This window comes from Periophthalmus magnuspinnatus, chromosome 16 (genome assembly GCF_009829125.3).
Source record: "Periophthalmus magnuspinnatus isolate fPerMag1 chromosome 16, fPerMag1.2.pri, whole genome shotgun sequence".
In the NCBI taxonomy this organism is placed as follows: Eukaryota; Metazoa; Chordata; class Actinopteri; order Gobiiformes; family Gobiidae; genus Periophthalmus; species Periophthalmus magnuspinnatus.
The window spans coordinates 32160471-32664192 of NC_047141.1; the positions used below are offsets into that span (position 1 = coordinate 32160471).

Genomic DNA, 503722 nt, shown 5'->3' on the forward strand with positions numbered 1-503722 from the left:
CCGAGCCCACCGTCGCTCTTATCTATTTATACATTTCAAATACAGTGGGATCTCTATCTCTGCACTTAGGGACAGGCTTCGTCTTTTTGTGCGTTCACTAAAGCAGTACTCTCCTCTGCACTGATCCACCTCATTTATAATTCATAGGTTGAATCCTGGCAGGGATCTGTGCTGAGCCAAGAAGAAGAGCAGCTCACAAAGTGCTACAAGAAAAAGTACAAAGGTGAGCTGTAATGATGGAGAGGTTTCAGTGCAATCATTTCATAGAATAGTGTAAAATGGTATTTCATAAGTGGCAGGCGTTTGTGTTGTTATTGTGGAAATATTTAGCTTTTAATGTAGTAATTTATACAACGATAGCAGGAAAGGGCTCATAAAAACTCAAAAAGGTTGAAATAAAAATACCAGGCTATCAAAGGGAAACTGCGAAACTACTAAATAAATACATGTATGAATATTTTAAATAGCAGAATGAGTGTTGATTTGAAAATAAGATTATTCTTCATATTTTGCCTGGTAAAATACTGGTTAAAAATAAATAATAAGAAGGAATGGAGAAGTGTCTGGGGTGGGGGAAGTCTGTGAGTCCCTGTTTAGACTGATGACCCCATGACCTTGGCCCCAGATAAGTGGAAGAAAATGAACAGATGGATAAATAATACATTTTAAAATGGTTATTTATATTATTTTACTAAGAAAACAACATTGATATTCCTAATCTGTAATTAATGTGACTTTCATCAGAATAGTTTTGTGTTGTTCCAATGGATAGAAATTTAAATTACACTAATAAGTGACTAGATTTGAACAAAATGCCAAAAAGATGCAGTGGTGGATGAAGTACTCAGTTTTGTTACTTAATTAAAAGTAGAAATAATACAAAAATACAGAGGTAAAAAGTTACTCAAGTAAAAATATCTAGTTGTAGTAGAAAAAAATCTATTTAAGTAAAAGGATTTAAGTACCCGTTTAAAAATGTACTTTAAGAGTAAAAAGTAAAAGTATTTTACACAAGTCTTGTTCATTTGATAAAGTGTAAATGTAGTGATTTATATTTGAAATAAAAAAAAAAAACTCCTACTGAAACAGACGCTCAGGCCCCGCCCCCAGACCGGCGCACAAAATCTACGTCATCATGTAAACAGGAAACATGTCGCACAGACAGACTGAGACCAGAGGTTAGTGACCGCTGCATCAAACATGCTTTTACACTTATTTGTTTGTTTTGTTGATAATGTGCAGTTTGTTAAATGTCTTTATTCTCCCTGTCCGCGCTCACGTTTTTCGTTTTATTTGTTTATTTTAGCGGCAACGTGACCTCGCGCTAGTCAAGCTAACAGCTAGCATCTCACTCTAACAATGTGTCTGATTGTCATGTAAAACCCACAATAAAACACACTCATTATTTGCCTGATATTTAACAGAAATGAATGGTCAGGCGGACGTCGAGGTCGATTACAAGCGAAAGTATAAGAATCTTAAAAGAAAATTAAAGTTTCTTGTTTATGTAAGTATGCTAACTACTTTAGCCTAATAGTTTATGTTTTGAAATCATAAAGAGTTTATGTTTTGGTTTGCTTTGGGCTGCAGGAACAAGAATGCTTTCAAGAGGAGTTAAGAAGAGCACAGAGAAAACTACTGAAGGTTTCCAGAGACAAAAGGTGATTATTAACAGATAAATAATTAACTATTACTAGAATATAAACTTAAAGGTTTTAAGAAGACTCCTGCACACTGTCTCTCTCATGCTTCACTTTTATTAGTACAACGTTTCAGTTCCTCTGACCTTCCTCAGGTTTTAGATCAGCTATAAATAATAATGATTTCAAAATAGTGAATAGTTTATTATATGTTGTTGTTTTTTGTAGTTTCTTATTAGACAGATTACTACAATATGAGCGAGTGGACGAAGACTCCTCTGGTAAACACTGTTTTGTTCTGTCATAATATTTATTTTATATCACCAGGAGTAAAATATTGTATTTGTGAGCTGCTTCATCTTGTTTTTTTCCTATAGATTCAGAGGCCACAGTTTCTTCGGAAAACAGTGAAGGGGAGGCACCTATTCGAGAGAGAGAAAGAGAAATTGCAAAAAAGTAAGATGGCAGTTGTAGTTACCTCTTGAATATATATATATGTTGGAAATTTTTAGGCACAGAAGAAGCTTTAAGTTGTCCTTTTCACAAGAGATATTTATTTAGAGCCACAAAAAGTAACAAAAAACTTAAAACTGGTCCCCTGCTCATAACCCGTGAACTGAAGAAATGAAGTGTAGTTCAAGGCCCATAAGCTAAACAATGTGGGGCATTCGAATCCACCTCATAAATAACAATGCTCAGAAATTACGTCATGAAAACAATGGGAGGTGTCAGTGAACCTCAACACAATGATGATTAAAACCATTCACAATGATTATGTTTTTAATAATCTAATAGTGTATAACTGTAAATTAATTAATCATGTCTGTCAATCATGTCAAAATCACAGAAAATTCCCATGTCTCTCACATATACTAATTAATAATGGTTACATCTTGGAATAATTACATTCAGGTGAACACAGTAAATAAATAGAAGAGATTAATACCTCCTTGTTCAAGAAATGAATACCTCCTTGTTGATGTTGAAAATGTAAAAAAAAAAGACTTACCAAGTACCAATTCAAATGGACAAAATGTGAAATCTCTCAAGTAAACATGTTGACATAGACGAGTCAATGAGGTGAACAACAAATACTTTTTTTTCTCTACCAGAGATTTTGATTTTGAGTAGATTTGAAAAGGAGCATTTACAATCAAGAGAGGAACAAATATGAACTGCTAAGCTAATACTACTATTTCTACATTTGTCCCAGGCCCCAGGATTTTAGTGGCCCAGACCCTCTTCCTATTAATTTATATTAGAGAGGGCCCATGTGCGGCTTCTTACTCCAGGCCCCCAAATTTCTGTTGACGGGTCTGATAGTAGAGAACCAACTCTTTTTCAGTGCAAGGTTTATAACTGTTGGGATTTCTGTGTAATCCCTCAATCGTCCAGGTCTGATCCATCACAAAAGAAAAAGAAAATCTATCAACTGGACAAAACTTTGCAGGTGTGAAGACATTTCTATTTGTAGAAAACAGAAACTGTAGACAATAGTTTTTGAGTTTCAGTGTCATTAGCTCCTCCCTTCAGACAGATATAAGGCGGTGTCCAGCAGTAATCTGACCAGAACTGAAGAAGCAGCTTGTAGGAGTGAAGACGTTTAGCTGCTCGTCCAAGCCGCGGCTTGGACGAGCAGCTAAACGTCTTCACACCTACAACGATTTGTCCAGTTGACAGATTTTATTTTTCCTTTGCAGCTGTTGGGATTAACATTAAACTGATTCTTCTCTCCAGACGCAGAAGTAGTCCTGGTACATGTCTTCCTTCCTCATCCTCTCACCTTTCCCTCCTCTCACGGTCAAGTATGAATCCTCTGCAGTCTTCAGGCTCTGGGTCCTACCTCAACACTGTGAGTCTATAACTGTTCTGCAGCTGGACTGGCCATATCACCTTCATCCCTTCATATTTTTATCACTTTTTAGTTGATGTTTTAAGGTCTCTGGTGTCATTCATTGAACATTTGACACTTGTACATTTCTGTGTGTTCTTTTATGCGTGTGTTTGCGTGCGTGTGTCATCATGTGGCCACTGGGATGTTCATGAATGGTTGTAGATGCCATTTCCACCAGAGTATTTGGCTCCTCCGTCTGAACGAGTGAAGAAAGAGAGAAAAACAAAAACGGCAAAAGTCAAGAAGGAAACCACTGGAAAGGTGAGAGCGGAAGAGCGTCCATCATCTGCATTTTTACGTTTTTGTATTTTAAAGTGACATGTTTTAGTTCACGTTACGTCGGATTTAACATTTGCAGATGTTTAATTTTGACATATTTATTTTTGACATTTAATTGTACTTTTTGTCGTTGTGAATATAATGTTATATAGAAAACTTTAATTAGTCCCACAAATAAGAAAGTGTGTTGTATCAGGAAAGTAAAAGAACAAGTAATGTGAACAACTGGAACAAAAGCTACTACAACTCCTACAAATACTACTACTATTATGATTATTAACTATTACAACTACAACAACTACTATTACTATTAATTCTCTCAACTTCTACTACTACTACTACTACTATTATTAACTCTCTTTACTACTACTACTATCATTACCAACTCTCAAGTATTACTACTACTATTCTCTCAACTACTACTACTACTACTACTACTACTATTATTAACTCTACTTCTACTACAACTATTACTACTATTATCAACTTTCAAGTACTACTACTACTGATATTACTACTATTAACTTTTTCAACTATTACTACTATTATTAAATCTCTTTACTACTACTACTACCATTATCAACTCTACTACTACTACTACTACTACTATTACTACTATTGTCAACTTTCAAGTACTACTACTAGTATTACTACTATTAACTTTTTCAACTATTACTACTATTATTTTTAACTCTCAAGTACTACTACTGTTATTAACTCTACTATTACTGTTATTATTAACTTTCTCTAATGCTATTATTACTACTACTATTACTACTACTACTAAAAATAATGATAATACATTAAATAGTAAATATACATAAAAAATAAAATGTAACGTGTTTTTACTATGAGCTCGGCCTCCTCTCCTCTCCACAGATTTAACCTGTAACTTGGCCGAGTGCTGTCACCTACTTGTCTCCATGGCAACAGATATGTTAAATGCCATACTGGGAAACATTTTTGGCAAAGCAATAGCATCTTCAAGGAGACAACTGAGCCAGAAAAGCTCCACAGTGCTCTTTAAAGCAGATTTGTTGTAAGATTGTGCCCAGTTTTGCTCATGTTAACTGTATTTTTGTTCTTGGCAGGTTGTCGCTCCTAATTACTCCTCCGCCCCCGCGTCTTCGCCTGCCGCCAGCGCCCCCTTCAGTTGGGTCCCGCGGCAGATGCTCAGCGGAGACGGAGCAGAAGAAGACGGGGACAGTGACGCAGACAGTGACAGGGTGGACGATGACCGCGGGGAGGCAGACGAGGCAGAACTAGTCATAGATATCCCAAATGAGTGAGGTATTTATACAAAACTGAAGGGCCCGACAAACTGGACTGTTCTGACCCTCCTGCTGCTTTTAAAAGGAGAGACAAACTCCCCCTGGTGGACATTGGTGAAGCTACAGTCTCTGCAAAGACATTTCACAAATCATTTTTAAACATTGGCTCATTATGGAATTATTACATGCATTTATTTTATTTTTCACACAACAATAATCCCAGACTATAATCCCAAACTGCTGGTAACAGTTTAACATAATGTGAAAACGTTTCTAGACAGTATTTTAGTTATAAATCAGTGATGCACAACTTTAAATTCTCAACATGTTGTTACTCATTACAAAATCCATCTGTTTATATGTTTTTTAATTCAAAATGAAAATAATGTTTGAATCGAAATAAATCCTCTCATGCATAAATATTAAAATCTTCTGAATTATAATGGTTTTGTTTTCAGGTTGTGACTCTCTATGTGAGATATAAGAGTCAGTGTTTTTGATACAAACCTGCAGAAAACACAACTGAAACTATTTAGTATGATTTGAAAGGGGGTTTGTAGCTGTTGCATTCCACGTTTTGAGAGACGTCCAGAGGGTGTGTTGCCTTCTGTTTTCTTTATAAAAGGTTGTTCTGCTTCATTCTACCAACGGACCCGCTCAGCTTTCATGACAGAGGTAGGACTCACTGCCAAATATAGTTTTTTCTGAAGATATTTTCAGAAAAAGAGAAACACAAAAGCCAAAATCATGTTGCAACAGGCATTTTTGTAAGATTTGATCAGATTTACAACTGAATTCCTACATTTGCATAGCACTGGTTTTAAATGTTATTGTTGCTCTGCTGCATTATCAGTTGTGATATTCAGACCCACGCTTTCTAAAATGACTATGCTTATTTGTATTTGTATGATCTATTGTGGTTTTGCTAACAGTTCATGCTAAACCTGCTTCTCTGACAGTTTAAGGAATTTGCATTTCACAAATCGCACCGCACCGTATTGTCTGTGCAGCGCCCAGCGTTTGGGAATGCGGACTTACAGGTAAGTGTCAGTCCGAGAAGGTGGTAGGGTTGGGCTGTGTACCTAAAGCAGTGAGAGTTGTAGGTGTAACCACAGAGAGTCAGAGGGAGGGGTAAGTGCCTCAGCCACAGGGAGAGGCAGAGGGTGGAACTGACAGAGGGGGTGAGGCTGTCAGAGAGGGGAAATGAAGCAGTAAGCAAGATTGGCTGCACCAGAGATCCAGTCTGTGCACAGCTTGTGTCCTGAAGAACTGCAGAAAGGAAGGAGCTTGTAGGGACAACAGGATATCACTGAAGCCTTGTGTTTCCACCTTATCGTTTTCATCTATAACCGGACGGTACTGGATAATTCATAAGCCTCTCCCTCCAGCTCTGCGTGTGGAGAGAGAGGGGGACTGCGAGCACTCCACCATGTGTCCTGCTGCTGTCAATGCAGGTGTTCTGTGGCTGCTGGCTCTGCTCGGCTCAGGCCTGTCTCCGGTCCAGGCCTCGGGCTTCAGTCAGTGCAGCCACAGCTTCTACAGACAGAGCCCGCCCCAGGGCAGCTACGGCGGGCCCCTAAAGCCGCTGTGCCACTCGAGACCTGAGGGACAGTCGTTCGCCACTTTGTACCAGCCGATCTGCGGCAGCCCTGTCTACTCTGCCTTCCATCTGAGCAGCGGGCCGACGGCTAGCGCAGCAGAAGAAGCAGAGCCTGTGGTAAGGACAAATCAAAACAAAATTAATTCAAGCTGTGACAAGTTGACGGAGTAAGTTGGAGGTCTCTTATGATTTACAGTAATGGCGTGTCAAGTCGTCTTAGTGCAGTTTCAATGAAAGTGTCAACTGTTTATCTGTCAGAGTGAGTGATTAGTCTGAATCAGGACCAGACAGAATCATTTAGCACCAGTTAAGGATGTTTATGCAGACTCCCCAAATGCTTTTTAAAATGGCAAATCATTCCCCCGTCTTTTCAAACTTCTAAAACTTTGACTTGTTTTTTTTTTTTTTACAGATTAAAGACGATGAAAGTGTCAATGTGGTGGTCCCGGCTCTGCTCACAGGGGACAGTGACAAGCCAGAGCTGTCTCCTGAGGTCTCCCATCTGCAGGAATGGGACTCAGCCGTCACCGCTCTAGTCCAAACGAACGTCGCCCCCCAGTGTCAAACCTCGGGGGGCGAGCTGTACGTCCTGACCGGAGCCGGGCGACTCGGGACTGATGGAATAGAACAGTGTGACATGAAGCCGCTGTGGTCGGCCGTCTGCTGCGCCGCTCCAGAGGGAAAAGACAGCTCCAGCGTGGCCTTTATCAGAGACGCAGAGGGAGGGCAGAAGCAAGTGTCTGTGAAGGAGCTGGAGGAGCTGTTAGGCGTGACGGAGCTGTTCTCTGAGGGCTGCGGAGGACAGGACGGAGGAGTTATCGCAGACATTTCTCAAAGCGAAGCCCAGACTTTGAGCGCGGTAGCTTCAGAGGCGGCTACGGAAGAAGATTTAGTAAGTAACGAAGAGAATACGGCCCAGAGTGACCCGACTCCTGACACAGAATCAACCAGCGAGCAGACAGAGGGCAGCACCGAGTCTCAAGCGTCTACAGTCGCTGAAGTCGCCGCTGAAGAAAAAGCTACAGTCGCTGAATCGGCAAAAGCAGATCAAATTTCACCTGACGAGGAAGAATCAGCAGTGACATCCTCTGAGTCTAAGTCTAGGTCTATTCCATCAGACGCCCCTTTGGTCTTGGAGCGGGTGGAGGAGCAGGAGGAAGACGATAACTCCACCAGTGCGTTTTTCTACATCCTCTCCACCACTCTGTCCATCCTCAAGGCCCCTCTGCGTCCGGTGGTGTCGACGATCACTGAACTCCCAGGGCAGGTGATGCACGACATGTAAACAAATATAAAGACACTGTATAAAACATGAAAGATGCTGATAAACTCGGAGGATGCGGTACTCAGATCAAACAAATCAAAACATAAGACGAAATAACAAAAAAAAAAGTGAGGGATAAAGGCAACGCAAGTTTATTTGTTGCACAATTCATACACAAAGTCATTCAAAGTGTTTACAGAATAAGAATGACATTAAAATCACAATACAACAAATGAAAACATAAATAATCTTCATAAAATTAACATTAAAAGAGAAGAGGCAGAATAAAACCCTGTCAGTCACATGAACAGATAAACAGAACCGTTTGAGTCTGGATTTAAACATCAAAGTAGAGGCCTGTGTCACATGTTCAGGAAGAATGTTTCATGTTTTAACTGCACAAAACTCAAACGCTGATTCCCCATGTTTTGTCCTGGTTTAGTCCTGGTTTATTCCTAGTTTAGTCCCGGTTTAGTCTTGGTTTAGTCCCAGTTTCATCCTAGTTTTGTCCCAGTTTCGTCCCAGTTTCGTCCCGTTTTCGTCCTAGTTTAGTCCTGGTTTCATCCTGGTTTCGTCCTAGTTTAGTCCTGGTTTAGTCCTGGTTTAGTCCTGGTTTAGTCCTGGTTTAGTCCTGGTTTAGTCCTGGTTTAGTCCTGGTTTAGTCCTGGTTTAGTCCTGGTTTAGTCCCAGTTTCATCGTAGTTTAGTCCCGGTTTAGTCCTAGTTTAGTCCTGGTTTAGTCCTGGTTTAGTCCTGGTTTAGTCCTGGTTTAGTCCTGGTTTAGTCCTGGTTTAGCCTTGGTTTAGTCCCAGTTTCATCCCAGTTTCATCCTAGTTTTGTCCCGGTCTCGTCCCGGTTTCCTCCCGGTTTCCTCCCGACTCTGGACACCAACAGGACGCCGGCTCTTGAACTCCTCAGTGTGAAGATTCATGCAGACAAAAGCATAAACAGCACAATTTCAGAAAGGAGGGCTACTTAAACATACATGGTGCTCTTCAGTTCAGGGATCAGATTCAGAAATACTTTTATTACCACACGGCAGGTCAGGTTAAAACACCAATGCTTTGACCTTCATCGGGGCAAAACTACCGAAACATTTCCCTTTTTAACACATAAACACTTAAACAGTTAGACAGTTGTAGACGTGTAACAACAGAAACTCTCCCTCTGATCCGTCGCTGCCTCACCCTGTGCGTCTCCCACATTCAGCCTCCTGACTCACCCTCTCATTTCACATCCTGGTGCAGAAGTATTGGGATTCTTCCACGTTTTAATATAAGATGAGCGCATGTGTAAAGTCTATAGAGTTTATCGACTAATTCAGAGCGGAAATAGAAAATAAAAGCACTGCTGCACTGTGTATAGGAGTAGTAGGAGTAGAAGAGTAAAATTATGGAGTCTAAAAAATACTCTGAAAAGTTCAATTTATTTAAAAAAAAGATACTACAGTAAATATAAATGAGTACTGCCCACCTCAGCATACACATGATTAATAATACAAGATGGCATTATTACACGCCAAAAAAGACACGTTTGCGTAAAGCTCAGTATGTAACTTTTTAGCCTAGAATCAGAATAGTATCATTATTATACTCCAAAAAAAGACAAGTTTGCTCCAAGCCTCAGTATGTACCTTTTTAACTTAGAAACAGACTAATATAAAAGCGTGTTCGGTCACGGTGAATGTTCCAAATTATGTTTTTAACGCTCAGTTCCCATAGGATCAAACATGTGCTGCGCCGCCTCCTGAACATCACATACTGTTCCTTTTTTAATAAGACGTTATGTCATGTTTTTCAACCTAAATATGTTATGTTAATGCTGGAACATATACATCACATTGTACAGGGGAAAAGTGAGGAACACTGTGAGCGCAGGTACATGTTCCACCCCTCCCCGCCCGTGGAATGGGGTGTGTCTCGCTGGAGGTATTTACCCTGCAGGTGGTGCTGTCATTTTATTATGCTAATGTTTGGTTTTTTTTGTTCCCATAGGTGTCGTATGTTCTTCAGGAGGATCTGGGAGTCCTGTCTGCTTTGCCTGGAGACACTTACTCCGTCTTCCACCTTCTGATCTCAGACGTGTTTTCTGGAATTGGCTCGGCTTTCCGGCTAGTTTACGACGTAGGAGAGGCGTGCTTCTCCCGAATTTACTATTGCGCTTCCTCAATGGGGGGAGCGCTGTTCAGTAGCTGTTACACTGGAGTAACTGGGATTGGAACGTTAGCTGGTGACACTCTGGGAATTTTTGGTGACATGTTAGATAATTCCTGGTGGGTGACGAAGTTTTTTGGAGGTAGGTTAGTGGAGCAGAGCGGGGACTACGTCGGGACCGTTGTGGGAGAGTTGGGGAGCCAGACCAGCGCTGTGGGAAGTGGGTTTGGAAAACTAGCATGGAAAAGTGGGAATGGGGTAGGATATTGTTTTAAAGTTGTATGGAGGGTTTTTAAAGGGGTGTTTGATATTATATTTGCCATACTCGGAGATACTTTCGAACGAGACAGAAATCAAGAGACACTGGACATCATTCCCGCTGTGCTTCCGGAGCAAACGGACTAAAGACGTGTTCAGTTTTCAAAGGGTTGCAAAGATAATTTACTGTGTCATAAAGGAAGAATTCGGGCTGCGTTCACACTCATCTGGGTTTGGTTTTGTTTTGGTTTTGGTCATGGTTTGATCTTCTTCTTATCCTGGTTAATCCTGGTCTAGTCCTGGTTTAGTTCCGGGTTTATTTGTAAAAGCCAAAGTTAAATCTGTCAACTGGACAAAACGTCTTCAGTCCTACAGCGTTTCGTCCAGTGAGATTTAACTTTAGCTTTTTACTATGGATCAGACCTGACTGTGTGTGTGTGTGTGTGTGTGTGTGTGTGTGTGTGTGTGTGTAGGGGGTGTGTTTGTTTGTGTGTGGGGTGTGTGTGTGTGTGCTCGTGTGTGTGTTATAGGGACCAAAATCTGCACACACATTTATTTGGGGAACAAAAACCACATAAATCCTTTATTATTAGATCAACAACATGGTTTAAAGTTCAGACATAAGTTAAAATAGGTTAAGGTTAAAGTTTAGGTTAAGTTTAGGCAATAGTAACCATGGTAACGAAGGGCCCATATTACACTATTTTCTGATCTATGTTATATCGTTTCCTCATCAAAAACATACCCAGACTTGGTTTTGTTTCATTCACACATGTTGTTTAATTTAAGCTGAGTTCTTCTCTCAGACAGAAAACACTCTGTCCCACCTTGTGATGTCATCATGTGGCAATACAGGAAGTGCTCCACTGTGTTTTTAAACTCCACACACCTTCATTTCTAGAATCATTTGAATCATTGCAGCTCTGGAATGGACAATCTCTACTGAACTAAAGGTAAAAGGAGCTGTTAACATGAAAACTACCACTTGATGACATCACAAAGTGGAACAGAGCATTTTTAGCTTTGGAGATGTAGACAGATTAATAAAGTGTTACTCAAATATGTGTGAATGAAACAAAAGCACAACTCCAGATCTGTTTTTGAGGAGGGAGCAACATTCTATAACAATTTTGCATAATATAAAACTTTTAAGGTTAGAATTTGTGTCCAGGAAATAAATGTATAAGTCGATGCAATGTGCCTAAGAAATGGAAACCCAATGTGTGTGTAGGTGTGTGTGAAAGTGTGAACGCAGCCTTATTTCACTTCAAATGAGGAGACATAAACAGAACCTGCTTAGCTAAACACACTGTGATTCCTGTGAAATTTGCTCCTAGTGTTAAAACTTTAAGCAGGCTGCATACGTGAACTTTTATTTGTTTTGCTGCAAGGATTGGGACAGCAAATGAACTGATCAAAATGACTCTGGAACAGCACTTCCTCGATGAATGTCTTAATAGATTCTTGTTTACAAACTGTTCTTCGTGTTGCCTTTTGCATTTGGATAAAGAACTGAACGAATCATCAGGAAATATTGTGTCTCTGTTCACTAAAGTTGAGTTCTCTCTAGTTGTCCAACTGCTGTAGAAATAGTAGGCTATGTGCAGATTTCACAGATAAGTTCAGAAAGTGCTTTTACAGAGAGCAGGTAGGACTATAAGAGCAGGTAAGATGATGGTAGTAATGTCATAAACACATTTAAAACCATGTAACTGTTTTTTATTCAAGTTAATTCAAGTTAATTTATATAGCACATTTAAAACAACCTTATCTGACTAAAGTACAGATATAAATAAAAGTAAAAAAAAAAAAAAAGTAAATAAATAAATACAGATGTCACTATACATAGAAAAATAACAAAACACCAAGCTATCCTGTTTAGCTAGCACTGTAAACTAGCTTACGCAAACGGTAGTCAAAATTAAAATAGTCAGGAGAATAACTTATAATTTAATGGGTATTTATTATTTAACATACATATTTGTTAAAAAAAAATACATTAAATGAAAAAAAATATAAAAATTACAGTTATTTTGCGTCATTTTGTGCGAATGCGGAAGTGCCTCTCAAACCCGGAAGTACTCGGTTGCATCAGACGCGAGGAGGCGGGTCTTACGCTCATGTGGCAGCGTGCGGCGTCCTGCTAAAGCTGACGGGTCTCGCTTTCATTCAGAGGTAAGTGCTGCTCTTTCGGACTATCATAAAGTTATTGCCCTGATAAAACGATAACAAATCCTGCAGTTTAAGACGAGTAAAGTTGAGAGTCTTTCCTTGGCAGCACTCATTCAAACTTGCCTTGTTGAGATGAATTGAAGGCTAGGTAGCTTGTTTGACTTGTCCTCTCTTGACAGGTGGCTAAAGCTGGTTTATCAGTCCTCCACATAATTAAAGCAGCTTGTTATGTAGGAACTAGTTAGGATATAACCCTCCATTTACAGTCTGTGGCTCATGTAAACAACAACAAAGGCATAAACCCTCAAACAACCTGCTCACACCAGTTTAAATGTTCAATAATACAGGTAATATTCCATAGACAAATTTAAGTTTTGGGCTTGTTCTTTCAACAGCAAACCACAAATTTAAGTAACGTCTAGATTAGGACCATGTTGGCCCTAGTCATGAGTCTCAAACTATATCTGTGTTATAAGTTTAGTGTCTACTTTGTTTTTTAATGATCTTTTTTATTAAAGTTTTTCAGCATAGTTGCTAAAGTAAAATAAGTAAAATCAATATACAAAGTAAATGCATAAATAAGACAGCAGATAAATATAATAAAATTTACTAATAAAATAAAAAATAAGTAAAAATAAAGGAGGGAGGGGAGGCATAATTGGTAAAGTAAAATAAGTTAAAAAAAAAATAAAGTCATTTAATTCATTTTTTTGAGGGGGCTTGTCTGGGTCACAGTATTCTCAGATTAGTTCACAAATAATTGAAATGTTGTGGGAACACTTACATTTTGTGTGCGTAATCTGGTTTCTGTCTAATTGTTTACACCTGTGCAAGTTTTGCCGAAAAATATTTTGTAAAAAAGGTAATCTAACTGGCAAAGACCAAAATGAAAGTAAGTGTCCCATGACTCAAGACAAACAGAGACTGACACGGGAAGTTGCCAAAAGATGGGCTTTAGTTTACAGACTAATCACCTGTTAACATTTTACAATAACAGAATGTGCAAAGGCGCTAAAGATGCATTGTGGGGTCATCTCAGGTCACCAGACGGCGTCCTGGGGAGAGGAGAGAGGACAAGAACATTAGTGGTTGACACATTTATGTAGAGCCAGGTGGCCCTGATTAGCCGACCCAGTCCTTAACGAGACGGAGGGGGGCATCACAGTTAGAAAATTAAAGCATTATTATTATTGTTGTTGAAGTTCCTTGTACTTTGTCTTTACAGTACAATAGTTTTACAGATCACCAGGTGTTTTTTTTTGTTTTTGTGCAAGTAAACACACGCCACAAACAGAATCTGATTTATCTAGATATCTTATAATTAAGTGCCGTGTAAATCTGCCCACTGACTATAAACAACTGTTGTTACTGTTGTTTCTTCAGGGATGGCCACACTTTCCATTGCACATCGCCCTGAAGACTCTCGATCATTTTGGCCTTTATAATCGTGACACCAAATTTCAGTATCGTCCCATTCTTTGTTAGAAACATGTTGGCTATAGTCAGATGAGTCTCAACCTGTATCGGTTTTATGTCGTTAGTGTCTACTTTTTATAGGCTTACGCTTGACAAACCTACGTAAAAAGATCTGCTAATTTAATACATTTATATATGGACGGGAAGAGACTCTGTCAAAATGGTTCTTGTCCTAACTAGACCTGTCATGATAAGAAATTTTGAAGCATTTTGAAGCACCGATACAGAGGAATACTACAATAAAGGATAATATTGAAACTGCTTTATGCCACTTAAACAATTAAAATAAAACATTTTAAATAGACTTTCATTAAAAGACATGGGCTGAATGAACCAAACATGTGCCATAGAACTAACTTATTCAATGCTCTACAGCTCAAATCTTGGCACATTACAATCAAAATAACAAAAAATTCCCCAATTTTGCAAAGAAAAAGTCCTCATGATGCATATTGAGTCCCAAAATATATTGCTTCAGCTTCCAGTCCCAGCTGCAAATAAACACACGCCAAGAAACAGAATCTGATTGATCTAGTTATCTTATAATTCGGTGCCACGTAAATCTGCCCACTGACTATAAATAACTGTTCTTACTGTTGTCTCTTCAGCGATGGCCACACTTTACGTTTCACATCACCCTGAAGACTTCCGCAGTCTCCTCGCCCTCATCACGGCAGAGTTCTGTCCAAATGCCAAACCTCGTATTGTCACCGAGGACCCGCCTGCCTCCCTGAACGCCCGCTCTAGACCCGCCCTCGTCCTGGGACCCGGTGAAGGCGCCACGGTTCTGAATGGGTCAAATGCGGTGGCCTGGTACTTGGCTTCTCAGAGTAAACGTGTCGGTGGAGATGAGAAACAGCAGAGCCTCGTGTGGCAGTGGCTCAGCTTCGCAGACAATGAGCTGACTCCTGTTGCGTGTGCCGTGGTTTTCCCTCTTCTCGGCGTGATGGGGATGGATAAAAAGGTGAGACGCATTATGTGGATCGTTAAATTAGGGAATCACCAACCTGATACTTGTATTGTTGAAGTAGACATCAACTTCCTAATCAATATCCTGGTTGGACATATAAACTGATGTAATAAGACCAAGGCAAGTTTATTTGTACAGCACAGTTGATCCACAAAGTAATTCAAAGTATTTTACAGGAGGAAAAAAGACATTAAAATCACAATACAACAAATCAAAACATAAATAATCCTCATAAAATTTACATTAAAGGAGAAAGTGCAGAATAAAACCCTTTCAGTCACATGCACAGATAAAACAGAACCATTTGAGTCTGGAGTTAAACATTGTCAAAGTCGAGGTCTGAGTCACATCTACAGGAAGAATGTTCCAGGTTTTAGCTGCAGAAAATGGCAACACTGATTCCCCATGTTCAGTCCCGGTTCAGTCCCGGTTCAGTCCTCCTCATGTGAGGTGGCTCATGTGGCTCATGTGGCTCATGTGGGAGATGTTATTTGGTTCTGGTCCATAGAGAGTCTTGTGCAGAGCTGCTTTAAAGCAGCAAACAACTACATTAAACTAAAATAAAATAAGACTAAACCAATCCAAATGTTTTAAGGAGAAAATGCTATTACTCCCTCCAGTGGTATCAGTTGATATCGAGTATGGGCAGATCTTTAAAAGAATTGGTATCACTGAAAAAGCTGAATCTGTGCATCCTTATGTAAAATAAAACATCTGGATGTACAAGAGGCTTGATTCATTCTGAAGAAACTCTGGTCTGAGGCTGAATATATTCTGTTTTGACTGGAGGAGTTAGAAGTGAAACTAACTCTAAGATTATTTCCAGTTAACTCAAACCTTGGTCTATTTTTACTTTTGAGGCGAGGCAGGTTTATTTATTTAGCACAGTTGATCCACAGAGTAATTCAAAGTGCTTTACAGAATAAGAAAGACATTAAAACCACAATACAACAAATCAAAACATAAGTGATTGTCATAAAATGAACATTAAAAGACAAGAGGCAGAATAAAAACCTTTCAGTCATGTTGAAAGTTTTACTGTGAAAACTTGCTGTGGGCTAATTTTTCACGATTCATTTTTCTATTAATTTAACTTTATTTGTACTGGGAGACACGAGACACTAGAACAATACAAGGCTAACTCTGACTCGGGCACAGTTCACACTTGATGCAGCTCATCAGACCGAGCCAACAAACAGAAACTGTAAACAATAAGTGTTTTTAGTTTCAGTGTCGTTATCTCCTCCTTCAGACAGATGTAAGGCAGTGTCCAGCAGGAATCTGACCAGAACTGAAGAACTTGGACGAGCAGCCAAACGTCTTCACTGTAAAACTTCTATTCAGTCGACAGATTTGAAGTTTTCTTTTACTACGAAACAATACAAACAAAAACAAAGAAACAAATGACTACTTGGGTCCATTTAAAACTTTAGAAACACGTGCGAAATATACATGAGAGATTGACATTAAAAGTATTTATGCAAGTTTTGTTTTTTTTACTATTATCCACTACTATGCCTTTACCTATTTATACTGTAGACTGCAGAGAAGTCCGTGTCTACTACTTTAAAAAAAAGTGAAAAAAACCAACACAATCTGTATCAGTGATGGTGTCAAGGGGTTTCCTATAATTTTGGGGGTCTGTATTAATCATGTGGACTTTTTCTTTGTACTAGTGTGAAATTGTTGGTATTTTTTCTGTTCTATGATGAGATTTGAGCTGTAGAAGACTGAATTATGAACCGCTCTGACTCATTACAGACACAAACTGTTTAAGTGTTGCCTTCAGCTATTTATTTATTTATTGCAGCTTATTTTTTAAACGATATAGTCCATTTAGAATAGTGTAATCCTGACAGGCCTGGTTTATATTCTGGTTTATTGTAAAGTTCCTGCACTAACCTTTTTCTCCTCCACGTCGTAGCTGCAGCAGAGTTCCCGTGCGGAGTTGCTGCGTGTTCTGAAAATGCTGAATCAAGCTCTGGAGCCTAAAACGTTTCTGGTGGGCGAGGGCGTCACTCTGGCTGATGTGGCAGTGGCCTGTGCTGTTCTTCTCCCGTTTAAATATGTGAGTTTTATTTGAATTGGATGATTGTGTTTAACTGTACTGTGGTTTAAAAAGTGTAAATAACTTCAGCTTTTTACGAGAGTTTGACTAATAAATCAACAGAGATGAAACTCTAAGCAAGCCTAAAATTCAACTTTAGGAAAAAAAAATCTAAATATGTCTAAAATCTGTCATTTTAATATATATATTTTTGTGAAATCAAGTGTTTATCATGTGCAGTTGTACAAGTTGCAGTTTAATTACATTTTCCCCCCCTTTTAAACCCGACACCTCCACCTGTTTTCTCCGAGAGCCCCTTCTGATGGACTTTTACAAAATACAAGATTAATAAAAAAATAAAAAAACACAATAAAGGAAAAAATATTATTATTATTATTATTATTGTTGTTGTTATTGTAATAATAAATATACCAAATCACACCCAACAGACAAAAAGATTATTTTAAAAAAAAAAGGAAAAATAAAAAAGTAAATTAATAATTATCTCAGTCTTTTTAATATTCACGAACTTGGCCATAAAAAAACCTGTTTCCAGTAGAGCTGCAACGATTTATCAACTAATCATAATTGTAGTTGTATTTTTATAATCATGATTGTTATTCAGTTCTTTTCAATTTTATTTCTATAGCACATTTAAAATAAAACTAAAGCTGCTCAAAGTGCGTCACATAAACAACAATAAACAAAAACAGATAAACATGACATCTTTTTTTTAAATTGTTGTACTACTGACTCTAAAACACACATGAAAATAACTTTTTATAACAAGGACTGTAGCATTATTCAACCAAAATGTTAATAACACTTTATGATTTTGATTTTATTTGTAAATCTACTGTATTTAAGTTTTCACTCACTGTATTTTAACCTTTTTATATGGTTAAAAATACACGGTTTTGAGTAAAAATAATTGTTTGATCAGTCGACTACTTTTACTACTATTTATGCTGAACTGGTCCTGGTTTGTTTTGTTTTGAGGTGCTGGAGCCGCAGGATCGTAAACTGCTGACGAACGTGACGAGGTGGTTCACGACCTGCATAAACCAGCCTCAGTTTGTGAAGGTTTTAGGGAAGATCAGCCTGTGTGAGAAGATGGGGCCCGTCACACTCAAGACAAACACCGCAGACAATGCTAATGCGGCTAATGCGGCTAATGCGGCTAATGCTGACACTGGAGACGCAACGAATGGTGAGAAAAAGAAAAACAGATCAGTGTTAAAGAGATCACATTACGCTGTTTTGTTATTTATGTTCTAATGTCGTTTCCTCGTCACAAACAGACCTGGAGTTGTTTTTTTGTTTCATTCTCACATGTTTAACTCACAAACCCTGCATATTTAAGAAAGAAAACGCACTGTTCCACCTTGTGATGTCATCATGTGGTGGTACAGGAAGTGCTCCACTGTGTTTTTAATCTCCACACACCTTCACCAGAATAAATTCGAGCATTTCAGCCATCGAAACTGAAGGTAAAACGTCACTGTTAGCTTGAAAACTACCACTTCATGACGTCACAAGGTGGAACAGAGCGTTTTGAGTGATTAGTGTGACTCAAACATGTGTGAATGGAAAAAAAAACACAACTCCAGGTCTGTTTTTGAGGAGGAAACAGCGTTAGAACATGACTGAAAGCTCAAAGAGTCAATTTTGTGTAATGTAGGACCTTCAAAATTCAAACCTTCGCCTTCATTTTTAACTTTTCAACCCTGCGTATGTAAAAATAATGAATCCCTGGTTTCTGAGCAGACAAACATCATGATTATCAGAAGTTGCATGAACTAGAGGAGTTTAAAGTTGAGGAACCTGGCTCTATTTTTGTAAATGAGCAAATAGTTTTTCTTTCATATCCTGTGTTGTTATAATATGTATTGTTTACTTTTGGAGTAAATCACGCCGCTGCTGGCTGCATCTAATTAAAGTATTTTATTGATCGCAATCCTCAAAGAAAGAACGATGTGCAGCGCTAGAATTAACAGCGTCACAGTCGGAATGTTTAATTTCTCTGTGTGAAAGAAGATATTCTGAAGCTGTTTGTCTGAAAACAAAGAGATTTACCAAAGTGTTTGTGAGAGCGAGGATCAGGAGACGTACGATGAATCGAGACAGAGAAATACTGTGAGAAACGATGATATTGAAACTGTTTTATGCCACTGACACGACAACAGTACTGCAAAATAATCTTAGTAACGTGTTTTTTAATAGACAGTATCATTAAAAGGGATGAGCTGCAACAGATAAATAGTCAAATGATGCAATAATGATGATAATAATAATAAGAATCATCATAATCCTAAAAATCATAATAATTATCATAATCACAATAATCCTGTTCATTATAATAATCTTAATAATCCTAATCCTCATCATCAAATAAGCATCATAGTCAAATTTATAAGAATCATAATCAGAATAATTACCATAATCACAATAATCATAATCCTAATAATCATCTTCATAATAAAAATAATAAGATCCATGTGGGTTTTTTCGTGGCTGATACTGATTGTTTAGAATCCAGAGCAGCCGATGGTTGATAAGTCGATATTTTCAGGGTTGATATGTTGGATGATTTAGTTCAGGGACGTCAAACTCATTTTCACCAAGGGCCACATCAGCAAAATGGCCGCCATCAAGGGCCAGATGTGACGGCGACAGTGTAAATGTCACTAAATGTAACCGAATGTCGACGTAGATTGTACCGACTCCGCCTCAAAACACAAAAAACACACAGGTTTTTCTCCTCAAAGCACAAACTTATATTCACCTTCACCTTTTTTCCTCCCAACTTCCTTCCACGCCGACAATTTTCCTCTTCATGAACATTTTGTGATGATTATTTGCAAATATTTCTCAGTTCCACTTGCTGGGAAAATCTCATTAGTTTATTGTCAGTGCAAACATTAAAGCAGCACAGACTTAAATTAAAAGGCACGGCTGTCATTTTAAAATATCTTCTTGCGGGCCACATAAAATGACGTGGCGGGCCGCGTTTGGCCCCCGGGCCTTGAGTTTGACACATGTGATTTAGATTATTTTTCCCAGATAAAGTCATTTAAATTTACTCACTCACAGCCTTTTTTTAAATAAACCATGAGAGAGCAGTTTAGTGCAAAATGCAAACTGCACAAAGTGTGACTGAAGTGTTCAAATAAACCTCCGTGTTTGCTCTTTACTTAAGCTAAATATCGACCTGTGCAGGAGATTGAAGGCCGACAGCAGATGCGCTAAAAAGTGCAAATATCGGCAAATATCTCTAATTAGAATTTGTCAGACGTTACTTTTTCAACCCTCTACAGCTCAAGTATTTGCACATTACCACGAAAATAACAAACATCTCCCTGTTATTACAAAGAAATGGTGAACGCAATAAATGTAGAGCCTAAAATACATTTTTCCAGCTTTCATACGATCGAGACAAATGGATTTAAACACCAACATCGTCTTTTTATAGTTTGAAAATCATGTGTAGTGTAAGAGAGAGTGAAAACAATAGCTGCTTGTTTAATCGTTTAGTAAAGATAATATCCAATAAACCTGTCCATCTGTTTAAACTCTGCAAACTGTTATTAAATCATTTGAAGCCTCAGAAAACTGCAGTGGACGGCTCATTTGTATGATTTTTTTTTTTTTGCAGGGCCGCCAAAGACAGAGGCTCAGTTGAAGAAAGAGGCAAAAAAACGTGAGAAGCTGGAGAAGTTCCAACAGAAAAAAGAAATGGAGGCCAAGAAGAAAACCCAGCCCCCGTCAGAGGTAGAGACGCTCCTCTGGTTTAAAATGGGTTTGAAATATGTGGTTTATGCATTTTTCAAACATTTTTTTGTCCTTTTTTTGTTCAGAAAAAGGCCAAACCTGAGAAGAAAGAACTCGGGGTGATCACTTACACGGTCCCTACTCAACCCGGGGAGAAAAAAGGTAATAAACGGCTGTAAGGTTCTGGTTAAATCAGACGTATTGAGCTTTTGTGTCTATATTTATAATCTGTGACACTCGTGGATCGTTCTGTTAGAATTTACACATTTTAAATCACTATATTCATCTAAAACCACTTAATAAAAGAAACAACCGCTGATTTCTTGTCCAGTTGGAGCTGACATCGGCATAAACGTCATCACAACAAAGCACCGTGGGGCTGTCGGCGCCCCCTATGGACCGCTGCACATTACAGTAGCGAGCGTAGTAATTTTTGTACAAATGGAAAAAAAAATCCGCTGTGACACTGACAAGTCCTGTGTGTTTCAACGATTAAGAAAATAAAATTGAAGAACAAAGTTTGTACATCACAGCGGAGGTGAAAACAGGATTGATCGGCAAAATGGCGGTTTGAATATAATCGATTAAAGTTTGCTCAAACACGAATCGCTCCAAATACAGTTTCAAATGGTAAATTATTGTCATTTTGATCTTAAAATTATTTATCTGGCTGTTTTGTCCAAAATTAATCATGAACATTAATAACAGACAAATCAGGTCCTTCTTTCCCCGACGTCGCTCCCACTAGCAACAGGTTTTGATTGACAGCGGCAAGGGGCGTGACCTTCAACAGCCTCGCTCCAGATTGGCTCTTTGGTTGCTATGATACTCGTGGTCGGGTGACGTCACACTCACTTTTTTGTTCTCTGCCAGACAAAAATGCAGAGAGAACCTTGAAGCTCACTATGTAAACACTGATCATAATTTCAACTTTTATTGTTTTGTACCAACTGTTTTTAGAATAAATAAATAAATGAGAGATGAGAGATGTCTTCTAACTCTTTAAATGTGCCTTTCTTAGACGTCGTCAGCCCTCTCCCAGACTCTTACAGCCCGCAGTACGTTGAGGCCGCCTGGTATCCCTGGTGGGAGAAGCAGGGATTCTTCAAGCCTGAATATGGAGTATGAGAATGACACGGAAAAGTAAAATGTTCAACTCACACAAATGTATTGAATCATTTTTTGATCTGTTTCTTCTGCAGAGGAAGGACATCTCTGAGCCAAACCCTCGTGGTATATTCATGATGTGTATCCCTCCGCCAAATGTGACCGGATCTCTTCACCTGGGCCACGCTCTGACAAACGCCATTCAGGACTGTCTCACGCGATGGTGCGTTCTGTCGTTTATTATTTATTTATTTTATTTCTGTTTATTTAAAAATGTTGAGTGCACAATATTTGGACAAATCAGAAATGTGTAAATACCATAGACTGTTTATATAAATGGACATACCGAACCTGCTAATGTTCCAAACAGGAAGTGGTCATGTCGCACTTCCTGTTCCATCGACTCTGGCTCCAATTCACTTTCTATTGATAAACTGTGTCCTCTCTCTGTCTCTGCTGCTTCAGACTCATTTTGGTCTTAAATGTTCAGATTAACCCTCTACATGATCCTGGGGTTTATTTTGAGTTATTTTGAGGGTTTTTTTTTCTTTCATTTTTTTAAGTTATTATAGGTTTATTTATTTATTTTATTTTGAGTTAATTTTTTTTTGTTATTTTGAGTTTTTGTTTGTTTTTTTCAGGTTATTTTGAGTTTATTTTGATTAATTAATTAATTTATTTATTTATTTTTAGTTTATTTTTAATTTTTTTTAAACTGTGTCCTCTCTCTGTCTCTGCTGCTTCAGACTCATTTTGGTCTTAAATGTTCAGATTAAACCTCGACATGATCCTGGGGTTTTTATTTTTTTGTTATTTTGAGGTTTTTTTTCCTTTTTTTAAGTTATTTTAGGTTTATTTATTTATTTATTTTATTTTGAGTTAATTTGAGTTTTTGTTTGTTTTTTTCAGGTTATATTGAGTTTATTCTGATTTATTTATTTATTTTTTGTTATTTTCAGGATTTTTTTTTGTTATATTGAGTTTATTTTGATTTATTTATTAATTTTTTGTTATTTTCAGGATTTTTTTTTTGTTATATTGAGTTTATTTTGATTTATTTATTTATTTATTTATTGTTATTTTCAGGATTTTTTTTGTTATATTGAGTTTATTTTGATTTATTTATTTATTTATTGTTATTTTCAGGATTTTTTTTGTTATATTGAGTTTATTTTGATTGATTTATTTATTTATTGTTATTTTCAGGATTTTTTTTGTTATATTGAGTTTATTTTGATTTATTTATTAATTTATTTTTATTTTTAGTTTATTATTATTTTTTTTTTAAACTGTGTCCCCTCTCTCTGTCTCTGCTGCTTCAGACTCATTTTGGTCTTAAATGTTCGTATTAACCCTCTACATGATCCTGGGGTTTTTATTTCACTATTGTGTCTGTAAATCAACATATGAACATTAATAACAGACAAATCAGGTCCTTCTTTTCTCAAAATGTAAAAGATTTTTTATCGTACTTCGGTGAAACATAAAATAAACTAAACTACACACAAAGTTGAACAGTCGACATTAAAACAAAACATTTATTATTGATTTGGTTGCGTATATTGTGTCTTAATAATAATACAAATAAAAAGTGCACTGTGTAACTTTGATTGTGGAGGGATGAACTACCTGCTTGTCGCCATGGAGATGTTGTTGCTTTGACTAGAATGCTCCACAGTATGGCATTACACTTATCCATCTTGCTTTTATATAATAACCAGTGTTTTTTTTAAAATTAGTAAAAATACACTTCACAGATTTGACACATCGCTCGTCTCCGTGGCTATAAATACGTTTAATGCCGTATTGTGGGACATCCTTAGCAAAGCAATAACATCTATGTGCGGACAAAGAGATGCCAGAGATGCTTGCAACCGAAAAGTTACGCAGTCCGGCTTTTAAATGCTGCTGTTGCCTCTTTGTTTAGGCACAGAATGAAAGGGGAGACGACGCTGTGGAACCCGGGCTGTGACCACGCCGGGATCGCGACGCAGGTGGTCGTGGAGAAGAAGCTGATGAGGGAGAGAGGGATGAGCCGCCACGACCTGGGCAGAGAAAACTTCATACAGGAAGTGTGGAAGTGGAAGAACGAGTGAGTAAAACGAGACCAAGTGTGCGTCTGAATGTCTCCCCCAGCTCCTAACGTCGCACGCGTCACACAGCCCTGTCCTCTTTAACGGACTTTATACACACACGGCTCAAAACATCTGGGTGAAAAAAAGTTTAAACTCTGATAAAACTTCATTTCTGTCATAAATACTGATCAGATTGGACTGGGACAAGAATTTATGGACTAATAATAAATGTAGACTTTTTAAAATCAAGATTGATCTCACATAAACTGCATTATTACCGTAAATTTCAGACTATAAGCCTCTACTTTTTTCCCCACACTTTGAACTCTTTGAACGGTGCAGCTAATTTATATTTTTTTACTAGCTAACGTCCACCGGGGGGCGCTCTCTAGCTGTAAACGCAAAAGGGAGACGGACATGGGGAGAGATTATGCGCTGAAGAATGCAAGAGTTTTGATTTTGAACTGTCATTTTGCGCATCACAACACAGCCTCATCAACGAAAACACAAAGAAATGAAAATGATGCAGATTTTAAGATGAAGGCAATGGATCTGTGCATCAAAGAAGGAAATAGAGCCACCGCACGTAAGTTTGACCATCAATGAACCGATGGTGCGACGTTGGAGGCGGCAGCGGGAAGAACTTAGTCGATGTAAAAAGACGACAAAAACTTTCAGAAGAAAAAAAAAGCAGATGGCCCGTGTTGGTGGTGTTTTATTTCCTAAACCTGCAGCTGTGTTCATACGGTGTTGATGTCGTGTTGGTGCAGATTTTCTTGCACAATTTAAAAAGAAGCGTGTCTTAAATAAAAATAAAAATAAAACAAATGAGTGTTCCGTCTTTCTGTGTAAATATCTCAAGTTACAACACGAAAACCTACGGCTTATATTCAAGTGCAGCTTATATATATTCAAAATTGATCTTCTTTTCAAATTGAGCTGCTGCGGTTTATTCTCAGATGCGCTCAAGTCTGAAATTTACGGTAATTCTCGCTCTGTTTGCAGCTCGAGTTTAGGAAAGTGGCTAACGCTCGCAACTTTACACCATAACAGTTTATTTAAGAGTGTTTTGTTCATAATCAGGAAAAAGTCGAGCTTCTGTCTGCTTCACCTGTCGTTATCTGTTGTTGTTTTTTTCCGACTCTTGCAGTGCATTGTGGTCTATATTGTCCGCTCTGTTGACCATTGATGCCCACTACTTTTCAAGGTGCATTGTGGGAAATGTTTAGTGCGCCGCTTTTTCACCAGCTGGACATTCGGACAGCACTAAAAATTACCCCTAAATAGTGCCCCCTGTAGGAAATGATGTGCACACTCAGACACAGCCTAAAAGTTTAAATTTCAACTTAAAATGCAAAATAATATTGAATTCTGTCAACTGGATGTGAGCTTCTTCACTGATCCAAGTAGTTTGTGGTTGTCCTGAAGTTTTAACGCTTTGGTTTTGGATTTGAGATGCACTAAAAAGTAAAATAATTATAAATCTAAAAAGCCAACATTTGACGTAAGGACGATCTTTTAGGAAAGGAGACAGAATCTACCACCAGCTGAAGAAACTGGGGTCGTCGCTGGACTGGGACAGAGCCTGCTTCACGATGGACCCTGTAAGATTCACATTCATTCAGTTTTGTTGAAGAAAATTAAATGTTCTGTCATTTCATACGTTTTATTTTTGTTTAGAAACTTTCCTACGCCGTCCAAGAAGCGTTTGTCCGAATGCACGAAGAGGGAGTGATCTACAGAAGCAAGAGGCTGGTGAACTGGTCCTGTACGCTCAACTCTGCCATCTCAGACATCGAGGTAATGAGTTTTATTCAATGTAACACACAAAATATCTCATTTAGCCGTTTCTCAGGAGTAAACGGGTGATGGCTGCAGAGTTTATTTGCTCTACACGGAGGTTTATTTAGGATCGTATTTCAATTTCATACAATTTTATTCATGCTCCTGCTCTAATCTGGGTTTCAGCCTGTCCTGGCCCAGCCCCTTTGTTAAATTTTAGACCCACTGTGGCCTGTGTGTCAAAACGTTTCCCCTCCCCTGGACTAGTCCCTGTGTTTCTTGAAAAGGCAAATATATCATGAAGCTGGATGTAATGCTGTAGTTTTCAAATCATGGTGGTACTCGGGGGTTTAAGCAGATCAAGATGTCGATTTCATGCAGTTTTATTCATACTTTTATTCTGGGATTAGGTTAATTTCAGTCCAGATTAAGTCTTAGTCCAGCCTCTGTGTTTCTTTAAAAGCTCATATGTTTATGAGTTTGCACTTGTTGTGAAATATTAGTGAAATAATTTATACCGATCCATCTATTTTCTTCCTTGCTTCTTCCTTCCAAGTTCTTTTCCCCAAAAAAACATGACAGCACAGACACAGTGGACACAACCTGGAGTATTTTTGTCTTCGTTAGTGTGTGAATAATGTCCCACATAGTTCTTTAAAAGCTCAAATGAAAAACTTATTGTCAAACCAAACATGCTTCACCTATAGCAGCAAAGTGGGTTTAACGGGGCAAAATATGAAGGGGATCGGTGCAGAATGTACGGTAATTGTCTTGAATGGGCCAAACTGACTGGAATATGCAGTATCTGTGCAATGAGTGTAATGTGCAATAATGGGACCTGTGCAGTGAATGGAACGTACTGTGCAATTTTTAACTTGACCCTTTTGTGACCCCAACCTCACGTCTGTTCATCAATCTGCATTCTCCCAGTCAAATAAATAAATAAAAATAGTTTTGTTGACCTACACACCTGATTTTTGTTGTTTTCTCGTGCAGGTGGATAAGAAGGAGCTGACGGGCAGAACGCTGCTGCCTGTCCCCGGTTACAAAGAGAAGGTGGAGTTTGGAGTTCTCGTGTCTTTCGCCTACAAAATCGAAGGATCAGGTGCAGAACAAACGGCCAGTATCAATATTTACAATTTGGGAAGCGAAATTATACATGTTCTAAATGAAATGAAAGGTTATGATTGGCTTTGAAAACACTGAAAAGATTACAAAACGTGAGAAAGATTACGACGTGGCTGAGAAAAAGTGGACAATCTTTGTTCCAGAATGACTGGAAAAGTTGATACCAGGGGTCGTTTTGTTTCATTTACACATTAACGCACAAACAAACCTGCATATTTAAGCTGAGTTCTTCTCTCAAACTGAAAACACTCCGTTCCACCTTGTGATGTCATCATGTGGTGATACAGGAAGTGCTCCGCTGTGTTTTTAAACACCACACACCTTCATTTCTAGAATCATTTGGATCATTTCAGCTCTGAAATTTCAAATCTCTACTAAACTAAAGGTAAAACGTAGCGGTTAACCTGAAAAGTACAGCTTGATGACATCACAAGGTGGAACAAAGATCAAACAGAATCAATTTTGTGTCATTTACGACCAATTACTTTAGTTTTCTGCCATATTCGTGTGCTTAAAATGAGTTTCTGAACAGTTTTTTTGCCTGTCCTGTTATAGTTATTTGAATATTACTCACGTTATTTCTCACTCTGTCCAAATTGATGTTCATATTTGTTGACGGCAGATTCTTACAATAAAATCCCGCTTATTTCGCCGTTGGTTTTCTTCATCCTTTCCTCCATTTCAGACGAGGAGGTCATCGTCGCCACCACTCGTATCGAGACGATGCTCGGAGACACCGCCGTGGCCGTGCACCCGAACGACCCGAGGTACCAGCACCTGAAGGGCAAAGTCGTGCTACATCCATTCTGCGACCGCAAGATGCCCGTTGTGTTCGACGACTTCGTGGACATGAACTTCGGAACAGGTCAGTGCTAAAGTTTAAACTAGACGAGGTTGATGTCTCATGTTTTTCTAATTATGACTCGAGATGGGGTAAAAGGTTAATATTGTTTATGGACACCCCGTATAAAATGACCCACAGACACGATAAAGTCTTTTTAAAACCTGTATTACAAAGGCAGTTCATCAGATATGTCTTAATCAAACTTTTTGTTAGTTTTCAAAGTGTTTTTTTCTCATTTAACGCACTTCTATATGAGCTCCATTAATCGTACGAAGCAGATCAGGACTGGACTGCAAACATGCAAAAAAAAGAAGTTGAAGTTGTTCAAGTTTGTGCGATGCCAGATTTAAATTGTAAAATGTAATTGCTGCTCTAATCCGCTCTAAACATGGCACTGGGACACTTCAGCCAAATGTAAAACTTAAACCAAAAACTCTTTATTTGTCAGGGACCTTGTACAGCCCCATTAATCTTACAAATCTCACAAAAGAAAAGATGTTTTGCACCAGATTTAGCTCCTGTTGCTTTCCATGTGCAGGTGAACACGCATTAAAACACGCATTTCATTACAATTACATTTCATCGTTAACATCAGCAGGAAAATGTCCAGTACCTGATGTTTCCTACAGTCCAAAACAATCAAAAAATCATTACGTGCAGGTTTTGAGCTTTGTTGACAGTTTATCTAGAGACAAACTGAACAAAACCGGCGACAAACTTCCTTCCTGTCTGACTTTTAACCGTGTTTCGTTGAATATGGAAACCCGTCAGATGAAGTTTAACCCGGTTTCGTCTTCATATTTCCCTCCTCTCTGTGTCTCTGTGGCGTTTAGGTGCTGTGAAAATCACTCCAGCTCACGATCACAACGACTACGAGGTCGGAGTGAGACACAATCTGGCGTTCGTCAACATTTTGGATGAAAACGGGCTGCTCATCAACGTGCCCCCTCCTTTTCTGGTACAGTGTGTGGAGCTCATTCTCATTCTGACCCAGACTCCGTGTTTTTCTCTGCCAATGTCAAACGTCCGGCTGCTACTTTTGGCTCTTTCTGCAAATTACCATGTGACCTTCTCCTCCGCTCGTCTCTTCTCTCACAATAACTTAACTCTGCCTTTCACCGCGTCCTCTTTGAACTTGTGACCGGGATGGAACAATAACAAATCCCACCTCATATTTATAAAAAGACTCTGTGTACTTAGAAAGATCGGTCCAGTATCGTATCGGCCGATATTCCACGGTTGAGTAACATCTAGGGAGGCATCGGTCTACCTTTTTCAGTTCTGATATTGACACTTTGAGTACTTTTTCCACCACTGTTTAAAGCCAGTTTTATTAAGTAAAAGTACAGATACTGAAACAAAAACAATACTTTTTATTGTTATTTTTATTTGTTTACTTTTATTTATTGTTCCCATAAAAGCTCGAAAAGGAGTGGGAAGAAGAACTCAAGTAAAAGTTCAAATATCACATGAAAAAATCTACTTAAAGAGCGAAAAGTAAAAGCCTTTCACACATATTTTGAGATGTAATAAAGCTTCAATTGTAGTGATTTTTATTTTTGTTTCTGCTGAACAAAACTCAACGCAAATCTTTGTGTTTCCTGCTGTTTTTATTTGTACATTTTAGTTTTGCTCAAATTATGAACGCGTTAAAAATGGCTTTTTAGCAGGTTTCACATGATAATAAAAAAAAAACTTGTATTTTTCAGTCCTGTTTACAAATGTAGTAGAGTAAAAGTACAGATACTGCTCTCAAATGTACAGACGTGAAGGTAAAACGTACACATCTTTGGTATCTACAGTACAGTACATTACTACTTAAGTATCTGCCGTTAGCCGATATTCTCTGATCTCTCTGAAGTATACGGTTGGAAAATGGCCGTTATTTCCTCACAACACAGTTAATTTATGACACAAAAGCTCCAGTTGTTACGTAACTGTTATTTATCCTTCAAATAAATATAAAACAGCTTTGCGTGAATAAAAGTTCTAATATTCTGACACGTTCTAGTCCAGAGTCGGCCCCGCACATCGTCTCATTACATCCAACTAAAAACTCAACTAGAATATCAGCTGAATCGATATCATAGAACCGATACTGCTCCAGCTTATTGTTCAGTATCAGCGTTGATATTTGACACTTTTATTGGTCCTTTCCTCGTAATATCGGATAATCGAATAGTTTTAACCTTTTAATCATTTCTACATTTCTTTAAAAAAAACACCGTCAAAGCTTTTTTCTATTTTCATTCGTCATAATTCATTCACGTTGACTGTTTTTTATCTTTTTGAACGTGCCGCTGCAACAAAACATTACATTTGGGAGAAGTTTCTTACAGTTTGATGCCTCGTAAAAGTCAGTGATACAGTATTTAAAGATGCACTGTGTAACTTTTTTTGGAGAAGGCTTCACCATCTGCTCGTCTCCGTGGAGATGTTATTGCTTTGCCTCATGTTCTGCAGAATCACATTGACCTTGATTATCTCCGTGCAGCTTAATTAACGTCCGGCTGCGGAACATTCCAGACAAACCGAGCCAAACCGTGGAAACGAGGCAGCAGAAAAGTTACACAGCGCAGCTTTAAAGGTCCTATATTACACAAAACTGACTCTTGTGAGGTTTGAGCGACGTTATAATGATGTTAACTCCTCAAAAACACACCTGGAGTTGCTCTGTTCCACTTTGTGATGTCATGAAGTGGGAGTTTTTGAGTTAACAGCTGCTTTTTTTAGCTTTTAGTTCAGCAGAGATTTTAAATTCCAGAGCGGAAATCACCCGAACGATTCAACATAGATCAGAAAATCGTGTAATATGGGTCTTTTTAAGAATTTTGCGATGATTTGTTATGTTATTAGACTTATTTTACGTTCCTACCTCAAGGCCTTCTCTCTGTCCTGTTTGTTCATTTAAATATAATGTTTTATGCAGTTTTTTTACACTGAAATATGCCTCAAGTCTTGCAGTTCCGTTTGCACAAAAGCACAACGTCGTAATAACTAAACTTCATTCAAAATCCGTTCTATTTCCACAGGGCATGAAGCGATTTGAAGCCAGAAAGGAAGTGCTCCAGGCTTTGAAGGACAGGGGCCAGTTTAAGGAAATCAAAGACAACCCCATGGTCGTCCCCGTCTGCAGGTACAGTGTGTTTTAAAAGAGTTTTAACACAAGTGCATAGTTTTTAAGTTTGTAAGTTTGTTTTCTGTGCGTTCTAGTCGATCCAAAGACATCGTGGAGCCGCTCCTGAAGCCGCAGTGGTACGTGAACTGCGCAGACATGGGGAAGCAGGCCGCAGACGCCGTGAGAGAAGGACGCCTCAAAATCATCCCCGATCATCACATCAAGACCTGGTTCAACTGGATGGACAATATCAGGTCATTACATGTGTTTTTTATAAGATTTTTATGTATTTAAAGGTCTGATATTACACAAAATTTACTTTAGGTCATGTTCTAACGCTGTTTCCTCCTCAAAAACAGACCTGGAGTTGTGTTTTGTTTCATTCTCACATGTTTGAGTCGCACTTTATTATCAGTCTGTTACATCTCCACAGCTCAAAACGCGACGTTCCACCTTGTGATGTCATCATGTGGTAGTTTTCAAATGAACAGCTATGTTTACTTTTATTTCAGTAGAGATTGTCAGTTCCATGTCTGAAATGATCCAAATGATTCTAGAAATGAAGGTGTGTGGAGTTTAAAAACACAGTGGAGCACTTCCTGTATCACCACATGATGACATCACAAGGTGGAACGGAGTGTTTTCAGTTTGAGAGAAGAACTCAGGCTAAATCTGCAGATACAAAACACAACTCCAGGTCTGTTTGTGATGAGGAAACAACATCAGAACATGGCTTAAAAAATTAATTTTACTTAATATAGGACCTTTTTAATAAACTGTTTTTTGGATTATTTGTTTTTTTTTATATATATATATATATATTTTTGATTATTTGTATTTTTGATATTTTATTACTATTATATTTTTTGTTTGTTTTTTTATTTATTATTATTATTATTTTTAAATAATTATAATAATAATAATAGAGAAATCGTGTTACTGAAATGTTATTGACATCATGACCATGTATCGAGACGCTTGACAACACAGAAAAACATTTTGTTGCCTCTCTCGTTTACAGATTCAGTGTTTTAGTTTGAGTTTTGTGTTTAAGTTTCAGCATATGTTAATTTCTTCTACAGAGACTGGTGCATCTCTCGACAGCTGTGGTGGGGGCACAGAATCCCTGCGTACTTTGTGACCGTCAACGACCCGTCTGTAAAACCAGGAGAGGTGAGATAATCCAACAAACTTAAAAGAAAAACGAAAAAGCAGATAGAAGTGCTGAACTTAAAGGGCTCATATTGCACTGTCCTCTGATCTGTTCTAATGTCGTTTCCTCGTCACACACAGACCTGGAGTTGTGTTTTGTTTCATTCGCACATGTTTAACACACAAACCTGCAGATTTAGGCTAAGAATTTAGTGCTACATCCCCAATTAACAGCATGAAATGATCAGAAAGAGTCCAGTAAAGGTGTAAAGAGGCACTTCCTGGTTCACACCTTATGACATCATGCAGTGGGACCAAGCGTTTTGAGATTGAGACAGAATAAATGCAGCTTTACGCCAACAAAATGTGACTCGAGCAAAGTAACTCCAGACATTTCAGCGTCAGAACCACCAAACCAATTCTATTCTTGGCTGATTTCTTCTCTCAAACTGTAAACACTCTGTTCCACCTTGTGATGTCATCATGTGGCGATACAGGAAGTGCTCCACTGTGTTTTTAAACTCCACACACCTTCATTTATAGAATCATTTGGATCAATTCAGACCCGGAATTGCCACTTATCTCGACTGAACTAAAGGTAAAACGTCGCTGTTAAACTTGAAAACTACCACTTCATGACATCACAAGGTGGAACGTCGCGTTTTGAGGTTTGGAGATGTAACAGACTAATAATAAATGAAACAAAACACAACTCCAGGTCTGTTTTTTGATGAGGAAACGGCATCAGAACATGACTTGAAGCTCCGAAGAGTCAATTTCGTGTAATATCGGAGCTTTTTTATCGTATTAACTCTTAAGATTTTAACCCATATAACACTGTATTTTCTCTTTAACCAACTACAACCACCATTTCTTCGACTCAACACATTATTATTATTACTATTGTTGTTCATGACCCTGTACCTCATTTCTTCCCGTGCGTTTGAGCCAAATTTGCCCCAGTACAAATATAACGTAAAAACAGCTGTTGACGTCGGTATAAATCCACTGTGCGCCGTCTGCATCTAATTATAATGTGTTTTATTGTCGCATAAACTCCGCTCTGGTCGCTGTTGTTGTTGTGAACGCGTAAGGTAAATGAGGAATAACTTTGGACCAGTGCAAACCATTTAAAATGAACTAGTTTGGGTTTTAAGACGGCGAAAAACCAGCTAAAAAACGCCTTGTAATTTTGAATAGTTGATGTGTTTTGTTGTTTATTGCTTTCGTTGTCCTGCGGTGTCTCCATCAAATACGGGCTTTATTATCTTTTATTAAAACAATAAAAACTTGTCTATGCCAGGACATGGATGGACATTACTGGGTGAGTGGGAGGACTGAAGAGGAGGCGAGGGACAAGGCGGCAAAACGCTTCAGTGTGACGGCGGACAAGATCACGCTCAGACAAGGTACGATTTTAAATACTATATAATCCGTCCGTGTTTTTGCTCTTTAAACTGTTCCTAGTGACGAAAGGAAGCGACACAACCCTGATGGTAGGTTGTTAATTACTAATAGAGCTACTTCTTCATTATCCAATCAAAGTAATTAGAGTGGGGTAGGTTGTTAGCGACCTCTAGTGTCTCAAAACAAAACTACACACAGGTTTAACGTTAACAATGAGATACGTCAAGCGAAGGCGAGCTTTTCTTTACGATCCAGCCGCGCCAACGGACAGGTGTGTGGGACTTTTATCATGGCCGGCACTTGTAGGTTGAAAGACGAGGGAGAACGATGCGCTAACCGCCAGACTGGATCCAACCCGGGGGGAGCGTCAAACTGGTCCACGACTCAGGAGACAGGATCGTCCGCAGAATTTTTATCATAGACTGCGGCTATCATAGTATCATAGCAACCAAAGAGCCAATCAGGAGTGAAACGGTTGAAAGGTAACGCCCCTTTCCACCTGCATCGCTGGTTTTAGCTGGGAGCGGCCGATTAGCAACGCTGTCAATCAAACCTGTTGCTAACGCTAACAGGAGCGACCTCGGAGAAAGAAGGCGCCCGATTTGTCTGTTATTGATGTTCATATCTTGATTTATGGAGAAAATAGCAAAATAAAAACCCCAGGATCATGTAGAGGGTTAATACAAACATTTAAGACTAAAATGACGAGTCTGACAGCAGCAGGGACAGAGAGAGGACACGGTTTTTCAATAGAAAGTGAATTGGAGCCAGAGTTAAAGGAGCTGGAAGTGCGCACACGATCACTTCTTGTTTGGAATGCGGCGGCTAGCACGTTAGCTATGCCCATTTATATAAACAGTGTATGATTTTTGCACATGTAACAAAAGAGGTTGAGTCGAGGCCGTAGCAGCTTTAATAAAATCGCTCATCGTACATGCTTTTGTTCTTTCAGATGAGGATGTTCTGGACACTTGGTTCTCCTCTGGCATTTTTCCTTTCTCTATCTTCGGTTGGCCTAACGAGGTAAAGTGCGTCTAAGGACGACCTGCCCTTGTATTTGCATAAATGAATATTAATAAATGGTCATAGACAATAATTTGAATGCATTTTAATAGAAGCTGCAGCACAGTTTCTGCCGAATGTTTTGTAAACGGTTCATCTTTTATTTACAGAGCGAATCTAATTTAAATGAATACAGGTTTTTCTAAATGCCATATAACGTTTTATTTTATTTATTCATACGGGGAGACCTAATGAGAGCACTTAGACTTTCTTTTACATAAGCGTCCTGTTCAAAATACTGAAAGAATACAAACAAAAAACAAAATAATTAAGTAAATAAGTCCATTTAAAACATTAAAAACAAGAACAGACGTGAGTTTAAACGTTACCTGATTATTAAATTGTGTCTGTGGCTCTAAAGTCTCCAGTTTTGCTTGTCCTTAGAATAAAGTTGCACTATGTAACTTTTCTGAGGCTGATGTTTTTGCTTAGCCTGGAGTGTTCCACAGTGCGGCATTAAACTGCTCAGAGTAAATTTCACGTTTTTTTTTTTTTTCAAGTGTTTTTCTCCTGCAACTGATTAAACGCAAGATCGGTCAGATTAATGTCACGCTGTGGAACTTTACGTGCAATGCGGTAACATCTCCATGGAGACGAGCAGGCGGCAGATCCCTCACCAGAAAAGTTACATTGCGTCTTTAATTGATCTATAAAAGTTTGAATACTTACACCTGAATATCTATGATTACAGATTGATTTTTGTTTAAGTATTTACATTTTCGGGGGAATTGTATCTTGTTATATATTTAAACTTGTATAAAAGTAAAAAATTAAGTTGATGTGTGAACAAAAACTTTATTTATTTTTGCGTGTTTGTTTAGTCGAAGGACCTGAGTGTGTTCTATCCTGGGACTCTGCTGGAGACGGGACACGACATCTTGTTTTTCTGGGTGGCTCGGATGGTGATGATGGGCCTGAAACTCACCGGAAAACTCCCCTTTAAAGAGGTAAATCTACGGGTGTCGTGTGGCGTTAAGATGCTGTTGTCATAGCAATGAACTGTTGAAAACCATAGACTGTGTTTATAAATGGACGTAGCTAACCTGCTAGCCGCCGCGTTACAAACAAGAAGTGATCGTGGGCGCACTTCCTGCCCCATCAACTCAATTTGAAAAAAAAAAACATGTCCTCTCTGTCTCTGCTGCTTCAGACTTTTTGGTCTTAAATGTTCATTTTTTATTATTATTTTATTTATTTGTATTTATTTATTTATATATTTACTTATTAAATTAAACTTTTTTTAAGTTATTTTGAGTTTTTTTTTTTTTTTATTTCCATTTTTTTTGTTATTTTCAGGTTTTTGTTTTTTTTTTGTTATTTTGAGATTTTTTATTTATTTATTTTTTGTTATTTTATTTTTTATTGCTTCAGACTCATTTTAGTCTTAAATGTTCGTATTAACCCTCGACATGATCCTGGGGTTTTTATTTCGCCAGTGAGCATTTAATTAAAGTGTATTTCATTTGTGTTAGTTCTTTTTTAAATTGTAGTTCTGAAGTGAAAGATTATTGTGATCTCAAAGTGTTAAAATTAAATTATATTTTATTATTTTTCGTGACTCAAAATAAGCTTCACTCTGCTTGTTTATACAAAGCATGAAAGCAAAAAAAATATATGTAATAATAATATAATATCTACAATGTTATCTTCATTTTAGATGTAAAACAAATATTTGCGGCTCCCAGTTTTTTGTTTTTTTTTTCGTGGAAACCGGGTCCAAATTGTCCGCTAACTGCTCTCGCCTGATGAACGTCATTTGGAGCTGGAGCTGTGGAAACAAGAATTTTAAAATGTAAAATCCAGAAATTCCTCCAATATTAAACCCCGTAGTTTCAGACTTTGGGTTCACACATTTGTCGTATTAATGTTGGGGCTAAAAGTCGTTGCAGTTTGTGATGGACGAGCGCCCGGTGTAACCATGGCGATGGTGAAAAAAAAACTAACAATTACAAAGTAACTGTTTTTTTTTTGTAGTTTTATTTTATTATTCAGTTTCATTTAATTAAAAAGCATCTAATTTTTGCACTTTTGCCAAATACATTTCATTTTACTTCAATTATTCTGTGTTTTGCTTAAATAAAAATGCCATAAACAATCGCTCAACCAACTAAAAATACAACAGCGGTCACATTTAGCACTGACCAAACCCAACAACTCATTGCTCAGTGCTGCCCCCTGTCTGTATTAAATATTTTTCGGCCTATAGAACGCCGTGATGTCATCTGAAACCCAACAATTCAGCTGTTTCCATGGCGACGCGACGCACAAATGAGCAAACGCTACCAAAAAAGTAAAAAAAAACAACGCAAAAGGGTTTAAACTGCACATTTTCAGGAGCCTGTGATCAATACGAGCGTCTGTGGTTCTGTTTTAAGTGTTTGATTTTCAACAAAATGGTGAAAATTAGTAAATGAAAAACTGTCGTGACTATAATTGCAGTTGTCTCTCGCTGTATCGCGGTTCACCCTTCACGTTCTCGCTGTTTCGCTGATTTTTCCAGTGCAATTCTACATGCTTTTTTACAGTGTATGAACGTGCGTTGCGTTCTGCGTCCCGACCGGCCAAGGCACTGCAGACCGCCGCAATCGATCTCCTCCGTTTAAGTTTAATTCATATATAATAATGCTGCACATTTACAGAGTGTTGATATTTTGTTATAAATTCTGTTTTATGTCGATGTTAAAATATCTTGGAACCGTTTTTTTATCCAAGTTTTACGTAAATATGTTACCGTCACTTTAAGAGCGGCAGCACGCACGAGGAAAAGAGCACGCGCCTGGGAAACGTGCTGAGTCGAGGCGGCGCATAAAGACGTTTTTCTTACCGTAGTATTGTTTATTTTTGAGACTTAGTTTGTTAGTTTATTTCTTTAAAAAGGATTTGGCAAAGCTGTGAAGTAAAATGTTTTAACTCTTTTTACGTTGGGGTCCAGTGAAAGTTATTTTCTCTTCAATAAAAATATACGAGTTACAGGAACGGACACAAAACCTCAACCCAAACAGAATGTGATCTGACAAATTTACATAAATGTTCGATCGACACGAAAGTGAAGAGGCGCCACGAGTCACTATTAATCAATTAAACAAGAAAGAAATGAGAGAGAATGTTAACGCCCGTCTGAAAAAGTGTATAAAGTGTGTGGTGAGGGGTTTTACAGCCTTAAAACACGTATAACTATAAAAAATTAAGCTGAAACTTTGCAGATTTCGTCTATTGCGGGTTATTTTTAGGACGTAACCCCCCACGATAAACGACGGACCACTGTTTTTGTGTAAGCGACTTGTTTAACTGCACAAATCAGTTCTCTCTGGTCAAACTGTGTTAAAACAAAGCTCACATTTAAGTCCGAGCCCGCGCAGAATGTTGATGATGTCAGCCGTAAAGTCTGAATAAGTTGCTTTTCCTTTTTGCACACGGCTAAACTAAACCTCTTTTGTGTAGGTGTATTTGCATGCGGTGGTGAGGGACGCGCACGGGCGGAAAATGAGCAAGTCCCTGGGCAACGTTATCGACCCCCTGGATGTGATTACAGGGATTTCTCTGGAGGTAAAACGGCTAATCACAATTTTAAGCTTGACAACACTCAGCTCCGTCCGTCCTCCCTCATTTGGATTATTTGGTCACTACATCCTCACGGCTCCCCTCAGGCTCATTTTCTTATGTAAGCTTTATTAAACCCCCTTTTCCTCCCAACAAGATTTTATTGAGACCATCAATCTCTCCATTTCCAGCCGGTCTAAAGCCTCGTAGGCAGATTAGGCGTGACGTGTCCACCAGAGGGCAGTAAAGGTCTGGGAGAGAATTGCAGTTGTATGTGATTTAAAAAGAGAAAATCTATTGTCTGGTTTTAAGAACAGCTAAATCTAACTGGAGATGGGTCTTTAAACATTAATGTGGTGCACGAGATGATACTGAAGTAGTTATTTTGACAGTTTTATACGTCAGAGTCGGGTTTTTATTTACTTTAGCTGAATGCATCTCCTGATTTTTATTTTATCACAGCTTATAATGTTTTTTATGTTGCTCCTCAATCCAAAGAAAGTTCCTAGTTTGTCAGTTTTGTTCTGATTCTGATATTTCATCTTTTTAATAATAAAACTGTTACAGCTGCAAAAATGGTTGGTAAAAATAACAGGAGGAAATGGGGGTGACGAGCGGGGAGGACATTCAGGAGTTCAGTTTGGGTTTAGACTTTCATTTAATTCCGCTGTAAGTTGACATGTGGCGTGGTAGTTCAGCTCAGACATTTACATAATCGTTTGGCAGATTCTGTTTGTCGTTGAGAAACGTCCAAAAATCTGAAAATGTGAGTTTTTGCCAATTTCCCACCAGCTCAGACTCGACACATTTTTAAATAAACAACATCACGTTTGGCTGTGGTTTCACTCCTCTCTCTCCATCTCTTCCTCTCTCTCTCTTTCACTCTCCATCTCTCGCTCTCCCCGTTCTTTCTCTCGTTCTCTCTTTCCGTCTCTCTCCCTCTCCCCCCACCTCTTTCCGTCACCCGCTCCCACTCGTTCTCTCCCTATTTCTCTCATTCTCTCCCTCTCTTCCTCTTGTTCCCTCCTTCCCTCTCCCCCTCTCATTCCCTCATTCTCTCTCCCTCTCTCCCTCCCTCCCTCCCTCTCGTTCCCTCTCCCCCCTCATTCCCTCGTTCCCTTCCTCCCTCTCGTTCCCTCTCCCCCTCATTCCCTCTCCCTCTCTCCCTCCCTCTCGTTCCCTCTCCACCTCATTCCCTCGTTCTCTCCCTCATCATTCCCTCCCTCCCTCCGTCCTCAGGGTCTTCATTCTCAGCTGATGGACAGTAACTTGGATCCTGTGGAGGTGGAGAAGGCCAAACAAGGGCAGAAGTCTGACTATCCGAGTGGGATCCCCGAGTGCGGCACAGACGCTCTCCGCTTCGCCCTGTGCGCCTACACGAGCCAAGGTCCAGTCTGAGCGTTTATTTACACGGAAAACATGTACAGGACGAGACACGCCATGACAAATATTATTATTATTTTATTATTATTATTATTATTATTATTGTCAGAGATGTGTGCACTGACCTCTCAAACTGCTCTACCCATAATCCCACATTTCTGATGATGTAATTCAGTAGCCACAGCTGCCCTGGGGCGGACTCACACGGCTGCAAACCTGTGTCGAGAATGTTCCACAGTGCAGCTTTAAACTTATGTGTTTACTGCAAAAAAAAAAAAAAAAAATCAACTAATTGCATTTTTCTTAGCATGAACGTGGAGCGCCTCTCCACAGACCTGGTGGTGCTTGTCTCCATGGAGATAAATAGCTGCCACACTGCGGAACATTCCAGGCAAAGTGATTAGCTCCGTGGAGACGAGCGCGTGTTGGTTACTATGGTTACATGGGGTCACTTACAGAAAAAAAACCTTTAACATTTTCGCAGCCAAAAGGGATTTAACGTCTTGCTCAAAGGTACAACGACATAATGGAGTAACTAGAGTGGGACTTGAACCGGCGACCCTCTGGTTATAAGCTCCTCCACCTCCAGGATAAACACATTTTCATATTTTGCTCACGGTTCGTTTCTGTTCGTGCTCCTCAGGCAGAGACATCAACCTGGACGTGAACCGTATCCTTGGTTACCGCCATTTCTGCAACAAACTGTGGAACGCCGTGAAGTTCGCCATGAAAACGCTCGGAGACGACTTTGTGCCGTCGGAAAAGGCCCAGGTGAGACGGGACCGAAAGACGCCGTATTATGAGACGCGTTTCTGATCTCAAACAGCCGTCAGTCAGCGTCAGTTTCATCGGGGGATTATCGGAGCGTAAAGTGTCAAACTGCGTCTTTACGGTTTAAACTCGCTCAAGTTTAAAAAGACGATTAAAGCGAAACTGTTCTGTAAAAGCAACGTGTCAGAGAATTTAACTGTTATAATCGTTTCCCCTCGACATTTACTCACCTGAAGTTGCATTTGGAGCGATTCATGTTTGAACGATCTTTAATATTTATATTTATTATTATTATTTTCGAGACGCCATTTTGCTGATCCTGTTTTCACTGTGAGTTTCATCGTTAATTACCGTAAATTTCGCACTATAAGCCGCTACTTTTTTCCCCCCGCGCTTTGAACCCCGCGGCTTTTACAACAGTGCGGCTAATTTATAGATTTTTTTACTGCCTAACGGCCACAGGGGGGCCACTGGGGGGCGCTCTAACAGTAAATGCAAAAGTGAGACATGGGGAAAGATGAACTGAGGCTTTTCAGACACAGTTTAAAAAATAAAAGCATTTCCTGAATTAAAACTAAAAAACTTCTGCGTAGCGTCTTTCTGTGTAAATATCTCATGTTGCAACACAAAAACCTGCAGCTTATATATGGACACAATTGATTTTATTTTCAAATTTAGCTGGTGTGGCTCATATTCAGGCTCTAAAGTCTCAAATTTCCGGTGATGCATTTGGAAAACAGTTTTTGAGCCTCACACATTCAGACTTTACTTCATGTTACAAATCTCTAATATAAACATATATATATATCCTGGTCCCGCCCCTCGGTCACATTTTACAACCCACTGTGTCCTCGGTGTCAAAAAGCTCTAGTGTGACGTGCATCTGTCCACAGGGGGCGCCGACAGCTCTACGGCGCCGACAGCTCCACGGCGCTTTTGTTGTGACGTTTACGGCGACGTCGGCTCCAAACGGACACCACAGTTTTCTAACTTGTTTCTTTTTAGATGAATATTGATGATTTAAAATGTGTAAATTATAACAGAATGATCCACAGAGATGAGAACCATAGGGACTCAATCCGTCTGCTTTAATCTTTATGTAACCATGGATACGCCACAAAAATGTCTAAAATACCTCGAGGTCTCCAAGAAATCCATGCCAAGGGTTAAATTAGTTTACATAAAAATCTTACATTTAATTGCTGAAGTTACCTCGGTTATTTAAAGCTGCACTGTGTAACTTTTGCTCCACGCTTTACCTGGAATGTTCCCTGGTGTAATTAGACTGATCTATCTCCATGGAGACCAGCGTGTGGAGAGTCACATGGCACGACTTGGAACACAAATTCATGTTTTTCAAGGTTTTTTTGGGCGGTAATGTGATATAATAATGTTTAATGCCATACAGTGGGACTTTTTAGGCAAAGCAACGTTATCACTATGGAAACAAGCAGGTGGCAGACCAGAAAGAAAGGTTACATATTGTACTTTAACTTGACCCACATGTTTTATTTTATGTTTAACTAATGCAGACTGATAAAAAGAGTAAAAAAAGAAAAGAAAATGGAGCTTCCATCAGGGAAATGTGGAGATTTTAAACGAGTTCAAATCCGTCACTCGCCTCGATTCATGTGATTTAAACTTTTAATTGGTTTAAGATTGAAGATGATTATTATTATTATTAAGATTTAATTTATTTAAGATGATCATTTTCACAGAGCGGCTCTGTGGAGTCGGCGAATCGGCTCCAAATAAGAAGAATTAGACCAAGAAAGGCTAAATCTGTGTCTATAATTAAAGCTGCATTATGTAACTTTTCTGATACTGTCCGACACCTCTTTATCGCTATGGTAACGGTGTTGCTTTGTATTAACGATCCGCAATATGGCATTAATCTGATCTTGCGTTATTTTATTTACTCAGTTACAGTTACATTTTTATCGCACAAAAGTCTCGTAAAAACAGATTGTTACTGCGTCGCCGCTCCACAGATCTAACCCGTAACTTGGGCCGGCGGTGTCGCCTGCCTGACGTTTTAATGCCATAGTGTGAAACATTCAAATCAATCGCCAATCGCCAATCTCCATGGAGACAAACAGTTAGTCGACTTTTTTTCTCTGAACTTTTGTTGATCTGTGTTTGATTTTCGCTTCGGTTAAACTTGATTTTGTGATATTTTTTTTTTGGGCAAAATTTTAAACAAAAATAAAAGTACCGTATTTTCCGGACTATACGTCGCTCTGGAGTATAAGTCGCACCAGGAAAAAATATAATAATGAAGAAAAAAACAAATATATATAAGTCGCATTTTTTGATTTAGCAGAAAACCTTTTTCTTTTTTCGTTTTTGTTCATTTTTCTCAGATGTTTTTTAATTCACCGTAATGTTGAATTTTAAATGTTCAGTGGTTCAGGAGGAGATGACACTGGTAAAAGTCTAGAGCGCCCCCGTGTGGTGAAGATGTGAATTATATATTTGAATAATTTCACATATAAGTCGCGTCTGAGTATAAGTCGCCCCCCGGACAAACTATGACAAAAGTGACACTTATCGTCCAGAAAATACAGTACTTGAATTTACTTTTATTTATTTTCACTTGATAAAAATATAAAATAAGAAACTTTAAATAACAGAAGAGACTTTTATCGCGCTAAACTCCAATAAAACATCTGCACCTTTATATAAGACAGTGACATTTATCAGAAAAGTTACAGTGAACTATGTTTGTTGTGATTTTTCCAAAAACAAAACGTGATGAAAATATTAAAATACTGTAAATTTTAGTCGCACCAGCTAAATTTTTAAAAGAAAATCAGTTTTTTTTTACATAAATCGCACTTTAATAGAAGCCGCAGCCGCAAAATGACAGTTCAAAATCAAAACTGGTGTGTTCTTCAGGGCGTAATCTTTCCCCACATCTGCGTTTACTGCTGTAGACTGCCCCCTGCTGGACACATCTATAAATTAGACGCATTTTGTAGAAGCTGCGGGCGTCAAAACGTGGGAAAAAGTTGTGGTTTTAGTCCTAAATTTACAGTCGTTGCGTTTGTATTTTGTCAAACTGATGTTCTACTTTATAAAAACAAAAAGAAAAGTTCCACAGTGCATCTTTAAATCCGTTTACGTTGTTCAAAATGATTCAAAGTTGGATTAAGACGAGCCCTTTTGTCCGTTTTAACCCGTTTCTGTGTCGTAGTTGTGCGGTCAGGAGAGCGTGTCCGACCGGTGGATTCTGTCCAGACTCAGCGCCGCCGTCGTTCTGTGCGACGAAGGATTCAAAGCCTACGACTTCCCCGCCATCACCACGGCGATCTACAACTTCTGGCTGTACGAGCTGTGCGACGTCTACCTGGTAACACGTTTACTCTCAACTTCAAGTTTTTAGCTCTTTTTTATGTTTTGAAGGATCTTTGTTGGGAAAGTCGGGTTTTTAGCAGTTTTAGCAGTTTTTTTGAGGGATCTGTGCCGAAAAGTCGACTTTTAAGATGCTTTTTTTTTACGTTTTTGAGGGATCTAGGCTGAAAGAGTTGAATTTTGAGCAGTTCTTTTGGTTTTTGAAGGATCTGTGCTGGAAAAATTGAGTTTTGTGCAGTTTTTTTGAGGTTTTGGAGGAATTGAAGCTGAAAAAGTTAAGATTTTTGCTGTTTTTTGAGTTTTTTTTAGGGATTTTTTTATAGGATAGTTGACTTTTGAGCTGTTTTTTGGAAATTTTGGAGGGATCTACACTGAAAAAGTTGAGTTTTTAGCCATTTTTGGAGTTTTTTTGAGGGATCTATGTTGGGGAAGTTGAGATTTCAGCTGCTTTTTTTTTTTTTTTAGTTTTTTTTAAAGTATCTGTGTTAGGATAGTGTTTTTTAGATTTTGGAAGGATCTACACTGAAAAAGTTGAGTTTTGAGCTGTTTTCGAGGAATCTGAAGAACAAATTTTAACCAACATTTACCAAGATCTTTCTTTTAAATAATTACTCTGAATAACTTTCAGCTTTGTTATTATGGTTTGGAGCAGAAACAAATTGGTAAGAATAAAAAAGTCTGTTGTTAATGTTCAGGAGAATAAAAAGCCAATGCATTTGTTGTTAAAAATTTTAAAAAGGAGAAAAAAAAAACTGGACTTGATCCGTAATTTTTGTCACATTGTTCAGCTTTACCTTGAGATGTAAAAAAAACAAAAAAGACAATGAAATGCCCAATCCAAAGTTGAGTTTTGAGCAGTTTTTTTTTAGGTGTTTGAGGGATCTATAAGGATAGTCGAGTTTTGAGCTGTTTTTTGAGGTTTTGGAGGAACTGAAGCTGAAAAAGTTAAGATTTTAGCTGTTTTTTCAGTTTTTTTTTAGGGAATTGTTATAGGATAGTTAAGTTTTGAGCAGTTTTTTTTAGGTGTTTGAGGGATCTACGCTGAAAAAGCTGAGTTTGAGCCATTTTTGCGGTATCTATTAGGATAGTTGAGTTTTGAGCTGTTTTTTGAGGTTTTGGAGGGATCTAAGCTGAAAAAGTTGAGTTTTTAATTTTTTTTTGACATTTTTTGAAGGTTCTGTGCTGGGAAAGCAGGTTTTTTTTTTAGTTTTGAGCTGTTTTTTGTTTTTTTTGAGGGATTTGTTATAGGATAGTTGACTTTTGAGCTGTTTTTTGAGATTTTGGAGGGATCTACACTGAAAAAGTTGAGTTTGAGCCGTTTTTTTGATGGATTTGTTTAAGGACAGGTGAGTTTTTTGAGTTTTTTTTAGAGGGATCTAGTCTGAAAAAGTTTAAACATTTACCAAGAGCAGTTTCTATTAAATTACTTTGATTAAACTTCAGGAGAATAAAAAACAGTTGTATTTGTTGTTAAAAAAGCTTTACCTTGAGCTGCTTTCAAAAATAAAACAGAATGAAATGCCAGATCCAAAATATGTTAAAATAGTAAACAAAACCCCGTAATATCGTCGGGATTTTCCGTTGGTCGTGTGAAGTTTAACGATCTGCTCCTTCTGCTGCAGGAGAGCGTCAAACCCGTGTTCACTAAAGGCGAGGAGGACGGCGGCGGTGCGTTGTGGGTGTGCAGACAGACCCTGTACACGTGTCTGGAGGTGGCTCTGCGGCTCCTCTCTCCCATCATGCCCTTCGTCACCGAGGAGCTGTACCAGAGGTTACCGCGGCGACGACCTCAGCACGACCCCCCCAGCGTCTGCGTCACGGCGTATCCCGACTCCCGCGAGGTGAGAGCAGATGTTTTAAAATGTCAAAACGTGAAATTAAAATGTGTTTTCATCTCGGAAAGAGCAGCCACAGCTTTGTTCAAATCACACAAACACTTAAGGATAATTAAAGCTCAATAACGGCACTTTAATCAGACAAAAACAAGCAGCGAGACTTGACTCATGATTAGAGCTGGACATTTATATTACGTTTATGAAGGATCTCTGTTGGGAAAGTTGAGTTTTGAGCGATTTTTTTGGAGCATTTTGAAGGAATCTAGGCTGAAAAAGTTGAGTTTTGAGGTGTTTTTTTGAGTTTTTTGAGGGATCTGTATTTGGAAAGTCGACTTTTGAGCTGTTTTTTGTGCATTTTGGGGCTCTGTGCAGGGAAAGTTTAGTTTTAAGCAGTTTTTTTTAGGTTTTTGAGGGATCGATGCTGAAAAAGTTGAGTTCTGAATTGTTTTTGCAGCATTTGGAGGGATCAGTGCTGAAGAAGTTGAGCTGTTTTTTGTGCGTTTTGAAGGACCTGGGTTTAAAAAGTTGAGTTTTGAGCAGTTTTTTTTTTAGGTTTTGAGGGATCTATGCTAAAAAAGTTGAGTTTTGAAACATTTTTTTAGGTTTTTGAAGGATCTGTGCCAAAAAGTTGACTTTGAGCTGTTTTTTTTTTGTTTTTTGAGGAATCTAGGCTGAGAAAGTTGAGTTTTGAGCTGTTTTTTGAGCATTTTGAGGGGGGCTACACTGAAAAAGATGAGTTATGAGGTTTTTTTTTTATTTATTAAATGTTTTTTTTGAAGGATCTGTGCTAGGAAAGTTGAGTTTTGAGCAGTTTTTTTTTAGGTTTTGAGGGATCTGTGCAGGGAAAGTTTAGTTTTGAGCTGTTTTATTTAGGTTTTGGAGGGATCTAGGCTGAAAAAGTCGAGTTTTGAATTGTTTTTGCTGCGTTTTGAGAAATCTATGCTGGAGAAGTTGAGTTTTGAGCGTTTTTGAGTTTTTTTGAGGGATCTGTACCAAAAAGTTTACTTTCTCAGCACAGATTCCTCAAAAAATGCAAAAAACAGTTCAATAGTCGAGTTTTGAGCTGTTTTTCTTTTGAGTGTTTAAGGTTTTGGAGAAAATTAGGCTGAAAAGTTGCATTTTGAGTTTTTTGGAGGGATTTTTTTTGAAGGATCTGTGCCGAAAAGTTGACTTTGAGCTCCTTTTGTTTTGTTTTTTTGAGGAATCTAGGCTGAGAAAGTTGAGTTTTGAGTTGTTTTTTGAGCGTTTTGAGGGGGCTACACTGAAAAAGATGAGTTATGAGCTTTTTTTTATTTATTAAATGTTTTTTTTTTTAAGGATCTGTGCTAGGAAAGTTGAGTTTTGAGGGCTCTAGGCTGAAAAAATTGAGTTTTTTTTGTTTTTGAGGGAACGATGCTGGGAAAGTTGAGTTTTGAGCTGGATTCTTTTTAGGTTTTGGAGGAATCAAAGCTGAAAAAGTTTATTTGAGAGCAGTTTTTTGTGTTTTGTTGAGGGATCTACGCTGCAAACATTGAATTTGAGCTGTTTTTTTAAGCATTTTGAAGGATCTGTACCGAAAAAGTTGAGTTTTGAGCAGTTTTTTTTTTATTTTTGAGGGATTTATGCTGGGAAAGTCGAGTTTTGATCTGTTTTTTGAGATTTTTGAAGAACACATTTTAACCAGCATTTACCAAGATCAGTTTCTTTTAAATAATTACTCGGAATAACTTTCAACTTTATTATTACCTCAAAGGAAATGTGTTTTACAGCAGGTGATAAATGAACTCGTATAACACATATATACATTTAAATTGATTAGGATTAGTTTTTAGACGGAGGAAATTGCTTTGTTATGTTGTTTTTATATGTGATAAAGACAATAACCTGTGAATCTTTAAGTAGAAGTAAAGTCGTTTTGCAAAAATGAAAAAAAATGAAGTAAAAGTTATTTAAAAGTTATTTCTCGGTTTAATTCTGACTCATGTTTTTGTCTGAATTTCAAACAGACAGATAATTTTAGTTTATTTAATTAAAACTGGGTAAATTAGCTCTAATATAAGGAACAAGGCACAAATATAAACCATCAGTTAAATGAGTTTTTGTCTCAGTTTGGAGCTTTTGTGATGCATTTGTAGTTTAGGACTCGGCGGCCGATGGTTTTACTTGTAAATAATATTTCTTAGACGTATTAAAATGTAACAAAGTCAAATGGAAAATATTTCTGATTATTAAAGTGCGATCTTAAAGTGACTCAAGTATAAATTATTGTTGATGAAAGTGATTTAACTTTTGGATAAGGACCAGATAATCAATAGTTTTACTCAAATAATCGTAACATATTTGAGGAAAGTCGTATTTTGAAACGATACAAACATTTTAAAAAAGCAAAATGGAAAATGGCTGTGAATATTCAAATATGAAGTACAAATAGTTTGAGTAAAACTGTCGGCGACCTCCACTACTAAAATAAATAAAACATACGTCAAATATATTAAAATGTCCAAAAATGTAAAAAACAAGTGAATATTCATAACTATTCTCCATTTTAAATATGAAGGTACTGAAGTAGAAAATGTCTTTTATAGTTTTATTCAAATAATTGTATTGTTGCTTCAGAATAAATAATACAAACCTCAAATAAAATATATGTTAAAATGCATAAACATTTTTAAAAAGTAAAATGGAAAATACTTACGAATATTCAAAGATGCTACTGCAAAGGTACTGAAGAAATAGACTTTTGCACTTATATTTGAGGAATGTATTAATTTTAAGTACCAATAAACTTATTTGAGTAAAAGTAAAATGGAAAATATTTATGAATACTCAAATATGAAGTCACTGAAGTAAACATTAGCTTTTGTACTTGAGTTGAAGTAATGGCTACGTTAACTATAAGTGTATTGTTACTTCAAAATAAATAATACACACCTCAAATATGTTAAATGTACAAAAATATTTTTAAAAACCCAAACTATTTTCCATTTTAAATACGTATAGTATTTTGTACTTATAGTTGAGCTGTTGTAGCCAACAGTTTAAATCTAAGTGTGTTGTGATTAGAAAAAAAATGTGAAAATGTACAAAAAAATTCAAAGAAATAAAATAGAAACTCGCTGTAAATATTCAAATGTGACGTTACTGAAGTAGAAATCGTCAAGTACTTTTTTGAGTAAAACTACTTCAAATGAACGTGTGTAAAGTGTCTTCAAATAGAACTGAAAATGAACATGATTCATCTTTAAACGGTGGATTCTTGTCTCTAACCCGTCTCTCTCTGTCTCTGTCTCTCTCTGTGTCTCTCTCTGTGTCTCTCTGTCTCTGTCTCTCTCTCTCTCTCTCTCTCTCAGTTTTCCTGGCAAAGCGACGACATCGACCGAGAGATGGACTTTGTTATGACTGTGGTCAAAACAATCCGGTCCCTGAGAGCCGACTACAACCTGACGAAGACCAGAGCCGACTGTAAGAAATCACACTAACATAAATACTAATGCTTCACTGCGGGTTATTTCACATTTATTTTATATTAAGGTTTAACAGTTTACACTTTGGGCAGTGCTGGATTTACACGAATGGACTGAGATGAGGTTTTTACTTTGAAACGCTCAAAAATCCCTCTTTTTTTGAGTTTTGAGTGTAGACTGTAGAGTTACTGTCAAAAGCTTTTAATGTGGTGCATTCTGCTGGATATTTTTGCCTTTTACAAGAACTACTTTTTAAAATGATTATAAAACTCACACATAAATAATATAGAGTTATAAAATAAATCAAAATAAAAAACAAACTCTAGATTTTGGACTTGATCGAGAGCGTACTCACATTAAACTCAAAGTACTTTTTCACATAATAATGAGTAGTTTTTGTTTATATTTAAAAAAAAATGTATTAAACCCATATTTTAATACATTGAGCAAAGCAAAACAAACAACAACAGAGCTAGCCAGGATGCTAATAGGTGTGAAATCACTCATTAGGGGCTTGAATGACTCTAAGTACGACTCAGGCACAGAGCTCACTTCATGTAACTCCTTAGACTCAGTCAACAAACTGAAAACAAAAGATGGTTTTGAGTTTTGAGACGGATAAAAGGCAGTGTCCAGCACAAATCTGACCACAGGTTTAATATTTTTCTTTTGCCGTGGATCAGACCTGGACGACTGAGGGATTAAACACAAAAATATTAAACTCATGGTAAAAGAAAAATTCAGTTTTGTTACTGGACAAAGTTTTAGATTGAAGACGTTTAGCTGCTCGTTCAAGCCACTTCATGACATCACAAGTTGGAACGGAGCATTTTTGAGCTTTGAGTAATTATATTAGTCTGTTTACATCTCCAAACATGTGAATGAAACAAAAAAACACAACTCCAGGTCTGTTTTTGAGGAAACAACATTAGAACATGAGTTAAAGCTCCTGTATCACAAAACTGACTCTTGTAGCTTTAATAGTTTGTTTAAATGTTTTGTTTACATCATATTCACATTTATACTGTGTCTTTTTACCTCCTTGGACACTAATTTACAGCCTCACCAGAGTAATGTTACTTTAAAGTAATATTACCCTAGTAAAAGTACATGGGACTGGACAAAAGTTGTAGGAGTGAAGACCTATTTTGTATTTTAATCTATTGAGTATTTTGACTTAAGACTGAAATGTCTGGAAAGACATAAAATAAAGTATCTAAGACGTTTGGCTCCTCGTCCAAGTCACTTCCTCAGTTTATCAGATTACTCCTGAACACTGCCTTTTTAAAAAAATTTCGCCCAAAGTCCTGCAGCCCGAGTTTGTACTATGTTCATTCAGCAGTGTGGGATAAAGTACTCAGTTTTGTTACTTACGTAGCTGTTTAAAAATGTACTAAAAGAGTAAAAAGTAAAAGTATTTCACACAAGTATTGCTATTTGTTAAAGTGTTTGTGTGTTTGTTTTTTGTTTTGCTCAAATCTGAAGCTGAATCATAAACTTTAGTCCAGATGTTTCCACGAACCTGGTAAAAATAAAAAACTCAAATCGTATGAAAAGTACTTTTTACTTTTCAGATCTGTTCATAAAAGTAGTGGAGTAGAAAGTACAGATACTGCTCTCAAATGTACTGCAGTAAAAGTAAAAAGTGCACACTGTAAAATGTACTTTATTACTTGTACTTCGTTGCCTTCCTTCATTGAGCCTCAGTCACTTTACGCCCACGCTCCAAAACTTTATCACATTTTGTTTCCGTTTGCCGCCATAAAATAGTGAATTTTTCATCTTATCGATCGTCTCAAACTCTTCCAGCTCTGCCCTTGGTTTGTTTGTTTTGTTTTTACATAGTTTTATAAAGTGTTGCCGTGTTTTTGTGTTGGACAAAGTGAATCCAGACGTGACCTTGTCCACGAGCTGCTCCTTCAGACTCTGTGGTGTTTGTTCTTCCTCAGGTTTTCTGCAGTGCATCGATCCCGCCACAGCGTCCCTAGTGGACAAATACAGTCTTCAGATCCAAACCCTGTCCTACTCTCAGGCCGTCGTCCCGGTAACGGATCAGCCCGTCCCCGAGGGCTGCGCCGTGGCCATCGCGTCGGACAAGTGCACGGTGAACCTCATGCTCAAGGTGAGACGGGACGAATAAAACGGATAATAATGTTTGTGTTTGAGAGTTTAGACGTGGATCAGTCTCATGTGGAGATGTTTATGTTTAAATATGACGTTTAAATATGACGTTTAAATATGTGTCTTTACCTCCTTAGACTCTGATTTACTCCTTTACCTGAGACGATTAGAGCCAAACATTTTACTCGAGTAATATTATTTTAAAATAACATTACTCTTAAGTAGAAGTATAAAGTAACGGTCCAAGAAATTATTCAAGTAAAAAAGTATTTGGGGAAACTACTGCTCAAGTGAGAGTAGCTTAAAGAGTAACTTAAAGAGTAACTTAAAGAGTAACTTAAAGAGTAACTTAAAGAGTAACTTAAAGAGTAACTTGAGGAGTAGCTTAAAAAGTAACGAGTAGCTTGAGTGATTGGTTTTATTTCGAGTTTGTGCCAAGAGAAAAAGAATAATCATGTTTACTACATGTACATTGTAAACAAGAGGAGTAGCTTATAAAGAAACGAGTAGCTTGTGGAATAGCTTGAGTAGCTTGAAGAGTAACTTGAGGAGTAGCTTAAAAAGTAGCTTGAAGAGTATTTTAAAGAGTACCTTAAGGAGTAGCGGTCGGAGGCTAACATCTGATTTATATTTTAATGTTTTTAAATTAAATTACATTAACTTCAAATAATTTGATATTTTCAAAGGACAAATATTTAAAAAACTCAAATGTTCAGATCATTTCGTATCAACATGAAGCTTTTGTCACTTTTTAGATTTTTTTTTTTTTTTTAGATTTAGTGGGAAGAGTAACCAGAACTTTTACTCCAGTCATGTTTTTATTGAAGTAACTGTACTCTTCCATCAGCAGACTTTTACTCCTACTTGAGTAAAAGTACAATATATTTTAAAATGTTACTCAAATATAAGTGAGTACTGTCCTCTGACATGTACATACGGGGAACTGAACCATGAAGCTTCTGTTAGAGGGCGAAAGTCATCACCACCTGGACAACACAGTCAGAGTTACAGAATTTTTTTTTTTTTTGGACACTGTTAATCAAAATTATTCTGAAAAAATCCAAATCAGGGAAGTTTTTTTTTAAAGATTAATGCACAAAAATACTAAATATCAGTGTTTTTACTCAGTCCAGTTCACCTTCGCTCGCTCCTGCTGTAATTTCAGGTGTTTCGTTCTATTTTAAGTGTTTTTTTTACTTTAAATTCACACTAAACCTGTCGTGAGAAAACACTTAGACTAATTTATGCCACTGACTCCAACTTTAAACCACAAAGTCTGTCCTAAATCTACAATATTGTTAAAAATCCCGAGCAGCGAGAAATAAACAAACAGCAGAATGAGACACTTTAGTCGTTAGTTTGAGTCTGTAATGAGGCACAGATGTTATTAATTCAACCTTTTTACAGTTTAAATATGATCATATATCCAAAAAAATAACCAAAAATCTCCCAGAGGCGCAAAGAAAATAAATATTGACCCAAAAATACAGTAAACGATGAGGATGTAGTGATTATAGCTCCCAGTTCACGTTTCAAACAGCCCAGAGAAAAACCTGCTGAAGCCCGGGGTCAGTGGTTTGGATACAGTGTTTTTATTTGTTTTTTATGTGTTTTTTTATGTTCTCTGCTGGGATTTGACCTCATAACCTGATTTTGCTTAATTGCGATCATCATTTCAACGTGTGAAACTTTAAAGCTGATCTTTTTGTTCAGTGTTTTTATCTCGAGCCACAAAACGCCTTAAACTCTTTGTGCGGAGTGGAGCTATTTCTGAATCGTTTTGGCCGCTCTCGTCTAAAAATAATTGGTTAAAGGTGCACTGTGTAACTTTTCTAGCGGAGGATCTCCCGTCTGCTTGTCTCCATGGTGATGTTATTGCCTTGCCTGAGATATTTCTTGTATTTATTCAGTTACAAGTGTTTTTATTTCTCAAAACGACTGCAAAAACATGGATTTTTTCCCCTCGAGTTGGCTCAATCCTCCACAGATCTGACCTGTAATTTGGCTGGCCTGGCGATGGTTAAATTAAATGCCATAGTGTGGAACATTTCAGGAAAAACATCTGTCTATAGACTCTACTGAAATGTTACTCAATCATAGACTGTTTATATAAATGGACAGAGCTAACCCGCCGCGCTACAAACAGGAAGTGATCATGTCGCACTTCCTGCTCCGTCGACTCTGGCTCCAGTTCAGTTTCTATTGATAAACTGTGTCCTCTCTCTGTCTCTGCTGCTTCAGACTCATTTTGGTCTTAAATGTTCAGATTAAACCTCGACATGATCCAGAGAGAGACAGACAGAGAGAGAGAGAGACAGACAGACAGAGAGATAAAGACAGACAGACAGAGAGAGAGAGAGACAGAGAGAGAGAGAGACAGAGAGAGATAGAGACAGACAGAGACAGACGGAAAGGTAAATGGAGAGAGAGAGACAGACAGAACGACAGAGAGAGAGACAGAAACAGACAGACAGAGAGAGCGAGAGACAGAGAACGACAGATGGAGAGACGAAGAGAGAGAAACTATTGTGTCGGTAAATAGATATGAACATTAATAACAGACAGATCAGGTCCTTCTTTCCTCGAGGTCGCTCCTGTTAGCAACGCTGTCAATCAAACCTGTTGCTAACGCTAAGCGCCCTCTCCCTGCTAAACCAGCGTTGCAGTTTAGCAGCGAGAAGGGGCGTTACCTTCAACAGCCTCGCTCTGGATTGGCTCTTCGGTTGCTATGACACTCGACGTCTGAATTCCAAATATGCAACTCTGCTCCAGATTAGCCGCTATAACCGTTAGCCTCGATGAGCTTTGTTTGGATCTGAACACTGTCAAACTCACTCAGTCCACGTGTTTTTACAGACTGAACGCAATGCGGCCGTTTTAATAAAGTTTAGTGCGACGTCCGCGTAATCCCTCAGTCGTCCACGTGTTTTTCTTTCCGTAAACGCGTCGTCCGCCTTGTTCCATTCGCGTTTCCTCACAGAATCACACACTTTACACCACTATATTCGTCACGCTGTATCCCCATTTCTCCCCACAGACCTGATTGTTTTGTACTTTTTCTCTGCCCTCTCGCCTCAGGGTCTTATCGACGTGGAGAAGGAAGTGGCTAAGCTCATGACAAAGAAGGCAGACCTGGAAAAACAGATGGAAAAACTCAAAGATAAAGTCTCCAGGAGCGACTACAAAGAGAAGGTGCCTCTGAAGGTACAGGACCAGGACGCGGAGAAGGTGAGAAAAATAAATTGACTCTTGGGTTTTTTGGTCTCCGTGTGGCCACTGTGTGATTCTGGATCATAATGAGTTCCATTTTTTCCCGTTTTTTTTCAGCTACGGCAGAGTCAAACTGAACTGGAGAAAGTAAACGAAGCTATTGGCAACTTCAAGAAAATGATGTAACACGGGATTTGTGTAAACTAGAACTGCGTTTTTATTTTACGCTACACTTGAGACCAACACCTGCCTTATTTTAATCATGATAAACGCTGATGTTATATTGGAATTTACACGTTTGGTTAAAATCTAAAAGCAAAACACGGCAGTTCCTAAACGGCTCATACTACAATCTGTGTTCTAATGTTGTTTCCTCATCACAAACACAACTTTAGGTCTGTTTTTGACGAGGAAACCGCATTAGAACATGATTTAAATCTCACAAAAAGTCAGTTTTACTCAATATCGGACCTTTAAGTGTCTTGCAGCTTTGTTAAAACCAGTAATAAAACGTAACCTCAACCCTCTGTTCAACCTAATTATGTGCTACGCCAGAACTAATCAGGGTAAATGTGGAGAACCAATCACTTAAACGGCTTAAACACGACGTATTTATTCTGTTTTATCTGAACTACAGACTTAACTCGTCTCAAATTGTGTTTTTATCACCGACCCACACACGGCGCTGTCAAAGTCAAACCAGAGGAACAATGCTATTTTTGTATAATTTTAGCTTTAATAATGAACCAACAGTAGCTCAGTTTGTAGAGTTTTCATCCTCTGACCTAAAGGTTGCTAGTTTGAATCCCGTTCTCTTGATATAAAGTGTTTTGAGTGACTTGAAGGTGGAAAAGCGATGTGGAAAAAACGTGAACATTTACCAAATTGTGCAGAAATCCTGAGTAGCTGCAGTCGTTTTTCTGAGTTGTGTTTCCATAAATAACGAGTGCAAAGTGTCAGGTGTGGTGTAAAATAAAGTGAATGTCTTTTCATGTCGATGTATTAATGTTCATAATTTCATTTTTAAGTGACTGTATGAGCAGAGGAATTAAACAAAGTACTGATAATTATGGGTTTTTTTCTGACTCAAAGGGAAAAGCTTGAATGGGAAAAATGGCACAAAAGAGCTGAAATGATTTGAAAATGGATAAATGCTCCTTTAATACTTTTGTTTCATTTTTAAATTTCACTATATTCTTGGCAGAGTTTATCATTTTTTTCAGGTTTTTCAGCTTCAGTCTCAGAATTTTTTGCAAATTTTAAATCAAATCTTTTCTGTTCTCCAGTCTTTAGTCTGTAGTTGCTTTCATTGTTCTATAAAAGTAAACTTATATTATGTGACGTCTGGTGGGGGGTATGTCACCCGCTTATCTCCATAGGCACTTTTGACTTGCCGGGAATATTCCACGGTATGGCATTATGTTGGATTTATTTAATAAGTCTTTTTATTGCTCAAAAAAACCCTTGTATTCAGTGAGTGGAGTCGCCTCTCCATAGACCTGACCTGTAACTTTGCTTGATGGCATTACCTGCTTATCTCCATAGGTGCCATTGGAGATGTTTTTGAGGAAATATTCCAATGTATGGCATTAAATGTTGTAATTATTCAGTTACAGCTGTGTTTTTATCAAGGTTTCTTTTGAGCAATAAAAACATTCTGAGTGAGTGGAGTCGCCTCTCCACAGACCTGACCTGCAACTTGATTTGAAGGCATCACCTGTTCATCTCCATAGGTGCCACTGACATGCCTGAAATATTCCAAGGTATGGCATTAAATGTTCTAATTATTCAATTAAAGGAGTTTTTATTGCTCAAAAAATACCTCGAAAAACACATTTATATTGAATGAGTAGCGTCGCCTCTCCATAGATCTGACCTGTAACTTTGCTTGATGGCATTACCTCCTTATCTCCATAGGTACGATTGATTTTTCCTGGAATATTCCAAGGTATGGCATTAAATCTGTATTCAATTACAGGTGTTTTTTAAAGTCTCTTTTGAGCAGTAAAAACAGTTTGAGTGGAGTCGCCTCTCCACAGACCTGACCTGTAACTTGGTTTGACAGTACCACCTGTTTATTTATGGAGATTTAAGATTAATGCCATTGACTTACCTGCAATACTCCAGTGTATGGCATTAAATATGTTGTACAGCATTTAGTTACAGGTGTTTTTATTGCTCAAAACCTTGAAAAACACATTTGTATTGAGTGACGTCGCCTCTCCATAGATCTGACCTGTAACTTGTCCTGCTCGTCTATGGAGATTTAAGTTTGATGCCATATTGTGGAAAAACAGTCAAAGCAAGAGCGTCTCCATGGATACGAGCACGTGACCAAAAGCCTCGCACGTTTATCGCCTCGTTTTCCGCTCCAGTGTGAACCTGTGGATTAATGACACTTGAGTAAAAATACAAACTAACGAGGTGAGATACTCGTCAAACATTTTATTCAACATAACAAGAACATTTTAGAGCATTCAAGGAGAAACTGCCAAAACGAGGGACTTGAAAATCTTTGGCGGCGTTTTGTAATCAGATCGTTATTTGTTCAAGTTAAAATAAAATACAGCATTGTTTAAACTACAATAGAAAACAAACCGGGCCAAAGACGGGCGTTTATGACGGAGTGAGAGGCGTGTTTCCTCTGAACGCTCGTGTTTCCTCTGAACGCTCGTGTTTCCTCTGAACGCTCGTGTTTCAACATTTAAAAGAGACAGAACAATATCCCCCCAAATCTGTACCTTTAGTTTACAGATTAAAGCGCCGATATTACACAAAATGGACTCTGAGGTTTAATTCATGTTATAATGATGTTTCCTCCTCAAAAACAGACCTGGAGTTGTGTTTTGTTTCATTCACACACATTTATTATTAGTTTGTCTACGTTTCCAAATCTCAAAATGCTCCGTTCCACCTTGTGATGTCATTATGTGGTAGTTTTCAACAGTTTAACAGCTCCTTTTTACCTTTAGTTCAGTCGAGATCGTCAATTCTTGGCCTGAAATCAACCAAATAATTGTAGAAATGAAGGTGTGTGGAGTTTAAAAACACACTGGAGCACTTCCTGTATCACCACATGATGACATCACAAGGTGGAGCTGAGCGTTTTCAGTCTGAGAGAAGAACTCAGCTTAAATACGCAGAAACAAAACACAACTCCAGGTCTGTTTATGATGAGGAAACGACGTTAAAACATGGATTGGAGAACAGCGTAACACCGGCCCTTTAAGAAGAGGACGGGGGCGTGGTTAAATCCGTCTGCGAGCCACAGATCGACATCAGTTTGTGCGTTCACGCTTGTCCTATATTTCGCTTACACTGCAAAAAGGAATGCCCAGTTTAAGTCTTGAATTCAGATCGTGATGTTTTGGCCTGTCACGATATGAAAACTTAAAGTGTGATTATAAATAGACGATAAACGTGAAATTAATTTATGCCACTGCAATAAATAAACAGAATTAGACGTGATTCTAGTACGTCTGTGTTTAAAATGAGTCATGAAAGTTATTTTTTCAACCCTCCACGGCTCGTATTTCTTCGTAGGACAGAAAAATACCCAAACGTTCCCCAGTAGTACAAAGAAAAAAAAACAAATTCCATAAAGAGCAATTCTGACGGCGCTGGTATTTTTTGTTATGGTGCAAAAATACCGTAAGTTTGAAAGTAAAAGTTCATTTTGACGCTAAATCAAAGATAGAACATTCAGGTGATGTTAGCTTAGCCGCGGTTACGTTTGTGGTCACTAGTTGTTGTTTTTTTATCGTTATTTCAAGGTAAATTTCCATCTAGTTGTGTAAAAACATGTTTATATTTAACGTAATTTCACACTGTGGATATTCCTTTTGCGTGTTAAGCCTCTGCTGTTTTCTGCCACACCTCCCTCTCTCTCTTCTTCATTCTTCTACCTCCTCCTTCCTCCTCCTCTTCTTCGTTCACAGTCTCCACGCCTGGTGGAACTCGGAGGCGGGCAGAGGAGTGCAGTGTGTCGTCTCAAAGTTGTGTAGATACTTGTGCGCCTAAAGAGACGACAAAACCAGAGCAAAGTCAGAACAAAGTTATTTTAAAATGCAGTGTGTCACTTTTCAGGTAGAATCTCGTCTCCGTGGAAATGCCCAGACCTACAATAGTAACAGTTTAATGCCACAAACTGTTTCCTTGGAGATGGCATCACCTGTTCAAGTTACAGGTCGTATCTGTGGAGAAGTGAACCCCCAATAAACACGTGTAACTGAATAAATACAAGACTACGACGGAGTATAAGGGTCACTTAAATAAAAAAATTATGCGGGCGCTACGAGGATTAAGTCGTAGCATTTCGACATTAAAGTTGTAATTTTACGAGAATAAAGTCGAAGCCAAAAAAAGTCGCAATATTACAAAAATAAAGTTGTATTTTTATGAATATGGGCGACTGTGTGTGAATCAGTGACCAGTGTGTTGTGTTTTATGGAGAATTTGGAGCATTTTGTTCAGATGTAGCAGTTTCTTCCAAATCTGTCTGGTTCCTCCGACTAAACAAACTCAAATACTTGCAGTGTCCCTTCAAAGTACTTATACTGATGATAGTGCGGTGATGGTGGGATAAAAGACACAGTATTTCATCGTACTTTCAGTTCAAAGTGAATCTGAACAAAATGCTCCAAATTCTCCATAAAACACAAAGCACTGGTCATTCACACAGCAGACTATACTCAGAAAAATACGACTTTTTCTCTTAGCGCCCGCAAAATTTTTTTTATTTAAGTGACCCTTATGCTCCGTCGTACAAGACAGACACATTGCTATAATGCCATACTGTGGAACTTTCCAGGCAAAGAGGAATCCATTAAAATAGTTCAAGTGCAACTTTAAGCATCGGTTTGACTCCAGGGACCAGAGAACAAAGAGCACACGACTTGATTTTATTAGCCCTTTCTCTCCTCTTTTCCTTATTATCCTTCTCCTCTCTCTTCTCCTCTTCCTCCCGTCTCTCCCCTCCTCTCTCACCCACTTCTTCCCCTTCTCCCCCGTCTTAGGGGTGTAGCGCAGGGCCCAGACAAAGCTCTGTCTCTGTCTCTCTCTCTGTCTCTCTCTCTCTCTCTGTCTCTCTCTCTCTCTCTCTCTCTGTCTCTCTCTCTCTCTCTCTCTCTCTCTCTCTCTCTGGGGCCCAGACAAAGCTCCCTGTCTCCCCCCTCTCTCTCTCCCCCTCTCTCTTCCCCTCTCTCTCTCCCCCTCTCTCTCTCTCGGGGGCCCAGACAAAGCTCCCTCTCTCTCTCTCTCGGGGGCCCACACAAAGCTCCCTGTCTCTCCCCCCTCTCCCCCTCTCTCTCTGGGGCCCAGACAAAGCTCCCCCTCTCTCCCTCTCTCTCTCGGGGGCCCACACAAAGCTCCCTGTCTCCCCCTCTCTCTCTCCCTCTCTCCCCCTCTCTCTCTCGGGGGCCCACACAAAGCTCCCTGTCTCTCCCCCCTCTCCCCCTCTCTCTCTCGGGGGCCCACACAAAGCTCTCTTCAGAGACATTACCAGGGGAGCAGCATTAGGTGTAATTGATGGCACTCCACTTGTTTGGTGTTAAATGACTTCAATAAAGAGGGAGCTCGGTGAAATATATTACTGCAGTCAACCTGAGAGCACAGGTGAGGCGGTTACTACGGCAACGCAGAAAGTGTTCCTCTGTGATAATGACGTCTAAGAATAGCAGAGGCTTTTTGCACCTCTCCTGGATCGAGGAGGGAGGAACCACCAAATTGTTTAAATAGGGTTTATTGGAGAGAGGGATTAAGATTAGACGTCTTCTCGTGTGTGAGTGTGTGTGTGAGTGTGTGTGTGAGTGTGTGTGTGACTGAGTGTGGACTGAGGGGCTGATGGTGCAGATGGACAGCCTCGTTTCTGTCAGTCTACCCCAGGGCAGTTGTGGCTACAGTAGAGCCACCACAGAGTCTGGAAAAGGCCGATCAAACCTGGTGCCAACACTTGATTTACAGACACAAGTGAAATAAAAACCCAAGGATCATGTAGAGGGTTAATACGAACATTTAAGACCAAAATGTGTTTGACAGCAGCAGAGACAGAGAGACGGAGCAGGAAGTGCGCCCATGATCACTTCCTGTTTGGAGCGCGGCGGCAGGTTAGCTACGTCCATGATACAATTTAGAGAAAGAACAGACTGGACACTCGGTACTAATTTTGATACTCAAATTATAATTTTACAAGCACTTTTTTTAAGACAATATTGCAATTTTCAACAATAATGGGATTTATTTATTCCCCCCATGTGCTCTTACTCTAGTTCTGATAAAACTCGAGATGAAACTGTTCAGGACTGGACAAATTTCATCCAGTTATGTGATTTTTTTTCAGTGTTGAGACTTGAGCCTGTTACACCGTTTACTGATCTGTTCTAATGTTTCCTCGTCACAAACAGACCTGGAGTTGTGTTTTGTATCTGCAGATTTAGGCTGAGCTCTTCTCTCAAATTGAAAACACTCTGTTCCACCTTGTGATGTCATCGTGTGGTGATACAGGAAGTGCTCCACTGTGTTTTTAAACTCCACACACCTTCATTTATAGAATCATTTGGATCATTTCAGGCTCTGGAGTTGCCACTTATCTCGACTGAACTAAAGGTAAAAGGAGGAGTTAACTTGAAAAACTACCACTTGATGACATCACAAGGTGGAACAGAGCATTTTGAGCTTTGGAGATGTAACAGACTAATAATAAAGTGCGACTCAAACATGTGTGAATGAAACAAAACTCAACTCCAGGTCTGTTTTTGAGGAGGAAACAGCGTTAGAACATGAGTTAATTTAGTGTAATATCCCTTTAAATGAGTGTCTAGTTTCGATATTAGCTTTAATATCGATTTAAAGCCTGTTTTCGATACTTTTTGACAACTCTAGTATGAAATGAAACGTGAAATTGTAAAATGATGTTGAGCTCCTGGAAAAGCGCTAAGCTATAACACACTGATGCATTATTAAATATGTTTTTGTGTCCTTGGGCAAGACACGTCAGCAGCCACCTCGTCCAAGAGCGAGTGAGGAGCTGTAGGTGGTCGACATGAATAATGCAGCGAGAGCAGGTGGGAAACGAAACAAAGATAATATTAAAATAGTTGTTTTGAATGAATGACATGAGAATATTAAGTGTGTTTCTATAAGATTAGGCTGAAAAATATTATAAACATTTCAAATAAAGCTCGCAGTGTTTGATTTTAAGTCCATTTACGACACTGTTCTAGATTGTAAGAAGAGATTGGGTCGAAAATCAGATGATAATCGATACCAAAGCTAGTATCGAAACTAGATACTCATTTGAGCAGGTATCGATACTAAAAAAGTCACATTCTCAGGACAGAAATGAATCTTTCCTGAATGATCTTGAGCTGCATCAGAACAAGTTTAAGACACACAGTAGTATTTTTTAGGCACCGACCCAGTTTTTTCAGTTTTGATACCGATTTCGATATTATGGCTTTAAGCACCAGCTGAGACCAGACTGAAAACTAAAATAAAACAAAACAAAACTGACCTGAATGTGTTACGTAACTTATTTATCTCAAACTACAAAAGAACAACTTTGAAAAACCAAAAGTTGAAACATTCTGGGAGTTTTTTGGGCCAATTACAACCTGAAAATCGTCTTATTACATCAGTGTATATGTCCAATCAGGATATCGGCTGAATCGATATTTGAAAGCAGATATATGTATATGATCCAGCTGATTTTTCGATATCGTGCAGCCCATGGACCAATATGGAACCTCCTGTACTGAGGGACTACACAGATAAGAAAGTACTACTATTTAATGTTGAAAACCACATTCTAATGTCTAAAAGTGTTTTTTTTATCATTATCCTGGTATTGGAATTGGTATCGAGTATCGAGTCTGCACTAGGAGGGAGATCTTAAAAAAGGGGAGTTTATTGAAGAAGGGGATTAAGATTTGAGCCACCTGAGCCTCGTTACTCAAAGTGTTTTCAGATGTGGTTTATAAATGAAGGTTGTTGGTTAAATGGCAGATCTGACCCAGAAATTACACTATTTAAAACATGTTTATGAAGTTTGAAATACAACAACGACAACTTTAATTAATAGAAATATATATATACACTGAAGTTTATATTAAAAACAACGTTCTTACCAAGAAAAGAGCGAGCTGCCGTCTGCCGTCTGGAGTCATGTCCTCACCTGGAAACATGAACAACAGGTCTGTAGAGTGGACGTTATATTTACATTAAAGTGGACGTATCTGTTCTAATGTTGTTTCCTCGACACAAACAGACCTGGAGTTGTGTTTTGTTTCATTCACACATGTTTAACACACAAACAAACCTGCATATTTAGGCTGAGTTCTTCTCTCAGACTGAAAACACTCAGCTCCACCTTGTGATGTCATCATGTGGTGATCCACGAAGTGCTCCACTGTGTTTTTAAACTCCACACACCTTCATTTATAGAATCATTTGGATTGGATTGATTTCAGTCCTGCAATATCTAAACTACTGAACTAAATGTAAAAGGAGGTGTTAACTTGGAAAAAAAAAAACTACCACTTGATGACATCACAAGGTGGAACAGAGCGTTTTGAGCTTTGGAGATGAAACAGACTAATAATAAAGTGTTACTCAAACGTGTGAATGAAAAAAAAAAACACAACTCCAGGTCTGTTTTTGAGGAGAACATGGATTAAAGCTCATAAGAATCCATTTTGTGTGATATAGGACATTTAAAGAGGAGGTATTTTACTTCTATGGGGTATTAAAGAGGAGGTATTTACTTCTAGGGGGTATTAAAGAGGAGGTATTTACTTTTATGGGGTATTAAAGAGGAGGTATTTACTTCTGTGGGGTATTAAAGAGGAGGTATTTTACTTCTATGGAGTATTAAAGAGGAGGTATTTACTTCTGTGGGGTATTAAAGAGGAGGTATTTACTTCTGTGGGGTATTAAAGAGGAGGTATTTACTTCTGTGGGGTATTAAAGAGGAGGTATTTACTTCTAGGGGGTATTAAAGAGGAGGTATTTACTTCTAGGGGGTATTAAAGAGGAGGTATTTACTTCTGTGGGGTATTAAAGAGGAGGTATTTACTTCTATGGGGTATTAAAGAGGAGGTATTTACTTCTGTGGGGTATTAAAGAGGAGGTATTTTACTTCTATGGAGTATTAACTGTACACATAAGATATTTAGAGCTCCATCTTTCCTTTTATTGTTTTCAAATTGCTATATTCACCTAAAACAACTTATTATCACTTATTATAATAATTTAGTTTCATTTTCGTTTGAAACTCCCCGCTCCCTTCGCTCCCTGCTCTAAGTCCCTCCCCCTTCAGAGCTCTATCACATTTCAATCACCGTGCATCCCGCTAATGAAACTACTGCACATCAGGTTTGTGAAGTTGTAGTGTATTGTTTTGTATCACAGGTGTTTATATTTACTGAAAACTATACAGAGTTTTCAAATAGAGCTCGAGGAAGATCACTAGATTATTCAAACATACACAGATTAAATAAAACCCACTTCAGGCATGTTTTTTGTGTTTTTGTTAAGATTAGTTTAGGATTTTGGTAAAAAGTTCAGTTTATCAAGTTTTGGTTCATGATTTGACTTCCTCTTTGTAAACCATGACATTAAACTTAACGATATTAAAATTCCATAACTGTTGCCTAGCAACCGTGAGGGACAGCGGACTCAGAAATAATTAATTATGTTTAACTCAACACAATTAAGGTGTTTTCATAAATCGTTAAAGCCCAAAGAGGCGGGTAAATGAAAAGTCTAATAGAATTCTGCCGCGCTTCCAGTTCACACAATTTTAAACTTCTCTTCAGAAAACTGACACTCGATCGATGTAAAAACACCGTCTGTATTTACAATTTATGTATTTAACCCACAAAATACTCAAAATATGAAATAAAAACCTGTCATACACTTCAAGTTTAATGAGCCTTATTTTTAGTATTTTACCTTTGATTTTATTTATATTTATATTTATATATATATATATATATATATATATATATATATAATCCTTTTGTCTGTTGGGCATGATTTTGTCTATTTATTATTATTATTTATTTTTTACATTGTATTATGTTTTTTTTGTGTATTTATATATATTTTTTATAAATGCCCATCAAAAGAGGATCTCGGGGAAAACAGGTGGAGATGTGGGGTTTAAAAAGGGGAAAAATATAATGAAACTGCAACCTGTGTAACTGCAGATGATAAACACTTGATTAAAAAATGTTATCAAAAATGAAAAAAAGATAAGTCTCACCGACGCTCCAGGGGAACGGGACGTCCCACTCCGTCTGATACGACTGCAGCACCGACACACACCAGTCGTCATCCACTTCATATCTGCTGTACACGGACACTTCAACAAGAAAAACACATTTTAAAGCTACGATTATCACTCCAGGTAATTACAAGAAAGTGGAATTTAAAAAATATATATCACACTTGGTTCTGAGTTTTATAATTATATGGGCAGTGGTGGAAGGTAAAGTAAAGGTAAAATGAAAAATACTCTGAGGAAAAGCAAAACTGGAGACGCAGGTGACAGTTTAAGAATCTGGTAACGAGTTTCTATCCACACACCTGCTCCTGTTTTTAATGTTTATACAGACTTATATACTTGTCTCTTTTGTATTTTAAACAGAACATCCACGATAAAGAGCCCAAGTGATCTCATTCCGTTAACCTGTATAAAGATGATGAAAGAAAGAAAGAAAAGAAAGGTAATGAAGTAAAAGCAGTAAAGTACAGTTGTCCCTCCGTATATCACGGTTCACCTTTCACGGTCGAGCTGTTTCATGGATTTTTTTTGGTGCAATTTTACATGTTTTTTTTTTTCCAGAGTATGAAGGTGCATTGTGTCGTGCGTCCTGATTGGCTAAGGGACTGACAGTGTGACTCTGAAGTGCTGTACGTTTGCAATTTGTTTTCTCCCCGACAAAACCCACAATGTCGATGAAACGTTCTGCACCGACAAAGACGCCTACGAAGGTTTGAACTTTGAGAGAGTTTAAACGAGAGAGAAATGTGAGAAAATGTTAACGCCTGTGTGAGAAAAGTGTATAAAGTGTGTGGTGAGGGGTTTTACAGACAAAAACAGAGAGAATAATGTAAAAAATAAAGCTGATACTTTGTGGATTTCGCCTGTTGCGGGTTATTTTTAGAACGTGACCTCCAAGATAAACGAGGGACCACTGCACTGTACTTAAGTAAAGCACAGATACCTAAAAATACTACTTACGTACATTTTACAGCGGATACTTTTTTACTTTTACTTCAGTACATTTAAGAGCAGTGTCTGTACTTTCTTTTACTCCACTACATTTTTGAACTGGACTGAAAAATAAAAGTACTTTTCATTTGATTTAAGGGGTTGTTTTATATTTAAACATGTACTTAAATACTTTTCAGTAGATTTTTCCATGTGATACTTTTACTTGAGCAACTTACCTCTGTAACTGTACTTTTACTTAAGTATTAATGTTGAGTACTTCATGTGTGTTTGTTCTACCTTTTAAAACCAGGAACAAAAGCCAAGAGAGAGATTCTACAGAAGTCTACGGCTGTACATAAATATCTGCTTGAAAAAATAACTATTTCAATCATAACCCAAAATAGTTGCTTCATTTTTTTCCATAGACTAGTCCCATTCAACACCCAGAGACACCGTTTACATGTCACTTACTTTCTTCTAAGTAGTTGTAAGCTCCGAGCCACTGCCTTACGACTCGGATGGTTTCGTCTGTCATGATTTTAGGATATCTGGACAGAAAAGGGAATCATGAAAGTACGTAAACAGAACATAAACACAAACATTTCGACTGTTTTTAAAATATATTTGATAAAAACTCACCTGAACTGCAGGAGTTTGAGCAGCAGATCGTTGCCCCTGTTGGACATGATGTCTTCTGGACCCCTGAAATTAATATTGTGTCGATATTAAAATTGTACAACTTAATTAACGGATACAATTTTATACGACAACGAAAAAAATACACGCTGTTTTCTGATCTGTTCTAATGTTGTTTCCTCGTCGCAAACAGACCTGGAGTTGTGTTTTGTTTCATTCACACATGTTTAGTTCTTCTCTCAAACTGAAAACAGTCCGTTCCACCTTGTGATGTCATCGTGTAGTGATACAGGAAGTGCTCCACTGTGTTTTTAAACTCCACACACCTTCATTTCTAGAATCATTTGGATCATTTCAGCTTCTGGAATTGCCAAACTCTACTGAACTAAAGGTAAAAAAAAAGGTTGGTGTTAACTTGAAACCTACCACTTGATGACATCACAAGGTGGAAAGGTAAATACATTATAATGTGTTTTAAAGTCCATTTCTCACACTTTTGGTTAAGCGCTAATCCCATTTTGAGAAAAGTTTTGCCTCTAAAGTCTGATATAAAGTAGGTTGACTTGTGTAAAATGTTCAGTGTTCATGTAACCAACAACTCAACACTGCCCCCTTTCTTTGGGAGGCTTTAAAACAGCTCTGTAGTTCATAAAGAACATATTTACTGTCAAGATCAACAGCCAGAACAAGAACAAGGTGATTACGTTAGTTTTAAAGTGAAGAACATCAGGTCAGTCGCTAATGCAATGCAAAAAAAACAACTCAAAACTAAATGTTCTGTATTTTCGACAGATAAAAGTCCTCAAAATGGCACCAAAAGGTCACGTAACTGAAATCTATAGAAAAGTAAACTCCTGTAAACTCCTGTCTCCCCTCTCCTGTCTCTGTCTATACTGTTATTATAATCACATGGAAAACAAAAATTATATATCGTTTTTTTTCATGTGATCTGTGACAAACACCAAGACGAAACTATTGAGTAAAAACTACAAATATGGTGTATTTAATCCCAGCTAAACATGGAGCTGAAATCCAGTTTGGATAATAGTTTTAGTCCCAGTTAAAATATCAATCAAACTTTATTTATAGAGCACTTTTCATACAAAAAAAAAGTAACACAAAGTGCTTTACAAAGCATTAAAATCAGTCCCACCCACCAAACCCACCCAGCCACCCGACAGCCCAACAACCCAACCCCAACACATCAATAAACATAACCAAACAACCCCCCACCCCAACACACACTCCCACCCCCCACCTCAACACACACTCCCACCCCCCACCTCAACACATGTTAAAATACCTTGGTTTCATTTAAAATATGTTTAATGCAATAGGCTGGATAAAGATGAACCAGATGAGAGAGAGAGCGCCACCAGAGGAACCATCTGCACCAGGAACAGGGTCACCCACAGCCACAGGACACCAGCCCAGGGCCCCGAGAAGAGATGAGGTCAAGACCAAACCTCCAGGGCCCACGAGCCAGGGCCCACGAGCCACAGCCAACCACAGCTCCCGGTGCAGAGGGCTCCTCAGAGGAAACACTGGCACATCTAAAATGATTAAAAATAATAAAATAAGTCAAAACTAATAAATAAGTCAATAAATAATAAAATAAATAAATAAAATAATAAATAAATAATAAAATAAGTCAAAACTAAACAAGTAAATAAAACATAAGTAAAACAAACACACTAGCCAGCCTAAAAAAGAAATAGTAAAAGGTCACATTTTTCTATAGCGCTTTTCCACCTTTAAGGCACTCAACGCACTTTACATCAAGGAACTACTCGCTCATTCATAGTGGATGGGTTAAGTGTCTTGCCCAGGAACACAACAACAGCGGGATTCAAACCGCCAACCTTCAGATCAGTGGACAAACGCTCGACCAACTGAACCACTGTCACTCCAATGTCTAGTTATTGATTCTTTTAACCACTGAAATGTAAGTTATAGTGTACATTTCGTTACATTACTCATATTTAAATTAAAATACCAAGACTTTTCAGTAAAGGTCCAAATTAGTCCCATTTTCAATATTTTTCCAATACGGTCACATCAAAACCGTTCGCTAACATAAAGTCCAGTATTGTTGGTTTTCAGATGACGTCAACATTCTACAGGCCAATAATATTTAATACAGACAGTAAGGCTGTGCAAAAATAAAAAAATATCGATATATCGTATTGTTTAATTTAATGATACAGTATTGAAATCGTGAGCTGCTGTATCAATGTATTTTTTGTATATTTTACCAAATTACTCTGTCACAGCTGTATTATGTGGCTGTTTAGAGGAAAGAAACTCATTTATGCCGAACATTTGACATTTTATTCACTGTTTTGATGATTTAAACAGGTGTATTTCTTATTATCTTTGCGCAGAAAGTGGTTGGACAAAAACTTTTAGCATCACAGTTGTTTTGTGATCCTTCAGAGTCGTTAAACTGCACATGTCTCTGTGTAAATATAAATGTGGAGCTCGTATAAACTGTGGATGAGTGATATTGATCAATGAAACAGTCTGATGTATTCTTCTAGTTAGGAAAAAAAACGCACTTTATGTTCATTTATCTTCAGTAAACAGAAGATAAAGGCTCCGTTAATGTTTATTTTTTGTGAAAATGGGGCTGATCATTATGTGTTACGAAAGCCTTTATTTTTCACTACATCGTATCGATTCAATTTCAAATATATATTATCATATCGAATCAAAAAAAGTACTGTATTGAGATATGTATCGTATTGTGGCCTATGTATCAAGATATGTATAGTATCGCAAAATATAAATGATACCTAGCCTTAGACGGGGGCAGCAAAAATGTATATTATCACCATGCAGACTCATCATTCTGTACATGAACGCTAGAACAATATTTTTTAGGGTCTGTATTTACCATGTGGACTTTTTCTTGGCATTCCTGGGAAATTTTTGGGTTATTTTTAGGGAATTTTTGGGCTATTTTTGGCAATTTAAGCCGTAAAAATTTGAATTAATAACTTGTCTGACTCATTACAGACACAAACTAACCACTAAAGCGTCTCATTCTGCTGTTTATTTCTTGCAGCTCGTGATTTTTAACAATATTGTACATTTAGAACATTTTTTATGGTTTAAATCTGCTCTGGATTGTTGTGTCAGTGGCATAAATTAGTTTCAATATTATCATTTATTGAACGCCATTTTCAATTCTACATTTGTGAATTTACCTTTTGGATATTTCACGTCAAAGTATAACGTTATCCACAGGCAAAACCAGCTCTTGCGCCCCCATCTGGCAGTATGACGCCATCACATTCTCACTGCAGTACCAATTAGCATAGCATTAGCATTAATTATTCTCAAAACTCTGATTTACATTAATAATCTCGATTACAAATGGACATGACCTGGTGTAAATCGAGGAAAAACGGGATATTAAAACCTGCTTTCCCGACGTCTGCTCTCCAAAACAAAGCTTTTTGAAAATACAAAGAAATAATCGCCATGACAACCATTAATTAGAGCCGGTCGTATTGGTGGAACTTCGGAGGATGCTGCAGGTGTGACATTTTCCCGAGCTGCTGCGGTGAATACAAATATTTGTGTTCACCTCCAAATTGAGGTGAGGTGGGAGTTTATAAAATATACTTGTGCAAAGCTTAACAAGAGAACTGTGTGTGGAGTACTTCAGTAATGAGTAAAGCCAATTCAATTATTCTCACGCTAAGTAAAGGTTAAAACAACATGCCCCACGTTTAAAATGTATTTAAATTCATCTCACTCTGTGTTCCTCAAACTGTCGTACAAGTATCATTGGTTTTGCACGGTAAGTATAGACAATAAACGATGCCACTGACACAACGCAAGAGCAGATTTAAACCACAAAAACTACATTGAATCCATAATATTGTTAGAAAAATCATGAGCTGCAAGAAATAAACATCAGAATGAAACACTTTAATCGTCAGTTTGAGTCTGTAATGAGTCAGACAAGTTATTAATTCAAACTTTTACAGCTAAAATCTGATCGTAAAGCCAAAAAATAACCAAACGTGCAAAGAAAAAGTCCACATGATAAAACCTGCCTCCAGAATCCCATAGTTCCATAGTTCATACACTGAACGATAAGTCGATTTAGTGATTATAGAGATGAGTCCAGCCTCTGTGACACGTACGGCTTTTTCTTTGTGCAACTCTTTTCATTTTGTCCGCCTACATGCATGAAGTTTCAGGCAAGTGCACGACGTAAGAACAGCTTTTCAGACGGTGAAGTGAATGCCACAGTGGAACAGCGAGCACAGCGAGTCCCAGCCTCTGACTCTTACCTTCAGGATTTGTGACTGTGTTAAACATAAAGTACATTTTTATTAGATGCAGTGTGTGCAGTGGTTTCACATACTGGTTTTTATACGTTTTCTTAGCTCTTTTCCGCACGCTCAAAGTCGCTTTACCATTTCTTGTATTGTTAATTCATTCACACTCGATGGTAACCTGCTGTTCTAGCCACAGCTGTCCTGAGGCAGACTGACAGAAGGGAAGCTGCCGATCTTATATAATTTTGTGATGAAATATTCTTACCATACGTCTTTGTGTAAATGCATTTGATCTGTGTGAGTTTAACGTGCAAAGACTCTGTCCCATTCTCCAGGAAAACCTTTGTAATCTTATCTGGCCTCAGGTGTAAAAGTTCATTATCTCATGGAACAAAAAAAATCACTCTGCTTTGAAATGTGTGTACTATATTTTCCAGACTATAAGTTGCTCAAAAAATGCATATAATGAAGAAAAAAGCATACATAAGTCGCACTGGACTATAAGTCGCAATTTTGGGGAAATTTATTTTACAAAATGCAAGACCAAGAACAGACATTTTATCTTTAAAGTCAAGTTATAATAATAATAATAAAATGTGGACCAACAGGTTGAATATCAGTACATCATGCTAACGTAACACATTTATATTTATTCAGCTCCATGAAGCACAGACAGAACTGAACACGTGTCTGGTTTGTTAATGTAAGATATTAACAGTTAATCAGATAACAATAACGAAGATGTGAAATTATATATTTTACTAATTTCACATATAAGTCGCGTCTGAGTATAAGTCGCACCCCCGGACAAACTATGACAAAAGTGACACTTATAGTCCAGAAAATACGGTAATGCATCTTTGTCATTCTGGTATAAATACTCAGAGCAGAGACTTTGAGGGGGAAAAACTGCAGAGACTTGCTTTGGACTTGGGAACGCTTTAAGTCTGTGTCCAGGTCACGACTGTAACAAAAATAAACCTTTTTGTACGTCATAACTCACCAGGTTTCGCAAAATTATTATTATTCATCAAGAGATAGGTATAGATTTCTCCACAACAACAGTTTGCTCTAGAGCAGGAGTCTCAAACTCGCGGCCCAGGGTCCAATTGTGGCCCGTGAGATGATATTTTGTGGCCCGCAGGAAAATATGAAAACACACGTGTCACTCGCGCTGTGTACCGCCGTCACAAAAGATTCAACAAATAACGATGTACATCCATAAAATCCACAAGAACTGGCATATTTCTTCATGTATGTTGAAAACAGCGATGACGTTTGAGAGTTTAACAAAGCTATTTTTTTTGTGGAATACTTGATGCGGCCCAGCCTCACCCAGACTCTGCCTCCTGTGGCCCCCAGACAATCTCAGTTTGAGACCCCTGCTCTAGAGCCACCGGTGCCTCGCTGTAGCACCTCGTATTCCCAACGCTCTCCCATCCAAAGCTTTGACGAGGAGCTTTGGCCATGGAACGAAACTCAAAATTCACTCATTTACAAGAAAAACCAGCAGGAACCGCAGACGTAATGTGAGAGTAAAACAAAAGTTCTTCATTCTCTGTCTCATGAGTGAATGTGCTGACTGTGTGAATAATTTCTGTTGACGTTTGCAATGTTGTTTTTACAACAGCTAAAATTCACAGATCTGTCTATAGGGGTTATTAATGCAGCTTCAACTGAATCTAAATCACTATTGTAACTAAATTGTAAAGGCTCCAAGTTATTTAAGCATTTCTTTGCAAACAAATAAGTCAATATGTTTAAAATGTGTATAGTATCCAACAAAAGCATAACAGAAATCACAATATTTTTCCCTCAAAGTCGGTAAACAAGCTTACACTTTCTACAACAGTTACACCAAATATGTTGCATCTTGGGTTTGTATTCAGTGAAATAAAAACATAATTTGGCTGTTATGTCTGACTTACGTTGTTGTGATGATCTCGTCTCTAGTTCTCCGAATAAATAAAACTGGTCCCTGGTATCTGAAGGCAAATATAGCTACAGATTAATGCAATAGAAAAAATAAATGGTCGTTATTGTGTTTACTGCGTCCACCATGAGACTCACTTGAGAAGCTGTTCCGCGTTGTTCAGATTCATGTACGTCCTCACGGTGTACTGCACTAGAGGCCCTGGACGGAAAGTATAAATAGTGAGATTATTGTAAAAACTTTCAGGAAGTAACAATTTAACTGACAAGTTAAAATAGGTTAAATTAAGTGTTTTATCTTGACATTTTGACAAGACGAGAACACACTGCAGCACAAAAAGTTCCTCGTTGGGTGAACTTTTCGAAAACGAGGACATCGTCTGTGTAATTCTATGGAAATACCAAGTTAAAACCACAGACTGTATTTATAAATGGACATAGCTAACTCGCTAGCTGCCGCGTTCAAAGTAGGAAGTGATCATGGGTGCACTTCCAGCTCGAACCTGGTTCCAATTCACTTTCTCTGTACCTGCTGCTGTCAGACGCGTCATTTTGGTCTTAAATGTTCGTATTAACCCTCTACATGATCCTGGGTTTTTTATTTTGTTATTGTGTCTGTAAATCAAGATATGAACATTAATAACAGACAAATCAGACGCCGCATTCTTTCCCTGAGGTCGCTCCTGTTAGCGTTAGCAACAGGTTTGACCGACAGTGTTGCTAAGTGGCTACCCCCCGCTAAATCAGTGGTGCGGGCGGGAAGGGGCGTTACCTTCAACAGCCTCGCTCCAGATCAGCTCTTTGGTTGCTCTGATATTCGCGGTCAGAATTCCTAATATCCAACTTGGCTTCAAATTAGCCGCTATAACTGCTCTAGCCTCGATGAGCTTCATTTGACTGGAGCCGAACGCTGTGGGTGACGTCACGTTCACTCAGGCCACTTCTTTACACAGACTGTGGTTTAAACCAAACGTCGGAACAGTATTCATAGAAATAGATTTGTTTTAAGTCACACTGTCTAAGATTATAGCCAAAGGAACATTTCCATGAAAACAAGCATGTGGCAGATCCTCCTCCAAGCCAAATAAGAGTCAGGTTTGTGGAAAAACAAGCCCGCTCGGAGTAAGAATGCATGTTTTTCTGTTTTTAGTGTAATAAAAACATGCTTAATGAAAAAACATCATCAACAAATAAAAATAATTAGAATCAGCACTAAAACGCAGCACTTTGGGACAAAATCAGGCCACTGCACGCTGTCTGCATCTAAAACTCCAATCAACTCTTTTCATTTAGTCTACTTTTGTGAACAAAAGAAGTTCCATACTGTGGCTTTAATCACACTGAATCCAAGAAATTGTGATTAATTGATTGAATTGGTCAGTGAATGGTGAAAAACTCCAAAAAACATAGTCAAAATGCATCAGACCAGAGTTTTCTTGGTACATTCCCAACACTCACTCCAGCTGTCAGGCATGACCTTCAGAGCCAGGGGCAGCAGGTCGTCAAACGAGGCGTCCAGAACCACAGACTGGATCTCCGGGTAGGACATCGCCGCCCAAGTGGCTGGAACAGGAAACATGAGTTAATGAATGAATTTACATACTTTTAGAAGAGGGCGGGCGATATGCTAATGCAATACTCAGTCTGATCACCGTGACCAAATGCACCAGCTTTCTTTTTTCAGAAGACATCAAATATATGAAGTAAGATGTATGGAATTATGTAGTAAAGAAAAAACTAAATATTTCTAAATACCGTATTTTCTAAAGACAGTGTACGTCGCTCTGGAGTATAAGTCGCACCAGCCAAAAAATGCATAATAATGAAGAAAAAACATATATAAGTCGCACTGGACTATAAGTCGCATTTTTGGGGAAATTTATTTTACAAAATCCAAGACAAAGAACAGACATTTTATCTTTAAAGACAAGTTATAGTAATAAGAATAAAATAGAGACCAACAGGCTGAATATCAGTACATCACGCTAACGTAACACATTTATATTTATTCAGCTCCATGAAGCACAGACAGAACTGAACACGTGTCTCGTTTGTTAACGTAAGATATTAACAGTTAATCAGATAAATAAAGAATAAAAGCAAGCAACAAGTTTAGTCTGGATCTCACTCCAAATCAATAAATCCACTGAATTCTTCATCCTCGGTGTCACTTCTGAACAAATCCACCAACTCCGGAGCCTAGAGCCCCTCACACGACTGTCGCTGTGAAATTATACATTTGAATAATTTCACATATAAGTCGCATCTGAGTATAAGTCACACCCCTGGACAAACTATGAAAAAAGTGACATTTATAGTCTGGAAAATACGGTACTTTAAAAAAAATATATATATATTCAAATCCTCAAAGTATCCACCCTTTGCTATGTCAACAACATTTAATAGAGCTATTTAACTTGTTTTCTTTACTCCATATATCTTACTTCATATATTTAATGTCTTCTGTGAGTATAGAAAATGTAAAAAGTAGTAAAAAAAACAAACAAAATAAAACACGGAATGCCCATGATCACTTCCTATTTGGAACGCGGCGGCTAGCGGGTTAGCAATGTCCATTTATAAATACAGTCTATGAATACAACATGTCATTATCAAAGGGTCGCATTATCATTAACTTCTGCCATATTGTCCTTTCACTAATTTCATGACGTGTGTTTGAGGATCCATGGGTTTCAACTCCCCGTTACAGGCAACATTTTGTGGACATTTCACCACTTTCACCACAGCTATAGTCTTATGTGTCGAATTGTTAATCACTACGGTAACGCTGCCAGTTTGTCGTCGCTCTAAAACCACAGGATAAGTGTTTTTTCTTTACCTGTGAATCCTCCGATGGACCACGCATATATGACCATGTCCTCCACCTTGAACCCCAGTTTGTGAATCGCAAACTGGATCACTACATCCATGGCATTAGCTTCATTCTGAGGGAAAGGAACTCCCTGAAGAAAAATACATAAAAGCGCACATTAATAAACTGTTTTAACATGCAGGAATATAAATATAAGATTAATGTGTAAACTTACTGTGCTTCCTCCAAACCCGGGGTGATTCCAGCCCAGGACTGAGTAGCCACCTGTTCACAACCAGATCAAGAGTTAAAACGGCAGATGGAAAAGAAGGCATTTTGACATCAGTTTCAGCACGTATTTACACTGGAAGAAGTCATTAAAAAGTAGATTTACTCATATACACTCGGACTTTTGTGGCTTTACCATGTCCCAAGTGGTTTCAATATATATTTCTTTTTTCTTAAAGGTCCAATATTACACAAAATTAACTCTTTAAGTCATGTTATAATGTTGTTACCTCGTCAAAAACAGACCTGGAGTTGTGTTTTGTTTCATTCACACATGTTTGAGTCACACTTTATTATTAGTCTGTTACATCTCCAAAGCTCAAAATGCGACATTCCACCTTGTGATGTCATCAAGTGGCAGTTTTCAAGTCAACATCTCCTTTTACCTTTAGTTCAGTAAGAAATTGGCAATTCCAGGAGCTGAAATGATCCAAATGATTCTATAAATGAAGGCGTGTGGAGTTTAAAAACACAGTGGAGCACTTCCTGTATCACCCCGCGATGACATCACAAGGTGGAACAGAGTGTTTTGAGAGAAGAACGCAGCCTAAATATGCAGATTTGTGTGTTAAACATGTGTGAATGAAACAAAACACAACTCCAGGTCTGTTTTTGAAGAAGTAACATTATAACACGGCTTAAAGCTTAAAGAGTCAATTTTGTGTAATATTGGACCTTTAAGAAAAAAACAACAATATTAAAACCACTCAGAAACAGAACCGAGATCAGAAAACGGCGTAACATTGTACAAAAATCTGGTTTCTTACTTTCGAGTGGAGTGTTCATGCAGCCAACTTCATAAAACCCTGCGTTTCCCTCACAGCAGATGACCTGAAGTTTAAGACAAAACTCTGAGTGAAGAGCCTGGTGCGGCCGGACTACAAATACAGACTTATCACGGCAAACGGCAAATCACATCAGACAGGTACCAGAGTCTGCCCGTTCTCCTCGGCTCCGTCCCGCCTCCGGTCCACAAACATGGTGTCGATTTCATTACCATCACAGGCAATCAGCTTGTTCCTCTGCCCATCGTACTGTGAAAATACAAACAGAGACGTGACTGGAACAGCAATGTTATTCAATTTGTGGAGTTCAGCTTCCTGTTACACGCCGCCATTTTGAGGACTGATACATTTCGTTTAAAATTGTCAATCGTTATGGCTTTTAATCACCGTCGACCCGTGGATAGGCTGCGTTCATAACTTTCTAAAATTTAATAATAACTTCAGGTTGGAGTGGCCTGTTATATTCAACACTTTTCCCCCATTAATAAGATAGATTTTGTTTTAAATTGTTAATCGCTATGGTAATGGTCCTCATTTTTCATCATTCTGAAACCCATGAATAAAACTCTTCCCTGTTTCTGAAAAAAAAAAAAACAGAAAACACTGAATGTTGAACAAATTAATTATAACGTTGGAGATTGGGAAACTTGCAATCTTAAAGGGCTATACTGGATTTTTCCCCATGTTTTTGAGCAAAATGTGTCTTCTCCATTACAAAATAAGTCTGCATCTAATTATAGTGTTTTTACTGTCTGGGAATCTGAATCAAGTGCGCGTTAGCATGCTAGTTGTTGTTTTCAGCTTTACTGTAACCACAGAACACAGCTTTGTTCTCTGAAACTTGTGAAAATCACTTCTAAACTCATTGCTGTGAATCATTAGGATGTTCTGAATGCCTAAAGTAAGTGAGGAATAACTTTGGACGACTGCAAACCCTTTAAAATGAACTACCGTACATTTCAGACTATAAGCCGCTATTTTTTTTCCCCACACTTTGAAACCTGCGACCGAAACAACAGTGCAGCTAATTTATAGATTTTTACTGGCCACCGGAGGGCGCTCTCTATCAATAAACACAAAAGTTAGACAAACGTGGGAGATTTTTTTTGCAGATTTTCAAGCACAGCGCAAAGCTTTTCCTAAATTATAACTCAAAAAACCTCTGTGTACCGTCTTTCTGTGTGAATATCTCAAGTTACAACATATTTGAAACAGACGGCTTATATTCAAGTGCGGCTTATATATTTATATTTCAGTTTTCTTTTCAAATTTAGCTGGCGCGGCTTAAATGCAGGTGCGCCCAATAGTCCAAAATTTACAGCAGTTCCGTTTTTAGTCTAGTTTAGTTTAGTCTTTATTTAAGGGACCATGTACAGAGACATTAAGCATAAAACAGAGATGTTCTGCACCAGATTATTTCTATCTGCAGTCCCTGGTTTACAGAGAAAAAATACACTAGTCACGTTTTTAAAAGACAGTAAAAATCAGGTACAGCATATTTAAACCTGTAGATTTAACTCCTTTCAACTGACAAAATAACAAGATAAAACAAGATAAGAATGCCTTAATCTGTCTCATAATGTAGAAATTATTACGGCGTTAAACATTTGTAGATTTTAGGTTTGTGTAGGCAATGGTCCTGTTTTTTTTAATCATTCTGAAAAGCCTTGGATGGACCTCTGCCCAGTGTTGGAAATGACTGACATTAATTTGTATAAAGTGGTGAACCGAACACTGTCTGAACAAAAATATCAACAATTGTACCTCTTCTATTAACCTGGCCTGGCCCTGCTGGAGCATGGGTCTCATGGCTTTCTGAAGCAGACCCACAGATCCAGGGTACAGCATCCTCCTCCCGAACGAGTGTGCGATTAAATAACTGAAACACAAGCGAATAAAACGACATGGCAGACTGATACTTTTATGAGCAAAAGTACATGGCAAAAAAGAAGAAAAGTAGCTTCAAAAAATAGATTTTTTTTTAAATAATATGCTTTGTTTGGGCTGATGTTTAGACCAAGTATTTTTCACCAATTTCAATATCTTTTTAACTTTCAAGGGTAAAACCATAGTCTGTTTATATAAATGGACATAGCTAACCTGCTAGCCGTCGCGCTACAAACAGGAAGTGAGCATGGGCGCGCTTCCGGTTCCATCGACTCTGGCTCCAATTCACTTTACATTGAAAAACTGTGTCCTCTCTCTGTACCTGCGTCTGTCAGACTCGTCATTTTGGTCTTAAATGTTCGTATTAACCCTCTACATGATCCTGGGGTTTTTATTTCACTATTGTGTCTGTAAATCAAGATATGAACATTAATAACAGACAAATCAGGCGCCTTCTTTCCCCGACGTTAGCAACAGGTTTGATTGACAGCGTTGCTAAGGGTGACGTCACACTCATTCAGTCACTTCTTCACACAGTTTGTGATTGTGACCTAATTGGCGAAACTACACACATTATTGTCAGGATAGATAATAAAATTCAAAAAAAAAAAAAAAATGTAGACCAACATATTAAATTACAGATCCACTATGTGACTTTTCTGGTGGTTGGGAGATGTTATTGCTTTGCCAGGAATGTTCCACAGCATGGCATTAAACACATCTATCCCCCACGATGACAAGCAAATGACACCCGCAGGCCAATCTGTGGAGAGGCGACCCTGCTCAAACTAAGAATGCCTGTTTTTAATGCATTTTAGCTATTAAAACGCGTAACTGAATAACTGCAAGACGGATAAGTTTAATGCCAAACTGTGGAACATTACAGGCAAAGCGATAAGATCTCCATGAGACAAACAGGTGGTGGACCCTCAACCGGAGCTGAAGAAGCCACTTGGAGGTTGAAACCATAGACTGAATAAAGATGTAGACTATGGGAGTGTGATGTGACCAGTGAGGACTGAAGTGAGCCTTACAGAAACTAAACTCCACTTCATAAGAGAATGAACCAACACCGTCGAGAGAGCAGCTCAGGACCACAGTCTGCTGTTCATCTCCATCTCAAAGACACTGACCACGAAAGAAGAAGAGAGAGAGGTTCATATCTGAGCCAGAGAAAAGAAATGATTGAGAGGAGAGATAAAGAAGCTATTTTTATTAGGAAAGAGAATCCTTCTTTGAACAGGAATGAGGGCCTTAGACATCATCCATCCTCAGACCCAAAGGAAACAAACAAAACAATAGAGCTAGCCAGAAAGTTAACAGGTGTGAAATCACTCTTTAGGGTCTTGAATGACTATGTTAAGTAGGACTCAGGCACAGTGCACACACTTCGGGTAGCACAATAGACCTAACCTACAAAGAGAAACTGTAAACAAACAGCTGTGTTACCTTCAGTGTAGCTAGCTCCTCCATTCAGATAGACTAAGGCAGTGTCCAGCAGTAATCTGACCAGAACTGAAGAAGCAGCTTGGACGAGCAGCCAAACGTCTTCACTCCTACTCCTACTTTACTCCATTTGTACAGTTGACAGAGTTTATTTTTCTTTTCCCATGGATCAGACCTGGACTCAACAGATGACACCCACAGCGTTCGGTTCCAGGCAAATGAAGCTCATCAGCGCTAGCAGTCATAGAGGTGGGTTTGGAGCCAAGTTCCAGATTTGGAATTCCAACCGCGACCATCATAGCAACCAAAGAGCCAATTTGGAGCAAGGCTGTGGAAGGTAACGCGCCTTCTCGCCTCCCTCCTTGCACTTAGCAGGGGGCTTAGCACTGCTGTCAAACCGTTACTAATTCTGTCAGGAGCAGCCTCGGGAAAAGAAGGTGCCTGATTTGTCTGTTATTGATGACAAGCCTGATAGTAGCAGTTATGGAGAGAGGGGTGACAGTTTTTCAATAGAAAGTGAATTGGAGTCCGAGTCGATGAAGCTGGAAGCTTCAGCTAAACTCAATCCCTATTTGGAACGCGGCGGCTAGCAGGTTAGCCATGTCCATTATATATATATATAAATAAAAGTCTTCACACCAAAACTTTCTCCCAGTTGAAAAAATTACATTTTCTTTTGCTATGGAACCCACCTGGACGACTGAGGGATTACACAGACCTCAGCCAGAAAAGTTAAAGAGTGCAGCTTTAATCTAAACTAGCTTCTTGCCACTGTGCATTCATGTGATTTTCATTCATGTAGATGTTCTGTTTCTGCCGTGTGTTGAAGCCGCTAAAGGTCACGGCTGCAGACATAATGAGTATATTGCAGGTGAGTGACTATAATAGGGTTGAACAGTGTAACACTCACCTGACGATGTGACATGGCAGCGAGCGCATGGAGTGAAGCAGACCGTCCCCCGCTCCTCTCAGTCTGGGCTCAGGCTTCAGCAGAGACACACCGGCTTTGGAGAGTTTTCTGTTAACGAGATACACGCAGAAAGAGACATTTAATTTACACTGAATGATAGTAAAAGAAAACCATTCAAATCTGTAACTGGACAAAAAGTTTTAGAGTGAAGACGCTTGGCTGCTCGTCGTCAGTTCTGGTCAGATTACTGCTGGACACTGACTTCTTATCCGTCTGAAGGAGGAGCTAACAACACTGAAGCTAACAGACTTGTTTGTTAGACTGGTGGGGGCACGGCTCAAAGTGGAGTTCACGTACAACACGCTGGTGGACCTGTAAGAGCCGCTAGAACATGTAATGAATGTGCGTTGTTGTGTTGTTTGGTTTTAACATTTCTTTTAACTGACAAGTGACACAAAATAAATGCGTTGTTAAAAGTCAAATGTTTGTAAGCCAAGTCTAAAGAACAACACAAGTGTGAATTGTGCCTGAGTCATATTTAGCATAATCATTCAGGTCCTTAATGGATGCCCTCACAGCGATTAGCATACTGCCTATTAGCACACCCATTAGCATACTGGCTAGCACTATTGTTTTCCTTGTTTAGCTTTAGGTCTGAGGATGGAGTTGTAAATAGGAGATAAATGATGTCTAAGTCTCACATTCCTGTTCAAAAATGGATGGTCTTTCCTAACAAAAATTGGCTCTTTAACTTCCCTTTCCCCTTTAGACAGATATAAAGCAGCGTCCAGCAGGAATCTGATCGGAACTGATGCTGAAGCAACTTGGATGAGCAGCTGAACGTCTTCACTCGTACAACTTTTTCTCCAGAAGGATTTGATTTTGTCTTTTATTATTGACCAAACCTGGACGACTGTGGGATTAAACAGATATACTGAGTGATATTTAAATAACAAAGACACTGGTTCACTTTGGAGCAGATCGGTACTGGCAGCGAGCGTCTCCACTGTTTAAAGCGAACCGTACCGACCCCCGGAGAGTACTAGCTCTCACAGGGGACACCAGCACGGTATGGATCACTTTAGCTAAAGCGTGGCTACATAAGAAACGACATGATTGGGCAAGAGAGAACGCACACTCCAGACGGCAAAACGCAGCTATAAACAGGAAGTAATAATCTCTCACCAAATGCTAACTAGATGCCGTTTATCGATGCATGGCACTCACGGATAAACATCTAAACTATATTATTCCCAGTGCGTAATGAATCTAACATGAGCCAAACACGACTGCATTACATAAAGGGAGGTTAAAACGTGCCGTATAAGTGCAGCAAAGTGAAATAAAACCAAAAAAGAGGACGATAAACTGTAAGGAGTTTTATGTTACGCTAGATTCAGTGCCACAAACTAAACGTCTTTTTGTGAAGTGCTGAACTCAGGCTTATAATTACGAGTATAATCCAAATATGATTTCTGTTTTATTTCTTAAGAAAACTTTTGTAATGTCTGGGTGACGTCAGTGTCTCACATAGCGGAGTCGGGAGAACGGAAACATAACTCAGAAGGAAGGAGCCGCATCAAACAAACCCGCTCCAAGGTCCCAAGCGAAGAGCACCAGTGGAAAAGAGGCTTAAGCAGATATATGTAGGCTTCATAGGAGGTCAGCTGGGCACTATTTCTGCGATCAACATGTTTGAGCTCCCGTCCAGAGCCCATTTTCTCTTTGACAATACTTGAGGGGGGGATTATATCAGTACATGCTAGAATCTGACACACCCGCAGATGTAGGGCTGAAGAGATTGCACTGCATTTTCCCCCCAAAACCCAAACGTCCACAAGGAGTAATCCTACAGCGATGAGAGATGGAGACGGGCCCCTGGGCTCCTGACGCGTTGCCCACAGAGGCACTGGTTCAAGGAAGGGTCAAATGAACAAAATCAATTTCTCTCACAAGGGACAGTTCAAAAAGTTTGTAAAGTTTATAAAAGTTTGTGTTTCAGTCTGAAATCCACATCAAAAACTGGCATGTTAGCAAGTATATCTTCTGGTGTAACGAAACACGCCAAATCTCTTCCGGTTGTTTATTTTCGGAAGACAAGAGCTACAGTAGACCGTAACTCACGCCAAAACAAACGCCAAACAAGAGCAGTCTCAACTAGACCAAAACAGACCGGTAACTGACCAATAGAATCATCTTTCCCCCATTTATAACTCCATCCTCAGACCCAAAGCAAACAAAAGAAACAAAGAGAACAATATATCTAGAAAGGATGCCAATAGGTGTGGTTAGAGTGTTGGTCCCAACCCGAAGGTCGGAGGATCGAGTCCGGCAAAGACCAAGTTCTGTCGTTGTGTCCTTAGGCAAGACACTTCACCCACATTGCCTAGTATGAAAGTGGTGTGTGTGAATGATAGGTGGTGGTCGGAGGGGCCGATGGTGCAGATTGGCAGTCTCGCTTCTGTCGTGGCTACAATAGTAGCTTACCATCACCAAGTGTGGAAATGAATAATGACTATAGTGTAGAGCTTTGAGAGGCTTTGAAAAAGCGCATTACAAGTGGAAGCCATCATTATGATTATTAAAGCAGCCATTAAGAGCTGAATGATTATGCTAAGTAGGTCTCAGGCACAGTGCACACTTTATGGAATCAGAATTTACTGCATTTTTTCACACAACTACCTCTATTTTACAAATCCATCCATATTTTTTCTTTGACACATTGAATAACTGGTAAAATCCCCACGGCACCTGCGCTATCATTCGTCATCTTCGAGGGACGACAGAGGCAGATAATTGTAATGACAGCAACATATTTAAAGAGCCCCATGCCTCTGCTTTGAGACGCCGTCTGGGTTTACATGAAGCACAATTGGTTGCTGAGTTACAGTAATGGAAAGTCCGCAACCGTGAGTTTATCAGCGATGACTGAATCCGACGCTATAGAGTTAAAACTTAATAGAACCTTCACATCAACACGTCGTCATAGCAACAAATGTCACATACAAAAGCATTTACATTAACAACAACAAAATAAACAGTGACAAGAACAACAAAAGGTGTCAACTCTGAACTAAACTCAAAAATCAAAAATCAAAATCAGATCATTAAAATATTAAAAGGCCCTGAACACACTTTCTTCCCGTGTATTACAGATTTATTGTTTAAGTTTAATAAGTCTGCATGTAATTTTAGAGCGTTCATTGTTAGAGAATAAGAAAGAGCGTGGTTAACATGCTAATTATTAGTATAACCGTAACGACAAAACTCCGCTGTGGAGTCTGAAAGTTGTAAAAAGCACTTATAAACATCATGGTGAATAATTAGCATGCTCTGAATGCGTAAAGCAAGTGAGGGAGCATTTAAAACAAACCAGTTCTGTTTTTCATGTTTTTAAAAATCAGATAAAGTGCCTTTCACAAGAACGTCACCTTTATATAACACTCCAGGTCTCCAAGTGAATTTAATCTGAGCTAATGTACGCGTCTGTGGTTGTATGGCAGAGGGAAAGGAAATCAGAACATCCAGAGAGGTCTACAGAGACACGGAGAGAACATGGAAAATACTATGTTGCTATGGAGTAGGAGTGCTCACCATGAGGCCAGTGATTCACAAAGCACGGGGGAGTTATATGGTTATAAATATGATTAGAAACACTTACGGATTGTTAACCTCCGCCCAACTGAAATCTGCGGGCCAGTGTGAGAAGTCAAAGTCGTAACACCGCAGTTTTTTCTACAGAGAAATAAATTATGATTATTAATTATTAAAAATCCCAACCCTATAAAACATCACTTTACATCTGCTCCAGTGTTTTTGTGACGAACCACCGTACTCACCTTGTTCGATGCTGTGTGGCTGCTCTTGGTGTCCTCCAGAATAGAAATAAACTGCAGATATTCCGAGTTCCTCCATCTTTCCCAGCCTTGGGTCAGAAACAAAACAAAAAATGCAACAGAGCAAATAAATAAAAGCAACTCCCACAAATAAAAGTGAGAAATATTGAGCTGGTATCGGCGCCTCAAGGGTGTGTTTAGTATTCACACTGTGTTTGCTGTGGACCTTGTGGAAGTCTTTCAATGTTAATGACTTTCCGTCTGAGCTGTGTACATGAGGCCTGCTGTGATAACGGAGAGATGGATAGGTGTTGTTCATGACAGTCTAGATTCATAATGTCATAATTCCAGATGGAGGGCAGGGGCCGGTACAACTCTATGGGGGATACATCTATTTTAAAGGGCCCGTGCTAATGTTTCCTCATCAAAAACAGACCTGGAGTTGTGTTTCGTTTCATTTACACATGTTTAACACACAAACCCTGCAGATTTAGGCTGAGTTCTTGTCTCAAACAGGAAACGCTAACACAGGAAATGCGCTCCTGTGTTTTTAAACTCCACACACACAGGGCGACGGTGGCTCAGTTGGGAGTTGGGATGTTTGTCCACTGATCCGAAGGTTGGTTGTTCGAGTCTCGCTCCCACAAATAAATGCCTTTGTTGTGTCCTTTGGGTAAGACACTTAACCCCCCGGTGTATGAATGTGTGAGTGGCTCCTTGATGTAAAGCTTTTTGAGTGTCTTGAAGGTAGAAACGCGCTATACAGTGTTCCCTGGTTTATCGCAGCGTTTACGTTCTAAAAATAAACCGCAATAGGCTAAATCTGTGAAGTATCAGCTTTATTTTTACAATTATTCTCTATGTTTTGTAGCTCTAAAACCCCTCACCACACACTTTATACACTTTTCTCACACAGGCGTTAACATTTTCTCACATTTCTGTCATTTAATTCATTCATTGACTCGCGTGTATTTCACAGCTCCTCTGCATCTTCGTCTTGTCGCTTCTCCGCTGTAGTGTCGATCGAACGTTTATGTAAATTTGTCTGAACACATTCTGTACTGTACAGGAGACACGGCACAGAGATTGATTGTCAATGATCTACGGTCCCTTAGCCAATCAGGACGCAGAACACAATGCACGTTCATACGCGGTAAAAAGCATGTGAAATTGGAGAAAAAAAAACGTGAAACAGCGAGACCGCGATATACTGAGGGACAACTGTATAAAAATGTGACCTTTTATCATTTACCATACACCTTCACTAGAATAATTTCAGCTCTGGAATTGCCAATTTTTACTAAACTAAAAGGTAAAAGGAGCTGTTAACTTGAAAACTACCACTTCATGACATCACAAGGTGGAACGTCGCATTTTGAGCTTTGGAGATGTAACAGACTAATAATAAAGTGTGACTCAAACATCTGTGAATGAAAAAAAACACAACTCCAGGTCTGTTTTTTGAGAAGGAAACAGCATTATAAAGTGGTTTACAGCTCACAAGAGTCTAATTTGCGTAATACGGGACCTTTACATAGCAAATCTACCGTGAAATTCTGACCTATCCATCTCAGAATTAAAATATAGGCAGCTTAAAATGATCTGATGTCATCTGTGAACTTTACTCCAAAGCGTTTGTGTTGAAAATATGTGGCCTCACCTCTGATACAGGCCACTCCCAGCAGACACACCAGCACCGTGCCTACGTACTGACTGACGGGAACCAATTTACTGCTGCAGATGTAACCTGAAACACAGACCAAGGTCAAACAGAGGAGCAGAGGAGTAACCCAGCGTTTCATATTTATAAAAGAGACTGTGGTGCAGCTCCATAGTCCATGGAGTAGAACAGGACTAGACCAGCACTGGGATCAAAACAGGATTATATCAGTACAAATGTTTAATAAAATGAAGATTGCCTCGGGTCCCAAAGTCTGGATTCTGTAGGAATAAACTACATAAACTTGTGAAATATGAGAGAGTAGATAAAGTTCTTTAATGTATTTTTATATCAAACCTGGTGTCAACAAACTGCCACAAGCCTCAGATGCTTTTCGGTGCTTTGAAGTCTCTTGTAAATCCATGTAACGAGTGTTTTGAGCCAGTGTCTCTCTCAGACTTGAAAATAAATGTTCAACAGCTAAAGCCTCTAGATTTTTTTTCCAAATCGTCTGTTCAAGGATGTTTTAATTCTATTGGATCTTATATCGCTAATGTTGTGAACTTGTCTCCAGTGTCTGGTTGTTTTCCCACTGTCCTGAAACTTTCTGTGATCCAGTTGCTCATCAAAAAGTCTAATCTGGATCCAAATATTCTTTCTAACTCCAGGCCCATCTCCAAGTTGCCCTTTGTGTCTAAGGTTTTAGAGAAGGTTGTATTTGACCAACTACAGGTTTACCTTAATCTGAACGAAACCGGTGAAAATGTCCAGTCTGGTTTTAAATCCCAGCACAGTATCGAAACAGCTCTTTTAAACGTTTTAATGACTTGCTTTTAACTGTTGACTCTGGAAATCTGCAGTTCGTTTGCTTTTAGACTTATTAGCTGCTTTCGACATGGTGGATCAGGGCAAACGTCTGTCCCGCCTGGAGACGTGTGGTCATTAAGGGTACAGCACTCTGTCGGTTCTGTCAGACAGTAGTTTTTCTGTGAGCCTAGTCCTCATTCTCTGTGTGTCTCTTAGAGTACGGTGTGCCCCAGGGTTCTACATTAGGGCCGGCCCTTTTTGCTCTGTACTTGCTTCCCCTCTGTGATGTTTTTAAAAAGCACAATGTGGCAATTCATTGTTTTGCAGATGATATTCAAATATATCTCCCAGTGACGCCAATGACAGCCAGACCACAGTCAGAGTTCTGCAGGACTGTCTCAGGATGTGCAGACTTGGCTGAACACAAACTTTATGAACTTAAATCAAAATAAAACTGAAATTCTGGTATTTGGCCAAAAAACTGGACAAGCACATTAGCTCTGTCATAAATCAGCTCTTTTCATTGCTAAAGTAAAGCTCTACCTTCTACAGGTAGATTTTGAAAAAGCAATCCACACATTTGTAATGTGACATCTGGATTATTGTAATTCTCTGTCTGTGGGTCTGGACCTGGGCTCCTGCAGCGTTCACAGAATGTTCAGAACACTGCTGCTCGTCTGCTGACGGGAGCACATAAATCTTGAGCTGTATAATCTGCACAGGCTCCTGTTTCATATCAGCTAAATTCAAAATGTTCCTGCGTTTAAATGTGGTTCCCCTTTATCTGAGGGAACTACTGCAGCCCTATACTCCACCCAGAGCCCTGAGGTCAGAGGTCAGCTGATCAGCTCCTGTGCCCAAAGCCGGGCTCAAGTCCAGAGGTGACAGAGCCTTTTCTGTGGCAGTGCCCAGACTATGGAACAGCGCCCTCTGCCTGTCAGATCCTCTCAGTCTTTAAAACAGACTATAGTGAAACCCCACCTCTTCTCCCTGGCATTTAATACTACACAGGATATACAGGTGTTTTATTGTACTTTTCCTGTATCGTGTCATCTGTGTATTTGACTTCTGTTGACTTTTATGTGAAGTACTTTGGTTCGGCCAAAGTCGTTTTAAATGTGGTTTATAAATAAACTTGAACTGAATTGAATAAACAAACAGAAAAACAACAGCGACATTGATATCCTCTCCTCCTCTATTTCTATCAGGCCCAAGCCTCATTACCCAGCTCCAATACTGAGATCCACAGTCTCAATACTGGCCTACAACCATGTGTACAGATCAATATCAGACGCTCGATTATACACTAAGGACAAGCGTATTACCACATCTAATTATTTTCTATTGATGCAGCCTTTATTGGATGATGCACTTGATTAACTTTTATTAATATAACTTCTGGGGTAATCCACAGCCGACAAGCAACGGGAATGTAGAAAATCTGTGTTTTTGAACAAAATAGAAATTATATATATAAATGAAAAAAACAAGTCGATGTTCTTTGAAAATGAAAAATTCCTCTGAGTAAACACAGCGGCAAGTGCAGCAATATTATTCTTACTTTGTTGAAACTTTTATATTGGAGACAGAGCAGCGTGCAGATTATTCTAGAATAGATAAGAGGCAAGAGCCACTTTCTCCTTTTGATTACACTGTACTTTGTCAGGAAATATTCAAAAGGTAAATGTTGAACCTGATCATGTCTATTGGAGACTGGAAGAACTCACTGTATTAGACCAAAAATCTGCATTTTAACATTTTAGCTGCCCCCGTCTCTATTAAATGGGATTGGCCTGTTGAATGTCGTGATGTCTGAAACCCAGCAATTGTACAACGCAGTGTATTTTGTTTCTGTTTTGTTTTTACCAATTGCCTGACAAATCCAGACTGATTATCGCTGTGTATATTTTATACAGATTGAGTTCAGTCTGGTCCCCATGTCCTCTGTTGCTTCTCAAGCCCAGACAAGAGTCATCGTCCAATCAGATTTGTTTTTTTTCAGTGACAAGTGAAACGAAGAAGCTCATTGGTCACAAATAAATTACAAATAAAATCACATTTCTCTCACTTCAGATTAACAGAGTTTAAGCTTCGCTCAATGATTCTACAGAAATCCACCACGTTTTTAAGCCCTTTATTTTTTCCTGATACAGCGGATCATGGGTGTCTCTGATTGGCTAAGCCACCTGTCAATCACACCAGACTGGTGACCAGACTCACATCTGAAGTATTAAAGAGGTGTGTGTTCTGGATCCCAGGTAAGTTTACCAATAAATGTATTTTATAAAGCTGCAATTAAAAGATTTTTTCAAAGTTAAACTCAACTTACAACTAAAACAAATTTAACACAAAAAATATATACATAAAGTACACATGACATACTGAACTAACTATAGAATATTCTCATGTAAAATTTAAAATACCCCTCATCCCAAAACCATTTTAATTTTACTATACAAAAAGGACAGCAATTCAAAACAAAGTTACTTTGTGGTTGTTTTTAAGCAGCTCTTCAAACAAAGATCATTAAATATTAATCAGCATTAGTTATTCAACAAAAGCTGTCCTACCTTTGCGGTACAGATAGCAAAGCAGAAGAGGAGAACTGTAGTATGACAGAGACCACAGAGCAGAAGCCTGAAGGCACAAAAACATGACTTAGCAAATGTGTTTTGACGAGGATTAGCTCTCACTGCCAGAAATATTTAAGATATCGCTGAACATAGAATTTTTCAAAGTATAGCTGCTATGGTATTGAACTTTGAAAAAAGAAGTAAATAAACATACATCTGAACACAAAACCCCTTCTGACTGGAACCGTCCGCTCTCGGACTTCCTCCCCATTGTTCAGGAATGCTGCTTTAGAACATCTTAAGCATATTTGTAGTCACTTCTAATCCTGATTCTCTATTTATTTATATTTGCTGATTCATGTATTTAGTATTGATAAATTGTTTGGGTAGGTTAACTTTTGAGCCCTGTATGTTAGTGTTAGTGTGTGTGTTTTTGTATAAGTTTGCTTTGTCTTGAAAATTCTTTATTCTATGTACTGTAAGTGTCTTTACTGCTGCTGTACCTGTTCTGAGGAGCTTTGAAAAACTTGTAAAACCACAATACAAATCCAACCTGTTATAATTCTAAAGTTGTGTTTTTGAATAATCACTCACCCAGCCGAGGATGCTGTCTGTGTGTTTCTCTAATCCACTAGGTTGGTAGTTCCATCCCTGAAAAAACAATTTAAAATATCAAACATTTGGCAGTACTTGAGAGTGTTAAAAGCATTGCTTAAATATTATAAATAAATGACTCTACCTTATTTATTTTTTTGTACAGAATATAAAAGTCTTTAATACAGACAGATATATGGACCACATGGTTCACTTTTGGATGAAGTGCATGTACAAGGCTTTTGTTCCTTTGGTCCAACACATTTGTTTGTTTGTTTATTTAATTATTATGAAAGGTTTTTATTCTGCACTCTTCTGTTTTAATGTTAATTTTATGATGATTATTTGTGCTTATTTATGTTTTGATTTGTGTGATTTTAGCCTTGTGTATGAATTGTGCGATACAAAAAAACTTGCCTTGCCTATTTAAGGCCAGTTAACTTAAAATACATGGGTTAGAATATGTAACTATTTCATGTTTTTTTGGGGAAAATTGTACATTTTAAAAGGTAATTTAAAGCAATCCTGATCCATATATATATAAAACCTTCAATAAATCAAGTCTATTCCGTGTTCTACCAGACGGTACAACTTGTTCCACTTGTATTCTAGTGAAGTAGTCATTATTCACCTTCAGACAGGAATGTCCAGTGATGGAGATTAATTAATGGAGCTAATTCCATTGACCATTAGAGTTAGCATTAGCATTAGCAGAACTACAGACATTACAACGCTTTTCAAGAAGACAGTTTTCTTTAACAGCTTGAGTTTATCTGATAACTAAGCCTAAAACATGTAGATTAAAGGGAGAGTTCTATCTTGGTTGAAAAAACAGCGTCAAGCATCTGTCAGTGAAGAAAAACAGTCGTTACTTCCGGGGCCGCTACGGAGGCCCCGCTGCTCTTTAAACGTCAAAACTACGCAGATTTTAGCAGTTTGCTCTTCAAAAATAAACGCAAAACAGAGGAGATTAGCGTACCCTCCTTCCCGGTCTGCCTTCAGGTCGGGGCTGGTCCGGGGAGCGGTGAATTCGCTGCAGATGAGGACCAAGCAAACACCGGAGCCACATCCAGCCGGCCATTCTCCCAGCGCAATGACTACGGCAGCCCGAGAGGATCAAAAGGCGAATGCGCGAACTGAAAAAAAACAAAACACCACAAAGTCAAAACTGTTTTGATTAGAGCACTTTTTAATAATGCAGCAAATAGCTTCACAATAAAAAGATGTTACATTAGAGAGTTTTATTAAACAATACCAAAATGCTAGCCAGTCCCATCAGAAAAGATTTGGCTTTCCAAGTACCACCAGGTCTAAAACAAGTCTGTATCTGAACTATCCCAGATAAGAGTTCCATACAGGTAAAGTGAAGGATGGGATGAGACTCCTGAGATGTGCATGTTGTCAGTTTTTATAGCATCATCTGCAGCTGCCTGTCCATGGGAGTGGATCTCTCCTTCAGGATTTTTTCCCCCATTTTTTTTAATTATTATTTTTTTTAAGTTTTTCCTTGCGGAGGAGGAGGGTCTCAGCACAGGGGATGTTCTGGGACACTTTTTCATTAGCTTGTTTTCGGTTGATTAATTTGTTAGTTGTTTTTTCCTTCATTGTTGATTTTCTAACTTTTGTTGGTTAAATTTCTCATGTTTAGCCCCAAGAAGGAACTGCTGCGATTTTGGACATTACAAAAATAAATTGAATTGTGCAGTCTTTAATTGCATATTTTCAAGACGCCAATCAACTGAGTGTCTCCCAATATATCTGCACGTATGTGTGTGTGTGTGTGTGTGTGAAGAGGATTCTCTTCTGGTCTGCATAGAGTCTTCATGAGCCCCCACACTGGTCTGCATAGCGTCTTTGCAAATCCCAACACTGGTCCGCATAGCGTCTTCATGAGCCCCCACACTGGTCTGCACAGCATCTTCATGAGCCCCCACACTGGTCCACATAGCGTCTTCATGAGCCCCCACACTGGTCTGAATAGCGTCCTTGTTAGTCCCCACACTGGTCCATAGTCTTCATATGTCCCCACACACTCTATATGTCTGCACTGTGCTGTTGTGCACGTGTTATTTACCTGAGCATCAGTAAATCAAGATACCAGTTTGATGTAGTGATGCGCTGCAAGACGTAGATGACTTACACACCTGAAGGAGCTCGCGCACCACAGTTTGAGAAACACTGCAAAAAGGCAAAGCAAAGTCAAAACTGTTTTAATTAAAGCACATTTTAATATTTCAGCAAATAGCTTCAAAATAAAAACATGTTACAGCAGAGACTTAATTAAATAATACAGAACCACAATAAAAACACAGGGTCACAGGGTAGACACATACTTTAATAAATATAAAGTGTACTTGAATAATTGTTTTCAGTGAATTTAAAATAACATTGCAAACATGTAGAACAAAAAGGCTGTAAAAAATAGCCAAGGCAAGTTTATTTGTACAGCACAATTTGTACACAAAGTAATTCAAAGTGCTTTACAGAATAAGACAGAAGAATACTTGAAAAAGAGATTAGTAATCTCAGTGGGACTTTCCTGTTTAAATAAAGGTTAAGTAACAAAAAAAATGGAAGTGAAAGCTTCAAGAGACACAGAAATGAAATGTGGCAGTGGTTTTGTTGTAATTATTTTGTGTCTTTAGACTCTATAGAAGGTTAAGGTGGATGAGTTCACACTTGTCCTGGTTTAGTCCTGGTCTAGTCTGAGTTCTGGGTTAATTGCCGTATATTGATGTTATGTGGGTGCAAGTATGTGGATTGTGAATGCAGCATTATTTTGATTTTCTTTTGTCTCGTCTTGGTTTCGTCCTGGATTTACTCCTGGTTTTATTCCAGGTTTTATTCCTGGTTTAGTCCTGGTTTTATTCCTGGTTTAGTCCTGGTTTAGTCCTGGTTTTATTCCTGGTTTAGTCCTGGTTTTATTCCTGGTTTAGTCCTGGTTTTATTCCTGGTTTAGTCCTGGTTTAGTCCTGGTTTCATCCTGGTTTTGGTTTTATTCCTGTTTTTATTCCTGTTTTTAGTCCTGGTTTAGTCCTGGTTTAGTCCTGGTTTAGTCCTGGTTTAGTCCTGGTTTAGTCCTGGTTTAGTCCTGGTTTTATTCCTGGTTTTAGTCCTGGTTTTATTCCTGGTTTTATTCCTGGTTTTATTCCTGGTTTTATTCCTGGTTTAGTCCTGGTTTTATTCCTGGTTTAGTCCTGGTTTAGTCCTGGTTTAGTCCTGGTTTCAGTTTTATTCCTGGGTTTAGTCCAGGTTTAGTCCAGGTTTAGTCCAGGTTTAGTCCAGGTTTAGTCCAGGTTTAGTCCAGGTTTAGTCCAGGTTTAGCCCTGGTTTAGCCCTGGTTTAGTCCTGGTTTAGCCCTGGTTTAGTCCTGGTTTAGTCCTGGTTTAGTCCTGGTTTAGCCCTGGTTTAGCCCTGGTTTAGTCCTGATCCAGTCCAGTTTTGATGTTATGTGAGTACAACTATGTGAATTGCCATCGTAGCCTCATTTTTCTTTAGTTTACGGTTGCCTTCTTCGTCTTCTGCTGCTGTGGGACCTGAGTGCTTGTGACAGCTGGTGGAGGATCAGACGTGCGCAGGTCATCAGCTCTGACACTGCTCATATCTGAAACACGGAGCGGAAAGACACAAATCCTCAGTCTCTTCGTTTACGTTTCATCCTAAACAAAAACCCACGCAAAAAAACAACAGCACACAGAGCAAAAGTGCAGCGCCTGTCAGTTTATCATACAGCTGAGGTTTGGAAATACAGTGGAGCAATGAAATGTAGAAATATCAGATCTGCTGTGGTGATATACAGATAGTCCTGGTTTAGTCCTGGTTTAGTCCTGGTTTAGTCCTGATTTGGTCCTGGTTTAGTCCTGATTTGGTCCTGGTTTAGTCCTGATTTGGTCCTGGTTTGGTCCTGGGTTCGGTCCTGGTTTAGTCCTGGGTTTAGTCCTGGGTTTAGTTCTGGTTTAATCCTGCTTCTGTCCTGCTTCAGTCCTAGGTTTAGTCCTAGGTTTAGTCCTGCTTCCGTCCTGCTTCCGTCCTGCTTCCGTCCTGCTTCCGTCCTGCTTCTGTCCTGCTTCTGTCCTGCTTTAGTCCTGCTTTAGTCCTGCTTTAGTCCTGCTTCAGTCCTGCTTCAGTCCTGCTTTAGTCCTGCTTTAGTCCTGCTTTAACCCTGGTTCAGACCTTTAGTTGTTTTTTCCTTACTTGAGTGCATTTTCCTGATATATCTGATTTGAATGAAAGTGCAGTTTGAGGAGCGCACACTTTACACTTATCAAAGTGCAGTTGTTTGGATAATAGGACTGTTCTCAGAAAGAACCAAACCTCCCGTCTTTATGTGGCAGATGTAGATTTGCATTAGTCAGAATTTATCTCCTCCACTTCAGGTTTTACTTGGAACAGACTCTGCAAATCATGGGTTAGTTTTGTGGATTTTATTTTGCCATAGATTAATCCTGGTTTAGTCCTGATTTAGTCCTGATTTAATTGTGGTTTAGTCCCTGGTTTAATAATGGTTAAGTCCTGGTCTAGTCCTAGTTTAGTCTCGATTTAGTACTATCTTAGTCCTTGTTGAGTCCTGGTTTAGTCCTGGTTTAGTCCTAGTTGAAAATCATTTTCTTAATTTGGGCCATTTTAACAGAAGGATATGTTGATCCTGATTTAGTCCTAGTTTGGACCTGGTCTAGTCCTGATTTAGTCCTGATTTAGTCCTGATTTAGTCCTAGTTTTGTGTTTGTCTGGATCTTTAGCCTGAGATCTTTATATATAATGACATTTCTACATTTATTGAAGCAGAGCTGTTTGAAACTGTAAAAAACATTCAAATAAACACAAACAGACTTGACACCTTTTGTTCACAGACTCTATACCCAGATAGTAAATGATATTAATATCTAGGCCTAACGAAAGAAATTTGGGGGCCCGGGGCAGGAAGCCTCACATGGGTCCCCCACTAATATAAATGAATATACAGAGGTTTAAATTCTGGACCCCTAAGAACCAGGGGCCCGGGACAACAGACCCTTGTGTCCCCCCTGTCGACTGCTAATATCATAATAGGCTACTAATCTGAATCGGTACAGAAAGAAATGACATAAATGAGCTAAAGTCTTCAATATAATTATTTAAATAGTCATGTGTACCATATTATTATTACATATTTAAAAATCACACTGTTGTCTGACAAAATAGTTTTTTAAAAGATCATTGTGCTAAAATCTGTGTCTTTTCCCTGTAGAAATCAAGTTTGAAATTTGAGAATCGTGACAACACTTTGTAAACATGGACATAGCAGAAGAATCCTGATGTGTGTGAGTGCATGGAGTGTAACAGCAGAGTTTGACGGTCGGACAGACACATGCAGACACAGACACACACTCAGACACGTGACACACAGACACACACAGACACACACAGACAGACAGACAGGTGATGCTTCGTGCCTTGTGCAGCTCCAGTTCCTTGTAGACCGCGTCCTCTCCTCTTGGCTTCAGATCCTGACATTAATAATAGAAAAGGGGGAAGGGTAAACACTTGGTCCCAAAGCAGATTTATGCTCCTCTGGTGTGTAATGAGATTGATTTGTTAATACTGCTAATGTAAGAGGGGCGCTGATGGCCATTGGGTTTAGCAGTCTGGGCATTGACAGATTGGGGTGGAAGACGTATTAACTGACAGGCTGCGATGTGAAGGAGGGAGTCAGGAGTCTGTGTAGTTGGCTGGGTTACAACTACACCAAAAACATGCACAGAATAATTCACGTTTTTTTAATCAGGAATATAGCAAAGTTATGAAGTTATATCGGACAAAGTTACTGTTTTATATCCATATTAAAAGGTCATATATTAGACAAAATGGACTCTTGCGAGGTTTAAATCATGTTCGAATGTTGTTACCTCCTCAAAAACAGACCTGGAGTTGTGTTTTGATGTTTGAGTCACACTTTATTATCAGTCTGTTACATCTCTAAAGCTCAAAACGCTCTGTTCCACCTTGTGATGTCATGAAGTGGTAGTTTTAACAGCTTTAGTACCCTTAGTTCAGTCGATATTGGCAATTCCAGAGCTGAAATGATCCAAATGATTCTAGAAATGAAGGTGTGTGGAGTAGTTGAGCACTTCCTGTATTACCGCATGATGACATCACAAGGCGGAACAGAGAGTTTTCTGTTTGAGAGAAGAAACTCGGCTTCAAGAGATCATTCTATTGTCTGAAGAAAGTGTTTTTTATCATCAACAGTAATATTAGCAAATAATTCTTGTCTGTCAGAAGTGATTTTGCATTTTTTATACTGGTGCATGTCTATGTCTGTGCTCTAAAACAATACTACATGAAATGAATGTTAAAACACTTGTATATACTTAAGGTTTGGTTCTAATTGTGAGCTTTGCAAATTGCAGTTCACTCTTTCGGTGTTGTTTCTTGTTAAAGTGCGGCCTGTTTACAGAAGCCTATAAATAAAGTTGAAACAAAGAGATTCTCCATGCTGTGTATAATAAGGCAGTACAGTGTAACTTACCATGTAGACTGAACCCTGGGGAGGAGCCTGGGGGGAAACAAGCAGAGCGCAGAAAACACTTTTAATGAACAACAAGTGACAGAAGGAGGAGGAAGACTGCAAATCAGACGCAAAATCACAGGAGGGGAGAGCCCGGTGGAGGGATGCAAAGAGAGAGAGAGAGAGAGAGACAAGGATTTCATCAGAGTGGAAGTATGGGATTGCGTCACCTGTCTTATGTCCTCGGGATTTTCATAGATGTTTTCAGCTTCGCCCGAGCGCACCGACAGAGACTGCTCCACACCTGAACAACATGATGATGCAGTTAAAGGCACACGCAGCTGTTGGTTTCACATGACACCGCAACATGTTACAGGACTGTGGTTCTCAAACTGGGGGGTAGTACAAACACTAGGGGGCGACGCGGCTTCACACTGTGCCGCTCATAAACTGTATGTGTATATAAATGGACAGAGCTAACACACTAGCCGCGTTCAAAATAGGACGTGAGCATGGGCACGCTTCTGGCTCCATCAACTCTGGCTGCAGTTCACTTTCTATTGAAAAACTGTGTCCTCTCTCTGTACCTGCTACTGTCAGACTCATTTTGGTCTTAAATGTTCGTATTAACCCTCTACATGATCCTGGGGTTTTTGAGTTATTTTGAGTTTATTTTTTCAATTTTTCAATTTTTTAATTTTGAGTTTTTTGGTTTTTGTTTATTTATTTATTTATTTTTAACTTTTTTGTTATTTTGAGTTGTTTTTGTTATTTTAAGTTGATTTTTTTATTTTTTTATTTTGAGTTTATTTTTTGTTTTTTCGTGTCCCCTCTCTCTGTACCTGCTGCTGTCAGACTCATTTTGGTCTTAAATGTTCGTATTAACCTGGGTTTTTTATTTCACTATTGTGTCTGTAAATCAAGATATGAACATTAATAACAGACAAATCAGGCGTCTTCTTTCCCATTAGCGTTAGCAACAGGTTTGATTGACAGCGTTGCATAAGCGTCCGGTCCCTGCTAAACCAGCGGTGTGAGCGGGAAGGGGCGTTACTTTCAACAGCCTCACTCTGGATTGGTTCTTTGGTTGCTGTGATACTCACGGTCAGAATTCCTAATATGGAACTTAGCTCTAAATTAGCGGCTATAACTGCTCCAGCCTCGATGAGCTTCATTTGACCGGAGCCGAACGCTGTGGGTGACGTCGCACTCTCTTTGTTCACTTCTTTATACAGTGTGTGGTGCCAACACAGAGTTAGTGTTGTGTTTTTGTCCTGGTCTGAGCTTGGTTCAGTCATTTATTTGTATATTTTTGTTTGTTCAAATTAAGAATGTGTTAAAAAATAAACCTTCAGCTTTTTCAGCAGGTAAAAAAAAAAACCTTTTACTTTTCAGTCCTGTTCAAAAATGTAGTGAAATAAAAGTAAAGTACTCTTCAGCCACTGCTTAGTACTACAAAATTAACAAAAAATCCTAGTCCCCATCAGTGTGGAATCATCACATCTTTAATCCCCAAAGACCCAGACGTTTTACGCCAAAAGGAGGGAACAAAAAGCAGGTCACAGCCGCTCGGCATCGTCAAATTAGAACTCTAGACCAGACAAAAGCACATGATGTCTCTTTAATGATTACACCACTTAACACTTAGTTTGAAATGTGCTCCCTAAATCCAACTGATTTATATAGAACATTTTGGACACTGTTTTTTGTCAAATACTTAATACATAAATAACTAGTTCCAGTTAGACCTGTCCTGATAATTACTATATCAACTTCTGGTTCAACAGGAATAAGAACAGGCAGTGGTGGAAGAAGTACTCAACTGTTACTTAAGTAAAAGTACAGATACCTGACCAAAAAACCTGTTTAAAAATTTACTTAAAGAGTAAAAAGTAGAAGTTTTTTGCGCAGATTTTGAGTCTAATAAAGCTTCAAATGTGGTGATTTTGATAAAGATTCAAGCTGAATTTTGTTCAATAGAAACAACTGAATTAATGTTTTTTCAATCTGTTTTTATTTGTATATTTTTGTTTTGCTCAAATTATGAACGTGTTAAAAATAAACCCTCAGCCTTTTCAACAGGTAAAAAAAATACTTTTACTTTTTAGTTCTGTTCAAAAATGCAGTGGAGTAGAAAGTACAGATACTGCTCTCAAATGTAGTGAAGTAAAAAGTATCCTCTTTAAAATGCAAACGTGTAAAGTACAGATAGATAAAATTTGTACTTAAGTTACTTTACTACTCTTATTGTGTTATGTTCCAACTAATAATAATAATAATACTATTTACTTATATAGCGCTTTTCAAGACACTCATAGAAGAACAATTTGAAAAAGTACAAAGATACAAACATTTAAAATCAATACTCATAATAATTAAAGATTAAAAGCAGCTTCTCTGATGATTGTTTGGATCAATATTTTGCGTGTACCTATACCTTTTTGCAATATGATCAGATTTGAACAGTACTAACTTGTATTCAAATTACTAATATTCTGCTGTTTATTTCTTGCAGCTCATGAGTTTTTAACAATACTGTAGATTTAGAATAGTTTTTGTGGTTTAAACCTGCTCTTACGTTGTTGTGTCAGTGGCATAAATTTAAATTAGTTTCAATATTATCATTTATCATCTGTATTTGTTATCGTGACAGGCCCAGCTCAAATCCCCATCTCATAATGTGGAATCCTGCCATTTTGAATCTCCAAAGGCCCCGTCGTTTCACACCAAAAGAAGGGAACAAAGAGCAGGACTCATTTCAGCCTCAGAGGACATCACGGTCGGCATCACCGTGGCAGCCGAACGACAGGGGCCCAGAGACAGACAGAACACGGAGAGCTGTCACAAAAAAAAGAAAAAAAGAACGAAAAACGAAAAGGAAAAAAAAAAAAAACGCCAGAAGACTCACCACGATCTGAAATGTGTCTCCGTCTCCATAGTAACGCACCGACAACCGCAGCAACCAGGGGCACAATGAGTAACAAAGCGGAGAGTGAGGGGAGCAGGGAGGAGGCTGTGACTTCAACACTTTCTACAAGAGAAAACAACGTGAGTCTGGAGAGGGCTTGGCACGAGCACACAGAAAGACAAAACGCTGCTGTAGTTACGTGCGTGGTCCACTGTTTCTCTTATTCATTAGATTTTTTTTTTTTTCTATTTTCATCTCTTCATATCTCACCATTTTCTATGCATTTTTTTCTTTTACTTTTCACTCTCTCGTCTTATCTTCATTTATCTGAGCGGCTCTTTGGAAACTGTTCATAAAATGTGCCATAGTATGAATAAAAGGATTTGCGTTCTTGCTGTAGATACTATTAGTCATCTTAAAGGTACACTACGTAACTTTCCTGGGGGAGAGTATGCTACCTTGTTTCTATGGTAAAATGTCAGATTTTTTATGTAACTTTTCCACCTTTTGACCGCTCAGCCAATGATGTTTATGTCAAGATATGGACTCGAACCTTTGGCTCAGTGGACAAAAACTTTACCAGCTGAGCTACTGTCGGACCAATTGTTGTTGTGTTTTTACTTTGCCAGAAAAGTTCCGCAGTATGACATTAAACTAGCTTTTTTTTTCTGGGTTTTATGCATTATTATTCCTCCCAAACATGCACTCTCGCCTCTCACAGAATCACTTGCTTGATTCCATGGACATACGTGACTTTAATGCCACGCTGAGGAACATTCCAGACAAATAACAGTAACATAAGGAGAGAAGAAGGTAACAGAACCTCTACCAGAAAAGTTGCATACTGCAGCTTTATGGATTTCATGCTTATTGTCAAGTATTGATGCTAGGTTAGTTTTTACGTAGTGACTGGTCGTGATTAAAGTTAAATAACAGAAATATTTGAGACAACAGCAGCAAATTCAAACACCTTTAAATCTGCACAACGGACTTTTCAGAGATTTTAACCATGTTGTAGCCGTTTCTTCTCATTGATCCTCTGAAGCGATTGTATTTGAAGCAATTCATGTTTGGCGTCTTGAAAATAGTCGATTAAAGATGACTCATTTTGTCATTTAACCCCCGTTTTCACCTCCACTGTGACGTACACACTTTCTTCTCCAGTTTTATTTTCTTAATCGGTGATACTCGTAGGATTGGGCAGCGTCACATAATCATTTTGGTACAAGTGGGAAAAAAAAAAGTGCTGCTCTTGTGTGATGTGCAGCTGTCCATAGGGGGCGCCAACAGAAATTTTGGGGCCCAAGGCAGGAAGCTTCACATGGGCCCCCGTCTAATAGAAATGAATAGGCATAAGTTCCGATTCTGGGGCCCCGGGGGACACCATAAATAGATGACGTTTACAGCGACGCCAGCTCCCATTGGACACCGCAGTTTTCTACCACAGAAGTCAGCAGATTTGTTTCTTTTATTAAGTTGTTTTAGGTGAATACTGTAATTTAAAATGTCCAAATTATAGCATAACGAGTGTCCACGAGTGTCAGAGAATATAACTATAGAGAAACACAAGCACACAAGGTCTTTAACATTTACATTTTGGCTCTAGAGAAAACACAAGTACATGATTATTATTAAAAGAAGCAGACTAGCTCGAGAGGCGGAGAGCAGAAAAGTGAAGCCCCTGTGGTGTTATTTAAGGTACAGTCCTTCTCACGCACTGACATTTTGTTCTGCAGATTGCTCCTCTTCATCGGGTTAAGTGGACGTGACCTCTTTTCCGTTTCCCCTGTCTGTTTTTCCTTGCGCACTCGAAGCCAAATAGATTAAAATACACACAACACTTGCTGAAGATTCGCTGGAAATGTTGCCGGGATTTGCATCACTCCACTGTCAATCAGAGACAATGGTTTCAGGGGAGTAACACAGAAAAGCGAGCTCCGTCAGGCTGACTGGAAACCATGAGGACAGCTGTGGAGACGGATTTCTGCACCTCTGGATTTATGCTATAAATATGAAGGAGAAGCAGCAGACACCGACAACAAGACGCTGACAAATGTGTTTAGGAAAGACTCTTGTAATAAGCAGCCTGTTTTTGTACAGTTTTATGCAAATATTAACGTCTAAACCACAGACTGTATAAAGAAATGGACTAAATGTGACTAAATGTGACTAAATCTGACTAAGTGTAACGTCACCCACAGCGTTTGGCTACAAATGAAGCTCATGGAGGTTAGCAGTTATATCGGCTAGTTTGGAGTTCTACCTGTGTATTTTATCCACTGGGAATGTGCCAAAAAACATCTTGGTTGAGGTGAAGTATAGTATAAGAAGTATGGACAGTAGTATTAACCACAAAAATTTCACATTGACCTATTTTACGCTGCAAATTTCAGCATTTTGGCTTTTTTTGCAAAATGAAGCTCATCGAGGCTAGCACTTATACAACCGCGAGTATCATAGCAACCAAAGAGTCAATCAGGAGCGAGGCTGTTGAAGATAACGGCCCTTCTCGCACCGCTGGTTTAAAAGGGAGCGGGCGCTTAGCAACGCTGTCAATCAAACCTGTTGCTAACGTCAGGGAAAGAAGGCGCCTGATTTGTCCGTTATTAATGTTCATATCTTGATTTACAGACACAATAGTGAAATAAAAACCCCAGGATCATGTAGAGGGTTAATACGAACATTTAAGACCAGAATGACAAGAGAGTGGACAGTTTTTTAAAGTTAAGTGAATTGGAGCCAGAGTTGACGGAGCCGGAAGCGCGCACGGGCTCACTTTCTGTTTGGAACACGGCGGCTAGCGGGTTAGCTATGTCCATTTATATACACAATCTATGTTTACATGTCATTCCACGTTATAAGTACCTCAAACTCAACTCAAATCATCAACCCTGCACTTGTCAAACAGGTGGAACTACAACTACTAGAACTACTACAACTACACTCCGCACACTCGTATTGAACGGGACGCAGTATAAGTATAGCATTAGCCTTATGTGGAGCAGACGTGGGCGGATGTGATCAGACTCGTCAGGTTGGTTTGCATAATGATACTGACACAGGCCCTGCTCCGCGCTGCCACAGGACATCACAGACACACAGGGGAGCACAGCCTAATTTAGAACGCTCACTGCCTCTTCCCTCTCTCCGCAGATCAAAACCAAATCAGACCCACCGCCGTACTTTGATCTTAGTTAGAAAGCGGCAATATGTTAAGGAAAAAGAGGTCATCATCATGTTCATTTGTGTTTTTATTCTGGGACTGTCAATCTCTATTGTCAAACTGTCAACAGGTAGATATAGTTAGAGCTGATCTCTTTATCCGGTGTGTAAAAGTATTACGTCATGATTTAGTAAGGATTTTTGCAAGTAGGACAAACTTTGTAGTGGATAGAGGTAAGATCTTAAGCCCAAGCCCGAGTCCGAGCCCGACCCGACCTGAATTTCGGGCCGGGTCGGGCCTAAAATGTCAATCATTACGTTCGGGTCGGGCCGGGCTTCTCTCTAGCTGACTTTTTAAAAATAAATATATGTTTATAAAAATGTATACTAAAACGATATGTGGATACTAAACTTAGGAATACTTGTTATAAAAAAAATAATTTGGATAAAACAGAGAAGGCGCTGTAAGGTAATTGCTATTTAACTACTAAACAGGAGCCGCAGAGCCAGAGCACACTCTGCGCACGTGAACGCCCCCTCTTAATAATCTTCCCCTCCGCAAGTCCGCATCTATTTTGACCTGGTATCCCTGATATGGAGCAGCAAGAAGTAAAGGATAAACTAAAGACAGGGGAACTGAAAAGGCAAACACGCACCGGCAAGAGTGAGGTGTGGAAATGCTTCAATCGATTATTGAAAATGCTACAGAAACTTGTGTTGGCTTCGCTGAATGTAGTAAATGTGGTGCTTTGCTTTCACACGAGAGCAAAAAGACTGGCACCTCGACGCTGAGCAGACATTTAAACAGCTGTACTGGCAAAAGTGATGATCAAACATCTATATTATCATTTGTCCCACAGACCACACCTCTTCGCACTAAGCAGACCATCACAGACAAGTGCATGGACTTTTGCTGTCAGGACCTTTGACCATTTTCAGTAGTTAGTGGCGAAGGTTTTTTATTACTAGGCTTATTTTTACGCATGTTTAACTTTGTTTGGTTCTTTATTTTTTTTATTTATACTCACAAATAAAATATGAAATTTCGGGTTTGCTTCGGGCTCGGGCCTGCAAATCAAGTTAATTGGTCGGGCTCGGGCTGGGTCGGGCTTTAATACCCACGGGCCTGGGTCGGGTCGGGCTGGATTTTTTAGGCCCGATCTTACCTCTAGTAGTGGAGTGGTTCAGTTCATGGGAGTCAGCAGGCGCGGCAGCAGAAATCTGGGGCCCCGGGGCAAGAGGGGTTATATGGGCCCCCTCTGATATAAATTAATAGGCAGGGGTTAAAATTCTGGGCCCCTAAGACACAATGGCCCAGGATAACAGACCCCCGTCAGTTTCCTGGGGGTAAGTCACATGTCTTGTTCTCTTTCAGGAGCCATTTTGAAGACGTCTGACCATTTTCAGAATTTCATTTAGAGCGCTCACTGCCTCTTACCTCTCTGTAGATCAAAACCAAATTTACTTCTGCCGCCATACTTTGATCTTAGTGGACCATAAACAGAAATTTAGGGGCCTGGGGCAAAAAGGCTTGTATTCCCCCCTTCCCCTTCTCCTCTCTAGTATAAATTAACAGGCAGGGGGTAAAATTCTGGGATTCGAAGACCCTGGGGCCTGGTTCAACAGACCCCTTACCTTATATCGCCCGTCAAAATGTGGTACAGTGATAGAGTTTGCGCGTTTACAACTTGCATTTCACCTTCACTTTGCTCTGTTTGTAATATTTTTACATCAGTCAGTCCCACGGCAACTGTTTCTACACAAGTTTGAATAATTGAGCATCTGAACTTTACACCAAACAGCAAGATAACGCCGAGATACGCTTTAATTTTCCAGTGTTCAAATCAAAATCCAATCATTTTAAATTATTAACGATAATCTTGGGGTTTTTAATCAAGACACAACCAGTCTTCTATCAGCAAAAGTACACGGTTTGGACTTCAGACTTATTCAGAGTACTACTTACCGTGGCAGCCCTAATAATAATCATAGTATACTTCTGATTGATTTGAAACTCCGCGCTGTCCGAGTTGGTTTAGGACCTCAGATTCGGAGCTCACCTTCGCCTTAAAGACACATCTTTTTAAGCCTGGATATAATCAATCGTGCTGCGCGTGGTTAGGTCTAATTGATTTGCGAGGATGTGGAGTGACTGCTAATGAAACGCATTGGCTGGAGATGACCCTGAGCCCGACCTGGACTGTTGGTTTGAGAGAAAGAATTATGGTAATGAGCTGAACGGAAGAAAAGTCAGAACACTGTGATTTTGGTGGGTGGTTCGCAATTACATTTACTTCAGTTTTTGATGGAACTGTACTTTTTCGAACAATCATAGAGTGTTTGTCCATTGATATGAAGGTTGGAGGTTCCAATCCAGCTCTCGACATAAATATAATTCAAACTCACTGACCCACATGTTGGCAGTGTGATTCCAGCTCCCAAGAAGACTGTCATTGTGTCCTTGGGCAAGACATTTTACCCACCTCGTGCCCAGTCTGTCTAGAGTAAGTCTACAAATGACAAAAGCCTTATGTTTATGTTATGAGTGTTTGTTGCACCGATTTATTTTTCAAATTTTTGTGGTCAATCCTTTGAAAATACCAAATCCTGACTGTTATTTAAAGTTTTGTACTAACTTTTATTTTCTTAAATCGGTGACACTCGTAGGATTCGGGAGCGTCTCGTCGTTATTTTGGTCACTTTTACGGCGACGTCAGCTCGCATTGGACACCGCGGTTTTCTGATGCAGAAGTCAGCGGATTTGTTTCTTTTATTAAGTCGTTTTAGATGAATGTTACGACCATGTGACCCCAACAAAGGAAGGCGGCAGACACGACTGAAAAGGTTTTAAACTCTCTGCTGGAGCATTTATTTGGTAAGTTACAATAAATATGTGCAAACAAGTTCCCTAATCTTCTTGCCAACAATTTTAAGATAGTAAATGTTTCAGATTTGCGTTTCACGTGCGTCTCTAGCCATTAGCCGTCACAAAGAATAAATACAAAGCAGAACTACTGTATTACAAATAAGTGCCAATACCCAAAAGGTGATCTCTCCACAACAATTACAAATAAATCATAAACCAAAGGGCCAAATACAGACCGACCATGGTTCCAAGTTTGTCCAAAATCCACACCCTCACATTGTCTCCCCTCCTTCCATCTTCCGCAACAGGGACTATACAGCTTTATTATGATTTAAAATGTCCAAATTCTAACATAACGATCCACTGGTGTCAGATTATAACGATAGAGATACAAGGTCTGATACATAAATATCCTCACGTCTTGGTCACCTGACAGATCGAGCCAATCAAAAGTTAATCAGGTTCTTAACAGCGGTGAAGGTGAGTCGGGGCAAATTGGAACAGCAGGACAATGACCCATAATGAGACGAGACTTATTTAGCTCGGTGTTTATAAAGCCTCATGTCTCAGGCCAGAACCATCAAACTGAACATTACTTCTAGATGAAAGTCAAAACTTGATTTCAAAATGACTCCCTCTGAAACTTCTAATATTAAAGGTCCTGTATCCCGTTTATTCCCATGTGTTTGTGCAAAATGTGTCTTTCCCAGTACACAGATATTGTAAACGCAGCTCTTGAACTCAAAATATGTCAGTTACTTGCTGTCTGCATCTAATTACAAAGCGTTTTAAGTCTGTGTTAGCATGCTAGTTTATTGTTATCATTACTGTAAGAGCAAAACTCATCTCTGGAAGTTGAAAAGCACTTATAAACTCATCAACTCAAGGTAAGTGAGGAATAACCTTTGGACTACTGCAACTCTTTAAAATTAACTAGTTCTGTTTTTCATTTTTTTCAACTCAAGACATATTGTGCTTGTGTCTCTATGGTTCTCATCTCTGGCCCCTGTGGATCATTGTTATAATTTGCACATTTTAAATCACAATATTCATTTAAAACGACTTAATACTCCACTGACTTCCGTGTTAGAAAACTGTCACAACAAAGCGTCGTGTAGCTGTCGGCGCCCCCTGTGGACAGATGCACACTAGAGCAGCACTTTTTTTTTCATTTCTACCAAAATGACGACGCGACGCTGCCGAATCCTACGAGTATCACAGATTAAGAAAAAAAAACTGGAGAAGGAAGTGTGGACGTCACAGCGGGCGTGTCACAGGGGGCGTGTCACAGGGGGCGTGTCAGTCCAAAAACAACTCCAGAGGGTCAGTGAGAAGAAACGACTAGAACATGGTTAAAAATCTCTGAAAAGTCCATTTTGCAGAACAGGCCTGATTTAAGACAATAAAGATAAAAAGCTCAGTGAAAGGTACAGCGGCTTTAATCTCAAGTGTTTCTATTCGAGCAACAATTTCCTTCTCAACCGACCTCAGCTTTTTGTCTGTTCTCTCCTCTCAATACAAACCTGCTCCTCTTCCTCTCCCTACTCCTCTTTCTCTCCCCCTTCTCCTCTTCCTCCCCCTCTTCCTCGTTCTTCCTCTCCCTGCTCCTCTCCCTCGTTCTTCCTCTCCCTGTTCTCCCTCCTCCTTCCTCCTCCTCCTTCCTCTCCCTCATTCTTCCTCTCCCTCGTTCTTCCTCCCCCTCGTTCTTCCTCTCCCTGCTCCTCTCCCTCGTTCTTCCTCTCCCTCGTTCTTCCTCTCCCTCGTTCTTCCTCTCCCTCGTTCTTCCTCCCCCTCGTTCTTCCTCCCCCTCGTTCTTCCTCTCCTGCTCCTCTCCCTCGTTCTTCCTCTCCTGCTCCTCTCCCTCGTTCTTCCTCTCCCTGCTCCTCTCCCTCGTTCCTCTCCTGCTCCTCTCCCTCATTCTTCCTCTCCCTGCTCCTCTCCCTCGTTCTTCCTCTCCTGCTCCTCTCCCTCGTTCTTCCTCTCCCTCGTTCTTCCTCCCCCTCGTTCTTCCTCTCCCTCGTTCTTCCTCTCCTGCTCCTCCCCCTCGTTCTTCCTCCCCCTCGTTCTTCCTCCCCCTCGTTCTTCCTCACCCTCGTTCTTCCTCCCCCTCGTTCTTCCTCTCCCTCGTTCTTCCTCCCCCTCGTTCTTCCTCTCCTGCTCCTCTCCCTCGTTCTTCCTCCCCCTCGTTCTTCCTCTCCCTGCTCCTCACCCTCGTTCTTCCTCCCCCTCGTTGTTCCTCTCCCTCGTTCTTCCTCCCCCTCGTTCTTCCTCCCCCTCGTTCTTCCTCCCCCTCGTTCTTCCTCCCCCTCGTTCTTCCTCCCCCTCGTTCTTCCTCTCCCTGCTCCTCACCCTCGTTCTTCCTCCCCCTCGTTGTTCCTCTCCCTCGTTCTTCCTCCCCCTCGTTCCCCCCCCTCGTTCTTCCTCCCCCTCGTTCTTCCTCCCCCTCGTTCTTCCTCTCCGTGCTGGTCCTTCGTTCATCACTCATGTAGTTGAACCCCGGTGAGGTAGTGTGTGATTCATATCCGTGCGATTGTGAGGAGAGAGTCTGATACGACGCTCACAAAGAAACGGCTTGAGCGTTTTGCAGATGGTGGAGCTCGGGTGGGGAGTGATTGCAGAGGCTCTGTGACATCTGAAGTATGTGGATCTCTGCAGTACACAACGACTGCCAGTTTTTTATTTCCCCTGAACTGAAAATCATGTTTATTATGCAAAAGTCCCTCAACCGCTACACAATATTTGGTTATTCAGGGCAAACTGTTCCAACTTAGGACGCTGTCTCTCTACGATTTCTAATTGACTTAACTTGTCGCTGCAACTGGACAAGTTTAGTCAACTGAATTCTGCTTTTGTTTTTTGTTTTTTTACTGTGACATTCTTGGTGCTTCCATATTTTTCACTAAACCCAAACCTTGGTAATGAACTCCTGTAACACAAGAAGTTCAACAAAATTATCTCTCAAAATCGTTCAATCAGACCTAATGTGCTTGTGTCACAATATTCATCTAAAACGACTTAATAAAATAAACAAATCCGCTGACTTCTGCATTAGAAAACTGTGGCGTCCAATAGGAGCTGATGTCGTCGTAAACGTCATCACAAAGTGCCGTAGAGCTGTCGCGCCCCCTATGGACAGACGCACGTCACACGAGCGAACAGTGGATTTTTTTTCTTTCATTTGTACCAAAATGATGTCGCAGCGCTGCAAAATCCTACGAGTATCACCGATTAAGAAAATAAAACTGGAGAAGGAAGTGTGGACGTCACAGTGGGCGTGTCACAGTGGGCGTGTCACAGTGGGCGTGTCACAGTGGGCGTGTCACAGGTGGAGGTTAAACGGGGGTTGATTGACAAAATGGCGTCTTGAAAATAAGTGATTAAAGATTACTCAAATATGAATCACTCCAAATACAACTTCAGAGGCTCAACGGGAAGAAAACAGCTGTAACATGGATAAAAGCTCTGAAAAGTCCATTTTGCAGAATAGGTCTGATTTAAAATACTTCTCAAAGTTTTCACACTCCCCTAAAACTTTTGCAAAGGGTCAGAAATGGGCCATAAAATACACCACCCATTTTGGACGAGTTCCTTAACACTGATTAGATTAGATTTTTTTTTTCAGTCGATTTTGAGAAAAGAGCCAAAAAACAAGATCCTCAGAGCACAGAACATTTGACCGTTTCGTGTCTGAGTGGAAGTGTTTATCCCTAGTGAAAGATTTGATTTAAAAAAAAAACTCACTCACAATTTAGTTTATTTTTAATCACAAATGTTGCTTCATTTATTCTGTCGGTTTCATCCGACACAAAAACAGTCACATTTCTTCCTTCAAAAGTCTTACACCTCTGGCTCCATTAAAAACCCCAAAGCCGCTTAATTTAAATTCAAATGTGATTAAAAGCACATTCGCACTTGCAGCCTCTTCCCACACGAGACAAGAGAAACTTTATATGTCCTACAATGAGGAAATTTCAGTGTTGCAACTTAAAGTTCAGCAACAGCAAGAGAAAAGAAATATGCAACAAAAATCAAGATAAGTAAATGATTAACAAACATTTTATACAGCACTTTTCCATGTTCAGGGTCAAAGCTTTACATCAAGGAACCACTCACCCATTCACACACACATTTACACACCAGTGCACACAGACACTGAGGGTGAGGTGGGTTAAGTGTCTTGCTCAAGGACACAACAATACGATTCATCTGTGGAAGCTGGAATCGCACCACCACCCTGTGGGTCAGTGGATCTGACTGCTCTACCAATCGTGTTTACGTAGAGAGTGGGATTTGAACCACCGACCTTCAGTGGGCAAACGCTCTACCAACTGAGCCACTAAAGCCCCAAGTAAAAAAATTATATTAATACTTAAAGTCTAAGTGTAAGAAAATAAAGACCACAGCACTGTTCTGTAAACAACTGTCTACGATTGTGTATATGTGTGTGTGTGTGTGTGTATATATGAGCATGTAGGGGTGTGTGTGTATTTGTGTGTATATGAGCATAGGGGTGTGTGTGTGTGTGTGTTTATATGAGCATGTAGGGGTGTGTGTGTGTGTATTTGTGTGTGGGGGTGTGTTCGTGTGTGGGGGTGTGTATATGTTTATATGAGCATGTATGTGGGTGTGTGTATTGGGGTGTTCGTGTGTGTGTGTGTATATGTTTATATGAGCATGTATGTGGGGGTGTATTTGTGTGTGTGTGTGTGTTCGTGTGTATATGTTTATATGAGCATGTATGTGGGTGTGTGTATATGAGCATGTAGGGGGGTGTGTGTGTGTGTGTGTGTTGAGGGACAGTCTAAACACACACACTGGTCTTATTGGTGTTAGACGAGTGCAGTCCTCACCAACAATAATTCATCATTTATCATATTTTTCTAAGCATCCCCCCCCGTGCCTTTCTCTGCCTCCTTCTTTCTCAACCTCTCTCCCCCTCTTTCTTTTACTCCTCCCTCTCTAACCCCTCCCTGTCATTCCCTTTCCCCATCTTTTTTTCTCTCCCTCTTCCCAGTCTCTCCTTCCGTCAGTCCTTTCTCCCCATGTCTGCCTCCCTTCCATCCCTATCTCTCTCTCCTCCCTCTCCCCTCTCTCCCCCTTTTCCACCCCTACCCCTCCTCCCTCCCTCCCTTTCTCTCTCCCATTTCTCTCTCCCTCTCTCTCCTCCTCTCAGTCCTTTCTCCCTCCCCATCTCTGCCTGCCTCCCTTCCATCCCTCTCTACCCTTCTGTTCCCACCCTCCCTCCCTCCTCCCTTCCCCCTCTCTCTCTCACTCTTTCCGCCCCCACCCCTGTCTCTCTTCCCTTCCCCGCTCTCTCTCCCTCTTTCTCCATCTGTCTTTCTCTCTCCCCCCTCTGTCTCTCCACACTCCCCCTCTCTCTTTCTCACTCCCCACTCTCCTCCCTTCCCCCTTCTTTCTCCGTCTCTGTCCTTCCCTCTCTTTCTCTCTGTCTCTCCTCCCTTCCCCTCTCTCTTTCTCCTTCCCCCTTCTCTCTCCCTCTCTCTGTCTTTCTCTCTGCTCTCTCTGTCTCTTCTCCCTTCCCCTCTCTATCCTTCCTTCCCCTTTCTCTCTCCCTCTGTCCTTCCCTCTCTGTCTTTCTCTCTCTCTCTCTCTCCCTCCCTCCAGTTCCATCACTCTACTCCGGGTTTATGATGCGCTGTGAGCCCCAGACTCAGTGATGTATCGATGTGTCCAGCGTGAACTCATCTGTGCTCCAGGAGACTTGCACCTGTCGCACCTGTCACACCTGTCGTACCTGTCACACCCGTCTCATCCTCCCACTCTTCTTCTGCCTCCAATACAAAAAAAATGAATAATTTAGCTGGACTGGGCTGAGGCTGCCACAGATGAGAGGAAGGAGAAGAGGGAAAACAAAAACACTGGAAAAATGAAAAGCTATTTGTTTAAAATGACTTGGGATGATTAAAGATGCACTGTGTTCCTTTTGTAGAGGAGGGTCCAAGCTCGTTTCCATGGAGACAGTATTGTTTTGTCTGCGGTAAGATGATTATGGGCGCTTTTTATACAACGCTTTTCCACCTTCAAGTCACTCAAAGCTTTAGATCAAGGAAACACTCACTCATTCACACACTCATTCACACACACTCATTCACACACACATTACACACACATTACACACACATTCACACACTCATTACACACTCATTCACACATTCACACACACACACACACTCATTCACACACATTCACACACACTTAGTGATAAATGCAAGCACACATTCACACACCCCTTCACACACTCATTCACACACACCCCCACACACACACACACACCCCACACACCCCTTCACACACACATTCACACACACATTCACACACTCATTACCACACACACACACACCCCTTCACACACTCATTCACACACACACACACCCCACACCCCTTCACATACACATTCACACACTCATTACCACACACACCCACACACATTCACACACTCATTCACACACACCCCCCCACACACCCCTTCACACACACATTCACACACACACACACACACCCCCACACATACACCCACATACTCATTCACACACTCATTACACACACATTCACACACACACACACACCCCCCCCCCCCCCACATACTCATTCACACACACATTCACACACTCATTCACACACATTCACACACACATTCACACACTCATTCACACACTCATTCACACAGACACTGGGGTGAGACGGGTAAAGTGTGAAGGTACAATTGTTCCAAAAAGTTTGAATGTGTAAATGTTGATTTGTACACTGTTAAATAAAAGATAGATTTATTTTTCACACTTACATTGTTTTACGTTTACTTTGTAATTTTACAAGTACAAATCTGTCTTCAAATCTTGTAAAATGTCCAAGTTATAAAAGGTAAAACAATATTTTTAAGTGTAAAATATATATATATATATTTTATTTTCCATTGTACAAATCAACATTTACACATTTTGGAACAATTGTACCTTCATAGTTAAGTGTCTTGCCCAAGGACACAATGACAGTATTCATCTGTGGGAGCTGGAAACAGTTGGCAAGAGAGGGATTCGAACTGCCAACTGAGCTACAATCCCCCCGTTTGGATAGAATGTTCCACAATATCACATTAAACATTATAACACAAATCTCCAAGGAGACGAGCAGCTGATGTCACAAAGCTAAATTACAGGGCAGATCTGTGGAGAGCCAATCCATCTCTTTGTAGGAAAACAGGTTTGTCAAGGTCATTTTGAGCAATAAAAACATCCGACTAAAGGCAAGGGATTACGTTTAATGCCTTACTGTGGAACATTCCAATCAAAGCAACAACATCTCCATGGAGACAAGCAGGTGGCCCCACTAGAAAAGTTACAAGGTGCATCTGTAATTTAAATAGTTTGCGTTATTTACTTGATGGACCTAGACGACTATGTTTTTTAAATCTCAGAAATGTCGTCAAACCTGAATATTCCACGTTTGACGACATTTCTGAGATTTGAAAACGCAGATAAATTATTCATGTTTTCAAGTCAAAACTGTATTACTGATGAATATTAAAAATTCAAGTTGTTATAACCAAAGCTAGATATTCTCTTTTTGCAGTGTATGTGGAGTAAACGAGCCGACGGTTTCAATCTACATCACCGCAGAGTCGTTAGTGACCGGTGGAGCTGACCTGTAGTGACCTCATGGAGACGCAAACGCAGGTGGAACATGTGGGATCTGTTTAAAAACTCCTCTTCTGTCAAATGAAACCAAACACATTGTCACTGGGGTTGTGTTATTTTGCATGAGGCTGTTGATCTGGACAGTAAATCAGTTCTTTATGGAATCACAGAGCCGTTATAAAGCCTCCCAGAGAAAGGGGGCAGTGTTGAGTTGTTGGTCACGTGAGCATTTACACATATCAGCCGAATTTATATCAGATTTTAGCGGCAATTTTTCTTAACCAGTTCAACCAGTTTAGTTGAATTTACAGCAGAAGTGGGCGGGGCCGAATAAGGTCAATAACAAAAGAAAAATTCACACCTGTAACTGGACAAAAGTTGTAGAGAGAGGTTTGGCTTCTTCAGTTCTGGTCAGATTACTGCTGGACACTGCCTTTTATCTGTCTGAGGAGCTAACGACGTTGAAGCTAACAGACCTGTTTGCTTACATTTTCTGTCATCTTCTGTTGGCTTGGTCTATTGAACAACACAAGTGTGAACTGTGCCTGAGTCATATTTAGCATAATCATTCAGGCCATTAGCATACTGGCTATTAGCATACTGGCTAGCACTATTGTTTTCCTTGTTTAGATTTGGGTCTGAGGATGGAGTTATAAATAGGAGATTAATGATGTCTAAGGCTCACATTCCTGTTCAAATATGGATTGTCTTTCATAACAAAAATTGCCTGTTTAACTCCTCAGACAGATACAAGTCAGTGTCCACCAGGAATCTGACCAGAACTGAAGAAGCGGCTTGGACGAGCAGCCACACGTCTTCACTCTAAAACTTTTCATCCAGTTACAGAATAGAAATTTTCTTTTGCTACTGAGGGATTACACAGATTTTGGATTATCTCATTTCCTCACGTGGCAAAGACAACACGTATAAGCGTTACACGGCCTTTACAAGGTTCAAATACAAACATTTATACAACCCCTTTCCTCATTTTATCGCACTCACAACGAACCATCCTCCTGTTCACTGAAAGCAGGATGAGTAAAGTGTTTTGCCAAAGGACAAAACTGTATGCACTGAACAGGGATTTAACTGCCAACCTTCAGGTCAGTGGGCGAACTCTATATTTACACAGCTGCACACTGTTGGTACAAAGTTCAGATGTTTTGGGATGAGGCCTGTTTGGTTGTGTTTTGGCGATCCATGTTGCTTCACTTCCCTGTTTTGAAAAAGCTTTTGGGGTTTTGTAGGTTTAAATGGCAGTTTAAGTTTGACCCTGCTGTGCTGCCGTAGAGCAGAGGTTGGGAGTACGCAGTAAATTTACTTGTGTAATTTTTAAGTGTGTTTTTACTTCTCTGAGTAGTTTCCAGACACTCCTGCTTGAGTAAAACAGTTGCTCGAGTAAAAGTTGAGGGAAACGGCTCTCTGCAATTTTTGTTCTTCCAGTCAGTGGTGAGAGAAGTACAGATACAGAGGTAAAAAGTCATTCAAGTCAAATTATCACATGAAAAAGTCTACTTAAGTAAAAGTATTTAAGTAGGTTTTTAAAAATGTACTTTAAGGGTAAAAAGTTAAAGTATTTCACATCAGTCTTGTTCATTTGTTATAGTGTAAATGTAGAGATATTGATTAAAAATTAGACATTTTGGTCACAGTACAATATGAATCCATTTCTTAGTTTTTCTTATGAATTTTGTGTTTATTTTTGTTTGCTAAAAGCTGAAGCTTGAACTCGAAAACCTTAGTTCAAGGTAAAAAATAACCCTCAAATCATATGAAAAGTACTGTTTACTTTTCAGTCCAGTTCAAAGTACAGATACTAGATACTGCTCTCAAATGTACTGCAGTGAATGTAAAAAGTATCCACTGTAAAATGTACTTAAATAAAGTTCAGATACAAATTCTATGTAAGTACAGTACTTTACTGCTCATACTCACTGCTCCCAATGGTATTAACATCAAATTATAAATCAGATGTTACTAGTCGTAGTAGTTTCCCAAAATATTTTTCTTTACAAGTTTACTCGAGTAATTTTATTTTGAAGTAATAATTGAGAAAACTTTTGGCTGCTCCACCCACCTCTGCAACGGACCACGCCCGAATGAGAATTACATAAATACTTATCTTTTCTTCTGTCTCCTGTGTTCCCCTTTTTCTTATAAATGGTCACATTTTGACATAACGCTTTTCCGCCTTCAAGTCGCTCAAAGCACTTTACACCAAGGAACCACACACACATTCACACACACACATTCACTGAACCCCAACCTGTCACTCACAAACTCGATGTGTTACCTGATCCCTCTGAGGTGGTGCTGGGGTGCAGGCTGACGGTGTAGGTGGCTCTCACAGTCTGCTTGTTCTTGAGCAGGATCACACAGGTGTAGTTCCCGGCTGACTCCGCCCTCACGGGTAAATCGATGGAGGTGGTGATGTGGCCCGGGCTGCCGTCCATCTGGAGGCGCACACTTTGGTTGGGATGTGTCCAGATGGCTCTCCTGACCTGGGACAGCTCCGAGTATCTGCAGTCCAGCTCCAACTGTGTGGGTAAAGTCCTGGCCTTCACTGGAAATAAGGAGATTCAAATGGTAGAGGTCAAATGTGAGAGGTCATGAGGTCAAATGCATAGACTGTATATATAAACGGACAAAGCTAACCTGCTAGCCGCTGCGTTCCAAACAGGAAGTGACTGTTTTCTTTACATTAGACAATTGTCTATCATCATTTAATCTTAAATGTTCGTATTTTCCCGCTCTACATGATCCTGAGGCGCATTTTTTTTTAGTTTATTTAATTTTTTTTTTCTTCTTAATTTTTATTTTATTTTATTTTATTTTTTTAACTGTCCTCTCTCTGTCTCTGCTGCTGTCAGACTCATTTTGGTCTTAAATGTTCATATTAACCCTCTACATGATCCTGGGGTTTTTATTTCACTATTTTATCCGTAAACCAACATATGAACATTAATAACAGACAAATCAGGCTCCTTCTTTCCCCCGAGGTCTCTCTCTAATGTCTTTCTTATTCAATTCCATTACCACAGATGAATGCTGTCGCTGTGCCCTTGGGCAAGACACTTAAGCCCACTTGTGTACACTGGTATGTGTGTCTGAATGGGTGAGTGGCTCCTTGATGTAAAGTGCTTTGAATGTCTAGAAAAATGCTATATAAAAATGTAATCAAAGTAAAATTTAAATCTATAAACTGGACAAAGAGTTGGTTTGAGAACGGAGTTAAAGTTGTTGTTTTTGTTAGGAAAGACAATCCATCTTTGAACAGGAACATCATCTTTCTCCTATTTATAACTCCATCATCAGACCTAAATCTAAACAAGGAAAATAATAGAACTAGCACATATGCTAATAGCCAGTATGCTAATAGATGTGAGAGCACCCATTAGGGGCCTGAATGATTATGCTAAATATGACTCAGGCACAGCTCACACTTAGCGTAGCTCATTAGACCAAGCCTACAAACAGAAACTGTAAACAATAGGTCTGTTAGCTTCAGTGTCGTTGGCTCCTCCTTTCAGACAGATAAAAGGCAGTGTCCAGCAGTAATCTGACCAGAACTGAAGAAGCGACTTGGATGAGCAGCTAAACGTCTTCGCTCTAAAACTTTTGTTCAGTTACAGATTTGAATTTTTCTTTTGTTATTGACCTTATTCGGTCCCGACCACTTCTGCTGTAAATGCAACTACCGGTAAACTGGTTAAGAAAAATTGCCGCTAAAATCTGTTATAAATTCGGCTGATATGTGTAAATGTTCACGTGACCAACAACTCAACACTGCCCCCTTTCTCTGGGAGGCTTTATAACGGCTCTGTGATTCCATAAAGAACTGATATACTGTCCAGATCAAGAGCCCCATGCAAAATAATACAACCCCAGTGACAATGTGTTTGGTTTCATTTGACAGAAGAGGAGTTTTTAAACAGATCCCACATGTTCCACCTGCGTTTGCGTCTCCGTGAGGTCACTACAGGTCAGCTCCACTGGTCACTAAAGCCTAGACTCTGCCATGATGCCGATTCAAACCGTCGGCTCTAAAACTTTTTCTCCAGTTACAGATTTAAATTTATCTTTTACTATGGCTCACACCTGGACGACTAAAGGATTAAACAGATATAAATGTGAGAGTTTAAGAATAAATTTACACTTTATAAACTTTAAATATTTAACTATAAAAATTTTAGTTTCAGTGAAAAAAAACCAAAAAAAAAACCCGAGTCACAGCCCAAACATGCCCGAGCGTCGATGGGAAACAGACGCCACGTTTAAAGGGTAGAGTGTGAATACAGAAAAGGCCAAGGACGCATCAAGAGTAATGGCCTTAAAGGGGAGGCGATATGAAAAACAGCACAATGGCGCGTGAGGGGTCAAAATAATATATATTCATTAAAGGGATTGGCGTCTAATACACGTGCCGGCTGTGACTGATGCTTCTGTGTCTCGTCAGTGTGAAATGAGAATCCATCGCGGTGTAATCAGCCCCCGTAAACACACATGTGGGTGAACGCGGACACACGAACACGCACGCACACTCCAGCCATGATTAGAGCGATCAGAGGACCCCCTGTCGCCTTGGTGGGAGGGCAGCAGGTATAATCACGTATAATGACACCCGTAATGAGGCTAGGGTAAAAATATACGTGCCATATATGATTACGGAAAGCACTGTAGAAATAGGAAATCCATCATGGGTGAAAAGGATTTGGATTCAGGGTTTGGATTTGAGCGTTTGACTGCGGAATTGTTTATAGGGCAGATTACAGATTAAAGGGAGCGCTGCCTTGTAAAGATGGTTCTGCATTAAAATAACCATCATGTCTTAAACAAATTGATTTTTTTTAGCTTTCTACCACGTTAAAACTTTGCTCCCTGATCAAAAACATGCCTGAAGGAGTTAGTCAGTTGGTAGATACCGATTCCGAAGCTACGGATTTAAGCGTCTGCCGATACCTGACATCAACAGATACCAGCGCAGTGCCTAAAACTGAATTTATTTCCTTGATATAAAAATAAAATAAGACCAAACTCATCCACAAGTAGCAACTTTGTGTTAATAAAAGTTCAAATATTATGAGACTTTATGGGAGACTATGACCTGTAAATAGACTTATTACATCAATGTACATGTCCAGTCAGGATATCAACTCAATCGATATTTGAAAGCCGATATCCAGTATTGGATCGTGCGTCCCTAGTTTGAGTAATCTAGCGATCTCTCCCAGGCTCTATTCAAACCCTCTTTACGTTTAGCTGTAAGTCTCTGCCCACAACCCTACATCACCCATAAATGTACAAAAACATGATATAAAACTTTACACAGCCACGTGATTTCATTAGCGTGTTGTAGCGCGCTGAAGGGGGAGTGACTTAGCACAGAGAACAAAGTGAGGGGAGCATCAAAAACAAAAGTGAAATTTATTAAACATGTTAATACGTAATTTTCTGTGAATATAGCATTTTCAAAACAATAAAATCTTTAATATCCCATAGAAGTAAATACCTCCTTTATAAATGTTTTTTTGGGGGATGCACTAAATTGTTTTGGTTTGATTTCAAGACCAATTTTGATACAATGACGATAAAAACACTCTTTTCTAACTTTCTGTTGGTTACATCAACTATTTTGTTAAAACAAAGCGACGGCTGTTCTGATGTTGGGCTGTACAAAAATAAATTGAACTGATGACAATGAGCTGGAATTATCAAAACAAAATAATAAAACTTTCTTCAATGCCGAGTTTTACCGTGCGGCTGTTGTTCTGAAATAGATGAGAATCGTTATAAAACTATGTAGGAAAGATCGTGTTTATGTGAAGTTTTTGAGTTTCGATACTTTCTCAAATGAGTATAGAAACGATAGAAGAGATCAAAACTCATAAAGTCAAGTAATTTAAAGTGGAACTAAACACCTAAGCTCCACCCACGACCCCATTTCAAACAGAGCCGCTAACTTGGGTGGCATCTGGAGGACTAAAGGGGAGGGTGAGGGGGAAAGAGGGGCCTATAAGGAATTGTTAGACAAAGGTTTCAAACTCCGCCCCTGCAGCCAGGTGTTTAATTAGAACCAGCTGACAGTCTTGTGTGACATCACATAGTACTTGAAATCAAAGTGGCCACTAGAGGCAGTTTTTCACGTGTAAATTTACCTAGTTTAAGATCGCCAAACATAACGAGAAGCAGTAGACAATAAGATAAAAACACCATGTACACACTTTAGTCGCAAAAAAGTAGATTTAGTGTTTAGCTCCACTTTAATCCATGTTCTAATGTTGTTTCCTCTTCAAAAACAGACCTGGAGTTGTTTTTTGTTTCATTCACACATGTCTGAGTCACACTTTATTATTAGTCTGTTACATCTCCAAAGCTCAAAACGCTCTGTTCCACCTTGTGATGTCATGAAGTGGTAGTTTTCAAGTTAACTCCTCCTTTTACCTTTAGTTCAGTCGAGATAAGTGGCAATTCCAGGACTGAAATGATCCAAATGATTCTAGAAATGAAGGTGTGTGGAGTTTAAAAACACAGTGGAGCACTTCCTGTATTACCACATGGTGACATCACAAGGTGGAACAGAGTGTTTTTTTTTCCAGTTTGAGAGAAGAACTCAGCCTAAATATGTAGCGTTCGTGTGTTAAACATGTGAGAATGAAACAAAACACAACTCCAGGTCTGTTTGCAATGAGGAAACAGGATTATAACACGGATCAGAACATAGCGTAAAATATCGTAATAAAACCCTCGCCGGAGTCTCGTTTTTGCAGTGTGTCTGTGTGCTCGTTTCAGAGGGAGGGGGCGCTGTTGGAGCAGGGGGGGGAGACAGTGACAGTGAGGAATGGCCGTGGTCACGTCTCAGCACATGTGATGGATGTCAGCTCTGTGGTGATTAGTACGGCGTCCCAAGGCTCCCCGTGACAGCACCTGTTTGTGAGTCTGCTTTGGTGAATATGAGCCTCATCCTCCACAGACACAGCACCGAGCTCTGAGTAAAAGTCAACAAGTTACTGAGAGTCTGAGGACGTAAGGGGACCCGACTTTATCAAAATCATGCCTAAATCGGCTTTAAATCAGCTCTATAGTTACAATCTATGACACCCGTGGATCATTATGTAATAAGTTGGACATTTAAATCGCAATATTCATCTAAAACGACTTAAACGGAACATATTACATTATTTTCTCATCCGTTTGTGATGAGGAAACATTATCACAGACCTGGAGTTGTGTTTTTGATTCATTTACACAAACCCTGAATATTTAGGCTGTGTTCTTCTCTCAAACTGAAAACACTCTGTTCCACCTTGTGATGTCATCAAGTGGTAATACAGGAAGTGCTCCACTGTGTTTTTAACTCTACAGAAAAGAAACAAGTCCACTAAGTTTCGACTTAAAGGTCCTATATCACACAAAATGGACTCTTGTAGCTTTAAGCCATGTTAGAATGTTGTTTCCTCCTCAAAAACAGACCTGGAGTTGTGTTTTGTTTCATTCACACATTTGAGTCACACTTTATTATGAGTCTGTTACATCTCCAAAGCTCAAAACGCTCATTTCCACCTTGTGATGTCATCAAGTGATAGTTTAACTGGTTTAACAGCTCCTTTTACCTTTAGTTCTGTAGAGATAAGTGGCAATTCCAGAGCCGAAATGATCCAATTTATTCTAGAAATGAAGGTGTGTGGAGTTTAAAAACACAGTGGAGCACTTCCTGTATTACCACATGATGACATCACAAAGTGGAACTGAGTGTTTTCAGTTTGAAAGAAAAACAGAGTCTAAATATGCAGGGTTTGTGTGTGAAACATGTGAGAATGAAACAACACACATACTGATGATGACATCCCACTCTGAGATTGTGGGGTAAGGCTACAGCGGTTAGCTAGCATGTTCAAAGCTAGCATGATCAAAGCTAGCATGTTCTAACGCTCTTCACTCACTGTACTCACACAAATATCTCATAAATCTGTTTTGTGAAATAGAGGTCTGTGTTTGTGAGAGAAGTTTGAATAGAAATGAGAGGTCAGTAAATGAGAAACTGTTCACTCAAGGACCTCGTTTTGAATTCAAATTCCTTCTTGGTTCAAACCGTTTGATAATTGGTTTGAAATAACGTCCGCTTTAATTTGTAAAACACTAAGAACAAATCTGTATCTTTTTTACTTCAAAATATTTCCTCTGTTTGAAGACTAAATTAAAGAAATTATTAATGACACCATATAAACTACTACTACAACTGCTACTACTAGTACTAGTACTACTACTACTACTACTACTACAAGGGGAGTCATCAAGGAGGGACAAAGAAGTCTCTTGTCCCGGGCCCCAGGGTCTTAAGGGCCCAGAACTCGACCCTCTTCATATTAATTTATATTAGCGGGGGCCCATGTGAGGATCTTGCACCAAGCCCCCAAATTTCTGTCAACAGGTCTGACGACTACTACTACTACTACTACTACTACTAATACTACAACTACTACAACAACTACTACTACAACTACTACTATAACTACAACAACAACAACTACTACTATAACTAATATTACAACTATTACTATAACTACTACTACTACAACTATTACTATAACTACTACTACAATTATTACTGTAACAACTACTACTACAACTATTACTATAACTACTACTACCACTACTACAACAACTATTACTATAACTACTACTACCACGACTATAACAACTACTACTACAACTACTACTACCACTACTACAACTATTACTATAACTACAACTACTACTATAACTACTACTACAACTATTACTATAACAACTACTACTACAACTACTAATACCACTACTACAACAACTATTACTATAACAACTACTACTACCATCAACTTCTACTATTCTACCTACTCTTCCTTTACATTTAAATTGTATACTGCAGGGGGCTCATGTCCTGCCCCAGACCCCCAAACCTCTGTCGACGGACATGTAACTGTACCTCTGTAACTGTACTTCTGTAACTGTACTTCTGTAACTGTACTTCTGTAACTGTACTTCTGTAACTCTAACTACAACTACTTTTCCTCCCAATCACTTCCTCAGTAAGTACTTAATACTTTGCAAAGTTGACATTTCTTTCTCCTGATATATTTTTTTCTTTTACAAACGTCAAAACGGTATCACTTCTTTCACTAAGCGTCGACTTTAGACATTTATGTTTAACAAAAGGGAACATTTTCATTCCAGCGACTCAATAAAGATAAGTAAAGACCAGAACGTACAAGAATCGAGAGATAATTATGACTGGGACAAACGCCTGAAGCAACATCGCGCTCCAATTTGCTCCTATATTAATCCAACTGTTTCATATTAGCTGAGTTTAATGACTTTATTGGCAGCTCTGACCCACAATCATATTATTCGATGTGGTATTTACCTTTGGGTGCTACTCCCAGCCCGGAGCCAATAAGAAAGTATCCAAATGGAACCGCAATTCTCTGCCTTAGTGCGTTTTATCCAAAGCCTGCGTTTGACTTGCTTTTAGATAAGAGATAAGAGGAGTATTATCACAGCTTGCATTGTGTTGGTTTAAGATAGTCCAAAGCCACCTATCCAAATAATGTCAAGAATCCCTGTTGACTTTTGGTGCCATTTGCTTTGATGGGATCCTGACGTAAAACAGGGACGGTGGCTCCTGTGAAGTGATGAAGCTGGTCTGAGATAAGTTAATCCTCACTGTAGGAAGAATACAAAGGCTCCCTCGGTATGTGGAAATCTTTAAGCAGATCTGTTATGCAAAATCAGAGCTTTTAACTGTGTTGTAGTCGTTTCCTTCTCATTTACCCTCTTAAAGTTGTGTTTCGAGTGATTCGTGTTTGAGTAATCTTTAATCGTTTATTTTCAAGATGCCATTTTGCTGATCTTACTGCTTTTATATACATATTTATTATTTTAATTTATTATTTTGCCATTTGATTCTAGTCTAAATGTTGATTTACTTAACTAGTTGTTTTATTTATAATGTATTTGTGCAGCACTTTGGAAACTGCATTTGTTTGTGAAATGTGCCGTTTAAATAAAGTGGACTGGATTGATCTTGTGTCATTCTTCAGTTTTATTTTCTTAGTTGGTGATACTTGTGGGATTTGGCAGCGTCGTCTCAATAGTTTTCTATTGCAGACGTCAGTGGATTTGTTTCTTTTATTGAGTTGTTTTAGATCACATGTGTCAAACCCAAGGCCTGTGGGCCAAATTCGGCCCACCACGTCATTTTATGTGGCCCACGACAAAGTGAATTGAAACGTATGACTGTCTTAAAATGTCAGTTTATCAGGAGATGCACAGTTAAACAGCTATTTTTTCATGTCTATGCAAATCCATACGGAATATTTATAACTTGAAAGTAATAAATCTAGAAACGGTTAATTGACAAGATTAAAACTTCGTGACATTTATCTTATAGTTACATCTGGCCCTTTGAGAGCAACCATTTTGTTGATGTGGCCCTTGGTGAAAATGAGTTTGACGCCCCTGTTTTTGACAAATTTTGTGATTTGCGAACATAATGATCCAAGGGTGTCAGAGATGAGAACTATAGAGACACAAGCACAATACGTCTGATTTAAAGCGAACATATTGGTTAAAACTGCCTTTTATGAGCGGTTCACCACAGTAAAAACAGTTCCCTCATCAGAATTGAATTGACGCTTTAGTAAATTTGCATATAATGGAAAAAAAAGTAGAAACTGTCTTTACCAATGGTTGACGTGTATTGCCCAAGGGCACCACAGCAGGACTGGTCAGAGCTGCAACCAGTGGAATTATATGCGTGTCAATTTTAATTTAAATATAACACATTTTTATATAGCACTTTTTGTGGGTGAGGTGGGTCTTGCCCAAGGACACAACGGCAGCTTCATCTGTGGGAGCTGGAATCACACCACCAACCTGCTCTACCAATGATGTTCAAATAAAAGGCTAAGTAATGAATCTGAACCCAATTTTACATTTCGTTGAATAAGACTAAACTTAAATGCATATTATGTAACTTTTCTGGCTTGGAATATTCCACAGTATGACATTAATCTTATCTATGACTTGAACATGGAAAAGCTCTATATAAAGATGTGACACCACCATCCCAGGAGATCAGTTCTGTGGAGCGGCGTCCCTGCTCACAGTAAGAAACCATGTTCTAATAAAAAATAGATAAGTTTAATGCCACACAACATCGTCATGGAGATAAGCAGCTGCCTTCCCACCAGAAAAGTTACATAACCCACCTTTAACAACTGCAACCAGTTCAGTTAGGGCTACTAAAATCACCAATTTGCCAATATTAATAAAATAAATAAAACCAAACTGAGAACACTCACTGGAGGAGGTGTCTGGGGTGAGTGAAGTCTGGGAGTCCCTGCTTAGACTGTTGCCCTTTGTACTCATGTCTTTTTTCTTTTATCCATTATTTTGCTAATAATCTACTGTAAATGTCTGCTGCTACTACGACTACCACCAAATACTAACTACTACAACTCCTACTTCTACTACTTCCTCCTCTTACTCCTACTTCTACTACTTCCTCCTCTTACTCCTACTTCTACTACTTCCTCCTCTTACTCCTACTTCTACTACTTCCTCCTCTTACTCCTACTTCTACTACTTCCTCCTCTTACTCCTAATTCTACTACTTCCTCCTCTTACTCCTACTTCTACTACTTCCTCCTCTTACTCCTAACTTCTACTACTTCCTCCTCTTACTCCTAACTTCTACTACTTCCTCCTCTTACTCCTACTTCTACTACTTCCTCCTCTTACTCCTACTTCTACTACTTCCTCCTCTTACTCCTACTTCTACTACTTCCTCCTCTTACTCCTACTTCCTCCTCTTACTCCTACTACTTCCTCCTCTTACTCCTAACTTCTACTAATTCCTCCTCTTACTCCTACTTCTACTACTTCCTCCTCTTACTCCTAACTTCTACTACTTCCTCCTCTTACCCCGCAGCCCGGCCCCAGATAAGAGGAAGAAGATGAATATAGCTCAAACCAAACTTGTGTTCACCTCTGACGACAGTGAGCAGGGTGCGCAGGCTGAAGGCGTCGTCGTTGCTAAACACTTCGCACATGTACAGACCCCCGTCCCGGATCAGGGGGCTGAGGAGGAAGGAGAAGCTGCCCTCCTGGGGGTCGTACGGGGGTCCCGCCAGCTGCAGCCTGTTACTGAGCTCTGTGGTCAGCGTGAAGCCCCTCCAGCGGTCAAACTGGTGCACGAGTCTAGTATTCTCGTTCTTGGCGTCCGGGGGTCTCCAGTACAACATCACGTAGTCCCCCGGAGCTTGAGGACAGGACAGGGGGAGGACGGACTGGGACTGGACAGCTGTGGAAATCTGCTGACCTAAGGACACATCATCCAAAGTGAAATAAATACAGTGATGCACAGAATATTTATGAAATGATCAGCAAGAATGTTTTAAAGAAGTGGTTACTACTGCTGTACTACTACTACTACTACTACTTGTGCTGCTGCTACTTCCACATTGGGGCAGGTCTGAGTTACACACTTTTCCGGAGCAGCAGTGAAGATCTGAAAGTAAATCAATCAAATGTGAAATAAACATGTGACATTACAGTACGTAGTAAAGAGGCATACACAATCTACAGAATTCTACCACTACAAATACTACTTAACAAGTACGAGGACGTTGGGGCTGTAGAGATCTGATCATTAAGAGCAAATCAATCAACTAAATAACGAAATAAAGTTAAAGACAATACAATGATTTGGGCAGAATGTGATAAGAGTAAACACCACAGTCTGTATAAAGAAGTGGATTAAGTGAGTTTGACGTCACCCACAGCGTTCAGCTCCAAATGAAGCTCATCGACACTAGAGCAGTTACAGCGGTTCAATATTAGGAATTCCGACCACGAGTATCATAGCAACCAAAGAGCCAATCCGGAGCGAGCCTGTTGAAGGTAATGGTTAGCAACGCTGTCAATCAGACCATTTGCTAACGCTAATGTTCATATCTTGATTTACAAACACAATAGCGAAATAAATAAATGCCAGGATCATGTAGAGCGGGTCAATACGAACATTTAAGACCAACATGACGCGTCTGACGGCAGCAGTTACGTAAAGAGTGGTGAGGTGGAAGCGTCCTCATGCTCACTTCCCATTTGGAACGCAGCGTTAGCAGGTTAGCTATGTCCAATATTAACAGTCTATGGTGGATACTTGAAATTAGCAGTAGATTGATATATTTTGCGTATCAGTTTTGTGTTTCTGTCATGTCTCCACCTTCATCAACTGGGCTATAGTTGAAAATCTGCTTTGTTTGTATCTGTACTCGCACTTTTGCCCCTTGTTCCAAAACGATTTTACTACTACCATCATTCTTCCTCCTCAAGACGAGCACAATCCGTCACGCACTTCAAAATTTCCAGGAGTGAGATAATTGTTGGCAGTATCTCAATATTACAATAGAAGTCAATACTAAAAACCGAAATGATTATTCACAAATGAAGCCCCGACACGTTTCTTGTATGTATCAAATTACTTCCTGCCACAGATACCAAAGTAATGAGGGCACACAGTATCAGGAGGGCACAGGCACAGAGATAAGAGCGAGAGAGGAGGGAGGAGGAGGGACGGAGACGTGATGAGGACAGTAATACCTCAAACTAATTCAAATTCCTTTTAGTTAGTCATATTATTATAACATATTAACACGCAAATTAAGTATAAAACTATGGACAGGATATTTTAGAAAAGGCCAGTGGTGGAAAAAGTACTCTGCTTTGTCACATAAGTAAAAGTATAAATACTGGAGCAAAACAAAAAATACTCAAGTAGATTTTTTTCATGTGATACTTTTACTTCAGTATAAAAGTACCTGTTTAGAAATAAGCCCAACCAGCCTAAGCGAAAAAATAAAATAATTGAGATCTAATAATGCTTCAAATGTAGTGATTTTGCTAAAGATTTGTAATATTTTTTCCTAGATCTTTTTACTTGTACATATTTTGTTTTGTTCAAATTCAGAACATGTTAAAAATAAACCCTCAGACTTTTCAGCAGGTCTCACACAATAATAAAAATACTTTTCAGTCTAGTTCAAAAATGTAGTGGAGTAGAAAGTACAGATACTGCTCTCAAATGTAGTAAGTATCCACTGTAAAATGTACTTAAGTATACATTTTAGGTATCAATACTTTACTTAAGTACAGTACTGTACTACTTTTATGGCGTTACGTTCCACCTCTGAAAAGGCTAATAGTATTTCTGAATCCATATATTGTCAGTACTTTTAGTGAGGTGAGGTTTCATTCACAAACAACTTACAAATTGTTAATTCATTATTTGCCACTGAAGCCAAAGTCATGAGGACAAACTGTAAGCTGTGAAAGTGAGGGATGAGTGGAGGAGAGGAGTAATAATATAAAAACAACATAATAATACTATAAAAACAACACACTTAAAATAATTGCTCTTACAAACCCACCCGCCCAGTGGTTCTCAAACTGTTTGCACCAAGAATCACGAGATCTAAACCTAGACTTTACTGAACCTGCAGGCCCAGCGACGGAAAATTGGGGGTCCAGGGCAAAAAAGGTTACGCAAGTCAATGTATCACATGAAAAAAATCGACTTAAGTAAAAGTATTTCAGTTTAAAAATGTACTTTAAGAGTAATACAAGTGTAAATGTAGTGATATCGACTAAAATGAGACATATTTTGGATTTTGAAACAATGAATGAGGCAGTTCTAAATGATGGCTAACCCCAAGGAGGACGAAAACATGAAGACTTGGAGTAAAACAGAATAAAACAAAAACTCAAACTGCTGAGAGACCAGTGGTACATGTTTCACAGTTTCAGAAACACTGTACTATCCTATGGGCTCTTTGCACCGTTTGGTTGTTTTTTAACACGTTTCTGACAATCACCCGCAGCTCTCTGTCCACTGCTTGATGTTTAAATATTTATTCATTTTAGCGAGACTTTGCAAAAAGCTCACAGAAATAAAACTGGACAAGAAGTAGTAACGCTAACAGTGAGGTTGGGGGCGCTGTCGTGCTCAAAGATTTCATAAACAAATTCTAAAATGCCTAGTTTTTAAAAGAGAACAGGAGAACAGGTCAGAATTCTATGGCAAAAATAAGACGAAAAATGTTAACTATGAATAAATATGGATATGGATAAAGGGTTGAGGACATACAAGTGTCAACAGACCCCTGAGAAGAGAGGGATGAGGCGAGCGAGATAGAGGAGTAAACCCAATGATGGCGGAGGAAGAGAGAGGCTGTTTGAGAGGAGATAGGAGAGAAGTCCTGACAACAACATGGATTATTTTCCTCCGAGCTCAGACGTTCTCGGGAGCTCGTACTTTGTGAAGCGGCCGATTAGCGATTAGCGCTGACACAGGACTTCTGCTCCAAAGTCACTCACCGTGGTTTATGTTGGTGAAGGAGGCCACTCTGTCTGCTGCAGAAAAAGAGCCAGAGAAAAGCAAATCATGAATAAAACATGGGCATATAGACTATAATATTCACTGTTCAAAGGGGATGGATTTCCTTGCAAGTTCTATAGTTGATTTGTGTTACGAAACGGTTCTTAAAACGCAGAATACTTTGAAGAACTGAAGCTATATTGGTTAAATAAATGATGGGAGAACTTTGGAGATTTTTGGCACACTGCGCACTCAGCAGCATCAACAGAAAGCAGAAAGAAATGTGTTTTATACGAAAGAGCTTTGTTCTTTCAAGTCTGGTCTTAACAATAGTGGTAGAGGAAGTACTCCATTTCTTAAGAAAAAGCACATATGCTGCGGCAAAAATATATTTAGTAAAAGTATCACATGAATGTTATAAAGTTGTTAAAAGGTCAAAGTAATTTCACAGAGATATTTTTGTTTCAAATGAATTTTTTTTATGAAGAATTGTACTGATTTTATAAAACCAGAGCTAAAACATGTCTATTCCAGGTCTTTCCAAAGACTAGACCAGGACTAGACCAGGACTAGACCAGGACTAGACCAACATTAAACTGGACTAACCCTGGACTGAATTAGGACTAAGCCAGGACTAAACCAGTACTACACCAGGCCTAAACCACAACACAATCTTAATCAGAAATAAACCCAGACTAAACCAGAACTAGACCAACATTAAACCGGACAAACTCAGGACTAAAGTAAGACTAAACCAGGACTAAACCACAACACAATCTTAACCAGGAATAAACCCAGACTAAACCAGGACTAAAACAGGACTACACCAGGAGTAAACTAAACCTAAACCAAGATTATACCAGGACTAAACTAGGACTAAACCCAAACAAAACCAAATCTAATCTAAACCAGGACACAACAAAATCGAAACCAGCAGTAAAACAGGAGTAAACCTGGACTAAACCAGAGCTAAACTGGAACTAGACCAGGACTCAACAAGATCTAAACCAGGACTAAACTAAATCTAAAGCAAAACTAAATCAGAACGTAACCAATTTTAAACCAAGACTAAACCAGAACTAAAAGACAACAACAAAATCTAAATCAGGACTAAAACAACACTAAACCAGACTAACCTGGGACTAAACTAGGACTAAACCAGGACACAACAAAATCTAAACCAGGAATAAACCCGGATTAAACCAGAACTTAACCAATTTTAAACCAAGACCAGGACTACACTAGGATTAAGCAAGCACTAAACAAGGACTAAACCGGGACTAAACCAGGACTAAACCAGTTCAAGGAAAGAGACTAGTGTTTAAACTATCGTTTTACAGAACGTGAGCAGAAACAGAAGCTCGCCCTGGTATAGTGACTATCCACAGTAACATTTATTTAAGCGTGGAACTTAAATACTCATGGTAACAAACGCAGTACTTTTACTTATTGTCCAGTTCTGATCTTACCATCCACAGCCACATCCACATTGAAGGCGAAGAAGGCATTGGAGCTGTTTCCTTTGGGGTACACCATGCACACATAGGCTCCATCATCACTGTTCTGGACTTGGGGCAGTTTGGTTATTATTCCAAACTTTGGGACTTTTTCTGTTTTCATCGCAATATCTCCGGGAGCGATCCACGTGATTTTACGGACTGCAATGTCGGGCTGGACGTTGGCGAGGAGACGCAGGGTGCTGAGCTGAGGGACAGGGGAGGGGGGGGCCACGGTCACTAAGGAGGAGAGGAGGGGTCAGTATCGTTATTAGAATGGGAATAATCATCATGAATGTGCTTTAGTATTTTGGTTACGACATGTGGAAAATAACAAAAGGCTGGCTCAATAAAATGCATGTCATAATAGCACAAGTCATACACGAGATAATTCAAAGTGCTTTACAGAATAAGAAAGACATTAAACTCACAATAAAACAAATCAAAACATAAATAATCATCATTAAACCCTTTCAGTCACAGCAGATAAACAGAACCGTTTGAGTCTGGATTTAAACTGCAGAAAACTCAAACGCCGATTCCCCTGGTTTAGTCCTGGTTTAGTCCTGGTTTAGTCCTGGTTTAGACCTGGTTTAGACCTGGTTTAGACCTGGTTTAGACCTGGTTTAGTCCTGGTTTAGTCCTGGTTTAGTCCTGGTTTAGTCCTGGTTTAGTCCTGGTTTAGTCCTGGTTTAGTCCTGGTTTAGACCTGGTTTAGTCCTGGTTTAGTCCTGGTTTAGTCCTGGTTTAGACCTGGTTTAGACCTGGTTTAGACCTGGTTTAGTCCTGGTTTATTCTCTGAGCCACAGGAGCCAGAGACCTGAGCCACAGGACACATGTATGAAGTACTTCCTGCGGACCCGAGCAGGCGCATTCTGGATGTAATAATGCATAATAACACATTTTATTAAGCCAGCCTATTGTTATATTCTTTTTTTGCATGTAATAATAATAATAATTAAGTATCTGGGAGTCTTGTTCAAAGTGAGTCTGCAGTGAGGACTGTTGTGGTGAAGAAGGTGCTGAGTCAAAAGGCAAAACTCTCGATTTACCGCTCAGTCTACGTTCCTACTCCACCTATGGTCATGAGCTCTGGATAATGACCGAAAGAACAAGATCGTGGACACAAGTGATCCAGCATGTCCCTGGGGGGGAGCCACAGGGAAGACCTGGTCACACTAGAGGGACTATGTCTGTCTGGCCTGGAACGCCTCGGGGTCCCGCTGGAGGAGCTGAGGGACATGTCTGGGGTGGGGGAAGTCTGCAAGTCTCTACTTAGACTGCTGCCCCCGCAACCCGGCCCCAGATAAGTGGAAGAAAATGGATGGATGTAATAACAGACGTTTCACAGTGCATTATTCATTCGCTCCAGATGGATAGTGGAACGCTTCGTCCATGGCCACAGCTGCCCTGGGGTAGACTAACAGAAACGAGGCTGTCAATCTGTGCCATGGGCCCCTCCCACCACCTACAATCCCTCACACTTCACATTCACACTAAGCCGCGTGGGTGAAGTGTCTTGCCCAAGGACACAGCAACAAAATGGACTGGTATAACTTGTCGGCTTGGTCTTACCACAGTTTTTAAAGGTGTGCCGTGTAACCTTTCTGGTGTAAGGTCTGCTGCCTGCTTGTCTCCATGGAAACTGGTTATTGCTTTGGCTGGAATGCGCTGCAGTACGGCATTAAATTTAACCCTATTGCATCTATGTGATTTCCAGGCTGCTGTCATTCCTCAAAAAAAAAATCCCTGGAAAACACGCATTCTTTCTGTGAGTGGGGACGCCGCTCCACAGATTTTACCCGTAAGCTGGCCTGGTGGCATACTGTGGAACTGTGGACTCTTCATGGAGATAAGCAAGTGGACAACCCTCCTCCAGAAAAGTCACAGCGTACATCTTTAAGTCGTGTTGTTGTACTTTTACCTTCCAAAACCATCAGCAGGACAACTCTCTCCATCAGAATGTTTTGGCGGCGTTTGACCAGACACATGTACAGCCCGCCGTCGTCCATCTCGGGCCGGAAAGCCAGAGAGAACACGCCGGAATCCTGAAGAACACACACACATGATATTTAAAGGAGCAGTGCCACATTTTATTGTAGAAAATTAGTCAAATGTCAGAGTATTTATCCCAGTGTAGAGTAAAAGCAGCACTTTAAGACCAAATCAGACCGCTGTGCGCCGTCAGCATCTGATTATTACGCGTTTTACCAATCACAGCCCTGGAAGAAAGTCTTATTTTGTTCAAGCTGCATGTGAACTGGGCTTATAATTCTTGCAGGTGAATTTTAATGAGCCAAAGGGTTTGTGAGCGCGACAGAGACGTTAGCTACCAAGACTACTTCCTCCTCTCACAAGTAAAAGCGAGGATATTACGTTTAATAAACTTTGTGGAGCTTTCTCTCACATGTTATAACAGTTTTCGCTCATCCAAAACGTGTCTGAAGAGGTTTTAGATGTCAGCCATGCATGTTTGGGTAATTTAGCGATCTCTCCACAGCCCCGTTCAAACCCTCCTGACGATTAGATGTAAGATTCTGTCCGAGGCTCCGCCCACAAGCCAAACGCCACCCATGCTCCCATACGACAACTCTCCAATGACTGTAATGTGCTCTGAATGGGGAGTGACTTAGCGTGGAGAGAAAAGAGGGCAGAACTCAAGAGCGTCAAAAACGAAACTTAAAGCTTCGCATTTTGAAAACAATAAAGGGAAACATGGTGATCTAAATATGTTGTGTTACAGTTAATACCCCCTAGAAGTAAATACCTCCTCTTTAATACCCCCTAGAAGTAAATACCTCCTCTTTAATACCCCACAGAAGTAAATACCTCCTCTTTAATACCCCCTAGAAGTAAATACCTCCTCTTTAATACCCCGTAGAAGTAAATACCTCCTCTTTAATACCCCATAGAAGTAAAAACCTCCTCTTTAATACCCCGTAGAAGTAAATACCTCCTCTTTAATACCCCACAGAAGTAAATACCTCCTCTTTAATACCCCGTAGAAGTAAATACCTCCTCTTTAATACCCCATAGAAGTAAATACCTCCTCTTTAATACCCCGTAGAAGTAAATACCTCCTCTTTAATACCCCACAGAAGTAAATACCTCCTCTTTAATACCCCGTAGAAGTAAATACCTTATCTTTAATACCCCGTAGAAGTAAATACCTCCTCTTTAATACCCCGTAGAAGTAAATACCTCCTCTTTAATACCCCATAGAAGTAAAATACCTCCTCTTTAATACCCCCTAGAAGTAAATACCTCCTCTTTAATACCCCGTAGAAGTGTAATCACCCTTGAAATTGTCTGTTTTTGCAAATTAAAACAGAAAAACACACAAATATCAAGCTCCTTTTTGCACAAGAATGTTCTGAAAATCCAGACGTTGATTAAAGAGGATTAATGGCTCTGGATTGATATCGGCCTTAAGTAAAATTTGCCACTTAAGTTGTAGCGATAATAGCAGAAGTGTACACAAAACAAAAATCCAATGTTTTCTTTGTAGTTATTTCTTTTCAAGTCGAAATGAGAAAAAACTGGGACACTTAGAATATTGAGTGTGTCAAACAGAACGCTGCATAGAAGAAATAAACAAACACTGTCTTTAGTTTTTTTTTTAACAAAAGTTGAATTTCGGAAAATTTATGGCTATTCTCTTTGTGAGCAACTTGCTAACCTAAATCAAGGCATTTACTCACACATATAAGCACATTTGTATTGTAAAAATAAAATACTATTGAGTGTATTTTTCCATATATCTCCCTTCTGATATAGTACACAACCTTGCAGCGTAATAACTTAAGCCCCATGCATTCTTTTTGTGTATTTACTGACATCGAGTCACTGCAAAAACACTATCCCATAACCTTACATTTGTTTTAGTCAATGTTTGCTCCTCTTAGTTTGTGTGGATCTCCCAGTTTTCAAATGACAGTAACCGACGGGTGGATTAGCCAATCAGGGACACTAATGGTCCGTCTCTAGTAGAAAAAATAGGGAAAAATATCACAGGAGGCTGAAAAACATGGTGGAATCGATAAGTGAAGCTCTAAACTCTGAGGTTAATCTGAGGTGAGAGAAATGTGATTTTATTTGTAAATCATAGTTGGCCAATGAGCTCCTTCATTTCACGTGTCATTGAAATAAACACATCTGATTGGACGATCACGTTTGACCGAACATGAGACGCAACAGAGGACGTGGAGACCAGATTGAAATCAATCTGTATAAAACAAACAGAGCAAGATCAGTCTGGATTTGCTGCTTTTCTCTCTAATGTTAAAGCTTCGGGACGTGTTTGAAACATGAGATCTGAACAGAATCCAGCGATTAAAATATGAGCCAACATAGAATCATCCCAGTGTTCATCAGAAAAATCTCAAAATGGTAGATCTAATTGGCATCACGTGTCTCTCAAACACAGACGACGAAATCCACGACGAAATCCAGAACAAAATCTCTCCGTTCTTTTGCCTGAGCTAAAGACGACTCCAGTGTTTTGCTAGCTGATTCTGCACACGCCGTTTCTACTCGTCTACGTTGTTTTTTTGTCCCTTTTTTACTCATAAGCCGCAATGTTTGTTCACATATCACTGAAAATACACGGCTCTGATTGGACGATGAAGTTTGACAGGGATTGAGACTCAGCGGAGAACGAGGAGACCAGACTGATATTAATCTACTTTTTTTCTTTCAGGTTGCAGTCCTCTCTCTATTTAACGCTTTGGGACGTGTTTAAAATATGAACTTTGAACTGAATCCAACAATTAAAACATAAATTGAAAATCGAATCATTCAGAAAAATTCATGCTCAGAAAAATTTGACATTCCTCACGTTTCCGTCACCAAAAACGTGTCTGAAGAGGTTTTAGATGTCAGCCATGCATGTTTGAGTAATTTAGCGATCTCTCCACAGCCCTGTTCAAACCCTCCTGACGATTAGATGTAAGATTCTGTCCAAGGCTCCGCCCACAAGCCAACGTCACCCATGCTCCCACGCAATTCTCCATAAATACAAAGCCATACACTACAACTTGACAAACCTGAAGCGATGTGCAGCAGCTCTCATTTTTATGACTGTAATGTGCTCTGAAGGGGGAGTGGACAGCAAAGAGAGCGTGGGACTCAGCATCAAAAACAAAACAAACTTTTTAACCATGTTAGTTTGTTTTAGGCCAATATGGCGTTTTCAAAACAATAAAAGGAAACACGGTGATCTAAATATGTTATGTTTTACAGTTAATACCCCATAGAAGTAAATACCTCCTCTTTAATACCCCCTAGAAGTAAATACCTCCTCTTTAATACCCCATAGAAGTAAATACCTCCTCTTTAATACCCCATAGAAGTAAATACCCCCTCTTTAATACCCCACAGAAGTAAATACCTCCTCTTTAATACCCCCACAGAAGTAAATACCTCCTCTTTAATACCCCAGAGAAGTAAATACCTCCTCTTTAATACCCTAGAGAAGTAAAATACCTCCTCTTTAATACCCCCTAGAAGTAAATACCTCCTCTTTAATACCCCCTAGAAGTAAATACCTCCTCTTTAATACCCCATAGAAGTAAATACCTCCTCTTTAATACCCCCTAGAAGTAAATACCTCCTCTTTAATACCCCCTAGAAGTAAATACCTCCTCTTTAATACCCCCTAGAAGTAAATACCTCCTCTTTAATACCCCCTAGAAGTAAATACCTCCTCTTTAATACCCCCTAGAAGTAAATACCTCCTCTTTAATACTCCATAGAAGTAAAATACCCCCTCTTTAATACCCCACAGAAGTAAATACTCTTTAATACTCCATAGAAGTATAATAGCCTGCTGTAAAAATTGTTGTTGTTTTTTTTTGTTTTAATTAACAACAACATAACAAAAACATAAAAACATCAGCCTTAGATGACAATTATGCATTTTTGTTATTTGAATACTAAAAAAAAAGCCAAGAACAAAACTAAAACTCTGCCCCATACCCTCGTTCCAGTAAATATCTCCCTGTACCTGGAAGTTGTGATCCGTCAGCTGCATATGGTCCTTCGCCGCTCCACCAGAGAACTCCTTCCTCTCGTTGGCGGAGAGCACGAGCCTCCATCGATCTGTCCCCAGCGATTTCACCATCCAGTTCACAGACACTGCTCCTGTCGCGTTCTCATCAATACAGACTAATGTGGCCAAGATGCCCTCCCGCGCCACCACTGCATCACTCCACTCTGAGGAGCACAAACAAACAAGCCATTTATCCACGACGTCTTAAACAGGAGGGAATCGCTACAGGGGCAATGGATTCTGGGTAGCTACAAGTTTTAGATGGGTCTTTTGGGAGGAGAAGCCGCTATGTTTATATTAAAGTAAGAAAGGTCCCTGTCGAAAAAAAGTACATGGGGTTAAAGGTCGTATATTACACAAAATGGACTGTTCCGAGCGTTAAGTCGTGTTTTAATGCTGTTACCTCCTCAAAAACAGACCTGGAGTTGTGTTTTGTTTCATTCACACACGCTCTATTCCACCTTGTGATGTCATGAAGTGGCACTTTTCAAGTTAACAGCTCCTTTTACCTTTTGTTTAGGAGAGATTCGACGCAAATCCATGGCTGAAATGATCCAAACGATTCTAGTGAAGGTGTGTGGAGTTTAAAAACACAGCAGAGCACTTCCTGTATTACGACATGATGACATCACAAGGTGGAACAGAGGGTTTTGTGTGTTAAACATGTGTGAACGAAACAAAACACAACTCCGGGTCCGTTTGTGACAAAGAAACAACATTGTAATCCATCCATAAATACACAAAATCACATCTAAATACTCAAAATAAAATACATATTCTATCATCTTTCATTTTACAGCACGTTATATCCTTTTAAAGTGGAGAAAATAAACAGATCTGCACCTACCCATCATGTCCACTGAGAGACAGGCTACGGGACAAAGCACAGAGGACGAAGACAGCAACAAAAACAGAAGAGACGCCATGACACGTTTAAACCTCAAGTGTTCAAATTGGACCAGATGTCTCTCCCGCACGTCGGCCTCTCTGAATACAGCCCCAGATCAGTGAGTATTTGTCACTTCTGTACAAGACTGGGGCGGTCCATGGCTCGCCCTCTCGACAGGATGTGATAGGAACGCTATTGGAATAATCAGCAGGAAGTGGCTGCCATTTTGGGATGAAATGTGGCGCAGAAGTCAGACTTGATAAACAACAGAACTCAAAACAAAGAGGCGGAGTTACCAATTCTGCACGGATCATCTTGGTGGGCCCACATTATACGCCGTCTAATGAAAAATACACTTTACTGACTTGTGAGCGGCCCCTCCTTGCAACCTTTACCCCCTGGAATTGCCCATCTCTACTGAACTAAAGGTAAAAGGGGCTGTTAACTTGAAAACTATCACTTCATGACATCACAAGGTGGAACGTCGCATTTTGAGCTTTGTAGATGTGACAGACTAATAATAAAGAGTTACTCAAACATGTGTGAATGAAACAAAACACGACTCCAGGTCTGTTTTTGAAAAGGGATCTACATTATGACATCTCCATGGAGACAAACAGAGGCTCCCCCGGAGAGAACGAGAGTGGAGGACAGGGTGGAAGAGAGAGAGAAAGAAAGAGAGGGATGAGCGGACAGAAGAATGTGATATGACAATGACAATACAAAGATGAGAGGAGCGGTGTGAACTAGCAGGAGGTGTGAGGGAGGGAGGGGGAAAGGGAGGGTGAAAGATGGAGAGGGAAAGGGAGGGAGACGGGGAGTGATGGAGAAAGGGAGAGATGGAGGGAGGAATGGAGAGTCAGAGAGATCGAAGGAGGGCGAGAGGGATGGAGGAAGGGATAGAAGGAGGAACAGAGAGAGTAATGGAGAGGGAGGGAGAGGGACTGATGGAGGGAGAGATGGAGGAAGGCATAGAGAGAGAGGGAGGGAGAGGGATGAAGGGAGGGAGAGATGGAGAAAGAGATGGCGATGGATGGAAGGAGGAAGAAAGGGAGGGAGAGAAGGAGGGAGGGAGCGAGAGGAAGAGAGAGATGGAGGGAGGGAGAGAAAGAGGGAGGGACCGAGAGAGGGAGAGATAGAGGGAGAGATGGATGGAGGGAGGAAAAAAGGGAGGGAGAGAAGGAGGGAGGAAGAGAGAGCGTAAGAGAGGAAGGGAGGGAGTGATGGAGGGAGAGAATTTGGTCCGGTTGCATCTTCATGGACACAAATACGTTTAAAGCTACATTGCGGAACATTCTGGGCAAAGAAACAACATCACCATGGAGAAAAGCAGACGGCAGATCCTCCAGAGTTACAGACTGCACCTCTTAATTAAACTTGAGCGACATTGGCAGAAGAAATAATCATGTTACTTATGGGGCATTACGCCTTTATGTAACCATGACGACCTCATTTAGATAAATATATTCTTCTAAACTTTACTGTTGTTTTACTGATTGTTTTTCAAAACTAAAACACAAACTTTTATAACTGCATTTATTTAACCACATGGGTTTTAAAGATACACTACGGCCGAGCTCGTTTCCATGGAAATGTTATTGCAGCAGCATACAGAGTTATTCTATTGTTTTTATTGCTCAAAAACACCTTGAAATCCTGCATCTCTCCACAGATCCGACTCTCTTGGCCTGTGGTTGTCCCCGTTTACCTCCATCGATACAGATTAAAGACATTTGCACTTTTTAGCGTCTGTGCCATCGACGTTAAATCCCCGAGGCCGATATTTTGTCTGGGCCGAGCAGCTTCCTAAAGAAAATATTTTAAGTATACTCCGAAGAGGACACTACACAAATATGACTACGTGAAGTTTGTGGTAAAAAAAAATGTGTTTGTAGTTCATAGGCTCTTTTTCAGTATCATGCCAGCTCAGTGTGTCTCAAGGCCAACAGTCACTTTTATTATAAACAAAAAACTTAAAATAAACAATTCAAATTAATTAAAATAAGGACTATGCAATTATTTTATCTGTCAAATACTTCAGTTTGTGTTGTTTTAATATTTATTATGCCTCAAAATTAGCATTAGCTTTAACATTGACACACAATCATGTCTCTTTGTGTCGTCTGGTGAAATATTGATTTTATTTGTGTTTAACGTGTTGTCAGTGACATCCACCTGCAGCTCCGTCCACTGTCTGACCCTAACCCCCTAACCTCTGACCCCTGACCTGTCCACTGTCTGATCCTGATCCTTAAATATTTATTCATTTTAGCCTGACCCTGGAAAACCTCACAGATAAAACTGGGCAGGAAGTAGCGAAGCTAACAGTGAGGTTGGGGGCGCTGTTGTGCACAGAGCCTATTTAAATGTGTGTCTAAATATGCTCTACATCGTCATTCTCTGGATTCTAACTGAGTATCTGCATCAGGCCATGAAAAAACCCACATCAGTCGATCTTTAATATAGATACGTCTAATGCCATACTGTGGAACATTCCAGGCAAAGCCATAACCTCTCTTCCACCACAGAAGTTTAAGGGATTTTTTGGATTTCTAGAATTTGGAGCCTTTAGCCCAGATCAGCAGAACAAGGTGAGACGTGAGTGGAGGAGACAGACTGAGTTTGGGTGGGTGGATGTGTGGGTGCTGTAGAGACACCCCAGGGCGACATGTCTTTACATCACACAAACGCCTTTAATTAAGATAAAGGTATTATGGGCTCCTCTGAGCACTATTACACTGTCTGCTTAATTACCAGAGGGTGAAGGAGAGCGATGAGAGATGGAGAGAGGGAAAGAGGGAGGAGAAAGAGAGAGAAGGAGGGGAGGGGGGGGGGGAGAGAGGCTTTGACTTTTAACAATACATTTATTATCTGTCACTTATCAGTTAAAAGAAAGTTGTTAAGTCATACAACACAATCGCACATCCACCACGTGTTCCAGCCTCTCCTACAGGTGGAGTGCTAGCTGCCCCTCCTACAGGTGGAGCACTAACTGCCCCTCCTACAGGTGGAGCACTAACTGCCCCTCTCTCACCGAACAAAGCTCTCCTCACTCTCCAGACTGTCTCAAATTCACCCTGTGGTTCTTCTGGGTCTGTGCAGCCCGAGACACCTTTAAAACACCCTTTCATATTGTTTGTCTTAACTTTTTAGTTTAAGTTCAAATAAAAGTTTTTTCTTTTTGTTTTTTTTTATGTTTCAGTCTATTTTTTTATGATGACTGTTCATTAATTTAGAGGAATCCAATTTTGTTGGCTTAATTTTAGGTTTAAGCTCTATTTTAAGTTCAACGTATTCACCCTGTGCACTTTTCATATGCCCCTTTAAAGTTTACAAAATTGTCATAAATCCAAATAAAACAATACTTATTGCAAAGCAAAATGATAACAGCTTTTTCTAAATGTCCATTAGCTTAGCAAATCCTTTCAACATCCTTTAGGAGCGTGTCCTGATGGTGCAAGTGCTGCTTTAATGTCCATGGCTCCACAGAGTGAAGTGTCTCTGTCCTACCTCAGCCTTGGCCCTGAGTCTGTGCGTGGACAGGATCACGTGCTGCTGTGGGCGGAGTCCTGTGGCCCGCGCTCGGGTCTGCTCCGTGTCCTATCTCAGTGATAAGTTCAGAATCCAGAATCTTTTCCAGCTTTCCCCGGAATAAACAAAGCCTGACCTGTAGGGGCCACGAAGAAAATAATTTTAGTCCATTTAGTAAAAAATAAAACTCCTCCAAATGAAGCGGAGCGCTCACGTGCCTACGTGACTTTATGCAAACTCAAAATGGCGGCTGCTCCGCAATACTACAATTTAGCACGTTTCACATGAAATATACCCAAAATATACAAAAATAAGTACAGTGAGGCTTAAACAGTATCAAATAAAACTACAATCAACATAAAATATGCTGTTTTCTGCGTCGACTTCAAGTTTAAATTATCTTAATTACCTGGTTTAACTATGGCAAAATGTACCGGAAAACGCATTAAAACTCTTATTTGGTTCACTCTCCTCCTTCAGTCCAGTAGAACATGTTTGTGTTGATTGTGTTGATATCTTTAAGTATTTCTCTGTAGTTTTCAGCTCACGGTTGCTCCGCTGCGCGTGCTCGTTCACGCTGCGGTGCGTGCTCGTTCACGCTGCTGTAACAGGCCTGGCTCGTGGGAGGGGGAGGGGCCTTTGGAAAACTTTATTGATAAAAAAAAAAAAAAAGTTTACAACATTCTTTTTAAAAACAAAATAATGAAAGCCACAAATTACTTTTGTATTCACGTTGTTTTTAGCTATTTTAATTACTTTTTTAATCAACTCATTCATTAGTATTTATTGACCCTTTTTCTATCATGAAATGCTGTTATTACTGAGTATATTTGTAACAGGGATTATAGAAAGAGAGAAAGAGAGAGGGAGAGAAGGACAGAGGGAAATATAAGGAGGAAGAGAGAGAAGGAGGAGGACAGTGGGAGGGAGAGAGAAAAGGAGAAGGGAGAGAGAAAGGGAAATAGAGGAGGAGATAGGGAAAAAGACCAAGAGAGAGAAGGAGCAGCAAAAACACAGATAGGTAGATAGAAAGAAAGAGTGAGAGAGAGAGTGGGGGATGGAGAAAGCAATAAGACAGAAACAAAGAAAGAGAGAGGGAAGAAAGAGGGAGACATTACAAGAGAGATAGATGGAGAGGAATAGGGGAAGAGAAGGTGAAGAGATGGAGGAAGAGAAAGAACAGGAAAAAGAAGAGGGGAGAGAGATGGGGAGAAAAGGGAGAAAAGAGAGGGAGAGAGAAAAGGACATAGAGAGAGGGGAAAAGCAGACAAAGAGAGAGATAGAAAAGAGACTGAGACAAGAGGGAGAGATATAGGGAGAGAGAAAAGGACATAAAGAGAGGGAGAGAGACAGAGAGAGAAAGAGCAGAGACTGAGAGATAGAGATAGAAGAGAGACAAGAGGGACAGGGAGAATGAAAAAGGGGTGCAGAGAACAGCAGAGTGAGAGAGGGCACTAGAATTTTGGAAAGATATAGAGAGAGAGATGCATTGTGGGTGTGTAATGACGAGGAAAAGAACAGATGAAAAGCATCAGAGGGAAGAGAAGGAAAGTTGATCACGCTGATACAAATCTCTTCGTCTGTTGGTAAAAAACGAGAGACTTCGCCTTCGTTTTAATGAAGCGGCGGCGTCTGCACAGCCAATGTCTGTTCACCACGAACTTCATCAGGAGAGAAGAGAGAAGAGAGAGGGATGAGGACCGCCACGGCCCCCTGGAGAGAGATGGAGCGAAGGAGAGGAGAGAAGAGATAGGGAGAGAGGGATGGATGAATGTGATGTAACAATACAGAGAGGAGAGAAAAAAGAGGGATGAGGGGACAATACAGAGAGGAGAGAGAAAAGAGGGATGAGGGGAGAATACAGAGAGGAGAGAGAAAAGAGGGATGAGGGGAGAATACAGAGAGGAGAGAGAGAGAAAGAGAGGGATGAGGGGACAGAAGAATGTGACATGACAATACAGAGGGAAGAGGAGCAGTGTGAACCAACAGGAGGTGAGAAGAGGAGGAGGAGGAGGGGAGACGTGGAGGAATGAAGAGGAAAAGAAACAGGAAGGTGGAAGTGTGAAGAGGAGGAGGAAGGGGAGTGATGGAGGAAAAGAAACAAGACGGAGGTGTGAGAGATCATTAGAGAGTTAGCTGAAGAGCTGGTATTTTTTCAAAGTCATTATTAGTGAAAGAGAGAGTGAAAGAGAGGGAGAGAGAGGGAAAGATAGTGAAAGAGAGAGTGAAGGAGAGGGAGAGAAGAGAGAGCAGGAAAGAGAGGGAGAGAGAAAGAAAGAGAGTGAAGGAGAGGGAGAGAGAGAGAAAGAAAGAAATAAAGAAACAAAGAGAAGGAGGAGGACAGAGAGACCGGGAGGGAGAGCGAAGGAGAGAGACTGAAATAGAGAAAAAGAGAGAGGAGAGTGAGAGTGAAAGAAGGAGAGGAGGAGGAAGGGAGAGAGTGAAAGAGACAGAACTGAAAGAGCTGGATCAGTGCTTTGCCACGCCCCCTTTTCGCCAGTCGATCGCTGTGTTTTTTTTGTCAACCAAGAATTTGTCCGACTACAAACTGATAATAAAATCATGAGGACATATTTTTGTAATTCTTTGTAAACGTGTTAAATGTGTCGGTCGAGGGGCAGGTTTCAACAGTAAAGAGGGAACAAAGTCAGAGGTGGAGGTGTGAAAGATCTTTTCTACAGAAATGTTGGTGAAATTAACAAGAAAAAAATAACTCCACAGATATTTGCCTCTTTCCTGATTTCTGACTTTTTGCATGTGTCACACTTAACTGTCTCAGCTCGTCAAACAAATGTAAATATTAAACAAAGAAAACTCAAGTAAACAGAAAATGCAGCTTTTCAGTGATGTGAGTGATTTTACCTAAGAGAAAAATACCTTCTGTTCTGCCCCAAGAGGAGAAAAATATTTCTTTTTTTGAGTTTTCTGTTTTGTCTATTCAGAGCTGCCGTAGCTGCTATATTATTTTATTTTATTTTATTTTATTTTATTTTATTTTATTTTATTTTATTTTATTTTATTTTATTTTATTTTATTTTATTTTATTTCATTTTATTTTATTTACTTTCGCATCAGATTGTGAGCCTATTCTGTCCCATACTCCGGAACAGTAGGTGGCGGTAATGCTCCTATACAATGGTTGCCAACCGCCGTGAAACAACAAAAAGAAGAAGAAGAAGTAGCTGCCATTTTGTTTTCAGACTTTCATCAGTTCAGTCATTTTTCTCTGTGTTTAATCTCTGTAAACTGCCATTTGACCCCACGCAAACATCTGTCTGTAAGTATTGTAACGTTATAACATGTTCGCTCGCTCTATAAACTCATTTGAGGCAGTTTAAGTTGATTTACAGTGTATATTTGCGCTAAAATGGAAGACGCTAATAGCGCTAGCATGTCTATGGGATTTTCCATTCATGTTAGCGTGATGCTAATGATCAGTGTTCAATACTTGTAGCTACCTTTAAGCTAATGTTGTGCATATATTATATTATAATAAGATACTATATGTTGTCTTATGTAGCTCTGCTTAATCTTTGTTCCTGGAAATATAAATACATGATTGTAATATGTGTGTTACAGTTTTACAATCTACTCTTCACTAAATGTCCAACACAGCGAGAGGATTCCTGGGTGTTTATTGCTGTCTGTAAAGCTAGATTCCAAACACTAGTGGAGGCAGAATACTCTTCAAACATGATCCTGTGTAAAGTAATTGCCCCCTTGTTAAATGATGAGGTAAATGTGATTAATCATATTCTTGTGGAAAGCTGAGTTCTGTTTCATGTCCACACCCAGGCCTGATGCTGCCAGACATTTCAAATCAAGAGCTCACTTAAAAAGAACCTGTCTGACAAGGTGGAGTCGGCCATATTGAACCCATCATAATCCAAAGACAATCAGGAACAGAGAAGAAGAAAAATAATTGACACGTCTCAGTCTGGAAAAGGTTACAAAGTCGTTTTTAAATCTTTGGGACTTCAGTGAACCACAGTGAGAGTGAGTCATTATCCACAAATGAAGGAAGGTGTGAAAGTCCTCGAGGAGCTGTGTGGGGGGTGGGCGTATTTGATTAAAAGTTTGTGCATGATATTTTGTGATCCAGATTACTATCATGAGGTCATATTTTTGTAAGTATAGCTGCATGGAAGATATTACATAAAAAAGATGGAGGTGTGAAAATGATAATCGTCAGGGTTCAATTTGATCCTCGTTAAATGTTCCAAATATGCAAATAAAGCCCCGTCCCCGCAATAGTTTTGTGACTTAACCACAGACGTCACCCACAGCGTTCGGCTCCAAATGAAGCTCGTCAAGGCTAGCAGTTATAGCAGCTAATTAAGAGCAGAGTTACATGCTAGGAATTTTGACCGTGAGTATCATAGCAACCAAAGAACCAATCCGGAGCGAAGCTGTTGAAGGTAACGCCTCCTCCCACCGGCACCACTGGTTTAGCAGGGAGCAGCGCTGTCAGGTGCGAGATCGAGGAAAGAAGGCGCCTGATTTGTCTGTTATTAATGTTCATATCTTGATTTACAGACACAATCGTTTTTTCACATCCTCGTGATAATGGTGGAGAATATTGTCTAAAGTAAATGCATCAGTGTTTTGGGGAATTACGGGACCAATCAATCAGAAAGGTGTTAAAATGTGCCTTTAACCTGCGATGGTTTGTGGTCAAGTGCACAGCTCTATTGTGAAACGCTTGTAAAACTGTTTTGTTTTATATTTATCAATTATTTTTGCTGCTTTTTGAGACTTTTCTACAGACGGTAAATTCATCAAGGCTCATTTAAACAGCTTGAGAAGTTAGAATATTGATGTAGTTCCATTAAATTTTTGAACAGGACTAAAAAGTAAAAGTATTTTTTATTATAGTGTGATAAATAAAATAATAAAACAAACACAGGTAGGAAAAAAAATATACGTTAAGATGTTTCTGTTGAAAAAAATCTGCACATCTAAAGCCGTATAAGACTCATTAAGTACATTTTTTAAACAGGTACTTTTATACTTTTAAGACGATTTTTCCATGTGATATTTTAACTTTAACGTTTTTATTTTTTTGTGGCTTTGGTTTCTGTACTTTTACTTCATGTCATAACAGCTGATGGATCAAAAGACGCAGACACGGGACTCAAAAAATGGGTGTTGGGAGCCGGGTCAGAGGCTGAGGTGATCAGTGGATCCAAAAAACGGAGTCACGGGAGGATAGACTGATGATCTGGCAGCGTGTGGAGAAATGAGTCTTTGTCGTCCAGAGGTTGAAGCTTGATTGATGATGAGCTGCAGGTGAGTAGTGGGTGGTAACGTTGGCGAGGGCGGTGCCAGACTCTCCAACCAGGTCCAGACACAGACAGAGAGAGACTGAACAAGAACACGGGGAAAAACGAATCCTGACACTTTAGTAAGAAAACTGAGTACTTCTGCCTCCTCTGTATATTTCAACCTCCACCTGAGACTGTCGACTCAAGCGTAAGTTCTGTTTTATACCAGTGATGTCTCAATATAACATTTGAGTTTTAGAAGTTTTATCGTGAGGAGAAATAACACGATTCAACGATTATTCACAAGTATTGGAACCATGAGGGTTGCAAAATCAAAACAGATCACGATTCCTATGACCAGCTCCCCTCAGACAAATATAAGGCAGAGTCTAGCAGTAATCTGACCAGAACTAAAAAACGTCTTCATTTTAAAACATTGGTCCAGTTACAGATTTGAATTTTACTGCGGATCAGACCTGGACGACTGAGGGACGCAGACAGCTTTAAGAAACATGAAATGGAACCTTTTTCTGGACCTTTGAGTATATTTTAAGGTACAGATTGACATAAATAAACTTCTAAAAAAGTAGCATTGTGTTTTGCTTCTTACACTTATATCGCAACCTGAAAACTCCCCTAGAGAAGTGAGGAGATTGTGCGGTACAACCCAGTCAGCAGTCACCAGTCACGAGCTCATAACCACAACCGCTCGTCTGCACTTCTCAGATTCATCTGGAGGAAATGAAATTCTAATATTTGAGTTTAACATGGTCTTACCTCTGATCATCATTAAATCTGTCACTAGCTTTAAAAAACTGGCAGCAGATGAACCGGAAAAAAAACAGGGCTGTCAATCTCAAAATCACAGTGGGCTAAAATTAAAAACAGACAAATTCACAGGCCAAACTAAAAATCTATGGAAAAATTGACTGCATGTAATGTTTAATCTTTTAATTTGGAAACAAACTTTAGTTTTGCTGAAGTACAAAATCTGTAACAATTCAAGCTTGACATTACAAACATGAGAAAATAAATTTGAAATAAAAGACACATCAGTAGTGTTCATTTGTTTTTTAAATAAATAAAATAAATAATGTCCCTCTGTAGTAATTAATTTGGAAGAGGTGATAGTAGTTTGGTCACTAATGAGTGTGAACAGAAAAGGAGCTTTGACTGTGCACCAGCGTAGTAGCAAAGCATTCTGGGATTTGTAGTATTAGTGGTGCGTGCTCTATATACCGGCGAACCAGATCTAACGCACATTTGATATGATCTCACGGGCCAAATATAATTACACTGCAGGCTAGATTTGGCCCCTGAGCCTGAGTTTGACATGTGGACTAAACCACAGACTGTAATGAAGTGACTGAGTGAGTGCGACGTCACCCACAGCGTTCAGCTCCAAATGAAGCTCATCCAGGCTGGAGCGGGTATTGGGACAAATTTTGGAGCAGAGTCCCATATTTGGAATTCCGACCATGAGTATCACAGCAACCAAAGAGCCAATCCAGAGCGAGGCTGATGAAGGTAACGCCCCTTACCGCCCACACCGCTGGTTTAGCAGGGAGCGGGCGCAACACTGTCAGTCAAAGAAGGACCTGATTTGTCTGTTATTAATGTTCATGTCTTGATTTACAGACACAATAGTGAAATAAAAACCCCAGGATCATGTAGAGGGTTAATACGAACATTTAAGACTAAAATGACGAGTCTAACAGCAGCAGAGACAGAGAGGACACAGTTTTTACATAGAAAGTGAATGGGAGCCAGCTAGCACGTTAGCTATGTCCATTTATATAAACAGACTATGGACGAGACCTGAGAACTCACTGTGTCACAACAAGAATCTACATTTTATTTTAACAATACTCAATTTAGCTGCCCCCTCATTTGTATTAAATGCGTTTGGCCGATAGAATGATGTGACGTCATCCGAAAACCAGCGATTGGTGGATTTCAAGTTGTACAATGTGATGATGTCATGCTCCCAAATGAGGGTCGGACAAGAGCCGGCGTTCCCTATCGATTAGATCAGGGGTGTGCAAACCTTTTTCCCTGGGGGCCACATACTGAAACGTGTTTGAAGCTGAGGGCCACAGTGTCGATAGAGAGTCAAACGGTGCATTTCACACAGGTTTGACAGAGACATTGCACCTTTAATAAAACTTGGAAGATTATTTTTAGGTCTGTGTCACGATGCAGTGTGATGTTATTCAGGTTCTCTCTTCAGTTTGGTGTAAAAATATTTCCTGATCAATTGGGCCAGGTTAGGAGGAGGGACGAGGACCAGCAAACATTGATCTGAGGGCCGTATTTGGCCCCTGGGCCGTAGTTTGGGCAGCCCTGGATTAGATTATACTTTTAGTGGAAATATGTGAACAAAATAAACTCACAAATCTTAAACCCATCCGTCCATTTTCTTCTTCTTATCCGGGGCCGGGTCGCGGGGGCAGCAGTCTAAGCTTTGCCTCCCAGACTTCCCTCACCCCAGACACGTCCTCCAGCTCCTCCGGTGGGACCCCGAGGCGTTCCCGGGACAATAATCATAATAAAACAATCTCAAACCTGATCATTTCTATTGTAACTGGACCCTAAATCCCCCCAAAACTCTGCATTTTAACAATATAAATTTGAATGTATTAAATATCAGTGGCCTCTATAATATTGTTACGTCGCCTGAAACCCAGAAACACTACACAGCAAAGAGGCTATCAGAGCAGAGGAATTAAGACCCAGAGACCGCAACGAGAAAACGCACGACTTATGAAGATCTAATTACATTGGCTGTAAAACACTCGGGTATAGGGATTAGACCTAACCAGATAATGCTTTTTGCTCGGCTGGTATGCGGCTCACATCACAGGAAAATAGGCCAAAATGAAAAGGAAGTTATTACGCAGAGACAGAGAGAAAGAGAAGAGAGAGGGAGCCACTTTTCATCACAAAGCCGGTCTGCTTGGAAATGTAAATAGATACACGAGAAGCTGTTTCCCTGTGATTTCATTTCGTTGACTGCCACTAGGTTCATATTTGGCGTTTATTAATGAATGTTTATTGATTTTGGCATTTGCTGAGGAGGAGTGGGAGCTGCTGTGGGTTTGGATTAGTGTGAACAGCAGGGGGCGCAGCTGGCAACGTTTTCAACACAGGGATTTCTGGAAACACAACTTCCAAGTAATGAAGTTAAACTGATGCGTTTTGAGGCACTGATATTGAGCAGATGGAACGTTGTGTAGGATGTAAGACCAGATCAGATACATCCAAGGAGCTAAAACGATTCTGTGGGGAAAAATCAAGTAAATAGTTAGACATTTTAGTCTTTTTAAATGTCCTCAGCTTTGAATTGATCCAGGATTGAGATGCTCTGGTGCTTTGAATGAATGAATGGGTGGATTTTACTTGAAAAAACACAACAACAAAAAAAACATTTTCTTCATTAATTGTCACCAAAAAAAAGGATTGTGTGGTTATGTAAGACCATCCTGACCGTCAAACAACAACAGCAACAGAACAAAATCCATTTACTTTAATCAATATCTTAAATACAGATGTCTTGAATCATAAAAACCTACAGCAGTGTGTTTAAATCGTCATGAGAATCCTATGGAATCCGTGCGTAAAATCAAAATCCACCTCGATCCGGCGCGTTTTCGAGGTAAATTTGCTTTTCAACAAGTAGTTTCCCTCCAGTCCAGGCCTGCCCCCTTGTCTCCCTCCCTCTCTCCCTCTCTCCCTCTCTCTCTGGTCCTTAATAGGCTTTGGGGAACGAGCAGGTCCACTCTATGACGCGCCCAGACTGATGACATCACCAGCCACTCAGCCTCGCGCACTCGAGCAGCAGCAGCGGGAGGAGGAGGGACGAGTTGTTGGAGCAGCGGCGGCAGTTCATTACGCGTCTGCTGGAGACACTGTAGCCCGCTCACCTGTGCGCGCACACCGCCACTGGAACGAACAGGAACCCGCTGGAGTGTCTCTGCGTTTCACCCCGCGCTGGAGACGCCGTGACCGTTTTTTTTAGGGGGGGAGGAGGAAACTCGACTCTTTGGAAAACGCGCCTCGCTCTGTCGGACCTCGGGGTTTTGTTTGTTTGTCCCACACGAAGCGGCCCAAGTTTTACCACGAAAGGAGCCGAGGAGATTTAGAAACCAAAAGTGACTTGTACGAGCGCGTTTTGGGAAGAGGACAGCGCGGGAGCCATGGAGGGACACGTTCGTCGCTTTGGGTTCGGATGTGGGAGAGTGAACGCGCTGCTGTGGCTCGCTGTCTTCGCCTTTGCGCACGGTAAGTCCCCCCCTCTGGAAACTTCCCGTGTCACTGCTTGTTACGCTGGCCGGGTTTATTGTGCTTTACGCTCAAAGGTGACTCCGTGGAAGCCCAGCGCCACCTGTCAGGGACCTGCCGGGGATAAAACACAGGTGCGCTGGTTGTGTCGCTGCGTCATGGCGCGTAAATAGTTGTAAATCGAGTTGTTGTTTCGTTCTGGACGCATAGATCTGGGACTTATCTCCTTTGCTATCAGTTTTGTACTCGTTTCAATGTTTCACTCGAGTTTCGGTGAGTGACTCAACGCCATGTTTGGCTTTTAAGGTGTGGCTTCGTGCTTTTATTTTTTTTCTCTCTTCCTGTTGCAAGGTGCCTGGTGCCTGGTGCGTCCTGCCTGGTCCCTGTGCTCTCGCCTTCTCTCTTGTTTCTGCTCGAGTTTTATGTTACAGAGCTGGTTTCTATTGAGTCAGTGCTGCTCCATTTCTGCTGTGTCCTTGGTCCCTTTTTCCCGTGAGGCAGCGCGCTCCTCGGCCTGTCTGTTCTTCCTTCTGTCCTCACATCATCTTTGATTAGTTACACTTCACTTGCGCAAAATGGCACCACGAGGCCGTTGTTAATGTGCACAAATGAAACCCCAGGTCAGCTCTGCGTGGATGTATTAACCCTGCGTAATTGTATCATGTAAATACACACACTCTTATGCAAAAAAGAAACTATTTTGAGTCAAATCGTGTCAGAAAAGTTTGATGATGACTTGGAAAAACATTGGCACGTTCCCCGCTGTGAGCTTCATCACAGAAACAACAGGATTTCAGCTCCAATCATAATAGTATTTTGATTTAAAACTGTCAGTCATGTTTTAGAACTAATTTGTGTTGTCATAGCTCCAACTTCTTCATCTACAGGTGTCAAAAGACAATTTTAAAAGCGTAAAGGTGCACTATGGAGCTTTTCTGGCGTGGATTTGGCCACCTTCTTGTGTCCAGCGGGCCCTGAGAGCAGCTGATGGGATCTTAATAATCAAAAAAAACACACAAATACGTAGCTTTCAACAGATCTATCCTGCATATATTCAATTTTAAGTGTTATATTTATAGGGAAAAACATGGATTCTTACAGCGAGTGTGCTTGCCTCTCCACAGATCTTAGCTATAACTTGGTCTAATTGTTGCTTGTCTTCGTGGAGATGGATAAGTTTAATGTCAGACTTTGGGGCGCTGCAGGGAAAGTGTCTTTTCAACCAGAAAAGTGACAAAAATAATGATAAAAAATTAAAATAAAATATAAAATAAATAAATAAAATTAAAAATAAATGAATAAATATAAATAATAATAAATAATACAGTCGTGTTTTTTTGGGCACTCAAAAAATCAAACATTGAGAAAACAGTGTCTTACTAAACAGTTTACTGCAAAGGATGACTGTGCCTCAGCCCCTCCCACTCCAGTCATTTCTGTTGTGTAAATGAGCTGTTTGTGCTTAAAACAAAGTGGCGGCGTCCTGTTACCGCATTAGCATTTGAACAGGTGAAATCCGAGGTGTTTCCGGTCTTTGCTCAGGTGCAGCAGCAGGTGCACCAGTCCCACACAGACCCCGACACAAACCAAAAAAAAACCAACGCAAAGATTCCTGGCGTGCCTTTAACCTTATTAGCACATGAATGCGTGTGGTGAGTGCAACATTTCAGAGCTTCCTTACCAGGCTAGCTATTTGTTTTGTGTCGTAATTAGGGCAAGTATGTAGGACTTGCGCTCGCTGGCTCTGCTACAGTTGGCATTTTCACCGGCGTGTAGTTGATTGTGGCGTCTTTAATCAGGACTCGTAACATAAGCTGATTTCGTCTTTGCGGCTTCATACCTCCAGACCTTTTTTTGGCCCGTTCTCACTTTATTCAACGTGAAGTGCTCTGAAGGGAACGAGGAACGCAGGGGGAAAAAAACAACAGAGCATACATATTTATGAGCGGGAGGAAAATGTGCCCGTAATGATGTTACAATCAGAAAAACGTAAGGGTTCTGTCGAAGGCGTTAAGTGAACTCTGCCCCTCTTTTGCGTAATGGTTAAGCCGGACGTTTAAGTGCATTTTGTTCAACTTTTTGCTTGTCAGATTTATCCATTTCGTTTTTACGGTTTGACAGTAAGTACTAACTCCCACCTTCCATCTGAAAGTTGCAATTTGGCTCTCAAAGTTTCCTATTTAAAATGCGACAGGTATAGTTAAGTTTAATATAGGCGCTGTGTAACACTTTAGAATTACAATGCCTCCTGGGGTTTCTACTCAGGTTGTCAAGTGCCCTACGAGACTCGAATTGGGAGTATGAATCTTTAAAGAGGCACTGCGTAACATTTCGGGTGCGTGTCGTCATGGAGATGTTGTCGTTTTGCGTGGGAAGACCTTGAATGTTTCCGTTTTGAGCTCTTATTTTGTCGCAAGTGAACGGTTTTGCGCAAAAATATCTCGGTCGTGTTACGTCTAAGAGCGTCGAGCGGCACGTTTTTCCATGCGCTTGTGTCGGAATGCCATACCGTGTAACATTTTGGGTGCGTGTCGCCATGGAGATGTTGTTATTTTGCATGGGACAACTTTGAACGTTTGCGTTTAGCTCTTATTTTGTCGTAAGTGAACGGTTTTGCGCAAAAATATCTTGGTCATGTGTCGGAGCATCACGAGCAGCACATTTTTTTCCATGCGCTCGTGACCGAATGCCATACTACGGAACATTTTGTGTGAGTGTCGCCATGGAGATGTTGTTGTTATTTTGCGTGGGAAGACCTTGAATGTTTCCGTTTTGAGCTCTTATTTTGTCGTAAGTGAACGGTTTTGCTCAGAAATATCTTGGTCATGTTGTGTCGGAGCATCACGAGCAGCACGTTTTACCATGCGCTTGTGTCGGAATGCCATACTGCGGAACATTCCAGGCTTGGTCAAAACAACAGAACAACATATTTCTGGATAGTTTGGAAACCGTGTACATTTTTGCCACGAATCAACAGGGAAAATAGTTTTGTTTTGCTCATTTTCCTTTCGTTTTAATTACTCGCAGAGACATTTTTCAGTACAGAAACTACGCTACGCCCCCCCCCCCCAATCCCCCCAAATCGGAGTCCTGCGCAGTCGACGATGTGGGTCGGAAAGGCTTGTCCCCGTCGCCATGGAGACGTTTTTATTACAAGAGGAGGGGTTTGCGGGAGGGGAAGTTTGTACTGGGGGTCCGCGCGGCTGTGGAACTATTGTCTTTATGGCTGAGTAAGCTGCGTCGCGCTCGGCTCTCGGGGGGTGGCGGCATTTGGGGTCAGGGCCGGGGGAGGACGACCAGCTAGCCCGCCTTCCCCCGCCCCCGCCCTCGCTCCGTCCCTCCCTCCACCCCCCCCCCCCCCCCCCCCCCCCCCACGCTGGTCACTGTATTAAACCCTTTATGAATCACCGCAGATCCAATAACTTGCGAGATTCCCACACACTTACTGTCCACTGTGAGTAACGGTTTAAAAATACCAGTGAAGAAAACGTACTGTGACCTTTTGGAGTAATGTATGTGTAACTCGGTAAAATGATTCATAACGAGTTCAATAGGACCTCCGGCAAGGCGCTACAGCAGCATCTCGCAACCGTAATGAAAATAGCTTCCACACACGCGGCGTACAGTATCTGCGCGGTCAGAGTTTAAACGCCCGCCTTTTTAATTAAGCCGAGAACAATTACTGTCCAACGTGTTGAACTAAATCTCCGTTTCTCTCCGTTCTGAAGCTTTCCACGCCGCAAAACCTGGAGCAAAGGCGCTTGTTGGACGTGTAATTTAATCTGTACGTCCTCTACAGGTTGGTTTTGACGTGGGTAAATAGTTGTTTCGCGTTAGCACGGTTTTAATTATGACCATAGACTATAAAGAAGCTCGTCAGTCCATCCATCCATCCGTTTTCTTCCTCTCATCCGGGGCCAGGTTTAAGCAGGGACCCCCAGACTTCCCTCACCCTAGACACGTCCTCCAGCCCAGAGACGTGGTTGATCTAACAGTGGTAAATGTTTTTAGTAGCACATGTTCTGTCTGTTTTGTTTTTGCTTTTTATGTTTGCTTTCACTCATTTGACATTTCACACCTTAAAATATATACAAAAACCGTTAATCTCTCATTTTAGCGCTGGATAAAACACCTTTCTATGTTATCTCTTTTTTTATATTTTGATAAGTCTCTAAATAAATCATACATGAAAACAAAAAAGAATTCCGAAGAGCCAACCTGGAGCGAGACTGTTGAAGTTAAACGCCCGTTCTTCCTTAGCAACGCTGTCAATCAAACCTGTTGCTAACGCTAACAGGAGCGACCTCGGGGAAAGAAGGACCTGATTTGTCTGTTATTAATGTTCAGATCTTGATTTACAGACACAATAGTGCAAAATAACCAGAAATAAATAAATGAACTCAAAATTTACTAAAAAAAAACAACCTCAAAATAAATAAACTCAAAATAACTCAAATAAAATAAAAAAAATAAACTCAATAACTTAAAAAAAAGTAACAGCAGCGGAGTGGACCGGTTCTGAGGGTTTTAGAACGTCTGTGAGATAAAACATGTCTGATTTGTTTGTTTTTAATGTTCATTTCTTAATTTACAGACACAATAGTGAAATAAAAACCTCAGGATCATGTCGAGGTTTAATCTGAACATTTAAAAACAAAACGAGTCTGAAGCAGCAGAGACGGAGAGAGGAGGGACAGATTTTCAAAAAACAAACGCAAAATAATCAAAAATGAATAAATGAACTCAAAATTAACTAAAAAAAAACAACAAAAAACCCTCAAAATAAATAAATAAACTCAAAATGACAAGTCTGACAGCAGCAGGTGAGTCGATGTAGCTGGGAGTGCGCCCATGCTAGCAGGTTAGCTACGTCCATTTATATAAACGGTCTACGACTATGACCCAAACAATTTTAGGTCATTTTCGTCCCTCAGCGAGAATCCTTATGTTTCCAATTAATCACTGCATTAACTTTTATATAGATTCTAGTCTAAAATGAATGAATCTTTGGATTACTTTTGCTTTAGTCTGCAAAGTTTAACTGCAGAATCCTAATTTGTCAGTTGCAGATTAGATCCCCTGGTTCCCACTCATCGGCCCCTCCCCCCAAACGTGAACATACAGGGCCCTTGTGTTTTTTGGCCCCCCGTGTTTTTATTCCAAGTCCTCGTCTCATTCCTGTGCGTCCAGTCTTTTGTTTGAGCGGCGGGAGGTGGACGTAGAGACGCTCCAGACGCTCAGGACTCGAGGCCACGCTCTTTATGACAGGAACAGCGTGGAAACAGCAGGCGGGAAAAGGGCACGTGCGACCTCACCGAGCCGACGCGACAGTCTGACACGGCACAATGTGGACGAAGCTGTTTATTCATGTTTATGTTGTAAGAAGGTGAATTTTTGTATTTTTTTTGGGAGGAACGGCAAATCGTGTTAATGTGACGGGTGGACTTCTGCGTTGTGTTGTGTGGGTGGTGATGTGTTCAGGAGCCACGGGACACAGCGGGAACTTTGGAGTCGGTTTTTTAATTTGTTCCGTTAAAAAAAACAAAAAAACAACAACTTTATCAACATGAGCCGCTACACGATGGTCCAGCCCACAATATAAGACAGAAAACAAAAGACAATATCAAAGACAAACGAACAAAAACAACACAGGAGCTCAATATTAACTTAAATACAAATAAAATAAAATCACAGATGTAAACAAAAGTAAAGATAATTAAAAGAGGACACTTTAACACAGGGATCACAATAAAGGACTGACCTCTGACCTCTCAAAGGGAAGAGGCGGGAGTCAAACCCACGAATTTATACTAAGCAAAGCGAAGGACACACGAAGAAGAAAGTAAAACACAGAAGAAGCCAGGTATGGACTAAACTGTGATGAACAAAAGCAACATTTTGTGTAATTATACGTTAATTATATACGCATATATATATGAAACGGTTACATTAATGTTTTTTTTTCACTGTTACGCTTCATTAAATCAATTTTTATTCGTTTAGCGCATTTAAAACGACTTCACCTTCATATAAAAAGTCAACAAAACAAACGGAACGGACAAAAACGGCAAGATATCCTGTGCAGTTGTATTAAATACCAGGGAGAAGAGGTGTTTTCTGCGTTAACGACATTTCAGCTGCGCGGTGTTATGGCTCGTTCGTTTGTAGTAGCTGAGACTGTGCAGTTAACAGAATTTTAATCAAACTGAGATCCAATTATCTGTAACGATCGACGAGCAGCGTGGGACTTTTTAACCGAGTGTCTACAGCCAGTCCCATGTCCGTATAAACGTGCGGCGAAGCGCAGACCCGGGACTGTTTCTCGTGACGCTGATTAAAATTCTGGATCGTTTAAAAAAGATTTCACATTAGGATTGTTTTTCGATTGGGGAAATAAAAATGTAATTACAAAAGGGGGTTGATCACATGACACATTTCTGAGCCGTGCGGTGTCGTCTGAGGTATAATAATCCCTACGACAGACCGGAGTGGACAGAACTATCACGACGTCTCGGGGGTTTGTGTCTCCAGGTTCTGCATCGATTGTAAATGAATTTGATGAAGATTTGGTTGTTAAAAGAATCAAAAATCGGAGACGAATCGATGCTAAAACTGTTATCAAAACTAGATACTCACTTACGCAAAAATACAAATCTTTTCTGAACGGTTTGTGTTTTTTTTATCTTTTATCAGAGCAAATATTAGACCTTGTACTAAGATAGAGAACGTCTATCTTTTTGAATATGAAAATGACATTCCGTTACTGAAGAAGCAGCGTTTTTATCTCCATTGTCGTGTTGGAATCAGTACAGACTGTAGTAAAAGAAAATCAGGTGCGTTAGCTTCAGTTTAGCTAGCTCTTCCCTTCAGACAGATATAAGGCAGTGTCCAGTAGGAGTGGGACAATAAACAATAAAATCATTTATCGTGATGAAAAGGTTCCACGATAATAATAATTCATGGAGGATTTTATATAATCGCCAACAAACATAACCGCCGTTTTATCTCCAGTATGTGCAAAAAACCTGCTCATCCACGGTCGAGTCGTCAGGGGGACAAAAGGGTCTGTTGTCCCGGGGTTAGGGGCCCAGAATTGGACTCTCTTCCTATTAATTTGTATTAGAGGGGGCCCATGTGAGACGTCATGCCCCGGGCCCCCGAATTTCAGTTGACGGCCCTGCTCATCCAGAATATTGTCTGGTAACTCGTATTTTTCACTGATAACAAAGTATAAAATTATAACAGCTCTTATTCGTAAGATTAAAATGATAATTATTCATATCCGTAGCATTTTTAAACTGTCTTATCGTGATATAATCGTTTTAATTTTGGCAATAATAATCGTCACACCAAATTTCAATATCGTCCCAGGCCTAAAGTCCAGCTGTAATCTGACCAGAACTGAAGAAGCTGCCAAACGTCTTGAGTAAATTCCTCAGTATCGGAATTAAGTTTGAGATTTTAGTTTCGTGACAAACTGATCAACACATTTCATCCAAATCCAAAAAGGACTTTTCACGTACAGACAAATGAACAAAACATAAGATTCAAGACTCTGAAAAGAACAAATATTTTCAGATACTGTCGTCCCTCGCTCTATCACGGTTCACCTTTCACGGTCGAGCTGTTTTGTAGATTATTTTAGCGCAATTTTCCATTTTTTTTTTTTTACAGTGTACGATCGTGCATTGCGTTGTGCGTCCTGATTGGCTGTTGGACTGTAGACCATTGTGTCGTGCGTCCTGATTGGCTGTTGGACTGTAGACCATTGTGTCGTGCGTCCTGATTGGCTGTTGGACTGTAGACCATTGTCCATCAGTCTCCTCCGTGCCGTGTCTCCTGTCCAGTACAGAATGTGTTCAGACAAATTTACATAAACGTTGGATCTCAGTGTGACTCTGAAGTGCTGTAAGTTTGCGATTTGTTTTCTCCCCGACAAAACCCACAATGTCGATGAAACGTTCTGCACCGACAAAGACGCCTACGAAGGTTTGAACTTTGAGAGAGTTTAAACGAGAGAGAAATGTGAGAAAATGTTAACGCCTGTGTGAGAAAAGTGTATAAAGTGTGTGGTGAGGGGTTTGACAGACAAAAACAGAGAGAATAATGTAAAAAATAAAGCTGATACTTCGCAGATTTCACCTATTGCGGGTTATTTTTAGAACGTGACCCCCCGCGATAAACGAGGTACTAAACTAACTGAGCTAATTGTATTTAAAGCTCCACCATGTAACTCTTTAGACAAAAAAATAGCCTAATAAAATGTTGTTCTTCATTTCGGACGCTTTTATTGCACAAAAAAGAAGAAAAAAACATGTGTCTATACTGTGAGTGGGCTCGCATCTCCACAAACCTGACTGTTACTTGGCCTATCGCCGTGGAAATGTGGTTCCTTTGGCTTTAATAAAACTTATTTTCAGGGAGAATGTTAACGCCTGTGTGAGAAAAGTGCATAAAGTGCGCGGCGAGGGTTTTTTCAGCCGCAGAACAGATAGAATAATCGAAAAAAAAAATAAAGCTGACGACTTCACGGATTATTTTTAGAACGTAGCTCCCGCGGTAAACGAGGGGCCGCCGTAATCCCTTCCTGAAGTTTACGCACTCGCCTGGCGTCCTTCTCCCTCCTCTCTGGATACTCTGATGTTTCCTTTGGCAGTTCTTTCGCGCAATCGTTTCAACCGTTCCTCCGCCGTATCGAGAAACGCGGCTCGCCCTGCCAACGCTGAACCGATTCATCAGCGGAACAGCGTCTGAGCACTCCCCTCGCCGTCTATTACCCTGAATATAATTGATGGTCCCGGCGATGTGTTATTCCTCTGCCCTCTCTAATAAAACAGGCAAAAGTAAGTCTGTTAGTGTCTCATTAGACCCAGCGGAGGTTTTCGTCGGTCCGAGTTTGGTTTTCGTGTTAATGGCGTCCGCGGTCAGCTCCCGTCATTATGCAAATGAGCGACGCCGGACCCTTTACCGCCGCTGTGTAAATGTCAGTGGGATTTTGAAAAGGTCAGGGTGGGTGTGCGTGCGTCGATACGTGTGTAAAAAAAGAAAAAAAAAAGAAGCGACTCGGCGGGTTTGACATGCACACGGACACGCGAGCCGCCGCTACGACACGCCGAGCCCCCCCCCTCCCGTCTAATCACCCATAAGAGTTGAGTCAGACATAAAAGCGTGCGGGAATTTACAGCTTAATGATGATGAGGATTTCAGAGACTGATGTGGGTCTGTGGACAGTTGTACCAAACGCGGGGTCGTTAATAACAAAATTGGCCCGTGACTAAAGCTAATATTTGGCATTTTACCAAACGCAACGTCTTCCTTTTCTTGCTATCATTTCCTTTTTTCCGAGGCATTGAAGCTCGGGGTGTTTTTAAAAAAGCCGAGCGATTGGCGTGCTTTTAGCGGTAAAGTCTAAACTGTCAACGTTTCGCTAAAGCAATTAGAGAAATCTTAACATTTACGGGTGACGTTGGCAGGTGAAGGGCGAAAACGCGAAACGGTTTCATGTCACGTAAAGACGAAATGTGAAGGTTTTGAGTCGTAATGGAGCCGGCGTGAGTTCAGGCTGGAAGAGCGGACCGCGTTTCTGTCGAATCTTCAGCATGTTGTTCGTTTACAACAACCTGGGACGATTATCACGGACAAAATAACGGCGATTAACGATTATATCAGGGGGATTATTACCGCTGAGTTTAATGAACAGGTTCCGTATTTAAACATCTGTTCTAGTGCTGTGCTGTAGTGATTTAGAGCAGATCATCAGGGAAAAGTAGATATTTCCTGAACATTCTGATGATGTAATGGCGATTATCTTTGTTGGCGATTATCACGATTGTATAAAAAGCGCCACGAACAATTATCAACCCTTTTTACCACGATAAATGATATTATCGCTTATCGTCCCGTCTCTAGTCCTGTTACTCCTCCCCGTTGCTCGTCCTACCTCCTCTTCGTCCAACCACCCAACATGAGACGATATTAGAATTTTGACGATTATGATATACGCCACAATAATCACGGTTAACGATTATATCACGGTGATGTTTAAAGTCGTTTTGAATGTGAATAATTTTAACTTTAACAGAAAATATTATGGATGAGCAGGGCTGTTAACTGACATTTAGAGGCATTTGGAGCAATAAATCTCACGTGGCCCCCCCTGTAATACAAATTAATAGGAAGAGGGTCCAAACTCTGGGCCCCCTAAGACCCTCGGGTCCCGGACAACACACCCTTTTGTCCCCCCCGTTGACTCCTCTGTGGATAAGTCATTTTTTTCTGCACGTTCAGGTGATATAACAGTGATTATCTTTGTTGGCGGTTATTATGATTATACAAAATGTCCTATTTACCACGATAAACGATATTCTTGTTAATCGTCTCGTCCCGATCGACCATAATCGTTCATGGGACATTTTGTACAATTGTGATAATCAGAACTGTGCAGAAAAAAACCCCAAACTACTCATCCACAGGGGAGTCGACAGGGGGGGACAAAGTGGTCTTATGTCCCGGGTTTAGGGGCCCAGAATTGGACTCTCTTTCTATTAATTTATATTAGAGGGGGCCCATGTGTGATTTCTTAGCCTGGGTCCCCCAAATGTCAGTTGACGGCCCTGCTCATCCAGAATATTCTCCGTTAGATCGTAGTTTTTTCACTGACGACAAAGTACGAGACTATAAAAGTTCTTTAAAAATCAAGAGTTAAAAAAAAGGGAGAATTTCAGAGGGTTTTTAAAATTCAAAATCCGATGGAACAAACGATCTTCTGTAGTGATCAATAATAACCTCTCAGGCTTAACTCGGGTTGTAAAATAATAAAAAAAAGAAGCCAGATACAAAATCGAAACTGCGTGAACGAGATGCTAATCTGAACTCGTATCATCACTGAAAAACACTTGGTCCTGGACTGTTTAAAAAGAGTCTGGCTCCTCATCAGAAGGAGTTTAAGAACCAATGCAAATGTTTATTTATATTTATTAGGGATGTGCTCAAATATCAAAATCTCTATTGTCGTATTGTTAAATTTAATGATACAGTATCGATATCGTGGGCTGCTGTTTCGATATACTGTATTTCTTTTGTATATTTTACCCAATTATTGTGTCACAGCTCTATTGTGTGGCTGTTTAGAGGAAAAAACTTGTTTATGCAGAACATTTGACATTTTATTCACCGTTTTGATGATTTAACTTTTACTTTTAGCGTGACAGTTGTTTTTTAGTCGATATGTTTGGATCCGTTAGTCGTTAAACTGCACATGTCTCTGTGTAAATGTAAATGTGGAGCTCGTATAAACTGTGGATGAATAAAACTGACACATGGAACAGTCTGATGTGTGCTTCTAGTTAGAAAAATGCACTTTATGTTGATTCATCTTCAATAAACGGGAGATAAACGCTCCATTAATGTTTATTTTTTGGTGAAAATTAGGCTGATCATTAAGGGTCACGAAAGCCTTGATTTTTTTCATTGAATCGTATCAAATCGATTTGAAATATATCGAATCTTAACGATACCCAGCCCGACTCACTAAACATACAGTTGTAGAACAGTTCATTTAAAGTTAGAAGCTGAACGTTGAAGCAAAACGCCTCCAAGAAACTAAAAAGTAACTTGTATTTTGTAGTAAAAAGCGATTTGTGTCTTCTCTCTGTTCTCAAATTGGTTACAAATATTAAACGTTTTCATTTGTCCCAAAACTCTCCTCTCCTTTGTGAAGTCCTGTCCTAAACGTCCAAACATGCAGAGCACTTTTAAATCACCCCATAAAAACCTGACAAACTGCGAATGAAATGTGACGTTAAATCCAAACGGCGAGCGGCTGTCGACATCCCGATGACGAAACGCTCCTGACGTATTGTCTTTGGCCTCTTAATAAATCTCTTTTGGTTAAATTCTTTCTCCATGACCCGAGAGGAGCTGCACAAAGGATCCATCAGCTGTATTGTTGACTTGGCAAATATTATTAGACAGAATGGATGGGTCTGAAGGAGGCGCGGGTCGGCGAGCGTGATTCACTCCGGCGAGCTGCCTTTTGAGGACACAAGTGAAGTAGACCAGAAATATTCACTTAGGGCCGAGCGGTATCGACAAAACGGGATGTCTCTATATTTTTTTGACTGGTCTGACAATTATAAAATGGTTTGAAATCGAGCTGAAACAAAATCTGATAGTTTGAGATTCTTTTGTTGAACAGGAAGTAAACAGTTTCTAAAGGGAAGAATGTGATGGTTTTAAAGGAACTGAATGATTTTAAAGTTGTTGTTTTTTCCACTGATCTCAAGGTTGACGGTGCGATTCCAGCTCCTACAAATAAATGCTACTGTTGTGTCCTTAAGCAACACATTTAGCCCCCCTTGTCCCCAGTGTCTACATGACTAAATGGTCAGTTTGAAATCCAACAAAACTGTAATAAAATCTGCCAGTTTGAGATTCAGGTGCTGTAAAGGAAGTAAGTGGCTTGTAAACTGAAGGATCCATTTGGGGTTTTAAAGTGACTCTTTACAGCCTGCGCCATTACAGTTTTAAAAGCAGTGGATCAATATTATCTGGCAGCCTTTTATTGATCATTTTAATAATCGATAAATAGTGAAACGTGCCTCCTATGTGTATAGATTTGTATGTATATGTGCAGGTATTCAGCTGTTATTCTTTTTTTAATTCATGTATTATTATTTTTACTTATTTTTTTTTCATTTATTTTTTATTTTTATTTTATTATATTTTATTTTATTAATATTACTATATTTTTACTTTAAAAAAACTTATTTAACTTATTTAATTTTTTTTATTTTATTATTTTATTTTGTTATTATATTTTATTTTACGAATATTTTTACTTATTTTTTAATTTATTTAACTTATTTTATTTTTATTATTATTTATTTCATTTATTTATTTTTATATATTTCAAAAAACATAATAAAAAGAGTTAAAGTAGTAGATCCGAAGGTTGCCGGTTCAAATCCCGCTCTCAACATAAAGACCCCCAGTGTCTGTGTTACTCTGGTGTGTGCGTGTGTGTGTGTGTGTGTGTGTGTGTGTGTGTTCCGTTGATGTAAAGCTCTTTCAGTGACTTAAACGTGGAAAAACATTACATAAAAACGTGACCTTTCACCAAAAAAAAACTATTACAATCACGTCTGACCCCGGGTTGCCAGCCCCGAGCCCAAACCTGCAGATAAACACACGTTTTTCTCATTCTCGGTGCGTGGACAGACCCGGGCCTCATGTGAAAACTCAGAACCTCCACACGAGCGCTGATTAATGATTGGCTGCAGGTGCTGGGGTTTAGGTCAGAGACGGGTCGTTTAGGTTGATTTTTAGCATTGAAACTGGCAACCCCACTGAGTCATGTGACGCTCATTCTGCCGTCTGATTGGATAATCTTGACAGAGTCGTTTTTAAGGTAGTACTGTCAGAACTCATCCTGTGTTTCCTTTATTTGGGACGGGTTTAGTTCACGGGTGTTTTTTTTTATTTTTTTATTTGAGTTTATTTTTATAACGCATTTTAAAACGACTTCAGCTGATCAAAGCGCGTAAAAGTAAACAAAAACAACAAAAAAACACACAATACTTAGGAAAAGAACAGTAAAACACCAAGATATCCTGTCCAGCTCGTATTAAATGCCAGGGAGGAGGAAGGTTTTCAGGTTTTAAGTCTTGAATCGTTTCAAACTTAAGAACTTAAGAGGTTCTGTCAATCCAAAACAGACTCCTCCCACTTTCCGATCGTGTTAGTTAGATCCCCGTTAGCATCTGCAGTGCTGCGTTAGCTTCTCTTCCTGGGGTCAAAACGGGTCTAAATGTTTTGTAGCGGTGTTTTTGTTGCCAGGTTGTAAAGTGTTTTCGGTAAAATGAACAGAGCATTTATAGTTTAAGTAAATCCCCGTCGCTAGTTGTTCAAACCGTGTCTTGCCCGTGTACGTGGAGATTACATAAGCGGCTCTTGAGGTCAAAATATGTCTGCGGCGTGTTATCTGCGGCTAATTAGCGTCGTAGCATGCTATTTGTTGCTGTTTGTTGTTGTTGTTGGCTTTACCGTCACACCAAAGCTCCGCAGTGTTTTCTGAGACTCGTGGAAAGTGCTTATAAACTCATCACCGTGAATTATTAATTTGGAAGCTCTGAATGCGTAAAATAAGTGTGGAATAACTTTGGACGACTGCAAACTGTTTAAAACGAACTAGCTCTGTTTTTCCGTGTTTTTAAGGCGGTAAAAATCAGATACAGCATCTTTTTAAAGCTCTCATATGACGTTATTTTCTCAATCTTGCTTCTGAGTTCTAATTTCAAACTGATAACGGTCCGTTCCACCTTGTGATGTCATCATGTGGTGATACAGGAAGTGCTCCACTGTGTTTTTAAACTCCACACGCCTTAATTTCTAGAATCATTTGGATCACTTCAGCTTCGGGAATTGCTAATCTACTGCTGAACTAAAGGTAAAAAGGTAGATGTTGACTTGAAAACTAACACTTGATGACATCACAAGGTGGAACGGAGCATTTTGAGCTTTGAGTAACATTATTATTAGTCTGTCTACATCTCCAAACGTCCAGGTCTGTTTTTTGATGAGTTAACAGCATTAAAACATGACTTAAACCTCACAGGAGTCCATTTTGCGTAACGTAGGACCTTTTAAATAACCCTATATAAATACAAAATCTGTTTTTAAACCAGCCATTTCCATCATGATTATCATTTGGACGCACGGCGCAGCTGGTGACGAGCCCAGTCCGTAACCCGGGGCCGCGCCGCCACTAAACCCGACTCTCCCATAACAGGAAAAAGCTGTCAGTTTGCACATCCAAGCGTTCATGTGTGTGTGTGTGCGTTAGCTTACTCCGACACACACTTAGCGTCCTCATCTGCAACCCTCTTATCTCTGCCTCGTCTAGCTAAAGCGATGGCCTTTTCCCCACAACGCTGCTTGCTCATTTAACTGTCTGTCGCACTTGTAAACTAATGATGCTGGCTTTTCCTGGATAAGTAGTCTGAAATCAAACAGCGACGCCACTTATCTCTTCATTTCCTGGTCCCCCCTCAGCTCTCCGTCCTCCCTCCTCCCTCCCTCCACCCCCCGCCTCAGCTCACAGACCCCCACCCTCCCCCCGCCTCAGCCCACAGACTTGATTGCTCTGAGGGACAGTGCTGGACAGTGTGGAGGTCACCCCGAAGAGCCCGCCTCCTCCCCCCCTCTGGGATGTTTGTGTTTGACTCGGTGGGGCTGCCAGACGGCTGGAGTCGATCCCATCTTGATCCAGCGAATAAAATGACATTCTGCAACTGCGGCAACAGTAGCGCGGCGGTGGAGAGGCCGGCGAAATGAAAGGTTGGCGGTTTGAGTCCTGCTCTCGACGTGAAAGACATTTTTTCCATCAAAATTTTGTTAAAATTTCAGTAGCGTTTTAGCTAGTCCTGGACGGATAGTTTGGAGGTCACCCCAGAAAGACAAACCCCCCCCACACACACACACACCCACACACACACACACACACACACACACACTCTGGAAACCCACAGAGCCGCGTACAGGCATTACAGACGGATGGAGTCGATCCCGTCTTCTTCTGCTGAATAAAATGTGACGCTGGAACTTGTATTGAATCTAAATTATAATGTGAAAATCATGGGACCTGTAGAATAAATTAGTTCTGTTACAGATCAAGACTAAGGGACATGAATATTAAAATAAACAGCAATATTTTGTGGTGAAAAATACAATCCATTGTCTAAAAAAAAAAAAAGTTATTTATTTTATATATATTTTTTTACTATTATTACTTGATTTTATTTTGTCTTTTATTATTTATTTTATTATTTTTATTTTAATTATATTTTATTTTATTATGATTTATAATTTAGTTTTTTTAATTTATTTAATTACTTTATTTAATGTTAGTTTTTAAATTTTATTATGATTTAGTTATTTAATTATTTTTATTTATTATTTACTTTAATTACTTTTATTTTGTTATTTTTTATTATGATTTAGTTATTTAATTATTTTTTTAAATTTACTTTAGTTACTTTATTTTTATTATGATTTAGTTATTTTTTATGTATTTAATTTGTATTTATTTTGTATTAATTCATGTATTATCACTGTGGTGTCAGAGTTAGTACAGAGTATGAATCCTTTCTCGTACTTAAAATGTCGTTAAATTGTAATATCTCGTTGGCTGGACGTGTCTGGACAGTGCGATCACCCTGAGAACAGCGCCCCCCTCTGGGATGGTTGTGTTGGGCTCTGTGGGTTGCCAGACGGTTGAAGTTGATCCCATCTTGATCCGGCGAATAAAATGAGGTGAAATCGTCGCGTTGGGAGGAATGCCAAACGGCGTCGGTTTGATCGGGGCTGATCCAGAGTCGAGTCGATGGTTTTTCTGGCAGTGGATTTGTTACGATCTCGATCAAACACTTTTCTGCCTCCTACAGCGTCGTGATTGGGTCCATTCATTGGCCTTAACGTAACTTTTGTTTTATCTGAACGTGGAGCTGGAGGTGGAAACGGTTTCTGAAAAATTAGCACGGATTTGTGTTTTTAAAATCTAAATTAAATACACATTAGGAAGCATTCAGTTTGAGACGGTGAAACATAAACTACAAGAATCCTGTGCAGTTTAGGAGTCTGCAGGATTAAAAATAAACGATATTTGGTCGTTTGCAGAGGACATACATCTGAAATAATATCATTGTGATTTGATAATTCCACTCAAATTCTCATTTTTATTTTATTTATGCAACATTTATTTTACCCGGCAACACATTAAATCTCCTTCATGACACAAAATGGACTAACAACATTATAACACGGCTTAAAACTCACAAAACAGACCTGGAGTTGTGTTTTGTTTCATTCACACATTTTATTATTCGTCTGTCACATCTCCATCTCTCTCAAAATGCGACGTTCCACCTTGTGATGTCATCAAGTGGTAGTTTTCAAGTTAACAGCTCCTTTTACCTTTAGTTCAGTCGAGATAAGAGGCAACTCCAGAGCCTGAAATGATCCAAATGATTCTATAAATGAAGGTGTGTGGAGTTTAAAAACACAGTGGAGCACTTCCTGTATCGCCACATGATGACATCACAAGGTGGAACAGAGCGTTTTCAGTCTGAGGGAAAAACTCTGCAGGGTTTGTGTGTTAAACATGTGAGAATGAAACAAAAAAAAACACAACTCCAGGTCTGTTTGTGACGAGGAAACGACATGAACACAGATCTGAGAATAGACCCTTAAAACCTCGCTCTTCACATGTTTCTCGGTGACTCACTTGACGCCGTTTCCTCGCCGTTTCCTCGCCGTTTCCTCGCCGTTTCCTGATGCAGTGACTTTTGTCGGCTCCTGTCATTACCGTGTCTAAGTGTTTGGGTTTAACTCAAATGATACTTGTGAATTTCCGCATCCTCAATGATGTATTTTCCTTAACTCGCTGAAACGGGAGCGTCCGTTTCATGATGAGCTCCGCCCGGATGTTTCACCATAATTGAGACTTTCTCCCAATTGTGCAATTTGTCGACGAGAAAGTGAGACGCTAATGTGGAGCAAAACGCTACGAGGCTGATTTTACTCTCTCTCTCTCTCTCTCTCTCTCTCTCTCTCTCTCTCTCTTGCCCTCTTTTGCTTTCTCTCTCTTGCCCTCTTTTGCTTTCTTTCTCTCTCTTGCCCTCTTTTGCTTTCTCTCTCTCTCTTGCCCTCTTTTACTCTCTCTCTCTCTCTCTTGCCCTCTTTTGCTTTCTCTCTCTTGCCCTCTTTTGCTTTCTCTCTCTCTCTTGCCCTCTTTTGCTTTCTCTCTCTCTTGCCCTCTTTTGCTTTCTCTCACACTCTTGCCCTCTTTTGCTTTCTCTCTTTTCACTCTCTTGCCTTCTCTTTCGCTCTTTTGCTCTCTCACTTTCTCTTTTTTGCTCTTTCTCTCTTCTCTTTCTCTCTTTGCTCTCTTTATCTCTCTTTATCACTCTCGCTTTCACTCTTTTGTTCTCTTCGCTCTCTCGCCTTCTCTCTTCGCTCTTTCCTCTTTTTCGCTCTCTTTCCTCTTTTTCGCTCTCTTCTCTCGTCTTCTCTTTTTCGCTCTCTCTCTTTCCTCTCTTTTTTGCTCTCTCTTCGCTCTCTGGCTTTCTCTCTTTTGCTCTCTTTTTCACTCTTGCTTTCTCTCACTCTCTTTCACTCTTGCTCTCTTTCTCTCTCTCTCTTACACACACACTCGTTCCTGCCAAGTTTCTTTGACCAAATGCAGATGGAATTTAGGGAGATACAGGTCAAACCGAACGTGCAAAACCAACGAAGAGAAGTTTTGAGGAACAGCTTTTGAAATTCAGCCAGAATGTTGCAAAAACATTTCTTTAATTACCAGGACGGACGAGCAGTGTGTGTGTGGTGACCCTGGGCTGGGGAGAGAGTCTGGGGGGGAGAGAGAGAGAGTCTGTGGGGGGGGAGAGAGAGAGTCTGTGGGGGGGGGAGAGAGAGAGTCTGTGGGGGGGAGAGAGAGAGTCTGTGGGGGAGGAGAAGAGTCTGGGGGGGAGTTGGAGAGCGCTGGGGGCGGGGCCGGCGTGGGGGGGCTCAGGGTGTCGACATTTTCAAATTCCAAACCAGAGCGAAGGAGGATTTTGAGGAACTACAGGACTGACCCTCAGCTCATTTTTTTTCACTTGTAAAAACAGTTCTGGGTCAAAGGTCAAACACGTCTGCCAGCTCTGACCTTTTATTAATCCATGTACATTTTTTCTTTTCATTCTCTTTTCAAACGTCTTAAAGTCTTAAAAACAACAGAACTAATTCATTATAAAACGGTTTGCAGTGCTCCGAGGCAGAAACTGTTTATATAAATGGACGTGGCTAACCTGCTAGCTGCCACGCTACAAACAGGAAGTGATCGTGTCGCACTTCCTGCTCCATCTACTTCACTTTCTGTCTAAAAACGTCCTCTCTCTGTCTCTGCTGCTTCAGACTCGTCGTTTTGGTCTTAAATGTTCGTATTAACCCTCTACGTGATCCTGGGGTTTTTGTTTCACTATTGTGTCTGTAAATCTGGCTCTGGATTGGCTCTTTGGTTGCTATGATACTCGTTGCTATGATACTCGTTGCTATGGACTCTAACCTGCTCTGGCCTCGATGAGCTTCATTTGGACGCTGTGGGCGACGTCACACTCACTCAGTCACGTCTTTAATCTCGTACTTTTATCTTAACGTCCTAATTTCTCATGAGCGTAAAGGCGACAACTAGCATGCGAACAGCGCACTCCCTGACTCTGACAATAAAAGACGTTATAATTGGAGAGTACACAGTCGACTTGTTTTGACCTCGAGAGCTGCTCTATACAAAACATGAGGGAATCTTTTTTTTGTCTTTCACTCCTACGTCTCCTTCAACTCTACTCCCCCTTCTTCTCGTCCTTCTTCTACTCCTTCTTCTCCTACTTCTCCTACTTCTTCTTCTCCTACTACTACTATGTCTCCTACTCTTTCTTCAACTCTGCTCCCCCTTCTCCTACTCCTTCTTCTCCTACTCCTTCTTCTCCTACTCCTTCTCCTACTCCTCCTTCTCCTACTACTACTACTCCTCCATCTCCTACTCCTCCTTCAACTCTGCTCCCCCTTCTTCTCCTACTTCTCCTACTCCTACTACTCCTTCATCTATTACTCCTACTCCTTCTTCTCCTACTCCTTCTTCTTCTCCTCCATCTTCTCCTCCTACTCCTACTACTACCACTACTCCTTCATCTCCTACTCCTCCTTCAACTCTGCTCCCCCTTCTTCTCCTACTTCTCCTACTCCTACTACTCCTTCATCTATTACTCCTACTCCTTCTTCTTCTCCTCCATCTTCTCCTCCTACTCCTACTACTACTACTACTCCTTCATCTCCTACTCTTTCTTCAACTCTGCTCCCCCTTCTTCTCGTCCTTCTCCTTCTTCTACTCCTTCTACTACTACTACTACTCCTTCTCTTACTCCTACTCCATCTATTACTCCTTCTTCTCCTCCTACTCTTTCTTCAACTCTGCTCCCCCTTCTTCTCGTCCTTCTCCTTCTTCTACTCCTTCTACTACTACTACTACTCCTTCTCTTACTCCTACTCCATCTATTACTCCTTCTTCTCCTCCTACTCTTTCTTCAACTCTGCTCCCCCTTCTTCTCCTCCTCCTCTCGTCTCCTCCTTAATCCAGTATTCGCTCGTTGGAATGTCCAAACATAAACTCACAATTTAAACTCCTGCCTCCTGAGTTGCTCCATCATCATTATTTTTATTATTGCATAACGTACTCTCTCTTCCCCCGTCGTCTTTTCCCATAATTCCTCAGTCGTGGCCACTTCCTGTCCTCAGCAGATGCGCGTGGAGCCCTCGCCGCCGCCGTCCTTGGCCCCTCCCTCCGCTCGCACACACACACACGGGGGCGCTCATTAGCAGTCACCTTAATGTGTCGGAATGGAGTTTGCGAGGTGGAAGGCGGTTTACCGTATCGATCCGTTATCGAACAGGGGATGATGCAGTGTCCTTATGCGATATTGAAAACATTTAAGGCCCCGCTCTGTCACCGCGGCGATGTGTGCGGGTTTGTGTCACACTGCGGGGACTCGCATCTGTGTACGGCGTCGAATAAGGAGCAAAATGGAGGGAAATTCTTTATTATTAGACCAACGACATGGTTTGAAGTTGAGATGTGGTTAAAATATGTGGAAATAAGTTCACATTTTGAGCGAAAGACTGAAATATGAACTGACAAACGAAGAAAAGAATCACATTTCAGAACTTAAAGAGCCAATATTACGCTGTTTTCTGATGTTTTCTGATGTTTCCTTGTCACAAACAGACCTGCAGTTGTGTTTCTGTTTCATTCACACATGTTTAACGCACAAACCCTGCAGATTTACGCTGAGTTCTTCTCTCAAACTGAAAAAAACCACTCTGTTCCACCTTGTGATGTCATCGTGTGGTGATACAGGAAGTGCCCTGCTGTGTTTTTAAACTCCACACACCTTCATTTCTAGAATCATTTGGATCATTTCAGCCGTGGATTTGCGTGGAATCTCTGCTAAACACGAGGTAAAATGAGCTGTTCACTTGTAAAACGACCAACTTCGTGACATCACAAGGTGGAACGGAGCGTTTTGAGATGTGCGAATGAAACAAAACGCAACTCCTGGTCTGTTTTTGAGGAGGTTACAGCGTTGGAACACGACTTAACGCTCACAAACAAGCGTCAATCCTGCGTAATAAAGGAGCTTTTTAAAAATTGTTAATTGTGTCGATCGTGAGGTTAGAATTTGTCTTAAAGAAAGTCAATGTAATGTCCTCAAAAAGCATGGAAACCCAGCATGTGTGTGTGCGTGTTTACCTCCGCCTCCTCCTCTTCCTCCTCTTCTCCGACTCAAATCTTGTGCCATATCAGCATGTTTATTCCCTCCTAAGAGTCGAGGAAGGCATTATATTGTTTACTCAAAACATTGCAACTGCTATATTAAAAATGTGGCACTTTTGCATATTTCTAATGGAAAAACTCTTTGAATAAGCTGCAAAAAAAAAAAGAAATAAACTGTAATCTTCTCAGGAATTGTACAGGGTAATATTTCTGCATTTTTCAAGTTTAATTTCAAAATCCGTTCATGATTTATGTAAAACTTGAGCGTAAACGGAGACGTGTTGCGCTGCATTTTGGCACATTTGGAAGAGGAATCTATAAAACGTATTGATTTTTCTCAACCCGAGCGCTCGCTATTGTCAATATCTGTTACTAATTGGTGATAAAACGAGGATTTAAACCAGTTATTCAAAACATTTCAGTAAATATCAGTTCTTAACACAGTCTAGACAGATTTCGACCTTTTTCTGAGTACATTTTGCATATTTTAAGACCTCGCTAAAAGAATTAATTTAAATATCCACTGGTCTGAAGGTCGCAGATTCCGGTGTGATTCCGGCTCCCGCGGATAAATGCTTCCGTTGCGTCCTTGGGCAAGACGCTTAACCCTCTTCGCCCGCCGTGTCCGCGCATAAACGGCGTATAAAAATTCAACAGTTTACGATTTAACTTTGAAAAAACTGTTGATCTGTTTTGAAAATGGCATCAGATTGCTTGAAAAATAGCGGGGTTTTTTTCCATCAGAATTGGTATCTTCTTAAATATCGAAATTGAGTTTGAAGTTGAATTGAAAGTAGCCGGCTCCTCCTTCGCCGGCGACCCCCCCGCAGCTCCGTTCTCCTCACCTCCCGCCGTTTATCAGCGTGTTTTCTTTCTCGCCGGCTCGTCCGTTTGCTTAGCTTTCCGCACACCTCTGTTCCAGCTCATAATTCACGCGGACTCCGGCTGCATCGACATTATATTCCACTTTGACAAGGTCGTGTCAAATTCTCACTTATCAGGAGGCGGCGGACGGGTCGAGCGGAGCAGGAAATTCACTTCGGTGCGACGGGGACGGCTCGTTCCGCGCGCCGCCGTGATCTGCTCAGAAACCAACTGTTTTCAATTCCGCTGACCTTTGGAGACTTGTATGAGTGCATGGTTTAAATAATACGTCAGATTGGTGCGAAAACGCTCTGTTCTCTCCAGAGGCGTATCGGCGGTTTGGAGGTTTAAGGGCGCGGTGATTTGATTTAGTTAGATTTTTATTTTACATTTTTTTTATTATTTATTTTACTTTTATTATATTTTATTTTTTTATTTTATTTTTATTTTTACTTATTTTTACTTACTTATTTTTTTTACTTATTTTTTTTTTTTACTTATTTTTAATTATTTTTACTTATTTTTTATTTTATTTTTACTTATTTTTACTTTTTTTTTTTTTTACTTATTTTTACTTTTTTATTTTTACTTATTTTTATTTTTTATTTTATTTTTACTTATTTTTATTTTATTTATTTTTTTTTATTTTTTTTTTAAATTTATTTATTTTTTTGGAAAAACACACAAAGTACAAACACCTTCCTTCCAGTTCAAATATTGCACAAAACAGCATTATTATTTTTCAAAGTACTACTTACTTATACTTAATAGTACTTTTCATAACTACACCATGTTCTTTCAGCCCATTTTTGAAGATTAAAAGAGTAAAAGTGAAAAACAAAACTATTTCCAAGAACCGGGAGCTCACAGAAGGAACAAAATGTAAAATAAAATAAAATAAAACTTCACCAGAAATGGAGAAGTCACTAAAAATCTGTTCTAATTGAGGCGATAAACTTGATCCACTTTTTTCCAAATACAATAAAATTTGTTCCTTTTAATTTTTTATTGTGTAACAGATTTGTCTTTTAATCACATCGTACCTGATCATTTTTGTTAAAGACTAAACCCCAGAGCTCACTGCGCTACTACAAAAAACTGCATTTTAACAATATTTACTTTAGCTCCTCCCCCATTTGTATTAAATATTATCGTGGCGGTGACGTCATTTGAAACACGGCGATACTGAAACTTCAAACTCGATTTCGATACTAAGGAATAGCCTCAATCTCAATATCATGACAATAATAAAAACATTTAACCCAAAGCAAAACAAAAACAAAACAATAGAGTTAGCCAAGATGCTAATATGTGTGACATCACTCATTAGGGGCTTGAATGACTGTGCAATTTATGATTTGAAGCAATTTTTGTTAAGACGATTCTTTTTTTTTGGACAGGAACGGTGGCTTTGGACATCATCTCTCATCTATAACTCCATCCTCAGACCCAAAGAGAACAAAGCGAACAAAGAGAACAATAGAGTGATCCATTAAGCCCCATTAAGACTGAATGTAGGGCCATTTAGGCTGAAACTGTAAACAATAGATGGTTTTAAGTTTCAGTGTCGTTAGCTCCTCGTTTACACAGATATAAGGCAGTGTCCAGCAGAAATCTGTCTTTTCTTTGGCAATAAAAACTCTTTATTTAGACATTTTCCGCTTTAAACTGTAGTATTTTCTTATCTGTGTGTACTCCCTCAGTACAGGAGGTTCCATAGTGGTCCATGGGCTGCACGATTCGATTCTGGTATCAGATATCGGCACGAATATTGTAAAAATCAGCTGGATCAGATATCAGTTTCCTAATATCGATTCAGCCGATATCCTGGTTGATGTAATAAAACGATTTCCAGGTTGTAATTGGTTCAGAAAGTCTCAGAATGTTTCAACTTTTGTTTTTTCAAAGTTGTTCTGTTGTGGTTTGAGATACATTTTGTTTTGTTTTATTTTAGTTTTCACTCTTGTTTCAGCCGATACTTAAAGCCATAATATCGAAATCGGTATCGAAACTGAAAAAATACTAGTCTCTGTGTCAAAATGATTCTAAACACAATCAGGAAAGGTTCATTTTGTCCTGAGAATGTGACTTTTTTTAGTATCGACACCCGCTCAAATGAGTATCTAGCGTCGATACTAGCATTAGCATCGATAATTCTCCGATTTTCGATACTTTTGACGACCGTAGCTCATCGTTACGTAAAGTTTTGTACGTGTAAAAAACCAGATAATGCACAGCGGGCGTGTTTGTCATGGCCGTGTGAGCGCAGCGTTTCTTAAAAGCAACAACTCACTTCCAGAGTTTAATGCGCTCGATCACTTATTCCCCGTTTTATAAATATGGCGTATTGCTCCGGTGATAAACAGCCGCGCCGGCCGCCATTAGTCCCCAGAGCCTTGAGAACGCCTTTTAAATCCTCCCCTGGAGCAAATGCACATTAAGGTCGAGTGGGAGCCGTGTGGTTATCGGGCCGGGGTTTTGTCAACAGCGCGTTTAGACACTCGGAGGAATTATTGCGGCGAAATACAATTAAAAAATGAACAATTTGTCAAAGTTTTGTTGCCCAGAATGAACTAAAACGTTGACAAACTGTTCTTAAAGACGCCGTATCCGTTAGCGACTGAAAGATGAATTGAAATTGGACGGAATGGCATAGCGTACAGGTCATAATAAAACACAAAATGGATGAGATCTTTCGCAAATTTTACAGGTTTTTAGCTTTTTTTTGGAAAACGATTTATAGCGGATGAGGCAGTTTTTTTCTACGCAACTCGAAAAAAAGATGGCTGCCGTTTCCTCGTCAAAAACAAACCTGGAGTTGTGTTTTGTTTCACTCACACATGTTTAACACTTTATTATTCGTCCGTCCACGCTCAAAACGCTCTGTCCCACCTTGTGATGTCACCAAGTGGTAGTTTCCAAGTCAACATCTCCTTTTTACCTTTTTTAGTTCAGTCGAGATTAGCGATTCCGAACGATTCTAGCGAAGCTGTACGGACTTTAAAAAAACGCATCGGAGCACTTCCTGTATCGCCGCATGATGACATCACAAGGTGGAACGGACTGTTTTCTGTTTGAACATGCAGGATTTGTGCGTTAAAACATGCGCAAATGAAACAAGACGCAACTCCAGTTCTGTTTGTGTCGAGAAAACATTAACAAAGCTAAAAAAAAAACGGCGTAATATGTTCGCTTTAATATTTTAGAAACCACAGCTGCGTTCTGTTGTGCGTCTGTGTGTATAAATATATTAAAAAAACCTGTATTATTATTACAAATGTCGTCCTAGTATTGAAATCTCCACTGAGTATTTGCATTTCCTTAATATTCAAATCGAGTTTGAAGTCTCCGTACCGTCACAGCTCCTCCGTTTAGTTTTTGAGGGCCCTCGGAGTCTCCAAGTCTCTAATCTCGCTCCTACACTTTGTTGGTTGAATCTTGCGGCGCCGTTGTGCGTCTTCCCTCCTGTTCTGGTCTAACGTCCTCCTCTAATGCTCCGACTAACTGTAATTGGGTTCTGCATAATAGATCCATCTGCTGCTTAAACTGCGGTCTGTTACTGTCTGTTACTGTCGCCCTCCAGCTGCACTCGAGTCGTGTCGCTGCTCAAACTTCAAACTCCAATACTCAGGAATACTATCGATAATAAAAACACTTTCTTCACACAGTAGAATGTGATTTTTCAGTGTTAAATGTTGGACTTTGTTCTGTTTCCATGTGTGTTGTGTGTGTAATGTGTGCTAGTTTGGATGCTGGTCAGCGCTAGCTTCGGTGCTAGTTTGGGTACTAGTTTGGATGCTAGTTTTGGGTACTAATGTCTGCACTAGTTTCAGTATTAGCTTGAGTACTAGCTTTATACAAGTTTGGGTACTAATTTCAGTACTATGGTAGTTTTAGTACTAGTTTCGATACTAATTTGGGTGCTAGTAGAGGTGCTAGTTTTGGTGCTAGTCAATACTAGTTTGGGTACTAGTTTGGATGCTGGTCGGCGCTAGCTTTGGTGCTAGTTTGGGTACTAGTTTCAATACTAGTTGGGCACTAGTTTGGATGCTAGTTTTGGGTGCTAATTTAGATGCTAGTTTTGCGTGCTAATTTGGATGCTAGTTTTGCGTGCTAATTTGGATGCTAGTTTTGCGTGCTAATTTGGATGCTAGTTTTGCGTGCTAATTTGGATGCTAGTTTTGCGTGCTAATTTGGATGCTAGTTTTGGGTGCTAATTTGGATGCTAGTTTTGGGTACTAATTTGGATGCTAGTTTTGCGTGCTAATTTGGATGCTAGTTTTGCGTGCTAATTTGGATGCTAGTTTTGGGTGCTAATTTGGATGCTAGTTTTGCGTGCTAATTTGGATGCTAGTTTTGGGTGCTAATTTGGATGCTAGTTTTGGGTGCTAATTTGGATGCTAGTTTTGGGTGCTAATTTGGATGCTAGTTTTGGGTGCTAATTTGGATGCTAGTTTTGGGTGCTAATTTGGATGCTAGTTTTGGGTACTGATGTCTGCACTAGCTTCAGTACTAGCTTGGGTATTGGTTTCAGTACTATGATACTCAATACTAGTTTTAGTACTAGTGTCGATACTAGTTTAGGTACTAGTTTGGGTATTAGTTTGGATGCTAATTTAAGTACTAATTTGGGTGCTAGTTTTGATGCTAGTTTTGGTGCTCGTCGATACTAGTTTGGATGCTAGTTTGAGCTCTAATTTCGATGCTAGGTTCAGTACTAGTTTGGATATTAGTATAGATGCTAATTTGAGTAATAATCTGGGTGCTAGTAAAGGTGCTAGTTTTGATGCTAGTTTAGGTGCTAGTTTGGGTACTAGTTTCAATACTAGTTGGGCACTAGTTTGGATGCTAGTTTTGGGTGCTAATGTCTGCACTAGCTGGGTATTGGTTTCAGTACTATGATAGTTTCAATACTAGTTTTAGTACTAGTTTTCGATACTAGTTTGGGTATTAGTTTGGATGCTAATTTGAGTACTAATTTGGGTGCTAGTAAAGTTGCTAGTTTTGGTGCTCGTCGATGCTAGTTTGGGTACTAGTTTGGGTGCTAGTTTTGATACTAATTTGAGCTCTAATTTCAATGCTAGTTTCAGTACTAGCTTGGGTATTGGTTTCAGTACTATGATAGTTTCGATACTATTTTCGATACTAGTTTAGGTGCTAGTTTGGATGCTAATTTGAGTACTAGTTTGGATGCTAGTTTTGATACTAGTTTGAGCTCTAATTTCTATGCTAGTTTCAGTACTAGTTCGGACATTAGTTTCAGTACTAGTTTGGATATTAGTTTCAGTACTAGTTTGGATATTAGTTTCAGTACTAGTTTGGACTTAGTTTCAGTCGTAGCGTCTGATTTCCGATGCGTTTGACGGCCCCGAGCCGCACTCGCACTCCGTCCGTCTTTGCTCCCCTGTTTCTCATCAATCCGTGCTTTCTGCTTCTGTAATTGGGCTGTCTCTGGCTTCCTCCGTCTCCTCATTCGTTCGTAATCTCCTCTCGTCTCCGGGGGCGACCGTCCTCCCTCCGGTACCACTGTCCAATTCTCCAGTTGTCTCTTCCACCTACGTCAACTCCGAGACTTTTCACCGCGAGCTAACTCTAAACGAGCAGCGTCTCGGCCTCTCCGGTTTTCATTTACCTGCTCGGTCTGAATGCGCAGCACAAACCTCCAAAAAAGCTCCTTTGTCCAACGCCGTTCTTTTGTGTCAAATTTGATTCCACGTTTTTGTTTTTTTTTAGATGCATTTTGACGTCCTGTTTCACGTTTTTGAAATAAACGATTCACAAATGTGTTTGATTTGGCATGTGCGCTCAGGGTTGTTCGGAATAAATGAGTTTTGTCAATAGTCTTGCTCAAGGACACGTTGGCAGTATGTGTGAAGAGGAGCAGGAGGCAAAATGGCAACCTCCTAATGTAGATTTGATGTTAGTTTTAGTTCAGATGCCCTTCCTGGTCGAACTTTATTCCATTTATCCATGATTCTTGTATTAGTTAAGTCGTTTATTTAGTTGTTATTCCTGCTTAACTTTCAAATGTTAACGATCCCGGACTTTTTCAAAACGCGCATGGACCTAATATAGATTTTATTTGTTTTTTTTATATCAGATGCCCTTCCTGGTCGAACCCTGGTCTTGGTTTTTCCTGGTTTGTTTATACAGAAGCTGCTAATCCAGTGGTTTACTTCTCCTGAAATGCGTTTGCTTCTCGTATTAGTTCGGCGCTTCATATTCTCGTCTTCTCTCAAATGCTAATGATCTTGGACTTGTTCAAACTGTGCGCGGAATCTTAAAAGAAACACAAAAACACCCGCAACACAAACTTATTACAAATGTAGAAGTTGCTCGACGAGAAGTGGAAAAGTTTTGAGCACATTTTAAACAACCTGAAGAGTTTCCATTTGAGAGACTGAAACGCCAACTGTTTACACAATAATCCCGTGCATTTCAGAACATGTTTGTGAAGCGATACTGAGAGTTTAGAATCCAGAGTAGATTTGGTATCATATTTAGTGTCAAACTCAAGGCCCGGGTGCCAAATGCGGCCCGCCATGTCATTTCATGTGGCCCGCGAGAAGGTAAATTGAAAGGCGTGACTGTGATTATAGCCTCCTGAGACCCGAGCTCTTGCATGACCTGCTTTATTAATTTCTCTTTGTTATTTGGGCTGATTGGGGCCTGATGAGTCTAAATACAAAGAATTACCTTTTTACTTTATATAGTTTCTGAGAAAAACCTATGTAAATCAAATGTCCTCATATGTGACATTTTAATCATTTTGATAAAACATTTGAATAATGATTTGCAAAAACTATTAAGACCCTGAACACAGCATCATTTGTCCTGAATGTAAAAACAAAATGAGAAACAACAATTGTGTCTCTTGGAACAAAGTGTCTCATGTGAAGAGCTGCAGACAGGAGCAGGAAGAAAAATAAAAAAAAATTAAAATAAAATATTCTAAACATTCTAAACTGTTAGAAAATGAATATATATATAATATATTTGCATTGTTGCTGTTCTTGTTGCTGTTATTCTTCTTCTAAAAATTTGCACTGTGGCCTAGACGACCCAAAATGTGTTGTCCACATATGAGGACACCAGGACTCAGGAGGTTAAGATAAGTCTGTGCTGCTTTAATGTTTGCATCGACCATAAACTAATCAGATTTTCCCAGCACGTGGAACTGAGAAATATTTGCAAATGATCCCAAAATGTTCAGGAAAATTGTCGGTAGTTTCAGGAAAGGTGAAGGTGAATACAGGTGTGTGAGTTCAAGGAGAAAAACCTGTATGTTTTTTGTGTTATGAGGCGCGGTCGGTTGTGAAAGTGAATTATCTACATCGACATTTTGACACTAAACACGGAGCTAAGTCTGCACACATTAGTCTTCAAGAAAAACAACCTGATACACTTTTAAAATGTCAATTATAGAGGATTACGGTTACACAGACATGTAATATTTGCAAATTGATTAAAGTAATAAGGGAGTTATTTAACAAATTTAAAAGTAGTTACATTATTTTACATTACATTTGTTTACATTTAGTGACATTTATCCTGCCGCACAGTCACATCTGGCCCTTGATGGCGGCCATTTTGCTCATGTGGCCCTCAGTCAAAATAAGTTTGACGCCCCTGTATTAAAGTGTTAAAATAAAGCTCTGTTTGGATTTTCTCGGCTGCAAATTGACCAAAACCAAATATCGGCCTGTGTTGGAGATTCAAGCTCGATCGCCGCTGAAAAAGCTCAAATCTCGGCCTTTTTTTAGTCTGAAAACTTAAGAGTTTAGCTTCATAGTCTGTATAAAGAAGTGGGCTAAGTGAGTGTGACATCGCCCACAGCGTTCAGCTCCAGTCAAATGAAGCTCATCGAGGCCGGAGCGGATATAGCGGCGAATCTGGAGCAGAGTTCTGACCGCGAGTCTCATAGCAACCAACGAGCCAATCCGGAGCGAGGCTAATGAAGGTAACGCCCCTTCTGTTGGTAAATCGCACCACTGGTTTAGCAGGGAGCAGGCGCTTAGCAACGCTGTCAATCAAACCTGTTGCTAACGCTAACAGGAGAGACCTCGGGGAAAGAAGGACCTGATTTGTCTGTTATTAATGTTCATATCTTGATTTACAGACACAATAGTGAAATAAAAACCCCAGGATCATGTAGAGGGTTAATACGAACATTTAAGACCAAAATGAGTCTGAAGCAGCAGAGACAGACGGGGGACAAAAAAACAAACCAAAAAAAACCCCTCAATAACAAAAAAACCCCCCCAAAAAAAAAAAAAAAAAATATATAAACAAAAAAAAAAACACCTCAAAATAATAAAAAATAAATAAATAAAATAAAAAAAAAAGAAATTGAAAAAATTAACTCAAAATACGTCAAAAACCCCAGGATCATACAAACATTTAAGACCAAAATGGCGAGTCTGACAGCAGCAGGTACAGAGAGAGGACACAAAAAACAAAAAATAAATAAATAAATAAAAAACAAACAAAAAACAAACAAAAAAACCCAACTGAAAAATAACAAAAAAAACTGTAAACCCCCCCCCCCCCCCAAAAAAAAAACAAACAAACCCTCAAAATAATAAAACATAAATAAATAAAAAATAACTTTAAAAAAAGTTGAAAAAATCTACTCAAAATAACTCAAAAACCCCAGGATCATGTAGAGGGTTAATACGAACATTTAAGACCAAAATGGCGAGTCTGACGGCAGCAGGTTCAGAGAGAGGCAACGCGGCGGCTAGCAGGTTAGCTATGTCCATTTACATATCCAGTGTATGGTTAGCTTACATGTTTTTCATTCTTTTCCCTGAATAATTCGAGTGTTTGCCATTTGCTAATCATCAGGTCACTTTCGTTTTCAGTAGAATTGTTCAGTTTTCACGTCTGACGCTAAACAATTTCCCCAAAAAACGACCGACTCTTTGCATTTTGACCCGCGTAAATGTGTCAAACGTGGAATAGTGAGCAGGCAGTTCTGGCAGCGTTTTGCAAAAAGACCCATCTCTGGCTTAAATCACAGTGTGCAATCTACTGTGATATTTTTCTATTTTCTAAAAGAACAAGTTCTGCCTCCCTCACACGGCGCAGCTTCAGGTTTGCGTAAACAAGCCGCGGTCTCTCTCCTCTCCCTCCTATCTCCTTCACAGCCTCCCTCTTTCACTCTTCCCCGGCAGACATTTGTATTGCAGGCGTCGGTACCCTCCCACTCCTCCTAACGAGCCCCTCCGATTCTTTTTCGCAAGCGCACATCAATCATTCTCTCCCCACTTCCGCGCACACTCGTCTAATGGCTACGAACAACACCTCCTGCTCCGAGCCTCTGGGCGTTTTTTGAAGGTTAAGTCTTTGTGACATGCTTTTTTTTTTTCTTTTCTTTTTTTCGCTGGCCATGTGTCACCAGACTCTCCCGCCTTTTTAGAGTGACACATATCAAGCTGAGGCACCATCTTGAATGTGAAACTCCAGGGCGGGTTCGCACGGAGGGTTTAGTTTGAGCCTCGTTTGGTGCTCTGGGCGAGTTCCAGGTCTAGATCTTGATTTAGTCCATGTTTGATTTCCTTGTTTAAGTCTTTGGTCTAGTTGGTTTTAGTTCCTGCTCTAGTCTGAGTGTAGTTCTTGGGTTCCTGGGATAGTCCCTTGTCTGGTTGATTTCCTATTTCCTTTTGTAAGTCCAGTTTTAGTTCTTGGTTTTAGTTCCTGCTGGTTTAGTTGTTGGTTTATGTCTCGGTCTTGTCCTTGGCCTTGTTCTTGTTTTAGTCCCTGGTCTAGTCCCTGGTCTCTGGTCTTGGCCCAGTCCGTTGCCTTGTCTCCTGATCTGGTCCTCTGACTGGTCCCCCTGTCTAGTCCCTTGTTTGGTCCCCTATCTAGTCCCCTGTCTGTCCAATTGTCTGGTCCCTTATCTGGTTTATTGCCTATTTCCTTTTTTTAGTCCCTGATCAGTCCAGTTTTAGTTCTTGGTTTTAGTTCCAGACGGTTTAGTTGTTGCTTTTGTTCTCGGTCTAGTCTCGGTCTAGTTCCTGGTCCAGTCCAGTCCCTGGTGTCTAGTCCCTGGTCTCTAGTCCCTGGTCCAGTCCCTGGTCCAGTCCCTGGTCCAGTCCCTGGTCTCTAGTCCCTGGTCCAGTCCCTGGTCTCTAGTCCCTGGTCCAGTCCCTGGTCCAGTCCCTGGTCCAGTCCCTGGTCTCTAGTCCCTGGTCCAGTCCTGGTCTCTAGTCCCTGGTCCAGTCCTGGTCCAGTCCCTGGTCCAGTCCTGGTCCAGTCCTGGTCTAGTCCCTGGTCCAGTCCTGGTCTAGTCCCTGGTCCAGTCCTGGTCTCTAGTCCCTGGTCTAGTCCTGGTCCAGTCCCTGGTCCAGTCCTGGTCCAGTCCTGGTCTAGTCCCTGGTCCAGTCCTGGTCTAGTCCCTGGTCCAGTCCTGGTCTCTAGTCCCTGGTCCAGTCCTGGTCTCTAGTCCCTGGTCCAGTCCTGGTCTCTAGTCCCTGGTCTCTAGTCCCTGGTCTAGTCCCTGGTCTAGTCCCTGGTCTGGTCCAGTCCTGGTCCAGTCCTGGTCCAGTCCTGGTCCAGTCCTGGTCCAGTCCTGGTCTAGTCCCTGGTCCAGTCCTGGTCTAGTCCCTGGTCCAGTCCTGGTCTCTAGTCCCTGGTCTAGTCCCTGGTCTAGTCCCTGGTCTAGTCCCTGGTCTAGTCCCTGGTCCAGTCCCTGGTCCAGTCCCTGGTCCAGTCCTGGTCCAGTCCCTGGTCCAGTCCCTGGTCCAGTCCCTGGTCCAGTCCCGGTCTTCATGTGTAAATTTCAGTCTTTGGACTCGTTCTGCTCTGAGTTGATGGTTGATTCTCTTGATTCTCTTGATTCTCTTGATTCTCTTGATTCTCTTGATTCTCTTGATTCTCTTGATTCTCTTGATTCTCTTGATTACTGTACAGGAAAGAGCTGACAGACCAAAGCAGAGCCAGAGGGTCTGAAGCTACAGAAAGCTCCCAAATGAAACCAGATGCCCCGCCTGCTACAATAACACCATTTGAAACATGAGATATTGGTAAAGAAAATATTACGGAAAAGTAAAGTATAGAAACCACAGACTCAATAATCCTGAGCACTGATCCCAGAAAACCCGCTAAGAACAGTACGAGCAATACATGAGCTGCAACGAAAGTAGTTAAAGGTGCACTACGGAACTTTTCCTCTTGGGTGACAGGTCGTTGAGCGAGTTCTTGTCCTGTGATCTGAAGTTTGGGGGTTCGATTCCCGCCGTCGACACAAACATCGTTTTGAGATCGACTTTAAGATGGAAAAGCGCCGTATAAAAATGTGACCGTTTATCGCTCTGGTAGATGTGTTGCCTAAAATGTTCCACAGTACGGCATTAAACGGATCCATCCTGAATTTACTCAGACAAGTCAGGTCTGTGGAGCAGCGAGCTCAACTCACACTAAGAACGCGACGACCGACCTGCAGCTTTGTGAAAGAGAAACGCCAAAAAGGCCAATGTTATAAGATTAATGCCATACTGTGGGACATTCCAGGCGAAACGGTAGCATTCCATTCTCCGTAGAGACGCAGGTAGCGGATCCCACACCAAAAAAAAAAGTTACATATTGATCTTTTTAATACATTTTTCTGTTTACTGTAAATATTTTTTGCTTTAATGGGTTTTTGCATCAATGGTGTCAAGTGTTTTTCAGCATTTTCAACATTTTATTTTAATATTTTCTGGAATAAATCTCGCTCTGATGTTCGTTTTCGTGACAGACCCGGTTGTGTCGCCCGTTCAGGACGCGTTTGAGCGAGGAGGGGGTTTTCGGCGGCGTCCAGATGGAGCCAGATGCTCGGTGTGATTTGATTTGGGGCAGATCTGGACGCCTGGATTGGGGCCGACACGCTGGGGCCGACGCGCTGGGGCCGACTCCGGGGCCGCTTCCCTCCCGCTGAGGCTGGAAATGCGTCTTGACTCGTGTAACAAGGGACTCTCCGGCGGGATTACGGCCTTGAGGGTTAATTCCGAGCGAAGAGGCGAACGTATTTCACAGGTTCAAGTAGAAAATGGCGTTTGTGATGTGGTCGTTTCAGTCGGTTTCTAAGAGAATGTGACGCACTGTTTTTACTATAGAACCAACATTCAAAACTCTCCACAATCTGCACTTTTGTCTCGGTATTTTAAGCCAGATGCCTTCCCCTTTCTCTTTTTTTTTTAAACATCCACTATACAGCTTGTCTCCATGGAGATTTTAATGCCTTCCCTGGAATATTCCTCCGTATGACGCAGACGGAGAGAAGTTTTTTATTACCTTTTAAATATTCTTTCTTTGAGTGGGGTCGCCTCTCCGCAGATCTGGTCTTGAGCTGGTCTCCATGGAGATGCATACGCGTAATGCTACACTCTGGAACGGCGTAGCGTTTCCATGGTGATGAGCAGGCAGCGCAAAAAGTCCCACCGAGCGCATTGTATAAGGACAAGAGTCTGACTTCACTTTTCAGTAGATTTCGGTTTAGTTTTGGAGTAGATTTTGCGTCAGATGCCCTTCCTGATGCGTCCCTCGTGTAACTTTTCAGGTCAGCTGCTTGTTTCCATGGTGATTTGAATGCTTTGTCTGGAATATTTCACTGTATGGGTCATTCTGTTTGACTTTACTGGGTTTATTGTGTTATTTAAATCCCCTCTGCGTCCACATTTTCACATTTGTTTGAAATTGATGACAGTTTTATGCCAGATGCCCTTCCTGACTCAACCTCAGTCTTTGGTCTGGAGAAGAATCTGGGGTGAAAGGTCATTGACTGTTTACTTTTAGTTATTAGCAGCTCGTTCCAACAATAACTGGGCTGTAAACTTTAATAAGAGGCAGAGTAAAACAAAATGTGTCCAGAAGAACAAACGTCTTTATTTGGTCCTTATTTTAGTTTTATTTTAGTCCTGGTTTGATCCTGTTTTGGTCCCGGTTTTAGTCCCGGTTTTAGTCCTGGTTTACTCTAGGTTTAGTCCTGGTTTAGTCCTGGTTTAGTCTTGGTTTTAGTCCTGGTTTAGTGCTGCTTTACTCTTGGTTTAGTCCCGGGTTTTAGTCCTGGTTTAGTCCTGGTTTAGTCCCGGTTTAGTCCCGGTTTACTCTTGGTTTAGTCCTGGTTTTAGTCTTGGTTTAGTCCTGGTTTAGTCTTGGTTTAGTCCTGGTTTTAGTCTTGGTTTAGTCCTGGTTTAGTCTTGGTTTAGTCCTGGTTTTAGTCTTGGTTTAGTCCTGGTTTAGTCCTGGTTTACTCTTGGTTTTAGTCCTGGTTTAGTCCTGGTTTAGTCCTGGTTTAGTCCTGGTTTAGTCCTGGTTTAGTCCCGGTTTAGTCCTGTTTTAGTCCCGGTTTAGTCCTGTTTTAGTCCCGGTTTTAGTCCCTGTTTTAGTCCTGGTTTTAGTCCTGGTTTTAGTCCTGGTTTTAGTCCTGTTTTAGTCCCGGTTTAGTCCTGTCTTGGTCCCGGTTTTAGTCCTGGTTTAGTCCAGTAGGCTCATATTGTTCTATAATCGTCTGTGTCTTATATCTGTCCAGCTCCAGCTCAACCTCCTTCTGTTCATTTCTCTCCTGTTTGTGACTTTTTAACATCGGCTCTCGCTCAAACGAGTCTCCAGCTTCAGCACTAGTTTCAGTATCGATTCGTGATGATTTTCGACGCTTAAAATCCTCCATCGACACAAATAAAACGCAACTCTCAACGCTAAATCACCAAAACATTCTGTCTGACTTAACTATTATTGTCGGTTGCAGAAATGCTCCTTTACGTCGGAGCGTTTCAGATGTGAGTTCGCTCTGTCAAGGTTAAGAGATCCAGCGCATGTGCATATTAAAGTACACGCTGAAAAGTACACGTTGAAAAGTACACAATGAAAAGTGCATCTTGTTACGCACTGACCTCCTGAGAGACTTTTATAGACGTGACGACGCTGCGCCCGTCCCCGTCTCCATGGCAGCGGCGGAAAGGGCCCGTTCCTGTCATACATCAGAGACCTTGAGAACTTTTATCAGGTTGTTTTGTTGCTACAGCCTTGGACGGACGGTGAGCTCGCCGCCGCGGCCAGACACAACAAACCAGCTGATGCTAGCGCCGGCGAGAGGACGGAAATATGAATCACGGCGCGGGTTCCTGAAGGGCCGGACCGAAGACGCGTCCCGGTCGACTGAAACGGAGGGAAAAAGGTCTCGAAACTGTCGCGTTTGTGTCGATGTGTCTGAGCTAAACTGCACTGGCGAGACTCGACCTGCAGGGGGAGCTCACGCAAAGGTGATTTATGCAGAACGAAAAGAAAACGATGAATTTAAAGCTGGATTAAACTCGTGAATCGTGAGTTTAATTGGATTTTTTTTTCATTTAGATACTAGAGATGCACAGTCCATCGATACTTTTACTTCAAGTACGATGCCCGATATTAAACGATACCAGTGTAGAGACAGAAAAATGGACGTTATTTCTTTAAAACGCAGACAGTTTATTACACGAGAGATCAACTTTGCATGAATAAAAGCTCAAATGTTATGAGACGAGCCGGATTCAGCCTGTAAACAGTCTCATTACGTCCAATTAAAAGATCCAACCAGGATATCGGCTCGACTGGTATCCACGGGAACGCCACGGGAACGCCACGCGGAACAATGTCTGCCGCCGAGCCGATGGGCCGAGCGGCAAATGCACGTCCAGATCAGCGCCGATATTCGAAAGTATCTGTATCAGTGAATCCCTAAGAATAAATACCAAAAAATACTGAAAAATATATAAAAAAAAATCTCCAGCTTCTTTCTGCTGTTGTTCCATAGAAATAGTAATAAAAAATGCATAATAAGAATAATAAATACATCATAATTAATAATAAATTAAAATGATGAATACAAATGCATAATGATAAAAAATAAAATGATAAAACAAATAAATAAATAATCATAATCATTTGAAGTCTGATTTCTAAAGCACTTTACATCTGAAGACAAAGTGCTAAAATCCGTCTCTTAATCAAATTTGTTGGACTACGTCTCCGTCGTCTGAGCTAAAATGAGCTAAAGGTCCACAGCTGTTTCCTCCATATTGAGCAAACACAAGGTTTTTATTAGATTTTGTTTAAATTAAAACGACTTTCAACATCGTTAACACAAACAAAACTCATTTTTATTTAATTTAACACAGAAATTGTCAGTAAAAGCACGTGGTCGTCTGGATTTCAGCTGCACGGTGGAACTTTTCTGGTGGAGGAGGGTGTAGCAGCTCGTTTCCATGGAGATGTTTTTGCTTTTGCTTCGATTAGAATGTTCCGCAGCATGGCATTAAACTCACCGTCGGGACATTTATTTGACTAAACAAGTTTTTACAGCCCAGAAATGCATGGAAAAACACGCTTTCTTAGAGTGAGCTGGGTCGCCTCTCCGCAGATCTGACGCGAATGCCATACTGTGGAACATCGTGGGCAGTGCGGGGAACATCTCCGCGGAAACGAGCACCTCCGAGTTACGTGTCGACCTTTTTAAAACGACAACACGAAAAGTAGAACGGTCCCATTTTTATGCAGCGCTTTTCTATTTTCAGAGCGTTTTACATCAAGAAACACTCGCACATTCGCACAGTTTTTCCAGCGAGGTGAAGCGTCTTGCTCAAGGACACGGTAACGGGAGCTGGAATCGCACCGACAACCCGCGGGACGGTAGATCTGACCGCTCGACTCGTGATCTTTACGTCGAAACGGGTTCAAACGGAGCTACTGTCGCTCAACGGAAAACAGACGCTCTATTGTTCTGCAGCTCAGGGACAGTCTGCTCCCCCCTGAATCGTCTCCCCCTCCGTCCTCCACCCTCCGTCCTCCACCCTCCTGACGCAGGTGAGGTGGGGGAGAGCTTTAAAAAGAGCGGGTATTGTGCCGGTCGGCCACACCTGTCTCGCGCACAGAGCCGCCTTTGAGTGCTGGCCCTGGAGGGAGAGTGCAGTGTAACGAGAGATGATTGGGGAGCATCACTTGAAATGGAGGCCTTGATGGAACGGGCTTTTCTTTGTTGTGTGGAGGAGGAGGAGGAGGAGGGTGGAGGAGGAGGAAGAGCGAGGGTCCGAGTCGCCAAAGTGCACAAGAAAATAAGCACCTTTTCGACGGAGAAGCCACAGAGAGTATGCAAACACGTTTTAGCGAGGAAAGAAAAGGCCGACGCAAAAGGTTTTCAGACGTTATCAGAGACGCGTTAAAGAGACAGTACGGGATTTTGAGATGTAAAAAGATAAAATGGATAAAGATGTTTGTCTCTAAAAGATACGAACACACAGAGAAGGCACATTTAAAGGTGTACTACTTAACGCTTCCTTTGTACTACGGAGCATTTCTGGTGTACTACGTAATCTTTCTGGTGTACTACGTAATATTTCTGGCGTACTACGTAATATTTCTGGTGTACTACGTAATATTTCTGGTGTACTACGTAATATTTCTGGTGTACTACGTAATATTTCTGGCGTACTATATCATATTTTTGGTGTAGTACATAATATTTTTGGTGTAGTACGAAGCATTTTTGGTGTACTACATCCCATTCCCGGTGTACTACGTCATATTTTAGTGTACTATGTCACATTTCCAGTGTACTACGTCACATTTCCAGTGTACTACGTCACATTTTTGGAGTACTACGTCACATTTTTGGAGTACTACGTCACATTTTTGGAGTACTACATAATATTTCTCCACAGTCTGCCATCGATCTTCTTGTTGCTTTGACTGGACTGTGGCATTTATTTCCAGGTTAATGCCTTACAGTGGACTTTTCCAGGCATCATAATGTCTCCATGGAGATTAGCAATAAATGCAAAATGGAATAAACACAACACAAGGCCACGCTCCAGGTCAGATCTATGCAGAGGCGAGTCCCATTCCCTCAGTTTTTCAAGATATTTCATGTTTTTTGCATTTTCTGTAATTAAATAAATGTAAGTTGGAGAAGTTTAACGCCGTACGGTGGAACATTCCAGGCAAAGCAACGACATCTCCATGGAGACCGGCAGGTGGCAGACGCTCAAACGGAAACGCCGCCATAAATATGCAAACACATCGAGGTTGGAACGGGAGAAATGTGAGCGATTGAATAATGTTGAGACGATGTGTTTGCATTTTTAACCTAAATATTGGGTGAAGCGCGGCGGTGGCTCAGTCGGTAGAGCTTTTGCGCATCGATATGAAGGTTTGTGGTTCGAATCGCTCAACCTGTGATGTTTACATTTGGCGGTTCCAGCTCCCAGACATGAATATTGTCGTTGTGTCCTTGGGCAAGACACTCAACACTCCTCATTCCAGTGTTTCCCATTGAAATATGTGACAATTTACTGTATTTTTTTTTTTGTATTTGGACTAAAATCATCGACTTTTTCTTCCTCTTTCTCGAGCGTACGCAAATATATCGTCGCATTTCTTAATCACAATAAAACCTGGACAATAGCGACGCGTTTTAAAGTGTTTTTTGTGTCATAAATAAAAGTAAAAACAGTCACGATCGTCCTCTCGGCTCGACGGTCTGTGAACTCATAAAACAAAATCCAAAACAGTTTATCCGTTTCCTCCGAGCGAAATGTTGAAATCCTGATTTGTAAAATGGATCGCCGCCGTCGCTAACGTTTTGCACTTTGTTTGACTGCGAGGGGGGCGGGGTTAGGAGGGGAGGTGATGTGCGCTCGCCGTGTGGTCCCTCGGGCGTCTGCTCTCTCTCCGCTCGCTCTCAGCTGTTTCCTGATATGTTCTTCCCTAAAAGCGTTTTTTTTAAAAGAAACCGAGCCATAACCTTCCATTTCTTAGCCTCTTTTTCCGGCTCTCTTCCCCCAAACAAGCTCACGGCTGATTCGTGCGCCAATGATTCATGAATTTTGAGCAATCACGCCGCCGCACGCCTGAGTGTCGGCGCCGGGGCTGTGTTTGTGCCGTGTGCAGTGAGTGACACAAGAAAGAGGCCGGTCGCTCTGGGGCGGAGGGAAGATGGAGGCTGAAGGTGGAGAGACGCTGCAGCATAAACGAGGAAGAAGTAAATAAATGTTTGTGCTGATGTGGACGAGGTTTAGGCCTGATGTTCAGGAAAACAGGAAAAATGTGTTTTTTTTATGTGAGATACTGAGAGGAGGAGGAGGAGAGGAGGGGGAGAGGGAGGAGAGGAGTCGGAGAGAAGGAGAGGAGGGGGGGAAGAGAGGGGGGGAGAGGGGGGAGAGGGAAGAGAGGGGGGAGAGGGAGGAGAGAAGGAGAGGAGGGGGAGGAGAAAGAAGAGAGAAGGAGGAGGTGAGAGAGGAAGAGATGGGAAGAGGAGGAGGAGGACAGAGGAGGGGGAGAAGGAGAGATGGGAAGAGGAGAGAGGGCAGGAGAGGAGGCAGTGGGTGAGGGGAGGAGGGAAGAAGGAGGAGAGAGGAAAGAAGACAGAGGGAGAGATAGAAGAAGGGGGAAGAGGAGGAGAGAGGGGAAAGGGAGGGAGGAGGAAAGGAGGAAAGAAGACATGGGGAGAGAGAGGGGAGGGGAGAGAGGGGGAAAAGAGGGAGGAGGGGAGAAAGAGGAGAGAGGAAAGAAGACGGAGGGAGAGAAGAGAGAAGGAGGTGGTGAGAGGGGACGAGAGAGGGGAAGAGAGGAGGGGAGGAGGAGGAGAGGGATGAGCAGAGCACCTTAAGGAAAAAAAAAAAGATATCGCTTGCGGGAATTTCTATTTAAAACCAGAACAATTCGGCCCGGCTCTGGCCCGGCTCTGGCCCGGCTCTGGCCCGGCTCTGGCCCGGCTCTGGCCCGGCTCTGGCCCGGCTCTGGCCCGGCTCTGGCCCGGCTCTGGCCCGGCTCTGGCCCGGCTCTGGCCCGGCTCTGGCCCGTGGACCAAACTCACATGAAAAGACGACGGTTCAAGTTCAGTTTTTCCATTTCGTGTTTGCAGATTCTTTATATAGACGCCTTCCAAAATTATACCATCAAAAACTAAAATGTCTTGAACAAAAGCGGGGGAGAGAGGATGAGGAGGAGCAGAGCGACTGAGAAAACGACAGTAAAAAGGAGGTGTAGAGCAGAGCGACTGAAAAAACGACAGAAAAAAGGAGGTGTAGCGCTCGGGGGAATTTCTATTTAAAACCAGAACAATTGGGAACACTTGTGTTAGTTTACACAGCAGAGCGAACCTCATCCTCGCGCTTACATCTTCCCCGGGCGCTGTCGTTCTAATCAGGCCTGGCATCGCCGTGCTCATCTCCACCTCCCTCCACCTCCCTCCGCCCTCCGCCCCACAGCGAGCACGCTCCTTCTGCCGCTCACAAACACGGGCAAAACAAACGACACTTTTCCTCGCAGTGATTAGTTCCCATTTTTCTTGGGCTCAGATGGTTTTATAATAAGGTTAATGAACACAGACACAGCACATTTGCATATAAAGCTGCACTGTGGAACTTTTCTAGTAGGGAGTCTCTTATCTGCACAGACTAAGGGGAGTGTGACGTTCATATTCAGCCACTCCACGTCGTTCTGACGTTTTCAAGACCAAAATGATGAGTCTGACAGCCGCAGTTACAGAGAGAGGAGCCACAGCTTTTCAATAGAAAGTGAATTGGAGTCGATGGAGCAGGAAGTGCGCCCGTGATCACTTCCCGTTTATATAAATGCATGTAGCTAACCTGTTAGCCGCCACATTACAAACAGTCTAGAGTTAAGTCGTCTCTAAGGACCGTCACATTCGCCGCACGTTTCCGTCTATAAAAACATCCTCCGTTTGTGGATTTAAAAATAAGACCAATTGTGCCGTTTCAGATGAGTCACTTGTCTGGAATGTTCCACAGTGCGGCATTAGACTTGTGTGGTAGTTATTCAGTTGCAGGTGTTTTTATTTGGGAGGCACCAGTCCAGGTTTTTCAGGTTTGATACTGATTTTGATGTTTTAGTTTTAAGTATCTGCCAAAGTGCTCCAGATGTGGTGGAGTTGTTGTTGTAGTAGTAGTTGTAGTTGCAGTTGTAGTTGTAGTTTTATTTCTATCAGCTCCATGACACATTTTTATTGTGACCAACATCGACTTAACCAAGACCAGAACCAAACCCAGTCCCATCAGTGTAAACTAAACTTTAAACTTTAGCATCTGGTGTTGATTTTTGACGTCACAAAAGATAAAACTGTTTAATTTGTTTGGATTTCTCCTTCTCTCTTCCTCCTCTCTCTCTCTTTCGCTCTCTCTCTCTTTCGCTCTCTCTCTCTCTCTTTCTCTCTCTCTTGCTTCCTCCCTCCTCTCTGTCCCCCTCTCAACTCCTCCTTCTCCCCTCCTCTATCCTCATCTCTCTTCCCTTCCTCTCTCTTCTCCTCCCTACTCCTTCTGTATCTCTTCCTCTTCTTCTCTTCTCTCTCGCGTCTCTTCCTCCTCTCACTCTCCTCTCTCTCCTCTGCTCCTCTTCTCTCCTCTTTCTCTCTTCTCTCTCTCCTTCCTCTCTTCTCCTCCCTCTCCTCCTCCTCACTCTCCTCTCTCTCCTCCTTCTTTCCTCCGCTCCTCTTCTCTCCTCTTTCTCTTATCATCTCTCTCCTCCTCCTCTCCTCCACTCCTCTTCTCTCGCAGCTCGACCCTTTCATCTCATTGATTCTACACATCCTCCCGAGTTGTTTTCATTTCTCTCGTTCTTCTTCTTCTGTTCTTTCCGTCTCTCGTCCTCGGGGTCGTGTGTTCTCTCATTTCCCTGTCGTCGTTCTACCAGCTCGACCCCGTCCTCTCCTTTTAATTTATCTCTGTTCATTCTTTCCATATGACTCTGCAGCCCCCCCTCTCTCCTCCTCCTCCTCCTCCTCCTCCTCTTCCTCTCCTCCTCCATCCATCCTCCTGTTTATCTCAGACTTATTGACTTGACCTCACGTCCCTTTAACGGTCGCTGCAGGAGGAGGACCACATTTATTTGCTTAAGTAAAAACACAATTAGAGATTCAACGTTCTCCAAAAGCCTGGGGTTGTTTTTAAAGCTCCAGTTCGGGACTTTCTGGACTCCGCACATCAACCGCGTGACTCCGGGGGAAATACCACGAGATGCCAGGATTTTTATGCCAAACTGCGGAAGATTATAGCCGGAGGAACGACATCTCCATGGAAACGAGCGAGGAGACCGGAGGAGACTAAGCGCTCCTCAAGGCCAAATACGGGTCGGGTTTGTGGAGGTGCGAGCCCGTTCAGAGTAAAGACGCGTGTTTTTCAGTGCAATAAACATTTTAGTACATATTTTGGCTGCTAAGTTCCACACTGCAGCTTTAAATCTCCAATATTACAGTTCATATTTATAAGGAAATTGCATCTTCTGCGCTGACAGACGAGGCTCAGGTTAAATCCGGCGTCAGAAAATGTCGCACGCTGTGGAAATTTTTAGCGTATCTGCAGCACGCGCCGATATTTTGGTCGATTTGTGGCCTAGAACATTCACACAAAGGTTTATCTTCACACTTTAATACGAAGCGACGACTGAGCTAAACAGGACGCACGGATCGTACAGGTGTGTGGATAAAAAAGGCTGTTGGAGAGTTTGGAGTCGATTTAAATGATTTAATTTGAGGGAAATAATCAATTCAGTCCTTCATATTGGCCCAAAATATCGTCCCAACATATCAACCTTAAATAATGGCCCAAAAAAGATGGACCCAAAAATATCGGCCCAAAAATACTGGCCTATAAATATCTGTCCAAAAACATCAGCTAAAATGTATTGATCCAAAAGATATCGGCCCAAAAACATTAACCTGAAAATATTGCCCCCCAAAAAATATCGTTCCTGAATATCGGCAGAGCTCATCATCCATCAGTTGCTCTGGATTCTAAACAATCGATATCGAAATCGGCCATGAAAAAAACGTATCGCTCGATCTCCGTTTTTAACACGTTCAAACCAGCTCAAGTTCAGAACAAATAAATGTACAAATAAAATAAATAAATGTACAAATAAAATAAATGTACAAATAAAACAAATGTACAAATAAAACAAATGTACAAATAAAATAAATGTACAAATAAAATAAATGTACAAATAAAATGTACAAATAAAATAAATGTACAAATAAAATAAATGTACAAATAAAATAAACGTACAAATAAAATGTACAAATAAAATGTACGAATAAAATAAATGTACAAATAAAATAAATGTACAAATAAAATAAATGTACAAATAAAATAAATGTACAAATAAAATAAATAAATGTACAAATAAAATGTACAAATAAAATAAATGTACAAATAAAATAAATGTACAAATAAAATAAATGTACAAATAAAATAAATGTACAAATAAAATAAATGTACAAATAAAATGTACAAATAAAATAAATGTACAAATAAAATAAATGTACAAATAAAATAAATGTACAAATAAAATAAATGTACAAATAAAATAAATAAATGTACAAATAAAATAAATGTACAAATAAAATAAATGTACAAATAAAATGTACAAATAAAATAAATGTACAAATAAAATAAATGTACAAATAAAATAAATGTACAAATAAAATAAACGTACAAATAAAATAAACGTACAAATAAAATAAATGTACAAATAAAATAAATGTACAAATAAAATAAACAAATGTACAAATAAAACAAATGTACAAATAAAATAAACGTACAAATAAAATAAACGTACAAATAAAATGTACAAATAAAATGTACAAATAAAATAAATGTACAAATAAAATAAATGTACAAATAAAATAAATGTACAAATAAAACAAATGTACAAATAAAACAAATGTACAAATAAAATAAATGTACAAATAAAATAAATAAATGTACAAATAAAATAAATGTACAAATAAAATAATGTACAAATAAAATAAATAAATGTACAAATAAAATAAATGTACAAATAAAATAAATAAATGTACAAATAAAATACATAAATGTACAAATAAAATAAACAAATGTGCGTCTTTTTGCTAATGGATCTATAATCTGTTTTTATTATAATGTGTTTTTTTTCTACTGTTTCATTGTTTTGTCGTTGTACTTTGGCTCTGAACAGTTTCAGTCGTCGCTGTGGGGGGTGAAACAACAGTCCTTTTAAACTGTGTATAAATATAATGATAATGTAAAAACACAATATATTTATGACGATCGCTTCTTTTTGTGTCGTTAACAAAACCAGCTCTTTGACAGACGCTCGTCTTTGTTGAAAGTCGCAGTAACCGAACATTACCAGCTGATTAGTAATTGGCAGGTCTGGGATCGTTTGTTTTGGAGAGAACTTTTGCTTTGTTTAAACACAATTATCATTTTTATAGATCCAACAAAAGATGCGTTTGTTTTGTTAAATCATAAGCTGTGAAAGTAAAAGTTGTTTTTCTTTGTGTCGAAGCAAGTTGTGTTTTGTAGCCCAGGTGTCCAAAGTATCTGAAGCATTTCTAACGGCATTTCACAAGTAGAAACATGGGCGAAAGACGGGCGAAAGACGGGCGAAAGACGGGCGAAAGACGGGCGAAAGACGGGCGAAAGACGGGCGAAAGACGGGCGAAAGACGGGCGAAAGACGGGCGAAAGACGGGCGAAAGACGGGCGAAAGACGGGCGAAAGACGGGCGAAAGACGGGCTAAACACGGGCTAAACACGGGCTAAACACGGGCTAAACACCGGCTAGTCCTATCGTTAATATTACTCTAACATGAAAAAAATAAATAAATTTAATCTAATCAATATTCATTATCAGGTCACAGTTTAATCGTGAGAATAAAATAAATAAATACATAAATAATAAAAAGAATCTTGTGAAACAATCTGTCAAATTTCTATTGAATAAAATATTATTATTATTTATTTATTTATCTGGCTGCTTTATAGGCTGCATACTATGGACTAAATGAGTCTGACGTCGCCCACAGCGTTCGGCTCGAGGCTAGCAGTTATAGCGGCTAATTTGGAGCAGAGTTCCACATTTGGAATTCCGAGCTCGAGTAACATAGCAACCAAAGAGCCAATCCAGAGCGAGGCTGTAGAAGGTAACGCTCCGTTGGTTTAACAGGGAGCAGGCGCTTAGCAACGCTGTCAATCAAACCTGTTGCTAACGCTAACAGGAGCGACCTCGGGGAAAGAAGGACCTGATTTGTCTGTTATTAATGTTCATATCTTGATTTACAGACACAATAGTGAAATAAAAACCCCAGGATCATGTAGAGGGTTAATCTGAACATTTAAGACCAGAATGAGTCTGAAGCAGCAGAGACAGAGAGAGGACACAAAAAACAAAAAATTAACACAAAATAACAAAAAAACAAACAACAAAACAAAAAACAAACAAAAAAAATGAAAATTTAAAAAAAGTTAAAAAAAAAATAAAAATAAAAATAAAAATAATAAAAAATAAATAAATAAAAAATAACTTTAAAAGAAATGGAAAAAATTAACTCAAAATAAGTCAAAAACCCCAGGATCAGGTTAATACGAACATTTTAAAACAAAACATAAAAAGAAAGTTTCCACGATAAATACTAACTCTAAAATCTATCGTTTCGTCTTTATTTCTATATTAACCGATGAGTTGATATTGTTATTACGACATTGCCACAAAAAAATAAAAAAATCCGCTCTTTTTTTTCTACATAAATACTTTTCTCTCTTTTTTGTTTTTTTTTACCTTGGTTTCCGTCCCCGTCTTTCCTCCTCTCGCAGTCTCTTCTTCCCTCGTCCTACTTCGGCCCGTCTCCGCGCTCCTCCCCTCCTCTCCTCTGTTTATTTACATTGAGAGGTGGCGATGCTTCTGTCAGATCCGATTGATTCACGGCGCCGCGGCCCAAAGTGAGGGGGGGGGGAGTTGGTCATTTTGATGGACGCCCCTTGTCACTCCGCATCGCGCTAAAAGAATTGGCTGTTTGGCTCGGTTTTTATTGACAGACCACACTGCGCTGCCTCTGCCGCTGCGAGCGATGAAGCTAACCCCGGCCTTTGCCTACAGCGAGCGTGGATGACATAATTATGCAGTGTTGGTGCGTGACGATGATTTAGCAGAGTTAAGTGGAGGAGGAGGACTGGTTTGTGAGGTTGTTGGAGATGGAGAAACACGGGCGAAACACGAGCTAAACATGGGCTAAACACGGGCGAAACACAGGCTAAACACGAGCTAAACACAGGCTAAACACGAGCTAAACATGGGCTAAACACGGGCTAAACACGAGCTAAACAGTGAGCTAAACACAGGCTAAACAGTGGGCGAAATACGGGCGAAACACGGGCGAAACACGGGCGAAACAGTGGGCTAAACACAGGCTAAACACGAGCTAAACACAGGCTAAACAGTGGGCGAAACATGGGCGAAACATGGGCGAAACATGGGCGAAACATGGGCGAAACACGAGCTAAACACAGGCTAAACAGTGGGCGAAACACGAGCGAAACACGAGCGAAACACGAGCGAAACACGAGCGAAACACGAGCGAAACACGAGCTAAACACGAGCTAAACACGAGCTAAACACGAGCTAAACACGAGCTAAACACGAGCTAAACACGAGCTAAACACGAGCTAAACACGAGCTAAACACGAGCTAAACACGAGCTAAACACGAGCTAAACACGAGCTAAACACGAGCTAAACACGAGCTAAACACGAGCTAAACACGAGCTAAACACGAGCTAAACACGAGCTAAACACGAGCTAAACACGAGCTAAACACGAGCTAAACACGAGCTAAACACGAGCTAAACACGAGCTAAACACGAGCTAAACACAGGCTAAACAGTGGGCGAAACACGAGCTAAACACGAGCTAAACACGGGCTAAACACGGGCTAAACACGAGCTAAACACAGGCTAAACAGTGGGCGAAATACGGGCGAAACACAGGCTAAACACGAGCTAAACACAGGCTAAACACGAGCTAAACACGAGCTAAACACAGGCTAAACACAGGCTAAACACGAGCTAAACACAGGCTAAACACGAGCTAAACACAGGCTAAACAGTGGGCTAAACATTGGGCGAAACACGGGCTAAACAGCGGGCGAAACAGCGGGCGAAATAGCAGCTAGCCCTACCGTTAATATTACTCTAACATGAAAAAATTAAAAAAATTAAATCTAATCAATATTCATTATCAGGTCACAGTTTAACCGTAAGAAGATGTTTTGGAAGTTTGAGGCCCGTGCGACTCTACGGCTGAAACGCTGCTGAACTTTCACCAGAATTGAACCTTATCTGGTCGGGAGCGGGTCCATAAAGTTTCCAAACAACAATGACATCACAAACAGCTGGGGTGGTTGTGTAACGGTGCTGCGTTTTATGGTGAAAATAAAATCACTTGTTACCGAGTGTTTGTAAAATGTGGTTTGGTGAAGCGTTTTGAGACTCGACCGTGAGACCGGACGAGGGGTCAGTCGTGACGAAGACGAGAGGTGACCTGGGACTGAAGCAGGACAGAACCAGGACCAAACCAGGATTAGGACTATATCTGAACCAGGACTGAAACCAGGACTAGGACTATATCTGAACAAGGACTGAAAACAAGGACTGAAACAAGGACTGAAACAAGGACCGAAACCAGGACTAGGACTATATCTGGAACCAGGACTGGAACCAGGACTGGAACCAGGACTGGAAACAGGACCAAGACTCTATCTGAAACCAAGGCTGAAACCACGATTGTATCTGAACCAGGACTGAAACCAGGATCAAAAACAAAACCAGGACTGAAACCAGGACCGAAACCAGGACAGAACCAGAACCAGAACTATATTTGAACCAGGACCAAACCAGGATTAGGAAGATACCCAAACCAGTATGAAAACCAGGACCAAGACTCTATCTGAAACCAAGGCTGAAACCACAGTTATATATGAACCGGGACTGAAACCAGGACCAGAACCAAGACTGAAACCAGGACAAAACCGCTACCAAGACTATATTTGAATGTGGACTGGAACCAGAACTGGACCAGGACTGGAACCAGGACTGAAACCAGGACTATATCTGAACCAGGACCAAACCAGCACCAAAAACAGGTCTATATTTAAACCAGAGCCAAACCAGGACTAGGACAACATCTGGACGAGGACTATACCAGAACCAGGACTGAACCAGGACCGAAACCAGGTCTATGTTTAAACCAGAGCCAAACCAGGACTGGGACGATATCTTAATCAGGTCTAAACCGGGACCAGGACTGAAGCGGCGCTGTGATGTCACGTGATCCTGACCTTTTCCTCGCTCGTTCCATCAGGAGCAGTGATCTCTGAAACCATCCGGTCTAATGTGACTCGGTCCCGCACGTTTAATGCTGCTCTGACGGACATTAGTCAGACGCAATGAGTTATCCCTCGGACATTTAATGCTAATATGAGAGACGAGATTATAGTCGGGCCACTTAGAACAGATATTTGAACTCTGATGGAATTTTCAAATCGTAATTCAATTATGTCATATAAGGCGATCATCGAGATGGATTCTGCCGCGGCGCCGGATCCAGATGAAAAGTATCCGGTGGTTGAGTTGCGTTTATGAGTGTTTCTCATTTAAACTGGAGGATTAATTTTTTTCATTTGGCTAAATTATAAACTGTAAAATTAAGGGGCGAGTATTAAAAGGCCGCGAGTAACGTTTAAGCTGATAATCCAATCAGAAAGCAGAATGAGCGCTTCACTTTGGGTTTGCCGGATCCTACGACTAAAACCCAAAAGGACTCGCCATAATGATGGATTTTGTTCTTAATATGACGCTAATTTTGTCCCAGGTTCGGGTATCATTATATCACGAGGAAATGTTGGCACAATTTTCTTTTTAAGCTCGTAAAAAAGCTAATTTATAAACCTTTTAGCTCCAATTTCACCAGATTCAGCTTTTTGATAGAATCTTCTGCAGTTATGTGCCCAAACAAGGCTTTTGTGTTCAGAGAGATTGGGATTTTAATTGAATTGGTTAACGTTAATGAATGGTGCTCACCACAAGTTTTCATTTGCCCAAAACGACTTTAACGGCGCCTGGAATCACCGCTTTGGAAAAACGGTGGACAAACGTCAATACTAGAAGCGAAAACTAGTGTCAAAAAACACGCGAGTAGGACAACAATGGAGCGTTCGAGAGCGAGAATCGAACTGGAAACCTTCGGGTCATTGGACAAACGCTCCACGAACCGAGTAGAAGTCAAAATGTTGGATTTAGACGCACGACGGCTGCTCTTTTCCTGAGGTTGCGGAGGAAATGATTGAAATGTGGCTTCTAAATGGACAAACGTCAATACCAGAAGCTAAAACTAGCATCAAAAAACACGCGAGTAGGACAAAAATGGAGCGTTCGAGAGCGAGATTCGAACTGGAAACCTCCGGATCATTGGACAAACGCTCCACGAACCGAGCCGTCGCCAACGTGTAGAAGTCAAAATGGCGAAATTAGACGCACGACGGCTGCTCTTTTCCTGAGGTTGCGGAGGAAATGATTGAAATGTGGCTTCTAAATGGACAAACGTCAATACCAGAAGCGAAAACTAGCGTCAGAAAACACGCGAGTAGGACAAAAACGGAGCGTTCGAGAGCGAGATTCGAACTGGAAACCTTCGGATCATTGGACAAACGCTCCACGAACCGAGTAGAAGTCAAAATGTTGGATTTAGACGCAAAACCGCGACTCTCTTCCTGAGGTTGCAGAGGAAGTCGTTGAAATGCGGCGTCTAAATGTTACAGAAAATGGAATAATCGGCGTCGCCAGGTGCTGTACATGTCGCTAAGTGTTTGACAGATGATGATTACGCTGAGGTTTATCCCTGAGAGGAGAGTCGCCGTTCGCCGTGGCAGGTGCTGGAGGCCTCGCGTTAAAGACGAGCTGTGATGGATCCATCCGCCTGACGAATTGAGTCATCATCGTGAATCATTATCTCACTTTGACACAATTGAACAAAAGCTCGCAGTTATTTTTGTGTCGTGTTTGTTCTGTTTGGCTGAAAATGAGGCTGAACCAGATGAACCGTGTTTGTGGAGTGGGGAGCCGTTTGTCGACCTGGTTTGGATGAGGATTTGTAGATGTTTCAAAGCGCGGTTCGCCAAAAATCTGAGGCGTTAAAGACGTAGATTGTTCTGTTTATGTGATAATTGGATTACGAAGTTGGACGGTTTCTGAATGGATCTGTATCAGAACTTTGAGACTACGCAGAACTACGAGAAAGTACTAGTATTATTATTTTTGTGTTGAAAATGACGTTCTTTTGTGAGTTTTTTTATCATTGTGGTATTAAAATTGGCACCAACTTTCGTCTTTCGTGTCAGAATCAAGTTTTAAACCATTTTTTTTTCCAACTCTTTGGGTAAATTGTCACTTTTTTGTTTACTGTGGTCCCTTATGTTCTAAAAATAACCCGTAATAGACGAAATCCGTGAAGTATCAGGTTTATTTTTGACAATTCTACATGTTTTTTGTCTGTAAAACCCCTCACCACACACTTTATACACTTTTCTCACACAGGCGTTAACATTTTCTCACATTTCTCTCTCGTTTAAACTCTCTCAAAGTTCAAACCTTCGTAGGCGTCTTTGTCGGTGCAGAACGTTTCATCGACATTGTGGGTTTTGTCGGGGAGAAAACAAATTGCAAACGTACAGCACTTCAGAGTCACACTGAGATCCAACGTTTATGTAAATTTGTCTGAACACATTCTGTACTGGACAGGAGACACGGCACGGAGGAGACTGATGGACAATGGTCTACAGTCCAACAGTCAATCAGGACGCACGACACAATGGTCTACAGTCCAACAGCCAATCAGGACGCACGACACAATGGTCTACAGTCCAACAGCCAATCAGGACGCACGACACAATGCACGATCATACACTGTAAAAAAAAAAAAAAAACATGCAAAATTGAGCAAAAAAAAAATCCACAAAACAGCGAGACCGCGAAAGGTGAACTGCGATTTCATGAGGGACAAATCTAGTGCTTTTCCACCTCCGTGATGGGTTAATAAGCGTCTTGCCCAAGGACACAACGGCAGCATCGCCCCACCAACCTTTGATCGCTCAACCAACAACCTCTACGCCAACCGCCAACCTTCTGCTCACTTTAACCCAACTCCGCTCGGACTCGTGGTCGCCGTTCCCGTCCCGCTCCTCCCGCCTCCGTCAAACTGTGAGTGACAGGTGGATTTACCCAATCAGAGCGAAGCGTCGTCTCTCAGAAGAAGCGGCCGCGGCGTTTAATTATGTCGATGTCACAGTTGTAGTGTCCGAGAACTGTTTTAATAAAATAAAATAAAATCAAAATGGCGACACGGGCTCGAAGAAACATAATGAACTCGTTGCTATCGCTTTTGTTCAAACTTCGCCGGCGGTTTTGGTATTAAAGATCCGGGTTGGGAGATTAAAAATAGAAGAAATTAAGTTCAGGTGACATTTTAATAGGATTTCTGTCTATTGTTGAAATGTAAAACAGTCGGACTCGGAGCTGCGTCGCCGTATTCGCTCTTGGAACTGCGACGAGGGACCGGAGCTGTCGAGAGCCGCGAGGCAATCAGTCACGTCACGAAAGAATCATTTCAATCTAGCGCAACATGATTAGCTATTAGCACGTAGCCCAATTTGGTTGCCGCGGCTCCCCGTCACGATTTTGAGGCTTTGAGTTTGTATTTATTTGCGTGTTTTTTTCTCGTTTAAAGACTCGTTAAAAGCCGTGACACAGATCTTCCTCACTCATAATTTAGGCGTCTTTGTTTGCGCTCATTAACGACTGATCGGCTCATTTAGACCGGGTTTCCAAACATATGCTAACGAACTAGCGGGTTGGAAAAAAACAGCGCTTTGCAACTGATTTCGCTCCACGACTGTTAATGAAGTTACGTTACAAAAAATCAGTTTGGGATTAGATGCGAAAAATGGTCTGGAAATGGGTTTTTGCAGCGAGTCGGGTTTCCAAACTATTAAATCAGATACTAATTGATAATAGAGACAAATCAAGCTGATATTTGGGCTTTTTAACAACTTTAAATCACCGTCGCAAGCTGATCTTTTATTTTGGTCGATCCGCTGCCTAAAAACACACACAAACATGAATTTTAATACTTGAAAATGAACAGAACATTGCGCGAAACGTGTCTCCACAGCTCCATTACGGGGTTTTGTAGTCAATTTAAAGAACGTTTTTTCGGGAAATAATCAAAAAATCCCGCTAAATGTTGATATCTTTGGGTTCTAAACGATCAAAAACGGCGTCGACCATGAAAAAAATGTATCAGTTGGTGTTTAATTGATGCTAAAACTAGACGTGTGTCGGTTAATCAGTGGAATCAATGGAAGTAAAATGTGTTTTACGTCAAATTATTGCTTCACTTCGTCTTTTGAAACCTGCAACAAAAAGAATCAAACTGGATTATCACTTTACATGGAGCTGGTACAAAAAAAAATCAAAAATGAGACGCTAATCGATGTTAAAACTAAAATTGAAACTAACACTGAGTTTCCACAGATATAAGTCACGTGGGGAAATGAAAAGTCTGTGATTTAATGTTGAAAATGTGTTTCCAGAACCAGCGTGAAGATAAAACGACATTTGTCAGAGAATAGTTCTGTTCCTCAGTATCAAAATCCAGTTTGAAATGTTATCGTGACAACAGCAGCAGCCGGAGAGCAAAGAGAAACTGATTAAAGATGGAAGGTGAGAGACGGAGAGAGGAAGCAGAGGATGAGAGGGAGGAAGAGGGTTTAAAAGAACGGAGAGGGCGACGGAGGAGGTGTCAAAGAGGAGTGAGGGCAGGGACGCCGGGTTTAAGACACGAGGACAAGAGGAGGAGGAGGAGAAGAAGAAAAGGAGGAAGAAGAGACACGAGGACTCGGCCACATGAACATGCAACACACCTCCGAGCTTTAGGAGAGAAGGAATTCACAAAGTAAACGAGTGTAAGGAACGAGAGAGGGAGGAGAGGAGGAGGCGAGGAGGAGGAGGAGAGGAGGGAGGGGAGAAGGAGAGAAGGAATTCCCATAGTAAACAAGTGTATGATACGAGAGAGAGGGAGGAGAGGAGGGATTGAAAGAAGAGGGAGAGAGAGAAGGAGAGAAGGGATTGAAAGAAGAGGGAGAGAAGGAGGAGGGGAGAGAGGGAGAGAAGAAATTCCCATAGTAAACAAGTGCATGGTACGAGAGAAGAGATGGAGGGGAGGAGGTGGAGAAGAGGGATTGAAAGAAGGGAGAGCGAGAAGAGAAGGACAGAGGGGAGTAGAGAAAGAGGAGGAGCAAACTGGGGAAGGAAAGGGAGAAGGAGAAGGGAGGATAGGGGGAAGGGGTGAAAGAGGAAAGGGATAGAAAGATGGAGTGAAAGAGGAGGAGGAAGAAAAGGGGGATGGAGGGAGAAGGAGAATGGGGGTAGGAGACTGAAGAGAGAGGGAGGAGAGAGAGGAAAGGGATAGAAAGAAGGGCGAGTGAAGGTAGCGTGACAGAAGGAAGATAAAGAGAGGAGAAATGGAGGTGGGAAGAGAGGGAGACAGAGAAAGAAACAGGAGGAGGAGGGAGAGAGGGAAAGACAAACAGTAGGAGAGAGAGTAAGAGAGAAAGGAAAGAGCAACGTAGAGGAGGAAGGGAGAGAGGGAAAGAGAGAAGGAAGGAAAGAGAAACAGAAGGGAGAAAAACGGAGGGTGGGAGAGAGAGAGAAAGGAAAGAGCAATGTAGAGGAGGAGGGAGAGAGTGAAAGAGAAACACAGAGGAGGAGGGCGAGCTGAGGAGCAGGTGCAGTCTGGTGCATGAGCCGGGTTTGTTTTTGCGTGTGTGACATCACGGCGCTGGAGCTTTGAGTCGGCGGCGTTGGGTAAATATTTTGGACGGTCACGCTGCGACGCTGGATTGTTCTTTTAGGCAGCGGGGGCGAGCGAGATAAGAGAGCAGGACACTGAAACGGGGGCTAAGTTATGTTTGTGAGCACAGTCTGCTCTTTGTCCTCCGCTAACTCCACGTGCTAACGCTAGCTGGACGCGCTCAGAGGCCGCGTGATTTGGGAGAAAATGTCACACAGCGATTTTTTTTTTTCCTGACATGGATTAGGTTTATGTTTTAATAATGAGATTGAGTTCAAAGTTCAAGTCAATGCAGAATTAGACGGGACATTTGAGTATCATAGCAACGAAAGAGCCAATACGGAGAAGACGCTTAGCAACGCTGTCAATCAAACCTGTTGCTAACGCTAGCGGGGGCGACAACGGGGAAAGAAGGACCTGATTTGTCTGTTATTAATGTTCAGATCTTGATTTACAGATAAAATAGTGAAATATAAACCCCAAGATCATGTCGAGGTTTAATCTGAACATTTAAAACCAGAATGAGTCTGAAGCAGCAGAGACAGAGAGAGGACACAGTATTTAAAAAAATATATATAAAAAATACACTCCAAATAACAAAAAAATGATGAAAATAAACTAAAGTAACAACAACGTCAAAATAACTAAAACAAAAACTCAATAACTCAAAAAAATAAACAAAAAAAATAAACTCAAAATAAGTAAAAATAAATAAATAAAAAAGAACCCCAGAATCATGTAGAGGGTTAATACAAAAATACCAAAATGATGAGTCTGACAGCAGAAAATAACAAAAAAATAATGAAAATAAACTAAAGTAACAACAATAAAAAAAAAAAAAAAATTAAAACAAAAAAACCCTCAATAACTCAAAAATAAAAAAATAAAAATAAAAAACAAACTCAAAATAAGTGATGGATTCAAAATATATATTCAAGTATATTATGTTATCTCACTGTTCATTAAAAAAAAAGAACCCCAGGATCATGTAGAGGGTTAATACAAAATGTTAAGACCAAAATGAGTCTGAAGCAGCAGAGACAGAGAGAGGTGCAGTTTTTCAATAGAAACTGAATTGGAGCCAGATTTGCGCCCACTCTCTTCGTCTTATTCAGACCGCGGTGACTAGCAGGTTAGCTCTGTCCATTTATATATCCGCTCTATTTCGATTAATCTCGCCGCTGTTGACGCTAGCACGCACCTCGTTCCCCTTCATTTCCTGCCAAATGACACCGTTTACGCTGCCTCGGAGTCGGCTGATATCATGAATGAACAACGCCAGCGTCGCTCAAGGTCTCCGCGTCTCCTCAGGGCGCCTCCCTGCAGGTCGGAGGTACGACCAAAGCGCGGACGAGACCCAGAGAACGATAGCCGCGCCGGGTGTTGCTCGTTAGCGATATGTTTGATGTCTCTGTGATTGTTAGCGTGGCGGCGTAGTGAGAAAGTACTTGGAAATCCGCGCCAGTCGCAGCGTGACTCCTGCGCCGTGACCCCTTGGCGGCTCCTGTAGTTTTTTGTATGTGTTTTTTAGCCATTGTTTTAAGAGCAGAGCGGTCCGAGCGGCGATGTGGGATAAGAGAGGGGTCATTCATCCTCGTAGAGCGCACACGCCTCCCTCTGGCGCTTTCATCTTCGCCTTCACAGAGACCTCTTGTTCCTTCAGACTCGGAGGGAGAGGCTCGGGCCAAATATGTCAAGGAAAGCACCGAGGAACAAGGAGCGGGCACTTCTGAGGCTGTTGGAGCTCGCAGTGTCCTTGGTGGAGTAGAGGAGGATTTTTAATAAACTTTTTCCACCTCGGACGCTTTAAATCAGTCGTATTGCGCTCGTGTCTGCTGTAGAGTTCTAATTTATGACGCCCGTGGATCATTTTGTTATCATTTACACATTTTCGATCACAATATTCATCTAAAACGACTTGATAAATGAAAGACTGTGGTTCCCATGTCAAAGAATCGGCTCCTCCTGTGGTTAGCCGCACGTGACGCTAGCGAACGGTGAAATAATAATAAAAAACAGACTCAAAATGACTACGTGATGCTGCCAAATCCTACGCATGTCACCGATAAAGTAAATAAAATTGGAGAAGTAAGCACAGAGACGTGGGTGTTTGTGAACGCCGGTGAAAACGACAATTTGCCGTTTTGAAAATAATCTCCAAATTCAACTTCAAGTGAGAAAATGGTGAAGGGAAATGACGGTGACGCGGTTAAAAGCTCCTAAAAGTCCATTTTGCAGAATAGGGCTGATATAAATTGAGATGCACCAAATGGAACGTCATAAAATGTTACAATCGATTCAAAACTGCAGTTATCAAATCACTATATTTAAGGTTTAGAAGTATTTAGAATATAGAACGTTCTCTGCAAAGAACAAAATGATCTTTTTATTGAAACATCTTGTGTAGTTTAGACCTGTTGCTAAACTGTAGTAACCTGTGCTAACCCTGTGCAAACCTGTGCTAACCCTGTGCTAACCCTGTGCCAATACATCCAAACCTGTGCTAAATCTGTGCTAACATGTGCTAATCCGTCTAAACCTGTGCTAACCCATGGAAATTCATACAAAACCTGTGCTAAACCTGTGCTAAACCTGTGCAAACCTGTGCCAATACGTCCAAACCTGTGCAAACCTGTGCTAACCCTCTGCTAACCTGTGCTAGTCCGTCAATACCTGTGCTAACCCTTGCAAATCCTGTGCAAACCTGTGCTAATCCGTCCAAACCTGTGCTAACCCTGTGCTAAACCTGTCCAAACCTGTGCTAACCCATGTTAACTCACACTAACCCGTGCTAACCCTGTGCTAAAATCCACGTGATTCCTGTCATTTCAGTTCATTTTTCCGTCTCTTCTTGTCGATTCTCTTGGACTTGTTTCCAATCTCTGATCTGAATCCTGCTTTTGAAACGTATCTTGCAAATCTATTCACATCTCAAGTGCTTTTCTTGTTTCAAAACCGTGTCGCCCGAGCACTCAGTCTGATGTTTTTTTTGTTTTGTTTGTCTGTTCAGTTCAAGGCCGACCCAGAATGTGCCAAAATATGTGATTTTATTTTTTCATAGTCACATAAAGAAGAGATGAATAAAGAAACATATTTAGATCTGCGTTTAAATAAATATGTACTTTGAGTTTCTGCGTTAAAGTATCTGCTATTGAAACTGAAAATGCTGCATCAGGGCATGTTTATTAGCGAGAACAGTAAGAAAACACTCCGTTCCACGTTGTGATGTCATGAGGTGATACAGGAAGTGCTTTCAAACTCCACACACCTTCATTTCTAGCATCATTTTTGATCATTTCAGCTCTGGAATTGCCACTTATCTCGACTGAACTAAAGGTAAAAAGGAGATGTTAACTTAAAAACTACCACTTGATGACATCACAAGGTGGAACAGAGCGTTTGGAGCTTTGGAGAGTTGAGTAATCCTTCATTATTAGTTCATCTGCACGTGTAAATGAAACAAAACGCAACTCCAGGTGTGTTTTTGACGAGCTAACGGCATTAAAACGTGACTTTAAACCTCACGTGAGTCCATTTTGTGTAATATAAGACCTTTTCGTGTGAGTTTAATAAGTAAAAAGCTTCATATATCCAGTGTTTTCCAGCTCTCTGATCCACGCTCGGGCGCCCCGGGCTCTGCGGAGTAACAGGTTGCTCATGTGTGCGCTGTTGCCCCTCTCCTCCATCTCTTTAATTGTATCCTCATTTCCACCCCTCCTCACTCCTCTCTCCTCGCTCCCTCGCTCCATCCCCCCTCCCCCCCTGCGCTCCCGGGGGCTCGCCTCGCTGGGTCGGTTCCAGTCTGTCTGTTTGCTGATGACTCCACTCTGAGCAGATGTTAGGCCGGGCAGCTGTTACTCAAAGATGCACTTCCAACCACCTCCAGTTCCTCTGTTTTCACTATTCCCTGTGTATTTGTGCGTACATCCTGGTATATTCTGGCAGTTTGGGGCTACTGCTTTCCATTTTTCGAGCTAGAAGTGGGTGATATTGAGCAAAAATATACAGCGCCAGGCTTTATTTTTGCTGTTTTCTGCAGGTTCTATACACACACATGGAAGTAATCAAGTATATGAAGCAAGATACATGGAATTATGTCGTGTTTACGCAGCGTTTTTCCACGTTTAAGTCACTCTAAAACGCTTTTACATCAAGGAATTACTCTCCTATTCATACATCAGTGCACATAGACACTGTAGAGCCGGGTATCGTTAAAAAGTTGACGATACGATACCTAACTCGATACAGTACAGTGTTGATTCGATACACTACGATAACATATATTTCAAATCGATTTAATACAATTCAGTGGAAAATAAAGGCTTTCGGGAAACTTGATGATTGACCCCGTTTTCACCAAAAATAAATACTAATTTTATAGATTTTTTTAAATTTAGCTTCCATTTATTAAAGATGAACGAACACGACAAAGTGCATTTTGTTTTCTGCATTTTACCGACGATAAAAACACATCGAGCTGTTTCATCCACAGTTTATACGAGCTCCACATTTACATTTACACAGAGACACGTGCAGTTTAACGACTCTGACGGATCAAAACGTATCGACTGAAACGACTGTGATGATAAAAGTCTGTGTTAAACCGAAGCTAATAAGAAATACACCTGTTTAAATCATGGAAACGGTGAATCAAATGTCAAATGTTCGGCTTAAATGAGTTTATTTTCTCTAAAAAGCTGCACAAATGTAGAGCAGTGAGACAATAACGTGCAAAAAAATACTCGATACAGCAGCCCCCGATATTGATACTTTATTATCAAGTGAAAGAATGCGATATATCGATATTTAGACGTTTTTGCGCAGCCTTCATGACGAGAGTTAAGTGTCTTGTGGAAGCTGGAGTCACATGACCAACCTCGGGGTCAGTGAATTCAACTACCTGACGCGAAATGTTTACGTCCAGAGCGGGATTTGAACCGGCGACCTTCACGTCTGTGGACAAACGCTCGACAGACTGACACGTTTGTTTCTTCACGACGTAATTCCACACGTCTCACTTCATATTTTTGACGTTTTCTGTGTAAAAAATTTAAAAATACAAAGTTTAGAATCCAAACTTTTGACTGGTAGTGCGGCGCAGACACATATATCTGTTTATTTTTCCATTTTCACAATTTTATTACACCATTTTATGAACTATTATCAGTTTAAAAAGGCATATTCTGTCTCTAAATTAAATTACAGAGTTTTTTTCTTGCTTTCTCATTACAATCCTGGACTCATTATGTTGATTTTTTCCCCTCTTAACTCATGCAAAACAGAACTAGTCCAGAATTATTCCTCACTTTTGTAACTCCGTGATTATTCCATGAGCTCGTTCCACCACTTTGAGACGACGACGACGACGACTCGCATGCTAACTGCGCACCTCCTGTTTCGCGGACACTTCACAATCGGAGCGCGGCGGCCTCATTTGTACCCCGAGAACTGCTTTTTTACGCGCCGCCGCTTTTGATACGATCGCCAACGTCTTTTAATTCATTTTCTCCTATACGTTCCCCCGGGTTCTTATATTTCTACTTCTTTTGTCGCGGGAAACGCCATTGTTCGGACTTAAACTTTAATTTAACCGCGGCTTTTGTTTTTATCGCAGCGAGCCGAGTGCAGCTGATAACATTCAAAGCATATTAGGATTTTTTTTAGGGCAATAATAACGCGTCCCAACTAACGGCAATCGCTCGTACTTTCCCGCGACGTAGGAAAGAGGATTTAGTTTGAACATAAATCCGACAAAACAAAGCGATTGTCGGAGGATGTTTGAATATAAGACGTGTAGCTCGCCGCGGTATCTTACATCATCTGTCAGCGTGGTATTCAAAAGCCTCGTCCACGGCTATAATTGAGCTCGGAAAAGTCTGATTTCAGGAAACCTCGACAGCTACGCTCATAAATTTCAAGGCTGCGTGTTACAAAAACAAATATTTGACAGCTACGAGCTATCGAGGGTCGCTAGCCAAAACGGAGCGCGAATTAAAACTTCTGCAAAACACACGGAGGACTCGCAAAACGCAGGGTCGAAGCAGAAATTACACGTTTTAGAAGTAATTTGGTTATGCATTTGCGTCACATGCGTTTGGTTTTGCAGACGGGCGTCTTTAGTCTCCGATAACGAGGTTCATGTGACGTTAGAACATTCAAAGAAACGTCTGTTAGCGCAAGAATCTACTAAATGCAGATGTTTATGGCTGTGCACAAGCATAAAACTGAAAATAAACCTGTGAAAACTCAAATTCATCAAAATAGTCGACAGCACATGTGTCAAACTCGAGGCCCGTGGGCCAAATGCGGCCCGCCATGTCATTTTATGTGGCCCGTGACAAAGTAAAATAAAAGGTATGACTGTCTTAAAATGTCAGTTTATCATTAGATACAGTTACAGCCATTTTTTTTATACCTATGCAATATTTGTAAGTTGAATAAGCGATAAGTGCAGAAACGGTAAATTAACAAGATTAAAAAGTAGTTGCATTTATTTTAGATTACATTTAGTGACATTTTAGTTACTTTGAGAGCGACCATTTTGTTGATGTGACCCTCTGTGACAATGAATTTGACACCCTTAGTCCACAGAATAATTTTATACTTGAGCTCGTGGCGTTGTTTTAATATTTATTACGCCCTAAAATTAGCGTTAGCATCGAGACAGCGACGTCCACCCACAGCTCCTTCTTAAAATGAGTCGTTTTTTGTGTTAAAATGCTCCCTGTCAAAATAGTAAAACCGTAGATACTAATTACTCGATATAAATTTGAACATATCTGCAAAATATTAAGCCTGTATCTTTAAAAAAATGGTGTCAAAACGATGTGTATAACGGGAAGCTAACGCCGTGAATAGAGTATTGAGCATTTCTTTAGCGTCCAGCTGACCACCATTTTCTCTACATAGCTCCATGCTGTTTTTAATATCAAGCGGTTTCGGCCCAAGGAATCAAAGAGAAAGCGTCAGCCGTCACCTCCAGTCTCGCTAAAACCTTCAAATCAGGCTGGAAATCTCGGGGTAATAATGGACTCGGACTTGAACCGTACCAGCCACGTCAAACCAATAACACCTGCAGCTTTTTGCCGTCTAAAACCCTGCAAAAAATCAAAAGTAAACTGTCAAAACCAGACGTAGAGAGACTTATCCGTGCGTTTGTCTCCTGTAGGTTAGACGTTTGGAGAGTCCATTTAGCAGGACGTTACAGTCGAGCCTTAAAACGGCCGCAGTACGTCGATTTTAACGTCTTTTTTCTTATTCGCCAAAGCACTTTTAAATGACTTTTTTCGCGTACGATCTCTGCTGTCCAAATACTCACGTTGCCCGACGGGAGCCGGAACATCGTGATCACAAAAACAATGTCCACGGTTGTAAATCTTCTCTAAACTGAACCCCTCCTGGACAAACGAGGGATTACAGCGTCCGTCTCGGGAATAGTTAGAAATGATTGTATTATTATTATGACTCTATCCCCCTGTGAATGTTCCAGAAACATTTCCTCATAAAATTCCAGAACATGCACCGCACCCATTGCATCATCCAGAAGATAAAGTAAGAATTAGTGTTTGTTTTGGACTTAAACTTGAGCGAGCGTGACGTCACCCACAGCGTTCAAGCTAATCGAGGCTAGAGCAGGAATACCGGCTAATTTTTGGAGCTGCACGAGTGTCATAGCAACCAAAGAGCCAATCCAGAGCGAGGATGTTGAAGGTAACGCCTCTTCCCGCCCACGTCACTGGTTTAGCAGGGAGCGGGCGCTTAGCAACGCTGTCAATCAAACCTGTTGCTAACGCTAACAGGAGCGACCTCGGGGAAAGAAGGACCTGATGTGTCTGTTATTAATGTTCAGATCTTGATTTACAGACACAAAAGTGAAATAAAAAGAGGACACAGTTTTAAAAAAAATAAATTAATTAATTAATAATAATAATAATAATAATAATAATAATAATAATAATAATAATAATAATAATAATAATAATAAACTCAAAATACCAAAAAAAAGAATAAATAAATAAAATGAACAAAAAAAACCCACATCAAAATAACAAAAATAAAATAATATAAATAAAATAAAACCTAAAATAATAATAATAATAATAAAAATAAACTTAAAAAATAAACTCAAAATAACTCAAAAAATTTACACAGGATCATGTAGAGCAGGTTAATACGAACATTTAAGACCAAAATGACGAGTCTGACAGCAGTGTACAGTATTTTCTGGACTATAAGTCGCATCAGCCAAAAATACATAATAATGAAGAAACAAAACGTATAAGTCACATTTTTAGGGAAATTTATTTGACAAAATCTGAGACTAAGGACAGACATTTTATCTTTAAAGTCAAGTTCTAATAATAAAAATAAAATGGAGAACTAGCATGCTAACGTAACACATTTATATTTATTCAGCTGAAGCACAGACAGAACTGAACACGTGTCTGGTTTGTTAACGTAAGATATTAACAGTTAATCAGATAAATAAAGAATAAAAACAAGCAACAAGTTTACTCTGGATCTCACTCCAAATCAATAAATCCTCTGAATTCTTCATCCTCGGTGTCGATTCTGAACAAATCCACCAACTCCAGAGGAAGATGTAGGGGGCGCTATTGTTCAGTGTTTCTCAGATGTGTTTTAATTCACCGTAATGTTGAATTTTTAAATGTTCAGTGGTTCAGGAGGAGGAGACACTGGTAAAAGATAATTTCACATTTAAGTCGCGTCTGAGTATAAGTCACACTCCAGACAAACTATGAAAAAAGTGACACTTATCGTCCGGAAAAGACGGTAAAGTGAATTAGAGCCACTGCGCCCGTGATCACTTCCTATTAGAAACGCGGCGGCTAGCAGGTTAGCTACGTCCGTTTCTATAAACACAGTCCGCGGTTGAGCTGAGCTGGACGTGGCAGGTGTTTCTTTTGAGCGAAACTCCGAGTCAAACGAAGCACTTTGATGCGTTTGGCTCGGAGCGGGCGTCTTATTGGAGAGGCGCGGCTGTCACATCTGTAATTGGTTGCCGCGGTCGGAGCCTCTGATCTCTTGGAAATCTGGGATCAGCTCTGCGGAGTGGCCGGCTAATCACGTCCTCACACTGCATAGTCCACACACACACACACACACACACACACACACGTAGCTCCAGAGGCCGGGGGAGCGTCACGTTTTGGGATTTAAACGTTCCCGAAATCCCCTCATTGGCAAACGGTCCCTGCAGCCTAATTTAAGGATGTGCGGATAAAACGAGTCTGGAGCTGATGAGGCTGATGCTGCTGGAGGTGTTTTTCAGTCCGTCTTTGTTTATATTTATGTTTGTTTTCAGATAATCCCAGACGGAGAAAGACAAGAGCCACTTTTTCCTATTGACCCATTGGACTTTACCATGAAAAATCTAGTGGACGTCATTATTTGCGTTTGTAAGTCGACCGTTTTTAGACCCGTCCCGAGAACATTTTGAAGCATAAACGTTAGAGAAATGTGCAGGATTTACTTTTATTATCGTTTATCGCAATGAGCTAAAACAAATGGACTTATTCGTGTTTCCACAGCGAAAGTCGTACGGATAAGATTACAACAAAAATACTTCAAAGCTCTCCAGTTTAGCAAAGTAAAAGTACTCAAACCAAAATTTCTTCATATACTATACCATAAAGTGATTATTGTGACAGATTTAATCCAATAACTCTCTACATTACAGCAAAACTCTGGATCTGTGTCTTATATATATTATTATATTCATTCCCCGTGTGTTTTTGGCCGATAGAAACTTGTGACGTCGTCTGAAACAAAGAGTCTATGGCAAATCCCACAGATCTGTCTGCAGTATTATTCAGTTTGTTGGATTTTTCATGAATTTACTATGAACATACAGCCACCTCTTAAAAAAAAAAATAAATAAATAAATTTTTTTTAAAAGCAATATTTTTTTATTGGTATTGTAATTATTATTTTTATTTATTTAAATTTTTTTGTTACTCATTTTATCTTAATTATTATCATTATTTATTATTATTTTTTAATTTTAATTTTTATTACTTTGATTTTTTATTATTTTTATTTTGTATTACTTATTTTATTTTTATTATTTTTACTATTTATTATTACTATTTATTTACTATTTATTTACTATTTTTTATTACTATTTATCTATTTTTTTCTGACAATATCACATATGAAATTAGATTTAAAGTTGATATTCTTTGATTTTTCTCATGTTCACATTATAAACATCTGCAGGAGCTTTAACATTTGAACAGATAAACAATGATGCAAGAATCCCGTGTGTTTCAGAGCGTGTTGTTCCTGTTTACACGTCTACATGTAAGACTTTTCTATAAAAAAACTGTATATTTTCTTTTGCAGAGAATTTTGTTTGATGAAAATACCTGCAGTGTTTGGTGATTAAGACACATTTTGATTTGACACGTGTTTACTGTCGCTGTTTAAAGGTCAAATATTACGCAGCATTGACTCTTATGAGCTTTAAATCACGTTATAACTTTTGACTAACCCTCTGTTTACATCTCCAAACCTCAAAAATGCTCCGTTCCACCTTGTGATGTCATCAAGTGGTAGTTTTCACAGTAAAATCTATCTTTTTTTTTTTTTTTTTTACCTTTAGTCCAGTAGAGTTTGGCAATTCAGAGCCAGAAATCATCCAAATGATTCTATAAATGAAGGCGCGTGGAGTTTAAAAACACAGCGGAGCACTTCCTGTATCGCCGCACGATGACATCACAAGGTGGAACGGAGTGTTTTTCAGTCCGAGGGAAGAACAAAACGCAACTCCGGGTCCGTTTGTGACGAGGAAAACAACATTAAAACGGCGTAATACAAGCGCTTTTGAAAGACGCATCTGATCCGTGGAGGACAATCTGGGAATGACACACAGACGCTTTGGGAAAAATGTGCGTATTCCGTTAAATCCCGCCCTCATCCTGACCGTGTTTGTGTGTGTTCTGAGCACATGACCGAAACGCTGATAAAAGATATTGATTCCCACGTTAACCCTGCGCTGCCACACGATAAGATTATAACAAGGCCAGAGCCGCGTAGCATCCATTTGCACTTTACCCTCCGCGCGCTCCGACTCCCCGCTCCGACTCCCCGCTCCGGCTCCCTGCGCGCGGCGGCATACGGCTCTGTTATTGGGAAATTCAGAAGAGGAATCATCTCTCATTCCTCATTCCCCCTTTGAGCGCCGCGCTAATTAGCCAGCGTCTGTGATTAGCTGGCTTGCGTTTGATCCTCGTTCCTCTTCCCTCGCTCCGTGTGGAAATGCCGCCTGTAGGGGCTGGGATTTGGCTGCGAGGGATCCCGTCCGCGCGCACACGGCTCCCGGCTCCAGCGCTCGTGTTTACAAGCGCACGGTCCCAGCTGTCAGACTGTCAGATTTGAGGGAATGTTTTGCCAAGAAACGTCACGATTTCACAGCAAAAAAAGGTTATACGTATCAACAAGTGCAGGGCGATTTTGGGAAAAAAAAAAATCGTTTTGGTTTAAAAAATGAGTCGTGTTTTTGATGCTTTAAAGAGCCGGTGTTACGCAATTTTCTGATCTGTTCTAAATGTTTTTCCTCGTCACAAACAGACCTGGAGTTGTGTTTTTTTTGTTTCATTCACACGTTTAACGCACAAACAAACCTGCACTTTTAGGCTGAGTTCTTCTCTCAAACTGAAAACACTCTGTTCCACCTTGTGATGTCATCATGTGGCGATACAGGAAGTGCTCCGCTGTGTTTTTAAACTCCACACACCTTCATTTATAGAATCATTTGGATTAGATTGATTTCAGACGAGGGCCGACGGAGCGAGAAGTGCTCAGTTTAGGGATTAAATCAAGAGGCACCGATCCGGCTCCTTCAGTTCCGATACCGTTTTCGATATTGTAGCGTTAAGCATCAGCCGATATCGAACCGATACGAGTGCAAAGAGTGAAAACGACAATAAAATAAGACAAAACTGATACAAATATGTTGCGTAGCTGTGACTAAACTCGAGAACAGCTTTGTTTAAATAAAGTTCAAACATTCCGAGACTTTCTGGACCGATTACGATAACGTCTAACGACAATATCGGCTGATTCGATACTCGGAAGCTGATATTCGATGTAGTAATTTCTTCAGAAGGCACTAAGCGAAGTATTTAATTAGAAATGCGCTGATACTGAACACATGCATCGCTTCTACTTTAACGCACAAACAAACCTGCAGATTTAGCCTGAGTTCTTCTCTCAAACTGAAAACACTCTGTTCCACCTTGTGATGTCATCATGTGGTGATACAGGAAGTGCTCCACTGTGTTTTTAAACTCCACGCACCTTCATTTATAGAATCATTTGGATCATTTCAGCTCCTGGAATAGCAACTTAGCTCATTTTTTACCTTTAGTTCAGTAGAGATGTTAACTTGAAAATGACCACTTGATGACATCACAAGGTGGAACGTCGCATTTTGAGCTTTGTAGATGTAACAGACTAATAATAAATGTGTGTGAATGAAACAAAACACAACTCCAGGTCTGTTTTTGAGAACGAAACAGCATTAGAACATGACTTAAAGCTACAAGAGTATTTTAGAGCGACAAACGCTAGCGAGAGCAACATCCGGCGTCTGATTTGTCTGTTATTAATGTTCATATCTTGATTTACAGACACAATAGTGAAATAAAAACCCCCAGGATCATGTAGAGGGTTAATACGAACATTTAAGACCAAAATGAGTCTGAAGCAGCAGAGACAGAGAGAGGGACACAAAAAACACAAAATTAACACAAAATTAAAAAAATAAAAATAAAAAAACCTCAATAACAAAAAAACAAACAAAAAAAAAGAAAGAAAAGTAAAAAACTAAAAAAAAAAACCTAAAAAAAAAAAAACCCAAAAAAACCCTCAAAATAATAAAAAATAAATAAATAAAAAATAACTAAAAAAAAAAAGAAATTGAAAAAATTAACTCAAAATAATAAAAAAAAAACAGGATCATGTAGAGGGTTAATCTGAACATTTAAGACCAAAATGAGTCTGAAGCAGCAGAGACAGAGAGGGGACACAGTTTTTCAATAGAAAGTGAATAGGAGCCAGAGTCGACGGAGCTGGACGCGCGCACATGCTCAGTTTTTATTTCGAACGCGCAGCTAGCGGGTTAGCTACGTCCACTTATATAAACAGTCACGATAAAGGCAGTTTTCTGTTTTTTTTTTAAAGACTCTGCTGCTTCTCCAACAGAAATATCTCCTCTTTAATATTTTAAAACTCCATACGAAGAACGCCGTTTACTTTCACTACGAGAGGCCGGAACTGTCAATGGGGGGAAGAAAAAACAACCCTCGGAAAACGTACGTAGCGTTTATTAAAGGAGCATGGGGAGTGGGCGGATAGGGCGCAGAATCGGATTTATTTAACTTAACCCCGAGTGATTACAGAGGAAGATGTGAGAATCATGAATGTAATTAAATTCGTACAATCCCCTTTGCTCCACATTTGCATCAGGTCTCCATGGCAAAGCAGCGGGATGTTCATGCTGCGTGCGAAATGACAAAAGTCCGAACGGTCCGAGCGGTTCAGTCCGGGCTAATTACGCCGCGCTGTGATATCGAAATCCTCGCGTGTCCTTCAACGATTTAGGGGATTTTTTTTTAAAACGTTTTTTTCTTTTTCCCCGATTAGATTTTTCGTTTTATGTTTTAATAATGTCACATTTTAAAGTCGTCCCGAAGAATTGGCGGATCTTTGTGACGAGGAGGAGTCATCGGTCGGGGTTTTTATTCCATTCGTGCGACGATGAAGAGGATTGTAAGAGACGGCCGACTCGGAGAACTCGGAACGACTGACAAAAAGACGGGAATGTGAACTGGCAAAGTGAAACGAGAATCGCGTTTCAGATCGTGTTTGTACAGAGCGTAACTTCAGGGCTCGGTGTTTTTTATGCCGAATAAGACGGCGTTATGGAGGGAATTATGGTGCTCCGAAAGTGTTAGCCTTTACGACGCACGTTTGAGTAATTTAGCGATCTCTCCGTTGCCGTATTCGTGCGTTTAGCTCCGCAAACCGACGTCACCAATTCTCCATATGATACGAAACGATACGCTACAACTTCACAAACCCGACGCGATGTGCCGTAGTTTCATTAACAGGATGCGTGGGGTTGTATTGTGATGGCGCTCTGAAGGAGGAGTGACTAAGCGCCGAGAGCAAAGAGAGACTAGATGGAAACGGAACAGAAACTCGGGCGAATACAGTATTTTCAAAACAATAAAAGGAAACGTGATGATTTAAATGTAATGTTTGACGATTAGAAGTAAATACCTCCTCTTTAATACCCCAGAGAAGTAAATACCTCCTCTTTAATACCCCATAACAGTAAATACCTCCTCTTTAATACCCCATAACAGTAAATACCTCCTCTTTAATGCCCCATAGAAGTAAATACCTCCTCTTTAATACCCCACAGAAGTAAATACCTCCTCTTTAATACCCCATAGAAGTAAATACCTCCTCTTTAATACCCCACAGAAGTAAATACCTCCTCTTTAATACCCCATAACAGTAAATACCTCCTCTTTAATGCCCCATAGAAGTAAATACCTCCTCTTTAATACCCCACAGAAGTAAATACCTCCTCTTTAATACCCCGTAGAAGTAAATACCTCCTCTTTAATACCCCACAGAAGTAAATACCTCCTCTTTAATACCCCACAGAAGTAAATACCTCCCCTTTAATACCCCACAGAAGTAAATACCTCCTCTTTAATACAACACAGAAGCAAATACCTCCTCTTTAATACCCCACAGAAGTAAATACCTCCTCTTTAATACCCCACAGAAGTAAATACCTCCTCTTTAATACCCCACAGAAGTAAATACCTCCTCTTTAATACCCCGTAGAAGTAAATACCTCCTCTTTAATACCCCACAGAAGCAAATACCTCTTCTTTAATACCCCTCAGAAGTAAGTACCTCCTCTTTAATACCCCTACAAGTAAATACCTCCTCTTTAATACCCCGTAGAAGTAAATACCTCCTCTTTAATACCCCGTAGAAGAAAATACCTCCTCTTTAATACCCCACAGAAGCAAATACCTCTTCTTTAATACCCCTCAGAAGTAAGTACCTCCTCTTTAATACCCCGTAGAAGTAAATACCTCCTCTTTAATACCCCGTAGAAGTAAATACCTCCTCTTTAATACCCCGTAGAAGTAAATACCTCCTCTTTAATACCCGATAGAAGTAAATACCTCCTCTTTAATACCCCGTAGAAGTAAATACCTCCTCTTTAATACCCCATAGAAGTAAATACCTCCTCTTTATTACCCCACAGAAGTAAATACCTCCTCTTTAATACCCCGTTAAAGTAAAATACCTCCTCTTTTTGAACTGTATGAAGTCGTAATGTCTCGGTGACAAAACCTGATAGGATTTTGATTTGGTTTCATGTTTCAGCTCTAAACAGACGTCCACGGGGCAGGACCGAGCGCCGCCTAATTACACTCGCTCTGTGATATTGAGGCAGTGTGTTGTCCTTGGATGTTCGCTGGAGCAGAGAGAGGAGAGAGGGAGGAGGAGGAGGAGAGGAGAGGGGGAGCAGAGGGGAGAGGTTCAGGCCCATCTATCAGCGCACACTTCCTGGACCCATATCTGTCAGGGAGCCTTAAGGGCAGGTGGTAAACAAAGACTCTCCTGATGGAATGACAGGCCCACGGAGGAGCAGGTGTGAACCGGAGCTCTGTCAACCGTCTCCTCCGTCAGAGCGGCGGCGCCTCCTGGTGACGGCGGACACGGAGACGTAACGCGGTCCGCTCGTGTTCGGCCAACCGTCGGCGGCCATCTTGTTTCTCTGCAGCTCTCTGATAGGGCTGCACGATTTCGCAAAAAAGCAACAACTCGGAATTGCGATGTTTCTGATGAGTATCGGTTGAGATTTGATTTATCGAGACGTGTTTGGAAAAGTTGTTTTTTGTTCTGAGAGAAGAGTGAAATCTGAACTGATGAACTTATAAAAAACTTTGACGATTTAGAGACAGTTTTAGGCAGTAAATCGTCTTATTAGATAGACCATTGTGTCGTGCGTCCTGATTGGCTGTTGGACTGTAGACCATTGTGTCGTGCGTCCTGATTGGCTGTTGGACTGTAGACCATTGTGTCGTGCGTCCTGATTGGCTGTTGGACTGTAGACCATTGTGTCGTGCGTCCTGATTGGCTGTTGGACTGTAGACCATTGTGTCGTGCGTCCTGATTGGCTGTTGGACTGTAGACCATTGTGTCGTGCGTCCTGATTGGCTGTTGGACTGTAGACCATTGTGTCGTGCGTCCTGATTGGCTGTTGGACTGTAGACCATTGTGTCGTGCGTCCTGATTGGCTGTTGGACTGTAGACCATTGTCCATCAGTCTCCTCCGTGCCGTGTCTCCTGTCCAGTACAGAATGTGTTCAGACAAATTTACATAAACGTTGGATCGCAGTGTGACTCTGAAGTGCTGTACGTTTGTGATTTGTTTTCTCCCCGACAAAACCCACAATGTCGATGAAACGTTCTGCACCGACAAAGACGCCTACGAAGGTTTGAACTTTGAGAGAGTTTAAACGAGAGAGAAATGTGAGAAAATGTTAACGCCTGTGTGAGAAAAGTGTATAAAGTGTGTGGTGAGGGGTTTTACAGACAAAAACAGAGAGAATAATGTAAAAAATAAAGCTGATCCTTCATTTGACACTCTCTTCTTTACAGTCTGTTGTTTACTTAGTCTTACGTAGTCTTCAGTGTTTCGTGCTAATTCTCATTCCAGCTCATGTTTTTGCACATTTTAATCTTCCTGTGGGTTTAGGGCCGTTGTGTCCTTGGCTTAAACCACTCGATCGTTGATATTTTATACATTTTCATCCATATACGGCTCTTCAGAACGTGTCATTGAGACTAGAACTCTGCGCTCATCGTCTAAACCAGAGATTCACCAACGCTACAAACGCTAATATTCAACGTTTTCATGGATCAGATATCGATTCCGAGACATCGATTCAACTATAATTTGACGATTTACCAGCTCAAAACGTCTCAGAACTTTAAACTTGTATCTTCACAAAGCTGTTCTGTGTTTTTTTTAAATGATAATCCACAGCTACGAAACACATTTGGGTCAGTTTTTATCACATATAGGGTTTATTTTCTTCGTACTCTTCGTTTTTCTGGTTTTGGATGACATTGAGTTTTGGCAGATACTCGAAGCCAAAGTTTTGACGTCGGTATCGAAACAGAAAAAGCTGAAACGGCGCCTCCCTCGTCTAAAACATGGCTGATTTCGATTGAGGAAAATAATCCAAATCGGTCCAATATATCAGCTCTGGATTTTAAACAAATTATTTCGTTTAAATTCACTACAAACTCCTTTTAAACCCCAAACCTTTGAGAGCTGTGTGTCACATTCAGTGCAGTTTTCTCTTCACATAAAGCTTTATATTCAACCTTTAATACGATGTTTTTTTTTTTTCCTTTTCTTTTTTTTTTGTTTATCTGCGAGACAATGTTCAAGTACAATCTGACCAGCAGAACGTGCCCTTACATCATACAGTCAATACAACATCGTTTCCAGGAGTGAAAAACAAATCATTATTGTGTTATAGAATTAATGGTATTAAAAAAAAAAAAAAAAAAAAAAAGCAACACAAGGACGAAATATACAGAAAAATATACTAAAAATGTTGTATTAGTACTAAGTAAGTAAATAAATAAAATAATAATAAATAAAAAAATAAAAATAAATAAAATAAAATAAATAAATATTTTAAAAAGCAAGGATGAAATATACAGTACTGAAAATAAATACATGAATAAATTAAATAATAATATCAATAATAGTACTAATATAAAAAAAAAAGTAAAGAAAAAAATAAAAAAGTACAGGTAAAATCAGACAGTATTCCGTTTATTTGTTTGTCGTCCTTCAAAATAAAAAAAATAAAAAAAATTGAGTATAAAAAATAGAACTCCTGTGTGGTTCTTTAAAGTTTATCTAATTTTTTTCTAATTTAAAAAAATACATAACGTCATGTTTTTAAGCAGGAGGTCGATCGCAACAAAACATCGGACTGTGCTGCGGATTTAAGCCCAAACATCAGCCCTAGCTCTATCGATCTAGAATATTCCACAGTACGGCATTAAACTGTTCCATCTTCATGAAAACGGGTCACGTTATGAGTCAGATCTGTGTAGAACCTGCGTGTTTTTATGTATTTGTAGTTGTAAAATCACGCAGGATCAGGTCGTCACACCGGAGATCACACTGTGCAACATTCCAGGCAGAGCGTTAACATCTCCCTGGAGACGAACAAGTCAAAAAAGTTACATAATGAACCTTTAACTGCTGCAAAGTCTTAACTCCACTCTAGGGCGGCTGTGGAGATCTTAAGATTCTGGACAGCGCGCCATTGACGGAGGGAGTTTGAAGTTTCCTAAAAAACAGTATTTTTCTTGGTGGACATGTTTTTTTTTTGCTCTCGCAGCCTCGTCTTTGCACACGGGTTGTGTAGCGTGTTGCTAAAGGGCAGAAACAGCATAGACGGCGTGGTAGAAGGCCTTTTTGAAGTTTAATGGACTAAAACATGGGCTCAGATGTCTTTGTGACTCTCTGGGTGTGAAAAATGCTCGACTGAATCATTTCTGTAGCATTTTGAGGAGCCGTGGTCTGAGTTTCTGCTGCAGTCATCACTCAGACCTCAAAACTCAACTTCAAAATTCTCTTTTAACTACTTCCACACCTGCTCTGTAGTTTTTGTTTGCTCTATAATACAGCTCGGGTTTGCAGCACGAGTCAGAATGTGCAGGTGGAATAATGGAGATTGTAAGATGTTTTTTTTTTTTTTTTTTTTTACTTTTAAACGTTTTAAACTTGTTGTATGTCTATTTTTATATTTTTTTCTTATCAAGTGTTTATCATCTGCAGTTATACAAGTTAATTTGATTACATTTTTTTCCCCCTTTTAAACCCTACACCTCCACCTGGTTTCCCCGAGATCCACTTTTGATGAGCATATACAAAAAAAAAAAACACAATAAAAAAAAAAATAATAATAAACTAAATAAATTATTAATAAATAAATAAATAATACATAAAAAGAAATAAATAAATAAATAATACATAAAAATAAATAATACATAAAAAGAAATAAATTAAATAAAGAATACATAAAAAATAAATAAAAAATACATAAAAAATAAATAAATGATACATAAAAATAAATAAATAAATGATACATAAAAATAAATTAATAAATAAATGATACATAAAAATAAATTAATAAATAAATGATACATAAAAATAAATAAATAAATGATACATAAAAATAAATTAATAAATAAATAAATGATACATAAAAATAAATAAATCATGCCTAACAGACACAGGGATTATGTGTGTTTTTTGTTGTTTTTTTTAAATAAACTTTGAGAACTTTTTTTTTTTTTAAACTGTCCCCTCTCTCTGTCTCTGCTGCTTCAGACTCATTCTGGTCTTAAATGTTCGTATTAACCCTCTACATGATCCTGGGGTTTTCATTTCACTATTGTGTCTGTAAATCAAGATCTGAACATTAATAACAGACAAATCAGGTCCTTCTTTCCCCGAGGTCGCTCCTGTTGGCATTAGCAACAGGTTTGATTGACAGCGTTGCTAAGCGGCGTTACCATCAACAGCCTCGCTCTTCTTTAGTTGCTGTGATACTCTCAAAGTCCCAAAGCAGCCGCTATAACCGCTATCCTCGACGAGCTCGGTCCACGTCTTTACGCGGTGCTTCATTGTGTTATTTATTATATTTTTGCGGACGCTCCGGGTTTAGAGCCTCTTTGTCCGCGGCTTAAATCAGTTTCAATGTTATCGTTTATTGTCCATCTATTTTCAACAGTACATTGCTCTTGGGACTAGTTCTCTGTTTGACTTTGAGCGCTCGTATCGTGCCCGTACTAGTTGGATTTGATTTAACAAGTGGCGTAAATACGACACTAAAAAGCCCCTCCTCCGTCGCCTCTCCCCGCACGCCGCTCTCTAAACTGTCTCCTTGAGCCGCTCGCCGTTTCGCCCGTCTAATACCTCATCCATCCATCAGCATCAAAACAATGAGTGGTGTTCCCATGGCAGGTTGTCATAGTGACTGTCCTTCAGGGAATAATCAAAGTTGAACCAAACAAAATCGTCCGCCGAAGGGGAAGGGCGGAGGCGGAGGCGGCGAATGTGAACGGTAACGATTACACGAGCGGCATTGTTATGGTGTTTCTGTGAAGTGATTTAAGAGCGGCCGTTTGAACTGGGGGTTTCGTAATAAACGTAAAACTGGGCTAATTTGGGGCTTTTGTCGGAGTCGGGAGCGTTTTCCCATTAAAAGGACCGGATTCACGCTTGACCCAGTGTGTTTTGTTGTGCCGTTGGGCAAAACACTTCATCCACGTTGCCTTTTTCAGATGATATCGCCGCATTTTTACCTCGTCTCTGTGATGTAATATTTAGACAGTTTGGTTTTGTTTAACTTAAGCGACCGGTACCAGATGTTTTTGAGCAAAGTTTATCTGACCCCAGTGCAGAAAGCTTTAAAACTTAAAACTAAACATTCGCTTTATTTTGTGTTTTGTAACTTCCCAATTCCTCATTTTTGTCAAACCAGGAAGTTCTAACTCGTTCACTTTGCGTTAGCGTAGCCAAAAGTGTCAAAAATGTGACGCTAATCGACACCAAAACTAGAATCGAAACTAGATACTCAGTTGAGGAAGTATCGATACTAATTTCCCAGGACAGACATGAAGCTTTCCTGAATATTTCGAATGATTTTGAGCTGTATCAGAACAAATTTAGACGAGTACATGCCCATGGACGTATGAACCTCCTGGACACTGAGGGACACGGACGTCGCTCTGGAGGATAAGTCGCACCAGCCAAAAAATGCATAATAATGAAGAAAAAAAAAACATAAGTCGCACTGGAGTATAAGCCGCATTTTTAGGGAAATTTATTTTACAAAATCCGAGACCAAGAACAGACATTTTATCTTTAAAGTCAAGTTCTAATAATAATAATAAAATGTGGAACAACAGGCTGAATATCAGTACATCACGCTAACGCTAATGCTAACGCTAACGCTAACCTAACACATTTATATTTATTCAGCTCCATGAAGCACAGACAGAACTGAACACGTGTCTGGTTTGTTAACGTAAGATATTAACAGTTAATCAGATAAATAAAGAATAAAAACAAGCAACAAGTTTAGTCTGGATCTCACTCCAAATCAATAAATCCACTGAATTCTTCATCCTCGGTGTCGATTCTGAACAAATCCACCAACTCCAGAGGAAGATGTAGGGGGCGCTATTGTTCAGTGTTTCTCAGATGTTTTTTAAATCACCGTGATATTGAATTTTTAAATGTTCAGTGGTTCAGGAGGAGGAGACGCTGGTACAAGATAATTTTACATATAAGTCGCGTCTGAGTATAAGTCGCCCCCCCGGACAAACTATGACAAAAGTGACACTTATCGTCCGGAAAAGACGGTGTTTTATTAAATGGAGACAGGATTCTTTTGTCTAAATGTTGCTTTTTAGTTTAGTTTCGAGTATTCCGTCTGTTCTTGGTGTTGAATGCCAGTTTGAAACACTTCTTCACGTTCTCACCGTCAACTTTTCTTTCAAGGTGGATTCAGTAGACGTTTGTTTGCACTGAAGCGGCCTCGTCTCGCGTTCTTTGTATAAACTCCAAACAGAACGACCCTGACCCTCGTCCCGGCGGCCGTCTGCAGACCTCACCCATTCACACGACGCGCCTTTTCTTCAAGACAATACCCAATTTCCGTTTATGGTTTTAATTGCTTCACTTATCTCTTGTCTTTGCTCCGATCTGCTGCCTTCTGCTTTGGCTCGTCCTACCTGCCTGATGTTTACTAATTACCGCCATTCTTCTCCTTCATTAGACGAGCTCGCAGAGAGGCTTTTATTCAAACTGAAAGGAACCGTTGCCGTTACAAGCCCAAAACAACGCCGCACATAAAGAGGCGTGAATGCGATTGTTTGCGGGGCGTATATATTTGCATTCGTTATTAAATGAAAATAGTGAAGCTTTTAGTGAAAGTGTTTTATTCAGACAAGTCTCGAGTCGTGTTCCAACGCCGTTTCCCCCTCAAAAACAGACCCGGAGTTGTGTTTTGTTTCATTCACACATGTTTGAGTAGCTATTTGTTAGCTCTAAACGCTCCGTTCCACCTTGTGATGTCATCGAGTGGTAGTTTTCACGTGAACAGCTCATTTTACCTTTAGTTCAGTCGAGAAAGTGGCTATTCCAGCGCTGAAATCATCCAAATTATTCTATAAATGAAGGTGTGTGGAGTTTAAAAACACAGCGGAGCACTTCCTGTATCACCACACGATGACATCACAAGGTGGAACAGAGTGTTTTCAGTTTAAGAGAAGAACTCAGCCTAAAAATGCAGGGTTTGTTTGTGTTAAAGTAGAAGTAATGCATTTATGTACTTAGAGATACGCTGGAATGAAGAAACTGTATCGAATATCGGTTTCCAAGTATCGAATCAGCCGATATCGTTGTTGGACGTTGTCGTAATCGCTCCAGAAAGTCTCAGAATGTTTGAACTTTATTTAAACGAAGCTGTTCTCGAATTACACAACAGCTACGCAACATATTTGGATCTGTTTTGTCTCATTTTATCTGTTGTTTTCTCTCACTCTCTGCACTGGTATCGGTTGATATCGGCTGATGAGTATCGAAACTGAAGGAGCTGGATCGGTGCCTCTCGATTTAATCCCTAAACTGAACACTTCCCGCTCCGTCGGCCCTCGTCTGGATCCAGCTGCTCTCGTGTGGGCGTCTGTTGTGGTTTTAAACTCGCGGCTTTACCATAACATTAGCATACGAGCGCGGGTTTATTAGCATGTAGCGCTAGGCTCCTGTCTCCTCTATAGCAGCCTGCGATTAGCTAGCGCGGCGTGTCATCCGCTGTGACAGATTGACTGAGCTAATGACTCTCTCCTCATAATGTTCCTTAATGCACACTCAGACTGGGCCGGACTCCGCTCCGACTCGGCGAATGGGCCACGATACGGCGACCTTCTGCTGGAGCGCTGACCCCGGAGTGATGCACGGGGCCGCGGCCAATACGTTTTATCTCCGTTTCGAGTTTGCTTGAAATGTTCCATTAGCGTAAACTGGATAAATATAATGATGGCCGTCCTAAAGTGCAGTTGTCTTGATATTTTCGTCAGTTTCATAAAGAAATGGAGGAACAAACGTTGGTTTTATCCAGTTTATTTGTGCAGCACAGTTGGTCCACAAATAACTCCCCTTCCTCTACATTATTATTTTATTTATTAAAAATTATAGTTTACTATTATTTTATTTTTTTTAATTTGTTTTGTTTTTATTTTATATTTGTAATTATTTCATTTTATTTTATTTAGTTTTTATTTATTTTTATTTTATTATTATTTATTATTATTTATATTATTTTTCCCCTATTATTATTATTTGTATGTCTCATCTGTTATGTCAAGAGTGGGATTCAAACCACCAACCTTCATTTTACAGCCATAATTTTGATTTACTTTTTAATTTGAATAATCTTAGAATAACGTTAGAATATTTTACAGTTTTATTTTGGTCCTCGGGTGGGAACCGTTGTTGTTTTTGTTTGTTTCCGCTCAAACACTTGATAAAGACGCACAGCGGGTTTAGCAAAAGCGCAGCATGTCAGCTAAGTTTATTAAAATTTAAATTAAGTTATTTAAAGTTTATTTAAAAGCTCATTCTACCTCCTAAGTTTGGGTCAGCGAGGAACGTGTTTGTAATTTTCACGTGTTTTATTTTACGTCTTTTTAGTAAATGATTGTAGTTCGATTGTGGCATCTGTGGCGTTGTTAGCGTTGGAATTAGCGACCAAGTTTGCGCCAATTAAAGATTTATCCAGCCATCAGCAAAATAACTCTTTATTGACACGAGGAGGTGGTGTGACGCTCTACCAACTGAGCCACCGCCGTCCGAGCCGCTGTCGTTAAAAAGTATTAGCATTTTATTAAAAAGTTGATGTAGCTTTAGCGAAAAATGTCCGTCTGTTCTGAAATACTGAGAGAAAACTGTCCATCATCTCGCTCAGTTGGTGCGATTCCGGCTCCTGCACATGAACACTGTTGTCGTGTCCTTGAGCAAGACACTTATGTTTTTAAAAACGTGACCATTTACCGACAAAACTGAACCATTTGACAAACTTTTCACAGCTCTCTGCATCGCAAAGTCTGAAAACGCTCAAAAAACATCGAAAATAATCTGGGAATCGCTCCTAAGGTGTGAACAAAAAAGTCTAATCAAATGTGTCGGTGCATCTGTTTTCGGGTCAGGTGACGTGGATTTCCTCGCGCTGCCGTTTGAATTCAAGGAAACGATCGCACCGGCGCCAAAAATATCTGCTTTCTGACACCTCGGCTCGACGCGCAGCCAAGTGTGAGCGAGGTGAAAATAGGACACGTAATCACATTATGTTAGCAAGCGACACATCAACGGACGCGCTTCAAGGATGATCAGGAAACGAGCGAAGGATGATCAGGAAACGAGCGAAGTCTGAACAAAAACGAGCGAAGTTTGAACAAAAACGAGCGACGTTTGAGCGAATCTGAGCAGGAAACGAGCGAAGTTTGAACGAATGTGATTGGGAAACGAGCGAAGTTTGAACAGAACCGAGCGAAGTTTGAGCGAATCTGAGCGGGAAACGAGCGAAGTTTGAGTGAATCTGAGCGGGAAACGAGCGAAGTTTGAACAAAAACGAGCGAAGTTTGAACAAAAACGAGCGAAGTTTGAGCGAATCTGAGCAGGAAACGAGCGAAGTTTGAACGAATGTGATTGGGAAACGAGCAAAGTTTGAACAAAAACGAGCGAAGTTTGAACAAGTCTTATCGAGAAACGAGCAAAGTTTGAGCGAATCTGATCAACTCTGACCTGTTCAGTCTGTTCTTCCTCTCTTCTTCCTCTCTTCCCCTCTCTTCCTCTCTTCTTCCTCTCTTCCTCTTCCTCTCTTCTTCCCCTCTTCTTCCTCTCTTCTTCCTCTCTTCCTCTCTTCTTCCTCTCTTCCTCTTCCTCTCTTCTTCCTCTTCCTCTCTTCCTCTTCCTCTCTTCCTCTTCCTCTCTTCCCCTCTTCTTCCCGTGTTGTACTGCAGTACTGTAGTCGACTCCAGACCGTGGTGTTTGTTATAAACGTCGTTACGAGCTCAGGGTTAAATGGACCTGAGCCAAATAAAAAACATGTAATATCATAAAAGTAAACACAGACCTCCTGTGGACGACAGACGAGCTTCTGCTGTTAGTACTACTACTACTACTGAGTACTACAGAGAGGACACTGCTACTACTACTACTACTACTACTACTTCTACTGCCACAGCTGTTAGTGCTACTTCTACTTCTACTTTTATGGCTGATTCTATACAGAACTACTAATGTTACCACTCCTACTTAAACCACTACTACAGCTACTACTGCAACTACTACTGCTACTACTGCAACTATTACTGCTACTACTGCAACTACTACAGCTACTACTGCAACTATTACTGCTACTACTGCAACTACTACAGCTACTACTGCTCCTACTACTACTGCCACTACTCCTCTCCCTCTCTCTCTCCCTCCTCTCTCTCTCTCTCTCTCTCCCTCCTCTCTCCCTCCTCTCACCCTCCTCTCTCTCCTCTCTCTCTCCTCCTCTCGTGGGTCAGGTGCGGTGTAGATGTTGGTGTTTATCAATAATGAAAAGATAAGAGGAGGAGGAGGTGTCAGAGGAGGAGGAGGAGGAGTCTCAGTGCCGTCGTTCTCTTTGATATGAATAATTGATGTTGTTGCGGTGGACCCTGTGTGTGCGTCTGTGGGGAGGATGTGTCGTGTTGGGTCCTGCTGTTATTTTTACCGAGATAACAATCCATTTCCTCCCTCTGAGATACTCAGACGGCGCTTTGACAAGAGGGACGGCATTGTACTACGACTACTACTACTACTACGACTACTACTACTACTACTACTACTACTTTTACTCCTGCTGCTACTCCTGCTACTATTACTTTTACTCCTGTTACTCCTGCTTTTACTCCTGCTACACCTCGTTTACCTGTCCGTCCAGAACCACACACCCTGACACGCTCTGACAAAACTTGAGCCATGTCCCGCCTCCCCGATTCCAGACGTTGTGATTGACAGGTGGATTAACCAATCAGAGAGAGGCCTGGTCCGTTTGTGTCAAAATAAACACGGCTCATGAGTGAAAATGTCAAGTTTTACAAAGGAGTTCATGCTTTTGACCTTATTTCTAGTTTATTATCGATGTGAAATGTGTGAGATAATTATTCATTTACTTGGAAAACCGGTTCATCTTGACATCCCTAGTACTATTACTACTACTACTACTATTACTGCAACAAGTACTACAGCTCCACAGTGAAACCAACCCTTTCATTCCTCGTTTGCATCTCTGTTAAATTCCAGTCTGACTTGCCGGGCGGCGTCACCTGTCTCGCGTGACAGAGCCGCGGGGCTGAGAGGGCGGAGTCGGCCCGTGGAGACTTGGACACGCCTCTTTTGTGTGTGTAATTTCATACGATTGTCCCGCGGTTGAACGTCGGCCGTGTCCCTTTTGTGAATCTGGCGCTTTGTCGGTGTTTCCGCTTCCCCTGTGAAGTGTGGATAATGTTTAGACAGAGCCACGGCGGCGCTGGAGCCACGGAGCAGGGGGCGGGGGGCGGGAGGCGATTTGAGAGGGTCAGAGGGTCAGAGGGGGGACGGGACGGGACGGAGGGACGGGACAGTGGACTTTTGTTACTGGATTTATTAGCTGCAAAATAAAGAGCGTCTGATGTAAAACTTGAGCTGAGTCTGCGAAGTGGACGGAACAAAATAAACACAAAATACTTCCTACTCTACTACGTTTTTGCACAGAACTGAAAAGTTAAAGTATTTTTTATTATATATATCGAGACCTGCTGAAAAACTGAGGGTTTATTTTAACTCGTTCATAATTTGTACATTTTTGTTTGCTCAAATAAATGTTTAGCAAACTCAAAACATTTAAAGCTTTATTAGACTCAAATACTTTTTACTCTTTAAGGTACTTACTCTTACAGGTACTTTGTTACTGAAGTAAAAGTTCAGATAAAAGTGTGTAAGTATTTGCGGTTGAGGCCCGTGCAGAGGAAATCGACAGCGGGAGTTGAACCTGAAACCTTCTGTCCGTCGCTGCTGTTGCTTTAATAAAACTACACGGACCATGATGCATTGCACAGATCTGAAAATGTCGTTTCTGTAATAAATCTCACACAGTTTGTCGTAAATGTCTGAGTCTGAGTGTTTAAATGTCCTGGTTCTGATTGTTTTGGTTTATTTAGTTTTTTTTTTTTTTTATGTGTTGGTTTTGTGTTTTGTACAAACTCAGGATGTTCTCACTGTGATTGTAGTACTGCAGTATTTTATTTTTACTACTTTGATGTGTTCTGTGCGTTTATAAAAAGTACAAATATGAAGTAAGACAGATGTCGTTATATAGAAATCAAGTTAAATAATTCTACTTAATTTTTTTTATATATTTTATCTTCAAATCCTCAAAGTCTCCTCTTCTTTTCTTTATCGAGATGTATTTAGTCGAATTATGTAACTTTTTCTTTATTACATAATCCCATATTTCCTACTGCATCTTACTTCATATGTTGACGTGTTTCTACTTTTTAGATACATATGAAAGTAAATATAATTAAAAAAAACTACTACTAACTATAACCTTCTTAGACCTGGTGTCCTCATCTGTGGACGACACATTTTGGGTTGTTTAGGCCACAGTGCAAATTTTTAGAAGAACAGCAACAAGAACATGTTAAATTTTGAATATTTCTAAGAGTTTAGAATATTTATTTTTTTGTTTATTTTTATTTTATTTTTTATTTAATTATTTTATTTTTATTTGTTTTTATTATTATTATTTATTTAATTATTTTATTTTTATTTGTTTTTATTATTATTTTTTATTTAATTATTTTATTTTTATTTGTTTTTATTATTATTATTATTATTATTTTTATTTTAATTTTATTTACTTATTTTTTTTATTATTTTATTTGATTAAATCTTGGGTCTCAGGAGGATAATACTGCTATTACTGTTACTACTACTGCTGCTACTACCTCTACTGCTACTGTTACTAGTACTATTACTGCTTATTTTGTTTCAGATATTTATACACAAAATCCAAAACTGAAAAGAAAAGTTCAGTTAATGTTGTTGTAATTTTGAAAAAAAAACGCACGATCGACTATTTACGAAGCCTCAATCCCGTTTGACCCGGTCCCGTTTGACCCGGTCCCGTTTGACCCGGTCCCGTTTGACCCGGTCCCGTTTGACGCAGCTCCGGCGTTTTTCTTCCTCGTCATTTTCCACAAACTGAACATAATTCCCGCTCAGGTTTGGCTCTTCCCCAGCGTCTTGTTTTTCATTAAGTCTCTTCTCACTTGATTAAATTGGCGAGTGTTGTCTAATATTTGCGATTTTCACTCTGGGCCTTGAGCGTATTTGATTAAAACAGCCAAATAAATAATGATCCCCGTCCCCGCCGCCTTCGCCGCCCTCGCCGCCCACGCCTCCGTCCAGATGTTGGCACTTTGAAGCTCGTCCCGGTCCCTCCTCGAGCCCCGTCTCTTCAGCTCCGCCGCCGTTTGATTCCGTCTCCGTGTCTTCTCTGCTCATCACATATTTCATGACGCCGCGGTGAACAAAGCTTCGCCCGGCGCCGGTTGCATCACGGTCGTAGTTTTGGCGCCCGGCTCCTCGTACGCAACCGCCGTGAAACTCCAAACTCCTTTCATTTGTGATTTTCTCGTGGAGCAGCTGTAGATGTTTGAGGCGCAGACGTGTCTTTTGAAGTCGCTGGACGCTCCCGGAATGAAATGATGCTACGACGACTGAGATTACCACAGATATCACGGCTGTTACTGCGTTTACTGTTACTACTAGTACTGCAGACACTACTTTAGCCACTACTATATGTACAACAGCACTAATCAGGCCTAAAAGTAGTATTTTACCTGGTATAAATACACATGAAGTACTGTTAGTATTTTGGTTTTAAAATGATCTTTCGTTGTTTAAAGGAGCTTTTTAAAAATATTGTGAAATCGAAAGTTGCGTTGTGTATTTTCAAGTTGTAGTACTGTGATACTACTGATATTATGACTACTACCACTGCTACTGCTACTACTACTGTCTACACTACTACTACTACTAATACTTATACTACTACTGTCAATACTACGACTGCTACGACTTAAACTACTACTATTACTACTTGTACTACTACCTATACTTCTACTACTTGTATTACTACTACTGTTACTACTGGTATTACTACTACTACTACTGCTCCTTGCATTACTGCTATTGCTTCTTGTATGTATTCTACTACTGTTACTTGTAGTATTACTAATGCTCCTCTACTTGTATTACCACTACTACTGCTACTTGTATTACTACTACTGTTCCTACTTGTGTTACTACTATTGTTCCTTGCATTACTTCTACTCTTTCTTGTACTTGTTGTATTTCTTCTTCCTCTTGTACTAAACCCTTTCTCCTTCTGTCTCACAAACATTTTATTTTCATTACAAACTCAACATCTGGAGTGAAGTACAGTGTGTGCAGTACTTTAGCTTCTCTGAGAGTGAAGTGAAGTACAGTGGCGTACAGTGCAGTATAGTGAAGTACATTGAGGTATTTTTCGTCTTTGGTCTGGTGTGGATCATATCGAGGCGTCACTGGAGCCTCCTCTCGACGCTGCTCTAAATGTGGCGTCGTTGGATCGATCGACCTCGTGTCGAGTCCAGAGGAAAAGGTCAACCATCAGCTCCATCGCAGCGTGGGATTTATGATTTGTTTTTTTTGTTTTTTCATTTCTTTTTTTCTTTTTTTCTCTTGTCAAACTGTCAGGGGAGTTTCCTCACGGCTTGTTTCAGTTTCAGTGACCAGGACTGAAGAAGAGGCTTAGACACATGTACTTTTTCTTTCTGTAACGTCCTGACTTGAATATAAGAAATGTAGTATTATTAGTATTTATTTATTTATTTTTTTATATATTTTTTATATTTTTTTTATTAATTATTTTTATTATTTTTATTATTATTTATTAATTATAATTTTTTTTCATTTTTATTTAAATTTTTTTTTTCATTTTATTTTATTTTATTGTTTTATGAAGATATAAGCCAAAAAATAATCAATAATCAAAATAAATACTAAATTAAAAGCTGAATATTTGATAGAGGTTAAGTCTACAGTCATGACCTTTCTGATGGTCAAGTTACGGGTCAGATCTTTGGAGAGGCGACCCTGTTCACAGTGAGATTGTGTTTTTCAAGGTACTTTTAAAGCAATAAAAAAACATGTGTAGTTAGAATAAATGCAGGAGTTTAATGCCCTACTGTGGAACATGAAACTGGTGCAGACTCGTCACTGGGACATTTATGGACTTTTAAGAATAGTGTTAAAATGTAGTAATAAAAATAGTAATACAAATAATAACACAATAAATGAATAAATTAAAACAATAATAAATAATTAAAAAAATAAATAAATGAAAATAGTAATAAATAAATGAACATAAATAAATAAATGAAAATAATAATAAATAAATAAAAATAAATAAATGAAAAAAATACAAAATAAATGAAAATAATAATATAAAATTAATCCAATAAATAAATGAAAATAATATAAAATTAATCCAATAAATAAATGAAAATAATAATATAAAATTAATCCAATAAATAAATGAAAAATAATAATACAAAATTAATCCAATAAATAAATGAAAATAATAATACAAAATTAATCCAATAAATGAAAGTAATAATAAAAAATACTCCAATAAATAAATGAAAGTAATAAAAAATCAATAAATAAATCAATAAAAGAAAATAATAATAAAAAAAATCTATCAATAAAAGAAAATAATAATAAAAAAAATCAATCAATCAAAATTATTTTTAAAGGATTTGTAATGTTACTGAAATTAAAATTAACAAGTTAAACAAGTAAAAATAAGTTTGTCTCGTGTTTATCAAAGCCATAAATCTCACATCAACAGCTCCTCAAAAACCTTCAGAGACTCTGTTTTCCTGAAGTATTCATCAGAGTGTTTTGATGTTCGGAGGGGTCAGCAGGGCCGTCCCGGGGCGGCGTGGACGAGGGCGGACGGCACAGCAGAGGTGAGCCCGGCGTAGCTCCAGACTTCAGCAGATAACAGCCATTAGCGCCGAGCAGCAGCAGTTTACAGCGGCGCCATCGCTCTGAGCTTTTGGGCGCCAAAAAAAAAACAACAGAAAATCGCCCACGAATTGGAGCCGGAGGAGGCGGCCGTGAGCGCCGTGATGGATGGAACCTGCCCGCTCTGTTTGCACTTTGCAGACGTAGGATAAGGCGTCTAAATGGTTTTGAAATGTAAGATGTTGAAATGTGTACGGAGGCTGCAGTGGCTCAAAGGTTTAAATCTGACACTCGGGTGATGTGGTAATGCGCCGCCGCTTTTGAAATGTGGACGGGCTTTGACTCGACGCATTCAAACTGGTGATTGCTGCGTCGAGTGGGTTTGTGCGGTGTGTGTGTGTGTGTGTGTGGTTCGGGTTATCGATGTTGTAATCTGATATTTCCGCTCCTTTTGTTGTTTGTGTCGCTAACGTACCTGCTTTTTGTGTGGACGCTTGGTTGCTACGGCGACGAGTTGACGTGATTGACCTGATTTTCTTTCTGTAAAAAGTAAAAGAATAAATAAAAATGAGGCCGCTGTCCACATCCAATTATAAACCATTTGTTCATCGCAAAACAGGAAGTAAAGCTGGTGCACTGTTAGCATGCTAGTTGTTGTTGTTGTTGGCGGCAAAATTAAGTTGAGAAAGTTGTGAAAATCATTCAAACGGACACCGCTGAATCTGTGTTTTAATATTTTGAGGAAGTTTTTGTTGGGGGAGCGGGCTAACGGGGGAGCGGGCTAACGGGGGAGCGGGCTAACGGGGGAGCGGGCTAACGGGGGAGCGGGCTAACGGGGGAGCGGGCTAACGGGGGAGCGGGCTAACGGGGGAGCGGGCTAACGGGGGAGCGGGCTAACGGGGGAGCGGGCAAGGCAAGTTTATTTGTACAGCACAATTTGTACACAAAGTAAATCAAAGAGCTTTACAGAATAAGAAGGACATTAAAATCACACAAATAAAAACATAAATAATCACAAATAATCATCATAAAATTAACATTAAAACAGAAGAGGCAGAGTTAAAACCTTTCAGTCGTCTACACAGCTGAACAGAACAGTTTTGAGCCTGGATTTAACGAGTAGGCTAACGGGAGTAGGCTAACGGGAGTAGGCTAACGGGAGTAAGTAGGCCTCCTGTAGCAGCATAATTGTAGTAGGCATGCTAACAGTAGTAAGTAGACTTATTGTAGCAAAATAACTAAGTAGGCCAACTGTAGTAAGTAGGCTAACTAGCTACAAGGGAGTAGCCTAACGGGAGTACGCTAACAGGAGTAAGTAGGCCTCCTGTAGCAGCATAATTGTGGTAAGGAGGCTAACTGTAGCGGCATAACTGTATCAAGTAGGCTAATTGTAGTAGGCAGGCTAAAAGTAATAGGCAGGCTAACTGTAGTAGGCAGGCTAACTGTAGTAAGTAGGCTAACTAGCTACAAGGGAGTAGGCTAACGGGAGTAAGTAGGCCTCCTGTAGCAGCATAACTGTATCAAGTAGGCTAACACTAGTAGGCAGGCTAACTGTAGTAGGTAGACTAACTGTAGTAGGTAGGCTAACTGTAGTAGGTAGGCTAACAGTAGTAGGTAGGCTAACAGTAGTAGGCAGGCTAACAGTAGTAAGTAGACTTATTGTAGCAGAATAAGTAGGCCAACTGTAGTAAGTAGGCTAACTGTAGCAGGCTAACGCTGCAGAGGGACACTTCTCGTGCTGTTGGACGGCGTCTCTGCGATGGACAGGTTCTATTATCTTAAGTAGGTCATTACAGAAGTGCTGTGTTAAACCTCCTGAGTCTTTAGTGTTTTCATTATGAGACGTGAAATAAACACAATAATTATATCCAAGAAGATTCATGTTTCAAAGTTTAACGACCAAAACGTCATGTTGGCTGCACTGAAGCACGTCCGGCTGAAACGGAGAGAGTTTAAGTCAGAGTTTTTAAGTTTATTTGTGCAGCACAATTGGTCCAGAAAGTAATTCAGTGTTTTAGAAAATAAGAAAGATTAAAACCACAACATAACAAATCAAAACATAAATAATCATCATTAAAGTCTTTGGTCACACGGAGCTGAACTGAGTCTGGATTTAAACGTCAAAGTCGAGGCCCGAGTCAGATCTGCACAAAACTCAAACACTGATTCAACTGGTTTAGTCCTGGTTTTAGTCCTGGTTTTAGTCCAGTTTGAGTCCAGGTTGAGTCCTGGTTGAGTCCTGCTTTAGTCCTGGTTTAATCCTGCTCTAGTCCTGGTTTAGTCCCGGTTTAGTCCTGGTTTAGTCCTGCTTTAGTCCTGCTTTTAGTCCAGTTTTTGTCCTGGTTTTAGTCCTGGTTTAATCCTGCTTTAGTTCTGCTCTAGTCCAGTTTTAGTCCTGATTGAGTCCCGGTTGAGTCCTGCTCTAGTCCTGCTCTAGTCCTGCTCTAGTCCTGCTCTAGTCCTGCTCTAGTCCTGCTCTAGTCCTGCTCTAGTCCTGCTCTAGTCCTGCTCTAGTCCTGCTCTAGTCCTGCTTTAGTCCCGGTTTTAGTCCTGCTTTAGTCCTGCTTTAGTCCTGCTTTAGTCCTGCTTTAGTCCTGCTTTAGTCCTGCTTTAGTCCTGGTTTTAGTCCTGCTCTAGTCCTGCTCTAGTCCTGCTCTAGTCCTGCTCTAGTCCTGCTCTAGTCCTGCTCTAGTCCTGCTCTAGTCCTGCTCTAGTCCTGCTTTAGTCCCGGTTTTAGTCCCGGTTTTAGTCCTGCTTTAGTCCTGCTTTAGTCCTGCTTTAGTCCTGCTTTAGTCCCTGCTTTAGTCCCTGCTTTAGTCCTGCTTTAGTCCCGCTTTAGTCCTGCTTTAGTCCTGGTTTAGTCCTGCTTTAGTCCTGGTTTAGTCCCGGTTGAGTCCTCAGAGTGTGAGATGTTTCATGACACTTGGTCAGAGCTGATTTATTTGTTGTTTTCTCGAGGTCATGAAGCAGATTCAAAATCACACACGACTCACGCGGCTGGATTCATAAAACCAAATCACGCTGTTGTCGACTAAACCAAAGATCCGTTTTTTTACTGCGGAACATTCCGGGCGAAACAATGACATTTAGAGGAGACGAGCAGGTGTCAGGACGTCCACCAGGAAACATCTCGAGCCAGTTTAATCTGAGTTTAGTGTTTAATTCTCCTGATTCCACCGAGAAACGTCAGCGTACGATTAAATAAACACGGACTAAATCTGAACATATGGACGTGGATTTGAGACGCTCGAGTTCAGCGCCGGCGTTTTAGAGCCGTAACAGAAACGTCGTTTAACTGCGAGAGGTCGACGCGAGAGCTTTTTCCGAGGAGGTCAGTAATGGGACAAATGTGGATTTTGGTTTGTGTCCAGATCCGTTTAAACCTGGAGCGTTTTATGGGATTGTGCGTCGCTGCTCCGGACGTAAAACTGTAAATGACTCCAGTCCGTTCGTTTTAACCTTCTCCACACAATCCCGCTGTTTTTATTTCACTTTTTTTGTCCATAAATCAAGATTTGAACATTAATAACAGACAAATCAGGCGCCTTGTTTCCCCGAGGCTGATCCCGTTAGCAACAGGTTTGATTGACAGCGTTGCTAAGCTAGCGGTGCGGCTACGACGTTACTTTCAACATTTTATTTTATTTTTTTACGTTAAAACATGATTCAATTCGATCATAATTTTCAAGAAGACTGAAAAATGAAGGTGACTTTTCGGGTGTATGGTCTAACGTGTTTCCATGGAGATGTCATGTGGATTACCATGTCTGCAATGTTCCACAGTGTGACTTTATTATTGATTTACTTTTTTTATTGCTAATTTAAAGACCTCAAAAACTGCACTAAATACATAAAATTTTTACTTTTTTTCATGTGATTTTTTTTACTTTGGAGTATTTTTTGTTTATTTATTTATTGCTCTTTTTTATTATTATTATTTTTTTTAATTTATTTATTGATTTATTTATTTTGCTCAAGTATAAGTAACAAACCTGCGTACTTCTCCCTCTTCCGCATGTAACTTCTCCGTGTTGTTGCATCAAACTCCGGAAATGAGCAGACGACGAACGCGCCGCCTAAAAAGTTCCGTAGTGAAGCTTTAAATCAGACGTGTCAGACTCATTTTTACAGAGGACCACGTCAACAAAATGGCTGCTCTCAAAGGGCCAGATGTAACTAAGATAAATGTAACCAAATATAATGTAAAATAAATACAAATACTTTTTAATCGTTCTATTAAAAAGTATTTGTTTCTATATTTATTATTTAAGTTACAAATATTCCGTATGAATTTGCATTGATATGAAAAAAATCGTTGATAAACTGATATTTTAAGACGGTCAGACCTTTTAATTTACTTTGTCACGGGCCATTTTAAATGATGTGGCGGGCAACTTTTGGCCCACGAGCCTTGACTTTGACACATGTGATTTAAATGATACAAGGAACACATGGATTTTGGGTAAACTGCTCATTTTATAGATTAGACTCCATGAAAACGGGATTATTTATTACCTTTACATTTGTCTATGTATAAATTAAAATATGAAGTATTTATAGATTATAGATTTATAAATTTTAGAGACTGGACTCCATAGAAACGGGATTATTTATTACCTTTACTTCATATTTTAATTTCTACCTAGATAAACACATTTATAGATTATACATTTTATAGATTAGAATCCATGAAGACGTGTTTATCTAGGTAGAAATTAAAATATGGAGTACAGGTAATAAATAATCACATTTATAGATTATAGATTATAGATTTTAGAGACTGGACTCCATAGAAACGGGATTATTTATTAACTTTACTTCATATTTTAATTTCTACATAGACAAATGTATTTATAGATTATAGATTTAGATAGGTTTAATAGATTAGACTCCATGCAGACGGGATTATTTTATTTCCTGTACTTCATACTTTAATTCCTACATCAAACTTGTGGTTGCGTTTCATTTGCGTTTCACTCGTTTCATCTCGCGGCTCTGCGCTGTGATGGAAACTCAGTTAAACACAGTGTAATTTTCTGCTCGTAGTGTAACCCATATGCCAATGTTTTATAAGAACAGATGAGACGCCTAAACTTCAAGTCGGGCATCTGCGTCGTCACCACCAGCTGGACGCCTTCCAGCTCCGAGGAAGAGCGCCGCAGCGAACACCCGCGAACGCTGTTCTTCAAACTCAGAAGTCAGCACTCCCGAGTTATTGTTTCATTTCACAGCCATTTTCTGGAGCGAGGAGCCAAAACAGCCCAAGATGTGTCATTGTCCTCGCACTTGAACTGAAACTACCATCCCAGTAATAAAGGCACGAAGTCTTGGCGCGACTACAACGGCGTTTAAAAAAAAAAAAAAAAACTTCGAAAGTGCACATCCCCACTCCACAAAACGCTCACTTCTTTGGGGTATTTGGGGTCAGTGAGGATTTGTCAGACAGAGAAAAGACTGTAGGTGATGAACGCAATTGAATAAGTGATATATTTGAGTCGTTTAGCGGATCGTGTTTTAGTATTCGTCGGGAATAATGGCGAACCCGAACTAAAAGCACAGCACAAAAATGTTAAAAGGCGACGTGAAAAATGGAACTAGCTCATCGTTAAAGCTCTTTATCAGACAAAATGGACTCCCGAGAGCTTTAAGCCGTGCTCTTCAAAAACGGACCTGGAGCACGTGTTTGAGTCGCATTTTATTATTAATCTGTCTACAAAATGCTCTGTTCCACCTTGTGATGTCATCAAGTGGTAGTTTTTCAAGTGAACAGCTGCGTTTTACCTTTAGTTCAGTCGAGATCGGTAGGAATTCCAGGTCTGAAATGATCCAAATGATTCTATAAATGAAGGTGTGTGGAGTTTAAAAACACAGCGGAGCACTTCCTGTATCACCACGTGACATCACAAGGTGGAACGGAGTGTTTTTCTGATCAGAGAACAGTGCGGAACAGTGTCCAAAGTCATTCCTCACTTACGTTACGCGTTCAAAACATCCAAATTAGTCTGGGAAATGAGTTTACAAGCGCTTTCCGCAACTTCAGAGGCGGTAAAGCTAACAACTAGCATGCTAACTGCGCAGTTTCTGTTGATCGGACAATAAAACGGATCATAATTGGACGCAGACGGCACATAGCGGACTTATTTTGACCTTAAAAGCTGCTTATTCTGTACCTGCACTGGAGCGAGACGCATTTTTTATTTTATTTTTATTTATTTTTTTACCTTTTGTGGCATTGTAGTACTTTTACTTGTACTTTTTTTGACTGCAAGTTGTATTGTTGCGACCTGAAACCATGTAAATATGTGTTTTTTACGTCGATTTCCTGTTTTAGCTCATTTTTAACAAACCAAAATGTCCTAAAAACCGTTATAAACCGTTATAAAAACACTTTTCCATTGGGCTAACGTACGTATATTTACACAAATCCTAATTTCTCTCTCTTCTTTTTGTTATTCCGTCTCTTCAAAACTTTTTCGCTGAAACCCGACAGAACGGCTGCAGTCCCGGTTGTGAAATTGCACTGAAATTGTCTCAAAATGATTATATTCAAACACAAAGGTCCCAGAGAGTGTAGAGGCCCACTGCTCAAATCTCTTTGGGCCCCTTTGTGTGAATATAATCATTTTGAGACAATTCTCCACACACTGCAAGCATCCAAACAATTATTATTTTTTTGCAAGAGTTGGGAAAAAAGTGGCTTCGACAATAACTTTTGAAATGGTGGAATGGATGTTTTTGCACGGGGGAAGCTGCCGGGAATATTCTGGAACTGCAGGCTGCGTATTTAGACTCGTATACGTTTGCGATTTCACCACGACGGGGAAAATAAGTCGAGGTTTTCTGACACAAATGAAGATCTTATACTCATATATTTGGGTGGTTATCGGTGTTACTGTAATCTGTGAGGTGTAGTGCGGTTTGCGGCGTAGGTATTACCAGTATTACGGAGAAAAGAGGCCGGAAAATTGACGACGAATGTAACAAAAAAAACACAAAAATAATACAGTTTCATCTACGATATCGAAAGAGCTGTTTTCTGAACGGTTTTTAATGTCGTTTCCTCGTCGCAAACAGCCTAAATACGCAGAAATAAAACACAACCCCAGGTCCGAGTTCTTCGCTCACACTGGAAACGCGCCGTTCCACCTTGTGATGTCATCAAGTGGTGATACAGGAAGTGTTTTTTAAACGCCACACACCTTCACGAGAATCATTTGGATAATTTCAGATCCGGAATTGTCAATCTTTATTCAACTAAACATAAAAAAGGAGCTGTTAACTTGAAAACTACCACTTGATGACATCACAAGGTGGAACAGAGCGTTTTGAGCTTTGGAGACGTTACAGATTAATAATAAAGTGTTTTTTTCCATATCGTCCAATCTCAACAGTTGTAGTTGTAGTATCCCGGGTGCACGGTGTCCCAAGAAAGATATACAAAAGTCTCAAGAGCAGACATGTCAGACTCAGGCCCATGGGCCAAATTTAGCCCTCGATATGTTTATATTTGGCCCACGCCGCTAATGCTACGAATCCCGTTGCAAATACGTTGGCGCCGGCCCCCACCACTTCTGTTGACACTCATTAGCCTCTGCTACCTGTCGCCTCACTCAAATTTAATCCACTCCTTCTGAAAAACATGCAGATGCTGTTAAAATTTTTCAATAAATATTTAGTTTAGTCCCAGTTTTTTGATTTTGAGCCTCTGTGAATTTGAGTTTGTCCGTTTGACGATTACAATTTAGGTTTTTATCCCGATTCACGCAGTTAGTATCTTTACAAATATGATCAAGAAGTAACGAAAACCACGTGCTGCCTCTGAGACGTCACGCTTCACTCTGATTGGTTCACTTCCTTCAGGCTGTAAATGATTGACAGGTGAATTAAACCAATAGGAGCGAGCGCCGTTGAAAAAGAAGTGAAAAAACGCAGCACATGGGTCAATACGGCCCAGCAGCGACATCCATTTTCCAATACGTCTTAACTTTAATGTCTTTAAGTCAATAAATAGATACTTATCAATACCAAGACTAGTATCAGAGCTTAAATACTCAGTTGAACAAGTATCAATACTGAAAGAAATTACAAACGGGGCATAACTTGACCTTTTTTTAAATAATACAGACTCAGAACTAATAGAACCACATCAAATCTTAATTAAACTATATTTTTTGTAGAGAGGCACCGATCCAACTTACAATTACTACAAGTATCTGCCACTTTAAGTCTATAAATCTACCGATATCAACCGATACCATCCGATACCAGAGACTGAAAACTGCTTGTGTTTCCTTTAAACAAAAATAAAATAGGACAAAACAGACTCAGTTGTGTCACGTAGCTGTTAATCATCCCTGAAATGCCAGTGGCTCAGTTGGTAGAGCGTTTGTCCAGTGATCTGAAGGTTAGTGGTTCGAATCCCGCGCTCAACATCCTTCCGTGACGTTTACCATTTAAATTATGAGACTTTCTAGGCGACTACAACCTGTAAATAGTTTTATTAGATCAGTTTATTTGCCCAAACTGGATATCGACTGAACCGATATTTGCAAGATGATATCTCGTCAAGCTAATTTTTCAGTATTCCCTATGTTTTTTTTAAATTATCGTTGTGGTATCGATAGCAAAACTGCATCAAACTTATCCCTAATATCAAAATCGAACCGCAAATCTGTTAAAAGTCTCAGTGCTCGTCAGAAAAATTACAAATGGCGTAGATAGATACAATCTCGGAAGCACCAGAGAGCGCCGTATCCCTGCCAGATCCGCGTCGCTAGCTTGACAAAGTATCGGGAGTCACGGAGCATTGAAGGTCGTGTTTTAGGCGACGCGTCCTCCTCCTTACGCAGCACCAGGGCAGCGGATCACGGTGAGGACACGCCATTAGATGCACAGCTAGCCACACGTGTAAGATAAGTGTGCGCTCACAAGGGATGCTGGGAAAATGAAGATGAAGACCCCTCGCGGCACGTTTTTATGTTTTATGGTAAAAGGTGCTGTGGTAATTTGAGCCATCAATAAAACCCTGGCTGCTGTGTGGCCTTTACTCTGAAATAGAGCAGGGATTGAAACAAAAGTGATGATGAAGCTGCGCTGTGTTGTGTTTCGGTTCTGGAAAGTATCGAAAATCGGGCGCTAATCGGTACTGAAGCTAGCATCCAAACTAGCTTCTCGTTTGAACAGGTTTTGATGCTAAAAAGTGTCATTTACGGGACAGAAATGAACCTTTCTTGATCATGAAAAACTAGGACTAGGATAGACACGAAAATGATGGCAGTGAAGAGGCTGTTGGGACGACTGCGTTAGCATTGTGCGCCAAATGCTAACTGCTTTCAACACAGTTTGACCTGGTTTCATTAAACGCAGCTGTGTTCCGTTAGCGTAAGAAATGCGACAAAACAAAATGTGTTTCTTGACTTAATCTTGACCTTGATGATTCAGTTTGTTCATTCAGTTTGAGATGATGAAGATAGCGGCGCTTCATTCAAGTGTTTCCTGATTTTTACGTCTAAAACAGAACTATTTTATTTCAAACTTTTTGCAGTGGTCCAAAGTTATTTCTAATTCCCTCATGCACTCAGAGCATTATGATTATTCACAGTGATGAGTTTATAAGCACTTTTCACATCGCTTAGAGATCTGCCGTGACAGTAAAGCTAACAACCAGTTTGCTAATGTGCACTTCCTGATTATCAAACAATTAAATGTTTTTTAATGAGATGCAGACGGCACAAAGTGAACATATTTTGACCTCAACGGCTGGTTATACAAAATATCTACTGGGACAAGACCATGGACTGTGTATATATGTCTATAAACGGACATTGCTAACATGCTAGCCGCCGTGTTCCAAATAACAAGTGGGCATGGGCGTCTTAAATGTTCGTATTAACCCGCTCTACACGATTCTGGTGTTTTAATTTTGCTATTTTGTCCATAAATCAAGATATGAACGTTAATAACAGACAAATCATGCGCCTTTTTTCCTGAGTTCGCCCCCGTTAGCGTTAGCAACAGGGGTGATTGACAACGTCGCTAAGTGCCTGTTCCCTGCTAAAGTAGCGTTCTGGACGGGAAGGAGCGTTACCTTCAACAGCCTCACTTCGGATTGGCTTTTTAGTTGCTATGATACTCACAAATATGGAAATCGGCTCCAAATTAGCCGCTATAACTGCTAGCCTCGATGAGCTTCATTTGAGCTGAACGCTTCGGTGACGTCACAAACGCTTAGTCCACGTCTTTATTCAGTCTGTGGTCGACACACGTGCTCAGATACACGTGGAAAAATAAGCTTTTAACATAACGTAGCTGCTTTTGTTTGTTTGTCTCTGCATCTTTGGCAAACTCTGCTGCGGAACAAACCGGCGAGCATTAGCAGGAGCCATTTGCGTCGGGTTCATTATGCATGATCCATCACGTGCCAGCGACGGCCTTTGCTAATGGAATAAATGGCATCAGTGGTGCTTGTTAAATTGAGACCTAAGTCCACGTGGCTAATTTACAAAAAATCAATAGTCGTAATTAAGGCCCACAAGATGAATTAGACATGCTAATATTGTGTTAGCTCGTTAGCGACACGCCCACAGGAGCAGATGTTTACACTGCACCGTCTGACCTCTGCCTCTACCTCCCCGAGAGCGAAGGATGAACTCGCCCCATCTGTACACTTAAACGTACAAGCGCTAGGACTGTCACCGTAAGAGTTTACACAAAGTATTATGATTAAAAACACTGCGGCCATTTTGTTTTTCGGATTTATGTTTACAGTCGCCGTTTTGAGCACTTTCGATCATTGAAAAGACGTATTTGAGTTAGAATGAGTTATATCCAAGTCTTTCTTTTCTATTTGTATAGTTAAATGTAGCAGGACTAGGACTGAGAGTTTACAGAAAGTTTTACGATTAAAACACAGCGGCCATTTTGTTTTTCGGATTTGTGTTTACAGACGCCGTTTTGAGCACTTTTTCTCTATTTATGATATTAAACTTATCATAAACTGATAATTAAAGAGTACTGAATAGAATCTTTTCTGAATAGTTTTGTGTTGTATTTATTTAAATCATAAATATTAAACTACCCACTTTGTATTGAAAATGACATTCTTTGCACCAAACACATTTTTAATATGCTGTGGAGATTGGAAAAAGTATAGAACCTGTTGTGGAGTAAAAAACCTTTTGTTGGCTCTGATGAATGTGGACGCAAAGACGAAGAGTTTTTTTTTTGTTTTTTTTTTTGCAAGAATCAGTCCAATAGAATCTTCTCCAAAATCAGACCCTGAATGATACAAATCCCCAAGTTTATATATTTATGCCCAACGTCACTGACAGTTAAAACAAACTCATAACTCTTTTGTTTCTAAATATTTTACTTTTATTTTTCCAGAGCATTTAGAACGACTCTTCCCACATTAATCTGAGCAAATCCAGCACCGAGGAACGGGCCTCATAAACGCCATTAAAGGAATAATAAGTGTTTGTCAAAGACAGGGGGCAGTATCTCCACAGACCTGACTAGTCCTGATTTCTTCCTGTGGGTTGATCTTAAAGAAAAGGTGTTTGTGAATAAACCTCAGACGATAAACGACTTAAAACAGAATATCCAGGATCAAATAAGAGACATAAGCCGGAAATGATTTAAATGTTCTGTAAAGTGAGTTGGATCGAGCTGTTCAGGGACAAAAGTAAATGGTGGACACTTAAACATTATTAGGCTCAAGCCCCTACAGGGCGTACGGCCTATTGCTTCTGCAACGGTGAGTGCACGGGCGCCCATGCACGGACGCCCATGCACTGCACTCACTGATGAAAATCACTGTACATCATCCAGACAAGTCACGGTTTCCGTGCGGCAAAGCCGCAAAATTCCATCAAAATTTTTGAAATTTTCAAATTTTGCGCACACAAAGTCCGAGTTGGCTCAAATTCATTTCAGTTGTAAAACTTTCTTGCCTAATTCTACTGTTTGTGAAAGAAATAAAATTGGTGCGATAGCGCCCCCTACAGAATATCAAATACATTTGTATGGAGGGCTGAAAATTTTTCGGCGATGCGCGAAAGGCCCTATGTTATCCTAATGGGAAAATGTGCACATTTTCGTACATTTCAAAGTCTCATAAGAACTTAGTGGCTTCATTAAGGAACGTGAAATTAGGTGCAGTGACTCTTCAGGTCGTCCCCATCAAAAAAGTCCAGGGGCCAACTTTGTATTTAGTACGGTGTTGCCATGGCAATGCCTCAAAAACCCATGTTTTTGCATTTTGTGCATCAGTCCTTCCAGTGTGTGTAGACTTTGTACAGCCCAAACCCACAATAATGCAGACAAAACTGGCACTTTAGCGCCTCCAGGAGGGAGAGCCGGGCCGGCCTAGTGCGAAGCACGGCCCGCGAGGGCCGTTCGATGCCGCTTGTTAGGCCCGAGCCCCTACAGGGCGTAGGGCCTATTGCTTCCGCAACGATGAGTGCGAAGCACTCATCGTTGCAGACTGTCTTCACGAAGTTGCGCGCGAAGCGCGCAACTTCGTGGCAGCACCGCGACCTTGCACAGACTCCTGTGTCCTAGCAACCCATGCCGTAGGCATGGGACATACATATTTGTTCTTGCTAGCATGTCAGCGTCAACATTGAGTCAATGGGCGAAGCCCATTGACTCAATGTTGACGCTGACGCAGCGCGAAGCGCTCATGTCCCCAAACACACTCCTGGCATCGAGCCCTATCCAAGCCCCCATGCCGCAGGCATGGGCCATACTTGTTACTGCTAAAATGAATGGAAGTCAATGGGAGGTCAATGGCGGACCCCGACGTCATGGCGAATGACGAGCGCGTTAGCGCTCGTCATTCGCCATTGACCCCACGGTGACGTGGGGAAAGTCGAGAGCTTTCAAAAAACGTATAATATGTCATTCTAATGTTTTCGGATATATTGTTTTTGCTAAAATTATTATTATTTTTATTATTATTATTTTTATTCTTCTTCTGCTCTTTGAGCAGTAATTTGACCCCCTGAACATATTCAAAAACTCACCAAATTTTGCCCATAATTCAGGTCTGGTGAAAAATTTATTTTTTTATGTGGTGCATCATTGGGCATAAAAAAATGGCGCGACAGCGCCCCCTGCAAAAGTCAAATTTTTGACGTCAATGGGAGACGTCAACGTCAACTTTTTCATACTGCCACGAAATTCGGTACATGCATTCTTCAAGAGATGCCAAACAAAAAATATTATTGTGGCCACGCCCTCTGACACACCGGAAGTCAGCCATCTTGGATTGAAAATTCCAAAATGCCGACTCAGCGTTTTCGCTGACGTCGCATTTTCATCAACTCCTCTGAAGTCACTTCACCGGCTGGGCTGAAATTCACTGTACATCATCTAGACAAGTGGGGCATCAAAACTTATCCAATTTATGATGATGCCTATTATGGTTTCCGTGCGGCGAAGCCGCAAAATTCCATCGGAATTTTTGCAATTTTCAAATTTCTAAATTTGCTCCCGTTTGCGCAAGCAAAGTCCGATTTGGCTCAAATTCGAATCAGTTGTAAAACTCTTGGGCCTAATTCTAATGTTTGTGAAAGAAATAAATTTGGCGCAATAGCGCCCCCTACAGAACATCTAATAAATTTGTATGGAAGGCCGAAAATTTAGTTTTCCCAAATGTTACCAAATTTGACACAAAATTCCTTTGGGTCATCCCAATCAATAAAGTCAATCAGACCTATGTCGTATTTTGCACCGTGTTGCCATAGCGATGCGCCAAACTGCCAATGTTATCCTAATGGGAAACCTCCCAATTTTTCCCATTCATGGGAAAAATATTAGTTTCATGGAATAATGTGAAATTTGGCACCATGACTCCTCATGTCATCCTGATCAAAAAAGTCAATCAGACCCTTGTCATATTTTTCACTGGGTTGCCATGGCGATGCGCGAAAGCGCCCATGTTATCCTAATGGGAAAATTTCCAAATTTTTGTACATTTCAAAGTCTTATAACGACTTATTACCGTCAACGACGGACATAAAATTTTGCACAGTGATTCTTCAGGTCGTCCCCGACAAAAAAGTCCAACGGGCCAAGTTTGTATTTTGCACGGTGTTGCCATGGCGATGCCTGCAAAACCCATGTTTTTGCATTTTGTGCATCAGCACTTCAAATGTGTGTTTTGACTTGTTTGGTGACAAGTGCAGCCCAAAGTCCCAATAAAAAAGGGACAAGTGGCGCGTCAGCGCCACCCACAGGGAGTGCGGGGCCGGCCTAGTGCGAAGCACGGCCCGCGAGGGCCGTTCGATGCCGCTTGCGGCTTTAATGGCTTTAATTTTTACTTTCCCTAGTTTAAGTCGTGATAAGTTCAAGTGTAAGTGAACAATTATAACCGTATGCATTGCCCAAAATCTTGGAAGGTACATCTGCCTCCGTCACCGTAGCAACAGGTAAACAAATGTTTTGACTCTGGGATGTCGGGACGAGCTTCATTTAAACCAAAAATGCCTCATATTTGAGACATTTCCAGACAGAACAGGCGTTTCTCAGGTGTTTGATGCTTAGGCTCCGCCCTCACACAGGTTAAAGTGCAGAATCTGTGTCAGTCAAGCTCATCGTTAGAAAGACTTTATTTTCACGATATGACTCAGACAGTTGTGTGTTCTGTCAGTTAAACCTGAATTCTGCTTCATTTAAGTGAAATCGAGACTGTAAATAAAGTTTTAAAATGTTTATTTTGATAAAGACTCAAGTTCAAATCTGGTTTAGTCCTGGTTTAGACCTGGTTTAGTCCTGGTTTAGACCTGGTTTAGACCTGGTTTAGACCTGGTTTAGACCTGGTTTAGACCTGGTTTAGACCTGGTTTAGTCCTGGTTTAGACCTGGTTTAGTTCTGTCTTTTGGGACCTTCTATGTTAAACGCTAACATAGCTCTAGGTCTGTTGACAGATGTTACGGCTCTAGGTCTTAACATCCCTGTTCACCAAATCACTTAATTCAATGATCAGGGATCAGGGAATTACTCACTTAATTTACCATTTTTCCATTTTGGAAAAATGGCAAATCAAGTAAGTAATTCCTTTTGTTACATCACTGCCCCCAACGAGCTGCGACGTGACAACAGGTCAAACCTTATTTAGGACCAAGAAAAAGGAAGTCCCGGTTTAGTCCTGGTCCTTAGTCCCGGTTTAGTCCTGGTTTAGTCCCGGTTTAGTCTTGGTTTAGTCCAATCGTCCCTTCTCTTTCTGTGAGACGTCGTTCAAAAACATCTCCACTTCTTTACAGTTGTAAAGTTTCTGTACAGTTGGAAATACAGCTCTGTGTAGACTTCATGTTTCAACTCATTCTCTCGTCGCAGATTTTCATTTTCCTGGTCCTGATTTAGATTTTTGAGCAGTAACTTCTCCTGTTCTTTCTTAAAGTTCCTCAATCTTGAAACCTCCTTCTTTAAGTCATTATTTCTTTCCTCCATCCATTTTCTCAGCTTCACATTGGCTTTTATGGGGCGAGCCTTTTCGATATCTCGCTGCAGTTCATAAATGTCTCTGTACAAACTGCAGACCTTTTCGCGGTTTTCCTTGTTATATGTAAATACCGGTATCTTTTCCGCAGACTCTCTGAGCATGAGCCGTTGGCGATGAGTGTCTGCCTGTTTCTGCAGCAGCTCCTTGTTTTTCTCTCTCTCAGCTGATAATTCCTGCTCAATTCTCTTCTGAGTATCAGATATGACGACGCTGTTTATAATTCTGCTCTGGGTTTTGTCAATGTCTTGCTGGATTTTGTGATTTAATTTCTTTAGTCGCTCTATATTCCAGAGAGTTTGTTTGTAGTTGAAAGCTCGTACTTTTTCTTCATATTCTTGAGTTATTTTACAGAGATGCTCCTTCCACTCTTCGCTTTTCTTTTTCAGGACGCTGTTCATCATCTCCAAGTCTGCACATTTCTTTTTGCAGATCTCATCTTCAGCCAGTTCCTGAGTCATCATCGATATTTGTTTGTGGAAATGTTCGATATCTTCTAAGGTGCGATCTCCAACTGCATGATCCAAAACCATCACCTCCACAGAGCCGTTCTGTGATTCTTCGTTCTCTTGTGGCACATTTAGATGTTTGTGTTGGACCATGGACCGTTTCTGCTTACGCTGAAGCTTCATTAATCTCGAGATCCCTCTTTTTGCGATGTCATTTCTTTTCATCAGCAACTTTTTCTCAATTTGTGCCGTTTCCAAGTGAGTTCTCATTGAGCTTGTGCCTTTAATCTCCAGAGTCAATGCGTGGATTTGGTTATACAAGCTCAAGGCCTCCGTCTTCAAGTAATTCAGATAATTTGTATCTGTCTGAGAATCGACGATCTTTCTCAGTTTGTCATGAGGTTCCTGTTGTTTCTCGACCAGCCTCTTGTTTTTAATGTTCGTCGTTGCTGTGTCCCCCTTTAACTTCTTACAACCATCAGTCAAGGCTTTCAGGTGGATGATCTCGTTCTCCATATCTTCAATGTCTCGCAGAATGTTATAATTTTGACGTTGAAGTTCCTGTATTTCCGAGCGTTTTGGTCTAAATCCAGACACTGCTGTCATGGTCTCGTCGTGATGTTTCATTATTTTCTCGAGATGTCGCGTTAACTGCTCATTTTCTCTTATTAAGGCGTCTTCCAGCTTTGCCACCGTTCCACTTTTTCTTTTCAAATTCGTCTCTGCAGCCAGTTTCAGGGTCATGCTCGACAGTTTGTCATTTATATGTTTGGCATCGTCTAGAATACGACTCTGTTCAGCTACGAGCTCAAGGTGGCGCTGTTTCCAGTTTTTGAGCTGTTTCGTGGGGTCATTTCTTTTGAGCTGCTCCTTCTCCTCTTTAAGGGCGTTGTTTTCTGCTAACGCCGCTTCCACTGCGAGTTTGGGTAAAATATATTTCTCTCTCTCGCTGCAAGCCTCCATTTTGGCCTCGTGGATCTCTCGTCTCAGAGCGACGTTCTTTTTAAAGACGTCACAAGCGTCGCTTAAGTCGCTCTGTTTCTCCACGACTTGACTGATCAAATGGTTCATTTTCTCGTCTCCCATTTCTAAATGATCCAGTTCAAGTTTTTTGAAAACCCTTTGGAGTTTGTTGATATTTGATAAATTCAAACACTGAATTAAAAGCTGAACTGATTCTGAGTGAACTGTCCTCTAGAATCGTGCTCTCCTCTTCAGTGTCGACTGGGTCTTGGTACATTTTCTTTGATACAAAGCAGCAGTGATGTCATAAAGTTCAGCATGACATCACAAAGAAGCCGACCAATCAGAGAAGGAGAAAATGTCCTGCCCGGTTTCTAGGCAACCGAGAGTTCTGTGATTGGTGGATTTCAGATTCTATGTGATGATGTCATACATGAAACATATAAAAATGAATTATGTTTTAAAATATGAGTTGCTATGGCAACAGTCCAAATTCTGTAATCATTCTGAAACCCAGGGAAAGAAAAAAATCTACAAAAATAGATGAGTAAAAATAAAAATCAATTTATTCTTTGTATTGTAATGATCTGATGTGTTGTGTTCAGCTCAGGGTCCACACCATTTGTTTGTTTTTGTCTTGTTCTTGTTGTTATTGTAACTGTTTCTGTATATGACACTTGGTTGCTATGGCGACAAGTTTATGCAGGTACAATTGTTCCAGAAAGTTTGAATGTTGATTTGTTCACTGGCAAAAAAAACCCCAAAAAACATTACACTTACAAATATTGTTTTACGCTCACAACTATGTAGAGACAGACTCCTGGATCAGCTTTGTTCAGTTCAGTTAATGGGGGCGGGGCTCCGGGCTCAGGGGCGGAGCTCAGGATAAGGGCTCAGGGGCGGGGCTGCGGGCTCAGGGGCGGAGCTCAGGATAAGGGGCTCAGGGGCGGGGCTCCGGGCTCAGGGGCGGGGCTCAGGCAGCGGCTCTGAAACAAGTCACAACTTTGGACAAGTGTATTTTTGTTTGTCCTGTCCTGAATGATGAAGTGAACTCAAACATGTCGTCTCTTCACGTTGTTAAACTCAGTGCAGCTGCTCTGTTCTGTGGAAAAAGTTGGGGAAAAGTCCGCTAGCTAATGCTAACATGTTGTTTCCCGAGAAACTTGTTTACACTTTTGTTGCCCGTTTTATCTACGGAATTTCCCCTGGTGTGAACGTATTAAAAGGTGAATAATGCACATGATAATATCACATAAAGGTGACGTTCTGTCTGAGTTTAGCTGCTTTTCTGTTTATAAACCAGTTTAGCCGTTGCCACAGCGACCCTGGTCCCTCTAGCCCCGCCCCCTGCTGTCGCTGTGCTCACCAATCTTTTTGAGACAAACTCGGCGCAACGAAGGTCTCAGAACTCATGAGAGCGTCATTTTCAGATTTATACATGTAAAATTACAAATTTGTAAGTGTAAAACAAGTGTAACCTTTTTTTAGTTTTTATTTTTTATTTAACATTTCCATCTTGATTTTTGTTTCCAGTCTAAACGAGCTGGACACAGACCAAAAACTGACCAATGGAACCTTCACATCAATTTATCGCCATGGCAACATTAACAACCTCACATAAACAGAAGAACAACAAACCCTGAACTAAACTCAAAACATCAGGTTCATCCAAACAGCGACATGTCCCTCTGTGTGAGCCACTTCTGCGTCCTGTGGTTTTGTGAGGCGCTCAGGAGCCACGAGACACAACGGGAACTTTTAGAGGCGCTCACCTTTAATCTGTTCCACAAAAGCACAAAACTTTATAAACATGCGCCGCTCCCCGTCGGTCCAGCCCACGACACGAGAGACGACAATGGACAAAGTCCACATCTCCCACGTGAACAAACGAAAACAACGGAACAAATGAGTCAATATTCACTTAAATACAAGGAAAATACACCTGAAAAAAATCATAACTCTTTTGTTTCTAAATATTTTTCTTTTATTTTTCCAGAGCATTTAGAACGACTCTTCCCACATTAATCTGAGCAAATCCAGCCCCGAGGAACGAGCCTCATTGTCCAGTGGGACTTTGAGTCACATGGGTCAAATTCGACCCAATACCAGAGACGCCCCGAGAGTAAACGCCATTAAAGGAATAATAAGTGTTTGTCAAAGACAGGGGGCAGTATCTCCACAGACCTGACTAGTCCTGATTTCTTCCTGTGGGTTGATCTTAAATAAAAGGTGTTTGTGAATAAACCTCAGACGATAAACGACTTAATAAACGACTTAAAACGTGACATCGAGGATCAAATAAGAGACAGAAATGATTTAAATGTGACGCAAAGTGAGTTGGATCGAGCTGTTCGGGGACAAAAAAACAAAATGGTGGACACTTTTTAGGTCATTTAGGTCATTTTTACTGTCTCTAGTTTAAGTCGTGATAAGTTCAAGTGTAAGTGAACAATTCTAACCGTAAAATCTGAAGGTTCAGTTTATCTACGACTAAAATTTGGTGCGTTTAACTTAAGAATTATAGGAGCGACTGAAGATTTAAAAGTGTCAGTGACTTTTGTAGTTTGAGATGAACCAGAGGACGGACGTTTCAGCGTTGAGGATGTGACGTTCCTCTTGACGTTTGATCATCACCTCAGGATGGAACACGCGAATTTAAAAGAATACAAAGTGCGATCGACTTCAGAGGAGCGAGATCTGAAAGCCAAATGTTTCAGACCAAACATGTGTTAACACGATTAACAACCAAAAGGAACAAAAGGATCCACACGAAAGGTTTTCCAACACCGAAAGAGTTTTAGCTACGAGACCAAGTGATTTCTAAAAGCTAAAATAATCACACAATACTTTAATTTTCTTTGCAAACACAACCAACTTTTCCTCATATTTAAATCAAGTTTGTAATTTCCAGGTTGAAGTTCAGATTTATTTATTTATACTCACAGGTAGAATGTGTTTGTGTGGAAGGAAACAGAAAACAATAAAAGCAATAAAAGGCCCACAACTAAAAACAGGCCAATAATAAAGTCATTAAGATGCTGATATATCGCGTATAAGTAAATATAGATGATAAATTATAATATTCAAGCTAATTTATGCCACTGACGCAAACCCAAGAGTGGATTTAAACCGTAAAAACTCTTCAAAATCAGCTCAAATCTCCTCATAAAGCCAAAAAATAATCCCAAATTTCCCAGTAATGTGAAGAAAAAGCCCACACGATAAATATTGACCTAAAAAAACCAACAAAGTTCACCATATACGCCATGAAAAAGATGATATATTCAGATTATATGAGGAAAGTGCGACGCTTTAAATGTCAGGTTCAAATATAACTTTACCTTTTTAAAATATTCCAAAAAGCTCATATCACATTTTATCACCGACACTTAGACTTTATATTTCGAATTCTGATGAAAAAACCTGTGTCCGTACGAACTATTTTAACACTATCCATTTTTACAACGTCGCTCTTTTGTTAGACGTTGGATTTTAGAGACACTCTGCCCCTTTTTCCTTTTTCGCTCGCACCTTTTTTCGTTCTCGCTCGCACTTTTCCATCTCTCCTCCATTTGTGCTCTTGTTTTTGTCCCTTATCAACCCCTCGTGTTCGCTGCGACTGCTCCTCTTCGTCACTCTTTTCCGCTCTCTTCCTCTTTTCTGTCGCACTCTCTGTACCCGATACTCTTCTGTTCTTCACACGTTTTCGTCCTCGTTTTCGTCCCGGCTGTTGTTCTGCGTGTTATAGACGTTCACAAACTCTCTTTTAGTTTGAACTTGTGCAAACATGCGCAGAAACGCACGGGATTCTTGGATTATAGATCATAGTTCCGTCTTTTCCCAAACGTTCCGAGTGTTTAAATTGTCTTTAAACTCTGCGAAATACGTCACAATCGAACCGAAACTGCGATTTGAGTCGAGGTTGTAGTTGTCAAATCGCAAAAACTTCAGTTATTCCAAAAAAAATGTCCTTTGCAAACAACAAAACATCTTTTTTTTTTAGTTCACCAGTTCATATTTCAGTTTTCTTTAAAGCTTCCATGCGTAACTTTATTTTCGTGCCTCCCTGCGCTCTTGGGTCTTGTTCTTTCAGGCCAAAACGGCAAAATCGATGGCGTCCAGATCGACCGTTTTGGGTTTTTTCATGGTCGATGCCAGTGCTGATTGTTTAGTTCAGGGATCCCCAACCTTTTCTGCACCACGGACCAGAATAATGTAGGTTTTATTTCCACGGACCGACCTTCTACGTGTGGCAGATAAATATGGGAAAAATAAGTTAAATGCATAAAAATACAACTCGCCACACGCTGAATCAGTGGGACGTCTGCGCTTGTTTCTTCTTTTCTTCTTGTTCACGTTTGTTTCCTTCCAAAAACTCTAAAGTCTTATCTTTTAATCCCGGTGCTTAGTCTCCATGTGCTGAAGCTGTTTTGAAGGTTTCATTGCCTCATTTGCTTTTATACAAACAGCAGCCCACAATATAAATACTGTAATTAAAAGATACGATACATTGACATTTTGATATTTTTGCCTAGTTAACCTCCTGAGACGCGAGCTCCTGCAAGACTTTATTTGCAAAAACTACATTTTTTTCATACATTTTGTGTAAAAAAACAAAATGAGAAACAAATGTGCCTCTAGGAACAATGTGTCTCATTTGTGCTGCTGACAGGAGCAGGAAGACATGTGCCTTTAAATAAAATTTTTTTTAAAATTAAAAAAAAAAATTAAAATACAATAAAAAATATATATATATATATAAATACAAAATAAAATAAAAAGATTAAATAAAAAAATTAAAATGCAATAAAAAATTATAAAAAATAAATAAATGAATAAAAATAAATAAAAAAAAACATAAAAATAAATACATATAAAAAATAAATAAATATTCTAAACTCTTATTCAAAATTGAACATGTTCTTGTTGCTGTTCTTCTAAAAATTTGCACTGTGGCCTAAACAACCCAAAATGTGTTGTCCACAGACTTTGGAGGTTAATATAAAATGTTTGTGTATTTTTCAGAATCAGAATCAGAATCAGAAGACTTTTATTGCCATAGTCTGTGAACACAGTTCACAAACTAGGAACTTACTTCGGTGAAAAAGTGCAACATAAACACACTGAATAAATACAAATACAAATAAGGGCATGCACAAAGTTAAAAAGATATGCTTAAAAAATCAAATGAAATACTTAAAGGGAGAAAATATGTACAATAGCAGCATCAGAACAACAGTGCAAAGTGGCTTATTAAAGTGACCGGTGTTATAAAGTGTCCAGTTTAGTGCAGATATTATAAAGTGTCATGAGACAAACAGCAGAGGGGACAAACTGTTCTTATGGCGAGAGGTTCTGGTCCCAATGGACCGTAGCCTCCTGCCAGAGGGAAGTGGCTCAAATAGTCCATGTCCAGGGTGAGAAGTGTCAGCTGCTCTACGCTATGCTTTACGCAGCAGATCGACCAAAACAGAATATCGACCTGCGTTGGAGATGGAAACCCAATAGCTGATGCACTAAAAAGGTCAAATATCGGATCGTTGTATCTAATCTGGAAGTGAAGTGTGAGAATATGACGGGGGGGGTCCACCTGTCAGATTAAGGATGGTAGCTTTAATGTTCCTGGAGTTGTTTACAGCATGCGCTCTGAACAGAATCTGAAGAGAATCCTCAGAATGTTTACGAAAAGACGAAACTAATCCAAGAATCCGATGCATTTCAGCGCGAAAATGAAGTTTGGGAATCTTAATCTATCACATCTATGGAGATCTGGCCGCTCGAGTGTAGAGATTCTTGATTTTTTTGGTCACGATCCTGATGATAACGCTGGAAAACGCCGCGCTCCGATGGGGGGAATCTCCAAATGTCGGGATGTTGGCGCCGTCAGCGGCTTTAATATGGCGCTGTCGTTCTAATGTAAATGCGTGAGTGGGAGTTAAAGACATAATTCTAGGTGACAGCACTTAGCCAGGCAGCAGCTGACGACTGAGGATGTATACGAGAGAGTGTTTGATTTTGATGCCTTGTCATCTTCGGGCGGGTGGAGCTACACTAAAGTGGAGCAGAAGAGACGGGGCTGAGCAGTTATGAGGGAAAAAACGGATTTTCTTTTGAGACGATTCATTTTTCTTCGCTGAATCCGACTCTTAATATTGAAAAAACGGGCAAAGTTCAAAACCGGGGCAGACCGAGTAATTATATTAAAAGTCTTTTATTACTTTAACGCCGGACGCCAACGCGGTTCGACCAGATGAAGGGTCGCGGTCCGGGCGCGAGGCGAAGCGAGGTTATTTGGATTACTTTGTGCTTTTCAAAGGACTTTACAGAATAAGAGACTTTAAAATCACAATGCGAACAAATACAAACTTAAATAATCAGCCTAGCCTAACATGATGATGAGAGGAATGGAAATAAATAGTTTTTTTAGTTCTGATGTCTTGTTTTTGTTCACAGAAGCGATCCTTGAGTCTCCTTTGGGTGCGTCCGATATCGAAAACCCACAAATTCAATCCGACTCGTGAAAAACGTGGGATTAAAGTTTACAAAACGGCGACGGGTGAATTGTCTTCGAGCTGAGGAGTCCTTGAAATACGGCCCCAGTTTTTACAAGAACCAGACTGAAAAGTGCCGACAGGTTTAAAGAAAGTTTTTTTTTTTGTGTAGGAAGTAGATTTTTCCGAGACCTTGCCCGTTTTCCATTATTTAGCACAGGCCACGTTCTGCTACGATTTGAACTGGAGCGTCCAAGGCCTGTACTGTCGTTTTAAACATATTTTTATGACCCAGTGAAGCGCTCTGCCTCTCCTCTTAATCTCATTTATGTTTTAAATCAGGATTCAGTTCGTAGAGCAGTTTAAAGCTACAGTACGGCACTTTACAGCCAAAAACGCCCATTTTATCAAACTTTAAATAACACATGTCCTGACCGTGGCTTGTTTTTTCTGTAAACGTGACTCTTATTTACCGTTTGGATGTTGTTTTTTTGGCTATAACCTTTGACAGTGTGGCGTAAAACGTATCGAACTCCGTGTAGAATGTCCCAAAGTATGGCTTTAACGCTCCGTCTCCGTGGAATCATGCAGATGACTTACCGCCTCCACGTCTTAGCTACGAGTTTAGCAGGTTTTATAAATAAAAACGACTGGATATTTTGTTTTTGTGCAGAAATTATGTGACTAAAATTAATCACGATGAGTCAAATCACAATTTCTATTAAACACAATTATCCCAGTGCGTTTGATTTGTCCGCCACGTCGACCGCGGCCGGGTGGAGCTTCTGTGAAGTGGAGCGGCGGTGACACACGGCTAACCCCGCCCTCTCCGCTAATGAGGACATTCTTTCGTTTGTCTTTTGGCGGATGTGCCCTTCAAACGCCTTTTACTCTCAGTTTCCCCGAGTTCCTGTCTCTGTCTCCTCCTTCCTGTCGCTCGGGCGTCCAAACTGACCCCCCGCGCCAAACGTATTTATGCTAACAACAACAACAACGGCGTCCTGGCTACCGGCGAATTCAAGATGTTAAATAAATGTCAAGCTGCAAACTGAAAAGAAATTGTGTTTTCGCTGTTGTGTTTTGAAATTTCAGACACTCCTGAAGGTTTGTTCAAGAATAATACACATTTTTTGAGTTTTTTTTTAATTAAAATTGATCTATCTTCATGTAAAATGTCGTTTTAACTTGATCTAAAACAACTTAAACAGGTCTGTTGGTCCGGTTCAAAACTATAGAGTAAGTATCATCACAACAAAATGATAAAATTAAATAGATTATCTGCCGGACCATGCTAACCAATGCTAGTTTATGGCTACAGCTACAGTTTACGCTAGCAAACAGTGGATTTTTATATATTTTTTGTGTCAAAGTGTGTAAATAATGCTGCTGAATCCTTTGTGTGTCAGACTTTTAAATAAAATGAATAAAACAGGAAACAAATGTGTAAATTCAGAGGCGCCTCATATGTCAGATGATAAACATTAGCCAAAATTTAACTTGACAAGAACAAGCTAATGATGAGAATAAACCATTAGAACACGTTTAAAGTCCAAAATCACAAAAAAAAATGACTCTTGTGACCTTTAAACCATGTTCCTCCTCAAAAACAAACCTGAGTAACGCTTTATTATTAGTCTGTTACATCTCCAAAGCTCAAAACGCGACGTTCCACCTTGTGATGTCATCAAGTGGTAGTTTTCAAGTTAACTCCTCCTCCTTTTACCTTTAGTTCAGTCGAGATAAGAGACAACTCCAGGACTGAAATGATCCAAATGATTCTAGAAATGAAGGTGTGTGGAGTTTAAAAACACAGCGGAGCACTTCCTGTATCGCCACATGATGACATCACAAGGTGGAACAGACCATTTTCAGTTTGAGAAAATGTGCGAATGAAACAAAACACAACTCCAGGTCTGTTTGTGACGAAGAAACAATATCATAACAGCTCAGAAAACGGTGTAATACGTCCGCTTTAAGTTTCTAAAAGGTCGCGTTTGCATAATACGTCTCCTTTAAACTCTTTTATTGCTCTTGTGGTTTGCTCGATCTCGGTCAAATCCATATTTGTCTCACGATGCGATTGAAAGCGAACGCTGACACGCACCGAGCCGCGCGTCTGAACCGCAGGAAGCCACGTCCTGAAATAGATCTTACGACGCAGAGGTTTGTGTCGTAACTCCACACAATCCAGTGGCATTTCTACTGTTTTTAAACGAGTCTGTGCTTCTTCATAAGTGAGACTCTGGTTTGAAAAGACGGGGGGACGGGGGGGACGGGGGGACGGTGGTGGGACGGGGGTGGGACGGGGACGGGGGCTGGCGTCCATCTTTGGAGAGTGTAATATTCATTTCCCTGTGGCGCGGCTTGTCTGTCTCATCTGAGCCGAGCTGAAGTGACCTGTGGAGGGTCTTGGCTTATTGCTTTTGAGTGACAGGCAGCAGACTCTACCCCCTCCTCCTCTTCCTCCTCTTCCTCCTCTTCCTCCTCCTCCTTCATCTCCCTTCACCACACGCACACACACGCCGAGTTTCCATGCTTCCGTGGACATACGACCTAAGCGTGCGTGTATATTGTCAGTTTTAAAGTAGAAATAAATAAGAAAATGTCCGTGTCATCCGTAGTAAACATGAGACTTTTAGGTAAAGAAAAATGGAGGAGAGAAGGAGACGTACCTGGGACATTAGCGCTGCTTTTAATCACTTCTGCCGCTCGCTTCGCTTGGCCGTGTTTAGCAGTGGAGGCGCTAATGCGCTAACTACAGATGCGACGTGTCGGAGTTAAAGGGCCACGGCCGCATTTATCGTAAACACACGATTAACTTTGACAAATACTGTGGAATTAATCTGCAGAGGGACATCAGTGTGTGGACGGGGACGAGTGGACGGGGACGGACACGGGGACGAGGGACCCCCCCACTCTAATGTGAATGAAGAGGAGGAAGGTTCAATTTAGGGATCTGAAAACTGTGTGGGCCAGGACGAAACTACTACTACTATTACTATTACTGCTACTATTACTACTACTATTACTACTACTACTACTTGAGCTACTATTTGAACTTCTACCTCTTGAACTACTACTACTTCTACTACTTCAACTACCACTTCAACTAATACTACTATTACTACTTGAACTGATACTACTACTACTATTACAAGAACTACTAAACTACTACTACTACTACAACTACTACGACTTCTACTACTTGAACTACTGCTTGAATTACTACTACTATTACAAATTGAACAACTGCTGCTACTACTACTACTACTACTACTACTAGAACTACTACTACTACTACTAGAACTACTACTACTACTAGAACTACTACTACTACTACTACTACTAGAACTACTACTACTACTACTACTAGAACTACTACTACTACTACTACTAGAACTACTACTACTACTAGAACTACTAGAACTACTACTCCTCCTCATTAGTAGTACTTGTACTCCGTTAAATGTCCGTGTACTTTCTCCTCCTCATTAATAGTACTTGTACTCCGTTAAATGTCCGTGTACTTTCCCCTCCTCATTAGTAGTACTTGTACTTCGTTAAAGGTCCGTGTACTTTCTCCTCGTCTTGACTCGTTCAGCCTCTGGAGCCTCAGAGGAAACACTGAGCCGCAGCAGATAATTATTATAATGAAACGCTTTAATGGAGACTCACCCCGAGATAATGTGGTGTTTGTGTGAACGTCACAACCTCCAGACTCATCACAAACTCCGCCTGTCCGTCTGTCCCACCTTGTGATGTCATCAGGTGGTAGTTTTACAAGTTAACGGCTCTTTTTACCTTTTAGTTCAGTCGAGATAAGCGGTAAATCCAGCACTAAAATGATCCAAATGATTCTATAAATGAAGGTGTGTGGAGTTTAAAAACACAATGGAGCACTTCCTGTATCACCACATGATGACATCACAAGGTGGAACAGCCCAAATCTGCAGGGTTTGTGTGTGAATGAAGCAAAAAAAACACAACTCCAGGTCTGTTTTTGACGCGGAAACGACATTTTAACATCAAAAAATGGCGTAATTCGGGCTTTTTAACCTTTTTTAACTCGTACGCCGTCTTTTTTTTGGTCCCCGTTTTGCGAGTGTACACAGATTTGAGTCCCCGCGACGTAATAAACACCCTCCACACACACACGCACGCTCAACCACAGTCTCCGCTCCGACTCGCCTGCACTTATCCAAATATACAAACACATGACGACACGCAGCCAAACGTCTCCCTCGTTGTGTAATTAGGCTCTTCTTCTGCACTTTTCTACCTCCTCTTCCTCCATCCTTCGTTAGCGTAGCGGGCTTCCTGTCCCACGGCTAATCTCGACTTAATCAGACGCTTCACAGGATTGACGGGGCTCGTACCTCGCGGTTTATTAAATACTCTGGACGATTTAAGGCTCGGCGGTCAGAAGCGTTCGTAATGGAAGACGTCGTAGATGAGTGAGTCGAAGTTACTTAATACACTGAAAACGTGCGCTCGGAATGCTAATTTTGAGGAGCGTGTTTCCCGGACTGTACGTCGCTCTGGAGTATAAGTCGCACCAGCCAAAAAAATGCATAAAAAAACATATATAAGTCACACCGGACTATAAGAACACACATTTTATCTTTAAACGCGAATATAAAATGGAGAAGAACAGGCTGAATATCAGTACAGCACGCTAACGCTAATGCTAATGCTAACGTAACACATTTATATTTATTCAGCTCCATGAAGCACAGACAGAACTGAACACGTGTCTGGTTTGTTAATGTAAGATATTAACAGTTAATCAGATAAATAAAGAATAAAAACGACAAGTTTACTCTGGATCTCACTCCAAATCATCAGACTCGGCAGAATAACTTTTTCTTTTAGGGTCGTTTTTGTTTAGTCTTTAAAATCATGTTAAATGAAGTATCAGAATGTACTGCATTTTTCACACACTTCCTAAAATACAGTAACTTTAGTGTGTGTTTGTGTTCACTGGTGTGTAAACGTTTGTGTGAATGTGTGAGCTGTTTCTTTATATAAAGCGCTAATTCTGCACCTAAAACTAAAGTTCTCTGTGGGACTTTGTCTTGATTTCTGCTTAGGCTTCGCTACTGAAAACAGGATTTTCATATAAAAAAACCTGCTCAGATATTTGATGAACGTCTGGAGCGTAGAACTCGTTAGATTACAACAAAAATCAGCATTTTAATCATAAACATTTGGATGTATTTTAGCTTCCTTTTCTCCACGTTAAACATTAGCTTACAGAACGCTCCGATGTCGTCTAAAACGCAATAATTCACGTCATTTTTATTTACTTTTTTAAATCAGTTATGAATAAACGTACAACAGACGGTTCAACAAGTATAAATCTAACGTAAAGCTTAAAAAAGTGGATTTTAAAAGCTAAATATTGGTTTTCAGCTATAGCATCGAGCTAGCAGTTATCGGAGCCAATCTGGAGCAGCTAGCACGTTAGCTATGTTCATTTACATCTACAGTCTCTCGCTGCGGCTAATGATTTTTTTGGGCAAATTTGTTAATCCAGCAATTTTCTTTTCAATTCATCGAGTCGTCGTTCAGTTTTATTAGTCGTTTTTTTCGCTAACAGCTCTTGAAACGTTTGACCCAGATGACGCTAAATCCGTTCTGTAGCTAAATACCGTTTCCTTGCTCTTTCTTTTTCGCCGTATGTGTGTCAGAGGAGAGAGGAGTGGAGCGTTTCCTCCCCTCTCAGCCCAATAACACGGCGCCGGTCCCGTGGGCTGTTAGCGGCCGGCTCGAGGTTCCTCTGCGGATTCCTCGGTGGATTCCAGGAGGTTGTTTTGTGGTTGTAAATTGGGCTGGTCCTGGGAGAGCCGCTGTTATTCTAGGAAACGCTTTTTTTTTTTCTTTTTTCTAGCGTCTTCTATCTAGCCTTTCGCTTTGATACTGTTTGTGATCCTGTTTTGAGTCGTCCGAACGCACAAACACGAAACGCCTCGACTCTTATCTGTTCCGTTAGCGCTTCACTTCGTATTAGTTTGAAGTTTGACGTGATTCAGCACAAACCAGAGGAACTAGTTCTGTGGGTAATTGTTTCTTTAAAAAAAAAACGCAGTAACGCTGAAGTGCACCTTTAGCTTTCACCGTGAAAACTGAGAGTGTTCAGGCTCCAGGCGTCTGCACCTGAACACGATGTTTATTAAAGACACGGTGATATAGTGAGATTAAACCGCTTCAATAATAATAAAAATAATAATAAAAATAACATCAGCACACAGATACAGGGCTGAATAAACTTGGTTAATTACTTTTACCCAGATATACAATACATACTCTACACACTTAATGAACTCGACACTACGCACTTATTAAACTCTATACTACACACATATTAAACTATATTACACTCATTAAACTATACTACACACTTAAATTCGACACTACACACTTAATAAACTCTATACTACACACTTAATAAACTCGACACTACACACTTATTAAACTCGACACTACGCACTTATTAAACTCTATTACACTCATTAAACTACTACACACTTAAACTCTATATTACACACATTAAACTCTATAGTATACAGTTAATACTATATACTACATACATAATAAACTGTATACTACACACTTAATAAATGCGACACTACACACTTATTAGACATTCTCCACGCTGTGTTAGAGTTTAAGTTTGATGCTTCTCCTTAATGATAAATACTGTCATTCACAAATTCACATGAAAAAGCCAAACTTATGAGCATTTAGCATTATTAGCATATAGCATTAGCATTATTAGCAACAGATGTACCAAAGCATCTTTTGTTAGTAATGCTAATGCTAATACTAAGGCATTAATAAGTATTAGTAGTTTTGGCGTTCCCATATAGTACTTTTTTTTTTTTTTTTTTTACTAGTTTTGTTATTTAAGTATCGATTAGTTTCTGATTTTTGACACTGACAAAAGACGATGTGGAAACTTAGATTCTAAATCACAGTCTATTGCCAAAAAAGTATTTCATTTTTGCATCGTGTCGTCGGCATCAAGTATCGACACAGACGGGGGTAAAATTACACACTTAGTACTAATGTGTGTGTCCTCAGAGTTGTGTGTTTGTCAGACTTGTGTGTCCTCAGAGTTGTGCGTTCCTCAGAGTTGTGCGTCCTCAGAGTTGTGCGTTCCTCAGAGTTGTGCGTCCTCAGAGGTGTGCGTCCTCAGAGGTGTGCGTCCTCAGAGGTGTGCGTCCTCAGAGTTGTGTGCGTCCTCAGAGTTGTGTGCGTTCCTCAGAGTTGTGTGCGTTCCTCAGAGTTGTGTGCGTTCCTCAGAGTTGTGTGCGTTCCTCAGAGTTGTGTGCGTTCCTCAGAGTTGTGTGCGTTCCTCAGAGTTGTGTGCGTTCCTCAGAGTTGTGTGCGTTCCTCAGAGTTGTGTGCGTTCCTCAGAGTTGTGTGCGTTCCTCAGAGTTGTGTGTTTGTCAAAGTTGTGCGTCCTCAGTGTTGTGCGTCCTCAGTGTTGTGTGCGTCCTCAGAGTTGTGTGCGTCCTCAGAGTTGTGTGCGTCCTCAGAGTTGTGTGCGTCCTCAGAGTTGTGTGCGTCCTCAGAGTTGTGTGCGTCCTCAGAGTTGTGTGCGTCCTCAGAGTTGTGTGCGTCCTCAGAGTTGTGTGCGTCCTCAGAGTTGTGTGCGTCCTCAGAGTTGTGTGCGTCCTCAGAGTTGTGTGCGTCCTCAGAGTTGTGTGCGTCCTCAGAGTTGTGTGCGTCCTCAGAGTTGTGTGCGTCCTCAGAGTTGTGTGCGTCCTCAGAGTTGTGTGCGTCCTCAGAGTTGTGTGCGTTCCTCAGAGTTGTGTGCGTTCCTCAGAGTTGTGTGCGTTCCTCAGAGTTGTGTGCGTTCCTCAGAGTTGTGTGCGTCCTCAGAGTTGTGTGCCCTCAGAGTTTTGTGCGTCCTCAGAGTTGTGTGTCCTCAGAGTTGTGTGCGTTCCTCAGAGTTGTGTGCGTTCCTCAGAGTTGTGCGTTCTCAGAGTTGTGTCCTCCAGGTGCTGCGTCTGAATCACTAATGCAGCTCATTCACACGAGTAAACACATCTCAGCCCTGGATTACACACTCTTCAGTTTATGGGCACTTTGTGTGGAAAACAGTCAGGAGCTACACAACCGCACACACTGACACAACCGCACACACTGACACGACCGCACACACTGACACAACAGACCCCAAAACACTGTATTTATTTAGACTGTTAGCAGCTCTACAAGAATGTGTCTGCTGTGCCAATGACAGACTGCAGCCGCACAGGATCAAGATTTATGACCTCGTGTGCTCAGAGACACATACACACACACATACACACACACATACACATCCCCCCCTACACACACACATATACACACACTTATACACACACAGACACACCCACCCCTACACACACACATATACACACACTTATACAGACACAGACATGGACACATATACACATGTGCTCAGAGACGCACACGCACACTTATACATGCACACACACACCCCTACACACACACATATACACACACTTATACACACACAGACACAGACATGGACACATATACACATGTGCTCAGAGACGCACACACACACCCCTATACACACACACACACGCCTACACACCCCCACACACCCCTACACACACACACACACCCCTACACACACTTATACACACACAGACAGACATGGACACATATACACATGTGCTCAGAGACGCACACGCTTATACACACACACACCCCGACATGCACACATATACACACACACTTATACAAACACATGCACAAACACAGACGCATGCACATAGACATGAACACACACACACAAGCACGCACATAACAAACACATACGCGCACACACATACACACACATAGATGCACATACACACATTCGCGCACACTCAGACGCACGCACACGAACACACGCACACACACAGACATGCACTCACACACATTTTACACATGCAGGCACAAGCACATACACTTGCATATACACACACGCGCACACACCGACACACCCCTGCGCACAAACACACACACACACAGGGATTTCCGTGCTTTTTGGGGACATCACATTGACTTCCATTCACTTCCTGGAGTCCGATCCTAAACTTAAACTTAACTTAAACTCTAAACTTCACTTCATGTTGACGCTCATGTGACTTTAAAATCATGTGGTGAATCGAACAACAAAAGATTTACATCCGACCTGATTTCAGTCCCCATAAAGCAGGAAGGTCCCCAGATGCCTTTGTGTGTGTGTATGTGTTATTTATCACACTGTGGGGACTAGACTCGACACACACACACACACACACACTCTTGGACGCCGCTGCTGGCCTACTTCACTTCTCTAATGCGTTCCAGTGTTGTAGCGGACATAACCTCTCCGTCCTCATTTATCACCACAGACTTGGCTCTTAAACTCTCGCTCTGCTCGTCTTTATACGTGTCCTGCGCCGGACGACAGCAAAGGGCCAATATGGAGGATTTTTCAGCGGCACGACGCCCCGTGTCGGTCCTGCAGAAACAAACATTTGCCCGTGTCATTAAGCAGTCTGTAGGTCGTCGTAAAATTTAACGCCTCACGCCAACACAGAGACGGGTGATTTTACAACGTCAGAGTTTGAACATCAATAATGAAAAAATAGGACTTAAAATAGCATCTTTATAGGAAACATTTGGACCAACTATTATGTTGTGTTAAAATTATTTTGTAATAAAAAATAAATTTAAAGTAAAACAATAAATATGAAATAAAAAATGCCATAAATACATAAAAATAATAAAATAAATGCATAAAAATAAAATAAATAAAAACAATAAATATATACATAAAAATGAGTAAATATGAATTAAAACAATAAATATGAAATACATATTAAATAAATAAAATAAATACATAAAAGTAATAAAATAATGCATCAAAATAAAATAACTATAAATATACATAAAAATAAATAAATATAATATTTAATATGTATTGTATACATATGAAATGTTAAATACATATAAAATATTAAATACATATAAAATAAATAATAAAATAAATTAATACAAAAAAATACATTGAAAATAATAAAATAAATAAATACATACAAAATAAATACATAAAAAAAATATATAAAATATTGCAGAGTATTTGGAGGGAATTGAAAAAAGTTACATCAAGCATCTGGTGCTCGTGGTGTTTTCCATATCAGAGTGATTCTCCATTAGAGATGCACGATCGGGGCTGATACTAAAAACCAATATCAGCTTCCAAATGTTGGTTCATCCAATATCCTGGTTGGACACATGAAGTGAACTAATAAGACAAGACTATTTACAGGTCGTAGTTCGCTCTGAAAGTCTCATAATGTTTGAGTTTTATTTATACAAACCTGTTCTGCAGTTGAGACGCAAGAAACAGCCACGTAACAGATGAATCGGTTTTCTCTTTTATTTTTGTTTGAAGGAGATTAATGGTAGAGTTTTCTGCGCTGGTATCGGCTGATATTGAGAATCGGGATCGGTATCAGAACAGAAAAGGCTGTAACTCCAGTGTCCTCCGTCACAGATTGTCTCCGTGTCGTATCGTCCCTCGTCCCTCGTCCAGACCTCGCACTGATCCGTTCCTCTGTTTCTGTTTGTCTTGCAGGAGCCTCGGGGCAGAAGGTGAAGGTGGAGCCGGAGGTTCTGTCTTACCCGGGACAGACGGTCAACCTGCGATGTGCTTTTACCGACGCCACTGGGGTCCAGCTCACCATGGTAACCAAACTACTCACCTGCACCGTGTCACTTTTTATTTGATTCCAGATGGAGATGTTATTGCTTTGAATAAAACTCGCTAAAATAATAAACTTTGTGGGAGCGCGGTTGCCTCTCCACAGCTCTGATCTGTCGCTTGACCTCCTTCTTGTGCGTAAACTTGTTGCCATACTGTGGAACATTCCTGTCAATGCAGTAACATCTCCATGGCGACGAGCAGCCCCCCGACAGAAACGCCGTGTTTAACTGTGAGTGACATACATCGCTGGGAGGTAATTGCAAACAAATTATAGTCCTCCATTATATTTGGGAACATTTAATTATGACGACGCCGGGCGCATTGTGCAGCGTTTTGCTTCTGCTGTGACAGTGTGCGTGTTCTGTGCGTGTTCTGTGCGTGTTCTGTGCGTGTTCTGCTCGTGCTGGTCCCAACGCTACAGAAAGACAGGTCAGCATCTGGGAGGGCATCAGGCGTAAAACTTGTGTTACTGATTGATATGTTCATTTCTTGGGCGTGCGACGTGTGAAACGGACGAACGGTCTGTTAAAGGTGACATATCCATTTTTATGTGGCGAAGTAAAAAGGTTGTTTATATAAATGGACACGGCTAACCCGCTAACCTGCTAGCGTCGCGATACAAACTGGCTCCAGTTCAGTTTCTATTGATAAACTGTGTCCTCTCTCTGTCTCTGCTGCTTCAGACTCATTTTGGTCTTAAATGTTCAAATTAAACCTCGACATGATCCTGAGGTTTATATTTCACTATTGTGTCTGTGAAGAGAGACAGACAGAGAGAGAGACAGAGAGACAGAGAGAGAGACAGACAGAGAGAGAGAGAGAGACAGACAGAGAGAGAGAGACAGAGAGAGAGAGAGACAGAGAGAGACAAACGGAGAGAGAGGGAGAGGCAGACAGAGAGAGAGAGACAGAGAGAGAGAGACAGACAGAGAGAGAGACAGAGAGAGAGAGAGACAGAGAGACAGACAGAGAGAGAGACAGACAGAGAGAGAGACAGACAGACAGAGAGAGAGACAGACAGACAGAGAGAGAGACAGACAGAGAGAGAGACAGACGGAGAGAGAGACAGACGGAGAGAGAGAGACGGAGAGAGAGAGAGACAGGAACAGAGAGACAGAGAGAGAGACAGACAGAGAGAGAGAGAGAGACAGAGAGAGACAGAGAGAGAGAGACAGACAAAAAAGCGCAAGACAGAAGGAGAGACAGAGAGAGAGGGAGATGCAGACGCAGAGAGAGACAGACAAAGAGCGAGACGGGGAGAGACACAGACCGAGGGAGAGATAGAAAGAGAAAGAAAGAGAGAGACAGAGAGAGCGACAGAAGGAGAGACACACAGAGAGAGAGAAACTATTGAGAAAAAACTATAGAGAAACTATCTGTAAATCAAGATCTGAACATTAATAACAGACAAATCAGGTTCTTCTTTCCCCGAGGTCGCTCCTGTTAGCGTTAGCAACAGGTTTGATTGACAGCGTTGCTAAGCGCCCGCTTCCCGCTAAACCAGCGATGTGGACGGGAAGAGGCGTTACCTTCAACAGCCTCGCTCCTGATTGGCTGTTCGGTTGCTATGACACTCACGGTTCGAAATTCCAAATCTGTCTCCAAATTCGCCGCTATAACTGCTAGCGTCGATGAGCTTCATTTGGAGCTGAACGCCGCGGTGACGTCCCGTTATTTACACAGTCTCCGGTCTTTCCCTTGCACGGATTATGTAACAGCGGCTCTTAAGGGCAAAATTAGACAACTGTGCTCTGCTTTTTTTTTTTTTTTATCATCCGTGAACCAGGAAGTGTGCTGTTTGCATACTAATTGTCATTCACATAGCCAGGAACGTTGACATAAAGCTCAACTACTGCAAACCGTTAAACACGAACTCGTTTAACGTCTCTATAGAATAATCGTCAGTAAACGCATTAATAAATGAACAAATCCATAATTCTTCTTACACAGATAGTACAACTTTTTAACTTTATTTAATTGACTTTTGCTCCTCATTTACCTTCCAAATTGAACTCGTGCAAATTAGAGCCCAGAGAAATATTCCTAAGGCCAGTAATGTGTTTTATCACGTCTGGCTTAATGTTTTATTACTACAAACAAACAATAGTAAGCTGCTTTAGTTTGCTGTGGGGGATTGGATATGGTAATGGGCCGCTCACTTCTTAGCTGCATCTCAATGAAGTGGGGCCGAGCGCGTCTCTCCTGGTTCCACTCGGCGCCCCCGGAGACACGAGTCCTAAAACGCCTCCTCCATATTCATACCTGCTCCTTTGGTGATTATGATGCCGCGTACACCCGCCCAAAGTGCACGGTATAATGTTCAAATACTGTCTCTAGTGTCACTTAGCCGCGCCGCGATGGATGAGGCCTGCAGCGACCAAACACTACGGCCGGAAATAACTATCCTAAAGTACTGGAATGACTATAATTAAGTCGTCTTCGGAAGGAAAAGATGCAGGTTGAGGTGATTATTGATCTGGAAGGTGGAATCGTTTAATTGGTTGAAGCGTAAAACGGCAGAACAAGCCAAAAAAGCTAAATTTTACACCTTAATTAGCCTTAATATATCATGAATAAAGACTTAATTCAAGCTTAGTTACGTCTTGCTAATGCGCACTTTCTATTTGGAGCGCAGAGGCTAGCAGGTTAGCTATGTCCGTTTATATTTACAGTCTATGGTAACGGCTGAATTTTTTATGTTTTTCAATGCGTTTCATCTCCAGAAGTTCCCGTGAGACCAGCCAGCGTCGTTCGGGTTGTGTTATTTTGCATGAAGCTGCCGATCTCGACAGTAAATAGGTTCTACAGGGACTACAGAGGCGTTTTAAAGCCTCCCAAAGAAAGGGGGCAGTGTTGAGTCGATTGGTAACACGAACGTTGGACACGTTACGCAAATCAATCTACTTTATTTCACATTTTCACAGTAGAATGTTTAATTTTCCATTTAAATGAAGGGGATTCCCATTAAAAACAACCAAAATACAAAAAAATACACGCTCTTACTTTCCTCTTTCGATTGTTTAGCAAAAAAGTGACATACAATGGCTTTACGTAGTTACTAAGTCTGAAAATGTTTTAATTAACCATTTGTTTATTATGAATTTGTCGTAATGTTTGGGTGATAAAAGAGACAGACTCGGGGTAAAAAGTTGAACAGTTTTTTTGTTTTTTTTTAACAAACAGAAATGTAAATGTACGTCCTCGAGCTCGTCGTAGGGAGCGGGGTCAGAGGCTGAGGTGTCCGTACCGGTTGTGGAGAGCTGGGCCGGAGGCGGAGGTGCAGAGTAGTTCCAAAGAGCAGGATCTGGTGAAAAATGAGAAAAAAAAAACAGCTGAGTACTGAGATTATACGCAGGAAAACTAGACTGAGCCGAGCGGAACTGTACCCCAGAGGATACACGGACGATCTGGTGGAGTTTGTACGATCCTCAGTCCCTTCGTGGAGGCTTGATTGCTGATTGGCTGCAGGTGTTTAGTGGGTGGGGTCAGAGTCTCCACCCAGCTCCAGGCACAGAAACGCAGGGACAGACTGGGATCTTGACAGAATTAAGTATTTGTTCATGCTTTACTCAGGATTTTTCACGATGTAGTCCACGAGGCGCTGATCCTTTGCACCGTTTTCAGTTTCTGCTCGGACGCTGAGCTCTGATTGGTCCGTTCGCTGCTTTACAAATTTGACCCTTACAGCGGGAGTGTCTCAAAATGGACTCCCATCAGTTCGCAAACTCAAAAAATGACGCGAGAATCCATTTTGTTGTCACGATAATGCGTTCTGAAGCTCCATATCGTCACACCGTCGCTACAGAGAAATACTGAAATAAACGATGAAGCTTCTACGGATTAAGTTTGAAATATTGCAAGATAATCCCGGTAAACCATTTTTATATACAATAGTTACATTAAAAGACGTGAGCTGTGACAAATAAACAGCGAAATGTGCCATCAATTCGCCGTAAAAGTGACTTATTCACTCTCTCACAGCTCAAATCTGATCATATTTACAACAAAAACACCGCAAATCTCCTCACTTTTGCACAGAGTAGGGTCGCCGCTCCACAGATCTGACCTGTAGCCTTGCCCGGTAGTGTTGTGGAACAGTATAAATCCATATAGTAAACATCATGACAGGATTAAGCGTCAGGTTAAGTACAGACTGGAAATACTGAGCCAAACACGTCTTTAAAGATGGACGTATTTTCTAAAATGAATCACTTCACCCTTTTGCTGCTTTTAAAATGTTTTCTTTTTAAATATCTGCTGAAAAACGTTCTCATTTTGAATCTTGTGTACACCAGCCGAGCGCGATATAATGGTCAAATATTCTGCTTTGATGAAACAACTGGATTTTCAAGGACTAAGTTGTTGTTGTTTTTTTTTAAGTAATGCGTAGAAATTGGCGATATCGATAAAAATGAATGTTGTGGTTTATGTGTCGGCGTAGATTGTGTAAAGAAGTGACTAAATGCGTTCGACGTCGACGCAGTCCAAACGAAGCTCATCGATGCTAGCAGTGATAGCGGCTAATTCGGAGCAGAGTTACATATTTGGACTTTCGAGCGCGAGTGTCATAGCGACCAAAGAGCCAATCCGGAGCGAGGCTGTTGAAGGTAACGCCCCTTTCTGCGCCGCACCGCTGGTTTAGCAGGGAGCGGGCGCTTAGCAACGCTGTCAATCAAACCTGTTGCTAACGCTACCCTGATTTGTCTGTTATTAATGTTCATATCTTGATTTACAGACACAATAGTGAAATAAAAACCCCAGGATCATGTAGAGGGTTAATACGAACATTTAAGACCAGAATGAGTCTGAAGCAGCAGAGACAGAGAGAGGACAGATTTTCAAAACTTAAAATACCAAAAAAAAAACAGAAAAAAAACCAAAACAAACAAAACCTAAAAAATAAATAAATAAATAAAACTCAAAATAACAAAAAATAAATAAATGAACTCAAAATAACAAAAAAAACCTCATAATAATAAGAACAAAAAAATAAAATAAAATAAATAAATAAATGAATTCAAAATAACAAAAAAAAAAAACCCTCATAATAATAATAAAAAAATAATAATAATAAAAATAACAAAAAAATAAATAAATTCAAAATAATGACAGCGGCGAAGTGGAGCGGTTCTGACAGTTTTAGAACTTCTATGAGATAAAACGTCTGATTTGTCTGTTATTAATGTTCAGATCTTGATTTACAGACACAAAAGTGAAATAAAAACCCCAGGATCATGTAGAGGGTTAATACGAACATTTAAGACCAAAATGAGTCTGAAGCAGCAGAGACAGAGAGAGGAGCGACTTTTTCAATAGAAAGTGAATTGGAGCCAGAGTCTATGATGTCGAATGTGGCAGTTAGCGCGTTAGCCATGTCCTTTAAAGTACACACTCTATGGGTATTGTGCAAAAATGGTTCAGAATAATGTCAGTAATTTATAAGTTCATAAAATTAACCACAAAATGCACAAATACGACTGATATTTTGCAGCTTTTAAACAGTTTATTTTAGACAATACTCAAATTTTCCATCCAAAACGGCAATTGCAAATTAATCTTTTCCTGACGTCTCCCACCTCCACTGAAAACTTGACTTGCCAAATGGTCTGAGGACGTCTGGTGAACGGTCCAACTTATTCTGCAGCTCATCAGTCATCGTTTTACAGAAAATAGGCTCAAATAAACAATATATTAAAATTCAAATTAATTAAAATTTAAAAAAAAACTACCCAATTATTTTTATATGTAGAATATTTCAGTTTGGGGCGTTTTGAATATTTATTATGCCTCAAAATTAGCATTAGCTCTGACCTCTGACCCCCCTGCAGCTCCCTGTCCACTGTCTCATCTTTAAATATTTATTAGTTTTAACGTGACTCTGCAAAAACTTCATAGAGATAAAACTGAACAGGAAGTAGTGACGCTAACAGGAAGTAGTGACGCTAAGGCAAGTTTATATGTACAGCACAATTCGTACACAAGGTAATTCAAAGAGCTTTACAGAATAAGAAAGACATTAAAATCACACAAATCAAAACATAAATAATCACAAATAATCATCATAAAATTACCACTAAAGGAGAAGAGGCAGAATAAAAACCTTTCAGTCGTCTGCACAGCTGAACAGAACCGTTTTGAGTCTGGATTTAAACATTGTCAAAGTCGAGTCTGTCTCACATCTTCAGGACGACTGTTCCAAGTTTTAGCTGCATAAAACTTAAACGCTGATTCCCCATGTTTAGTCCTGACTCTGGACCAGCAGGAGGCCGGTCCCTGAAGTCCTCAGAGTGTGAGATGGTTCATGTGGCACTAACGTGTTGGAGATGTTCTTTGGTGCTGGTCCATGGAGAGACTTATACACAAGCAGAGCTGCTCTAAAGTCTATTCTCTGAGCTACAGGAGCCACAGACCTGAGCACAGGAGTGATGTGTGAAGTACTTCCTGGTTCTAGTCCTGACCCGAGCAGCAGTGTTCTGGATGTTCTGGATGTTCTGGATGTTCTGGATGTTCTGTTCTGTGTCTCGTTTGGAGAGGCCAGTGATCAGGACGCTACAGTCGTCTAATCTACTGGAGACAAATGCAGGATAAGTCTCTGAGTCTGGTTTTGACAGTTTACCTTTGATTTTTGACATAGGTGGTAAAAAGCTGCAGATGTTATTGATTTGATGTGTCTGTTAAAGTTCGCCAGATTTGACGGTTTTAGAGAGAGAGACTGGAGGTGACGCTGACACTTTCTCTATGTTTCTGTGACTTGAGTCTTGTCTGAGTTTATCTAGAGAAAGTTGTTTTTCCTCCACACACTGATCTGTTGCTGCAGTGAGACATAGATCTGAGTGTCGTCTGCAGAGTTGTGGTAAGACACATTATTGCTGCATATTAACTGGCCTAGCATGCTAACAGGAAATAGTGACGCTAACAGGAAGTAGTGACGCTAACAGTGAGGCTGGGGGCGCCGTTGTGCACAAAGCCAATTGGATAATAAATGTCCTATGAACACATTTGATCTCGCTTTAAACTCAAAATGGCCGACTCAAACTCCTCTCGCCTCTTCCAGGTGACATGGATTTACGAGCCCAAGGACGGAGAGAGGATCAACATCGCCGTCTTTCACCCGAACTTTGACCCAAATTACCCAGATTCCCCCATGAAAGGCCGGGTCAGCTTCGCCCCCACCCCTCCGGACCTGTCCAGCCCCTCCATCCAGATCCAGGACGTGCGCATGTCCGACGAGGGGAAGTACATCTGCGAATACGCCACATACCCCAGCGGAAACGAGCAGGGCATCACGTACCTGGTCATGCTCGGTGAGTCTGATTTTTATTATGTGTGATTTGATTATGAAGTAAAATGCTGCTAATTGTCAAATAAATATGTGAAGGGAGGCCGGGCTAATAAAACGATTAATCTGATTTAGAGCCTTTCGCAAACACTGAAGACACTTTGTGAATTTGTGGAAATAATTTTAGCGTTTGCAAACTTTTGTTCAGTCACATCCACTGGAGATTTATTATAAAACAACCCACAGTTTGTGTAAAGAAGTGACTGAGTGAGTCTGACGTCGCCACAACTTCAGCTGCAAATGAAGCTCATCGAGGCCGGAGCAGGTGTAGAGGTTAATTTGAGTGTCATAGCAACCAAAGAACCAATCCAGAGCGAGGATGTTGAAGGTAACGCCTCTTCCCGTCCACATCACTGGTTTCACAGGGAGAGGGCGCTTAGCAACGCTGTCAATCAAACCTGTTGCTAACGCTAACAGGAGCGACCTCGGAGAAAGAAGGACCTGATGTGTCTGTTATTAATGTTCAGATCTGGATTTACAGACACAAGTTTCTGTCTCTTTCTCTCTCTCTTTCTGTCTCTCTCTCTTTGTCTGTCTCTCTCTCTCACTCTGTGTCTCTCTCTCTCTGTCTCTCTCTGTGTCTCTCTCTCACTCTCTCTCTGTCTCTCTCTGTCTGCCTCTGTCTCTCTCTCTTTGTCTCTGTCTCTCTCTGTGTGTCTCTCTCTCTCTCTCTCTCTGTCTGTCTGTGTCTCTCTGTCTCTGTCTGTCTCTGTGTCTCTCTCTCTGTCTGTCTCTCTCTCTGTGTCTCTCTCTCTCTCTCTGTCTCTCTCTCTGTCTGTCTGTGTCTCTCTCTGTCTCTCTCTGTCTGTCTGTCATTTAAGGGTGATTCAGCAAATTAGGACACGGCCACAGTTTTTCATTGTAAAGTGAATCGACGGAGCCTTACACGCGGGTTTGAAACGCAGGAGCTAGCACGTTAGCGAAGGAGCTAGCACGTTAGCGAAGGAGCTAGCACGTTAGCGAAGGAGCTAGCACGTTAGCGAATGAGCTAGCACGTTAGCGAAGGAGCTAGCACGTTAGCGAAGTCCATTTGTGTACAGCGCCTATGATTTAACCTCAAATTAATTACTTTTGAGCTTTAGTGCTTATTGAACTTTTGTTTTGAAGCGGTTTGTTATTAAAATCGTTCAAAATTGCGTTCGTTTTCCCCGCACGAGCCTCCGTCTTTGTCCCGCGTTCGTCCCTCGGTGCTTCCTGCGACAAATTCGTTTTACGGGCAGAACGAAGCGGCGTCGCTCACCAGCCGAAGCCGTGATGAAAAACTCTATTATTGTTGTACATCTTAATGCTTTTACCCACCGGCGGAGCACTTTGAAGTCATCATCTATATGCAAACGCCCCCGTCCGCCGTCCCCTCGCCGCGCTCTCTTCCCTGAGCGAGCCCGCAGGTTAAAAGCATGTCCACCGCGCCCTAATTCCTGTTTTAAACGACACGGTCAGATCGATTGTGTTCTCGTTAAAGCCGTGGAAACCGCCGGTCTAACCTTGGCCCTGCGGCTCGTCTCCTCGATGTCGCCTCGCTTCCTCGTCTCCTTGATCCCTAGGCCCTCGCCCTCCCCCCTTTCTCTCATCTAACGGCCCCTAGCTTCTTTACCTTCTTTACGATAATATTGAACCAAAGAGCAGATTTAAACCACAAACAACATTTTAAATCGATGTTATTTTTAAGAAATCGTGAGCCGCGCGAAAATAAACAGCAGAATGACACAATTTAGTCGTAATTTTGCGTCTTTAATGAGTCAGACGAGTTATTAATTCAACCTTTTTTGTTATTTTTTTTGTCTTTATGATCAGATTTAAGCCGTAAAAGTCGACGTGTGCGATACTTACCCCAAATGATATTGTTTTGTCTTTAAATAGAGCGATATTTCGATGTAATATTTGCTGTGACGGGCAACAAGAGCAGTTTTTGAAGTTTCATAATTTCCTCCACGAACGACAAAATCTCCTGTTTTATTCTGAATAAAATCGTCTAACCTTGTAGTTCAGAGCTGCACAAACACGTGAACATTGGCCCATTGTAAAGTCTGAGCTCGGAACAGAATCTTATTAAAACATAAACTGCAAATCTCACTGTAAAGACGGAAAAATAGACTTTTTTTTTCCATAAATCGTTCAATCTTTCTCTAGTTTGCTCTTTCCTCCTCACTCCTTTCCCGTATGCCACCTCGCTTCCTTGTCTCCTTGTTCCCTTGTTTCCTAGCCCTATGTCTTCCATCTCTCCTCTCCCCTATGCCACGTTGCTTCCTTGCTTCCTTGTCTCCTTGTTTCCTAGTCCTGTGCCTTCATGTCTTCCTTATTTCCCCTCCTTCCAAGCCATGTTGCTTCCTCGCTTCCTTGTCTCCTTGTTTCCTAGCCCTGTGTCTTCATATCGTCCTTCTCTCCTCTCCCCCATCCCACCTTGTCTCCTTGTCTCCTTGTTTCCTAGCCCTGTGCCTTCATGTCTTCCTTCTCTCCTCTCCTCTCCTCCCATCCCACCTTGCTTCCTTGTCTCCTTGTTTCCTAGCCCTGTGCCTTCATGTCCTTCTCTCCTCTCCTCCCATGCCACCTTGCTTCCTTGTCTCCTTGTTTCCTAGCCCTGTGCCTTCATGTCCTTCTCTCCTCTCCTCCCATGCCACCTTGCTTCCTTGTCTCCTAGCCCTGTGCCTTCATGTCCTTCTCTCCTCTCCTCCCATGCCTCCTTGCTTCCTTATTACCACTAGGCTCTATTTGACTTCCATCTGTTTTTCTCCTCCCTTCTCTCCTCCCATTCTTTCTTGTGTCCTTGATTCCTCGCCGTATGCCCTCACTCCCCTATGCCTCTTTGCTTTCAATATAACCACTAGTGTTTCTTCACCTCCGTGCTTCTCTCCTTTCCTCCCTCTTTTCTCCTCCCTCGTGCCATCTTGCTCCCTCAATTCCTCGCTCTGTGCTGTCAAGCCTCCTTCTCTCCTCCTCCTCTCCTCTCCTCTCCTCTCCCCTAATTCTTCCTTGCTTCTCTACCTTCACTAATCCCTCTCTCCTTTCTCCTCTCCCCACATGCCCCCTTCCTTCCTTCCTTCCTTCCTTCCTTGTCTCCTTGCTTCCTAACCCTATGCCTTCAGTCCCTCCTCTCCTTTTCCTCCTTGCTTCCAGACGTGCCTCCTTGTCTCCTCGATTCCTAACCCCATGTCGTCGTGTTTTCCTTCTCTCCTTTCCCCACATGCTTCCTTGTCTCCTTGCTTCCTAAGCCTTCAATCCCTCCTCCTCCTCTTCTCTCCTCTTCCTCGTTGCTTCCCTGCGTGTCTACCTTTAAGTATCCTCTCCCATCTCCTCTCCTCACATGCCCCCTTGCTTCCTTGCTTCCTCACTCCCTTGTTTCCTTGCTTCCTCACCTTTTGCCTTCAATCCCTCCTCCTCTTCTCTCCTCTGCCCCTATACCTCCTCGGACACTTGTCTCCTTGCTTCCTAACCCTTTGACTTCAATCCCACTTCCTCTTCTCTCCTCTTTCCTCTATACTTCTTCGCTCCCTCGTCTCTTCGCTCCCTCGTGTCCTCGCTCCCTTGTCTCCTTGTCTCCATGCTCCCTCGTCCCCTCGTGTCCTCGCTCCCTGGTCTCCTCGCTCCCTGGTTTCCACGCTCCCTCGTCTCCACGCTCCCTCATCTCCTCGCTCCCTCGTCTCCTCGCTCCCTGGTCTCCTCGCTCCCTGGTCTCCTCGCTCCCTGGTCTCCTCGCTCCCTGGTCTCCTCGCTCCCTGGTCTCCTCGCTCCCTGGTCTCCTCGCTCCCTGGTCTCCTCGCTCCCTGGTCTCCTCGCTCCCTGGTCTCCTCGCTCCCTGGTCTCCTCGCTCCCTCGTCTCCTCGCTCCCTCGTGTCCTCGCTCCCTCGTGTCCTCGCTCCCTGGTCTCCTCGCTCCCTCGTCTCCTCGCTCCCTCGTCTCCTCGCTCCCTGGTCTCCTCGCTCCCTCGTCTCCTCGCTCCCTCGTCTCCTCGCTCCCTCGTCTCCACGCTCCCTCGTCTCCTCGCTCCTTCGTCTCCTCGCTCCTTCGTCTCCTCGCTCCCTGGTCTCCTCGCTCCCTCGTCTCCTCGCTCCCTCGTCTCCTCGCTCCCTCGTTTCCACGCTCCCTCGTCTCCTTGCTCCCTGGTCTCCTCGCTCCTTCGTCTCCTCGCTCCCTCGTTTCCACACTCCCTCATCTCCTCGCTCCCTCATCTCCTCGCTCCCTCGTCTCCTCGCGCCTTCGTCTCCTCGCTCCTTCGTCTCCTCGCTCCTTCGTCTCCTCGCTCCCTGGTCTCCTCGCTCCCTCGTCTCCTCGCTCCCTCGTCTCCTTGTCTCCACGCTCCCTCGTCCCCTCGTTTCCACGCTCCCTCGTCTCCTCGCTCCCTCGTCTCCTCGCTCCCTCGTTTCCACGCTCCCTCATCTCCTTGCTCCCTCGTCTCCTCGCTCCCTCGTCTCCTCGCTCCCTCGTCTCCTCGTTTCAGGACTGAAGTTGTGTCTGAGGCCTGACGTTTGTTTTTCACGTAGTTCATGGTGGAGAAAAGCTGCTCAGACGAATGTGGATCTGAACATCGACTCAAATACAGATTTATTCATGTTTATATTTGTGTCGGGGAAAGACTCAAATACACGACGTTTAAAAAGAACTAACACAAATAAAATACACTTCAATTAAATACTTATAATTTATTTTTCCCAAACTGTGGAGACGAGAATGAGGCCGACGCTTTAGCAGAAAAGTTCCATTGTGCAGTTTTGATATAATTGTTGTGATCCAAGGTTTTGACGACGGCTCAAAACGTTTTTAAAATTTACTTTGATGATTTATTTCCACATAAATCTCCTCTTCAGTAAAACTTCTCTGTATCTTTCCTCTTTCCTGCTTCACTTCCATTTCATCCGTTCATCCCTGACTCCTCCCTCTTCTTCTTTTGCAGCTAAACCGCAGAACGCCGCCTCCATCGTGACCGTAGAAGCCGGCGCCAAACCCGTCGTGGTCGCCCGCTGCGAGTCCCTGAACGGGCGTCCGGAGGCGAAGATCCGCTGGGTGACCACGGCGAAGGGCAACGCCACGTCCGTGTCCAAACCCGGCGCCGATAACACCGTGTCCATCACCAGCGAATACAAACTGGTCCCGACGGCGGCGGACAACGGGAAAGACATCAGCTGCATCGTGGAACATCGCACCCAGACCAAACCGGAGAGTTTCCTCATGAAACTGGCCGTTTTATGTGAGGATCTTTCATCTAAATACACATGAAAATAAAACAAAATAAAACAAAATACACATGAAAATAAAACAAAATAAAACAAAATAAAATACACATAAAAATAAAACAAAATAAAACAAAAAAATACAAAATACAAAATAAAATACACATAAAATTAAACAAAATAAAATACACATAAAAATAAAACAAAATAAAACAAAAAAATACAAAATAATACAAAATAAAATACACATAAAAATAAAAATGAATAAAACAAAATAATATAAAATACACATGAAAATAAAACAAAATAAAACAAAATAATATAAAATAATACAAAATAAAACAAAATAAAACAAAATAAAATACACATAAAAATAAAACAAAATAAAATACACATAAAAATAAAAATAAATAAAACAAAATAATATAAAATACACATGAAAAACAAAATAAAACCAAATAAAACAAAATAATACAAAATAAAACAAAATAATACAAAATAAAACAAAATAATACAAAATAAAACAAAATAAAACAAAATAATACAAAATAAAACAAAATAAAAAAAAAAAAAATACTGCAAAATCAGACAGAAAAATAGACTTTAAAATACTTTTATCACAAAATGACTCTTTAATCATGTTGGATCGTTTTTATCACGTCAAAATCAGACCTGGACTTGTGTTTTGTTTCATTCTGTTACATCTACAAAGCTCAAAATGCGACGTTCCACCTTGTGATGTCATTACCCCCCCCATCTCTCTCTCCCCTGTGTCCTCATACTCTCTCCCTCCCTCTCTTCCTCTTTAAACCCCCTGCCCCTTTACTGTCTCCCCCCTTTCCCCTATTCTGCCATACTCTCTTCTCTCCCCCTCTCCCTCCTCCTCTTCATATTCTCTCACCCTCTCTTCCGCCTGCCCCCTAATACCCCCTCGTCTGCTCCGCCTGCTCCCCTGTACTCTCTCTCTCCCTCTCTTTCTCCTCTTACTCTCTCTCTCTCCCCCCCTTAACTCCCAAACTCTCTCTCCATTTCTCCCCTCTGCTCCCCATACTCTCTCTCTCCCCTCTTTCCCCTCATTCCTTCTCTCTCTCCCTTTCCCGCCATACTCCCTCCCTGTCCCTCTCTCGCCCTTACCTCCCAAACTCTCTCTCCCCCTCTCTTCTGCCTGCCCCCCAATACTCCCCCCTCTCCCTGTCTCCCCCTGCTCCCCCATATTCTCTCTCCCTCTCTCTCCCTTTCCACCCATACCCCCTCTTCACTCCTACTCTCCCTTTATCTCTCTCTCTCTCTCTCTCTCTCCCTCTTTCCCCCTTTCCCCCCTCAAACTCTCTTCATCTGTTTATTTAAAAGTGTATAAAATTATCTCTCCCCCTCTCGCCTATTCCCCTCATACCCTCCCTTTCTGTCTCCCCCCTCTCTCCCCCTCTCTTCTGCCTGCCCCCAATGCTTCCCCCTCTCCCTGTCTCCCCCTGCTCCCCCATACCCTCTTTCCCCCCTTTCCCCATACTCTCTCTCTTCCTCTCTCCCCCTTACCTCCCAAAGTCTCTCTCCATCTCTCCCCCCTGCTCCCCATACTCTCTCTCTCCCTCTTTCCCCCCTTTCCCCTCAAACTCTCTCTCCATCTGTTTATTTAAAAGTCTATAAGATTATCCTTTATAACTCTCTCTCTCTCTTCCTCTCTCCCCCTTACCTCCCAAAGTCTCTCTCCATCTCTCCCCCTCTGCTCCCCATACTCTCTCTCCCTCTCTCGCCTATTCCCCTCATACCCTCCCTTTCTCTCCCTCTTTCCCCCCTTTCCCCTCAAACTCTCTCTTCATCTGTTTATTTAAAAGTCAATAAAATTATCCTTTATAACTCTCTCTCTCTCTCTCTCTCTCTCTCTTTCCTCGTGTCCAGATCCTCCTGAAGTTTCCATCACCGGCTACGACAACAACTGGTACGTGGGTCGCACCAACGTGGTCCTGATCTGCCACGCCACAGGGAACCCGATGCCGCTGACGGTGAAGTGGACAACGTGAGTAAAACCGATTTACGATTTTACCCACGTCAAGTTTATTTATAAAACACTTTGAGACGAACAGGACGAGTGTCTGAAAAGTGACTTCATGAATGGATTTCTTGGTAAAACTGTACTTTTTTTTAACAAGACGAGACAAATTAAAAAAATCTGGGTACTTTAATTGACCAAGTTGGACTCAATAAAAATTAAAAATAAATAAATGTATAAAAATCTTTTGGTCCAGTTCGATTATTGGGCTCCGCAGTTTTCTAACGAGGAACTCAGCGGATTTGTTTCTTTTATCAAGTCGTTTTAGATGAATATTGTGATTTAAAATGTGCAAATTAAACCAAAATGATGCACAGAGATGAGAACCATAGAGACACAATCACAACAGGACTCATTTAAGAGTTGAAAAAATGGATTAACATCATTTTTTTTTAATAACTCTTTTGCATCTACAGCTTATTTTTGTCCATTTCGAGAGGCCGTACTCCGCTGTGATTGGTTAAAATCCTCTGACCGACCAATAGCATGAGCGCGACATCGTTCTGTTTGCGTTAAAGCTGCAACACGTAACGTTTCTGGAGCAGGGTTTGGCTGTTTCCGGGGTTATCGCTTTGTCCTAAAACGCTCCACCGTGTGACATTAAACTCCGTATTTTGAGCGAACAATTGAACGTTACACTCTGAAACGCTCCAGACGAAAGTAATAACATCTCCACGGCGACGCGCAGGTCACCGGGAAAGTCCCATAGCTCACCTTTAATCAGAAAAACACCAAATCACCACCTAACGATTCCTCATCACACGTTTTTTTTTTTTTTTTTTTACATTTTTTATCAGGATTCGGTGTAATGTTATCGCCGACTCCGCTCCCTCCTGCCTGACCTCCGCACTCCTCCGTCTCTCCATCGCTTTGTTTTCTCTTTCACTTCCTCACCTCTCGTTCTCGGGTCCCCAGTCCTCACAGAGCTGCAATCAGCGCTTTTATAATCGCCACTACAGCGTCTGCGTCTGATTATGGAGATAGTGGCATAATTTCACATAATGGACTCTGTGACTTGAGATTTAACCCCGGCATAATGAGAAACACAATTCGACTCCCTACGCTCCATTTTTCTGCATTATCACTTATTAACATAACTGTGACAAAATTCAGAAAAATGAGGCCGGCGTTTTTTAAATGGCTGGAGATGAGATTTCGGGAGCTGGTTGCTGGAGATTCGGTGCGAGTTCCCGTGGCGTGTTTTCCTCACTGATAATAGATTGTCTTTTAGAAACTAGAATGGTCCTGCTCTGTCTGTCAAGATTAGTCCTGCTGCACGACTTTACACAAGGTCCTAGAATTTGAAAATCCCACAAATCCCAGGCTTTACACACGGGAGAATTTTAATCAAACGGAGATCCATTTTAAATTAAAAATGTTTGTGATCAGTTTGGGTCTTTTTTTAATTTAATTTTTTATGTTTTATTTATTATTTCTATGTATTTATTTTATTTATATCATTTTATTTTTTATTATTTTATTTATTCATTTATTTTATTTATATCATTTTATTTATATTTTAATCTTTCTATTTATTTCTATTTCTATGTATTTATTTTATTTATATCATTTTATTTCTTATTATTTTATTTATTCATGTATTTTATTTATATCATTTTATTTATATTTTAATCTTTCTATTTATTTCTATTTCTATGTATTTATTTAGTTTTTAGTTTTTTTATTTATTTAAATGTTTTATTTTTTATAAAATTTTGTTTTTATTCATTTTTTTAATTTATTTCTATTTATTTTTATTCCTGCTGATATTACTGCTAGCTTAGTCACTGCTAGCTTTATTGCTACGAGTATTACTGCTAGCTTTATTCCCGCTGATATTACTGCTAGCTTATTAGCACTAGCGTTATTCCTGCTGATATAACTGCTAGCTTAGTCACTGCTAGCTTTATTGCTACGAGTATTACTGCTAGCTTTATTCCTGTTGATATTACTGTTAGCTTATTAGTACTAGCTTTATTCCTGCTGATATTACTGCTAGCTTATTAGTACTAGCTTTATTCCTGCTGATATTACTGCTAGCTTATTAGTACTAGCTTTATTCCTGCTGATATTACTGCTAGCTTATTAGTACTAGCTTTATTCCTGCTGATGTTACTGCTAGCTTTATCAGTACTAGCTTTATTCCTGCTGATATTATGGCTAGTTTTATAGTACTAGCTTTATTACTGCTGATATTACTGTTAGCTTATTAGTACTAGCTTTATTCCTGCTGATATTACTGTTAGCTTATTAGTACTAGCTTTATTCCTGCTGATATTACTGCTAGCTTATCAGTACTAGCTTTATTCCTGCTGATATTACTGCTAGCTTATCAGTACTAGCTTTATTCCTGCTGATATTACTGTTAGCTTTATCAGTACTAGCTTTATTGCTACGAGTATTACTGCTAGCTTATCAGTACTAGCTTTATTCCTGTTGATGTTACTGTTAGCTTATTAGTACTAGCTTTATTCCTGTTGATGTTACTGTTAGCTTATTAGTACTAGCTTTATTCCTGCTGATATTGCTGCTAGCTTATTAGTACTAGCTTTATTCCTGCTGATATTACTGCTAGCTTATTAGTACTAGCTTTATTCCTACTGATATTACTGCTAGCTTATCAGTACTAGCTTTATTCCTGTTGATATTACTGTTAGCTTATTAGTACTAGCTTTATTCCTGTTGATGTTACTGTTAGCTTATTAGCACTAGCTTTATTCCTACTGATATTACTGCTAGCTTATTAGTACTAGCTTTATTCCTACTGATATTGCTGCTAGCTTATTAGTACTAGCTTTATTCCTGCTGATATTACTGTTAGCTTTATCAGTACTAGCTTTATTCCTGCTGATATTACTGTTAGCTTTATCAGTACTAGCTTTATTCCTGCTGATATTACTGTTAGCTTATTAGCACTAGCTTTATTCCTGCTGATGTTACTGTTAGCTTTATCAGTACTAGCTTTATTCCTGCTGATATTACTGTTAGCTTATTAGTACTAGCTTTATTCCTGCTGATATTACTGTTAGCTTATTAGCACTAGCTTTATTCCTGCTGATGTTACTGTTAGCTTTATCAGTACTAGCTTTATTCCTGCTGATATTATGGCTAGCTTATTAGTACTAGCTTTATTCCTTCTGGTTTTACTGCTAGCTTTATAGTACTAGCTTTATTCCTGCTGATATTACTGTTAGCTTATTAGCACTAGCTTTATTCCTGCTGATATTACTGTTAGCTTATTAGCACTAGCTTTATTCCTGCTGATATTACTGCTAGCTTATTAGTACTAGCTTTATTCCTGCTGATATTATGGCTAGCTTATTAGTACTAGCTTTATTCCTTCTGGTTTTACTGCTAGCTTTATAGTACTAGCTTTATTCCTGCTGATATTACTGTTAGCTTATTAGCACTAGCTTTATTCCTGCTGATATTATGGCTAGCTTATTAGTACTAGCTTTATTCCTTCTGGTTTTACTGCTAGCTTTATAGTACTAGCTTTATTCCTGCTGATATTACTGTTAGCTTATTAGCACTAGCTTTATTCCTGCTGATATTACTGTTAGCTTATTAGCACTAGCTTTATTCCTGCTGATATTACTGCTAGCTTATTAGTACTAGCTTTATTCCTGCTGATGTTACTGCTAGCTTTATCAGTACTAGCTTTATTCCTGCTGATATTATGGCTAGTTTTATAGTACTAGCTTTATTACTGCTGATATTACTGTTAGCTTATTAGTACTAGCTTTATTCCTGCTGATATTACTGTTAGCTTATTAGTACTAGCTTTATTCCTGCTGATATTACTGCTAGCTTATCAGTACTAGCTTTATTCCTGCTGATATTACTGCTAGCTTATCAGTACTAGCTTTATTCCTGCTGATATTACTGTTAGCTTTATCAGTACTAGCTTTATTGCTACGAGTATTACTGCTAGCTTATCAGTACTAGCTTTATTCCTGTTGATGTTACTGTTAGCTTATTAGTACTAGCTTTATTCCTGTTGATGTTACTGTTAGCTTATTAGTACTAGCTTTATTCCTGCTGATATTGCTGCTAGCTTATTAGTACTAGCTTTATTCCTACTGATATTACTGCTAGCTTATCAGTACTAGCTTTATTCCTGTTGATATTACTGTTAGCTTATTAGTACTAGCTTTATTCCTGTTGATGTTACTGTTAGCTTATTAGCACTAGCTTTATTCCTACTGATATTACTGCTAGCTTATTAGTACTAGCTTTATTCCTACTGATATTGCTGCTAGCTTATTAGTACTAGCTTTATTCCTGCTGATATTACTGTTAGCTTTATCAGTACTAGCTTTATTCCTGCTGATATTACTGTTAGCTTTATCAGTACTAGCTTTATTCCTGCTGATATTACTGTTAGCTTATTAGCACTAGCTTTATTCCTGCTGATGTTACTGTTAGCTTTATCAGTACTAGCTTTATTCCTGCTGATATTACTGCTAGCTTTATCACTGCTAGCTTTATTGCTACGAGTGTTACTGCTAGCTTTATTAGTGCTAGTTTTATCACACCTTCTCACATTCATTATCATCTTTTCCATGTTCCAAAGTCCTCAAAATGGCGTCCACAGCATTAAAGTCCTTGAATAAACTCATAAAAATGGAGCAAACCAAACCTAAACTCCAGATTTGCCTCAGACTTTAAAAACCTCCCGTTCTCGTCAGTATCTTATCATATTTGTTTGCGTCAGGATGTCTGCACAGATGCCGGACGTCGTGGAGATACGAGATAATCGGCTGACGTTGTTTTAAATGTCCTGGATAAATAAACTTGAATAAAAATTTGGACTGTTCCCAAGACAAATAACAATTGAAATCAAAAATATTATCTCTTTGAACTGTCTACACGATGTTTTTCACACCAGAAACGGTATTTGAATAAACTTTTAAGGACTCTTTTGAGCTTTAAACCATGTCCTAATGCCATTTCTGCCTTAAAAACAGACCTAGAATTGTGTTTTATTTCATCGTTTTGTTTGAGTAACACTTTATTATCAGTCCGTCTACATTTCCAACGCTCAAAATGCGACTTTCCACCTTGTGATGTCATGAAATATTTGGATTCTTAATACAGGGAGTGCGTTGTGTAACTGATGACTAAGGTTAACAGTAAAATGAACATCTAGTACGGAACCCTGAGTATGATAAATAAATAAAAAACTAAAAAAAAACAATTATATGGTTACGACACAATTTTAAACTTATTACATAAAATGAGGTGTAGAATTGATGACTAAGGCTTACAGTAAGTGAAAACCAAAAGTACAACTACAGTAAGTATATAGAAAAGCGTCTATACAGTACTTTTATTTAACCTCCATTACATTTAAGTTTTAGTTTTCCAATTAACGGCTCCTTTTGGCTTTAGTTCAGTAGCAAAAAGTGGCAATTCCAACGCTGAAATGATCCAAATGATTCTAGAAATGAAGGTGTGTGGAGTTTAAAAACACAGTGGAGCACTTCCTGTATTACACGATGACATCACAGAGTGGAACGGCGAAGAGCTCAGCCTAAATGTGCGGAGTTTGTGCGTTAAACGTGTGCGAATGAAACAAAACACAACTCCAGGTCTGTTTTTGATGAGGAAATTGCGTTAGAACAAAGCTAAAAGGCGTATTTGTCTTGCTAACTTAAAAAAAAACAACATTTCTGACGTATATATTTTTATTTTTTTTGCGCAGGATGTCTGGGGAGATGCCGGTGGGCACAGTGGACATCCAAAAACATCAACTGAAGGTCCTTAAAGTGGACGAATCCGTGAACACCACTTTTGTTTGCGAGGTCGAGAATCGCATCGGCTTCGGGAAGGACCAGGTGACCGTGTTCGTGAGAGGTGAGTGAGACTTCGAGGGAAAAAAAAACACACACACAAAAAAACACGCGCCACACAAAACTCATCAAACGCTACAACCGCCGCACAATCACGAAACCGCTCCCGAGTCGAGCCGAGGTCAAGCTGCGGAAATAATGGCGATCTGGAAAAAGAAAGGAGCCAGACACGACAACGGGGACCGGACGTTACTGTAAAAGTCTGAGTTTCCCCGTAAGACGACGAAAGCTAGCAGGACGTGAACGCGAAAGATGCTAGCTGTTATCAAAGCATTGCGTAACTTTCATGATAAAAGTTTATGAGTTCCAGATTCCATCTCAAAACCAAAACCAAATCTGAGTTATTGTTACAGTGAGTGAGCCGATGACTAAAGTTAACTAGAAATGCAGCTAAAAAAATGGAGTTTGAGTTGGTTTATTTTTAGTACGGAAATACAAATATGCTAATTGACCTAAAAAAAAAACTAAAAAAAACAAACAATAACTTTAATATGAGCATAAACCAAAGTCTAAAATATTTTAAAATAATAATCATTTAATAAAATTCCAGTTAATGAGTCAGAACAGACATAAAAAAAAATAAACAAAAATAAAATCTGAATTCTTGTAATAGGCAAAAATGGAGTTTGCGTTGGTTTACTTTTAGTACGGAAATATAAATATGCTAATTGACCTAAAAAAAAAAAAAAGAAAAATTTAATATGAGCATAAACCAAAGTCTAAAATATTTTAAAATAATAATCATTTAATAAAATTCCAGTTAATGAGTACAGAACAGACATAAAAAAATAAACAAATAAAAATAAAATCTGAATTCTTGTTATAGGCTACGGTTAACTGAGGTTATGTTATCGATAAAATGAATATCGAAACTAGAAATGCAACTTTTTACTATGGCGTGATTTACAAAATGGAGTTTGAGTTGATTTATTTTTAGTACGGAAACACAAATGTGCTAATTTAACTTAAAAAAAAAAAGACATTTAGATGAGCATAAGCCAAAGTTTAAAATATTTTCAAATAATAATCATTAAAGAAAATTTCAGCTTATGAGATAGAAATAAAAACAAAAAGAAAATAAAAACAAAACAAATCTGAATTCCTATTATAGGCTAAGGTTAACTGTGGTTTGGTTAAAAATACTAGAAATACAACTTTTTATAATGGCTAAATTTGGTTTATTTGTACGGAAAAAATAATATGCAAATTAAAAAAAAATAGATGAGCAAAATTACAAAGTTTAAAATCTTTTCTAATAATAATTTAAGAAAATTTCAGTTTATGGGACAGAAATAAAAACAAAATAAATAAAACAAACAAAAAAGAACAAAAAAAAAACAACCCAGAATTGTTATTATAAACTAGGTTAACAATAAAATGAAAATCAAAACTAGAAATACAACTTTTTATTATGGCATGGCTAAAAAAAATGTAGTTTGATTTGGTTTATTTTTGTACATAAAAAAACAAAATCCTATCATAGGGAGTGTGCTGCAAAACTGTTGACTAAGATCAACAGTAAAATGAAAACCAAAACTAGAAATACAACTTTTTATTACGACATGACTAAGTTAGACTGAGTTAGTTTTGGTTTATTTTTAGTTCGGAAAAACAAACAAGCAAAATTACGTTTAGATTTAGTCAAATAATCTTTTCAAATAATAAGCATTTAAGAAAGTTCCAGTTTGAGCACAAAAATCAAAAATAAAAACCTCTGAAAATGCTGTTACATAACGATGACTAAGGTTAACAGTAAAATGAAAGTAAAATACAACTTCACTGTTTGACGACGCCGTGACTAACTGGAGTTTAATTTAGTTTATTTTTAGTACGAAACAGCGAATATGCTAACGTAACAAAAAAAAAACTTTGATTTCTGTCGCAAAAATTCAAAAGTTTGAACTAATTACAGAAAGTGAAATCCAAAAGTGCAACTAAACATGTAATAAAATGTCTTTACTTTTATATAACCTCCATTACACGTGACCGGATTTATGAAATTAGCAAAGTTTTCAAGTTTTTTGTTTACATTCTGGCCGTTTTAGTTGAGAAAAATGTGTTTAAAATGTTTTCAATCGAGTACAAATATAAATATTGCCAGATAATGTGTTAAAATCGAGGAAAAAAACTCCAAAATTAACTTTATATCTACAAACAGCCCCCGTCAAAGTTAGCATAACATTAGCGCGACGCGACTTCGACATCTGCTCCGCGAGTGAAGTACACTCGTTTACACAAAATGAAATATAAATAAGGAAACGTTTTCTCGATACTGACCTCACTTCGGCTCACTTACTCACAAATGTTCAGACGTTTTTTAAATGATCAAAAATTCCCCGTCCGGGCTCCTTCATAAATATCTAACGTAGCATAATTGGCTAACGGCTCGCGGTAAACACGTCCGTCGGTGTTTCCACAGTGGAACGCTCGCTCCCCGCAGACGACGGCCTTTACGTGAATGGATTATTAAACATGAGTCACATTTACACACACACGAGTCCTTTACACACACACACACACACGAGTACTTTACACACACACACACACGAGTACTTTACACACACACGAGTCCTTTACACACACGAGTACTTTACACACACACACGAGTACTTTACACACACACACGAGTACTTTACACACACACACACATGAGTACTTTACACACACACACGAGTACTTTACACACACACGAGTCCTTTACACACACGAGTACTTTACACACACACACGAGTACTTTACACACACACGAGTCCTTTACACACACGAGTACTTTACACACACACACGAGTACTTTACACACACACACGAGTACTTTACACACACACGAGTACTTTACACACACACACACACGAGTACTTTACACACACACACACACGAGTACTTTACACACACACACACACGAGTACTTTACACACACACACTCTGGTGGTGGGTTAGTGTAGAGCTGCTCTGTCTGTGGGTGTATTGCTCAGAGGTCGGTTGGAATTGAACCTTTTTTATACAAGTTTGACTTTTCAGATTTCATAAAGTGTGACATGTTTTCACTTCACATTTGTTTGTTATTGAAGTTTCTGCGTTTGTACAGAATATTTAGCTGTAAGTCCAGAAAATATCAAAACTGGTAAGACTGGGGACTACAGCCGTGTGACTAGGACCAGGGGACGGGGACTAGGACTAGGGGACTAGGGGACTAGACCCAGGGGAGTGGGACCTCTGGGGGGTAGGACCGCTGGAGGATGAGACCAAGGGGACTAGTACTGTCATGGGACTACCGGGGGACTAAGACCTGGGGGACTAGACCTTAGGGAATAGGACTGGGGGACTAGGATCGAGTGGCGAGGACTGGGGACTAGGACCGGAGGACTAAACCCGGGGACTAAGGTTGCCGGGAGGGCTAGGACCAGGGGACTAGACCTTAGAGAATAGGACCTGGGGACTAGGACCCAGAGGGATTAGACCAGGGGGGCAAAACCCAGGGGTCTAGGACCGCCGGGGGAATAGGATCGAGCGACGAGGACTGGGGACTAGATTCTGGGGACTAGGACCGGAGGACTAAACCCGGGAACTAAGGTTGCCGGGAGGGCTAGGACCGGGGGACTAGGACCGACCGGGGGACTAGGACCGGGGCACTAGACCTGGGGCGACTGGAGGACTAGACACGGGGACTAAGACTGCCGGGGGGACTGGGACAGAGGACGAGACCCAATCCTTCAATCCAGGACTGGAAACAGAACTTTCATTTCTTGCATTTTTACCTTCAGAAGTGAATTAAACCTTAAATATTTTTTATGGTCCAATAAAAATCCCATAATTTGTAAAGGAGCTTTTTTTTTTTTTTTTTTTTGTATCGCCATAAAACACAGATTCACTCACGCGTTTGTGAAACTTTGTCCTGTCCTTAATGCATCAGTGTGGAACATTCTAAAGCAAACAGGGACGCACTGGACGCTCAGAGACTGAAAACAGGTTTTATTTCCTTTAAGATAAAATAAAATAACCTGAAACTGATCCAATTTTGATCTGTGGCTTAAATATCCACAGAAAAACTTTGTATAAATATAAATTCAAACATTCTGACACTTTCTGGGCGAAATTATAATCAGTAAATCACTTTTATTTGCGCGTACGACCGTTTCATCGACCGAACAGATATTTGTGAGTCGATATCTGATCCAGGAAATGTTTCAGTATCGCCGTGGAAACCAGATTTGTGCTGAAAAAACACGACGTAGCGAGTCTTTATTTCATATACTTTGCGCTCCTACTCCTGCGTTAGTATTATTACGTAACACAACTTAAATATTCTTACTCCGATACAGTTTTAGCGTAGCATTTATGTGTAGCATCGTTTTGGGATTTGGGTCATTTTTTTACTCTTTCCCTCCGTGTGCTGTCACAAAAACACCTTCGTAAAAGTTCCCGTTTGCCCGAGCGAGTGGCCGTCCGCGCTCTACACGGACGCCGTTTCCCGCCCGCCGCTCGCACGAGGTTTTCCAGTCGCGCCGTGATGCTAGCAGACGACCTTTTTCCCGCTGTATCTGCCCCGTTTCCACCCTTTTTCACTGAAGTAAGTAAAGACGTTCATTGCTAACGTCGCGCTCGCAAAAAAAAAAAAAAAAGGCTGGATTTTTAAGGCTATCCTCCGCTTCCGATAAGACGCCGGCGAAGGCGAAATGAGCGGTGTTCATTAGCCGAAAGATAAGAAGCTAAAGCTAATAATGATACACTCAAGTGACACCGTAGACTTTGAAATGTGGAGGATCTTGTCTGCGCCGTGTAATTAGCCTGAACATGAGTGACGCGCTATGCTAGCATGGTCGTTCTAATGCTATCTTTAGATTTGGGCTCCTCCTTTGATAAGTGTGAAGTTGAAAAATAAGCGACGACTCTGCTGTTTAAATCTTCACGTTTTTAATGAGGGAAGTTGAAAGTTTTCAGCTGCACCGTTTTTTAAGTTGTATTTTTTTTGCTTTACTTCAAGTTTATTTACGGCTCATTTAAAAGTCCAAGAAATTCAGGTTTTTGTCAGAGTCGAGTCTGGAAATTGAGGCCGGATTTTTAACTTCTGGACTCGCGTCAAAATGGAAAGTGGGACTAAAGATGAGACTCGACCTGAACTGGATAAGGACACGATCAATAATTTGAACCCGGACTAGGACTGAGGACTGGACCGAGGACTGGGACCAATCTTTTAGTTCAGGACTGTAAACGGAACTAGGCCCAAAACTACAGGAACAGAACAAGGACCAGAACTCTGAAACTATAACCAATCCTAAAACTATGATTAAAGCCAAAGTTAGATCTGGACCAAAACCAGGACTGGACCGAAGACTGGCCCAGGAACCGAACCGGTGACTGGACTGGACGAGGGACTAGACTGTGGACTAGATCGGGGACTGGACTCAATCATTCAGTCTAAGGCTAGAACTAAGATTAGATCCAGAATTAGACCTGGACTATGGACTGGACCGGGGACTGGACCGGGGACTGGACCAGGGACTGGACCGAGGACTGGACCAGGGACTGGACCAAGACTTCTAGAACTAGGATTAGATTCAGGATTTGGACTGGACCGAGGACTGGACCGAGGACTGGACTGAGGACTAGACCAAGACTTCTAAAACTAGGATTAGATTCAGGATTAGACCTGGACTGAGGACTGGACCGAGGACGGGACCAAGACTTCTAGAACTAGATTAGATTCAGGATTTGAAGTGGACAGTGGACTGGACCTGGAACTGAACTAGGACTGGACCGGGGACTGGACCGAGGACTGGATTGAGAACTGGATCGATAACGGGACCGTGGACTGGACAGGGGACTTCTAGAACTAGATCAGATTCAGGATTAGACCTGGACTGTGGACTGGACCTGGAACTGAACTGGGACTGGACTGGGGGGACGGGTACAGCACTGGACTGGGATGTGTCTGGACCGAGACCGACGCTTAGTCCATTTTTGACTAAACTCAGTTTCCCATGAGGCCGTGCTCCGGCTTTGTCCCGTGTTACGTAACATTTTCCAGTTTGACGATGACGAGCAGCTCAGACTCTGCACATGTGGAGGAAGAAGCAGCAGGTGTGTGATTATTCAGCCCGATTCAGCCCCGTTCTGCAGCTTTTGCTCTGATTATTGTCTCATTTATGCATCGTCTTTTAATACACATATTTACAAGCACATATTTATTTGTTCTTTTCAGTTTTGTAAGGTGAGATCACATAAACAAATAATTAAAACCTGAAAAACAGAATGAATCACGATCAAACATTTATCCTTCCGTTCGTCTTTTATTTCAATCTTAAAAACATTACATTCCGTTTCTTTTCGACGGCTCAAAGATGATTCCGACTAAAATGAAGCATGTGTTTTCTCGCGCCATCTGACGGAGGATTTGTGGCCTTATGTTTCGCCGAGTGGCTTCATCAGGGAGCAGCTCTCAGCCAAAATCACCGCTCAAATCCCCCTTTTATTTTTAGGAAATCAAAACTGTCTCGCTTCTGTTACTCCTCGTAAAAATGTGTCCGAGTTCGATGTCGTGTAAACACAGACTTTGTGCGTTTGCGTCAGGAGAAAACTGTGATATCTTTTTAATTTTGTTGTGGTTGTTGTGGTTGATGACTGCACTTGGCTGATGTTCTTATCGAGACTTTCAGATCTGTTAAAAATCCCAAAATTCAAGTACAATTGTCGTAACGTTAACAGGAATAATCACGCTGATGTTTTCCAAATATGGATTTTTCTCCAGATGATTCCAATATCCAATGTCTCTCTACCTGCTGCTGTCAGACGCGTCGTTTTGGTCTTAAATGTTCATTTTTTATTATTATTTTAAGTACACTTTTTTATTTGTATTTATTTATTTATTTATTTATATATTTACTTTTTTTTTTAGTTATTTTGAGGTTTTTTTTTTTATTATTTCTATTTTTTTTGTTATTTTCAGAGTTTTTTTGTTTATTTTCTTTATTGTTACTTTCAGTTTTTTGTGTGTTTTTTGTTATTTTGAGATTTTTTATTTATTTATTTTTTTGTTATTTTAATTTTAATTTTTTTTTTTTTTTTATGTTTGTATTAACCCTCTACATGATCCTGGGGTTTTTATTTCACTATTGTGTCTGTAAATCAAGATCTGAACATTAATAACAGACACATCAGGTCCTTGTTTCCTCGAGGTCGCTCCTGATTGGCTCTTTCGTTGCTATGATACTCACGGTCGTCGTTCCTGACATGCAGATCTTCTCCAGACTCGCTCAGTCACTTCTTTAGTCTGTGTTTACAACAGCTTCAATTTGTGGGATTGCAAAGTTAAGAAGTTGAAGTTTTTTGCTAATTTTGGACCTGGTTTAGACCTGGTATTTGTTTAGACCTGGTTTAGACCTGGTATTAGTTTGGACCTTCTTTAGACCTGGTTTTGGACCTACCTGGTTCAGACCTGGTTGCCAGTTCAAATCCCCTCTCTCTCTCTCTCTCTCTCTCTCTCTCTCTCTCTCTCTCTCTGTGGTTGTCGGTGCGATTCCCGCTCTCTCTCTCTCTCTCTCTCTCTTTCTCTCTCTCTCTCTCTGTGGTTGTCGGTGCGATTCCCGCTCTCTCTCTCTCTCTCTCTCTCTCTCTCTCTCTGTGGTTGTTGGTGCGATTCCCACTCTCTCTCTCTTTCTCTTTCTCTCTCTCTCTCTCTCTATGGTTGTCATTGCGATTCCCTCTCTCTCTTTCTCTTTCTCTCTCTCTCTCTTTCTCTCTCTCTCTATGGTTGTCATTGCGATTCCCTCTCTCTCTTTCTCTTTCTCTCTCTCTCTCTCTCTCTCTCTCTCTCTCTCTGTGGTTGTCGGTGCGATTCTCTCTCTCTCTCTCTCTCTCTCTCTCTCTGTGGTTGTTTCCTTGTTTTTCCTTGTTTTTCCTGATTGTTTAAACGTCCAAACTCACAGGGAATAACTGAGGCTGGAATGTGTCAAACCCAGATGTGATATTCCGACACTAGCAGCTCTGATATATTGTCCTCTCTGTATTAAACTGCTCTGTTGCTGCGGTGAACCTCAGAATAGTAACTCCACGCCGACTTTAGCCTCATACAAAATACATCCGCGTTTTCTCCTGGGCTGCACTTAACCGGAAGTTATTTTTTGCTGACTGCTTAAAAACCTGCATCCGAGGCCAAAAAGAAGTGCTTTTCAGAGATGGCTTCGTTCTTAAGAGCTGCTCCAACTCGCCTCAATCTCCCTCCATTTCCCTCCATCTCTCCGCGCACCGTCCTCCTCCAAATCCCGAGTGGAGCCGGAGCGTCACTGTCCCACGGGAACGTTCTGTGGTGCGGATAGTGGGAAAAATGTCTCAAATTTGTGGCGATATCAGAGTCTTGGACCCGACAACGAGCTCGAAGACGACGGTGGAAATGTCTGAAAGTGGAGTCTGTGAAAGGCTTTTGTCGGCAGGTGTGGGGAAAAAAGCTCATAATGGAGTCGGAAAGGTCAGGAAAAGGTCACCGGATGAGTCAGGGTTTGGGTCCAAAGTGTGGACGTCCTGGCATCTTTTCCATCTTAAGATTTGGTTTTAAAAAGAGTTGGTTTGGTAGATACTAAGACCTGGTTTGGACCTGGTTTGGACCTGGTTTGGACCTGGTTTGGACCTGGTTTGGACCTGGTTTGGACTTGGTTTGGACCTGGTTTGGACCTGGTTTGGAGTTGGTTTGGACCTTGTTTGGACCTGGTTTGGAGTTGGTTTGGACCTGGTTTGGAGTTGGTTTGGACCTGGTTTGGACCTGGTTTGGAGTTGGTTTGGACCTGGTTTGGACCTGGTTTGGACCTGGTTTGGACCTGGTTTGGACCTGGTTTGGACCTGGTTTGGACCTGGTTTGGACCTGGTTTGGAGTTGGTTTGGAGTTGGTTTGGACCTGGTTTGGACCTGGTTTGGACCTGGTTTGGACCTTGTTTGGACCTGGTTTGGACCTGGTTTGGACCTTGTTTGGACCTTGTTTGGGCCTGGTTTGGACCTGGTTTGGACCTGGTTTGGGCCTGGTTTGGACCTGGTTTGGGCCTGGTTTGGACCTGGTTTGGACTTGGTTTGGACCTGGTTTGGACCTGGTTTGGACCTGGTTTGGACCTGGTTTGGACCTGGTTTGGACCTGGTTTGGAGTTGGTTTGGACCTGGTTTGGACCTGGTTTGGACCTTGTTTGTACCTGGTTTGGACCTGGTTTGGACCTGGTTTGGAGTTGGTTTGGACCTGGTTTGGACCTGGTTTGGGCCTGGTTTGGACCTGGTTTGGACCTGGTTTGGACCTGGTTTGGGCCTGGTTTGGACCTGGTTTGGACCTTGTTTGGGATCGAACCCTCGCCCGACTCTGAGCGGAGGTGTGACTCTGTTTTTCCGCTCGGATAAACCTGTTATTTTACAAATCTGTTCTTTAAACCTGCGTCTGAGTCTCGCCCTGCGCCGTAAATCTGCTGCATGTCACTCGCAGCTAAAAGAGCGAGGGAAGTGGATGAACGGATGTAGGGAGGAAAAGGAGAGGAGGAGAGAGAGAGATGAGGAAAATAAGAGAAAGAAAGAAGAAGGGAGAGCAGGGTGAGATAAGGAAAGGGACAGGAGGGAGACAGAAGTGGAAGAAAAAGAGAGGAGGAAGAGGGAATGGAGAGAGAGAAAGAGGGAAAAGAAGAGAGGAGAGAAGAGGGAGAGCAAGAGAGACAGGTGGGAGGAAAGAGGGAAGGAGAGAGAGAAAAAGAGATGGAATAGATGGAATAAGGGGATGAAAAAAGGAGTGAAGCAGGAAAGAAGGGGGAGATGAGGGCCAGAAGAAGAGAGGGAGGAGGGAGGGGCATAGAGGCAAAGAGGAAGATGGAGGGATGAGCAGAGAAGGAGATGTGCATCAGGAGAAACAGAATGGCATTTAAAGTCCCTCTGGATCAGTGCAGTGTTTCCACGACGACTGGACTTATGTGTGTGTGTGTGTCTGCCGGTGTGTGTGTGTGTGTGTGCGTGTGTGTCGGGGTGTGTGTGTGTGTGTGTGTGTGTGTGTGTGTGTGTCCTGTTCCTCAGTGGATCAGTCCCTTTGCTGGTTCAGCTCCTGCCTGCATCCCTCCTCCATCCTCTCTTCCTCTCATCCTCTCCTCCTCTTCCTCTTTCCCTCTTTTTAGATCCCATTTTCCCCTCTTTCTGTTCCTATATTTCAGTACCCACTCTTTCTTTCTTCCTCTCATCCTCTCCTCCTCATCCTCTTCATCTCTTCCTCTCCTCTTCCCCTGTCTTCCTCTTCCCCTCTCTTCCTCTCCTCCTCTTCATCCTCTTCCCCTCTCTTCCTCTCATCCTCCTCTTCCTCTTCCCCTCTCTTCCTCTCATCCTCTTCCTCTCCTCTTCCTCTCCTCTTCCTCTCCTCTTCCTCTTCTCCTCTCTTCCTCTCCTCCTCTTCCTCCTCTTCCTCTTCCCCTCTCTTCCTCCTCTTCCTCTTCCCCTCTCTTCCTCTCATCCTCTTCCTCCTCTTCCTCTTCATCTCTTCCCCTCTCTTCCTCTCTTCCTCTCCTCCTCTTCCTCCTCTTCCTCTCGTCCGTCTCTTTTTCTCTCACTCTTTTCCAAACCTCCACGTTTCTAAACTCATGTTTCAGATTCAGTCCAGTCGTTCGGGTGCAGCGGTTTAAAGTTTTACTCTGTGACTTTTCTGGAGGAGTGTTCTGCCGCCTGCTCGTCTCCGTGGAGATGTCCTTGCTCGTCTGTGAAAGTTCCTCAGTGTGTCTTTAAACCGATGCGTCTTGGTGTTTTTCGTGTTTCTTATACGTTTGGTTTGATGGAGGATGTGGGGGTTTGTGTATGTGGACCACTAGACTAAAAGGGAGCGACAGGCGTGAAATGGACAACACCTGCTCCAGACCATGTCCTCTCTCTCTCTCTCTCTCTCTCTCTCGCTCTCCTTCTTTCTCTCTCTCCTTAGTCCTCTTCTCTCTCTCTTTTCTTCCCCTCCTCCTGCTTCTCTCTGTCAGAGCTGTTCATTTTCTCTCGCTCCTTCCTTCTCACACTCCCCCTTCCTCCTTCTCTCTCTCTCCTCTCACTACCTTTTTCTCTCCTCTCCCTCTTCCTCCTCTCTCATCTCTCTTTATATAGATAGGTCTCTCTCTTTCTCTCCTCTATCCCATCTCTTTATATAGCTTTCTTTTTCTCCCCTCTTTCTTTCCCCTCCTCTCTCTGTCTAACTGCCTCTCTCTCTCCCCTCTCCCTCCCCTCTCAGTCTCTTTATATATATCTCTCCCTCCTCCCCCCTCTCTCTTTATGTCCTCTCTTCCTTTTACCCCTCACTCCATTCCTTTATATAGCTCTCCCTTCTCTCTGTCTCACTGCCTCTCTCTTTCCCTCCTCTCTCCTGTCTCCCCCTCCATCTCTTTATATATCCGCCTCTCTCCTCCCTCTTCTCCCCATCTCTCCCCTCTCCCCCTCACTCCATCTCTTTATATAGCTCTCTCTCTCCTCTCACTCCTCTCATCCTCCTTTTCCTCTCCTCCCCCTCTCCATCTCTTTATATAGCTCCCCCTTTCTCCTCTCCTCCTCTTCTTCTCCTGCCTGTCCATCTCTCTATATAGCCACCTCTCCCTCTCTCCTCTCCTCCTCTTTCCTCTCCCCTCCCCCTCTCCTTCCCTCTCTCCATCTCTTTATATAGCCCCGTCTCCTCCTCTCCTCCTCTCGTCCTCCTCTCTTCCCCCTCTCCTCCTCTCCCCTCCCCCTCTTCCGCTTCTTCTTTCTTCATCTCTTTATACAGCTTCTCCCCTCTCCTCCCCCTTTTTCTCCTTCCCTCTCTCCATTTCTTTATATAGCCTCCTCTCCTCCTCTCCTCCCCTCTCCTCCTCCTCCCCCTCTCCCCCTCTCCTCCCCTCTCCTCCTCTCCCCCTCTCCTCTCCTCCTCTTCCCCCTCCTCTCCTCCCCGTTATCCCCCTCTCCCCCTCCCTCTCTCCATCTCTTTATATAGCCCCCTCCTCTCCTCCTCCTCCCTCTCCTCCTCCTTCTCTCCATTTCTTTATATAGCCTCCTCTCCTCCCCTCTCCTCCTCCTCCCCCTCTCCTCCTCCTCTCCCCCTCTCCTCCTCCTCCCTCTCTCCCTCACAGCTGCCTCTGACCCGTCGGCCTCCTTCTCTCTTTTCTTTCTTTCTGTTCTTCAGACTCGAGGGCCAGACCCCGGAAACTTTCCATAAACTCAAACTTCCCTCTGTCAGAGATGGAAAAATACTTCTAAAATGTGTACTGTGCTCTGAATACTCACAGTACTTTTTCACACAGTACATTTTAAAGTACAACATATTTTTACAGAGAAATACTGCGATAAACGATGATATAGAAAGTACTTTTAGTCCCAATAAATACAAAAATGTAAATACTGATGTCCAGAGTTTATCCTCGTCACCGGACACGTTATTCCGGATGTTGCCGTGGGCGCCGCCGTCGTTATTCGGGTTTGAAGTATAAGTAATATACGGAATTACAGCGGCGTTTAAACCTCCCAGACACAGGGGGCAGTGTTGAGTTTTTCGTCACAGGGACAGAACATTTTACACAAATTAACACTTTTTTATATCAGATTTTTGAGGCGAAAAGAGGAATTTCCCATTAACCCCGGAGCGCTGCAAAAGTGGGCGTGGCCAGATGGCGTCCGCACCGTCTCATGTTCAGTTACTTCCTGACGCTGTGTACTTATATTTGAAGTACTTTTCCAGTCGTGTAAAGGCGTCTCTCCTCTTTTCTCTCTGTTCTGTCTCTTTTTTCGTCCTTGCAGCAGAAGCTCAGACAGAATGTCCTCATCTCTCCTTCCCTCATCCCTCGCTCTCTCTCTCCTCTTCGATCCTTCGCTTGGTCAGTCGCAGATACCCTCCAGGCCCCCCCCCCCTCTCTCTCTCTCGTTCTCTCTCTCTGGCTTCATCGCTCTCACTGTCCCTTTTTTTCCCTCTTTCCCACCACCTTCCTCCTCTCTCCATCTCCCTGTTTCTCATTCCTCTCTCTCTCTATCTTTCTTGTCCCTCTTTCTTGTTCCCTGCTTCTCTCTTGCTCTTCCCTCTCTCTTCATCTCTAACTCAGCTCTCTCTCTTCATCCCTCTCTCCACCCCCATTCAAATATCTTTCTTTCCATATTTCTTTTACCCCCTCTCTCCATCCCCCTCTTTCTCATTCCTCTCTCTGTCTTTTTTGTTCCCTCTCTCTCTTGCTCTAACCTCTCCCTGTCTCTTACTCTCTCCATCCCTTTCCCCTTCTTTTACCCCCTTCTCTCATCCCTTTCTTGTTCCTCTGTCTCCCCTCTCTCTCGTTCTGTCTCATTCCTCTCTCTCCCTCTTTCTCGTTCCCTCTCTCTTGCTCTTCCCTCTCTCTGTCTCCTCCTCTCTCTCCATCTCTGACTCAGCTCTCTCTCTTCATCCCTTCCCCCCTCTTCCCATATCTCTTCCTCTTTCCATCTTTCTTTTATCCCCCCTTCACTTCTCAGTCTCTGGCTCATCTCTCTCTTTCTCCTCTTTTCTCTTTTCTTTTTCCCTCCTCATCCCTCCGCTCATCCTTTTATCTCTCCATCTCTGGCTCAGCTCGTTCTTTCTCTCCGTGAGCATATGCTCCCTCCTCATCCTCTTTATCTCCTCCAGGTTGTCTGCCCTGAGCCTTACTCCCTCTCTCCTTCTTTCCTCTCTTCTTCTTTCTCTCCTCTCTACCTCATCCTTTCCTACCCCTCCGTCCATTTCTCCTCTCCAGTCTTATCTACCTCCTCCACTCTGTCTATCCCTTCCCTCTCCTCCCTCCTTATCTCTCTGCCTTCTTTCCCCTTCTTTCCCTCCTACACTTATCTTTGTCTCTCTCTTCCCCTCTCCTCTCTCTCTTCTTCCTCTCTCTCATCTCCTTCCTCCTCCTCTTTCCCCAAATCCTCTTTCCTCTCCTGTTCTTCTTTCTTTTTGTCTCTGTTGTCCCCTGCCTCCTCCACTCTTCCCCTCCTCTTGCTCCTCTTCTTCTCTGTCCCTCCTTTCTCTCTCTCTCTCTCCGTCCCTCTCCTCCTTCTCTCTCTCTCTCTTCTCCCATATCTCTTCTCCTCCACTCTCTCTTTCCTCAGGCTTTACTCTTAAATACCAGGAGCCTCTTCCTTAATCACAGCTTAGTCCTCGGCGTCTCTCCGTCCCTCTCTCCATCCTCCCTCCATCTCTCCCTCCCTTCATCCCTCCATCTCTGCGGGTAGTGCTCTTGTGGCTAACCCAGATTTATTTTCTCCTTTCCTGAATCTGTCCATGTTAAATGCAGCTCATCGACGGCACAACTCCATTTGAATCTAAACTACAGCTATTTTCACCGGACGAGCTTCAAGGGCAAAGGAGCTTCTTTTTTTTTTTCTTTTTTTTTCTTGGGTTCACTGTAAAAAAACACACAATAGACATTGGAAATGTTGTGTTACGTTATATTATATTACGTTATATTATGTTATATTATATTATATTTGGAGTCACACGTCAGGCTCAGGTCGATTTGCAGCTCTCCCTCTGTGGCTGTGAAAGCCCTTTATCACTGCTTGCAGTTTTAATTATTTGTTTTTGTTACTATTGTTATCATCATTATCGTTGTCTTATTTTATTTTAGTATTATTACTTCATTTTTTATTTTATGATTTTTATTTATATATTTTTGAATTATTTTTGTTATTTTATTTATTGTGGCTATTTTTTGTTATTTTTATAGTTTTATTGTTACTATATTTTTATAATTTTTTATTATTTTATTTTTATTTATTTATTATTTTTCATTAAGAACAGTAAAATAAAACAGAAGTCACAACCCCCTAACTCCGCCCCTTTTCCCCCTCGTCATAGCATAAAACAAACCAACAGCAAGAAAAACATAAAGTAAATAAATCCATGCTGCGTTCAGTCGTGTTGGCGCTGCGTTCAGTCGTGTTGGCGCTGCGTTCGGTCGTGTTGGCGCTGCGTTCGGTCGTGTTGGCGCTGCGCTCAGTCGTGTTGGCGCTGCGTTCAGTCGTGTTGGCGCTGCGCTCGGTCGTGTTGGCGCTGCGCTCGGTCGTGTTGGCGCTGCGTTCGGTCGTGTTGGCGCTGCGTTCGGTCGTGTTGGCGCTGCGCTCAGTCGTGTTGGCGCTGCGTTCAGTCGTGTTGGCGCTGCGTTCAGTCGTGTTGGCGCTACGTTCAGTCGTGTTGGTGAAGCGTTCAGTCGTGTTGGCGCTGCGTTCAGTCGTGTTGGTGAAGCGTTCAGTCGTGTTGGTGAAGCGTTCAGTCGTGTTGGCGTGGCGTTCAGTCGTGTTGGCGCTGCGTTCAGTCGTGTTGGCGCTGCGTTCAATCGTGTTGCCGTTGCGTTCGGTCGTGTTGGCGCTGCGTTCAATCGTGTTGGCGTTGCGTTCGGTCGTGTTGGCGCTGCGTTCAGTCGTGTTGGCGTGGCGTTCAGTCGTGTTCAGTTCTTCATCTTAACACGTGTCCTTGTTCCACTTTCACTCTATATGTCACAGTTTTGTATATATATTTTTTGCAGTGTGTGTCGCTGGTTTCTACTCGTCAGCGGCTCGTGTGTTTAGCCCCGCCCCCTCATTAACACACTGCACACTCATCACATGCACACGCCTCACACGCTTAACACGCCACACACGCTCCTCCTGCGTCGTGTCTCCTTTAGCTGATCTCTCCTTCAGCTTCGTGTGATGTGTCTGTGCTTCTGTGGGAAAAGGTTCAACAGTTTAAAAATAAAAATAAATAAATAAATAATATTTTTTGTGATGATTAAGATTCTGTTCAAAGTTCAGATTTTTAAAGAATTTATGAAAAGATGAAAATATGAAGTGACAAAGGAAAACGAGAAGAACGTTGTGTTTGAACTACAGGGTTTATGCAGAATAAGACACATCTGACACACGGGGAGGGCATCTGACACAGAGGGAGGGCATCTGACACACACAGGGACATTCCAGAAGACGTTTGCATGGCTCTCTATTGTGATTCCTGCGGCCGTCTCCGTGTGTGTGTGTGTGACTGTGTGACTGAGTGTGTGTGTGTCTGAGTGTGTGTGTGACTGTGTGGGGGGGGTGTGTGTGTGTCTGAGGGTGGGGGTGTGTCTGAGTGTGTGTCGGGGTGTGTATGTGTGTGTCTGAGGGGTGGGGGGGTGTGTGTGTGTGTGTGTGACTGTCTTAGTGTGTGTGTATCTGAGTGTGTGACTGTGGGGGTGTGTCTGAGTGTGTTTCTGACTGTGTGTGTGTCTGAGGGTGTGTGTGTGTGTTTGTGAGTTTCTGAGTGTGTGTCTGTGTCTGACGGTGTGTGTCTGAGTGTGTGTGTGTCTTGAGTGTGTGTCCGAGGGCGGTGTGTTGTGGTGAGGTTTTTGGGCGGAGACTGTCCCGCGTTACTTCCGCTCCATCTCTGTCATTACTCGCGGTCACTTGGAGCGGACGGTCAGGCTGGACGGGGCTTTGCAGGAGGCACGCCGCGGCGGGACGGTCCCCGCGGCGGGACGGTCCCCGCGGCGGCGAGTGTGGGCCGAAGTGGGCGGGGCTACTTCGTTGTGTTGCAAAAATGAAGAGAACGTGGGAAATTGCTTTTGTTATGATGCAGAATGTTGTAGTTTTTGTGTTGTTTTCAGTATTTGTTGTAATAATGCAGTGTAATCCATGGGGGAACTGGCTACTGCCCCCATCTGGAAGTAGGACGTCATTGCAATGTAGAATTTGAAAACAGCCAGTTGCTTTTATGAGACTTTTGTGTAGCCAGTCCATAGTTTGTTTATATAAATGGACATAGCTAACCTGCTAGCCGCCGCGTACCGAACAGGAAGTGATCATGTGCGCACTTCCGACTCCATCGACTCTGGCTCCAATTCACTTTCTATTGAAAAACTCGTCATTCTGGTCTTAAATGTTCATATTAACCCTCTACATAATCCTGTTTTTGTTTTTTTTTCACTATTGTGTCTGTAAATCAAGATATGAACATTAATAACAGACAAATCAGGCGCCTTCTTTCCCCGAGGTCGCTCCTGTTAGCGTTAGCAACAGGTTTGATTGACAGCGTTGCTAAGGAGGCGTTACCTTCAACAGCCTCGCTCTGGATTGGCTCTTCGGTTGCTATGACACTCGTGGTCGACTCCAGATTAGCTGCTATAACTGCTCTAGCCAAACGCCGCGGGGGACGTCACTAGAGCAAGTCTACAATCGAACCGTCAAACTTCAGATCAAGACAAACACTCTACGACACGTGTCAAACTCAAGGCCCGGGAGCCAAACGCGGCCCGTCATGTCATTTTATGTGGCCCGTGACAAGGTAAATTTAAATGTATGACTGTCTTAAAATGCCGTTTTTTTTACACAAACATTTTTTTTATATCTTTACAAATTTGAGATGAACCGTTTTGCTGATGTGGCCCTCGGCGAAATTGAGTTTGACGCCGCTGCTCTACGAACTGAGCCACTGTCGCCTGTAGCGTTTTTAAATCCGCTAAAACGCCATTATAGAGAATAGTCGTGTCACAATTTCGACGGTTTCACACTTCGTCGGCTGCATTTGAATGAAACTCACATCACTTCCGGCGCGTCCCATTTCACCCTTTTAAATAAATAAAATAAAGATGGGCCGTGAACGAAGCGCATCTGAGCGGACTTCGCACACTGCTATGTCCCATCATGCACCGCGCGTGACTTTTTCTACGGGAAAAACACGGTGTATTTTCTTAAAGTTGTGTAATACTCGCTACAACTGGGGAAAAAAATCATCTTTAACGTTATTTTTGTCTGTTGATATTCAAACGTAAAGATTAATTCCTCACAATCTAAACAGAAATAAACGGCTGCAACGACGACGACGCCTCGACTCTTCTTCTATGAAATAATAAAGAATTAAAAATAAAACTAAATATTTCAGCGTCCATTTTACACGTTTAGCTCGTTAATCAGCGGACGCCGTGGTTACTAGGCGACGTGACGTAAAGCGTGGTTGAAGTACCCTTCGTAGGCTGCGTACTTTAAACAGTACTACGAACAGTACTTCAAAGTGTGCATTTGTCAAAGTAGGGCAGGACCTGGGATTGCACTGGTCTCGTGGTTATGACATCATCACTAACCGCCCCATAGCCTTGCGTTGTTGTTGTTGTTGTTGTTTGTTGTTGTATCACATTACTCCATTTATACTCCACATGCAGACTACACCCCCCTCAGTATCTCCTCCACCGCCGCTCTGTACGTACACGCCGCTGGCCTCGGGGGGGGTCTCGAGGCGGCGAGGAGCGACTTTTTCCTTCCTGAATCTTTTACCACGAGAACCACGACAAAAATGGAAAAGATAAGAAGCTAAAAGTGTAAATCTATATAGAACAAAACTGGAGAAACGCATTAGAAACGGTGAGACGTCGGAGTTGTTTTTAACCGTCTTCGTTTTTCCGCGAGGACAATGGCGTCGCTCTTGTTCGTCAGATCGCCTCCGTGACGTGTCCCGGCGCCTCACGTCTCAAAAGCGCTAATGCATTTCTCGTGTTCCTGTTACTATCGGGCGGCGCAGGAACCGCTCTCTCCTCCTCGCGTGTGAACGACTGTGTTTAACAGAGATTTGCTGTGGACGGGGAGCGGCGAGGGAGCGGCGAGGGGGCGGCGAGAGGGCGGCGTGCTCTGGGAGGCGGGCGGGAAACACGGAAAGAAAAGTTAAATGAATAAATTGTGCAAAGTGAATTCTTTTCCCCAAGAGCGAAGCATGAAAAATAGAGCTGAGTTTTGGAGAAAATAAAGCTCCGACTGCCTTTTCCTTTTAGCGGTTTTGGGGCATTTTGGGAATTTATTTCTGCGTCGACCACGGACTGTAAATGTATAAATGGACGTGGCTAAACCTGCTCGCCGCCGGGATCTAAATGGGATGTGATCACGGGCGCCGCTTCCAGCTCCGTCCATTTCCAGCTCCATCAGCTCCAATTCACTTTACATTAGAAAACCCCGGCCCTTCTCTGAACCTGCTGCTCAGACTCGTCATTTTGGTTTTAAATGTTTGTATTAATCCTCTACATGATCCTGGGATAATTTTTTTTATTTTTTTATTTTAAGTTTATTTTTTGTATTTTTATTTATTTATATATTTAGTTATTTTTGAGTTATTTTGAGGGTTTTTTTTAATTATTATTTCTATATGTATATCTTTTTTTTTGTAATTTTGAGGTTTTTTTTTTGTTTATTTATTTATTTATTTTAAACTGTGTCCTCTCTCTGTACCTGCTGCTGTCAGACAGAATTATATTTTTTTATTATTTTGAGTTTATTTTTTTGTATTTTTATTTATTTACATATTTAGTTATTTTTGAGTCATTTTGAGTTTTGTTTTTTATTTTGAGTTTTTTTATTATTATTTCTATATATCTTTTTTTGTCATTTTGAGTTTTGTTTTTTTTTTTGTTTATTTTCTTTTTTTTTTAATTATTATTATTTTGGAGGAGGAGAGCTGAAAACATTTTGTAAGACTCCGAGTGGCTTAAAGATGGAAAAACACTGTATAAAACCATTTTTTACCTACATTTTTTTTTTTACCCATTTTTTGGCTAAAAAGTTCCATCGTTCCATCTTTATCACTGGCTTTGTTTGAACTGATTTGACTAAGTATTTTTGTATTTAAGTCGCTCCGGAGTAAAAACATAAGTACAAAAATGCATAATAATGAAGAAAAAAACACGGTTATCAGGTGTAACGAAGATGTGAAATTATAAACTCAGATGCGACTTCTACTCCACATTTAAGTCGCACCTCGGACAAACTATGAAAAGGAAAAAAAAGTGCGACTTATAGCCCGGAAAATACAATATATTGAAGTGAATTGACCTGTTTCTATTTACACTGTCGAGCAGACATGGCTAAACTGGGGCCCAGGGGCCAAATGCGGCCCTCAGACCAATTTTTCTTGGCCCTCAAACTTCGGTGAATTGGCCCGTATCACCTTAAACAGTCCTTTTTAACGAACAGTTCTGAAAATCTAGGCCATATCAAATATTTAACGTGTCCCACTGTAGATGTCGACATGAATAAAGGTCTAGAGATTGAAACTTGAAACACGCAAACACACAAACAAACGCACACACAAACGCACACACAAACGCACAAACAAACGCACACACACTTAGGTCAATATCGTGTTTTAGCCTCAACTCTGTAAATTATTGTTGTACACGAGACTAAATCGTCCCTAAATACAAGACAGTGACACGAAACATCTCCTTTTCTGCACAAATTAAACTGACAAAAGCGGCGTAAATGTCGGACACGGGATCGGGATGAGTATGGACAGATCGGACGAGTGTTTTGGCTCCAGGAGACGGAGCAGGAAGCGCGGGAGTGTGGACGGAGCGTGGACGGAGTGTGGACGTGTCGGGTGTGGACAGATCTACATCCTCCGTGTCACAAGAGTCCAGTGAAACGAGAGCTTCTGTCACTTCTGCGCCGGGATAACGAGCGGGGAAGGCGCGGGTTATAATGGGACACGACGATAAGAATAAGGCCGATCTGACTTTTCAGCGCCGGGACTGGGCTCGCCTCTCCGCAGATTGGACCTGTCCTAGACGTTTAATGGTGATTCTGTGGAACATTCTAGGCACTATTCTAGGGACTATTGTAAGTAGTAGCATCGCCATGGAGACGAGCAGGTGGGAAACCGTCCACCGGAAAATCTACTTTAAAATATTGTGTATTTTATATATTTATAGATCATTGTAACACATTAAAGCTTCAGTATGTCATTTTTTTGGAGGTGGCAGTTTGCATTATTCCAGGGATTTCCTCATTCTTACTGAGATTGGGCTCGCCTCTCCGCAGATTGGACCTGTCTAGCGGTTTTATTACTTCGTTCACTTGTAAAATGTTGCATATTTTACATATTTACAGATCGTTGTAACACATTAAAGCTCCAGTACGTCACTTTTTTGGAGGCAGATTCCATAATTTCAGGGATTTCCACATTCTTACTGGGATTGGGCTCGCCTCTCCGCAGATTGGACCTGTCTAGCGGTTTTGTCCATATATGTAGAGAAGTTTAGGGTCATACTGCGGAACATTCTAGGTAAAGCAATAGCGTCGCCATGGAGACGAGCAGGCAGCAAACAGAAAAGTTACTTAGTAGAGCTTTAAAACATTATAGTATTTTATTTTTCCAGATTGTGCAGGTCGTGTTTTACTTATAAATATATTTGTTAAAACGCAGTGAAATATCCGTGTTTAATATTGTGTTTTAATTATCACATTAAAGCTACAGTGTGTAACTTTCTGGAGGAGGCACGTCACACGATTCCACGGCAACAGAAAGTTAGAAACACCTCTCCATGGCGACAGTTTTATACCAACACACGGCGGCGTTTCTGCTAAATAAAGAAAATTTTCAGGAAAACGAGTAGGAGGAAGCGTAAGAGTCGGGTTTGTGGAGATGCAAGCCTCCTCCCAGTAAACAATCAGTCAGTTTTTGGGTGAAAAAGTTCCACGCTGTAGCTTTAAGAGAGCATATTTATAGCGAGACCCTTTGATTTCCAGAACACAGAAGCGTCAAGTGTTGAAGCTGTGCCAAGAAACGGCGTTTAAAGAGAACGTCTGTCACTTCTGCGGCGGCTAACGAGAGGGGACGGCGAGCGCGGCGGTTTAAAAACGAGGAATGACAATAAGAATACGGCTGATTCGACACTTTTCAAATATAGACGCGGATTTGGGCTCCGGCTGCTAATCCTCCGCAGCGTGAGGAAGCGCCCGGAGCTTAGCCGCGCTAGCTTGATCACTTTCAACGCGGCGCTCAAATTAAAAAGTAATTTGCTCACCTGGGAGGGGGGCCGGGGCGGCGGTGGCGAGGAGGGGGCGGGCCAATTTAAAACGACAAATGTAACAGGAGAGAAGTTTAGCCACGCTCTGGAAATCTACTCATTAGGCGTAAGTGCAGTTTTGATGAACGAGGACGGTTGAAACGAGACGTGTTTTTAAGGTTTTTAAGGTTTTCTGCGAAGTTTGTGGGAGAAAAATGAAACTCATGAGATCAGGGTTTTTTTTTTTAGGGGAGTTTTTTGGGGACGGGATGAGACGCAAACGTAAGACGAGTTTTATTTACTGCATTTTATGAACTTTTGATGAATGAGAACGTTCAAAACCGCTGGTGTTTTTAGGATGTTCTGCCAAGTTTGTAGTAGAAATATACAGCTCATAAGATCGGAGTTTTGGGTTTTTTTGGGAGGTTTTTGAGGGTTTTTTTTGTGTTTTTTTTCTTTCTTTTGGGACAGGATGAGACCCAAAAACAAGACGAGTTTTTTGTTATTCCATTTTATTTAGTTTTGATGTGTGGAAATGTTCAAAACCGCTGGTGTTTTTAGGATGTTCTGCTAATTATACAGTAGAAATATGCAACTCGTAAGATTGTTGTTTTTTAGGGGGGTTGGGTTTTTTGTTTTCTTGGGTTTTTTTTTTTGGGGGGGGGGGGGGGGGGGGGGGGTTGTTGTTTTCTTTTTTCTTCTTTCTTTTGGGATAAGACGAGTTTTATTTACTGCATTTTATGAACTTTTGATGAATGAGAACGTTCAAAACCGCTGGTGTTTTTAGGATGTTCTGCCAAGTTTGTAGTAGAAATATACAGCTCATAAGATCGGAGTTTTGGGTTTTTTTGGGAGGTTTTTGAGGTTTTTTTTGTTTTTTTTCTTTCTTTTGGGACAGGATGAGACCCAAAAACAAGACGAGTTTTTACATACTCCATTTTATTTAGTTTTGATGTGTGGAAATGTTCAAAACCGTTGGTGTTTTTAGGATGTTCTGCCAAGTTTGTAGTTGAAATATACAGCTCATAAGATCGTTTTTTGTTTCTTTTTTGGGGTTTTCTCTTGAGTTATTTATTTATTTATTTATTTATTTTTTGGAATGGGGTGAGACCCAAAAACAAGCTGAGTTGACTTTACTTATACTTTAATTTCGATACACGGGAACAACATAAGATCAGCGTTTTTTGAGGGATGGAACGAGACACAAAACACAAGATTTTGACAGAATTTATTTAATTTTATTTAAAACGAGGACAGGGCACGAAAAAACATTAATCTCAAGAGAAAAGTTGCTCTGTGTGAGATTTAGCTACAAATTAATGTTGTGATTCAGTTTTCAAATTCAGAGTTTGGCTTCACTATTTCAAATTTATTTAATATTTTTTGCTGTAGTTTAACCAATTTTTTTTTTATTTTTTGCTGTCGTATCAATGCTTTTTTGCACTAACTTCTCAAGAGGCGGCACTAAATCTTGCCCCGTCCCTGGGATTTTAAAAGTGGGTGAACGTCGACTTTACCTCAAACATTTACTCATCCCTGTCCTTATAAAGTAAACACACGCTGAGTTTACAGACGGCGAACGTGATGGAAAAGTCGCTTACGTTTACATTTCGAGTCCATTGATCCAGTCAAAGAACGAGAGAACGAGCTCCTTATGTCGGGTTTGCCAGATCCTACGACTAAAACCCGTTCGCAATAAATCCAAACGAGCTCTCTGTGGTACGGCGCGTCCTCTCTTCTCTGGTACGACGCGTCCTCTGTGGTACGACGCGTCCTCTGCGGCTGGAGGCATCTCAGGTGGATTTGTGGTCGTGTTGTTTTAATCTGGCTTGTTATTCCACCAATTAATTCAGATTTTTTGTTAAATTTTAAGAGTTTAACCGACGTCATAGTCCTCTGCATTTGACCCGTTCTCCAGTCGGACCAGGAGCAGTGGGTGAACATCGTGGAGAACCCAGAAAACCTCCAGATTTTGTCCAGGAGTAACTTCCTGGAGAATGAACCTACTTCACGTGATTTGAGGTTTTTCCGTTCGACTGCTCGTCTTTATGGAGCTGTCACTGCTTTGCGTGAAATTCCACAGTATGTCATTAAAATTATTCATCTCCATGGTAACGAGCAAAGCCACGCCACCAGACCAAAATCACGGGTCAAATCTGTGGAGAGGCTACTGTGATCTGAGCGATTAAAAACAGGCGGGTTTGATTAAAATCCAAATAGGGAGGTTTAATGCCGTACTGTGGAACATTCCAGGCAAAGCAATAACATCTGTTTGGACGCGAGCAGGTAGAGGACGGCCTACAAAAATGTTCCGTAGTGAAGCTTTAAGCACAATTGATGCAAGAATCCCAAGCTACAACATGTCTATGGACACAAGCAGGTGCAAAAATGTTCCGTAGTGAAGCTTTAAGCACAATCCTACAGTCTTAGCACCAGCTCAGTGAAAGAAACCTAAGCTAGAACATCTGTATGGACACCAGGAGGTCGAGTTCCCCTAGAAAAAAGTTCCACAGTGAACCTTTAAGCGCAATCCTGCAGGTTTTTTAGCAGCTGGACGCAAGAATCCTAATTTAGCAGGTACAAAAATGTTCCGTAGTGAAGCTTTAAGCACAATCCCGCAGTCTTATCAGCAGCTTGACGCAAGAATCCTAAGCAATAACATCTCTACGGACACCAGCAGGTAGAAGACGCCCTATAAAATGTTCCGTACTGAAGCTTTAAGCACAGTCCCGCAGTCTCGGCTCCAGCTCGGTGAAACAATCCTCTCGTACGTGACCTGATATTCCTCCGAGCGAGCGGCGGCGGCGTCCTCCCCTCTGGCCCGTGCATTAACAGGTGAACACATGTGGAGGCGGCTCGTCTTTGGGGAGCGATCGTAGCGTCGGAAAACACTTAGAGCCCCTCACCCCGACCCCTAAACCGCCAGCGCAGCGGTCACCTCTGGCTCAGCGCGGCGCCCTCTCTGGCAGGGTGGAGCTAAAGACACGTACAACACTGCAACTGGAATTGGAGGCTTAAACCTGGATTTGTTGTGGAAAATTGTTAAAGATGCACTGCGTAACTTTCCTAGTGGCTTGTTTCCATGGAGACGTTACTGCTTTGCCTTGAATGCTCCTCAGAATAACAACAAAACCAACTTATCTCCATTTGCATTTATCCAACTACAGCTGTTTTTTATCGCTGGAAACAATCTTGAAAAACACGCATTGTTTCTGTGTCTGTGTGTGGGCGCGCCTCTCCACAGAGCTGACCCATAACCTAGTTGCACCACCTGCTTGTTGCCATGGAGATAAAGACGTTTAACTCCAGGCAATGCAGTAACATCAGTGTAATAGAGCCATGCGGGCGGCGTACGCTCCAAATGGAAAGTTACACAGTATTTCTTTAGTCTAGTAGGGATTTAAGTGTCTTGCCCAAGGACACAACAACAGTAGTCGTCTGTGGGAGCTGGAATTGCACCGCCAACCTGTGCATAACTTGATTTTAGGCATAACTGTTGGATTTTGAGAGAAACTTCCAACAAAATTCCCTTAAAATCCCTCTTTTTCCCCAAAGTGTTGTTCTTTTTCCATTATTCCTGAATCCTAAAGACCCAGTTAAAGCAGATGCGGCGGTTGCTCGGTCGATTGCCGCGGTGACTCTGGGAAATTCCCGTATTGGCGCCATACGAGGCGTCCGGAACGAGCCTGGCCACTGCAGCGATCATGATTGTTTTGTAACGCGTTTGGGATTAGAGTGAAAAAGCCTCAGATGTTTGAAATGCTAAAGCTCCTTTGGTGCACGGATACAGACGTTTACATTTGATTATGTAGAGCAAAGATACGAGGGATTTACTGCAGTAAAAGCAAAGAAAACTGGGATTTGTGTGGCTAAATATTCATAATTAGATATTTATACTGCGGATGGTTAGATCTGTACACGCTCTGAAGTATTTTTACTGTGTTTCATAATAAAAACAACTACAGTTTGTTTCTTATTTAGAGAAACAAAACTTACTCCTGAAATACAGTATACAGACATTAATAAAGCCCTACTGTGTAACTTTTCTGGTGGAGAGTTCACCTGTCGCTTGTCTCCATGGAGATGTTACAGCTTTGCCCAGAATATTCCACAGTCTGGCATTAAACTTATTTATTCAGTTAAAAATCTGCGTTCTTACTGTACGCAGGCTCGCCTCTCCGCAGAGTCGACCTGTCTAGTGGCTTTTCTCTATGGACGTAGAGGATTTTAATGCCATACTGTGGAATATCGACTTTGTGAAAGATTTTATTGTCCTCGCAGGGAAATTCTTGAAATCAAAGCAATAACATCTCCATGGAGACGAGCGGATGGTGAAGCCAGAAATGTTACCTGGTACAGCTTTAAAATATTGTGTATTTTATTATATAGATATTTTTATTTGCATATATTTTTTTTATAGTGTAGATATAGTGTACTATTACAATTTCCATTTTAGTTTATTTATATTTTAATTAATTTATTACATTTTTTATATTTATTTCGATTTGTATTATTTATATATTTTTATTATCAATTTCCATTTTTTTATTTATATTTTTATTTTATTTTTATGTGTATTTTATTTTTATTTTTTATTTCCATTTCCATTTTATTTTTATATTTTTATTTATTTTCTTATATTTATAATTTATTTTTATATTTTTTATCATAGTGTCAATACAATTTCCATGTAGTTTTTATTTATATTTTTATTATTTTATATTTTATTATTATTATTTTTTATTATAGTGTTACCATTTCCATTTTGTTTTTATATTTTTATTTATTTTCTTATATTTATAATTTATTTTTATATTTTTTATCATAGTGTCAATACAATTTCCATGTAGTTTTTATTTAAATTTTTATTATTTTATATTTTATTATTATTATTTTTATTACTCTCTCCATTTTCTTAAATAATGCAGCAGGTATATTCACGTTTCCGCCGTGTGATCCTCGCGCTGCATCAAACCCTGTGATCCTTCGCCGTCGAACGCTCAAGTCTATCGTGTTTTATCTGAGCCGTGTTTCCGCCGGAGTCCGCGCAGTCTCGTCGTGTTTGCTCAAAGTACTCTTCAAACCCGAGAGCGCGAGGGAGACCGGGCGAGAGACGTGCGAGTGTGAACGCCGTATATCCGACAAATCATAAGGGACGTCTTTACACCGCGGTTTCAGACGCGTGGAAACCTCCCTGGATTTTTCTAACAACCAGAATCCAGAGAAACACCGATGTATCTGTGATGTACTTGTACTTTAGTCGCTCTGTGCTCCAGGAAAAAAAACGACTTCAAGTGACCTGATGGTGAAAATGTCAAAGTAAAAACATAAAAAAATAAACCAAAATCCTTTTATTAACCTGCCCACTCGCCCGTGAAAGTCCTGCGCCGCTCCCAGATCAATTAAAACATAACACGTTGTCTAAAAGTCGGCGTTCTTTATAAAAAAACGCCTTTTTATTTTCGATTTTATTGTGTTTTGTTGTGTTTTTTTTGTTTGCCGTACAGTTTGCGGTGCTTAAATTGTCTTTCTCACTTATTATCTCACTTAATTTATACATTCTGACATGAGTTTATGAGCATTTTTCGCAACCGAGACCAGAGCAGAGTTTAGCCGTCGCTGTAATGCTAACAGCAACTAGCATGCTAACGCCACTTCCTGATTATCGGACAGTAAATCATTTTATAGTGAGCTGACAGTGCAGTGGGTATATTCTGATCTCGAGCTGCTTAAACTGCCCATATTACTCTTTTTTCTGATCTGTTAGTGTCGTTTCATCATCAAAACACTCCGTTCCACCTTGTGATGTCATCATGTGGCGATACAGGAAGTGCTCCGCTGTGTTTTTAAACTCCACACACCTTCATTTATAGAATCATTTGGATCATTTCAGTCCTGGAACTGTCAATCTCTGCAGAACTAAAGGTAAATACTGAGTCGTTAAGGTGAAAACTTCCACTTGATGACATCACAAGGTGGAACAGAGCGTAGTCAAACGTGTGTGAATGAAACAAAACACAACTTCAGGTCCGTTTGAGGAGGGAACATCGTTAGAACATGGATTTGAGTTCAGTTTGTGTATCTGATTTACATTTGAACTGCAGCGTCTTTTCACTTTACATTTTTCATGTTGTTTTTCTTGCATTTTTATCTAATACCTTTATTTTATTTTTTTTAATCTTTGACTTAAAACGCCTCAAATCAACAGTTAAACTAAATTTTTGTTTTTCTGCTGATGCTGTTCTACAAACCTCATGAACTTAACTCAATTATTCCTTCTTAAATAGCGTCTTTTATCATCTAATCTTTTACTCTTTTTAATTTACAATTGTAATTAATTTATATTTTTATATTTTTTAGTTAATTTCAAACTGCATCTGCACTTTGACCCCATCTTCTACCTTCACCTCAAATCAGTTTCATAATTTTATCATATTTATTTTAAATTTTTTTTCCTTTGTAAATTGCAAATCTCATCCGCTCATTTTTACTATTTTTATTTACTATTTTAATGTTTTGTGATTTGTTGTTTTGTTTTATGAGCATGTTGTTTCAGCCCTGATGATGTTTGAACTTTACCCTTTGACCCCATTTTCTGAAAAATGTATGTTAATATCTATTTTTTTAGTTTGTTTTCACCCTGAAAGTTTTGTCTGCTCAGTAGCGCCTCACAGTGGTCACATGACGTTGCTGTGGCGTGATTGGTCAGCTGATTTAAACAGGTTTTGGCGCCGTTTTCCTACAGATAGAGGCAGGACGACGGCGCCATCTGCAGTCCGACTTCTCCAGGACAATATTGCGGGTGTGTAACAGTAAAAACTCCCCCTCGTCCCGGTTTAAAGTCTGTGAAGAAGTCTGTCTGCAGATGGCGCTGTTTAAATCAGCTGTCTGGCCATGTCATTGCAGTACGTGACCACAGTGAGGCGCTAGTGAGCAGTACAAAGTGTCAGGAATGAAAATAAACTATACTTTAGTCTGAAAAAAGCACGTTTTAAAATAAATTATGGTAAAAACAGCTGAAACTCCTTGGGCTACGCTATGTTAGCATGTTGGCTACGCTCACTGCACGAAAAACTGATCAGCTTTTTTACAATTTCTGACATTTTAAATTAAAAATGCTCTGTCATGTCCAAACTTCCCTTCAGTCGATGTGTTTTGTGTCGTTTCCTGCATGTGCGAGCTGTCGTTCACACTCTGAGCCTCTTGAGGGCGACATCGTGACGGCTTTAAAGCGCCAAGACTGATTTGAGCTAACGGCTAACGGCTAACGGCTAACGGCTAACGGGAGCTGATCGGGGTGACAAACTTTAGCCCCTCGTCCTCTGGTCCACGCGAGACGTTTCCAGGACGAGTTGTCAGTCCGCTGTGCCGTCCTGTCACTCAAAACCCGCCTCCATCTTCAGACCATCTCTCCATCTCCTCCTCCACTTCCTCTCCTCCACTTCCTCTCCTTCATCTCATTCCCCGCTCGCTTCCGATCTGTCCATCTATCATTTATGTCGCTCGTGTGGCCTCCACCTTCTGCACGCCGCTCTCCTCTGGAACGTGCACCTCGCTTTGACCGTTTCCCCCCCCCCCCCCCCCCCACTGTCCCGGGGCTGTGATTTGTGACGTGTGAGAGAGAGAACGAGAGAGAGAAAGAGAGAACGAAAGAGGGAAAGAAAGAACGATTCTGGCTTAGAAAGGACGGCAGAATCAAGTCGACTTTTTAACTGTGGGGTTTGTCTGTGATCTGTGAGAGAGAAAAAGAATGAGAGAGAATGAAAGAAAGAAAGAATGAAAATAAAGAATGAGAAAGGGAGAATGAAAGAGCGAACGAGAGAGAATGAGAGAAAAAAGAATGAAAGAGAAAGAAAGAAAGAATGAGAGAGAGAATGAAAAGAAAGAATGAGAAAGGGAGAACGAAAGAGCGAACGAGAGAAAGAGAATGAGAGAGCTAGAGAGAGAACGGGAGAAAAAAGAATGAAAGAGAACGAAAGAGAACAAAAAGAATGAAAAACAATGAAAGAAAGAATGAGAGAGAATGTGAGATCGAAAGAGAACGAATGAGAAAGGGAGAATGAAAGAACCAGAGAGAAGGAACGAAAGAATGAGAAAGGGCTAAAGAGAGATAATGAGAGAAAGAGAATGAAAGAGAGAATAACGAAAGAACAAAAGCAAGAATGAAAGAGAAACAATGAAAGAGAGAATGAAAATAAAGAATGAGAAAGGGAGAACGAAAGAGCGAACGAGAGAGAAAGAGAAAGAGCTAGAGAGAGACTGAGAGAAAAAAGAATGAAAGGGAAAATAAATGAAAAAGAGAATGAAAGAGAACGAAAGAACAAAAGAAAGAATGAAAGAGAAACAATGAAAGAAAGAATGAGAGAAAGAACGTGAGATCGAAAGAGAACGAATGAGAAAGGAAGAATGAAAGAACCAGAGAGAAGGAACGAAAGAGAATGAGAAAGGGCTAAAGAGAGAGAATGAGAGAAAGAAAGAGAATGAAAGAAAGAGAAGAAAAAGTGAATGAAAAAGAGAATGACAGAAAGAATGTAAGAGAGGGAAGGAGAAAGAGAATGGGAGAAAGAGAGACAAAAAAAAAAAGAAAGATTCTGGCGTAGAAAGAACCAAGTCGACTTTTTAAACTGTGGGATTGGGGACATGAGCAGCTCTAAGGGAAACAGAAATGCCATAAAAACACACACACACACACACACAAACGCACACACAAACGCACACACATACACCCCCCCCCCCCCCCCCCCACACACACACACACACACACACACACTCTCTCTATATTCGAGTCTAATTGCACGTCTTAAATCCTGGCTGCCCTCTGCATAAATCCAAACACTTTTTAAATGTCAACATCCTGCATTATTCCAGGTTAAAGCTTCATTACGGCACATTTTACCTTTACATCTGATAAAAAATGACACTTATCCCAAACTTTTCACATCAACCGTCTGAAATGAACTCTATCGAAAGCAGAAATACGTCTCACAAACGCCGTGTAGCTCAGAGATTTTAACAGCGATTTCAGCCAATTAAGGAAATGTAATTAAAAAAAAGTCGTTAATATTTGAGCGATGTCGCCGCTCGCACTGACCCACGCCGTCTAATGTGCTCGTGTGTAAAGAATTATCACGGAACATCATCTATAATTGATAAATGTTGTATTTTTTTTAACAACTTTTACAATAAAACAAGAAAAAAATCAAATCAACTGGACAAAAAGTTGTAAGTTGAACACGTTTGGTCGCTGCTTCGTCCAAGTTTCTCCGTAGTGTTTTTTCAGTTTCAGTGTCTCTAGCGCCGCCCTGCTGGCAGATACAGGGCAGTGTCCAGCAGTGATGTGACCAGAACTGAAAAAACGGCGAAACGTCTTCACTTCTACAGCTTTTTGTCCAGTTCGATTTGAATTTTTCTTGTTTTATGAAGCGATTACGCAGACGATTTTTTTTACAATTTCGTTTCAAATTTTGATTTCAGTTTCAATCCAAATAATCCAAACTAAATCGTTTCCGTATTCCGAAGTTCCACGGTGCGTTTTCGTTTGTCGCACATAGATTTGTTTGGTCGATTTCACACTTTCGCACCAACACTCGTCCTTCCACTCTCTCTATCCCACGCTTCTTTTATTCTATCTCTTTTTTTCTAAACCTGTTTTTTTTCTCTCTTCTCCTTCTTGTCTCCTGCTTCCTCAGAACCCACCGTGGACCCTTCCAACGCAGGCGTGGTGGCGGGCGCCGTGATCGGGTCCCTGCTCGCGCTCCTACTGGTCGCTGCCCTGGTCGGCGTGCTCGTCACCCGTAGCCGCCGGCAGCAGCAGGGTTACCGCGCCAACGGGGGCAGCGACATGAAGACGCGCATATTCGGGGGCGGGAAGAAGACCAGCAAAAACGGCACCAACGGGGGAGCGGGGACCGGCGGGGTGGGCGGCGCCAACAACAACGGGCCGATGTACGTCTACAACGAAAGCTCCGCCCACCAAGGCCTCGGCGAGAAGAACAACCACCACCAGCCTCTCACCATCGGGGGGCGCCCTGAAGGGGTCAACGCCACCACCCCCACGGCTCAAGACATCCTGCTCAGCAACGAACTGGACGACGCCGAGAGGAGGAAGTTCGACGAGTTGGAGGAAGACGAGCGGTACGACCATTTCGGAGGAGGGGCCCCGATCCTGCAGCTCCGCCCGCACGACCCGGACCACATTATCGGAGATTATCTCGACGACGATATGGAGTCGCAGCGGGATGGTTCGGTCATTTCACGGACTGCGGTTTACGTATAAATCGAGCGCGTGCGGCGGAGAGGAGAGGATTTACAACTCCCATCGGAAAGAAGAAAATGTATTCACTTTTATTTTTTGAAATTGAGTTGAAATAGTCTATTGTTATTAATCACCACAGCCTGATTATGGACTGAAAGAACCGGAGCGTGGCGGGATGTTTTATCGTTGGATCTTGGCTCAAATCTTATCCCTTAAAAAAAAAAAAAAAACTCTTACCGAACAGAGATGTACTTGTCGCCCTTCGCTGTTTCCGCTCCCGTCGTTGCAAAGGCGTCGGGGGCTTTCTCACGGACTTGACTGGCAGAGTAAAAGAGGAGCCGTACTGCGGGAGGTGAAGGCTCGTGTCAGCGTTCTGCATCTGCGCATAAACAATGGGGATATTTGTGTTGTCGGTGGGAGCGCAGTCCTCCAACGGGAAGCCTTTTCTTTGTAGGGAACTGATGGATGCTTTGGAAATGGGAAAAAACAAAAAAACAAAAAAAAAAGCGACTTCAACGTCACCTAATTCGAAATGAGGACACCGAATTTCAACACGTCTTCACTTAAAAGTACACGTTCAGGTCGCGGCGTCTCGAGTTTTAAGAGACGCAGTTTGTTAGCTGTCAGCGAGCGCGCGGAACGACACGGAAACTGGGTTGACAATCGCGGCGTAGATTGAGCGGATTTAGGGGAGCGCCTCGGAAAACTTTGGTTGCTGTTTTACGATCTGACAGAAATGAGGTACGGCAGACATCACAGGGTCACGGGACGAGCCGAGCGAGGAAGCTAGGAGGTAGGAGTTAGGAGTTAGGAGCTAGGGCTTGAGGAATGATAGTACTTTAGCAAAAACGAAACAAAAAAAAAACGGGCATAGTAGGAGCTTTGGTGGAGGGATGTTTTCTGATCAGATGCAGATGAGGCCTGGCAGACATCACGGGGTCACGGGGATGAGTCAAGCGAGAGAGCTAGGAGCTAGGAGCTAGGAAAGGATGTAGTCTATCCTGCTCATCGCTCCACAGTCAATATTTACACTTTAAGAACACACTTCTGCTGCTATTCAAACTGTAAAAATAACAACTTAGCTTTGGCGGAGGGAATCATGAGAAGGACCTGGCAGACATCGCCGGGTCACGGGATGAGCCGAGTGAGGAAGCTAGGAGGCAGGAGTTAGGAGCGAGGAAAGGATGTAGCATATATCCTCGGTTTTAAAATATCCGCACTTAAAGAACACGCTTTGGCTTCTATTCCACCTGCAGCAAAGTTATTACGCTGTTTTTTCACAGAGACGTTTTACGATCAAATGCAAATGAGGCGTGTCGGACTTCACAGGTTCACAGGATGAACCGACGGAGGGAGGTAGGACGTAGGAGCTAGGAAAGGATGTAACTTACCCTCTTCTTCAGCTTCATCAATATCCACACTTTAAGAACCCGCTTTAAGTTTCTCAAAAATTAAAAAAACTGGCAAAATAACTTCATGTGCAAATTAGGTTTGGCTGACATCACAGGGTCAGAAGAGGAAGCTAGGAGGTAGGAGCTAGGAAAGGATGTAACTTATCCTCCTCTTCAGCTCATGGGTCTACAATCAATATCTGCACTTTAAGAACCCGCTTTCAGTTTCACAAGAATAAAAATAATGGTGTAATAACTTCATATGCAAATGAGGTTTGGGCGACATCACGGGGTCGTAAAGGAAGCTAGGAGGCAGGAGCTAGGAAGTAGGAGTTAGGAAAGGATGTGGCGTGTCCTCTTCTGCTCGTAGGTCTACAATAAATATCCAAACTTTAAGAACCTACCTACAAAAATAAAAAAAGGCATAATAACTTCATATGCAAATGAGGTTTGGCTGACGTCACAGGGTCAAAAGAGGACGCTAGGAGGTAGGAGCTAGGAGTTACGCGCTAGGAAAGGATGCAACTTATTTAGGAGAGACGAGCTAGGAGGTAAAAGCTTAGGAGGAAGGAGCTAGGAAAGGATGCGGCGTGTCCTCGTCCGCACACACCTCTACAGTCAATATCCGCACTTTAAATCTACCATCTCTAATCACCTCTGTTGTATTCTCACGCGTCGCCACTAGGGGCTGTCTACGTTACTGCTGTCCGACCGTTTCCACATCTGCAACTAGTTTAAAAAAAAAAAAAATCACGGCCGCTTTAAGAACACACATAAAACAGCAGAATAACTTTGCCGCAGAGGAGTTTTACGATCAAACGCAAATGAGGCGCGGCGGACTTCGCAGGGTCACGGGATGAACCGACGGAGGAAGCTAGCAGGTAGGAGTTAGGAGCTAGGAAAGGATACATACTGTCTCCTACTCGCGGCTGTCTATTCAGAGCGGCGCTGACAGGAGGAGCCTGATTGGTAATGAGCCGTGAAGTCGCTCTCTTAGCCCGCGCCAACAGATTGCCACCACTTATCGTTTATGACGCGGTTTTTCCCTCCATCATATCTCCCTCGCTCCCTCCGTCGCGTTCTCTCTCTCTCTCTCCCCATCCCTCTCTCCCTCTGGTAATTCCTCGCTCTTCGCCATCGTTTATGTGCGGGTTATGATTTATCCAGACCAGTGCCGGGGTCATGGCTGCGGAGGGCGAGCGAGTATTTTACCGCCCTCCTCGAGTGTCAAAAACCCCACTTACTCTATCGCCCGTCCACCTGCAGCTCGCCGCCCGCCTCACGGTCAGCCCCGCCGCGTGAAAAATGCCTCCTCTTCCTCCTTCTCCTCCTCCTGACGGCCCCGTTGTAACGCGTCGGCGCCCCACCTTGACCGCACATGAGCGAGATAGATTTTCAATGACCGCTCGTTACGTTTCTTTCCATTAGCGGATGTTATTAAAGGCGGTAAATTGATCCTGGAGACGGGTAAAGTTGCCGCCATGTTGGAAGCGATGGGAGTCGTATTGACTAACAGACGAGCTTAGGCCCTTTACGGCGAAGCTTTAGGCGTGATTGTCTCCTGACTGTTAATTTATCCAGCTAACGAGTCACCGGAGAGCCACTCTACTACACGAGGAGTACCCCTCCGTGGCTCCTATATTGTATTAGCTGACTTTTATATATGATGTAGATTACGACGAAACCACCGAGGAGAAAACGGGGCCGTCCCAGATGCATTAGAGGAAGAATAACGAACAAAAAGACATTTCCTGACGTTTACCTAAATCCACCTTTCAACCCATTGGAATGAGGTCAAAGGAAATCAAAGTGGCGTCGTTTAAAAATGGGAAATATTGATCCGTTTTACATCCGTCGAGTGGAGATCTGTGAGAAAAAATGTTTAAAAAGTACAAAAATACAAGAAGTAGCGGTGATTTATTCAGGTTCAAATAACAATACAATCTTAATATATGCAATTTCCCCATTATTTGCAGTTTTACTTTATGTATTTCTGTATTTTTCAGGGGTTCTTTTTGTCCTTTTGTGTTAACGATTGAAATAAACAGTTACATCAGTGTGATCCACCCACAAAATTCCATCCGAAATGCTGGGAAAATTTACACTTATATGGGATTTGTCTGCCAGTTTAATCCTCCATTTAACAAAATAAAGTTAATTGCATTTATTTGTATTAGTCTAATGTATTTTAGAAGTTTTAGCATCATATTTGCTCCGTAAAAATTATGAAATTACCTCTGCATATCTCATTTCTGTCTGCCTCCAACCCAGGAAGTAAAATCATCAAGTTTACCAAAACAGGAAGCTTTTATAATCCTGTTACCTCTTCAAAAACAAACCTCCAAAGCTCAGAATAGTTAATTTTACTGAACTGAAAAGATCCAAATGATTCTAGAAATGAAAGCGAATGGAGTTTAAAAACACAGCGGGGCACTTCCTGTATCACCACGTGACATCACAAGGTGGAACAGAGCGTTTTCAATTTGAGAGACGTGCGTGAATGAAACAAAACGCAACTCCAGGTCTGTTTGTGACGAGGAAATGACGTTAAAACGGATCAGAAAACAGCGTAACGTGGGCTTTTTTAACTCTAATTACGTTAACCGTGTTTTAGCATCACGACTAATCCAACCCGACGCGTGCACTTTAAAAGTTCAAAGTTGAGAAAAGGTCAGAACTTGAATCCCGCGCTAAGTGCACCAGTACATTTCCAGCCTTATGTTTGACGTGATGCGAGTCGATCGGGGCCTATATCGTTGTATTTTTCCCGTCGCGAGGACTGCGGACCTACAGAAACGAGCAGATGCAGACGACCGGAGGGAGACGGGATTAAACGCGGCGTGTTGTAAGCCGGTGTTTTTAAAGGGATTGTCGTTTTAATGGCCTTAGCTTGTACTCAATGTAACTCCTGGGGATGTGGGGTCAAAAAATTGCATTCTGGACATACACAGAAGAGCTCACAAATGTATTATTTTTGCACTTGTGTGAGTCACGGTTGCAAATCTGAAACTGCCGAACGAGACAAGTGTCGTGTGTACATTTTGGTGTGAGGTATCTGTGTACTATATATATGTAAGCATCTTTATTTTTCTTGTGGAAATGTGGATATTTATGACCAGTGTAAATATCAAAAACGGGGCCGGTGAAACTTACGGACTTGTGTGAACTGAACTGTCTTGAGAATGTAATCTGATCCTTTATTTCTTTAGTTGGTTTGATACTGACCTTATGCGTAAGAGTCAGTGTTATGTTAAAAAATGTAAAATTAGAATTGTTTTGGTTTTCGCAAAAAGCACACGTTGCGTTCCTCGCCTTGCCCTTTCATACCTGTACGACTCATAGTTCAGATATCAGACCGTAAATACAAAAAAAGCAAAAGGTTGGGCTTTATGACGGAGAAAAAAACCCCAAAAACTAACGTGATTGGATCCTTTTGAGCACGTGACATTTTGGTGTTAGCATAATTTACTTTATCCAGGGGTGTAGCGTCAAATTCTGGATCCTGGGTACAAAATGATCTTAGTGGGCCCTGCTCTAATGAAAAATGCACATTAGAAACTTTGTTAGGGCCCCCCTCTCTGCGCTGGGCCCCGGCTAAACTGCACACTTTACCCCCCTCAATCCGAAACCCCTGCTTTTTTTTAGTTTGACCAATCGGAGTCATCGAGCTTAAGATCCAGGCTCCAAGAAAACCATGATTTTGTTTAGTTTTTGTGTTTTGTTTTTCCCCAGTAGAGACTTTGTGAGGGGCCCCCTTCCTGCACTGGCCCCGGGTAAACTGCCCCCTCTACCCCCACAGTCTGACACCCCTGCTTTTTTTGTTTTTGTTTTGACTAATCAGAGTGAAGCGTCAACTTTTAAAGCGATATAAAAAAATAAACAAAATCATCGTAAGTTGTAAATTTATTTTTTATTTTTGCCCTTTAGAGACTTTGTGAGGGGCCCCCTTCCTGCACTGGGCCCTGGGTAAACTGCCCCCTCTACCCCCCGCAGTCCGACGCCCCTGCTTTTACCCAACTCCTCCTCTGATTGGTCAGATTCCGTCCTGCTCTGAGTGAGTGACAGGTCGGTTTGACCAATCAGAGCGAGTGAAGCGTCAAAAAGCAATTTAAAGTTAGAAGTTGTGCGTTTATCGTGATCTGATATCGAACTGAAATATGACCCAAGCTCTAAGAAAACCATGATTTAGTTTAGTTTTTTTCCTTTTTTTCTCCATCATATCGCCCGTTTTTACCACATCCACGTGTTTCTGACTTAAAGTGGGACTAAAACGCTCAACTTCTGCCATGAAAACAATCAAAACAGCTGCTAAACCGGGACGTACCTGGACGATTAACGACCAGAGAGGACTGGAAATGTGAGGAAGAAGCGTGATTGGTCTGACAGGCATTCACGCTTTAAACCCCACCCCCCCAGGTGTTTTCAGACAGAAACACCTGGCTTAAATCAGTGCAGTCCTGTGCGATGTCACGTCGTACTTGACTCACACTTAGTTCTTGTGGTTTTTCCCTGAAATCCATCTTTTTTTCCAATCAAATCGCTTTAAAAAAATGCCCAGGGACCTCAGATGACGCTATTAAAACACCATACTCAGTTTAGCAGCAAAAAAAAGTTTATTTCGTGTTTGGTTCCACTTTAACTTGTGATTTCGAGACTCCTCTCACTGCCATTCAGGGTCGCAGCCTCCAAATAAACCGACCAGTTTGTTCGTGATCAGAAAGTGTTGAAGCAGTTGGACTTTCTTAGCGTATTTTCCAAAGACACAAAGTGCACACTGCAGCATATATACAGGAGAATGCAGAGATGTGTGTGTTTTTTTTTTCGTTTTTTTTTTTTCCTCCCTCTCCCACGCGCTTCACTCTCTCATTATGCTCACTCCCACAGCCAAACTGCGCACAAGACACCTCACACCTGACAACTTTGCCATCTTCTGACATAAACCCACACAGTTGCATCGGCGCGGCACGTGGCCAAACACGAACTCTACCAACGTGTTATTTAACCATTTTGGTCAATACCGAAATGATGTAACACGGCGTTTTTATTTTTTCATAAACAAAAATCAAACCACACAGACTCGGGCTGTTCAGAGTCCGTGTTGTTGTCGTTTTTTTTTTTAAAAGATCTTCAACCGTTTATCCCTTCGACGCGGGGAACATCGCTTTCATGAAAATGCCACAGCGCTGACCTCCTCCCACCCTCGGGTCGGCGTTAAAAGCTTTTAGCGACTTGCAACTTCCTACTCGCTTCCCGAAAAAAATGCAGTTTTTGACTTTGCTACCCCTCGTTTTTTCTCGCTCTCGCTCCGAACGACGACTCCTCCACGAGACGCAGATGCCGTCGCAGATACACAATCCTCCCCCTTCAAAACACACAACACAAACGGCTTTTATAGCAATTCACGGGATAAAAGTAGCGGGTCCAGCACAAGGTTAACCAAACAATATCTTGATGTTTTCGTTTTATTTTTCTCCTTCTAAGTCTGTCACACAATGGCCCCGAATGCAACCCCAATTTATGAGAAGTTAAGACACTTTTAAAACGGAACGCCAAGATTTTCAAACCCGGACGAGCCAAAATGAAATTGTCAGTTGGAAGGCGACGACGAGTCTTAAAAATGTCAGGATTAAAAAGCACGGATTTGCAGGATTTTTAATTAAATTTGCTAATTTTTGGGATGGTTTTTGTCAAGGCAATTCATCCACAGGCACAGGCACGTTCTCCTGATCGTGAAACTCGCTCGTGATCCGGACGTGGCGTCGCGTCGCCGTTGCTAACTGGTTGTGCTAGCTGCGTTAAAGGATGGTCAAATGCATAGACTGTATATAGAAATGGACATAGCTAACGCGCTAGCCAACAGGAAGTGATCATTTTGGTCTTAAATGTTCGTATTAACCCTCTACATGATCCTGGGGTTTTTATTTCACTATTGTGTCTGTAAATCAAGATATGAACATTAATTACAGACAAATCAGCCGCCGTGTTTTCCTTAGGTTCTTCCCGCTAGCGTTAGCAACAGTAGGAATTCCAAATATGAAACTCTGCTCCACATTAGCCGCTATAACTGCTAGCGTCGATGAGCTTCATTCGACTGGAGCTGAACGCTGCGGGAGAAACAAACATTTATTAAATTTCTGGTGTTTTCATTGCTAAAAATTGCTTTGAGACACATGTATTCTCACTGTGAGTGACTCTCCACAGATCTCACCTGTAACTTGGCCTCTAAATCAAGATATGAACACGAAAAACAAACAATCAAGCGCGTTTTTTTTTTTGTCGCTCCTGTTTAATTGACAGCGCTGCTAATCCGGGGCGTTACCTTCAACTGCCTCCTTCCTGATTGGCTCTTTGGTTGCTAGGATACTCCGCTCCAAATTAGCCGCTATAACCGCTAGCCTCGATTAGCTTCATTTCACTGGAGCCAAACTTAGTCCACTTCTTTACACAGTCTGTGGTCAAATTTCGAGGGTGATTTTCCCGCAGGACGAATAATATCTGATTAATTAGCCGTCCATAATGCAGTATTTACTCGCCTTTCATCCAAAACGACGTCATCGAGCTCTTTGTCGTCTGTCCTACTTTCGGGGAGACGCTTCGCCGCCGCCGTCACTTTCAAACCGATTTGTCATAAAAGATTAATATCGCCTTCAACACCTAAAACGATTTATAAACCAATGTGTTCCGTCTCCATTTACATTTAAAAAGCGCTCGAACTTTTCATAAATTGCGGTAGAAATAATCAAAGCCTTAACATCTCACTGCGTTCAAAGACGACCCCTTTCCTGTGTACATAGTATAAATATATAAATATGTAGCCAAGAAAAGACTTACTAATTTATGGCGTCACGTTTGTGTATTTCTCAGTGACAGCGAAAAACAGCATGACGGATTTCTTTTTGTTTTGTTTTGTTGTTTTTCTTCTTCTTCTGTTATTTCTGCAGTGCTTTATCATTTCTGTTCGAGTGCCGCGATGTGACTGATGCCAAGATTTTTTTTTTTTTTTGGTAACACTTCAGTTTAGAGCCAACACAAAAACCGCAAACTAAGTGGCAGTCGGTATGCTAGTTATCCGTTAGCATTTAGAACATAGACTGGATTTATAAGTGGACGTAGCTAACCCGCTAGCCGCCACGTTCCAAACAGGAAGTGAACGTGGGCGTGCTATCGACTCCATTGGATCCAATTCACTTTCTATTGAAAAACTCGCTCTTCTCTCTGTACCTGCTGCGCTCGGACTCGCCGTTTTGGTCTTAAATGTTCGTATTAACCCGCTCTACGTGATCTTAGCGTTGTACTTTCGCTTTTTTGTCCGTAAATCAAGATAAAAAACATTAATAACAGACAAATCAGTCGCCTTTTTTTCCCCCTGAGATCGCTCCCGTTAGCATTAGCAACACATTTAATTGACAAGTGTTGCTAGCGTCCGCTCTCTGCTAAACTAGCGGTGCGGGAAGAGGCGTTACCTTCAACAACCTTGCTCCTGATTGGCTCTTTGGTTGCTATGATACTCACAAACCTCCAAAATTCGCCGCTATAACTGCTAGCGTCGATTAGCTTCATTTGACTGGAGCTAATCGCTGTTGGTCACGTCCACTTCTTTACACAGTCTATGATTTAAAAAGCGTAATAAAGCTGCACTGTGGAACATTTCTGGTGATATCACTTTGCCTGGAATGTTCCACAGTATAGCATTAAACCGATCCATCTTTCACGTGTTGATTCCAGGTATTTTTATCGCTAAAAATGCCTCGGAAAAAACCTGCGTTCTCACTGTGAAGCGGGGTCACCTTTCCTTTCCGCAGATCTGACCTGTAAATTGGCCCGGTGGCGTTCGCTGCTTGTTTCCATGGAAATGATGAACGTTAAATGTAAAGTTGTTGGCAAAGGCGAGCGCGCAGCAAAGTGCAAATGTAAGGGCACGGTTATGCAACACATGCTAATGATGCTAACGGGATGCTAGTGGGTAAATACTTATGTAAATATACAGGAAAATACAGGAAAAAACAAACTTGTAAGTACTTTATGAATACCAAAAACTGCATAAACCACGTATAATATTAGCTAATTAATACGCGAGCCTAAACTAAAGTGTTACCATGGTTTTTTTGCTCTAAAATAAACCTGTACACAACACGAAACCCCCAAAAATGTGCTTTATGGACTGCTCTGTGTAAACGCTGTATACTTTTGTACTTTTTGATTTAGTCTTATTGAAAAAAAAAAAATGAATGGAAACTTATCACCATCTGTCATGTCTTTTTATTTGTATTCTGTTGGTATTAAAGGTTTCTTGATTTTTGAAATATGGCCCGTCTGGTTTGGAGTTTGTTTCATCCGTCTCTCGAAACACTCGCGGATGACGAAAGACGCGGACTCGAGCGAAACGGCGCCCATTGATTGTCGCTGATTAGATTTATAGATTAATTGATTGCGTTATGAAGTGTCCCGTGCGTCTCCTGTCAGCCATCGTTCACCCCCGCAGACGGATCGCTCTGCTGGTTTTTTTTATTTTTTTATTTTTTATTTTTTTCTCTCTCCTCCGTCTCATTTCCTGCCAGTTCCTTCGTCTCATTTCATTCGTGATAAATCTGTGTGTGTCAACAGGGCGTGATAACAGGCTTACGGAGCGCGGCGCCGGGGAATACGAGAAGCAATTTTGAGGATTACCAATTGTGCCGTACGTAAGCCCCTCCCCTTTAATGCGTGTCAATATGCGGAGGTTGAACGCTAAACGCCGTCGCCGTGGTGACGGACGCCGGGATGTCGTCTCTCAGCTCTGCCGGTTTAATCGTGTTCTGAAACGTGGTTCTTGTTTTAGTTTGTTAGTTTGCGTTTGTCTTTTTGCTTCTGTGTTTGAAATGTGACCTCTGACCTTTGACCTGGACGTTATTAAAACAGCTGGAGCGTCTCAGATTTTTATTGAAGTTGGCAAAGAAAATGTTTTTTAGGACTGGGACAAATGTGTATTTTGTATGAATATGTTTAGATTTACACAATATAACAACAAACCGTAAACTCTACTAGTACTAGCTATTACTACTACTACTACTGCTACTGCACTGCTATGACTACTACTACTACTACTACTAATACTGCTACTGCTGCTAGTTGTACTGGTACTGCTAATGCTGCTACTACTATTACTGCTGTTACTGCTACAACTACTCCTACTGCTACTACTTTTACTTCACTACTACTACTATTACTGCTACTTGTTCTGCTACTACTGCTACTACTACTACTGGTACTGCTAGAACTACTGGTCCTGCTGCTACTATTACTACTGCTACTACTACTAATACTGCATAAGAAGAATGGTGTGTCCAGTCTCTTCTAAAAGAACTGAGGCTGTTTCCATTTTACTGAAACGTTTCAAAATGTGTGAAAGACGAAACGACTGATCAGAGGTCAGAGCTTCAGGTCAGAGCTTCAGGTCAGAGCTTTGGGCCGTGGACTTTGGGCTGAAGTGAGACCAGATCTGCTCCAACAACAACAAATAAATCAAACTGAACCAGTGTCAAACCAGGAAACAGAAACTGGACAAAATGAAACGCCTCAGTGTGTGGTGGTGCTCTCTGTCCTCTGCGGTGGTGCTCTCTGTCCTCTGCGGTGGTGCTCTCTGTCCTCTGTGGTGGTGCTCTCTGTCCTCTGTGGTGGTGCTCTCGGTGGTGCTCTCTGTCCTCTGTGGTGGTGCTCTCTGTCCTCTGTGGTGGTGCTCTCTGTCCTCTGTGGTGGTGCTCTCGGTGGTGCTCTCTGTCCTCTGCGGTGGTGCTCTCTGTCCTCTGCGGTGGTGCTCTCTGTCCTCTGTGGTGGTGCTCTCTGTCCTCTGTGGTGGTGCTCTCGGTGGTGCTCTCTGTCCTCTGTGGTGGTGCTCTCTGTCCTCTGTGGTGGTGCTCTCTGTCCTCTGTGGTGGTGCTCTCTGTCCTCTGTGGTGGTGCTCTCTGTCCTCTGTGGTGGTGCTCTCTGTCCTCTGTGGTGGTGCTCTCTGTCCTCTGTGGTGGTGCTCTCTGTGGTGGTGCTCTCTGTCCTCTGTGGTGGTGCTCTCTGTCCTCTGTGGTGGTGCTCTCGGTGGTGCTCTCTGTCCTCTGTGGTGGTGCTCTCGGTGGTGCTCTCTGTCCTCTGCGGTGGTGCTCTCGGTGGTGCTCTCTGCTCGTCGTCTCCACCTCGTTCACGCCATAACAATTTATTTATTAAGGGAAAAGGGAGGAGCGAAGTACAAACTCAAAACCATCTATTATTTACAGTTTGAGTTTGTGCCTGAGTCGTACTTAGTCATTCAAGCCCCTAATGAGTGATTTCACACCTATCAGCATCAGACCTGGACGACTTATACACAAAACACTTTTACACACAAGACACCACAGGGGGCGAGGGGGATAAGTGTCTTGCCAAATGACACAATAACAACATTTATCTGTGTGAGCTGGAATTGAACCGTCAACCTTCAGATCAGAGGACAAACGCTCTACCAACTGAGCCACTGTTTTATACTGAGCTGCTGCAGTTTGAGTCCGGGACAAAAACAGGACTAAACCGGGACCAAACTGGGACTAAACCGGGACTAAACCGAGTCTAAATCGGGACTAAAACAGGATTAAACCGGGACTAAACCGGGACCAATCCGGGACTAAACCAGGACTAAACCGAGTCTAAATCAGGGCTAAACCAGGGCTAAACTGGGACCAAACCGGGACCTAACTGGGACTAAACCAGGACTAAACCAAGTCTAAATCGGGACTAAAACCGGACTAAAAACAAGACTAAAAACAGTACTAAACCGGGACTAAACCGGGACCAAACCGGGACTAAACCGGGACCAAACTGGGACTAAATTGGGACTAAAACAGGACTAAACCAGGACTAAACCAGGACTAAACCACATTCGATGCCAGTTGAAGAGCTGCTTTAGTTTGTTTCATTTAGTTTTAGTTTTATTCAGTTTTAATGTCGTCCTCGTGGATGAGACGGAGACGCCATTTTGTGTCTTACAGTCGTCCTGTACATAAGCCCCTCCCCCTTACAGCCCGTCGGAGGTAAACACGACGGATTACACGCTGCGGCGCCGTTTGTTCTGATAAATTCATTTTAAAACATGTAAATTGAAACAGACGTACGGTGGCCTGGGAGGTTCACTGCATTAGAGAAACGAGAAGAGTCTTAACGCCACGAGGCAAATGGAAACGTAATGGGATCGGAACATAATCTGGAACGAGCTTGTGTGACGGGGTCGAGTCAGCTGAGCTCCTGCCTTTGAGCCAGGAGGTTGTGGGTTCAATCCCCAGGCTGCACACAGAGAACATGCAAAACGCAGCAGGAAGTTTCCGAGTTGAGTGTTTCTGCTGCTTCTGGTGCTGAATATTTTGTTTTTTTTCCCTGACATACATTAAAAATTGCGTTTAAATTTGCGTTTTTTGGGGTTTAATAGTTTGATTCTTTTCAAATTGCACATTTTAAACATGTCCAGGAGCATCAACGTTTAACGAAGATTGAAATATGAAGCACTGATCTAATAAAGAATCCCATTTCAGAACATGTTTGTCGAGGTTTAAACTTTAGCTTCAGCAGGTTTTATAAACAATAAAACTCGTATAAATGTAGTGTTTGTGGTTTGCCACTTGCAGTACTCAATTTTAAGTTAAAAGTACAGATACTGGAGCAAAAAATACTCAAGTAAAAGTCGAAGTATCACATGAAAAATCTGCTTTTATTTTAATTTATTTTATTTTAATTTATTTTTAGTTTTAAGTTTTATTTGAGTTTAGCTTAGCTTAATTTAATTGTATTTTATTTTTATTTTTATTTTATTTATTTTAGTTGAGTTTATTTTTAATTAAATTTTAGTATAGTTATTAGTTTTAGTATATATTTTATTTGTATATTTAATTAAATTTTTATTATTTAATTAATTAATTAATTTATTTATTTATTTATTTATTTGGTTGGGACATGGTAATGAACAGACATAATTCAACATGAACGTAAACACTCCGGATTATAGCCAAAGGATCATTTTTGTGGTGTTGTCACAAAGTCAGAATAAAAATTGCACATTTCCCGTAGTTGCACATTTCACTTATTGCACATTTCACATATTGCACATTTCAGATATTGCACATTTCATTTTAAACAGTCTGCAGTTGTCCAAAGTTATTCCTCACTGTAGTTTACCTAATCCAGACTGAGCAGCGCAATTTCTCACTGCAACGAGTTTGAGAAACCAGAGCGAAGTTTTGCAGTGGCGCTAATGCTATCAACAACTAGCATGCTAATTGCACACTCCCTGGTTCCTCGAGCAGGGAAATGTCTTATAATTATATGCAGATATCGTACCGCAGACTCATTTGAACCTCCAGACCTGCGTTTCCAAACACATTTTGCTCAAACACACGAAAAAATTAAATAAAAATTTGACTCGTGCTCCCTCCAAACCCGAGAATGAATAAAACGCCGTGTTTTGGACGACAAACGCGGCACAATGTTCCTATTCAAAGTGATACTAATTGTTTACTTCACCTCGTATTTGATGTTCCACGTAATAAAAACCGAGTCTCCCCAGGAACTCGCACCAATAAATGAAAACTGCCGAGGAGCGCGACGCTTTCAGACGGAAAAACACGGCACAAATGAAACGCTCTTCCCCAGACGACGGCTCCGAGCAAAGTGTCTCCGCCGCCGCCGCTGCCGGAGGAGAGTGAGGAACGGCACAGATTTTACGTTTTGTCAATATTTTATGAAACTATTTGTGCATTTTTTTAATTCAAACTCATCATTTTCTGCCAACGTCTTTCGTCTTTGCGTCGTTTTTACGTCTCGTTGAGCTGATTTGTGAAGTAAATCGGTAAATAAAATGCCGAGTTTTATCCCGGGATTCAGAACACGCGCTTCTCCGGTGGTTTAGCAAGCTGGGTCAAAGGTCAAAGGTCAGAGTTCACATGAGCGTGATTGATGGGTGGAGGAAAAAAAGCTGACTGAAAAAACGTGGCGGATTTCTACGGAATGAATGAGCACGGCGCTTAAACGAGGACGATGGTGTTTGCGCGCTGATCCCGAGGTTGATGGTTCAAATCCCGCTTTTTTTTGACATAAACGTCATTGCTCAAGTGGTCAAATCGAGGTTGACGGTGCAATTCCAGCTCGTACAGGTGAATGCGGTTGTGTCTGATATTTGGACGCCGCGTAAATCTTTAGTTTGACACTTTTGTGCGATGGGTCAGCGGTAAAAACAGGGCTGGACTTCTGAAAATCACTTCTACTCAGATGAATTTTCCGTGTTTTCGTTAAATTATGCCAAGCGGTAAAACGTATACACTTGTCCGTCGCTATATCGCGCTTCATTTTTCGCTTTCTCGCCGTTTCGTGGATTTTTTTTAGGGCCGTTTTGCCTGTTGCGTCGTGTTCCGCGTCCCGTTTCAGCCAAACTTACATAAACGTTGGATCTCAGTGTGACTCTGAAGTGCTGTACGTTTGTGGGTTTTGTCGAGGAGAAAACGCGCGATGTCGATGAAACGTTCTGCACCGACGAAGGTTTGAACTTTGAGAGAGTTTAAACGAGAGAGAAATGTGAGAAAATGTTAACGCCTGTGTGAGAAAAGTGTATAAAGTGTGTGGTGAGGGGAAAGAAAGAAAAAGAAAGAGAAAAATAAAAAAGAAAGACAGAAAAAGAAAGAAAAAAAGACAGAAAAAGAAAGAGAAAAAAGAAAGAAAATGAAAGAAGAAAGAAAGAAAGAGAAAAGGGAAGAAGGAAGACGAAGGAAGAGTGTGTGAGAAAAGTGTATAAAGTGTGTGGTGAGGGAAAAGAAAAAAGAAAGAAAGAAAAAGAAAGAGAAAAAAGAAAGAAAAAGAGAAAACAAGAGAAAAAGAAAGAAAAAGAAAAAAAGAAAGGGAAAGAAAAAAAAGAGAAAAAAGAAAAAGAAAGAAAGAGAAAAAAGAAAGAAAGAGAAATAGAAAGAAAGAAAAAAGAAAGAATAAGAAAAAGAGAAAAAAGAAAAGAAAAAAGAATGAAAGAAAGAAAGAGAAAAAGGAAGACGAAGGAAGAGTGTGTGAGAAAAGTGTATAAAGTGTGTGGTGAGGGGTTTTACAGACAAAAACGGAGAGAATAATGTAAAAAAATGACGCTGATTCTTCAATTTACGAGGAAATAATCCAAATCGGACGTTGATATTGGTCCAAAAACATCGTCTTTCTCTGGATTCTAAACAGTCGGTATCGATAAAAAAAAGCCATTTCGCTCCGTCTCTGATCTTAAATAACTCACGGCTCTCGGGGTAAACGCAGGACTGGACTTGTCAGGTCTGTGGAGCGGCTTCATCTGTTCGTGGACTTGGCAGCGGCGGCGCGTGGCTCAAGTCCCAGCGCCAATATAAAATGTCTTGAAGCTCGAAGGCGTCCGAACGAGCCGCCAGACGAGTTGTGCCGGTTTCTGTCGCCATGAAAACAGAGTCATTAGTTTTGATAAGTAAAGTAATGTTTTTTTTCGTAATCTTTTGCTGTTTCGCTCAAAAATAACACTTATTTAAGTCGTTTTCAGAAAGTGCAATGATGATTTATGTCGTCTCTTTCGCTAGAACTTGTATTTCATTTAATTTTGTCGTTAAAATTGTATTAATTGTGGGTTTTTTTACCATCTTGAATGTGATCCACTCTCAGATTAGCGGTTAAAAACGAGGTTGTGTCTGAATGTCTCCCCCCAGCTCCTAACCCCTCGTTCACTGCGCAGTCCCGTCCTCTTTAATGGACTTTGCGGAGACTCGTTCACAGAGAGAATCGGACACACGGCTCTCGACGTCCGGGTCACGTGACTCTGGGTCCGGATGGAAAAAAGTCTAAAGTCTAAACTCTGATAAAACTTTATTTGTGTCGTAAAAGCTGATCAGACTGGACTGGACTAATAATAAATGTTTGTTATTATTTCAGTCGTCCAGGTCTGATCCAGAGTCAAAGTTAAATCTGTAACTGGACAAAAAGTTGTAGGAGTGAAGACGTTTCATCTGCTCATAACTCTTTTGTTTCTACATATTTTTATTTTATTTTTCCAGAGCATTTAGAACGACTCTTCCCACATTAATCTGAGCAAATCCAGCCCCGAGGAACGAGCCTCATTGTCCAGTGGGACTTTGAGTCACATGGGTCAAATTTGACCCAATACCAGAGACGCCCCGAGAGTAAACGCCATTAAAGGAATAATAAGTGTTTGTCAAAGACAGGGGGCAGTATCTCCAGAGACCTGACTAGTCCTGATTTCTTCCTGTGGGTTGATCTTAAATAAAAGGTGTTTGTGAATAAACGACTTAATAAATGACTTAAAACGTGACATCGAGGATCAAATAAGAGACAGAAATGATTTAAATGTGACGCAGAGTGAGTTGGATCGAGCTGTTCAGGGACAAAAAAACAAAATGGTGGACACTTTTCCGGTCATTTAGGTCATTTTTACTGTCTCTAGTTTCATTTGTGATAAGTTCAAGTGTAAATGAACAATTCTAACCGTTTATATTGACAAAAATCTCGTTAGGTTCAGTTTATCTACGGCTAAAATTTGGTGCGTTTTACTTAAGAATTATAGGAGCGACTGAAGATTTAAAAGTGTCAGTGACTTTTGCATCTGTCTGAAGGAGGAGCCGACCACACTGGAGCTAAAAAACACCTTTTGTTTACAGTTTCTGTTTGTTGTCCAGGTCTGTTGAGCTACATTAAGTGTGCACTGTACCTGAGACACACATAGCAGAGTCATTCAAGCCTCTAATGAGTGATTTCACACCTTTTATCATCCAGTCTATTGTTCTTTGTTTCTTTATAATAAACAAACACATTTTTGTCCAGCTGGATCTCACGAAATTCTGGCTCTTTCTCGCTCTTTTAACAGCTCGAGCTAACGTAAACGGCTAACGCTAGCAACTTTACACCATAACAGTTTATTTAAGAGTGTTTTATTCATCCGTTGTGTCCAGTTAAAGTTGTGTCGTTATCTTCTGCTGTTGTTTTCCGACTCTTGCAGTGCATTGTGGTCTATATCGACCGCTCTATTGACCACTGATACCCGCCACGTTTCAAGGTGCATCGTGGGAAATTGTTGTTGCACTACTTTTCCCACCAACTGAACATTCAGACACCACTAAAAATGGCGTGACTCCTAAACGCTGCCCCCTGTAGGACGTAGTGTGCACGTTCAGACACAGGAACAGCTTTATTTTCATGGTATTTTCATCTTATTTTTTCATAACGACAAAAACAAACCTTGAATCTTGAACTTTATCATCAGTTTTAGCGACTTGGCCTCATATTAAAACAATAATCTGTCAAATTAAAAGTTTATTTACCTCCGTTTCCTTTAAAAACGTCTAAAGAAAGTTGTTCAGCCAAATGAAACCCATGAAAATACAGCGGGACTACAGCACTTTTATCGCTAAATGTTGCTATTTTTACAGTTCCCGAGACAAATTCTGCCATATAAATTTAAATTTGACGGTACGCAGTGACGGAGTAGTTAAGCCCGTGCCCTCCAGCGACGCGTTTGTGCGTTTGATCTGATGGACTGCCAGCGTTTAGGCTTTTCATTCGTGTCCAAACTACGACGTCGATGTAACTTCGTTCACGTCGCATTTTCATATTTTTTTCTTGTACTTTGAATGTGTTTATTTTAAAATCTGTTATCTGGAGACGGTACATTTCGCTCGGCGTTTAAACCTCGGCTGCGTTTGTGTGAGTTTTCAGAGCGGAATGTGCGGCTCAAAAGCTGCATTGTCTGAACTGTGTGAAGAGCAAATCTGGTTCAGTCAAACTTTAACCCACGAGGCTTTGGGAGGATGCAGGTCTGTGTGTCACTGAGCTGGTATGTGCTCTCGTATCGACCCTCCTCCCCTTCTGACCCCGGCCCCGTCTGCCCTCTCCTCCTCTTTATGTCCTTCTATTCAGGGCATGAGTGAGACGCTCCGTTTGGAAACATATCGAGGTACGAATCAGGCAAAACTAGTTTATTAGCTCTGCAGGAAAAGTGTTTTTTTTACAGAATAAGACAGACTTTAAGATCACTGTGCGGAGAAATAAAAACATAATTAATCATCATGACATTAACTTTAAAGAAGACGACGCAGATTAAAAACGTTTTCAGTCACATAAACATCCAAACTGTATTAACTGTCCTGACGGAGGCGTGTTGAGACTAAACAAAAGCGGACCCGGCGTTGACCCCTGGGGCGCCCCACAGGTCAGAGTCATGTGATCTGAGGCACAGTTACCAGTTTCAACGGTGCACTTCCTGTTTTCTAGATGGGATTTGAACCAGTTTAGTGCAGCACCACAGATGACCTCCCAGTTCTCTTTTTCTCTTCCCTTTTCTCTCATTCCTCTCTCTCGTTTCTTCATCCCCTCTTCTCCCTCTCTCTGTCTGAGTGTGTCATGTATCAGTGTTCTCACAGTTCTCTCTTTTCTCTCTCTCTCTCTTTCTCCGCTCACTTCCTTCTCCTCTTCCTCTCTCTACTCTTTCTCTCCCCCTCACCTCTCCCTCGTTCCCTCTGTCTTTCTCTTCTCGTTCTCTGTATCTCTGTTGTGCCGGGTGCTTATCACATTTCTCTCTCCTCTCCCTCCCTCCTTCCCTCTCTTCTCTTTCTCTTGTTCTCTGTATCTCTGCTGTGCCGGGTGCTTGTTAGTTCTCTCTTCTTCCTCTCTCCTCTCCCTCATTCCCTCTCTCTCCTTTCTCTGTATCTCTCCATTTTGCCTGGTGCTCGTCACATTTCTCTCTCCCCTCTTTCCCCTCTCTTCTCTCCCTCTCTTTCCCTCTCTTCTCTTTCTCTTCTCCTCTGTATCTCTGTTTTGCCTGGGCCTTGTCACAGTTCTCCTCTCTCGTCTTCCTCGTTCTCTCCCTCGTTCCCTCTCTCTTTTCATCTCTGTATCTCTCCGTTGTGCCTGGCACTTGTCACAGTTCTCTCCTCACTCTGCTTTCCTCTTCCTCTCCTCTCCCTCCCTCCTTCCCACTCTTCTCTTTCTCTTGTTCTCTGTATCTCTGCTGTGCCGGGTGCTTGTTAGTTCTCTCCTCTTCCTCTCTCCTTTCCCTCGTTCCCTCTCTCCTTTCTCTGTATCTCTCCGTTTTGTCGGGTGCTCGTCACAGTTCTCTCCTCTCTCTCCTTTCCCTCCCTCCTTCCCTCTCTTCTCTTTCTCTTGTTCTCTGTATCTCTGCTGTGCCGGGTGCTTGTTAGTTCTCTCTTCTTCCTCTCTCCTCTCCCTCATTCCCTCTCTCTCCTTTCTCTGTATCTCTCCATTTTGCCTGGTGCTCGTCACATTTCTCTCTCCCCTCTTTCCCCTCTCTTCTCTCCCTCTCTTTCCCTCTCTTCTCTTTCTCTTCTCCTCTGTATCTCTGTTTTGCCTGGGCCTTGTCACAGTTCTCCTCTCTCGTCTTCCTCGTTCTCTCCCTCGTTCCCTCTCTCTTTTCATCTCTGTATCTCTCCGTTGTGCCTGGCACTTGTCACAGTTCTCTCCTCACTCTGCTTTCCTCTTCCTCTCCTCTCCCTCCCTCCTTCCCACTCTTCTCTTTCTCTTGTTCTCTGTATCTCTGCTGTGCCGGGTGCTTGTTAGTTCTCTCCTCTTCCTCTCTCCTTTCCCTCGTTCCCTCTCTCCTTTCTCTGTATCTCTCCGTTTTGTCGGGTGCTCGTCACAGTTCTCTCCTCTCTCTCCTTTCCCTCCCTCCTTCCCTCTCTTCTCTTTCTCTTCTCCTCTGTATCTCTGTTTTGCCTGGGCCTTGTCACAGTTCTCTCTCCTCTTCCTCGTTCCCTCTCTCTTCTCTTCTCTTCTCTGTATCTCTCCGTTTTGCCGGGTGCTCGTCACAGTTCTCTCCTCTCTCTCCTTTCCCTCCCTCCTTGCCTCTCTTCTCGTTCTCTGTATCTCTCTGTTTTCCCTGGTGCTTGTCACAGTTCATTTCTGTTTCTTCTCGTGTCAGAGTGCAGCTCTTTACCGCGAGCGCGTCTCTTTACCGCGAGCGCGTCTCTTTACCGCGAGCGCGTCTCTTTACCGCGAGCGCGTCTCTTTACCGCGAGCGCGTCTCTTTACCGCGAGTGCGTCCGACCATCTGGCCCGTCTAATTGCTTTGGGTTTGGCGCTGTCAGGACGGCGAGCTCTTCCTCACATTCGAGACCCGCTCAGACACTTAGGCCTGATTCTTTTTCTTTCCACAGCTCGATGGAAAAGACGGAGATGCTTTTAAGCTGTAGATACTGTCGAGATAAAAGGCGAGAGGCTACGAGGAATTTAAAAGTGCCTTATCCGAGCCCCCGCTACGCTAATGCTAACGCTAACGCTAGTGCCGTAATATTATGTTCTAGTTTCGTGACTTTATGAACCCGAAACTCAATCTGTGTGCAGTTCTTGTTTTTTTCTAATGAAACGATCGCCGCGAGATGTAGTTTGTGTGTTTCAGATTCATGTTTATTTATGTGATGAATCAGGGCTCAGCCAATCAGCTCGTCCCAAAGAGGTCACATGACTCCTTAATAAAAATGAGGTAATGTGCAGCGTCACAAACGATAGATTTTAGATTTTAAATGAACACGTTTTTAAAAAGCTGCTCATCTTTGTAGCGACTTGTTCAGTTTGATTTTATTTTATGGTTGTGTTGGTGTATTACATCAGATGCCCTTCCAGTCTGAGGGAACAGGATGTTTTTCTGATGAGATTCGACCCAGTGAGCCTCTGGTTGGGGGGATGAATACTTACAAAAGTGATTCAGGTTTTGAGCCAAATCTACAAAGTAGCAGTAGAAATAAACTAAAAAAAGACACGAAAAAGAGAGAGATTGCATTTTCTCTCTCGACTCACACACAGGTACAGTAGAGCCGTGGGGGGCCGCAGGGGGGTGTGGGGGGACTCTGGGGGGGCCGTGGGGGGTTGTGGGGGACTCTGGGGGGGCCGCGGGGGGACTCTGGGGGGGCCGCGGGGGGCCCGTAGGGGGCAGTGACCCGTCTGTACTTGGCCTATTTAAACTGACCTGGATCTGAAGCCAAAGCGACAGCCGCTCGAGACACGGTAACCTGCCCCAGGGCGGCTCGGCACGGACCAGGTGTGTGTGTGTTGGGGTGTGTGTGTGCGCGGGTTTGTGTGTGTGTGTGTGTCTGAGACCAGGCCGTAAAAGAGCAGGTTTTGATACTTGATGCTGTTGCTACGGAGAGGATTTGAGGAGGGAATATTATCTTTCTCTTTTTCCATCTTCTAACACTGTTCCTTTAAAAACACGTCTGAAATGTTTTAAATGTCATCCCTGCATGTTTGAGTCATCTAGAGATCTCTCCCATGCCCTGTTCAAACCCTCTGTACGTTTAACTGTAAGATTCTGTACGAGGCTCCGCCCACAAGCCGACATCACCCACACGACAATCCTCCATAAATAAACAAAAACATGACATAAAACTGTACACTACGACTTCACAAACCTGACGTGATGTGCAGGAGTTTCATTAGCGAAATAAAAACATTGTAATGTCGATAGTGCTCTGAAGGGGGAGCGACTTAGCGTGGAGAGCAAAGGGAGGGGAGACTCAGAGCATCAAAAACATGTTAATATGTAATTTTCAAAACAAACACCTCCTCTTTAATACCCCACAGAAGTAAATACCTCCTCTTTAATACCCCACAGAAGTAAATACCTCCTCTTTAATACCCCACAGAAGTAAATACCTCCTCTTTAATACCCCACAGAAGTAAATACCTCCTCTTTAATACCCCACAGAAGTAAATACCTCCTCTTTAATACCCCACAGAAGTAAATACCTCCTCTTTAATACCCCACAGAAGTAAATACCTCCTCTTTAATACCCCACAGAAGTAAATACCCCTCTTTAATACCCCACAGAAGTAAATACCTCCTCTTTAATACCCCACAGAAGTAAATACCTCCTCTTTATTACCCCACAGAAGTAAATACCTCCTCTTTAATACCCCACAGAAGTAAATACCTCCTCTTTATTACCCCACAGAAGTAAATACCTCCTCTTTAATACCCCACAGAAGTAAATACCTCCTCTTTAATACCCCACAGAAGTAAATACCTCCTCTTTAATACCCCACAGAAGTAAATACCTCCTCTTTAATACCCCACAGAAGTAAATACCTCCTCTTTATTACCCCACAGAAGTAAATACCTCCTCTTTAATACCCCACAGAAGTAAATACCTCCTCTTTAATACCCCACAGAAGTAAATACCTCCTCCTTAATACCCCACAGAAGTAAATACCTCCTCTTTAATACCCCACAGAAGTAAATACCTCCTCCTTAATACCCCACAGAAGTAAATACCTCCTCTTTAATACCCCACAGAAGTAAATACCTCCTCTTTATTACCCCACAGACGTAAATACCTCCTCTTTAATACCCCACAGAAGTAAATACCTCCTCTTTAATACCCCACAGAAGTAAATACCTCCTCTTTAATACCCCACAGAAGTAAATACCTCCTCCTTAATACCCCACAGAAGTAAATACCTCCTCTTTAATACCCCACAGAAGTAAATACCTCCTCCTTAATACCCCACAGAAGTAAATACCTCCTCTTTAATACCCCACAGAAGTAAATACCTCCTCTTTATTACCCCACAGACGTAAATACCTCCTCTTTAATGCCCCACAGAAGTAAATACCTCCTCTTTAATACCCCGTAGAAGTAAATACCTCCTCTTTAATACCCCGTAGAAGTAAATACCTCCTCTTTAATACCCCACAGCAGTAAATACCTCCTCTTTAATACCCCACAGAAGTAAATACCTCCTCTTTATTACCCCACAGAAGTAAATACCTCCTCTTTAATACCCCATAGAAGTAAATACCTCCTCTTTATTACCCTATAGAAGTAAATACCTCCTTTAATACCCCACAGAAGTAAATACCTCCTCTTTAATACCCCACAGAAGTAAATACCTCCTCTTTAATACCCCACAGAAGTAAATACCTCCTCTTTAATACCCCACAGAAGTAAATACCCCTCTTTAATACCCCAGTGGTATTTTCAAAGCTCTGATGTGAATTTAATCCTCAGAAGAGCCAGTTTTTTGCATTTATTTTGTTTTTATTTAAATTGTAAATATCAAAAAGGAAAAGCTCAGACGTCGACTTCACTGATTCGTTCGACTTTATTTGACTTTTTCAACAAAATCAGACGACGACAAATATTCAGAATGAACGAGTTTGAACTAAAACATTTAATCAAACACTGAGAAAACATGAAAACAGCTGAAAGAGAAAAGATGGAAATAGATTCAGGTGATTAAAGTGGGACTGATGTTACAGTAACTCAAGCTAAATATTTATAAAATGTTCTGTTTATTAAGTCGGTGATGAAAGGTAAAGAAGTACAAGTAAAGTACTGTACTTTAACAGTATTTTTAGGTATTTGTGCTTAATTTAAGAACATTTTACAGTGTATACTTTTACATGAGTACATTTGAGAGCAGTATTTGTACTTTCTTCTCTACTGCGTTTATGAACAGGACTGAAAAGTAAAAGTACTTTTTGTTATTTGTATCATGTTCGTGGAAACATCCTGACTAAAATTTTCGAGTTCAACCTTCGGCTTTGAGCAAAATAAAAATAAATCCACCAAAATAAAAATAAAAATAAATCCACCAAAATAAAAATAAATCCACCAAAATAAAAATAAAAATAAATCCACCAAAATAAAAATAAATCCACCAAAATAAAAATAAAAATAAAAATAAATCCACCAAAATAAAAATAAAAATAAATCCACCAAAATAAAAATAAATCCACCAAAATAAAAATAAATCCACCAAAATAAAAATAAAAATAAAAATAAATCCACCAAAATAAAAATAAAAATAAATCCACCAAAATAAAAATAAATCCACCAAAATAAAAATAAAAATAAATCCACCAAAATCAAAATAAAAATAAATACACAAAATTCATAAGAAAAATAAAGAAATTGATTTGTATTGTTACTGTTGAACAAAGTGTGTAATTTTAATCAATATCACTACATTTACCACCTTGTGATGTCATCATGTGGTAATACAGGAAGTGCTCCACTGTGTTTTTAAACTCCACACACCTTCATTTGGATCATTTCAGACGCTGGAGTTGCCACTTATCTCGACTGAACTAAAAATAAAACATCAGTGTTAACAAGAAAACTACCCCTTGATGACATCACAAGGTGGAACAGAGCGTTTTGAGCTTTGGAGATGAAACAAAACACAACTCCAGGTCTGTTTTTGAGGAGGAAACATCGTTAAAACGTGACTTAAACTTCACTGTTTTGTGTAATATCGGCGCTTTAAGAAATATTCATGCAGTGATATATTATTTATACTTTTGCTACTGTCTGAGCGTCACATGATCCATTGTCCCACGTGAGCCCCGCCCCCCCCCCGCCCCCCCCCCCCCCCCCCCCCCCCCCCCCCCGCCTCGTGCACAAACATGGAACGACCCACTGACCCGCTTACACGCCCACATTCACTTTTTAAATAGATTGGCCCGGACGTAGCGACACCGCAACGCCATTATAGCCTTTATGTTGACGTTAGCGTACATTAGCAAACGGTACATGTACGGAAACGCAAATGTGAACATGTGAAAGTAAAAATATCACATGACAAAATCTGATTCAGTAAAAGTATGAAAGTACCTGCTTAAATACTGTTGGCTAGTGTTAGTGTTAGCTCAATGCTAACACCATTATGGAAGTACAGATACGGAAATGCTAATATGCTAAAGTGAAAGTAAAAATATCACATGAAAAAATCTATGTAAGTAAAAGTATGAAAGTGCCTGTTTAAATACTGTAGTTAGCATTGAGCTAACACACTAGCTAACACCATTATAGAAGTACAGATACGGAAACGCAAATATGCTAAAGTGAAAGTAAAAATATCACATGACAAAATTTGCTTGACTAAAAGTATTACCTGTACCTGTTTAAATACTGTTAGCTAGTGTTAGTGTTAGCTAGTGTTGGTGTTCAATGCTAACACCATTATAGAAGTACAGATACAGAAATGCTAATATGCTAAAGTAAAAGTAAAAATATCACATGGAAAAATCTATGTAACTAAAAGTATAAAAGTACCTGTTTAAATACTGTAGTTAGCATCGAGCTAACACTAGCTAACACCATTATAGAAGTACAGATACAGAAATGCTAATATGCTCAAGTGAAAGTAAAAATATCACATGACAAAATCTGTTTGAGCAAAAATATAAACGTACCTGTTTAAAAATGTACTTAGAGTAAAATGTAAAAGTATTTTGTGAGGATTTTTTGCTCAGATTATGAACGTGTAAAAAATGAAACTTTAGACTTTTCTGCAGGTCTCAGACAATAATAAAAAATACTTTTACTTTGCCTGTTCAAAATGTAGTGCAGTAAAAAGTACAGAAACTGCTCTACATACTTAAGACTTTTACTTCAAGTACACATAGCTAAAATTTGTACTTACTTAAGCGCAGTACTTTATTACTTTTACTTCATTTTTCAGCTGAAATGTGGCAAAATTGAGGAAGAAATGTTTTTTTGACAAACATTAGATTTGCAAATGTTTCAATAGTAAGATTCTTGTTCACAGTTTAAACACGAGCCGGAGGTTTTGTTATTTTAAAAAACGCAGATGATAAACTGCAAAACAAAATACAATAATAAAAACAAATAAATAAATAAAAACAATAAATCCCATGTATTTCAGATGAGCTTTGTAAAGTGAAACTACAGGGTTTTACTGCACACAAATACTTATTTACAAACGGATTTGAGTGTTTGAGATTTTGTTTATCCTCAAAGCGTCTCTTCTGTAAAATTGAAGTCTTCTGGTTTGACGGACGCCATTACGGGACGTTCCTCTGGGGTTTTAAACGGGACACAGCCGCAAAAAATGATTAAAATCCTGTTCTAGTGTCGGTCGAGTCAGTTTAAACAGAAGAACAGAACGAAAACGACAAGAACGAAACAAACGAAAAAGAAAAGAAAAGAGGGAGTTTATGTGAAGTTAATCTACATAGAGATGATACTGTTAGCATTGAGCTAACGCTAACACGAGCTAACATGAGCTAACACGAGCTAACACAAGTATGGAAGTTAAAGGAGCAGGTTTTAAGTTTTACGACTTTAAGATCTGGATTTTGTTGAATATCAAAATTTACTGTTTTTATCTGAGAAAATTAGTTTTTATTTAGTCGTTTGTATGAAAAAAAAACAACATTAAAACTGGACTAAACCAGGACTGAACCAGGACTAAACCAGGACTAAACCAGGACTGGACCGGGACTGGACCAGGACTGGACTAGGACTAAACCTGGACTAGACCGGGACTAGACCAAGAATGGACCGGGACTGGACCAGGTCTAAACCAGGACTGAACCAGGACTGGACTAGGACTAAACCAGGACTAAACCAGGACTAAATCAAGACTGGACCAGGACTAAACCAGGACTGGGCCAGGACTGGACCAGACTTAAACCTCACATGAGTCCATTTTGTGAAATATCTTTTTAAATTTCTGTAATTAAATATACACTGGATACTTTAAAGCCATAACGTGGAACATTCCAGACAAACATGAATCTCATCTGCAGATGATGAGGAAACTCTAAATCCGACACTGAGTATTTTAAAAAGTCAGTTTGTTGTTCTGTTTTACCATCTTTCCGTTTACCTCCTCTGCATTAGCTTGAACCGCGCCGTGCTAGCTCCCCGGTGCACTGCGGCGGGATTAGCGCTCGCTCGCTCGCTAGCACACACTGGCGCGCTCTCTTTAGCTCGCGGCCCGATAAGAGCTCACAAAACGCTCCTCTCTTAACCTCCTCCACCTCCCCCTCCACCTCCTCCACACCTGGTCTAATAAATCCCTGTGTGAGTAATGAGCGCGCGGCCTCTGCTCCTCGCCGCCGCGCCGCTCTGACCCGCTCCTTCTCCAGAGGATCAGAGCCGCCGCTGACCTCTGACCTCTATTATCAACAGGCCGACGCCAAACGCTGTTATTGGCCTTCGAGGGGACAGTAAAGGCTTTATTAGTATTCCCTCTCCAACAAACACCGTCACGTTTTACTGTGGGGGGGGGAAAAAACACCGGAGTTTAAACACGGCTCTATGTTCCACCTCGTGATGTCATCAGGTGATACAGGAAGTGCTCCGCTGTGTTTTTAAACTCCACACACCTTCATTTCTAGAATCATTTAGGTCATTTTTTCAGTCCTGGAATTGTCAAACTCGACTGAACTAAAGGTAAAAGGAGGAGGAGTTAACGTGAAAACTACCACCTGATGACATCACAAGGTGGAACTGAGCCTTTTGAGCTAACTCTCCTCACACGACACACACTCTCCTCACACGACACACACTCTCCTCACACGACACACACTCTCCTCACGCGACACACACTCTCCTCGCACACACACACTCTCCTCACACTCTCTCCTCACACACACACACTCTCCTCACACACACACACTCTCTTCACACACACACACACACTCTCCTCACACACACACACACTCCTCACACACACACACACACACACTCTCCTCACACACACACACTCTCCTCACACAGGTGCAGACTGAGGTTATTTTGTCTAATTTAATTGTAAATGTAGAAAAATGAGTTTTGTTCCGTTTCATCTCATTTTAATATTTAATCAAAAACAAATGTGTGAAGTTTAAGTTTAAACTGATTAATGTTTAAGTTTAATGAATCTGTCAAGTGTGTGTGTGTAACTGCGTGTGTGTAGGGGTGTGTGTGTATATGGAAGGGGTGTGTGTGTGTGTGTATAGATGTGTGTGTGTATTTGTGTCTGTATATGTGTGTGTGTCTATGTGTTTGTGATGTGTGTGTGTTTGTATAGATGTGTGTGTATATATGTGTGTGTGTATATATGTGTGTGTACATGCTTGTGTGTGTCTGGGAGCGTTGTGTAACACTTGTCCGTTACACGACTCTTTCCCTAAACTGCGTGTGCATTAAACCTGATGCCCCGCCGTGCCGCCTCTTGTCGAGCGTCTTTCTTTTCTCATGTTTTAATTTCACACTCGGAGCCTCTTACTTTGAGCGTCTCCGGTTCGTTCAAATCCGACTGGAAAAAAAAAAAAAACATCTCAGTGGGAATTCTGCCTGGAAAATCCCGACCACGAGAGGGAGCTTTGGGAAGTTCATAGCGATTATTTGGTTTCTGTAGCTGCTAGAATGTTGTTCATATTGTGCAGTGACATCGTGGGTTCTGCATGTATGTCTACGGCAGAATGTTCAGCGGTTACCGTGGAGACGCGGCGCGCACAAAAAGTCTGAAAATGCAGGAAAAAAAATACAAAAAAGAGCACATTTTCAGGAGCGTGTGATCGATGTCAGGTGTTTGATTTTCAATAAAGTGAGAGCGACTGTTTGCTAATGCTAATGCTATTGCTATTGCTAATGCTAATGCTAATGCTAATGCTAGCGTGTGCCCGTGATGTTTCAGAGGGATTTGTTTAACGGCACAAATCCGCTCTTCTGTTGTAATCCCGATGAAATCAGCTCTTTCTGGCCTGAGCTAAAACAAAACTCAGATTAACGTCAAACTCGAGGAACAGCTTCAGACAGAGCAGTGCCTCCAGTTAGACCGGCGTCCCCGGGGAGCGTTGACGACATCAGCCGTAAAAAAGGATCAATATAAAGAAAAAAACACTGGAGTCGTCTTTGTAAATAATCCCAGGAAATTGGAAATGGCATCAGTTTTCTCCAGGCTGTAAACGATAACATCCCATCGTCTGGATCTTTGCATCGGATGTGTCGTCTTCTGTGGGCGCTCCCGGACGGAAGAGAGACGGAGGGAGGGAGAGGGGGAGGAGAGAGAGGGAGGGAGAGGGGGAGGAGAGAGAGAGAGGGAGGGAGACAGAGCAGAGAGAGAGGGAGGGAGACAGAGCAGAGAGAGAGGGAGGGAGGGAGACAGAGCAGAGAGAGAGAGACGGAGGGAGAGGGGGAGGAGAGAGAGGCAGGGAGACAGAGCAGAGAGAGAGAGGGAGGGAGAGGAGGAGCAGAGGGAGAGAGAGACAGAGCAGAGAAAGAGAGATATGTCGTCTTCTGTGGGCGCTCCCGGACGGAAGAGAGAGAGTGGAGGGAGTGGAGGGAGAAAGGGAGAGAGAGGGAGAGATATGTTGTCTTCTGTGTGCACTCCTGGATGGACAAGAGACGGAGGGAGGAAGAGAGGGAGAGAGAGACAGAGCGAAGGAGAGAGAGAGGGAGGGAGAGAGATATGTTGTCTTCTGTGTGCACTCCCGGATGGAAAAGCGACAGAGGGAGGGAGAGACGGAGGAGAGACAGAGGGAGAGACAGAGGGAGAAAGCAGAGGGAGAGAGGAGGGAGAGAGAGAGAGTGAGACAGAGCGCAGAGAGAGACGGAGAGAGAGATATGCCATCTTTTGTGTGCTCCTGGATGGAAAAGAGACAGAGAGGGGGAGAGACAGAGGGAGGGAGAAAAGGGAGAGAGCGATGTCTTCTGTGTGCTCCCGGACAGAAAAGAGAGAGAGAGAGAGAGCAGAGGAGGAGATAGGGAGAGAGAGAGAGATGAGACAGAGAGAGGGAGAGCAACAGAGAGAGCGAAAGAGCAACAGAGATGTAGAGAGATGAGATGATTCTACTTTAACCTCACTCGTTTTTCTCGAGCTCAAAAATGAAACATTGACCGCAAAATAAATTTATTTCGTGATCGTTTTTTTCGTTTAATTATTTTATCTGGAGTCAAAGTGAAACATTTTGATGCAACAGATTTTTCCATCTTAAAAAAAAACAAAACATCAAAAACAAAAAACAAAAACAGACGCGGACAGACATTTTCACAGTTGCAGCTCATCAGAACATCCTGATTATTCTCCATGATGAGTTTATAAGAGCTGATCTGTCAGAGCGTCACAGGAGAACAGCTAGCATGCTAACTGTGCACTTCCTGATCCTCTGACAGACACAGAACAGTTTTGACCTCGGGTGGACCTCAGACCTCACAGTTTAACAGAAACGTCCTGACGCAAGAAACAAACGAAGAAGAAATGAAAAAGAAAAGGAACACAAACGAAGAGGAGCGAGGGAGCGAGAGGGCAAAACTGTGAGGAGCGGAGAGAGGGAGGAGAAGAAGGATGATTAAAGACTGAGAGGAAGAGAGAGAGAGACGAGGACGAGTGGAGAAACTGCAGCTGTGTGGACGGAGGTCTGAGAGAAGAGGAGAGGAAGGAAGGAGAGAGAGAGAGAGAAAAGAAAGGTGTGGGAGGAGAGAGGGGAGTGAAGGAGAGAGAGAGGAAGAGAAAAGGAGAGACGAGAAGGAGATGGAGGGAGAGAAAGGAAGGAGGGAGAGAGAGAGAGAAAGGAGAGAAAAGAGATGTGGGAGGAGGGAAAGGAAGAGAAAAGGAGAGACTAAAAGGAGATGGAGGGAGAGAAAGGAAGGAGGGAGAGAGAGCGAGAGGAGACAAAAAGAAGGCGAGGGGGGGAGAGAGAGAGGGAGAAAAAGGAAGAGAAGAGGCAAGAGGGAGATGAAGGGAGAGAGAGAGAGGACGACGGGGGGGTGATGGAGAGGGGGAGATGGAGGGTGAGAGAGGGCAGGGGAGAAAGAAGGCGAGGGAATGAGGGAGTGAAAGGAAGAGAAAAGGGGAGGAGGGAGAGAGAAAGGGGAGGGGAGATGGAGGGATGGCAGGAGAGAAGAAGGAGGGAGGGAGAGGGGGGAGGAAAAAGGGAGAGACGAAGAGAAGGAGGGAAGGGGAAGAGCAAGGAAGATAGAGGAAGGAGAGAGAGATAGGAAGGAAAAAAATGAGAGAGAGTGGAAGAGAGGGGTCATGAGAGGAGAGAGGATATGAGGAGAGAGAGAGAGATAAGACGCAACGATAGAAATGGAGAGAGGGATAAGGAGAGATATGAAGAAAGCGACTCCCTGACCTCAGCACACCTGCCGCCTCCCCTCCACCTCCCTTTCCACCCCTCTCTACCTCTGCTCCTCTCCTCCACTCCTCCACCCCTCACTACCTCCGCTCCTCCTCTCCTCCACCTCTCTACCTCCTCTCCTCCACTCCTCTCCTCCTCTCCTCTCCTCCTCTCCTCTCTCTACCTCCTCTCCTCCACCCCTCTCTCCTCCACCCCTCTCTACCCCTCTCTACCTCCTCTCCTCCACCCCTCTCCTCCTCTCCTCCACCCCTCTCTACCTCCTCTCCTCCACCCCTCTCTACCTTCTCTCCTCCTCTCCTCTACCTCCACCCCTCTCTCCTCCACCCCTCTCTCCACCTCGGCTCACCCGTGACATAAAAGCTCCGTCTCTGGGCTTCGTGTCGTCTAATCCGCCTTAGGCCTCTCTCTCTCTCTCTCTTTCTCTTTCTCTTTCTCTTTCTCTTTCTCTTTCTCTTTCTCTCTCTCTCTCTCTCTCTCTCTCTCTCTCTCTCTCTCTCTCTCTCTCTCTCTCTCTCTCTCTCTCTCTCTCTCTCTCTCTCTCCGCTGTTTTACCTGGAACAAATCCGGTCGGAGCAGAGAATCCAAAAAACAAAGATGTGAGAGGAGCCGGCGCGATGACCACCGGGGACCGCGCGCGCGCGCGCGTGTGTGTGTGCTAGCTAAACGCACGCCATGTTAGCACGCCGCCGTACACCCCGCGAGCCGCACAGATCCGGATCACGACGAAGACGCCGCCGCTTCAGGTTCCCAAGAATAGCTCGTGTGACGGATGTGAGTTTGACGCGGTGTGCGATCCCCGAGTGTGCGTGCGGTTGTGTGTTTGTGCGCGTGTGTGCGTTTGCCCTGTAGCGTCGTGCGAGATCAAATGCAGAGCGCCGTCTAATTCTCGGTCTCGACGGGGCCGCTTCCAGACGACACGCGCGAATATAAACAACCGAGACGTGAGATCGAAGAACCAGATACAAAAAAAACCATAAACGCTCCAAGAATCGCTTAAATATTTGGCGCCGGAGTTGGGCAGAGTTTTACCTGTTTTACCCAGAATGCACTTCTCCCAGACTTTTACGAAGGCGGGAGCGTCAGAGGGCCGTGATTGACAGGTGGATTAGCCAATCAGGGACTCGGCATCTGCAGGAGAGGAGGCTGTTTGTCCGTTGACCCGAAGGTTGACGGTTTGAACTCCAAACGTGGAGAGCGGTCAGATCCCACCGGTGCAATTCCAGCTCCCGCAAACGAATGACGTCGTCGTGTCCTCGGGCAAGACACTTAACCCCCCGCACCCCCAGTGTGTGTGTTTGTGGTTTAACATTTACCTTGACGATATCAGCGTATTTTGGGGCTTGATATTTACCGCGTGGACCTTTTCTTTGCAGTATTGTTGAGATTTTTGTTGTGAAATGATCAGATCTGAGCCGTCGAGCGTTGAAATAGTAAATTCTGTGGCTCATTATCGCTTCATCTGACGGTTTATTTTGTGCTTTTTAACGAAACTGTTGATTTAAAAAACGTTTGTCAGTGGTTTAAGTTAGTTTCAGTTTTATCATTTATCATAAGCTGCACTTTTAACAGCAAATTAAACTATTTCTATAACTATAACCTCAAACATCTCATTGCAGCGTGACACAAACCTGAAATGAGCGTGTTTTTTTTACGTCTTATTAACCCCATAGCGGCGGATCCTGTCGTCGCCGTTAGACTCGCGGTTGCGGACTTTCCTGCAGCGTAACTCCGCCCCCAGTCGTGCTCTCATGGAAATTCAAGCGGCATCTCAAAGCGGAGACACGGCGCTATCTAAATATTTTACCATCATTACGGTAAATCTGCCTCTGTCGTCCCTCGAAAGTGACGAATGAGAGCGCGGGGTCATTTATTCGACGCGTAAAAAATAAAAAAATACGGATGGATGTGTAAAATAGAAGTAGTTGTGTGGAAAAATGCAGTAAATTCTGAATTCTGATACTTCGTTTAACATGATTTTTATGGCTAAAAAAGAATAAAAGTTTAGGTCTAGGTCACTGGTCACCGTCTGTGTTTTGAGATGTGGCCCTTGATAAAAAAATTTAAAAAGTTTGGGCGCCTCTGGTCTAGAGCGACACATTGTTCTTCAAAATTTTGCCCAGAATTGGACCTTCACCCTCTTAATTTATATTCGAGGGGGGGCCCATGTGAAGCTTCTTGCCCCGTGAACTGAAATTTCTGTCGACGCTCCTGAACTTTCGTGTTTTTATCCAAACAAACGCGGCTGGAAAAACATCGAAGAGCCTGAAAAACATCACAATTTCAGCAGAATAAATGAAAAATTGGCTTACGTACTTTTATTTTGAAGCGACGTTTCTCTTACGTGAGCACAGTTTTTGCCACTCCACCCACGTCCGGTCTGAACTATCGCCCCACAGCCACAACGTCTCAGGTTTGATTCCCCGAGCTGTGCGGAGATGTGGAGTTTGCACGTTCTCCCCGCGTCTCGGTGCGTTGTCTTAAAATCGTCTCGTTTTCCTTCGTCTTCTCGGTTCGTTCTCCTGACGATGACGCTAGTTTAAAGTCTGGACACGTGTCTTTGGGCGCTGGGTGAATGGGTCAAATGCAAAGGACCAACGCCGCGACAGATTCGTTTACAAAAATGCAATAAATAAACGCAATTGCAGCTCAGTCGTACGCAACGTTTTTCCGTGTTTCTGTTATTTTTTTTGGCAAGGTGTTAGTTTTTATCACATTTATAGTTGATCCATAGCATTTTTTTTGTTTTTTTTTTTCCAGAGGGTCACCATTTAAACTCTCGCTTTTTCTGTTTGTGTGATCTGTCCACTCCAGAGTCAAACCACCAGACTCAAAACAGACCCAAAATCTGTGAAATTACCGTCAACAAAGAGAAAATTTAACTTTTTGTTCCTTTTAGACTTGGTTTTGGCAACATTAAAGTCGTTTTGTGGTGAGAAATATCAGTTTATTCAAAATGAGGAGTGACCAGTGGAGCTCCTTCGTTCCACAAACCCGATTGGACACGTTTGAGTTTATACTTGACTCGTATCCGTCCGTATAAAAACGCGGCGCTCGTGTCGGAGATTCCCGAGGGCGAGTCCGCTGTGAATCGCGTGGGAGGTTCTCGTCCGTGTTCGAGTCCGGCAGCTGGACAGACGTGGACGAGGCTGCGGATGCAAATGTGTCCTCGTGTGTGGGAGCCGCCGTTTACTCATTATAAAGTAGAGAAAGATTGACAGTATAAAAGACGAGAACTCGAGCAGGAACTGGTACATTTACTCGAGTAACTTTTGAAAAACGCTGTACTTCTGAGTAGTTTCCAGAAATAATTTTTAATGTCAATATTTAATGGTTTGTGTTTCTTGAGATGTGTTTTATTTCAGATTTTTATTTGTCATCGCTCCTTCAAATTATGATTCAAGATTTAAATGGTTTATCGTCACATGCACAGTAAGAAAAATGTTTCCCGATACGATTAAATTTGTACTTTGCTGCCCACACTGGATGCAAAAGTAATAAAAGTATAGTATATTTAAAAAAAATAAATAAATACTTTGCACGTGAGTAATTTTTTAGAATTTGAACATGAATAATTTGCACTATTTATTTGATTATATTTTTATATGCCTCTCTTTATGTTATTATTTATCTATTTTATACCATTTTAATTTATTTTATTTTTATTTATTTTATTTTTATTTGTATTTATTTTATTTGTATTTATTTTATTTTTATCTTTATTTTATTTTCATTTATTTTATTTTTCTTTATTTTATTTTTATTTATTTTATTTTTATTATTTATTTATTTTTTCTTTATTTTATTTTTATTTATTTATTTTTTACTTCAAATTATAAACTTGTTACACCAGACACGCTTAAGCAGTTGTAGTATTATTATAGTTTATCTCAAATACTTTTTACTTTGTACCTTAAACTCGTCTCGCGCCACAGAATCATTTGCCCGATTTATTTGCTTTTTCCCCGACGCGTGACCCGACTTTGGATCTTCGTCTGCGTTTTTTTTAAACCTCTACGCTCCTCGTGTGTGCGGCGTCGATTCTGAGCTATAACCACAAAACATCACCACGGCAACAGCCAATAAAACGGAGCGTCCGGGGCAGACGAAAATCATTTCAAGCCGACTTTATTACTCACATATTGTAAATTTAAATTGCAGCGTTCTCATCCGTGCGTATTATCCATAAGAATGTGTTTCCCAGGCCACAAAAACAGCTTTATGAATCCAGTTTGAAGTGTTTTAAAATAAAAAAACGTGAGAGTAGATCCTCACGTGTGTCTGTTTACGTCCACACGGCGAGAATCAGGCTGAAGCTGCTGCGGATTAGCGATAGCGGCTCTACATCCTGTGTCATTTATCGCGTTTATCTGAACTACTGCCACATTAATCGCACAGTTTTGACTTGTATCCAAACTAGAAGTGCGGTATGCTGATTTTTGTTACACTTTAGAGTCTCAAAGTCGTTTTACAGTCGACAGGAAACAGCTGACGGAGGTGCGCGTAACTTTTAGCTTGTGGTGTGCGGGCTCTTCGCTGCCATATCCCACTGCAGACTGTTTAAAATTTCATGCGATTCTCCCATTTGTTGCACATTTAAACCTGATAAATCCTGTAGTTTTGAAGCAACGTTTCTCTTACTTTACCCACTTTTGGTTTGAACTATCACCCCGCAGCCAGAACGTCTCAGGTTTGATTCCCGAGCTGCGTGGAAGTGTAGAGTTTGCATGTTCTTCCTGTGTCTCGGTGCATTATCTTAAAGTCTTAAAGTCGTCCGGTTTCATTGGTCTTTTTCGTAGGTTCTCCTGAAGATGATGCTAGTTTTATTTGAGACTTTATTTGCAAAAACTATTAAGTGTCTGAACACACGTTTTTTGAGAGTGTAAAAAAACAAAATGAGAAACAATTGTGCCTCTAGGAACAATGTGTCTCATTTGAAGTGCTGTTGACAGGTGCAGGAAGACATATGCCTTTAAATAAAAAAATAAAAATTAAATAAAAAAATAAATAAAAATTAAATAAAAAATAATAATAAAAAATAAATAAAATTAAAAATAAAAATTAAATACAAAATAATAATACAAAATAAATTAAATAAAAAATATAAATTTAATAAAAAAAATATAAAAAATAAATTAAATTAAAAATAAAAATTAAATTAAAAAAATAATAAAAAATAAATAAAATGAAAAATAAAATAAAAATACATTAAAATAAAAAATAAATATTCTAAACTCTTAAAAATAATCAAAATTGAACATGTTCTTGTTGCTGTTGTTCTTCTAAAAATTTGCACTGTGGCCTAAACAACCCAAAATGTGTTTGATGAGGACGTCAGGTCTCAGGAGGTTAAAGTCTGGAAATGGGTCTTTGGGCGCTGGTTGAATGGGTCAAATGCAAAAAAACCAAAAAAACAGTCTCGCTACAGATCCATTTACAAAAAGGCGATAAATAAACGTAATTGCAGCTCAGTCATGTGCAAAGTTTTTCCATTTTTCTGTTATTTTCACTGTCGGCGTCGTAATGCCAAGGTTCTAGTTTTAATCACATTTATAGTTGATCAATAGCTGTGTTTTTGGCCAGAGGGTCGCCAATTAAACTCTCACTTTTGCTATTTCTGTAATCTGCCCACTCCAGTGTCAAACCACCAGACTCAAAATCGGTGAAATTACTGTCAACAAAGAGACAGTTTAACTTTTTGTTCCTTTTAGATTTCTGGTTTTGTTTACTTGGCATTTCAAAGCGATTGGCCGTGTAGCAAGATTAAATGTTCTATCTTCTGTTGCTTTTCCAATAAATATTTATGGTGCAGATCATCCCAAAAGACCTTGATAGCGTCTTATACAAAAGCTACTCCCTGACATTAAAATAAATAACTGCTAGCGACGTTTTGTGCGACGCAAACAATACAAAGATGCGTCGTCTAAAATCTTGAATCAAAAATACATCTGAGTCACGACACGTTGACACATTAAAGAGGCGACGCTGAACCCAAAGTCGAGAGGAGGAGGAGAAGGAGGAAGAAAGAAGGAAGAAGGAAGAAGGAGGAAGAAGGAAGGAAGAAGAAGAAAGAAGGAGGAAGAAGGAAGGAAGAAGGAAGAAGAAGAAAGAAGGAAGAAGGAGGAAGAAGGAAGAAGAAGAAAGAAGGAAGAAGGAGGAAGAAGGAAGAAGGAGGAAGAAGGAAGAAGAAAGAAGGAAGAAGAAGAAGAAGGAAGAAGGAGGAAGAAGGAAGGAGGAAGGAAGAAGAAAGAAGAAAGAAGGAAGAGGAAGAAAGAAGGAAGGAGGAAGAAGGAAGGAAGAAGGAAGGAAGAAGAAAGAAGGAAGGAGGAAGAAGGAAGGAAGAAGAAGGAAGGAAGAAGAAAGGAGGAAGAAGAAGAAGGAAGAAGGAGGAAGAAGGAAGGAAGAAGAAAGAAGAAAGAAGGAAGAGGAAGAAGGAGGAAGAAGAAAGAAGAAAGAAGAAAGAAGAAGGAATGAGGAAGAAGGAAGGAGGAAGAAGGAAGGAAGAAGAAGGAAGGAAGAAGGAAGAAGAAAGGAGGAAGAGGAAGAAGGAAGGAGGAAGAAGGAAGGAGGAAGAAGGAAGGAAGAAGAAGGAAGGAAGAAGAAGGAAGAAGAAAGGAGGAAGAAGAAGGAAGAAGGAGGAAGAAGGAAGGAGGAAGGAGGAAGAAGGAAGGAAGAAGAAGGAAGAAGGAAGGAAGAAGAAGGAAGAAGGAGGAAGGAGGAAGAAGGAGGAAGAAGAAGGAAGGAAGAAGAAGGAAGGAAGAAGAAGGAAGGAAGAAGAAGGAAGAAGAAAGAAGGAAGAGGAAGGAGGAAGAAGAAAGAAGGAAAAGGAGGAAGAAAGAAGGAAGAGGAAGAAGGAGGAAGAAGAAAGAAGAAGAAAGAAGGAAGGAGGAAGAAGAAGGAAGGAAGAAGAAGAAGGAAGAAGAAGGAGGAAGAAGGAGGAAGAAGGAAGGAGGAAGGAGGAAGAAGGAGGAAGGAGGAAGAAGAAGGAAGGAGGAAGGAGGAAGAAGGAGGAAGGAGGAAGAAGAAGGAAGGAAGAAGAAGGAAGAAGAAAGAAGGAAGAGGAAGGAGGAAGAAGAAAGAAGGAAAAGGAGGAAGAAAGAAGGAAGAGGAAGAAGGAGGAAGAAGGAGGAAGAAGAAAGAAGAAGAAAGAAGGAAGGAGGAAGAAGAAGGAAGGAAGAAGAAAGAGGAAGAAGGAAGGAGGAAGAAGGAAGAAGGAAGAAGGAGGAAGAAAGAAGGAAGAAAGAGGAAGAGTTTAATGTGGGCGCCGTGTTAACTTTTTGAAGAAAACATCACGGCCCAAGGTGAAAAATATCTGCAAAATTGTCTTTTTTCTAACACTGTTCTCGCCAAAAACATGCATCTATATGTTTGAATAATCTAGCGATCTCACACGCCCCGTTTGAACCGTCCTCACGATTAGCAGGTTGTTTCTATCCAAAGCTCCGCCCATAATCCCACACGACACTTCTGCGTATGACCCCGGGAACAGGCTTTTCTTTGGCCGTACTAGAATAAAGTGTAATTGCGCCTCCACTGCAGTAGGTGGCAGCGGTGCTCTCATGGTCAGAGCGCCCAGATTGTGTTAGCTCTTTGTTTTCGCAGGAGATAGTGAACAGATCGTGAACAGAGAAGTGAACAAACCTCAAGAGACACGATGGAAAAGTATTTAACACGGACGAAAAGAAAGACGGAGGTAAAGAGATAAATGAAAGTCACACGAAAGGAAGACGAGGAAGTACGACGAAACGTAAACGTGCTGATTGTGGCCATTAATTGACTTCCTTCGTTTGATAAAGAAAAAAAACAGGACAAATTGTTTTATTCATTTTTGTCGTGATGATGCAGCTGATCAATGAACGTAGTATTATTTATTGATTTTATTTAATTTTATTCTTTTAATTTGGTATTTATTTATTTTCAATGTATTATTTTTTACATTTATTTAATTAAGTTGATATTTAATTATAAGTTATTAATTTGATATTTATTTGATTATAATCCTTTTCAGTATCAAATGGTTCATTCAGTCTGTTAAAAAATGTGTATAATTTAAATAAAGATTCGATTTTTTAATGAATTTTAGGGAAATTGATGCATTTTACATATTTAAAAAAACCTTATTTAAGTAATTTTTAGTTGTAAGTTGATCTATATATTTCTTTTTTTTGTTTGACAGAAAATAATTGAAAAGCAGTGCCATAAATCTACAAAAACATGATATAAAACTGTACACTACAACTTCACAAACCTGATGCGATGTGCAGTAGTTTCATCAGCAGAATCCGTCTCGACCGTAATAGCGCTCTGTGTAGTGATAGCGCTCTGAAGGGGGAGTGACTTAGCGCTGAGAGCAATGGGAGGGGGAAACTCAGAGCATAAAAAAAGTCAAAAACAAAACTAAAACGCGTTAATCTGCTGTTTTTGGGTGAATACAGTATTTTAAAAACAATAAAAGGAAACGTGCTAAGTGTAAATATGCTAAGTGTTAGCCGCTAACACCACACAGAGGTAAAATCCCTCGTCTTTAAACTTCAGTTAAGTCGTCTCCGTCTATGTCACGTCTTTCTACTATTTGACAAATGGGATTAATTGTGAAAAGCTTCGTCTGCCGTCGCTCGACTCAATCAATTCTCACAATTTTGGAAGCATCAGTCAAAAGCACAGTCAGAACTCGAGCGTCGGTGTTTTTCACGTAATGAGCTGCGTCTAAACAACTCGGGCCTCAAAGCAGATGCAACCTTGGAACTTTATTTTGATTATTTATGCTTTTATCTGCGCTTTGATGGAAATCCTCAAACTCCAAATGTCTGAGAGTTGAACGAGGGAAAATGGAGGAAAACGGACGAATTTTGGATGGAATTCAAATGACACAGAGCATTTTATTGGTCAGTAACATTTAACACAGATGGACCGGCTAAATAAATACAGTTAAATGTATTTTTGTTGCAGTACAGTTGTTCCTCACTATATCGCGGTTCACCTTTTACGGTCTCGCTGTTTTTGCAGATTTTTTTGCTTTGTATGATCGTGCATTGTGTCGTGCATCCTGATTGGCTGTTAAAAAATCTCAGATTTTTTTTTTATTATAAATTAAAAAAATCTCAAAATAACTAAAAAAAAACAAAAAAAAAAACACCTGAAAATAACAATAAAGAAAATAAACAAAAAAACCCTGAAAATAACAAAAAAAAAGTAAATATATAAATAAATAAATACAAATAAAAAGTTTACTTAAAATAATAATAAAAAATGAACATTTAAGACCAAAATGAGTCTGAAGCAGCAGAGACAGAGAGAGGACACAGTTTTTCAATAGAAAGTGAATTAGAGCGAGAGTCGATGGAGGAAACAGGAAGCGCACCCATGATCACTTCCTGTTTGGAGCACAGCGGCGACTAACAGTTTAGCTTGGTCTATTTATATAAACAGTCGACGGTTTAGTCACTAACACAAGTCGTCAGCTTAACTTTTAGGTATTTCAACTCCTCCAAAACCCTTAAATGTTACTAATCCTGAACTATTCGTTATAAAGTATTTGTTCATCATGAGTTACGTCTTTCTTCATGTTTTATTCATGTTTTATTAAAGGCACGTCTTCCCCGAACATAAACACAAATATATGGGATAAGCAGCTCTCAAGGTCAAAATAAGCCGCTGTGTGTCGTCTGCATTTAAATAGAAAACATTTTGTTGCTGAATAATCTGGAAGTGCGTGTTAGCATGCTGCTTGTTGTTAGCTGTACCTGTATATGGTAAAACCCAGGTCTTTATAAACTCATCATCGTGAGTAATTAGGATGTTCACAATGCAGAAGGAATAGAATTGGACAAAAAAAACAAACATTTAAAACGGTTTAAAATGGAATAGTGCCGTTTTTTCGAGGTTTTAAATGTGTTAAAATGACGTACTGTGTCTTTAAAAGTCGCACGTTGCGCAAAATTGACTCTCGCGAGGTTTAAGTCGTGTTTTAATGCTGTTATTTCCTCAAAAACAGACCTGGAGTTGTGTTTTGCTGCATTCACACATTTGTTTTTATTATTAGTCAAAGCTCAAAACGCTCTGTTGCACCTTGTGATGTCATGAGGTGGTCGTTTTCACGCTAACATCTACCTTTTTTTACCTTTAGTTCCGTCGAGATACGTGGCAACTCCGGGTCTGAAATCAACCAAATGATTCTAGAAATGAAGGCGTGTGGAGTTTAAAAACACGATGAAGCACTTCCTGTACCGCCACACGATGACATCACAAGGTGGAACGGCGCGTTTTTCGACGGGGAAATCCAGCCCTTTTGGATTTTTTTTTTAAATAAAGCACAACCAAAACACCGCCTGAGCAGCTCGTTGACATAATCCGAGCAATTACAGTGAAGACAGGACGCGTAAATATATAAATAAATAAATAAATAAATAAAACGCTAAACCGCTTCCCTGCTACTACAGTACAAATATCTAAAAGTACAGTGCGAGCGTGTATGTATTTTGAATGTAGCCGCATTAGTCACGGGCAGGAGAAGAGACGTGAAAATCCCCCCGAGCGGCATTAAATCCACCGTCACAAAATGAGAAGCAATATGGCACCTGTCTACGCCGAACGGGCCTATTAATAAAATAATGTTCTGCGCCGGAATAAGGAGGAATAAACTATTGAAAGGGTCATAAAGAATCCAGGGAGAGTTTTAAGGACTTGAGCGCGGAGGATATCACACAGAATACATTACAACTATTGGCTCTGACGCTAACTGCGCTCGGAGTGTGGTTAAAGGAGACGTATTATGCAAAAATCTGCTTTAATGAGCTTTGAACCGCGTCACGGCGCCGTTCTGTCATCGTTAGGTTACTCCCACCGACGTGTTTTGATTCGTGCGTGTTTGAGTAATGCTGTGTTGTTCCCGTTCTCACCTACCCCCTGTCCCCGCCCATATCCGTGTGTGATTAGTTGTGATTATTTGTGTTACGTGTGTGTGTGTGTAGGGTTTGAAATGTCACGTAGCCACTTGGAAAAAAACATGATGTAATGGCGCTACGGAGGGGGAGGAGCCTGGAAACCAATCAGCAGCACTGCATTCACGATTAAGAGAAAACTGAGTTCACAGTCAAAAATAAAAAATAAAAATGAGATGTCAAACAAAACGGGACCAAAATGAGGCTGTGTGAGCTTAAACTCGTCCAATAAACTGCACGATGTCGCGGTGTGGAATATGTGGACCAAATATAGTTTGTCTAAGGTCGTTTTCACACCTAATAGTCCAGTAGACTCGGTTCGATTCGGGACCAAAATTGAAACATTGTTAACATTTTCACCTGGAGCGTTTTGCTTTCACTCTGCTTTTTGTCAAACGAACCAAACCTTTTGAGAAGCTTGTCTAATCCTTCACATGTGGTGGCGCTGAACCAAAAACCATGGAAGGAAACGAGACAAAAAACCATGAAGAAGAAACGCCGCTCGTCTATTGGTCAATACAACGCAACTTCTTTTCCACAGGGAAATGTAAACAAAATGCTACAGTGCGGGGGAATCCTACTGCTTTCATTTTTTCACTTATTAATTTATAAACCTCGTTGTTTTTGTGCGTGGTCACGAGTAACTGACATATATTTTGGTCAGACCATATTTCTATGAGGGCTTTTACCTCCTCTTCACTCCACGTCTGACCACGAGCCATTTCTCCGCTCCGCTAGCTTTGCACCCGAGTTTGTTTTGGTTTTATTTACCCAGTCCTTCCTGTCTTTGGAGCGGCCCGTGGTCCGCTTGGCGTTCACATCTGCATTCGAACCGTACCAGAGTTCACTTCAACCGGACCGAGACCTAGGTTTTTTGGTGGACCAGAGTTCCCTTTTTTGGACCGTATCAGAGTTCGATTGCTCATTCACACCTGACCAAACGAACCGGACTTTGTGGCCAAAAGAACTAGAGCCCGATTAAAGCACTAACCAGTGCTAGTGTGAATACGACCTGAGATGAAAAATGTCTGACGACGTCGTGAAACTACAAGGTCTAGATTTTGTCCATCTGCATATTTTGATTCAAAATGGCCGCCTCCACGTAGGAGACATGGAGTGGTCACCGTTGACTTTTTTACTCGGGGTCAAATAAGGAATAATCTGACCAAATTTCACTGGATTTCAACAAACTTTTTTTTTTCACGTCCCATTGAGTTTTTTGAGGCGTGGCAAATGTGGATCAGGACGGGGCGTGGTCTTCGGTGACTATTAGAGCTCATCGAGGACTAATTTTTGATATCTGTCACTGCCATTACAGGGCGTGTTTACTACTTGATCTTTGCCATTTTCTGTGATCCGAACGTGGTTTTAATGAATCCCTCGCCGGGACATTGTAATAATAATAAAAACAAGAATAAAAACTATAACTATGGACCTCAGGAGTTCTATTTCCTGACCAAGAATCCACGCGTTTCCATTGAATTCAGATGGACATGATTGACAGATGGATGAGCCAATCAGATTAACACTTAGTCCATCAAGTCTGTGTCAAAACAAACATGGCTGCTTATGTTGTTCAGACCATAGACTGTACATAAAAATGGACATAGTGAACCTACTCGCCGGCGCATTCCAAATGAGGTGAGCATGGACGCGCTTCATCGACTCTGGCTCCAGTTCACTTTCTATTGATAAACTGTCTCCTCTCTCTGTCTCTGCTGCTTCAGACTCATTTTGGTCTTAAATGTTCAAATTAACCCTCTACATGATCCTGGGGTTTATTTTTTTTAATTTTGATTGTGTTTGTTTTTTTGTTATTTTTAGTTTATTATTATTTATTTATTTATTTATTTTAGTTATTTTGAGGTTGTTGTTTTTTTTTAGTTTATTTTCTTTTTTTTATCTTTGAAGTTGTTTTTTTTTCTTTTTTTTAGTTATATTAAGTTGTGTTTTTTATTTTAAGTATGTTTTTTTATAATTTTTTTTTTTAGTTATTTTGAGGTTGTTGTTTTTTTAGTTTATTTTCTTAATTTTTTTATCTTTGAAGTTTTTGGTTTTTTTTTTTAGTTATATTGAGTTGTGTTTTTTCATTTTGAGTGTTTTTTTTATAATTTTTTTTTGTTATTTTGAGGTTGTTATTTTTTTTGTTTATTTTCTTTATTTTTTTGTTATCTTGCCTGGGGTTTTTATTTCACTATTTTATCCGTAAACCAACATATGAACATTAATAACAGACAAATCAGGCGCCTCCTTCTTTCCCCGCGGTCGCTCCCGTTACCGTTAGCAACAGGTTTGATTGACAGCGTTGCTAAGCGGAAGGGGCGTTACCTTCCACAGCCTCGCTCCTGATTGGCTCTTCGGTTGCTATGATACTCCACCGAGCTTCATTTGACTGGAACCCTGCGTGTCACTTGGTGCATTTCTTTACACAATCTGTGCTTTATAAAAAAACTCCAGACAGAACCAGTGCGGCGGGTCGGTTCTTTCATATAAACCGACTGCGGAAAGGTTAACTCCAGAAGTAAAGGACAACGAGGCGCGTTTAAAGAGCTACAAAGAGAAAAAAAAAGTCTCTTAACTGCGCTCTCCGCTCTAACGCCGATCCTATCTCCACTGTCCAGTCTCGACTCTCTCTGTTTCTCTTTGACGTTAAATAAGACCCATAACAGCCCGTCGACAGTAAGAACTTTTTCTCGGCGCCGTGCCACTTGTCAAACTCCCCTTCCAAAGCGGCGCCGCCCGTCTGTTTCTCTCGTTTGTCATGTTATCTGGACATCTTTCTCGCTGTAATCACTCGCTGTCTTCCTTATCGCGTTCTCGTCTGTGGCCTAAATGTTGAGCTTTGTCACGGAACAATGTAAGTGTCTCTAACGGACTCCTCCTCCTCCTCCACCTCCTCCTCCTCCCCGGCGCTGAGGACTCGCATATGTCCAACGTCGTGGTGATTTTTCTCAGTCTGATGGCTCCCCTCAGCCCGCTGGCATATTTTTAAGCGAGAATGAATTATTGATTTGAGCGCATGAATTATTACCATTTGAAAGTCAATCTGCTTGCTCTGGTTGGGTGTACCTGTCTGTTCAGTAAAGGTCACGCTAGTCAAACTTAACCGGGAAGCTACAGAAATGGGCGCTCGGTTACATTTAAAGATGTGCTATGCTAATTTTCCAGCCGGAGAGTCCGCCACGCGCTCGTTTCCGTGGAGATGTTATCGTTAAACCTGGAGTCGTCCACAAATAAGACTGTGTTTATATAAATGGGCATCGCTAAACCTGCTAGCCGGCACGCCCTAAACAGGAAGTGAGCGTGTGCGCGCTTCCTGCTTCATCGACTCTGGTTTCAGTTCACTTTCTATTGAAAAACTGTGGCTTCCATCGCTGTAACTGCAGCTGTCAGACTCGCCATTTCGGTCTTAAATGTTCATTTTTTATTATTATTTTGAGTTTATTTTTTAATTTGTATTTATTTATTTATATATTTATTTATTTTTGAGTTATTATTTCTATTTTTTCAGGGTTTTTTTAGTTTATATTCTTTGTTATTTTCATTTTTTTTGTTTTTAGTTATTTTGAGATTTTTTTTTTTTTTATTATTTTAATTTTTTTTTTTTTTAAACTGTCCCCTCTGTCTCTGCTGCTGTCAGACTCATTTCGGTCTTAAATGTTCATTTTTTATTATTATTTTGAGTTTATTTTTTAATTTGTATTTATCTATATATGTATTTATTTTTGATTTATTTTGAGTTTTGTTTTTTTTTTAAGTTTTTTTTATTATTTCTATTTTTTTCAGTTTTTTTTTAGTTTATATTCTTGTTATTTTTGTTATTTGTGTCGTGTTTAACATGTTCCACTGTCTGATCTTTAAATATTTACTCATTTTATCGTCACATGTCGTAGAGATAAACCTGAACAGGAAGTAGCGACGCTAACAGTGAGGTTCTGTGCACAGAGACGATTTAACGGCAGATTTTGTGCTTTATTCACAGCTTTGCACTTCCATTTACATTAAGTGACACCTTCTAAATCAGACGTTGGACAGACAGTTTCTCTTTAAATGTCTCTGGTCGACTTGTTGTTCCTCCAAACACTTCATACTCCGGAGAATTATTATTTTGAACGATCCTCTTGAGTGCAGTTTTTGGCCGCCCACCTCTGCTCTAGTCAAACTAAGTAAAAATATAGATTCTCGTGTGATAAATGGTCGGATGTAGTGGGGTTGTTTATAAAAACTAAATGTTCAGTCTTGGCCCAAGCTGACTGTGATAAGCCAATTCTGCGGAGCTGGGAGCAGCCCGGGTCATCGCGTAAAAATCAATGAGGAGCAGTGGACGATGGTTTTGGCGTCGTTCAAAGGGGCCGGACTTAGACACGACCGTATTTGTACCAGACGTGTTTTTATGTATTTTCTGTTCTGCCTCCCAAAAAACTTAACACTCAAAACTGCTGCCTACTGATATAATTTAATGTTTTTATGTGACACTTAAAAACACACACACTTTTTGACACTTGGGTTTAAAATGTGACAGAGGGGCGGGGCCAGGGGGGCGGGGCCAGGATAAATATGTTTATATGACATTTGAGATTCGGCCTGTAACATGTAGCAAAGCAGCGATATACAAGGCTCATTGTACTTTTGTTTTTCCCAAATGTTTTCATTAAATTAATAATGAATTAATCAAATTTCAGTTAAATAAACACAGAAGAAAAACTCACATTCATTTTTCAAGTGTCAAAGGATCAGCAACGTGTTGAAAAGGTAAATTGATCAAGATTTAGCCGTACATATTTTAATATACTTTTGTCACGTTCGGCGGGCTGGATTAATGAGACTAAAGAGCCGTGTGTGGCCCCCGGGCCGTAGTTTGCACATGTCTGATTTACTTCTGTTCCAGTGTACACAGTGGTGATATAGTACTCACTTTTATTAAGTAAAAGTACAGATACAGCGGTAAAAATGTACTCAAGTAAAAGTATCACATGAAAAAAATCAACTTAAGTAAAAGTATCACATGAAAAAAATCAACTTAAGTAAAAGTATTTAAGAACCTGTTTAAAAATGTACCATATTTTCTGGACTATAAGTCAGAAAAATGGAAAAACATGCAAGTCGCATTTTTAGAGAAATTTATTTTACAAAATCCAAGACCAAGCACAGACATTTTATCTTTAAACACAAGTTATAATAATAATAACAATAGAATCTAAAAATTAAAATTCCAAATAAAGACTACACAGTTATGTTTATATTCAGAATACTTCAGTGTGTGCTGCTGTTTTAATATTTATCTTGCCTTAGCATTAGCGTTAGCATTGAGACATGTCTCTGTGTGTTCTGTGGTGAAATATTCATTTTATTTGTGTCGTGTTTATCGGCAAAAACCCCACAGAGACGATGTTGGACAGAAAGTAACGACGCAGACAGTGAAGTTGTGGGCGCAAAGACCAAGTAATGACGATATTATGATCATTATTAAACCTCTGACAGTTTAAAAGTTTAGCTCATTAACATGTTAAATATTCTCGTCCTGACCCACATCTCGGCTCTCAAACTGCAGCACCGCGTTGACATTTGACCCCGTATACGACAGAACTGATGGTTAAATGGAGAAAACACACTTTTCTACTGAGCTTTATGTGGTTTTACTTTATAATTATCGTGTTGTTATGATCCATTGACCGGAAAAGCGCGTTACTTCCACTGCGGTTAATATCTGCGTTGTATTGAGCGCGTATCCCCACAACAGTCTAATCAGCTATGAATCGTGGGACATTAGACCTAATTCGATTGTGTGGACTTGACCTTTTCCCGTCTCACTGCCGGTCCGTTTGAATCAATAGCCCGTCGCCGCTGACATATGTGTTTAGCTGCGAGTAACTCATTGAGATGCTGCGGTCGGTCCGTTTGAGTAATCTATACCAGACCACTGACCCCTGCATTAAGTCTGTGCGTTCACTCCCGCCTTGTTATGGAATTATGTTGTACACAGAAGCAGGAAGTATCGACGGGAATGATTATCCGATTATCCGTTTTTTTTTTAAATTAACATTCAGACGAGGTTGTGGTAGAAATGAGTGAACATGTGTCTGGAAATGGCAGCGTAAAAAAAAAGACAAACTGGACAAAAAGTCGTAGGAGTGAAGACGTTTCGCTGCTCGTCCCAAGTCTCTTCTTCAGTTCTGGTCAGATTAATACTGGATCTGCCTTATATCTGCCTGAAGGGGGCGCTAACGACACTGAAACTGTAAACCGCTTTTGTTCAGAATAGTTAAGTGCGTCCAAGACCTACGTAGTGTAATCATTCAGCTCTTAAAGATGTTTTTCTTACTTATCAGCATCTTAAGTGGCTTTATTGTTCTCTTTGTTCTCTTTGTTTGCTTTGGGTCAGAGGATAGATAGTTAGAAATGAGGGACAGGTGGTGATTTTTTCTTTCTGTCTGTAAATTGTCTGTAAATAGCCCAAGTTTAGCCCGTAGATTATCGACTATAATTTTGAGATTCAAATTTTGCACAACTCCAAAACTATCGCAGCAAGATCGAAACGGATTATTTCAAAAGTTCGTAGATTTATAGAGCGTGAGATGAGGCAGTAGGACCGGTGAGCTTCTGGTTATTGGAGACTTAACCTCCTGAGACCCGAGCTCTTGCTGGATTTTATTTGCAAAAACTATTAAGTGCCTGAACACACACATCACTCTTAGAACAATGTGTCTCATTTGAAGTGCTGCGAATAGGCGCAGGAAGACATACGCCTTTAAATAAAAATGAAAATTAAATTAAATAAATAATAAAAAATAATAAAATACAATTAAAAACTAAAATATAAATAAATAAATAAATAAAAATAAAAATAATAAAAATAAATTAAAATACATAAAAAAAATACTCTTAGACTCTTTGAAATATTCAAAATTGAACATGTTCTTGTTGCTGTTCTTCTTCTAAAAAATTGCACTGTGGCCTAAACAACCCAAAATGTGTTTGATGAGGACGTCAGGTCTCAGGAGGTTAAGCTTCAAGTTAGCGCGCCATTTAAAGTCAATTTAGAGACAGAAGTAACTGGAATGGGACCTTAGACATCACCTGTTCTCCATTTATAACCTGATCCTCAGACCCAAAGAAAACAAACAAAGAGAACAATAGAGCGAGCCAGGATGCTAATAAGTGAGGAAAAACACCCATTAAAAGCTTAACGATAAAAGTAAAAGTAGATAAAAGTACTTTAGAGAGCCTTTTCAAAGTGGTTTTTAAAATTGCTTCAAATTTCTCCGCTCTTCTGGCTCCTGCGTGGATCCCTTACCCGTCTCTTTGCTCGTTTCGCCCGAGCGTAGACGACCTCCAATCAGGTACGGCGCGTTTAATCGTTCCCTCATTAGGTTTGCACCGAATTTCCAAAGCACATTTTCCGTTTGCGAAGCCGTCGTTCGCTGACATACGCAACTAAACTTCTCCTAAACTTTGAATATCCAAAATGGCGCGTCGTAAAACCCTACATCCTCGCCCAACGACCTGGACAACCCTCCGGCGTGGATCTCTAAACCAAACCTTCGCCTGAGTTTAGACGACCTCCAATCAGGTTTAATCCTTCCCGTCACGTTTAGACCAAGAACTTTGAAGCTCGGGAAGCCGTCGTTCACTGACATACGCGACTAAAACTCCTTCTGGACTTTTCACATCCAAAATGGCGCGTCGTGAGACCGTCTGACGCTTTATTATTTGTGTACGAAAATATCAGGTCCCTATATCCTCGCCACAACGACCCAGACAAAGTCAAAAAGGGGTTTGTATCTACTCTGAGACCAGACGGAGCCTTTTCAAAGTGGTTTTTAAAATTGCTTCAACTTTCGGTCGCTCTTCTGGCTCCGGCGTGGATCCCTTACCCGTCTCTTCGCTCGTTTCGCCCGAGCGTAGACGACCTCCTCCGTGTATAGCTCTCAACCCCATTGTTAACCTCAGCCGTCCTTCGCACCTTCACTGTCATTTGTGCCCGTCGCTCAACCCTCCCTCTCCCGCGGCATCATGGGTAATGGCTCCCGATTCGCAGCTGAAGTGCACTTTGCTTTAAAATGTTACGGGTGGAAAAAAAAAAGCCACAGAGAAAGAAAAGTGAGCGTCCATTGCCATGCGGCGCACAGCTAGCGTCTTGTTTCCATTCGACTGTCGGGGAGTTTAGATCGCCGATGGAAACAAAACATAAAAACAAAAAAACAAAAAAACGCCATCCCACAAAGCTAGCTTATCTTCAACGGGGAAATTAAATGTTATTCTGATTTGGCTTTTGGCGCCGCGGGAGACGACGTGGATTGTTTACAAACACGAGCGATTATGAAGCGGACAAAAACTCAAAGCGGTTCCGCACTTCGGTGGTTGATCAGAGCGTCTTTGAGAATCGTAATGGCGCCGGCGATTCTTTGTGTGGAAACGGAGCGCGCGAGGATCCGCCCGCTACATGTCGCGCCGCTCGGAATGTGATTAATTCTTTTTCCAGTACATTTCAGCTCAAGCCCGAGTCATTACCTCTGCAAACGACAGCTGCTCCTCGGAGGTTCCGTCGAAACTCTTAAGACACAAAAGACACGAAATAAAACACAATATCAGTCTTTTAGCAGGTTAAAGGGGCAGTGTGGAACTTTTTTCGTGGGTGTTCATGATCTGCTTGTGTCTGTGTGGATCAGTGGTGGAAGAAGTACTCGCTTTTGTGATGTAAAAGTACAAATACCCGAGGAAATGATGTACTCAAGTAGATTTTTTCATGTGATACTTTGATTTAATGTAACCCACTTCAGGGTATGTACAGATCTGGACCTCTAGGTTCGTAGGAGCTGAGATGTAGCAACAACAACGGACTCAGTAAATGTAATTAAATGTGAACTTTTAGTTATAAAAAACATTAAAGAAGTGCACAATACAATTTCACATACATTTACACATTTGGCCCAAAAACTAAAATAAAAGTGTCCCATGGGGATTGTTCATTTCTGAAATGTTTCTTTGCAACTTAGATCAATGTTCAAGTCAATAAGTCAGAGGACAGTCAGTCATGGAATGTGTCCGGAGTCATGGAATGTGTCCGGAGTCATGGAATGTGTCCGGAGTCATGGAATGTGTCCGGAGTCATGGAATGTGTCCGGAGTCATGGAATGTGTCCGGAGTCATGGAATGTGTCCGGAGCAGGCTCGTTGGTATTGGTCAGTGGGACTGACACAAATCCTACCACAGGATCCGTTTCAATTCTGCCCAGTCCGGTTCATAAATAAAACAGGAGCCGTGTTGACTTTTATGATCGTGTCCCGTCATCATTCTCTGAAAATACACAAAATACAGTATTTTGATAGAGTCGGACATGTTTGAGTTGTACTGCCTTGTATTTGTGGCTCGAGTGCTCAGAAAAACCCTGTTTCCACCTACCTCCTATCTCCGCCCACTGCTCCAAGTACTCCCAGTGTCTGTTTCGCTGGTCGTCCCCCTGGTCGTCCCCCTGGTCGTCCCCCTGGTCGTCCCCCTGGTCGTCCCCCTGGTCGTCCCGCTGGTCGTCCCGCTGGTCGTCCCCCTGGTCGTCCCCCTGGTCGTCCCCCTGGTCGTCCCCCTGGTCGTCCCGCTGGTCGTCCCGCTGGTCGTCCCCCTGGTCGTCCCCCTGGTCGTCCCCCTGGTCGTCCCCCTGGTCGTCCCGCTGGTCGTCTGGATCTTAACGTCTCACATACATTTTTCAAAAACAATAACCATGAATAAAAATCCGTTCTTCACTGAAATCACTGACCCTGTTTCTATAACGAATCAGTTTTACATCAGTATTTCACTTTACAACGAACAAAATATGAAACAAACTAAAATGCTGAAGCTTATTACCATAATAATGTCTTCTTTAATGTTGGAGGAAAACACAGGAACAGAACTTTCCGCGTTTATTGGCCAATATTGAGTGGGAGGATATATATTGAGCGTATCCATAGTAACATCTTGGCCACCTCCGACGGTTTTATTTCTGCAGCGTTGGAGACGTTAGGAGCTCGTGCTGTGCAGTAGTTGATGCATAATATACAAGTGTCTCCTCATTATGTGTCGTGGGGTCGGTCTTATCGTTATGTGTCGGGGCAACGGAAGTTTATTTGTACAGAACAATTGGTCCACAAAGTAATTCAAAGTGTTTTACAGAATAAGAAAGACATTAACATCACAATACAACAAATCAAAACAACATAAAAAGTGCAGAATAAAACTCGTTCAGTCACAGCAGCTAAACGGAACAGTTTGAGTCTGGATTTAAACGTCGTCAAAGTCGAAGCCCGAGTCACATCTACAGGAAGTGAGACAAGTTTTAACTGAACAAAACTAAAACGCTGGTTCTTCATGTTTTGTCCCGGTTTTGTCCCGGTTTTGTCCCGGTTTTGTCCCGGTCCATCTCCTTGTTAAGCGTCTGTCTGTGTGAGGAGGCAGTGGTACTCGTCTTGGTGCAGTGGTGCGGTCAGTCTTATCGTTATGCGTTGGTGTGGCGTTGATGCGGTCAGTCTCTTCGTTAAGCAGCGGTGCGGTCTCTTCGTTAAGCGGCGGTCTGAGTGAGGAGGCAGTGTTTCTCGTCTTGGTGCAGTGGTGCGGTCAGTCTCTTCGTTCAGCGGCAGTGCGGTCTCTTCGTTAAGCGGCGGTCTGAGTGAGGAGGCAGTGTTTCTCGTCTTGGTGCAGTGGTGCGGTCAGTTTTATCGTTATGTGTTGGTGCGGTCAGTCTCTTCGTTAAGCGGCAGTGCGGTCTCTTCGTTAAGCGGCGGTGCGGTCTCTTCGTTAAGCAGTGGTGCGGTGTCCTCGTTAAGCGGCGGTGCGGTCTCTTTGTTAAGCGGGGGTGCGGTCTCCTCGTTAAGCGGCGGTCTGAGTGAGGAGGCAGTGTTACTCGTCTTGGTGCAGTGGTGCGGTCAGTCTTTTTGTTATGCGTTGGTGCAGTCGCTCTGTTCGTTATGGTGCGGTCAGTCTCCTCGTTAAGCGGCGGTGCGGTCTCCTCGTTAAGCGGCGGTGCGGTCTCCTCGTTAAGCGGCGGTCTGAGCGAGGAGGCAGTGTTACTCGTCTCGCTGCAGTCAGGCCGGGCCTTGTATTAGGCAGGTTGAGCTTCAGGGGGAATTTTGTAACACTTGACCTGTTTTACTGAGTCATTTGTGTGGATGGAGAAAAGCGAGGGAGGAAGAGGAGGATGAAAGAGAGAGAAGGAGAGAGGAGGAGGAGGAGGAGGGGGGTTAGTGGTTCGGGGTGACTGAAGAGATGAGCCACAGTGAAAAGCGATCAAGAGTGAACTGAAGACAACAGCTGGGAGGTCAAGGAGACGATGGGGATTGTTTTTTCTTTTTTCTAATGTCGACGTGTGATGATGAGGAGCAGATCTGTGTCATGGAGGAAGTCGGCGGTAAAGTGCGGCTCTCGGGGCTTTAATCGACTGAAGAAATACTTATTTGATTCTTGCGTTTCCTGTGAATTGATCAGGTGACTGAAGGGGACGTGGCCTTGAAAAAAACGGACTAATCACGCAAATGGTAACACACGTACAACACGACAACATGAAAACAAAGCCAGAAATCGGACCTTATGAGCGAGAGTGGAAGCATGAATGTACGTCCTAAACTGAAGAACTTTTAAAGTGCGACTTATACTGAGGTGCGACTTATACTCAGATGTGATTTTATATGTGAAATATATGACTTTTTCTTCATTATTATGCATTTTTAGACTGGAGTGACTTATACTCAGACACAATTTATATGTGAAATATGTTTTTTCTTTCTTATTATGCATTTTTAGGCTGGTGTGATTTATGCTCAGATGTGATTTTATAAGTGAAATATGTGGCTTTTTCTTCATTATTATGCTTTTTTAGGCCGGTGCAGCTTATACTGAGACGCGATTTATATGTGAAATATATGACTTTTTCTTAATTATTATGCATTTTTAGACTGGTGCGACTTATACTGAGGTGCGACTTATACTCCAGAGCGACTTATACGTAGATGTGATTTATATGTGAAATATATGACTTTTTCTTCATTATTATTCATTTTTGTAGGTTGGAGCGACTTATACTGAGGCGTGACTTATACTCCAGTGCGACTTATACTCCAGTGCGACTTATACTGAGGCGCGACTTATACTCCAGTGCGACTTATACGTAGATGTGATTTATATGTGAAATATATGACTTTTTCTTCATTATTATGCATTTTTAGACAGGAGCGACTTGTACTCCAGAGCGACTTATACTGAGGCGTGACTTATACTCCAGAGCGACTTATACTGAGGTGCGACTTATACTCCAGAGCGACTTATACTCCAGAGCGACTTATACTGAGGTGCGACTTATACTCCAGAGCGACTTATACTGAGGTGCGACTTATACTCCAGAGCGACTTATACTGAGGTGCGACTTATACTGAGGTGCGACTTATACTCCAGAGCGACTTATACTCCAGAGCGACTTATACTCCAGAGCGACTTATACTGAGGTGCGACTTATACTCCAGAGCGACTTATACTCCAGTGCGACTTATACTCCAGTGCGACTTATACGTAGATGTGATTTATATGTGAAATATATGACTTTTTCTTCATTATTATGCATTTTTAGACAGGAGCGACTTGTACTCCAGAGCGACTTATACTGAGGTGCGACTTATACTCCAGAGCGACTTATACTCCAGAGCGACTTATACTGAGGTGCGACTTATACTCCAGAGCGACTTATACTGAGGTGCGACTTATACTCCAGAGCGACTTATACTGAGGTGCGACTTATACTGAGGTGCGACTTATACTCCAGAGCGACTTATACTCCAGAGCGACTTATACTGAGGTGCGACTTATACTCCAGAGCGACTTATACTCCAGTGCGACTTATACTCCAGTGCGACTTATACGTAGATGTGATTTATATGTGAAATATATGACTTTTTCTTCATTATTATGCATTTTTAGACAGGAGCGACTTGTACTCCAGAGCGACTTATACTGAGGCGTGACTTATACTCCAGAGCGACTTATACTGAGGTGCGACTTATACTCCAGAGCGACTTATACTCCAGAGCGACTTATACTGAGGTGCGACTTATACTCCAGAGCGACTTATACTGAGGTGCGACTTATACTCCAGAGCGACTTATACTGAGGTGCGACTTATACTCCAGAGCGACTTATACTCCAGAGCGACTTATACTGAGGTGCGACTTATACTCCAGAGCGACTTATACTCCAGTGCGACTTATACTCCAGTGCGACTTATACGTAGATGTGATTTATATGTGAAATATATGACTTTTTCTTCATTATTATGCATTTTTAGACAGGAGCGACTTATACTCAGACACAATTTATATGTGAAATATGTTTTTTTCTTCCTTATTACGCATCTTTAGGCTGGTGTGACTTATACTCCAGTGCGACTTATACTGAGGCCCGACTTGTAGATGTGATTTATATGTGAGATATATGATTTTTTTCTTCATTATTATTCATTTTTAGGCTGGTGTGACTTATACTCCAGTGCGACTTATGCTCAGATGTGATTTTATAAGTGAAATATATGACCTTCTTCATTATTATTCATCTTTAGGCCGGTGCGACTTATGCTCCGGAAAACACGGTAAACGATCTTCTGTTCAAAACTCCAAAGCCGCACAGTCCGTCCCTTTAATAACCCGTTGAAACTACACATTTATATTCCCTGCCAAACTTCTCCTTCCCTTCACTGTCTCCAGGTCAACGCTCCATCATCTCCTTTCATTACTTCCCCCGCTAAAGGTCACAGATCCCGACACTTGAAACGCGCCCGTCTCCTTCGCCGTCCGCGTCTTATTGTGCGTTTGGTTTGATTCCGCGTCTCCGCATACATATTAATCGTGTGGTTTTTCATATGTGAGCGCCTCTCAGCTGGTGGTCTCCCGCTTCTGAGCGCAAATTTAAACCCGAGTATCGGCGTGTCGGGCTGGTACTCCTCCCTCCATCTTATCCTGGCGTTCCCCGGCGTTCCCCGCGTCGGATCGTCCCCGCGGGGTTGATGATTAGAAACGACTGCTGCTGACAGAAAGATGTATTAGAGAACGTTTCAGGCGGCTGCGTATAAATAATAATATTGTTTTCTTAAGTACTCCTGCGGAATCTCAATGGACCGCGTGAGGCATTTGGATGAGAATTTGAAGGGAAGTGAGTAGATTAAATTATGCAAATGGCGACACATACACTGCTGCGCAAACAAAGGCGTAGCGATATTGTACAAAGCTAGAAATTTGGCTCTATTAGCGAGTTTGCGAGCGTGAACGTACTGCTAAGGCTGAAGAACTTTTAAAGGTGTACCGTGAAACCTTTCCGGCACCTGCTTGGCCCCTGTTTCCATGGCGACGTCGTTGCTGTGTCCGGTTGTTGCCACAGACCGCGTAAAGAAGTGGGCTAAGTGAGTGTGACATCGCCCCCGCAGCGTTCAGCGAGGCTAGCGGTTATAGCGGCTAATCTGGAGCAGAGTTGCATATTAGGACATTGAAACCGCGAGTGTCGTAGCAACTGAAGAGCCAATCCAGAGCGAGGCTGTTGAAGGTAACGCCCCTTTCTGCGCCGCGTCACTCGTTTAGCAGGGAGCGGGCGCTTAGCAACGCTGTCAATCAAACCTGTTGCTAACGCTAACAGGAGCGACCTCGGGGAAAGAAGGACCTGATTTGTCTGTTATTAATGTTCATATCTTGATTTACAGACACAATAGTCTCTCTCTCTCTGTTTTTCTCTATTTCTTTCTCCCTGCCTCTCTCTCTCTCTGTGTGTCTCTCTCTGTCTCTCTCTCTCTCTCTGTCTCTCTCTCTGTCTCTCTGTCTCTGTCTTTCTCTCTGTCTCTCTCGCTCTGTCTTTCTCTGTCTTTCTCTGTCTGTCTCTCTCTGTCTCTCTCTCTGTGTGTCTCTGTCTCTCTCTCTGTCTCTTTCTCTCTGTCTCTCTCTCTCGGTTTCTCTCTGCCTCTATCTCTGTCTCTCTCTGTCTTTCTCTCGGTCTCTGTCTTTCTCTCTGTCTCTCTCGCTCTGTCTTTCTCTGTCTCTCTCCCAGTCTTTCTCTCTGTCTCTCTCTGTCTCTCTCTCTCTCTCTCTTTGTTTCTCTCTGCCTCTCTCTCTGTCTCTCTCTCTCTCAGTCTCCCTCTGTCTCTCTCTCTGTCTCTGTCTTTCTCTCTCTGTGTCTTTCTCTGTCTCTCTCTGTCTCTCTCCCAGTCTTTCTCTCTGTCTCTCTCTCTCTGTCTCTCTCTCTCTCCCAGTCTTTCTCTTTGTCTCTCTCTCTAATACAAACATTTAAGATAAAAATGACGAGTTTTTCAATAGAAACTGAACTGGAGCCAGAGTTGATGGAGCAGGAAGTGCGCTCATGATCACTTCCTGTTTGTAGCGCAGCGGCTAGCAGGTTAGCAGGTTAGCAAGTTAGCACGTTAGCTCTGTCCATTTACATAAACATTTAAATCAGCCGCATTGAGCTTGTGTCTTTATGGTTCTCATCTCCACCTTTAAGGACGGGGACTCTTCTTGTGAGCGGCGTCGCCTTTTCACAGATCTGCTGCTGTCATCTGCTCGTCCCCATGGAGATGATTATAGAATGTAATGCCATACTGTGGAACATTTTAGACAAAGATGAAGCTTAAACGCCGTCTCTCTTGACCCGCGCGCTAACAGCTTCACCATCCGCCATAAAAACATGTTTTTCTTTGGATAATTGTTCGCAGAATCCAGGGAGTTTTCAATTCACCACAAAATAAATTGGTTTGTCCTTGATCCAACCGCAAAAAAATATTCTTCAGAAAAAAAATAACTCTAAAGTCTAAAAAGTTAACACGGCGTTTTTATCATCAATCTCTTGTTGTAATTTTAATCTCGTCCTCGTGTTGACGTGTTGTTTGGACTCAAAGTAAAATCGATGTGTTTCTTTGCGGTAGAAATAATATAAACAATAGTCGTACTGTTTGTTCGCCGCCGCGGTCGAGGAACGAGCCGCGTGGAGGCGTGATCTTACGACGACGAGCGCACGTGCAGTCACCTCGCCGCCGCGGTTCTGGAGGTTTTATCTGAGGAAACAACAAGAATAATGTAACGATAACATTTCAAACTCTATTTCGATACCGCGGCGGTGATAAAAACACTTCCGTTAGCCTCATATCTGTGCAATCCCTCAGCGTCCAGGAGGGTCATAGCGGTTCACGAGCGGATAATAGTTTATGCGTCTTATATTTGAGAAAAAATACTGCTCCAAGTTCTTCTAAACTTTCAGGAAAGGTTCGTTTGTGTCCAGAGAATGTGGCTTTTTAGTTTGGATACGAGTTTTAGCATCGATTAGCGTCTCATTTTTGATTTGACGACTCGTTTTGTTGCATGACCAGGGCCGGTGCAGCCAAAAAGCAGAAAGAGCGACTGCCAAGGGTCCCAAGGCCAGCAGGGGGCCCCCAAGAGCTCATGCATTTATATTGGAAATAATGTCTCAAGTTTTATCGGGCGCAGGGTTTAAGTGTGACTCTGAAGTGCTGTGTGTGTTTGCAACGACACGACAAAACGCACGACGTCGATGAAACGGTCTGCGCCGAAAAAGACGACGACGAAGGTTTGAACTTTGAGAGAGTTTAAACGAGAGAGAAATGTGAGGAAATGTGAACGCCTGTGTGAGAAAAGTGTATAAAGTGTGTGGTGAGGGGAAAGAAAAAAAGAAAGACAAGAAAGAAAGAAAAACAAAGAGAAAAAAAAGAAAAAGAAAGAAAGAGAAAAGAAAAAGAAAGAAAAAGACAGAAAAAAAGAAAGAGAAAAAAGAAAAAGGAAAGAAAAAAAAGAAAGAGAAAAGAAAAAAGAAAAGGAAAGAAAATGAAAATGAAAGAAAGAGAAAAAAGAAAAAAGAAAAAGGAAAAAAAAGAAATAAAGAAAAAAGACAGAAAAGGAAAGAAAAAGAAAATGAAAGAGAAAAAGAAAGAGAATAAAAAGAGGAAAAAGAAAGAAAGAGAAAAGAAATAAAGAAAAAAGACAGAAAAAGAAAGAAAGAAAGAAAGAAAATGAAAGAAATAGAAAAAAGAAAAAGAGAAAAAAAGAAAATGAAAGAGAAAGAAAGAAAAAGAAAAGTGTATAAAGTGTATAAAGTGTGTGGTGAGGGGTTTTACAGACTTGTTATTTTTTAGCTTAAACTCTGAGATAAACCAGGGGCCAGTGTTTTAGTAAAATGTGGGCAGCTCTTTACACTTTAAAATGTAAATTTAAACAAACACGTTAAAATCCACAACAAACGAAGAAAAAATGTCAAAAATCTTGTTGTTTTATGTTTGACGTTTTCAGTCTGATGTTGGTCATAAAAATACAAATAAAATGAGTAAAAAATGATGAGAGCAGAGTCAGAATGTGTCAAATGTGAATCACCAACAGCTGAGCCAGGAGGGGGCGCTAGAGACAAACTCAGCCCGGGGCCCCCTAGAGGCTGGGACCGGCCCTGCACAATAATGGAAATATTATCTCCTAAAAAGCAAATAATACAATAATAATGCTAAGTTGCTGAGAAACTTGAGTTCAAAGGTCATGGATAAATAATTAAAACAAATAAATAAATAAATAAATAAAATAAAATAAAAAATGAATAAATAATAAAAATAATAATAAAAAATAAAATCATAGACATTTTATTTTTCTTTCATCTTTATTTTAAAATCCCCATCTTTTTCTGACCATTTATCGTCTGTTTTAATTCACACTTGCTGCATAAATATGTACAATCTTCTCTCTGTTAAGTGTCTTGCCCAAGGACACAGCAGCAGCAGCAGCAGTGTCTCTGTCCGTGGATTTGTCCGTTCTGTCGATGATGTTTACGTCGAGAGCGAGATTTGAACCTGCACCTCGGTCTCAGCTGAAGCCGACTCCATATTTGAGTTTTTAAATGTCTGAACTTCTCCAGTGTCTTCGCTGGTAAAATGTCCTTTTTTATTTTCTGTGTCAGTCCCGTCGTTTTTATCTGAAAATCACTTCACGATCTGACGTTTCCTTGAAGCGTCCTCCATTTGCGCCGAGAAACGGCGCCGTAACAGCTCGCTCTTTAATATTTAATCACAAAGGAACTCAGGAGGCCGTATAAATAATTACTATTCCAGCGCGCGACTGAAACGTCCACCTCTGTCACCGGGCGGCGCTCCGGTGCGGCGCTCCGGTGTGGCGCTCCGGTGCGGCGCTCCGGTGCGGCGCTCCGGTGCGGCGCTCCGGTGCGGCGCTCCGGTGCGGCGCTCCGGTGCGGCGCTCCGGTGCGGCGCTCCGCCGCGGCCGCTGTTTACACTCGTCTTCACTTGTTGCTATGGCGAGGAAAAGGTCAAGGGAACTTTTCCACATCATTGTCAAATAAATCGTTGGAAGTTTGTGTGAGATTCTCACTGGTTTATTCAAGGAAGGGACTAAACCAGGACTAAACCAGGACTAAACCAAGACTAAACCAGGACTAAACCAAGACTGAACCAGGGTCTTTCTGCAGTACAGACCTGTCCAGTCTGATGTTGATAAAAAGAAACAGACTCTGGTCTTTGACGATAAAAATAAAACTGTTTCTTTAGACAAAAAGTGATTTTCAACATTAAACTGTTGCGCTTTAGTTTTTATCCTTCTTGTTTCTGACTCGTATCATTTTAAATCTGTTGTTTTCTGTTTTGTGATTGTGATTCTTTTGTGCTGATACTTGTTCAAATGAGTATCTAATGAGTATCTAATGAGTATCTAATGAGTATCTAGTATCGATACTCATTTTGGTCGATGACCTGATTTTTGATACTTTTAATAACCTGATCAGTGTTTTGTCCTCTGTCTGTGGACATGAGGCAAAGACGTCTCTGTGTTTTGTCCACACGTCCCTGCAGACACATGTCCTGATGTTTGAGTGACGGGTGCGGCGCTTTTCTCTGAAGGCGGAGCATAAGTTGAGTCACGTGACCCGTGATGCGTCCAGGCCTGGATCTACTGGACATCTGCGCCGCGAAAACAACTCGGCCTCGCCTTCGTCCCCCATTAGTCTCCCCGTCCCCTCCCCGTCCCCTCCCCGTCCCCTCACTGTCCCCTCACTGTCCCCTCCTCCGTCGACGTCTTGTCCCTCCTGCCACATGTCCAGCTGCGCCACACCACGGCGGCGCCCCCTCTGGCCCCGCCCCCTCTGGTCACGCCCCCTCTGGCCACGCCCCCTCTGGCCACGCCCTGTCACTCCACACTCGGAGCTTTGTGACATTTAGGGTTTTTTAACTTCACATTTGTGCCGCGGTGTTGACGTGTCTTTTTTAAATTTGTGCGTTTTTCCTGAAGCGGCGACGAAAAAGAGAAAGAGACAAAACACACACACGCACACATACACACACAGAGCACACACATACACACACAGAGCACACACATACACACACAGAGCACACACATACACACACAGAGCGCACACATACACACACAGAGCACACACATACACACAGAGAGCACACATACACACACACGCACACATACACACACAGAACGCACACATACACACACAGAGCACTCATAACCACTCACACACACACATAAATACACACTCACACACAGAGCACTCGTACATAGATCACACACACACGCGCAGTCGGATACACACACACATACAGACGCACACACATACCACACACACACACCCCTACATACAGACATACACACATACACACACACGTTGGTTTTGCTTCTTCTTGGGGACATGTCATTGTCTTCCATTGGCTCCTCGTTGCCTCTTTGTCGTGTTTGTCGTGTTTGTTTCTCTGTGATCGACTCGTGTTTGTGTTGAATGATCTCGTGTCGTCCTGCGTTCGAGGCTCGAGTTCCCCCCCCCCCCCCCCCCCCCTTTATCTCCACCCTATTAAAAAAAATCTTTACTTGCTGCTTTTTCCCGTGAAACTCCGTCGTCCAGAGGCTTCAGTCTGAACAGGTCAAAGGTCAAAGGACGTGTTTCTGTGATTAAACTGTTTTTGGATCAATATCACAGTTTGAAGATTCACACAAACATGGAGCTCAACATCATGAAACAACCATTTTACAGAGATTCAAGGCAGGTGTTTTGGCGGGTGGAGCGGGTGTGGCGGGTGGAGCGGGTGTGGCGGGTGGGGCGGGCGGAGGAGGCAGATTCTATACAGGAGTGAGGCGTTTTCTCCTCCCTCTGCTCCTCTCAGTCTGGATCCACACGAGCTTAGCCCCTCCTCACCTCCTCTTTAATGTCGTGTTGTTGTCGTCTGTATTTGGATTTACGTCACAGGATCTGGTTTTTGTCGCCAATAAAAAATCTCCACAGATCTGAGTCCCCACAAAGTGCCAAGTCCCCGCCCACACGCGCTGGTTTAACTGTATTTATGCAGACACCTGTGCGGCGTCTTTAGACCTGATGAACAGAGACGTTTGTGTCTCTGTTCATCAGAGCGAGCCTCCTCCACCTCCACCTCCACCTCCTCTTCATCTACTCCTCCACCTCCTCCTCCTCTTCATCTCCTCCTCCTCCCCCCGCTCTTCTTCCTTCTCCTCTTCCTCCTCTTCCTATTCCTCTCCTCCTGCTCCTTTCCCTCTTCCTCCCCTCCTTCCGTCCTTCTCCTCCTCCACCCCATCCTCCTCTCCCTCTCCCCCCCTCCCTTCTCCTCCCCATCCTCCTCCTCCTCCTCCTCCCCCTCCTCCTCCTCCTCCTCTTCTTCACTTCTCCTGGTTCTTCACTTCTTGTTGATTAATTTCATCACGACACTTTTTATGATCTGAGTTTGTCCCAGAGCAGCTTCTCTCTCTCTCTCTCTCTCTCTCTCTCTCTCTCTCTCTCCTCTTACACTTTTTTCTTTATCTGTCTCATTTCCCTCTCTCTCTCCCTCCGTCTCTCTCGTTCCTTACCCCCCACTCCCCTCATTCTCTCCTTCACTATTTTCTTTTATTTCTTTACACATGTGATTTCTATTTCTCTCTCTCTCTAGTTTCTCCTTTTTTCTCTTTTATTGAATCTGTCTGTCTCCCTCTCTCTCCTCCTCTCTCGACCCCCTCTTCTCCTCCTCTATTACGCTTCCTCTCTTCTCTTGCTCTCTTCTCTCCCTCTCCCTTTTTTTCTCTCCTTGTCTTCACACCTCCCTCTTCCACCTCTTCTCCTCTATTATTCTGCCTCTCTTCTGTGTCTGTCTTTCTCTCTCTCCCTTGTCACCTTTCCCCTTTTTTTCTCTCTCTCTCCTTGTCTCCACACCTCTTTCTTCTCTCTCTTATTTTCCCTCTTTCCTCTCTCCTCCTCTTGTTTTCTTCTCTCTTCCTCTCGTCTCTTTTCTTCTCTCTCTTATTATCTCCTCCTTTACTCTCCCTCTTCCCTCTCTCCTCTTTTACTCTCCCTCTTTTCTCTCTTCTCTCTCTCCCCCTCATTGTCTCCACACCTCCCTCTTCTTTCTCTCCTCCTCTTTTCTTCCCTCTTCTCTCTTTTCTCCTCTTATCTCCTCAGCCTCATGTCTCTTTCTCTCTTTTGCTCTCCTCTTTTCTTCCCTCTCTCTCTCTCTTTTATCTCCTCAGCCTCATGTCTTTCTCTCTTTTACTCTCCCTCTTCCCTCTCTCTCTTTTATCTCCTCAGCCTCATGTCTCTTTCTCTCTCTTTTACTCTCCCTCTTCCCTCTCTCCTCTTTTCTTCCCTCTCTCTCCTCTTTCCCTCTCTCTCTCTCTCTTTTATCTCCTCAGCCTCTTGTCTCTTTCTCTCTTTTGCTCTCCTCTTTTCTTTCCTCTCTCTCTCTCTCTTTTATCTCCTCAGCCTCATGTCTCTCCCTCTTCCCTCTCTCTCCTCTTTTCTTCCCTCTCTCTCCTCTTTCTCTCTCTCTCTCTCTCTTATCTCTTCAGCCTCTTGTCTCTTTCTCTCTCTTTTACTCTCCCTCTTCCCTCTCTCTCTTTCTTATCTCCTCAGCCTCTTGTCTCTTTCTCTCTTTTGCTCTCCTCTTTTCTTCCCTCTCTCCTCTCTCTCTCCTCTCCTCTCTCTCCTCTCTTTTATCTCCTCATTCTCATGTCTCTCCCTCTTCCCTCTCTCCTCTTTTCTTCCCTCTCTCTCTCTCTCTCTCTCTATCTCCTCAGCCTCTTGTCTCTTTCTCTCTTTTGCTCTCCTCTTTTCTTCTCTCTCTCTTCTTATCTCCTTTTACTCTCCCTCTTCCCTCTCTCCTCTTTTACTCTCCCTCTTTTCCCTCTTCTCTCCCCCCCATTGTCTCCACACCTCCCTCTTCTTTCTCTCCTCCTCTTTTCTTCCCTCTTCTCTCTTTTCTCCTCTTATCTCCTCAGCCTCATGTCTCTTTCTCTCTTTTACTCTCCCTCTTCCCTCTCTCTCTCTCTTTTATCTCCTCAGCCTCACGTCTCTTTCTCTCTCTTTTACTCTCCCTCTTCCCTCTCTCCTCTTTTCTTCCCTCTCTCTCTCTTATCTCCTCAGCCTCATGTCTCTTTCTCTCTCTTTTACTCTCCCTCTTCCCTCTCTCCTCTTTTCTTCCCTCTCTCTCTCTCTCTTTTATCTCCTCAGCCTCATGTCTCTCCCTCTTCCCTCTCTCTCCTCTTTTCTTCCCTCTCTCTCCTCTTTCTCTCTCTCTCTCTCTCTTATCTCTTCAGCCTCTTGTCTCTTTCTCTCTCTTTTACTCTCCCTCTTCCCTCTCTCTCTTTCTTATCTCCTCAGCCTCTTGTCTCTTTCTCTCTTTTGCTCTCCTCTTTTCTTCCCTCTCTCCTCTCTCTCTCCTCTCCTCTCTCTCCTCTCTTTTATCTCCTCATTCTCATGTCTCTCCCTCTTCCCTCTCTCCTCTTTTCTTCCCTCTCTCCCTCTCTCTCTCTCTCTTATCTCCTCAGCCTCTTGTCTCTTTCTCTCTCGCTCTGGTGAAACAATGGCAGTTTCTCGAAGTGAGCAGAGGCTTTGTCAGGTTTTTAAGGGAGAAGAAGACGAATGGAGGGAGGGAGGGATGAGGAGGGACGGAGGGAGCGAGGGATGGAGGGAGAGAGAGAGGGAGGATGTGGAGATAATGTGGTTCTGGGCTGATTAACACGAGAGAGAAAAGTGTGACTGGGCCTTTTGTGCTGCTCAGACAGAAGAGAAAGAACCTGAGATAGGAGGAGGAGGAGGAGGAGGAGGAAGAGGAGCGGAGAGGGAAGGAGGACAGGCACAGGAGAGATACAGAGGAGCAGAGGAGGACAGAAAGTGAGGAGCAGAGGAAAGAGGAGAAGGAGGAGAATGAGAGGAACAGGTGGAGAGAAAAGGAGGACGGGAGCAGAGGGGGAGAAAAGGAAGAGAGGAGCGGAGGAGGACGGTATGATTGGTGCAGAGGAGGAGTGGGGGGGAGAGAGGAGGTGAGGTTAGACGAGCGGAGGGAGGAGGAGAGGGAGAGGTGCAGAGGAAGAGAATGAGAGGAGAAGGGAAGAAGAGGAAAAGGGCAGAGGAAGAGAAGCAGAGGTGCAGAGAAGGAGAGAGAGGGGAGAAGAGGAGAAGAGGAGGAGGAGAGGGGCAGAGAAGAGGAGCGAAAGAGAGGAGGAGGAGGATAGAAAGAAAAACTGAATTTAACCCGACTCAGAGGAGGCGGAGTCTCGTCTGCTCGTTTAGCTCCAACTTTAAAAATCAGTGAGACTTGAGGAGGAGCAAAGCCACGCCCACAGAGCAGAGCCACGCCCACTGAGCAGAGCCACGCCCACTGAGCGGAGCCACGCCCACTGAGCAGAGCCACGCCCACTGAGCAGAGCCACGCCCACGGACACACCTTCAGATGTTTCTTCATCAAAAACAGACCTGGAGTTGTGTTTTGTTTCATTTATTATTCGTCTGTTTCATCTCCAAAGCTCAAAACGCTCTGTTCCACCTTGTGATGTCATCAAGTGGTAGTTTAGTTTTCAAGTTAACTCCTCCTCCTTTTTACCTTTAGTTCAGTCGAGATACGTGTCAATTCCAGTGGCTGAAATGATCCAAATGATTCTATAAATGAAGGTGTGTGGAGTTTAAAAACACAGCGGAGCACTTCCTGTATCACCACTTGATGACATCACAAGGTGGAACAGAGTGTTTTCAGTTTGAGAGAAGAACTCAGCCTAAATGTGCAGGTTTGTTTGTGCGTTAAACATGTGAGAATGAAACAAAACACAACTCCAGGTCTGTGTGTGACGAGGAACGAGAACAGACCAGAGAATAGTGTAAAATGGGCCTTTAAAAGTTACACATTGGGGCTTTAAATGACGCTATGAAATATATATATTCACCGTTTTGTTTTTGAATGAATCTCCTCTGCGCAGTCGTCACTGACGCCGCACTGGTGCTGGCGTCAGGTGTGAGTCGGGCGGGTGCAGCGGCGTGTGAAATCCTCACGCCGCCTCTGCCTGAGCGCCGACTGTGTCACGGCCCCGATAATGGCCCCCAAACCTGCCCCGGCCCATCCGCAGACGCGCGGTTTAATGAGATGTGGCTACAGCGGGCGGAGAGTGCGGCGGCGTGACCCGTTAGCCCGCCCCGCTCGCCGTGAGTCACCGGACAAATGTGTGTAAACGCCGCGGCAGGAGTCAGGTCGGGTTTGTGCGCCGGTGACACATGACTCCACACGCGACGCAACAGCTCTGTGTTTAGAGGAGACGAGAGGTCGGACGAGTGTGAGGAAACACAGACTGTTTATATAAAAGGACATCGCTAACGTGCTCGCCGCCGCCGCGCTGCAGACAGGAAGTGCGTCTGTCAGACTCATTCTGGTCTTAAATGTTCGTATTAACCCTCTACATGATCCTGGGGTTTTTATTTCACTATTGTGTCTGTAAATCAAGATCTGAACATTAATAACAGACAAATCAGGTCCTTCTTTCCCCGAGGTCGCTCCTGTTAGCGTTAGCAACAGGTTTGATTGACAGTGTTGCTAAGGACCCGCTCCCTGTTAAACCAGCGGTGTGGACGGGAAGTGGCGTTACTTTCAACAGCCTCTGGATTGGCTCTTTGGTTGCTATGATACTTATGGTCAGAATTCCATGGAAACGAGCAAGTAACACTGCCCAGCCAAGTTACAGGTCAGATCAGTGGAAAGGCGACGCTGTTCACTTCTTTTCTGTGCTACTTTTGAGCAACAATAATAACATCGACAACTGAACAAAAATGCAAATCAGATGTGTTTAATGCCATAGTGTGGAACTTTAAAGGTAAAACATTACAATCTCCGCGGAGACAAAAAAAGACGGAGCCTCTACCAGGAAAGTTACACAGTGCAGCTTTAAGTAAAAGTACAGATACAAGAGCAAAGAAATACTAGTTAGTTACTTACTTAGCAACAGGTTTGATTGACAGCGTTGCTAAGCGTCCACTATCTGCTAAACCAGTGATGTGGACGGGAAGGGGCGTTACCTTCAACATCCTCACTCTGGATTGGCTCTTTGGTTGCTATGATACTTCCATGTATGAAACCCGGCTCTAGATTAGCCGCTATAACTGCTAGCCTCGATTAGCTTCATTTGGTGACGGTTTAGTTTCATGATTTTGCTCAGAAGTCAGAAGTTTGGACACGCCTTTTCCACGTTCGTCATTCCGTGCACATTACAAACACATTAGCCGAGCGTATAATCCTGTACGCTAACACCGCTAACACGCTAACATGCTAACACGCTAACACGCTAACAGACAAAACCCAATGGATCCACTTCTCTCAAACCCCTTTTTTTGTTGTTAACCTCATTAATCCATCAAAGCAGCACGTGCCGTTTTCTTTTCAGCCCGATCGCATCACTCGTTCATCTTTCCTTCATCACTCGATCATCTTTCCTTCATCACTCGTTCCTCAGTTTGTCCATTTTCGAGGAAGTGTAGAAAACGTTCCCTGAAACACGACGTGCGACTCCCGTTTCCTGCCGACACAAAGAGCCGCTCTGTCTCAATACAGTGAGAATATTACAGTCGTTTCTCTGAAGGGATCTCACTAAATCCTCGATATTACACCTCCTGAACCTCCATCTGCGGCGACGAGCGGCGGCGACGAGCGGCGCCGTCTGCTCGATAAACGGAGACTTTTAAAACGGACGTAAATATAGAATCGTTCAGGTGTTTAATTTGTACTTTTTTTTTGAGAAACAGACTCTTGTGAGCTTTACGTCATGATATAATGTCGTTATCTTCTCAAAAACAGACCTGGAGTTGTGTTTTGTTCCATTCAAAACACTCTGTTCCACCTTGTGATGTCATCAAGTGGTAGTTTTCACGCTAACTGCTACGTTTTACCTTTTAGTTTAGTAGAAATTCGCAATTCTAGAGCGGAAATCAATCAAATCCGAATGATTCTAGAAATGAAAGTGTGTGGAGTTTAAAAACGCAGCAGCGGAGCACTTCCTGTATCGCCACTCGATGACATCACAAAGTGGAGCTGAGCCTTTTCTTTCAGTTTCAATGCAGGGTTTGTGTGTTAAACATGTGTGAGGGAAGCAAAAAAACAACTCCAGTTCTGTTTTTGTTGAAGAAACATTAGAAAATACATCAGAAAACAGCGTAAAACGACGCTTTAAACCAGATGCCCTCCCTTTCTGTCATCTTTTAGCATTTCTCGCGGCAAAACTGTCACGACGACGCATTGTTTCTTTGATGTTTCATTATTTTAAACCGTTTTTTCAGTCATAATCAGACTTACCTCGGCGTGTGTTTTGTTTCATTTGCTCCTCTGTGTTTTTAAAGTCCATTTTCTCTCCGTTTTGTCAAATTACGTCAAGTTTAACGCTTCGCTACGTCGATAAATGAACGTTAGCTTCATCCCGAGCGTGTTTTCGGGACGCGCTCTTTGAAACGCGCCATAAAACACTTTTCATTTGCAAATGGAACTGGTATCGATTTTGTTTCCTTCAGTCATAACATCCTGCTGCCGAGAACGATTAGCTTTTTTTATTTGGCACTGATTTTTAACCCTGATGCCCTCCCAGCCTGACACTTTTACACTGCAAATGTCCAGGTAATTTAACGTTACTCACATTAACAATATCTCATCTTGATTTGAGTAGATTTAACTTCAACCAAAACAACGAGACTTTTGGCACAAAGAAAAGCAACATTATAAATAAATAAAACACAGATAATAAATGAGAACTTATTTAAACTCTTTTTTTACGTTTTAATTCACGGTTCTGACCCAAAAACGTCGTGTTTGTAACTGCGAGTCAGGACGCATTTAATCAGTAAATTGGGCAAATATTGATTTCTTAAAAGCATTTATAAATTAGTGTTTTTATTGCTCAAAATATCTTCCAAAATAAGCGTTTTTTTACTGTGTGGAGCGGCCTCTCCACAGAGCTGACCTGACATTTGGTACCTGCTTGTAAATTGTTTATGGTTTCATTTTTATAAAGCGCTTTTCCACCTTCAAGACGCAAATATTCACACACACACACACACACACTCGCACACACACTCACACACACATTCACACACACATTCAACTCTCTCTCCTCTCACACAGACCTCTCTTTTGGCTCTTATTCGCCTCTCATTTGCCTCTCATTTGGCTCCCGTTTGGCTCTCATTCGTTTCTTGTTTGGCTCTATTTTGGCTGTTGTTTGCCTCTTGTTTGGCTCCCATTCGGCTCTTGTCTGGCTCTCTTTTGGCTCTCGTTTGCCTCTCATTCGCCTCTCATTTGGCTCTCGTTGGGCTCTCGTTTACCTCTCGTTTGGCTCTTGTTTACCTCTCATTTGGCTCTCGTTTGGCTCTCATTCGACTCTTGTTCGCCTCTTGTTTGGCTCTTATTCGACTCTCGTTTGGCTCTCATTCGCCTCTTGTTTGGTTCTCCATTGTTGTTGTCATCGTCGTTGTCATTCTTGTTGTTGTTGTTGTCGTTGTTGTTGTCGTTGTTGTTGTTGTCATTGTTGTTGTTGTCGTTGTTGTGATTGTTGTTGTTGTCGTTGTTGTTGTCGTTGTTGTTGTTGTCATTGTTGTTGTTGTTATTGTTGTTGTTGTCGTTGTTGTGATTGTTGTTGTTGTCGTGGTTGTTGTCGTTGTTGCTGTTGTCGTTGTTGTTGTTGTCGTTGTTGTTGTTGTTGTTGTCGTTGTTGTTGTTGTTATTGTTGTTGTTGTTGTTGTTGTCGTTGTTGTTGTTGTTATTGTTGTTGTCATATTTGTTCTAATTTAAACAGTTTTAGATCAAACTTTACTAAAGTTTCATTTTGGTTCTTTAAGGTTTAAACAGTTTGTCGTGTTTCACCTGAATAATTATATTTTGCTCATTTTTAAAGCAATTTTAATTAGTCATTTTCTTTCTTTCCCTCTTTCCTTGATTCCTTCTCTTCCTTCCTTCCTTCTTTCCTTCCTTTCTTCCTTCCCACCTTCCTCCCCTCCTTCCTTCCCACCTTCCTCCCCTCCTTTCCCCTTCCTTCTCTTCCTTCCTTCCTTCCCTCTTTCCTTCGTTCCCTCTTTCCTTGATTCCTTCCCTTCCTTGGTTCCTTCTCTTCCTTCCTTCCTTCCCTCCTTTCTTCCTTCCCTCCTTTCTTCCTTCCCACCTTCCTCCCCTCCTTTCCTCTTCCTTCCTTCCTTATTTCCTTCCCTCTTTCCTTCGTTCCCTCTTTCCTTGATTCCTTCCCTTCCTTGGTTCCTTCTCTTCCTTCCTTCCTTCCCTCCTTTCTTCCTTCCCACCTTCCTTCCCTCCTTTCCTCTTCCTTCCTTCCTTATTTCCTTCCCTCTGTCCTTCTTTCCTTCCTTCCTTCTTTCCTTGATTCCTTCCATTCCTTGGTTCCTTCTCTTCCTTCTTTCCCTCCTTTCTTCCATCCCACCTTCCTTCCCTCTTTCTTTCCTTCTTTCCCTCCCTCCCTCCCCTCCCTCCTCTCCCTCCTTCCCTCGTGCCTCTTTTCACTCACCGCTGAGATTCTTTTCTTCATAAACATTAAACCCGTCCGTCGCCATAGAGACGAGGAGGTGAGGTCATCAGTCCAAATGACAGGTCAGATCTGTGGAGAGGCCGCTCACTTATCGTCTTTACTTTGAGATGAAACAAATAAATCCAAAGTGGATGAAGTTAAAGACGCTCCAGGCGCCGCGTTAACATCTGCACCGAGACGCAAAAGTTACATAATGCATCTTTAAATTGACGGATTAAGCAAATTTCTTCTTTCCACCGAGAAATGAACTTTATATAATCAGACGAGGGTTTACGGAATTAAAAAAGTTTTGTTTGTGTGGAAACAATAAAATAAACTTTAAACTTTAAACTTTAATCTGTTCCATATTTACCACAAAATCTAAATATTAAGAGACGTTTAATTTAATGTTTGTCCAAATAAATATTCAGACATTTTCTTTCAGTTTTACATTTTTACATTTTTACATTTCGTTGATTTCGTGTCGTTCTTTTCGTCCGTGAGTTTATTTTTTTGGAGTAAAGGCAGAATCAAACTCTCCTCTCTCCTCCCAACGGCTCCTTTCTCCTCCCAACGGCTCCTTTCCCCCCCCCAAAGGCTCATTTCTCCCCCCAACGGCTCCCCCAACGGCTCCCTCAACGGCTCCCCCAACGGCTCCTTCCCCCGCTGGCTCCTTTCCTCCACACCGGCTCTTTTCTCCCCCTTACGGCTCCTTTCTCCTTTCTCCTATTTTATTTTATTTTATTTCTTGCAGGATCTTCTCTTTTTCTTTCTCTTTCTTTTTATTCTTTTTATTGTGTTTTATTTCAGATTTATTTCCTCGTATCGTCTGTCGTTCATTTCTGTGATTTTCTCATTTCACAAACTGCTTTTTTTTATTTTGTCATTTTGAATATTTTAGTTTTTATTGTCGAATCTGAGCAAATGGAACGATTCAGAATCAGATCAAAAACAGAAACAACAGGATTATTTCACCCGAACGAAGGAACCGGAGACAAAACAAACACTTTTATGGGAGCCGAGTCTTTTGGATCGGTTCATTTCAAAGAGCCGTTCAAACGACTCTCGGCTCTTTTACTTTTTATTTATTTGACGGAGAATCGACCGAGACGTGAATCTTTTTAAAAACGATTCAAACTGAGAGAGTCACCTGGTCTGATTCTTCTGATTCTTCTGGTTCTTCTGGTTCTTCTGGTTCTTCTGATTCTTCTGATTCTATTGATTCTTCTGGTTCTTCTGGTTCTTCTGATTCTTCTGGTTCTTCTGGTTCTTCTGATTCTTCTGATTCTATTGATTCTTCTGGTTCTTCTGGTTCTTCTGATTCTTCTGGTTCTTCTGGTTCTTCTGATTCTTCTGATTCTATTGATTCTTCTGGTTCTTCTGATTCTTCTGGTTCTTCTGATTCTTCTGGTTCTTCTGGTTCTTCTGATTCTTCTGATTCTATTGATTCTTCTGGTTCTTCTGATTCTTCTGGTTCTTCTGGTTCTTCTGATTCTTCTGATTCTATTGATTCTTCTGGTTCTTCTGATTCTTCTGGTTCTTCTGGTTCAGTTTTAATCTGTAAAATTAAAACAAATGAGACAGAAAAAGACTCGGTTCTTTTAAAAAATTTGATCCGATTCCATTAGATTCACATTAAAGAATCGTTCAAAAGATTCAACTGCAGCAAAACGTATTTAATAAAAACAGAACCGATTCTTTTGAGTTTATTTCCACGATCCATCCATCCATTTCTCTCTCCTTTCCTTCCTCCTTTCCTCCTCTCCTCCTCCTCTACTCCATCCTTTCCCCCCTCTTTTCTTTCCTCCTCTCCTCCTCAACTCTCTCCTTTCCTCCCTCTTCTCCTTCTTGCTTTCTTCATCCCCCCTTCTCTCTCCCTCCTCTCCTCCTTCTATCTCCCTCCTTCTCTTCTCTCCTCCCTCTCTCCTCCTCCCTCTCCCCTCCTCCCTCTCTCCTCCCTCTCTCCTCCTCTCTCCTCCTCCCTCTCCCCTCTCCTCCCTCTCCCCTCCTCCTCTCCTCTCTCCTTTCCTCCTCCTCTCCTCCCTTCATCCCCCCCCTTCTCTCTCCCTCCTCTCCTCCTTCTGTCTTCCTCCTTCTCTTCTCTCCTCCTCCCTCTCCCCTCTCCTCCTCTCTCCTCCTCCCTCTCCCCTCCTTTCCTCCTCCTCTCCTCTCTCCTTTCCTCCTCCTCTCCTCCCTTCATCCCCCCTCTTCTCTCTCCCTCCTCTCCTCCTATCTTCCTCCTTCTCTTCTCTTCTCCTCTCCTCTCCCCTCCTCCTCCCTCTCTCCTCCTCTTCCCTCTCTCCTCCCCTCTCCTCCCTCTCCTCCCTCTCCTCCCCTCTCCTCCCTCTCCCCTCTCCTCCCCTCTCCTCCTTCTCCTTCTCTTCCACTGAGCTCTTATTAAAAATGGAGGGATGGTGCTGCATATTTAAAATGTTCACGGTCGGATTTAAACGGCGACTGATATCCGGCGCCTCCTTGGGGGATTGTCCTGGAGCGCTTAAGCCGCCTCCTCCTCCTCCCCCTCCTCCCCCTCCTCCTCCTCCTCCTCCTCCTCCTCCCCCTCCTCCTCCTCCTCCTCCACCTCCTCCCCCTCCTCCCCTTCCCCCTCCTCCCCCTCCTCCTCTGACTGACTGCTATGCTAACGCTAAGACGCTAATAACGCCTCGTGTCCACAGAGCTCACAGGAGACAAACACGGCGCCGGGTCGAGCGACAGGGGAGCGTCCGTTACCGGAGCGCGTCTTTACGGCGTGAACCTTCGCGCGGCGGATCCTGGCGTTCGCTAGCGTCGGTCAATAAGTCATTAGCTTCCCCGCTTTGATGTAGCGCGGTGTAAATGTTCTCAGCTGGATCGGGGGCGCTCTCGAGGGCCCGCCGCCGTGTCTAAGTGTGTTTGTGTAAGCGGAGGGAGGCGGAGGAGGAGCGAGGGGGCGCGGGAGGAGGCGGCGGGCGAGGAGGTGTCACGCTGCGCCCCTTCAGGTGGAGTGGAGAGTGTTTCTGTCGTGTTAGCTTTCATGCCGCGCTGGATTTGGGCTCCAGATCTGCTCTTGAGGGTGCTTCAGTGGAACGCTATTGATTATCCTTCTGCTCAAGTAAACACGGATTTGGAAGCGGAGAGACGACACGTGTTTACGCCGCCTTTTGTCAGAACGACCTCGACCGAACACGCCGCGGCGGTTTGTACGATCATCTCCAAAGGGACGTGGGCCGTCCTTTAAAGGGCCCGTGTTACACGATTTAAAGGGCCCAGATTAATGTTTCCTCGTCACAAACAGACCTGGAGTTGTGTTTTGTTTCTGCAGATTTAGCCCGAGTTCTTCTCTCAAACTGAAAACACACCGTTCCACCTTGTGATGTCATCGTGTGGTGATACAGGAAGTGCTCCGCTGTGTTTTTAAACTCCACACACCTTCATTTCTAGAATCATTTGGATCATTTCAGCTCCTGGAGTGGCTAATTTCTACTGAACTAAACGTAAAAAAAGGTAGATGTTAATGTCAAAACTACCACTTGATGACATCACAAGGTGGAGCAGAGCGTCATGAACATTAGAGATTTAGATTTGAATGAAACAAAAACACAACTCCAGGTCTGTTTTTGAGGAGGAACGGTGTTAGAACATGGTCAGAGGAACTAAACCAGAGAATTTGCCTTTTGTGCATTTTATTATATTTATAAAAATGTAACAAACGTCAATTCAAATCCCTCAAACTTTGTGGGAATCCAACCTCGGACCTTCTCGTTTCAAGGTGAGCGTCAATCAAAACATCTGATCTAATTAAGTTTGTAAAACCCAGAATATAGTTTTTAATCTCACTGGAGGAGATTTTTCTATAACTGTTAAAGCTGCACTGTGTCATTTTTCCGCTTGTTTCTATGGAGATGTTCTTGCTTTGCTGGGAATACTCCACATTATGGCATTAATAAACTGTTTCTGTATTTATGACTACATATTTGTCTAGATGTTTATTTATGTCTGCATCTCCTGATTAAACGACATTTTAAGACGTCACTTTTTAATTTACTCTGGCCACAAAAAAAGATCTGGAGGACCATATTTGGCCCGTGGACCTTGAGTTTGACACGTCTTATCTAACGTTTGTCGGGTTTGGATCAGGACGAGGAGATTTTTCTGTACTTCTTAAAGCTGCACTATGTCATTTTTCTGATAGCGCGTCGACCACCTGCTTGTTTCCATGGAGATGTGATCGCTTTGCTTGGAATTCTCCACATTATGGCATTAAACGTATGTAACACGGGTGACAGATTTACAAACGCAATAAAAACACCTGTGATAAACTGAGTGTAAGACGGACAGTTTTAATGCCGTACTGCGGAACATTCCATGATACAACTGTGTGTCCATGGAGACGAGCAGGCGCCACATCCTCGTCTAGAAAAGTTCCGTGTTGCGCTTTTAAATTGTCTGGTTTCAAACTGCAAGAGTTGGCGAGCGCTAAGGCGTCCTCCCCCGCTCCTCCCACGACTCCCCCGCTCCTCCCACGACTCCCACGCTCCTCCCACGACTCCCCTCGCTCCTCCCACGTCTCCCTCGCTCCTCCCACATCTCCCCCGCTCCTCCCATGACTCCTCCGCTCCTCCCACGTCTCCCTCGCTCCTCCCACGTCTCCCTCGCTCCTCCCACATCTCCCCCGCTCCTCCCATGACTCCTCCGCTCCTCCCACGTCTCCCTCGCTCCTCCCACATCTCCCTCGCTCCTCTCCCGCTCCTCCCACGACTCCCCTGCTCCTCACACGACTCCCTCGCTCCTCCCACGTCTCCCCTGCTCCTCACACGTCTCCCTTGCTCCTCCCACGTCTCCCCCGCTCCTCCCACTCCTCCCCCGCTCCTCCCATGACTCCCTCGCTCCTCTCCCGCTCCTCCCACATCTCCCTCGCTCCTCCCACATCTCCCCCGCTCCTCCCACGACTCCCTCACGACTCCCCTGCTCCTCCCACATCTCCCTCGCTCCTCACACGACTCCCTCGCTCCTCCCACGTCTCCCTCGCTCCTCCCTCACTCCTCACACGACTCCCTCACGTCTCCCCCGCTCCTCCCACGTCTCCCTCGCTCCTCCCACGTCTCCCTCGCTCCTCCCGTGGCCTTCTGCGGCTCCTTCCATCAAACTCCGCTGAGTAAACATGTAAAGCGCCGGAGCCCGTGGTCGTGCGTTTGATTCCCGCGCAGAGGAACAATGAGCTGTTCCCTGGAGTGGATCCGGCGCTCCGAGGATCACACTGTAGATTTAGTAAATTATTGACGCCGGAGGATCTTAAAACGGCGGCGTAACGGCGTTTGATGTACGAGCGGCGGCGTCTGAGCCTATACTGTATTTACATATGAGCGTTACACCCACCGGGAACGACCGGGTCTGAATCTGCTCCGTCTGTGTCACTTTACAGCTGAGGTCGTCTGACGCTAACTGGAGGCACTGCTCTGTCTGTTACTCCAGTTAGACTTTAATCTGAGCTTTGTACTGTTAAAACCAGGTCTGAATCTACAGTAAATAATCACAACAATCTGTCATTTTGCAGCTGAACATTCCACATTCCCTTTGAGGTGATGCTAACTGGAGGCACTGTTCTGTCAAAAGCCCTATTCCTCCAGTTAGACTTTAATCTGAGCTTTGTACTGTTAAAACCAGGTCTGAATCTACAGTAAATAATCACAACAATCTGCTGCGTCCGTGTCATTTTGCAGCTGAACATTCCACATTCCCTTTGAGGTGACGCTAACTGGAGGCACTGTTCTGTCTGTTACTTCAGTTAGACTTTAATCCGAGCTTTGTACTGTTAAAATCAGGTTTGAATCGACTGTAAGTAATCACAACAATCTGCTGCATCTGTGCTGATACTTTGCTGCTGATGTCGTGAACATTCCCTGACGCTAACTGGAGGCACTGTTCTGTCTGTTACTCCAGTTAGACCTCAATCCGAGCTTTGTTTTAACACAATCACTGATTTAGCTGAACAGATCTACAGCTGATTTTGTGCAGTGAAACGACCATCAGATATGACTCAGAGCTCGCTAACATTAGTCAGACGTTTTTCAGTTTCTCGCCTTTTTGTTGAAAATCAAACGCCTAAACGAGTCGCGTTGATCACAGGCTCCTGAAAATGAGCTGTTTTAATCTATTTTGTGTTTTTGTTCTTTTAAGTTTCCACATTTATTCCGCAGACCTGTTCTACAAAATCTACCAGAGCTTTTAACCGTTTCCTGTCGCAGTTGTATTTGGATTGATTCACATTTGCGTAATCTTTAAGACGCCATTTTCCCGATAAATCCACGTTTTCACGCCCGCTGCTCTACTTACTTTGTTCTCCAGTTTTATTTCCTTAATCGTTGATACTCGTTGGATTCGTCAGCGTCGCGTTGTCATTTTGCTACAAATTTGTCTACCGCTGTCCGTAGGGGGCGCCGTCAGCTCCACGCCGCTTTGTTGCGATGACGTTGGACACCGCAGTTTTCTGACGTTGAACTGAGCGGATTTGTTTCTTTTATTAAGTCGTTTTTGATGAACTTTGCGATTAAAAATGTGTAAATTATAACAAAATGATCCACGAGTGTCCAACGGCTGAACATTCCACCATAGACATGCATGCAGTACAGCCCAAGCGCGAAGTATTAGCATCACAATATCGATTTTTGGAGGTTTTTTTGCCCTGTACTGCTCTTTTAAGCTCTCGACCCTGAGCTGTAGAGCTGTGAATACCGTAACACTGACTTATTTCCTCCTCGCAGGTCTCGAGCGCTGTTTCGTAATGAGGTTTGTTAAAAGGTTTGAGTGGCAGGTCACCAGGGGGCGCTGTAGGACGGGGAGACGTTGGGCGATTCTAAGGTTTTTGACGTACAGCCGCGCGGCAAAAATCTCACAGGTCAACATTTAGCCGTTAGCTTGTTCCAGTATCTGTTTGAGTCTTTTTGGGAAAAGTCTGGACACGTGTGGACATTTTTATTCGTGTTAATCAATCAATCGGTGTTGGTTTATTTAGCGACGTCCAAGAGTCTAAAAAAACTCTCACAAACGAAGGCACTTTACCTGATTTTTACGTCTTAAAAACACGATTTGGTTCGTTTTAAACAGTTTGCATTGGTCCAAAGTTGCTCCTCACTGGCTGTAATCATTCAGAACATCCTAATTATTCACCAGGATGAGTTTATAAGCACAGACCAGAGCGTCGTTTTGCTAACAAAGCTAACGACACTCGCTAACGTTACTCAGATACGTGTGAATTAAACTCCAGGTTTGTTTTTGAGGAGGTGCGACATCGTAAAACGGCTTAAAACTCACAGGATTTTGCGAAATACAAGACGTTTAATCCGTCCATTTTGAGTCAGAGGAACTTAACCGGAGAAAGGGCTAATTGTCCACGTCCTGCACGATTTAGAAAAAGAGAGAAGTGAAAGTCAAGGCGTTAAGCATTCTGGGAATCCAACCTCAGACCTTCTTGTAGCGCCAGACAAAACGCTATTCCTCGCTTAGCATTTACTAATTATTCACCTCGATTTGTAAGAGTTTGTATGTTCTGTTCACAGCGGAGTTTTGCTAACAAAGCTAACAAAGCTAACAACACCCGCTAGCCGTGCTAACGTCCTGAAAAAAAAAAAAAAAAAAAAATAGTGCGAGATAATCCCCAATAAACCATTTTTAAAGAGACAATATCATCAAAAGGCCTGAGCTGCAACAAATAAAACGGCAGAATTTACCAATAATTAGCCATAAAAGTTTGTTTTTACCTCAGATCTCTCCACTTTTGCACAAGATATATATAATGTTCCAATTTTGGTATATGGAACAATAAGTTGATATATTGATTATCATGATGAGTCTCAGGTGTTTAATGTGTGAAGAGCGGCTTTTATGATAAATCTGCACTGGAAAAAAACAGATACAGGCCTTTAATAAAAGATCAGACTCATCTGTCCCATAAACTACAGGACTCCAGGTTTAAACCACAACACGAGAAATCAGTGAAGTATCAGCTTTATTTTTTACATTATTCTCTGTTTTTGTCTGTAAAACCCCTCACCACACACTTTATACACTTTTCACACACACTCTTCCTCCTTCTTCCTTTTTCTCTTTCTTTCTTTCTTTCTTTCTTTCTTTCTTTCTTTCTTTCTTTTTCTTTCTTTTTCTCTTTCTTTTTGTTTCTTTTTCTTTTTTCTCTTTCTCTTTCTTGTCTTTCTTTTCTTTTTCCTCACCACACACTTTATACACTTTTCTCACACACTCTTCCTTTGTCTTCCTTCTTTTTCTTCCTTCTTCCTTTTTCTTTCTTTCTTTCTTTCTTTCTTATTCTTTCTTTTTTCTTTCTTTCTTTTTCTTTCTTTTTTCTTTCTTTCTTTTTCCCTTTCTTTTTGTTTCTTTTTCTTTTTTCTTTCTTTCTCTTTCTTTTTGTTTCTTTTTCTTTTTTCTTTCTTTTTCTTTCTTATCTTTCTTTTCTTTTTCCTCACCACACACTTTATACACTTTTCTCACACTCTTCCTTTTTCTCTTTCTTTCTTTCTTTCTTTCTTTCTTCTTTTTCTTTCTTTCTTTTTCTTTATCTTTGTTTCTCTTTCTTTCTTATTCTTTTTTTTCTATTTCTCTTTCTTTCATTTTCTTTTTTCTTTTTTCTCTTTCTCTTTCTCTTTTTCTTTCTTTCTTTTTTCTCTTTCTTTTTCTTTCTTTTTTCTCTTTCTTTTTCTTTCTTTATTTTTTCTTTTTTCTCTCTTTTTTCTTTCTTTTTCTTTCTTTTTTCTCTTTTTTCTTTCTTTCTTTCTTTTTCTTGTCTTTCTTCTTTCTTCTTTCTTTTTCATTTTTCTCTTTCTTTCTTTCTTTCTTTCTTTTTCTTTCTTTCTTGTCTTTCTTTCTTGTCTTTCCCCTCACCACACACTTTATACACTTTTCTCACACAGGCGTTAACATTTTCTCACATTTCTCTCTCGTTTAAACTCTCTCAAAGTTCAAACCTTCGTCGGCGTCTTTGTCGGTGCAGAACGTTTCATCGACATTGTGGGTTTTGTCGGGGAGAAAACAAATCGCAAACGTACAGCACTTCAGAGTCACACTGTCAGTCCCTTAGCCAATCAGGACGCACGACACAATGGTCTACAGTCCAACAGCCAATCAGGACGCAGAAACCTCGACTTCTTTAAACCGTTTATTCGCCGTGGCTCTTGAGTTCACCTGTCTTTCTGGGGGCGGTGTATAAACTTATAATACTGATAAAACCAATACAAAATATCATTACGCAACAAAGGATTTATGTTCTATTTCGTTCTAATCTTTTAATGTTGAAGCGGGAGATCGACGGCGCTAACGTTAGTCACGCTCCATAAACAGTGTGGGCAGGAATGGACTCTCGCGGAGAACTGCCGGAGATGACATTTGAAAAGTTGTAAGATCTTTTTTTTCTTCATTAGACGTACAGTACGACGTGTTTTTGGTGAAGTTGAGTCATCGTGCGCTTCGCTCGGCGCCGTTCTATGTTTAGGCCGGAGTCGTGGTTCAGAAGAGCCGATCTCGTCCTGTGTTTGATTCTCCGAGTATCAGCAGGACGAGGGAAGGACTGGAGATGTTTTTTAAATGTTGGTGTAAAACCGCCGCCTCAGATTGAAAAACCAAACACAAAACTAAATGTTGAGCATAAATAGAGTCGCTGAAAGTTTAATGTCCTCTGCTGGAAACGAGCGTTTTGTGTTTCATCAAACAAACATGAGGTGAAGTGATACAGTTCACTAGAACTGGATTAGACCTGGTTTAGACCTGATTTAGACCTGGTTTAGTCCATGTATGTGCGTGTGAATGTGTGTGTGTATGTGTATGTGTGTGTATATGTGTGTGTGTGTATGTGTATATGTGCGTGTGAATGTGTGTGTATATGTGTATGTGTGTGTATATGTGTGTGTGTGTATGTGTATATGTGCGTGTGAATGTGTGTGTATATGTATGTGTGTGTATATGTGCGTGTGAATGTGTGTGTATATGTATGTGTGTGTTTATATGTGTGTGTATATGTATGTGTGTGTTTATATGTGTTTATATGTGTGTGTATGTGTGTGTGTGTATATATGTGTGTGTTTATATGTATGTGTGTATGCGTGTATATGTGTGTATGTGTGTTTGTGTATATGTGCGTGTGTGCGTGTATATGGGGGTGTGTATGTGTGTGTATATGTGCGTGTATGTATATGTGTGTGTGTATATGTATGTGTATATATATATGTGTGTGTTTATATATGTGTGTGTGTATATGTGCGTGTTTATTTGTGTGTATGTGCGTGTTTATTTGTGTATGTGTGTGTGCGTGTGTATGTGTATGGGGGTGTATGTGCATGTGTGTATGTGCGTGTGTATGTGCGTGTGTGTATATATATGTGTGTGTGTATGTGTGTGTGTGTATATATGTGTATGTATATATGTGTGTGTTTATATGTATGTGTGTGTGTTTATTTGTGTGTATGTGTGTGTATACGTGTATATGTGCGTGTGTATATATGTGTGTGTGTATGTGTGTGTGTATATATATATATATGTGTATGTGTGTATGTGTGTGTGCATGTGTGTATGTGTGTATATGGGGGTGTGTGCAGGGGTGTTTATGTGTGTGTATATGTGTGTGTGTAGGGGTGTGTGTGTGTGTGTATGTGTGTGTGTATATGTGTGTTTATGTGTTTATGTGCGTGTGTGTGTGTTTATGTGTGTGTGCGTGTGTAGGGGTATGTGTGTGTGTGTATATGTGTATATATGTGTGTGTGCATGTTCCTTGTAAACTTCTTTGTCTTAAAAGTGGAAAAGCTCTGAATTAAACCTCAGCCTTTTACCCAAACCGAACTTTATCGATCTTATTCTAGAAGTCGCCGTTGGCGCCGCCGTGGCCGTTCGGGTTGTATTATTTTGCAGCTGCCGATCTTTACAGCAAAATAAGTTCCGTCCGGACGTCGCAGCCTCCGGAGAATCTGCAGCTTTGACTTTTACAATAAACTTTCATATTTCAAATTTTAGCTAAAAAACTTCTCCCAAATTCTGCGTTGAAATGAAGATTCAGCAGGAAGAAAGAGTCGAAAGAGGGCGGGGCTTAATTCGATCGATACTTTTCGATTCCTGGGTGGCCTGGGAACACCTCGGGGTCGCACTGACGGAGCTGGAGGAAGCGTCTGGGGTGGTGGAAGTCTGAACTGTTGCTTAGACTGACGTGGAAAATGGATGGATGAACTTTTAGAGCTGCAGACGTAGATTTAGACGTTTTGCTTAGAGGAAAGTAGTGATTTTCTGTTCTTTTTGGCTGTAAAGTTGCACACTGTGGCTTTAATATATTCAATTTTCCCACATAAAACCGCTGTACTGTGCGTTTTACAATAATCCGGCGTTGAGGTGCTCAGGAGTAGCTCAAAAAGCCTCCATTATGTATATCGCTCTCATGGTTAACTCTTGAACTTTAAATCCGCACTCCTCCGCTCTGTGTGGGCTTATTGACGCGGGCTGCCTCGGGGCGGCTGCGGCTGTGCTCGGCTCTCGCCTTCGCTCATTTGGGTCCATCGAGCGGCGGCGGCGGAGCTGGCGGCGGCGGCGGGGCTGACAGAGAGCGTAATGGCGTCCGCGCACTCTGACACATGCACGGGCAGAAGAATCAAAGAGCCACAGATTCACCGCCAAAGAGTTTTATTAAATCAGACGCACATTTTCGACGCTGATGTGAATTTCTGCGGAGGCGTAACGGACTTATATCGTGCAGAATAGAGTCCACGCCACGGGAAACGCCAAAGCCAAGTTTATTTGCACAGCGCAATTTCAAACACAGTCAGTCAAAGTGTTTTACAGAATAAGAAAGACGATTAAAATCACAAAACAACAAATCAAAACATAAATAATCATCATAAAATCACATTAAAACAGAAGAGGCAGAATAAACTCTCAGTCACACGGAGCAGAACAGAACTGAGCCTGGAAATAAACGACAAAGTGGAGGCCCGAGTCAGATCTACGGGAAGTGAGACAGGATTAAAGTGAACAAAACTAACACTGATTTAACACGTTTAGTCCCGGTTTAGTCCTGGTTTAGTCCTGGTTTAGTCCTGGTTTAGTCCCGGTTTAGTCCCGGTTTAGACACGGTTTGGTCCTGTTTTTGTCCTGGTTTAGTCCTGGTTTAGTCCTGGTTTAGTCCCGGTTTAGTCCTGTTTCAGTCCTGCTTTAGTCCCGGTTTAGTCCTGGTTTGGTCCTGCTTTAGTCCTGCTTTAGTCCTGGTTTAGTCCTGTTTTAGACCTGCTTTAGTCCTGCTTTAGTCTCGGTTTAGTCCTGTTTCAGTCCTGCTTTAGTCCCGGTTTAGTCCTGGTTTGGTCCTGCTTTAGTCCTGCTTTAGTCCTGGTTTAGTCCTGTTTTAGACCTGCTTTAGTCCTGCTTTAGTCTCGGTTTAGTCCTGTTTCAGTCCTGCTTTAGTCCTGCTTTAGTCCTGTTTTAGTCCTGCTTTAGTCCCAGTTTTGTCCGCAGAAAGGGGCGTGACCTTCAGCAGCCTCACTCCTGATTGGCTCTTTGGTTGCCGTGATACTCGTGCTCTCTTTTGCTGCTTTAGCCTCGTTTAGCTTCATTTGAGCTGAATCTGCTGACGTCAGACTCATTCTCTTTACACAGACTGTATTAGTAGTTTGTGGTAAATTTAAAGACTCATCTGAGGATCAGTCGTGTTTAGTTTCTATATTTTCAGAATCCAAGTACAGACTTTTTCAGACAAACTTAATAAATCCATTTCTTCTTCAGATGAAATACTCGTGCTGTATTTTCCACTTCTCTTCCTCCTTTGTCCACCTCCTCTCGATGGAAACACAAATTTGACTATAGCAACAGAAGTGGGAGAAGTGGGACATCTTTCTTAATGAGATCCCATTCAAACCCGCGTTAGTTTAGAATGTCGACAGAAGCCATTGTTTTGCTCGCTCTCCGGGGAACAGGTCTGTGAAGAGCGAAGCGGAAGACGCCGAAGTGGAAGAGCCCGGCGTGTCTGCGGCGGCCATTACGGCTCCGTGCGTCATTAATCAGCGTTTGATGAGAGGCGCTCGGAGCCAAGATGGAGCCATTACCGCCGCGGCGCTCTGAGGACCTGTGAGTTCGCACGCTTGGCGGTCGGACAGTGCGGGAGGTACAAACGCAGTAAACAAAATAGTTGAAAGAAAATCATTATTTGGATTTGGAAAAAGCCAAACAAACGGAATTATTTGAAGGTTTTTTCCGACGGAGGAGCAGAAACGAGTCAGAGTTTTCATTTTAGATTTTTACACTCCAATGATGTTTTTGTGTGTTTTATGTGTCTATTTTTCTGTCTGTTTTGGTTAGATCAGATTATGGCTGTAAATCGACTCAAAATCGTGTCAAACGGCGACGCAAAATGTGGAAAAAGTAACACAACTTCACACAACTTCCTCCATAAACGACAAAACCTGCGTAAAAACTGTTGACCCTGTAAATTAGATCTGCACAAACCAGAGACTGTTCATATAAATGGACGTAGCTAACCTGCTAGCCGCCACGTTACGAACAGGAAGTGATCATGTTCGCACGTCCGGCTTTATCGACTCTGGCTCCAATTCAGTTTCTATTGAAAAACAGTTTTATTTCGCCATTTTGTACAGAAAAATCAAGATATGAACATTAAAAACAGACAAATCAGGCGCCGTCTTTCCCCGAGGTCGCTCCTGTTAGCGTTAGCAACAGGTTTGATTGACAGCGTTGCTAAGTGTGGGCGGAAAGGGGCGTTACCTTCAACAGCCTCGCTCCGGATTGGCTCTTTGGTTGCTATGATACTCGTGGTCGGAATTCCAAGTGTAAAACTCGTCTTCAAATTCGCCGTTATAACTGCTCCAGCCTCGATGAGCTTGTGTCAGATGCCCTCCCGGTGTCTCCATTCTGCGTGAAATTGTGTAAAGTCAGATCTGTTCAAACATGTTCTGGTGTTGGTTTTGTCAGTTCAGATTTGTCCTTTAATTAAAATATAAACCTCAAATCTCACCACAATTACACGTTTTTCTCTACTCGTTCAGCCGTAGATCAGATGCCCTTCCTTACCGCGGAAACGAATGGTAATTACACGCTAATTACAAAAGAAAACCGGACACATGTCAGAGCTCTGTTTTTCACCTTCTGTGGAAACTTTAATAATAAAACCCCGGCTTTAAAGCGTTTACAGCTGTTATGTTGTTTCCATATGGTTCTCGTGCTGATGCAAAGTGCGACTTTTATTTTTGTCAAATGATTGAAGATGTTTTTATTCAGTCGACTCACAAATGGATTTTTGTATCACCGTGTTTGCAGGAGGAGGAGTTGCTATGGTGGAAATGAAGTAGTAAAATACTGCACTTTAGAAGAATTATGAGATATCTGTACTTCACTTGAGTACATTTTACAGAGGGTACTATTTACTTTCACTTCACTACATTCAGGGGGGTAGCACCAAAGTCTGGGTCCTGGTACAAACCAACTTTTAAAGAAAAATCCACATTACAGACTTTGTGGGGGCCCCCTGTCTGCACTGGGCCCCGTGTAACCCGCCCCCTTTACCCCCCCCAGTCCGACGCCCCTGAACACGCCTCAGAGCAGAACCTGTACTTTTACTCCACAGGACTGAAAAGTAAAAGTACTTTTTATCTGATTTGAGGGGTTATTTTGACCGTTTGTGCTCGTGGAAACATCCGGACTAAAGTTTTCGAGTTTAAGCTTCGGATTTGAGCAAAAAATAAAAATGCAAAATTCATAAGAAAAAGAAAAAAAGAAATTAATTTGTTTCGTTCCTGTCGACCAAAATATGTCTCATTTTGATTCGATATCTCTACATTTACACTTTACAAATGAACAACCACTTTAGCTTTTTACTCTTAAAGTACTTTTTTAGACAGATACTTAAATACTTTTACTTGAGTAACTTTTTACCTCTGTACCTGCACTTTTACTGCACTTCCTCCAGTACTGATGAGTTGTAGTAGTACTGGCATTTGTAGTATAGTAGAAGAAGAAAAATATCAGCCAATCAGAGAGAAGGAAGGAAACAGAGGCATCGGCCAATCAGAGAGAAGGATGGAAACAGAGACATCGGCCAATCAGAGAGAAGGATGGAAACAGAGGCATCGGCCAATCAGAGAGAAGGATGGAAACAGAGGCGTCGGCCAATCAGAGAGAAGGATGGAAACAGAGACATTGGCCAATCAGATTCGAGGATAAAACATCTACTCAATTTGAACAAGTTTTTATATTTTCTTTCTGGTTTCGGACGCTCAGACACATCGAACCTTTAAGACTCGTTCCTCCTCTGCACGTTTCTTAACTGAGGCAGCATCTTTTCCTCCCACTCCTCCGTCATCTCCATCTTAAATCTCTCATTCTCTCAGTTCTCCGTTCCTCGTTTTCTTTCCGTTTCCACTCGTCTGCCGTCTCCATCGCAGGTGCGCTCGATCCTGTGGGTGCCTTTTACGGCGGAGTCTGAAGAGGCTGATGATGTGAAGCCCTCGTGCAAACAGCTGACTCTCCAAAAAGAAAGAACCGGAAAAACATAAAAAAAAACTATCTGCTAGAGTAAAAAATATATGAAATCAGAACATTAATCCTGCTTTTTATTAATTTTATTTTATTGGTTACATGTTAGGAGCAGCAGTGACTCAAGAGGTGACTCGTTCTTAAGCAAATAATACAAATAATGCTTTCTTAACCTTTTGTCTGCTACGAATGTGACGTGTGGAGTGAGTAAAGGGGCCGATGGCACAGATTTACAGCCACTCTTCAGTCAGTCTACCCCAGGGCAGCTGTGGCTACGGAAATACTTTGCCACAACTGAGAATCGAGCACAGACCGTGTAAAGAAGTGACTGAGTGTGAGCGAGAAAGTTAGAGTGGAGGATTTGGAGCATAGGGAGCAGGAGGAGGGCACTTGCCCGTAGGGAGTAGGTGGAGCAGGGGGAGTGTACTTGGTTATAGGGAGCAGGAGGAGTGCACTTGGCCGTAGGGAGCAGGTGGAGCAAGTGGAGTCTTCTTGGTTGTTGGGAGCATAGGGAGCAGGTGGAGTGCACTTGACTGTAGGGAGCAGGTGGAGCAGGTGGAGTGTACTTGGTTGTAGGGGGCAGGTGGAGCAGGGGGAGTGCACTTGGCCGTGTGGAGCAGATGGAGTGTACTTGGTTGTAGGGGGCATAGGGAGCAGGTGGAGTGCACTTGGCCGTAGGGAGCAGGTGGAGCAGGTGGAGTGTACTTGGCCGTAGGGAGCAGGTGGAGTGCGTGAGACGGAGCACAGCGGGTAAATGAGGTGAAGACTCTTTTCTTGCCAGAGGTTGAGTGTTGCTCAGCGGAGCAGCTAAACACACAAGATGAACACTCAGAGAGAGAGGGACACAACCACCATGACACTACGACAGGATGGAGGGAGGGAGGGGAGGAGGAGAAAGAACGAAAGATGAGAGAGGGGAGGAGGAGAGGAGGAGAAAGGACGAAAGATGAGAGAGGGGAGGAGAGGGAGAGTAAGGAATAAAGATGAAAGAGATAAGGAGTGAAGAGGGAGAGAAAGATATGGAGAGGAGGAGAGAGAGATGAGGAAGAGCAGAGGGAGAGTAAGGACCGAGGAGGAGAGAGAGATAAGGAGGAGAGGGAACAGGAGGAATGAGGAAGGGAGAAAAGGAAGTCTAGAGAGAAAGAGGAGTTGGTGGCAGGAAGTGCTGGAAAGCGAGAGAGGGAGAGAGAGAGGAGGAGGGAGAGAGAGAGACAAAGATGTAGGATGAAAGAAAGAGAAAGTAAGACGAGAGGTAGAGAGAGAAAGCGTGGGTGGAAAAGAGGGTGACGGAAAAGAATAGATCGTTTGGGGCAGTGGGGCAAAAGAAAGTGGAGGCGAAGGAGAGGAAGAGAGAGACAAAGGTTGGGGGTAGGGGGAGAGGGAGAGGGGGAGAGTTGAGGAGGTGGGGGGGAATAGAGAGACAAAGGGAGAAAGAAGGAGGGAGAAAAAAAGACAAGAGGCAGAGAAAGAGGTGGGTGGCAGAGGGTGAAAGAAAAAGAATAGATCGTTTGGAGCAGTGAGGATAAAGAAAAGGGAGGAGGAAGAGAGGGATTTAGAGATATAACGAAAGAGAGAGAGAGGAGTTGGTGAGAGGAAATGAGAAAGAAAAGGAGAGAGGGAGAGTTTTGGAGAGGAGGAGGAGAGAGATAAGGAAGAGAGGGAACAGAGAGGCAGGATTAAAAAAACAGGGATGAGGAAGGGAGAAAGGAAGTCTAGAGAGAAAGAGGAGTTGGTGGCAGGAAGTGCTGGAAAGCGAGAGGGAGAGAGGGGAGGAGGAGGGAGAGAGGGGGGAGAAATGGAAGAGAGAGAGACAAAGAGATGTAGGATGAAAGAAAAAGAAAGTAAGACAAGAGAGGTAGAGAGAGAAAGCGTGGGTGGAAAAGAGGGTGAAAGAAAAAGAATAGATCGTTTGGAGCAGTGAGGATAAAGAAAAGGGAGGAGGAAGAGAGGGATTTAGAGATATAACGAAAGAGAGAGAGAGGGAGAGGGGTTGGTGAGAGGAAATGAGAAAGAAAAGGAGAGAGGGAGAGTTTTGGAGGAGGGAGGGAGAGGGGGAGGTCAAATCAAATGGAAATATTCACACTGCAGCAGAGAGTTTCTCAAACTGTGGACCCGACACACACTAGACTCTTTTTTCTTCTTCTTCTTTGGTTCAGTTTTTGCCTAAACCTCCTCGTCGTCCTGGTCCTGGTCCTGGTCCTGGTCCTGGTCCTGGTCCTGGTCCTGGTCCTGGTCCTGGTCCTGGTCTAACTGGTTTAAACCTGCTCACATCTGAACGACAAATACTTTTTCTGTGTGGTATTTCGCCTGAGAGCCACTTCACACATTTTTAGAGCTTATGAAACACCAACGTTACGTAACACTCCAGAAAACACTCAAACTTCAGACTAAACCATTTTAACTTGGAATGTTCTACAGTGTGGCATTAGTTTCTTTACTGGTGAATTTTATTGCTCAAAAATACCTTGAAAAACGTGCATTCTTACAGTGTGAGCGGACTCGCCTCTCCACAGAGTTAACTTGTGACTTGAGATCATTGGCCTGGAGAACATTTAAACGCAAAGACTGAGGCCGCGTTTCAATTCGCCGGTTTCACTTCGCCGGCTGCGTTTGAAGGAAACTTAACTCCCGGCACAATAAGACCCGTCTCTTTTTGTGCATCGACCGACGCGCGGCCGAAATGTGTCCTGCGTTTCCAGCGTTTCCATGGAGATCGGTCGTGAACGAAAGCGTGCGTCCAAACAGATTCCGTGCACTTCTGTATCCCATCATGCACCGCGCGTCACTTCTTCTACAGGAGACACAAAGTAAAACTGTAATTATTTCAGAGACTATTTTAAACGTTTAGCTCGGTTGCTAGGCGACGTAACGTAAGTGCACAGACGGTGGTCGACGTACGCTCCGTGGTCCATTTCCGTACGGCGTTTGCGGTCAACGGAGGATCCTTCATCAGCTGGGTCCTTCGAACGGTACTGTACTGTGCAACCGTCAAATTGAGACGCACAGCCTGGGCAGAGCTAAGTCGCTAGCCGCCGCGTTACAAACAGGAAGTGATCATGAGTGCACTTCCTGTTCCGTCGACTCTGGCTCCAATTCACTTTCTGTGTAAAATCTGTCCCCTCTCTCTGTCTCTGCTGCTTCAGACTCATTTTGGTCTTAAATGTTCATGTTAACCCTCTACATGATCCTGGGGTTTATTTTTATTTGTTATTTTGAGTTGAGTTTTTTTTTTTTTTTTTTGTTATTTTGAGTTTTTGTTTTTAGTTATTTTTATCATTTTTATCTGTATTTTTTTTCTTTAGATATATTTAGTTTTTTTTGTTTACTTTCTTTTTTTTGTTATTTTGAGTTTTTTTTTAAGTTTTTGTTTTTGTTTTTGTTTATTTTCAGTTTATTTATTTATTTTTGTTAAACTGTCCTGTCTCTCTGTACCTGCTGCTGTCAGACTCATTTTGGTCTTAGCGTTAGCAACAGGTTTGATTGACAGCGTTGCTAAGCGCCCGCTCCCTGTTAAACCAGTGATGTGGGCGTGAACCTTCCACAGCCTCACTCCTGATTGGCTCTTTGGTTGCTATGGTCCACAGTCAGAATTCCAAATATAAAACTCAGCTCCATATTCTCCGCTGCACCTGCTCCGGCCTCGATGAGTCCACAGTCTGAAGTCTAATGCCATATTGTGAAACATTTTCATCAAATCCACACCTTTGCACCGCACATAAAAAGCAGCTCTTCTAACGGGATTTAAATGAGTTAAAACGAGACACATTTTCAGATTTGAAGCAGCTTAACGCGCTGATCCCAGAGTTTCGGCGCGATGCTAACAGCTGTGTGTAGGCAGCAGCAGCAGCGGCGGCGGCGGCACTGAAGCGGCGGTCTATGGCTGCGCGCGCCACGTTGTTTGAAAAGCATTTAAATAAAGTGACCTTTTTCCCAAACGCCGCGGCTGCCACTCAAACGGGCCCCGTAAAGTTTGTTTGTGAGCCTCAACGCTAACATCCAGCTGCTCGTGAGTTCGCTTTAAACCAGGAGCGAGATCAAACCGACGCTCGTCACGCTAAACCTAAAACACTCACGCCGCCGTGTATGAGGTATTGATATTTTAAAAGGCGCGAGAGAAAACGTGAGGGTGTGTTTTTGTGTCTGCAGTCAGAAATCCATAGCCCATTTTTATGCCGTGTTATGAAAAGCCCAGTGCACCGTCCAAATCAACGTGTTTTTATGGACTTTATCTTTACGGCGCAGTAAAAAAAATAAATCTATGTGATGAAATGATTTGAAATATAAATTTGACCCGTTGGATCTTTTTATTTGGTGAAATTATCTGCGTGTGAGCTGGATTTTCCCCATATTTTTCCAAAGCTGCCCTCTGCTGTAGTTGCTGAAAAAGAATATTAAAATGAAGCGTCTGAATTATTTAGTATCTCATATTAAAGGGGCTCTACCCGTTTTTTTCTTCAAAGTAATAAAGTAAGATTTGTTTTGCCTCATTAAAGATATTGTAAAAGCAGCTCTTGTGAAGTGAGGCCGCTGTGAACCGTGTGCAAATGTGGAAAATCGGGCGTAAAACAGGAAGTAGCATAGGTGCGCTGTTAGCATGATAGTTGTTGTTAGCGTGGCGTGGCATCCGACCTCTGCTCTGGCCTCTAAACGATCTTATAAACTCATCATGGTGAGTAATGACGGTGTTCCATGTGCGTTTACGTAGCTTGGAATTATTGAGTGAAATTCCAATCACAACTAACAATCAGCAACATGCCCCTTTTTTTTTTTTTTTTTTAAATTTGTCTACGTTTTGTCAGTTTTGTTTGTTTCGTGAAGATAAAATAACGTTGAAACCCGACATGTCGAGTTGGTTGATTTCAAATCGCGTAAAGTGATGATGTCATAGTCACAGGTGGGCGGGGCGACGGCACGTTTTCCTGATCGGTCGCGTCGTACTTCGCCGTGAAATTTACAAAACGCAAACTGCGAACGCGAAACTGTTGAATCGGATCATTTGTATTTGTGACTGGACTCGAGAACTCGCCGCAGTTTGAAGAGTGATGTCATCTGTACTAAATATGATTGGCCAATAGGAGGCTGTGATGTCATCTGAACCCGAGCGATTGTTTATTCGTTTGTTTCAAGTTTCCTGTTATGCAATATTTTGAGTTGGGATTCACTGATCAGGCTTTTTTCAGTTCTGATTCTCTAGTTTTAAGTATCTGCCACGATTCGATATCGACCGATACCAGAGCAGAGACTGAAAACAGCATTTTATTTACTTTAAAAAAAAAAAAAAGAAGCACAAAACTGATCTGAATATGTTGTTGTTGTTGTTTTTGTTGTTGTTGTTGTATCTGTGATTTTTGTCTGGAGTAACTGCTGAACTCCAAAACGCAAACATTCTGAGACTTTCTGGGTCAAATACACCTGCAAACTGTTTTATTACATCACTTTATGTCCAACCAGGAACCGATATCTCAAAACTGATATCTGATCCAGCAAATTTTTCCGTATCGTCGCCGAAATCCCAAATTTTAAAGATTCTTTCCCAGTCAAAAGATCCGATACTTTATTTGAGAATCAATATGTCGACTCTGCAGATCGTTTTTTGTTCCTGAACGATCTGTAAAAATCTGATGAATCGGTTCGTCTTGTGTTTTTCAGTATTGTTACAGCGTATATAAACGTGTAAGCTAACACTCTATTGATTCTGCTGTTGCCGTTAGCTTGTTTTTAGCCTTAGCTCCTGTTTTTTTTCCGTTGGGAGTTTGTTTGTGCCAAGAGTCGAGCCAAAGAGAAATAAAGAGCTTGTCGAACAACAAATCTGTCATGTGGGAGCGACGGCTGCATTTGGCAAACGCACAAGGGCCAGGAGCCAGCAGCACGCCACCCAACGCAACGCCACGCCACCCCACGCCACGCCAACCAGTGACACTCAACACTGTAACACCCAACGCCTCCCAACACTTCCCAACACCGTCGAATGCCACTCAACTCCATCCACAGACGCCCAACGCCACCCAACATCTCCAAATGTCTCCAAACGACACCCAACGCCACAGAGTAACACACAACACCACCCAACGACATCGACAGCCTCCCAACACCACCCAACACCACCCAACACCAGCCTCAGCCCGCGCTAAAGTGAACTGTAAATATTCACACGCGACAAACGCACGCCGACCTTGACACGGAGAAAGAGAGGGAGGAGAGAGGAGGAGAAAGAGAGGGAGGAGAGAGGAGGAGAAAGAGAGGGAGGAGAGAGAGGGGAGGAGGGAGAGGGGAGGAGGGAGGGAGGAGAGAGGAGGAGGAAGAGGGGAGGAGAGAGGAGGAGGGAGAGAGGGAGGAGAGAGGAGGAGGGAGAGAGGGAGGAGAGAGGAGGAGGGAGAGAGGGAGGAGAGAGGAGGAGAAAGAGAGGGAGGAGAGAGAGGGGAGGAGGGAGAGGGGAGGAGGGAGGGAGGAGAGAGGAGGAGGAAGAGGGGAGGAGAGAGGAGGAGGGAGAGAGGGAGGAGAGAGGAGGAAGAATGGGGAGGAGAGAGGAGGAAGAAGAGGGGAGGAGAGAGGAGGAGGGAGAGAGGGAGGAGAGAGGAGGAGGGAGAGAGGGAGGAGAGAGGAGGAGGAAGAGGGGAGGAGAGAGGAGGAAGAAGAGGGGAGGAGAGAGGAGGAGGGAGAAAGGGGGTAGGGATGAGAGGGTGGGAAATGAAAGGGAGAGTGGACAGTAGAGAGGAGCAGAGGGAAGAGGAAGAGAAAGAGGGGGGAGAGGAAAAGAGGATGGGGAATGGGAGTTAGAGGAAAGAGAGAGAAGAGGGAGGAGGGATGGAGAGAGGGGAGAGAAATGAGAGGGAGAAGGGAGAGAGAGAAGGCGGGTGGAAAGGAGAGAGTGGAGAGAGGGATATGGAGAGGAGGAGATCGAGCAGAGAGAGGAGGATCAGAGAGAGGAAAAGGAAGAGGGAAAGGGGGATAGAGAAGAAGATGGATACAGAGGAGGGAGAGGATGAGGGAAAGGGGGAGGGAGTGTTATGAGGCAGACGGTGGAGTTCTGTTTCTCCCTGGGCGAGCGAGTGTGTTGTGATGTGGAGTGACAGAAAACACACTGAACAAAGAGAGAGAGAGAAAGAGAGAACAGAGCGAGAGGAGAGAGAGAGAGAGTGGAGGAGGGGAGAAAGGGAGAGAGTAGACCACAACATGAGGAGAGAGAGAAAAGAGGGGTTGAGACAGAGAGGGAGAGGAAGAGAGACTAGACCACAGCAAGAAGAGAGAGAGAAGAGGGAAAGAAAGAGATCGACTGGGAGAGAGACAGATAGAGAGAGAGAGAGAGAGGGGGGGGGGGGCTCCACGCTGGTCTTTAAAATGTCAGCCGTACATGTGTCGCAGAGGTCATGACCTTCAGAAACGACAGAATCACAACAGACGGACACATCCACAGTCTGAGCGCTCTGCACGGTTTACACCATCAGACTATAATACACAAACCCCCCCCCAGCGAGGTGCTACTCACTGAGAAACATCAGCTCTACACCTGGAAAAGGACTCCTAGGGTTAAACATGGGTCAAATAAAGGATGGGTCAAATGAAGGATGGTTTCTAAATGACATCACTTTAAATGACCAATCACAGCGGAGCGTCCCTCTGGAGGAGACTAGAATCAAACGGATCAAATCTAAACCGCGGAAGTGACGACTCCACCGCGTTTCTAAACTTAAAGCCCAAACTTTAACCGTAAACCGTTTTTCTAACCTTAAATCTGACCCTGTTTTGAACTTTGAACTCTTTAAACGACCAATCACAGCTCAGCGTCCTCCCTGAATGTACTATACAGCACCGACCAAGTCAAAGCTACGGGGGGGGGAGGGAGGAGCAGAGGGGGAGGAGGGAGAGAGATGAGAGGGAGAGGAGAGAGCAGTGGGAGGGGAGGAGAGGAAGAGAGAAGGGAGAGACAGGGAGGACGGAGAGATGAGAGGGAGAGGAACAAAGGGGGAGGGAGGAGAGAGAAAAAGCGAGAGAGGGAGGAGGGAGAGAAACAAAAGGGAGGGACAGAGAGAGGGGGAGAGCGAGGATGGAGGGGGAGACAGGGGTGAGATAAGAGGGAGGAGGGGGAAAGCAGAGTGAGAGAGAGGGCATAGGGAGGGGTGAGGGGAGTCAGGGAGGGCAAGGAAGAAAGATGAGAGGGAGGTGGGAGAGAGAGAAAAGGTGGGTGGAAAGAGGAGGAGATTGAGCAGAAAGAGGAGGATCAGAGAGTGGAAAAGAAAGAGGCATGGGGGAGAAGGAAAGAGGGATAGAGAAGAACACGGATACAGAGGAAGGAGAGGATGAAGGAAAGGGGGAGAGAGGGGAGGATGTGTAACCATACTCCAAACCTGACCCCTGACCCCTGACCTCTGTCCTGACCATAACAGCTGACCGTCCCTCTGAAGAGTCACTGACACCTGACAAAGATGGAAGTGATGCCTCTCGTTCCAAACCTTATTCCATTTCCCTCCATTGTTCCCGTTGTTCCTAAACTCACATTATCTGACCAATCACAGCGTCCGTCTGGAGCGCGCTCAGATGTGTCCGCACCGACGCCTCAGGATGTGATGATTCTGTTTAAACGACTCCACAGTTTAAGTCACGACTAAAACACCGAGAATCGACAGAAACTCGAAACGTCGATGTTTGACAAAGTCTGAGGCCACGAGTGAAGCTGGATCTGTTTATCCTCCACCCCCCGCTCTACCGCTCACTCCTCTCTCTCCTCTGCTCGCTCTTCTTCCTCCACTCTCTTTTCTTTCTTCTCTCTCTCTCCTCCCTTTCTCCTCTTCTTTCTCCTCTTTCTCTCTTCTTCCTTCCTTTCTCTCCTTTCTCTTCTTTCTCCTTTCCCTCCTATTTTCTTTCTCTCTTCTCTCCTCTTCTCTTTTCACTTCTCTCGCTTCTCTGTGTCCTCTCCTCCCTCTCCTCTCCCCCTTCTCCTCTTCATCTCTCTTTTCTTTCCTCTCCTCCTCGTCTTCTCTGTTGACACAAGTACAGTTGTTTTGCAGGGGTGTTTATCTCTCCTCTTTCTCCTCTTCTCTTTCCTTTTAGCTCTGTGTAAGTCATTTTGCAGTGATGTATTTTCTCTCTTCTCTACTCCCTCTCTTCTCTTCTCTTGCTCCTCTTTTCCCTCCTCTCCTCCCTCTCCTCTTCCCTCCTCTCCCTCCTCGCTCCTCTTCTCTCTCTCCTCTCTGCACACAGTCATGTTGCAGTGATGTGTTTTCGCTCTCCCTCTCCTCTCTTCTTTCTCCTCTTCTCTCTCCTCTTTCTTTCCCCTCTCTCCTCTGCATACAGTCATTTTGCAGTGATGTGATTTTCTCTCTCTCCTCCCTCTCCCCTTCCTCTCCTCTCTTTCTCTCTCCTCTCTTCTCTCCTCTGTCCATACACTCATGTAGTTGTGATGTACTTCCTCTCTCCTCTCCCGTCTTCTCTCTCCTCCTCCTCTCCTCTCCTCCCTCTCCGTACACTCATGTAGTTGTGATGTGTTCTCTCTCTCCTCCTCCTCCTCCCCTCTCCTCTCCTCTCTCCTCCCTCTCTCTCCTCTCCTCTCCTCCGTACACTCATGTAGTTGTGATGTGCTTTCTCTCTCCTCCTCCTCTCCTCCTCCCCTCCTCCTCTCCTCCTCCTCTCTCCTCTCCTCCTCCTCCTCTCCCTCCGTACACTCACGTCGCCGTCATGTGCTTGTGTTTTCTCTCTGCTGATGGCGTCGGTGATGAGGAGGTGACTGAGCCGCCGGAGGCTCCATTTTCACGGACAGAACCAAAATGGCCGCCGGTTTCACTCGTCACTGTCGCCTTTGCATCGATTGTGACTTAAAGTGAGAGACAGAACGGGCCGATGTACAGACTCTCCTCGTTTATGTTCCTCTTATTTTATTTACATACTTTCCACATCCTCCTTTCATTTCATTTCATTTCCAAACTTTTTTTTTAACTCTCTGAAGCTGAATTTCAGTCTTAAAAACATGAAAAACAGAACTAGTTTGCAGTTTTCTCGCTGAATATCACATTATTCACAGTGATGAGTTTATAAGCTCGACTTTCAGAGCCCAGACTGGAGTTGTGTCGTTATGAAAATGCTAACAACAACTAGCATGCTAATTGCTACTTGCACTTCCTGATTATTATGCTGGATAACACTCCTTTTGCTCAAATACACGGGGAAAAAATAGTGCACCGGCCCTTTAAGAAACATCCTGTATTTTCTGGTATTTAGACACAATGATGTTATGTAAATTATGACATATTTATCTTGTATTTCACGTTAAAACTCATATTATTATGTATTTACGACTTAAGGAGTGCGGTCGGTCGTTTCAGTTCCTCTTCCAAACTGCGTGTCTGATCCTTCTTCTTCTTCTTTGTGGTTTTTCACAGTAAAAAGCTGAAGGTTTTTATCGTTTTTAATGTTGTGAAACTATTTTTTTTATAACCTGGAATCTGCTTTTGTTTAGAGAAGTCGAGCTGTGCAGAGACTTTATTCGCCCTGGACACAACACGATCAAACACGAGTCAGACACGGCTCCAGATCAGAAGAGTTTTACATAATATCGATGTTTTCTTTACTTTTATTTGACGGTAAATTTAAACATTTCTTTATTCACGTGATTTTAAATGTTCCCTTTATTTTATTTTATTTTTTTATAGCTAAATGTGTCTCACTCCAGTACAGATCTATTTTCCAAGTCCATGTGCTGCTTCCATCTAATATCTATGTGTAGAATCTGTCAAACTGCAGGCCCATGGGCAAACTGTGGTCCGCCATGTCATTTCATATGGCCCACAACAAAGTAAATTAAAAGGTACGGCATTAAAATATAAGTTTATCAGGAGATGGCAAGTTATACAGCCATTTTTTTTACATCTATGAAAATACAGATGCAGTAAGTAATAAATACACAAAGTTTATGAATGTATTAAAAAGTTGTTAAATTTATTTTACGTCCGCCCCTTTGAGAGCGACCGTTTTCCTGATGTGGCCCTCGGTGAAAATGTGTTTGACGCCCCTGGTCTAAAGTATTTCACTGTCCGATTATCAGGAGAAGCACGTTAGCATGCTAGCTGTTGTTAGCTATCGGTTCTAGAACGTGCTGATGTCATACTCCCAGATAGTGGAACTGGGGACAAGAGTCAACTTTTCCTTGCCGTGAAATATCCAAATGTTGAACCTGATCATTTCTGTGAGAAACTCGATGGATTAACTGCGATATTTAATCAAACCTGTTGCTAACGGTAACGGGAGCGACCTCGGAGAAAGAAGGACCTGATTTGTCTGTTATTAATGTTCATATCTTGATTTACAGACACAATAGTGAAATAAAAACCCCAGGATCATGTAGAGGGTTAATACGAACATTTAAGACCAGAATGAGTCTGAAGCAGCAGAGACAGAGAGAGGAGACAGTTAAAAAAAAAAAAAAAAAAAAAACTGAAAATGAACTAAACAAAAAATAAACAAACTCAAAATAACAAAAAAAAAAGAAACTAAAAAAAAAACAACCTAAAAATATCTAAAAAATAAAAAAAAATGATAAAAAATGATAAAAATAACTAAAAACTCAAAATAACAAAAAAAAAACAAAAAAACCCCCACAAAATAACAAAAAAAAAAATAAACCCCAGGATCACGTAGAGCAGATTAATACGAACATTTAAGACCAAAATGAGTCTGAAGCAGTTTTTTCAATGTAAAGTGAACTGGAGCCAGAGTCGACGGAGCTGGAAATGCACCCATGATCACTTCCTGTTTGTAACGCGGTGGCTAGCAGGTTAGCTACGTCCATTTATATCCATCACCACACACTTTATACACTTTTCTCACACAGGCGTTAACATTTTCTCACATTTCTCTCTCGTTTAAACTCTCTCAAAGTTCAAACCTTCGTAGGCGTCTTTGTCGGTGCAGAACGTTTCATCGACATTGTGGGTTTTGTCGGGGAGAAAACAAATCGCAAACGTACAGCACTTCAGAGTCACACTGAGATCCAACGTTTATGTAAATTTGTAAATGTACAGTCCAACAGCCAATCAGGACGCACGACACAATGGTCTACAGTCCAACAGCCAATCAGGACGCACGACACAATGGTCTACAGTCCAACAGCCAATCAGGACGCACAACACAATGGTCTACAGTCCAACAGCCAATCAGGACGCAGGACACAATGGTCTACAGTCCAACAGCCAATCAGGAATAACCATAAACAGCTGCAAACACTTTAAAATCAGGCAGTTGTGTGTTTTTTTCCCACGTTTTTAAACCAGTAAAACTCAGATAAATCGCCTTTAATCTGTCTCATTTTGTATTCTTCACCCACAATTCAATTTCTCTTCCTGAACAACACAACATAATTTGTCGGTAACGCCGCGCTCCCGCCGCGCTCTTTGAAACTCGATTTCCTGTTGCTGTGAGGATCTGGTGCCGTTGTCTGTTTGACCAGGTTAAACTCTTAATCCAAAGGCCAGTTTCCTCTTTTTCTCTTAGTGAGCAATGAGATTACACGTACTCTGCTTTATCTTAATCTGGGGACATCAATTCATTCAGGCCTAATCTCGTCTGAGGCTGCGGCGGCGAAGGAGGAGGCGGGGTTTACAAAGCCGCCCACTCCCCTAAACACCGACGCAAACGAGAGAACAGCCACGTGCATTTATCTGTGTGGAAAACGTCATTTATTTGATTATTTTTTCTCATTTAGTTTCAGTAAAGACACACTTTGTAGCTTTTCGGGCGGTGTATCCGTTGCTACGCGCTCGTCGCTATGGAAACGTCCAACACTACGCGAAAAAAAACTGACTCTTGTGATGTTTAAGGAGCGTTCTATTGCTGTTACCTCCCCAAAAACACACCCGGAGTGGCGTTTTGTTTCGTCCACGTGTCATTTTTCAAAGCTCAAAATGCTCCGTTCCACCTTGTGATGTCATCAGTTGATAGTTTTGAGTTAACGTCCGTCTTTTTACCTTTTGTTTCAGTAGAGATCGGCAACTCCGGGGGCTGAAACCAATCCGATCCAAGTGATTCTAGTGATTTTAGCGTGTGGAGTATTAAAAACACAGCGGAGCACTTCCTGTATCACCACATGATGACATCACGAGGTGGAACGGAGTGTTTTCGATTTGAGAAACACGTGTGAATGAAACGAAACACAACTCCAGGTCTGTGTGTGACGAGGAAACGACATTAGAACAGATCACAAAACAGCGTAGTATCTATTGTACTGGGTCAAGTTACAGGTCAGATCTATGGAGAGGCGAGCCAACTTACAGCAATAAAACTCACTGATTTATGTTTAAATAAATGCCCTATTATGGAATATTCCAAGCAGACCCTCTATCGGAAAACGCACCACATTTATTCATAGGTGAGGTGTGAGTGGGTGAGGTGTTTTGCTCAAGGACACAACAGATCTGACTCGTAACATCTCGATACTTTGACGTTATCTCACGGGACGATGTTTTCTGTGATATTTTGTGGAGGCTCAAAAAAAATACTGAATATTCTACTTCATAATTCAAGTAATTAAGATTTAATACGTCGTTTCATTATGTGAAACAGCAAAGGATCATGGTCTATGTAGTTCTGAGTTTTTAGCTGAACCATAATCAATTTAAAGAGACGTGTGATTCAATATTTCAGTTATTATTGCGTCGCTGTTACTGACAACACAGTTTATTCCAACCATTTTTTTTCTATTTGTGATTTTTTTTATGCTTCTATTTGCAATTTTCAAAGTGTTAATTTTTCCAATAATAATAATAATAATAATAATAATAATAATAATAATAAAAAGTCCTATAATAAGACAAATGCCTCTGTGCAGATAAACACAATGATTCTAAAATACCCACAACTAGATAATGTATTTTTTTCATAACGTTTTTTTTATTTTTACAGTTTATTACCAGTTGTATTTCCAGTGTTATCCAGAGGTCACGGTTAAAAAAAAAAAAAAAAAATCTTGCACAAAGCCGAGGGAGAGTCGTCAAATTAACTCTGACACGTTACACACACAGAGTCTGAAAAGGAATATTAGATCAAAACATGTTTGGTCCTTCAAAGACGCTAACGGCAAAGGCCTTTATACACACACATATATACACACATATATACACACATATACACACATATATACACACACATATATACACATATATATACACACACACATATATATACACACACATGTACACACACACACACACATATATACACACATATACACACACATATATACACATATATATACACACACATATATACACACATGTACACACATGTACACACCCCCACCCCTATATATATATACACATATATATACACACACATGTACACACACACTCACACATATACACTTATACACATACAGACACATATATATATATACACACACACATATACACACACACACATATATATACACATATATATACACACACATATATATACACACACATATACACACATGTACACATATATACACACACATATATATACACACATACATACACACACCCATACACATATATACACACATATATATACACACATATATACACACACACATATATACACACAAACATGTACACACATATATACACACACAAATAAACACACACATATATACACACACACCCCTACACATATATATATATACACACACACATAAACACACACATGTACACACACATATACACACATACACACATATATGCACACAAGTACATACGTACACATGCGTGTGCACGCACACACATGCACATGCATGCACGCATACACATGGACACGCACACACACTGATAATGTCAGGTAATGACATTAATGTCAGAGGCCTTTACACACTGAGGTGTAATGTCAGAGCCCTTCACACACACTGATGAGGTAATGTCAGAGGCCTTTACACACTGATGAGGTAATGTCAGAGGCCTTTACACACTGATGAGGTAATGTCAGAGGCCTTTACACACTGATGAGGTAATGTCAGAGGCCTTTACACACACACACACTGATGAGGTAATGTCAGAGGCCTTTACACACTGATGAGGTAATGTCAGAGGCCCTTACACACTGATGAGGTAATGTCAGAGGCCTTTACACACTGATGAGGTAATGTCAGAGGCCTTTACACACACACACACACACACACACACACTGATGAGGTAATGTCAGAGGCCTTTACACACACACACTGATGAGGTAATGTCAGAGGCCTTTACACACACACACACACACACTGATGAGGTAATGTCAGAGGCCTTTACACACACACTGATGAGGTAATGTCAGTGGCCTTTACACACACACACACACACACACACACACACACACTGATGAGGTAATGTCAGAGGCCTTTACACACTGATGAGCTTTACTCTGAGCTGCTTCCTGACGAGTGCTGAGAACTTCATTAGACGTTGTAAATATGCTAATCCAATGTCAGCTCATTTATCACACAAATAATACGAGTGCAGTGGAGTCTTTGTGAGGACGTTGTGCTGTTGTGCGTCTAATGAACCCGGGATTGTTTTTGTTGAGTGCTTTTCTGTTAAAGGCCCAGTACCAGATGTTTCCCATGTGTTTCAGAAAAGTTTGTCTTTCCTCAGTGCAGATATATTACATAAGCAGCTCCTGACGTCCAAATAAGTCCACTCTGTACTGTCTGCAGCTAATTATAAAGTGTTTATTTATCAGAGAATCAGGAAGCGCTCTGTTAGCATGCTAGTTGTTGCTAGTTGTGACGTATCGTGACGGCAAACCTCTGCTCTGGTTTCTGAAAGTTGTGAAAGTGCTGTATAAACTCTTTGTGGTGAATAATTAGAAGTCTTGGCATGCATAAAGTTAAGTGAGGCAAACTTTGGATCACTGCAACATTGTTTAAAATTAAGTAATTCTTAAAAAAAACAAAACAAACAATTGCAATTAATGTAGTTACACAGAATACTAGCAATTAAAAAAAAATCATGTACGACAACTTTACCATAAATGTCGGACTATAAGCCTCTACTTTTTTCCCACGGTACGGGAACTACGGGGACGACTATACAACGGTACGGCTAATTTATAGATTTTTACTGGCTAACGGCCACCGGGGGCGCTCTCTAGCAGTAAAAGACGTGGGGAAAGAAGAAGAATACACTATTTTTGGTTTTGAACTATCATTTTACGCATCATGAACACAGAGAAAACAGACACATGCTTTTATCTGTAATTTATTTGGTTATTATTTTGTACTTAGCTTTAATAAAGATGCACTATGTAGCTTTTCTGTTGCTGTATCCGTTGCTATCTGCCCGTTGCCATGGAGACGTCCTATATTACGCCACTCTTGTAGCTTAAAGCTTCATGTTCTAATGCTGTTACCTCCTCAAAAACAGACCTGCAGTTGTGTTTGCGCAGTCCTTTAAGTTGTTTTTTTCAAAGCTCAAAATGCTTTGTTTCAACTTGTGATGTCATCGAGTGGCAGTTTTCAAACTAATGTCTGTCTTTTACCTTTAATTCACAATAGATCGGCAGTTCCAGGGCTGAAATCAATCCAATTCAAAAGATTCTGGAGCGTCTTAATCTGAAATTGACGGTATTTGTGTCTACGCAGAGGCAGGGCTGTCCACAGAAATTTTGGGGGCCCGGGGCAAAAGAGCTCACACGGGCCCCCCCTCTAATAGAAATAAACAGGAAGAGGGTCCAGTTTCGGGCCCTTAAAGCCGTCGTTTGTGCCTCCATGTTCGCTCCTTTGTGCAGTGTTAAAAAGTAGTATCGATCTCTGTAGCTCTGACGTCGCTCTTAAACTCTGTGTCACACTCGAGGATTCACATGCATGGATTTTCTGGCCACGAGCACAACTTTAAAACAGCTTTTTCAGACCAAAAAACGCTGCCAGGTCTCGTCCCAAACAGCACGGCGACTCAAATAAACGTAAAAGCAAAATGGACGGGTGAAAACGGCGCACAGGGGTCTCAGATTTTTCACAAAGTTCTGTTTTTATAATCGCACTTTTTGGAGAGAAAACAAAACTGACAAAAAAACAAAAAACAAAAACGAATTCACGAGATAAAAGTTTGGTAGTGCAGCCGATGGCGTCGCCTGCCCGCGTCCATAGAGACAGATTAATGCCGTACTGTGGAGCATTCCTGCCAAAGCAATAACGGCGTGAGCAGATGGCCGACCCTCCACCAGACGAGTTAAACCGTGTACCCTCTGGCAGCGAGGAAGTGCTTTGCCAAATATTTGATACAGTGAATTTGAGCCGTGCCTCAATAGTGAGTTTGGCATTTTAATAATAACACGGAATTACAACAAATCTCACCCGCGCTTTTATCTGCCCTCACCCCGCTGACCCAAAACCACACGCGGCGTTTTTGTAATCTTTTAAGTCCCGTCCTTCGCCGCAGAGAAAGAAGCGACGGACTGAATCTGACGTCACCTCAGCTTCAGCTCAAATGAAGCTCATCCAGGCCAAAGCAGGAGGCTAATCTGTGTCGTAGCAACCAAAGAGCCAATCAGGAGAGAGGGTGTGGAAGGTTCCCGCCCACATCACCGGTTTAGCAGGGAGCGGGCGCTTAGCAACGCTGTCAATCAAACCTGTCGCTAAGGCTAACAGGAGCGACCTCGGGGAAAGAAGGAGGCGCCTGATCTGTCTGTTTTTAATGTTCAGATCTGGATTTACAGATGTGATAGGAAGAAGAGGAGGAGAAGAGGAGAGGAGGAGAAGAGAGGAGGAAGAGGAGAGGAGAGGGGGAGAATAGAGGAGGAGGAATAGGAGAGGAAGGAGTGGAAGAGGAGGGGATGAAGAGGAGAGGAGGATTAGGAGGAGAGGGGGAGAATAGAGGAGTAAGAGAAGAGGGGAAGAAGACAGCAGGATAGGAGGAGGACAAGAGGAAAGGAGAGGGGGATGAGGAGAGGAGGAAGAGAGCAGGATAAGGAAGAGAAGAGAGGAGGAGATGGGGAGGAGGAGAGAGGAAGAAGAGGGGAGGAGGATCATGTAGAACATTTAAGACCAAAATGACGAGTCTGAGCAGCAGGTGCAGTTTTTGATGGAGCAGGAAGTGCACATATGATCACTTCCTGTTTGGAGCGCGGTGGTTAGCAGGTTAGCTTAAACGCTCTTTGTGATTGGTCGAGGGGGAGGTGGTGGTACATTCCAGTTCGGGGTCAGGCAGGACAAACCAAACTCTTATCACGACTGTTATCAGCTCAGATAAGAGAAAGAGACGGAGTTAGAGACACAGAGGGAGAGATAGAGATTCAATTCAATTCATTTATTTTTGTAACGCCCAAAATTACAACAACAGTCTCTCGAAGGGCGTTCATGTTTTGGTTGATGGGGGAAACCGGAGTACCCGGAGGAAACCCATCCAGACACGAGGAGAAACATGAAAAACTCCACACAGAAAGGCCTGGTGACCCGGGGATCGAACCAACCTTCTGCTGTGAGACATGAGCCACTCAGCCACCGAGATATACACACAAAAACACAACAACACACAAAAACACAACAACACACAAAAACACAACAACACACAAAAACAAAACAACACACAAAAACACAACAACACACAAAAACAAACAACACACAAAAACAACACACAAAAACACAACAACACACAAAAACAAAACAACACAAAAACAAAACAACACACAAAAACAAAACAACACACAAAAAGAGGGAGAGAGACAGAGAGACACAGAGACACAGAGGGAGGTGTTGTGATGTTTAGTCTCCGCTCGTTCTCTCACAGATCTCTCTCTTCCCTTTGTCTCATGACTCTTTGTTAATCACCGTCTGATTATTGAACGTCCTGAAAACACTTCAGCCGCAGGAAACTACTACTACTACTACTACTATTACTACTACTATTACTACTACTATTACTACTACTATTACTACTACTACTACTACTACTGCCATTAGTACAACATAATTCAATAGACCAATACACCTATCAGGGCATCTGGTTTAAAAGAAACTGTCAGTCTCAGGTCATTTTTTGCTGGGATAAAAGTTTAAATATTAAGTAAAAAGTGTTAGAATATTGAGTATATCGTCTATAAAAAAAAATACTTCAAAAATATGCTAAAAATAAAACAGTATTTTGGTTTCATAAAACTTAAAGATAAATAAAATAAAAATAAAAAAAGATATAATAAAATAAAAAATAATAATTTAAATATAAATAAATCAAATAAAAAACATAAATAGAATAAATAAAAAAAATTAAAACAAAATAAATACATAGAATAAATAAAAAATAAAAAACAAAATAAATACATAGAATAAATAAAAAAACAAAATAAATACATAGAATAAATAAAACATAAAAATAAAACAAAATAAAAAAAATAAAAACAAACTTTTCAACAAATATTTCTGGTTGACGGGCTTAATTTCATCTGAACAGCTCCATCACGACACCCCAAACCACTCATTTCCTAATCTTTATGTGACGTGTTCTCTTCAGACCATCGTATATCCAGATAAAATTATAAATACTTGTATAAATGTTCAAACTGCAGCCTCCCTCAGCCCCTTATCTCCGCTCTCTGCTCTCACTGCATCACTGCCTCCTCCTGCCTCACGTGGACCTGCCTCCTTCCTCTTCCTCTTCTTCTTTAAAAAAAAAAACACCATTTTTCACGAGTGCTCCTTCCTTTACGGACATATTTTAATGCAAAAATCAAACCCGTGACATAACAGAGTCCGAAGAACCGGCCATGCGTCTCAAAACTCTACAGAAACTGGCTGGTATTTCCAACTCGCTCAAGTGGCTCTACTGTAATTTCAGGCTGTTCCATCCAACCAACCGTCCCCCCCTCTGCTTCCTCCGCTCCGTCTCCCCGTGGGACAGTGGTCTATGGTTGAATGGAAGTCTGGGCGCTCACACACACTCACACACACACACACACAGATAGATGTGACGCATTGATCTGTAGCTGGGAGCCGTGCAGCTGACCTTTAACTCCGTTTCAACCGCTTCACCATTTCTGCTTTCCCTGTAAATAATGATAATGAAAATCACTCTTTTGGAGGAGGGACCGAGAAAAGCCCGAGGCGTCGCTCCTCAACTCCTATAAATAAACTTGTATTTTGTGTTTTTCCGTGTTTATAGCGTTTTCAGAGTTTAACGTGTTTCTCAAATCTGTAAAACGAACTGACTCGGGGGGAGAGTTTGAGTTTCAAAGCCGCGTAAATATAACACGTAAAACTCAGACCGGAGATGTAAATGGGCGTGACTGACCCTGCGAGCCGCCGCGTTACAAACAGGAAGTGATCACGGGTGAACTTTACTTTAGAAACTGTAACGGTTTCTCTGAACCTGCTGCTTCAGACTCATTTTGGTCTTAAATGTTCGTATTAATCTGCTCTACGTGATCCTGGGGTTTATTTTTTTTAGTTATTTTGTGGGTTTTTTGTTTGTTTTTTGTTATTTTGAGTTTTTGTTTTTAGTTATTTTTTTTTATCATTTTTTATCTGTTTTTTGTTGTTTTTGTTGTTTTTTTTTGTTTGTTTTTTTGATATTTTTAGGTTGTTTATTTTAGTTTATTTTCTTTTTTTTGTTATTTTGAGTTTGTTTTTTGTTTTTTTTGTTTAGTTCATTTTCAGTTTTGTTTTTTTTTTTTACTGTCCCCTCTCTCTGTCTCTGCTGCTTCAGACTCATTCTGGTCTTAAATGTTCAGATTAACCCTCTATATGATCCTGGGGTTTTTATTTCAACTTTTATACTGTTGTCCGTCACTATATCGCGGTTCATCTTTCGCGTACTTTGTTTCTCTGCGTCCTGATTGGCTGTTGGACTGTAGACCATTGTGTCGTGCGTCCTGATTGGCTGTTGGACTGTAGACCATTGTGTCGTGCGTCCTGATTGGCTGTTGGACTGTAGACCATTGTCCATCAGTCTCCTCCGTGCCGTGTCTCCTGTCCAGTACAGAATGTGTTCAGACAAATTTACATAAACGTTGGATCTCAGTGTGACTCTGAAGTGCTGTACGTTTGCGATTTGTTTTCTCCCCGACAAAACCCACAATGTCGATGAAACGTTCTGCACCGACAAAGACGCCTACGAAGGTTTGAACTTTGAGAGAGTTTAAACGAGAGAGAAATGTGAGAAAATGTTAACGCCTGTGTGAGAAAAGTGTATAAAGTGTGTGGTGAGGGGTTTGACAGACAAAAACAGAGAGAATAATGTAAAAAATAAAGATGATACTTCATGGATTTCGCCGATTGCGGGTTATTTTTGTGTGGTGTTTTGTGTCTGTAAATCAAGATATGAACATTAATAACAGACAAATCAGGTCCTTCTTTCCCTGAGGTCGCTCCTGTTAGCGTTAGCAACAGGTTTGATTGACAGCGTTGCTAAGCGAGGCCTTCCTCCCTCTGGATTGGCTCTTTGGTTGCTATGATACTCATGGTCAGAATTGCAAATACGAAACTCAGCTCCACATTTCGTGCTGTAGCTGCTCCGGCCTCGATGATTTTCATTTGTCTGGAGCCGAATGCCGTGGGTGACGTCGCACTCAGATGTGGACGTAGATCTCCACCCTTGTCCACTAGAAAAGTTCCACAGTGCACCTTTAATGACTCGTAAGGCTCAATAATCTGTGTTTGTTCTAACCTTTAACTTCAACTCAAGTTTGCACCATTTCTTCTTCTTGTCTGTTAAATATTCAGAGTTTTTCCTGAGCGCTGCAGTGTCCGCGAGGCTCGAATGCAGTTTGTGTATTAAAAACAGCAGGGGGCGGGGCTTCTGCGGCGAGGGGAAGGAGAGGGGAAGGATTGAGGTCGGAGGTCGCGGTGCAGACTTGTGTTTGGGTAAATATGTCACCAGGACTGATGCCGACACAGGATGCGGCTCGGACTCTCACTACAATAGTATGTAAACACGAGCGCCGACCCACTCCCGGCGCTCGGCGAGCTCGCCGCGCTCGACAACACAGACTAAAAAATGGCTTCCTTTGTTGACCACATCTGACAGATTATTAATGTGGAGTCCAGATCTGCAGATGGTCGAGTCAGAGACAAACGTGCGGCGCAGTTTGGACGATTTCCATCAAATAATCACCTTTTTTTAGTTAAATTTACATGTAAGAATCTGCAGGACAAGGATCTGTTATTTTCTGTTATTAGGCCCGTTGTTATGGGTCGTCGGTTCAATGCCAGCTTGACTAATCCAGTGTGCACTTGGGCAAGACACTTCACCAACTGTTCCCTGCACAATAAGTCAAAAGTTTGCACAGGCTTTTTCTTCTGTTCGTTCTTTATTTCCCAAACTGTGAATGGACACGTTTGGAGCAGTAAACAAAATAAATAGTCCGAAACTTTTACTTTTTGCTTTGAACCCTGGACTTTGGCATTTTTTGACCCTGATGCGACACAACTGTGAAGTGAAAACCATTTCAGAAGAATTCATCAAGAAAATGAAATAAACGTTTGAGCTCCACAAAGAAAAAGGGACGACTCTGAGGATTTGAAAATAAAACAGAACATTTTTAGCAGAGTTATTAAACTTTTGTCTTTAACTCTTTATCCTCCTGAGACTCCAGCTCTTTCGTGGCTTTATTCATTTCTCTTTTATTTGGGCTGATTGGACCTGATGAGGAAAAACTTCATTTTACTCAGAAACTACAGAATGTGAAATGATAATTGTTGATGTCCACATATGAGGACATGAGTTCTACCTTTTAATCGTTTGATAGAACATTTGAATAATGTTCAACATTGTCCTGAGTAAAAACAAAATAACAAAACAAAAAACAAGTGCAAAATGTGAAATGTGTTTTAAACGTCCCCGACACAGGTTTGATTGACGGCGTTGCTTAGCGTCCGCTCTGTTAAACCAGCGGTGCGGACGGGAGGGGGCGTTACCTTCAACAGCCTCGCTCTGGATTGGCTCTTTGGTTGTTACGATACCTGTGGTCAGAATTCCAAACATTAAACTCTGCTCCAGATTAGCCGCTACAACGGCTTTAGCCTCGGAGCTTCATTTGACTTGAGCCGACGCTGTGGTGACATCCAGAACTGTTTTACAACACAAATCTGCATATTAACAATATTCATTTTCACCGTCTCCATCTGTATTAAATATTATTCACCAATAGCACATGTGTCAAACTCAAGGCCCCTGGGCCAAATGTGGCCCTCCACATCATTTTCTGTGGCCGTCGATGGGGTAAATTAAAAGGTGATGGTCTTAAAATGTCATTTTATCAGGAAATACACAGTGACACAGACATATTTTTACATTTAGGCAAAGACATATGTAATATAAGTCATAAACACAGACAGAGTTAATTAAGTTAAAAAGTACTTTTTTAAATTTATTTTACATCTGTCCCTTTGAGAGCAGAGATTTTGCTGATGTGGCCCTCGGTGTAAATGTGTTTGACGCCTATAAAACGTCATGATGTCGTCTGAAACCCACCAATCGAACATGAGCATTAGTATCGGATCAGTATCACAATACTCGCCTCTGTATTCCGTGGTATCGGCTCTAAACTCAACCCACCGGTTTTGCCTGTGACTTGATATTTTCAAAGCTTTGAGTAACTTGTGAGCAAAGGGTCAGAAATTTCATTAACGTCGGCCTCATAACCGGCGTCTATTGCCAACACAGAGGGCAGAACCTGTAGTCAAGTCATTCACGGAGCGGGGCTTTTCCTGCCGCTCGCCTCCCCCCTCGCCCTCCCCCCTCGCCCCCCCGCCCCGGAGGTTATGAGCGGAGTGGCGCTCTCTACCTGAGCGCAGCCAGAATGACATTGTGCCTGGATAATGACGCCAATGATGAGATGAGGCAAGCAGAAAAGAAATCCCCCCTATCCCGATAATATTAGAGCAGCTAACGCACCCTCCCACCGTCCCACAACCACCCCCCCAACCCACAACCCCCCCCGCCCTCCTACCCACAAACCCCCCCGCCCTCCCTCTTACCCTCCCACCCTCTGAGACCAGGCGGACCGAGGTGGGGGAGACTATAAACACGACCCCAGAATGATCAGGCAGAAACGGGAGCGTCTGCAGAAAAGAGACACAGCGCCCCCATGTGGCCCAAACCGACACTGCGCCCGTTTGCCTTTCGACGTGACTAATCCCATTTGGGCAGAAGAAAATTGCGTGACAAATCTCGAGTGATGCCTCATCTTTTGCGTCTTTGTGTTTTTAATTATTATTTGGGAAAGCAGCACTCCAATCAATTTGGCAAAAGAGACACGGGCCCGGGCCAGAAAACACTCTCCCCAAGCAGAGCAAATGACAAAGAAATTACTCCGTGTCCTCCAACGTCTTTACAAATTATTATTTTAAAACTGTCTTTTCTTCCTCAGAGTTTCAGAATTTTATCTTTTTGTTTTGTTTATTTATTTTTTGCTCCCAAGGCAGGTTTTTACACTAAACTTCTAGTGTAAAATAAAAATGAAACTAAACCTCAGGATGTGCAGATCCTCATGAGTCGGTGCTAGTGCGGCCTCTGCGGCTCAGACGGAACGTTCTGGAGGTTCTGAGGTTCTGAGGTTCTGAGGTTCTGGAGGTTCTGAGGTTCTGGAGGTTCTGAGGTTCTGAGGTTCTGAGGTTCTGGAGGTTCTGAGGTTCTGAGGTTCTGGAGGTTCTGAGGTTCTGAGGTTCCTGTGTGTGAACTGAAGGAGGACGTGTGTGTGACTGGCAGCTCGGGTTCAGGTGTGACTGTGGACGTGTGATGTGTTTTCTACAACTCGAAAAAATGAAACACACATGAAGACGACGCACGGACACATTTTTCCAGCTGTGGTTTAGTCTTGTTTTAGTCCTGGTTTAGTCCCGGTTTGGTCCTGGTTTAGTCCTGGTTTAGTCCTGATTTAGTTCTGGTTTGGTCCTGGTTTAGTCTTGTTTTAGCCCCTGGTTTAGTCCTGGTTTAGTCCTGGTTTGGTCCTGGTTTAGTCCCGGTTTAGTTCTGTTCTAGTCCTTTTTAGTCTTGGTTTAGTCCTGGTTTAGTTCTGGTTTAGTTCTGGTCTAGTATTCTTCTAGTCCTGGTTTAGTCCTGGTTTAGTCCTGGTTTAGTTCTGGTTTAGTCCTGGTTTAGTCCTGGTTTAGTCCTGGTTTAGTCCTGGTTTAGTCCTGGTTTAGTTCTGTTCTAGTCCTTTTTAGTCTTGGTTTAGTCCTGGTTTAGTCCTGGTTTAGCCCTGGTTTAGTCCTGGTTTAGTTCTGGTTTAGTCCTGGTCTAGTACTCTTCTAGTCCTGGTTTAGTCCTGGTTTAGTCCTGGTTTAGTCCTGGTTTAGTTCTGCTTTAGTCCTGGTCTAGTACTCTTCTAGTCCTGGTTTAGTCCTGGTTTAGTCCTGGTTTAGTTCTGGTTTAGTCCCGGTTTAGTCCTGGTTTAGTCCTGGTCTAGTCCTGGTTTAGTCCTGGTTTAGTCCTGGTTTAGTCCTGGTCTAGTCCTGGTCTAGTCCTGGTTTAGTCCTGGTTTAGTCCCGGTTTAGTCCTGGTTTAGTCCTGGTCTAGTCCTGGTTTAGTCCTGGTTTAGTCCTGGTTTAGTTCTGGTCTAGTCCTGGTTTAGTCCTGGTTTAGTCCTGGTCTAGTCCTGGTCTAGTCCTGGTCTAGTCCTGGTCTAGTCCTGGTCTAGTCCCGGTTTAGTCCTGGTTTAGTCCTGGTTTAGTCCTGGTTTAGTCCTGGTTTAGTCCTGGTTTAGTCCTGGTTTAGTCCTGGTTTAGTCCTGGTTTAGTCCTGGTTTAGTCCTGTTCTAAACTAAACACATCTTAAATCTCAGAATAGTCGTTTCTTTATTTAATCTTGTTCTTTTAAACCTCGCTCATGTTAAATCTCTCGCCGTCGTCCAAACGTCCTCGTCTTTAACCATCGCCGTGTCCAATGTCTCCGCTGCAGATGAGAAGTCATGTGACGTAAACGCCGCCGCCGCCGTCTCCGGTTTAACGTAAAGTTCAGCCGAGCGTCTTTATAAAAACCTGTTTCACTTTCTCTTTGGTTTTTACAGCTCGAAGTCGTTTTTTTATACGAGTTTTACAAGCTCCTCTACGACGGATCTTTAAACGCCCGACGCTCGCTCCTGATTAACGGCGTTTCGTTTATGATCGCACGATATTTTAAAATAAAGAAACGCTCGGACGCGGCGTTCCGTCAAACTGATCCTTGTACCAGTCGCACGAGCGTGTTACACATTAATCGCCGCGTTTTAATTGGCACTAAAACACGCGGCGGGATGTCGTTAATTTGAGCGGGAACTCGAGTAGAAATATGAGCCTCATTAAAGCTCCAATATGTAACTTTTCTCATGGACGTCTGCCACCTGCTGGTCGTAAAAGTGTATCGCAGGTGTTGTATTGGACAAACGTGTACAGTGTTCATGCTCGATTCACCGCAGATCTGACCTGTACTTCAGCCTGGTTGTGTCACCTGCTTGTCTCCATGGAGATCGATTAAATTTAATGCTTTACAGTGGAATTTTCCAGGCAGATCCTCCATTAGATGTTGATTTCTCGCCTTGACAGACCTGGAGTTGTGTTTTTCATTCACACGTTTGAGTCGCACTTTATTATTCGTCTGTGACGTCTGCAAAGATCAAAACGGCACGTTCCACCTCGTGATGTCATCAAGTGGGAGTTTTACCTTTAGTTCAGTCGAGATAAGAGACGACTGCAGGACTGGAAAAGAGGAAAGAGAGAGAAGGAGAAAGAGTGAGAGGGAAGAAAGGGAAGAGAGAGAAGGAGAAAGAGTGAGGGGGAAGAGAGAGGAAAGAGAGAGAAGGAGAAAGAGTGAGGGGGAAGAGAGAGGAAAGAGAGAGGAAAGAGAGAGAAGGAGAAAGAGTGAGGGGGAAGAGAGAGGAAAGAGAGAGAAGGAGAAAGAGTGAGGGGGAAGAAGGGGAAGAGAGAGGGAATGAGGGAGAAGGAGAAAGAGTGAGGGGGAAGAGAGAGGAAAGAGAGAGGAAAGAGAGAGAAGGAGAAAGAGTGAGGGGGAAGAGAGAGGAAAGAGAGAGAAGGAGAAAGAGTGAGGGGGAAGAAGGGGAAGAGAGAGGGAATGAGGGAGAAGGAGAAAGAGTGAGGGGGAAGAGAGAGGAAAGAGAGAGAAGGAGAAAGAGTGAGGGGGAAGAAGGGGAAGAGAGAGGGAATGAGGGAGAAGGAGAAAGAGTGAGGGGGAAAAGAGAGGAAAGAGTGAGGGGGGAGAAGGGGAAGAGAGAGAGAAGGGGAAGAGAGAGGGAATGAGGGAGAAGGAGAAAGAGTGAGGGGGAAGAGAGAGGAAAGAGAGGAAAGAGAGAAGGAGAAAGAGTGAGGGGGAAGAGAGAAGAAAGAGAGAGGAAAGAGAGAAGGAGAAAGAGTGAGGGGGAAGAGAGAGGAAAGAGAGAGAAGGAGAAAGAGTGAGGGGGGAAGAAAGGGAAGAGAGGAAAGAGAGAGAAGGAGAAAGAGTGAGGGGGAAGAAGGGGAAGAGAGAGGGAATGAGGGAGAAGGAGAAAGAGTGAGGGGGAAAAGAGAGGAAAGAGTGAGGGGGGAGAAGGGGAAGAGAGAGAGAAGAAGGGGAAGAGAGAGGGAATGAGGGAGAAGAGAGAGAAAGTGACAGAGAGAGGTTGAGAGACAGAGGGTGGAAGAGGGGGGCAAGAGAGAGAGGGAGGGGCAAAGAGAAGGAAGAGAGTGAGGAGGAAGAATGGGAAAAGGGGGGAACAGAGAGAGGGGAGAGAAAGTGTGAGGGGGAAAAGAGAGAGAGAGTGAGGGTGGAAGAGGGGAAAGAGAAAGAGTGAGAAATTGCAAGGGTTAAGAAGGGAAAGAGGGAAGACAGAAAGCATGAGGGGGAAGATGGAAAGAGCGGGAAGAGGAAGAATAGAGTGGGGGAGAAAGAGAGAAAAAGCGAGGATGGAAGACAGGGAAGAGAGAAAGAGAGCGGGAGGGGGGAATAGAGAGGGAGAGGAAAGGGGGAGAGAGAAGGGAGAGGGGGGAGAGAGAAAAAAGTTGAAGGAAGAGGAGGAAGAGAAATTGCTCTTAAACCTCCCATAGAGGTCCATACACAGACCACCTGACATTATGACATCATCAAACTCTCAGACCTGTCTAACCCGAGTCGCCGCCGCCCTCCGCCGCCCTCCGCCGCCCTCCGCCGCCCTCCGCCGCCCTCCGCCGCCCTCCGCCGCTCTGTCTCGCCCGAGTCCTTCGGAGACGAGCGACTCCAATTACACGATGTGGAAGCCGCCGCCGCCGTGTTCCGCTATTATGTTTGTTTAATTAGTCGGCGGTTAGACGTCGTCTCCTCGGGGAAGGTCACGCGGCGAAGTCCAGAGAGAAACAGAAGCTTTTTATAACGTGAAAAACGGCGTGCGCTCAAATCATCAGACACAGAGGTGCAAAGGGATAGCGCGGCGTTTATGGCGTTTATGGCGTTTATGGCGCTCTGAGCTCATGTGTGTGCCAAGGCGTTGACGCAATCTCGCAATGCAGCTAAAGATGTGGGTCAGATGTGTCTGTTTTTCTCATTGAAGTGCTGTTAATTGGAGCCAGAAGACGACTTTTTATGACTTTTTATGACTTTTTTTGACGGTGGAATAAAAAAAAAAAATTGGTTTAGTTGCTGACCTCTTGTGGCGGAAGTGTGAAAGTGCAATTTTGGACCCGTCCCGCAATGATAAGACAAACACATTTTAGACAGAAAACTAAATACACTTGGTCTCAAAATAGTTAAATTACGTCTAAAAGTTCCAGTGTGTTTCCATTTTGTGTTTGTACGAGCCCAGACCAGGATCAAGGAAATAAGAGAGTTTAAGTATTTCAGATTTTAATAAAAAAATAAAATTGTATGACCTATTTTCTGTTAACTTTGATGAAATAAAATAAAAAATATATAATAAATGAAATAATATTAATAATAATAATAATAAATACATCAATAAAACAATAATACATAAATAAAAAAATAATAATTATACATACATAAAAATAATACATAAAAACAAGAAAAACAATGAATAAAGTTTCTTCTCAGGTAAAACAGCTGATGTGTTGCTGATGGTGCAGTTTTGTATTTTCTATAATATAAATATAAAAAAAGACTCAGATTCACTTTTCCCTCGTGTCAAATTAAATTATAACAGAGAGTAACTGTGTCATTTTCTCTCTCTCTCATCCCTCCATCCACCCCCGTTTCCTTTTTTCTCACTTGTTCACTGACCTCCCTCTCTCACTCTGTCACTCTGTCTCTGTCTCTATCTCCATCTGCCTCTATCTCTCCGTGTCTCTATCAATCTCTCTCTCCCTTCCCTTCCTTCTCTTCTTCTCTCTCTCCCCCATCCCCACCCTCCTTCCCTCTCTTCTCTCTCTCTTTCCCCATCTCCCTCACTCTGTTTACCTCCATTTCTCTCCCCGTCCCCCTTCCCCTCCATTCTCACATCTTTCTTTCCCTCCATCTCTCCCCACTCTCTCCCCCTCTCTCCCTTGTCTTCTCTCTGTCTCTCTCTCTTTCACTCCATCTCTTTCTCTCCACTCTTTCCTTGTCTCTCCCTCTCTCCCCCCTTCCCCTCCACCCCCTCTCTTACTCTCCCCCCTCTCTCTGTTTCTCTCTCCCTCCTCTCTCTTTCCCTCCCTCCCTATCTCTTTCTTTCCTTCCTCCTCTCCTCTCCTCCCTCTCTCTCCAGGCACTCGTCTCCCAGAGAAAGGCGCCACGACGGGCAGCATCATCGGCGCCATCATCGGCGTCATCATTATCCTCGCCATCATCGGAACCGCCATCGCCATGTACCGCAAACACCGCGGCAAACTGCACGGAGAGTGAGTGTCGTTTATGTTCCGCACTATTGTTTCTGTGGTTTCTATGGCAACCAGAGCCGTGTCGTTTGACCTGAGTGTGTTGGTGTTTTTGTGTGTTTTTGTTTTTGTGTGTTTGTGTTTTCACGTGTTTGTGTTTTTGTGTTTGTGTTTTTGTGTGTTTATGTTTTCACGTGTTTGTGTTTTTGTGTTTTCATGTGTTTGTGTTTTTGTGTGTTTGTGTTTTCACGTGTTTGTGTTTTTGTGTTTTCACGTGTTTGTGTTTTTGTGTGTTTGTGTTTTTGTGTGGTTTTGTGTGTTTGTGTTTTCACATGTTTGTGTTTTTGTGTGTTTGTGTTTTTGTGTGTTTGTGTTTTCACGTGTTTGTGTTTTTGTGTGTTTGTGGTTTTGTGTGGTTTTGTGTGTTTGTGTTTTCACATGTTTGTGTTTTTGTGTTTTCATGTGTTTGTGTTTTTGTGTGTTTGTGGTTTTGTGTGGTTTTGTGTGTTTGTGTTTTCACGTGTTTGTGTTTTTGTGTTTTCACGTGTTTGTGTTTTTGTGTGGTTTTGTGTGTTTGTGTTTTCACATGTTTGTGTTTTTGTGTTTTCACGTGTTTGTGTTTTTGTGTGTTTTCACGTGTTTGTGTTTTTGTGTGTTTGTGGTTTTGTGTGTTTTCACATGTTTGTGTTTTTGTGTGTTTGTGTTTTTGTGTTTTCACGTGTTTGTGGTTTTGTGTGTTTTCACGTGTTTGTTTTTGTGTGTTTGTGTTTTTGTGTGTTTGTGTTTTTTTGTGTTTTTGTGTGTTTGTGTTTTCACATGTTTGTGTTTTTGTGTGTTTGTGTTTTTGTGTGTTTGTGTTTTCACGTGTTTGTGTTTTTGTGTGTTTGTGTTTTCACATGTTTGTGTTTTTGTGTGTTTGTGTTTTTGTGTGTTTGTGTTTTCACGTGTTTGTGTTTTTGTGTGTTTGTGTTTTCACGTGTTTGTATTTGTGTGTCTCAGTGGACCGCCCAAGTACAAGCCCCCGCCCCCAAACAAGAACAACACCACCAGAGTAAGTCGCCGAACTTTACTGATTATTTTATGTTCCGTCACTTTATTTAAGGTTTTTTCTATAAAAACTGAAAGAACTTGTAAGAATAAATGTGATAAAGAGAAACTGTGGAACATTCCAGGTAAAGCCATAACATCTCCATGGAAACAACCCGACTTAGCGCTTTGTTTTTGTTTCAGGAGATGACCATCATCAGACAAGACCACGCCCCCGAAGAGCGCCCCCTGCAGAACGAGAACAACCGACACAACGCAGAGCCTGTGACGGTGAGGGGCACTACATGAAAGTCACTGGTGGAAAATAGAATCGTTCTCCAGGAAAAGCAGATCCAAAGACTCTGGCTCCAATTCACTTTACTTTGAAAAACAGACCAATCAGGCGCCTTCTTTCTCTAAGGTCGCTCCTGATTGGCTCTTTGGTTACTATGATACTCACTCAGTCACTTCTTTTTAATTTATTTTATTTTATTTTTTTTTTATTTGCAAAACAATGTTCCCGTACATCACACACTCAACATCACACACTCAACACTCAACATCACACACTCAACATCACACACTCAACACTCAACATCACACACTCAACACTCAACATCACACACTCAACACTCAACATCACACACTCAACACTCAACATCACACACTCAACACTCAACATCACACACTCAACATCACACACTCAACATCACACACTCAACACTCAACATCACACACTCAACACTCAACATCACACACTCAACACTCAACATCACACACTCAACACTCAACATCACACACTCAACACTCAACATCACACACTCAACACTCAACATCACACACTCAACACTCAACATCACACACTGAACATCACACACTCAACACTCAACATCACACACACTCAACATCACACACTCAACATCACACACTCAACATCACACACTCAACATCACACACTCAATACTCAACATCACACACTCAACATCACACACTCAACACTCAACATCACACACACTCAACATCACACACTCAACATCACACACTCAACATCACACACTCAACACTCAACATCACACACACTCAACATCACACACTCAACATCACACACTCAACATCACACACTCAACACTCAACATCACACACACTCAACATCACACACTCAACATCACACACTCAACATCACACACTCAACACTCAACATCACACACACTCAACATCACACACTCAACATCACACACTCAACATCACACACTCAACATCACACACTCAATACTCAACATCACACACTCAACATCACACACTCAACATCACACACTCAACATCACACACACACTCAACACTCAACATCACACACACACACTCAACATCACTCAACATCACACACTCATCATCACACACTCAACACTCAACATCACACACTCAACATCACACACTCAACACTCAACATCACACACTCAACATCACACACTCAACACTCAACATCACACACTCAACACTCAACATCACACACTCAACACTCAACATCACACACTCAACATCACACACTCAACATCACACACTCAACATCACACACACACTCAACACTCAACATCACACACACACACTCAACATCACTCAACATCACACACTCATCATCACACACTCAACACTCAACATCACACACTCAACATCACACACTCAACACTCAACATCACACACTCAACATCACACACTCAACATCACACACTCAACACTCATCATCACACACTCAACATCACACACACTCAACACCACACACTCATCACATATTGTGTTATAGAAATAATGGAATTACAAATAAACAACAAAACAACGATGAAATATACATTATTGAAAATAAATGCATCAGTAAATTAAATAACGAATAATATAAATAATAGTACTAATATAAAATAAAAAAAAATATATAAATAAATAAATAAAATAAAATAAATAAAAACAACAAACCCCCCCCCCAAAAAAGATGAAATATACAGTATTGAAAATAAATGCATAAATAAATTAAATAAAGAATAAATAAATAATAGTACTAATATAAAATAAAAAATATAAATAAATAAATAAATAAAATAAATAAATAAAAACAACAACAACCCCCCCCCCCCCAAAAAAAAAGTACACGTAAAATCCGTCTCTGTTCCTTCATTGTTTATCGTCCCTCAAAATAATTCAAAATAGTCGTGTGTTTCTTCAAAGCTTATCACATTTTTTCCAATTTAAAAAAATACAGACGCTCCCTCAGACAAACACTGTTGTTGTGTCTTTGGGCAAGAGTGTTTCGTTGATGTAAAGCGATTTGAGCGACTTAAATGTTGAAAGGCGCTGTATAAAAATTGATTTGTTTACCATTTTTTTACTAATTAACAGTGAAGTTAATTAGTCTGGACCAGTTCAGTCGAGTTTCAGGCTCATTGACGTTTGAATCAAAGCAGAAAGAAAAGAAATAAAAATAAAACAAACGGCGAATCGGCTTTTGTTTAGCTCCTGATTGTGATGAATGTGGGACTAATGCGAATCGTTTTGAGAAATGGAAACTGTTGTGTAACTGTACAACAAAATAAACTCCGTCCAGTCAGTGTTTAACTCCAACTATCGACATTTAAATAAACTCCATCTCCTCAGGCCTGTGTAAACTTATTTTTCAATGTTCTAATCGCACGTTTCTGCTCAGAGAAAGAAAATACTCGACATCCTCATGAACGTTTACGACTGTACGATGAGTTTTATGTTCAAACTTCGGTCTGGCTCCGCCTCTCGGCCCGTCGCCTCGTCCAATCAGCTGCCACGAGCTTCTTTCTGGGGCGTTGTCCGGGCAACAGGGCGTGACATCATCTCCGCGTCAGTAGTTTTTGGTTTGTTTTGTTCGTTTGTCGTTAGATAAATTGAAATATCGTGTATTTCTCTTCACGTCACAGTCCTTATATATAACAATAATAAACTTTTGCTGTGTTTGTACAAAATGGCAGTACAGAAAAAAAAAAAAAAAACACACAAAGAACATATTTATACGTCAAATATACTGTACACACTTTTCCTCTAGTCCAGAGTTTCGGCGACTTTTAACCCCCTTAAACCCCCGTTATCGTCTTTATTTTGACTCTAAAATGAAGATTAAACTGTATTTATTGTTGTACAAAATGTCTAAGTACAATTATTTATACTCACAGAAAAAAAAACGCACACAAACAAACTCAACATAGACTTAAAGTGCACGTTTCTCGATAAATGCGGCGTTTTAGCGGGTACAGACTTCTGCGAGTGTGGCGCTTATTTTGAACAATGAAAAATAATCATTAAAATAATTAAAATAATAAAATATCACTCTATTTTAATATTTCAACGTCATAATAATTTTCCAGTTTAGAACGACAATAAAAAAAAGAACAAACACAAATAAAATGCGTAGTTAAATACTTATAATTTATTTTCCAAAGCCGTCGGAGCTGCAGTTCTCTGTGTAGACTTGACCCAAACTGTGGTGAAAAAGGTTGTACCCGGGTCAAATGTGGGTTGAATGCAAACATTAAAGGTGCACTGTGTCACTTTTCTGGTGTTTGTCTCCATGGCGATGTTATTGTTCGACCGAAACTGTTCTAAGCGGTGATAAATGGTAAAAAGTCACATTTTTACACACACATTCACACAGACACTGGAGATGAGGCGGGTTAAGTGTCTTGCTCAAGGACACAACAACAACAACAGGATTCATCAGGTTTAGAAAATAAAGCCGTACCAACACGGGCCGTCTGCTTTTATTTCCTTTTGTCGTCTTTTTACATTGACCAAGTTGGATTCATTGATGCCGAGCTCATGTGCAGTGGCTCCATTTCCTTCTTTGTCGGTCAAACTTACGCACGGTGGCTCTATTTCCTTCTTTGTTGGTCAAACTTACGCGCAGTGGCTCTATTTCCTTCTTTGTCGGTCAAACTTACGCGCGGTGGCTCCATTTCCTTCTTTATTTCCTTCTTTGTTGGTCAAACTTATGCGCAGTGGCTCTATTTCCTTCTTTATTTCCTTCTTTGTGGGTCAAACTTATGCGCGGGGGCTCCATTTCCTTCTTTATCTTAAAAACTGCATCATATCCATTTCATGATGCGCAAAATGATCGTTCAAAATCAAAACTAGTGAATTCTTCAGAGCAGAATCTTTCTCCACGTCTTTCTCACTTTTACAGCTGGAGAGCGCCCCCCGGTGGACGTTATCCGGTAAAATTCTGTAAATAAGTTGCAAATCGTGGGGAAAAGTCGCGGCTTATAGTCCCAAATTTACGGTACTTTTTTTTGTTCTTTTTTAAAATTCAAACTGCCAACAAAACCTTGAAAATCACGTGTTCAAACTGAGCACAGATCTGACCTGTAACCTGTCAGGCGGTTTCTATTTAGCTCGTCTCCGTGGAGAGTTTAATGCCGTACTGCGGAACATTCCCGGCAAATCAATACTGTTTAATCCAGTTTACGTAGTGTGACTTTCAAGATAAAATGTGCAGATGATTTTGACTCTTTGACACTTTAAACGTTTCTTCTTCTCCGTCTCCAGGACCTCGACGCTTACGACGACGAGCAGGACGTGGACGGGGGACACGAGCACTATTACTCTGCTGCCCCCTCTGGCTGGGATGACCCCGGGAACGCCGAAGTGCCTCCTCCGTACATGCAAACCCGCCGAGAGGAAGACTACGCCCCCGGACTCGCCCCCGGACCCGCCCCCGGACCCGCCCCCGGACCCGCCCCCAACCGCGGAGACAGCTTCATATCGGACGCCATGTTTGTTTGAGATCAGGAGAGGAGGGAGAAGAGAGGAGGAGAAAAGAGGAGGAGAGAAGGGGAGAGGAGGGGGAGAGAAGAGGAGGAGAGAAGGGGAGGAGAGAAAAGAGGAGGAGAAAAGAGGAGGAAAAAAGGGGAGAGAAGGAGAGGTCTAAAGTCGTAGTAAAGTCTAGAGCACAACTGTCCGTCCACCTCCTGCTTCCGGAAGTAAATTTCTCAATCATTTTTCCCATAGACTTTCTAAAAAAAAACAAAACCCAAAAAACAAGAAACGGCTAAATTATTAAAACATTTCCACAAATTTTTCACATTTTAAACATGTTTTTTAGACGTAAAACAGAACATGAAGGAAGGAACGCAGTGAGGACGTGTTTTGTTTGGGTTTTTTTGGTTTGTTTTTTGTTTTTTGGGGGGTAAAAACACAACTTTATTTCTTTAGTATTACTTTTATTTCAAATTTTAAAACTCTACTTTAAGCTAAAACGACAATATCAGCGACGTCCTGTCATTTTTTGCACATCTTTTAAGAGATGAAAGTACAAACACTGACGCTGTAAACTAAAAGTAAAAAGTACACGCTTGAAAGATACTCACGTACAGTACTTTACTACTTTTACTTTAAGTCCCACCTTTGCATTTTTTTACTACAAGTCAAATTTTACTGGACCAGAGTCAAAATCCAGATAAATACTTAAAGAAGCACTGAGTAACCTTTTCTGTTACACTGTCGTCATGGAGATTGTATTGTTTTTACTTAGACTATCCCGTATTGTGGCATTAAATTTCAGTTTGTCGTTAGCGTGTCGTTAGCGTGTCGTTAGCATGTAGCTGTTTCGCCTCCGTCGCGTCTTTAAACTCATAATATTAGAATTTTCAAAAAAAAAGTCTATGGGAAAAACGGACGTGGATTTCACTTCCGGAGCAAAACGCTGATCTCCGTCGCGAGATACTGTGAATTTTCGAGCCGTACATCCGCGGTTCCGTCTCGTCTCTGGCGGCGCTGACGTTTTAAATCTAAAGTTTGAAGAGTTTATTCCCACGAGCCATGAAATAAAAGACAAGTTTAGTTTTTTCTTCGTAAAAGTTAAAAATATAAATTAAAACTAAATGTAAACAGAAATGATCAGATCTGCGTCTGATCAAAAGAGCTTTAGCTACTCTTAAAGCTGCAGTGTGGAACTTTTCTGGTGTTGGATCAGTCTCCGTTTGGTCTCCATGGAGATGAATTGTTATGCTTCACAGTGTGGCATTAACTGCACTTTTTGTTGTCCCTTTGGAAATGGGTACGTTTCATGTCAGGCTAACGTAAACAAAAAAACATAAAAACGTCGCCATGGAGACAAACCTCTCATCAGAAAAGTTACACAGCGCAGCTTTGAATGATTTTTAACCTTTTATAGAGTAAAGTTTGACGTTTAAACCCATTCGAGGCTCTAAAAAAAACACGAATCTGACATTAAAGTTGGAAGAAATTATAAATAAAAACAGAATTTAAACAGAAATGAGCAAATATTAATTTTATTTCAACGTTTAACCCACAGACTGACACTACATGATTTTTTTGGCGTATATTTTTTCTTTTTCTGGCATGAAGCAGATGAGACAGCAGTGCCCCCTACAGGTCAAACATGTTTCACTCAAGTTTCACTGGAATCAAACCCTCGACTTTACAACTCGACACAACCCGATATTTTCATTTTCTCACCTCGACAAACAAAAACAGGGTTAATTATAAAGATTTGGTTCATAAGGGATTATTTTTTATGCTTTTTTAACCTCAATAAAGATAAAAATCATCAAAATCTGTCATTTTTTCCCCATAATTTTTGCTTTTTGTTTGTTCAATTGATGTTTCTGCTTGTGTTTTCTGTAAATACGCTGAACTTTTTAACGCTGAGATGAATAAGTGCCTTTAATGTGTTCTGGAGCAGGGGCGGAGCCAGAGATTCTTGTTTGAGGACGTTTTGGGGGGGCCACATTCATCGATAGGGGGCCTCACAGTTCACACGTTCATTCAGAGTTTCCAGAGCCTGTTCACTCTATTATTTATGTTTGCGTCGCTATTTTACACAAGTTTAAATGCAGTTAACGCCTGTAGCGATTTGTAAAAACTAAAAATGGACGTCTGTTTTTATGTCAGACTCATTTTGGACACTCTGTAGCTGCAATTTGAACATTTTTACTTGAAACTGGATGCGCAAAAATGAGGTAAAACTCTTATGTGGAGTGATAAGAGAGCGTTGACCGGTCCACAGGAGGCTGGGGCCCCCTAAATCCTCCCCCTTTCCCCCCCTTCCTGGCGCCGCCCCTGTTCCAGAGCGCTCGTTCACGCACTAACGCACAAATCTGCCTCTTTTTTTGCTTGTCGCTGTATCGTTAAGTTGTTGTCGTGGCAGAATCAGACTCTGTTTCCGTCTGTGGCTCTTTTTTTAAACTCAGCTGCTGTGATTGTGAAGTCGCTGTAAACCAGATGCCCTGCCGTGAAGCTGCTGGGGGGGGGGGCGGGGTGGTGACATTAGCCTGTGTTTAGTTGTTATTTTAATTAAATGTTTAGGTTTGGATGGAAATGATTAGAAATTCAAATGTTTGTCTGGATTTTCACTCGATTTTTGTCACTTGCCAAAAGATTTTTTCATGTTTTTTTTTTCATTTTTTCTCATTTTACCTGCGGTGGAAGAAGTATTCAAGTAAAAGTACAGATACCAGAGCAAAATAATACTCCAGTAAAAGTATCACATGAAAAAAAACGACTTGACGACCCGTTTAAACATGTACTTCAACTGTAAAAAGTCAAAGTATTTGGGCAGATTTTGAGATCTCAAAGCGTAGAAAGTACAAATACTGACGCTGTAAACTAAAAGTAAAAAGTACACACTGGAAAGATACTCAAGTACAGTACTTTACTACTTTTACTTTACTACTTTTACTCCCACCATTGTATTTTTTTACTACAAGTCAAATTTTACTTTCAAAGCTGATGGACCAGAGTCAAAATCCAGATAAATACTTAAAGAAGCACTGAGTAACCTTTTCTGTTACACTGTCGTCATGGAGATTGTATTGTTTTTACCTGGACTATCCCGTATTGTGGCATTAAATTTATCCGTCTCATAAAAACAAACAAATCCATTGAAAAAAACCCACATTTTTCCAGAGAGTGGGGGCTCGCCACTCCACTGATCTCAGCTGTAACTCGACCTGGTTGTTCCACCTGTTTGTTTAATGCCGTACGGTGGAACATTCCAGGCAAAGGGACGACGTCTCCGTGGAAACTAGCAGGTTACGCAGTGCAGCTTTACCATGTTTTTGTTTTTAATCTATAATTTTTGAGTTTGTTTGATTAAATTGTGTTGGGTTTTTTTTCAAATTAAATCACTTTATTTTTAGTTTGTGTTTTTCTAAAGCCATAGTGTCGCCGTAAATATTTGGAGAAATGTTACTTCAAATAAAAAGAGATAATATTTTGCCTTATTATAGAACAAATATATTGTAATTAAACTATTTTAAATCTGGAGTCTTTGTGCCAATCTGAAGATTTTAACTTTATTTTTCTTCCATAAATCCTGTTTGTTCATCTTTTATTTATGAAATGTTACAGTTTCACATGAATAAACGTCAGAAAAAGGTCGTTTCAGTCGAATTTCTTTCATTTACCAGGACGTGTCTCATTATCTTAGTTATTTCATATTGAAGAGAGTCTTAATTGTAAAGTGCAAATGAGTCGAGTTTCACTGAAATTAATCTACAATCGTCTATTTCTACCATTTTTTGAATTATTGTGTTGAAATCTGGGGTAAAACTTATAAATCTAACATAAAAACACTGCAGAAGGTCATTGAATAGTTCACCAAACAGACGATCTCACACCAACAAATCCTTTTTTTAAGTTAAAACGAGTAAAACTGTCTGATCTTGTTGATTTGAGCTGTGACGATGAGTAAATCAGATAATCAATAGAATCATAAACTCCATCTTGTTTTGCAGATGTTACTTGAACAGAGAGAGTCAGTATCATCTTAGACGAACAGGTTTATTTAAAAAAATGAAGAGTAGAACCAGTAAAAACGTCATGTTTGTGTCCGAGGGGTCAGTGTGGAACAACCTGGAGGATTAAATTAAAAAACTACACAATAGAAACATTTAAAAAGAGGTTTAAAATATTTCTTTTTGCAAAATACAGGACTCAGGAATGATTCGTGTGAACTGCTGTGGTTTATATTTTTCTTTTGTTACATTTTGAGTCATTTCTTGTTGAACTGATGCTGCTTTTCTTTGAATTCTTGTGATTTTTACTTCAGCTTAAACCTTTTCAATCATGATATAAATGTTATGTACAGCCTTATACAAGTGAATAATGTTTTTGAATGAATTAAAATAAAGTTAAAGTATTAATAACAGTCTGTTTGTGTGACTTTTTGTATAAACTGAACTTTTAAAAATGATCAGTTGTAGTTCTGTTTGGTTACCACTAGATGGCAGCACAGATTTAGTTGAGGTCACACGTGCAGAGGAAACGATTCACTGATGTTTAACTTAATGATAAATGTGTTTGTGGTGATTTTTAACTCTGTATAAAACATTTTGACGTGTGTTTATTTCCACAGGAGAGAAAAGTGAGACTTTATTTAGACTTTAGACTGTTTATCAGGAGAGTTTTGTTCAAATATGGAACAATATGAACAAAAACAAAACAACTGCACAGGTCTAAACATTAAAAACAGGAGCAGGTGATTATAAAGTATTAAAGTATAAAAGTATATAAAGTATATAAGTAGTATATAAAGTATTAAAGTATAAAAGTATAAAAGTATATAAGTAGTATATAAAGTATTAAAATGCTGCAGTGGCATCAATCAAAGTTTTATGAGCAAAAAAAAAAAACAAAAGCTTTTTTCCTCATTTCAGTTCAAGTGCAGACAAAAATCTTGTATTAAAAGTTCTTCTCCACCTCTCGTCTCCCCCTCTCTCTTCTCTCCTCCTCTCCTTCTCTCCTCTCTCCCCCTCCTCTCTCCTCCTCTCCTCTCTCCTCCTCTCCTCTCTCCTCCTCGTTGTCTCCTCTCTCCTCTCCTCTCCTCCTCTCCTCCTCTCCTCTCTCTTCCTCTCCTCTCTCCTCCTTTCCTCTCTCGTCCTCTCCTCTCTCCTCCTCTCTTCCTCTCCTCTCTCCTCCTCTCCTCCTCTCCTCTCCTCCTCTCCTCTTTTCATTAAAATCTTGCTGCTGTTTTAAAGTCTGACCAGCAGAGGGAGAACTTGCATAAAAAAACAGCATCATCTGCAGGTAAATGTGCGAGTTTCTCTTAAATTGCAACCAACAAAATTAATAAATATAGTAAAAAGTAACGGGCCTAAAATTGAGCCTTGGGGAACTCCTCAGCTTAAACTTAAAACATTTGATTTAAACCCATCGGCTTAAAATCAGCTAAAAAACTCATTTCAAACCTAAATTCCATTACATTTTAACTGTATATATTTTGTGTTTGTGCAGATGGATTTTTTTTTTCATTTTCTTTTCTCATTTTTCTTGTTCCTTGTGTCAAACTTGCAGAGTCTCGTCCAGTCATAACTTTTTGAAATAGCTGAGCCACATTATTCACATTTAAATATCACAGAATGACCTGAGGTGGAGACAGGAAATTAAAATCTCCTTTTTAAAGTTGTGAAAGTTTCCTTCACAGAGGCTGCCCACACATCAGTTTCACTTTCACTTTCACTTCCTGTCCCACAAAACGAAATAAAACTGAGCGTCTGCTTTTCTGTGGGACAAACTGACAAATAAACAGGTTTAAACACAGAACGCTCTGGTTTTATGTTTTTGTGTCTGTGTTTTTGATCCAGGACATTTCAGACATGATCAAAATATCAATGTCACGGTGATAAGAGAAAAAGCGTCTGATGCAGATCAGAGACTTCGTTTCAGTCCAGGTCTCGATCGAACTGAACGAACTGCGTTTGAGTCAAACTGAAAAAACAAAAACATTAAGTGAAATTATTTTAGTCACTGGATCTGGACAAAACGACATGTCACTGTGCAATGTTATGTCACAGTCCTGGTTTAGTCCTGGTTTAGTCCTGGTTTAGTCCTGGTTTAGTCCTGGTTTAGTCCTGGTTTAGTCCTGGTTCAGTCCTGGTCCAGTCCTGGTTCAGTCCTGGTTCAGTCCTGGTTTAGTCTTGATTTAGTCCTGGTTTAGTCCTGGTTTAGTCCTGGTTCAGTCCTGGTTCAGTCCTGGTCCAGTCCTGGTTCAGTCCTGGTTTAGTCCTGGTTCAGTCCTGGTCCAGTCCTGGTTCAGTCCTGGTTCAGTCCTGGTTTAGTCTTGATTTAGTCCTGGTTTAGTCCTGGTTTAGTTCTGGTTTAGTCCTGGTTTAGTCCTGGTTTAGTCCTAGTTTAGTCCTGGTTTAGTTCTGGTTTAGTCCTGGTTTAGTCCTGTTTTAGTCCTGGTTTAGTCTATGTGAGGTGAGTGGATTTCTCCTTCACTGTGGTTCTTTTCCAGGTTTTTGTTTTTCCCCAGTTTTTTGAGGTTTTTTTTAGTTTTTTCTTACCAAGATGGAGGGTCTGAGGACAGGGGGCGCTCTGCTGTGGGACACTTCTCCATTTGTTTCTCTGTTTCATTGTTGATTTTCTAACTTTGCGTTGGTTAAATCATTTCTCATGTTGTGATTTTTTGTCTTGAATCTGTAACTGAACCCTGTGTCTTTAAAACCAGCTCTGCAGCGCCCCCTGCAGAGTCATAATGGGACAGACACATTTGTTACACACATCCTTTATGTCTGTGGAGGCGGCCATTTTGAATCACATTACACAGACGCTCAAAGTCCAGCCTCGTGTTTTAACAAACTTATCCCAGGGTTTTTATCCAACGGACTCCGAGCTGAAGCAGCGTCACCAGGACATATCTGGGATCGAAAGTTATGAAATATAATGTGCATAAGTCTGGGGGCGTGGCCATAATGAGCTCTTAATGAAGCGGCCATTTTGAAAGTTTAAAAATCCCTGCCATCGGATACAGACGATGTGAACGTGTTTGGACGAGCTGGACAACACGATGTGTGGAGTAAAATTGTATCTTTAGCCCCCCACTTTTGTTTCTTTGTATGTAATTTTCCTTTTTTATTTATTATTCATCTCTGTTTAAAGTGCACTGGTTCTTTTATTCTCTCTCTTCCTTGTATAAAGTTCTGTTTGGTGTAATTTTTGTGGAAAAAAAAGACAGAAAGTGGACGACTTATGTACTTGGTTTAATGGTTGACCCTGTGACTGTCTGAAAATAAAGAATTATATAAAAAAATAATTATATATATTTAAAAATGGCTCTCCAGCGCCCCCTGCTGAGTTAAAATGGGTTGGACACATTTATTTTGCCAACGTGACACCAGAAATATTGAGTGAAATGTTAACCTAACATAACATTTAATTAAACTATTTTTTATCTCCTAAAACATTTTTTGGATGAGAAATATTAAAGAAAATCAACTGATAATGTCACAAAATTGTAATCAATTTAGTCAGAAGATCAGATTTTTCAAAATCAAATTAGCATAAAAACCTGACCTGACTGAGAAAAATGGATATCATTTTTGGATTCAGCTAAATGGACCTAATTCAATTGAAAAAACACAGACAACTTTCAAAAATGTTTTTTTTGTAACTCAGTGTTATCAGCAAAACCAAAGACTGAGCTCAGGCCCAAACGTAAACGAGTTTGTGTCCATTTACCGACAGGAAACGTAAAACGACTCCCAGACTCAGAGTAAATCCGTGTTATGGATCAGACCCACGTCCTCTTTGCTGATTCTGTAAAACAAGACGCTGCTACAGACGAGTTTATATCAGCGGCAGAACTCGACATGTTTAGGTCTAAAGCTGGAACTGGAATGAAAAATGGACATTTCAGAGATTTTAATCATGTCGTTTTTTGCTAAAGGTCAAAATAAATGTAAGTTTGTCTGAAAACTCAAGCACAAATACAAAATGGATTTAAAGAGCAGGTTTTCAGGAGCCTGTGGTCTGAGCTCATGGTCCTGGATAAGAGTTTGATTTTTCAAGCTGTTGGCTAATGCTAATGCTAACGCTAATGCTAATGCTAATGTTAATGCTTGTGACTGTAATATCATTAGAGAGGGACTTGTTTAACAGCACAAATTCTTTATCAGCTGCAAAGTCTCAAAACTGGGCCAAAACTCCCAGTTCCCTGAAACAATTTATGAAAATGTTTTTATTTTGTTGAATTGGTGTAAAACTATAACTTTTAAAACAGATATATGCTTTAGAGATGCACAAAACAAAAAGTAATATCTTGATTTTTTTATTCAACTTTTTGGATTATAAAATGTGCATAAAAATGTTCAATATGAGCTTATACTTTTTTATTTTATTTTATGAAGTTCTATATCACGCAAAACTGACTCTTGTAGCTTTAAGTCATGTTCTAATGTTGTTCCCTCCTCAAAAACAGACCTGGAATTGTCTTTTGTTTCATTTATTATTAGTCTGTTACATCTCCAAAGCTCAAAACGCTCTGTTCCACCTTGTGATGTCATCAAGTGGTAGTTTTCAAGTGAACAGCTCCTTTTACCTTTAGTTCAGTCGAGAAAAGTGGCAACTCCAGGACTGAAACGATCCAAATGATTCTATAAATGAAGGTGTGTGGAGTTTAAAAACACAGTGGAGCACTTCCTGTATCACCACATGATGACATCACAAGGTGGAACAGAGTGTTTTTCAGTTTGAGAGAAGAACTCAGCCTAAATCTGCAGAAACAAAACACAACTCCAGGTCTGTGTGTGACGAGGAAACGCCTTAACACAGAGCAGAAGGTGGTGTAATCTGGGCCGGTTCATAATTTGTCAATTTCCTTTTTGCTTCATGAGAGAAAACACCTGAGTCCAACTTAAACCTGAAGTGTAGAATTATTTAAATGAATCCTCACACGGAGCCGTCAGAGAGAGTTTGATTTTCAGATCAGATCGGCCTGTGGTTTTTATAGTTCTTGTATATATTTATATGTACGTGCACAGACGGGACACAGAGGAGATATTTTTACTCACTGCACTTTAAACACACGTAAAAGAGGGTTTAAAGTACCTTATGATGTCATCATGTGGTGATACAGGAAGTGCTCCACTGTGTTTTTAAACTCCACACACCTTCATTTCTAGAATCATTTGGATCATTTCAGACTCTGGAATTGCCACTTATCTCTGTTATTTCAATTCAATTCAATTCATTTTATTTTTGTAACGCCCAAAATCACAACAACAGTCTCTGGAAGGGCGTTCATGTTTTGGTTGATGGGGGAAACCGGAGTACCCGGAGGAAACCCATCCAGACACGAGGAGAAACATGAAAAACTCCACACAGAAAGGCCTGGGCGACCCGGGGATCAACCAAACCTTCTGCTGTGAGACATGAGCCACTCAGCCACCGAGATATACACACAAAAACACAACAACACACAAAAACAAACAACACACAAAAACAAAACAACACACAAAAACAAACAACACACAAAAACAAAACAACACACAAAAACACAACAACACACAAAAACAAAACAACACACAAAAACACAACAACACACAAAAACACAACAACACACAAAAACAAAACAACACACAAAAACAAAACAACACACAAAAACACAACAACACACAAAAACAAACAACACACAAAAACAAACAAAATCAAACAACAGGAAAAATCAATTTCAGAGGAACTTGTTTAACAGCACAAATCAGCTCATCTGTTGTAGTTCCAAATAAACCAGTTCTTGATCAGCCCTTAAATAGGCACACCTGGGCACACCTGGGCACACCTGGACACACCTGGGCACACCTGGACACACCTGGGACACACTTGGACACACTTGGACACACCTGGACACACCTGGGGCACATCTGGACACACCTGGGCACACCTGGGGCACACCTGGACACACCTGGGGCACATCTGGACACACTTGGGGCACACCTGGACACACCTGGGGCACACCTGGACACACCTGGGGCACACCTGGACACACCTGGGGGCACACCTGGACACACCTGGGGCACACCTGGACACACTTGGGGCACAGCTGGGCACACTTGGGGCACAGCTGGGCACACCTGGACACACTTGGGGCACAGCTGGGCACACCTGGATACACCTGGACATACCTGAGCACACCTGGGCACACTTGGGGCACACCTGCATACACTTGGACACACCTGGGCACACCTGGACACACTCGGTGAGGCCTTACAGGACGTACAGCGACACACAGTGGCTGGTAGTACAAACATATAAAAAGGCCTCAAAATGGCTCCTACAGTCACAGAGCAGCAGACTAAAATAAAAATAACTCTGCAGTGTGACATTTTAAATAAACGCATAAAGTTCTAACCTGATCCACACATTTCCACAGAGAGATAATCTATATATCTTTTGCATCGTTCTTTCCGTTTTAATCCCGTGTGAGTTCAACCGCTGACCCGCTCTACTTCGGCGCGGCGCTCTGTTATGAGTGGACTTCCTGGTTGAGTCGTGGCAGATTAGGCGTCGCTGGGATTGTAGTAGCGGCTTTGTGGGATTACTGCTCTTTGTGAATTGGCTGCAGGTAAAGAGTGAAGTGAGTAGAGCAGTCAGGGCTAAGCCGGGTAAAAATAGACACGAGCCGAAGGAGAAGGAGAGAGGGATTGAAAGAATCGCGGAGGACGGAAAAGACGGGGGCGGTGAACGACACAGTGCAGTTCTGAGTAAAGTAGGTGAGCCGGAGCTTACAGGTGACCTCTGCCGCCGCCGCACGAGCTCAGGTGGGTGTGAGCGACGCCGCGGGCTACGTCAGGAATTTAAGCACAGATTTATACTTATTATGTCGTTTTATTTATTTATTTTTTTCATACATTTACTGTTTGAACTTGACTAACTTTTAATTAACGACGTTGTAAATGTTTTAGTCGTGTCGTTGTAAATATTAATAACGCCACATGTTTAACTTTTAAGACGTTTTGGTTTGCTGATTTAATTTTCTGACTTATTTTAATATTTTCTTTTAAATTAAGGACAAATTGTGAGTTTAGTACAGAATTTTTACTTGTAAAATGATAAAAAAAAAAATAATAATAATAAATATAAAATGTTAGGAGGCCTTGGGGGAGACTCAGGTCACACTGGAGTCTCTGGCCTGGGAGCGTCTTGAGGTCCCACCAGAGGAGCTGAAGTGTCTGGGGTGGGGGAAGTCTAAGAGTCTCTGCTTAGACTTGTGGAAAAATGGATGGATGAAAAAATAAATAAAAAAAGACTCCATGGACAGATGTAGCTCATATATTGTCACGTCCTCTTTGCTCCAGTATCTCACCTGTGTTTTATATTTATGTTTGTTTTGGCTCGTCGCAGGAGAAATACGCCACGTGTCCTTAGAGCGCTGTCTTGTGTTTTTGCGGTCTTGTTCTTGTGTTCTTGTTATGTTCTTGTGTTCTTGTTCTTGTGTTTTGTGTTCTTCTTGTGTTCTTGCGTTTTTGTTGTCTTGTTCTTGTGTTCTTGTTGTGTTCTTGTTGTTGTTGTGTTCTTGTTGTTGTGTTCATGTTGTGTTGTTCTTGCGTTCTTGTATTTTGTGTTCTTGTTCTTGTGTTATTGTTGTGTTCTTGTGTCCTTGTTCTTGTGTTTTGTGTTCTTGTTGTGTTCTTGTTGTTGTGTTCTTGTTGTCTTGTTCTTGCGTTCTTGTTCTTGTATTTTGTGTTCTTGTTGTGTTCTTGTTGTCTTGTTCTTGCGTTCTTGTGTTTTTGTGTTCTTGTTCTTGTTCTTCTTATGTTCTTGTTCTTTAAAAAGTGAAAACATCGTTAAACTCTTCTCCTTGTTTCCTGTTTTTCTTAAATATGTTTGAGTCGTAAAATAAAAAATAAACTTGTACTTGTACTTTTGCCTCATGTACTGTACTCTATACTTTTAACTATAACTATAACTTTAATATAACTACTATATAGAACTATAACTCATGTGTCCGCTCCTCCCTCTGCAGGAGACGCATCCGCTCCTCCCTCTGCAGGAGCTCCTCCCTCTGCAGGAGCTCCTCCCTCTGCAGGAGCTCCTCCCTCTGCAGGAGCTCCTCCCTCTGCAGGAGACGCGTCCGCTCCTCCCTCTGCAGAAGCTCCTCCCTCTGCAGAAGCTCCTCCCTCTGCAGGAGCTCCTCCCTCTGCAGGAGCCCAGTGCTGTTTCAATGACAGAACATGATTAAATCCACTGTCCCTCAGCAGAAGGTCCAGTCCAGTCTGAGACACTCCGTCTGATCCTCCTCCTCAGAGCCTCCTCCTCAGAGCCTCCTCCTTCTCCTCCTCAGAGCCTCCTCCTTCTCCTCCTCAGAGCCTCCTCCTTCTCCTCCTCAGAGCCTCCTCCTCCTCAGAGCCTCCTCCTCCTCCTCAGACCTTCCTCCTCCTCCTCAGACCTTCCTCCTCCTCCTCAGACCCTCCTCCTCCTTCTCCTCCTCCTCAGAGCCTCCTCCTCAGACCCTTCTCCTCCTCAGACCCTCCTCCTCCTCCTCAGACCCCCCTCCTCCTCCTCCTCCTCCTCCTCCCTCTGCTCCAGGACATGTGCCTGACTGTGTTGAGTGTGTTCTGGTGCCTCCTGCTGGCCTGGCTGGTGAGTGTAAACGTAGAATGTTTATATAAATATATAAACGGAATTAGCTAACATGCTAACCACCGCTGTGCGCACTTCCTGTTTCCTCCACCGACTTTGGCTCCAATTCCCTTTACATCGCTCTGTTACTCGTGAGACTTGTCATTTTGGTCTTAAATGTTGGTATTAACTCGCTCTACATGATCCTGGGGTTTTTATTTCACTTTTGTGTCTGTGACCTGCACATAATGAGTTTTTATATTGACTTGGACAATAGGAAACATCATCTATTGGACATGGGGACGTTTTATTATATTTTCCTGCACATGGAAACAGGAGCTAAATCTGGTACAAATCGTCTTTTCTTTTGATGAAGGAGTTTGTTTTTCTGAGGACAAACGTGACGGCGTCTGGTCATTTCACTGGTCGTCATCTTTGTCCGCCGCTGACACAACGTTATTAGATATTTTTCAAACCCCAGACCTGGAGGCAGAGCGGTTCTGACGAGGGGAAGCACTGACACACTCTGGGCTCGATCCAAATTAAAGTCGTGTTGGAGTCAGATCCATGTGATAAAAAACTGTTGGAAAACCGACGAGTAAAAAGAAGAAAAAACATCACTAAAAATGTCTAAATCCTGCTGGACTGATGTAGTGTCTGAAATATTTAGGATGGAAAAGCAAATTTACACCAAAAACATTAAAACGAACAAATTTTATTGTGTTTGAAACAAGTGGATCAAGTTTATTTCCTCAATTAGAACTGATTTTTTGTGACTTCTCCATTTCGGGTGAAGAATTATTTTATTTTCCTGCAAAATGCAAATACACTGATTGCATTTTGTTCTTGTTTTTACTTTTTTTTACTCTTTTAATAAACCAAAATGTGACAGGAGTAAAAGAACAGGGTCATGAAAAGCATTTTTATTTGAATAATTGTCTGTTTTATACAATATTTGGACTGGATCGAATGTGTCTGTGTGTGTGTTCTTCCTGAAAAAAAAGAAAGAAAAGATTCATGAATTTCTAGATGTTCCCTGACAAAAAAAAAAGAAGAAATAAAGAAATAAAACCAAGGCTGACCAATAGGAGGAGAGGACAGGACGACGTGTTTGTGTTTAAAATGATCAACTTTAAACAAAACGACACCAAAACACGACACAAACCTGGAACTTTTTACATCACAGATCAGCCTCATGTTGTTTTCTGGCCTCATCATCATCTTAAACACTTTATTTATTTATTCATTTATGTGCTCACACTTTAACGTTTGACAAACACGGTGCAGTGTGTCTCCTCCGGGCTCCCGTAGATGAGAATAACACGCCCATTATCCACTCGATGACGTCATTAAGTGTTTTCACGTCTTCGTTCTGTGTCGTTTACTCCTCCTCCTGTAACTCCCAGGCCAGAAGAGCACGGTGTCTGAGAGGAGGAGGAGGAGGAGGTGAAGGAGGAGAAGGAGGAGGTGAAGGAGGAGGAGGTGAAGGAGGAGGAGGAGAGGAAGAGGAAGGTGAACCGTGCACTTCTGTGAGTGACACACTGCACAAAAATAACACTTTAGTTAAAACAGCTCGGATTTATATTTGATTTGAGGTGGGTTTTTTTGGAGATATTTGAAGTTTTTCTCATTTTAAAAGCAGAATAAAGTTTTTTTCTGACTAAGGCTAAGTTACAGGTCAAATCTACGGAGATGCGAGCCTGCACACTGTAAGAAAATATGTTTTTCACTGAATTTTAACCAATAAAAACAACTGTAATGGAAACAGACATGTTTAATGCTGCACTGCGGGACATGCAGGTAAAGCATTAACATCTATATGAAGACAAGATGGAGGACCCTTCACCAGAAAAGTTACATATTCACCTAAAAATGACAAATGAACTGTTTCGTTTTAACTTGAAAAATAAAAATACAGTTTAACAGTGAGACACAGGGGCGGAACCACTAACTCCAGGGCCCGGGGTAAAATCATCACGAACTGTCCAGGGGAAGTAACAAAGTAAAAATAGTAAAGTACTGCACTTAAGTAACATTTTTAGGTATCTGTGCTTTACTTCAGTACATTTACAGTGTGTACTTTTTACTTTTACTTCAGTACATTTGAGAGCAGTATCTGTACTTTCTACTCCACTACGTTTTTGAACAGGACTGAAAAGTAAAAGTACTTTTCATATGATTTGAGGGGTTGTTTTTACCGTGTTCGTGGAAATATTCTGACTTCGAGTTCAAGCTTTGAGCAAAACAAAAATAAAACCCAAAAATAATAGAAAATTTAGAAATTGTTTTGTTTTTTTACTGTGACCAAAATATGTTTAATTTTTGAATCAATATCTCTACATTTACACAAACCAATGAACTACACTTGTGTGAAATACTTTTACTTTTTACTCTAAAAGTACATTTTTAAATAGATACTTAAATACTTTAACTTTTACTTGAATAACTTTTTACCTCTGTACTTTTACTTAAGTAACAAAACCGTACTGCATTTTCTGGATTACTCTATAAGTTACTCCGTAGTAAGTAAAAAATTCTTTATTCTTTATAATTTCACTCTGAGTCACACCCCCCAAACCACATGTGTCAAACTCAAGGCCCGTGGGCCAAATGCGGCCCGCCACGTCATTTTATGTGGCCCGTGACAAAAGGAAATTAAAAGGTATGTCTGTGTTAAAATGTCAGTTTATCATTAGATACAGAGTTAAACAGACATTTTTTCATCTCTGTGCAAATCCATGTGTAATATTTGTAAGATGAATAAGCGATAAATATAGAAACGGTTAATTAACAAGATAAAAAAGATAAAATACATTAAGTTTGGTTACATTTAGTGACATTTATCTTACAGTTAGTTACATCTGGCCCTTTGACAGCGGCCATTTTGTTGATGTGGCCCTTTGTGAAAATGAGTTTGACGCCTCTGCCCTAAACTATGAAAAGAAAGAAAAGTGCGACTCATAGTCCGGAAAATACTGAACTTCATCCATCACTGATACTGCCTTATGAAAAAAGCACATTACAGACTTTGTGCGGGCCCCCTCTCTGCACTGGGCCCCCTCTCCACGCTGGGCCCCCCTCTCCGCGCCGGGCCCCCTCTCCGCGCCGGGCCCCCTCTCCGCGCCGGGCCCCCTCTCTCCGCACTGGGCCCCCTCTCTCCGCGCTGGGCCCCTCTCCGCGCTGGGCCCCCTCTCTCCACTGGGCCCCCTCTCTGCGCTGGGCCCCAGGTAAACCGCCCCTTCCCCCCCCTCAGTCCGACGGCCCTGCTCAGAAACCTACATAAATCTAAAATTGTTCAAATCCAGACAAACGTTTCTGTCGCTGCGTTTGCCGAACACAAAGGAGCCCCGTGTGTTCAGACGAGATAAAAGCCACATTTTTATTTTTGGCCGTAAACGGACAGAGCTTTGGCAGCGTCCGAGGCGGAGGCTGGACATCTGGACATCTGGACATCTGGACGCTGCTTTAGCTCACATTATCCTCATCCACGTCAGTCACGTCCACGTCCGGCGGCTGAAACGAGGAGCCTGAAGAACGAGGCCGGGGTTTGGCGTTTCGTGCTCGTTTAAAAACACAAAAAACCCCGTCGTCCTGGTCTGTCTCATATTTAACACAGAGCTGCAGCGTCTGGGCCCGTTTAAAGTCGTAAAGACGCCAGTTTAAGGCGGAATAACAAACTCTCCACGTGTCTAAACCAGCGCATCTGTTTTTCATCGATAACAGACACAACACGGATTTAAAACGTCTTTATTTGACATTTAAATGTTTCATAAAATACAAAAATATGTCTCTGTACAAGTGTTTAAATAAAGCATCCATATGACACGGTTTTCTTATGTGTTCTGATGTCATTTCCTTGTCAAAAAACAGACCTGGAGTTGTGTTTTGCTCTTCTCTCAGACTGAAAACGCTTTGTTCCACCTTGTGATGTCATCATGTGTGAAACAAACCGCACCTTTAAACTGCACGTTCACTTTAATTAATCACACACAGGACTTTGAACATTATTTGCAATTTAAAAAAGAATTGCACAAAAAAATGTCTGTTCTTTTACCCAGTTTTAGATCTGGAGGCGCAGCGGCGTTTTAACTGAAGCTGCGTGTCCTGGACGAGAAAAACGACAAATTTAAAGTTAAACGCTAATAATTTAACTGGATATGTGAAATATTAGTGCAAAAAAAATGTTTAAGAATGTTTTTAGTGTTTATGTGTTGTGTAATTTGTAGTGTTTTTAGTGAATCAGGTTTTTAAAATGTTAAACTATCCCCCTGTGTCCTTGCGTCCGTCTGTCAAAGCGGTCCCCCAGGAAACGAGTTCCATTAAAAAGGTTCCGGGGCATGTTCAGGGGAGACATGTTGGGTATTTTAAACTCTTTGGTGTTTGTTTTTTAGGGTTTATGTGTAATATATGTAGAATGTTCATTAGATTTATGGGTTTATTTTGTTTTATGGACGTTTTTTAAAGAGATAATGTTATATTTTAAATCAACGGTAGTTTTTTTCCAGTTAATGGGACAGGACATTTACATTTTGCACTTTGGTAATTGCAAAAAAGAAATTAAAATTATGGACCAGGCCCGAGCTGCTGTCGTCCGTCTCACCTCTGACCTCTAAAGATCAGCCACGGCGTACGGCACATGTGTCAAACTCAAGGCCCGTGAGCCAAATGCAGCCCGCCACGTCATTTTATGTGGCCCGCGACAAAGGAAATTAAAAGGTCTGACTGTGTTAAAATGTCAGTTTATCATTAGATACAGAGTTAAACAGACATTTTTTCATCTCTGTGCAAATCCATGTGTAATATTTGTAAGTTGAATAAGCGATAAATATAGAAATGGTTAATTAACAAGATAAAATACATTAAGTTTGGTTACATTTAGTGACATTTATCTTACAGTTAGTTACATCTGGCCCTTTGACAGCGGCCATTTTGTTGATGTGGCCCTTTGTGAAAATTGTCACTTATCTCGACTGAACTAAAGGTAAAATGAGCTGTTCACTTGAAAACTACCACTTGATGACATCACAAGGTGGAACGTCGCGTTTTTAGCTAATAAAAAGAAAACAAAACACAACTCCGGATCTGTTTTTGATGCGGTAACAACATTATAACACGGATTTAATCTCACAAGAGTCACTTTTGTTTAATATAGAACAATCCTTTGCTTATAAAAATCAAGAAAAATAGAAAAATCCATTACGTACATTCATTTTTTTAAACTTTCAGGTGTATAATGGGAGTCTTTAGTGAACAGACGTGACTGGGGGTGAAGAGGAGGGAGAGACATGAAGCAGACAGAGCTTTTTTTGAGCGTTACACAAACATTAAATGAATATAAAGTGACGGTGGAGCAGAGTAAACCTGCACACGGGTTTTCGTTTGAGTGAGTTTAGTTTGATAAAAATAGCCCATAGAGACGTGTGAATACATTTTGCAGTGTGGTTGTTGTCGTTGATGTGCGTGGCCTTTCTGCGCTCGCCTGGCGTCTCTGCTGGAGGGGAGTCGCGGGGGCTCGTCTGTGACATTTGGCTCTCGTTTCCCTGAGGCTGAAGCTGAAGCTGAGGTGATGCAGCTGCTTTTAAATGAGAGAATTAAACAACAGTCAGAGTCGTGCACTTTTAACGAGAGGTGGGACAAAACGGCGGCACAAATGTCGGTGTTGTGTGTTTATTTTTGTGGTTCAAGTCGAGTCAAATCCTTTAGACATTTATTGTATTTTTGGGACTATAAATGTCACTTTTTCCATAGCTCCAGGGTGTGACTTATACTCAGATGTGACTTATATGTGAAATTATTCAAACACACTCTGGGCTTGTACCAGTGTCTCCTCCTCCTGAACCACTGAACATTTAAAATATCAACATTACACTCATTTAAAAGACAAAGACAAACACTGAACGCTCCATCTTCCTCTGGAGTTGGTGGATTTGTTCAGAATCGACACCGAGGATGAAGAATTCAGTGGATTTATTGATTTGGAGTGAGATCCAGAGTAAACCTGTTGCTTGTTTTTATTCTTTATTTATCTGATTAACTGTTAATATCTTACGTTAACAAACCAGACACGTGTTCAGTTCTGTCTGTGCTTCAGCTGAATAAATATAAATGTGTTACGTTAGCATTAGCATTAGCGTTAGTGTGATGTACTGATATTCAGCCTGTTGTTCCACATTTTATTATTATTATTAGAACTTGACTTTAAAGATAAAATGTCTGTTCTTGGTCACTACTTCCTGTTAGCGTCACTACTTCCTGTCCAATTTTGTCTCTATGTTTTAGCAGAATCTTGCAAAAAATTAATAAACCCTGTTAATAGATACCGTTGTTATTTATTTTATTATTATTATTATTAGAACTTGACTTTAAAGATAAAATGTCTGTTCTTGGTCACTACTTCCTGTTAGTGTCACTACTTCCTGTTAGCGTCACTACTTCCTGTTAGCGTCACTACTTCCTGTCCAATTTTGTCTCTATGTTTTAGCAGAATCTTGCAAAAATTAATAAATCCTGTTAATAGATTCTGTTCTTCTTTATTTTATTATTATTATTGTTATAACTTGACTTTAAAGATAAAACGTCTGTTCTTGGTCTCGGATTTTGTCAAATAAATTTCCTCAAAAATGCGACGTATATATGTTTTTTTCTTCATTATTATGCTTTTTTTTTGGGCTGGTGCGACTTTTACTCCAGAAAACGCAGCACATTTCCGCTGTTTTATTTCACGTTTGTCGTTCGTCTCGTGCTCAGATGTTCACGTGAAGGTGCGACGTGTCTGAGGTGAGAAGGTCAAAGGTCGAGTCAGACTGACCTAAACGCCGACTGCACACGGGGAAAGGACCTCGGACCTCGGACTGTGTTTAAATGTGTCAGTGGTGGAACCGTTGCTTTAGACACTTCTCTTGTACGTTTTGGTTTATTTTACGGTAAATTTCTACGACAGAAACGACGCAAATATAGTAAAGAACTCGCACTTTATCCATCCATGTTCGTCCGTTTATCTGGGGCCGGGTCGCGGGGAATGTTCTGTACTTTACTACATTTGAGAGCAGTATTTGTACTTTCTACTCCACTACAGATAAGAGTTCTGTTGTCACGGTAACGCTAACAACAATCACGAGTATGCTAACAGTGCACTTCCTGGATTGTGTATGTTATTTCTTTTGGTTATTACATTTAAAAAATGAGTTCGGCTTTTATAAACGCTGATTTCAGTTGGATTTATTTTGAGATCAAAGTCGTTCTATCCCCTGAACAAACATTTTTTACAGTTTAAGTCTCTGCGTTTTCTCATTTAAAGGGACGAGCTGTCAGACCTCCCCGTTAAACCTCGCTCTGTGTTTTAATCAGAGCGTGTTGTGAATCGTGACTCGTTGACGTAGCGTTTGCCTCGTTTCATTTCCGTGCCGTTTGCAGTCGGTCTCTTGTCTTTTGCTTGTTTGGACTTTTTCTTTGCACCACTGGGGAATTTTGGGTTATTTTTGGTCGTATTTTACGATTTAAACCGTAAAAAGTTTGACTCAATAACGTCTATGCCTCATTTCAGACGCAAACTATGGACTAAAGTGTCTCATTCTGCTGTTTATTTATCGCAGCTCATGATTTTTTAACAATATTGTAGATTCAAAATATTTTTTATGGTTTAAATCTGCAAAAAAATGGATTGATTTCACACTTGTGCTGATTTGACACCGGTTTAGTTTATGTTAGTCCTGGTTTAGTCCTAGTTTAGTCCTGGTTTAGTCCTGGTTTAGTCCTGGTTTGGTCCTGGTTTAGTCCTGGTTTAGTCCTAGTTTGGTCCTGGTTTGGTCCTGGTTTAGTCCTGGTTTGGTCCTGGTTTAGTCCTGGTTTGGTCCTGGTTTGGTCCTGGTTTAGTCCTGGTTTAGTCCTAGTTTAGTCCTGGTTTGGTCCTGGTTTAGTCCTGGTTTGGTCCTGGTTTAGTCTTGGTTTAGTCCTGGTTTAGTCCTGGTTTAGTCCTGGTTTGTTCCTGGTTTAGTCCTGGTTTAGTCCTAGTTTAGTCCTGGTTTGGTCCTGGTTTAGTCCTGGTTTGGTCCTGGTTTGGTCCTGGTTTAGTCCTGGTTTGGTCCTGGTTTAGTCCTGGTTTAGTCCTGGTTTAGTCCTGGTTTGGTCCTGGTTTAGATCCGATTTAGTCCTGGTTTGGTCCTGGTTTAGTCCTGGTTTAGTCCTGGTTTAGTCCTGGTTTGGTCCTGGTTTAGATCCGATTTAGTCCTGGTTTGGTCCTGGTTTAGTCCCGGTTTGGTCCCGGTTTGGTCCTGGTTTGGTCCTGGTTTAGTCCTGGTTTGGTCTTGGTTTAGTCCTGGTTTGGTCCTGGTTTGGTCCTGGTTTAGTCCTGGTTTGGTCCTGGTTTAGTCCTGGTTTGGTCCTGGTTTGGTCCTGGTTTAGTCCTGGTTTGGTCCTGGTTTAGTCCTGGTTTAGTCCTGGTTTAGTCCTGGTTTGGTCCTGGTTTGGTCCTGGTTTAGTCCTGGTTTGGTCCTGGTTTAGTCCTGGTTTGGTCCTGGTTTGGTCCTGGTTTAGTCCTGGTTTAGTCCTGGTTTAGTCCTGGTTTAGTCCTGGTTTAGTCCTGGTTTTAGTCCTGGTTTAGTCCTGGTTTGGTCCTGGTTTAGTCCTGGTTTAGTCCTGGTTTAGTCCTGGTTTAGTCCTGGTTTGGTCCTGGTTTTAGTCCTGGTTTAGTCCTGGTTTGGTCCTGGTTTGGTCCTGGTTTAGTCCTGGTTTGGTCCTGGTTTAGTCCTGGTTTGGTCCTGGTTTGGTCCTGGTTTGGTCCTGGTTTAGTCCTAGTTTAGTCCTGGTTTGGTCCTGGTTTAGTCCTGGTTTGGTCCTGGTTTAGTCTTGGTTTAGTCCTGGTTTAGTCCTGGTTTAGTCCTGGTTTGGTCCTGGTTTAGTCCTGGTTTAGTCCTAGTTTAGTCCTGGTTTGGTCCTGGTTTAGTCCTGGTTTGGTCCTGGTTTGGTCCTGGTTTAGTCCTGGTTTGGTCCTGGTTTAGTCCTGGTTTAGTCCTGGTTTAGTCCTGGTTTGGTCCTGGTTTAGATCCGATTTAGTCCTGGTTTGGTCCTGGTTTAGTCCCGGTTTGGTCCTGGTTTGGTCCTGGTTTGGTCCTGGTTTAGTCCTGGTTTGGTCTTGGTTTAGTCCTGGTTTGGTCCTGGTTTGGTCCTGGTTTAGTCCTGGTTTGGTCCTGGTTTAGTCCTGGTTTGGTCCTGGTTTGGTCCTGGTTTGGTCCTGGTTTAGTCCTGGTTTAGTCCTGGTTTAGTCCTGGTTTGGTCCTGGTTTGGTCCTGGTTTAGTCCTGGTTTGGTCCTGGTTTAGTCCTGGTTTGGTCCTGGTTTAGTCCTGGTTTAGTCCTGGTTTAGTCCTGGTTTAGTCCTGGTTTAGTCATAGTTTAGTCCTGGTTTAGTCCTGGTTTAGTCCTGGTTTAGTCCTGGTTTAGTCCTGGTTTTAGTCCTGGTTTAGTCCTGGTTTGGTCCTGGTTTAGTCCTGGTTTAGTCCTGGTTTAGTCCTGGTTTAGTCCTGGTTTGGTCCTGGTTTTAGTCCTGGTTTAGTCCTGGTTTGGTCCTGGTTTAGTCCTGGTTTTAGTCCTTGTTTAGTCCTGGTTTAGACCTGGTTTAGTCCTGGTTTAGTCCTGGTTTAGTCATAGTTTAGTCCTGGTTTAGTCCTGGTTTAGTCCTGGTTTAGTCCTGGTTTAGTCCTGGTTTTAGTCCTGGTTTAGTCCTGGTTTGGTCCTGGTTTAGTCCTGGTTTAGTCCTGGTTTAGTCCTGGTTTAGTCCTGGTTTGGTCCTGGTTTTAGTCCTGGTTTAGTCCTGGTTTGGTCCTGGTTTAGTCCTGGTTTTAGTCCTTGTTTAGTCCTGGTTTAGACCTGGTTTAGTCCTGGTTTAGTCCTGGTTTAGTCCTGGTTTAGTCCTGGTTTGGTCCTGGTTTAGTCCTGGTTTTAGTCCTTGTTTAGTCCTGGTTTAGACCTGGTTTAGTCCTGGTTTAGTCCTGGTTTAGTCCTGGTTTAGTCCTGGTTTTAGTCCTGGTTTAGTCCTGGTTTAGTCCTGGTTTGGTCCTGGTTTGGTCCTTGTTTAGTCCTGGTTTAGACCTGGTTTAGTCCTGGTTTAGTCCTGGTTTAGTCCTGGTTTAGTCCTGGTTTAGTCCTAGTTTAGTCCTGGTTTAGTCCTGGTTTGGTCCTGGTTTAGTCCTGGTTTAGTTCTAGTTTAGTCCTGGTTTAGTCCTGGTTTAGTCCTTGTTTAGTCCTGGTTTGGTCCTGGTTTAGTCCTGGTTTAGTCCTGTTTTGTCTTTTTAATTTTATCCGTGTGGTCATTTCCTGCCACAGACGCCATTTTGAGGACTTTTCCCTTAAATCGTTAGTTGCTATGGCATCACTGTAGAATCCACAGTGACTCTTTTCGCCGCGTTCGAGTCTTTACGGCGTCACGTTCTGCAGAGTCGTGATCCCGTCCACTCAAAGGGGCGTGTCTCTCTCGCTCTCGTCCAATCAGAAGCCGCGTCTGACTCCACTGCAGCTGAAGGCGTGAGGTCGGTGTACGGTGGACGGGTCACTGATACCTCCACAAGAGCTCCACCTGGAGGAGGAGAAAGAGAGAGGGAGAGGGGGAGGAGAGAAGAGAGGGAGGGAGAGAAAGAGAGAGAGAGAGAGAGAGAGAGAGGAAGGGAGGACAGAGAAAGAGAGAGCAATAGAGAAAGGGAGAGAGGCAGGGAGGGAGAGGAGAGAGAAGGAGAGAGGTGGAGAGAGGGAGGGAGAGGAGAGAGGTGCAGGGAGGAGAGAGGGATGGAGAGAGAAGAGAGAAGGAGCGAGAGAAAGAGGAGACGGGGCAGGGAGATGGAGAGAGAAAGAGGGACGGAGGGAGAGGAGAGATAGAGAGAGGACACAGAGAGAAGAGAGAGGGAGTGAAAGAGAGAGAGATAGAGAAGAGAGGGAGGAAGATGAGGGAAATGGAGGGAGAGAGTGTGTGAGGGAGAAAGAAAGGTGAGGTAGAGATGGACAGAGGGAGGGAGTGAGAGAGAAAGAGAGAGGGAGGGAGAGAAGTAGGTTAGACGACACAATCTGCTGGCGTCGGCAAAAGAGAGAGAGAATGAGTCTAATGAAGAGATCCAGGTCAGAAGTATAATAAAGATCAGTAAAATGAGACGAGGAGCTGATGCTTCAGGCTGTTACAGGTCAGATCTGTGGAGAGGCGACTCCACTCACAGCAAGAAAACATATTTAGTTTTGCTTTGCCTGAAATGTAATAAAAACTCATCTGCATTTAGAAGTCTGTGCAGTGGTTTTCCTCAAAGCTCCTCCCCTCTCTCCTCCTCCTCCCTCTCCTCCCTCTCTCCTCCTCCTCCCTCTCCTCCCTCTCTCCTCCCTCTTTCCTCCCTCTCTCCTCCCTCTCTTCTCTCTCGTTCTCTCCCGTCACAGAAACACTTGAATAATGACTTGTCTTTAAAGATGAACGACTGAGGCGATCAATCCATCAGAGTAAACACGCCACGGTTTAGACATGTTAGCATGTATTAGCATGTGTTAGCATGTGTTAGTGCGTGTTAGCATGTATTAGCATATGTTAGCATGTGTTAGCATGTGTTTATCATCACACACTTGGGACAGGGTGTTGTATTAACACTTATTTCATAGATTCTTTGTTGTTTTCATCCCTGACAGTTTGAGCCTCGTCCTCAGAGGCGTCACGTGACGCTGCAGATTTAAACAAAAAAAGCAGAAAAACAGGATTTTTAAAGAAACAAACACGTCCTGGACCAGGACTAGGAGCAAACATCACTGGGACAGAGGACGATAAACATCGTCACTGGTTTAACGAGGCGACTGAAATACAAAACATGTCCACGGGACAATAACCCGGGACGAGGGGCCTTTTTACTGTCACACACCTGAGATACTGTCCTGAAGAACTCGTCACAGCAACATCACGTGACCACTGTGAGGCGCTAGTGAGCAGAACAAACTGTCAAAACAAACTGAACGATGTGTTAACTCCACATGTAATTTGAGTTTTTTTGCACCTCTAGATCCGACAAAACCTCTCAGATTTCTTGCTTTAAAATCATAAAACTGAAAGATGATTTTTTTTCGATGCCTATTTCCCGGTTTCTACTGTTTTTGTACAAACAAAACCATATTAATATATTGGATTTTTATCGCTCTTTTTTGGACACAAAGACACTTTAAAGTACATTATTCATTCGCTCCACACCTGGTGGTGATGACTGAAGTCACAGCTGCCCTGGGACATGCTCACTTTCGTTTTTGAACACAGAGCTACAGGTGAGCTGTGTGCATTTATATAAACAGCGCCCCACTGTGGCCTCTGTCCATCCACGTTTCCTTTATAACAACAGGGTTTATTCATCGATAAATATATGAGTAAATATGTCTGAGCTTTAATCAGGTTATGGCCAGAAAAATGTGTTTATGGCCTCAGTCTATTCTCAATTTACTCATAATTGTCACACAAACTGCCTCTTACTGACTGTGACCTTCTGTTCAGACGCAGACATGTGGCTTTAGACGAGTTTTATTCCCTCTGCAAAAAGACACACACATTTATACACAGACACAGAGAGAACATGCAAACTGAGCAAATACAGAAACTAAACGAGTGTGACGTCACGACAAACGAAGCTCATCGAGGCTGACAGATATACTGGACAATTTGGAGCCAAGTTCAATATTTGGAATTCTGATCACGAGTGTCATAGCAACCAAAGAGCCAATCAGGAGCGAGGCTGTTGAAGGTTCCCGCCCACGTCACTGGTTTATTAATGTTCATATCTTGATTTACAGACACAATAGTGAAATAAAAATATCAGAGAGGAAGAGGAGAGTAGTAGAAGGTGAGGAGGAGGGTGAAGAGGAGAGGAGGAGCAGGAGGAGTGGGGTAGAAGAGGGGAAGAGGGGGAGGAGGAGGAGAAGAGAGGAGGAGAGAGGGAGAAGAGAGGAGTAGAGGAAAGGAAGAGGGTGAAGAGGAGAGGAGAAGAGGAGAACAGGAGAGGAGGAGGAAGAGGAGGAGAAGCAGAGTAGGAGGAGGAGGAGGAGAGAAGGAGAAGGAGAGGAGGAGGATCATGTAGAGGGTTAATACAAACATTTAAGACCAAAATGAGTCTGAAGCAGCAGAGACAGAGAGAGAGGACACAGTTTTTCAATAAAAAGTGAATTGGAGCCAGAGTCAGTGGAATAGGAAGTGCTCCCATGATCACTTCCTGTTTGTACCGTAGCAGCTAGCAGGTTAGCTATGTCCATTTATATAAACAGCCAAAATAAATGAAGAAACTCAGTGCATCCCTGATCCAATGACTGCTGCGTGACCCTCTGCAGCTTCATTAGCACGTCTGTAGCTTCATTAGCACGTCTGCAGCTTCATTAGCACGTCTGCAGCTTCATTAGCACGTCTGTAGCCTCATTAGCACGTCTGTAGCTTCATTAGCACGTCTGTAGCCTCATTAGCGCGTCTGTAGCCTCATTAGCGTGTCTGTAGCCTCATTAGCACGTCTGTAGCCTCATTAGCGTGTCTGTAGCCTCATTAGCACGTCTGTAGCCTCATTAGCGTGTCTGTAGCCTCATTAGCACGTCTGTAGCCTCATTAGCACGTCTGTAGCTTCATTAGGACGTCTGTAGCCTCATTAGCACGTCTGTAGCCTCATTAGCGCGTCTGTAGCCTCATTAGCGCGTCTGTAGCCTCATTAGCACGTCTGTAGCCTCATTAGCGTGTCTGTAGCCTCATTAGCACGTCTGTAGCCTCATTAGCATGTCTGTAGCTTCATTAGCACGTCTGTAGCTTCATTAGCACGTCTGTAGCCTCATTAGCATGTATGTAGCCTCATTAGCATGTCTGTAGCCTCATTAGCATGTCTGTAGCCTCATTAGCACGTCCGTAGCCTCATTAGCATGTCTGTAGCCTCATTAGCGTGTCCGCAGACGCCCAGATGTTTGATTACGTCCAAATGAGCCTAAATCAGTCCCAACATTTCCCATAATCCTCGGCGAAACCACGAGCCAAAAACGGGATTTATCAATGAAATCTACAAAACCAGACGGCAGATGCCACGAGGTCGCGCTAGCGTCGCTAATTGCGCTCACGCCTCATCGTCTCTTGTTTTGTGTCGACGCTTTGGCTTTAACCTTCAACATCTGGAGCTTATGAGGCGGATTTATATAATGAGGAAGAACTTAATCCCAGTCGACCTCCGCCGTCGCCGTCACCGAGCGCCGCTGAAACATGTGGCTAATATATCTGTGCTAGCTAAACCACGAGACAATCTTCTACGGCAGCGATTCTCAACGTGGGGTCTGGGCCTCGGAGACGTCGCAGAGATCGTGACAAAACGCAGAAACGAAATAAACTTTATATAATTTTTTTTTTTTTTTACATTTACTACTTTATATTAGCATCACAATGATCTGATATTTGCGTTTAGCTAGGAGTTGACGCCTTTTGTTGTTCTTGTAATTGTTTGCGTTGTTGTTGTACGTGACACTTGGTTGCTATGACGACAAATTAACGTGAAGGTTCTACTCGTCGGTTTGTCAGTTACTAGCTTAAAAAATGTATAAAGAAGTGGACTGAGTGTGACGTCAGCTCCAAATGAAGCTAATCGAGGTTAGCATTTGTAGCGGCTAATCTGGAGCAGAGTTACATGTTTGGATTTTTGAGCGCAACTACCATAGCAACCAAAGAGCCGATCTGGAGCGAGGCTGTTGAAGGTAACGGTCCTTCCTTAGCAACGCTGTCAATCAAACCTGTTGCTAACGCTAACAGGAGCGACCTCGGGTTCATATCTTGATTTACAGACACAAAAGTGAAATAAAAAAAAAAAACAGGATTGAGTCTTTCTTTAAATTAAGAAGTAGTCGCTTTAATTTAAGAGGTTTGCTTTGGTTTGAATCTGGTAAAATAAGAACTAACGTGACAAAGATGATCTCACACTGATGAATTTAAATTAATTAAAACTAAAATAAATTCAAAATAACTTAATTCACACATACACACTGCAGTGGGTTTAAATGTTGAGACGTCTGTGTTTAAAATATTGATTAAAGTTTGTCTTTATCGTCAGTTTCACCTTGATCTACTGTTTACCTTTAGTCTGTCACATCTCCAATGCTCAAAACGCTCTGTTCCACCTCGTGATGTCATCAAGTGGTAGTTTTCACGTTAACTCCTCCTACTTTTACCTTTAGTTCAGTCGAGATAAGAGGCAACTCCAGGACTGAAATGATCCAAATGATTCTAGAAATGAAGGTGTGTGGAGTTTAAAAACACAGTGGAGCACTTCCTGTATCGCCACATGATGACATCACAAGGTGGAACAGAGCGTTTTTCAGTTTGAGAGAAGAACTCAGCCTAAATCTGCAGAAACAAAACACAACTCCAGGTCTGTGTGTGACGAGGAAACGACATCAGAACAGATCAGAGAAGAGAGTAAAATGGCCCTTTAAACAGTGTAATATGGGCCGTTTAAACAGTGTAATATGGGCCGTTTAAATAGTGTAATTTGGGCCGTTTAAATAGTGTAATGTGGGCCGTTTAAACAGTGTAATATGGGCCCTTTAAACAGTGTAATATGGGCCCTTTAAACAGTGTAATATGGGCCATTTAAACAGTGTAATATGGGCCCTTTAAACAGTGTAATATGGCCCTTTAAACAGTGTAATATGGGCCTTTAAACAGTGTAATATGGGCCTTTAAACAGTGTAATATGGGCCTTTAAACAATGTAATATGGGCCTTTAAACAGTGTAATATGGGCCCTTTAAACAGTGTAAAATGGGCCCTTTAAATAGTGTAATATGGGCCCTTTAAACAGTGTAATATGGGCCTTTAAACAGTGTAATATGGGCCTTTAAACAATGTAATATGGGCCTTTAAACAGTGTAATATGGCCCTTTAAACAGTGTAATATGGGCCTTTAAACAGTGTAATATGGGCCTTTAAACAATGTAATATGGGCCTTTAAACAGTGTAATATGGGCCCTTTAAACAGTGTAAAATGGGCCCTTTAAATAGTGTAATATGGGCCGTTTAAACAGTGTAATATGGGCCGTTTAAATAGTGTAATATGGGCCCTTTAAACAGTGTAATATGGGCTCTTTAAACAGTGTAATATGGGCCTTTAAACAGTGTAATATGGGCCTTTAAACAGTGTAATATGGGCCCTTTAAACAGTGTAATATGGGCCTTTAAACAGTGTAATATGGGCCTTTAAACAGTGTAATATGGGCCCTTTAAACAGTGTAATATGGGCCTTTAAACAGTGTAATATGGGCCTTTAAACAGTGTAATATGGGCCCTTTAAACAGTGTAATATGGGCCTTTAAACAGTGTAATATGGGCCTTTAAACAGTGTAATATGGGCCTTTAAACAGTGTAATATGGGCCTTTAAACAGTGTAATATGGGCCTTTAAACAGTGTAATATGGGCCTTTAAACAGTGTAATATGGGCCTTTAAACAGTGTAATATGGGCCTTTAAACAGTGTAATATGGGCCTTTAAACAGTGTAATATGGGCCCTTTAAACAGTGTAATATGGGCCTTTAAACAGTGTAATATGGGCCTTTAAACAGTGTAATATGGGCCTTTAAACAGTGTAATATGGGCCTTTAAACAATGTAATATGGGCCTTTAAACAGTGTAATATGGGCCCTTTAAACAGTGTAAAATGGGCCCTTTAAATAGTGTAATATGGGCCCTTTAAACAGTGTAATATGGGCCGTTTAAATAGTGTAATATGGGCCCTTTAAACAGTGTAATATGGGCTCTTTAAACAGTGTAATATGGGCCTTTAAACAGTGTAATATGGGCCTTTAAACAGTGTAATATGGGCCCTTTAAACAGTGTAATATGGGCCTTTAAACAGTGTAATATGGGCCTTTAAACAGTGTAATATGGGCCCTTTAAACAGTGTAATATGGGCCTTTAAACAGTGTAATATGGGCCCTTTAAACAGTGTAATATGGGCCCTTTAAACAGTGTAATATGGGCCTTTAAACAGTGTAATATGGGCCTTTAAACAGTGTAATATGGGCCGTTTAAACAGTGTAATATGGGCACTTTAAACAGTGTAATATGGGCCCTTTAAACAGTGTAATGTGGGCCGTTTAAACAGTGTAATATGGGCACTTTAAACAGTGTAATATGGGCCTTTAAACAGTGTAATGTGGGCCGTTTAAACAGTGTAATATGGGCCTTTAAATAGTGTAATATGGGCCTTTTAAATAGTGTAATGTGGGCCGTTTGAGTTCTAACAAAGTGGCTCTATATTCCTGACGTTCGACTGTCCTTAACCTCGCCTTCACCTTGCGTCTCTCGTGGACGTGACATAACCTGTGATTTTCTGCCACACTGACTGTAGTAAATTATTATGTGTCACTCCTCGGCCAAGGATAAGGCTCCGCTCGGCTCGGCGCGTGTAAAGCTCTTTCCCAGCATGCCTTGTGACAGCCGTGCGGTGGCATGCGTAACCTTGGGAACTATCCTTCCTCCAGGCATTATGGGATGGCTCACGGGACAGTGAATTAGCCAATCAGCTGTTAGGGTCACCCCCGTCCAGTGACCCTAGAGACGAGCCGCATCCATCCAGCCCCGTCACGCCGTGAGCTGGAGCCGCCGCAAGATGTGACACAACACGCACTGCAAATGAATGATGCAACGCTGAAAGAGGGCGAAATACATGCTAGGTCAGCCATTTTGGAAAACTACAGTATGTGCACGTTTTCAGACAAATGTTGCAACTGGGAATAGATCTGCAAATATCATCTAAAAAATAAAAATCAGGATTGAAAATGGACGTTTTTAAGGGGCTTTAACATAGACTGTTTATATAAATGGACATGGCTAACCTGCTAGCATAGACTGTATATATGAATGGACATGGCTAACCTGCTAGCGTAGACTGTATATATGAATGGACATGGCTAACCTGCTAGCATAGAGTGTATATCTAAATGGACATAGCTAACCTGCTAGCATAGACTGTATATCTAAATGGACATGGCTAACCTGCTAGCATAGAGTGTATATCTAAATGGACATGGCTAACCTGCTAGCATAGACTGAATATCTAAATGGACATGGCTAACCTGCTAGCATAGACTGTTTATTTAAATGGACATGGCTAACCTGCTAGCATAGACTGTGTATCTAAATGGACATGGCTAACCTGCTAGCATAGACTGTTTATTTAAATGGACATGGCTAACCTGCTAGCATAGACTGTATATATGAATGGACATGGCTAACCTGCTAGCATAGACTGTATATCTAAATGGACATGGCTAACCTGCTAGCATAGAATGTACAGTATATATAAAGGTACATTGCTAACCTGCTAGCATAGACTGTATATATAAAATGATATAGCTAACCTGCTAGCATAGAGTGTATATCTAAATGGACACAGCTAACCTGCTAGCCACCGCATTACAAACAGGAAGTGATCATTAGCGCACTTCCAGCTCCATCGACTCTGGCTCCAGTTCACTTTCTATTGAAAAACTGTGTCCTCTCTCTGTCTCTGCTGCTTCAGACTCATTCTGGTCTTAAATGTTCGTATTAACCCTCTACATGATCCTGGGGTTTTTATTTCACTTTTGTGTCTGTAAATCAAGATATGAACATTAATAACAGACAAATCAGGTCCAAACTTGCTGAGCCTTGATGAGCTTCATGAGCCTGAGTACAGATACATCCTAAAGCAGATTTTTAGGTCAAAGTGGGACCTCTGTGTGCTGCCTGCATATAATTATAAAGCATTTCATCCTCCACGAACCGGGAAGTATTGCTGGTGCACTGTTAGCATGCTAGTTGTTGTTAATTTAGCATTAGCATGACAGCAAACCTCTGCTCTGGCCTCTGAACGTTTAGAAAAGTGCATTTAAACTCATTGCAGTGAGTAATTAGGAACTTTGGAACACTGCAAACTGTTTAAAATGAACTTTTCACGTTTTTACACGATAAAAATCAGATATATTTAGCACGAGATTGTGAGAGACGGTGAAACACTTGTCCTCTGTGTTTGACCCGTCCTTCAGCGCTGATGGAATGGACCTGTCAGGAGGAGTGAGTGACCGCAGGGCCACCCCAGGGACCATCTCCTGATCACGAGCAGTAGATTCATAATGTATACGCACAGCCAGAGTAAAGACAAGACGGAAAAATACTACTGCACTAGTACAAGAATCTTATACAGAGGTTTAGACTACAGTGTTAGCATGTTAGCATTAGCTGTAGAAACAACATATTAAACACAAAATGGACTCTGGTGAGGTTTAAATCATGTTCTAACGCTGTTTCCTCCTCAAAAACAGACCTGGGATTGTTTTCTCCAAAGCTCAAAACGCTCTGTTCCACCTTGTGATGTCATCAAGTGGTAGTTTTCCATGTTAACAGCTCCTTTTACCTTTAGTTCAGTCGAGATAAGAGGCAACACCAGAGCGGAAATGATCCAAATGATTCTAGAAATGAAGGTGTGTGGAGTTTAAAAACGAAACACAGTGGGGCACTTCCTGTATCACCACATGATGACATCACAAGGTGGAACGGTGTGTTTTCAGTCTGAGAGAAGAACAGATCAGCAAAAATGAGTATCAAATTTTTGTATTTTTGTTGCTAATTAATTTTTATTCAGCACTAAAGTGAATGGACCAGGACATTAACCACAAAATGTAGAGAAATTACTTTATAACGTGTTTTCTGTCAGATTATATCCATTATATTTCCAATTTTCAGACTTTTAAATATTTTTTATTATAATCTACATATTGTTATTTTTGTGACGTCTCTGTTTTTCTCTGTATATCTCCACTTTATATTATTTGTAACCTTTAAATGGCTATTTGAATTTGACTACTAAGGACGCGATGCACAAAGCCGCCTGCAGAGGGCGCAGTAGTAATTATACATTTATTTGGATATTTGACATTATGTTCAAACTGGCAATAATCAGCAGATACATGAAGGCACTTTTGGTTTAAATTTCCATTCACGAATATAAATTTCTAATAAAAAATTCTGAAAAGAGTGGGGAGACGCGCTCTTTTACGACGCCGTTCGAGCAATAACCACGCTCCTGCCCGACTTTTACAGCGATAAATCACTTTACTCCACACACAAAATGACTCATTGCTTTTTCATAACGACACTTTTTATGAATGTGCAGTGACTTTTTCATTAGTACAGTTACTTTTCTCAAATCAAAGTAACTTGGCGGAACTTTAACACAACACAACAGCACGATTTAGGCTCAAACTGCACAGAATCAGGGAGAAAAATAAAACAAAACACCGCAAAACATTTAAATTTCTCCGATTATAGACACAAAACGCAGAGCAAACAGTAAAACAATCCACGTGAAAGTACTCTGAATGGACCGTGTACTAACTAACACATGACGAAGTACATTTTACTGCATTTCTAAAGTACTCTCCTGTCACAGAGACTTGGGCGCTGTAAAAGTGCCGCCTCATCTGTTTCCTGCAGGACTTTCTGTGACTGTCCCGCGCTCACACTTTTCTTCTGCAGATTTAGCAAAAATACTAAAATAGCTGAATATAATAAAGCAGATGGGGATTTGAAAAAGGTCAAGATCAAGACGAGGATAATTACAGCTGATTTCACTTTGTTATTGTTTTTGTATAATGAGGTTTGAATATGAGAATAATCCAACGCCATTAATTACACGCTTAAAGTGCCGCATTTTAAGATGTTTTTTCTGTTCTAATGTCATTTCCTCGTCACAAACAGACGTGAAGTTGTGTTTTGTTTCATTCACACATGTTTAACGCACAAACCTGCAGATTTAGGCTGGAAAACACTCCGTTCCACCTCGTGATGTCATCATGTGGCGATACAGGAAGTGCTCCTCTGTGTTTTTAAACTCCACACACCTTCATTTCTAGAATCATTTAGATCATTTCCGCTCTGGAGTTGCCACTTTTCTCGACTGAACTAAAGGTAAAAGGAGATATTAACTTGGAAAACTACCACTTGATGACATCACAAGGTGGAACAGAGCGTTTTGAGCTTTAATAAAAAATAAAGTGTTACTCAAACATACGTGAATGGAACAAAACACAACTCCAGGACTGTTTTTGAAGAGGAAACAACATTAGAACATGACTTAAAGTTCACTAGAGTTAATTTTGCATAATATACTGTAGAATCTTTAAATATTTCTCTCAAATTCGTCTTAAACTAACGGGATTTCAGTAAAGTTTTTTGAAAATGTGTGTCCGAACGTAACAGCAGCCCCGTGTACACTGTGCTGCCGTGGTGTCTGTGTAATCCCTCGTTCAGTGGAGTGACGACTGCAGTGAAACTAAACAGCCACTTCATGATAAAACGCACCAACGCCGTCACAAGAGCAGCTCAGGACCACAGTCTGCTGTTCATCTCCATCTCAAAAACACAAAAGAAGAAGAGAGTGGAGTTCAGATCTGAGACAGAGAAAGGAAATGGTTTGAGAGGAGAGTCCATCCTCAGACCTTAATCTAAACAAGGAAAACAATGATGCTAATAGCCTGTATGCTAATATGTGTAGAGCATCCATTAGAGGCCATTTTGACCCATTATGTAAAATATGACTCAGCCCCAGTTCAAACTTAGTGCAGCTCATGTGACCGAGCTAACAAACAGAAACTAAACAAACAGGTGCGTTAGCTTCAGTGTTGTTAGCGCCTCCTTCTGACAGATATAAGGCAGTGTCCAGCAGGAATCTGACCAGAACGCAACTTTTTGTCCAATGACAGAGTTGAATTTTTTATTTTGTAACGAACAAACTGTCACGTTCTGAGTTCAGGAGACACCAATTTGGCTGCTATATATTTTTTAACCAAAACTCATGATTAGCTGGAGCTTTTTATGCCAGATGCCCTGCCTGTCAAACCAGACTGATCTCTGTGTATTTTTAAACAGATGGATGTCAGTTTGTTGACCACGCCCCCTGCCAGAACCAAACCTGTTTGTACAATCGCATTAGTCTTTTTTTGCAGTGATGCGAGTCCAGTGTGTTTGGACGGAGTAAAAATAACTAAGGTGACCGTCTCCTGGTGTGACTTTACAGAGGGTGAAATTCTCTCGCACCGTCCAACAGAGGTTTTGTTTAGCGATGATAAAACGGCGCTGGTTAAATTCACCAAACTCAGTCAAATTTAAAGATTTTTTCATAAGTCACGTTTATAAATAATAGGATCAACAGAGACACTGCAGTATTCAGTTCCACGAATTTAACTTCTCTGGGGTATTAAAGAGGAGGTATTTACTTCTGTGGGGTATTAAAGAGGAGGTATTTACTTCTGTGGGGTATTAAAGAGGAGGTATTTACTTCTGTGGGGTATTAAAGAGGAGGTATTTACTTCTATAAGGTATTAAAGAGGAGGTATTTACTTCTGTGGGGTATTAAAGAGGAGGTATTTACTTCTGTGGGGTATTAAAGAGGAGGTATTTACTTCTGTGGGGTATTAAAGAGGAGGTATTTACTTCTATAAGGTATTAAAGAGGAGGTATTTACTTCTGTGGGGTATTAAAGAGGAGGTATTTACTTCTGTGGGGTATTAAAGAGGAGGTATTTACTTCTGTGGGGTATTAAAGAGGAGGTATTTACTTCTGTGGGGTATTAAAGAGGAGGTATTTACTTCTAGGGGGGTATTAAAGAGGAGGTATTTACTTCTGTGGGGTATTAAAGAGGAGGTATTTTACTTCTGTGGGGTATTAAAGAGGAGGTATTTACTCCTATGGGGTATTAAAGAGGAGGTAATTACTTCTGTGGGGTATTAAAGAGGACGTATTTACTTCTGTGGGGTATTAAAGAGGAGGTATTTTACTTCTCTGGGGTATTAAAGAGGAGGTATTTACTCCTATGGGGTATTAAAGAGGAGGTATTTACTTCTGTGGGGTATTAAAGAGGAGGTATTTACTTCTGTGGGGTATTAAAGAGGAGGTATTTACTTCTATGGGGTATTAAAGAGGAGGTATTTACTTCTCTGGGGTATTAAAGAGGAGGTATTTACTTCTCTGGGGTATTAAAGAGGAGGTATTTACTTCTGTGGGGTATTAAAGAGGAGGTATTTACTTCTGTGGGGTATTAAAGAGGAGGTATTTACTTCTAGGGGGTATTAAAGAGGAGGTAATTCTATATTCCTTGAAAACTATAGCTCTGTTTTTGACGTTCTGATTCCCCCCTCTCTTTGCTCTCCATGCTAAGTCACCCCCCCTTCAGAGCCAGTATCATCTCGCTAATGAAACTACTGCACATCGCATCAGGTTTGTGAAGTTGTAGTGCGTCGGTTTGTATTTTATAGTAAAAGCCAAAAAGTTTAATCTGTCAACTGGAGAAAAAAGTTGTAGGAGTGAAGATGTAGGAGCCAAACTGTTTTGTATTTTTTATATTTATGGTCCATTTACTTAACGCACTGGACTAATCTGCAGCACGTTACATAAATATCCCACTGTGGGGCTTTAGAAATGTAAATAAGAGCGATCTGTCAGTGGTCGTAATGTTATGGCTGCACAGAACTGCTCCGATCACCTTGAAGTGTCTCTGTGTGGGACGGGTGGGGGTTGGGTGGGGGTTGGGTGGGGGTTGGGAGGTGATGATTATGGGATGCAGTTGCCACGACGACCTCCCCCTAGTCTCCAGGGTCACACGGCTCCTCTGACCCTCACCGAGGCAGCGTGTCCTCCAGCGCATCAGCGAGTCTTTACTATTACTGTACCTGCCGCAAACGCCGCTCGCCAACTGTCGCCCGCCGCCTCCACCCGTCCATCCACCCGTCCATCCACCCGTCCATCCACCCGTCCATCCACCCGTCCATCCACCCACGATAGAGAACTGCACGGGCTCTTCTGGTTCTAGTTTTGAAGTGATTTTACCCAAACCCGCTGTGAAAACTTTTAGAACCTCTGCTTTATGTTCATGAGTTTAACAAACGTGATTACAGATCGTTAATATTGGCTCATTTTGGCGATGGGAATTTACTTCGGTGTTTGACGTATTTCAACATTTACAATGGTAGACTGTTTATATAAATAGACATAGCTAACCTGCTAGCCGCCGCACTCCAAACAGGAAGTGAGCTGTAACTGCTGTGTCAGACTCGTCGTTTTGGTCTTAAATGTTCATTTTTTTATTATTATTTTAAGTTATTTTTTAAATTTGTATTTATTTATTTATTTACTTATTTTTTAGTTATTTTGGGTTTTTTTTTTTTTTTTTTTTTAGTTTTTTAAAATTATTTCTATTTTTTTTTTTCAGGGTTTTCTTTAGTTTATTTTCTTTATTGTTATTTTCAGGTTTTTTTTGTTTTTAGTTATTTTGAGTTTTTTTTAATTATCTCTATTTTTTTTGTTATTTTCAGGGTTGTCTTTAGTTTATTTTCTTTATTGTTATTTATTTATTTTTTTTAGTTATTTTGAGATTAAAACAATTTTTTTTTTGTTATTTTATTTTATTTTTATTTTTTATCTGTCTCCTCTCTCTGTCTCTGCTGCTTCAGACTCATTCTGGTCTTAAATGTTCGTATTAACCCTCTACATGATCCTGGGGTTTTTATTTCACTATTGTGTCTGTAAATCAAGATCTGAACATTAATAACAGACAAATCAGGCGCCCATGTGAGTGTTCTTACCCCAGGCCCCCAAATTTCTGTCGACGGGCCTGGCACATATTAGCAGCTGTGGCTATTGCAGTAAGCTAACTCAACAAAAAAGAAAAAAGATGAATGGATAATCCTGTGTGAATCAGAACAACATAATATCTGATTAATTATGTTTTCTTACATAAAACATAACTGTACGTGCGTTTGAGTCCAGGCGCCGTCCGTAAACACACACAGTTTCATCAGAACTCTTCAAATAAAGCCAGATATATTTTTGTCACACTGCACTTCTCCCACAGTCCCACCGGGGGCACAGTTTGTTCAAGGTTGGCCCGTACAGTGAGGAGCTCTGCGGCCTATTTCTGTCCAAGTGCAGCTGAGCATCCGGAGACCGAACTCAAAACTACACGAGCACAAGACGAACGCGCTGCTTAAATTAGCTCGCCGTATTACGATAACGCGGTAAAAATAACTAAGGTGACCGGGTAGTACGACTTAGCAGAGGTTAAGCTAGCATATTTAGCATCGAGCTAACAATTAATCACGGGATAATTAGGAAGAGGACGCAGGACGTGTTTAGCATGGCGGCGCAGACAGGACACGCCGTTGTGCTGACACACGCGTGGAGAACATAGATGGTGCTGTTTTTGTGCTATCTCTGGCGTCCACAGAGCCACGCCCGCGTCCACACACCGACCATGTGCTCTATCATCGCAAACAGAATGGGGCCACGACGAGGGGCGAACACGTGCGTACACGGCGCTCCAGCAGGGGGCGGGGCACGTGACGGTTTCACTGCGTTATGGGGGTTGGAGTTACATAATTAAAGGAAATTTTTGAACTGTAAATGTCAAAGGTTGGAGCTCTAAAGGTGATGTAATGTCTCTGGGGTTCATTTTGTTACTTAAATAAAAGTAGAAATACTGCAGCCAAGGAATACTCGAGTAAAAGTACAAGTATCACATGAAAAAATCTACTTAAGTAAAAGTATTTGGTGCAGATTTTGAGTCGTTTAAAGCTTCAAGTGTGATGATTTTGATAAAGGTTTGAGCTGATGTACTTTTCTTAGCTGTTTTTATTTGTATATTTTTGTTTTGTGCAAATTCTGAAAGTGTTAAAAATAAATCCTCAGCCTTTTCAGCTGCTCTCACGCAAAAATAAAAATACTTTTACTTTTCAGGCCTGTTCAAAAGAAAATACAGATACTGCTCTCAAATGTACTCGAGTAAAAGTAAAACATATCGTAAAGTAAAGTGCAGTTACCTAATATTTGGACTGAAATACAGTACGTTTACTTTGTCAGAATACATAAATACTTTTACTTTTCTTTTTTTTTACCTTTTATCTTTTTTAAACTTTTTTTTTTTTTTTTTTTTTTTTTTACTTTTTTACATTACTTTCAAAGTTTTTAAAATGCATTATTTTTGACTTTTTAACTTTTTATTTTTATTTAAACACTTTTACTTTTTTACAATACAGTACTTTTACTTCTTTTAAATAGTACTTTTACTTATATTCCCCCCGGTGTGAGTGAAACCTGCTGGTTTAGTTTAGTTTAGTTTAGTTTAGTTTAGTTTAGTTTAGTTTAGTTTAGTTTAGTTTAGTTTAGTTTAGTTTAGTTTAGTTTAGTTTAGTTTAGTTTAGTTTAGTCTGTGTTTCTCAAACTGTGACTCTGGGACAGTCTGGACTTAAATTTGCCTGAAGTTCATTTTATTCACTGTTTGTGAATGAGTTTTGTGTCGTACCACAGAGGAAATGATGTAGTCCACTTTTAGACCTGGAATGGTCCTGTTCTAGACCTATTCTAGACCTGGTTTAGACCTGGTTTAGACCTGGTTTAGACCTGGTTTAGACCTGGTTTAGATCTGGTTTAGACCTGGTTTAGATCTGGTTTAGACCTGGTTTAGACCTAGTTTAGACCTAGTTTAGCTCTGGTTTAGATCTGGTTTAGACCTGGTTTAGACCTGGTTTAGATCTGGTTTAGACCTGGTTTAGATCTGGTTTAGACCTGGTTTAGACCTGGTTTAGACCTGGTTTAGACCTGGTTTAGACCTGGTTTAGACCTAGTTTAGCTCTGGTTTAGATCTGGTTTAGACCTGGTTTAGACCTGGTTTAGATCTGGTTTAGACCTGGTTTAGACCTGGTTTAGACCTGGTTTAGACCTGGTTTAGTCCTGGTTTAGACCTGGTTTAGACCTGGTTTAGACCTGGTTTAGACCTGGTTTAGACCTGGTTTAGCCCTGGTTTAGACCTGGTTTAGACCTAGTTTAGATCTGGTTTAGCTCTGGTTTAGCTCTGGTTTAGACCTGGTTTAGATTTGGTTTAGACCTGGTTTAGACCTGGTTTAGACCTGGTTTAGACCTGGTTTAGTCCTGGTTTAGATCAGGTGATACTCGTGACGTCAAATTGATTCTGTGTGAGTTTTATAAATGTCGTGTCATCGAGGAGCAAACGCTGGAGTCACGGGGAAAAGACGAACAATGAAGGTTAAATGTGACAATATATTTTTTTAAAAACTTCAAATTATTATTATTTTTTTAATGAGAGTGAAAAATTAATTTGAGAACTAAAGACTTTTACTTTGATTTTGTTTTGGGTTTGAAAATATTGATCGGGAAATTTCATTTTTTTGCCACAAGAGGGAGCCGTCTATCATTTATCGTATCATAGATTGTGTGTATAAATGCACAGAGCTAACCTGCTAGCCACCGCGCTCCAAACAGGAAGTGATCATGGGAGCACTTCCGGGTCAAATGACTCCACATTAAACTGGTCGTATATAATTTAAATCTCTCCAAACTTGTCCTTAAATCCCTGAGACTCTTGCGTTGGTTTTTCCGCCTCCGTCTTGTGTTAAATGTGTAAATGTCGTGGACGTGTTAGTGTCTGAGCTGTGAACAGAGACGAGAACAATACGACAAATCCACATCTTTGGAAAAACGTCTCGTCTCATCCTCGTGTAAAAGCGACGATGTGGACGCTGTTTGTGAAAACGTTTAACCGACGAGTCGGTTCAGATTTAAACCAATTTACGAATAATCAACTGAGGAATCTGAAGCCTCCAACCCACAATCAATATTTACCCTCCTACCTCCTCCCTCCTATCTCCTCCCTCCTATCTCCTACCTCCTCCCTCCTATCTCCTATCTCCTCCCTCCTATCTCCTACCTCCTCCCTCCTATCTCCTACCTCCTCCCTCCTATCTCCTACCTCCTTTCTCCTCCCTCTTATCTCCTCCCTCCTATCTCCTCCCTCCTCCCTCCTATCTCCTACCTCCTCCCTCCTATCTCCTACCTCCTCCCTCCTATCTCCTACCTCCTTTCTCCTCCCTCCTATCTCCTACCTCCTATCTCCTCCCTCCTATCTCCTCCCTCCTCCCTCCTATCTCCTCCCTCCTATCTCCTACCTCCTCCCTCCTATCTCCTCCCCCCATCTCCTCCCTCCTATCTCCTCCCTCCTCCCTCCTATCTCCTCCCTCCTATCTCCTACCTCCTCCCTCCTATCTCCTCCCTCCTATCTCCTCCCCCCATCTCCTCCCTCCTATCTCCTCCCTCCTATCTCCTACCTCCTCCCTCCTATCTCCTCCCTCCTCCCTCCTATCTCCTACCTCCTTTCTCCTCCCTCCTATCTCCTCCCTCCTATCTCCTCCCTCCTATCTCCTACCTCCTCCCTCCTATCTCCTCCCTCCTATCTCCTACCTCCTCCCTCCTATCTCCTACCTCCTTTCTCCTTCCTCCTATCTCCTCCCTCCTATCTCTTCCCTCCTATCTCCTACCTCCTCTCTCCTCCCTCCTATCTCCTACCTCCTCCCTCCTCCTTCCTCCCTCCTCTCTCCTTTCTCCTCCCATTTTACTCTATTCTCTGATCTGTTCTGATGTCGTTTCCTCGTCACACACAGACCTGGAGTTGTGTTTTGTTTCTGCAGATTTAGTCTGAGTTCTTCTCTCAAATTGAAAACGCTCTGTTCCACCTTGTGATGTCATCGTGTGGCGACACAGGAAGTGCTCCACTGTGTTTTTAAACTCCACACACCTTCATTTATAGAATCATTTGGATCATTTCAGTCTCTGGAATCGCAAATTTTGACTGAACTAAAGGTAAAAGGAGCTGTTCACTTTGAAAAACTATCACTTTATGACATCACAAAGTGGAACAGAGCGTTTTGAGCTTTGGAGATGAAACAGACTAATAATAAATGAAACAAAACACAACTCCAGCTCTGTTTTTGAGGAGGAAACAGGATTAGATCATGACTTAAACCTCACAGGAGTTTGTTTTGCGTCTTGTCCGACATATTTAAACGACGTAATTCCGTGTACAATTCCGTGTACATTCTTCATTCCTCTAAACTCGTTCCTCCGGGTTTGGGAACAATGCTGGCGGCAGAGCTAAAGTGGGCAGGTAGTAGGAGACGCTAAGAGGATTGAAGGTCCTTCTGCTCCTCTGCTCCTCACACGTCACTCACTCAGATTAAACTGACAGCAGGGCCCGTCTCTCACGTTACGTAAGGACTTGAACGGCTACATCAGGAACTAGCAGAATATGCAAAAATACACTCAGGAAATGGACGATAAAGGTTCTACATCACGCAAAATGGAGCCGCGTGAGGTTGAAACCATCGTATAATGTGGTTATCGCGTCAAAAACAGACCTGGACTCGTGTTTTGTTTCATTCTGTTACATCGACAAAGCTCAAAACGCTCTGCTCCACCTCGTGATGTCATCAGTTGTGCAGTTGTATAAACCTTTATGCTTTCATTTTTCATTAACAGCACAGACACGACGCCTTTTCAGACAATTTAAACACGACAGTTATTAAATCAAACTTATTCTGCAAAATGTTCAGATCTTTAACCCTTTAAGGACTGAGCACATTATCGAACATCATCATTTTTTAACCGTAAAAATCCTGTTAAATGAAGTTTCAGTCTGTACGTTTGCCTTTTTTTTTCACACGACTTCCTCTATTTTACACATCCATCCTTATTTTTCCTTTGACGCATCAAGTAACTGACGGGAAGAAACGGTAACAGAAAGTCCACGACCACGAGTCTAACGGCGGCGAGAGCGTCCGCCGCTGTAGAGTTAAACATGTTCTAGTCGTTTCTTTTTGTTGAGCCTCTGAAGTTTTTTTTTTTTTTATTTTTGTTTTATTTTGTAATTTTGGGGTGAAGTTTTTTTTTTTTTATTTCGTAATTTTGGGGTGAAGTTTTTTTATTATTTTTTTTATTTTTTATTTTTTTTAAATTAATAATAAAGTTATACAACATTTGTTTAAAGTCAGAACAGACAGATTATACAGAAAGAGAAAAAAAAACAAGAAAAAACAAAACTAGGGATTCATGTTTGAGTTTAATCTTTAATCCACTATTTCCAAGACGCCATTTTGTCGATAAATCCCTGTTTTCACCTCCCACTGTGCCACGCCCCCTGTGCCGTCCGCTCTTCCTTCTCCAGTTTTATTTTCTTAATCGTTGATACTCGTAGGATTCTGCAACATCGCGTCGTCATTTCAGCACTTATTTTTAAAAACGTGCTGCTCTAGTGTGACGTGCCTCTGTCCACAGGGGGCGCCACAGCTACACAACTCTTTATCGTCATGACGTTTACGGCGACGTCAGCTCCTATTGGACACCACAGTTTTCTAACTTAAACTCAGCTGGATTTGTTTCTTTTATTACGTCGTTTTAGATGAATATTGTGATTTAAAATGTGTAAATTATAAAAGAATGATCCACAGAGATGAGAACCATAAAGACACAAGCACAACGCGGCTGATTTAAAGGTTTTAAACGTCGATTAGTCAAATAATCATTTCTTTTGTACAGTGACATTTCTGGAAAACATTTTAAACAGATACAATTTGGCTTCTGGATTGAGAATTTGAACATATTTAACGTTTTTTTACATTTTAATTTAATAATAATCACTCTTACAAAGCGTGTTTTGGAGTTTGTTTATATATTTTACTTATATACACTTTTAAAACGATAAAACACAAACGAGACTGAGACTGGAGAACTGTTCTGATGGATTATTTTACTCGCCGTGGAGGTCTGTAAGCAGCTGGACCGGGCCGTGCGTGTCCTCGCCGTCTACGTAAAGGGTTAAAAAGGACACAGGGTAAACCTATGCAAAATCAATATCAGGCTCCGTGTGATCCGCCCCCGACGACAACGCGCTCTGCTGCTAAAAAAAACAAATCAGAAACGCCAAAAGGACAAAGACGACGTGTGATATTGTCTTATGTGTTTTATCATATCAGCATTTCCTCTTCTTCTTCTTCTTCTTCTTCTTCTTCTTCTTCTTCTTCTTCCTCTTCCCTACAGTCACGCATCCCCCTCCCCAACCCCCTCCAACCCTGTCCGTCTCCGGGCCCATCTGCAAGGTCGTTCCCAAGGACACCCTGCTCCCAGTATTCCCCCGTCTGATTGGTCGATGGACGTTAAAGGGACGGTTCCCTCTTGAGCGCATGGCCTGTTTCCAGCTCTCACACTCACTCCTGACGCTACTGGACTTTAGAGAATAAGACGGTTTACTCCTCTGTCCCGGAAAATTTACACAAAGCTGTTCTGTAGTGACTCGAGGGACAGATATCAGCCCTGGAATCGGTCGGTATCGGGTATCGGCGGATCAGAATCGGTATCAGAACTGAAAAAGCTGTTTTCTGATCTGTTCTAATGTCGTTTCCTCGTCACAAACAGACCTGGAGTTGTGTTTTGTTTCATTCTCACACTTTTAACGCACAAACGCACAAACAAACCTGCAGATTTATAACAGAAAAAACGCTCTGTCCCACCTTGTGATGTCATCATGTGTCATACAGGAAGTGCTCCGCTGTGTTTTTAAACTCCACCTCACCTTTTAAATTCTACAATCATTTGGATCATTTCAGCAAATCTGGAAAGTTAAAGGTAAAAGGTCGATTTTTAACTTGAAAAACTGCCACTTCATGACATCGCAAGGTGGAGCGGAGCGTTTTGAGGTTTGGAGATGGAGACGGAATGAAGCGAAACACAACTCCAGGTCTGTTTTTTTGAGGAGGAAGCAGCGTTAGAACACGGATTAAACTCACAAGAGTCCATTTTGTGTAATATAGAACCTTTAAAAGCCGGAGAATAAGAGGCTTAAAACGCGCTGGCGGTGGGAGGGGCGGCGGCGGCGGAGCGGTGGGAGCGGTGCGAGGGGGTGGTGTCGGGGGTGGAGGAGGAGGGCATTTCCCGTCTGTTTTCAGGGGGTTCTTTTCAATCCCTCTGAGCAAATATGAATTATGTGATCGATGCAAATTTACTTGAGAAACATTAGCGGTGCGTCCGTCTCCTTCACTTTTTGGCTAATGCTAACGTAAACATCAGCGCCGTCGTGATACTAAAAGTTCTCTTGATACCGATTACGATACCACGGGGAAGATTTTAAAATGGTTCTTTAGATACAAAATAAAAGCACCGGATTTTCTTTCATAGTTTGTCCAGAGCGACTCAAGAAAATACTACTTCCTGTGCGTTAGCATGAAGCGCAAAATGACACCAAAACTGTTCAGGAAAACTCAAATTTTGTCGTGTTAATGTGACTTTTTCCAGTATCGATACCTGCTCCGATTAATTTAGTTTAAATTTTAATTTTAGCATCGATTCGTATGTGATTTTCGATACTTTTGGCAACTCTAGTAGACGTAAAAACACACTATTCTGTCATCAGTTATAAATATCACAAACCTTCTAAATATGTGTACAGGTGCGTTATGATCAAAATTATGTCTGAATGTCAAAATAATCAAAAAACTATTGAAGAAAATTGCGGAACTGGACATTTATTTTGAAAAATGACTCTGTACATTTTTTCCTAACATCTTTTTGCAGCGTTTTGATCGTTTCTTATTATAAATTATATATTAAATCTGCTCATTTACATATGTTCAAAGCAGCCGTCACCGCGTTAGCTCACGGTTTGATCTAACGCCACAGACTGTGTAAAGAAGTGAGTCTGACGTCACCACAGCTTCAACCAAAGAGCCAATCAGGAGTGAGGATGTTGAAGGGAACCACTGGTTTAGCAGGGAGCGAGAGCTTAGCAACGCTGTCAATCAAACCTGTTGCTAACGCTAACAGGAGCGACCTCGGGGAAAGAAGGACCTGATTTGTCTGTTATTAATGTTCATATCTTGATTTACAGACACAATATTGAAATAAAAACCCCAGGATCATGTAGAGGGTTAATACGAACATTTAAGACCAGAATGAGTCTGAAGCAGCAGAGACAGAGAGAGGGGACAGTTAAAAAAAAAAAGTATAAATAAAATCAAAATGACCCCCCCCCCAAAAAAAACAAACAAACAAACAAACAAAACCCAAACAAACAAAAAAAGAAAAAGTCAAAATAACTAAAAAAAAAAAACCCCGAAAAAAATTCAAGATAACAAAAATAAAGAAAATAAACAAACTCAAAATAACAAAAAAAAATTTATTTTAAAAAACGTACTCAAAATGAAAAAAAAAACCACAACTCAATAAAAAAACACAACTCAATATAACTAAAAAACAAACAAAAAAACTTCAAGATAACAAAAAAAATTAAGAAAATAAACTAAAAAAAACCCCCAACAACCTCAAAATAACAAAAATAAAATAATAATAATAATAAACTAAAAATAACAAAAAAACAAACACAATCAAAATAAAAAAAATAAACCCCAGGATCATGTAGAGGGTTAATACGAACATTTAAGACCAAAATGAGTCTGAAGCAGCAGAGACAGAGAGAGGACACAGTTTTTCAATACAAAGTGAATTGGAGCCAGAGTCGATGGAGCAGGAAGTGCGACATGATCACTTCCTGTTTGGTACGCGGCGGTTAGCAGGTTAGCTCTGTCCATTTATACAAACAGTCTATGTCTAATACCTCATGCATTTCAGAACATGTTTGTAAAGGTTCAAAATGTACAATTAGCGAGTTTTATGTGTTTAAAAAACCCTGTAGAGACGAGATATTTCATTCTCAGCAGAGGTTCATTTATCATCAGAATAACTGCAGCCTTATCGTGGCCATTAAACACCGAGTTGCCCTTCAGTCCTGTTTACACTTCCACAGCGTCACAAAGCCCGACTGAAAATCCCCCTTCCATTATCACCGTGACAAAACACTCGTCAAAGAAAGAAACTCCACATTGGCGCTCATGAGCAGTCAGCGTCATTCGAACCCGGCAACCCGTCTCCTTTACGATAAGACGGCGTGACGCATCCCGACTCAGCAGCAACGGGACAAACGCCATGTAAAAAGTCAGCGGAACGGCGTCGACTGGACACAAAGAGTTTAGGACCTGAGAGAGAGAAACGAAATGTAAGCTAACGCGCATTTTTACACGCACATGACCGTCAAAATCTAATCCGTCGGCTCGTACAAATGTCACATCTGTACGAGGTAAATTGGGGAAGTGTCTTGCCCAAGGACGCAATGGCACTTTGCGCTAGACCCTCTGCTGGCGCACTGCGGTACTGCACTATTCCCAGTAGTTTCCCATCGAAGTTTAGCGGAATCCAGAGTACACACTCCGTCAATACTTTACGAAAATGTGAGTCCGGTGAATCTCAAGTTCAGTGTGTGATTGACAGGTGGGTTAGCCAATCAGGGACAAGCATTGACCAACTGTATAAAAACAAATATGGCGGATTATGAGGAAAAAATAGCACAGAGGACTGAAAAATACTGTAGAGATTGAGATTTCGTGGTCGATTTTGATGATTTTCCCCAAATTATGACATTTAAAGTTACGATTAACTTTCCCCCGAGCCCTTTTTTTTTAAACACAAACCTATAACAGAGCTGTGTGTGGTCGTGTTTAGTGCATCTCTTCATATTAAAGTGTTAAAATAAAGGTTTGTGTGTGCTCTTTATGCAGCAGAGCGACCAAAACAAACTATCGGCCTCTGCAGGAGCTTTAAGGCCGATAGCTCATACGCTAAAAAGTCCAAATATTCTCCAAACTGATCTGATCTTTACTGAAAAACATCACAAATTTCTGCAGAATCAAAGAGCGAAGCATTAAACTGTTAAACTCTGAGGTGAGAGAGATGAGATTTGATTCAAAATGATGGACGACCAATGAGCTCCTTCGTTTCAAATCACCTCCGTCACTGAAATAAACAAATCTGATTGGACGGCGCCGTTTGAGCCTAAATGAAGTATTGATGAAGTAAATACAGACGATAAACGATAATGAGGCAGAATTATCCTCCAAAAAGTATTTTAAATGTACAAAATAGTAAAAAAACCTCAAACTTAAGAGTGAGTTTGTGTCTATAATGAGTCAGAGAAGTGATTTACTCAACACTTAAAAAAAAATAAAACTTTTTTCCCAGTAGTACAAGTAATGTTAGCAATGTTAGCATAATTAGCATAGCATTTAGTTACAATCAAATGTGTATAATAAATGTGTTTACCTATTTATAAGTAGGAATTCTTGTACTTTGCCCACATTCTCCATAAAACTAACGTAAGTAAACCCGTCTTACAGGTGAATAAAAAGCTCAAACAAAACATTTAATTTCTGTCCTAATGGAAGAAAGGGGCGGGATTTAATACGTTTTCTGTTTCTCGCTCCTTTTCGAGCTTAAATAAGAAAAAAAAATGTGAAAAGTGCATTAAATGTACCTCATACATGTGCTCAAAATAAATAAATAAATGAAATTAATGAAATATTTTACACAATTTTATACAAATTGTGTTTTCAGTAATATTCTTTTTTTTTAAATGAATATATTAACACGCTACAGCTCAAATCTCATTATAGTGCAGAAAAATAAACACACTTTTCCCACTAGTACAAGCAATGTTAGCAATGTTAGCATAATTAGCATAGCATTTGGTATTGTATGTATTTATTTCTTGTACTTTGCCCACATTCTCCATAAAACTAACATAAACAAACCTGTCACACAATTTTATAGTATTTGAATAATATTAATTTCAGTTTTTATGTAAATATTAACACACTACAGCTCAAATCTCATTATAATACAGAAAAATAACCAAACTTCTCTCATTAGCGCAAAGAAAAAGTCCGTACGATAAATACCGATCCCTAAAAGTACAGTTCCACGTGTCGTAAACCGAACGATAAGCACATATAGTATTTATCACGACAGACAGATACTGGAGGGAGCAGTGACCGCACTCACGCCCCTCTCCGCAAAAAAAAATACACACGGATCATTCCAGACTCTGAGCCCAGCCCCACTTAGCGCCCGACACCAGACGAGCGGGCATTCCCAACCAGCCATCACCGCGCAATCGAAAAACAAACAAATGGAAAACACATTAATCCGATCAGAGCGGAGCCTCCCACAGACGCACAGTCATCACCAGAATGACTTTAACTTTCCTTCATACATATTTGATCCACTGCTGCTCTCGTTAAAAGACCAGAGAAAGTGCTGAGCAAGAGCCAATTATCGTCCGGTGGAGAGTAAACATACGTGGCGAACATAGAGACAGTTTGGAGGCGCCGCTGTGAAAGTCATTTAAAGGTGTTAGCTCTGTTAGCGGGGAAGAGGAAGAGGAGTTCTGCTGCAGTGGTGCTGAAAGGACAGCGACGCAAGCAGGGTCACGGGCAGCTTAAGCTAGCATACGGCTGCGGTACGTTTCCACAGCAGATGTTTTGGTCTCGCACGGGCTGGTTTTTTCGTTTTGTTTACGCGTTGATGGAGTTTTTAGTCTCCCAAAATGCGTTACAGTTGACATTGTTGTTTCATTTTAATAGAACAACAATGGAAAAAGCTAGCTAGAAATCAGAACCCACAGATACGGAACAGTTTTGACCTTTTTTTGCAGAATTTATTAACTTGACTCCGGCCCATTTTAAATCTTTGTAATCCGGGGTCAAATTTATGCAGCGAAAAAACATTTAGGGCGGGACTTGAACCGCTAACCTTAAAGCTATAAGAGCAATAGCTTCTCCAAACACCAATCACAAACACATTCACACAAGGAAGGTACAGAACGTGAAGTGTTTTGCCCAAGGACACAGCAACAGTTTGATTTCACTTTGGATTTGAACCAACAACATTACAGCTATGAAACAACCGAATGCTCCAACGTTTGAGTCACTTCAGCCAACAGCAAAAGCAAGAAGTAAGAGGCTAGTTAGCAATGTTAGCAGTGTTAGCAATGTTAGCAGAGCATTTACTTGCAATCAGATTTGTATAATTAATGTATTTCTTGCACTTTGCCCACATTCTCCCAAAAAACTAACATAAGCAAACATGTTTTATACATTTTTATACAATTTGTGTTTTAAATAATCTTCATTTCTGTTTTGTTTATAGCTGCATTAGCGTTAGCATCTTACGTCCTTCGCTCTGACGTTCCCTGATCATGATCTGAGTCAAACTGGGATTATGGCCGACATTTATGAAACCAGATTAGCTCAGATCACCTTCTCTCGAGCGCGCTGTCATTACTGATGGATAATGTGACTATTTCAGATTAAACCGCCCGCTTTTAGAGCCACAGCTGCCCCGGGGTGGACTGAGGGAAACGTGGCTGCCCGTCTGGACGTCTGAAGTGTCTTGCTTAAGGACGCCACAACGCGAGAACCACTCCCGGTTTCTTATTCAAATGCTAATCAGGCCCAACCACAGACTGAGTGAATGAGCTCCAAATGAAGCTCATCGTGGCTAGCAGTTATAGCGGCTAATTTACTGTGAGTATCATAGCAACCAAAGAGCCAATCAGGAGCGAGGCTGTTGAAGGTAACGCCCCTTTCTGCCTGCGCTTATAGCTAATATCAGTTTGTATTTGAGTAGCATAACGAAACTACTCAAATACAGACTGATATTATTCTTCCTTTTTCTTCCCAACATCCGGAATTACGACATGTCTAATTCCCGAACACGAACGCAACCGATTCCTGAGTCGCAGCTTCCCGTTTGTGATGTTTCGCTCATTCAAAAGATGTAATATTTTGTTTTGATTTGTTTAATTTTCATAGCGACGGTGCTAGATTCTCCTCACTCTGATAGCCTGTTGCTAACGCTAACAGGAGCGACGTCGGGGAAAGAAGCGCCTGATTTGTCTGTTATTAATGTTCATATCTTGATTTACAGACACAATAGTGAAATAAAAACCCCAGGATCATGTAGAGGGTTAATACGAACATTTAAGACCAGAATGAGTCTGAAGCAGCAGAGACAGAGAGAGGACAGATAAAAAAAAAAACGAAAAAAAAAACTGCTCAAATTAACTAAAAAAAAAACAAACAATAAAAAAACAAACAAAAAACTCAAAATAACAAATAAATAAATAAGAAAATAACAAAAATAATAATAATAAAACTAACTAACTAAAAAAAAACAAAAACAATAAAAAAACAACTTAAAAAAATCAAAATAACAAATAAATAAATAAATAAGAAAAAAAACTCAAAAACAACAACCTCAAAATAACAAAAATAATAATAATAAAAATAACTAACTAACTAAAAAAAAAACTAAAAAAAAAAAAAAAACTTTAAAAAATAAACTCCAAATAACTCAAAAAAATTAACCCCAGGATCATGTAGAGGGTTAATATGAACATTTTACAGAGACGCAGTATGATTGTGGCGCGTCCATGCTAACTTGGAACGCGGACGCTAGCAGGTTAGCTATGTCCATTTATATAAACAGCCGATGGGCCCAACGCTGCGTAGCTTCCGATATCAGATGAGCTCCGTTGTTCAGGAAGGAATCATCTGCCTGAAGCCCATGAATCAACACCAGAGCAAAGACGTGACGTTATCTGAGCGCGGCTGAAGTCTGCTCTAGATATATTTTCAGTCCCATAAATCAGCGGGATACAGTGTAGTGTTTGTCATGATGCTAAAAATGAGACTCTGGGCTCAATACTGACTCTGATACCACCACGATAATAAAATAATAATAATAAAATACAGTTTCTTTAGACAATAGAATGTGGTTTTCAACATTAAATGGCTGTGCTCATGTGGATTTATGTCTGTGTGTCCAGGAGGTTCATAGTGGTCCATGGTCCTGGTTTAGCCCTGGTTTAGTCCTGGTTTAGTCCTGGTTTAGTCCTGGTTTAGCCCTGGTTTAGTCCTGGTTTAGTCCTGGTTTAGTCCTGGTTTAGTTCCTGGTTTAGTCCCAGTTTAGCCCTGGTTTAGTCCTAGTTTAGTCCTGGTTTAGTCCTGGTTTAGCTCTAGTTTAGCTGTGGTTTAGTCCCAGTTTAGTCCTGGTTTAGTCCTGGTTTAGTCCTGGTTTAGTTCCTGGTTTAGTCCCAGTTTAGCCCTGGTTTAGTCCTGGTTTAGTCCTGGTTTAGTCCCAGTTTAGTCCTGGTTTAGTCCCAGTTTAGTCCTGGTTTAGTCCTGGTTTAGTCCTGGTTTAGTCCTGGTTTAGCCCTGGTTTAGTTCCTGGTTTAGTCCTAGTTTAGTCCTGGTTTAGTCCTGGTTTAGCTCTAGTTTAGCTGTGGTTTAGTCCCAGTTTAGTCCTGGTTTAGTCCTAGTTTAGCCCTGGTTTAGTCCTGGTTTAGTCCTGGTTTAGTCCCAGTTTAGTCCTGGTTTAGTCCCAGTTTAGCCCTGGTTTAGTCCTGGTTTAGTCCTGGTTTAGTCCCAGTTTAGTCCTGGTTTAGTCCCAGTTTAGTCCTGGTTTAGTCCCAGTTTAGTCCTGGTTTAGTCCTGGTTTAGTCCTGGTTTAGTCCTGGTTTAGCCCTGGTTTAGTTCCTGGTTTAGTCCCAGTTTAGCCCTGGTTTAGTCCTAGTTTAGTCCTGGTTTAGTCCTGGTTTAGCTCTAGTTTAGCTGTGGTTTAGTCCCAGTTTAGTCCTGGTTTAGTCCTGGTTTAGTCCTGGTTTAGTCCTGGTTTAGCCCTGGTTTAGTTCCTGGTTTAGTCCCAGTTTAGTCCTGGTTTAGTCCTAGTTTAGCCCTGGTTTAGTCCTGGTTTAGTCCTGGTTTAGTCCCAGTTTAGTCCTGGTTTAGTCCCAGTTTAGCCCTGGTTTAGTCCTGGTTTAGTCCTGGTTTAGTCCCAGTTTAGTCCTGGTTTAGTCCCAGTTTAGTCCTGGTTTAGTCCCAGTTTAGTCCTGGTTTAGTCCCAGTTTAGTCCTGGTTTAGTCCTGGTTTAGTCCTGGTTTAGTCCTGGTTTAGCCCTGGTTTAGTTCCTGGTTTAGTCCTAGTTTAGTCCTGGTTTAGTCCTGGTTTAGCTCTAGTTTAGCTGTGGTTTAGTCCCAGTTTAGTCCTGGTTTAGTCCTAGTTTAGCCCTGGTTTAGTCCTGGTTTAGTCCTGGTTTAGTCCCAGTTTAGTCCTGGTTTAGTCCCAGTTTAGCCCTGGTTTAGTCCTGGTTTAGTCCTGGTTTAGTCCCAGTTTAGTCCTGGTTTAGTCCCAGTTTAGTCCTGGTTTAGTCCCAGTTTAGTCCTGGTTTAGTCCTGGTTTAGTCCTGGTTTAGTCCTGGTTTAGCCCTGGTTTAGTTCCTGGTTTAGTCCCAGTTTAGCCCTGGTTTAGTCCCAGTTTAGTCCTGGTTTAGTCCTGGTTTAGTCCTGGTTTAGTCCTGGTTTAGCCCTGGTTTAGTTCCTGGTTTAGTCCTAGTTTAGTCCTGGTTTAGTCCTGGTTTAGCTCTAGTTTAGCTGTGGTTTAGTCCCAGTTTAGTCCTGGTTTAGTCCTAGTTTAGCCCTGGTTTAGTCCTGGTTTAGTCCTGGTTTAGTCCCAGTTTAGTCCTGGTTTAGTCCCAGTTTAGCCCTGGTTTAGTCCTGGTTTAGTCCTGGTTTAGTCCCAGTTTAGTCCTGGTTTAGTCCCAGTTTAGTCCTGGTTTAGTCCCAGTTTAGTCCTGGTTTAGTCCTGGTTTAGTCCTGGTTTAGTCCTGGTTTAGCCCTGGTTTAGTTCCTGGTTTAGTCCTAGTTTAGCCCTGGTTTAGTCCTGGTTTAGTCCTGGTTTAGTCCCAGTTTAGTCCTGGTTTAGTCCCAGTTTAGCCCTGGTTTAGTCCTGGTTTAGTCCCAGTTTAGTCCTGGTTTAGTCCCAGTTTAGTCCTGGTTTAGTCCCAGTTTAGTCCTGGTTTAGTCCTGGTTTAGTCCTGGTTTAGCCCTGGTTTAGTTCCTGGTTTAGTCCCAGTTTAGCCCTGGTTTAGTCCTAGTTTAGTCCTGGTTTAGTCCTGGTTTAGCTCTAGTTTAGCTGTGGTTTAGTCCCAGTTTAGTCCTGGTTTAGTCCTGGTTTAGTTCCTGGTTTAGTCCCAGTTTAGCCCTGGTTTAGTCCTAGTTTAGTCCTGGTTTAGTCCTGGTTTAGCTCTAGTTTAGCTGTGGTTTAGTCCCAGTTTAGTCCTGGTTTAGTCCTGGTTTAGTCCTGGTTTAGTTCCTGGTTTAGTCCCAGTTTAGCCCTGGTTTAGTCCCAGTTTAGTCCTGGTTTAGTCCTGGTTTAGTCCTGGTTTAGCCCTGGTTTAGTTCCTGGTTTAGTCCTAGTTTAGTCCTGGTTTAGTCCTGGTTTAGCTCTAGTTTAGCTGTGGTTTAGTCCCAGTTTAGTCCTGGTTTAGTCCTAGTTTAGCCCTGGTTTAGTCCTGGTTTAGTCCTGGTTTAGTCCCAGTTTAGTCCTGGTTTAGTCCCAGTTTAGCCCTGGTTTAGTCCTGGTTTAGTCCTGGTTTAGTCCCAGTTTAGTCCTGGTTTAGTCCCAGTTTAGTCCTGGTTTAGTCCCAGTTTAGTCCCGGTTTAGTCCTGGTTTAGTCCTGGTTTAGTCCTGGTTTAGCCCTGGTTTAGTTCCTGGTTTAGTCCTAGTTTAGTCCTGGTTTAGTCCTGGTTTAGCTCTAGTTTAGCTGTGGTTTAGTCCCAGTTTAGTCCTGGTTTAGTCCTAGTTTAGCCCTGGTTTAGTCCTGGTTTAGTCCTGGTTTAGTCCCAGTTTAGTCCTGGTTTAGTCCCAGTTTAGCCCTGGTTTAGTCCTGGTTTAGTCCTGGTTTAGTCCCAGTTTAGTCCTGGTTTAGTCCCAGTTTAGTCCTGGTTTAGTCCTGGTTTAGTCCTTATTTTCATGCCAAAGAAATTAAGAAAAGCTTAATTTCTGTCCTGTGAATGTGACTTTTTTTAGTATTGATTCCTGTTCACTGATACTAGTTTTAGCATCGATTAGCGTCTGATTTTCGATACTTTTGACGACCCTAACCCCGTGTAAATAGTCAAAAAGCTGATGTTCATGTGATGAGGTGGTGGATCTTACAGAGTTCTTGTCACAGTCCTGGACATCTGCTCTCTGTCCACAGGGGGCGCTGTTATGTCACTCCATAGATTTAAATACTCAGATCGAGTTCATGACGTGCATTCAAGAGTCTGCATTTAAAGATGGAAGGTTAAAGGTTAAAGGTTAAGGGTTAATATCTGTGGAATTATTGGACTTATTCATATGAAACAGAAACTGGCACAAACTTCAGCGTTTTCTCTGTCGGTTTAAAAAACAGAAGTGAAATCATTTTGACCTTCAGAAAGCCATTTTTCACATCGTCATCAGTTGAGACCGATGTGTTAAATTTGTGGAACTAACCCCTTAGAAATGTCGCCCGTTCAAAACTTTGATTAGTTAATTTCCATGGCGACGGGGCTGTATTTCTCTCTCTCTCTGAAGCTCGTGCTCATAATGAGACGATTCAGATTCATATTAGTTGTTGGTGTTTTCTCACGAGGAGCAGCTGGTCTGAGTCCAGAGTCTGTTACTACGACCACATGGACCGACCAGGACGGATCTGTCCTCCACCCGCACTCCATCTCTACATCTCCATCCTCCATTTCTGCCTCTCTCTCTCTTCTCCCTCTCTATTTCTTTCTCTTCATGTCTTTTCTCTTTCTGTCTTTCTCCATCTCTCCTCTATTTCCTCTCTCATTCATCTCTCCTCCATTTCTGTCTCTCTCTCTCTCTTCTCCCTCTCTGTATTTTTCATTTCTTCTTTTGTCTCTCTTTCTGTCTCTGCATCTCTCCTCCATTTCTTCCTCTCTCTCTTCTCCCTCTCTCCTTAGTTTCTTTCTCAGTCTCTTCTCCTTCTCTCTTTCTCCATCTCTACTCCATTTCTTTCTCTCTCCGTCTCATTGATTTTTCTCTTCCTCTCTCCTTTTGTTTCTCCACCTCTTCTACTTCTCTCTCCTCCATTTCTTCCTCTCTATTCTCCCTCTCTTTCTCCCCTCCGTCACCTCTCTCCTCCATTTCTTCCCTTCTCTCCCTCCTTTCTTTCTCCATCTTTCCTCCCCCTCACTCACCCCTCTCTCCTCCCTCACATCTCTCTCCTCTCTCTTTCTCCCCTCCTCCCTCTTCTCCCGCTCTCTTTCTCCCTTCACCCCTCTCTTCCTCCCCTCCCTCTCTCTCCTCCCCTTCCTGACCCCTGTCTCCTCCCTCTCTCTTCCTCCCCTCACCCCTCTCTTACTCCTCTCCCCTCCCCCTTTCCTCCCCTCCTCCCTCTCTCTTTCTCCCCTCACCTCTCTCCCCCTCACCTCCTCCTCTCTCCTCCCCCCTCTCTCCTCCCTCTCGTTCCCGTCTTCCTCCCTCCTCTTCCTCCATCGTTCATGTTCTGACTCAGCAGAAGCACAGACACAAGGTCGTCCGGCTGCTGTTACCAAGGAGACCAGAGCTGGGGGGGGTGAGGGGCGGGTTTGTGGGGAGGCGGGGTTATGGGGGGGGGGGGGGTTCCCTTCTCTTTTACCTTGAGGTGGAGGGAGGGATGTGAGGAGTGACAGAATGGTCGAGAAGAAGAGTAGGACAGTATTATGTCATGACATGGGGGCGGCCATTTTGGATCCAGTGAAAAGTCTGATGTTTTCACTTCTTCACACGGCGCCGCACATCCCGCCGCGCGTGTGCACTTATGTAATCACCAGGGACACATGAATATGAATGAGTGAATACATTAACACTTTCTGGATTATTCCCATGGCGATTTTACACTGAGCTAAAACCCGTCAGTAAAGGGGCTGGTTGAGGTCAGGTCTGATTCTCTCAGACGGGGTAAAAAACACAGATTTTCTATCGTTTACTCTGTATTTTAAGACGAATTAGCAAAAACGTAAAGTCACCGATGTTGAGCCTGATCATTTCTATTCACGACTAAACCCAAGAACCTGCTAAAAAACAACAACAACAACCACAACAACAACAACAACCGTGTACGTTTCCTGTGTTCTCCAAAGTACATTTCCAACATGGACATGGACTAAACCAGGACTAAACCAGAACCAGGACCCTGAACATATGAGCCAGGCGTCTAATTTGACTGTGTTTAAATCCAGGTTCCAGACGCTTCTGTGTCGTTGTGTCTGTGGTGTTTTGTTCTACATTCACAATGATTTATCCTGAAGTTAGCGAGGCCTACTCCTGACCAAACCAAGCTCAGAATCTGCGTCTCTGGTGCTTCACACTTGCCCTCTGCTCCTGGCTTGACCTAACAGCACTGAAGGATGAGTCAAAGGGTCAAATGCAGAGACCAAAGTCTTCACCCTTCACGTCTCCTTTAGTGAGAAGTTCATTCTCCATAGATGAGTTTTTTCATAATTCAAAATATCCTCAGACCGTCCCCGTCTCCCGTCCTGGGAGCTCTGTTGCCGGGGGCTTCATGCCTCTGGTAGGGTCACCCATGGCAAACAGGTCCAGGGTGTGGCCGTCCTCCCTTGGACCCACCGCCTGTGGGAGGATCCGAGAGGGGCTGGTACAAAGAGATCTGGGCGGCGGTCGAAGGCGGGGCCTCGATGACCGGATCTCCAGACATGGAGACTGGCTCTGGGGACATGGAATGTCACCTCGCTGGGGGAGAAGGAGCCGGAGCTTGTGCGGGAGGTTGAGCGTTAACGACTAGATACAGTCGGTCGCCTCCACGCACAGTTTGGGCTCTGGAACCCAACTCCTTGAGAGGGGCTGGACTCTCCATTTCTCTGGTGTTGCCTGTGGGGAGCGGCGGCGAGCTGGTGTGAGCTTATTGCCCCACAGCTCAGCCACTTCGTGTTGGACTTTACCCCGGTGAACGAGAGAGTCGCGTCCCTGCGCTTTCGGGTTAGGGACAGATGTCTCACTGTTGTATCGGCCTACGGGCCAAACAGCAGTGCAGAGTACCCGGCCTTCTTGGAGTCCCTGGGAGGGGTACTAGACAGTGCACCAACCGGGGACTCCGTTGTTCTCCTGGGGGACTTCAACGCCCATGTGGGTAACGACAGTGACACCTGGAGGGGCGTGATTGGGAGGAACGGCCTCCCCGATCTGAACCCGAGTGTTTTGTTATTGGACTTCTGTGCTAGTCACAGTTTGTCCATAACAAACACCATGTTCGAGCACAAGGGTGTCCATCAGTGCACGTGGCACCAGGACACTCTAGGTCGGAGGTCGATGATCGACTTTGTAGTCGTGTCATCTGACCTCCTGCCGTGTGTCTTGGACACTCGGGTGAAGAGAGGGGCTGAGCTGTCAACTGATCACCACCTGGTGGTGAGTTGGATCCACTGGTGGAGGAGGAAGCCGTAGGAAGCCAGACCTGGCAGGTCCAAGCGTACCCCTCCGTCAGGGGGTTTTCAGCTCATACCTCCGGGAAAGCTTCTCCCACATCCTGGGGGAGGCTGGGGACATGGACTCTGAGTAATGGGCCATGTTCTCCATCTCGATTGTCGATCCGGCCGCTTGCCACGGCTCGCACGGTCACCAAGGCAAAAACTCTGGGTTGGGAGGAGTTCGAGGAGGCCATGGAGGAGGACTATCTGCTTCAAAGAAATTCTGGCAAAGCGTCAGACGCCTCAGGAGGGGGAAGCAGTGCTTCACTAACACTGTTTACAGTGCGGGTGGAGAGCTGCTGACCTCGACTGGGGATGTTGTCGGACAGTGGAAGGAATACTTTGAGGATCTCCTCAATCCCACCATCACATCTTCCGGGGAGAAAGCAGAGACTGGGGACTCGGAGGCGGACTCGTCCATCACCCTGACTGAAGTCACTGAGGTGGTTGGCGAGCTCCTCGGTGGCAAGGCTCCGGGGGTGTCATGGCTGACACATCTCTACAACATCGTGTGGCGATCGGGGGCAGTGCCTATGGACTGGCAGACCACGGTGGTGGTCTCTCTGTTTAAGGAGGGGGATCGGAACCACAGGATCTCATCTTTGTTGTCCTGATGCTTCTTCGAGCCAGAACCTGCAGCACTGGGGCAGTTTGCAGCCGAGTGTGAAGTGTCTGGGATGAGAATCAGCTCCTCCAAATCCGAGGCCATGGTTCTTGACCGGGAAAAGGTGGTTTGCTCTCTCCGGGTGGGTGGAGAGACTGCAGCTTCTGCAGTGATGCGGTCGCTGTTTTGGGCTGTTGTGGTAAAGGAGCTGAGTCCAAAGGCAAAGCTCTGGATTTACTGTCAATCTACGTTTCTACCCTCATCTATGGTCATGAGCTCAGGGTCACGACCGAAAGGACAAGATCACAAATACAAGCGGCCGAAATGGATTTCCTCTGCAGGGTGGCCGGGCGCTCCCTTAGGGATAGGGTGAAGAGCTCGGAGTAGAGCCGCTGCTCCTCCACATTGAGAGGAACCAGCTGAGGTGACTTGGGCGTCTGTTCAGGATGCCTCCTAGTCCAGGCGCGTCCCACCGGGAAGAGGCCCCAGAGAAGACCCAGGACACGCTGGAGGAACTATGTCTCTCTGGCCTGGGAACGCCTCGGGGTCCACCAGAGGAGCTGGAGGACGTGTCTGGGGTGAGGGAAGTCTGAGAGTCCCTGCTCAGACTGCTGTCCCTACGACCCGGCCCCGGATAAGAGGAAGAACATGGATGGATGTGGCATGTCCTCAGTTAAACACAGTCACATAATGGAGTTCAGTCCCTTCCTTAGTGCCATGTGTCAAATATGTAAATAATAAAACAGAATGTGTCCTCCATGTATCCCAGCATGCACCTGTGTGCTACATGTGCTTCACTCATGTCACTCCTTTATCTTTGGCACCGAGAACACGGCACTTTACCAGTTCTCACATCTGTGTCTGATGTGTTTATCTTATACTACGCCCTGTGTACATTATACTACAGCCTGTGTACATTATACTACAGCCTGTGTACATTATACTACAGCCTGTGTACACTATACTA

The 503722-nt window shown here is 41.4% G+C and overlaps 6 protein-coding genes across 7 annotated transcripts; 4 read left to right on the forward strand and 2 right to left on the reverse strand.

Annotated features, from left to right (window-relative positions):
- Positions 1-1118: 1118 nt before the first annotated feature.
- ino80e (INO80 complex subunit E) lies at positions 1119-5493 on the forward strand. Its single transcript, XM_033981144.2, has 8 exons — positions 1119-1178; positions 1425-1507; positions 1591-1661; positions 1869-1921; positions 2018-2096; positions 3378-3492; positions 3697-3795; positions 4905-5493. Exons 1-8 carry the CDS (start codon positions 1151-1153, stop codon positions 5100-5102), a joined length of 726 nt encoding a protein of 241 aa, XP_033837035.1. The 5' UTR covers positions 1119-1150; the 3' UTR covers positions 5103-5493.
- Positions 5494-6238: 745 nt separating this feature from the next.
- On the forward strand, positions 6239-11888 carry LOC117383936 (uncharacterized). Its single transcript, XM_033981184.2, has 3 exons — positions 6239-6801; positions 7097-7951; positions 9942-11888. The coding sequence occupies exons 1-3, from the start codon at positions 6514-6516 to the stop codon at positions 10503-10505; spliced, it is 1707 nt and encodes a 568-aa protein (XP_033837075.1). The 5' UTR covers positions 6239-6513; the 3' UTR covers positions 10506-11888.
- A 554-nt stretch (positions 11889-12442) lies between these two features.
- vars1 (valyl-tRNA synthetase 1) lies at positions 12443-54335 on the forward strand. The gene is made up of 29 exons (XM_033980437.2): positions 12443-12533; positions 14615-14970; positions 16901-17044; positions 18023-18233; positions 20679-20794; positions 20881-20956; positions 21816-21916; positions 21997-22124; positions 23829-23993; positions 25499-25580; positions 25657-25776; positions 26755-26863; positions 27572-27751; positions 28564-28688; positions 30763-30866; positions 30944-31102; positions 31931-32021; positions 33304-33409; positions 34360-34430; positions 35291-35416; positions 37911-38015; positions 39249-39396; positions 40036-40163; positions 43360-43515; positions 45140-45358; positions 48682-48793; positions 50745-50917; positions 53995-54144; positions 54244-54335. Exons 2-29 carry the CDS (start codon positions 14617-14619, stop codon positions 54310-54312), a joined length of 3828 nt encoding a protein of 1275 aa, XP_033836328.1. The 5' UTR covers positions 12443-12533; positions 14615-14616; the 3' UTR covers positions 54313-54335.
- A 3706-nt stretch (positions 54336-58041) lies between these two features.
- abhd16a (abhydrolase domain containing 16A, phospholipase) lies at positions 58042-90916 on the reverse strand. Its single transcript, XM_033980438.2, has 20 exons — positions 90782-90916; positions 89803-89859; positions 89206-89272; positions 85829-85915; positions 84172-84257; positions 83994-84067; positions 80333-80440; positions 77854-77968; positions 76234-76338; positions 76072-76135; positions 75252-75301; positions 75044-75167; positions 73663-73767; positions 72343-72406; positions 72201-72257; positions 65981-66043; positions 65813-65889; positions 64388-64486; positions 62250-62296; positions 58042-58142 (listed from the first exon to the last, which is right to left on the reverse strand). The coding sequence occupies exons 1-20, from the start codon at positions 90881-90883 to the stop codon at positions 58059-58061; spliced, it is 1635 nt and encodes a 544-aa protein (XP_033836329.1). The 5' UTR covers positions 90884-90916; the 3' UTR covers positions 58042-58058.
- Positions 90917-93296: 2380 nt separating this feature from the next.
- g6fl (g6f-like) lies at positions 93297-136820 on the reverse strand. The gene is made up of 12 exons (XM_055228106.1): positions 136685-136820; positions 135793-136001; positions 131713-131836; positions 129762-130028; positions 128292-128327; positions 124903-125235; positions 115171-115440; positions 99198-99320; positions 96520-96593; positions 96311-96337; positions 95219-95288; positions 93297-93406 (listed from the first exon to the last, which is right to left on the reverse strand). Exons 1-12 carry the CDS (start codon positions 136761-136763, stop codon positions 93297-93299), a joined length of 1722 nt encoding a protein of 573 aa, XP_055084081.1. The 5' UTR covers positions 136764-136820.
- A 12519-nt stretch (positions 136821-149339) lies between these two features.
- Positions 149340-445547, forward strand: si:ch73-22o12.1 (nectin-2). Of its 2 annotated transcripts, XM_055227683.1 has the most exons (10): positions 149356-149802; positions 270007-270116; positions 277190-277439; positions 282363-282656; positions 284536-284653; positions 290394-290545; positions 438590-438722; positions 439698-439749; positions 439929-440015; positions 444279-445547. In XM_055227683.1, the coding sequence occupies exons 1-10, from the start codon at positions 149718-149720 to the stop codon at positions 444513-444515; spliced, it is 1518 nt and encodes a 505-aa protein (XP_055083658.1). In that variant the 5' UTR covers positions 149356-149717; the 3' UTR covers positions 444516-445547. The 2 variants fall into 2 exon arrangements, with proteins under 2 accessions (XP_033837565.1, XP_055083658.1); XM_033981674.2 differs by lacking the exons at positions 438590-438722; positions 439698-439749; positions 439929-440015; positions 444279-445547 and adding an exon at positions 321947-332373 and having other exon boundaries at positions 149340-149802.
- The last annotated feature ends 58175 nt before the right edge of the window (positions 445548-503722 follow it).

What these genes read in the sequence shown, in the direction of transcription:
- ino80e (XM_033981144.2), top strand. Translation starts at nt 1,151, where the DNA reads ATGTCGCACAGACAGACTGAGACCAGAG. An exon ending in AGTGGACGAAGACTCCTCTG is followed by an intron (nt 1,922 to 2,017) that starts GTAAACACTGTT and finishes TTTTTCCTATAG; the next exon opens with ATTCAGAGGCCACAGTTTCT. An exon ending in CTGGGTCCTACCTCAACACT is followed by an intron (nt 3,493 to 3,696) that starts GTGAGTCTATAA and finishes GAATGGTTGTAG; the next exon opens with ATGCCATTTCCACCAGAGTA.
- LOC117383936 (XM_033981184.2), top strand. Translation starts at nt 6,514, where the DNA reads ATGTGTCCTGCTGCTGTCAATGCAGGTGTTCTGTGGCTGCTGGCTCTG. An exon ending in CAGAAGAAGCAGAGCCTGTG is followed by an intron (nt 6,802 to 7,096) that starts GTAAGGACAAAT and finishes TTTTTTTTACAG; the next exon opens with ATTAAAGACGATGAAAGTGT. An exon ending in TCACTGAACTCCCAGGGCAG is followed by an intron (nt 7,952 to 9,941) that starts GTGATGCACGAC and finishes TTGTTCCCATAG; the next exon opens with GTGTCGTATGTTCTTCAGGA.
- vars1 (XM_033980437.2), top strand. Translation starts at nt 14,617, where the DNA reads ATGGCCACACTTTACGTTTCACATCACCCTGAAGACTTCCGCAGTCTC. An exon ending in GTGCGCCTACACGAGCCAAG is followed by an intron (nt 39,397 to 40,035) that starts GTCCAGTCTGAG and finishes CGTGCTCCTCAG; the next exon opens with GCAGAGACATCAACCTGGAC. An exon ending in CGTATCCCGACTCCCGCGAG is followed by an intron (nt 45,359 to 48,681) that starts GTGAGAGCAGAT and finishes TCTCTCTCTCAG; the next exon opens with TTTTCCTGGCAAAGCGACGA.
- abhd16a (XM_033980438.2), bottom strand. Translation starts at nt 90,883, where the DNA reads ATGGCCGGCTGGATGTGGCTCCGGTGTTTGCTTGGTCCTCATCTGCAG. An exon ending in AAGGCAGACCGGGAAGGAGG is followed by an intron (nt 89,860 to 90,781) that starts GTACGCTAATCT and finishes TTGTTTTTTCAG; the next exon opens with GGATGGAACTACCAACCTAG. An exon ending in CCGGGTTTGGAGGAAGCACA is followed by an intron (nt 75,168 to 75,251) that starts GTAAGTTTACAC and finishes ATTTTTCTTCAG; the next exon opens with GGAGTTCCTTTCCCTCAGAA.
- g6fl (XM_055228106.1), bottom strand. Translation starts at nt 136,763, where the DNA reads ATGGCGTCTCTTCTGTTTTTGTTGCTGTCTTCGTCCTCTGTGCTTTGT. An exon ending in CCTGCTGATGGTTTTGGAAG is followed by an intron (nt 130,029 to 131,712) that starts GTAAAAGTACAA and finishes TCTCCTCCTTAG; the next exon opens with TGACCGTGGCCCCCCCCTCC. An exon ending in CCCAGGGTTCAGTCTACATG is followed by an intron (nt 95,289 to 96,310) that starts GTAAGTTACACT and finishes TATTAATGTCAG; the next exon opens with GATCTGAAGCCAAGAGGAGA.
- si:ch73-22o12.1 (XM_033981674.2), top strand. Translation starts at nt 149,718, where the DNA reads ATGGAGGGACACGTTCGTCGCTTTGGGTTCGGATGTGGGAGAGTGAAC. An exon ending in CTGGGGTCCAGCTCACCATG is followed by an intron (nt 270,117 to 277,189) that starts GTAACCAAACTA and finishes CGCCTCTTCCAG; the next exon opens with GTGACATGGATTTACGAGCC. An exon ending in GGTGACCGTGTTCGTGAGAG is followed by an intron (nt 290,546 to 321,946) that starts GTGAGTGAGACT and finishes CTGCTTCCTCAG; the next exon opens with AACCCACCGTGGACCCTTCC.